This window comes from Typopeltis vanoorti, chromosome 3 (assembly GCF_054136105.1).
Source record: "Typopeltis vanoorti isolate ZY-2024b chromosome 3, IOZ_Tvanoo_1.0, whole genome shotgun sequence".
NCBI lineage: Eukaryota > Metazoa > Arthropoda > Arachnida > Uropygi > Thelyphonidae > Typopeltis > Typopeltis vanoorti.
Genome location: NC_143551.1, coordinates 112842953 through 113419668, shown reverse-complemented (window position 1 = coordinate 113419668; position 576716 = coordinate 112842953). Strand labels below are relative to the sequence as shown.

The 576716-nt window shown below is 36.3% G+C and overlaps 4 protein-coding genes and 1 long non-coding RNA gene across 19 annotated transcripts in view; 2 read left to right on the top strand and 3 right to left on the bottom strand.

The window, feature by feature from the left end:
• Positions 1–20173, top strand: part of LOC150108479 (cyclin-D-binding Myb-like transcription factor 1) — a 357130-nt gene extending 336957 nt beyond the window's left edge. For all 4 annotated transcript variants that reach the window (XM_090415885.1, XM_090415883.1, XM_090415884.1 and 1 more), the window contains 4 exons: positions 110–360; positions 2033–2227; positions 18512–18629; positions 19891–20173. In XM_090415885.1, the coding sequence (XP_090272011.1) occupies positions 110–360; positions 2033–2227; positions 18512–18629; positions 19891–19997 (671 nt within the window). In that variant the 3' untranslated portion in view covers positions 19998–20173. The remainder of the gene's footprint in view (positions 1–109; positions 361–2032; positions 2228–18511; positions 18630–19890) is intronic.
• A 64914-nt stretch (positions 20174–85087) lies between these two features.
• On the bottom strand, positions 85088–150602 carry LOC150108478 (transmembrane protein 243-like). Of its 10 annotated transcripts, none has more exons than XM_090390815.1 (6): positions 150182–150383; positions 136484–136579; positions 129856–129906; positions 115165–115269; positions 92194–92230; positions 85088–86478 (listed from the first exon to the last, which is right to left on the bottom strand). In XM_090390815.1, exons 1-5 carry the CDS (start codon positions 150188–150190, stop codon positions 92225–92227), a joined length of 267 nt encoding a protein of 88 aa, XP_090246941.1. In that variant the 5' UTR covers positions 150191–150383; the 3' UTR covers positions 85088–86478; positions 92194–92224. The 10 variants fall into 10 exon arrangements, with proteins under 10 accessions (XP_090246941.1, XP_090246940.1, XP_090246939.1 ...); XM_090390810.1 differs by lacking the exons at positions 85088–86478; positions 92194–92230 and adding exons at positions 93726–94527; positions 139595–139710; XM_090390809.1 differs by lacking the exons at positions 85088–86478; positions 92194–92230; positions 150182–150383 and adding exons at positions 93726–94527; positions 139595–139710; positions 149819–150078.
• A 27066-nt stretch (positions 150603–177668) lies between these two features.
• On the bottom strand, positions 177669–491696 carry LOC150108476 (uncharacterized). 3 transcript variants are annotated; one of them, XR_016550661.1, is made up of 7 exons: positions 257136–258020; positions 242347–242560; positions 217660–217914; positions 199985–200188; positions 197755–198091; positions 191635–193053; positions 177669–177978 (listed from the first exon to the last, which is right to left on the bottom strand). XR_016550661.1 is itself a non-coding variant. In XM_090415882.1 (7 exons), the coding sequence occupies exons 1-7, from the start codon at positions 491576–491578 to the stop codon at positions 191747–191749; spliced, it is 2412 nt and encodes an 803-aa protein (XP_090272008.1). In that variant the 5' UTR covers positions 491579–491696; the 3' UTR covers positions 190253–191746. The 3 variants fall into 3 exon arrangements, 2 of the variants coding, with proteins under 2 accessions (XP_090272008.1, XP_090272007.1); XM_090415882.1 differs by lacking the exons at positions 177669–177978; positions 257136–258020 and adding exons at positions 423284–423372; positions 491573–491696 and having other exon boundaries at positions 190253–193053; XM_090415881.1 differs by lacking the exon at positions 177669–177978 and having other exon boundaries at positions 190253–193053.
• Positions 348561–350574, top strand: LOC150108477 (RNA polymerase-associated protein RTF1 homolog). The gene is given in 6 exon segments (XM_090415360.1): positions 348561–348896; positions 348898–349333; positions 349336–349756; positions 349758–349805; positions 349807–350069; positions 350072–350574. Coding segments are annotated over 6 exon segments (2007 nt in total).
• A 15548-nt stretch (positions 491697–507244) lies between the features above and the next one.
• Positions 507245–522446, bottom strand: LOC150108475 (uncharacterized). The gene is made up of 2 exons (XR_016550660.1): positions 522383–522446; positions 507245–508647 (listed from the first exon to the last, which is right to left on the bottom strand). It is a non-coding gene; the product is annotated as an uncharacterized LOC150108475 (long non-coding RNA).
• Positions 522447–576716: the final 54270 nt, after the last annotated feature.

Sequence of the window (576716 nt, the reverse complement as noted above, 5' to 3'; positions counted from 1 at the left end):
TGTTCTAAATGTGAATTGTATATACAGAAATATTAGGCTCTTTGGATTAACATATCTTACTTAAGCAGTCAGGTGTACTGAAAAAATTTAAATTAGATCTCTTTTTCAGGTTTACCTACAACTGTAACCTCACTGGCAACAACAGCAGTTACTACTACTGCTATAGACACAGCTGACCTCTCCACCCATACTGTGCCTTCCATGGGCATTACTCCAGTACTCCAGGCATTGGAAGTATTACCCCAAGGACTTCAGTTAACAACTAATCCTCAGACTTTCTTATTAACACATGCTACACAGCCTGCCATCCCACTAACTGCCTCTCTCTCTCCAAGTCAGATAATAATTCAGGCTGTTACAGTAAGTGTCAAGTGTTTTTTTAAAGTAGTTATTTACTTAAAATATTTATTATTTAACCTATATCACTGAATCCAGGTGGTTAAATCATATTTAAAGATGAAGATCTAGAAGGGGGAGCCTTTACATAGCCTATAAGAAATATAGAAAACTGACCAGGAGGACTTCAAATGCAGTGTCCAGCCTTCAACTTCTCTTGGTACCCCATTACTAGAATATCCATTAGATTGTTGAATAAACCAGGATAGGCTGGCAGTTTGAGATCTTAGCTGACCAAATTCTGTAATATTGCTGGTAACTACACATGCATTATAATGGTTTGACATAATCCAATTTCATGTGTGCTCATTGTGTTTGTGTGGGAGGACTCAGTTTTACAAAACAAGCCGACCTGTCTTTTCATTGTTCATTAGGGAACCACAGCAAATGCTAAAAGTTAGTTACTAGAACTGCTTCCTGCCAAGAATTAAAGATAGACTCCATTTACTAATAAGCATTAATAGAAAAGAATGTAACTGGCAGAGAATTAGAGAAATATCATGTTGACATAATTGTTACGAAGACTAAAAAGAAACAAAACAGATAAAATTCTGAAAATTATATATTCAAGCATTAGGAATGAAGGAAGGGAATAATTATAGTGTTCAATATTAAACATAAACTTCTCAAATGGGAGACGATTTCAAGAAAAGTGATATGAGCTAATATCAAAATGTAATCTGGACATGGAGACTTATTTGTGCTTTGTTCCATAAAAGGTTCCAGCAGGAAGGAGTTCAGAGGACAGCTGACATAAAGGAAAAGCTGTTTCTTATTGAAGATTACAAAATAAACCAGTATCTTTATCACAGTAAGGTTAAACATAAGAAATTATTCTGGAATCTGCAGCTACTGTTAAAAAACTTATGCTTAACCTTACTGTGATTCCCAAGTTATGGAAAACCTGTAATTTTAAGGTTTGACATCCAGTAACCAATGTTACCAACTTGTACCCATTGAAGGCACACTTTGTAGAAAACTTCAGACTCTATATCTAATCATTTCCTTTGTGTTGCCTGTGCATGCAACAGTTACACTGGATCACTAATGATATCCCAAGACAAAAGGAAAGCCTGTAATTTTAAGTTCTGACATCCAGTAACCAGAGTTACCAACCTTGAACCTATTGAAAGCACACTTTGAAGCACTTGCAGTTGACTCCCTATGCTTCCATCTCAGTTTGGATTACTGATTGTTGACCCGGGATGGCCCAATTTGTCAACAATTTGCCAAACAGTAGGCTTGCAACATGGCATCCTATCACGCCTCTTTCAAACTCCATCAGTTCCCTTCTTGAGAGCATCATATTCCTCCAATTTATACTGGCTACAAACACATAACTCATTGCATGGCATGATGCATCTTGCCTATTGACTTCTTTCCAAGCAGTGTCTGATATATTTATAGTACTTATGCATTTAACTCTGTACTATTATATTCTTTGAAAATTTCCTGATATTTGCATGCAAATTTATTTTTTTGTATTGAGCAGTTCCATAACCATATAGTAATAATCAACAAGAAGGATATCATTTCTTTCAGTTATATTATCATTAATATATAGATCACTTTCTCTAGAAAATTAATTTTTTTAAATATTTACAGTATAAATTGAATCTTTTCACAATTCATTTAGGCTGAAAATCTTCAAAGAAATGAAAATGTCACAGTTCAGATGAATCCTCCTCCCCAGATTATCATCAGTGCAGCCACTTCACTTGCTTCTACTCAGATTCCTTCAGCACCGGCCTCACCACCTGACGTAAATGTTGGTGACATTCCAGGACATCATGATTCACTGATTGATGGAGAGGAAAGTTTTGAATCCCAGGTGAGAATTGATTTCAGTTGAGTAACTCGACAGGATTATAGCAAATCATAGCTCAAACTATAATATTACTATTATGTTGCACATGGAGTCTTGTGAGTCCATGCTATGCAACACTGCACAGTCCACAATTATTTACTACTGACTAATTATTAATCATTATTAAAAATTACTGACTAGTAATTTTGTCTGCTAATTGCATGTTCTCTGGTCAGTTTGCCTGTGTTGTGGGCAAAATCCAGAGATCGATATATTTTTGAAAGCCCTAGAAAAAGAGAGAGAGAGAGATGTTAAAAAGTTTCATCATGGCAGCATTATTAAAAGGAATGATGATAAATATCCATTATTATATTCTGTTGAGTAGGCACACATGCTTGTCTTAAAAACTATAAAAGTTTTGAATGTGATCAAAAACATTATCTAAATTTAACCTTCAGCAAGAATTACCTTTGTTATAGCACACTATCCTAGAGCCAGAGTATTTACCTTTTTATTAGTGTTTTTGATTAATGATTCATGGACAACACAGTTGTTTTAACCTTTTGTTCTCATCAGGGACCAAGCAAAACTCAAAATACCTCTGCGGCTTTTGTTATTAATATGTAATTTTTGTGAATTGAACCTTGATTATTGAGTAAAGTAAATTAATAAAGAAAAGTACCTAAAAGTCTTCACCATTACAGGAAGGTTACTAAAAAACAAAGAATATACATTATTATTTTATATCAAATTTGGAAAGCAAGTTTTGAAAGTGATCAAGAGCTCAGTAAATGACAAACTCACATAAGAAACTGAAGAAGTCATACCATGCTGAAAATATTAATATTATTTTTATTATTTCACCCTCCATGGAGTCAACAGATTCATCGTGGGAAGTTCATTCAACTGCCAACATATTTACCATATAGAATCTTAAAATCCTAACACTCTTTGCATTAACAACACATTCTGGTAATGCATTCCATTCACTGACGTTCTCCATGTAAAAAATCTACTCCTCACACCTTCTTCACTACACTTTTACATAAACTCCAGGAATGACCTCTGACTCTTCTCCTCTCATCTTCTACTCTTTTTCTCTTTTTATAATCCCCTCTGGATTAATCTGATAAAATCCTCTCACTAACTTAAATGTCTCTATCATATCACTTCTCTTCCTCCTATCCACCAAAACTCTGCAATCCACATTTCTTCAACTTCTCTCCATAGCCAGTATTCCAAACTCCTGATATTGTCTTAGTCACTCGTCTCTGGACCTTCTCCAATATCTCCAATTAACATTGAAAACCAGGTACCAGATCTGAGCACAATAGTCCAAATGTGGTCTGACCAGTGCCTTATACAGTGGCACAACCACTTCCTTATCCTTGCATGTTAGAGTACTTTTTATCATAGCAGCACTACGATGGACAACACTAGCAATATGTCCTCTAAACTTCAGTTATTGTCAACCACCACTCCAAATCTCTAATCTCATCCACTTCCTGCAGTACGGCACCATCGATACAGTATACAGCCTTATATTTTTGCACTCCAAAATGCAACACCTTGCACTTATTGATATTAAAACTACAACCCCCCCCCTTTTGTTCAAGTAAAAAGTCTATTCAAATCTTCCCAAAGGGATTCACCATCAGCAGTGCTACTTATAATTCTTCTCAACTTGGTTGGCCAAGTGGTTAGCGTATTCGAACCCACTCTCCAGCCAAAAGGCTGCGGGTTCGAATCCCGCCATGGGCATGGATGTTGTGATTGTCTGTGAAAGCTAGTGGTGGTAGTCGGCAGTAGATGGCATTGGTGTTAGCTGATGAAGGTTGGTGGAGTAGTGAGACGAAGAGTTGTAGAGTAGATGCCCTCCCTCGATGAGTCTTTGGACTCCCTGGAGGTGTGATGATGTAATAATAATAATAATCAGCAAATAATTGAAGGTCCCCAGTCAGTCCACATGGTATATTGTTTACAAACAATTTAAACAGCAGAGGCTCAAGAACAGAACCCTGTAGCACACCACTGGTTACCCTCCTTTTTTTGAGACACTGCTCCATCATATGTTTGATAGATTATCATGTGATAATCTATCAAACGCTTTTGCAGAGTCTAAGAATATCACTGTATATGATTCTTCCTTATTTAACACGCTTGTCACCTTATCATAAAATGTAAGTAAATTACTAAAACAGGACCTACCCTTTACAAATCCATGCTGGCCATCATAAAGAATGCTATGCCCATCAACCCAATTTTATATTCTATTCCTTACCAATCTCTCCAACACCTTGACCACAACTGCAGTTATACAGACTGGGCTATAGTTGGAGCCTTCTATCTTAGAACCATGCTTGTGGAGTGGTACTATTTTGCCGTCTTTCCACTCCTTAGGAACCCTACCTACTGCAAGACTTTCATTAAATAACCAGGTAAAGGGCATAACCAACTGTGGTGCACATTCCTTAACAATATGTGGTGATATGTCATCCATTCCCACAGCCTTATTCACATCTAACCTGACCAACATCTGATATACCTTTGTTTCTTTCACTTCCAATTCTCCTAATACTTGCCCCTCTTCTATATATTGCACCAGATCATTTATACCAGTATGATATACACTGATAAAGTGCTCGTTCAATAATTCCACTATATCCTTTGCAGCTGTTAGTCTACTGCCATAACTATCCACCAATGTTAATCTGCCATAATTATTCTTCCTCTTGCTTGCCATGTAGTGGAAAAATTCCCTAGAGTTAACTTTGGCCTGACCAGCCAATCTCCTCTTATACTGCACCTTTTCTTTCTTTACCATGCTTGTCACCTTTCTAACCTGCACTTTATGCTCTTTATGGATCCTGATCACCACCAACTGTCTTGTACCTCCTCCATAACATTTTCTTTTCCAGCTCAGCTTGCTTGATTTCACTTTTCATTCATTTCACTCCTACTCTATTTACTCACTTAATCCTCAGTATGCAATCATACATTGCTTTTATCAGATACTGCCTTGTGAGTTTCCATGCATTGTCAACATCTTTTTCACTCAGCTCATCTACCCAACCTACTGATGCTAACTGACTACAGAGCTGCCTATAATCACCTGCTTTATACTTCCACACATATCCATTTGTGGCAGTGACCTTTTCTTGTTTCATCACTTCCCAAATCCAAAACATTAAAGCCTCTAGTTGCTTCAATCACATGCTGCTTAAGATACTTATCTCTCAGAAATTCCACAAACTCGCTCTCCTTGTTCCCATACACTATCTCCTCCTTTCAGTCTATATTCCTGTAATTAAAGTGATCCATCAGGATCACCTTTTTTTTACATGCCCAACTAATTTGCCTAAACCTTTCACAATCAATATTCTCTGCATTCCCTGGCCTATAACAGTATCCTATCAGATATACACCATACTTACTTGTTTATTTCAACTTCGCACCACACAGATTCAAAATCTGTGCATGCACTATCAACTTCCACACTTTGCAGACACAATTCCTCTGCAATCATTAATAGCACTCCACCTCCTCTTTCACATCTCTATCCTTCCGGAAAATTATATATATCCTTCTAATTCTATTCCCGACATCTCATCCTCCTCAGACAACCAAGTTTCACTTATTCCAATTACTTTTGGGCATACCATTTCAATCAATGCAACAAACTCAGCTTTCTTGTTTCAGATACTCCTTACATTTTTGTATAAACATAACAATCACTGTGTGTTTGAGGCCATTCTACCCACCAACACTTCTTTTCTAGCTGCTATGCTACACCTCTCTCTCTCTCTCTCTCTTCAGTTTGACCACTCCCATTTCCCTGATCCTGACTGTGATTTCCATTTCTATCTGTCTCATCCTCATCTTTATACATTCCATCACTGTGTGCTGCTGCTGCATCCACATCTTCAACCTCACATCCATCTTCCTCCTGCTGTACAATCTGTTGATTTGTGCTGTCCTGTTTCACAGGTAGACTGATCATTTACTACATTAACTTCTTGACTCTGTGCCTTCTCAGAAAACAGTAGCCTTTCGAAATGCCCAACACCAAACCCATTCAAATGTAATCCATCAGCTTTATAACCATTCGAACTTCCCTTCAAATTCACTCCACAGGTTTACAAATTGAACCCCCTTTTGCCTCACACAACCAGCCATCTTACTATTCATTATCTCTGTTCTCCTTCTCAATTCACTGTTATCATGTCTGGGCAACATAACCTATGACTTTCCCAACAACACTATTCTTCTTTACTTGCTGCAACAACTTCCTCAAGTTTCTATCAACATTCTTCTTCTCCCCAATTAAGGAGAAGTTTTTAAGTCACAATGGTGAGAAGAGGGTATGGGTTGGTTTTCTAAGGATAGATTTTTAATTTACCAGATTCTCTGGTTAGGTTTAAATCCAAAAAACAGAAATGAACCACTGGACTCTAGTTCACAGATGAATCTCAAGTTGGGATATTGGTTGTCGAGGTGGTCAAGAAAATCAAAAAGCAAGGATGATATTCATCACTGATGATATTCTTTCAAGGCCTTTTTTTTTTAAATGTTTCTATAGAAAGATTTGCTAATACCAATATTCTTAAGTGTAAATATTCTTAAGTCATTTGTGCCCACGACTACCACTAATTTTGATGCCTCAGTTATTGTTTTCTTCAGAGTTTGTCATTGAATTGCCAAGGCTTGTCTTCAAAACTCTCATTTTTTTTCTTGCATAATATTTGTATATTTGAGTACATGTATTCAACTCTGAAAGCCGCTTGACTTTGATTCTTTTTTTAAAACTTCTTTCCACACTTTTCTTTTGAGTATGATTGTTCTATCTGGCTCATAAATAAATGGTGACCACTTCCTATCACAAATCTTCTATATACTCTTGTGTCCTGAACCAGCACTACCACTATCAGTAATCACATAGTTAATGAGATGTTTCTTTTTTACTTATGTATTCTTCCCATGCAAATTTGTGCACATTTTTAGGTGAGAACGTGGTATTAATAATGATTAGTTCATGTCCTGAACAGAAATCCAGCAGGTACTTACCATTATTAGCTCAGCTCTTTTCTCCACATTTGCGAAGCATTTCTTCTATATATCTGGTATTCCTTTTCTATTCTTTTTGTTCCTACTATTTAGATCTTCAACAAGGAGCAGTTCTTTCTCCCTGTCAGCTGCCTTCTAATGACTTGAAAAATTCCTCCACTTCTTCCTTAGTAGAAGCTATCCAGTAGCATCCATATGAAGGAAGATGAATACCTGGACAACCAGAGATAAAATGAAAAGGATGACTTGGTGGAGATGACTTGTGAATGTTAGCATTGGGAAGCATTCAACAGAAAAAGTTAGATGCAAATGGGGGAGTCTTATAACCATAAATGATTATAAAAAAAGAGCTAGAAGAAGAAGAGAAGAACGCTGTATGGCTATCTCTTCCTTTCCCTGATCATTGCCTGAATATAACATCTTGTAGTTGTTATTGAGAAGAATATCACCTATTTCTTTCTGCTTTGTTTCAGTAATACCTATTATATTGATGTGATACTTCTCAAATTCTTCAACCAGTTTCACATCTTTTTCTAACACATCTTATGCTGATGGTGAGTGCTTAGTTTCACTGTTTGTTCCATGATAAAAACAGCAGCGGGGGGGGACCTTGTTTAATCTAGTAGTTTCCTCCCAGCTGGCATGACATTTTGTCTTGTATCATCATTGCATTTCAGTGTATTCCATTGCAGAATACAGTTTAGTTAGCTCTAAATTGTCAGTCCATCTTTGTTCTTGCAGTATCTATTCAGATACCTATTAACAAGTTGCATCACACAAAGGCAAGGATTGGATATAAGGTCTGAATCCAGGTCAGTTCTTTGCATTCCTTAAAAGGTCTTGTGAAGGTCTCTCTCTCAGTTATTTATTTGTGACCCTTAAGCAACCCTAGTCACTCACTCATTCTCTCACATACACACCACACACACACACACACTCTCTCTTAAGAATATTGATATTTGCAAATCTTTCTGTGGAAACATTTAAAAAAAAGGCCTTGGAAGAATATCATCCTTGCTTTTTGATTTTCTTGACCACCTCAACAACCAATATCCTAACTTGAGATTCATTTGTGAACTAGAGTCCAGTGGTTAATTTCTGTTTTTTGATTTATACCTAACCAGAGAATCTGGTAAATTAAAAATCTATCCTTAGAAAACCAACCCATACCCTCTTCTCACCATTGTGACTTCAAAAACTGAGCATCATCATTACTCCAGTTATGTAGAAGTCAAAGGTTTTATTACTCTTCCTTATGCTAGCCCTATTTCCATTAAACTGGTTAAAATCCTTAGAGAATATAAAATTAGAACAGTATTTACTCCTTTCATCAGGTTAAGATTACTATGTCAGTCTATTAAACCCAGACACAGTCCCCTGAAATATCCAAGATCCTTTCTTTTAGGGTTACATGGTGATCAGCATTCATTTTAAAAATTTTATGGAATTTACAACCGTGTTAAAAAAACTTTTTTTATATTATCCTGACGTTTCAATCTTCACATCAAGATTATCATCTGGAGCGTACATAAATATACAGGACAAGCTGAGTTACATCATTAACTGTAAGCTAGAGAAACATGATTTGATCACATGTTATTCTACTGGCGTGACCTCTGGTGGAAAAAAAAAATTAATTAATATTAAAAAATTAAAAAATAAAATTTTATTTTATTTTATTTTATAAATTTTTTTTTTAATTTTTATTTTTATTTTTATTTTTTCCACCAGAGGTCATGCCAGTAGAATAACATGTGATCATATCATTGTTTCTCTAGCTTACAGTTAATGATATAACTCAGCTTGTTCTGTATATTTATGTACGCTCCAAATGATGATCTTGATGTGAAGATTGAAACGTCGGGATAATAAAAAAAGTTTTTTTAACACGGTTGTAAATTCCATAAAATTTTTAAACTGAATGCTGATCGCCATGTAACCCTAAAAGAAAGGATTACGATAATTCATGGAGATTCGACCCACAAGCGATGTAATCAATACGGTAAGCTGAAGATCCAAGTTTCAAATTTGATCAATCGACTGGCATTTTTAAAACGGTGTAGGGACAGCGATATCACTCCTAATTGCATCAGGCTAAAGAGAAAATTCACTTCAACAAAGGCACAAAGAATATACCTCTGCATGGAGAAAACACTACTGAGAGAGCAGATCCACGCTACCAGAAAAAACCTAGCCACTACACAAAACCAGCTACTAAATGAAAAAACGGAGCTGTCTAGCTACTTAAACACAGATATCTGGATAATCCTAGAAAGGATTATCCAGATATCCAGGACAACACAGCAAACCACATCCAACAAACGAAGAAAGAAAACCTAATTTCCAAATTTCAAAGACTAAAAGAATGACAAAACCAGCTGCCATATTCAAATTTTGCCACAGTGAACAACAACAACCAACCAGAAGCAAGAAACAACAGGAGCCACCCATCACCCACAGGTATCAATAACATAATTAACCTATCTAATCACGCTCTAAACAAAGGCAAAATCTCTATACTTAACAAAGGTTTAAATTTTGCTATAGCACTGAAAACAATAGACAAACTTGAAGTTATTTGTAATATGGAAAGAGTCCTAAGATTCATACCTAATAACATAGCAGACAAAATACGTATAGAAACTGCGAACATTTTAAACCATAACAAAACAATAACAAGCAACATTACTAAATACGAATTAACAGCAATAAAATCACTTAAAACAAATCTGAACATAGTAATAACCAGAGCCGATAAAGGAAATGCTACTGTCATTTTAAACCATACCACTTATATAGAGAAAATGAATCTGCTGGTCTCTGACAATAACACATACAAATTAGTTAACTACAACCCAACTAACAGAACAAAAAACAAAACAGAGAAACTACTTAAATCAATTACCACACGGTGGCCCGAAGACAGTCAAAAAACTGTTCCTTCATTACGCGTGCTCCCCTAGAATTTACAGGCTACCAAAAATTCACAAAGAAAACACCCTGCTAAGACCTATTGTTGAAGGAATTGATAGCCCGACGTATCACTTAGCCAAAAAAATTAGCGGCAACACTCAAGGAGTTGGTAGGTCATTCCCCTTATATATCAGAAACACACACAACCCTTCATAAACATCATCAAAGACATTACATTAGAAAAATATGATTTATTAGTCAGTTTTGATGTCTCTGCCCTCTTTACGAATGTCCCAATCAATGACACAATCCTTCTCCTACAGAACAAATTCCCTCCAGATATCACAGCGCTTTTTGCGCATGTATTATGGTCAGGTTATTTTGTATGGCAAAACGCCTTCTACTTACAAAAAGAAGGTACAGCCATGGGCTCGCCATTACCCCCCCCCCCATTGCTAACTTTTACATGGAACATTTTGAGCAACTTGCCCTAGATTCCTCCCCTCTAAAACCCAAAGTCTGGCTTAGATACGGTGACGATGTTTTCGCGATCTGGTCCCATGGCCTCCAGACATTAGACACGTTCCTTAGCCACCTAAACAAACAACACAAACGCATACAGTTCACAATTGAAATTGAAAAAACACAACACACTTCCGTTTCTAGATACACTTGTCACACGTTTCCCTCGGGCAATCTTTCCTTCACTGTTTACCGAAAACCGACACATACAGGACATAAAATATATACACATAAACTCCTACCACCACCCAACACAAAAACTAGGTGTCATCAACACGCTAAAAAACAGAGCTCAGGCGATTTGTTCCAGTGAACAGGCACTGAAAGACGAATTTAAAATGATCAGTAATAACTTACAAAAAAACGGATGCAGCCAAAACACTATAAACAAAATTCTCTACAAAACCACAATAAAAAACAAAGACAAACCAGACTACAGTAAAACTATAACCGTTCCCTACATTAAAGGAATATCAGACAAAATAAACAGAGTACTACAAAAGTACAACCTCAAAGCCACCTTTAAACCTCCTGCAAAATTAAAAAGCTTACTCAACTCATCCAAAGACCCACTAGCTCACCCTGGAGTATACCAGATTTATTGTACTTGCAACATACCATATATAGGAGAAATAGGACGCACTATTCCTATTAAACAAAAAGAACATAAACGACACATTAAATATAATAATTATGGTGAAGCTGGCCTTTCTGATCATGCCCTGAATACCTTACACAGAATTGACTGGAAAACCACCAGCTGTCTACATCACACTAGAACATGGTATGAACGGAAATTCAACGAAGCCTGTGAGATTATCAGCAGCCACCCCAATCTGAACAACAATGATGGTTTAAAAATCCCAAACATATGGAAGGTATATATTCGACCTTCCTCACCAAGAACAACTATCAACAGGACTGTAGAAAATCCAGTGTTGTAAATCAAAAATAAGAATTGTAATACTAAAAATAGGACACCAATTGTTTCTGAAAGAAAACCATCTAAAAGAATGTTTATTCCTGTCATTGTAAAAATAGAATTTAGCTTCATGTAAAAATTTATTTTTTATTTTATTTTATTTATTTTTTTATTTTTTTTTCCCAGAGGTCACGCCAGTAGAATAACATGGGATCAAATCATTGTTTCTCTAACTTACAGTTAATGATGTAACTCCAGCTAGTCTTGTATATTTATGTACGCTCCAGATGATGATCTTGATGTGAAGATCGAAACGTTGGGATAATAAAAAAAGTTTTTTTAACACAGTTGTAAATTCCCTAAAATTTTTAAAATGAAATATCCAAGAATTTATTCACTCTGGTTTAACTGCATGACTCCATACTATGGACAGGCTGTGAAATTATTGAACAACACATCAAGGTACATGTTAGATATGTAAAATACCAGAGATGTGAGCTACAGCACTGTCATGACATGTAATGTCTTCAGCTGATCCACGTGATGTCTCAACAAAGAGATCATGTTTTGAAGAAGGAATCCAAAATCTTGCACCAGTGCTATGACAAACAAAGAAAAAATCTGAGAATCTTTTATTAGATCCTATTCATTTGAGTGCATGCCAGCATGTGCAATAATTAATGCATGTGCACACATAATTTAAACAACAAAAAGGTGAACAACACCTTACCTTTCTGGCAATCGTATAGCAAAAGTATGTAAGTTCTTTTCACTTAAACTCTGATATTCTAGGTCTAGCTACTCACTGATGAGACCTCAAAAAAGGTTGAAACCGGTCTGGGTAGTGACCTCTCCTCATAATGTAAAACAGTACTACATCTCCTAAGAGCTGTGTGTTTTTACATTATGAGAAAATATCAAGAACAGTGAGGGAGCTTGCTCCACCTTTGCAACGAGTTGCCGTGGTGTGGCACTACCAAGTGGTCACTTACGCTTGGATACACCGATAGTTCGTCGGCATGAAACGTTACAGATCGTAGTTTTCGATCTTAGTTTCGCTTACTGGCTGAAAAAACATTAAGGGATTTTTATCCCCTTAACTTATTTACATCTAGTTTACTCAACTCCCCAAACACCTCTTGCTCACTTACAGTCAGTCTCTCCTCCCCATCATCAACTGCTCTCAATCTCTCCATGAAGTCACATTCACAAGATTGAAAGATCTTTATGAACTGCTCATTAAGTATCTCCACCACACATTCTGCAACAGCTGTCTTTATACCATTTTCTATAATCAATGTCATCCTTCCATAATCAATCTTTCTTTTGCTGGCTACATATCGAAAGAACTTCCTAGGATTCTTTTTGGCTTCATTAGCTAACTGCTGTTCATATCTCTCTTTAGCTACTCTCACCAAGTCACCTTCCTTGCCTGGTCTTTGTAGACCTCATGAAATTGGTTATTTCCACTTCTCTTATGCTGCCTCCACAATGCCCTTTTTCTCTGTATCGCATGCTTAATCTCTTTATTCATCCATCTCACACCTACTTTATTTAACCTTTTCACCCTTGGAATACATTTAGACATTGCATCTACTAGATAGTTTTTGAAAATCCCCCACGCTGCATTGATCTCTTTTTTAGCTAACTCCTCATTCCACGCTACACCTGCAAGCTGTCTCCTGAGCTCTTCATACTCACCCTTTTCTCACATGGGTCCTCACACTGCTGGCAACCACCCAAGTAATCACCTCATGGTCACTCTTACCAATAGGTGAGAGTGGCCATGAGAGCCAACATATTGAAAGGTTGAAGTGTCTGTTGGCATGTATGGTCTCCAGTTTCCAACAGCATCTATTCAGTATTATGGAGACCAGCCTATATTCAATCCATTCCAGAAAAAAAAAAAAGTGGGCAGGTAAAATCCCATCAAACTGTTGTAGTGTTGCTATCATCTTTTGTGGCTTGCCTTACCTGACCCCCCCCTCCTACAGTGAGATCACTAATTTTCTGTGATTATCATCTGATATCAGAGTAGATGGTTCTTCTTCTCTTCAGATTTTTTCTACACTGTTTCTCCTATGCATTAGTAATTCTCTTACTAACCTTAAACCTTATCTGTAGTTCTCCTGAACTATGCAACATACTGATCTTGTCATTCAACCTTGTCATTCTCTAGGTGAGGATAAGGACTATCTGGTAAACTGCAGTATACTACCAAAACAGTCCTGTCTTATTCCTCATAAAAAGATTTCACTTCACTTCCTCTTGCCCTTGATAACACTCAGATTTCTCTTCTTGGGTCAACTTAATCTCTAGCCTTTCCAGGTACAAAACACATCCCATCAGTAGCCTCCACCGTATTCTATTCTGTTCATGTTACATCCCACTTATATAGTTTCTAACACTGTATAATTCCATATTATCCTAACTTTAGAATACTGTTGTCACATGGGGATAGTGCATTGAAAACCTCTTTCAAAATACTAGATGCTATCCTGAAGAGCACAATCTCTGATGGATGACTCCACCCTCTCCCTCAGTGACTCACTCCAACCACTTTTTTACTTTCTTTAGCAAACATACAGGATTGAGATGAATCAGAGAAAAAAAAAGAAAAATATTTTTCATTTTTTTGTATGTTATTTCTATCACATCCATAAATAGACAGATAGCAATAAACTTGTTACATGGAAATAGTTCTTTCAAAATCTCCTTCAAAATGCTTGATGCTATCCAGAAGAGCACAGTCTCTGCAAATGGATGACCCCCCCCTCCACTATCTCCTAACTTTATCCTAATTATCTGAACTCTAAAATACTGTTATCGCATGGGAATAGTGCATTGAAAACCTATAAACTTATCAATAAACTGATACCAAAAAAACTTGTCAAAATGTTCAGTAATATGGAAAAAAAAAGTGAAAACTTAGGAATTGATGTCCAAAAATTGTTAAACTTCCCAAGTGGGTGCTGAAATTCAGTTTTATTAACAACTCTAGTGCAGTTATTTATATGGCAATCATAATGCAACATCTAATATTATATGAATTCCATATAAGTGGGGAAGGAGGTTGAATTCATTTTTTCTATGTTGCTCCCACCCACAAAAGGCTATTTTTAAACCTATAGTACATTTTGTCCCATGGGTGGACTAAAGATTTTTTTTCCTCTTTTTATCAATTATATATATATATATATTTATTTATTTTATTCATGTGTGGTTTCCCCCCCTTTCCTCGACTGCCCCTTAGGACTGGTTGAGCCCTCCTAATGAGGGATTAAGTACTATATCCTATGACTGTAGCCTGTGTGTGTTTGCTGGGCTGGTTTGCCTGTTTGCAGGATGAAAACCCCCCCATATAAACTGGGGGGGGGGGGAGACACCCAAGACCGGCTAACTTGACTATGGCTAAGAAAGATCCGTAAGCTCCTCACATTGTCGACAGGAATCGAACCTAGGACACTCCTTCCCCAGGCATGTGGTTGCAAAGCGAATAGGCTAAAAAAAATGTCGTGGACATTTTTTTTTTTTTTGTATTTTTAATTTATTTTTTACATAGTCCAGAGACCCTCTTCTATAGACCAAACATAGAACTTTTTCAAGCCACTTCAGGCCTCTAATAAGCAGGGTGATGGTGGTCTCACAGTGAGTAATGAACTTCATCTCCCACTTTTAGACAGCCTCAAGCCACCAGCATCCATGCCCATGGCAGGATTTCAACCCACATCCTGTTGGTTGGAGAGCAGGTATGCTAACCACTCAGCCATCCAATTTTATTATCTGTGTATTATCATCTGTTTTATTAATTAATTTCTATTCGAGCAAGATTTTGGTTATTTCTTTATAAAATTGCAGTTAGATAAAAAGAGACATCCTTATGATAAGACTGATCCATTTAATTTCATGCTTTTCCTACTATGAAAAAAGTATACTTATTTGTCATTACCTGAATGAGTATTTTTTTATAATATACCTGAACTAATGTCCTGGCTTTTCAAAATTTTCAGATCACTTATTAGCATCCTATTCATAGCTTTTAGAAGTTCATATTTTAGATTTTTAAACTTAGTCTTACTACCTGTCTAGAAACTAACAATCTCAAATATATCGGATACTAGTTCTTAATATTAACTGAAGAATTTATACTGAAAATACTTGTCAAGAGTAGAAGATAGCAGATTTAAAAGATGAGGATTGCTGAAAGTCATGGTCTCTGTGAAGATAGTAGCTCCACATCTTCAGGATGCTCTGTGTAAGCAAGAATTAGAGAAGGAACCTGTTGATCACAATAAATTAATCTTCTAACACCTTTTATTTCTCCTTTGGGGAAATAAAAGGCAAGGCTATTTTAATCTTAACTTTTTAACCCTTTTAACCTTACTTAACATCCAGCCCAGGGGCTATTTGTGATTGCATAGGCATCTGGGGAGGAGAGTGCAGCAGACAACTGCTGCATTCTCAAAAATTTGTATACTGTGGGTATGAATCTGCCAGATTTAAGTGACCAGTGGTGTACCTCAGGGTTCAGTCCTTGGGCCATTGTTATCCAATCTATACATTACATTAAAGACATTGGGAAGGGTCTAACAGGAGATATGCAATTGTTTGAGAATACTACTACTGATGCTATTGATGTCCAGCACTTACAAAATTATTTGAATAGACTGGAAATTTAGGCAAACAAAAATGGCTGTCAGTTTAATATTAGTAAGTGTAAAGTTATGCATTTTGCCATGATGAGATTTCCAGCAGCATATTATATGAATGGAGTTATGTTACAAGAAACTGATGAGGCTAGGGATCTTGGCATAATGGTGGATAGGAATTGGGAGTTTAAAGGTTATATAACAAAAGTTGCAAATACAACTCAGAGGATAATCGTGATGTAGAAGCAAACTTTGATATGTAAGGATAAGGAAGTCATTTTGCCTCTTTATAAGGCCATGGGAGGTGTCCAGCACTTACATGATAAGACCACACCTGGATTATTGTATGCAGATTTGGTCTCCTGAGTTCCAAGGGGATAAAGAAGCTGTGGAAATAGTGCAAAGGAGAGTTACAAAGATTATATTTGGATTATGGGATTTAGATTATGAAGACAGATTGCGAGTATGTGGATTACAGACTCTGGTTAAGAGGAAAAAGAAGGGTGATATGATAGAAGTCTATGAACTTCTGAATGGGTGTTACAGGATGTCGTCTGATGAAATTCTTCATTATACAGAAGGTGAGAAACGAACACAGGGATTCACAGTCAAGAAAGTGGTAAGAGCTAGGCTTTTCTCTCACAGAGCAGTGAGTGAGTGGAGTAGTTTGCCTTTATGCATAGTGAGTGCATCTAGTGTGAATGAATTTAAGGAAAGGTATGACATCTAGTTTGACGTGATGTATGGCCTCCTTTAATGAGTCGTTGACTCCCTGGAGGTAATAATAATAAATTTATATCACCATTCTATAAATTATTCCTGTCCATTCATTTCTGAATTCTGGACTATACTAACTTTTTTTTTTCCATACCTTAAACTGTCACTTATGAGATATGTTCTATAATGTGCTCCTCTGTCTTGAATCTTCATTATGTAATGCCAATACATATCTTGCCCTCTTTCCATTCCTGTTCAGGGGCATTATTAGTTATCTTCCATATTCTCGTAACTCATACCAAGTATCCCATTTAATCTCATAACTGCATTCACATTGAGATTTCATAATGTCTAAAGCACCTCCAGTTTATTTACCCATGTTCTCATGTCATTTCTTGTCATGTCACATCAGTCACAAACTCCACCTGGATGGATATGCTCATAAAATAATTACACAATAAGTAATTCAAATATTTCTTCTGCGTCTGTCATATCCTTACCATCTGCATTCATTAACGTTATCCTTCCAGAGTTATTCTTTCTTGTACTTGTTACATAGTGAAAGTATTTGGCAGATCATGCTAGTGACCCTCCTTTCCTGTATAGGGTACATCTGTAGGGATACTGTCTTTACAATTTTATGTTCCGACGAAGTTAAAAAATTGTTAAATAATTTGTCTTGATAAATCTGTATTGTAGACTAACTGCAAAATGATGCACCAGTTATTATATAATGATAACCACAATAAATTAATTTAAACATATTAGTGTCATCTATATTTTCATTTTGATAACCATTCAGACTAGCACTTGCACTCATGTTTAGCTGAAATATGTTTTTTAAAATTTTCTACAATCACAGTGGGTTTTATCATTGTTAAAATCCATTACTGGTAACTTAAAACTGCATTATAATTCATTCTATTAGTGATATATGTATATGTTATTACTATGTTTAATTAATTTTTAAAAAATAATTAAAATCAAGTTCCCTTATAAAAATTAATCTATATCAGTACTAATATACAAATAAGAGCATTATATCTTTCTATGCTTTTTAAGTAACATTAATTTCTGAGAGATTTGTGAATATTCTTAACAATAATTACTCTTTAACTGATCATATCAGTGCTAAAATTGCAGCAGGCTATTCAATAAATTCCTTTTCTCTTCTATTAGGCTTTTTATTTATTTATCAAGTAAGCAATTAATTTAAAATAAATAAATAAATAAAAAGCCTAATAGAAGAGAAAAGGAATTTATTGAATAGCCTGCTGCAATTTTAGCACTGATATGATCAGTTAAAGAGTAATTATTGTTAAGAATATTCACAAATCTCTCAGAAATTAATGTTACTTATACAGATAAGTTGTCTTTTTTTTAATAAGAAATACTGATTTCCTTACAATGAGATCATGTTTGCATAGTATTAATTTCAATCATAATGAAGTTCATATTTTGCTCACTGATTTTTCATTATTAGATATAATTTGAGTCCTTCATTTACAACAATTTTTGCAGACTATTGGTGATCCAGAAGATATTGGAGAGGTGGCAGAAATTGACGGTGTTGGAACTATTGGTGGTGATCAGATGACTGGTGTGCAACCGACTGTGTCAGCTCATCTTATTCTGTCAGGTTAAATTCTAATATCACTACTTTTTCTAAAGAGTAACTCATTTCATTCTCAATCTAATATTATAGTCAAGTAAATCAGTTTTCTTATTGTTTATCAGTTTTCTCCTATCAAAATCAAAGGCTGGATTATTTGAAATTATCACTGAAACAGCTAATGCCATGGAGGAGTGTGTCTGTGAATGATTTGGGAGATACATTATTAACTTAATTAATGAAAATCAATAACGCTTGTGGCAGAAATTTCTAACTTTTAGTAGGTTTATATTGATTACTTGGCAGTTTGGTCAGATCAAACTGACCAAACTACCAAACATTTTATCATACTCTGGCAAAGCAGAGTAAATTCATATATGATTTCAGCTCTGTTCAAGTTGGCACACACACACACACACACACACACACATATTAATGGATTTTTATCCATCTCTAGCAACAGCTATATATTCAGATTTACATGAAGTGGTGGGGGGAGTTGATAGTTGAACTAGTATAGCAACAAACTAATCCTATTTGGTAATTGCATAGATAGTTGAACAGTTCATGAATGAATGATTGATTATATAATAGTCATTGTTTCTCTGCAATAGTGCTATCGAAACAACATGCAACCTGTTTCAGAATTATGCTTTCAGAAGTTGCTAGTTTATCTGTGACCAGATTCTTGTATTTTTTTTAATTGCATTTTCTTCGCCAAGGCTTCCATCAAGAAAATGTTTAACTGTAAAAATTCTTAAACAGTAATTAAAATATATAAACTGTCATCAACAGCTTTCAGGTTTAAAACTGTGGGCAGTGTTGCAATGCTAAGATGGTAATTGAAAGTAATACAGATGTAATTGTTTAATCAGTAGTAAATTTGTGTTATGGCTTAAGTGCTAGAAGAAACTCATATTAGAAGCTTAATGGAGTGAAACAACACCGAGTAAAGATTCTTCTGGCGTGATGTAATTGTTTAGTAGTGCTGCTGAGTAATTACTAAATAAACCAAAATTCAAAAAAAAAGAAAAAAGAAAAATGTTTGCTAATATTAATATTAGCTAGCCAAACAGGCTCTTATTAGTATAGTTTGATAGTGCAACTTTTATTTATATATTTAATTTATATGTTCCTTCACCATACCATGATATTATCAAAAATTTTATTGGTCGTCAGGTCTTATTTTGTTCTATATTGTAAATGCATGATTCAAATGAACGAATGTCAGTATAACTCCTATTTCAGTATGTTTAATCATTTCCATTCTACATTTAATTTCTTTTAGATCCCATGCTTGCTGCCAGTAGTAGTCCAGAATTAGCTTCAGATGCAGAATCCGAGAAAGCTCATGGAGATAACTGCTTAGATCCGGTTACTACATCTGATGGATAAAATGGTGCTGCAGAGGAGTCCTTTAGCTACTAGTTTCTTGTGTATACATTAATTCTATAGCCATCCACAACAAATGAAAATTGTATTTTTTTCCCTAATCAAATGATTATAAAATGGTATAAATAAATGGGGTACTCTCAAGCCCTAACTTAGAAATAAATGATTATTCTAATTCAGTGTCTGTTCTACATTTGAATTTAGTGCTTAAAAACAGTGGGAGTTATTTGAAGTATGTATGTAAAAGTTATTATTATACCTATGTGTATTTGTCTCAAACACATCTTTTACTAATCTTCCATCATCCATTCTGTTTTAGTGACCCTACCATGATGGAGATATATCCACCCTTCAACAGGATTATGAATAAGAACAATGGTCTTTAAAAAAAATGTTAAAATGTATAATTTTTTATGTGATTATCACATTTTTTAAAAAAAATACTATAGGCTTATAACCTTACAAAAGGTTATAAGCCTATAGTACCATGGGCTAAAGTCTTTCATCTACTTTTTAATTAATTTTTATGATTTTTGGGGGGGGTTTCTTTATTTTTTACATAGTTTGTATATTTATTTTTTACATAGTTCAGAAATCCTGCTCTAGAGACCAAACGTGGAACCTTTTCAAGCCACTTCAGGCCTCCAATAAGCAGGATGGGGGTCTCACACCAAACAGTAAAATTCATCTCTCACCTAAAGACAATCACATACATCTAAGCCTACAGCAGGATTGAACCCATGATCTGTTGGTAGGAGAGCAGATACATTAATCACCCCACTAACCAGGCCATCAATGCTTCACAGTGAACAAATAGAGCAAATCTAGCATACAATTATATGCTAGATTTGCTCACACAAGAGAATGCTAAATACAACCAATATGAGAAAAGTAATTACTTCTCCATTTGTTATATCTGCTATAACAAACTATTCTTGTGGTCCTCATGAGTTTGTTGTAGTGAGAGTCACTTGTATAAACCTTTTTACTACCATGATGAGAATTGAGGATTAATCCCATCTGCAGAGTCTGCTATTTCTGTTTAAAATATGTATTATCTGGCTGTTTGTCTTTTTCTTGGGGATGAAAAATCTGTTTCAATGATGAAATGCTTCCACCTCTATGTGAAATCAGCTAATTCACCTTCATCTGATATCCTGTCCTATCCTATCCTATTTCCTCAGCCTGTTTGGTGGGGGTAGCTATATGCTACCATATGAGGGAGATGATTGCGAGCAAGGTAGTTTCCTGTTGCCTTCCTTGCTGTAGTATATTTTTTGACTGTAGCCATGTGTGTTCATGGGACTGGTTTGCCTGTTTTGAGGGATGAAAAACCCAAGTTACTGGGAGTAAAAAAACCTGACTGGTAAACTCACCCCTTTAGTTGGATCTTTCTGACCAAAGGGCTTTGTCTATACTGATTGAGATATGGAGGCTCACTTCATTTGATAAGTCCTTACAAAAGTTCTTTGCATTCCAGACAGAATTGTAATCTATATCTTTCCACCTGAAGAACATTGTCGGTACCAACTGACTTATGAAGGCTCTTTTCTAAATTTCTACTGAGTAGCATAGTCTCATTTTGATTTTGTAATGGTATCAATAATTTCTCCTATCTCAAAATACTGCAGAACATTTTCTTTGATTGAGGCAGTTTAAAATCAGTTTTTTTTTCTATTAAAATGACTCGCTAACAAATATACTCTCCTAGTGTTAATAATAAAGTTTGGATATCGTGTTTGTTTGTTATATATACATATATATTGTATGCCCACAGATACAAGAAACTTCTGCGCATGTCAGAAGAAGGAGAATCCATTCTGATAATAGGGTAATTAGTCCGTATTGTGGGATGAGTTGTTTATTATTACACTTCGGAAAATTAATTTTTCTTTTATGAACATTGTAGTTTTTAAAGTGGTAACTATTTTGCTTGTATAACACTTGGAAAATTTTACACATAAAGCAAGTGATTTTGCGTGTTGGTGATCAATTCGTACATCAGCTTATTTCTTTTTCCTCTTTAACATGAACTGACTCTTCTTGGCAAGTTGCCAGACTAGGATCTCGAATCTGTGGTTGGACATGTATATGTATATATATATATATATATATATATCACTTCAGCATTAGGGTTACAGAAGATACACGAAATTGATGTCATCTATTGGCCAATGTTTCTGAGATTGTTGTTTGCACAGATGACAGTGAAATCCATGAGTTAGTTACAAGCAGAATGCAAGAATTTTTAGTTTATTTTAATTTTTAACTTTTTATTTTATATTTTCAAAATGGCAATATTGCTGAACTGCTGATTGAGCATACGAGGGGCTGGAAAGTTCTGATAAACATCTAGAACAAAAATTAATTATTTAGTCTTAAAAAAAGTTTTAAAGAGAATGAAAGTTGAGCAGCTCTCAGATGTGAACTGCAAACTAAAATACACAAACATTATTCAAGAAAAAATGAAAGAGTTTTAGAAAAGGAACCAAACCTTGGAGATTCAGTGGCAATTCCTGAAGAAAACATTCATTGATTCAGCCAGAGAGGCATGGTGAGGTTGTCTGCAAGGATAGAAAAATCAGAACTCCATGGTGGACACAGGAAATTAAAGAGGCAGTGAAGGAAAAGAAGAAAGCATATCAAAAGTTCCTGACAAATAAGTCAGCTTGCACTCTTAGACTAGTGTTTCTCAAACTTCAGATATCTGCATACCCTTTTTTAAATTTTCATCATTACCAAGTACCCCCTTATCAGATAATAAATAAATAAATAAATAAAGTTTATTTCATTGTAAATGTCTATTTTATTTGAATTTATATGTTCATGTAAACAAAAAATATGATTTATTTTTAATAGAACAAAATTTGGAATAGGTTCCTCTTCATTTCCCATCCATAAAAATCCACATTTCAAGTAACTCATATCATACGTATGAAGATTTTTCATCTTCTTCCTAGTTGGTTCTCTAGAGATGTCAGGCGACATACCCTTATCATTTGATCCAAATGCAATATCAACATTTTCTTATTGCTTACAGCTACTTGTATTTGTTATATTGGTCTCTTTGGTGGGTTTTATAAATCCAATCTTTAACTAATGATCCATACTTAAGAATTTGAAAGCTAAAAAAATATCGTATTTTCTTAAACATAACTCACACTTTTTTCCCAAAAATGAAAGCTAAAAAATCGTTGTGCATGATATATGTGGGTATTTTCGGAAACTAAAGTTTTCAGGAAAAAAACTGAAAATGGTGTGACTTACCAAGAAGCTCCTACTCACTATCGCTACTTTTGACATTGAGAACAGTTTCCTTGTGTGCATTGTCAATGTCATCCACCCAAATAGCTTCATCTTCTTTCCCATTATTTCAAGCAAAAATTACCAGTAATTTACAAGACTTGAGATACGTAGAGCAGCTATGAAGAGGTGCATATGATTGGTGCGGTATTAATAAAAGATCGTGCAAACCAGAGATAAATTAGCATTTCAACAGTTGAGTTGAAATGCTAATTCTCTTCAACCGAATTCCATAATATCTGAAACACATTCACTATATATTTTTTGGTTTCAACATGTTCATGACGGGGTGGTGTCAAGCAAAACCATATGTTCCACTGGCAACATATAGTTTTGCCTGAGTTTATACAGCAGTTTCTGTTGGAGGGGGAGATGTGATTCATTATGATGCATAGCCAAAAATTGCCACGTACCCCCCCCCCCAAAGCCCTTGAATTGAAATGAAATGAAATGATATGATAAATGATATGATATGATATGATAAATGAATGATAAATGATATGATAAATGAAATGAAATATAAATGAAATAAATGAAAAAAAATGAAATGATAAATGTCACATGAAAACTGGAGAAAAAGATTTACTTGATGTATGGAGTAATTACTTCGAAAAATTGCTAAATGAAACAAGCAGTGACAGCACAGTGGTAAAAAATACTGAACAGGCATGCAATCAGGAATACATTCCCATAAAGTAGAAAAAGCCTGAAATATGAAAAGGCAGCAGGAGTAGATAATATTTGACTGGAAATGTTCAAGTATGGAGGTATAAAAGTCTTACACTGGCTGCACTGCATAGTTGAAGACCTGGACAGAGGAACAAATTCCAGATGATTGGAGTAGAGCTCTCATAGTACCCATATATAAAAAGCGAAATACGAGGGTGGTCTGAAAAGGTCTCAGCCTCGACCATAGATGGCAATGCTATTGGCAAAGTTTTTTTTCTAATTTGGTGCATCTGTCATAAGCATCCATGCTTATGACAGATGAAATTGCAAGGCATTCTGTTAAGTAGTTTGTTTTATACAGCTGTCTGAAGCAAAAGAGATGTCTGTATCCCTTGAAATGGATAAAATTGAGTATTATGTGGTTATAAATTTCTTTATAAAAGAAGATTTATTGCCAAAAGAAATTCATTCGAAGTTCATAAAAGTTTATGGGCACTCTTCTCCTTTTTCAACAATTAAGAAATGTGCTTCCGAGTTTAAACATGACTGTACAGCCTTGAAGATGATCCACATGAAGGATGTTTAAAAAGTATAACAACACCAGAAATCATTGATAAGTGCACGATATGTTATGGAATGACCGGCGAGTCAAAGTGCGTGAAATTGCTGAGACTATAGGCATTTCAAAAAAACATGTAGGATATATTTTTTATGAAGAATTGCAAATGAAAAAGCTTTGCACAAGATGGGTGCTGTGCTTGCTCACAGCAGATCAGAAACGCACTCACATGAAAATCTCTGAACAGTGCTTGGAGCATTTTAAAAAGAATAAAACTGATTTTGTGCGTTGATTTATTACTATGGATGAGACATGGATTCACCATTACACACCAGAATCCAAACATCAGTCAAAACAGTGGACAGAAGCTGGTTGTACAGCTCCAAAGAAGACAAAGTTGATTCCATCAGCAGGAAAGGTCATGGCATCGGATACTAAATGCATTTTGTTTATTAATTATCTTGAAAAGGGTAAAACAATAACCGGGGAATATTATTCCGATACTATTTCGTAAGTGAGCCAGTTCAGCACCAAGCGCATTGTCATTGGAACAGATTGCTCTCGCTCTGTGGGTTAGTGTTTTTAAGATACCATACTGTTGAGAAAGGTGATGGTGCAATTGTTTATGTAAATATCTCCCTGTATGTGTGGATTTTCTAAAAACTGAGAATGATAAGGAAACCATCTGGAAGACGTGATTAGTGTATCCAGGAAGGGCAGACAGTTATTAGCTTCCAGTTCCATTGTAAAGTGGATTTTTGGGTGTTGGCTATTTAAATGCACTAAGAATGTATCCAATGTGCCTGGGCCATGTGGCAAATAGCAAGCACATCATCAACATAGAGTAGCCAAAGCATTGGTTTGAGAGTGGCTGTATTGATAGCTAGTTTTTCCAGGTGTGCTATGTAGAAGTTGGCTAAGGGGGAAGAAAAGGGGGGAAGCCCATAGCTGTCCCATCTAATTGTTTGTATATTTTCCCTTTCCATGTGAAATATCCTGCGTGTATTGTGAATTTAAATACTTTAGATATACCGGAGGAAAGTGTGACTTTTGTAGATCAAGGGTTTCAATTAGCGGTACACTTGTGAATAGTGAGGTGATATCAAAATTCACCATTATGTCTGAACTTTTTAAGGTATGGTGTTCTAAAATAATTTTTACGTGGGCAGAATTTTTGATAAAGGAGGGAGAATTGTTTGTGAGAGTGGCTAGTAGCTTAGCTAAATGTCTAGCCAGTTTGTATGTGGGACTATTTATACTATCCACAATAGGGCATTAATGGTGTACCTTGTTTGTGAATTTTTGGTGCTCCATATATCATGGGTGTTTTAATGTGGAAGCAAAATATCAGGAATAAGTTAATAAATAATTATTTGCTTAATTAGAAGAAACACACGTATAAACCACAGTGAAAATTATTTAATTGTAAATATTTCATCCTAAGTATCTTAGGACATCATTAGTACAGTATTTAAACAAAAATTAGGAATAATATACAGTTAGGGTGCATGATTACAATAGAATCTCATGAAAACGTGTATAACGTGCTAAAGTAGTACAAAAAAAAAAAAAAAAACCTTAATTATTTAACACAGTTTTGTATGATAATTTCCCATACTTTAGGAATAGTAAGAACGTCATTGTGGTTTAGGTTTGGTCTGTGTAGTAGGGCTACAGAACTTTCTTTGTATAAACGTTCATGTTTAAATAAAGATCTATTTAAAAGAACAATAGAATTACTAACTCAAAAATTTCTGTCTGATATAGTTGAATTGTTCAAGTTTGTTATTGCATCAGGTTACTTCACCTGGAATTGTCAAATTTACAAGCAAGAGGAAGGAACAGCAATGGGATCTCCTTTATCACCAAACCTAGCAAATTTGTTTCTAGAACACCTTGAGGAAAAAATATTCACTTTTGAACCCAAACCAAAAATTTGGCTAAGATATGTCGATGACGTATTTGCAGTATGGAATCATCCCAAACCTGAATTACAACTGTTTCTAGATAAAATTAACCTTCTTCATCATCGCATCAACTTTACGTTAGAAAAAGAATCTCCACAGGGTATCTCTTTTTTGGATTTACACATCAAAAGAAAAGAAGACGGTTCCATCGCCACTTCCGTCTTTCGCAAGCCTACATTCTCAGGTCGCTACATTTACAATTCTTCTGCTCATCATCCATCTCAGAAATCTGGCATTATTAAATCACTAGTTTCCAGAGCACACAAATTCTGCTCCTCTGAAGAATCTTTAAACCAGGAATTAGAAGTTATCAAAAATACAGCCATCCTAAATGGATATAATCCCAAAACAACTCAAAAAATCATCAGTCACTTCTGCATACATCAAACCAGACAGAAAGAAGTGCATAGGATTCCCATACCTTACGTTAAAGGCATCTCAGAACGTCTTTCTAAAATTATGAAGAAATACAATTTTGCCACTACTTACAAACCTATCAACCAAATTTACAACTTATTACCTTCTCCTAAGGACAAATTCTCACCCTTGATGTTACCTGGTGTTTATGAGATTCCATGCTCATGCAAATTATCTTACTTTGGACAGACAGGTAGGTCTGTTCAGAAACACATCTCGGAACATCAAGACCACATTCGTCTTCTTAAACCGCAGAAATCTGGCCTCTCTCAACACGTAATTGAAAATCCAAACCATAGGATCCATTGGGAAAAGGCTAAACTTTTACATAGATCTTTATTTAAACATGAACGTTTATACAAAGAAAGTTCTGTAGCCCTACTACACAGACCAAACCTAAACCGCAACGACGTTCTTACTATTCCTAAAGTATAGGAAATTATCATACAAAACTGTGTTAAATAATTAACGTTTTTTTTTTTTTTTTTTTTTTTTTTTACTACTTTAGCATGTTATGCACATTTTCATGAGATTCTATTGTAATCATGCACCCTAACTGTATGTTATTCCTAATTTTTGTTTAAATACTGTACTGATGATGTCCTAAGATACTTAGGATGAAATATTTACAATTAAATAATTTTCACTGTGGTTGATACGTGTGTTTCTTCTAATTATGAACGCACCACAGGTTTCGTTATTTAAAAAAATTATTTGCTTATCTTTCTGTGTTCTGATATATTACTGTCAAAATTCGTCAACATGTATGAGGAACACATAAGCCTTTCTACACGTTTAATGTGAAAAAGAAATTACTGTATTCATATTTATTTATAAATATAATGATTTATGTATTGATAACAAAGAAGCAGCAATATGATTGCTTTGTAGTAGCCTAGTGCAGTCGATACCATTGCTTCTTGATAGCTTAGCCTATGCGCTAATGAATATATCGTTATAAAATTTTTATTTTATGCCAATTAATTTAACTAATTAATAACAGTTAATTTTATGCAGTTAGGATTTAATACTTCATCTTTATGTTTGTTTACATTTCTCTTGACTGCAAATGGCCATGTGCAGTCTGTAAGTGTTTGTGTGCATATGTTTTGATAAATTTTAACTTTTTATAATAGATTTGTGTATACTTTATGCTAGGTAAATGATAAAATAGACTAGTAATTACATATATTTTATACATTCATGACATACTTAAGTTTTTCAAAATTTGTAGGCTATGCTGTTCTTCTGTGAGTTTTTTCAAATTGTCTCAAATCTCCAAAATCTTTTCCAGTATTGAAAAAAATCTGCATATAAGTGGATCCATGCAGTTCAAGCCTGTGTTGTTCAAGGCTCAACTGTATATTAGTTGCTTTAGTATCATTTTTGTTCTGGGTATTTATCAGAACTTTCCATCCCCTCCCCCCCCCCATCGTACATCAAGAAATATTTGAAGTTAAAATCTTGAGTTCAATATTAAGTTGTAAAAGACCTTTACATTCTGTGACTGCCTTGTAGCTGTGGAATATTGAATATGAGGAGAAATTGAAAAAAATCTACATGTCAGATAAGAGAAGTGGTATGATTGAGACTTATAAGTTGGTGCTATTCAGATGTAAGGTAAATAGTGAAGTACAGTAATGGGTGGTGGTAAAATGAGAAGTTTCTGGAAGAGTGTTATCAGCTGTTTTTTTCATCAGTTTCTGATTAGATTGATATTTCATGACTAACTTCTGATCACCAGTTTTTTTTCAAATCAGTATATTTGTCAGGTGACTGATATAATCTGCTATTCATTTTGAGCTTTAAATGCACTCCTGTCTACATCTGCTTATGTACATCCTGGTCGTCTTCTGGGGAGGTCTTTTTCCTAACATTTTTGCCTGAAACATATTTTACTAATCTTTCATTATCCATTCTGTTTCATTATTCGATCTTAACATCATAGATTAGCTCTTATTAATGTTTAAGAATGCTTACTCATTCTTAAACATTAATAAAGTCAAACAGTTTTCTGTTATCTTCATTTTTAGTATAGTTCTGCCATTGATATTATCTGTTCATTCTTCTAATTTTCCTCAAACTCATATCTGTGGTCGCCAGTCCATATATTAATATTGCTTTCACTTTTACCCTGTATACTGCAAGTTTAGCAGTATACAAGGTAAATTTATCCAGTTGACTTTCCATCATACCAGCTTACTTATTTTATCATTTATTTCTGTCTTTAATACACACACACACACACACACTCTCTCTCTCTCTCTCTCTCGTAAATACCAAAAATTCCATAACATAAATGTCATGCTCGATATATAATTTAATTTACACAAACTAAATTAAATTTAATTAATAAAAGTTTGTGTAAATTAAATTGTATAAATTTAATTTACACAAACTTTTACAGTTGTTCCTTTTAACTCTAATAGTGTAATCATGTCAGTGCAGCTGCAACTATGACATATGTTAGTAAGCATGTGCTATATTCTATGTTACATTGGATAAAATATATATCTGAGTTTTTTTTTTAAATAAAATTCTGTATATTTTTTCTAAACGTGTAAGCTATAGCAGTATCTATAAATATAGCTAGTATATGTTCTCTTAAAACAATTAATATATATATTTTTTTTGCTGGCCTGGTTGGCCGAGTGGTTAGCATATCTGCTCTCTAGCCAAAATGCTACAGGTTCCAAATTCCACTGTGGGCATGGTTTGTGATCGTCTGTGAAAATACTACTGGTGGTGATTGGCGGCAGATAGTATTGGTGTAGATGATGAAGGTAGTTGCGATTGGTGGAAACAGGGAGTTGTAGAGGAGGTGTCCTCCCTCGATGAGTCTTGGGACTCCCTGGAAGAGTTACATAATAATAGTAATAATATTTACATTGCATTGGATATGAGCATTTTTTACTAAATAATTTAAGGAAATTACAACATAAACTAGGATATACATTAAAATAAATTTTAATATACTTCAATATTTCGGCAACGTCACGTTGCCATTTTCAAGGAACTTAAGAACAAGACACGTGCATGCAGGCACAACAAACAGTAAGTGAGGAAGAAGCAGGAAGCTATTATTTCTCCTAAAGTCCTGATGGTGCCCCCTAGCAGGCAATGTTGGTATTCTTAGGCGAGTGGGTTGAAGGTTTTCTGATGTAGGTTTCCCAAATTTGAGGCAGTCTCATGCAGCCAAATTTGTTGAGGTTTGGATTGTTTCTTAGGGCTGAAGCTGATTCCATGAAAAGCCTTTCATATTTGTATTTACTACGGTGTATTATCGTGGCTTTCTTCCACCGTATTCTATGGCAGGTATCCAGCGCATGGTCAGCAAGACCAGAGTGGCTGTATTGGTGAAACCGGATGTAGTCCTTGCGTTCTGAAATTCTGATATTTGCTGTCCTGCCTGTTTGGCCAAAGTAGGACAGACCAATACAGCCACTCTGGTCTTGCTGACCATGCACTGGATACCTGCCATAGAATACGGTGGAAGAAAGCCACGATAATACACCGTAGTAAATACAAATATGAAAGGCTTTTCATGGAATCAGCTTCAGCCCTAAGAAACAATCCAAACCTCAACAAATTTGGCTGCATGAGACTGCCTCAAATTTGGGAAACCTACATCAGAAGACCTTCAGCCCAATTACCCAAGAATACCAACATTGCCCACTAGGGGCCACCATCAGGAATTTAGGAGAAATAATAGCTTCCTGCTTCTTCCTCACTTACTGTTTGTTGTGCCTGCGTGCACGTGTCTTGTTCTTAAGTTCCTTGAAAATGACAACGTGACGTTGCCGAAATATTGAAGCATATTAAAATTTATTTTAATGTATCTCCTACTTTACGTTGTAATTTCCTTAAATTATTTAGTAAAAAATGCATAACCAACGTCTAAGCCTTTCCACAAGAATTACGATAATCCACGTAGATGATGTTTCACGTAAAGCATGCCATTATGGTAAAATGAAGTTAAAGCTATCAAGACAACTGAATCATCTTGCTTTCCTAAAACGCTGCCAGGATAACCAGGTAATTCCTAACTGTGTCAAATTCAAGCACCGTTTCTCTTTGCAAAAGGCTCTTCGTATTTATAACCGTGCTAGCCAAGCTTTGCTCAGGGAACAAATCGCTACGACTCGCTGTTTCCTGAATAATGCTAACTTAGCTATCAGGCACTCGAAGATGACCTTTCAAGCACCTTAAGCCACGAAATTTGGTCTATTTTATACAACATCTCGTGCACTGCAGCGGAGAAAGAATTTAAAAAAGTACGAGATCGACACATCAAAAAATTTGAAAATTTAAAAAAGAACTCGATCTCGAAACCACAGTTTCAGTAAGAAGTTACTGAAACGGTAGTTTCAGTAACTTCTTACTGAAACGGTAGTCAACCTTTCGTCATTCAGTATGAAACCTGAAGCCCTCGACGCCCTCGCACATGACCACAACTTCACCATTGCGCCCAGAAGAATACCTGCTGAAGATATTATGATACGAATTGAACGTGGGATACGATACCTTCCAAACCACGTCGCCAACGATATTAGACTGGATGTGGTTTGTGTTCTGACCAAAGCTAAACCACCAAAAGTCAACATGCCCAGTAAGGAAATTAAATCTCTACTAGAATTAAAGAAAAACAAGAAAATAATAATCACCAAAGCTGATAAAGGGAATGCCACAGTATTGCTTAACCAAAAGGATTACACAGGAAAGCTCTATTGTTAGATCAGGCTACTTACCTCCCTATCGAGTACAATCCCACCAACTCACAAATTAGAAAACTCCACAGGCTCCTTAAGAAGGTCACTTCTTGGCCTGTGGAAATCACTAACAAATTAAAACCATTTAACTCCATACCCCCCCCCCCCCCCGTATTTATGGATTCCCAAAAATACATAAGGAAAATGTGCTATTACATCCCATAGTGGATGGCATTGATTCCCCCACATACAAACTAGCTAAACATTTGGCCAAAGCTCTCTCACACACTATACTGGCAACACATCTTCACACATAAAAAACTCAGCCCACTTCAAAGCCAGCATAGAAAACCTTACACTCAAACACACTGACATAATGGTTAGTTTTGATGTCGCCTCCTTATTCACAAAGAACCACTCAAAGAACCTTAGAGCTAATCCAAGCTAAATTTCCTCCCGATATCACAGCCCTATTTCAGTTCAATGAACTCAGACTATTTTGTTTGGCAAAGAAAATTCTACAAACAAATTGAGGGGACAGCCATAGGTTCTCCACCCTGCCCACCCTTGGCCAACTTTTATATGGAGACTTTTGAAGAGAAAGCCTTAAACTCTGCCCCACAAAAACCAACCATTTGGCTTCGCTATGTTGATGATGTGTTCGCTATTTGGCCACATGGCTCCAGTGCACTCCTCTCCTTCCTAACACACTTAAACAACCAACACCCCATAATCAAATTCACCCTGGAAGAGGAAAAAAACAACTGCCTTCCTTTCTTAGACACACTAGTCGCCCGCCAGCCTGATGGAACCTTGGTTTTCTCAGTCTATAGAAAACCAACCCATACAGGCAGATACATTCACCAACAATCCCACCACCCCTCCTTGCAACAATATGGTGTCATTAAGGCACTTCACAACAGGACTAAACTTATCTGTTCAAATGACAATGCCCTAACTACAGAACTAAACCACATTCTCAACACTTTCTCAGCCACTGGCTACCTCCCCAAAAAAATCCAAAAAAAAATATTGAAACCAGTAAACCACAACCCCCCCCCCTCACAACAAGGATTACTCTAAATCCATCACCATACCCTATATCCGAGGCACCTCAGAAAAAATTACAAAAATCCTAAAAAAACATGATTTATCTTCTTGTTACAGACAATATAAAAAATTGGCATCCCTTATCCGCCCTACTAAAGACCAACCCCCCCCCCCAGACCTACCTAGCTGTAAGCTAGGTAGGTCTGGGGGGAGGGGTTGGTCTTTAGTAGGTGTAAGCTGTCCTACTTTGCAGCTGTAAGCTGTCCTACTTTGGCCAAACAGGCAGGACAGCAAATATCAGAATTTCAGAACATAAGGATTACATCCGGTTTCACCAATACAGCCACTCTGGTCTTGCTGACCATGCGCTAGATACCTGCCATAGAATACGGTGGAAGAAAGCCACGATAATACACCGTAGTAAATACAGATATGAAAGGCTTTTCATGGAATCAGCTTCAGCCCTAAGAAACAATCCAAACCTCAACAAATTTGGCTGCATGAGACTGCTTCAAATTTTTGAAACCTGCATCAGAAGACCTTCAGCCCAGTTGCCCAAGAATACCAACATTGCCCACTAGGGGGCACCATCAGGACTTTAGGAGAAATAATAGCTTCTTGCTTCTTCCTCACTTACTGTTTGTTGTGCCCACGTGCACGTGTCTTGTTCTTAAGTTTCTTGAAAATGGCAATGTGACGTTGCCGAAATATTGAAGTATATTAAAATTTATTTTAATGTATATCCTAGTTTATGTTGTAATTTCCTTAAATTATTTGGTAAAAAATGCATAACCAACGTCTAAGCCTTTCCATGAGAATTGGATATGAGCAATTGCCAACACAACACGCCTAACTCTGCTTACTGCAAGTGGCAAAGATCAAGCAACCTCTGAGCACTTAGGCATTGTATCACTGACAAACTGATCACCATATGAAGTACTGTAGCTGCAGACTTGACATCAAAGAAACAAGAGTTATGTGTGGTTTCTGTTTACAGTTGCACATGCTGGATGTAAAGATTGATGAATTAATGCACAAACTTTTTCACAACCTTGTCTCCTCTGTTTTAATCAATTTATAAACTTCAGAAAGAGCATTGATAGTCTCAAACAACAGTTTTTATCACTCTTGAAGAGACTTTCTCTAGTAAATTTGATTCAATGGAAAGAAAACTCAGTGATTCACAATCAGCAGCTGATGGTGTAAATACTGATGACAATACCAACAGGCTCAGTAACCTTATTGTGTTAAAAATGCACAATTCTGTTGAAGCAGAAAATGGTGTCATCCTCAACTTCCCAAACACAGATGCAGTGCTAAAGGACAACATCAACAATCTTGGCAAAAACCTTCAAGTTAACCAACCCCCCCCCCCTCCAAATAATAATAATAATAATAAAAAAATGTGGAATTGACAATTCAGACTCATATGCACAAGTAAAACCAAACAAACTTCCTCATTCCTGGTTAAAATGACTTGGCCGATGAGCAGATCCAAATTCATAATCACTGTAAATAGTAAATTCAAAGGCACAACATCTCTATTATATGCACAAGCCCACCTGGATCTCACCTTTCCCCACTGGGAACATGATTATCATCCATGTTAACAGTCAGCTGTACAAAAAAATGTCAAAATGCTGATGAAGCATGAACTAAAGACTATAAACAAGAAATGCTAGCTCAAAAATCAAGTGCCTCATTTAACAGCTACCATAAAAACTAAAACTCAGTTTATAGGGAATATACGGCACATGCTATCAACAGCAAACCTTAGAGAACCTTCCAACTTTGCTTTACAAACATGTGGTCTCTAAGGTTTGCTGTTGACAGCATGCTCTGTACTTTCCCTATAAACTGAGTTTTAGTTTATGCTGGTGGCTCTTAAACAAGGCACTTGATTTTTGAGCTAGCATTCCTTGTTTGTAGTCTATAGTTCATGTCCATCTCCATCTCCATCTCCAGTTTTTAAAATCTCATCTGATTCTACTAAAGAAACTCAAATTGCAAGCTCTTTAAGCACCACTCATCTCAGCTTTCTAAACTAAACTGAATCTTTTGGAATCAAAGGTAGTATCTCTGCATACATCCCTTCCTTGTGGGGGACACACCTATCCATGACAGAGCAAACCTCCCAGAGATGGTGCTGGCCCTTTTCATTATTTCTCTTTTTCTTTGCTTTTCTTTCCAGTTATAAAACTACAATCTAATTATATCTTTGTTGTTTTCTGAGTGTTGCTGAAACATTGTCAGCAACACTCAGAAAAATAATCAATGCAACATCAATGGGTGGAATATCAATAACACCTCATAAATTGCTACTCTTCTGGTGGAGTGATATCAGAATGGAATCTTTTTTGATGTTCCAGATGAGGAAATATGTTAAAAGATCAGAGAGTGACTGGTATGAGTCACATACTAATACGAGGGTGGTCTGAAAAGTTCTCGGCCTAACAATGAAAAAAGGAATATATATTTCAAAATTATTTTTATTTTTCAACATAATAAATGTATTAGTCCCTTAAGACTAATACATTTATTCCAGCGATGCTCCAGCACCATTATCCCATCCCTGTAGTGGTTCTCAGTAAGATCTGCAAAATATCCCTCTACAGCTGCAATCACCTCTTGATTCGAAGAAAAACGCAGGCCAGTGAGGAGGAAGAGTTTTAGTTTTTGGGAAGAGACACAAGTCAGAGGGAGCCAAATCTGGTGAATAGATTTCCCCATAGTGCAGATATAAAGGATCTGCTATGAATTGTTGGAACAAATCACCGTGCAGATTCCTTAATTTACCCATTGCCAAAGCACCTTTGTTGGTAGGTGCATTTTCCTGATGAATGATGATTTTTTTCTTCTGCAAACCGGGTCTTTTCTCACAAATTTTTTCATCTAGTCTGGTTAAAAGATCAGAATAATATTCCCCGATTATTGTTTTACCCTTTTCAAGATAATTAATGAACAAAATGCCTTTAGCATCCCAAAACACTGATGCCATGACCTTTCCTGCTGATGGAACCGACTTTGTCTTCTTTGGCGCTGAACAACCAGCTTCTGTCCACTGTTTTTGACTACTGTTTGGATTCTGGTGTGTAATCATGAATCCAAGTCTCATCCATAGTAATAAATTGACACAAAATCAGTTTTATTCTCTTTAAAATGCTCCAAGCACTGTTCAGAGATTTTCATGCAAGTGCGTTTTTGATCTGCTGTGAGCAAGCAGAGTACCCATCTTGCGCAAAGCTTTTTCATTTGCAATTCTTCATAAAAAATATATCCTACGCATTCTTTTGAAATGCCTATAGTCTCAGCAATTTCATGCGCTTTGACTTGCCGGTCATCCAATACTATATCATGCACTTGATCAATGATTTCTGGTGGTGTTACACTTTTTGGATGTCCTTCATGTGGATCATGTTCAAGGCACATTTAAACTCGGATGCCCATTTCTTAATTGTTGAAAACAAAGGAGAAGAGTGCCCATAAACTTTTATGAACTTCGAATGAATTTATTTTGCTGTAAAACCTTCTTTTACAAAAAAAATTTATAACCGCACGATACTCAATTTTATCCATTTCAAGGGATGCAGATACAGACAGCTGTATAACTTTTGCTTCAGACAGCTGTATAAAACAAACTACTTAATAGAATGACTTGCAATTTCACATGGATGCTTATGGTAGATGTATCAAATGAGAAAAAAATCTTGCCGATAGTGTTGCCATCTATGGTTGAGGCCGAGAACTTTTCAGACCACCCTTGTACATAGGGATGGTCACCAGGTTCCAATCAGGAATATCATCCTTACTTTTGATATACCTAAACCAACAACATCTCTAGGGTATCTTAATTCTCATGTTAACCTGTACACCCATAATTCAATGAGAGGCTTTAATGCCAGAAATTTGGGCATTCCAAAACTGCCTGTTATGACTCTACGACCTCTGCCCAATACTGAATAAATCTTGCTCCTCGAAGAAAGCTAAATGTGTCAACTGTCAGAGAGAGATCATCCAGCCTATCCCCGTGCATACCATAGATGGAAGGATGAAAATGAAATACAAAAGATAAAACAGAACAAAATATATCATACAGGATGCAAAGAGGAAGCTATCCACCACTACACCTATCTGGAAATTTTCTTATGTAGAAAAGGTGACAATTAAGAAAATATCAATAGCAACTCAAACCCATATGTCTATTCCACCATCTGATAATTTCCCCATACCCAAACTTTACGATTGTTAGTGCTTCTCTGTAGGTGGTATGTCTGTCATACCACCTACAGTCTCATTCCTGAAACAATACCAAAAATTATCCCATTTCATGAGAACTCACTTGTCAAGAAAATTATGGCAAGGATCTCACCTAAAGATAACCACCAGAACCCTCATAGAAAAAGTATCTACCGAAAATTAGCTAAACTCACTAAATTATCCTGACACATCAGATGATGTATTAAACATTTTTCTAGAAAAGATGGATGCTGGCCATTAATACTTCACTGAATCGATAGATAAATATTAGCCTAACAAAGCTAAGCCCTCAACATTTCGGAAATCGGACAAGCCTACAATACCAAAAAAATAGGAAAACTTTTACAGTAGAACTGTCATGGTGTTCACATTAATATTGATTATATCAAGGTTCTGCTGCAGTTTCACAAACCCTTGTTTCTGTCTACAGGAAACATACTTAAGACCAGTGAGGATCCTACCTTAAGAAATTTCACTGTTGTATGCAAGGACAGAACTGGAGGTGATTCTGCTCATGGAGGAGTAGCTATCCTAGTGAGCAGTCATACTCCCTTCCAACATGTCCTGCTTAATACTACTCTGGAAGCAGTAGCAATTTGCATATCTGTGGGATTGCTTATTGCAGTATGTTCCATTTATTTGCCACCAGGTTAGTTGAATGAGACTGAACTTGATAATCTTACATTGCAACTGCTTACACCCATACTTCTTATGGGTGACCTTAATAGACACAATACTCTTTGGGTGGTGCTAACATGAATGGACAAGATTGTATCATTGAGTGAATGCTCAACAATCATGACCTCTCCCTTCTTAATAACAAAGTTGATACCTATTCCATTTGCCTCCCACTTTTATTCTGCAATAGTTACAATCTGCCCCCCTACTATCTGTCTACTGCTCATTTGCGATGTTCAAGAGAATATGTATGGAAACAATAATTTTCCTGTTATTTGCAGTATGTCTTCACAAGAACTATGTTCTACATAGATGCCCATGTGGATAATGGACCAGGTTGACTAAAATACTTTTTCTTATCTTGCAGAATTTAATACTGATACAGTCAGTCAAACACCTATCAGTGAAGTATCAGCCAGACAGCAACAGCTGCAAATCCAAAAATATCTCGATTTCTACTCTCTCCAAAACCATGGTGGAATCCAGAATGTCAAACAGTCAAAAAAGATCTAGACAAAGCATGGAATATATTTTGTAGATATCCCACCACATTAAATCTAATAGCCTTTAAATGCAGTCAAAAGCAATCTTGGATCCAATTTACATCATTTAATCAAACAACCAGTGCAAAAATTGTGGAATAAAATCTGGAAAATGAAAGGTAAATGTGGAATTCACCATTTGTCAGCCTTGGAACATGATGTGTTATTGCTGATCCTAAAGCTATTGCAGGTACTTTGGGAGATAATTTTGCTAGAATCTCAGCAACATCTTCCTGTCCTGAATTTTTAATAATATTGAAAGAGCAGCAAGAGAAACACCAACTGAACTTTTTTTTATTAATGCCCTAGAACTGTACAATCAGCCATTCATTAAGAAGGAACTAAAGAGCACTCTTCTGCTCTGTCATGCCAATGCAAGTAGGTCCGGATGACAGCCATTATGAAATGATAAAACCTTCATCATATTCCATGGATCTCGTTTTCTTGCTATACAACAGAATATTTAGAGTAATAGTTTCTGGATGCCTGGCATAAGTTAATTGTCATTGTTATCTCAAAACCTGGAAATGGATCCAACACAAGCAACAGTTATCGACGTACCAATTATCTGACCAGCCATCTTTGTAAGATTTTGGAAAAAATGTTAAATGCAACTTCTTTTCAACACGCAATGTAGCTTGATAAGACACTAATCAACATCGGACCATTTAGTCTGTTAGGAAACATGTATAAGACACGCTTTCCTGAAACAAGTTCATCTAGTTTCATTCTTCATTGACATAGCCTGGAGATATGGCATATTAACAATCTTGGTCTGAGGAGACACTTTCCTGTTTTTATTAAAATCTTTCTCTCCAGCTGAGTCTTCCAAATCTGAGTAGGAAGCACATTATCTCAGCCATATCAAGAAGGTTTTCCTCAAGGTTCTGTGTTAAGTGTGACACTCTGCTTTCAGAGTTAATTCAACCACTGAACAGCTTACTGTGGGAGGAAGCTGTTCAACCACTGAACAGCTTCCTCCCACAGTAAGCAATGTTCTTTATGTCGATGACTTCACAATTAACTGTCACTACTGCAATATGAGGGTAATTGAAAGACAACTTCAACAGGCAATTAATTGTGTTTAGTTCATTAATTGTGAACTATTAATGTTTTAATAGTTCCAGACTTTTTATTGGGATGGCGATGAGATTGATCATGGATATAATGGCCTGTATGAGTCTTCTTCCAAAAAACTGAGAAATGTGGGCTAACATCTGGTTGGCAAAGAATTAGAAGATCTAAAAAGGCTAACTGCTTATTTACTTCTTCTAGGGTGAATTGGATCTTGGGATTAAGTGCTTTTAATTTAGAAAAAAAAAAAAAACTGCTGAAACTCAGAGGAAGAGCCATTCCAAATTGCAAAAATATCATCCGCATATCTGAACCAATGAGTAGGTCTAGGAGAATGTTATCAAAAATAATTTTTTTAAAGTGTTCCATGAAAAGTTCACAATAGCAGGAGAAATAACCAGAATGTATTACAAAAGCAAATACTTCAACAATATTTGAAGGAAATTCTTGTTGAAATAATTCGATGCTGTCAGGTAAAGGAATATTAGTAAATAAGGAAACAACATCTAAACTAACCATAATATCTGAAATATCCAAATAAAGATCTGAAATTTTATTTTTACAATCCAAAGTATTTTTTATACAGGTAGCATTTCTATGTGGGACATCCTATACACTCCACAACTTGTTTTAATGGAATTATCACCTTTGGGAAGACCATACAATCTAGGTGGATGACCAAAGAAGGTTTTAAGTTTTTTTTTTTTGATCTTCATTCCAAGTAGAAACATTACTGATAAGAAAATTAAGTCTGTTTAGTTGACTATTGGTGGGATCAGATGTGAGAGCTTGTAAGTTGAATACTCTTGAAGTAATAGAGACATTTATCTCTCATATTCTTTTCTATCTTGAACAGTAACAACAGCCAACAGGAAACTCAATTTTTGGAATTCCTGAGAGAGAAATTTTTTAAACAGTATCTGATGGAGGGAATATGGAGATCAAGTGTTTTGGATTTGATTATAGTGTCAGAGGATTTAATGGTGACTGAAATTCATATTTACTTCTGCTTGGTAAAAAGTGACTATGTGGTATTGATATGAGGGATGCACTGGCATGTGCAAGTCTTAAAGAGAAAGGAAATTATGTAGAATTATATGGCAGGCAATTTTAATAGTCTAGTTAAGCACCATTTCTTAACAGCAATAGCAAAGTGTACACCACGCATGAAAAAAAAAAAAAATTGGAGTAAAATGCATGACCACTGAGATTAAGAAAGAACTGCAAATAAAAAAAAAAAAAAAGAGGTTATGGGAAAAGTATAGAATGAGAGGTGGTGAACAGTTGCATGAGGAATACAGAATTCAAGCAAGAAAAGTTTATTTTATTCGTGTGGGGTTTTCCCCCTTCCTCCACCATTCCTTAGGACTGGTTGAGCCCTCCTAATGAGAGATTAAATATGTATTTTATGACTGTAGATCTGTGTGTGTGTGTGGTTTGCCCTGTTCCGGGGGGGCAGAAAAACGTGAGTTTCCAGGTGAAAAAAACCTCTTCCTCTACCTCTTTATGAGACCGGCTAACTCACCTCTAGTTGAAAGAGACCAGATAAAGATTCCTCATGTCATGGACAGGAATCGAACCCAGGTCTTTCTGACCAAAGAGCTTCATCTGTACTGCCTGAGCTATGGAGGCTCAGCAAGAAAGGTGACTAGTATAGTCAGGAAGGGAAAATTAGAATATGAGGGGAGGCTAGTACTGCATTCACAGGAAAACCCTAAGGAATTTTTTCATTGTGGCTAGCAAAAGAAGGAATGAACTGTGGACAAAAAAATTTCCAGATGTGGAAAAGGTGGTGTCTAATGACTAAGGCAAATGATATTTACAGCTATTTAAGGATTACTTTATTAGAGTGTTTCATTCTAGGGATATGAGTTATGCCAAAGAGGATGGAGAGGATTGACAGATTAGAAGTGTGGATGTATTTACAATTATTATTATTATTATGTGACACTTGCAAGGAGTCCATACTCATCGTGGGAGGGTACCTACTTTACAACTCATCGTCTCTACCTCTCAGTCCAACAACTACAGCAAACTGCATCATCTACACCAGGGCTTCTCAAATTGTGTTCCGCAGAACACTGGTGTTCCACAGAAAGTGAATAAGTGTTCCGTGATGTCAGTGACTAAGGCGTGTATTTTTAAACATGGAAGTAATTTGGGAAAGGGAATACCACTGTTTATGACCGGTCATAAAAATTGTCTGCAAGCTGATTATAACAATGGGTGGGCGTATCCTCTGTTCTCAAAACTGAAATAACATCTGTGTTGCAAATGTTAGTGACCAATCAGCAAGGAAGTATAAAGAAAATTTTTCCACTGAAATTGAACATCAAGGTAGTCTGTATCCGGTTCTCATATCTAGTAATACTGAATACTTTCTTCGCAAGTTCGTATTGTCGGGTGAAAGTGCTTGTTTCGAAACTGTAGTGCCATGATTTTTTAAAAGTAATAGGCCTACAGATTTAAATTTTAATATGAATAAGAGACAAGGGACTTTGTTTAATTTTGGAGTTAAGAAATCTCTTATCGAAGGTGTTTGTGACATAACAGATAGTGATTCATCCACCTTCAGCCTACAAAGCGATCTCCAGGATGTACAAAAGGAGGGGAAAACTACCAGCACACAGGAGAAAAAGTCTGCATTCACTCGTAAGTACTTATAATAATATAAATTTTTGGTGATCAGAATGGGATATGTCAATGAAAATCAGCACAAATTAATTTAATGATGTTGGCCTGAGGAAACTACAAGATTTTATTAGTCCAGTGATTCATAACTGATTTAAATGTAATTTTATATTTGTCAACATGTCACACCTTATACATAAGTGTACTAATACTCTTTATGATTATGCCATAATTAATTATTAATACATTACAAAATAACCAAGGTGTTCCGTGAAAATTTCAGGATTTGTGAAGTATTCTGTCTAGGAAAAATCTGAAACGCTGATCTACATCAATGCCATCTACTGCCTACCATCCATGCCTATGTCAGGATTCAAACCCACAGCCTTTTGGCTGGAGAGCAGATACGATAGCTACTAAGCCAACCAGGCTGGCATAATAAGAACTCTAGATGTCAGCAAGACTGTGGGATAAGATGAAATTTTGTCACCAGTCTTAAGGGAGTGTGCTAAAGAACTAACAGCTCCCATGACTTGGCTATTTAATGAAATCCTTGCAATTAGAAAAGTAGGAAGTGGAAGGAAGGTAAGATAGTGCTACTGCCAGTGGCAGACTGGCCCGGGGTGTCAGCTAGCCCGATGGCAAGTGGGCCACCTTAAATATTAGATAATATGTTAAAAATGTTAATGAACTTTTAGTAGCTTGAAAATGTAATAAGAAAAGTTCTAATATTATTACTGTATGCAAGTAAAATTTACATTGCATTACTATTTTAATAAAATTATTTTTAGAGGATACTTTATATTTAAGAATATAATAAATAACTCTGAAAAAATAATTCTGATTCGGTTTATGTGAGGCCCACGCATACGTTATATAGGCTCAATTCTTTAATGTTGTGACTGCACAATGAAGCTTAGCTGGGAATCCCAGGCTGGGATCATGACCTGCAGCCGGAGTCAACTTTGTACTGAACTGTTGCATACATTACAAAGACAGCAAATATTTTTCATTGCATCGGCCTCGGTTTGAGTGTGCTTCGTCAGAATTTCACCTCATGCTTGCTGTGTTTTATAAAAGGTATGTATGCATTTAATTAAAATTTTTATATACTGTCGCTCTATGCCCTTTAATTTAAATATAATGTATTTTCTTTCATTGTATAAAATTAGTATAAAAATACTAGATAGTAAATATATTTAAGCTGCAGTCTCAAACAATAATATATACGCATATTGCAAGTTCAATAAATAATGATACCTTTTATTTACTCTACAGTTAAAATTACTGTGATTGTTAAAATATTTGTTAATAGTAGATGCATCTATAAAGCATATGCAGCCATCTCTCTATCTTATACCCTCAGCCATACAACTAGTGGGGGGTAGCTATTGTTACCATACTAGGATGATGATGAGCAAGGTGGTTTCCCGTTGCCTTCCTTGCCATAGTATATTTGATGACTGTAGCCGTGTGTGTTCACGGGACCGATTTGCCTGTTTTGAGGGATGAAAAACCCAAGTTACTGGGAGAAAAACCTTCATCCCCGTATGAGAACAGTTAACTCACCTCTAGTTGAAAGTGACCAGATAAAGGTTCTTCATGTTACAGATGGGAATCGAACCCAGGTCTTTCCGAACAAAGGGCTTCGTCTATATTGAATTTGCTACGGAGGCTCATATGCAGCTGTAAAGCATAAAAATGTCATTTATTCCTTCTCTGTTGAAACCAGACTTCAGGATGTCGTTAGTTAAATTTTTACATAATAAAACTTCATTGTACAGTATATTTTTTAAAAATCATAATAATAATGTAAAATAATGTGTTATAATAATGTGCTTAACATCAGACGATGCGACAATAACAGGATACTTTCTATCTTGCATTTATTTCCGATTCCACTGTTGGGACCATGAGTTGACTTTGCCTTGAGGTTAAATACATGCATATTTATCAAAATTGCTTAATGAAAGTACGGTGACATATTCTTAATGAATATAGAATTACAAGATTAGACTGTATATAAAATTTCAGAATGACTGAATTAATTTGAAATTTTGTACGACGTGATAGTCGTTATTCTGTCTTCCATGTGCGATTTCCGTTATTTCTTTTTTGTGAACGAGAATCCGACCAGTCCACAGTGCAGCGCAGTGGCGTTGCTGGAGCTTTTGCCACCCGGGGTTGTCCCTGAGTTTGCCGCCCCTCTCAATACTCACATCAAATCAATAATCACACCAAAAATACTACAAAAAGTCAAAACGACGTATAGGGAAAGAAATTAAAACACTGTTTATTTTTGAAGTAAACTTTAATTTCAACATTCTAAAATGTTATTTTTCTTTCTTTTCTGTTAGCAAAATCGTCGATGACATTGGCGAAGTCTATTTCATATTAATATAGGTAATTCTTAATCAATTTTATTTAGAAAAACTCCTCTTACAACTAGCAACACTTACAGCAATTGTGATGAAAATTCGCAGTAGTATTACAATATTTGGAAATGAGTTCTCCAGACTGTATTTTAGAATTAACTACAAAAGTTTAAAATGGTTTAAGGTGCCGCTCAGGGCGGACTGTCCCCTCCGTACCCCCCTAGCGACGCCACTGGTGCAGCGTTAAAATTGATGTGATGACTGTGTCTTTTTGTGTTTTACATTGAGGCGAGCCCAGGGAATGCAGCAGATCCTGAAGTAATCTTCAACGATACTTTTAATGCGGACGTTGTCTTTTCCCAAGCGGCGAGCGTAGTCTTTCAAAACCAAATCTTATTAAAACTTATTTAGGGTCTACAATGGCCGAAACTCGATTGGAAGGCCTTGCCATGATTTCAGTTGGTCAGAAATTAGACTACACTGGCCTTATTTGTGATTTTGCGAATATGAAAGCAAGAAAAGTTTCGTTTTAAGCAATAGTTTACATTTTAACAGTGAAAAGGTAAATTAACTTATGTTAAGACATAACACGTGTTCTGAAATCTAAAAAAAAAATATATTTACCATAGTTACGTGTTTGTAAATTAGCAGTTCTTTATTTTACATGACGTGATGAACATTACTTACATGCAGGGTGACCACCCAGCAAAAAAAAATTTGTACCAATTATGCAGGGAAAAGATACTAAATCTGGGAAAAAAAAGTACTACATTTTTATGTAAATAATGTAACATTAAATTTTCAGTTATTTACATATATACAGGGGTTACAACTCACAAGAAAAACACTGGAAGTATTTATTCATTATTTTTAACAGATTTTGCTAAATTAATTAACTCTTCATAAATAGTAAAGTTGTGGCTGACGAATGTTTAAATTTTTCTTTTGTCAAAAGGAGTCCATTCATCAAGGAAGTTTGTAGTTGATTTCTTGTTTTATTTTTATTTATTGTCACTGCTGAAAATATTCTTTCAGTTGCTGCTGATGAATGAGGGAGGCACAGTACAGCTTTAACTAATGTTAAATTATGAAACAGTTTTTCTCCTACCGCATTTTTCATTTCAAAAACTTTATTCCAAAAAAAACGTGAATTTTTGACCTTTTTCCAATGCTTCTACAGTCTTCAATAGTTGCCATTCACTATCGAAGTCTTCATAACTATTTTCTTCAATAACATTAGGAAAAAATTTACAGCAAATGGCATTATACTGTAAAAACATGATTTGCACATTTCAGAATTCAGCATCTCTAAGCTTTTTAATACAGGATCTTTGAAATTTATTCGTGTGAAAACTTGGCTACAGAACTCAACATAGAAGGACAAACATTTCACCTTGAAGTGTCTTATGTCTCTTTCTGGAACTTCACTCTTATCTAAACTCATTAGAAGGGCTTCGACTCTCGCCCCTAGATATACATTTTCTATGTTTAAAAACTGATCATTGTTAGCTGGATTTATCTTTTCAATTGGTATATTTGTAACATATTGAGAGTTCATGAAATATTTCATGATCATTTTCATTTTATCTCCTGCTAATGAAATTAGAAGATGAAGACGATATTCAGTGCCTTGGTAATCTAAATTTAGATTTACTGCTGTTGGTAGGATCAATGCTAAGAATAGAAAATATGCCTTAATTAAGCGATTTTGTAGGGTGTTAAAACTGATTTGGCTTGCTCAATTCTTCCATCTTCTACTGCGATCAAGATAAAGTATGAAACCAAAGCATTCCATTGGTGTAGAAAGTTTTTTTAAGCATTCATTGTTCTACTGTTCTTTGCACAACATCATGCATTGAGAGCCAACGAGTTTTACCCAACCTCAGCAAATTATGTGGTTTTAAGTTTGATAGTCCCTGAATTTGTTTAAATTCTGTTAATCTTTTCGGTTTCTTTTGTATGAAATTGTAAATATTTGCACATGCTTCAGCTGCACATAAATTAAAGCTGTGACATATGCATCTGGCAACATATAAATGTTCATTTAATGATTTAATACGAGCCTGAATGCCGGAATGTTGTCCCATCATAACTGAAGCATTATCAGCAGCAAAGCCTAATAAGTTTGCAAGAGGCACCTTTAACCTGTTTAATAATTCTATTAGAGCTTCAAACAAAGTTGAACTTATTTCGTCACTAATATCAATGATATTTAAAAACGAATCCTCTGCTGATTTTGTGGAATCATCATAGTAACGAACCATAACTGCTAGAGATTTATTTGCTGTAATGTCAGTTGACTCATTAAAGAAAAATAAGTATTTTGAAGTTTTTTTGAGATTTCATTGAGTGAATCTACAGCCAAAACATTTTTTATAATGCAGTTACATTTAGTGCGTCCACACTGTATTTTCTTAGCAATCCTCCAACCAGTCTCTTTGAAATTTTGCTTATATGATTTTTTGATCTTTTTAGAAGAACCTTGTAAACTGAATCTGAATTTTAATCATAACTAGCATCACTTTCTCTTTTATCTGAATTACCTGTGTCAGAAATGGTTTCTTGTGAGTGGGAAGGGTCGGCATCGAGCTGTTCACTTTCAATGGCTCATTTATGTACTCTCCTAACTGATGCACTGCACTTTCATCCCTGACATTTAGAATCAAATTTAAATTTAGAAAGTTTTTCTTGCTAATTGTCCATGTTTAAAGAGAAAAATCTAAATAATATTTTTGATGAAGAACTGGACAAGTTTTTTTAATAAAATTAATAAAAACACGAGTTAAAAACCGCCGTACTGAACAGACACCTACGAGTACTTCAAATCAAACTGCGACTGCGAGCAATGAATTGAAATTCGTACTCATTGGAGAAGTTTGATTTTTTTTTCTTTTTTTTGACAATTGACATTAATGGCTTTAGGGGTGAAGTAAGATGCTTTTCATATTCCCTGCTATCTGTTACGGCTACAGTGAGGGTAAAATTTTATGAGCAGTTTCCTCGTCCTGAATGGGCATAGGGATTATGCATCGCTACAGGAAGTTAAAATGGCTTTTGGTTTTTTATGTTTGAATATATCCGTTGCCTCGTAGGCTACAGCTTGCTGAACTAGATTGTTGGAGTGTGTGGACGTTTTTAGGAAAAACTTTGTTGCTAAAGATTGTAGGAAAGAGAAGAGATAAGGAATATTTGTATCTCGATGAATTTGATTGTTTCTGATGAACCATGGGGAGTTTAGAATCATTCGCAGGCACTTGTTTTGTACATGTTGCAGTTTGAGAATGTTAGTATTGGAGGTATGGCTCCAGTCTGGAGAAGCATAAGTGACTATGGGACGAATCGTCAGCTGGTATAAAAGCAATTTGATTCTGATGTTTAGCTTGCTGTTCCTGTTAATTAGGGGAGTAGATCTGGGCGATAGCTTTAGATGCCTTTGCACACGTAGTCTTGATGTGTTGGTTAAGAGTTAATTTTTTGTCGAGCACGACATCAAGGTATTTTGTTTCTGTCTGCCAGGGAATTTTAGTATTGAATAGTAAGACATCTCCTGAAGGAGATATCGATCTTTTCGTGAAGAGAATGGCTGAGCTTTTTTGGGGATTCACTTGTAGTCTCCATTTGGAGAACCATTTCTCTAACTTTAGAAGGTTTTCTTGAAGATTTTTAGTAATGAGGTGTGGCCTGAGAGATCTGGCTAATAATGCTGTATCATCCGCATATAGGGCCATGATGGATGACATTGGGTTGTGCGGAATGTCTGACATGTATATAGAGAATAGTAATGGAGCCAGCAGGGATCCCTGCGGTACTCCGGCCAAGATATGGCGCTGGGATGAGGTAGTACCATTGATCTTGATTTACATGCTTCTATTCTGTAGATATGATCTAACTAGACGTACCATTTTCAGTGAGATACCAGCTGAGATAAGTTTATGTAGCAATCCGAAGTGCCATATTTTGTCAAATGCTCTGGATAGATCAAGATAAACAGCTCCAGTGTATTTACACCAGTTGTAGCTGGTGGTAATATATTCAACTATTCTGAGGATTTGCTGGGTAGTATTATGGTGTTGCCGAAAACCGAATTGCTCTTTAGGAAGGATGTTTAGTTCATTTACTGAAGCTTGAAGTCGTGAGAGGATGACTTTCTCTGCAGTTTTACCCAAGTTGGACATGAGGCTGATAGGACGATAATTGTGAGGCAGGTGCGGGTCCTTGCCTGGCTTATGAATTGGAATTACATCAACCTGTATCCAGGTGGGAGGAAAATAGTGAAACCTTAAGATTGCATTTATTATTGTGGTCAGGTGCACTACAGCTTTTCAGGGAAGCACCTTGATCACTATTTGTGATGCCATCTGGACCAGGAGCTTTTTTGTTCTTTAAATTTTTCATATCATCATATATTTCAGCAGGTAATGTGGATGCAATATAGCCAGCACCGGTATCGAGAAGTTTTAATGAGTGTCTGACCTGTCTGTGAATTTTATACAAGTGATCGAAGTCTAAGTTTTCATATGAAGGTTTGCACTGATCTAAGTTTTTTGCTATGGCTTCTGCCTTTTGTACGTCTGTGTGAACAAGGCCCTGGTCAGAAAGTATAGGGGAAGGGAGCTGCCTTTGTTTCTGATATTTCTCAGTAGTCTCCAGATAGAATGATCAGTAGGTGAGATAGAAGCTAACTTTTCTTCCCATAGTTGGTCTCTGTAAGCTTTGAGTGTCTCTCTCACTGCCCCATTTAGTCTATTAAGAACTTATTTGTCTTGTGGCATGCGGGTGTTGTGAAATCTTTTCCTTGCACTGTTTTTTTCTCTGATCAAGTTCATAATGTCTTTGGGCAGACGACCAGGCTTGGGGACAGATTTGTATGAGGTGGTTGCATTTATAGCAGAGTTAATTTGTTGGGTGATGCTTCTGACTGCGGTTTCGACATCTTTTGAACTTATATGAGGAACAGGTCCAATGTAATCCCGGAGTACTTTTGACAATCTTTCCCACGATATAAATGAGTGAGAGGGAGGGGACAGATATTCTTGTTTTCCCAGCTGTAGTGGAATTGGGTTATGATCACATGACAACTCGTTCAATGATTTTAGGCTGTACTGAAGTTTAATATCTTGCAGGATAGCTATATCCAGGATGTCAGCAGTGCCAAACGTACTAAGATGAGTTGGTTTGGTGGGGCCTGCCACAACAGCATAGTTTAATCCTATGTAGTTGGAAAGGATGCAGCCATTCTTGTTGGTGGTTCTACAACTCCGGGCGGGGTGCTTGGAGTTTAAGTCTCTGGAAATAATGACAGCCTCTATGACGCTTAAGATGGCATTTAGATCAGAATACAGTAGAGTTTTTGTTGTAAGCTGAGTAGATTTTCAGTCTGCCAACCAAGCTGGTGAATACTTCCACACCTGTGATCTCAAAGTTAGTGGTTGCAGGGTTGTTTATGGAATGGCGTTATGAAGATGGCAGTGCCGCCGCCTCTATAATTTAACATGTCGGATCTGTATAGGAGATAACTCCTTATTTTAGGGTTGTTCGAGGGTCTAAAACGTGTCTCGCTTATTAGAATAACATTTGGTTGATATCTATGGGTAAAATCTTGGAGCTCCAAAATTTTGTTACTGAGGCCATTTGCATTCCATGCAACGATCTGAAGAGAGGCTGGAATTAGTTTGTTTCTATTCATCCATAAATGCTGTGAAGTTGCCTGTTTTTCGCGTAGGAATCTTTTAGCGGAGGTTGCTGAAGGGTTTGACAGGCTGAAGTCCTGTAGCGTGTTTGTTAGAGACCGTAATAACAGTTGTCAGGTTTGTAGGTGCTGTTGTCTGATTCTGTTCTGGAGTTGACTTGTTTGTATGGGCCGCATCTGCATAACTTCTTGTTTGCCTTTCGCACCCGCTATCCTCCGACTGGCCGCCGAGTCTCCAGCTGTGGTGCAGGGGCCTCTGGTATTCCTGTACTAGAGCAGGAGGACTGTTTAGCTGTCTCCAACCGTCTGTTCTTCTGGTGCTGAGCACATCCCGTATAGTTGGCGGGATGAGGTCCACTGCAGTTGGCACATTTAGCCAAGGTTGTTTTCGGCTTTGTACAGATATTGGTTGGGTGGCTATCCCCACATTTCAGACATTTAAACTGGGCTTGGCCAAACTTTTGGCATCTGTGGCATTGCCGAGAAGATGCCCTTTTCTTGAGTGGCTCTGGTGTGATGCTCAGGCCGCAGATTGATTTTAAGTTGTAAATATTTTTGTAAATGTTATGGATCACTACAAGGACTAACGGCATGGGAGTCTTGTCAGATCTATGCATTCTGCTGACCTTAATAGGAGGCAGATCCTGTAAGTTAAGATCAGCCTCGTCTGGATCACTGTCTTCACAGACACCACGGAGGATCACTTTTAAATTTTTTTCTGAACTGAGTGAGAAGGTATGGCACTGAATACCTCTGACGTCCATTTCCTTTGTTAATTTTCTATAATCTGTCACCTTGACGGTTTGTATCTTGATACCCTCATCCACATTTTTGGCCTTTGTGTAATCAATTTGTAAACTGGACATTGTAGATCTTAGAGCCTACCATCGGTGTTTTTTCTCTTAGTATGATCGGAGGCACATTTTCTTTGGGAGAAGCAGTGGAGTCCGAAACTGGACCGTCTTGTTCCATTTCTTTATCTATGGGTGGTTCTACGGTTGTTTTGCGCTTCTTGCATGCGCGGACCTCTTCAAAATCTGAGGGAGTAGAGATCACCGATTCCAACTGCTCCTCCATTTTAGTGGCGTCATCGCCTGTGACCCTTGCAAACGTGTCAAAGTTTTACCTTTCCCGGCCAGTTGTTATTAAGCAGCTCGCCTAGGCTGATGAATTCGCGATATACTTCCTCACATATCGTCTCAACTATTTGTTTTTCCATGTCTATCAATGTGAAGTGTCAGAAGCTGAGAAAGAAAAAAAAAAACGCTTTCCATGCAGTTGTAGCCTGTCTGGCACTTCTGCAAAACTCCGAATTTTTTGGATAAAAGCACTGGCATAAAATGGCGATTTCTTCAGAACTCATCTCAACAAGTGTCACAAAAGTCATTCACAATTCAACTCTTCACAATCTACCATCAATTCAATTCTTTGAAATTTTTTAAACATCTGACAGTTTAACCCCTTAACGTACCAATTAAAAATCAGAAAGCGGTGGTTTTTCTGCCAATTTTTTGGGCGAGGGTGATTTGCTGGATCAAATTCATCATTATTTGAAAAATAATAATGAATTTGTGCAAACGAAATAGCCGATACACGCCGTTGGCAACTTTTCTCGGCTGAAAGGAAATAGGTACAAGATTGTCTAGCGTCTATATTTGGTTGTATTTATATGTGAAACCAAAATTCAAAATCAATTTTAGTGCAATAAACAAAAGACGTGTCATAGACGTCTTTGTATGTTAAGGGATTAAATATCCCGACACGCAACGCAAGACATTGCTGACTATAAGGGTGAAGTAATATGCTTTTATAATCCCTGCTATCTGATAAGGTAGCTGTGTAGGGAAACGTTTATGAGCTAAGTGCTCTACCTGAGTGGGTGCGATTTAAAGATCTTCATTTGGAAGTAGGATGGTCTTGGGTCTCCTATATTTGGAGAAGTCTGTTTCATCATAATTTGCTGCTTGTTGCACTAATTCATTTGAATGTGAAGAGGATGCTGAGAAGAACTTTACTGCTGAAGACTGCAGGAAAGAGTAGATGTAGGAGATATTTGTATTCCGGTGGAGTTGGACATTTCTGATATACCATGGTGCGTTTAAGATCATGCGGAGACATTTGTTTTGCACTCTCTGTAGTTTGAGGATATTTGTACTTGAGATGTGGCTCCAGGCTGGGAATGCATAAGTAATAATGGGTCGAATCATCAACTGATAAAGGAGCAATTTCATTTTGGTATCCAACTTGCTGTTCCTATTGATAAGAAGTAAAGCTGTGCAATGATTTTTGATGCTTTTATATGTGGACTGAAGTTTTCTGTCCAGCAGTATACCCAGATATTTGGCTTCTGCTTTCCAGGGAATCTTGATATTAAAGAGGAAAATGTCATCTTTGGGAGATATTGAGTTTTTAGTGAAGAGCATGGCGATACTCTTCTGAGGGCTTACTTGCAATCTCCATTCCGAGAACCAGTGCTCTAATCTCTGCAATTTCTTGGTTTTCTTGCAGTTTCTTGGTGACAAGGTGAGGTTTAATAGATCTGGTTAGTATAGCTGTGTCGTCTGCGTATAGAGCATGATAGATGACATTGGATTGTGCAGAATGTTCGCTATGTAAATCGTGAAAAGTATCGGTGCCAGTAGGGACCCTTGAGGCACTCCTGCCAAGAATCGTCGCTGGGTAGATAATATATCATTTAGTTTGACTTGCATTCGTCTGACACTAAGAAATGACTTTATAATTTGGACTAGATCTAATGGAATGCCAGCTAAAATCAACTTGTATAGTAGTCCAAAGTGCCATAATTTGTCGAACGCCTTTTCTAAGTCAAGAAAAGCTGCTCCAGTGTATTGGTGTCAATTTTGACTTGTGGTAATGAATTCGATTAGTCTATGAATTTGTTGGGTGGTACTGTGAAACTGGCGGAAACCAAACTGTTCTGAAGGAAGGATGGATGTTTAATATTTTTACTGAAAGCTGAATTCTGGAAAGGATAGCTTTTTCTGCTATTTTGCCCAAATTAGAAATCAGACTTATGGGACGATAACTTTGAGGCTGCTCAGGATCCTTGCCAGGCTTGTATATAGGAACTAAACAATGTTCAGGTCAGATTTGAGAGGAGAAAGAGATTTGTTTTTGTTTTTGATGTTTCTCAGGAACTTCCAGATGGTTTGATCAGCAGGTGATATGGAGGCTAATTTGTCTTCCTATAGTTTGTTTCTGTGGGCTTTAAGTGCATCTCTCACTGCACTGTTCATTTTGTTGAGATATTTTTTGTCTTGGAGTGCTCTGGTGTTGTGGTATCTTTTTCTTGCTTTATTTTTTTCCCTGATTAAGTTCATTATGTCATCTGGTAGTCGTTTAGGCTTAAAAGCAATAAAAGCATGGCTGTGTTGATTTGATCAGTAAGTTTATTGACTGCAGAATCAATTTCTTCTTTGGAATTAATATGAGGGACAGATTCAATGTAGTTTGGAAGCATTTTGGATAGTTTTTCCCAGGGAATGAAGGTGTGAGGCGAAGGGGAAGTCCCCTCTGATAACCCAGTTGTAGCAGAATAGGATTGTGGTCTGATGATAATTCATTCAATGATTCCAGGGTGTACTGCAGGTTCACATTCTGAAGGAAAGCTATATCCAAGACGTCGGATGAGCCAGTCGGACTGTGGTGAGTTGGCACTGAGGGGCCAGCCACAGCTGCCAATTTGAGCTTGTGTAGTTAAAGAGGATGCGGCCATTCCTATTTATAGACCTACTGCTCCAGGCGTGATGTTTTGCATTTAAATCTCCGGCGATAATAACCGGTAGTTTAACTCCGAGGATAGCATCCAGATCTCTGGTTAGCAATGTTTTTGATGGTGGGTTATAAGCAGCATAGATTTTTATGTTTCCGACAGAGTTTGTGATTACATTGATACCTGTGACTTCGAGATTAGTGGTTGTAGGAATGGCTACAGCATGATGGTTGATGAGGATGGCTGTACCACCACCTCTATAATCCAGCCTATCATTCCTGTAAAGTTCATATCCTTTAAATTTAGGAATGTCAGCAGGTCTCAGGTGAATTTCATTAATTAATATTATATCCAGATTATATCTGTCATTGAATTCCTGCACCTCTAGTATTTTATTTTTAAGGCCGTTGGCATTCCATGCAATAATCATTAGAGAATCGGGGGTGAATTTTACCTTATGCATTGGAGAATGCAGATAAAATAGATTCTGTTTGCTGCAAGAAACTTTTTGTAGTGCTTAGTGATGGATTTGCGTTACTCAAATCCTGTAACATATTTACAAGAGAAGAGGCGATGATGGCTGTTATAATTGAATGTGGATTTGGCATATTCTGATCATGGACTGCTTTTTTGGGGCAGGCCACGTCAGCATATGTTCTTGCTTGGTGTTGAAGATTTATTTTCTTTGGAGGCTCAGTTGATGGTGGGTGAACACCTATCATCTTGTTCAAACTAATAGGAGCCTGATGAACTTGAGCTTCTGGGGGCTCTCGTTTCTGATAATGAGGTAGATTGACTGATCTCAATTTGCCTGTTTTTTGGGTGGCAAATGCACTCTCTGTAATTTGCAGGATGGGGGGATATCACAATTAGCGCACTTAGCCACGGTGGTTTTTGGCTTGGAGCAGGAATGTGTGGGGTGGGTGTCACCACATTTTAAACATCTATATTGAGCTTTGCACAACTTCTGGGCATGACCACATTTTTGGCATCTATGGCACTGCCCAGAAGATGCTCTCTTTCTCAATGGTTCTTGGGTGATTTTAAGTCCACAGATTGATTTTAGATTGTATATTTACATCCAGCCTTTGTGGTTGGATGTAAATATTATGAATCTCTACTAAGACTAGAGGCATAGGTGTCTTATTTGATCCGAACATTCTAGTGATCTTTATGGGAGGTAGATCCTGTAAGTTGAGGTCAGTAACTATTTCATCCGTGTCAGTATCCTCGGAGACTCCTCGTAGGACCACTTTCAGATTTTTTTCGGAGGCAAGTGAAAATGTGTGATATTGTGTTCCTCTTGCGTCCAGCTCCTTTGTAAGATTTCTATAATCAGCCACCGTGGCGGGCTGAATTTTTATGCCCTCATCTACATTTTTAGCCGATCTATAACTTAGAAATAAGTTACCCATGGTGGTTCTTAATGTTGTCCATCTCTGCTTTTCCCTTAGCATAATCGGTGGCACCTTTTCATTGGGGGAGGCAGAAGGATCTGAAATGGGAGCGTCCTCATCCATACCAACATCATTTGTTGGCTCATCAGCGAGAGGTTTTCGCTTCTTACAAGCGTGGATCTCTCCTTGATCAGAAGGATTAGAGGCAGAGACAACTAGATTGAGTTTTTCCTCCATTTGAGGAGAGTCTTCGTTTTCCTCATCACCGACCTCGGGCGAAGAATATAAGTTTAAGTAGTCAGGCCAATCTCGTTCAAATTTTTTGAGAAGCTTTTTAACAAAAGTGAGAGCCAGCCCTTTATCGAGTGACTCGATAATGATGTCGGGGTCGATCATGCTAGTAGGCCATTTCAGCTTGATCTTCTTTTGGAGTTTATTAATGAATATAAGAGCCAGCTCTTTGTCGAGCAAATCAGTGGCGACGTCTAGGTCAGGCACGCTCATATCGATTTAATTGCGTGTGAGCGCTAGTAAAAATACCACAAGTCTGGAGACCTGCGTGCAGAAATGTTTGTAAAAAATCCCGCAGCCACAAAGGCTGCCAGTAATACCAAGTGTAGGCTAAACGAAGCAATAGCAGCTAAATTGCATCAAAAATCAAAGTGTTACCTTGTGCTCCACTATCAGTAATCAGATGAGTCTTTTCATCTTCAATCAATCACTAATTTATAATATCAATCACTCTGATAATCCTGAAGGAAACATCATTCACTAATTGCAATCAAAAAATCGATACGCGCCCAAAGGACTATCGCGAGAAGCACCTTCGTCTTTATTCACTAATCCATGTGGTGGCATTTTTAAAAGCACCGATAGAAAAAAAACACAAACCATTCACACATAAACGTTCAGAATGACCAGAAGGAATATCCCGACAACTTTAACCTTTGTGGCTGGATGGATCTCAATCCCTTGGATTATAATCCCAATGGTGTTGAATAATAAGATGTCTCCTACAGGAGATATCGACCTTTTTGTGAAGAAAATAGCTGAGCTTTTTAGGTGATTTACTTGCAGTCTCCATTTGGAGAACCATCTTTCTAATTTTAGAAGGTTTTTTTGAAGTTTTCTAGTAACGAAATGTGGTCGGAGAGATCTGACTAATAATGTTGTGTCATCTGCATACAGGACCATGATGGATGTCATTGGGTTGTGCGAGATATCAGACATGTATACAGAGAACAGCAATGGAGCCAGTAGTGATACCTGTGGCACTCTGGCCAAGATGGGTCGCTGAGATGAGGTAGTGTTGTTAATCTTGACTTGCATGGTCCTGTTTTGCAGATATGAACTAACTAAATGTGTCAATTTCATTGAGATACCAGATGAGATAAATTTATGTAGCAATCCAAAGTGCCATATTTTGTCAAATGCTTTGGATAGGTCAAGGAAAACAGCTCCCGTGTTTTGATGCCAGTTGTAGCTGGTAGTAATGTATTCCACAATTCTGTGGATTTGGTGAGTAGTACTATGGTATTGCCGAAAGCCGAACTGCTCTTTAGGAAGGATGTCTAGTTCATTTATTGAGGCTTGAAGACGTGCGAGGATGACCTTCTCCGCAATCTTGCCTAGGTTGGAGAAGAGACTGATTGGACGATACTTTTGAGGCAGGTTAGGATCCTTGCCTGGCTTATGTATAGGAATTACATCGGTCAGTTTCCAAATGGAAGGAAAATAGTGAAGACTTAGGATTGCATTTATAATTATGGTCAGGTGCACTACTGTTTTTCGGGGCAAAAGTTTAATTACCCGATTAGTAATGCCATCTGGCCCAGGAGCTTTTTTGTAATTTAATTTTTTAATAATGTCATATATCTCAGAGTGGTGATGGTGCAATATGGTCAGTGCTGGTGTCAGGAAGTTTGAGTGAGTGTCTCATCTTGCTGTGAATCTTATATATGTGGTCAAAGTCAAGGTTTTCATACGAAGGCGTGCATTGCTCCTCCAAATTGTTTGCTATAACTTCTGCTTTGTCTACATCTTGTGAGCAAGGCCCTGGTCAGATTATATTGGGGGAAGGGATCTGTATTTGTTTCTAATATTTTTCAGTAGTCCCAGATGGGGGATCAGTAGGTGAAATAGAGGCTAACTTTTCTTCCCATACTTGGTCTCTATGAGCTTTGAACTATGTGCATCTCTTACTGCCCCATTTAATCTGTTTAGAGCGGCTTTTCTTGTGGTGCACACGTGTTACGGAATCTTTTCCTAGCTCTGTTTTTGTCTCTGATCAAGTTCATGATGTCTTCAGGCAAACGATCTGGCTTGCGGGCAGATTTGTAGAAGGTAGCTACCGTTATAGCAGAATTAATTTGTTGTGTGAGATTTGTAACTGCAGTTTCTACTTTTTCTTTTGTGCATATGTGAGGAACAGGTCCAATATAATCCTTGAGTGCTGTTGACAGTCTTTCCCATGATGTGTAGGAGTGAGAAGGAGGAGACAGGTATTCTTGTTTTCCCAGCTGTAGTAGAATTGGGTTGTGATCTGATGATAGTTCATCCATAGATATAATGCTGTATTGAAGTTTGATATCCTTCAGGATAGCTATATCCAGACTGTCAGCAGTGCCAAACGTACTGAGTTGAGTTGGTTCGGTGGGACCTGCCACAACAGCATTGCTTGAACCTAAGTAATTGGAAAGGATGCAACCATTCTTGTTGGTGGTTGTGAAATTTCATGCAGGGTGCTTGGAGTTCAGATCACCGGCTATAATGGTGGGCTCTCTGACGCATAAGATGGCATTTAGGTCAGAGTGTAGTAGAGATTTTTGGGGAGGGTTGTAATCTGAGTAGATTTTCAATCTGCCAGCGGAACTGATGACTACTTCCACGCCTGTGATCTCAAGGTTAGTGGTTGAAGGGTTGCTCACAGAGTGGTGCTTAATGTAATTTTTAATGAAGATGGCAGTGCCGCCGCCTCTGTAGAGTAATCTATCATTTTTGTATAGGTGATAACCCCTTATTTTAGGATGGTCTGAGGGTCTTAAATGAGTTTCACTGATTAATATATCATCTGGTTGATACCTATATGTGAAATCTCGGAGTTCCAGAATTTTGTTTTTAAGGCCATTTGCATTCCAAGCAACGATCTGAAGAGATGCTGGAATGTGTTTGTTACTATTCATTTATGAGAGCTGTGAGGATGACCTGCGTTTCACGAAGAAATCTTTTAGTGGAGGTTGCAGTAGAGTTTTACAGGCTGAAATCTTGTAGCATGTTTGCTAATGAGGCCGTAATAACAGCTGTTAGATTTTTAGGTGCTAGTGGTTGATTTTGTTATGGCATTGGTCTATTTGTACGGTCACATCGGCATAACTTCTTGTTTGCTTTTAGGTGTCTCTATTATTGGAGGTCTCCGACTGTGGCTGCTGAGTCTCTGGTTTTGATGCCTGGGCCTCTGGCATGCTTATACTGTAGGAGGAGGACTGACTGCCTCCATCCGTCTGTTCTTTGGGCGGTGAGTACATCCTTTGTAGTTTGCAGGATGAGGGTCACCGCAGTTGGCGCATTTGGCCGAGGTGGTCCTCGGCTTTGTGCAGGTATTGGTTGGGTGACTGTCCCCACATTTCAAACATCTATATTCCGCTCTACATAGATTCTTGGCATGGCCAAACTTCTGGCACCTGTGGCACTTCCCAGAAGATGATCTTTTCCGGAGTGGTTCTGGTGTGATGATGAGACCACAGACTGTTTTTAAGTTGTAGATATTTTTGTAAATTTTATGAATCTCTACTAGGACTAATGGCATGGGAGTCTTGTCTGCTTTGTGCATTCTGCTGACCTTGACTGGAGGCAAATCCTAAGAATTAAGGTGAGCAGCTATTTCTGCAGTGTCAATGTCTTCACAGACACCAAGAAGGACCACTTTTAAGTTTTTTTCCGAGCTGAGCGCAAAGGTATGATACTGGATGCCTCTATCGTCCAGTTCTTTGGTCAACCTATAGTCTGTCACTGTTGCTGGCTGTATCTTTATGCCTTCATCCATGTTTTTGGTCTTAATGAAGCCAATGTGCAGATTGGACATTATGGATCTTAAAGCTGCTTATTTCTGCTTTTCTCTGAGGATGATCGGAGCCACCTTTTCTTTGGGAGAAATAGCGGCGTCCGAACCCTGAGCATCCTGTTCCATTTCGTTGTCTTTGTGCGATTCTTCTGTTATTCTTCGCTTTTTGCGTGCGCGCACTTCTTCCAAGTCTGAAGGAGTAGAAGGCACCGATTCTAACTGATATTCTGCGACAACGTCTGTGACATTTTCCGGGGGAAACGTGTCGTAAAGTTTCATTTTTCCCAGCCAATTGTTGTTAAGTAGTTCATCTTGTCTTATAAATTTTCTATATACCTCCTCAAATATTGTCTCCTCTAGCTGTTTTTCCATGACTATCAATGTGAAGTATCTAAAGTTGAAAAAAAAAAAAAAAACGCTTACCGTGCAGTTGAAGCCTTACCGGCACTTACGCAGGGCTCTGAATTTTTTGGGTAGGAGCACTGATATATAATGGCGTGGTGTTCAGGACACATTTACAACAAATATCACGTTGCTAGTCACTCCACACAATCTCTGATCCCTCAACCGACAATTCCATTGTTCTGTGCTATATAACGACGAAAAATCAGAAGCTTTCGTTGACGTCTTGGAGTTACGATGCAGCTCTAAATACATGCATGCGGACTTACTATTCATTGAAAAAATTCACCGGCACGTTCGTTGCGCACTTCACCACTCCAGCAGATGTGAGAATATACTTCCTTAGGGGAAGTATGATCTCTTATCAGGAAACTTAATAACAAAAAATCCCAGGACCTGATGACATTTCCAACAAAGTAATAAAAGCGCTCCCTCATAAAGCTGTCATGCATGCAATTGTCATTGTTAATGCAATGCTAAGGTTCAGTTACTTCCCTACTCGTTGACAAACCTGGGACATCATCTCAGCTCCCTCAGAACTACACACATTCTGGTATCATCCCTGGGAAAAATTGTTGGAAAAATAATCCTTAATCGTCTGCAAGAGGCGACAAACAAAACCAACCTTTTCCCTAAAAAGCAATTCGGATTTCGTACGGATCAAAGCACAATTCAACAGGTCCACAGATTAATAGAATGCATTATAACTGGGTTTAACTGGGAGTAACATACAGGAGCAGTCTTTCTTGATGTGGAAGAAGCCTGCACAAAGGCCTCATTTACAAATAATGCTAATTTTTCATTATATCTCACCAAGCTCATTGATTCCTACCTGAAAAACCGGAAATTCCAAATTAAATTGCATGGGCTCTGATCCACTACGAGAAGAATCACAGCAGGTATGTCCCAAGCACAGTATCAACTACAATGGCTTTCTATGCGGATGACATGGCAATTATGATCAGATCAGATCACTCAGGCTGCACATAGCAACGCAGTGATTGCAAAACGCAGCAACAAACCTTGAAAAATGGTTCAGGAAATGGAAAATAGCGTCATTGCTGAAAAAAGCTCCTCTATTCTTTTTACAAGAGAGACATCGCATCACGGGGTAATTTAAATGTTGTATGTTGCTATCCCATGGCAAACCAAATTCAAATACCTAGTGATACAACTACATAGTCGCCTCAGCTTTAATCCCCCACATTTTATATGCCTGCAATAAAACCAATTTAGTAATTGCCCAGTTCTATCCTCTTATCAACTGGAGAAGCCAAGTTTGCATCGAGAACAAACTGCGCATCTATAAAACAATTATCAGACCCGCTTTAACCTATGGATCACCTGCTTGGGATCACACTTCCCTGAGTAATATAAAAAAACTGCCACTTCTATAAAACAAATGCCTCCGAATGATGTTTGATGCCCGTGGTTTGTCGGAAATCTTCTCCTCCATCGAGATGCAGCCACATCTAATATCTCTACGTTACTTCCATTGCCTCCAAATACTTTGTACACGCAGCTCTTCAGCCAAACCAGCTCTTTCAAGAGTCATCCAATTACATCGAAAACGATAGATGTAAACACAATCTCCCGAAGGCAACTCTGCTCGTCGGTACGCGCTTTCTCACACAGCCGTCGATGAACTTTCCTGTAGATAATCAACTTCTAAGCGATGAAAGGGTAATGCACGGGAATGTCATCCAACTTGTCATAACAGTTATCAGTGTTGTGTGCTAGGTTTTGAACGTGGATCAAACTTTTTACATAATGGGATCCAAATTATGCTGTGCATCAATAAAAGGTGGTTACTCATATTAAAATGTTTAATTTTCCCACTTGTTTTCATTGTTGTAATGATCTTATAACGCGCCAGAATTGTCTGAATAACGAAGAATGTATTTTCATTGGTTACTGACAGTTGGATTGCGTGAGTATGGGATCAGGGGGGGGAGGGAAGAGAAGGTTAGCGAACAGTAAGAGGGGGAGGAAAAAAAACAGAAATCATGCTTGTGTCGCTGAATGTGGCATATGGGGAGGTGGGAGAAGAGAAAAATATTAAGCTCATGTGTCTATCTCTCATATTGTTGTTATTATTCGGAAGGAAGAAAGTACTAGAACACTAAAAATTTATCAAAAGTACTGGATGTGGTCATTCTGCTTAGATGTCAATTAATAGTAATATATTATTTCCTACTTTCTTTTAACCCTTTAATGGTGTTCGACGAGTATACTCGTCATCAAAAAAAAAATCATCTAACGCCTTTTTATTCCCTTATATAGGGAGTAGGCGAGGCCATTTTTAGCCCTGTCTAACTTTTGGAGACTGAGTGGGCAGTTCAATCTTTAATGGTACCCAATCAGAGATAGCTGGCCCAAGGCTATCACTTATTAAGCGACATGCAGTGAAAAGTGACGGCTCAACAAGTACCGCCATCTCGTGGTACCTAACCCTAACACTCGTATTTAATGTCTGAAACAATGTGGGTTCTACGGTCGATTTCCCTGAGTTTATGTGACGAAAAACCCGAGTTTCCGGGAAAAAAACCCGCTTGCCCGTGCCAATCGACTAACTGGGGAACCAGTCGAAAAAAGGCTTAGAAAATTTTCCTCTAGTCACCGACTAGACTCGGAATCAAGTCTTCCTTCGTACGGCCAAGCGCCGTGGTGTGCAAACACTACATCCACTGAGATTCTTAAAAAAATAAAAATAAGCTAACTAACGCCTGTTTGTTCCCATATAGGGAGTAGGCGAGGCCGTCTACCCTATCTAACTGAGATTCATGTGAAAAAATAAATTACCCATTGTGAAAAAAATTAAAATTTAATAAAAATGAAAAAAGTATACTTCTCTTATTATATAAAGGAATTAATGATTAGTGTTTTTTTTTTGCATTTTTTATGAAAATGATGTATTGTTATGTTCCATAGAGTCATTTTCGACTCCTGGTGATCCCATGAACATACATTCTCCATTCAGATCTGGCCCTGGCCATATCTTTCAGAATTTCCAAGCGCATTCCAATTGCTTCTTTAACTTCATCCACCCATCTAATTCTTGGTCTTTCTCTTCTTCTGCTTCCTTCAACTTTAGCAAGCATCATCTTCTCCAGACTGTCATTTGCTCGCATAATATGTCCGAAGTATGACAATTTTTCTTTGATGATCATAGCTTCGAGGGAGTAATCTGGCTTTATTCTGTCTATCACTGATTTATTGGTTTGCTTTGCAGTCCATGGTAAACATCTCCAAACCCATAATTCAAATGCATCAATCTTCCTTCTTTCACTCTTTCTCAGGGTCTAACGTTCACATTCATACAGTACCACAGGGTATACCATTGCTTTCACGATTCTGATTTTTGTTGCGAGGTTAATATCTTTATCTTTAAAGATCTTGCTTAAATTTGTTATTGCTTTCTTTCCAATAATAATCTTCTAACTTCTTCAGTACAATAATCATCTTTATTAATTCGGGATCCTAGGAGCACAAAATTGCTAACTATTTCCATTTACTTCCCATCTACTTCAAAGTCATTAAGTTCACATGTTTCCATAACTTTTGTATTTTTGAGGTTATGTTTAAGACCATGCTTAGCACTTTCTTCTTTAATTTTCATGATAAGTTCCTCCAAATCTTTGCATTCTGCTAGCAAGGTGGTATCATCTGCATACCTCAAATTATTAATATTTCCACCAATTTTAATTCCAACTGAAGATTCTTCCAGCCCTGCGATTCTTAAAATGTATTAGCTCTACAAGTTAAACAGGTACGGAGATAAAATACATCCTTGTCGCACCCCTTTACCTATTGTGAAATAGTCAGTTTCTCCAAGATCTGTTCTGACAGTAGCTTCTTGTTCATAATAAAGAATCTTCAGAAGGATAATGAAATGCTCTGGTACTCCTATTATTCTTAACACATTCCATAGTTTCACATGATCTACAGAGTCAAAAGCCTTGCTATCGTCAAGGAAACAAAGGTAGACATTCTTTTGATATTCCTGTGCTCTGTATTATCCATCTCACATTGGCGATTTGATCTCTTGTTCCTCTGCCTTTTCGAAATTCTGCCTGTTCATCTGGCATTTCTCTCTTCATGAATGGTTCCAGTCTTTTCTGAATAATCTTAAGTAAGACTTTGCTTGCATAAGAAATCAGTGCTATAGTTCTGTAATTTTCGCACTCTCTTCCGTCGCCTTTCTTCAATGAACGCATGTAAACTGATTTTTTCTATTCCCTGAGCCAGGTAGTTGTGATCCAAATTCGCTGACATAGAACTGTTAAAATTTGAACTGTCTCTTCTCCCAGGGCTTTGAGTATATCAATAGGTATTCCATCTTCTCCTGGTGCTTTCTTACTGGATAACTTGAAGTGCCCACCCCACTTCACTCTCCAGTGGTACTGGCTCCTGTGTATAATCCTGCTCTTCAAATTTCTCAGTAATTTTGGAGTCGTTTCTGTAACGGGCTTCTGTATACTCTTTCCATTTTTCTTTGATGTCTCCAGCTTCTGTAAGATATCCTTTGTGTTTACTTTTCAATATTGTCACCTTGGCACTAAACTTTCCTGTTGGTTCTCTGATCTTTTTGAAAATATCCCTTGTTTTTTTCTTTCTTTTTTTGGTCTTCTATTTGTTGGCATTTCTGGTTAAAGTATTTTTCCTTCTCTTTTCTGGGGTGAAACTCTGCATTCGACTTCTGTACTTTCTGCAAATTTCCTGTGGCTTTCATTTTCGTTCTTTCCTTAGCAGTTTTTATGGCATCCTCTGACAGCCATTGAACTTCTTTTTCTTCTTACAAACTGTTGGAATAATCTTCTTTGTTTCTGTTTTATTTATATCTTTAATCTCTTCCCACAGTTCGTCTGGTTCTCTTTCACACAAGTTGAGCGTGTTGAATCTGTTCTGTATGCTAATATTGTATTCAGCTGGTATGTTTCCAAGATCATATCTGATTGATATTTGTGCTGTTTTCAGTTTCCGTAATTTCACATGTATCGTAGCCACTAATAACTCATGGTCTGTTCCACAGTCTGCACATGGAAAAGTCTTGATAGACTGAATTGCACTTCTTCATCTTCTTTGTCCAAATATATAGTCAGTTTGATTTCTGTATTGTCCATCAGGTGATATCCATACAATCTTCTTTTGTGCTGTTTAAAGCAGGTATTAGCAACAAACAAAGAATTCTCTGCACAAAATTCAACAATAGTCTCTTCCCTGCAGTGTTGCGAATACCTAAACCAAAACGACCTGTTTTCCTTTTTCCTTAGCCTCTCTCACTTTTGCATTCCAATCTCCGATAATTAGCAATAAATCTCGCTTTGGTGTTGCATCTATCACTTCTTGTAACTTGCAATAAAATTCTTCAAAATCTTCTTCTGGTGCCTCTGTAGTGGGTGCATAAACCTGAATGATGGTCATATTCATTGGATATCCACTCACTCTGAGAGAAATGATTCTGTTGCTCACTGGATTATAACCTAATACATACCTAGCCATCTTTTTCCTGAGTGAGATACTCCATTTATTCAAATTAAGTGGATATTGAATCCATCATTATTTTAAAGCCGAATAGAGAAACTACAATAGTTTCTTGCCGAATATAGAAACTATATAAGTTTTGGCTGATCCAAGCATAAACAAACCTTTCACGACAGGGGCAACTCATAGTAAAGGTGGAGTAAGCTCTAATCACTATCCTTAGTATTTCCCATAATGTAAAACGCATCTGCTAGTGGACATGTATGATGTTATACATTACGGGGGGCGTTCACTACCCAGGCCGGTTTCAACCTTTGTTGAGGTTTCGTCAGTGGGAGCCAGACCCAGATGTAAATACTCAGGTTGAAGTGATGCAGAACTTATACTTTATCATACTAGTTGCCAATAAAGGTGTCACATCACAAAAGGCACCAAGAATTCTGCTCTGGGTAGTGACTCCCCCCCCCTCCCCATAATGTATAACATCATACATGTCCACTAGGGGATGTGTTTTACATTATGGAAAATACTAAGGCTAGTGATCAGAACTTACTCACCTTTACTACGAGTTACCGCTCTTATGAAAGGTTTGCTTACGCTTGGATCTGCCGAAACTTATACAATTTCTATATTCGGCACGAAACTCTTGTAGTTTCTCTATTCATCTTTGAAATAATGTTGGATTCAATATCCACTTAACTTGAATAATTTTGCATCGCCGAGTGAAGCCTTTTGGCTCTCTTTTTTTCGGTAATTTCTGGTGCCTTTTGTGATGTGACACCTTTTTTGGCAACTCGTATGATAAAGTATAAGTTCTGCATCACTTTAACCTGAGTATTTACATCATGGTCTGGCTCCCACTGACGAGACCTCAACAAAGATCGAAACCGGTTGGAACTTGGGTGATGAATGGCAAAGCTGTAGCCCATGAAGTTTTAACTGAGGCTTGGCTGTTGCTGTCACCCAGGTCCTGGGTGGAGGGGTAATGAATGGTAATATTGTAGCCTGTGAAGTTAACTGAGGCATGGCTGTTGCTGTTACCACTCGAATGAGATTTGAGCAAATTAGCGGCTCTGCTCGGTGGTGGAGTGAGCCTGCCACGGTATAGAGTGAACCTGTTCTGAGAGTTCTTCTCAGTGGTAGGGTGAGCCTGTTACTGAGGGGGAACAATGCTGAGTTTTTGGAGTTTGACCTGTACTTTAACAAAGGTCGAAACCTGTCTGGATAGTGACTCCCCCATGATGTATAACATCATACATGTCCACTATGAGATGTCTTTTACATTATGGGAAATACTAAGGATAGTGATTAGTGCTTAATCCACCTTTACTGCGAGTTGCCCCTGTCATGAAAAGTTTGCTTACGCTTGGATCTGCCGAGACTTATATATAGTTTCTATATTCGGCACGAAACTTTTGTAGTTTCTCTATTCGGCTTTGAAATAATGTTGGATTCATATTCACTTAATTTCAATAATTTTGTATCGCTGAAGTGAAGCCTTTTGGCTCTCTTTTTTTCAGTAATTCAAGATATTCCATTTTTACGACTAGTCTCGTGTCCTGAGTAATACACCATACAGTTCCCTGACTGAAAATGGCCTATTTCTCTCCATCTAAGTTCACTCATTACCAATATATCCAGCTTCTTGCACTCCATTTGCATCTTTATTATTTATTATTCCATCTTTATGTTGAAGCAAATAAAATACCATTGCACATAATTCAAATCATTTCTTGTGAGCAATGTGTAAACGGCGCCTAATTTATTCAGAAAATAATAAAAACTCTACGAAAAACGTTTAAAAAAGATCGCGCAACGCACTCCCAATTTGTAGTTTTTTTAGCAAGTCGAATCCGATTTTTTATAAACTCTAATAGCACCGCAAATTGCTATACTTTTTTCTATGATCGTGGATTTTTCATAGTTTTTAAAAAACAATATTTTTAGGTTGTGTTGATAGTATTTGAGATATTAATGAATTTTGGAGCAATAAAATTATTGATTTTTCAAAAGCTAACTTTTAATAATTGTCACTTTGTTATAATAAGGTAATTAAAATTTACAGGTGCATTTACTCTGCGTTTGACGAGTATACCCATCTTCGCTTGATTTTAATTACCCCTGTAGATGCACATTTCCAGAACAAAATTGCACCATTAAAGGATTAATTGTCTCTATCTTTCTGTTAAAAATATAATTTATGATAATTTTTCATTACCTTATGAAGTTTCATTAGTTAATGCTACTATTTAGAATTTATTATTGTTATTATTAACAGAGACCTCCAGGGAGTCAGGGAATTCCAATCCATTCTATTCACGGACCACCCTCTCAGAGAAAAATGTAATCCTCACACCCTCTGGCTGCCTTCATTCTCAGCTTCCAAGGATGCCCTCTTGTCCTTTCCCCATCCCTCCACAAATTGAAAAATTGAAATCCTGTATGACCCTTTCAGAAGTTTATGTCTCAATCATACCACTTCTCTTTCTCCTGTTTGCTAGTGTCTGCAGTCTGCAAATTCTCAATTTGTCTTCATAATCAGTATTCTACAATCCTGATATCGTTTTTAACACTCTCCTTTGTACTCTCTCCAATATATCAGAATCACAATGGAAACCAGGAGACCAAACCTGTGCACAATAGTCTAAGCCAGGTCTTATCAAGGCCTTGTAAAGAGGAAAATAACATCCTTATCTTTACATGTGAACGTTCGTTTCAGCGTTGCAATTATCGTTTGAGTTGTATTAGCATTCTTTGTCACATGACCCCTGAACTTCAACTTGCTATCTATTAACACTCCAAGATCCCTATGCTCATTAGGTTCTTCTAGGCTAATCCCACCAATATAATACGACATTGGATATCTAATCATGCCGAAGTGAATGACTTTACATTTACTGATATTGAACTGACACCCGTTTTCCCATGCCCACAATTCTAGCTTATTTAAATCATTTTTCAAATACTGCATATCAGCAGCATTCCTGATTACCTTTCCTATCTTTGCATCATCAGCAAATAGCTGTATCTCGCTTGTCATATCCTTTACAATATCATTAATGTGCAGATTGAATAACAGTGGACCAAGCACTGATCCTTGTGGTACATCACTTGTTACCTCAAACCTTGCAGACTCATATCCCCCCGTATTCCACCTTTTGATATCTGTCACTCAGCCATCCTTCATCCATGCTGATATTGTATAACCCAAACCAATTTCCTCCAATTTATGCAACAGTCTACCATGCTGTATTCTGTCAAAAGCCTTAGCAAAATCCAAAAAGTATCATGGTGTATCAATTCCCTTTGACTAGTTCAATGGTAACATTGGTATAGAATGTGAGCAAGTTGCTAAAACATGACCTTCCCTTAGTAAATCCATGTTGTTCATTGCAAATTAGACATTCACTGTCAACCGATTTCTGAATGCGGGTCCTAACCAATTTTTCCAAAATCTTCACCACCACTCCTGAGATACTGATTGCTTGATAGTTGGATACATTGATATTTGCACCATCCTTATGCAATGGAATTATCATACATTCCTTCAATTTCTGCAGAATCTTCCCTGTTCTGAGACTCATATTAAACAGTTCAGTTAGTTCAGCTGAACACTCTTTTAGCACACGCGCTGATATTCCATCAGTCCCTGTTACTGAATTCTTATTCAATTTTTGCAACAGCTCTAATACCTTTCCCTCACACACCTGCGTTTCTTCATCTAGTGAAGAAGTAACAGTAAATTCAATGTTACATTCACTAAGTTGATAACTTTTAACGAAATGGTCACTTATTAGTTGAACAACCTCTTCTGCATCTCTAACCCCTCATGTCATCTGGATTTAGAAGAGTTATTCTTTCATATTCATTCTTTCTTTTACTTGCAGCATATCGATAGAATTCTTATGGGGTGTCTTTAGCACGCAGAACCAGTTTCTCTTCATACTCAGACTTTGCTTTCCATACAACAGTTGTGACTATTCTACCCTGCTGCTTATAACGTTCATGATGTCATATTTATGCAAACGGTATTCCTTCCGCATCGTCCTTTTCTTAAGAATCTCTTGCTTAATAAGATTACACATCTATTTGACTCCTATTCTATTTATACTTCGAACTCTCAGGACACATTCTGCTATCGCATCATTTAAATATTGTTTAAATGCTTCCCATGCACTGTCGATATTCTTTCCATCTAGCAACCAGTCCCATTCCACTCAACTCAGTATACTCCTCAGTTGGTTATAATTTCCTGTTTTGTAGTTCAGCATGTAGCCGAATGGAACATTCATAAACTTAGTCACTTTCCAAGTGAGTACCGCATGATCACCGTCACCATTCTGCCTCCGGTAGAATAGTTACGTCTTTAACTGAAACGCCCTCTGATATTATAATCAAATCTAACACTCTTTGACCTCGAGTTCCTTCTGTCACATGCTGCTTGAGGAAGTTATCCCACAACAGCTCAATAAATGCATTTTCATTTTTCTCATGAGATTCTACTGCTACCCAATCAATATTTTGATAAATAAAGTCTCCCGCTATGATTACTCTTTACGCGCTCATCTTTTCTATTTGGCGATGCATTTCTTCATCACTTGCAACCGATCTACCAGGTCTGTGACAATACCCCACTATGTCATTAGTCTTGTTAGATTCCAACTAACACCAGATGGCTTCAAACTCACTACCACATGAAATATTGTTAGTAGTATTACTAGAATCATAGGTCTCAACTCTAACTGGATTTAAGTCATCCGCTATCATTAGCAGCTCACCCCCTCCTCTCCTATCCTCTCTATCCTTCTTAAAAATACTGTACCCATGACACTCGATACCAGTTAGTAGGTCTGATTCTGATAGCCAGGTCTCACTAATAGCTACAATCTGAGGTCGCAGCATATTGACTAAGGCAACACACTTTTTCCCTTTGTTTTTGATACTCCTAGTATTTGTGTACAGATATAATAATCTACCTGTTTGTTCTTTTGTATTGTCTTGTCTGCAGCCTGCCTGACACAGTTGAACAACTTGCAGATCTCTATTATTATTCTCTAATGCCTGACATGTAGACATCTTTGCACACATATGACGGGTTCGAACCGGACAAACACAAACCCGAAATCTTTCTCGTCTCGTCAACATTTCTATGACAAATCCCATTCCCGTCATTAATACAGATATGTAACATTGTCGCTCTTACACTCACATTCACACCATTCCTCCCATTATAATTTAGTTTCCCTAACTCTCTATGTTATGTCTCATACCAGTTATTAGTTTTTCTTGATTCCTGATACCAAACGCATTCAGGTGTAGGGCATCCCTCTTATACATATTCAGTCTTCTCTCAAACTCACTCCACACATCCAAATGTTCACAGCCATTTTCTACATAACCTACGCATCGAATCGTTTGCCATCATAACCCTTCTTTTTAATTCATTTTTGTAATAGCGAGGTAAAATACTAACGATTTTCACTTTCTCACTCTTCACTCTCGCCTCTTCCAACAACCCTTTCATGTGTCCTCTCTCATACTGAAGTTATCGCCAGTTAAATCGTTCATATCTAGATAAGACATGTTGAAGTCTAGCTTAACATCATGTTTTCAAGACGTCATTGAAAGAATATTTTTGTATTCTTAGGAGCTGAAGAATCTTCCTCATCCATAGCCAAGTTAGCCGGTCTTGGGCATGGACAGTAGGTTTTTCCCCCCAGTTCATCCTGGGATTTTTCATCCTGCAAAGCAGGCAAACTGGCCTAGTGAACTCAACACTACAGGACATAGGGTACACCGGGGCATAGGGCTGACCACCTTATCCTGTGAACGGTTTGAGGTCCGATAATTAACAAACCCTCGACACCGCAAGGTAAAAGAGCTTAAAAGGAAGATCAGATAAGATTATAAAAGAAAGAATTAGTCGTGAAGTTTCTCAAGCAAAATATTATTCTATTCAAGTTGATTCAACATAAGATAATTCATCCATTAATCAGTTTAGCATTATTATTCGGTATGTGCTTAAAGGTGTTATCTGTGAGCGACTACTTTCAGTTGTGCCAAGTAATGATGATACAGGATAGAGACTTTTTGGTCAATTGATTGAAACATTACAGCATCTTAAAATTGATCCCAAAAAAATGTTTTTCTCATAGTACAGATGGAGCTGCAAGCTACGATAGCCAGTATAATGGTTTACTGAGTAAAATTACTGATGTGGCTGATCAACATGTTCATATATTGTGCTATGCCCGAGTCTTGAATTTGGTGATAACTGAAACAACAAAATGTTGTGTGCCTGCAGTGTCTTTTTAAAATTTGCTTCAGAATTTAGCAACTTTTGTGAAAATATCATACAGGAAAATGGCTGTATGAATAGAATTTATTGGAAAACATCTACACCAATAAAAAATGAAACGATTAAAGCTAATTCGTGAGACAAGGTGGTCAGGAAAATCCAATGTAGTAACTACTATATTTGGACGTTTTGATCATGCCGCTGCCAGTACTTTTGTAAATCTGTTGACATGCTTATCAATGATACAAAATTCAGACAAGTTTGATGCAAAAACAAAACAAGCAGCAAATGTTTTACTTCGAAGTCTTCTAAAGTTTGATACAGTATTGACAGCATTTACATACTTTTATATATTTGAAACTACAGCCCCGTTATCAAGTTATTTACAGACAAGTGTAAATAACTTGATAAGATAAGTTTACTGCATGGAGTTTAATAGATTCAGCTACAATAAAGCTGAAGGAACAGACAAGAACATTTAATAACGTTCATAGCAAGGCATTGGAATTTGTAAATAAACGTAATGACAAGATTTTACAGTTGAATATGGATGAAAATCAAGCATTGGAAATTGACTCTTTGGAAACAGCATTGCCAGTTAAGAGGCAGAGGAAGAAGAAAAGAAGGGCTATTGAACTTATAGATGATGAAGGAAATTCCTCAGATTCTGTAGCTGATTTTCGAGTAAATGTGTTTAACCTAATAATGGACCGCATTATCCAGTCACTAGATTCACGCTTTGTACAACACAAAAAAGTTGTATCAAGATTTATTCTGCTTGCACCCTGCAAAGTTTAAAACTATTACAGAGAAGGGCCTTGAAGGTGAAGCATTGGAAGATATTATTAAGCTGTCTTCACAAATCAACAAAGATAAGTAATATTGGAATTGTTTTCTTTTGCTTCGAACTTTGATGTGTTAAAGCCATTGCTTAGTGATGGTGAGATGTGGATTCCAGTTGCAACAAGTGTAAAATTTGTAGCACTTGCCCATTGTGTGTACTGAAAATTCTGGCATCCAACAGACTTCATGACAAGGCATATGATAACCTCTATGAACTTCATAAAATCATCTGCACACTATCGGTTACTCAAGTCCAATGTGAGAGGACATTTTTCAAAGCTAAAGAATCATAAAGACAATGCTAAGAAATTCACTGTCTGAGGAGAACTTGGAATCATACATATTGCTATCCATTGAAAAGGAAAAGTTAGATGAATTGGATGCAGAAGCAATTATTGACAGATTCGCACAATCATCTAGTAAATTCAAATGATTGCTCTTAATATAGTGGACTGCATGAAATATGCTTTTGAACTACCTGTTAATGTGTAAAATGTTCAGTGCAAGCAAACTATTTAAAATTTTAAAAAAATAATTTAAAAAATTCAATTATAACACTCTGTATTTACATTTAGTTGCTACTGTATAGTGCCAGTAATATGTCCAATATATGTATACTGTAATTACAAAAAAAAATACATTTATTTCACAAAACTTTTTTAATTGTACCTTTTTTCCAGTTATGTATTTTTTGAAAATTTTATTTATTTCTTATTAAAATTAAATGATAGTCTTATAGTTGTGGGTTCCCCCCCCCCTTTGTCTCCAGGTAACCAATATTTTTAGACCCAGTTCGCCGCTGGCTACTGCATAAGGATGTTAGTGGTGAGAGAATGGAGGCATCAAATTATTGACAACATTGTTACGTCTGTGGTTGTTAAGGTTTTAGAAATATTGGTAAGCGTTCATATACAAAACTGGGCAGATAAAAATAATATTAACTGTAACGGTCTGCACAGATTTGTTAAGGGGCGTTCTTAGAAAGTGTAGGTGATCAGCAAGCACATCCTTCTGGTAGCTTGCAGCATTTAAGGACCTCTCCAGATACACCAAGGGACCTAATGTGTGACGTGGAAAGCTCTGCAAACCATCTGTGATTGTTTGCAGAGCTTTCCACGTCACACATTAGGTCCCTTGAGCATATCATGGCACGATGGGACCATGATATGCTCTTGATTGTCAGCCCATTACAACTGATAATGGGATTCATCAGACCATACGACTCTGGTCCACTCTGCAGAGGTCTAATTTTTGATGGTCCTGACACCAGGCAAGGTGCACTGCCTGATGACAAGCTCTCTCAACAGTAGTACACGATTAGGGTACACCGTTTAATGTTTACTCTCTGACGCTGCTTTGGATCTCCGACATTGAAACTGGATGTGCTTTGTGCTGCCATTGCCCTGTGGCAGCACAAAGTGCCTTGATGCTGACTACAGTGATCAAGGGAGGTGTGGTCGGCACTTCCTTGCTCAGTGTTGATACATCCGTTGTTGGTATACTCGTGGTAGATCCTTAATACTGTTGCTCTTGAGAAGCCAAGGGTTCTTACCACTTGGGAAACAGAATGATCCATCTGTCGTGCGCCAATAATATGTCCACGATCAAAGTCGCTAAGATCGCCATATTCATATTCATCAATTGCGATACACTGTTTAAAGCCCCAATATCTGCTTATTTTCTATCTGCATTCTGTTTGGATAAGTTTCACTCTGCATGGGAGATGCCAGTTTCAACTTCCCATCATCCCTATCTCTAATGTGACAGGCCACGATGACACATTAGAGGTAAGCTGGAATGTCCATACGTGCCATTGCTGCTCTACTGGAGCATCCAAAATCAACGGTTTTGGTGCTTCAGTTGAGACATTCTGGCATCACCGGTGCAGGAAAACACCTATGGTGGCCGCCGAAAATTATTGACAGGGACAGCAGGTGGTAAAACCGGTGGCATGCAAAACCGGCTACAATTGGCACAAACCATCCATTATGAGTTCCAGAGCACCAGTAAATTCGTACACCAATGCTGTAGGAAAAGAACTCAATTTACTGGATTTCCATGGAAGAGCAGCTGCATACAAGCCAAACATCACAACGAACAAGGCAACTTGTCCGACCTGGTGCAAAGTGTGAACTGAACTGTTGGCCAGTGGAAAGCGGTACTCTGGAGCAATGAATCAAGGTTCACTTGTTTCCATTTTGATGGTAGTATGTGCAGGCAGCCTGGTGAATGCTTGTTACCATAGTGTGTTGTACCCACAGTAAAGTTTGGCGATGGAGGAGTACAGATCTTGCACGATTCAATTAAAATCTCTATTTTTAGAAAGCCAACACACACAGACAGATATTTGCATGCGTCCTCCCATCACCATCCAGCGCAAAAGTTGGGTATTATATCAACTCTAGCGAATCGTGCAAGATCTGTACTGTCAGATGAAGAAGAACTGAAAAAGGAACTACAATATCTTAAATGGACCTTTAAAAACAATGGCTACTCTCTTAAAAGTATTAACAACCAATTATCCCGCCGTCAACGTAACAACGTAGAGACACAGGACGACTCCAAAGGTCATATCGTCTTGCCATATATCAGCACACTATCCAAAAAGCTGAGCAGAATTCTAAAGAAGTTTAACATAAAAACGTGCATCTGGACTCTGCCAAAAATAATATCACGCTTCAACAACTATAAACAACCTCACAACCTTCTACAATTCCCAGGTGTATACAAGGTCACTTGTGAATGCGGAAAGCCTTACTATGGGCAGACAGAGAAATCTATCTTACTACGCCTCGAAGAGCATCAGAGAGACACAGCTTATAAGAGAACCAGAGCAACTGCTCTGTCGGGCCATGTCCTGCTTTCAGTAAACACGAACAACGAAGGCCACCAACATGAAATAAATTGGACATTGACTTCAAACTTACACATCTGCCATGATGAAATAGAGCGCTGCATTATCGAGTCAAGGGAAATCACCTTAGACCCTTTTTATTTGAATAATAATCTTAGCTATAATTTGGCTGACTCTTTCAACTCTATTATTAGATACTGGAGATCGCGTGATTCCACACACGCACAGGTGTACAACAATAGAACTTTAACTCGGACTGTAGTTCAAGCTCATAATAACTGTAATTTACAGTCGAATATTATGGCTTTATAATTGTATAGCTTTAGAGTGTGTCAATGTTAATTTAAGTGTTCTTTTATTATCTTTCTATGTTCTTATCGCCTGAAGAAGTCATTCTTGACGAAACATGTTGCGTTTTTTCAAATAAATGTCATTGTGTTATAATTCTCGTATAACATTATATATATATATAAAAAAAACAAATAATTTCCACAGAATCCATCCCTTGCTGAGAGGCACCCGTTCGTGGTGGAAGGGATCTCCCAGTGATGGTACTGGCCTTTTTCATTCTTCCTTTTTCTTTGCATTTCTTCCCGTATTCTTTGCTGTATTCTCCTGAGTCTTTTTTACTGTTATTTGTTCCAGACCACCACAACTAGGATCCAGTTCCGTGCCGCTGTTTTTGTGGTGAGACCCGTGGACATTCGAAAAGAAGGATCCTAGTAGTCTTGAATTTGGCCTCGGCTTCGTGAAGACAGGTGGCCTGGGGCAGGGATCCAAGTCTCACTGTGGCACTGGTATAGCGTTGGGGGAAAGCCCAGGCGTTCTACCCCCAAGTGCAGTCATTGCTTGCTAGTCAGTAGGCATCAATGTATGGCTCCTTGGTGAGTGGAGAGCTCTGGTGCCAAACTAAAACTTCTTCAGTGTGAATTCTCCATCCTTATACGTTTCAGTGATCTTACGAAAGCTCATCCAAGTACAGATACTGTGGATACATTTGGTAACAGAAGTAAGAAACAAAAGATATATGATACTAGTATAAATGTATCAGTGTTGGTTTTTTATATATATATATAATCATCCATGCAAAGGCGAAAAGGTTTTTTTATATATATATAATCATCCATGCAAAGGCGAAAAGCCAATATGAAAAATATCGTGCTTTATTCAAACGGGTTTAAAATGACTAGCAGAAATTAGTTTGTAGTGATATTCTTGTGGAAACAATATCACAACATTCCGAGAACATACTCAGAGCAACATCAGTGAGAGGAGGAATACCAATCACAGTAACACTTCATAAAACACTCAAATCTTGTAGAGCAGTGATATCAGAATGGGATCTCCCTGATGTTCCTGATGAGGAGATATGTTCAGAGCTTAAAGATCAAAGAATGATAGGTGTGAGGCGTATCCTGATACGTAGGGATGGTAATCTGGTTCCAACCAAGAACACCATCCTTTCTATTAATACACCTAACACTTCAACATCTGTAAAAGCAAGGTATCTCAACTGTCCTGTTAGATCACACAATCCTAATTCACTAAGATTATTTAAATGCCAGAAATACGGCATTCTTAAGATGTCTGTCGTAGCTCTACCACTGTCTGCCCAGTGTGGTCAAGGCATGTTGTGAGTGCTTCGTCTGTCAATGAGTTCAAGAAGAGGTATAATAGATATTGTGTGGATAGCTTGAGTCTCTGGCGATGAGTCTACTGACTGCATGGAGATGCTCATATAATAATAATAATAATGACAGAATAGAATGATACACACACTGACAAATAACCTTTTCATGGAAGCTGCCATACACTAATATATCTGACAAACGTGTCAAGATAATTTGTTGCTTGCTCTTTGTACTCGTCTTGTAGCTGGTTATCTCCACTCATCTTATGTCACCACTACAATGCCTTTTTCCTTCCAGATTGCATGCTTCACCTCTTCAGTCATTCATTTTACAGCTACCTTATTTAATGTCCTAACCATTGAAATACACTCAGTCATTGCCTCTATCGGATACTTCTTGAGTAGAGACCAAACAACATTGATTTCCTTCCCATGCAATTCCTAATTACATGATATCGCTGCAAGCCGCAACGATATTGTGTCCAGGGTTTGTCATGATCACATGCCTTATAGTTCCTCATAATAACCCTTTCTCACAAGTCCTGATATGTCTGGCTATCACCCAAGTGATCAATTCCTGGTCACTTTCACCAACTAGAAGATGGGGCACTTCATATGGAATATATTCTGATGAGATAATCAAATCCAAGACCCACAATCCATGTATGGCTTCTGTTACCTAATATAGTTGTCCCTCAAAAACTCAAGACGTTCATTCTGTAGTTTCTGATGCTCCCTGTCTCTTTATTTCAGTCCATATTACCATAATTGAAATCACCCATAATGATTGCCCTTTTTGAATTAGCCAGACCAATTTTCCTGTACATTTCCTTCTCACAGGCTTTCACATTACCAGATCTATAGCAACACTGCACTAAACATTCAATCCTGTCCGCCTCCACTTTACACCATACTGCTTTAACCAGTCACTATTTGCTCCTTGCATCTCAGCCCCAGGTGGGCATGTCTCCTCTGTCATCATCAATAACACTCCTCTCTTGTTTCCTTGTCTTCACAGAAGACTACATATCCCTCCAACTATATTCCTGGCAGAATGTTATCATCGTTCAATTATGCCTCACTTGTTGCAATAACCTTTGGGCTAATGAACTCTATCAATATTACAATTTTATTTCCCTTGTTTCGAACACATCTAGCATTTGTAAACACTAGCTCATTTGGTTCTATAATAAGTTCCACGGGCCTTACTTTTCTTATGTGACTCCTCCACACTCTCCCCCTGACCATGCCTATTATCACCTGTTATACTGCTCCCCAAAACCTAAATGTCACCCCGAACATCCTTGACTATCTTAATCCTTTTTTGCGTCCTCACACATCTACTCCTGAAACCACCATCTACACTTAACATGCAGTATCTCCCTATCAATCCTGTGTTGCTTCTTTCTCTTTACTTGTGCCACTCACTTCTCCACTTGCAAACTAGCCAACCTAACTTTCCTGCTATTGCACATCTCTTGCGTTCAGGTATTGCATTCACTTCAATCATTTTCTCTTGCAGCAACTATTCTCCAATTGATTCACACGAAATCCATTAAAAGATAACTATCTCTTTTATACAGCTCTATCCGGTCCTCAAATTGATCCCGCACATTCTCAAAAATGACCTTTCTCTTCATATTATGAATTGTATGTCAGCATAGCTGACATACAATTCATAATCTTCGCTCGCATTCTCAACTCCTATTATACCTGGGAAATATGCTCACTACCTTACCTAACACGTTATCGTTCACTCTCCTGAATAGTCTCGTGACATCCCCTCCTTACTGCTCAAATCATTTGTGGTAACTAACAACTCTTTTGCCAGCGTATTCCTCTTATCCAATGCTCCAATCACCCTCCAGAAAACAGACCTTGTTCACCTTCTCACTCATTACAACTCTTATCGAATCTCCGTACATTTCAACTTTCAAATCATTTGATATTTCTTTCAAATCTATCATCCCATTCTTTCTCACATTCCCATGTAAATCCGTCAATTCTTCTGACCTTAATTCCTCATACATTTAATCTCCTACCTTATCTTTACCAACTCTGCTTTCATCTCTTCACTTACACTCTCACTGCCATTTATGCCAATCGCATTTCAATACCTTGCACATCCGCTGTTTTACTGCCGCTAGCTACACCAGTTCTCTTACCTCTCACGTCGCCACCTACACACGCTCTATTACCATCAACATCGCTAACTCGCCGTCACCATTCATACTGTCAACTCCGATAACTACATCCATGATCTTTTGCCCACTACCGCTCTTATTTAATGACATCTCATAATCCATATGTATGCTACACTTCTTGCACACCCAAACTCTCTCATCTCTCCTACCTACCAGAAGATCTATCAATTGATGATCATCAATATGGAGTCTACTCCTTACTAACTTTTGGGCACAGGCCATGGAAAGATTTGGAGCAACTAATGTGGACACAGTTGATATTCCTTGAATTCCTTTGGGAAATTAAAAGGTGTTAAAAATTGATTCAAAGGTCCTAGTTCAATCCCTTTATCTTTTCATAATGTCCCAGTTTCCAGTTGTTTTCCCTCCTCCATAGCCTCCAAACGTGATTTTTCTTCAAAACTTTAAAAAAAAAACCTGTTAATGGATTTTTATTCCCTATAGGAAGCAGGAAAGGCCTTTATAGCCCTAACTTCTTGAAAATTGGGTAGTTCAATTTCTACCTGCAGCCAATCAAAGATAACTGGCCCAAGACTTATAAATGGCAGCCAGCAAAGAGAGGCAGACAAGTGTCGCCATCTGTTTGTAATCATAATGCAATATATTACTGTCTGAAATAATGGTGTTCTACAGTCAATTTTCTTAATCCCAAATCCAATGAACATTTGAATGCTGTTCTCACATTTCTGGTGTACCCAAAATGTTACTAAGAATTCCTAATTGTATTGTGGGATCACCTCTCATTTCTCTGAGAAAGGTGATCCCATCTTTCTCATAGGAATTTTTTTTTAAAATAGCTACTTTCATGGACAGAGCCTGTGTAACTCAGTGGCATTTACACACCACAGCACTTGAACTGCACAAAGGAAGACTTTGATTCGAATCTAATCGGCGACTAGAAGAAATTTTTCTAAGCTTTTTTTGACCGGTTCCTAAGTTAGTCGATCTCTGGCATGAGCAAGCAGGTTTTTTTTCTAACGCAAACTCGGGTTTTTCGTCCTGTAAACTCAAGAAAATCGACCGTAGAAATCACATTATTTCATACATTAAATATGTTAGGGTTCGGGACCACGAGACGGCGTCACTTGTTAAGCTGTCTCTTCACTGCATACTGCTTAATAAGCGATAGCTTTGGGCCAGCTATCTCTGATTGGGTACCAGTGGAGATAGAACTGCCCACTCAGTGTCCAAAAGTTAGATAGGGCTGAAACATCCTCGCCTACTCTCCATATGGGAATAAAAAAGGCATTAGCTGAATTTTTTTTTTTTACTTTCATAGACTTTCTTCTAATCACATAAGAATATGATTAGCCCACTGGATTACATCTATAATCAGTTCAACTTCAAACATATCAAATCAATTTTTCTTCATTCTATCTACCTGTTCTCTAGAACTGTCTTCCCCATATTGTTTTTCTGAATGAATGACTTCCAGCTTTTCAAGAAATTTGTTAATTCTTTCTCTTCTTAACTACTTTCACACACAAACAGCAGTGTTGAGTGGACTTCTTTCATATGGTCAATATATATATCATCATCATCAAATTCCTGCCATGTACCTCAAGGGGTGTACAGGATATGGTACTAAATGAAAAATTTACATCATTACTAACTTCCTATCTACAGTTTTTCCCCAGATCAGTCTGTTACTTGTCAAGACTCCAATACTATCAGATCTTATATTTCTGTCGTCTAAGGCACTTTGTACCGTATCAATCCACCTATATCTTGGTCTTCCTCTGAGTCGTTTTTCCTGCAAACCTGGCAGAGAACATTTGTTTTGCCAATCTTTCCTCGCTCATTCTGTTTAAATGACCATACCACCTGAGATTAGCTCTGCTAACGCATTCCTGGATATTGACAATGTCAAGTTCTTTTCTAATATCCTCGTTTTTAATATATTGCCATTGATGCTATCTGTTTACCCCTCTAATCTTTCTCAGAATTCTCATATCTGTGGTTTCTAGTCTTTGGTCAAGTGTTTTACTTCTGACCCAGCTGTCAGATCCATAAATTAAAATTGGTTTGAACACTGTCTTGTATACAGCTAATTTAGTGTTCCGACTAATTTCTCTCTTATTCCATATGAATTTATTCAATTGAATTCCTACTATACCAGCTTTACTGATTCTGTTGTCTATTTCCATAATTAATTTACCATCTTCACTAAAAATCGTGAATAAGTAGGTGAAATGTTTTACATGTTCCACAGGTTCTCCATTCACAATGCAGTTGACACCTTCAACGATTCTGCTTATTTTCATTGTCTTTGTATTGCTGACCTTCATACCATATCTATTACAAGTTATTCAATTTAGTCAAGGAATCTTGCAGACTTGTGGCAGATTTATTTAGAAGTATAACATCATCCGCATAAAGTAAAGAGCTGACATTAACATCTCCAATTTTGATATCATGTTTAATACCACTTTTCTTATATGTACTAATGTACATATAAGAAAAGTGGTATTAAACATGATGTTTAATACCACTAAACATGATAATGTTTAATACCACTAGGATGTACAATATAAGATATGTACATCCTTGGATGTACAATATAAGATAATGTACATCCTTGTCTCACACGAGATTTAACATTAAACCATCTTCCTGTACTTCCTTCAATTCTAACTGCTGACTTACAACTCAAATAAAGACTATGTATTGCTTGATATAATGCCCCATTGACACCATATAACTGTAGTGTATTGAATAGCTTCTCTCTTGGCAACTTATCATATGCCTTTTCCAGATCTACATACAAAACTCAAATAAAGATCTTTTTTATATTCCCATGATTTCTCCACTATTAGTTGTAAAGTGGTAAGATCTGATCCTGACAGCCTCTATTTGGCCCGAATCCAGCTTCTTCACCAAGCTTTTCTTCTACAATTCTTCTCAATCGTTTCTCAAGTATACTTGCATATATCTTACAAGGAACACTCAGTAGGAAAATACCTCTGTAATTCTCACATTCAGTTTTATTTCCCTTTTTATATATGTAGTACTATGAGAGCTCTACTCCAATCATCGGAAATTCGTCCCTCTGTCCAGGCCTTCTGAACTATGCAGTGCAGCCACCGCAAGACCTTTATACCACCATACTTCAGCATTTGTGGTCGAATATCATCTACTCCTGCTGCCTTACATTTTAAGCCTTTAATGGCTTTTTTCTACTTCAAGTATGGATATGTATTCCTGTTGAGTGTTTTTTACCACTGTGCTATCACTGCTTGTTTTATTTAGCAATTTCTCGAAGTAATTACTCCATACTTCAAGGATATCTTTTTCTACCATTTTCATATCACCTTTATCATCTCTAACTCCTTTTCTAAGCTTCTTCAACAGCCTCCAAAATATTTTGCCACCTTCTCGATATTTATTTTCTATGTTCTTGCCAAAGTCCTCCCATGACTTTTGTTTAGCTAAATTTACACAGTGTTTAGCTTTCTTACATTTGTCTCTGTATTCTCTAAGAACACAAGGTGACTTATTTGCCAGGAACTTTTGATATGCTTTCTTCTTTTCCTTCACTGCTTCTTTAACTTCCTGTGTCCACCATGGAGTTCTGATTTTTCTATCCTTGCAGACCTCACCACATGCCTCTCTGGCTGAATCAATCAAGGTTTTCTTTAAGTCTTGCCACTGAATCTCTAAAGTTTCTGTTCTCAAACTCTTTCATTTTTTCTTCAATAATTTTTGTGTATTTTAGTCTACAGTTCACATCTGAGAGCTGCTCAACTTATACTCACTTTAAAACTTTCTTACATGTTATTCTTTTCAATATGAAATTTAATTTTATCCTGCTCAAGAGATGAAATAGTGATCACTTCCAATTTCAAATCCTCTGTACACTCTGCTGTCCTGCACCAGAAAAAAAGGGAGAAAACATTACTATCAACAATAACAGTCAATGACTTTTATTTCTTGCCTCTTCTCTCCACGTGAATTTGTGCACATTTTTTTTGTTGGGACATGGTGTTAGTAATAACCAGTCCATGTCCTGAGCAGAAATCCAACAGGTATTTTTGTCATTATTATTAGCTTTGCTCTTTTTTCCAAATTTTCCCAATATATTTTTGTATGTCTGACAATCATTTCCTACTCTGCTATTTAGATCCCCAACAAGGACCAACTTTTTTTTCATTGTGTCAGATGCTTTCTCTAAATCCTCAAAACATTCCTCCACTTCTACCTTAGTAGAACCTTCTGTGGGACCATAGGCACAAATAAGTCTCATTGTCCAGTTCCCCATTCTGATATTTGCCCACATCACTCTACTTGAGACTGCCTGCCATCCAAGAAGATTAGCCTTATATTTAGTGTTGAATACAATGGCTACTCCTTCTTTTCCTTGATTGTCATTGCATGAATATAACGTTTTGTATTTATTGCTCAGAAAGATCTCACCAGTTTTTGTCTTTTTTGTTTCAGTCACCCTTATGTTGATCTGGTACTTATCTAATTCCTCAGCTAGCTCCATTTCTTTGCTATTCAGGCTTCTTATGTTGATAGTACCGATCTTTAGTTCTGGTGATGAGTTGGGGTGTTTTTTCAGATTTGTTCCAGTAGCTGACTTTTCGCTGTTCACCCTGGTTCCCTGGTGAAAATAACAGAGCCTTGTTTAACCGGGCGACGCCAACAGCCGGCATGAAATTTTATCATGTTGTACCATCATTTTGTAATTTGGTTTAAGCCAATAAGAATTACAAGGTCGGCTTAATCGCAAATTGTCAGCCCATCCTCGTTTGTTCAGTACCCAGGTTGATACCCAACAGGGTGCACCAAGAGGTGATGATTGGACATTAGTTAAGAAGCCCTGGTCGGTTCTCCGCATTCCTTTAAAGGGCTATGTGGAGGTCTCCTCTCAGTTATACAGCTTTGACCCTTAACCCCTTAACATACAAAGATGTCTGTGACATGTCTTTTGTTTATTACACCAAAATTGATTTTGAATTTTGGTTTCACATATAAATACAACCGAATATAGACGCTAGACAATCTTGTACCTATTTCATTTCAGCTGAGAAAAGTTGCCAACAGCATGTATCGGCTATTTCGTTTGCCGATATCCAGGTGGATACCCAACAGGGTGCACCAAGAGATTCATCATTATTTTTCAAATAATGAATTTAATCCAGCAAATTGCCCTAGCCCAAAAAATTGGCAGAAAAACGACCACTTTCTGATTTTTAATTCGTACGTTAGGGGGTTAAGCACCCCCAATATATATATATATATATATATTATTATTTGACACCTCCATGGAGTCCAAGGACTCATCAATGGAGAGCACCTACTCTACAACTCCATCTCCGCCATTCAATCACCAACTGACTGCAACTACACCATCTACTGCCGACTCACTGGGATTTCCACAGCCAATCACATCACAAACATCCATGGCAGGATTCAAACCCACAGTCATTTGGCTGGAGAGCGTATATACTATCCACTCAGTATATACCAGGCTAGCTGAATATAAAGGCCCTTTTTATGTGCAACAGCCCTCCCATTAAAATGGAGCCTGTGGTTTTAGTATGCAATTCTCTTGCACAACTTTACAGTTGTGGGCACTTGCGATTCCACTGATACAAGATTAGAGAACCCTTTTCGGGAATGTTATCCCTTTCTATAAATCAATTCATGTAGTATGCTTCATGTTTCTTTTCTCCACACTTATGTTGTTGGTGTAATTAGCTATTCCAAATACTGCAATTACAAACTAAAGATCAGTTATGATCATCTAGACAGTAACTTGCTGAAGATCTTAACTTTAAACCATGTCGACTTCAAGTAGCATATGCAACTATAGCAATTTGTTTACTCTTTCATTTTTATACCTAAACCATATAGTTTATTGTGATACCAATAATTTGAGAAAAACTGAAGTGTTCATTTTATAAAAAAATTTATACGGGTAGTTATATGTGCATGTATAAATAAATAAATATATAAAGAATCAAGAATATAAGAGATCAAAATATACACATCAATAAAAGCTGTGATGTTAGAGAATGAAAGATTGGATATTACACAACAAAACTAAAGAAAATATGACTATTTTCTTTGATAGATTTCTTTTAAATTTTCATCCATATTTTACTGATAACTGCATGTATAAACTGACCTTTAAGTAATTAAACATTTAAATTGTGAAGATGCTTTACTTATTTATACTCTTGTTTTTTTTGATAATCAAAATGCTCATTCCAGAATTTTTTATTTTAAATTAACATTTCAGATAAATAACTGCACACAAAAGAACTGCTGAGATTTATTTATTAAATGACAAAATATGCAACACTTATCAAAATATCACAGTAAACAACATAGCCCTTCATTCTATCACATGCATATTAAACGCTTGAAAGTTTTATTTCACAGCATCCAAGAGATGGCTAAATAATCAAGATAATTCTACATAAATAGTTCACCATGTACATATAACAGTTCCTGCAAATTATATTCAGCACATTTCAGTGAAAAATCTGTCTCAAAATTAGAAAAACAACAAATACAAACTCTAAGATACACTAAAAAGTGTTTACTGGTGATAAATATGGAGTTAGCTTTCAAATTATTTTAGAATGGATTTCTTTTCTTCAATATTTACAGATGCATACTAATTACATGTTAAACTATATATATATATATATATATATATATATATATATATATATATACTTATTTTCAAAACATCAATAGTTTTTAATGAAAACTATTCTAAGATACACAATTTTGGTATAGTTCTTCACTCTATAAAACATAATTTGGCACTCTCTCAATAAATGCAATTATTTAAATGGATTGTATAATTTTTTTAAAATAATGGAATATAAAAATAGTTTAGTCTAATAAACAGTTCATTATCAGAAAACATACAAATTCTTTTAACATTGCTTTCCCAAGTATGCAAAAGCAAAAATAGTGTTTTAATTTATAATTATATTCATTTTTAAAGAAGGCAAACAAGTTTTATGAATATAGAATGAACTTACAAATCTTAGCCAAATACCTATCATGCTCAGTATTAAAGAATATTATACACATCATGCAAAACACAGATTTCAGTCTTCTCTTTGCTATAACAGCATAACAGACAGAATGACAAAGAAATCACAGAATCTCAGTTACAAATGTAATTCTTAAAAGAAGCTTACAAAGTTAAATAATACAAAACTGCTACTGTGCAATCAAATTCTAAGTTCATAATTTAAGAACCAAATATCCATATAAGGAAGTATATAAACAATATAATCATCTTTAGTATATAAATAAACCAAAAGGAAAAGTCAAATCAAGAAATAAGTTTTCCTCCAATGATTTGATAACACCTAAAAGCATAAAAAGTGTATCTATTCCCTGAATTATTTGCTGAGTGCAACTTATGGGTGTCTTGGTGTAGTGTAGGTCACAATTCAGGTCCCCCCCCCCCCCAAATGCGGTATTACAATTTTTTTTTAATATGATGCCAGCTATATATGTATAAAATTATATAAATCAAAACATCATATATCACATAGAAAACAGCAATGAAGAAATATTACCATAGCAAAAATACATTTAAAAAAAAAAAAATCATCCAAATAAGTTTGCTGAAAATCCATTAATTGCTTTCACTTACGTAGATGTAGTGATACTCTAGTTTTCATGCTATATTTGAAAAGATTTAAGAAATAAACATAGGATGAGCTCTTCTAATCAGAACTACATTTATTTAAATAGTCAAGAACATAATAATGGAGTTATCCATGTTAGAATTAAAATAAACATATTTCTTTCAAAAATTTTCTAAAAGGAACTATTCTAGTCATTTGGGATATTTGCCATCACAGATTATAAATGAAATTAATCACTGACCTCACATACAATAAAATGAGGTATCCATAGGTTTTAATATATACATGTAGAACTTGAACATTCTTGACATATTAAATATGGAAACTTGAGTAGTATTTTCACATAACCGTTTCACGTAACAAGAATCAGGGGATCCCTAAGAGTAGAAGATACACTTAAATGAGTACTTTCTATTCTTAAGTGATTCCCTGATGCTATACTCCTCACACTTAAGTGCAAGGAGATTTCCACAATAGCCTTATAATACAGAAAACCAAATGCAGTGATACAATGTTCACTCCTCATGTGTGCATCCTATTATTTGGTATCAGCTTGAGTATGAAATATTAGCTGGCAATTTAAGATATAGCAAATTAGTCAATATTTTATATTTGGCTGAAACTACACATGAATCATGATGGTACTTCATAATCAAATATATTTAAAATGGGGAGGAGGGGAGGGAAAACAACTATACCAGACCCCAATGTTTTCATCTGGTGATGAGAGCAACCAGGAAAAGTCATATACTTAAACAACTTTTAAACAGAAACAAAAACATGGATCATTATGAAGATCAACAGAAAAAAGATGTGGAATTGACAGGAATTAGAGAAATACCATGTCAGCATAACCGGTGTTCTTCAGACCAAGAAGACTAAAACAGATGAGATGCTTCTAAATAAGATAATTTATTCAAACACTAGAAATGATAAGAGGTAATAGCTATACTATTTAAACAAATTTCAAGACATTTCTGTCCACAATCCCACTGCAGCTTCTGGTAGAGAAACAAAGGAATTTTGATTCATTAGACAAGAAGATGAAGTACATAAAGAAAAATTGATTCTTGTTGGAAAGTTAAATGAATCCTAGACATAAAAATGTTTTGGTAAAATTTGGAGAAAAAAGGCAAAATAATGAGAAGATTAAATAATGGAAAGAAAAAATGAGAAAGGCAAAATAATGAGGAGACTAAATAATGGAAAGTACCTTCTAGATTTCTGTTTACAACATGGCTAACAGGAAATGCTAATACCACATTCTAATATAAAAGAATGTGGCTAACATAGGTCTTTACATTGGTCAAGTTGAAGTGACTACATCCAGTGTTAAGCATGCTACAAATGAGTATCCCATGAAAAGAAAGTCAAACTCTTAATGCAAACTGCAGACTCAAATATGAAATTAATTAGTAGGATGGCAAGTGTGATTAATTAGTGGGAGGGGGGGGGTGGAAACAGGTACCAAATCTCAGACCAAGTGGCAAAATCTGAAGGATTTTGCCCTGGCTGATTTAGTCAGGCAGGGATGAATGTGAAAGTGGTCTGCAAGGATAGTAAAAAATAACTCTAGAGTGGATACAGGAGGTTAGTCCACGAAAAGAAGAAATCATACAGAAAATTCATATGAAAGCATGTACTTTTGGAGAATATAATAAAGTACATGAAAACCAAGTTATGTGTAAAAGTATCTAAACAAAAGATTTTGGAAAGGTAGAAAATAAATATTTTTCAACATAAGCAAGAAACGAAGAATAAAAACAAAAGGAATCAAGGATCATAAAATCAATATAAAACAATGGGATTATGGGTGACTGGAAGTAGGAAAAAAAACGCCATCAGCAACCTAAAATAAAGAAAAACAGCTGGAACAAATAATATTTGACTTAAAAATATGGTGGTATTAAAGTCTTGCTGTGGCTATACCAAATTCCAGATGACTGGAGTAGCATTCTCATCATTCCAATTTATAAAAAAGAAGAATAAAACTGAAGTGAGAATCATAAATGAATTTACTCAGTGAGTTTTCCAGGAAATATACTCATGTAAGCATCTTGAAAACAGGCTAAAAAAGTTTCATGCCAAATAGAGGTGCGAAAATAGTTATTTAACTTGCAACTAGTTAAGAAATCCAGGAATATAATGAGAATCTCTAAGCTTAATCATTCTCAAAAAAAAGTATATAAGGCTAAGAAAAAAATGTTTGAAACATAAATCTGTATGACATATTTATACCACACATCATACAACCCTATACATAAGATGGAAAATTGGCAGTTGGAATTGAAGGGTATATAGGATGGTTTGATATTAATCAGATATAAAACAAGAGTTGTATACTAACTCTACTGTTACACATACATCATTAAGGAAAACAATATTAAACCTGGTATTCTAATGTGGGATATTTAAGCATAATTTTTAATGAACATGGCAAATTAATGGAAACAGGAATAAAGCTGGGCAGTAGAAACCCATATGAATACTTATGTCACAAGAGAGAATATCAGTGAAAACAAGCTAGCAGTATACAAGATGATGATTCCTACACTCTTTGATCACTAATTTTTCTTACCTGAATCTGAGAACTGGAAATAAAATAACTGATCAAAGAGTGGAAACCACACACGATAGTTCTGAAGAAAATCCAGGGATTTAATATATGCATCAATGAAAGAATAACTTAGGTTTAAGTAATATGCAGAAGTCATATAAATCTCATATACAAGTAGCCAAAAGGTGCTAGACCTTATTAATAAAAATCTCTGGATTAGAGATAGATGTCAGAAGTTTTTTCACTTAGTGATATCACAAAGTTGTTTGTAATATCCTTGGCTTAATCCTTTATCCAAGTATGAGCAAACAGTCTGGCTCCCACTGATGAGCCCTTAATAAAGGTCGAAACCAGTCTGGGTGATCCTTCCCATAATGAAGATGTCCGTACGGATATGTGCTTTGCATTATGGAATACTAATGCAAGTGATGTGAAGTCATTAGTCTCTATACAAGTTGCCCAGTCTTGAAATTACTTCAGGCAAACTTTGTTTGCTTACACTTGGATAAAGGATTAAACCAAGAATACAACTTCTTGGCATCTTAAATTTGTAGTATAACCAAGTGAAAAAACTTCCAACAATATGAGGTGCTATCCAAAAGTTCAGGGAATTTGAATAGTATGTGCAAACCAGTTTTAGTATAGCCTTCTACCACTATAAGGGGCTATCAGTACTCTTTGTGAACCCGTATGCAAACAGCCAGAAAATTGAGAGGCTACGTTCTTTGGTTACGTGCATTTTTGTAACATCATGTTTTAGTGGTTCGGCAATTTTCTTCTCTAACTGAAATGGCATCTTAAATTAACACAAAAAAACACAAGGGATAAGTAATACTATTTATTTAAGGTCATATATTTCAGCTAGAATATTACATGCCATCTTCAGTGGCAACATTTAATTACAAAACAGAACACAAACAATAGATGATTTGAAAAAGTACAAGTAAGGAAGGTGTAATGTCACATTCCCTTAATAAGGACTCCATGAAGTAGCCTATAATAATTGCATTTTTAATATGGGCTACTCCATAAAGTCTTTATTGAGGGAATATGCCACTATATAAAAATCTGTATAGGCTGTATACCTCTAGTATCCTGAATATCTAGGAGATTCAGAAACATAAGACCATATGAAGACTGTGGAATGCATCATCAAATTCCTGATGGATACTCTCAGGGGATGTATAGGATATTATGATAGCACTTACATGAAAGCATTACATTGTTAATAACTTCCTTTGACAATTTTCCTATACAGCAATCTGTTATCTGTCAAGACTTATATTATCAGATCATATGCTTTGGTCTTCCTCTATGTCTTCTTCCTGCAGTCCTCACAAAGAACACTTGCTTTGCTAACCTGTCCTCTCCTATTCCATTTACACTTTTTTATACCACCTGAGATTAGCTCTGCTACACATTCCTCAACATTAACAATGCGAGTTCTTTCCTAATATCCTCATTTTTAATATGATACTGTCATTGATGCATTCTGTTCATTCCCTTAATCTTTCTCGGAACATGCATATTTGACATCTCCAGTCTTTGATCAAGTGTTTTATTGCTAACTCAGCTCTCGGATTCATAAGTTAAAGAAGCTGATTTTAACACTGCATTGTATACAACTAGTTTAAGCAGTATACTTTAAATAAACTGAGTATGGATTTCAGAAGTAAGAAGAAAGAAAATATGGCAACTTAACTTGGTGAGAGGGACTTCCATTCCACACACAAGAATACATCTTGCACCTAGCTTTGAATTCTTTCCATGTCAGAGCATTCACTATCCACTCTGGCAACATATTACACTCACCTACCACTCTTTGTGGTAGGCAGGTGCAATATGCTGCCAGAGTAGATCCTACTTCTTACAGAAACAATATTTTGTAAATGGAGAGTGGAAATGTTGACAGAGTAGGTAGTAAATGTGCAAACATGTAAAGAATTCAGTAACAATTTAATAAAAATACTGTGCAACTCAACACTCACCTACCACTCTTTGTGGTAGGCAGGTGCAACATGCTGCCAGAGTAGATCCTACTTCTTACAGAAACAATATTTTGTAAATGGAGAGTGGAAATGTTGACAGAGTAGGTAGTAAATGTGCAAACATGTAAAGAATTCAGTAACAATTTAATAAAAATATTGTGCAACTCAAGAGTACAACTGAGAAAATCAGAGTAGTTTACTATTATGCAAATAGAAACTGCATTTGATTTACACTATGGGTAATACTAAACAATTATCTATATTTCCTCCCCTCAAGTTTATATCTTTTTGTGTGCTGAAGAAGATTAGTGAAGTACCATTGAAAGTATTTAGCTATATATTTTCATATTAAATTGTTAGTTATTAATATTAAATTGTTGGTTATTTATATTTTATTTATAATGTTGGTTGCAGGAATCATGGAAATTTTTTAAAATATCATTAGTGGCAGTTACACTTAATTATGTAATTTTAGTGCTTTTTTTAAATCAATATTAAAATCTAGAAATTACAGCCAATTATTCTCATAAAGAGACAAAAATGGTTATTTGCTATCTGTGCATAAGTAGAAGAAAAGCAAAATGACTTTCAAGACTATTTAATCATTCATTTTTAATTAATCCGTGGATCTGAGAACATAACACCCATATGTTGTAACAACTGTTATTATCAAGAATGAAGTTACTCTTTATTGCACGAGCGCTATGCAAAATTTATACCACATGATATATTCACTAAATTATTTGATTAATAATTGAAAATTTTATGAAAGGAAAGCTTTTCTTTCTAAATTTCTTTGTCTCCAAACATTAATTTCACCAAACACAGAGTATTTATTTAACCCGAGGCCTTGTGGCCTCTCATGTTTCATGCACAGGAAATAACAAAACCTATATTCTAGTATAAAGAATTAGTTAGCAGTAAGCACTATATTTCCCATCACCAGAACTTTTACTTCTGAAATGCACTACAAGTTTTTATATTGATGAAGCTCCAAACTTCATTTGGAATGTATCTATTGCACTTTAGTTGTGCTTTAAACAATAAAAATATGAAAGTATTCTTTTATTACTTTAAGAGTCTTAAAGTGACAAAAATGGTCTTTCAAGTTTTATATAATTTCTGAAGGAAATTATTCTATTGTTTTATTTATTTTTCAGTTCAGTGCTACTGGTAGCTACAGAAAAACATGTACCTTCCATACCTTTATTCCAACATTTCAGAACATCCATTTCTTATATCTAGAAATATAAATTCTATTAGACTAAAATGAAATAACATAACAAATGCTTTACATAACATGAATTAGAAAAAAGTTGTTAGTATGTGATATTCATTAAATTAATTAAATTAAAATTAATGAAACTAACAAATTCTGTATTAGTTTACAGAATAAACCATTTATATCTAAAAGACATCTGGATAGTTCACTACATTCAAATAAGGGTATCACACTAATTATGGCCTTCACTGCTTGGTATTCTTGATGGTTTCTGAAGCCTAGAGGACTACGGAGACCATACAATTGAACTAAATTTTTCAAATTAATAGGTTTAGGAAAATGATCAATTGTAAAATCAAATAAATCAAAGAACATAAGAAAATTAAACAATGAATCATTCTAATGAAACTATTGCAACATGGCATCTTTTAACACGACAAATTCTAACGTCTCTTGGAGCAAAAGAATATTTCACAAGGCTTACGCTGCAATTCTGCATGCTCTGATAAAATATCCACATCTCACTAAATTGCAATTGCCAAAGAGCCTCCCTCCCCCTTTTTTTCCCTTCTTTTCATCCTGAGCAACTGCAATTTGGTTAATAATCTCATTTTTACATTAGAGTTCACAGAGTATACAAATACACACGCACACAAGTTTATATAATGATGATGATGATGATGCACAAAATAAATATGGCTTGGAATGACTACAGTAGATGAAATATCTAATTAGTCACATATGTGACTTCATATATGGAACAGAATTTTCTTACATTTCTGAATAAAAGCTGAAATATATATTAAATAACTCTTCCCATTCCCTGCCCCCACCCAAATACCCTAAGATAATCAATATTCATTAGTGACTTAAACTATTCATATTCCAATGCTAGATTAAATTATCTTTAAACTTCAAAGAGATATGATATTAAGTTGAATTTTTAATAACCCATATTAATAATTATGTTAAAATAATTAATAATCTGTTGTTTTACAAGAGTAGAATGATATATAGTTCTTTCCATATGCTTTTTATTTACACCACCACTACCTCTTTGGACTAATATGCAGTTCAGAAATATTTAATACTGAAGATTGCATGTGTGCATGCGCGCACGCACGCGCACACACACTTTTAACTGCTATGGTGTTAATTTACAATTTATCTTGCACTCTGGTTTTTTTTTTTTTAAAAATGGTACAAAGTTTTTTATATTAAAATATAATTCTTCTGTAAAGAAGACTGACTGTGATTAGTATTGAGACAAAAAAAAAGTTTTTTCACAGCTTGACTATAACGACACATTCAAGTAGCCTTGTTATTCGGTGGCATAGTGCTAAGCAGCCAATTACATAATGACAGAAAACAAAGAGAAAAACTGATGCAGGACTGAGAGGAATTCAGAACTATTAAATGTTATGCAAAATTATATTTTGCTATAACATCTGAAATCCTTATGGAAAAATTAAGCACAAATTCTTGACATTTTCCAAATTTTATAATTACACAACTAAAAAATGTACATTTTTATTGAAATAGTTTATACATAAGCAAAATGAATACAAACAGAAAAAAAGAAGACTATGAATACAAAAAGTCATGCCATTAACTATTGTACATATAGGAAGTATATTAGTCATATACAAATTAAAATGCTAATGATGAACATGAAACCTAAATATGAAATAAAAATGCATGTGCAATTAGTACAAGAGAGAGATAGTCCATGCTTTATGAATATATTCAGCGTATAGTTTAAATTTATGAAAGAACTAGGCTCAAATTTAACTGGCATAAATAATGTTCTGCACACTTTTCATAGGAAATATACATAAAATTCAAGATATATATATATATATATATATATAAATATATAAAATTTATAGACAATAAGTACAACTATAAAATAGCAATATTTAATGTACCCAATAATGTTTCATTAGTATAAATAGAAATAAATCTTCAAAGTAAAAGTATCTAAAACCATTTCTCATTTCAAATATATGAAGAGATTTTTCTTCGATTTTCAGCTTCTTTGATTTCAACATACAGACACTGTATCTGGAACTATAATTAGAAACAACTATCAGTTATAACTAAACAACCCCACAAATCACAGTGTAGATTGTCAAACAGTTATTCAGCACCTACACAAAGTATCTTGAACTTTATTCTACATAAAGCACAAACAATCTGCTATGAAAGATGATAATACAAATTAGCACAAGTACAGAGAAGTGTGATGAGAAAGGTGTTATAATAGATGAGAAGTCTAAATTTTGGATCCACATCTCCTTGATTATACCAATAAATCTATAATGGGAAAGGGGGGAAAATGCAATCAAAATGACTATTTATATAACTCAGAAACAAAAGTGATTAATGCATTTTAATTATTAAACCAAGAAAACAAATAAAATACTGAAAAATTACTTAAGCATCAAAAATTTTTAAATGTAAAGTATTACAGTAATTTACTATTTATCTGATTTTTAACACAATGACCCTTCAATTAACCAACATGAATGTCAACTGACTTCTGATACAGCACCATGTAATTGTATTTTAATTATCCAACCCTTATTGGAACAGCAAATTGCCTTCCTGAAGTGGTTGATAAATGGTGGATTACTGTAGTGAGAAAAAATTATGAAATAAAAACTAAACCAGGTTTAGATTTTATATGGCAAATGCATATTTAAATTATTTCAGAAATTTAAGCTGGGAATTCTACATTAAAAAGAGAAATTCTTATTTTAAATATGCAATGCACATTCCCCTGTTAGAATGTCAATTTGTTCAGCACATTAAAATTCAAGAAAGCACACAAATTAATTAATTACCTACAAAATCTGACCTGATATAGGTCATGTGTGTGTTAGATACCCAAGAAATTTTATTCTTGGTTTTAATCCTTTTCCTAAGTAAGCAAAACATAGTTTTGCATGTGAAATATATTCACGTCTGAGCTACTTGTATATAGAGGCTAATGACTTCATATCACTTGCCTTGGTATGTATCCCATAATGCAAAGCACACCCCCTTTCAGGCATGTATAATACAATGCATAATGGGAAGGGCCACTACCCAGACTGGTTTCGACCTTATTGAGGTCTCTTCAGTGGGATCCAAAGTCATCCTGCATCAAAGTAAAAGTTTTACTACATCAAGAAATACTATAAATAACTTTTTTTTAAAAATTTTATTTTATTCGTGTGGGGTTCCTCCCGTTCCTCGACCATCACTTAGGACTGGCTGAGCATTGCTAGTGAGAGATTGAGTAAGTATTTTATGACTGTAGATCTGTCCCTAAGAACAGGCAAACCATGGGCCGGTTTGCCTGTTCTTAGGGACAAAAAAACAACAAAAAAAAAAAAAAAAAAAAAAAACAAGTTTCTGGGTGAAAAATCCTCTACCTCCATATGAGACTGGCTAACTCACCTTTAGTTGAAAGAGACTGGATAAAGGTTCCTCACGTCATGGATGGGAATCGAACCCAGGTCTTCCCTGATCAAAGGGTTTCATATGTAGTGAGTTTATTTGTATCAACAACAGCAGCTGTGTACATTTAAAAATAAATATATATACAGCTATTTACAATTTGTACATAGGCTGCTAATTCTATTAGGCATTTTCATTTACTCGTTACAATATACTTATGACACCTGTTTTACAATCACTGTTTAAATACGATACAACATGTCACATGCTCAATTTCTATTTTCCTTATTGTCCTATTGAATTATTTGAGCTGTTATTTGGTTGGTATATGTTACATAGTGATTTCAGTCTATTTATAAGTTCCATTATCAGATCAGTCTATTCACGTTTATATATACATATATATACATATACATCCACATGCATATATACATATATATATATACACCTACATATATATGTTAGCATTGATATTTTCCATATGTACAATTCGTTATACATATATCTTCATTCTATATCTTTGTTCACATATTTTGGATGATTATTTTATTAACTTAAATGCACATCTTATTCTTAAAATACATACATTGCTTATGTTTTTATTTACATTTATATATGCATATATTTTGGTAGTATCTCTATACCTCATGCAGATTTTTTTTTGTAGGCACTCTTTATTTTTTACAAAATGAATTCCATATTGCTTTAACATTATATTGTTTGCTTAACTTAAGAGGTAAATCTGTAATTTCTTATATACAAAAGTTTTCTGAATTGCAGAATTAGTTACAGGTCTATAAATGGATAACATATCCTATTTACATTTTGGGTTATTATCATGTTATGAACTCATGTTATCTGCATTTCTTACAATTGACATTTCTACCGTCCTTGTGTCTGTATATACAATAACATATACAGGGTGTTCGGGATAAATTTGACATATTTATAATTAATTATATTTTTCCGTAAGTTACATGTATTAACACACACTTCTCTTCATTTAAAAGTTTGGACCCTTCTTCATTCATATACAAGATGTCAGAAAGGATGGATAGCTGGAACCCACCTGAATCATGGAAGAGAATAACTTGTATCATGATGATTCGTGCCCGCCATCAAAATAAGGATATTACAACTGCTGCCCAATGCTCCCTGAATACAGTAAAAACAATCAGGCATGAACTAGAGACTTGCAATGGTGACTACGAGGATGTAGCAAGAAGAAAGATCCCTAGCAGACGATCTGATTGCGTTCGTACAGCAGAATTCCTCGCAAATCTGCAGAAACAGGTGTTGAAGAACCCTGGCATTGGAATTCGGGCTTTGTTCGTGGAGTTGCTAACTGTAGTCAAGCCCTGGATAACAAGGGTAGCCAATGGTAGGCCGTATGTATGGCAGCAGGATTCGGCCCCTTGCCACACCTCTGGGAAAAGTCAAAAATGGTTGTCTGAAAATTTCTACGACTTCACCAGTCCAAATGTTTGGCCTCCAAACTCCCCAGACCTTAACCCCATGGATTATTTTGTATGGGGCGCAGTTGAAAAAGACACCAATCGCACTTCCAGTAATACAAAAGCCCAGTTAATGGATAAAATTAAAACAGTTTTTGCGGCCCTTCCCAGGGAGACTGTAGCATCAGCTTGTTCGAGGTTCCGAAGCAGAATTGAAGCTGTGATCGATGCTAATGGTGGTTATTTTGAGTAAATCTTGTTGATAGTATTGTAATTAACTCTGCCTGTAATGTTTTTTTTGTCAATTCATTAAATTTAATAGATACAAAGAAGATTTTCTTTTTCCTTACGAAACTGTCAAATTTATCCCGAACACCCTGTACATATTTCTGGTAATATATCTTAATCTACATATTTATTAGTCGAATAGTATTGACTTATCTTAAGGAGTAATTGCTATTTACATTTCCATTTTTTGTTTTTTCCTTACACAATTAGATATGCATATATATAACATTCTTATCCCTTATATATAGGCGTACCTATATATTATTATTAATATTTTTATTATTTTTTTAAAATTTTATTTATTTATTTATTTTAATTATTATTTATATATATATATATATTTTCAATTTATTTATTTTTATTTTATTTATTTTTTTATTAGATTTGATATCTTGTTGTCATTATTCCTCTCATTGTGGCGAATGGGCCTCTGTTAACAGCACCTTTGTCTGGGATTATACTTTTTGTTCAGATAGTGGGTTATCATTTTTGTTTACCACTAACTACGGGGGTTCCATTATCGGTATAAGTTTTATTTTTCCTCCATTGCTGTGTTGTTATGCTTTTGGTTTGTGTAGTGTTTATGATAATTTCCTTTAAATAATTGTTAATTTTTGCTAGTATGTCTGGTCTGGTGTCTCTTCCGTGTATTTTGTCACATCTGTGGGACCATATTGCATACATTGTTATTATTATGATTATTAGTTCTGTTTTTTTAATTTTTTGGTCTTCCACCCAAAATAACGTGTTTTCAGAGAATGGTTGTGTCTTATGTAGGAATTTCTGTATGGTGTTCCATACTGTGGACGTTTTGCTACAGAACATCGTAATATGATATATTGTTTCTGGGTCGGGACAGAAATGACACTTCGCTGGGCCTTGTAATGGGATTTTTTTTGCTACACACCACATTTTTGTGGGGAGACAGGCATGATGTACTTTATAGAAGAATGTTTTGTATTTTGGTGATATTGGAAGTCGGAAAACTTTACTAAGCACTGGACTTAGCCTAATTTCTCCTTTTCTTATTTCCCTGTGTTGGGGAGGTGGGAATGTCACTTGACTTAATGTTTTATATAGTTTTCTTGGTTTGATTGTCAGTAAGGTTTCGGTATCTGAGTGTTTCATTATATATGTGTACCCTTCGGCTATTTCTTTGAACATTCTCGGGCTTGGTTTTTTTATATCTGGAAGTGAGCTTATAAACGTATGCGGCAAACACTTTTGTAAGAATGTTGCCGCATAGGCATGATAGGTTTTTGTGTGTGCTCGGGCTGCTGTTATTGCCCTGCCGATGAGAGTTTTCAGATGGATGTTTAGCAATGCTAAACCTCCAGCTTCAACTTCATGGAAGAGTGTTGATCTGTGCATGGGTTCATACTGAGAGCCCCAGATATATGTAGCACAGAGCCTGTGTATTTTTTTGGCCCGCCTTCCGTGATACGGGATGTTGTGTATCTTGTACCACAGGCGAGATGTTAGGTATATGTACTGACTGAGCTATGGAGGCTACTAAAAAAAAAACTTAAAAACCTGTTTTAAAATAATGGATGAGGAGAATTTTTTCAAAGAATTTTCAATGAACTCACATCTATTCCTTCTGTTCTTTAACCAAAGAAAGCAAAAAAAAAAAAACTAATTTACTTGAACTTTAATAATTAAAGACTTATTTTGTAAGCTAGCCAAGTAAATAATAGTTTAATATTCAACGTTTGACTGATTAATATCTATCAGCATAGAAAGTAACAAAAACTAGGAAACTAACCGACAATTCTAAAAATTATATAAAGTTATCACTGAACGTGAAACAGTGATATGATACGCGTCACAAGTACAACATTTCATTTGTTGAGATATTTAATGCAATTTTCATTAAAGTTCATTTCTTTTTGGTTAAATGATCTGATTAGTTTTCCATATATCTGGTAAGATTAGGCCTTGATTCATATTTAGGTTACCTGTTGAACAGGCGACTGTAGCAGCTTCTGTGAAAGTTCTGGAATGGTAGTTCTCTTCTATGTAGGGCATATGACTCATATCCCATTCAATATTATGGTTGGTAGAGGCAAAGTGGGAAGAAAGGCCTGATATATCATGTCTGTTATTCCTAGCATAGCCTATGTGTTCCTTCTTTCTTGTTTCAAAACTTCTTGATGTCTGTCCGATGTAATTGATACCACACGAACAGGGTATGCTATAAACTCCAGAGTATTTGTAGAAAGGATGGTTATCTTTCGGTGATCTTATAAACTTTTATATGGTCTCAATAGGTTTCTTTCTTCCCATATTGTCAACATACCTAAACCAACCACATGGTTTAGGTATGTTGACGACATCTTCATCATTTGGAATCACAAAAAGGAAGATCTAATAGATTATCTAAACAAAATTAATTGCTTCCACAACACAATCAAGTTCACATTGGAACTTGAAAAAGATAATAAACTTTCATTCTTGGACGTCCTTATCAAGAAACAAACTGACAATAGCATCAAGCTGTCGGTATATAGAAAACCTACTAACACCGGACGCTACCTCCATTTCGACTCGTCACCACATATCCAAGAAACTCAGCAGCATCATCCATATGCTCAAAAAAAGAGCTATTCAGTGTACCATAGACCCTGGCGACTTACAAGAAGAATTAATGAAAATATCCAGAGATCTATCCCTAAATGGCTACAAGAATCATCAACAAGATTCTCTTTAGTGACAAACAGCAAAGACAATGAGATGCAACTCAACACAATTCCATTTGTTAGTACCATATCCAAAAAATTAGCTCTTCTTCTAAAACCTTATAATATCAGAGTAACCTTCAAACCTACTGAGACCATACAAAAGTTTATAAGATCACCGAAAGATAACCATCTTTTCTACAAATACTCTGGAGTTTATAGCATACCCTGTTCGTGTGGTATCAATTACATCGGACAGACATCAAGAAGTTTTGAAACAAGAAAGAAGGAACACATAGGCTATGCTAGGAATAACAGACATGATATATCAGGCCTTTCTTCCCACTTTGCCTCTACCAACCATAATATTGAATGGGATATGAGTCATATGCCCTACATAGAAGAGAACTACCATTCCAGAACTTTCAAAGAAGCTGCTACAGTCGCCCGTTCAACAGGTAACTTAAATAAGAATCAAGGCCTAATCTTACCAGATATATGGAAAACTCTAATCAGATCATTTAACCAAAAAGAAATGAACTTCCATGAAAATTACATTAAATATCTCAACAAATGAAACGTTGTACTTGCAACACGCATATCATATCACTGTTTCACGTTCAGTGATAACTTTATATAATTTTTAAAATTGTTGGTTAGTTTCCTAATTTTTGTTACTTTCTATCGCCTACCAGTGTATTCCTTTGAAAATGCTGACAGATATTAGTCAGTGAAACATTGGATATTAAATATTATTTACTTGGCTAGCTTACAAAATAAGTCTTTAATTATTAATACTAGTGGTCAAGAAAAAGGTCATCATAATAATTACTTGAACTTTTTTGTTTTTTTAACTTGAAATGGGATAACGTTCCATTTAAGATTTTCAATGAGACAGTTGCACAAATGTTAATTTTACAAATAACACCCCTCCCAAAAAAAAAAAAAAAAAACAGTATGCTACATATATTGAAAACTGTAAAAATGTGCCTCAATATAAAAAGGAAAAGATGTGCAAAATTCAGCCTAGCACAAACATATTAAAGTTCTTTTATATGAATTTAAGCCAAATGGTATGACTGCATGGTTATCCCCCCCCCATGAAATTCTTGATACAAATCATCAAGGTGTATACAGCTATGTTCTCCCCAGGATCTTTTGAATGGCTTTACTGACCGCCTGACTAATTAATGTTGTGAATTGACATGACTAAATAATGAGCAAGAATGGAAAAAAAATAATTTAAGACATTTTTTAATTAACAGTGATGAGAAATCGAACCAGAGAGTGTCGATACTCGTGAGACCAGCTCAATTTCTTGCATTGCAAGCCAATCTCGAGAGCTTTGGATATTCACTTTGATGCACACCAATCCGTACGTGGAAGAAGACAAAAATCGGGATCTCGAATACAACAGTATCGGTTGCAAAGAAGATCTTTTACGAAAGACATAATTTTGATGTTTGCAAGAAATAAATTGTGAAAATTGAGCAAATTCGAATCGAAGGCAAAAATCGATGTTAAAAATCTATCTGACATATATTTTTCTTAATAATGGTTTTTGTCTGAAGATTGTGAGTCAAGTATTTAATATTTTATTTTGTAAAAGAAACTAGGCCTACGCATCAAATATAGTTGTGATCTCGGGGAATTCTCGAAACTATCGAGGACTATGACGTCAGTCTCGAGTAATACCAATTCCCATTCCTAGTAACTAATACATATAAATAGTAAAATTGAGACATAACGCGCGTTGAGTCTCGGGTATTACTGTCAGTGAACAATTCAGTTATTTTTGTCTGATTAATTTAATAACAATGATATTTTGTATTTATTAAATTACCCCATAATGAGTAAAAAGTCAAGTCAGAAAACCACACTCTTAAGTTATTTTAAGAAAGGTGAAACCGATAAGCATAGTAGCAAAGACACCAAACCAACAACAGAACTTCAGAGTCTCTTTCAAATGTAAAACGTGCGTCTAAACACCGCTTATCGGGTATTAACAGTGAGTGGTTTAAAAAATATCACTGGCTAGTGGTGAAAGATAATGGAATGATGTGTTCCACATGTGTGAAATATAGAAAGAGATGACCCCACAAACAAGGAAGTGACTTGGGTAACTATGTCATGCACAAGACTTTGAAAAGAAAGTGTGGTTGACCATGAACAAAGCAAGTTACACACTGATTCTTATTCAGATATAATTGAAAAACATATACTAGAAGAAACTGGAATAGGGCAAATTGAAAAATCAATTTCAATTTTGAATAACTTGCAGAGGGATACTTTTCTGAGAGCTTTAAGATCTATGTATTGGTTAGCAAAAAATGAATTACCACATACATTATTTGAAAAATTGCTTGAGCATTGCAAGGCTATGGGCTGTTCCTACTTCATCATCATCAAATTCCTGCCATGTACCCTCAAGGGGTGTACAGGATATGACAGTACTACATGAAAAAATTACATCATTACTAACTTCCTATCTACAATTTTCCTCCAAATCAGTCTGTTACTTGTCAAGACAAGTAACAGATCTTATATTTCTATCGTCTAAGGCACTTTGTACCGTATCAATCCACCTATATCTTGGTCTTCCTCTGGGTCGTTTTCCTGCCAACCTGGCAGAGAACACTTGTTTTGCTAAATCTTTCCTCTCCCATTCTATTTAGGTGACCATACCATCTGAGATTAGCTCTGCTAACACATTCCTGGATACTGACAATGTCAAGTTCTTTCCTAATATCCTCATTTTTAATATGATATTGCCATTGATGCCATCTCTTCACACCTCTAATCTTTCTCAGGACTCTCATATCTGCGGTCTCTAGTCTTTGGTCAAGTGTTTTACTTCTGACCCAGCTCTCAGATCCATAAGTTAAAATTGGTTTGAACACAGTCTTGTATACAGCTAATTTAGTGTTCCGACTAATTTCTCTCTTATTCCATATGAATTTATTCAATTGACTTCCCACGATACCAGCTTTGCTGATTCTGTTGTCTATTTCTATATTTAGTTTACCATCTTCAGTAAAAATTGTGCCTAAGTAGCTGAAATGTTTTACTTGTTCACACAGGTTCTCCATTCACAACACAGTTGACATTTTCAATGATTCTGCCTATTTTCATTGTCTTTGTCTTTTTATTGCTGACCTTCATACCATATCTATTACAACAGCTATTCAATTTAGTCAGAGAATCTTGCAGACTTGTAGCGGATTTATTTAGAAGTATAACATCATCCGCATAAAGCAAAGAGCTGACATTAACATCTCCAATTTTGATATCAGGTTTAATACCACATTCCTTCATAATGTGATCCATATAGATAATGAATAACAGAGGGGATAATGTACATCCTTGTCTCACACCAGATTTAACATTAAACCATCTTCCTGTACTTCCTTCAATTCTAACTGCTGACTCACAACTCAAATAAAGACTAAGTATTGCTTGATATAATGCCCCATTGACACCATATAACTGCAGCGTATTGAATAGCTTCTCTCTTGGCACCTTGTCATATGCCTTTTCCAAATCGACAAAACTTAAATACAGATCTTTGTTATATTCCCATGCTTTCTCGACTATTTGTCGTAAAGTGAAGATCTGATCCTGACAGCCTCTATTTGGCCTGAATCCAGCTTGTTCTTCACCAAGCTTTTCTTCCACAATTCTTCTCAACCGTTTCTCAAGTATATTTGCATAGATCTTGCCAGGAACACTCAGTAGGGAAATACCTCTGTAATTCTCACATTCAGTTTTATTTCCCTTTTTATATATGGGTACTATGAGAGCTCTACTCCAATCATCGGGAATTCGTGCCTCTGTCCAGGCTTTCTGAACTATGCAGTGCAGCCACTGTAAGACTCTTATACCACCATACTTCAGCATTTCTGGTCGAATATCATCTACTCCTGCTGCCTTTCCACATTTCAAGCCTTTGATGGCTTTTTCTACTTCAAGTATGGATATGTATTCCTGACTGCAAGCCTGGTCAGTGTTTTTTATCACTGTGCTCTCATCACTGCTTATTTCATTTAGCAGTTTTTCAAAGTAATTACTCCATACTTCAAGGATATCTTTTTCTCCTGTTTTCATTTCACCTTTATCATCTCTAATTCCTTTTACAGCACTCTTTCCTCCATTCCTAAGCTTCTTCAACAACCTCCAGAATATTTTGCCACCTTCTTGATATTTATTTTCTATATTCTTGCCAAAGTCCTCCCATGACTTTTGTTTAGCTAGTTTTACACACTGTTTAGCTTTCTTACATTTGTCTCTGTATTCTGTAAGAGTAAAAGCTGACTTATTTGCCAGGAACTTTTGATATGCTTTCTTCTTTTCCTTCACTGCCTCTTTAACTTCCTGTGTCCACCAGGGAGTTCTGATTTTTTTATCTTTGCACACAACCTCACCACATGCCTCTCTGGCAGAATCAATCAATGTTTCCTTCAGAGTTTGCCACTGAATCTCCAAGGTTTGATTCCTGTTCTCAAACTCCTTCATTTTCTTTTCAATAATATTTCTGTATTTTAGTCTACAGTTTACATCTGAGAGCTGCTCAACTTTTATTCGCTTTAAAACTTTCTTACATGTTATTCTTTTCAATATGAAATTCAATTTTATCCTGCTCAAGACTAAATAGTGATCACTTCCAATTTCAAATCCTCTGTACACTCTGGTGTCCTGCACCAGGGAGAAAACATCACTATCAACAATAACATAGTCAATGAGACTTTTCTTATTCCTAGCCTCTTCTCTCCATGTGAATTTGTGCACATTTTTATGTTGGAACATGGTGTTAGTAATAACCAGTCCATGTCCTGAGCAGAAATCCAACAGATATTTGCCATTATTATTAGCTTTGCTCTTTTCTCCAAATTTTCCCAAAATATTTTTGTATGTCTCAAAATCATTTCCTACTCTACTATTTAGATCCCCAACAAGGACCAACTTTTCCTTTTTCATTGTGTCAGTTGCTTTTTCTAAAGCCTCAAAAAATTCCTCCACTTCTACCTTAGTAGAACCTTCTGTGGGACCATAGGCACAAATAAGTCTCATTGTCCAGTTCCCCATTCTCATATTTGCCCACATTACTCTACTTGAGACTGACTGCCATTCAAGAAGATTAGCCTCGTATTTTGTGTTGAATACTATGGCTACTCCTTCTTTTCCTTGATTGTTATTGCCTGAATATAACATTTTGTATTTATTGCTCAGAAAGATCTCACCAGTTTTGGTCTTTTTTGTTTCAGTCACCCCTATTATGTCGATCTGGTACTTATCTAATTCCTCAGCTAGCTCCATTTCTTTGCCATTCAGGCTTCTTACGTTGATAGTACCGATCTTTAACTCTGGTGATGTTGAGTTGGGGTTTGTTTTCAGATTTGTTCCAGTAGCTGACTTTTCGCTGTTCGCCCTGGTTCCCTGGCGAAAACAACGGGGGCCTTGTTTAACCGGGCGACGCCCCAGCCGGCATGAAATTTTGTCATGTTGTACCATCATTTTTTATTTTGGTTTAACCAATAAGAATACAATTTGGTCGGCTAAATCCCAAATTGCCAGCCCATCCTCGTTCGTTCAGTATCAAAGTAGATACCCAACAGGGTGCACCACGAGAAGGTGAGGATTGGACATTAGGTCAGAAGCCCTGGTCGGTTCTCCGCATTCCTTTAAAGGCTATGTGGAGGTCTCCTCTCAGTTATACAGCTTTGACCCTTAAGCACCCCTGTTCCTACTTAGAACATCTTAACGTTGGTAAAAATGCACATTATACCTCAGAAAGAATAATGCAAGAATTGATTGATATTTTAGCATCAGAAATCAGATCTGAAATACTGAAAAATATACATTCTGCACAGATAATTTCATTGTTTTATGTGATGAAACTACAGGCATCTCAGTTTTAAAACAGCTGATTGTGTACATTAAATATGTTTGTCAACTTAGAAAAGAGGTCAGAGTTAGTTTTGTATCAACTTGCAATATCATTGATGGCAAAGCTGAGACTATAACTAACAAAGTAATTGATATACTTGACAGTCTAGGCTTAAAAACTTGTAATCTGATGGAGAAGCTATAATGATTGGAAAACAAAAGGAAGTTGCAAAACTGCTCAAAGATAAAACAGATGGACTCATGATCAACTGTCATTGTGTAAACCACCGACTGGCTCTTGCTAGTGCCCAAGCAGCTGCTGAAGTGCCTTATTTAGTCATGTTTAATGATATCTTAAGGCAATTGTTTTTCTTCTTCCAAAATTCCTCAGTCAGGTGGTTTAATCCAAATCCAAAATGTACTGAACAGTCCTCAGATTAAACTTAAAATGACTAGTGATACTAGATGGCTGTCTCATGATTCTAAGAGAATGCATGGCGAGTGTTATAGCTGCATTGGAAAGAGGCCACCGAATGAAATGATATCACAGCTGAAGGTTTAAGTAAATATATCAGAACATGCAATTTTGTAGCTTCACTAATGATGCTTTCAGATGTGTTACCGCATTTATATAACTTGTCTATATCACGCAAAGGCAAGATGTTGACTTAATTGAAATAGAGCCAGTCTTAGAAGCCAGAAAACTATCCATCATGGAATTGAAAGACACTCCTGGCAGTTATTTTCAAAATCATCAGCATCTTTCAGGTGAATGGTCAGACCTTCACACTGATTATTCAGATTCTAATGTTATTACGTTTAAGACTACAATATATGATAAATACACAGGCACAGTTATTAAACACCTAGAGCCAAGATTTCCAGATATGCCAATCATTTCCTGCTTTTTCAAGACTTTTCAATGCAGAAAGTCATGATCAAAGTGAGGCTTCTGGGATTCTTTTTGATTATGATTCTAGAAATGGAAAATGATTAATGAACAGTCATACAAAAATCTAGATCCAAGACATATACTGCTGAAATTAGCAACAACATCTGAGCTCAGAGTCTTTTCCAAATTTAGAAAAACTAGCTGCTGTTGGACTGGCCATACCTATGAGCACAACTAAATGTGAAAGGGGTTTTACTGTATTAAAAAGGATAAAAACCTGTATGAGGAATCGCATCAGTCAGAACACTAAATAATCTGATGCTGATTTCACTGGAGGGACCAGATCCAACAGATTTTAATTACTAGCTTTCTATGGACAATTCTCTTCCAGATCATTCAGTTTATTTGTCAGATCTCCAATACTGCTATGTTATTAGATAGATCACAATTTAAGCTAGTTTCAATTTTTACTGAGGGCTACATCAAATACAGAAGTCATTTTCCATATAAAAATAGAAAACTGATGTATCACCATTTAAATGCTCTGGATGAGATATTTTTCCATGTTTTTTTTTTTTTTTATGTAGTAAAATAAAGCATTGAAATAAGAACATAATTTCTTGAGGAAGTAATTACTTCACAGGTAATTTTATTCCTATTCATGATCAGACAAAGTTTACATGTGACACAGTATTTTTTGTGACTAGGCTACTTATGAGGGGGGGGGGGCTAGAATGTTCTGATAAACATTATCATCAAATTCCTGCCATGTACCCTCAAGGGGTGTATACAGGATATGATAGTACTACATGACAAATTTACATCATTACTAACTTCCTATCTACAATTTTCTTCCAAATCAGTCTGTTACTTGTCAAGACTCCAACATTATCAGATCTTATATTTCTGTCATTTAAGGCACTTTGTACCATATCAATCCACCTATATCTTTATCTTGGTCTTTCTCTGAGTCGTTTTGCTAATCTTTCCTTGCCCATTCTGTTTAAGTGACCATACCACCTGAGATTAGCTCTGCTAACACATTCCTGGATGCTGACAATGTCAAGTTCTTTCCTAATGTCCTCGTTTTTAATATGATATTGCCATTGATGCAATATCATATGTTGCATCAATGGCAATATCATGTTCTGTTCACGCCTCTAATTTTTCTCAGGACTCTCATATCTACGGTCTCTGGTCTTTGGTCAAGCGTTTTACTTCTGACCCAGCTCTCAGATCCATAAGTTAAAACTGGTTTGAACACTGTCTTGTATATAGCTAATTTAGTGTTAGGACTAATTTCTCTCTTATTCCATATGAATTTATTCAATAGACTTCCTACCATACCCGCTTTATTGATTCTGTTGTCTATTTCCATACTTAATTTACCACATTCACTAAAAATTGTGCTTAAGTAGCTGAAATGTTTTACTTGTTCCACAGGTTCTCCGTTCACAATGCAGCCGACATTTTCAACTATTCTGCCTATTTTCATTGTCTTTGTCTTTTTATTGCTAACCTTCATACCATATCTATTACAATAGTTATTCAATTTAGTCGGGGAATCTTGCAGAACTTGTAACAGATTTATTTACAAGTATAACATCGTCTGCATAAAGCAAAGAGCTGACATTAACATCTCCAATTCTGATATCATATTTAATACCACTTTCCTTCATAATGCGATCCATATAGATAATGAATAATAGAGGAGATAATGTACAATCATCAGATATAACATTAAACCATCTTCCTGTACTTCCTTCAATTCTAACTGCTGACTTACAACTCCAATAAAGACTAGGTATTGCTTGATATAATGCCCCATTGACACCATATAACTGTAGTGTATTGAATAGCTTCTCTCTTGGCACATTGTCATATGCCTTTTCCAGATCTACAAAACTTAAATACAGATCATTGCCATATTCCCATGATTTCTCAACTATTTGTCATAAAGTGAAGATCTGGTCCTGACAGCCTCTATTTGGCCTGAATCCAGCTTTCTCTTCCCCAATTATTCTCAACCGTTTCTCAAGTATACTTGCATAAATCTTACCAGGAACACTTAGTAGAGAAATACCTCTGTAATTCTCATATTCAGTTTTATTTCCCTTTTTATATATGAGTACTATGAGAGCTCTACTCCAATCATCGGGAATTTGTCCCTCTGTCCAGGCCTTCTGAACTATGCAGTGCAGCCACTGTAAGACTTTTATACGACCATACTTCAGCATTTCTGGTCGAATATTATCTACTCCTGCTGCCTTTCCACATTTCAAGCCTTTAATGGTTTTTTCTACTTCAAGTATGGATATGTGTTCCTGACTGTATGCATGTTGAGTGTTTTTTACCACTGTGCTATCACTGCTTGTTTCATTTAGCAATTTTTCGAAGTAATTACTTTGTACTTCAAGGATATCTTTTTCTCCAGTTTTCATGTCACCTTTATCATCTCTAACTCCTTTTACAGCACTCTTCCCTCCATTTCTAAGCATCTTTAACAACCTCCAAAATATCTCGTCACCTTCTTGATATTTATTTTCTATGTTCTTGCCAAAGTCCTCCCATGACTTTTGTTTAGCTAGTTTTGCACAGTTTTTAGCTTTCTTACACTTGTCTCTGTATTCTCGAAGAGCACAAGGTGACTTATTTGCCAGGAACTTTTGATATGCCTTCTTCTTTTCCTTCACTGCTTCTTTAACTTCCTGTGTCCACCATGGAGTTCTGATTTTTCTATCCTTGCAGACAACCTCACCACATGCCTCTCTGGCTGAATCAATCAGGGTTTCTTCAAGACTTGCCAATGAATCTCCAAGGTTTGGTTCCTTTTCTCAAACGCTTTCAATTTTTCTTCAATAATTTTCTGCATAAATTTTAGTCTACAATTCACATCTAAGAGCTGCTCAACTTTTATTTGCTTTGAAACTTTGTTACATGTTATTCTTTTCAATGTGAAATTCAATTTATCCTGCTCAAGACTAAACAGTGATCACTTCCAATTTCAAATCCTCTGTACACTCTGGTTTCCTGCACCAGGGAGAAAACATCACTATCAACAATAACATAGTCAATGAGAGTTTTCTTATTCTTTGCGTCTTCTCTCCATGTGAATTTGTGCACATTTTTATGTTGGAACATGGTGTTAGTAATAACCAGTCCATGTCCCGAGCAGAAATTGAACAGATTTTGCCATTATTATTAGCTTTGCTCTTTTCTCCAAATTTTCCCAAAATATTTTTGTATGTTTGACAATCATTTCCTACTATGCTATTTAGATCTCCAACAAGGACCAACTTTTTCTTTTTCATTGTGTCAGTTGCTTTCTATAAAGCCACAAAAAATTCCTCCACTTCTACCTTAGTAGAACTTTCTGTGGGACTATAGACACAAATAAGTCTCATTGTCCAGTTCCCCCATTCTGATATTTGCCCACATCACTCTACTTGAGACTGCCTGCCATTCAAGGAGATTAGCCTTGTATTTAGTGTTGAATACTATGGTTACTCCTTCTTTTCCTTGATTGTCATTGCCTGAATATAACATTTTGTATTTATTGCAAAGAAAGATCTCACCAGTTTTTGTCTTTTTTGTTTCAGTCACCCCTATTATGTCGATCTGGTACTTATCTAATTCCTCAGCTAGGTCCATTTCTTTGCCATTCAGGCTGCTTATGTTAATAGTACCAATCTTTAACTCTGGTGATGTGGAGTTAAGGTGTGTTTTCAGATTTGTTCCAGTAGCTGACTTTTTGCTGTTTGCCCTGGTTCCCTGGCGAAAACAATGGGGGCCTTGTTTAACCGGACAACGCCCCAGCTGGCATGAAATTTTGCCATGTTGTACCATCATTTTGTATTTTGGTTTAAGCCAATAAGAATACAATTTGGTCAGCTAAATCCCAAATTGCCAGCCCATCCTTGTTCGTTCAGTATCCAGGTAGATACCCAACAGGGTGCACCACGAGAAGGTGAGGATTGGACATTAGGTCAGAAGCCCTGGTCGGTTCTCCGCATTGCTTTAAAGACTATGTGGAGGTCTCCTCTCAGTTATACAGCTTTGACCCCTTAAGCACCCCCTTCTGATAAACACTTAGAACAAAAATGATATTAAATCAACTGATATAACCACAAGAAAGAAAGAAAAAACATACCTTAAAAAACTTCTTAATCCCTATATTCCATGAAACTATAATAATGTGTCCTTTTTCTTTTAGGATATATATGAAGACAAAATTAATTTTTGTTCTAAGTGTTTATTAGAACTTTCCAGTCCCCCCTCACATATATACAAGGAGGGGGGTCTCTGTAAAGTTCTGATAAACACTCAGAAGAAAAATGATATTAAAGCAACTGATATATCCACAAGAAAGAACATACAAGGATATACGAACGTAAGTTATCTTTTGCTACTAGTATATTTCTTATGGTTATATCAGTTGCTTGAATATCATTTTGGTCTAGGTGTTTATCAGAACTTTTCAGACCCTCCCCTCGTAGAGGCCTATCGACTTCAATTTGATGTGACATACAGAAACGTGTTTGCTCATGCTTGGTATTAAAAGGATTAAAACTAGAATCTAATTTCATATATCAAGTATAATGTACTTTCTAACTAAGCAAAAAAAAACTTGCTATCATTACGTTGGATTTTTCCAGTGTTCTGTACTTCCAAAAATACTCCTCCTATCTTCTACAAATAAATGACCTTTCACTAACCATAAATGCTATCCATAACTTTTGGTGATGACAGGATTCCATTTCTTTTCATTGAATACTTCAGTGATCCTATGATTCAAGCACCAAAATCTTCCATACCTAAACCTCCAAGCCAAAAGTCAGTCTCGTTACCATTCTCCAGGGGATATGGATATTCTATGAACTTCAATGCCAGAAAAAACCTTGTCTTCCTTTTAGTTTTCATAATACCCAGATTTTCAGGGCAAGATTGCATTTTTCTGAAGCTTACTCACACCTTTAACCCTTCCTGACAAAAACATATTACATTCATCACGACCTTGTCAGCCACCAAAATTTGTTCCCACTGAAGACAATACTAAATCCCAAATCAGTGCAACTGATCAAACTATTTCCATGTGAGGTTGCAGTCTAAAAAATGTTCTCTAAAAATGCTTGATGTCCCTCAAAAGAGAGCAATCTGGTTATTCATGACCCCCCCCCCCCCCCGAAAAAAAAGATTTGCTCCAATCAATTTTTATATATCCTCAGTTTCTATCCTTTGCCACAGATAAGGTTCTGCTACACAGTCTAACTTCATTCTTCCATCTTCCTTTACAACCTATAGAAAAACACAAGCAGCTCCTGTCAACATCCATTTGCTGTTCAGCTCCAAACCTATCAAATCAATTTCTCATCCTTCTTTCATTCCATCTAAATCTGTTCAATGAAACAACCTTCATCAAACTGCTTTCACCAGAGTGCAACTCCAGCTAATCAAAAAACACATTAAGAGGTTTCCAACTTCTCCTTACACCTCATCTTCCTTGCTCTACACCTCATAGATTTTGTTCCATCTTGTTTGGGGATGACATATTAAAAAAGCATCTCACTTATTGGATGCTTGAAAATGTTTAATCTTAGTTTCTATAGCAGGGTTTCTAGATTATCTAACCCTTAAACAACAAAAAATGTTATAGGTTTCCAACCTTTCATGAGTGACATTGACAAACTATCACATGGAAACAAATCACTAAGAAAGAAAGAAATTTTTTGCACAAATACTATCCAATTATTCTACTGCACCAAGAAAAAATTTTGCAAATCTTGACAGTATTTTATTTATATGACTCAATATTAAAACCATAAGTGTAAAATAAGAAAAATGTAAAATGTAAGAAAGTTTTAAAGCGAATAAAAGTTGAGCAGCTCTAAGATGTGAACTGTAGACTAAAATGCACAAAGATTATTGAAGAAAAAATAAAAGAGTTTGAAAACAGGAATCAAACCTTGGAGATTCAGTGGCAAGCTTTGAAGAAAGCCCTGATTGATTCAGCTAAAGAGGCATGTGGTGAAGTTGTCTGCAAGCATAGAAAAATCAGAACTCCATGGTGGACACAGGAAGTTAAAGAGGCAGTGAAGTAAAAGAAGAAAGCATATCAAACGTTCCTGGCAAATAAGTCAGCTTGTGCTCTTAGAGAATACAGAGACAAATGCAAGAAGGCTAAACAGTGTGTAAAACTAGCTAAACAAAAGTCATGGGAGGACTTTGGCAAGAATATAGAAAATAAATATCAAGAAGGCGGCAAAATATTCTGGAGGTTGTTGAACAAGCTTAGGAATGGAGGAAAGAGTACTGTAAAAGGAGTTAGAGATGATAAAGGTGATATGAAAATGGGAGAAAAAGATATCCTTGAAGTATGGAGTAATTACTTTGAAAAACTGCTAAATGAAACAAGCAGTGAGGACAGCACAGTGGTAAAAAACACTGACCAGGCATGCAGTCAGGAATAAATATCCATACTTGAAGTAGAAAAAGCCATCAAAGGCTTGAAATGTGGAAAGGCAGCAGGAGTAGATGATATTCGACCACAAATGCTGAAGTATGGTGGTATGAAGGTCTTGCAGTGGCTGCACTGCATAGTTCAGAAGGCCTGGACAGAGGGACGAATTTCCGATGATTGGAGTAGAGCTCTCATAGTACCACATATATAAAAAGGGAAATAAAACTGAATGTGAGAATTACAGAGGTATTTTCCTACTGAGTGTTCCTTGTAAGATATATGCAAGTATACTTGAGAAACGATTGAGAAGAATTGTAGAAGAAAAGCTTGGTGAAGAAGCTGGATTCTGGCCAAATAGAGGCTGTCAGGATCAGATCTTCACTTTACGACAAATAGTCGAGAAAGCATGGGAATATAACAAAGATCTGTATTTAAGTTTTGTCGATTTGGAAAAGGCATATGACAAGGTACCAAGAGAGAGAGAAGCTACTCAATATGCTACAGTTATATGGTGTCAATGGGGCATTATATCAAGCAATACTTAGTCTGTATTTGAGTTGTAAGTCAGCAGTTAGAATTGAAGGAAGTACAGGAAGATGGTTTAATGTTAAATCTGGTGTGAGACAAGGATGTACATTATCCCCTCTGTTATTCATTATCTATATGGATCACATTATGAAGGAAAGTGATATTAAACATATTAAAATTAGAGATGTTAATGTCAGCTCTTTGCTTTATGTGGATGATGTTATACTTCTAAATAAATCTGCCACAAGTCTGCAAGATTCTCTGACTAAATTGAATAACTGTTGTAATAGATATGGTATGAAGGTCAGCAATAAAAAGACAAAGACAATGAAAATATGCAGATTTATTGAAAATGTCAACTGTGTTGTGAATGGAGAACCTGTGGAACAAGTAAAACATTTCAGCTACTTAGGCACAATTTTTACTGAAGATGGCAAATTAAATATAGAAATAGACAACAGAATCAGCAAAGCTGGTATGGTGGGAAGTCGATTGAATAAATTCATATGGAATAATAGAGAAATTAGTCGGAACACTAAATTAGCTGTATACAAGACAGTGTTCAAACCAGTTTTAACTTATGGATCTGAGAGCTGGGTCAGAAGTAAAACACTTGACCAAAGACTAGAGACCGCAGATATGAGAGTCCTGAGAAAGATTATAGGCGTGAACAGATGGTATCAATGGCAATATTATATTAAAAACGAAGATATTAGGAAAGAACTTGACATTGTCAGCATCCAGGAATGCGTTAGCAGAGCTAATCTCAGGTGGTATGGTCACTTAAACAGAATGGGTGAAGAAAGATTAGCAAAACAAGTGTTCTCTGCCAGGTTGGCAGCAAAATGACCCAGAGGAAGACCAAGATACAGGTGGATTGATACGGTACAAAGCGCCTTAGACGATAGAAATATAAGATCTGATAATGTCGGAGTCTTGACAAGTAACAGACTGATTTGGAGGAAAATTGTAGATAGGAAGTTAGTAATGATGTAATTTTTTTCATGTAATACTATCATATCCTGTACACCATTGAGGGTACATGGCAGGAATTTGATGATGATTATGAGTGTAAAATAAGTCATAAAATTAAAAACATGTCTAGTTTCACTTTTCATCACTGCATTCACTTCTCATTTTGCATTGTAAAATCAAATAAATCAACAAGTTTCAGACACTGATTTTCTCACATTATCAAACTATTGAAAGAAAATGTCATTAAGCAATGATAACCAATAGGTAAATAAGTTCCATATACAAATTGAAGTTCATACTCAATTGCTTCCATATATTATACAGCAAATAAATAAGATTATAGTTAAAACTTACCAACAAAAGATGTGAAAAGCACATGAGCATGATACAGGAAGCAAAATATATATTTAAGCCTTTTGGTGGCCAGTGAGGAAATGCAAAAGAACTGGCAAGTGTCACCTGAAAATTAATAATCAGATGCAAATAATGTTATGCACATACAGGAAAATCAATAAATACTGATTTTCTGCTAATGCTTAAGTATACAAAGTACATAATTAGAAAGAAAAAAAAAAAAAAAATATATATATATATATATATATATATATATATATATATATATATATATATATATATATATATATATGTGTGTGTGTGTGTGTGTGTATATAAGTGCAAAATTAACCTACAAATTAAATTTTAAAAAGGAGTAAAATAAATATAAAATTGTAACCATTAAAGTTTTACAGATAACAGAAGTCACCTTAAACCAGGTACTATAATGAGTGTTTGTCTTCTTTTATTATGAAATCATTTGAGCCAAAATTCAACCCAGCCTACAATTCCATTTCTAGATCAACAAGTATTACTATCTGACAGAGGGTATCTAACAAGACCCATTATCAAATTCCAAACATGTACTCTCAAGGGGATGTATACAGGATATGATAGTACTACATGAAAAATTTACATCATTAATAACTTCCTATCTACAATTTTCCTCCAAATCAATTTGTATAATCAAATAACGTACATCCTTGTCTGACACCAGATTTAACATTAAACCATCTTCCTGTACTTCCTTCAATTCTAATTGCTGACTTACAATCAAATAAGACTAATATTGCTTGATATAATGCCCCACTGACACCATACAACTGTAGCATTTTGAACTTGGGACCTTGTCATATGCCTTTTCCAGATCTACAAAACTTAAAAAGAAAATCTGATTCTGACAGACTATTTGGCTGCATTCAGCGTGTTCTTCACCAAGCTTCTCTTCCACACTCCTTCTCAACCATTTCTCAAGTATACTTGTGTAAATCTTACCAGGAAGTATTACAGAAGCATTTCTCACATTGTTTTATTTCCCTTTTTATATACGGGTACTGTGAGAGATCTTCTCCAATCATCTGGAATTCGTCCCTCTGCACTATGCAGTGCAGAGGGACGAATGAGGGACAGTGCAGAAGGCCTCTGAACTATGCAGTGGCTGCACTGCATAGTTCAGAGGCCTTCTGAACTATGCAGTGCAGCCACTGTAAGACTTTTATACCTCCATACTTGAGCATTTTTGATTAAATATCATCTACTCCAGCTGCCTTTCCACATTTCAGGCTTTTTCTTCTTCAAATATGGATATGTACAGTGGTATCTCGCTAATCCGAACCTCTTTAGTCCGAATCCTCCGGTAATCCGAACTGCAGATTGAACGGAAAAAAAATTTATTTATGACGTATTATTATTTTGTGTAGTATTTTTTTTAATAATTATTATTTTAACTATTATTATTTATTTTATTATTATTACAGTACAGTATAACTACGGTGATACACAAAAAGAGGAAATTCAAAATGTGCATAATTTGGTTAAAAATATAAATCCAGATATTGAAATTTCTCAAACAGATATTATGGAATGGATTAAAGGTAGAACAAAAAGTGAAATCGAAATGAAATCAGATCCTGAAATTATAAATATCACGCTACAGAATGAATTAGATGACGATAAAGAACTTGAAGAAAAAAAAGTAAAACGTGAAGGGAAGGACTAAGCAGAATGACTACGCCTTTCCACAAAATTTTATTGCTAATGCAGCTACGAGCATTCGAAAAAGTTTAGCTTCCAAGAAGCCAAAGAAAATCAGCGACTTTTTTACAAAGAACTCAAACTTTTTTTGTGTGTTATTTTGTGTTGTGTACCAGAAAGTGATATTTTTACGCAAATTAATTTATGTACTGAACTATGCAATTTTATTAAATCAGAATCCTCAACAAACATACAAACTAAATGTTTTACTAAAATAAACTTGTGTGCTGTATTAATTTTTGTTTTTTACATTACAGTACAGTAGCTTTTTTGCTATCAGTTACTTCATTTATTTACAGAATTAAACTGATGTACCATTAGAATCTGATTATTTTTGTCTTAAACGCTAGTTATTGAGAAAATTCATTAATCCGAACTTTTCGCTAATCCGAACTAGCACGGTTTTTATTAGTTCGGATTAGAGAGATACCACTGTATTCTTGTATGCATGCCTGTTAAGTGTTTTTTTACCACTGTGCTGTTACCAATTGTTTCATTTAGCAATTTTTCAAAGTAATTACTCCATACATCAATGATATTTTTTTCTCTCCAGTTTTCATGTCACCTTTATCATCTCTAATTCCTTTTACAGCACTCTTTTTCCATTTCTGAGCTTCTTCAACAACTTCCAATATCTTGTCACCTTCTTGATATTTATTTTCTATGTTCTTACCAAAGTCTTTCCATGACTTTTGTTTAGCTAGTTTTACACAGTGTTTAGCTTTCTTACATTTCCCTCTGTATTCTCTAAAAGCACTAGCTGACTTATTCACCAGGAACTTTTGATATATTTTATTCTTTTCCTTCACTGTCTCTTTAACTTCCTGTGTCCACCATTGAGTTCTGATTTTTCTATCCTTGCAGACAACCTCACTACATACCTCTCTGGCTGAATCAATCAATGTTTTCTTCAGGGCTTGCCAATGAATCTCCAAGGTTTGGTTCCTTTTCTCCAACTCTTTCATTTTTTCTTCTTTAATCGTTGTATATTTTAGTCTACAGTTCACATCTGAGAGCTGCTCAACTTTTATTCACTTTAAAACTTTCTTACATATTATTCTTTTCAATATGAAATTCAATTTTATTTTGCTCAAGACTAATTATTATTTTTTTTTTATGTATGGCCCATATAAGAGAAGTTGGCAGGTCAACCTATAGTACGTTAGTACCATATATGAGTGGTGGGTTGGGAAAGGAGAAACTTGTTTACATTTGATTTAAACGCCTGTACGTTGTATTCCTTGGGAAATACTTCAGGGGGGAGACTGTTCAACACTACTGCAGTAGCAGGGATGAATGAGGAGAAAAAGAAACTTGTTCTGTGGGTTTCAAGGTGTACTCTGAAAGGATGTTGAGAAACAGCTATAAGTGTTCCAATGGACTTACTACGGAGTGGGGAATTATTGATGCTGTTTCAGATGAACATTTCCAATGGAAATATTTATAGATTATATACAGATTGCAGAGACCAAGCGTCTATGTGAAAGTGAGAGGGGCGAGTTGGTGAGAGATGGGTCATTTATCAGTCTAATTGCTTTCCTCTTTATTGAGTCCAGCATTTTGAGGGAACTTTTCGGAGCCCCACTCCAGATGTGAGAGCAGTATTCGATAGCTGGGCAGATTTGTGATTTGTATAATGTTAACAGCTATTTAGAGGTGAAGTAGGGTCTTGAGTGAAAGAGAAAACTCAGTTTTTTGGAAGCTGAGGATGCAATGGTTGTGATGTGTTTATGCCAGGAGAAGCCTGATGTCAGGGTAATTCCAAGAAGAGAAATTTCATCTTGTCTGGGAATTTGAGTGTTATCGAAAACAATGCTGGGGAAAATGGTTCTATTTTGTGAGAAATAAGACAGAACTGGGTTTTACAAGCGTTGAAGTTGACGAGGTTATCTGAGCCCCATTGGCGGGTGGCTTGGAGGTCGGAATTAAGAGCAGTGGTGGTTGATGTTCTGTGTGTTGAAGTGAGTTGTGTAGAGTAGGGTTTGTCGAATGAAACTGAGGAATGTAATGTGCTGTCATCTGCAAAACTGTGTATTGGGTTAGAGGTCAACTGAAGTAGGTCATTGATATATAGAAGGAAGATAGTTAGTGAGAGAACTGAACCTTGTGGGACCCCAGCATTAGTTGGATGGTGAGAGGATAGGAAGCTGCCTACCATCCCACATAGTGTGCATCCAAACAGGAAGCTGGCAATCCATCTGTAGAAGTCCTGAGGCAGTCCAAATGATGGGAGTTTGCTTAGTAAACCTTTGTGCCAGACTCGGTCAAAGGCTTTAGAGATATCAAGTGCAACTACTTGGGATTCATTGAATTTCTCCATGGCGTTTGTCCAGCGATGGGTGATGTATGAGAGTAGATCTCCTGTTGAACAGCTTTGATGGAATCCTTACTGGTGGTCGCTTAATAGCCAGGTACCTTCAAGGTAGATTAGGAGTTGGGAGTTGATGGTTTTCTCCATTACTGAAGTGAGTAGGACTGAAGTGAGTGAGATAGGGCGGTAGTTAGATGGCAATGATTTGTCACCCTTTTTAGAAATGGGTTGAATATAGGCCAGTTTCCAGGCTTTGGGATATATATACCAGTGGTGTAAGAGAGTGTGTACAGATGGCATAGGATAGGAGTCAGTTCTGGTGCACAGACATTCAGGATAATTGGAGGAATGCAGTCAGCGCCAGGAGACTTTTTTTGTTATATAGATATCACAAACCTGTTGTCTAATTTAGACAACAGGTTTGTGATATCTTTTTGGCAAAACGATACAGGAGGCATTATATGTTGGGCAGTTGGAATGACTGGAGGGCATTTGCCATTGTCAGTTATGTGTGCATTGGAGGCAAAGTGTAAAGCCAGGAGGTTAGCTTTTTCTATGGGTAATGTTGCAATTGAGCCATCTAGGTATGACAGAGGTGGGAATAGTGTAAGGCAAAAGTTACGGCCAATTGCCTTGGCAAGAGACCAAAAGGCATGGCTGTCGTTTGGACAGGCTGCAAGCTTTCTGCTTTTTGCCCGTTGAAATTCTGTTTTAGAAGTATTGATAATTTTCTGTTTCAGGCTTCAATACAGGCTTTGAATGAGGATGGGGTTCTTGATTTGAGCCAATTGTGGTATGCCTGATTTTTCATTTGTACCTATTCAAACTAAATAGTGATAACTTCCAATTTCAAATTCTCTGTACACTCTAGTGTCCTGCACAAGTGAGGAAACATCACTATCAACAATAACATAGTCAATCAGACTTTTCTTATTCCTTGTCTCTTCTCTCCATGTGAATTTGTGCATATTTTTATGTAGGAACATGGTATTAGTAATAACCACTCCATGTCCTGAGCAGAAATCCAACATGTATTTGCCTGTATTATTAACTTTGCTGTTTTCTCCAAATTTTCCTAAAATATTTTTGATGTCTGACAATCATTTCCTACTCTGCTATTTAGATCCCCAACAAGGACCAACTTTTCCCTTTTCATCATGTTGCTTTCTCAAAAGCCTCAAAAAATTCCTTCACTTCTACTTCAGTAGAACCTTCTGGGGGACCATAGGCACAAATAAATCTCATTGTCCCATTCCTCATTCTGATATTTGTTCATATCACTCTACTTGATATTGCCTGCCATTCAAGAAGATTAGCCTCATATTTAGTGTTGAATACTATAGTTACTCCTTTTACTTGATTGTCATTGCCTGAATATAACATTTTGTATTTATTGCTCAGAAAGATCTCACCAGTTTTTGTCTTTGTTGTTTCAGTCAGGACCCAGTTAAGCCAAATTTGAAGTATTACATTTAATTAAAAATGTAATACTAATTATTAAAAAACCAACAGCACTTTGAAATAGTAAAAAAACCCCACCCAAACAGTTACATTTTCACTTCTGTCACCGATACCTCTAAAGATAGCACTGTTCAACCAATCAAATCTGGAACATAACTGTTCATATGTTGCTAAAGGTTCTCTGAGAACTTCAGCTTAATACAGGACACTGCACAGCACTTTAGAGGTACGTCTTTCAACCAGTTTCAATCACATTTAGAATACGACTATTTCTTTACATTGTTTATAATAAATTTAGTTTAATCCTTTATCCAAGTGTGAGCAAACACAGTTTGTGCCTGAAAGTATCTTCAGGACTGGGGTAAGGTAGTGCAACACCAGGGTGACTCCTTGCAAAGGTGGAGCAAGCTACTATCACTCCTATCTCATTATCTCCCATAATGCAAAACACATCTCCTTGCGGATATGTCTAATGTTATGCATTAAGGGAAGGGCCACTACCCAGACTAGTTTCGACCTTTATTGAGGTCTCTTCAGTGGGAGCCAGGCCCAAGTGGAGATACCAGCCAGAAGTATTAGCAAAAAAGGTGGCACACCATTTGGCAACTCCTATAGGTAGAGATGACCTTGCTAATACTTCTGGCTGGTATCTCCACTTGGGCCTGGCTCCCACTGAAGAGACCTCAATAAAGGTCGAAACTAGTCTGGGTAGTGGCCCTTCCCTTAATGCATAACATTAGACATATCCGCAAGGAGATGTGTTTTGCATTATGGGAGATACTAAGATAGGAGTGATAGTAGCTTGCTCCACCTTTGCAAGGAGTCGCCCTGGTGTTGCACTACCTTACCCCAGTTCTGAAGATCTTTCAGGCACAAACTGTGTTTGCTCACACTTGGATAAAGGATTAAACTAAATTTATTATATTCTAACCAAGTGAAAAATAAACTTTCAACAACTTGACATTGTTTGCCTGAAAATTCAACACAACCAGGCAAACATGAAAGGGCTATAGGAAGAGGCCTTCTTCTCTAGACACTTCTACAAGTTAATGTTCAACCAATTTTTACCAAATGGAGAATAAAGTTTTATACATTTCTAAATGTCTCCTGAAATTCAGCTTAATTAGACAAAATGAAGAGTGGGATTGTAAAGAATGCTGTCTTTCCACACACACTTCTATGGTTTGGAATATGGCTGTTTCTGACACTGCTTAAGGCCTGCTCAAGAATTCACATCCAACAGGACAAAAATAAGGGTGACTGTAAGGGGGTAGGAGATAATTTCCTCAACAAGTTGTACTGTTAAGCTGATCAAAATCAGTTGAAGAGTGGCTTGCAGAGGAATCTAGAATAATTTTAGATTCTTCTTCTTTCACTATGCTTTATCCCATGTTAAACGTGGTCTGCGCACCGATCTTTAACCTTCCTCTTCCAAGTTCTCTGGTCCAGGGCATCCTTTGGACTCCATCGTTTCTCCCTAAGATCCTCTGTCACCTTATCCCTCCACCTGAGCTTGGATCTTCCTCTCTTCCTCCTTCCCTCCAACTCCATATACTCTGCTCGTTTAACAACATACTCCTCACCCTTCCTCTCTACATGTCTGAACCACCTCAGCCTACTTTCTTGTATCTTCTTGCCAATTGGTCCCACCTTAACCATCCCTCTGATGTAGTCATTCCTTATCCTGTCCTTTGTCACACCACTCATCCATCTCAACATCCGCATCTCCGCTACCTGCATCTTCCTCTCCTGTGCCTTTGTTATAGGCTATGTCTCCGTGCCATGAAGCATCGCCAGCCTCACCACCATCTTATACAGCTTTCCTTTCCTTTTACAACTCACTCTCTTGTCGCACAGGATCCCACTCATCTTCCTCCAGTTTATCCAGCCGCATGTTATTCGGTGCTGTATTTCCTCATCCAGGTCACCATTCCTCTCGACTACTGACCCAAGGTACTTGAATTTCTTCCCTGAAATTAGCCTTTCATCTGAAGTCGTATGATCACATCCTCGTCACTCCCCGGTGACATATATTCAGTCTTCTCCCGGTTAATTTTCAAGCCTCTCTCCTCCAATACGTTTCTCCACTCTTCCAGGGTATTTTCAAGCTTCTCTCGGGATGATTCGCATAGAACAATGTCGTCGGCAAACAGCATACTCCATGGTGCCTCCTTCTTGACATCCTCCACTAGTACATCCATGACCAGGTCAAAGAGGTAGGGGCTCAGAACTGATCCTTGGTGTAGCCCTATGACAATGGGGAACCCTTCTGTCATGCCGACACTAGACCTGACCTGAGTTTCTGTTCCCTCATACATCTCCTTCACCAACCTCACGCACTTCTCCGACCCCTCCCCCTTTTTTCCTCATACACCTCCATACCTCCTGCCTGGCCACTCTGTCGTATGTCTTTTCCAGGTCTATAAACACCATGTGCAGCTCCACTTGCATCTCTCTATAATATTAAAATTAAATAATTTTAGATTAAGAAAACTATTTCTTACGACAATTTCTACATAACTGGACCAAAATTCAAGAGAAAGAAAGTAAAATGCTAAAGCAACTACTACAAGCTGTCCTATTTGGCACCAATTTTGATACTTTATTCCTCAAATGTTTTTGTTTACTTCATTTTAAAAAAAATGGCATCTCATTAAAAAAAAACATTCATAGTCAAAAAAGTAAGCAAGTGCTGAGGGAGCAGAAGACTGGCTGCAGTTTAGAAAGATACATGACTGAGAACACATAAATTTCCTCTCTGATATTTTAATGTACTACAACAACCAACAATATTGCTAATTATTTTTAATAAGTATTAAAAATAATACTTATATTACTGCCTTCTAAATTGTAGTCAAGTTGCTGTTTTTCTCAGTAACTTAGGTTATTTTTTTTATATGTTTTATAATATTTATGTGAAAACATACACTTAAATTTTTAGTTTGATGTAAAATAGTCAAATTAAATTTCTGTGCCAAACTAGTACTAATTATTAACCTTTTAATGCATAAGTTGTGGCTATGCAGATAGGTGTATTGAGTGACAAGCCAAGTCCTAACCTACTCAAACCTATGATCAATGTTATTTTCAGCAACTAAATACCTGGAGACTGATATACATATACCAGTTTAAAACAAAGGAGCTTAAGCAGATATATGTATATTCATCTAACCGAGAAGAAGCCACCAGTTAACATGGCAAAACTAGTCGGTTTCTAGTTGTATCAAATTCCGACCAATAAAAACCCAATTTCAGTTATCTTAATTAAGTATTACTAAGTTCATTTGTTTTAAGCTGAATGTATATTCATCTGTCCACGCAGTTAGCCGAGTGGTTATGCACTCTGCAACCATAAGCCTGGGAAGGAAGCATCCTGCGTTCGATTCTAGTCGCTGACGTGAGGAACTAAGGATCTATCTCAGACATAACCAAGTTAGTCGTTCCTGGGCGTGGACTGCAGGTTTTTTCTTCCCACAAAACAGGCAAACCGGTCTTAAGAACACGACGCTTCACAGACAATTATTCATGGTTGAGCGTGGGGGTAACGACCCCACCATGTAGTGAGTTATGAAACCCAAAAATGGGAGGCCAAGGCCCTACATGGCGCTGTAGTGCCAAAGAAGAAGAATATGTATATTCATCTAACCCAGAAGAAGCCATCAGTTAATGTGACGAAACTAGTCGGTTTCTAGTTGTATCAAATTCCGACCTATTAAAACTTAATTTCAGTTATCTTAATTAAATACTCAAACCTAATAAAATTAGGTTTGAGTATGCATAACTACGACCAGCTGCCAGCTAGTAGTAGTTATGTATAAAATAATTCATTTTCTATGGTACTGAATGATCCCAGTTTAAAACAAATTACAATAAATTTATATGAAGCTAGATCTGAAATCATATGAAATGTTAAAGTAAGACTAAGGATCAAGCAATCATATTATCTTTGGACTATTGCTGCTGGTGGGACGTAACTCCCCGTCCTTGGAACGGCTGGACACAGGAACCTCTTCGAGACGAGACCGGAACCGAACGCTTTGGTCCTTCAATTTCTCCCTTTTATCCTACTCTCCCGACTTTGGAACGGCCTCAGATTAAACTGCCTGGATATTCTTGGAGGGGTTTTCTCCGCGACCCCGCTGTCGCTGAGTTCTGGTGGGAAAACTCATAGTCCGTTGCCCTTCGCAATTCTCGCTAGCCTCAGGTCTATATGTCTAATCCTGTCTGAGCTATTTCTTTGTTTGTACAATTTCAGTGGTTCTTAAATATTTTAACAATTTACTCTAATATTTTACCAGATTCAATATAGCAAAAAAATTGAGGTAAACGTTAATTCAATTACAAGTATTTTGTATATTTTGTTATTTCCAAGTAAAATCGGTATAGAAAAATTTTGTTCCAATTTTTCTTCATACAAGATTTTACAAAACCAAGTGAAAGACAAGAGTACATGCTACCTACATTGTCATTCATTATTTGCATAGATTGTGTCATGAAGGAAAATAGCATTAAATTAAATCAGAGATATTAAAACTCAGCTCTTTATGCAGGTGATATTATAATCCTAAGTAAATATCCAGCATAAGTTCTTTAAGTCTCCTTAATTTAATTAAGGAGACTTAAAGTAGTAGTAGCAGTGGATGCCAAAAAATTATATCATTGGTTTATCCTTTATCCAAGTGTAAGCAAACAAAGTTTGTGCATAAAGTATCTTCACGACTACACTACTTGTATATAGAGGCTAATGACTTCACATTAATTGCCTTAGTATCCCATAATGCAAAGAACACATCCTTTTGGTGTATATAATGCTAAGCATTATGGGAAGAGCCACTACCCAGTCCAGTTTTTGATCTATATTGAGATCTCATCAGTGTGAGCCAGATCCAGAAGTGATACCAAGGATGAAGTAATGCAGAAGTCATATTTCTCATATAAAGGTAGCAAAAAGGTGTCACACCTTATTATTAAAATACTCTGGATCAGAGCTAGTTTTGAAAGTTTTTTACTTGGTTATAAATTAAATTAAAGATGCCAAAAAATTATATTATTAAGAATGAAGTATCTAAAGCTTATACTAAACAATTAATGTAAATCATTAGCCTCTATATACAAGCAGTGCAGCTAAGTCGTGAAGATACTTCACACATTTGTTTGCTTTGTTTACTTATGCTCGGATAAAGAATAAACCAAGAATACAATTTCTTGGTATCTTTAATTTAATTTATAATAAAGTGAAAAAAAATTTCAACCTCCTTAATTAAATTGAATAGCTGCTGTTGAATAAAATAAACCTAGAAGACATAGTAGTAGTAGTGCAACATATAAATTAGGCATAAAGTGATAATTAGGACAATTTGTGAAATATGTGACATTGTTGCCCTAGATGGATTTAAGTCTACTGGTCAAATACCAGCAATAATAATTAAGACAACGGGGGAAAAATGATGCTAATATTTGGACTAGCTAAAGAGAGAAGCATTTGACTAATACTGTTCATTGTCTATTCTTGTAGATCAACTTATATGTTGGTGATACATAACTGTCAATTTTTAGGGAAAGGCAACTTACTTAGTTCTAAAAGGTCCCACTAGGTGGCACCTTTTAGGACTCTAGGATTGACTTCAGTTGTTGTCTTCAGCCATATTTGTTCAGTGTCAGTGTCTGCATGCACATATCATTATTTTTATGTTCCCTGAAGATGGTAATGTAACATTACCGAAATATTGGAAGCATTAATTAAAGTTTTTAATTAATGTTATAGTATACGTCAATCTTTTCCTAAAAATTGACAGTTATGTTCATTACCTAGTGATAACATTTTGTGCTCAGCTCAGTACTTAAATGGCAACCATAAATGGGTTATTATTCAAGTTTCCCAAAAAATTTTCATTCTGACAGGTTTGCAAAACAAGCAAACTTACCAAACAGGAGAGGATATGCAATTTATAGAATACAATCGTCTCATTGCTTAGTTGCTTCAGCCAATTCCAAACATCTTCTGGTGGATGTTTGGAACAATACCTACTGGAGGTATGGTGGAATATAGTGCAAAAAATTAAGGAGGCAAAGGTTCTGGGAGTGAGTGGACAAATAGATGACATTCAGATAGCACATTCCAAAATAGTGCTAATAAAATAAATTATACAATGAGATATAAGACTGGATTAGACTACTATAAGGCAGCACTATTATTTTTCTCTACTGTTTAATCACTCACCCACCCCATGAAAAAAAAAAAACATAGAAAAAGAGAATGAGGCAGGCAGAATGAGAAAATACAAGATATACAGAACTCAAAAAAGAAGAAGAAGAAAGGGAAATATACTGCTTTGCAAGATCCCGGGACCAATTTTTGTTGGTGTAATGATCTTGCAAAGATCACTGAACCAACAAATGTTATGAGAGCATGAGAGGTATTAGAGTATCTCTGATGCACCTCTATGATGAGTCTTGGGACTACAAGGTGATACCCAAAAGTTCAGGAAATTTGAATAGCACATGTGAACCAGTTGTAGCCGTCTGCCACTATAAGGGACAGAGCAGTATCGTTTGTGAATCAGCATGCCAATAGCTGAGAAGCTGCGTTCATGGCTTACATGCATTTTTGTAACATTGTATTTTAGTGGTTCAGCAGTTTTCTTCTCCAAATGAAATGGCAGATTTGCTTCAACCTACAAAAAAAACTGCTGCAGAAACCCACTGAAGACTTAAGAATTTGGTGACTGGTAGCCCCTGTGGCCAAAAAAAAGCGCTCCAAGTTCTCAGCAATGTCAAGTCAACATTGTTTTTTTGACATCCAAATCATTGTCCAACCCCCCCCCCACCCCGCCTGGTCAAACTGTCAATAACAAACATCCAGACAAGTGAAAGAACAGCAGCTAGGTTTTTCACCATGGCAATGCACCCACTTACACATTCTATATTTGACAATTCCTGGTGTAAAATCTGGTATACAAGGATTTTTGTACAAAAATACCTTATATACCGATTTTACTGGAAAATGAAATTCTATTCAATATACATGTGATTAATTAGCAGACTTTTTATAGTTTAGTAATATGGAAATAAATTTTAGTGAGTTGTTAAATAATGTAACCGCCAAAATTTTGTAAAGAACAAAGAAAGTTAAGTACAAATTAAATAGTGACAAAAGAATGTTCCAGACAGATTATCTTATGACCTAAGACAATTACTATGGTGAAGGTCAAGCATGTACAGGGGTTTCCTGCCTTAATGCAATGACGGAAAAAGGTGGCGGGTGCAGACCCACAAAATACCCAAGGGATTGAAAACGTAGCAGAACCCAAGGTCAAATGAGCAAGATAAAAGGGAGAATCATCGGCCAAAAAAGGTTACGAGGTTACGATGTAAGTTACACAGTTACGGTAACGGAGGTCACAGGTTACAGCGTCGCAACAGAGTTTGCTAATCGTCATTGGAGATGGTTCGTAGTTGTTTTCGTAGAGGCGAATCGTCTTCAGGTGGAAGGCCATATCGATGTTTGTAGAAGAATAAATTCGTCTTCGTTTTGTTCTGGATCCGGGGTAGAGAAAGTTGCGCCGATTCAAGGTCAGAGTCCTACGTTCCAGCCATTAGATGCCAAAAGTGCAAGATAACTCATTTGAGTTGTTTTAGAAGTTATTATCAGATTTTCATGCTGCCAACTTTCCTGACGTTCGCAAAAATAAGAAGTAACCTCGTCAATCCCAGAAAAAGGTACCCGTGTGCATAACCAAGATCAGAAAGTAACAGAGGAAGGTGATTTCAAAAATCTATTAGAGTGGACAAGACGATTATTTCTATGTAAGGTTTAATGTATTGTTTTTACTAGAGACAGAATTTGTGACAGTGATTTGTCTGAAGTTTTTTTTCATTTTAATAGCACTTGAGGACTGTAGGAATTAAGCTATTCATTGAACTATCTTGTTCAGTTGTGTGTGAGAAAAATTTGCATTAGTTTAAGGTGAAAATTTTATGTGCTGATATTGTTTTCTTAGCTAAGCCTACCTTTTGTTTAGCGTGTGTAAAATTGCTCTGTGTGTGAGACTGTTAGCTAAAGTAATACCATAGACACGTTGATTTTAGGAGAGTTGTTTACTTAAGAGGATTAATTGTATTTCCAAACATAAATTGCTGTTGAAGTATAGAGCCTGAATTAACTTGTAGTTTTAGTATTAACCCTTTTGTACATTCATTAAGTATGAATAAATTGTTTTCCTTGTCAAATAATGTTGATTCCTATTTACCAATGCACTGCTCATAAAAATCGAATCTGTGTGTCCTAGAATATTGAGTAGCCACGACTGTAGAGAATAGAAATTTTGCGTTGCTAGATTTTGTAGTAAGTAAGAAAGAAAGGTTCCGTGTTTTGCTGAGTGTTTTTCTTTGGAAGGATATTCATCTCCTATCTACGAATTTTGATGGCGTAGTTGGAAATCAAATAAATTTTCAGAATTCAATTTAGAAAAACGCCAGTTGTTCAGACAAAGAGATTGGCTCCAGCCAGAGACAATTTCTTAGTTCTGAAGGTTTTGTGCATGTGAAAAATTGTTTGCGGCCTTGAGACAAAAAAAGGGGGGGGGATAAAGTTGAATGAGAGGATTGAAAAAATATGAGATTAAATCAAGCAACGAATTAAGAGCTCGGAGAATACAACTATTAAAGTTACAGTAAAGTTAAATTTAATAAAGGAAAATATTGAGAATAAGTTTTGAATAAATAAAACAATTGTAAATAAAGTTTACAATGCCGCAGACAACAAGGATTTAATAAGATTTAATATAATTAATATAAATACGTTATTTTTACACTGGCTTCCAAAAACACAACAGTCATCCCCCACCCACATTTGCCTGACCTTTCCCCCTACAACTTTTTCTCCAAGATGAAATTCTGGCTGAAAGGAAGGTTCTCAACATAGTAACACTTTAGGACTTCACTCAAGTGAGAATCATGGAAAAACCACTGGGATCGCTGTATACATATGCCCAAGTGGACTACTTTGAAGGAAATGATGGAAACTGGGATTAAGTAATGTTTTTTTTATGATCAAATTCCTCAAACTTTTGGGTAGCACCTTGTACAAGAAGGTTATAGAATAATTTAGAGTACATATTTCAAAAATTAATGCAATATATATGAGAAATCTATTTCATTAAACATTAGTAAAACTTTATTCATACCAGGACATAAAGTGTTGTAATTGCAGCCAAAAAGTGATTAAGGATACGGTCCTGAAAAAGAAGAAGAAAAAGAAAAACTAATAAAATATAAACTTCAAAATGCCTATACAACTAAAGCAAAGACCTGAAACAAAATGACAAGAATATAAAATATGAACATCCAAATATAATTACATAATTTGTTCATTATATAAATATTAATGATCAATATGCTAAGTAAATTTTAAGATGAGATATACACTTTATACTTTTAAATGGAAACTTTGTGCCCCACCCCACACAAAACAAGATAGCACTTGTCAGCCAGATGACAGACTTCAGTTTCTGTTTTTAGAAAAAAAACCTATATTAGACAATATATTCATTCTCGGTCTTCTCACCACTATCCTTATAAAAAAAAAAATGGCGCTATCAGATATGACATCTCTTGAGCACATTCCTTTGCGCTACTGAGTCCTTTGCAAATGTAAGCCATAAACAACTATGAAGAGCTATTGAAGAAAAACTTGAGATTGAAGGAGAAACAGGGTTTACGGGGTTAACATTTTAAGAAATTATTCATTCACAATCTAACATGAGAATTCTGGCTAATTTTCCTGCTCACCAGCAGAAAATTATGATTTTTTGTTGTATAGGAAATTGTGTAGCAGTAAGTAAATTGAGGATCATCTTGAGGGCACAAAAATTAAGGGTCGTGCAAAAAAGAAGAGAGAGAGAATATAAGGCAATACGCGCGATATTGCGAGGCTTTTTGTTCCTGACTTCACCTCGAGGATTCCTAACCAGTGGATGGAAAAAGGACGAGTGAGGGTCCTATGATGTTGGACAGCGGGCAGTCATTCTGAGTATGCTGAACAAGGTCCCACGACGAGCCGCTAACGAATCATCGGCCTATGGAGAAAGTATGCCAGTCGTTGGATGTCTCATTCGATGAGGAGTGGAAATAACCCTCAGTCGAGGCAGTAATAAGTTCGAGTTCAGAAAATGTAGAAGGGATGACGTAGCCATAGCCCAGGTGCCGAGACAACCGATTGAAGGATGACCCGAACAACACGTGGCAATTATCAGACTTTCAAAAAGAACTGAGTAATGTAAAGACCTTACTGTATGTTTTGAAAGAGATAGAAACTAATGTTAGATTAAGTTATGTGGATAATCCATAGAGGACTCTGATAAGAATTCGTAATTTGAGATCGCTTAATTCTGTTGAACAAAGAAATGTCTGGAATGAATCTATATAGTTGCATGTGCCTGAAATTATATGTGTATTTGTATTTTGTGGATGACCTTTATCAGATAGTAACAAGTTGTATAAGATGTCTTTAAGAGTAGCATGCATAAGAGAATTGACTTAGAGTAATATCGTCATTTAGTTCTATTGTTTCGGATGATTAGTATTGTGATCTGAGTGTATTTTGATAAGTTTAGCATTGTGTAACTTGCGTAGCATGAGATATTAACCTAGTAAGAGATTTGGAAGGATTAGTATTTTAATCCAATTTTAGTTGTAATTGTCATTTGTTCCAATAAACATGTTTTGTTGCATATACCTGACTTATGCCTGAATTCGAGATTTCAAATTACCACTTGCAAAAATTAGAACCATAGTGGGAGGGATTTTGATGAATGTTTAAGTAATAGATCTTTGGCCATGATTGCAATTAATACCAATATCTGTTTAGAGTGTGTTAGAGTGAATGCCAACCAATCTAGGAATATTCCCTGAACCTGAATAAACTCATGTTATAGGATACTGGCTGGCACAGCATAAAAATATAAATTTGCCAGTGTCAGAAAAGGAATCATTCCTAGGCAGAGTCGAGTTAGGCACACATAAAGAAGTATATAAAAGAGGAGTTTGTATGAGAAATAACATAAAAGGAATAAAGATAAATATATAACAACGAATAAATGGCATTTTAACACAAGAAGCCAGCTTAGTCAATCATCTCTGAAGCCCTTCCAATATCTCATTATCCTTTTGAACATCAGATAACCAAATCTGTGCATAGTAATCTATATGCGGCCTGATCAAAGCCTTCTATGATGAAATCAAAACATCCTTACTTCTACATGCCAGTATTCTCCACATCATTCTCATAATCTGCTTTGCTGTCCCAATTTCATGGAACATTTTAGCAAAATGTCCTCGAAATTTCAAGTCCATATCCACCATCACCTCCCCCCGACAATCATCTCATTTCCTCCACCTCCTCTAAAATATCCCCACCAATCCTATACTCTGTATCCATTCTTTGCTTCCCAAATTTTAAAACCTTACATTATGCTACATTAAACTGACATTTAAGCCATTTCCAATGTCATGTACATACCAATTAAATAACAATGGCTCTAAAACAGACTCCTGGAACACACCACTAGTAACTTCCTCTTCTGGCATATCACTCTCCCCCCCCCCCATACAAAGCCTGTGGATACCTACTAGAAAGTAAATCTCCAATACAATGCACTAATCTACAATTCAATCTGATCTCTTCCAATTTAATTACAAAATCTAAAAATACTACTATATATATATATATATATATATATATATATATCCCTTGTCCAAGTATTCTTCACCTTGTTATATAGGCAAGCAGATTGCTAAAACACAATCTTCCTTTAACAAATCCATGCTGTCCATTAAACAGAATTCTACTACTGTCAAACATGTCTTTGGCAAATTTATACACCATACTTGTTGAGGTTTGGAGTATGTTTCAAGGCTTTTGTTGATTCCAGGAACAACCTCTTTGACTTATAAAAGCTTCTGTGCAGCACTTTTGTTTTTTTTTTTCCAATCGATCCTATGTATAGGGGTATCTAAAGCATGGTCTGCTAGACCTGACTGACCTTGACCAACTTCAGACAAGCAGATCGGCCTATACTTCAAATACTTAGTCTTATCGCCACCTTTATGAAGCAAACAATTTTGCTATCTTTGCACTTCCTGTGGAACTTGGGCTAATCTAAGACTCATGTATAAAATATAAGTTAAAGCTGTTGTTAACTCCCTAGAATATTCCCTCAATACACGCACAGTGATATACCATCAAGTCCCATGGCCTTGTTACATCAAGTTTATTCAATTCCTTATATACCTCCTTTTGATCACTGACCATTATTGGTTCCTCTGCAATACCCACTGATCTCAAGTTCTACATTATGTTACAATCACAAGGATGGAATACTTTAATGAACTGTTCCTTAAACACTTCCACTATATTCTCCCATAATTATTCTTCCTTCTACTCACCATATGTCAAAAAAAAAAAAAAAAAAAAAAAAAAAAAAAAAAAAAGGCAATGTAAAAGAAAGGTATTCTTGCAGCTCAGAACTCCAAACTGATTCTCAATTTATGATAAAAGAAATAATCATTTATAATCTTGGGAGTCAATTCAAGGATTTATAAATCATATGGCACACTTTCCTTCCTTTTTCTCATCTGCTAAAGACAAGTTGAGTTCACTAATTAGGGGATTTAAAGCAATTTAATACAGTCAACTTGCCATTTCTCTGCTGCATATCTCTAGGGACAAATATTTTTTGTAAAACTGTGTTCATGGGACCAGTTTATCTGTTCTAAGGGATGAAAAACCCACATTTCCAAGAATAAAAACCGTCTACCTAAATATAAAACCAGCTAACTCACCATTTTGATTGAAAAGGCCTAATAAAGGTATTCAATGAAAATGGCTTATATGTACCAACTGAGCTATGGAGGCTCCTAGCACAAAAAGTTGTATATTTTACATTATATAAATATTATTGGTAGGATGCCAATCCATGGCAGCCAAAGCATCTTAGTGGAGTTTAAATTTTTTTTGGTGCAACATGGATGACATATATTCTTACAAGAGGTGAAAGAAAAGCAAGATTGATGAGTAAATTGAGTGAGTGCATGTGTGTATGCCAGTTTGGGGCAAGTACAAAACAAAATAGCAGAGCAGAGAATGCTGACAAAAGGCAGGAAAATTAACCATCAGCAAGATTGTTGTTCAAAGTACAACAGCAAAAGTCAGAAAAATAAGGATGTCATAAAAGAAATAGCATGCTGACATTGAGTCCTTTCATATGACAAAACATGCTCAAACTTAAAAAGAAAAAAAAGGGGGGGGGGGATAAAGGAATGTATTACAAAGCAAGAAAAAAAATTTTTTTTTTAATGGAGATTCAATTATATTAATGAGAGTGTGACTAATGTCAGGATGCAAAGAGGTAAGTGAAAGAGTTAAATGTTTATGGCAGGCATTAACCACTTGAAAGGTGAAAAGCATAGTATGAGAGAAGAACGAATGCTATTGAAAAAAAAAAAAAAAAAACAGGCATAAAAAGTGAGTCTGCTGCTGCATGACAAGTAAGGAGGAAGAGGAGGATGATTGCAAATGAGTTCCAATATATCAGTTATGCAGAAACAATGGTATGCCGAGTTTGTAGACATATTAAGCTGAATTTGATAAATGGAAGGTCGTATATAAGGTTAATAGATTTGGAGCTCATTTGCAATCATCCTCCTCTTCCTCTTTACTTGTCATGCAGCAGCAGACTCACTTTTGATAAAACATGATAAAACATTACCAGAATCACGTTTAATTTAAATGTCTTTATTTGTAAAATTTTTGGTTGAGTTTCATGGCCATTATCAATACAATTATAGGAAAACACAAAAAAACAACAATTCAATTGAAAGTGCATGATATCATGTGCACTATCAGCTGCAGGAGAATACAAGAATCTGAGAATGCACAATCTACATACTCAGCTGTAAGAACTAAATAATCAAGTATGCATGGCCTTTCAAAATGACTACACTATATGTCAAAAATTAGAACTATATAAAAATATCCATAAAACCAGAGAAATATATCAGGTTGCTAATTTGTTATGCACCAAAGAAAGGAAGCCTAAAAGAGAACTAAGCACTAAAAATGACAAGATACTTGAAAACAAAAATGAAGAACTCTTAGCATGGAAGAACTGTTGATTAATTCATTAGTGAACTTTGCTACAGATGCTTTGTCAAAAATAATAACCCAAAAAGAATTTACCATTATGTGTAACAATTTTGTGATGCAAGAATTTGAAACTGCACAAAAACCTCAAAAGAATCAGGAAGTACTTGGACTGAATGATATAACAATAGAAGCTACTGCATTAAGAGCTTGTTCTCCAAAATCTAAATTAACTAAATTTGGATTAAACTAAATTATTGTTCCATTATCTTCACCTGAATACCCTCAATACTTCTCAAAAGTGATGGAGAAGGTCATCACCAACAGCCAGCTACTGGCTGTTGATGTAACCCTTTGGTTAAGTAGTAATAACAACTATAGATTTCATCATTATCATTCTATAGACTTTCTCGCTAACATTATCCACCTTTGGAAACAGACCACAAAAAGATTTGGAAAAACTCATGCAGTTACTCTTAATATTTCTAAGGCAAAGATCATGTCTGGCATTAATGTATTCTCAAGCTACCATCCTGGTCTCCCCCTCCTGGCTTCTGCAATTGGACTGCCAACTTCCTCTGGCAATTCCGTGCTTGCCATGGTGGATGGTTCCCTCTCATCTGATTTTTCCCATCAATGCTGAAGTACCCAAGGTTCTGTGCTTTCACCTGCACTGTGGCCAATCATATTCATTGTACTGCTGATGCAATACACTCCAATTTCTCTTCTTCATTTACAAAACCTCGTAATAACAAGCTTCAAGATTTTCTTTGGTCAATGCCAATCTTGACGTTTTCAAGTGGGGCAAAGATAATCTAACAAATGTTAATGCTACCAAAACACCATCCTTACTCAGAAGGAAGACCATGCTCCACTCTCCTAACCAAGATCAGTTTTCTCCCCTTGACTTTCACATCTAGTCCATCATGGCATAAACACATCACATCCACGGTTTTTTCAGCCTCCAAAGAGTTTAGTATTCTTTTTGCTCTAAACATTTCTCTTCTTCTCAACTTCTAACACTTTATAAATTCCAAATCCACCCAACCCTAGAATACACATTTCGGGTGGCACACCAAAAACCTCCCTCAGAATACTCAGATTATCCAGAACAGAGCAGCTATTTCCTTAACTTTCTCTCTCATCAATTGCTTTCCCATGGACACTATTGAAGTTGAAAGTTTATTTGTATTATTATTATTATCATGGACACTATGTTTCTGCATTATAGCTTGTCTATAGGTATTTCCATGGATGCTGCTTCACTGACCTGGCCACCACCACTTTCCTCTAATCATGTACAAATATGGGAAGCTGCTGGTCAACATCCATACAAAGTATAGCTCCAAGCTCACCAAATTCTCATCTTATTTTCTTCCTTAATTCAATATACCTCTCATCTTTGGAACAGTTTTCCCTACAATTAATACAACTCCAAACTCTTCAAGAGACGCGTTAACAGATGCTTTATTACCTCTAATCAACTGCTCCAACATGGCATTTTTATAGGTCTTAAGACCTTGTGTGTGTGGGGGGGGAGTAGTGGGGGGATTGACAATTCTTAGAACGAACTAAAAGATTTCAAATAAACAAGCAAGTAAAATATACAAAAGCATCTTTTCTTCATTCTATAATTTGGAAAAAAAAAAAAAAAAAAAAAATTAATGACTTACCCTTCGTTTTGAAACTCCAAATAATGGTCTATCTGCCATGTGAGTAATAGAAGGAGAACGTTCTGGTCCACCATATACAGAATCCATATTTATAACCTGAAACAGATATATGGTGAATGCTCCTTATGGCTATTATTACAAAAAGAAATTTATATTTTTCACCCATAGTGTTTCTCAATATCTCCATGTATCTTTCTTTAAATGTGATCAGAAAGTACCATGATAAAGAAATATTTAGTTCTAATTTACCATAATAAACATTAATATAAAAATATTTAACAATTCTTCGCTTAGAAATTTATCTTATTTAATGTTAATGCTTGTATATGTGCGAATGCAGGAAGAAAATTAGTAACGTGGAACATGTCTGAAAGGATGAAAATAGGATGATTACCATCACACAGTGCTGAGAAAAATTACTTTTAAGTACCTAATGTAATTCTGCCAAATCATAAATGAACACAGTGATAGAGGCATTGGATATGAGGAGTAAGCAAGCAAGCAAAAGAAGCTGTCACTAGGATATAAAATACATCCTAGTGACAGTTCAGCTGTTCAAAATATGGTACCCTTAAGATCTGTGGCCAGACCCATGTCACCAGCTTCATATCCACCATCGTTTGTTCCAATTTATGTAATAGAGTTCCATGCAGTATCCCATTAAGTGTCTTTGAAGTCTTGCAACATCATGGTGTAGCCATTTCTCATCTCTAGACAAATGCCATGGAGAAGTTTGGCAAATCTGAAGTGGTTGCCACTTGATATCTCCAAAGCTGTTGCTTACTAAGCAAACTACCATCATTTAGTCTGTCTCAGGACTTCTGTAGTTGGATTGCCAGCTTCTGTCTGGATGCACACTGTGTGTGATGGTGGATGGTTCCTTATCCTCTCACCATTCAACTAATGCTGGGATTCCACAAGTTCTGTCCTCTCACTAACCCTCTTCCTGCTATATATCAATGACCTACTTCAGTTGACCTCCAACCCAATACACAGTTTTGCAGATGACAGCACAGTGCACTCCTCCCTTTCATTTGATAAACCTTACTCTACACAACTCACCTCTACCTACAAACATCAACCATCACCCTCAATTCTGATCTCTGAACCATTCCTCCAATGGGGTTCAGATAACCTCACCAATTTAAATGCTAATAAAACCCAGTTCTGTCTTATTTCTCATAAAAAAACCCATTTTTTTCCCAGTATTATTTTTGACGATATTCAAATTTCCAGACAATTTGAGATTTCTCTTCTTGGAATTACCCTGACATCAAACACTCTTCTGGCATAAACACATCACAACCATTGCATCCTCTGCTTCAAAAAAACAACAACTAGGATTTCTCTTTTGCTCAAGGCATTACTTCACCCTGAACAGCTGTTAACATTATACAAATCACAAATCCACCCTGCTATTGAATACTACTCTCACATATGGAGTGTAGCCCCTAAAAGCTCCCTCAAAATGCTTGACTCAATACAGAGGAGAGCAATCAGACTTATTAATGACCCATCTCTTACCAACTCACCCCCCCCCCCCACTTTTGCACAGACATCTGGTTTCAACAATATGTATGTTCTACAAATATTTCCATGGGAAAGGCTCATCTGAAATAACATCAATAATCCCCCCACTTAGTACTAAGCTCATTGGAATATATGCAGCTGCTGCTCAACATCTCTTCACAGTGCACCTTGAAACAAACAGAGCAAGTTTTTTTCCTCTTCCTTCATCCCTGCAACTGCTGTATTATGGAATATCCTTTCCTCTGTTGTGTTTCCCAAGGAATACAATATACAGTCTTTCAAATCAAATGAAAACAAGTTTCTCCTTTCCCAATCCACTACCCATATACAGCACTAATGACTATAGGTTGATCAACCAACCAACCTCTCGTGTATGGATTCAACATAAAAAAAATCCCCTTATCCAACTCAAATGTCACTATAATGTTACTAAAACCTTTATAAAGCCATGTGCTCAGAGTATATTTCTATCTACCCATTTCTGAATTCTGCCCTTAACCACAAAACAAGAGACCGTGATCTCTCTACAGTTTGTTAACTTTGTTGGAATATCCTAGATGCAACAGAATAATATTCTACTTTTGAGAGAAACTTGTGACATAAAATTAAGAATTATCAAAATGTTAGCACAAGAAATGTATGTTTAATATCATGAACTTGTGTAGCTCAGCGGAACTTGTGTTTGCACTAAACCACTGGAAGAAAGAGCATCGCGAGTTCGATTCCAGTCTCTGACTAGAGGAACTTTTTCTTGCCAGTCTGGCTGGCTGAGTGATTAGCGTATCAACTCTCCAGCTAAAGGGCTGCGGGTTTGAATTCCACTGTGGGCATGGATGTTTGCGATTGTCTGTGGAAACAGTAGTGGTGGTGGTGGTCGGCAGTAGGTGATGATGGTGGATTGAGTGCTGGAGACAAAGTTGTAGAGCAGGTGTCCTCCCTCGATGAGTATTTGGACTCCCTGGAGGTGTCAAATAATACATCACCAGATATTTCAGTTTACAGATAACAAACTTTCATCAGTGGCTTGACAGGAAACAGTTTTTCACAAGGTAGAAAACAATTAATCATTCAAAATTAGAACGAGTCACATGATATTATTATACATCGCTAATCATGGTATCATTTCAATGAAGAAAGATAAACATAAGCTGGTCAGGGGTTGTTATCAGGTAGACATGGAAAAGATTTTTCATAAAATGGGAGTAGAACAAGAGGCCATTGCTGGAAACGGTATAAGGAGGGCGTGAGCAAAGGAGTGAGAATCAGGTTCTTTGCATGGAGGGTGGTTGGTGAGTGGAATGCATTGCCTGAGTGTGTTGTGGATGTGGACACACTGAATCAGTTTAAGACGCGGCTGGATGAGCATTGTATGCAATAGTGAGTACCTCCCATGATGGGTCTCCAACTCTATGGAGGTCAAATGTTAATAATAATAATAAGAGTGCAGAAATAAATTACATCTATAGATTTACAATGTTATACAAAAAACTTAATTTATAAAATCATATTAAAGATATCATTAGACAGATCTAGTATCTAGAAGGTCTTAATTAAAAAAAAAAAATGACAATAGAGACAAACCACAACATTCTCTGGTCCACAACTCGCCTTCTACACAGATGTCGGTATAAACTCTAATGCCTATTCAAAGAGAGTGCTGAGGCCTTACTTCAACATCCTAACTTGAATCAGAATGACTGCATATCAAAAATATGGGAAAGTTTGATATGAATAACACATTATTATTTTATTTATTTTTTAATTAAGACCTTCTAGATACTATATCTGTCTAATGATATCTTTAATATGATTTTATAAATTAAGTTGTTTGTATGACATTGTAAATTTATACATGTAATTTATTTCTGCAATGTCTGCAAACAACTTTATAAAATCATATTAAAGATATCATTAGACAGATGTAGTATCTAGAAGGTCTTAATTGTTATATTCTTATATTTGCTACAGCAAATATAAGAACAAGAAAGAGCCTTATTTATCTATTTTAGAAATAATGTGAGCAATTATAATGAATACTGAGAATTTAATTCTAAACGTCAATTCAATTTTTTTCCTGAAAAAAGCTTCCAAAAATCCCAGCATATATCTTGCACCACAATTTTTTAACTTTAATTTTTGGGGAAAAAAGTGCAAGTTATATTCAAGTAAATACAGAATTAACATATAATACTTTGAAATGACAATCTCAAAAATAAAAATGAAAAATAGAAGGTACTTTTCATAAGGGGTAATATAAATAGCATTTCATCCCAAATGCAAAAAATACCTAGTTACAGAACTGTTCCTAAACATCAGAAAGGAATAACATATAGGATATGCAAGAAAGGGGCATATATTTTTCCCTAAGCAAGAGAAAATGAAAACTTTTTATTGTTATTATAAATGAACAAATTTTATGAGAGAAATAAAGCAAGGGGAAGAATTACTTTACTATGCAGAAATCTTATCAGAAATCAAAAGAAAGAGCCATTTTGTTTTTAAATGGAATGCTTTCCTTGAATATTTGGTACATCAACAGCAGTCATCCTTTCTTATTGTCCTGTCTGTCTTCATGACAAACATCACATCATTCCATCTCTATTACTGTCATCTTCATCTAACCATATTTCATTTATTTCGAAAATTCTTGGGCAAATAAACTATCAATGCAACAAGTTCAATCCCATTGTTTCAAATACTTTTGGCATTCACTGCTAATTCTTTTGCTTGCTCAGTCATCCTTTCTTATTGTCCTGTCTGTCTTCATGACAAACATCACATCACTCCATCTCTATTACTGTCACCTTCATCTAACCATATTTCATTTATTTCAAAAATTCTTAGGCAAATAAACTATCAATGCAACAAGTTCAATCCCATTGTTTCAAATACTTTTGGCATTCACTGCCAATTCTTTTGCTTGCATACTCCTCATATCGAATGCCTCTATCACTCTGCTCATTCAACTCCAGGAAAGCAAACCGCTAATAACTGAATCCCCATGCATAGCCACTCTTGAATCATTTGTCACTTCTTTCACATTGTCATCTTTTATTACAGTCTATCTCTTTCTTACATACATCTGTAATTCTCCTCATTTCACTCTGCAATAGCTTTATCTCATCTCATCTTCAATTATGCTTTCATGTCCTGAATTACTTTATCAGTGCCATTCACTTTTTCTACCTTGAGTCGATTTTTTACTTTACCTTTCACCCTTACCATCTTATAGTCATTTGGTGCCAAAGTTTCTCGTATGTTACTTTACCTACAACTACCTCTTTCATACTCTCTTTTACATTTCTTTCACTAACATTTACTCCTTCAGCTCCATTCTCTACAACACTCTTGATTTCATGTTCTCAACATTAACACCAGTCACTTCATTTTCCTGCATGACTCATGAAATACATATAAACTTGGATCCGGCCTGGTTGGCCGAGTGGTTAGCATATCCGCTCTCCAAACAAAAGGCTGCGGGTTTGAATCCCACCGTGGGCATGGATGTTTGTGATTGTCTGTGAAAATAGTGGTGGTGATCGGCAGTAGATGACATTGGTGTAGATGAAGGTAGTTGCAGTTAGTGGAGTGGTAGAGATGGAGAGTTGTAGAGTGGGTGCCCTCCCTCAATGAGTCTTTCGGCTCCCTATAGGTGTTACGTAATAATAATCCCAAACCAAGTATGAAGATATTGCTAGTTTTAATAACATCACATTTCTTGCATCTTCTCTCAATGTGAATTATGCACATCATTGTGGTAGATATGAGTAACCAACCTATAAGCTTAATTAATATTTTTCAGGAAATAACAACATATACTAAAATATAAAACTTAAAAACTTTAATACTTTCCTATATTTTGGCAACATTACATTGCTATAATCAGAGATCACAAAAAACAATATGTGCATTCAAGCACTAACACTGGGCAAATGATGCTGAAAAAAGGTAACCAAAGTTGAGCCTAGAGTCCTAAATGGCACCCCCAAGTGTGCTAAATTGGGTAGTCTTGGTTGTGCTGAAGATCTCAGGATGAATGCTTATGTAGCAACTATCTCTGGTTTCAACCAACTGTCTGGCTATGCCACATAGATGATGTGTTCTTCATTTGGCCACATGATCTGGATACGCTCCACAATTTCTTAACACATCTAAACAATCAACACCCCAGGATCTAGTTTACCTTAGAAAAGGAAAACAACAGTCTCCTAGACACTCATTACACACCAGTCTGATGAATTTTTGGCATTCTCCATTTACAGAAAACCTACACATACAAGTAGATACATTCACCAGCAGTCACCAACCCTCCCAACAATATGGGTTTATAAAAACCTATATAACAGGGCAAAAATAATCAGTTCTGATAGTAGTGCCCTACCTACTGAACTTGACCATATCCTTAACACTTTCTTAGCCAATGGTGCAGTCCTCAAAAAATATTAAACCCTATAATCACAAACCCCCTCAGAGCAGCAAAGATTACTCGAGATCTATTACCATTCCATATATCCGAGGCACATTTGAAAAACTGACAAAAATCGTAAGGAAACACAACCTTACAACCACTTACAGACCACAGAAAAAACTGGTATCTCTTATCTGCTCCAGCAAAGACCAGCCATGTTCCTTAGACCTACCAGGTCCATTGCAGTTGCAAACTGTCCTACTACAGCCAACATCAAAATTTCTGAACACAAGGACTACATCCATTTCCATCAATACAGCCACTCAGGACTTGATGACCATGCATGGGGCACCCACCACAGGATAAAAATTCAGGAAGCAATGATCCTAAGATCTTCAGTCCAACGAGGCTGAAGATCTTAGGATCATTGTTAGGATCATCTTTCTTCAGATTCATTTGTTAGTGCCTGCATGCACATATCATTGTTTTTTGTGATCCCTGATGATGGCAATGTAATGGTGCCAAAATATAGGCAAGTATTAGTTTTTATAATTAACATTTTAGCATATGTCATTACCTGAAATATATTATTGGAAGTTTTTCCACTTGGTTATACTATAAATTAAAGATACCAAGAAATTATATACTTGGTTTAATCCTTTATCCAAGTATAAGCAAACAAGTTTGCCAGTTTCAGGACTGGGGCAACTCGTATAAAGAAACTAAGACTTCACATCACTCGCCTTAGTATTCCATAATGCAAAGCATATCTCCTTACGGACATGTATAATGCAACATGGGAAGGGTCACTACCCAGACCGGTTTCGACCTTTATTGAGGTCTCATCAGTGGGAGTCAGACCCAGAAGTGATACAGAGGTTGAAGTAATGCAGAAGTCATATATCCATATACAAGTAGCCAAAAGGTGTCACACCTCATTAAAATACTCTGGATTACAGAAAGTTGTTGGAAGTTTTTCCACTTGGTTATACAGCAGAATCCACTTATTGTGATCATGGATAATATTATCAATCGGCTATTGTTATCAAAATCAGTTGGTCCCAAAACACAGCATTTAAAATCAATTTAAAATAATCTGCCTATTATAATCAAAGTTCCAGTAATTGTTATCAAAATCCTTGAATGTTTAGCCTTTTGCATCTCAGAATTCTAAGAAATAAGGGTTAATCAGGAGAAAATTTGACAAAGAACATTTGTCGAAATCTGACTTTTTTGTTAATCTTATTCTTCCCATAAATCTTATATCTTCCAGGCAAATGCAGGCGTGTAATCTTAATCTTTTTTTTTTTTAATCTTAATCTTCCGTAAAACTTAAATCTTCCAGGCAAATGAGGGGATATAAATACAGTCTAATTGTGATTCTTCGAGTTATTTTCGTGCTCTCTTTCAGTAAGTGAATTTGACTTAAAGTACTCCTTAAAACAGCCCTTAGCATTATGGCAGAAGCAAGTAAAAAACATTACTAAACCAAATTTTTAATGCTGATTCAACTTGCGTATCCTTACCAAATCAGGCTCTCTTCCGATCCATGTTCTCATTAGTAAGAACTGAAGTTTCGATGTTTGATCTGTTTTTTTCAAGATCTTACACAAGAGTGGTTGTGAAATTTTTAAATGTACAGCTGCACTACGCTGACTCATTTTGGGCAACTTAGTACTCCAAAATTCTTTGCTTTTCTTGAAAAAATGAATCTGTATGTTTTTTACTTGCTTCTGCCATAATGCTAAGGGCTGTTTTAAGGAGTACTTTAAGTCAAATTCACTTACTGAAAGAGAGCACGAAAATAACTCTTCGAGTTATTTTCGTGCTCTCTTTCAGTAATACAAATACTTCTTCAGTGTGCAACATACAGCAACAAACTTCAAAAGGTATTATGAGTATGAGCAATTTATTCATGAACTACTATATTCAAAGACACGACAAGCAACACTAGATAAGTTTTTAAAACAAATTTTATGTTTTGCTTATTAAAAAATTCTTTAACAATAAATTAAATTAAATGATGCAATTTTTTATATCCTTTGCTTAATGTTATCAGCTGGTTATCGTTATCGAAAAGCGACTGTCCCAAAGTGATCACAATAAGTGGCATTTACTGTACTATAAATTAAAGATACCAAGAAATTATATACTTGGTTTAATCCTTTATCCAAGTGTAAGCAAACAAGGTTGCACCTGAACTATTTTAATTTATAGGCCTGTTTTGCTAACCTCTCCTCACCCATTCTATTTAAGTGGCCATACCACCTTAGATTAGGTCTGCTGACACATTCTTGAATGCTAACAATGTCAAATTCCTTTCTAATATCTTCATTTTTAATATGATTGTGTCATTGATGCTTCAGTTCACTCGCCTAATTTTTCTCAGAACCCTCATATCTGTGGTCTCTAATCTTTGATCAAGTGCTTTTATCTCTAACTCAACTCTGATTCATAACTTAAAACTGGTCTGAATAGTGCTTTGTATACTCCTAGTTTGGTGTTGTGGCTAATTTCTCTTATTCCATATAAATGTATGCAAGCTGGCTACCGACCAACCAACCAACACCAGATTTGCTTATTCTGTCATCTATTTCCAGATTTAACTTACCCATCTTCACTAAAAACTGTACCCATACAGCTGAAATATTTTACTTGTTCTATAGGATTGCCATTCAGAAGGCAGCTGAAGTTTACTATGTTCTTGCCTATTTTAGTAGTTTTGGTCTTTTGAGTGCTGATTTTCATGCCAAATCTGTTACAACTGCTATTCAATTTAGTTAGAGAATGAATCCTGGAGACTTGCACTAGATGAGTTTAGGAGTACATCATCTGCATAAAGTGAAAAGCTTAGTGTGACATCTCCAATTCTAATATCAGGTCTAATGCCACTTTCTTTCATAATGTGATCCAAACAGATGATAAATATGAGTGAAGATAGTGTGCATCCTTATTTTACCTCACTGTCACTACCTCACTTATCTCACTGTCAGCCAGCAGTGAGAATTGAAGGAAATACATGAATACGGTCTGACAACTTAAATATAGACTATGTATTGCTCTGTATAATGTTTCATTTACCCCATATAATTATAGTGTTTTGAAAAGCTTTTCTCTAGACACCTTGCTACTGCTAACGCCTTTTTATTCCTGTATAGGGAGTAGGCGAGGCCGGTTGTAACCCTATCTAACTTTTGGAGACTGAGTGGGCAGTTCAATCTCCACTGGTACCCAATCAGAGATAGCTGGCCGAAGGCTATCACTAATTAAGCGGCACGCAGTGAAGAGAATGGCTCAATGTACCGCCATCTCGTGGTCCCTAACACAATATATTTTTAATGTCTGAAATAGTGGGGGTTCTATTGTCGATTTTCTTGAGTTTACGGGACAAAAAACCAGAGTTTCCAGGAGGAAAAAACCCGCTTGCCCGTGCCAGAGATCGACTAACTCGGGAACCGGTCGAAAAAAGGCTTAAAAAATTTCCTCTAGTCTAGACTTGAAATCAAGTCTTCCTTCGTGCGGCCAAGCGCCGTGGTATGCAAACGCCACAGCCACTAAGCTACACAGGCTCCCTAGATACCTTGTCATATGCCTTTTCCAGATCTACAAAACTTAAGTTCAGATCCTTGTTATATTCCCATGATTTCTCAGCTTTTTGTTGTAAAGTGAAAATCTGATCTTGACAACCTTTATTTGGCCTGAAACTTGGTTCTTCAAGTTTCTCTTCCACAATCTTTCCCAACCTCTTTTCAAAAGTTATGTAAGCATGCTTGTATAATCTTACCTGGAACACTTAGTAAACAAATTCCTCTGTAATTCTCACATTCAGCTTTATTTCCTTTTCTAGAGATGGGTTCTAGGAGAGCTCTACTCCAATCATTGGGACTTCAACCTTCTCACCAGGCATTCTGAATTATGCAGAAAGAAGGTTGTACAGTACGTCAAATTTTTAAACCTCCATACTTAAGTATTTCTGGTTGAATATCATCTACTACAGCTGCCTTTCCATATTTCAAGTTTTTGACAGCTTTTTCTATCTCAAGTATTGATATGTACTACTCTTTGCTTTCCTCTTGAAAATTTTCTAGTATGGTTCTGTCACTGCTTGTTTTGTGTAATAGCCTTTCAAAGTAATTACTCCAGATATCAAGGATATCCTGATCTTCAGTTTTCATACCAACTTTATCATCTTTGATTCCTTTTACAGTACTCTTTCCTTTTCTAAGCTTCTTCGACAGCCTCCAGAACATTTTGCTCCCTTCCAGATATTATCTTCCCCACTCTTACCAAAGTCTTCCCATGACTTTTGTTTAGCTACTTTTACACACACACACACACACACACACACACACACACACACACACACACACCTTACTTCTCTTACATTCTCTGGTGTTTTCTAGAAACATTTGCTATGCTTTCTTCTTTCCCAGGACTGCTTCTTTAAATTCTCGTGTCCACCATGACTTTCTTATTTTTTGTCCTTGTAGAAAACTTCACCACATACCTCCCTAGCTGAATCAATTGATGTCTTCTTCAGAGTTTGTCACTGAGACTCAAAATTTTATTTCTTGTTTTTGAACTGAATCTGAATCATTGAAATAAAAATCAGTGTAATTCACAGTGGCCAGAACATCACTTCCATTGGCATTTTAAATAGCTGAGGTTTAAGACCAAGATAATACAATCATGCAATCTATACTGGCTATCCCAAGAATGATGTCTTTGTCCTCTACTTTATGCATTTTGCAAAACTTCTAAAATAATTTCAATATTTTTGATATTATGCTAGTTATAACAAAAACTATGTATTATTCTCCTCGTATACTTTTTGTCAACATCACAATCCTTAGATACTTTGTTGTATACTCTGAAAATGTGTATACTCAGCATCTATTTGTCAAGATATACTATGACTGATATATGACTAAGGAATTTGAATAGTTTGGTGGCAGGGCTTTGTATGCTGATTATTCATACTGGTATTTTTAAGAATAGCATAACGGAGATGATATGCTAATTAAAATAATTTAATTAATACAGTTCATCCTCAACTTAAGTGCTTGTACTAAAGTACAAACACTTGTAAGCTGAGGATTAATACATGTCCAGTGAATACCACTTTGCTGCTGCAACACACAGACTCCTATTAGATTCTAGTGAATCCACAGACTCCCACAGATTCTAGCGAACTCCCCATAGGGAGTTACAGCGAACCATCACCAGAACACTTCGTTGCAATTCCTGAATTTGAAGAATTTGTTTTGTTAGTGATCTAGCCTCTCTTGCTTCTTCTGATGAAATGTTCAATTAATAAAACAGCAACTTTGAAGAATTGCTCTTGCTCCATGTGTTTTCAGCTGATTATTTTACTAATAAGTGCATAGAGGGACTTTGTACTCATGTTTTGGGATTCATTATAGTACGGTACTATATACAATTTCAAGTTATAATTTATACATTGTATTATTTCACTATAAACAAAGGGGTAACATTAGTAAAAAAATATAACAAAACAAACCTACACATTTTAGCATTTAGGCATGTTAAATGCTAACATATCCTTATGATTCATATAGTGATTCTTAAAGGGATTATCTGAGCATTATCTCATTATAAGTCGAGGACTGACAATATTTAATCAAAGTCAAACTGAGATAAATAACATACAAATAGATATCTACAGGCACTAGATGAGATTAAAGCTGAGCAAACAAAGGAAGGTTGGCCTAAAGTTTCTAAATTGTGTCACTTAGTGGGCTTGATTGAGTATTCTTGTCCCCTGGGCTGATGGTCTGAGAGCTTTGAGATTTGGGGTAGTTTCATGCTGCCAGAATTGTTGAGGTTTGGATATTGTTTTTTTTTGAGTAGAGGAAGAATCTAAGAATAGCCTCTTAAAATCCCTTGCTATGGTGAAGTAAGGTGACCCTTATTCAGCATATCTTATGGCAGGCATCCAAAGTATAGTCTGCAAGTCGTGGAATCAGATGCATACCCTTATGGCTGCAGGGTACTTGGAATACACCAAGCAGACTAGGGACCATAGCTATCTTACCTACACTGAGTATTATGGCTATTAATTGTCTCTTTTGTGGGATGAAAAATGACTTGAAAATGAAAACATGAATTTCCAGGAGAAAAAGCCTTATCTTTGTATGAGACCATCTAACTCATCTTCAACTGAAAATCCCTAATAAAGGTTCCTTACATCTCAGACAGGATTTGAATCCAGAACAGCAATGTGGACATCTATACATCTATACCATTCAGAGGAAAGACCAGACCTCTGTGGTAGTAGGCACTACCAGGTGTAAATGAATTTCACTACCTGATGTAATAACATCACTTTGCTTACTGGAATCCTTAAGTAATCCTTTGTTCTGTAATCAAGAGCAAAGATCCGGTTTTACATTTTCCTCGGGTTTCTTCCAGAATGTCATCTGAATAATGTGTTCAGTTATCTTTCCAACCAAAAGGCAAAAAATGACCGAGAATGAAAATGACTGAGCTTTTTTTTATTTTAGTTCAAAAAGCACTGTCCACCATGAATTTCTTCACGAAGAGACTATAGTGACTGGGGAATGTAAAAGGCATGCTGAAATGCCCAAAAGAACGGCACTGTGGGCAACAGACAACTAGCTGTTTTTGTAGAACAGTTCTTCAGTAAATAGGTCATTCCATTATCACACTTGGCCAATGTTAAACAAATCTGTGCACACTTATGCTACCATTAACTACGCTTAACTCCACTTATAATCATTTATAGGAAAGTGCTTCAACAGCTGGCCATTTTTCAGTATAATCTCATGTTAAAGACAAAAGTTTAATATCATTTACTATATCCAAATTTTTATTTCTCTCTTTCCTGCTAGCCTGATGTTTGTTGGGCAGATATTCTGCACTCTCTGACCTACAGATCTTTGAGTGACAGATGAAATTTATCACACTAGGCAAAGAAGTCATGTTTCACCTATAAAGTGGAGTTCTCTTGGATCATGGAACTATTACCACATAGTTCCATGATCTATGTGGTAATAGATCATGGAACAACATGAAATGGGCTATAAACTTCCAACCTTTCATTGCTGGGAATGACAAAAATAAATAAAAGAAATAAAAATTAAATAATAAAAAAAAACGAACGTGCGAACTTCTTTAAACACTAAAAAGGCAATCAAAATCTTCATTCATGTAATAATGAATTCAACAAAATGAACAAAAGTAATTGGCTATTCGCAAAATAATAATAATAATTAAACTTATATTTATTCGGAAAAAAACGCACTTAATAAACAAAATACACTAAAATATAACAAAAATAATAAAGATATTTCCTCGATGAGTCTTTGGACTCCCTGGAGGTGTATAATAATAATGTATAATAATAATATATTCACAGGTGGCAGGACTGCATGGCGGAGATCTCACATGGAGGAGAATCGAAGACACGGTGAGATTAGTAAAGTTTTGATGCTCACATTAAAGGTCTATCACGGAGTACCGATACTTATAGTTCGACCACTGGATGTAATTTACTCCAGTAATGTGTAACGACCAAAGAATCACTAATATATTTGTTTTAAAGGGATTTTAACACCGAAGAAACCAAATTTTAGTAAGTGATTCTAAGGTGTGCTTAGAAACAGCATGATGATTAGTAATACTGATCGAAATTATGAAACTATTAATATCTTGCTCTGGCTCACTGTTATATAAAAAATGCCATAACAAAGTTACGAGGAAATCAAAAATAAACAAACCTCATGCATCTTATGAAATGGAATATTCCAAATACACAGGTGTAAAACCTACTGAAATGGTGACGATATCGATTCTAAAGATACTCCTTTTTAAAAAGAAAGAATGCTATATCCGAATATACAAATGAACTAATCACATCTTATCATCGTGGCTTATTGTATTTGCATGTTTGTAACCATCTGTAACGTCAGAGAACATAACCTATCATGTCGATCCGTGTTAGTGAAATAGGGAAAACAAAAGCAAACTTACGTTTTGATCTGTGCCGTAATCAGCAAGATAATAAGAATACTATGACGTTTACCTTTATTCAATATTTTTGAATTACTGTAGGGCAAAAGGACAAAGGGCACTTTTGAATCATCTCAAGTGACATAACTTTTCCGGCACATGAACGCAACGCTCTCTCCTTTCGATGAGATTGAAAGTCGGCTGCTCATGGAAAGTAAATATATCAGTGCCCTCTATTTCTTGTTTTTGCGCAGTAAAAAATATAATTTAAAAAATACAATTAAAGCAGCTTTGGCGTCCTAAGTGTAGATATTTTCTATTCTGTTTTTTTTTTCTTTTTTCCCTTGCCAATTTGCTTGCATTTCCAATTATCCAATCCGGTACATTTCTTTTTCTTTCTGAAGATGATGACTTATTAATTTCGACATGCAATATCACAGGTCCACCACTGAAGAAAACCAATGTTTGAGACAGTGATGTAGTTACACTGTAAAAAATGGATCGGTGGCAGCCCGTACATAAGCACTGCGACACTGCAATACCCCCAAGGAAAAAAATGAAAAAAAAAATTTGTTTGTGTTTATAAATAATAACAATGCTTATAACATTATATAAATGCAGTACAACATGTTAAAGGTTACACCTTATGTTTTGACATTGATTAAATAGTTAATAATTGGAATTGTTCGAGATTTAGATTACGAAACGCTTTAGATTACGAAAGAAATGCACTGCGATCTAACGCCGACATTCGTTTGCGCTTGTCATTGCACGCAGGGACGCGCCGACAATATGTGCAATGTGTGCGACGCACACAGGCGCCACGATACTAAAGGCGCCAAAGATGAGGAAATACTTTTAAAAAAGCTTTTTTAAAGTGATTTTTTAATTGGAGGAGGGGGGATAGGGGCGCCAACTAAAGTTTTGCACACAGGCGCCAACTAAAGTTTTGCATACAGGCGCCGGATACTACTGGCGCGTCCCTGATTGCACGTTATATCATTAGATACACTGCCTTCTGGGCAGTGTATCTTATTATTGCGTGCGTTATTTCTGCGAGATATGTTTATTATTGGTGCATGTGCCTAGTGAACTATTTTTTTGTAAATCTTATTTTATTTTGTTAAAATAACACATAATTATTTATTTATTATATATACAAGGCTGAATTATGATGAGTGTTACCATTGAAAATATGAAAAGAATTATATTTTTTCAATTATCGTTACACGAAACAAATGCACTGCGATCTAACGACGATATTCGTTTGTGCTTGTCATTGCAAATTTCGTCATTAGATACACTGCCGTCTGGGCAGTGTATCTTATTATTGTGCGCGTTATTTCTGTGAGATATTATTATTATTATTATTATTTGTGACACCTCCAAGGAGTCCAAAGAGTTATCGCGGGAGACGCCTACTGTAGACCTCTCCATCTCCACTACCACACAGAACCTCTACTACCAATCACCTACATCAACGCCATCTACTGCCCACTACCACCACAACTAGTATTTTTTTTTTTGTCTGTAAATTCCGTGTGTTCTGAAGGGCCGATTTGTCTGTATGCGGGATGAAAAACCCAAGTTTCCGGGAGAAATAACCCTGCTACCTGAAACGTTTATTATTGGTGCATGTGTGTGGTGGTGAACTATTTTTTGTAAATCTTATTTTATTTTGTTAAAATAACATATAATTATTTATTTATTATAGATACAAGGCTGAATTATGACGAGTGTCACTGTTGAAAATATGAGAAGAATTATATTTTTTCAATTATTTTTACACGAAACAAATGCACTGCGATCTAACGCTGATATTCGTTTGCGCTTGTCATTGCTATTGATACGAAACTTTTATTATTGATGTTTGTTCGTGGTGAGGATGAAATATTTTTAATAAAGCAATTTTTTAATATGTAAATTTATTTATTAATAAATTCGCTACAGTTAGGAAATTTTTTTAATGTACATGTAGCACCCCCCCCCCCCCCCACACACACACACTTAAAATTTTCACCGGCCGCCACAGAAATGGATTAAACTAAAATAAGTAACTAGAATTCAGAGCTTCTTGCAAAAGTAGGCAAAATAGCACAGTGTATCATTTGGAATTTGATAAACAGATTCAGAAGTAGAGCAGAAGTTCTTATTCCTCTTTACAAAGGTTTGATATGTCCACATTAGCATTAATATGCTATTTGATTGCTTTGACTTCATGAGGATAAGTAAGTAGGAGAGCATTCAGAGGAAGATGATTAAGATGGTGCCAAGTCTACCGAATGCATATAAGGACAGGTTCAAGGTTTGTAGTTTACAAAAATTGATTGACACAATCCCTACAGAATCTAGGTAAATTTTTTCGATACACAACAGAACGGAAAACAATAAGATGATACCATTTAGGATTCAGTAAAATTGAAGTCAGCAAGGATGTGAGGACTCATCATTTTTTGCTTGGAGACCGCCGAATGAATAAAATGGATTGCCAGTAGAGAGTGTGAGTGCTTTTTCTGTGAATGATGATTAGTATGTATTTGGCTTCCAGAGAGTTTCCCAATAAAAAATAATAACAAACTGGTCTACAGTCCATCGATTTTCTGAGTTATCAGGGTTAAAACGTGTTTCTTCTGTGAAAAGAACCCTGCTATGTAGTTTCGATTAACTCAAGAACTGCCTTTAAAATGTCTACAGAAAACGTTCTTTTAATCAGTGACTGGATTCAAACTATATTTATAAAAATTGAATTATATTAGTTTCTCTAATTAAATTAAATTCTCCGCCTATTTTGTTTTGCCAAACAGAAATTTAAACTAAACCAAGGAGTAATAACCCTCCCCCCCTCACACACACTTTAAAAAGTCGTAAAAATTTTCCATAATTATGAATACCTTTAAAATATGAAAAGTTTAAAAAATACTCATTGAAATTGCTTTTGAACCAACTGAAAACAAGATAGTAAAAATAATGAAATACTATCAGAAAAACAATACATTATTTAACTCCTCCGATAAAAAAGAAAGAAAGAAAGAAAGAAAATTAATACGAGAAACAATTCACCTGCCAAATATACGCATATATCATTTCAATGTTTGAAATGTTGTAATTTTAATATCTCATTTGTCTGATATTGCATTAACTATATTTATAAAAATTGAATTAAATTAGTTTCTCTAATTAAATTACATTCTAATTAAATTAAATTGAAGATTGGTAGCAGCTAGTCCTTAGTCTTCATTCATCCCTAGTGAACTCTTGCTTACAATGAATCAAGGCTTTCAGAGAAGAGATCATGCCAGACAAGCTGCTATCCTGTGGCGCTAACTCTAACAGGTATATATATTTCTCTAAAAGTGTTTGTTCTATCAATTTTTTTGAGCTGTGAAGGTTATAAACCTACTTGTCTGTAGCAAAGATCAACGAACTCAGGAACCTGAAAAAAAAAAAAAGCCTAGAAAAGTTCTGGGTGGCAACTAGAATTGGATAAATAATGATTTATCTTATGGCAGCCTAGTGCTATGGAAACGAATCCCATTTGCACAGGGCTATCTAGGGACATATTTATATTTATTGATCTCTTATATCCCTGTGTAAATATTATGTGACACCTCCAGGGAGTCCAAAGACTCATCGTGGGAGAGTGTGCCAACAACATCGAACGATTGAACTCCTTCCAACTACTAACCGCCCTCAAACTTGCTTAACATTTTGCGTGAGTCATTAGGAGCAGATGCTCTACCAATCGACCAAACCTTTGCTGGCTATCATATGGTTGGAAAAAATATGAAATAATAAGTTTGCTAAATGAAATATAAACCACTGTACATGATAATTCGATACGTAAATGGTTGCTGAAAGTGAGGAATAGCCAAGGTCAGCAGTAGTATATAACATAATAGTTCTGGCACAATGATAAAAAAAAGTGAACAAAAGGCAGTACTTCAAAATCCTAAAACAATAAATTTTATGCAAAAAGGTATATAATATATTAGGTCTGGTAGAGACAAACAAAATTAGACAAATATGAATCCATAACGCTTTTAATTCCTCAAAGGTGAATAAAAAGTGTTTGGGCTAAATGGATTGCCTTCTTAATTGGGAGAGTAGGCAAATCATTTAGCCCTAACTTTTTTTTTTTCAAACAAATCCAGGTCTTCAAATTTTCAAAATCCAAAATATTATGCAAAAATGCCAATTTAAACGAAATTGAAATAATTTTATATAAAATATCAGTGCATACAAAACTTGAAGCAAAAATGTAATGTATGTTGATATTACTGTTACTATTAATATTACAGCAATCACGGATATGACGTTTTCACTGGCAGCTAGTTTAATCAACATACACGTGTTGAGTTAGACTTAGATACAAGATCAAAAAGTCCCAAAACCTATGAAAGGATTTAGATGATGTTCTACATTTTCTGATATCTATATTTGGATCAGAAGAGTGGATATCCAAGCAGCGAAATGGCATATATTTCTCACAAAGATCATCGATTTCACTTGACATTCTTATAATGCAGGAAAACACATTAACGAGAGTAACCTTTTGTTCCATTACTTAGAGGACATACAGCATCCACCATATAATGGAAAGATCTTTGATCAAGATGATATCAAGAATGTTTAGGGAGTAGTTAGGATTATCTGAGATTCGAGCAGATAGACATGAATAATTTGAATGAGATACCTGGTAACCAAAAATGGCTCAGCATCTGTACATATCTCCTGGACAGTTGAAAAAAAAAATTGAATTATGAACTTAACAAGCTCCAAGTAAAATTACTTTACTATTAGGAAAGCCAGAGCATAGAAATTTAACATATGAAGAAAAGAACTCAAATGTGCAGAAGGGCTGTTGCACTGTCACATAAGGAAAGCAATAAGACAGCAAATGTATTTGATAGAATGAAGCAAAGAAATTTTTGAAAAAATCATCAAAAAGAGAAGATTTTAAGTGGAGTCTATTCTGACATTGGATTTCAGTGTTGCAGAAATATTGCTTTATGATGAGAGGAGTCTGGGAACAAGATGGGTAGTGATTTGGAAATTGAATTTCTGCTAGGCAAAGTAGAGGAAGTATGGATTGACAGATGTGAGATGAACTGGTAATAATTGCTGATAAAATTAACATTATAAAATTTTGTAGAAAATATAGAAGGAAGGGTTGAAGATGTTAAGAAGTTATTTGCAGTTAAGATTGGAAAGAGAGAGAGAGAGAGAGAGAGAGAGAGAGAGAGAGAGAGAGAGAGAGAGAGAGAGAGAGAGAGAGAGAGAGAGAGAGAGAGAGATGGAAATTATTTAATCTCCCTCCAGATAAACTTTGCAGAACAATGGCAGCAAGATTATTAACTATTATGGCGTGGAATTTTTCTAATGTTTTACCATTAGATTTGGTACTGTATCCTCTCTAGCAACCAGTCTGTGTTTGATAATCATTTTAACTTTGGAAAAGAAGAAATGTTTAATATTATGCCGCCTGGTTGACCGAGTGGTTATCGTATCCACTCTCTACCAAAAGGCTGTGGGTTCTAATCCCGCCGTAGGCATGGATGCTTGTGATTATCTGTGAAAATACTAGGGATAGTGATCGGCAGTAGATGGTGTTGGTGTAGATGATGAAAGTAGTTGCAGTTGGTGGAGTGGTGAAGACAGAGAGTTGTAGAGCAGGTGCCCTCCCTCGACGAGTCATTGGATTCCCTGGACGTGTTATATAAAGGAAATTTTAATGGTGTCTACCATAACAACGAAGGCACTAGGAGCGGATTAAGCTGGCTGGTGGACTCCTGGAAGTAAAATTTATGAGGTCCCTAAAAACATTTCTACGTTTGGCAAAGTTGACGACGTTTCTCATGCAGCCTGGTATACTTGTGTAGCAGTATTGAATTTGCTTTTATCTTCTTTTAAAAATAGTAGAAATTATTCCAATAATTCACCATCAAAATGCGTAATATCTATTTCGTTCTTACAGATCTCCTTTCATTTTTCCACATAGCTCGGGGGCCCCTGGCGACCGCGAGGTCCGATACCCCATTAATCCGCCTCAAGAAAAAAGGAAGGCACAATACTCTTATTGGACGCTGAAAAAAAATTCGAAAAAGTAAATCGGGACTTTATTATTATTATTATTATTATTATTATTATTATTATTATTATTATTATTCGTGACGCCTCCAAGGAGTCTGAAGACTCATCACAGAGGACACCTACTATACAACTGTCTCCACCACTACACCAAACCTCAATCAACGCCATCTACCGCCCACCACCACCACAACTAGTATTTTTTGTCTGTAAATTGCGTGTGTTCTGAAGGGTCGATTTGTCTGTATGAGGGAGAAAAAACCCTGCTACCTCTGTATGAGATCGGCTAACTCACCTTCGATTGAAAAAATCCACATAAAGATTCCTAGAATTCCTAGAATTATTCTAGAATCCAAATGTGCTAGTCATTTCAAACTTTGAATAAAAAACAAAAAACAAATTATAATGTTACACTCAGTAACAATATCGATCTACCATCTGTTGATGTTTAGTAGTGCAGAGGCTGTTTTTGCTAAATAGAAATTCGATATTTGTATTAAAGTAAATATTTACTAAAATAAAGAGACAAAAGGCTTCAGTTCGGCAATGCAAATTTGTATAAATCAAGTGGATATTAAATCCAGCATTATTTCAAAGCCGAATGTGGAATCTATGAAAGTTTCGTAAAAAAAAGTTGTTCAATGAGCAACAGAAGGAGAATATATGGACGCTTGGACAAGCGCTCAAGTGGTCCGCGCTAGGGCAACTCGTGAATGCCGGCCAGTGTATTCCCATAAGCTCTCTGGTCAACTTTTTTTACGAAACTTTCATAGTCTCTACATTCGGCTTTTGAAATAATGCTGGATTTAATATCCACTTGATTTGATTTATGTAATTTATTTTTTGTTGATTTTTATTAAATAAACTTGTATTTTAAACAGTTATATAATAATGCAAATATAATCACAAAAATATTCAATGTGATGTGTTTAATTATTAATTCCAGGTTGGTTCTATATAGTTGGACAATTATAGAGGGAGAATTTATATGCATATATATATATATATATTCATATATATATATATATATATATATATATGAAATTTTCATATATATATATACTGTATATATATGAAATTTTCATATGTATATATATATATACATTCATATATATATATATATACATTCATATATATATATATGAATGATGAAAAGCCTATTTTACCACCTACTGCTGGGAAGGCCTCTCCCATTGAGGGAGGTTTAGGGTCTACTACTCCCATGGTGACCAAGTCCAAATTGGGAGAGTCTATCTATACTTAGGTGAATGAATGTATGCAGGTGGAAGACAAACGCAAACATCCATGCCTAAGCGGGATTCGAATCCGCAGCCTCTTCGCTGGAAAGCAGATATGCTAACCACTTGACCAACCAGGCTGGCAATGTGATGTGTTTAAGTATTAATGCGAGGTCGGTTCTATATAATCAGACAGTCACAGATGGAGAATTGATATACATATATATATATATATATATATATATAACAGCCAACGTCTTTTTGCCTTTTTATTCCCGTATAGGGAGTAGGCGAGCTGTTTTAGCCCTATCTAACTTTTGGAGACTGAGTGGGCAGTTCAATCTCCACTGGTATGCAATCAGAGATAGCTGGACCAAGGCCATCTCTCTCTTCACTGCATGCTGCTTAATTAGTGATATCCTTGGGCCAGCTCAAGTGCTGCCATCTCGTGCTCCTAAACTCTATATAAAAACTAACCCTACATATTGTGTTAGGGTCCCTAACTCAATGACAATATATTTAATGTCTGAAATAATGTGTGTTTTATGGTCGCTTTACGTACGAAAAACCCGAGTTTCCGGGAGGGAAAAAACCGCTTGCCCGTGCCAGAGATCTATTAACTCGGGAATCGGTCGAAAAAAGTCTTAGAAAAATTTCCTCTAGTCACCGACTAGATGCGTAAGCAAGCCTTCCTTTGTGCAGTCAAGCGCTGTGGTGTGCAAACGTCACATTCATTGAGCTACATAGGCTCTCTCTCCCTCTCCCCCCCCCTCTCTCTCTCTCTCTCTATATATATATATATATATATATATATATAGAGAGAGAGAGAGAGAGAGAGATCCATCCCTAAAAAGTGAGCAGCTGCAAAAGGTCGCTTTGTTCTGCAAATAATTGAAAAATTGAACAACTAATGGAAAAAAAATAATGTATATATATATATATATATATACATATTCCACTAATTTGAGCCCTACCCAAGGGCCTATGAATTGTGGAAATACTTTCTGAATATGAATGCTGTGCCGAACGAAGCGGCGTTTTGCAGCTGCCCAATCTTTAATCCATGTAACTCGAATGCTTTTAGATGTTTTTTCAATGTTTTAGGATGGCGCCTAAAGCACCTATTATTATGGGAACAACTTTAGTTTTTTCTTTTGCCAGATTCATTCAACTTCGACTTACAACTCGCGATACTTTGTAATTTTTTTCAGTTTCTTTGTCTTCAATCGGACTATCTCCTGGTACTGATATTTCGATAAACCAAACACCCTTGTTTTCACTTTTTTCAACCACTGTTATATGGGTGTATTACATTACAAGCTTTTGTCAGTTTGGATTTTGAAATCTGTGGGTATTTTAGCTTTTTCATTCTCAATCACCTTTTGGTCAACTTTATGCTTCCCAGGGCCGTTTTAAGGTAACGGGGAACCCGGCGGCCTCGCTCTTTAGGGGGGTCCCATTCTCTTATTTTTTAAAATAAAGAAACCAAATAAATTTTAATTGCTCGACATGGGCCGGTTAATATATTGCATCACCCTAATATAACATCAAAATCGATTAGTATCTTATTATTGTTATTATTACTGAACATTAGGAAATGTGATAGGGGGCTTACATTTCTCTTCCCACCAGGGGCCCAGGAAGGTGTTGATTCGGCCCTGATGCTTCCAATAGTCTTTAGATACTTTAAACCCGTACTTTTTACATAAATGCCTGTGAATTATCTTAGCTATGTTATCACGCCTTTTACGGTACTCAATTTATGCGATTTTGCTACATCCACTTATAATGTGGTCTACCGTTTCTTCCTTTCCTTTGCACAATCTACATTTACTGTCTTCTTGAATTTTTTTTTGTATTTTTGCCTTCATAACATTGGTTTTAATGGCCTGTTCTTGTGCTGCAAAAATTACCGATTCTGTTTCTTCCTATGGTGCTCCATTTTCCAAACATTGCCAGGTCAAGTTGCTGTCAGCACTGTCCTCTCTACCGAAGGTATTTTCCATGCAATGCCTCATTTTTCCATCTTTCAGTTCTCACTTTTACTTGGTTGGTTTTGTATTCCAATTTGGTCTCCACTGGTTTAAATACCCCCACCCCCTCTCTCTCTCTTTATATATACATATATAAAGATGTCAATAACCAAGAATTTAATTAAAAAAAAAAAGAATAGTCTAACAGTCATTATATTTTCCAATGGCTAATTTTATATCCATAATATTAAAACCAAACATGTTTTTGTTATCCTGCTGTTCACTTTCGTATATGTTTTTAACTGTTTACAGCAGTATAGTCAAGTACTCAAAAGTATTAATTGCAGTTATGATATTTTGATTTATATAACAAAATCCTCGCTTTTTATTTTAATTACTGATAATATTTCTTTAGTGTTTAAAATTTACCGTAGTTTTGTTGTGTTTTCCTTAGTCTAAAAATTTCCCGTAGGCTCATTCAATTTATTCGATGTGTTAGTAAATTGTTGCTGCTGCATCACCCTAAACACGAGAACAGTATTCTAAGATCGGACAGGTTTGATATTTATACAGATTTTGTAGCTGGCTAGTGAAAGGTAAGTCTTAAGCAGAAAAGAACACGAAGCATTTGGAGGTAGAGAGACTGGTTATAACGTGTTTCACTGGGAAAGGCTAGAAGTATATGTCAGTTCAAGAAGAGGGAGTGCAGATCTTGTTTAAGCAGTCTGGGCGTTATTAAAGGGAAGGAGTGATAGTTTTCTTCTTCTTCTTTCTTTGGAAGAAAAAAAAATAGTACAACTGTCGTTTGGTGTTTCGTGTCGAAGATGACTAGAATTTACTCATCTCAATGAAGAATAATATAGATATCAGTGTTTAAGAAATAGATTGTAGAAATTTTAAAACTTTGGTCGTTGGAGCACCTGCTTTGGTGGATCAATTTGAAGAGAGGAAGTCATTCACCAAGAAACGCGATGTACGATCAAACTAGCTGCTTAGTTGCAGAGGTGGGAAGATAGATCATAAGACAATTGTTTCTAAATAGGCTTCTATGCTAAATCCAGTCAAATGTCAAAGGTTAGAACACAAGTTTCACTAAACCTTTTTCATGAAGTACCTAAAGGTGGATGATGCACGCTAGGAGATCTGCCATGGACCCAGAGTGGCAGCATGCTAGTGGTTATTGATAACTGGTAGACTTCAAGTTGGTGAAGAAGTTGAAAAGAAATGAAAATTTTACGTGATAGAATTTTGAGTGACGGCATTGCAATTTTTGGATTCAATACCTCCAAAATGCATTAGATCACTTAATTTAATTTCCGTTACAAAAAAAAAAAAAAAAAAAAAAAACAACTTTAAGTTGTTGCCAGCATTATCATAGATAAATTTTACATGAATAACATTATAAACTCCTTAGGGTAGATTTCTGGCTAATTCCCGTAAACAATAAACGAAATATTCACTGTTGTTTACAGAATTCTACTTCCTAAAGAATTATTATTATTATTTATTGGTGTTGATGATCCATACGCTTTACTTAATAGTATCTGGTTCTTTTTGCGAAACTAATACCTGGTTGTCATATCAGACACATGCTATGTTTCACTTGATTCGTTCCCTTCCGATAACGAGGTAGCGCACTCGACCTAAATATAGCGCTCACGTCAAGAGCAGTGCTTGTATAAAAAGCGTTTCGAATTTGCTAACTTGAAAACGTATTGTTGATTCACCTACATTACTGCAACTATCTGCAGGAAATGATTTTTTTATGTACGTGAAAAAGAAGTTTTATTTACGTACCTTTTTTGTTCGAAATTACTAAGAATAATACAAGAAGTTCGTTTATGTTAAAAAGAACTTGCACACAGAAGAAATAAGAGCAACGTGAACGGATGTTAGAATTATCCTTTTGGATAATTCTAACATAATAAACGAAAATTACGAATATATCGAGTTATGGTGAATAAAAGAGCTAATTTATTGAATAAAGAATCACGTATATAATGAATTTTAAAAATATGACAAAATATGTAGTTCAAATTCTATTGAAAATAATTAAGTGAAATACACAAAAGCTGTATTCTTCCCGTTTTGAAATGAAGTGGTATTTAGAACATTACATATATTTGTGACATATATTTTTTTAAAAAAATATATTTTTTTATAATATATTTTTTTAAATACATATATTTAAAAAAAATATATGCATATTTTTTTAAAAAAAATATACATATATTTTATATGTATACATATACATATATTTTTATATATATATGTATACATATAAAATATACATATATTTACATATATATGTATGTATATATATGTATGTAATATATACATATATTACATATATTATACATATATACATATAAAAATATACATATATTTTGATATGCATATATGTATAATAATACATTACATATATTTAAAAAAAAAAAAAATCTCTATTCGTTAACTCTTCATTTTTCAATGGTGGTTCTACCCACGATAAGCGGTGTTGTTGTATAGCATGAAAATCACCTCCATCCCGAAAATTTAGTATGTAATAATAGTGTTTTCTCAAACTATCGCCTTAAGCAGTCCACAATCCTGAGCTGTCTATTAAAAATGAAACACAACGCTTATCTAATCTGTTATTTTCTTCTTACTCGATCTTCTTTTAGAACTATTCTGTTGCCGTATTAACTTAGTTTCCAAATAAATATGGAAAAGCTTCTTCACACACTCAGAATCTATGGGTGTCCAAAGTGCTGCGTCCATAAACACCAGAAACTGAAAATTATTTTTGCTTCTTTCTTTGTAAAATTTTCACTGATTCTCATTACAATTAGAGAAATGTTTTCCAACAAAACATACCAACTCATGGACTTTTTTGGATGTTACGATTACTAAATATGTAATAAAAATATTATTTCATTTAGCACTGTAAGCCACCAAATAAATTTATTTCTTGCACTCTAAAACGTTACATATTGCACAATAGTACGTGGTCGCCGGTTAAATAAGTGATTTTAATAATTCTTTGTTTAAATATTCCATTTATTTTATCTTTCATTTTACTATAAATTTCATTGTACTATTTTTTTTTTTTTGATAGTTCTGTAAATTTGATACCAGGAATGGAAAAGTGCAGTTTTAGTGCAAAATGTGTTATAGATTTGTAAATAGCGAACGAATTAAAATATATGAACTATTCCTTTAGAATATCGTCCCAGGCCATAGTAAATTAAATAAATATATACATAAATAAATAAATCACACTCTGAGAAAAGAAAAAAAAATTGAAGGCCGAAATTTATTTCTTAGGAGGAAAGTTCGCCAAAAGATATAATAACAGCTCTGACTGTGACGTCATCAACGTCAAGTTTACGCCTGCCTTAAGATTTCGAGTACTTTCACTGCAGATTACTGTATTTACCACACTCGTCATTCGACCTTGAAGCTGCTGAAATTACGCATTTCCTTCCTTTGCAAGTAACATGGAATAGTCAGCGTTTTTGTTTTAATTTCTTCTACTGGTGTAATTCGCTAATGTCCAATTCATTTGCTTCAGTGTCAATGTCATTTGAACTAAGTAACCTTTTTTTTTCTTTTTTTTTTTTTTTTTTTTGTTACTCAGTGTGTGAAAAACACGGAAATGAATGTAATTACTTTCATTTTCAGTGTTTACTTGTTTTTTAACTAATCCGGAAGCCTTGCCCTGCAGATCAAATAAATATTCGATCTTATCCAATTATTCCTGTGTTCAATATAGTTTTGGATAAGTATATTTTATATCAGTTTAACAGAAATCCACACTTCTTTATTTTTTCTTTTTTATTTTAAAATCTCTGTGAGATATCTTATTACCATGCTGTGAAAATGATTATTTTTTTTTAATGAGAACCACACCCATGAAAGATTCTAAATATTTTTAGAATATAATATGGACTGGTTTCTAGTCATCTAACTTCACGAATGTCTCAATTCAGTTGGTTGTTTGAAGGAGAGTAAACCAAAATTTCATGGAGAAAAAAAAATCTGTTATATCTTCTGATCTCGGCTGAAGATATATGGAAGATATACGAGTTCTTCTGAGATTCGATAATGAATATTTCTAATGTCGTCTTAGCTTGCTTTATAACGTTTTGCATTGGAAGTCAAAAATAAATAAATAAATAAATTGAGATCTATTGTTATTATTATTATTATTATTCCTGATACCTCCAAGGAGTCCGAAGACTCATCGCGGGAGGACACCTAAAGAAAGATGAAGAAAGAGAACACAGATGTGTTCTCTTTCTTCATCGAAGCGGAATTTGGAAATCTGTAGTCAGAATATCCATCACCATAAGTGGTTCTGGTGCTGGGTATTCTGTTATTAATAAAAACCAAAAATTTATGACATTTTCAGCATTGAATAAGCTTTTTAGGTGATGTTGAGATATCAAAAAGGTTTTCGTTCTGTCAGTTTCAGATCATCGGCCATTGCCACAAACGACTCGTCAAATATAGATTGAGAATCCAGTTCACATTATTATTATTATTATTATTATTATTATTATTATGGAAAATGTTCTCTAATAGTAATATTCAGAAATTTCAGATGTTTTAAATATTTTTTAAGAACTCGGTCCAAAATCATTTCATTTCCGCTTTAGAAAAAGTTTAAAATGTTAAAATACCGTACTCAGTACTATTATCAGTAAAGTCGTCTCAAAAATTTAATTGTTTCACTTTAATTGTTTCGCTATGCTTTTAATTCGGTCCTGAACGTGAAAACCATTGTATTTGCGCTATTAATAATAAATTGGTTAATTTATCTTCTAAAAGATATCTGACAAATAAGGTAAACTTAGAAGTTATATTTGGTCTATTGTATATCCACTGAGATGGAAATGATGATCCTTGAAGAAAGCAATTCTTATTTCAAATAAACCTGTAATTACTTTGCAACTGACAACCATCTGTTAAATGATTATATGTGTAGTGCCAATTTACATAAAAAAGTGAATAGATTGAAATTTGGCCTGACAGCAACATCGAGAATATTTTTAAGCAATGGAGACATTCACCTTGACATTATAACTTGCCTATGAATGCTGCATTAAATTCACAAGATATTAAAATATGCTTTTGATGCGAGTAATAAAACTCACAAATTTCACTGTCATTGATTTTGCTTCATCTCTACAAATCCCACAACACAAAGACTAATCAATTTGCTTTTCTTCAAAATACGAGTCAATTAAATTAAAAATATCCTCACCAGTTGTACGCTCTGTTAAAGGACAACAAAACATCATATTTCCCTCCATTCGTGTAACGTACAACTAATTAAAATAGCTAGATATAAAAAATACATGGTCTCATCTAAGTGTCAAACATAAAATGCACTTTTTCTCACCTTTTATAAAATCGTTTCAACACCATCAGACATATCATGTATTCGGCAAGCACTGGGGTATTGGAAGAGGGAATCATATCCAATTTCTTTGCCAAATTAACCAATATGCATCTGAAAATAGCTTTTGCACATGGGGAAAATCAATTTTTCTGAAATAGCATGGATTTCCCCAGTTTTTGCTATTTCATAGCTTACTAATTACGATGTCTCAAGTGCTTTTTCACGGTCTTCGTTTCCGATAAATGTATAAATCAATATCAGTTGTTTTGAATTCTTACAATTTCTTTTTTGTATAACTGTTGTGTTTTGTTTAGCACTTCTCCGAAAAGGACACACTGCGGGAATGAACAGTCTCATCTCTAAGAAATGTAAAACCAAATTTAATTATTATTATTTTTATTATATGACACCTCCAGGGAGTCCAAAGACTCATCGAGGGAAGGCACCGACTTCATAAATTTCTGTCTCCACCACTCAGTCCACCAACGAACCACAACTACTTTCATCATCTCTACCATAGGTGGCCAACAGCAGGCCAGCGAGCCGCATGTGGCCAGTAATGTGATTTTGTGTGGCCCGAGGCAGGATAACTATATTAAATTATACGTGTTATCAATTTAGCTATTAGTTTCGACCACAGATTTTCTGATTGATATACTAGTTATATTCATTATTTCTGATGACGGAAACAATTTATTCTCAACACGGAATCAAAATTGCTTTAAAAAGATTACTCTATTTATGACATCTACTGCTTCTCTGTGCGAGTTGTAGTAGTGAGAGTGGTAGATTTGTATGCGCTCCAGAGTAACGCATCATTGAAAGTCACTTGCTCTGCTCTGGTTACAGTGATCAGTTTTAGAGACTCAGTTTCACAGTTAACAGTGTTATTGTTGCAGTTTGTGTTCCCTGGTCAGTTACTTCAGCCTTTGTGTACTATGAGTGAGAAACGTAAGATCTGCGAAGAAAACAAGTCATTTCAGGAGAAATGGGAAATTGAATTTCTGTTTATAAGCAATAACGACAACAAACCACAGTACCTCGTGTGTTTGCAAGTATTGTCTGTGCAGAAGGAATATAACCTCAAACGCCACTACACACAGCATCATGCCGCTAAATACCAAGAATACGTTGGACAAGTACGTACTAAAATTGTACGTACTATTTTTACTAAACCAACATCAATATAAAAAAGCTCAATGTTGGCATCGTTTGTTGTAAGCGCAGAGATAGCAAAAGCAAAAAAAAAAAAAAAATCATTATCTGATGGTGAATTTGTAAAACACTATTCTATGAAAATTGCACGTGCATTTGGGGAAGATAAAATTGAGCCAGTGAGTTTGAAAGCGTCCCACTATCAAAACAGACTGTAACAAAAAGAGTCGAGGAAATAGGTTCTCACATATTAAATAAATTAAAAAGTGTTATTACAGATTCAGCTTACTTCTCATTGACTCTGAATGAATCAACTGACATAACAGATACAGCTCAACTTCTAATTTTCATTCGAACTGTTTCCAAAGACTTTGTTATTAATGAAGAGCTACTAGCAATGGAGTCATTGCATAACAGAGCCAAAGATCAAGACATTTATGATGCAATTATGAGGATTGTAAATGGTACTGGTGACATCAACAATCTCACAGCTATTGTGAGATGGTGCCAAATCAATGCCTGATACTGGCTTAGATGGCTTACTAAGGAAGGCTGGAATCAATTGCTATTGCACTGCATTATACATCAGGAGGCTCTGCGTGGTAAAATTCTGGAGATAGAGGATGTTATGATATGAAAACTGTAATGAAGTGTGTGAATCTAATTAAGGGCGGAAATCGGGTCTTGACACACCGCAAGTTTCTTTCTTTTTCTAACAGAAATGGGGGCAGAATATGACGATTTAGTGTTGTACACAGAAGTACGTTGGCTAAACAGAGGGAACTGTTTGAAATGTTTTTTTTTTTTTGCTTTGAGAAAGGAAATAAAACAGTTTTTAGAGGAACACAAGAAGACAAACAAAGAACTATGTGATCCTCATTTTAACAGCTTACTCGCCTTTCTAACAGATCTCACACACCACATGAATAAACTCAACGTGAACAGGGACCAAACAATCTCAGATTTAGTTGGACACCTAGATGGGTTCATAAGTCGACTGAAGAGTTTTAAATTCACCCTAGTCAGAGGAAACTTAGTACATTTCCCTTCCTACAGGAAGTTGATAGAGGAGGGTCGTGACATTGACGTCAAATTTTCTGTGCCAATGTTAGACCAACTTTTGGAGCAATTCAGTAAGCGATTTTCTGACTTCAGTGACATGCGGCCACAACTAACATTATTTAACAACCCAATGAAATGCGACATTTCAGAGCAGCATGACATTATTCAATTGGAGTTGTGTGACTTTCAAAGTGACCCCTTTTTCCAGTACAGGGTGGAGATAGGCATTGACTTTTGGAAACTGGTACCAAAGGGAAAATATCCTGCCTTGAGTGATTTCAGCTTGAGAATTGCATCTATGTTTGGAAGCACATACATATGTGAATGCACTTTCTCAACTATGAGGACAGTTAAATCATCACAAAGAAGCCGACTGACTGATGACCACCTTCAGGATTTGTTACGAATACAGTCATCATCGTTGAAAATCAACTCTGATGAACTTGTTGCCGCACATGAACGCCTACAGCGTTCTAATTAAGTTGTGTAACATGTAAAAACACTATAAATATGTAATTAAATTTAATTTTACAACTTATATTTAAATTAATCAAGTATTTTATATTGTTCTCCGAGTAGTAAAATGATTTAACAAATATAGTAATTCAGTACATATAACTATTGCATTGAAAAAATGCAGGGTTTATTTTTATTTAAGTTCTGTCTAAAAGTGTGCGGCCCGTGACACTAACACTCATCATACATTGGCCTTCGTATAGAATGAAATTGGCCACGCCTGATCTACACCAACCGTTTACCGCCGACCACCACCATCGCCACTAGTATTTTCACAGACCATGGCGGGATTCGAACCCGTAGTCTTTTGGCTGGAGAGCGGATACGCTAACCACTTGGACAACCAGGCCGACATAATAATTAACCTTAACTATATTTACTCTTTTTAATATTTGTTTTATTTGTTTTCATGTCAATATTTTGAACACCTTAATGTAGCATTTGGGAATTTTGACCAGTTAAATGAATATAGATTTTTTGAAGGTCATCTCGTGTCGAATTTGGAGGATGATTTTCATTTTCATACTCCTCATTGATTTGTATATTACCATTATTTTTTATTCTTCCAGTCTTCAGCCACCGGTCCATAATGAATTTTGACGTTCAAAAGGACTATGAATTCCCGTTCAAAACATACGATATTAATCCAAAACGATACGACGCAGTTACTAACAACACTAACAGGTGTTTGACGCGTGACTGAACGATGACAATAAATATCAGCGCACACACGCCTCCATTCCCCCCCCCCCCCCATCCTTCTGCTACCGTCCTCTAGTGCAGCGCTTCTCAAACTGTGGGGCCATGGCCTCTTGGGGCCGTTAGTTTTGTTGAGGGGGGGGGGAGGCGTGAAATAATGAAAACAAATTTAAAATGTTTTAAGACTAAGTGTGCCATGTCAAATGTGTATGTAAGATGCTAAAAATGTAATATCTGGATTTGATTTTTGTGATATTTGCTGTGTATGTTTTGTATTGAATACAATAAATATTGTAATGATACATGTCTGTATTAAGATTTTTTTTTCAATGGCCACGCCTGATCTACTGATTTTTCCAAGGGGGGCCTTTAGATCCATAAGTTTTGGAAGCACTGCTCTAGTGTGTGCTCACTATGTAAGGACGCGAAACCAGAACCACGCTAAATATAAATTTTGAAATGAACTGCATAAATTACTATTAAACTCTTTTGTAATTTATAAAAATGTATCAGTGTAAATCAGTTACATCAGGAGTACAAAGAGCAAGCAAGGAAGGTGGTTCACTTAGTAAGGGTAGCGAAAATGCGGTATGAGCAACAGTTAGTAGATGACACTAAAAGAAATTCTACGGAGTGCTTGTCGTTATGTGGCCAGTAGAAGGAAGAATAACTATGGGAGGACGATGTTGGTCAGTGATAATAGGAGAATGATAAACACTGGGGAGGATATAGTAGAGGTGTTTAATGAGGTGTTCATTAAAGTATTCGATCATTGTGATTGTAACATAATGCAGAACCTGAGACAGTGGGAATGGGGGAGGAACCACTGATGGTGAGCAAGAGGTATATGAAGAACTGAATAAACTTGATGTCAACAAGGCCATGGGACTTGATGGTATAGTACCGCATGTCTTGGGGCGATATACTATCAAATCCCATGGTCTTGTTGACATGGAGTTAATAACATCTTTAACTTACATTCAGTAGTTAAATTCAGCCCCGGCTCTCCGGGCCTGGCCTCGGAACTTTTTTCCGTTTTGTGACTTTTCTCCCTTTACAGTAATTAAGCCTAACGGGAAACAGACAATGGCAGGTTATTCAGACGTGCATATGATTGGTGCGGTATTAACAAAAGATCGCGCGACTGAAAGCATAGCCACAATTGAGTTGAAATGCTAACTCTCTTGAACCGAATTCTATATGTGAAATATATATATATATATATATATTTCTTAGTTTTAACAAAGTTACGAATTTTAACACTTTCGGTTGAATTTTATTGCTGCTTTGGGGTAGGGGAACTCACACACATCTAATTAATAACAATAGTTTTTAGTTGGATACTGTGTTTGACGCTATGCTGTACAGACTGAAACAAAACATATAGTTTTGCTGAGTCTGTACAGCATAGTTTCTGTATGATGGGACATGTGATTCATTAATTAGTCGTTTTTATCCAAGATGTCTCTAATTGCACTGTTTGTTGAGAAATATATTACACAGACTATACCTTATTCACTGACATAATAAAAGTACTTGTTTTTCTTTCCTCTGCAGTATAATGGCTGTTGGGGAGGTGTGTTGTTTACTGCTGCAAGTGAGTTACTATTGCCCGACGTGAACGTATTTAATAAGCTTTTTTTTTCATGTGCGAGGTATATGAGAACCTTTTTAATTTCTTTTTTTCGAAAAGTCTAATCAGCGGTGCGAGTTATATTCGAGTAAGTACGGCATTTCAACTATGGATAAGTACATTGGTACCTTCTTTAAACGGAAAAGTAGCTGGGATGACAGTGATAATACAAAACAAGTTTGTAATGACAGTTTGTGTGTAATTTCTGAAGAGAAAGAGGTCTGTAACGAATCCATAGAAACACAGAATTTCCATCAGTTGCAATGCGATAATATTAATACGCTGAACGAACGAAAGGAAAGATTTGCTAACTTGCTGGACACTCAACCAGTGGATCGCATTCAAAGGTAAATACATTTGGTTATTTTGTAGGAACATTTTTCTGTTTTGTGACTTTTCTACCTTTATGGTAATTATGCCTACATTATTGTGTTATTATTCAACAATTGTTTACAGTTTTGAATGTGTATTTTTTTTTTTAAAAGTGGACACCATTTTGAGCCCGGAGATTCTTCGCACCCCTGTCCCATTTAAGGGACGCCGGGAACTTGGGGCCAATTGTAAGGGTTTGCTCGCCATGGTGGTTGTTCTGGAGATAAGGTAGAGCAGTAGTTTCTCCGTTTGCTTTCTGCTCCGCAGTATTACAGACGTACACAATATAATCATATTGCCATCTGCAAATCTCTGATCAGAAGCTTTTCCGTCATCATTTGGCTTCAACCTTGTGTCAGTACTGACAATGCTGCTTCCCAATGTCAGAGGCAGTGACCCCAGCAGGTACTTATTTAATGGCGGCACTATTCGCCATGTCACCGAGTTGTCATTGGGCTTTGTGAGGTTTTAAGTGAGACAGAGTTGCCACTTCTGCTCCCCCACGCCCTGATAGCTCAGTCGCTGTTGGTCCACGGCTGCTTATTCGCCGGATTGCTCTGCTTATATCGCAGCTAGCCTCCATATCTGAAGGCTGTTCCCCGATCCGCCACCTGGGGACGCACCCGATAGTAGTCAATATCAATAGTCTCCTAATTATGAAAGATTATGAGATGATGAAAGGGACAGGGAGGTTTGGAGCTTCCCCGGATAGCATTCAAAGGTAAATACAATTGGTTATTTTGTATATGGCCCAGGAAATTATTCGTTTAGAATTTAACTACTGCTTACATTTTTAACACGAGTCAGATTAGCCCAAGTTCCAAAGGAGTGTAAAGATAGCAAAATTGTTCGCTTTATAGGAGGTGATAAGATTAAGGCTTCGAATTATAGGCCAGTCTGCTTGTCTGGAGATGTGGTTTAGATTTTATACTTATTTATTAATAAATTGGTTACTAATTAGGAAAAAAAAGAATTTTTTAAAATTATTTTGTATAGGCAGCACCCCCCCCCCTTCCCACACACACACTTAAGGCTTCACGGGCCGCCACTGGTGGAAAAGCTAGTAAGGAACAAGGATTCAAGACTGGGTTGACAGAAGTAGAATTTTCTTTAATGGATAGCAAAGGTTTGCTAAAGGACAAGGTGACGAATATATTGGATAAGGGGGATGCATATACAGTAGTATATTTGGATTTTGCAAAGGCTTCCGATAGATTGTCACATGACAAATATTAGTTAAACTGGAAGAGATGGGGGTTGGATAGTAGATTAATGCGTTGGATTGGAGATTGGCTGGAAAGTTATTAGAAGTAGAGCAGATGTTGTAATTTTGCAAGAGGACTTAAATAGACTGACTTATCGAGTGTAAGGATGTCATTTTATTGTAGCAAAGTGTAAAGTTTTAAAATTTGAGAAGCAAAGATGGGATGCAGAGTACAGGATTTGAGGGGATATTTTAGAGGAGGTGGAGGGGATGCTTCTGGGGATGATGGTGGATAGGGACTTGAAATTTCGTGGACATTTTGCTAAAATGGCGAGGACAACACAGCAGATTATTATTTGAATGATCTGGAGAACACTGACGTGTAGAAGTAAGGATGTATTGATTCCATTGTACAAGGCTTTGATCAGGCCGCATGTGGTTTATTGTGCAGAGATTTGGTCACTTGGTTTTCGAAAGGAGGATGAGATGTTGGAAGTGGTTCAGAGACGATTGACTAAGCTGGTTTCTGGTCTCTGGATGTGGAATGTGAGAACAATTGAGAGAACGCAATTTACAGAGCCTAATGGATAGAAGGAAGAGGGAAGACATGATCGAGACGTATACCTTGGTAAGGGGTAATAATCAGAGTAACGTGAATGAGATTTTTCATAGAATATCTGAAGACAGGGGAGAAAGAGAGACTATTCCTTGAAGCCGTATAAGGTGGGGATGAGGAGTAGATTGTTTGCATGAACAGTGGTGGATGATTGGAATGTATTGTCTAAGAGTGTGGTGAGTGCAGGGACAGTGAATGCAATTATTTGGAGATGTAAGCTGTGCGTGTGAGAGTGGGACCTCCCGCAATGAGTCTCTTGACTCAATGGAGGTCTGTTGATATTATTATTATCAACAACAAAAAGCAGATGTCACTACAGAATTTTGAGTGCGAACCTTGGAAAGGGGCAAGGGTTCGTGAGCTACCGACTGGGAACCTATGCAGTAAAGTGTTTTATTGGTAGCAATACCAAACGAAATTAGACTATTAACTGGCGAATTCAGCGACACTACAAGTGATCAGCTTGAGTCCTTGCCCAACAAGAAATACATTGAAATTATGAAATTATGCATGTGGCGAAAATGACCTCTTTCACCTAAAAATGTCGATAAATAAATATACCGCAGCTTATCTATAATGCATAAATTCTTGATTGAAACTGTTACCCGGATAACTTCCATCCTCATAAATCTCTGTGGATGTCCTTAATCTATCGTCACTGCACTAAAAGCCATTTAAAGCAATCAATACGCGAATTAAATAAAACTATCTTTGTATGGTTTCTGCAGAAAGGTTACTGCAGTTTCCAGAATAGAATATCATTTCTATTTTTTCCTAGAGAAATACTATGTCAAATTGTCATTATTGGATATTCAAAATAACTACTCCCCTTTTTTCTGTTGTGTTTTAATAACAAGATATGTGAGATTACGTCACGCATTTCTGGTACCAGTATACGGTGTGTGTGGTTCTAGAACACTGAATTGTGGTAAATATTACGATTTTAATTCATGTGACTTATTTCTTAGTGTTTCCAGCATTTTTGCAACTTTTTTTTTAGTTGAAACACGACAGTGAAGGTATACTAGAAATTTTGTGAAAAATGTTTCTTTTTTATTGTTGTTGTTTCCTAGTGATTTCCAAAATGTTTATTAAAACAGTTTGGTAGTCAAATTTACGAGAGATTAACATCATTAATTTTATAGTTTGATTTTTTTCTCTCGCTCAGCTTCAATCTATCGGTGTTATTTAGACAGTTATGTGTAATGCTAAATGTGTTATTATTCCATCCAGCTGCTGAATGACAGCTGTTAACAATACGTAAAACCTAAATCCTCATTTACCATATGATAGTGATCAAGGTTTGATTACGTCACAGCCTATTTTAATAATATATGATCAGAAAATTTTCGTTAGCATTTTGACTACTATTTGCCAATTACGTTTGACACACACCAAATTACTCTTCCACTCTTTGATCTATAATTTGAGAAATTGGAGAGAAGAAAAAAAAAATAATTCCATTCCGAAACCAGAGTAGAACATCTTATAACTTATTAAACAGAACATATCCTCTGAAGGAGAATATGTTCTGTTTATTCTACACAAAAGAGTTTAATGCCAACCGCTACTACGTTAAATATAGTAGCTATGATATGTATGTCGGAATGGAAACTAAATTAATTGATAACATTTTTTTTGTTTTAAAATATGTAATTGGAATTAAAAAAATAATAATAAATAAAGACTTCGAGGGGGGGGAATAACCTTTTTTTTTTTCTTTTTGAAAAATCAGGAAGGTCTAACATAAGGCTCGTGAGCCATAAACTATCCATGTTCGGCTCACGAGCCTTATGTTAGACCCCCCCCTCCCTTCCTGGACTTCGAGAAAATATCTCGTGCAACTATCCAAGACAAGAATGCATACACATACATTCATAGTTTGAATGGTGAGAATGATTTAACACTCAGTTAAACCAATTAACTGAGTGTTAAACTGATAAAACTGGCAATGGCCACCATATTGTTATTGTATCTATTTCCTTCTTTATTTCCATTGGTGTCGTCACCCATTTGTGGACATATTTTTCTTGTATGGCACTGAATCAATCTAAAACTAGAAATAAGCATTAGAGTAGACCACTGGAGTGTATTTGGTACCCTCGTTTTTCTTTAAGTCTCAACTATATACGATCTTCTTCCTCCAGTCCTAGTTGAATTTCTTCAAGTCGCCGGAGTAAGTTGACAATGGCCGCAGTGAAGTTTTACTATGATTACAATGTATGTGGATTGGCCATTTTGCCCTTTTCGTGATGCAATATGACCTTTGTCCTCTTTGTGCCAATGAATCCCTAACTAACCACTGCGATTTTAAAGTGAGAAAGAACACATTATCTGACAATGATCTCTTGCAGAATGTGAGCACTCTCCTATAAAGTTACTTCCGAAAACTAAGTTAAGTTTAATATGCCTAACCGATGCAGTCATTAGGTGGAGGAAAAAATGAAATTTTTTCCTCCACCTAATTCAGAAAATTCCTTTAGAAATTTTCTGAAGATTCGGAAAGGTGTCATCCATAAATAATAACAGAGATACTGAACTACTCTGTAATGCAGTACATATTTTTTATAAAAAATCATCTTTTATGGGAAGAGCGAAATTTTTTTCAAAAAAAAAAGGAGGAATTTGATTACAACATAGAAGCAGCTATATCGCTGACATTATTATTATTATTATTATTATTATTATTATTATTATTATTATTATTATTATTAATGGTGTTGTTGCTGCTGTTATTGCAACGCTGGTTAAGAAGGGAATTTACATTCTCAACTATTAAATCAATCACCAGCCTCTTCAAAGCTTCTAATTATAACCAACCCTGTTTCCTCAGTACTCAGCTCACGTTTTTTAAATACCAGATTTCTTTTAATGTAATGTCATCATATTTTAGGGGAAGTAGGTAAAATTGTCGAAGAAAAAAGCCGGTCCACACCGAGTCGAAAGTAATCTCATTACAACCTTCCTCTATTTCAGCTTGATTGAACTGAAATTCTCAGGGAACATTTCGGAACCGATATATTTTAAATTTGGTCTAACTTATGTCGAATGTTGTGATTTGTAAAGCTGTCTCTACAGAGGAAGAGGAGAAGAAGAAGAAAACTGCTTTTTTAGCCTTTTCCATTTTGCTGTTTTCGAAGTGATCTTTTTTATTAACTTAATTTAACGTTCCAAATTTAGCAATCTTTGCTTCATTTTATGATGTTTTGTGCACAATCATGAACAATTCCAGAGCGATCTTGGTACTTAATATTTTCGGTAAAAGCATTAAGAAGAGAATAATTGTATCTATATGAAGGTATCTGGCACTATGGTAATATAGCTTTGTAATAACTAGAATGAGTAATTAACACTCTGTTTTCCATTTTTTTAATAATGGTCAAAAATTTAAATTGCAGCACTCTGAATAAAGTAACATTTTTTATTTTCTATAGATACAAGGAACTCCACTGACCTAGGACATTTCATAATTCCCAATTATATCGTTAACACAGTCTTAAGTAATCCAAACCTCATGTCATGTTTTAAAGTTGATGAAAACGCTGTTTTTATTTGGAATTACAGTCGAGAGAGAGAGAGAGAGAGAGAGAGAGAAAATGAAACATAATATAGACACCACTGCCAAGTCGCATCATCAGTCGATTTCGACCAAATGTTCCCTATTTTACCTACTTCATCTACAAAATAAGTGATATCTCTAAACTTATGCAGTCCCATCCCATTCAAGTGTGTCTTTTCCTCTCCTCATATCCAGGAGGTTGATTACCAGGATGTGACTCATGGTTAACTACGGTAGTAACGACAAGTGGTGAGGACCCTATCTCTTCCATGTCATACGTATTCATAGCTGTAAATCCATGTGTGTCCACGGAGAAGGTCTGATTGTTTTGAGGGACGAAAGTTTCCGGGTGAAAAAACCCTCTACCCACGTATGAGATTAGCTATCTCACTTTTAGTCGAAAGAGACCAGATAAAGGTTCCTCATGTCATGGACGGAAATCGAACCCAGGTCTTTCCCATCAAAAGGATTCATCTATACTGACTGAGCTACGGAGGCTCCTCTTATGCAATAAAGTGATCCAAATAGTATGCAAATTCTTCCTCCGAAATAGAGCAATACCTTAATAGCAGCACTAGTAATACTATTAATTATTTTAAAAAATAATGATGTAGATGAAGTGCCTGCTTCTAAATTGCGGCCAACTTTCTGCTTTCTCAGCAATGACCCACTCTTTTTTTTTTTTTTTACATACAAGATTTTTTTAATGAGATGTTATTTGCCAAATCCAAGCAGCAACAACAAATGCACACATTAGTTTTTCGGACACTTTAATTAAAACCTCTTTTACAAACCCTAAAAATTTCTACTTAGACCCTTTTTTGATGGTCGGTATAAATAATCTGTATGTGAAGTTAATGTGTTAAGCTCTGACGTCGATACCTTACACTAAGTGCGAATGACGTACTGAGTGAAAGATACCAATGGGTTCGATGAAAATCGTAATCGTATCTTTAGACATTCGAATGCTAAGACGAGGATCCTCTTCTTAAGCTCTTGAATTACTAAAATAAGCAGAAAGGTTGAAAAATAAAATAAGCAGATTTTTGCACAGCACAGGAGGAGCAAACAATCTTTAATAATAATTAATTATATCTGGTAGACATTTTTCTTTTCTTTTTTTCTTTTTCTTTTTTTGAATTGCACAATGCAAATTTCACAGTTGATCTTCTAGAAAGATATCGGACTTCGAGGGGTGAGATGTTATACAAGTACATCAATAGTTATTTTGCTGGCTAAAAGCAAAACGATTTTAGAATTCTATATGGAAGAAGTGTATATTGAAGTATTTATTTTGTAATTCATCTGAAAAGCCATGTGTAAATCGGGCATCAGATTTATACACGCAGTTTTATTACAGGTTGCCAAATGTAAGGAAGAGAAGGAAATGGAACTCTGTGGGAAGCTGCAATGTGGTGCTGCACGTAGAGAGCCAAATTTAAAAGCGAATCGTCGGCTTTTATTGCTGCAGCATGTCAGGCAGTTGATCTAAGGAAGGCCTCGATATCTGAGACTTCTTGGTATACAGCTTGTCAGTACATCTAGTTTTAGCATTGCGTTGGATACTTGAGGATTCTGAGTGGTGGTGGTGGTGTCAAATGAAGGCCTTCTGGTTTATATTAATGAATCAATCATATTAATAATAATAATAATAAGAAGAAGAAATATAAACATAATTTTAATGGTTACAATTTTTTGACGAAGTATCGAAAATCAACTGAAATGGGTCCTAAAAAATCTAGTCTTCGACAGCCTCCAGTAGGATAATGCATATATCTGAGCACATCACGTGGTAAACTAAGGGACAGTCGGAGGTAGCTCCTGTAAGTTATTCGTATCAAACTTGAGTTACCATGTAGGCAGTCGTCTTCCCTTTCAGCTAAGTAGAACCGAATTTAGAAATCAAAGTTGGATTTGGATATAAGTGAAGGAAATTGCCAAAGATTTGTAAACTTTCACCGGACTTTTTAGAATTATTGTTAATTCAAGTAAAGCCTGACTCGTTAAGGTCTTGAGCTTGTCCTCAGGTAGATCTGTTTATTCAGCTGGAGGAAAAATCCATTCGCTGGAAGAAAAAAAAAACATCCACATTAATTTGAGGCTGGAAGACTTAAGCTCTTGAAAAGCACTATGAAAATTTATTCATCACGGGCAGGATTTTAGTACTGATTTCCTTCTCATTTTTTATCCGATTGTCACCAACCTGATTACCTTTCCTCTTTTTTTAATTATTATTTTATTATTTTTTATGTGACGACCACCCACAAAAGGTTGTAAATCTATAAAACATTAGTACTGTGAGTAAGCTAAGGATTTTAAAATTTTATTTATTTTTAAATATTTTTTCTTTCTTTGTTTTTTATTGGGACCTCCACTCTAGAGATCAAACAGAAAGATGGAATTTTTTTTCAAGTCATTTCAGGCTTCTAATAAGCAGGACAGTGGTCTCACACCGGTGATGAAATTCATCTTCCATCTAAAGGCGATCAAAAATATCCATTCTTATGAGGATTCGAATACGCAGACTGTTGCTTGGAGAGGATACATTATCACTCGGACAAACCAAGCCAGCGGACATTTACGACGGGCGAGGCTTAAAGTATTGACCACACGTTAAGTTTTCTATTTGTTTTATGTTTTATAGGTTTACTTTTTTTTTTCTATTAGTAAAATTTGCAATAATTTGAATTCTTCTTCCTTTTTTACATTAGCATTATTCATATTCTAAATTTTCGATAAATTCTAATCTAGTGAAGAGCACACTTTCTCAGGGACTATAGGGGAGAATCCTGTCAAAAAATAAAATAATATAAATAAAATAAAACGCATAGCTAGATATAGTATGTCTATCCCAGATATGCTTGTCATGAGTTATCTTGTGATGTACCTTTTTAAATTTTTTATTTATTTTTAATTTCGTTATTACTCCATGTTCGCTAAAAACTGGCCCAATCATCATTCCTACATACTTCATTAATTCAACGATGACGTACCACCTCTCAATTTTCCTTCAAGTATTACCTTCAGTTATGTCACAATCAAGTAGGAAATTTTGAAATATTTAATCCTGTCTTTATAATTTGCTATGTTAGTAAATTGCATGCATCGTTGGCCAGTTTATTGTTTTGAAATATGAAAAACCAGAGTTTCTAGGAAGAAAAAAACTTTGCAATTTACGCATGATACGGATACTAAATAAGATACGGATTTAAGGAAGACTGTTAACTGTATATTCATTAGCTTTTGTTTGACTGAGAACGATTTGTGTCGAAGTTGCACCACTCTCATACATTTTCTTTTTTTTCTTTTTTTTTTTTAACCTCTTAGTTCACTATACCGTATGTATTTCTCGTCTTTCTTTCGACAAGGAAAGTTCATATTTTATTTAATTGTCTCGTATTGATTCTCGGTATCGCCAAACTTCTGATTCGTCTGCTTTTAATTTCCAAGCAGATTTATACATTATAAATTATAACGCGCTTTACAACTAGATTTATCTCGCAAATTTTAGATAATTTATTAGTTTCATCTGTTGTTTTATAAAAGTAAAATTTTATAATATAAAATTATTAATTGCAGATTACCTTAAGTTTTACATTATTAATTTAATATTATTAATATCATAATCATCATTCATTAAATTGCAGTTACTGAACATTTTTAAAATTATTTTCAGTACAGATAACCTCAGATAGTTCACATCAACTTTTAATTGATGTGAACAAGCCTCGATGTTCACTTGTACTCTAGAGAATATTATCGATAACCAATATACTCGACTTCTTCGTGTTTTATTTGAAAATATTCGATATTTTAAAATACAATTTGCCCAGCTTTTATTTTTCCATATTACTAGCATGCGAATATTTCGGACCAACAGTATATGTTCTCAAGTAGTGACACCTCGTAACAGTTAATAATGCAATCCATTGTAGCTAATATAGTACGACATTCAAGATATATGTTGTTGAAATTTCTTTATCTTGAGTGTTATTTTTGACATTCTCAGTACGTTCATATCAGTGGTGCAATGTGGACAAAAAAGTAAAAAATCCGATAACTGGACGGCAAATTTAATTGTTTTTTTTTTCATGTAATGATAAGTGTTTCCCATGTATTCATCATTACAAAGAATGCAAAGTTCAATTTTTATTATAATTTCAGAAACATTGTTTTTTCCATGAAAATATATTACTAAATTGCACACAGGCCTTTAATTATTGCAAAATATCAACAAAGATTGGATTCCCAGGCTTAAAAAAAGTCGACTCCCAACAGGCTGGCGGATTATTAATCTGACCGCATTCTACTATTATCTGTTCCATTGTTCTACTATTATCTGTCCATTCTTCTGAGAATCCTTCATGCTTATTACCTGTAAAGTATCGGAGAACAAATTCAAGCTAATATTGTAAATCTTTAAAGTTGTATTATACAATACAACCCCATGCTTTATTAGCCTCAAGATTACAGTAAATGCTTGATGTGCATTTTCTGTTTTGTTCTTAAATAAACGTCTGAGTTACTGATTAAAATGATTCAGAATCGCAGTTCTGAATCAGTTCATTGATTGGTGGCCCATTTTCTCAGAGAGAGAGAGAGAAAAATTTTAGTAAAAGAAAAATAATGGTCGCCAAAATGATCTTTTTACAAAAGGCAGATCGTGGGTATTGTAAATACCACAGAAGTATTTATCAAATTATTTATCCTGTACAAATACAAATACTGAGTAAATTGCTTACTCTGTACAAATCTCAAATTTTCCCAACCTTGGAATATTGCTCTCATATTTAAGATGATGTGCCTAAGACAGCTCTAAGTATTCTTGATGCAGTTCAGGGAAGAACAATTTGATTGACTGATGATTCCGCTTCCAGAGGGATCTTCAACCAGTCTCACACCCGGTCAGTTTCTGCATTTTGTGTCTTCTACAGATATTTTCATGGTCACTGTTCAGGAGAACTAGCACCCACTCCCCCATTTCTGCTTAACTTACAAGAACACGAGCAACAGCCCATCGAATTTCTTACTCCCGTCATCTTTTATTACATATTCCATCTACCTCGGTTCTATGGAACAGCCTTCCCCACGAAGTATTTCCTCAAGTACCTGTAGCTTTAAGAAAAAGATTATTTAGCTCTTGATGTCATCCCACACGCAGCATTTATTTGCTAATAGGCCTTGCGACTCTCGTGTGTGAGAGTGATATAAAAATGGGAGGAAAATAAATATTATTATAAAGTAATAATTGATTGAAAGGGATTTTTCGAAGTTGCATCACTCTTATATTTATTTATTTTTTTACCTTCTTGGTTTATGTATTTATTTCTCATCTCTTTCAAAGCAAATATTGCAAGAGGAAATACAAACCTTGGGCATGAGTTGGACATTGAGCTACTGCAAAAAGACAAGAACTTTGCCAGGAGTCCCCATGTTTTCCTTTTATTACTGCTTTTGATTAAGAGTTTCACTGAGTTTCTAGCTTCAAAGACAAATATCGTTTGCTTACTTGGTATTAGAATGAATATTATTATTATTCTTTTTTTTTTTTTTTTTTTTGTATATTTTCGTCACATGGAGATAATATATACTGGTATCCCTCCCATTCTATGAAATATAACTAAACACAGTAAATATCGCTATTTTAACTTGATTTTCTCATTTTTTTGATTATGCAAGGTATCAGTCGTCAGTAATTATAAATAAATACCACAGTTTTTCTAGAAAGCCAAAGTTCTTAGATATTTTTGCGATCAGCGTGGAACACTTCTGTAAAAAAAAAAAAAATGCAAATAACAGGCAATTTTATTTTATTTTTTTTATCATTCTATATATATATATATATATATATATCTTTCGTATCGAACGAAGAAATAAAAGAAATCATCACTTACGGTGTTATCAGTAAGCTGAGATTTTTTTTATGTTACTTTATTCTCAAGAGTGATATTCGGTTTATTTATTAATTTTTAAAGAAGAACGGTAACATGGTGTTGTATTACAAAATATGACCTTCAAACAGTTATCTTTAAGGTTGCCTAATCCACTGATAACGAGTACTTCAAGTGAGGACATTGCAGAATTCAATCGGGTGAGGGAATTTTATGAGATGTTTGATTGCCTTACATTAAAACAGTTGGCAATTTAGCTTGACAGTACACAAAGGAATTCTCAGCCTTTCTTTTAGTTATTTTAAACTGCTTTTTTGTTTTCTTAATATCATTTACTCCAGTTTTTCGTAATGTTATTCATTTCAAAATTTTATTTCGAAGATTTATTTATTTGTTTTTTTGTTATTTAAGAATTTTACGATATTATGTTGCTCTTATTTCTCGAGTGGAAAGGCTTAACGCACTTACATCCGACAGACGCATCAGTACTTTCTGAGTTGCGATTGCTCAATTGTTACTGATAAAGTTATTTTGTAGTCTTGCAGTACACTGAAGCAAAAGCTTGGAAAATATTTATTAGGATATCTTATGAAAAAATACCACAATTGCTGTCTTGTTTGTAGATGGCTAAAGTACATCCATCGAACAACCTTTCATTTTACCTTGTTTTATTTGTTTACTTTGCAATGGCATCTGGCACTTTGGATCTCCAGTTACAAGCTTTCATCGGGTCACATCAATCATTTTTGTTGGACTTTACTCTTTCAGTGAGGGTTTTTCGCAGTATCGTAACTGCACCACTTTTTCTTTATATATGCTCAAATTAGATATAATGGATGGTAGACAGCGATTTGACCGCATCTGAAGAATTTCGCAGGAGCATATTTACCATAGCGTGGAATCCAGCAAATGAACTGGAGAAAGGGCTTAGAGAACCCGGCCTAAGTTCTAATAGGATCATTGAAGAAATGTTGAAAAGGAAGAGAGAGGAAATCGAAGTTAACTGAATTCCAGCTTACTAAAATCAGCTAAATTGTGAAAATGAAACTAACCTACCTTGGAGATACAACAGAAAGTTATGTTGTAATTAATGTACTCATCGACATGTTCCGTTACTAATCACTAGATTATAGATACTATACTGTTTACAAATCACATGTTTCTGAAACGGATAAAAGTAATTACACGAGTAAATAAATAAGTTTTCCTTTGAAAAATTTTGTGTTTATACCAACATAATATACTTTATACTTCATTCGCACGACAGGCGGTGATTCACCTAATAAACAGACTGGCACCGTTCCATGATTTATTTGGCACTAGGCAAAGACAAGCATATGTGAAGATATCCATGTGTGAAGACATCGATAAAATCTTCAGTTAAGATATATTTAAGATGTGATATATTATTTTATTATATTATTAATTAATGATGATGACTAGGTGGAATATATTAGTGGTCTAGACACATGGGAGGCCTCATAGAACAGAGAGCTTCATTTATTCCTATCGTATCATCCAAACAACTATTGTTATTATTATTATTCCAGTATTCTAAGATTCTGAGTTCTGCTTTTTCTTCTTTAACCTACTCAATTAGTTTTCCTGCTCCATAGACAGTATATATTACACATTATATGTGTGTAAAACATTTATAATTTCTTTAACGCAATATATAAGTATACCAGGAGGAATTAGCCAAACTTGAGGAATTGATTCCTGTAATGGTTTAGAGCATATACGAGTACATCAACACGCATCCAATTCAGGAAGAATAGAGAGATGCTATATTATTATTTCACGATTTGGAATTCTTCTGCTAATAGCTACGGCATGACTGTGCACGTATTGAGATCTAGTTGCGTAGTCTAGTTCTTGCAAAGGTTCTCAGAGCTTGCAGAGAATATTTTTGTTATGTGTTATTAGATTCATGTGTTCAGCCATGTATTTTTACTGAAAAAGAGTTGAAATCATAGACAACACTAACATCCACTTCATTTACAGTTTTAGTAATAATGACAGAACTACTATTTAAGGAATACCAATATTCCTTAGTCAATCGCGAAATTAATTGCCAAATTCAAAATAATGAGAGCACAGTGTAGTCAAATTGATATTCATTTCTTAAAATAACTGGAACATTTCGTAAGTTCTAATTTTAAAATGAACCTTTAAAAGGGCATTTTTTTTTCCTTTTATACTCCTTCTATCAGTTAGAAATCAGATCCATATATTCTATACAATATTCTTTTATTTTTGCTTTTTTAAAAAAAAAAATGACTCATGAATTCAACTTCTGAAGATTGGTAGATTCCTCAAGGAGGAATGAATACATCGAAACCGTTAGTAGTTTATCACTTAAAAATAAACGAATCAGTTTGTTCGAAAATAATGGCCAAAATATGAGTGAAAGAGTGTTCATGTTGAAGAATTTTTAAATTTTAGTTATAAGTGAACAAATCCAGTGTTAAATGACTTGCAATCGTGGTTTGGAATTCAATAATTTAGTGGAAGATAAATGATCGAAAAAATATTGTAGGATAATTAACTTTTTTCAAGTTAATCACCATAAATAATTGTCTACCCAGTAGTTATATAAATAAATAATAAAAAAAGCCTTTTGTTGGAGGATGGGAAAAATTCCACTCTTGATTGGAAGCTCTTGCTATACGACAGAATTTTTGAATAGCAAGCTGAATGCAACAGACATCGCGTGTTTTTATGAATAGCAAAATATCATCGTCCTCCAACACACATACACAACTAAACTCACGCTATAAGTATGATGACCGGAATCAGCAGAGTGCAGCGTTCTTGCCTTGAAGGAGGATACCAAGTACAATGTCAAAATTGATCTTTTTGTTCGTGGTTCACGTGCCGAGTGAAATAAACAGTCACTCGTGCCGGAAGATATGACAAGCGTGCAAAGTTCTAAAATCGGGTTATGTTGAAAGAAGCGTACAAAGTGCAAAGTGACGTATTACATGTAACAGTGTCATTCACGTGTTTAGTGTGTGCGTGTGTGTGAGGGTGCAATGAACTGCGAATCTGATAGACACACAAAGAGACGATCACTGACAAAGAATTTTATTATAATCGTCAGCATTCACTGCAGCACTTAGTGAACATTTTGTTCTTTTACAGAGAGAATTTTATCTGTACAAAACATATATATATATTCACAGTAACAAGAATGTAAACATCTCTCTTTACAAAGCAATGCACTAAAGGACAGCGAGAGGCGTTAAGGCAATTAAAACAGGCACGTGAAATATTTTTCTCTTTTACATTTTCTACAATCTTGAACAAGCTCTAGATTCAACTCAGAAGCATGGCGAAAACTGGCTTTCAGTTTCTCATGTGGAATTGGCTTGTTTCGGCCATTTTCATAAAAAATGTTTAAGCTGATTCAAACAAGTTAATTTCGGTCCAACCAAATAATAAAACAATGTAATATTCTGCACTGTCTCCTAAGATAGAATACTGTTCATTGATAAAACATTAACTCACTGGGACTTTATAAATTTCATTTACATGCAAAAACTAATTATATCTGAACTATAGCTACACCAGTGGGCGTTACTTGTTCGTGTTCATTCAATTCACAGCTGTTGTGAAAATGTACATTTAAGTATTTTGTACTCAATTCTTCATTGGACATAACCGATAGTTGTGTGTGCGTGTGTTTATATTACAATCTAAATCAATATATTTTGGCTTCAAAGTAAGAAGTGAATGTTATTGGAAGATCTTTCAACTTTAAGAAACAAAGTGCATGCTTACCTTTGAGGTTCTAACAGATGGAAACGGGGACTAGATGCTTTGATACACTTATGTACCTATACTACAGTCGTACAATCAAAGAGAAATTAATGGTAAGCAAGAACTTGATGATAGTTGTACTTTCTTCGTTAGATGATAAAGATATCAATTTTTATAACATACGGTTTTTTTGTCTGTTTTTTCACTTATTGATTCACTTATTTGCACTTTTTTTAAAAAGTGGTAAGGAGTATCCCTAGGTAAGCTTGTAGATTAGCTATATTACTTCAACTTAGGAGCTACATGAAATATTTTCGTAATTTTTATAAATTAAATTTACAAATTGTAAGAAATTGTAAATTCTTACAAATTAGGGAAGGCATTCCTTAAGGAACATACACTTCGAACCACACATACGTTGGAAAGAAAATTTCGAATTCTTAAAAATATTAAGGAGAAACAAAGAATTTATAAACCATCAAGTTTTGATGACTGCAAGTGAAGTTCAATCTCTGAGAACTTTAGCTCATATTAACAGCATGTACAAAGTATTGATCTGTCATTCATTTGGCACATAATGTGATATTATGTCTAATTTTTTTACCAAATAATACATGTAAAAGAGAAGAAAGTGGCAAACCTTGCCTTATATACAATAGACTCTACTAGTCTGTCAAGACATATCTTCTCGTTAAAACTCGTAATCATCGAAATATCTTTGGCAATCAGTGAAGCATTTACAGATTTAGAATATGAAATATCTATGTGGTAGGAGACCTGCAGGACCTTATTGCTTATTTAAAACCAAGCAGTCTTAATTTTATAAAAATATACTTATCTAAGCTATAGAAATGTGATATTGACAATCGAAACTGCTCTACTTTTAGTGACTATGCAACCTATACAAGAAATAAAATCAATCCAAAATTAAATTTCATTCATGACGACCGAAATATCACGAACTTTGTTACTTTTATTCCTTATTTTAATGAACTTTATCCCTTTAAAGAAATACAAAAGCATGCGACAAACCTCGTCGTAAGACTGGAGAATACTTCTTCCAACTCATCTCAGGTATACATTACCAAGTGTTCGCAAATGGCATTTGGAAGCGACTGGAATGCTCATCAGAGAAACGGAAAATTTCAAAATTAAAAAAAAAACTATTTTAATCTATCGAAATTTTTACGACTTGAAAATAAGTGTAGCTGTCTCTGGGTGACAAAATTTACAATCCTTTGTGGCTCTTCAATCAAAGTTGTTAAGGTAACTGAAGCATTTCCTGTGTAGATTGTAGCTAGGTGTCTTTATATAATAAAAAAAAAGGTGTGTATAAAAGTTCGAAATTATTTTATACTATTACTGTATGCACAACCATTTGTCACTTCTAAATTTAATTTTCTGATGTGGCTGTGTAAAACGGGTACATTAAATTAAAATATTTTATAATCAAAATACTCTTTTTCGAATATAAAGAGAATTTTCAAAACACTCTTTATATTCGTAGCATCATGTTTCAAAAAAATGAAGGTATGTAAATAATTTGTTAGAACGAAGTTTTCGGACATTGTATATATTACAAGTTTTCATGTAGAGGCTTAACAAGTAGTTTATGTGTAATCCAATACACATAAACCAAACAGTTTAATCTCTTTTAAACTGCATTTAAATCAAAGTCTATTTAGAAAAGATATTTGTGTCTGATTTGTCTTTCATTGTGTACTGGATGCGATGAGCAAATGGGACAGTTCCCTTTACGAGCTGAAATCAGCTCACCTTAGGAAATCCGTCCTAAATTCAAACATCGGCCTCCGTCACACACTCATTTTAATAAAAGGTTATAAACTTATTTTTTTTATGTGTCAGCTCCACACATGAAAAGTTACAAAAAAGCTCTAACATCGCAGTATTATATGTGTGTATGGGAGGGGGGGGGGTAAGTAATGCAAAATTGAAAAGAAAAGGATACATAATAAAAGTGAGTGATTTGTCAGTCTTAGAGCATGAACCACGAAACAAGAAATGAAATGTAAAAAATACAGCATCGCCTCTTACAGGAAAACATATGCCATGCATATTTAATATTCTTAATCTCTTAATGGATCGTTTTCGTGCAATTCGCAGTGTGGAGTAACTGGAAATACAAGGGAAAGAAAACTGTAAACACAACTAAAGTTCGAACACGTGCAGTAGAACAGGTTCTTTTACATCGCTACACTGAGAAACTCGAGGTTAGCATACTGCGTTCCAAAAATATCGAAGTCATAACTCGGTTTTATGATGACAATTACCGGTCTAAGAGCAGATGTGGAGATTCTCAACATCATTAGGCAGACCACAAGCGTGTATCATCACATCAGCTGATATTTGAAAAACCATATAATCAATTTGCATTTTTCTTTCCTTTAAGAATAATCACTAATTTTTAGAGGCCTTGTCAAGGAAACAAGACACATATTGAATTAAGAATTTAGGACGTCTTTTGCTTAAGTCAAATAATGTGTATACTACACATTATTTGACTTAAGACATACTGCACAAAGAAAAACGAACGAGACCAGTTTGCCAACAGTTTTCGAGTGATCGTGGAAGGCAACTGACGTCCAATAACTGACTACTTCTATTGCCTAAACTTGCAATTGCCAATTGCTCTTACGAGACAATTATGGTGGATATTTTATTCAATGAAAAATAATAAGTATATTTATATGTATTTCAAATCAGTAAGATTTTAAAAGGTACAAAGTTAAATATGTAGTTTTTATTAATAATATTTGTTTTTTAATGAATTGTATGTAAGAGGGCGCTATACGAAGACGTATATAACCTATATTCTGGTTGCATATACAATATACAATATTTGTACTTTGTTTTACTGTACTTTTCTAAGTCCTATAATGAACGATATAAAATGTCCTCGGTATAATAGAAAGAAGAAACGATAACAAGAGAGGAATGTGGAAGACTTATTATGGGCAAAAATCTTCGCCATTATTTTTATTTGCATAATTAACATTTTATTCTAGGAGAAGTCAGTAATTTTTAGAAGAAAATAATCGAACTCATCATTAGCTATATTTTTTTTAGTTGTACTGAATGAAAAAAAAAAGTTTCTATGAGAGTCCAGGTACAGCAGCTTATCTAAAAAAATATATCAGAACGTAACTGGAGTAATCTGTTGCAAATCCTCACAGCCCAAATAGCCTGAAATGTTTGGAATGTTGTGATGAAGGCGATCGATATTTCGAACAACGAAGTGTAGGAAGGATGCAGAAAGAAAGCGTAATATCAGTAATTAAATAAACTGTTGCATTGAAAAACAAAATGGCAAGGACGACACAGACGTAGATCATTATTTTGGGATCAAGTGAGTGACTATGTTAGCAGTTTAAGAGAATTTATATTCTAGATCCTGCGAAGTAAGCAGGTTCTAATAGGTAATCCTACTGTTAGGTGACATTAATGAATGCAAATTAAGTCACGAAATCTTATCAAAAGATTGAAAGGAAGTGAAAATGGAAATTCAGTACAATACACCCATTTAAAGTGTTTACTGTTTAGTTTTCACGTAAATACTGAGTGAAAATCGACACGAGTAATTACAAGTAGGATCATTATGGAACGAGTTAATCGTATCAAGAGTAAAAGTGAGGCAAGTGAACCCTGCATTAGATTTGTCAAAGTTACAAATAGACATCCATAGGCATTGATGGTGGTGGTTAGCAAGGTCGAATATAAAAATCCAAATACAAACTGCGCATTTTGGAACGGAAGCTGTGGTAGGAACTTCATTGGCCGATTATAAAATACGATACAGTTATTAAAGCAGAATGCTTGGGAAGTTGAAGATCACGTGACAGTCACATATATCAATGCCAGATGGAGCAAGCATATTAAGATGTGTACTAAAATGCTGACCCTGAGAGATAGAGACGTTGAAGACAGCGTAATAAAGTAGAAATATTATTTCCAGGACATGTTCATTAAAAATCTGAGGGTAAGAAAACTTCTCGAAAACCTGTTCATGACATCCCCTCCCCCTTTCTTCATTTTCGTCTGGTACAAACTGCATTAAGATAAATCCGAACAGGTGAAAATGCTGTGATTTCATACTGAATTTCGTAGAATCGAATTTTCTATCTGAGCTGATTTTTTATTTACCTCAGAGTTTGAAATGTAGATGCCAGTGGCTTAGCAGAAACACCGGCAAAGCATGTGTGAGGGAGCTACAAAATTTGGAGACCACGTGACAAAAATTATTTGTTTTATTAATTTTTTGTAAAATTATTTCTTTTTCTAGAAACTGACATTATCTAAACTTGAAAAACATATCTGAGTCAGCTTTATTTCTGATACCAAAACTAAGAATATTAGTAAACGGATCCATTTCGAAACACAGTTGGTTTGGATTAATGAAGTCTATTTAGTGTGCTTAATGGTACAACTATAAGGAATACTATTTATACACTGTATGTCAATATGTGACAAATTCTCTAGTGAATTGGTGAATAACATAAACACAATAATAAAACAAAAAAAAATTCAGATAAAGAATAATTGGAATTTTAAAAGGATAATATATATATATATATATATATATATATATATATATATATATATATATATCAATTTTTGAGTCTAAAAGTAAGAATTTTAAACTATTTTAAGATATTGCGACTCGGAAAAAGGCGAAAGATTCCCAAATTTTGATTTTGCTTCGATTTCGTGACATAAAGCGATGACATACACAACACACACACACATTCCCTTCTATCACGGTTTTCATTCTTCAATAAAGTATTATTTATTTTAAGAATGATCCTAAGTTCGCAATATAAGGATTTGTAGCGAAATTCAAAATTTTACCGTTAGCACTATTAATTTTATCACTATTAATCGCTTCCCAAAAAATTTTATCAGCTCAGAGATGGAATTGACCATTCATAGGGAGAAAAAATTATATTTCTTATTATTTTTTTGGAAGAGATTGAAACAAATCTGATGTCTCTATTTCCCCACACGCACACACACACACACACACTCGCACTGAGTCAACATATCAGGTTTCTGATAACAGAAAATAACGACAAACAGGACTTTTTAAAATCAAATTACTGTAAATACAAATTAATTGGCTGGTGTGTGGGGGAGGGATAAATTCTCTCCCTGCTCATCTCTAACGTGGATCCTTCACATATATTAAAGCATGATTTGTTTCATATTTACTTCACTTTTGCTCAGTAAATCCTTGAAACGAATCGCGGTTCAGCTGTGCAGATTTATCTCAATTATGTGTACATTACATTTTCGTTTATTGCTGTCCAAGGTTATCCACTAACTCAACTTTAGCTTAACTGTGGAGTTGCATCTGTACATCAACATTAGCAGAGTGGCAATGAACATTTCCCCTTGAGGGGGGGGGGAGAAGAATCAGGTCAAAATTTTTCTTCGTTGAATCTTATAATATAAAATGAGTAACATTGAAAAGAATTACAAAGAAACAAAGCGAGAAAAAAATCCTACCACATGAATGTTAGGCAAATCCCTTAAAATTATGAATAGAAAATGTCCGAATATATACTTATATCAGCACAAAAGACCGAACACAAATTAATATAAGGTGAAAGAGGAAAATCTAACTGTTCATCAGAGAACACTTAAATGAGTTAAGCCTAAATGTAAAACTTTTTTTTTTTTATTGCGATGAGGGCAAATGTGGCACTGAGGAAAGGCAGAATTCGTTTCCATTACAAAAGCAAGTGTGCGTATAAGTCGAATTGTAAAGTTTCGAAGAGTACAGCTAATTTATGTTTAAATGAGAAGCTTAAAAGGACGAGGGAGAAATTTACTCAGTTTCTATGTGGTTTAAAAGAAATATTTCATTAAACATGCGCAATGCCTGTAATCTTTATGTTGTTGCTGTATTACGAAAGCCATTTCGCTCTAATATACGACAGGAGTTCTTTGAGACCAGTACTCGAAGCTCACAATCATCACATTGCTTAAGAAAATGCCCACACAAGTTTTGATTTTAATAACACACTCATCGAAACATAAAACCGACTTACTGTTGAAATGTTTTCCTTTGCCGGCTCGCTTCACCAACGCGTGTGCCACTAGATGGCGACACTGGAAGGCATAACTGTGTATGTGCATAGTCATGGGAAGGCTATGGCGGCATCAAGATATATTGCAATTTTTGTTTTGATGTTTCTTCCCGTGACGACCTGGTCCAAGACAAGCCGGCATTGTGCGGTTCCGTTGCCTGGCAACTGCTAGAGCGTCATTACTTACATAAGAAATCCTCACGCCACCGTACGCTCGGCGTGGAGGTAGTTCGTAAGGATAGTCGTCCGAGCTTGAACTGGAGCACGTGCTACAGCGATCTTCTTCCCTCTGGGACTTCTGGCTCTGCAGAAATCTGTCAACAACTACACCCTCGACGGAGGAATCTTTCAGCGGAGGGTGAGCGGCACTCACGCGACCAGTGTGAGCAATGAAGTTTTTCTTGTTGCACGACGCTGCAGCCTCTTCCCGGAAGACGTCGTCGCCGCTGGTATGACCTCCATAACTGCGGCTACGGGGTATATGACCTTTCGTCGGCTGTTTGGAAGGCGAAGAATTGAAATTGGGACCGCCGGAAGGATTCGCTTCCAGCGGCAGCCTGTTGCTCCGGAGCACCCTCTCGCAGGGCGAGCTCGAGGACGACTCGTCGCTGTCGCTGTGTTCCACTCGGCAGCTAGTGTGGCGGGACTGAGCGCCATAGTGAGAGTTGGTTCCGGTAGATTTTTCTTTACTGTCCGCCTGTATCGTTTGGTTATGGGAAGAGCCGCTGTTCTCGCTATCGACGGACGGCTTTTTCTCTCCCTCGAGGTTTAAGTCGTTGGCTTGATCCAGGGACGCATCTTCCGTAGGAGGAGGTGTGTTTGGAGGAGTGCCGTGTGCAGACGTGCTGGCATCTCGGGTCAAGTCCGGCATCGAGAAATGGGCGCCCGACATGCGATGCTGGTGTTTTTGATGAACCACAAGGGGACGCTTTTTAAGATGGCACTGCTGAATTTCGTTGACGACCTCTACGAGCATGTCGGAATTAGCGATCAAAGTGTCCAGAGTGAGGTTAGAAAAGATGAGGGGATCTCGCAGCCCACCTGTCGCTGCTCGTGGCGTCCCCGAATCTAATCTGCTGCTACCACTGCTGCCGTCTGTAGACTCTACCTCTCCGACACTCCGATGGTCAGCACTCCAACGCTTCCCTTCCATTTCCGCTTGACCGGAGAGGACGCTACTCCTATCCGATATTGATTCCTGAGGCAGGACGGAAGAACTGGTTCTACTAGTGTCCGTCACGATGCTGTGACGAGGGAGGGACGGAGTAGTACGACGGCTGGATATGGGACTCTGCCTTGGGCTGTGGTTCACCGAATACTGGGCAGAGGGCGTGCCGGATCTAGACTGCTCCGTATGACCATTGACGGATGGTAATTCGCCTGAAAAAATCATTGAAGAATAATGTAGAACAAAAAAGAGAGTCAAAAGAAACAAAAATTAATGAACATTCCTGTAACAGTGACGTTGATTCTTGTATTACGTCACTGTTATAGGAAAAAAAAAAACATTCCTAACAGATGCACTTGACTGTTTTTGCCGGAATACGGAGTCTCTGTAGGCTATATAATTAATACCATATGCATTATATACGAGGTGTGCTTCAAAACTAATATAAGTGTTATAATTGAGAAGCCTTCTGAAAAGAATCATGGATCTATATTTGTACGTGTGATGCGTTTCAGATATTATCCAACTGTTATTATCCGCTCTCAGTGATTGAGTAATGTTTGGGAAATTTTGATAATGTTTTAGGAGCATTAAATTTTGTCTGAAACTTAATAAAAGTGAACATACAGATTTATGATGCAAACAAAAGAAAGTTCTAACAACGAAGGTTTAGGTCGAGTTGCAGTGTTTTGGTTTTCAAGATTTTGGAGTGGTTCGCTTCATGGTTGAAAGTGTTACAAAACAGAGAAGCAATCTCCGAAATTATATTTTAGTGTTGAAACATCTGCGAGACAATGTTTAAAGAAAATTGGGAGAAGTGATTATGAAGATTTTTTTCTGTTTCCTAATTGACGATTTCTCATAAGGAGGTTTGAAGCCATTGATCCAATTTAAATTAGGGGGGGAGAGGAAGAGAAGTATTACAGGAATTAAACGTCATCCCAATAGAAGATCGGGGGAGGACTTTAGGAAGTAATAGGATTGTTGGAAACATTTAGTTGGATGTTTAGATACATCCTTCTTTCTGTACGAGGAGAGTACACTGTATCCATTAAGTGATTGCTCTCAGGACGTTATGTGAGGAAGAGAAGCTTTGAGACCGTACAAGACCGGTCATATTCAATTGAAAATCCTTATGAATATTTCTCGCATCCTAGATAGGATTCTAACAAAGTTTTTCCTCCCTCCTCATCCGAAAGTGTTTTGAAAAGTCTTTGAATGCATTAGAAAACATTAGAATTCCAGGTTTACTCGGTTCCATTTTATCGCCAGTCTAAGATCTTTTTAGATCAACTCTTGTACAGACAACTCTAAGATTTGTCTTATCCCGATGTACTGAGAACGCAACACGCCTTACTAAGACTGGTTACGTTAGGCCTTTTGTTTCCCACACAAATAGAATGCTGTTCGTCTAGTTTGTGAACTTTCATTATTTGCATAATAACGGAGACTAGCATTTGTTTTTTTCTTCTTCTTTTGTATTGACTTACCATTTCCATTGTTCAGAATGAAAATTTTGTTGTTGGGTGCAGCTGAGAGAAACAGAATACCGAGTTTGTTAATATTCGTTTCGCACACAAACAGTAATATATTTCCTTATAACTGTCTTCTTGTATTATCATGTTCATAAACCGTCCACATTTCTTAAACATTTCTTGATATAATGAAATTCAGCTGGCGTTTCCTGTTCTGTCACGTGATAAACCGGAAATGGATCTTTTATACTTCGAGAGTGATCTCAGTGTTTGAATGTCGAAGATGATTTTTCAACATTCAATCAGGAATAATTTCGCTACCTGACAAAGGAATTGACTTGCGTTCAATTTATATTTAAGCTTCCATTGAAACTGTAATATTTATTATTTTCTAGTTTTCTAATTATTCCTTATAAATCGAGAATTAAACTGTAGACGTGAAATTGAAATGCAACAATCCTAACAAAAACAAATCATACTTTTAAAATGGTATAATTAGTGATATTAAAAACACTAAGATGTGAAAAAGAAAACTGCTTGAAGCTGTACCAAAACAGTTGTTTTCGAGTCTATACAAACTGGTCACAGAAATAATAGAGACATCATATACAATATAACAATTGCATTCTAATATTCAATATCTTATAGCTTCAATACTTGAAGATATATCAATACGCATTAAATATTTAAATTAAATGCACATAAACATAAATGGAAGTAAAAAAAAAAACTTTATCTTTAAGCTGTACCATAATACTTTGACAAAAACTGCTTCCACGAAAAGTCGTCCTCTGTTTCTATCCTTCGCTGTTCCACTATAGACTCAAACCTGCTCTTTGCAGAATTTTTACAACTTCGCTTCAAGTACCATCTAAAATTATCTTTTTAGAAAATCTCTATCTCAGTAATTTTCTAGTGAGATTATGTATAAACAAGTTTTTTTTTCTTTTCTTTCCCCAGAAGGAACTAATTTTTCGTTTAACTGTGTGTGTGTGTTTGTTTTTCCTTACTGGCTGATTTGTTTGGTGGGAAGAAAAAAAACACGTTTTAAGGACTGAATACGAGAGATGTTGGTTGTACTTGCTTGTTACGACGAAGCTCTTAAACATTGATGAGTGTTATTGTCAGTGTGGTGTTCTCTGGTATGGTTATTTTTCAGGAGAGAAAAAACCTTCCATCTCCGTATGACTTCCAACTTTAGTTAAAATCTTATAATAAAGTTTGCCAGATAGGATTCGAATCCAAGTTTCTGAGTTTCCAAGGATACGTGGAATATTCTGAATGTATTAAAGACCCAAACAAGAGATGAATGTACGACATAGGAATAGTCCCCTTTGTGGTGAAATTACATGTCTGCATATTGCCCCCCCCCCCTTCTCTCTCTCTCTGTCTTTCTGCAAATTGTTGAATATGCGATGTGCTATTTGACGTTTCTTTCAAGATGATTTCCCAAAGTGAATTATCGCCTTAATTTTCGGTTTTGTTGTGACCATGTCCTATCACATCCACATCAACTTATCTCGAAATCAATATTTTTTTCATATAATACTCTCTCAATTGCACAAGTCATATGTCACATATCATATGTTGCCGAAGGAAATATTTTAATTCAGGATTCTCTCCAGAATCACGTTCATATATGTCGTGTAATAAACACCTTCAGCAAAAAAGTAGAGATTAATTAAATACTTCCAATGAAATTACCCTTCACATCAGGAGATGAGTATTGCGCAATCGTCTCAAAGTAGTGGACGATTTCCTTTCATCAAATATTTCTGTCTAGAATGAAGAGCGAACCAAATTTCATGCTTAATTACTGAGGGAAAAAAAATCGTACTTCAAGGAAGGGGAGAAATGTAAAAGTGCTAACTTCCATATGTTCTAGTCCCTAAGCACTAAGTTAATGAGTCCACACTTAAAACTAAATGTTCTTTGTCGTTAATTTCCGCAATGCCGAAGGAGCAATGTCCAATTCCGAGGAGCATTTCCGGATTAATTTCTGCTGCGTTTTGGAACAGGATGTTTTAATAACGTCACATGATCGTCCAAATAATGATTAATGATAATGCATAAGCAGAACTCCTCAGGTCAATAACACCCCCCGATGATTAAAGAAGTTTTTTTTTAAAGAATCTTTAAAGGAATCTTCCATAACCACGATGTTTCACAGTAAGGAGAGAAGATGTATTAAACCTGCTCCCCCCCCACACACACCATGGGCTGCTTAATGCAGTGGCAAATACCCTTTAGTTGGAAACTTAAATTCGGGTTCCATGTAGGACGCTAGGTGCTTTTAACAATTTTCATGCAGTTTCACAATTTCTTTATGCCAGTCCAGAAGTACTACACTGGATTAGGGTGTGAAAGTCCCCCACCCAAGAGTATATTAATGTAAGAGAAAGATAATGTGAGCCAACTCTGGAGTGCTTAGACTTCTGAATAGAGGAAATAATCGAAATTTATCTGTTCATAATACAGTCCATTCAGGAAATTTGCATATTTGAGGAGTGGCGATGTACTTTGCAAATGAAAAAAAAAAAAAAACAGCATGCTAAATCTTAGAAATGTTTCTGTAAAATATCTTTTTCTCTCTCAATATCAACAGATGTAGAATCTTCCAGAATCTCTGGTTAAATTTAAGAAATGCAAGAAGAAAAATATCCAACTCTTGCTATCTTGTAAAGAGGCCAAGGGTAATTGAACAACAGATAATCAATGTCCAGTATTGCGAAGATGAGATGATTAGATGGCAACTCATCCAAGGAACATGATACAGTTAACGTCGCGTAATAAACATCCCTTGTCATACACTCCCACCAGCTTTGTAAATAACTGTCTATCGCTTTCCTCAAAGAAAAGTGAACCTAACCTCAGCGCCATTCTCCGCCTTCTTCATGTAAAAACTGGAGGGAGTACATGAGAGTGAATGTCGATATTTGTTGGAATTACTGCCACCAACTAAGGCTGTGAGGATTGTATATTATATCCTTTAACTACGTTTGTTCTCCTTGTCTTTTTTTCTCTTTTTTTGTGAAGCCGGATAATTTAATTTCAGTTGAAAAAAAAAGTTATAAAGGTTCCTCGAACCTTCTACGGGATTCGAACTCAGGTCTTTTTCAACCGAAGAGCAAATGGCACGCTATTTTTGTGACTGCCCTGTAAGGCAAACTGACCTTTAAAGATGTAGCAACAGAAACTAAAATAATGCAACTCAAAGATTGTCATACAAACATTTCTAATATTCGGAAATTAGGATAAACTTTTTTTTTGTACTCTTGTAATATCAGGTAGCATTAGGATGAAAATTAATTTCCGCAGTTTTGTGAATTATCTTTGCTGTGTCTCTGTTGGTGAAGAGACATAGCAAAGAAACGGAAAGAAAGAGTGTCTAGTCCATGAGATAATAAACACGGTGTGCGTAGAAAACTTCGTACTTACCTCTACTACACTGGACTGAACAAAAAATGAGACCTCGTCGAGGAAGGAAAGGTCGACCTAGGAGGGACAGGTGACAGGTATGACATCGGAAACATCCCTCTGTAGCGTGCCAATGTTGACCTTCGTGCGACATCTGTCCTTGGTCCACTCCTATCGGTTCTCCGCAAGTGTCGCAATATTCTGCAAACATGGCATCGAAACAGTGCAGACAATACGGACGTCCTTCTCTCATAATGTACCTCTGACCTCCTAGTTGGCGATCGCACTCAAAGCAACAGAAGTGTTTCATGTGCCATGCTCTACCTTCCGCTTCTGTGCACTCATCGGCGAAGATTATCTAATAAAAAATGAACAAAAAATGAATTAATATTTGACTGTTGCATGCTTTCTATCTCTTCTGTTATTCATAATGAGTGATTTAGAGATACCCATATTGAATAATGTGTGTGTGTGTGTGTGTGTGTGTGTGTGTGTGTGTGTGTGTGTGTGTGTGTGTGTGTGTGTGTGTGTGTGAGAGAGAGAGAGAGAGAGAGAGAGAGAGAGAGAGAGAGAGAGAGAGAGAGAGAGAGAGAGAGAGAGAGAGAGAGTAAACTTCATGGTTAACAGACCGACTTTCATAGCCAAACTATTAGTGAGGGAATGTTTCATTAGTTTTGGATCAATTAATTTCGAAGTTGAAAAATGTTGTGAGGGGTGAAATTCTACTTGACCAGTTATGTGCCAATCTGTGGGGACTTGTGTATCCAATGGATTGCTAGAATAAATGTTGGAAAAAGTCTGAAAAGTCTCATCTTAGCAAAATCTTGCTTTTGAGACATTACAAGCCTCGAAAGTGAGAGAAGGACAAATGAAAATTGGGCTTCTAGAAACATTCAGGAAAGGTGGTGCACTAATTAAGACACTGCGAACTGTTCACAGTGCTTTACAGGTTAGGGGTTTCTCTAACCTGACAACTATTGAGAAGTATTCATTCTCGTCAGAAATCAGGAATAAAACCTTCTGAATTACAAGTCATGAGTTATGTTTGGAAGTTTCTATTTTTTTAATCATTTTCGTCATCAAATATATATATATATATATATATATATATATATATATATATATATATATATACCTAAATCATTTCCTCTCCCACCTGGAATTAGTTCTGCTCTCACATTCCTGAATGCTAACAATGTCAAGTTCCTTCCTAATATTTTCATCTTTAATATGATTGTGCCTTTAATGCCATATGTTCGCTCACCTACAGTAATTTTTCTCTACTCATATCTGTGGTCTCCAGTCTTTGAACAATTGTTTTACTTCTAACCCAGCTCTCAGATCCATAAGTTAAAGTTGGCCATATGAAATATATCAAATAAATTATGCATGGTGTTATATTATTTCAATGGTATCCAAAAGTTATTTTAATTTCAATGAATAATTCGTACTCATGAGTATAAACTTCTCATGGATACGGGTCTCCATCAAAATTAAAATATGTTGATGTGGCCAAGGCCGAATACGGTGGTTAAACTTCTTATAGCTAGTTGAGTGTTTTGACTAATTTCTCTCTTAATTTCGTATAAATCTATTCAGTTTACTCACCATTATACCCGATTTGTTTACTTTGTTATCTATTTCCATATTTAATTTTCTATCTTTAAAAAATTCTGCCTAAATAGTTTTAAATGTTTTACTTGTTCTATAAGTTTTCCATTGAGTGTACACAGCTGAAGTTTCAATAGAGGCTATTTTTTGTTACTTTGCAAGTAGATGGAACCTGTCTCACTCTTGTGAAAGCTAGGTTTATAGATATATTAAAGATCTTAAAAATTGCTAAACTTACGCAAAATACGCTCTTTATGAATAAATGTGAGAGTGCAGATAATGGAATTCAGATGCCGAGCTTGTGGAATAGGCTATAAAAGGGATCAATGGACGTCACTACATGGCATGTGATGTGCATATAAGACAGTTGTCTATTTTTTTTATATTTTTTAATTATTATTTTTTTTGTATAATAAAAGAAGGTTGTTGGCAGCTACAACAGCCTCTGAAAGTAAAACCCTTATACAAAGACAATGCACCAATAAATTCAAGAGATAAAATACAACGCCACTATCTTGATCACAATGTTAAATATGACTGAAATCAAACGTATTTTAGTTTTAATATTTTAACGAGCTGTACTTTAAATTTAACTACACTGTATTGGCCAATTAATGACGCTAAGAACACACAGACATACCTCGTCGCATGCCGCACATCGAGGCTTTAAACTCTCTGCATGATGCCTTCCGCAGAACAACTTGCCATCTCTGTAGAAGTAGATGAGGTCGACTAGCAACTGATGACACACGCTGCACACAAAACACGCAGGATGCCAACACGTGCTAAGGCCGGACCGCGATGCAAACACGCTAATATCACCACCGGAAATTGCTTGTCTACACTGCGGGAGAGAAATCAGAAAATTAACAGCAATGAACGTTTGTATACACTACGCAATACAGAAATCAGTGTTATACAATAAACAACATAATCATACGCACACAAGCATTCACGCATATTGGAGCGCTGTTGGTTACACTCGAAGTTACTATGGTTACCACAAGGAGTAACCATGGCTTCCAAGAGACGGCAAAAGACGAAACAGTAAAAGAAGAGAATGGATAGAGCTCTTATTTGTACCAATTTTTATTGATTTTTATAATCCTATAAAGATTATCAAATAATAATTTCAAAATTATTAATCAGATTTAGTAGATTTTTTTTAAATTAAAATCATGGCGACATTTTCCGAATTTTCCAAGCTAGTGAATTAATTTGATCATTGTTCGTTACTAGATGTCGCTGCTGTATTTTACAACTGTTGTGAAATCACTGATGAAGAAACTTACTTAGAGGAATTAAAATCCATATAAATACCATACAGCCCTGGGAAAAATCAATTCTTTTATCTCATACGAGACGTTCAATGTTAAGTTTAATTATGATATGAGACATGCATTGGGTGAACGATCTTGAAGAAAAATCATCACATAAGGAGACAAAAAATGCAATAGAGAAATGTTATTTTGAATAAATTTTCTCAAAGCCTCTCTACCGCGAGGTGTTATTCCACTCGAGCAACTACAAAAGGAACTATTTGTACAACGAATACAGATGCATCCATGTGGAAAATTTAACCCCAGCCAATAAGTTCCAATTAGTTTTTCTTCTTCTTCTTTTCCTCTTCAAGCTAATGAGAAACGGCGGATATAATGAAGTTCTTTTCATGGCGTATGGCATTCTTTCCGGACAAACAAAGCCCGATGCACAGACACGCGTTATCTGTGGAGGGAAATTTAACATTGTCATGTCATGTAACGATCTAAGAAACACTGAAAGTCTTATTACTTTGCTAACACTATTACATACGCATTCTCGTGAAAGAAAACGGTAATGATCTCAGCAGAAATGGTCGGTCTCACTGTCCTTTTCCAAAAGAGCAGAACCAATTGACAAATGAGAGGTATCTGGATATTCTTTTTAGATTTTCCGGTTATTCTAAATTAGCAGAAAACTGTGAGTTTTTGTTTTTCAGAAATTCAAGACTTTAGATAATTAATATATATATATTAATATAGCTTATATAAGATAAGTTATTTATTTGAATTATTTGAATTAAAACATTTCGGTAAGCATATTATTTACTTAGATTTATTTTGTCCGTCCGTACGCATTAATTAACCCTGCTCTGGATGGGTTTGGAATTTGAGATCTTTACTATTGTGGCTTAAATCAGTTGACGTCTATCTCCTTTTCCCGGAAAAAAATTTGGCAAAACATTTCTTAACGACACAAAATTATTCGTTAAGAATGATAATAAATAAACTACGCAGAATACATTAGCCGAAATTGGATATTGGTTCAATTGTTGTTCCACTGAATGAACGTACTGAATTCTTCTGCGAAAGATGTGTAAAATTACAATGAAATGTCACTATAAGGTCACATTATGACAAAAAAATTTTAATTTTACAAAAATCCTGGAACAAATAATTTTCATTGTACCTTTAACTCGTCTTATAGGGACAAGGAAGAAAAAAGGTAAGATGCAATGTTTTAGAGATTGGAGGTTACGAAATATCGTATACCATGAGATTCCATATAACACTGATCAGTTTTACGTTTTATCGAACTGTTGTTTAATCATGTATCAAGTTATACACACAGAGAGAGAGATACTGATACTGGACTCTTCTGACTATGGATCAGAAGCGTCCAGGTTCGAATCCTGGCTGGCTCTTAAAATTGCCATTTTTTATTTATTATAGTAAACTAGTACCCATCCATGATACCAGTGCACTATTGGTCGATTAACCTCAACCTGCAAAAAAGTTGAATTGTTCTAGGGATCGTTTCTATGCCACGAAGTGCTTTTTTTTCGTTTGAGTACAATTTGGTGGTAGTGCGATTGTTGTGTAAAATTATCTTGGTTGGAAATAATTTCACACTTAATTTCTATAAACAATAAACACTGGAAATGTACAGAAGTGATGATGGAACATAACATAAAAACTTGGAGAGTAATTCTTCATATTTTAAGCCCGCGAATCATTTCACTTGAAATGATGCAAGGGGAACATTCTCATAACTTTGTAAGTGTGTAATGTTATATATTAATCAGGAATAGACAATAAACATTGTCCCTGATTAAAATAACAATCTTTGTTTTAATCAGAAGCAAAATTAGCTCCTGATTTTTAATCAACATCCTGGGAAAAAAATTACGAATATATGTCTGAGTATTCAAAGCTAGAGAATGCTTACAAGATAAAAAATATTTCGTTGCCCTTTGAGGCCCTGAATGTAGAAAGCTTTATAGTTACCTATAAAGATTGTTATTTATATTTATCTATAGATCACTCTAGAAATTTTCGATGAACCCTTTCAAATGTAATAAAGTACTCCATCTTAAGATTCACTTCGGAACCCACGAGAGAAGTTGATTCTATCGTGTTGTCTGATCACTTCCTGCATGTTAACGACAGATGCTGAAATGATTTGCACAGAAGCAAAAATGAAAGTAAAAAAAAAAGGGGAACAGACTAGATTCAAGCCACTCGTTGAACTGAATGACAGATTTACAACTTACGTGGGTGGAAATAGAATAAAAAAAATTAGAATTTGATTCAGCATAAAATTCTGCACGATAGAAAACTGCTGTTTCCACAGTTTCATATGAATTTCCACGACTGCTTGACTGTGATCGTTCCAATCAGTTTCAATGCATCCGTTGAATATCATCAGTATTGTGTTTGCTGTTGCTTCTTTCTGATAATTTAAATTCAAACAATCTTGGGGATTTCCGCTTCGACAATGTCTTTCCACTTCATTGTAAATCGGATGTCTTTTTTTTTTTTTGATTGCAGTCTTTTAATTTTGTATGACTGTTTGCTTCACTTTTCTTCGTTTGGTTCTTGTTTCCTTCCGCTTTCATATCCGTAACATTTCTTGTTGTTTCTCTTTCGAGGTTACGCTATCATCAGAATAAATTTTCTTCTTTCCCTGATTTCATCGGGAGAAAATGAAAATGATGTTAAATAGGAACCATGATACAATATTTTAAATCAATAGTCATCAGAAAGCACACACACACACACGCACACACAAAAAGAAAAAAAAAAAGAATTAAAATTGAGAACAGGTCACGTGATAAATTTCAGCGCATTTTCCCGTTTTTTTTAAGCTAAATCCCTTAACAATAATTTCTAGTGACATCTAGTTACTACGAAAAGCAGTTATTTATTTAGTTTTAATTTTCGTATACCTTGCAAATATTCATTCCAGCAAGGTACTATTCAAATATTTAAAAATATTAAACTAAAACACGTGTCAGTGTTAGTTGAATTCACAAGTAACTAACACTGTGACACGTGTTTTAGTTTAATATTTTTATTCTTCTACTAGAAATAAAAGCCTTACTACTGTTTATTATAGCTGGGAAAGTTGATACATGCACAGTTATTCCATCCAGTTGACTGACCAGAAACAAACGTGCCAATCCGGAAGCTCATAAAACATAATGATAAAATATCTTGCCATGCAAATACGAAATTTTGTGGCGAATGTGTAATTGGAACTGCTTCTCCCGGAATGAACTCAGGCCTTTGGTTGCAGTACCTGAGAGGATGAAAGCCAATGGATTTGCAATGTTACAATTGCCACGTTTTCTACATTGTGGCAATTTTAAGGAACGAGTTGGTGTCTCTTCAGCACGATACTGTAGTGTGGTTTCTACATGGGCATCGCGACATGGTTTGAGTGATGTGAATGTGGAGAAACTTGATTGTTCTGCAGGGAAGGTCCCAATAGCAACTCAATGGAACTCTTCTGGGATGAACTGGAATGTTAGGTTCTGACCAGACTGTATCCAACAATGGTGCATGGACTGATCGTTATGTTGAAGGAGAATAGTCCAAAATACCTGGTCGATATTACCAGAAATCGATGGATATTATTCCGAAGATATAAAGTGTGATCAGGACAAAAAGAAGAGGGTCCACACACTATTGAAGTATATGAAGTTCGGATTTCTCTGAAACCTAAACTGCATACACCACAATAGCGATGCATATAGTGCTTTCTCGATAATGATTCCAACACTACGCATATCGAGTCACTTCGCAGTGCAGTCAGCAAAACCACGTGCTCTCTGAGTATGCAGATCCTGGTTCGAATTCATTCTATGATGTGAGGAATATTTATAACAGCATGTTCTGAACTAGCCAGCCAAACCAAATCAATTGCTCATAAACGGATGGAGGGATTTCATCATCTGTAAAAATAGAAAAGCCGAATAGACAGCGCACGCGCACGCACAAATTAACAGAATATGGAGATAGGATCAACTGCTCTCTATTAACAAGCATGGGTTTCATAAAAAAAGTAATTAGCACCATGCAGACCATTATACTATATATGCATGAAAAGAGAGAGAGAGAGAGAGAGAGAGAGAGAGAGAGAGAGAGAGAGATCGATATTAGCAAACAACAGAATTCCTCCTCAAGTAATGATTTTCTGTGTTACTACCTTTCTTGCTCCACCACTGAAATAGTCAACATGTCAGTGCTGCACACTAAGGAAATAAATGAAATATGATCGATGATGAGTGCTGTGGTAAGTCAGATAAGTAGAGATTCTTGTCTGCACTGCAATCCATCACTCTCTCTCTCGGGTACAGATGGAAACTTCAATTTCCTGTCCTCCATAATCTGCACCAAAAGCTAGCGGATCATAACTACTCGTGAAGTTAGCCCAAGAGTGTTCGATATTAATATAATTAGAGAGCTGAAGGGCTCGCTAACCTCCATCTACGAAAGAAAAAAAAAAAGACAAGTTTTAAAGAAAGCATGCGGTGCTTGGGTAAAATTCGATTCAGCGGTTGAGTAAACAAGCATGGGGTTAGTAAAGCTGAGCGTATACTAAAGGAAGAAAGAAGAATGTGAGAAAAGACGTAGTGGAAATTGATTACAGTTCTCGGATTATTGAGTTAGTAATATTTGCTCGTTTAAGTGGACTGTTTGGTATTATCTGAAGTGCAGGATTTGCTATGAAAGGCATCTGTGTCGGAGCGAAAACTTGGACTTGAAGAAGGAACAGACTGTTTCGTGTTTGAGTTTCTACGCTCAGCGAAATGAATTGAAAGAAGAAATCAACCGAGAAGACTTAAAAGACGCATTAACAAATCTGCACTAAGGTGTTTTTAATTATCATATCTGATTTGGCGAAAAGGCAGATTTAGTTGAAGCACTTGTTAAATGAATCATCATATTCCAAGCTGCCTATTCATAAGTACTGCAAATGTTATAGATATTCACAATCACCTGTATGATTTAGTTTTTTAATTTTAATAATGAGCAATTTAATATTTTAATTATATAATTAATTTCTTTAAAAAATCATATATTAGATATATATATATATATATAATAAAACGATAAAAACTGTTAGTGAATTTACGCAAACAAAGTATAATTGTTATATCTGTAAATGGGGGAAGGTAGAGAACGGTTTTCGACGAGCGCCAAAAATTTAAATTCATCCCTGCACGTAACTATAACATATCGTGAATAATTTGTGTCTTCTAACCGATCATTTATTCTTTTCTCTTAGAATTTATGAGCATTGTGTGATTGGTAATATGACCGATATAACTGGAACACGTACTCTGGACTCTTACTGCGCAATCACGTGGAAGCTCGAGAATACATGAAATATTGTTGAACAAAACCTAATAGCACGGTTCAATGATATAACATTGTGAAAGTAGCTCGTATTTCATTCTAAGCTCGTGAGAAATAAAAACAAAGCAAGAAAATGAATACTCATCATTGGCAAATGGAAAATCCCAAATGACGTTATTAGCACAAGCTTAGAATTTTTGCCAAGAAACCGTTGATCAACAGAGCGTAAGTAAAGCATTACAGATGGGGAGATGTGTATTTATTGAAAGTGATTCTGCACCGAAAATGGATAGAAGTGAAAAGCGTGAAAGAAGGGATTTAAATTCCGAGGAAAAATTGCGCATCGATCTTATACTTAATAAAGTAAAAGCAGCAGCAAGAGATAGGTGTCGTGAACGCGGATTATCTCAATCAAATGAGTTTAGGGGATGGGAGAAACAAAACTTGCGAGGAATTCAAGACGAGTAAGACTCACGTTTACGGTAAAAAGTAACCTGAAGCCGTACATAAAAATGAAGTAATTTACTCAACAGACGACACGCGGCATTTCACTTAGAGGAAATAATATGCAGGAAATGTATAGGAATTTTCTCGGAATTCGAAACACGTCCAGTGTAAATGTAAAGGGAGATGACTGTCGTTTAAGTTGGTATTTTAAAACAGGATAAGGCACGAGCGACATATTAACTTGTGGAAACATAGATGGATGCGAAAGAAGAAACAGCTTATCTCCCAACCAGTTTAAGGGATTTAAGTGTCTACAAATTATTAATAATGCTGAACTGGACGACGTAATAAGCGAAGTACCAGACTGCTGAAAGCGTAAAAAATATTTGTGTATTTATGGTCAGTTGTATCTTTAATACGTTCTCCTGTATGGAAATGTTCGCAACTCAAAATGAAATTGTTGTATTCTAAATTAATTCACGTCTATGGATAAGAAAGTTATTCAATTAACAACCGTCAATCTATGACTTCTTTTTGAATGTTTTTTTTTTTTTTTTTAGTCAGATCAATCAGTGTACCAAAAGTGAACGAGTTCGTGACCTCGAAACTTTCACTTATTTAATGATTAGCAACATGATCACGTTGTTGGCGCTATTATGAGAAAATCAGCCAGTTGTTTTTTTTGATATCTTTTAGCATTTGAGTAATTAGGTATAATTTTTTTCTTTCTTTTTAATTCATCAGTTTCTAGAAAATTGACTTTACGCTGTAGCATTCTGAGGTTTTTGTCCGGTCATTGGCTGTTTTTCTTCTTGATAAAGATCCTTTTCTTCAACTGCCTGCAATTTTCATTCATTTCAGTTTTTTCTAATAACAATTGGATGAGGTTGTTTTGCATTACAGCGGAATAAAAAAAGACTGCAGTGAATTATGTTTTGTTGTTAATGTTCTGCTAGGCAGATTGTCTGTTTTTCAGGATGAAAAACCGGGTTCGAATCCGAAGACAGGATTCAAACCAGTCTTTCCAACCAAAGGGCATCATTGATACCGACTGAGCTCTGGAGACTGTACTAATCATAGCGTTTGACACCGGCCCTTCTAATTTGTTCAAATCCACATTAGACTTCATGATAATCAAGTAATCTGGTTACTTTTACTGCGAGCAAAATTCAGTCGTACAAAATACAGTTGAAACAAATCCTTTCTTCTGTTCTTTATCTTCAAGTATGCAATCTCTAGGAAAATATGGAAATTTTCTTCATAGAATAAATAGAACTTCTGCTCCTTAAGCATATCACTTGTATGGATTCCTGAATATCAAACTAAGTTTTCCTTCAAGATGTGATTTTCATTTCTAAGGACTTCTGGTTGATTAATATTGTGGCTGAAACAACTAAGGTTATAAATTCTTCATGCGATGTCCATTAACTGTTTCAAAGCCCCCCCCCCCCTTTTTTTTTTTTGGCTTTTCTGAATAAGACCAGCTAATTCACTTTATGTTGAAAAGCACTTAAAATTTTTCATATCCTAGACTGGGGTTCGAATCCGGGACTGTTTTTAAAGTAATTGATTGAAGTTTTGAATGGCTGCAGGAAACGCAATCATTTTCAAACAATATGTATGCATCGGACAGAAATAGTTCATAATTGTCCGTCATTTTATAACTCCGTGCTTTCTGATAGGGGTAGAAGCTACGTATCTTTCTACCTATAACGATAATGTAGCCGTTTCTACACGTTGAGGTTATATATTGCATTCGACGAGGTTTGGCGTCACATGGAAGTTATTCCATAGAGGATACTTGTCTGAGGAGCCGCTGCTTTAGACTCATCGCTACGAAAGAAAAAAATAACTTCCTATCAGTAAATAAGAATCACGATAGTAAGAAGAAACATTTTGACACAAGCTCCTCGACAGAAACCATCTTGGAATTCAGTTCAAGCAATGTCCATAATTTAGTTAATCTCACTCAACCCGCTGCAGAGTGGGACTGTCAACGTGAATTGGGAGTGAATTACTCAAACTAATCGTTTACTCAGTGTTTGTCGAAGGACGACAGCGGCGAGCCGAATGATGACATCGGTATTTCTGCCAATCGTCGGACCATGCAAACACATCGATCACTGCCGGCGTGTCTGTTGTCAACATTACGTTTCGATTAATCTATGAAACGTATTAGGAATGGGTCTGTATTCCGATGAATTACAATTCATGACGTTCCCCTAAGAGAATACGTTGTTATAAAAGCTCGAGCCAGACAGATGATGCCTTCATCTGGAAGTCGTGCAAGTAAAGGGCATGATAATTTACGAAGCTTTCTGCGGAGAAAGATCACGTGCTGGTGCTATGCTAGTGTACACCATCTCTGGCCTTTCTATTCGTGTCACATGATCATACATTCTCCCCCACGATAGTCAATCGGTCTGATTAGCCACGTCTCTACTCTCCACCCTATGAGCTGTGGGTTCCAATTCCATTGTGGGCAAGGGTGTTTTTCGGAATGTCTTTTGGTGGTAGATGAAATTAGTGGCTTGAAAAGGTTCCGTGAATTCCTCGTGCAGCGTTTCCAGATTTATCTAACTTCGTAGTCCATGTAAAGTAGCAAATGTGCAATCGGTCTACAATATTTCGTGAGTAGGATTCGCATAACAAAAAATCTGTCAGTGATGATGTGTTATCTGATGATATCACCACAATGGATAAAATAATTGATTTTACACATTCTAATTCAGAATCATATTTAAGACTTCCGATTGCGTTCAAGTCAGTTATAGACATTCGTCTGTTTCGATCGGCTCCTTGTGTGACATGGCTTTTCGAGGAAATATTCATCGCGATTCATGGTGTTATTCAAAGTGATGTGGCGAAAAATTCATTTGTTTGAAATTAACTTGGGGCAGGCATTTCTGCTCAGTGACTTTAATTCAATTCAAATAAGAGGATATTGATTTAATATCAATTTTACAGAAAATCCTTTTGAAGTTTATAAAAAATCATTACAAAACCTTTATAAATGAGAATAACTTTAATATATAAGGTAGCTCAGAGAGATAATGGAACAGGACAAAACTCGAAATTTTAGAGGTTTAGACAACTAAGCATAATAAAAAAAAAATGAGAATCTACCGAAAATCATAGTGAACTTAAACTAAGTCCTTGTTCACGCTATTAGCATTATATGATAGATTAGTTACCGAATCGTCCGATGCCTTTTTCTCAACAGAGTAGTTTAGGACAACGATGTGCAAAGTCAACCTAGCCCTGTTCAATTCGTAGAAACCAATCAATCATATCTAAGATGTTTTGGAGGGATAAGCAACTTTGAAAGCCGAAACACTTACGTCCTATAGCTGGAATAGTTGCAGCGTTGAGAGTAAAGCGTACAATATTCCTGAATTCATATATAAAAATTACGTTAAAAGCGCGCCTCGAATAACTACTAGAGGTCACATTTTCTGTTCTCACATAAATATTGAATAATAGCATATATAGTATTCCGCAGAGTTAGTTCACAGCTAGCAACCAATCCATAGCTAAAAATGTCATAAAATAAAAAATTAATCTAGCTCCTTAAGGAAAAGCAAAGAGTTAGGTAAGCCTGCTCTACAGACCACCCAAGGAACGTTTTCAAGCCACCTCAAGTTTCCAATAAGGGAAAGAAAGGATTTCACCCGACGATAAAAATTATCTCCCACTCATAGACTTTCCACACTACAGTCGGATTCTAAGCAGGTCTGCTCTCTACGGCTCTATCCGCAAGCTAACGAGGTTTGCAACTTGCAAGAAATGTCGATATTTTTGCTTTATCGAGCTAGCTTTGTCACGGAGGATGTTAGCGTTCTATTTACTGATTTTAACTCCTTCCTTCCCTCTCTTCCTTTTCATGTTGTTATTGAGAAAAATGCATACTATTTTGCACATGGTAGGACTTCAAGACATTTGAAGTATTGCTAGTTAAGCTTAAGTGATGATAGAGGATTTTTATAATTTGATGTAAGACCACTATCCTGCTTATGTGAAATTGCTTGAATAAATACTGTTTGGAAAACTCTTTAGAAAAACGTTCTGGATTAGTTAACCTTTATTATAAGTTAGGATAACTCGGTCTGATACTAGTTACCTTTATTTCAGTACGTGAAACCTGCAGACATCTTAAGATATCTTTTGCACATCATCTTCTAGGAACTGCACAAACACAAGATGCATCTCTCTCTCTCTCTCTCTCTCTCTCTCTCTCTCTGTCAGTAATTAACGAAGCTAAGGAAACGACGGTAACCACTCCGAATTCTTCCCTCTCCTGCATCTATTAGTCACAGATGCGTTGAAGCAGCCTCTCCCTTTACTTGCTGACCAGACAAGTAATGGACGGAAACCAATTTTCTTCCTGATTGAGTAGAGGTCGTTGGAATCGCCGACAAAGGTCGCATAACAGAACGATCCGTTTTGCCAGAGACAGAAAGAGAGGAGAATCGGAAAAGTCATCCCGCTCAGATCGATGCTTTGTCCTTTCTCTCGCTTCAGACAGTGGAGATCGTTTGTTTCACTTGAGCCAGAAGGGCGCCCACTAACAGCACAAATAAAATGAAATACGCATGAGCAGAAGGGGGGGAGGGACTCTATCATGCCGCATTCATTTTTAGCGATATTCGAAATAAATCGGTTATGAGATAAGATAAATGGTGTTATTTCCATTCCAGTGGTGCATTTTTTTTTCCTTTCTTCCCAACACTCATTACCGTAACTTCGTTTGCCGCCATGCCAAACGCTCATTTATTTTCTTCCTGAGCACGTGCCGGATCTTCGTGTTGTGCATACCAACCATTTATCATACAATTTACTCCTTTTTTTTTCCTGTAGGGAAAACCCATAATTAGATTTATTCTTTAAATTAAATATGATATTTAACTGATTTTTCGACATTTATCTGATGTGGTTGAAGTAACGATACGTGAAAATACACCCACAGAGTTATAATGGTGAGAAGAGGGGACTTCGTTACGAAATTGTGCGTTGAAAACTGAAATAAATAACCATTTATTCATTTCATATCAAATCACCCAAAGTGCAACTATGAGAAATGATGTACAGCACGCGACACGTGTTCGACAATGATATTACTTTTAATGATGCAATATTTCATTGTTTTATAGGCTGCATGCAGTTCGGAAACAAACCTTGTCCGTTTACAAGAGCAACGCTGTTGGTATTGTTGGTTTATATCATTGTTAACTATGAAACGTGACACGTGACAACTACTGATGTGACAGTGAATGGTATTGCAACAGTTTTGAGAATGAATGGACCATCAATTCTGTGTGTAAAAAAAAAAAAGCATTCATCTAGAATGCTATCCATGAAAATATGAGCACCGAATCTCTGGGCTCTCCACTACCTTAAATATGCAGCATATTTACATTTATACAAAACCTGGTTTGCCATTTAACGAGACATCTGAAGAACAATAACTTACTAATTAAATTCATTTCTTACATGATATTACATTGAAGTAATATGTTGTTAAGATATGATAAATGCTGAAAACAAAACCATTTACGAACTTCCTTTCGAATGGCTAAAAATGATGGAATAAATAATCGTATTGTGTGAAATAATCAAATAATTTGTTTTATTCGATGGTGCTAATCAATTGAAATGTGAATAATGTGAGTGTCTATAATTCGCACTAGATGGCAGCACTTCCGGCACATTCCGTTTTTAAAAATTTTCAGTTTAGGCATACACTAGTACTAGCAACTTTGAATTGTTTACCTTTTCAGATCCTGTTTTTGTTTTTAACTCGGGTCTGGAATCTCCTCTAGATATTGCAAGTCCTTTCAGAAAATATAATTTCAGATAATTGAAGATTGCTGCTCTTTAGTAAGAGCTGCAAGTAAGAATGCCTGTCTTGTTTATTAATTTTCCTTTTGGATAAAGCGCATAAAGGAGGTCAATAGATAATGATGATGCAACTGAAAATATTCACATTGAAAGCGAACCACTTAAGACAGCCACCTAATTGCAAATGCAGAGACGTTACGAAGCTCTATTGCAATCCCATCTTTCCGACAGTCTGGCGCTTTAGGGTGCCATGGTGACGGAGGATGCGGAAGAGAGAGAAGACAGCCAGTCTACAGAGATGCAATGGCAAGCGCTATTTGCGATCGCATGTATATTGATAACACATATACTGCACTGGTGTCCAGAAAGAAATAATTTCTCTGTTATTTGTGACAGATAATAAACTTCAAATGAGGAATTTATTGTAGGAAATGAAATCCAAAACATTCTATTAAAACTTGTTAAATTCTTCTTTCTGAATACGCTACTGCCATCCACAAGACGGGTTTGAGACTTAACAGACACAAAAGTCAATTACATTTACTGATGATTCCAAATTATGAGAATAATAATCTGCATTACTTATACGTAGTTCAGGCTTGCAACCTACTCTACATTGGCTTTCATAACCATAATTTTAGGTGGTTAATATTATATATACAGTATGTAAATGGTGTTATGCAATTAATGCAGCTGGCTTTCCTTTTCACGGCTCTGATGCATCCCTTAACGGCAAGTATTGTATGTCTGCAGATCTGTGTGTTCGTCAGGACGGTTTGTCTGTTTTCAGGAATGAAAAACCAGTTTCCGGAATGGGAACCTTTCACCTCCGTATGAGACCGACTAACCCACCTTTGATTTAAAAGCTCTAATGAAGGTTTCTTCTCATCATAGACGCATTCCGAATCCAGGTATTTCCGAACAAAGGACTCCGGAGAAACTAAACTGATTTACGGAGCCACAACAAAAATTTTAGAACCTAAAAAAAATCAAAGTCAGCAAAACTATTGGAAGAAAAATACATTAGTCGATGAAGACACGGGATACAATAAGGATGCGAGTCTACAGGAAAGTTTACAATCGCAAAGAAAAAAATGTGGATCAGAAATAAGAAATAACTTGAGCATAATTTTTCTCTTTTTTATTGTACGGCTTTTTTGTCATTTTCAAAATCTTATTCTAAAAGATATAGAAAATATTGTAGGAAATTTGTTCTCTTAGTCCAAGTTTTTCTCCGAACTGAAATATTCATAGGAAAATATCTTTAAATTGATGTTCGAAAATTCAGGCTAGTAGGAGTTTTTTTTTAAAAAAAAAAAAAAAAAAAAAAAACTTGTCTTAGATAAGATTTTCCCTGGAATTTGAGGGATGAATCGCCGTAATGAATTCAAGAAGGACAACAGTTCAAAATGGAAATTATATTTATTATAAAAAGAAAAGATCCTGACTGAGTGAACGGACCTCTGACATGACAGCTGAGTTGTTTTGTTAGTAGAATAGAGAGATACGAGGAAAAAAAAAATAAAAATAAAAAATATATATATATATATATATATAATTTTCATTCCCGTAATGTAATAACCAAGGCAATAATCGGAAGATCGTATTAAATGATAATCTCTAAATCTTTAAATGAAATCATTGTAATTAAAATTTTGTGTTTCACGCAAAAGTAACGGTTGAATATATTCATAGACAACTTCTTTGATCGAAATGGTAATACACTGGTCTTATTTCTTCATCAGTAAGGTATTGTTTAATGTGAACTCCGTATGATTTTCATGTGGAGAGAGAGAAAGTGGAGCACAAAACCAGTCCCTTTGATTTTAAAAAAAAAAAAAAAAAAAAAAAAAAAGCTCTACAACCCACAATCTTGCGGAATTGTGTTTCGCTAATACGCAGGTGCCAATGTAGAAATATTTTAATGGCTAACCAGCTTTTATTAATCGGTTCAATATTTTGCACTGTTAAATAATTTTCGATAGGTAGTCACGTGGTAATGATAAAACCAAAGACACATTTGTCATAAATGAAATAGGGAACACGAACTTATATATCCGTTATCGATAGAAATCGGTTAGATGATTTAATAATCACTTTGCCCCCGAATGAGTTCTGCCGATCTCTTTTCCAACTTGGAGCCTTTAAGTCGGGTCGCCACTGGCAGCACAGCATTTATGGCACGCACTGAAACAACGTATCATTTCCTGAGAGTGCACAGTTTCAGATGAAAAACTGTCTGTGAGAATGAGTCTGTCGCTATTTGGCCTTGATGAGCTGTATGAGTTCAGTGACACAATGTCGGAGGTCTGTTTTTATATTGTTTTATGTCGTTCGTTTCTGTCCAACTTTTTTCGGTAGTTTTTTTTTTTTTCCGAATGTTTCTGAGAACAACTTGAAAGAAAAGAAAGAAATTGTATGGATATCGGTTCGCATGCCGTAAACTTCTTAAGAATTATTTAAAATATTAGTTTAGTGCTTTCACTCAAAGACCTCAGCGGTTTCAAGTTTGACTTAATTTATTGTTTATCTGAGCTGAATTCAGGCATTATTTTTTAATATTATTTTTATACACTCGTTCGTAATTCTGGTGAGGGATAAGGAGAATTCGTAATGGTTGTATTTATTTCCATTACTTGTTACACAAGAAAAATTGAGTTACTCCATCCCCTGCCTTCCTCCCTCCCCGGTAGGTGATAGAATTGTGCTTACAGAATTTAGTACTACTTACGGTTTATGGTAAAACAATCTCTCTCTCCACATATACATAAAACCTAACCTCTCATTAATTAATGATGGATTAACTGTTGATCAGTGATGATGACAATTTTGAAAATAAATATAAAAAATACATATTTAGGCATATCCCGGATCCCGGACATATGACATGTAGGTTAAGTCCTACTGCCATCGTATAGGAATTTTGTCATACAGCAAATCACTGCCTCTTTCCCCAACACTTGTAGATGTATATAATAGTTAATAAAGTTTTTAAGCAGTCCTGTACGTGCTTACATAACACAAATAAAGCACTAATTTATGTCAATCACGCAAACGAAATATTTAGAATAACTTCCATAAACAAAACAGTTATTCTGAATAGATTGGCTTAAGGGAAGACGCCAACCAGTTTCGCCATCAATCTACACCATTTGAAGTTTTCCATTTAGGCAATAAGATTAGCATATTTACAGAATAATTGTAGTATTATTCATTCATTTTATCTTCGTTTTTAACAACTAACAGCAACGGTGTGAGGTGAGATTAGCTTGCAGCAGCCTATCATATCGAACACTATCTTAGTGTTCGATATGCCATCGTCACTAAATTTAATCATTTTAACTTTAGTATGTAATCTAATAGGCTTATGCGTTTTCTTTTCACTGGTAGCAACAGCACCCTTATTTGGAATTTATCTGCCATTATTAACAACAATAAAATAATAATTATAAACAATTTATAATTCATAGGGAAAACCAAAGTGCAGAGAGATGCAGGGAACAACTACGTTGTAAACAAATTCACGAAACTGCTCATCGTTTGATTCACAGGAGCGTCTTGTTGCTAAAAACCTTCGTATGAGCGAATGCAGCATCGAATAAATGGGCATTGGTCATAATTGAAAAGCATCGTATAAGCAGATCGTCGTAAAGCAAAGTGTCATAAGACGGGTTTTACTATGTTGGTGTGTATCGATTCATTTTCCATTAGTTTAGTGGAACACAACAAAAAAGAGAGAGAGAGAGAACGTAGTTAATACAAGGTTAATACAAGGAGAGCAACAAGGGAAAAACCTCCAGTAATACGCGACTTGGGATGACGCACACATCTCTGACCACAAATACGGTTATTATTTTATTTTTACGGCTATTTTGCCCGCTTTTTTTTTTTTTTAGGAGTGCCCCTGTTTTAATGTCATTGGCATTTTACTCAAGAATTCTTAGGGCATTGCGGATGCATTTTAGAGACAAATATATGTAGCATAATAGAAGAAAATTCGCACACACCTTTTCTTGGATATTGTTGCTACATATATTTGTCTCTAAAATGCATCCGCAATGCCCTAAGAATTCTTGAGTAAAAAGCCAGTGACATTAAAACAGGGGCACTCCTAAAAAGCAGGCAAATAGCCGTAAAAATAATAGTTTTAAGAGGAGTAACATGGGAGTTTTCCCAGAAATAATACCCACGGTTATTATTATTATTATTATTCGCAATGATCTTCGGTGTAGGGATACCGTGTTAATTAGGCTGTTTATTTATTTAAATATAAAGAGCTAATAAGCTTCATTTCGGCGATATAAACAATATTTTAATTTAAATCCCCTTAATTTAAAATACTGTTTATTTATATTAATTAGCATTTTCAAGTCTCAATAAGATCTTTCCCTAAGTGGCATTCATGTAAGTGAATGCTGATAAAGAAATGTCACAAATTCAATGCATTTTGTTTTTACGAATTTTTCAAATTAAAAAAAAAAAAAGGAACGTTTTAATAATAACCACTTTGGAAACAATAGAGATATTGGCATGCAGTAAACGATGCTAAAACAATGGGAAAATATCCTTTTGAGTATACCATCCTTTGCTAATTGAAAAAAAAAATCGATAGAGAATGAGAGGAGAACCCTCTGAAGTAGCAACGTTTTCTTAATAATAGCCATAAACTACATAAAATGGGTGGTATTAATTAAGATACCTTAGAGAGACAAACTTTTGGGTCAAAATAACGCTTACTCTAAAGCTGCCTAAGATACGAATCCAATATCGGATTTTATTTTGAAGAAAGAATTGCAACTTACAGAATACTAAGCGAGAATTTCGAATTTATAGGTAGGTTTAAAAGGCTGAAAGTTTTCAAGAAATAGATTACAGATAATAACTTATTATTGGGTAAAACTGGCTCTTTTAGCAGTCCGAATCTTGGCGATGTTAGCTTCAATATCAGTATACGCGCATATGCAACAAACAAATGCAATGGAAAAAAATCTAAAGAGCAATTCTGGTAAATACAAATCACCGTTACAGGCAAATGAAATGGTATTTAAAGAGGAAACCTACAATTGTCAAAGTTGCTTAAAATCAGATGGAAGTTCTTTGCAAAGTAATATCAGTCCTTGACAATATTACTGCTGCACGTCAAAAGAATTTGAATGCATTTGACACACCCACCTTTTAATCAGAAAATTAAGAAATAAATAGAACTTCTTTCTCCAGTGTTATTCTAATGATGCCATCGACTAGAGACGAAAGAAAACTACAACTAAAATGCCTTTTTATAATGAACATAAATATCCACTGATAACGTGGGAAGCAACAACATTATTGCTATTAATTCCAATATTGCATTGATCGTTGTTACTTTTTTTTTTTTTTTTTTTGTATACAGCGTATATTGAGATCTTACGTTTTCACAGGTCATCGGCTCTGGTAGAGTGACTGGTAGTTGTCGGACGGTTCCACGACCTAAAGCTTCTCTCTTCCGTTGTGCAGAAAACATCCGCAACTCACGTTTCTCTTCGTCGCTGAGTCCGTTGCAGTAACGCACTTCATTGTCGTGGGGAGGAAGCTGGTGGAGAAGTTGCTTGATCCGATTCTTTTCTCCGACGCTGTTAACGTAAGGAACGACATCTTCCGGCAGCGTCGAGAAGTATAAATGAACCTGCAAGTAGAGAAACAAACAAAATCAATCTTGCACACATAGCTACTCAGATGATGAGCTAAAACATTTCAACTACTTATAATTCTCTTCAAAATCGCGCATTCTGAAATGAGCATCAATATATTATATCATTCTTACCACATTTAGATACGCATTTGGCACACCTACCTTTTAATCCGAAAGTAAGATAGAGCTTGCCATTAGAACTTTAAAATCAGGAATAGAAAATTGGTGCATATAGACGTTAAATATGGGAGCACAAATAAAGCGGTGATGATAACCAGTTATTCGGTCGTTATTATATTATTATACGAACGAAATTAATTATTTCAGACAAGTAGTGTATTTCACTTCATTTAGACAATTCAGTCAAAATAAATCGTGCGCAATGCTGTCCTAAACAAAACAAAACAAGAACAACAAAACATTGATGAATCGAATAAGTTCTTTGATATCAACAAAATTTCGTTCCATAGAATTTCTTGAGTCGCAATACTCTTATTCTACCCCCTTCCTAAATTTCCACACCAAATAGCTAAGTGTACATATGACAAGATTTCTCATCTTGGATAACTAACTTCCAATCTTTCCTGGCATAAACATATTACAAGTATCACCTCCTCAGCATCCAAAAAAAAAAAAAAAAAAACTAGGTTATATCTTTTCCTCCAGGTGTCTGAGTTATGTTGACCATAACTGAACAGAAGAAAGCCAATATCGATTAAATAATCCACCACTCACAGATTTATCCCGCTGTATTTCACACAGACGTTCCGTTTCTGCTAAGTTGCTAAGATATTTCCATGGACATCACTGTTCATTGGAATTAGCATTGTTAATTCCCCCCATACTCCTTTAAATGTCTTAAGATACGTTCTTTCATTCGCTAGTCACCATCCATTCATAGTTCAGACCAAATTCACAGAACAAATATTCCTTCTTCATTCAATAATTTTTCCCTACAGCTGAGTTTTGAACGACCTCCCTTCTTAAGTCGTAAAACAGCCAGTCTGCAGTTTTTCAAATTCATCAAGTTTCTGTACATCGAACAATTTCTCATGTAAGTTTGGGCTGGAGATTTTGAATTATGACCCAAGGATATTAGAGACCAGCATATGTTATGTGCTGGACTTGTGGCTTATCCGTTTTGCTAAATGAAAAGACCTCCTCCCCTCATTATCAGATCATTTTACTCATTGTTGACAAAATCTTGTATAGGTTCTTCAAGTCCTAGAAGGGACTCGAACCCAGATCTTTCTAGCCAAAATCATATTTGGGTTTAGTAATAAAATATAATACAATTCTTGATGATGAGTTGCGTCGCATTCCATTCTCATTATCATGAGAGAGATGTGTTTCTTCTTTGTCATTTGGGCGAATTGGGTGAATAAGCAACAACTGATGTTGTTGCTTATTCACCCAATAATAAGGTATTATTAAATTATAAAATATTACTCGTAAAGATTAAATTCGAAATTGTTCAACCACCAAGATTGGAGCGATATGTTACAATCTAAAGAGGTTTGTTTCGAATCATCTTCAGACGAATCATTGTACATCCCATCTTGTAAACATTAACCAGAAGCTTCTAATCAAGTTTAATTCAACTCACAAAAGAAACCCCCTCTGGAATTACTCTTTCACTTATTAAACATTTAACTTAAACCTCATAGGTTTACCAAACACCTCAGGGTAGACGCTATCCAAGTTTTAAAATAGAATCGTTTATTACTTATTAATATCCTGCCTGTGGCCATTCATTCAACACAAGATTGCATTCTGGGGCCCCTCTCCGAGGAATGTGCAAGTAAACAGGAAGAGGAAACGTCCTCGCTCTCAGGGATGCATACAGAGAGGACGACGACAGCATTTCCTTAAGAGAGAGAGAAGAGGGAACATCCCTGACAACTTAATACATAAGAGTGGCGTTATGCAGCAGTCTGCAAGTAAGAGTGACATGCGCGAGACTATTAGCATCCTCGCACTGTAATGGAATAAGGAGAAGTGAGTCAGCAGAATGATGGACGCTATCAGCAAGATCCGGTGTTTTCTCGGGATGACAAGGATGGGAGGACACGATGTACAATTTTCTCGATTGGGGGTAGTCGCTGAGGCAGAAGGAAAGATAATTTGTCATTTTCTAATGGAAAATTGCAGTAGTCACAGACTTTCATGAATTACTTTAAGCTTTTTACAGAAAACTTCGCTTTTGGGATTAGTAGAGTTAACTACCAGATAATCCCATTTACGTGAGTAATACTTACTTGTCTTAACAAAATCCACTTCCCAGTAAATGTCCTAAGATTTGGGTCCTCAGAATCTGAGAAAAAAAGAGCTCTAAATTATATTACTAGAAAATTTTAAATTAGACGCTCAAAATTTTATAACCAGAACGTATGGAGGCAGCGCTGTTAGCGGGACTTAAATCAGAATGTAATTTCGAAACGGAACTAACAACAGAAAACTGCACTCGTCGCACACTTCCATGAATTACTTTGAGCTTTTTACAGAAGGATCGATTATGGGATTAGTAGAATTAATCACCATATAATCCCATTTATTTAAGTAATACTTACTTAACAACATCCGTTCCCCAGTTCCCAGTAGTGCGAATGGGCATTTAGAAAATACAAAAATTGGAGTAAAAAATAAATTCAATTAGTTTTCTTGAACAGAGGCATACCGCCGCGGACATGGAAAAAAATTCCAATTTAGTAAATTCACGTTTTTCATTTTGTAATATGAAATATTACAAGATGAAAAAATAAGGAATGGATTATAAAACACCAGATCGAGGTTAAAGCCCTATTTACATCAAAAGATCTTTTTGAGTAGTCAATCCCACGTACACGAGGTTGCCATAACTATAAGCACGTTAATGCCATATGTATGGACAAGAGTTAAAGACAGGGGAGGTGGAGGTTTGGAATTAAGGCAGAAGCAACTATGAGGGCATTGTACTGTCTACGTATTGATATGTTCTCCGGTCGATGTGTCTGTTTCGCGCGATGAAAAAAGACCAGTTTCCGGAAAGGGAGAACGCCACTAATTCCGTGTGAGACTGGTCTGCTGTTGAAGGGAGCGATCGTGGCCAGCTGACTGGATCTAATCCTCAAAGGCCACTGACTCTCGCTCACGATTGACGGAAAAACATATTGTGTATACACGTGTCATATAAATCAATTTTATAGCAGGATATGAATTATGCTTGAAAATGAAATTCGCTGTTTCATATAATTATTTCATATCAAAAAGGTCAGCAGAATTTATAAAGAAGTTCTCTTTTAGACTATTAATTCATTTCAAAGAACAAGCAACCGCTAAATAGCATCTCTGATCATTCTCAGCTCTCCAGCACATACGAAGATTACACATAAGCAATGACATTCTTTCCACGCACCCAGCTCGAAGTTTATTCGCACCTTTTTGTGCCAAGAGTGCAAAACTTGACCTCTGTCATCACGTTCTATCCATTAGTCGCACTTCTAATCCCCAAAATTCTCCTTCTTATCGGACCTTCCGCAGCCTCGAACTTGCGAAAAGTCATTTCTCTGGTCATTTCCTGAATCGAACGAAACGTCGCCTCTGCTAACGGTAACTGACCGAGGCTTCCCGGAGCGAGTTAAACTCGGGTAATGGCGCGCATTAGCCGAAGTGGACACACCGACCGGACAACGCGGATGAAGTCATTAACTCTGAACGCTCCCGCTAGGGATCGCGCTGTTAAGTGTACTTATCTAGCTACTGTTTTTGTTCTTACTTTCCGGAGCTCAAAAGATACAGGCGGAAGGTCAACATCATCTACAGTATCAGATCAATAGAACTGAGCGCGTTACGGAGGTAATGAGAATTCGCACAGGGAGGTGATTAGCTGTAATAGGTGTTTTGTTATTTCGCCGAATTAAGATCGCTGATTTCTAAGCTTTGTTTGCTTCTTTGAGAAATTTCGAAGCTTTGCGATTCTTCCTTCGAAAAAAAAAAAAGTCAGAAATTCTGTGTAATATCATTAATATTGAGCAGGCATTATTAAGTCAAATCTTCAACAAAAGGAGAGTATTACGAATGATGACGATGCATTCTCGAGTACAAAGAAGCAACAGTGACAAAGTTTCTATGACCTGTTACGGCCAAGTAACTCGAATAAATCTAATTAATAAGGTGGTTAAACCCTCATCTACATAATCTGCTATGATTGTTTTGGAGAGGGGAAACCCACGTTTCTAAGAAGAAAGGCCGCCCGACTGACTCTCTTACTTGCAGTTGAAGTGCATGTAAATGTTCGAGTCCTAGAGGAAATTCGAACCCAAATTAAGGGCGTCGTTGAATCCGACTTTGGTAAGGAGGTGCTTGTTTTATCTTTACTTTTCCAACATGATTCAGAAGCTTAAAGATTTCTGCAAACTTTACAGCTTTTATTTTATTCTTGCTTTCTAATTTATCTCAGAAACTTATCTACAAAATGCCGAAATTTTTCTTCCAAAACTTTTGACAAGCAACTAAGAAGAATTTCTTATAAGAACATTGACTTCTCCTAGGTGACTGTAGTAGTAGTAGGGTTTGAGGAACATCGTTTCACGTTCCAAAACATCCACGCCACAGTGGGAGTGAACCCACTGATGATTGCTAAGCAGCAGCGCTATTTACTCGGCCACTCAGGCTGACATTTGGATGTCCTGTTTGAACAGACCTCTTATTGTGTCCAAGTATTATCTACGGCACGATCAAATCATAAACATGAAGCAACTTTTTTCTCTCTCATTCACTTGGAAAAGGTCAAGTTTGAACTGCTTGATAGCCAAACAGCATTCAGTGATGAAATTTACCCCATAGCACAGACTAGACACACACACACACTCTCTCTCTCTTTCCTTTTCCAAACAGGTCAACTAAGCTGCTCGACAACCTTACAAATAACAGAACCAAAGAGTTTGTTGTTTTATGCTGATGAAAAGCAATGAGCATTTTTTTTTATCGAAATACTTCATAAACAGGTTTATCAACTTCATATTTAAGTAAAAAATGAGACAATATCCTGGAATGGTTGATACAAAAATGAAGGTATTTTAACTATTAATACAACTGGGTTAATAAAAACAAAGCTTGCCTGGCTATGAACAGCAACGTTATTTAAGTTCATAGTCATTACGGCCGTTGATCAAAGAACTTGGCAAGCATTTGCCGATGTGTGTGGAAGTCGATAGTAAAGAATTCTACTGACCTGGACGGAATGACTGCAAGCAACTGAAATTTGACATACTTGGTATTTTTCTTCCCCCAGGTATCCTGCTACGTGAGTATGTTATCATTATGTATTTTTTCTTCCCAGACGATTGGATTGCTACAGAGTGGAAGAAGCTAGCAAGTGGTAGATAACATGAAAATCGACCGATAGTTCACCGTTGATATATATGGAGCACAGCATGTACGGGAGGAATAGGATAAGTTAGAATTATGGCCGAGGCAACTGCTTGTTTTCCTTCCTATTTTCAGGGATGAAAAACCTGCCACTCCTCATAAGAAGCGCAAACACACCTTCAATTAAACAGTCCTCACACGTCCTCCAAGACTAGATTTGACCTATCTTTGCAGCCGAAGATGATCAAAAAGCCCTATGCTCCTACCACTGTAGTACAACACAAATTTGATAAATTGCGAGCTTTAAAGAAAAAAAAATCTTTAGGACGATACTATGTACAGATGATTATGGATTACGCTACAGAGTAAAAAAAGGTATCACGATAGAGATGGCGCAATGGTATAATTTGACATCATTTTGCTTATTTGAAGTGTCAAAACCTAAGATATGACCCAAGTTCACATACAATCCTCCTGACCTCTCATTGTAATCGATATTCATCAAGGATAAAGACTCAAACTTGGTCTTGGTAAGTATTGTTACAAACGTCTTTATCCAACCCGTTTGTGGGGTTGGCTAAAGTCGAGGTTATGATTCATCTGTAACAGTAATTTATGTCGTCTGAACTCTTTTTAAGCGATGTTTCATAACTTTTGATATTTTTCTATTACCATATTCAGTCATCTTTCACGAACAGTCTGCTACTTGTCTTAAAGAAACTTGATCAAGGTAAAGTAAGGTTTCAGACTCGGTACGTTACAGGCAAACAGAATGTGAGCAGAATCTGCTTTCTTGCTTTCTGCGAGAGTTATTTTTAGAATTTCCGTAGCGTTTGATTTGTTTCGGTGCTTTCCATATTTTTCTCCTCCATACCACGAAGCAAAAGGTTTTAAATCTTGTAGCGGAATGGATGTGTATAAAATTATTTTTAATTCAAAACTTTTTTAATTCTGTAAGCTCAATCCGAAAGGTTTAGGTCCGGAGAACTAAGCAGCTATTTTAAAGAATAATACGACTGATCGTATCCATCCAAGGATCGTTGAGATGTGTTATCGCTGCACTAGAAGCATGTCGAGGCTCCATCGTGTTGGATGCACACAGGCCGCGAGTAGCCAAAAAGTTACTTAAGAGTTACAGCAATTCGTTTTGCAGAAATCATACACAAAGATCATCTATGTGACAGTCTTCAAAAATAAACTCGCCATCTGAACAGCCAGTGTTATTGAACACCATCACTGGTGAACTCAGCTTCTTCACTGTATCAATGTAGTCGGCAATTGTTATTCCGTAATTATACGATTCCATCCATTGGATATGATCCCAGGCTGAGATGCAGAATAGTCCATATGGACAACGTTTACCCACACCATGAATGGCGTGATAGCATGAGCAGAATTTTTCTTCATGTTAATGTTCTACACACTCCCTTTTGAGTATCCAAAATGCATGGTAATCCTTCAGATACTTACTTGAGGTGTTCGTTGTACTGCCACAATAATTTTTCTCGTTTAGTTACATCTTGTTGAACTCAACGCTCAGATGGAATACGAAAGCTAAGAATTCTGCCCCCCCCCCCACCTCCTCTCTCTTTCAATTTCTGGAAAAGTCGGAATTTATTGGTCGAGAAAACATCGCTTGTATTCAGTGTTTGCAACAACATAACTTCCATCTCAGAATCCACTGATGCATATCGTGTTCAGCATTAGAAAATATCAGCTGCATTCTATGAGACACAACAGTAAATTTCAATGACCGGTTACAGTGAGAAAGCCACTTTTAAAAGTTTGTTCCAAGGTCGTGAACTAAACCACAAGTCACAGATATGTTACATTTGTGCACTGAGGTCAAAGCAGTGGCGAATTCTCCATGCTTGCTATGCTTGCTGCGTAAGCTCATTGATTGAGAAAGAAGTAATATTTATTTGCTTATAAATGCATGCATTTATAAGCATTCCATTTAGACTTTTATTTTTGTAGACAGAAGACGTCTTAAGCTTGCGTGGCAATAATTGAGTTTGCGCTGTGTATCGAAGACAGATGCTTGCTCGTCTAGTCAAAGCTACCTTGGCGTGCTCGGTTGTAGAAGCTACCAGATCCTCGCAGCAGCACTGTGATTTCATGCGCACGCATAGCCATTTCACGTCGTTTCACTCTGTTGCTTAAACACAGGCCATACGCAGTCAACGTAGCTCTAGCCAGTGAGCTTCAGCCAGCCTTTACAAGTGTGTGTGTGTGTGTGTGTGTGTGTGTGTGTGTTGCTTAGGAAAATTAAGTTACAACCAACTTTTTATGACGATGTTATTCATAAAGAAGAACTGTAGGGTAGAATTTGTATTCGAGTAGCTAAATTGAAAAAGGTAGAATATCATTTATAAAATAAATGTTGTATTTGTATGATTAAATGTACATAAATTTCTAAATATATAGTTTTAAATTATCAGTAATTCATTATTCCGCTAATCAGACTTCAATCACACCTCTCACTCCCTGAATGATAACAAGAGCAAGTATGAATTTCAAGACCAAAATTCGCCCTTGGGTCAAAGGTGTATTTTTAAGAAATTATTGAAAACATGAATATTAGAAATTATTGAGCAAACACTTCACCAGATACATTATTATAAGAATAAAAAATATTATTCTTATTTTTTACCACTGGAGTCTATATCGAATCCTGTTTGAAGGTTTTTACTAAAAATAATTTAAAAAAACGCTGCTTTTAAACTTTCAGAAGTTTATGGCAGAGTTTTTTAGATTAGTTATATACATTACTCCCTGTGTGTATAACTTATTGAGTGTTGGATATTTTCCTTTCTTTGTGTTACACCAACACCATTTATTGGAGTATTGAAGTGACAAAAATAGAAAATATAGGAGATCTCAAGAGTAGGATATCTGTTTTGTGTGACTCCTGTTCACTATGTATGTATGTGTGTGTATTTGTGTGTTCCCTCAGAACAAAGTGGATCGGCCGGCCTGCCTCTTTTGAAGGACGAAAAACCCGATTTTCGGGGAGAAAAACCTTCTCCGTATGAGACCGGATAACTTACCTTTTAATGAAAAGACTTGACAAAGGTTTCTCACGTCATGGACAGGATAGGAATCCTGGTCTTTCCAACCAAAGGGCTCCGTCCAAACCAACTGAGACAGAAACTCCACTATGGCCTAAAAGGCAATAAAACGTTTGAAAGGTGAGGAAAATTATTTCAGAAAATACAGTTAAATTTTAACAACGAAGCATCATCACTGTCCAATTACTGCTTATTTAAGTTGCATTTGCTTTTAAATTCAGTCCCTGATGGAGAATAAGCGAATTTAGTAGAGTCCATTCACTCCAAAGAATGCAGTTTGTGTTGCAGAGCTTAATAATGAGACAAGTTGTGTCTATTTGTGCTTTTCGCCAGAGAATATCCTAAGGAAGTAATTTACTACACTATCGGCTCACAAACACGCGACAACTTCTTTTTAACAACCCTCTTTCCAGGCTTCGAGGAGGAAAAAAAAATAATAATAACTAGAAGTTAGTACGCGACAGACGACAAAGAAGCTTAATAAACAAGTCACTTTACCTTAATTTAGGAACAAATTACGAGAGAGAGAGAGAGAGAGAGAAGATTAAATTAAAAGTGCCATTGCGTTTGCATTGCACATAAAGCTCTCTCAAGAAGGCGCACGCTTTTAAAGCATCGACTTAAGAAGCAAGCCAACTCTCGCTTAAGGACAATCTGCATATTGATGTCCTATTACAGTAATTGCCTTCATGTACGCTCCAACAGGGAGAGGTGACAAGAGTCCGTTAATAATAAATAATAGTTCACAGTGGAATAGAGACATCTACCGGCGAAATAGTTTCACTGTGGCAGAACGAATATTAAAAATGATGTTAATTCCGTTAAGAGCCCTTTGTGGGAAGAGAGTTTGTGGAATCATTATCTGCAGTCTCCGCACCTCTCTTGAGGTATGCTAAACGGGGGAAACACTTTTCGGTTACTTCTTCCGAACGAAATTCTCCGGCGTCGGGAAGCGGGAGCGTTTCTTATCCTTACACGAATACTTAAAAGTTTACTGGCAGAGTCGCCAAAAGGCTGTTTGCCCAACGTAGTAACCTAGTGATTTACGTTGCGCGAGAGAAAGTGGAATAGTCGGGTGAATAAATGTAGAATAAAGTGCTGGTGAAGTGAGGAAAGGAGTAAAAGACACTTTAGAGGATATGCGACATTTACGGCGGAGTACACTGCTCTCTGGAATAAAATGCTGATGGAAATTTATGTAGTTCGGAGCGTATTGACTACCTGTAAGTATCTTCAGGGAATACATACAGCGGAGATCACGATGGAGACGGTCGCCAAGTTGGGACACAAATGCTAAGCAGAGGACAGTGTACAATCGCCGGATTCATATGAGTGAAAAGAATAAGTGACCGATAGAATTTGGCGATTTTTTTTTAAAGCGTAAAATTGCCGTAGCGACATACTTTCACTAATCATGAGATTTCTCTCTTTTTCAGTCAGGTAGACAAAAAAAGCAAATCTGCTGACTGCTTTATTTATCGTTTAAAATCTGGTCATCAACTGACGTTTTTCTATTTAGATGAAGCAGAACGAAACGGTTTGATTCCGATTAAAATTGAGTCACACACAAAGTTATGAAAGCAACATTTGTATTTCGAGTGCATTTGCTTTTTCATTACTTCGAACTAAATTTCACACTTTTTCCCATAGTTACTCTATTTCCAACGTTAAACATTTGGCAGTTGAGATTCTTATCCCTTTCAAATTGATGGAAGCACTCGAACACTTACCAACATGAACTTACCTTGTAGACACGCTAGATAGCGCTTCTGCTCACCAGTGTGAAACTACTATTATAGATATTTGAAGTCTGAATTGAGACTCGAAAAAGTTCCATGTTTGATCTCTAAATCAGGGAAATCAAAAGCCATCAACAGTACTAATATACTATAGATTCCAAACCTTTCGTGGATTATCATAAAATCATCACGCTCTCATGACACAATCACATGTAACAATAACTCCTCAGTTACAATTTTAAAGACCACTTGAAATATAAGCACATTGTCCCGAACTTTTAGCAATCATAAAAGCTTCCACGAAACAAAAGGTTTTTAGCTTTAATGGCTGACCACAGCAGACTATCTGTATGTAGCAATCAGTATCCTGCTCAATTAGTCAAAATCTGCATCATCATAATAGCAAGCGTTCGGTTGACATGGATACTATAATTCGGAGACTTTCTGAACGAATCTTGCTTCGTATTGTCCGTAAGAGAAGCACACATCCGACAGCGTTTTACAATATATTGTGTTTGCACTGTTTTCGCTATAAGATATGCTGAGAATGGAAATCATTTTTCCAGTGCCCATGCTTTAGAGATGAATATAAATTCAAAATGAGGGGCATAAATAAATGCAGATGTTTCATTAATCAGCCCTTATTTCGATTAAGGTGGATAAGAATACAGTTTACAATAAGTGTGTATGTTTAAACATGTGATGACAATCATTATTTCATTATTTTGTGGGAAGTTGGAAATTAGTTCCAACAGTTAAATGTTAAATGAGGTGAAGACGTAATTGATGGGGAGCTGTTAGTGGCGAAGCGTAAAAGAATTATTCTTAGACGCAGCCGTGATGTAAACTGCAAGAGATAAGTTGAGAAAGTTCACTTTAACTGGAATGCAGCAAAAAAAAAATTTTTGATGAAGGAGGGGGGGTGCTATTCAACAATCCATCCTGGTTTTTTTTTTCGTTTTTTTTTTTTTGTATCTTAACGAAGTGGTGGAAGTGCAAATATATTGGTATTTTACTGTTTAAAGAAACGGCGTTCTCGAAGCTTTAAAAGGATTTCAAAGAGGTTCTGTAATCAGTTGGCTCTGCCACTTAAAGGCTTAGTTTTCATAAAAGTGCATTTATTGAGAGAGACTTGGCTTATGCTGAGCTTGTACATTTGTTTAAACGAAACGTAAAGTACTGGAGATTTGTAATGGTTGCGCGCGCGCGCACACACACACACACACACACACACAAAGAACTTAGTCTTGGGACTTCAACAATTAATTTGAGAAAAACTTTGTGGCATGGCATCTGTTATTAGAATTCATTTGTTTGCAGTATCTAATAAAATCAACTGGTATCAGACGTTCACTTTTATAGCATAGGGAGGGAGAGAGAGAGAGAGAGATGGCCCACTGTTTCGTGAGTAGCATGAACAACATTGAGGCATTAAAGATACCTGTGTAATATAATTCACTGCCACCATACATTAATGTAACAAGATATCACGAAAAGAGGGAGAAAGAAACTTATCGGATATTTACCCAGTCTTCCAATAAACAACTTTTAGTAGGTACACGACAGCACACTGAGAAGCAGGGGCTTTTAACGTAACAACAGGATTTAAAGAAAAGCCACAGCACTGCGATGTCCATTTAGAGAATGACATGCTGTGATTACTGAGATTCAAAGGGGAAGTCGTAGGGAGACGACGTCTGGCAATGCGAATGGTGAAGCCCCTTTGTGATTTCTTTTCCTTCCATTGATCGGAAGTCACTTGCGAAGATTTATTGATACGAATGTCTCGCTCCACGCCACTTTACTATCCGATCTGACCAACATGTTTTCTCCGTTATCGGCAAATCTCTTAGCAGCCCATTTCACAGGACGTCCTCGCTCGTTCTTGGAGAGTTTACACCCTCCCCGTACTCTTGCAGGGGGGTTTGTGTTGGAACTACTTGAAAATCTGCGACAATTTGTCACTTTCACCATTTAAGATAATGATCCTGCCCTGATCCCGCTAATCTTCAACAAGGCCTCCCCCACCGTGACTTCCTGCTCGTTACCATAGCAACGCCAGCGGATAGAAACGGACAACATCTTATCGTCTCGCAAAGATGGAAAGCCTCGAAGTGAGTCGAACCTAATTTCTCAGACCCCCCCCTCCCCTCGAGGGATTTACATAGGGAGATGAGAGCTGTCGTCGGGATGTCGTCGTCACCAGCGCGTGGCACGTGACAGCAATGATGAATGGATCGACGACAACAGCAGAAAGAGCCGGCAATATCTACGGCAATGGTGACACGCCACCAGACAAGAGATAACAGAAGAATACGTGGTGACTCGCAGATGCTGAAAGTAACAAGGCTCTCGCTGTCTGTTCTCTTCCCCGGTATTACATGTCGGTAGGAAAGCCAGGGGAAACAAAAAGGAAGCCGATATTCTTGTTTGTCCCTAAACTGATAACCGAAAGTTGACAAATTGCCATCGGAGGATGGTGTGTATTGCTAGAAGAAATACGCCCCAACTCTTGCTCGAATGCTTCACTACCTCGATAAGTACCGAAGCCATCACACACACACTGCAGTAAACACAGGGAATAAGACTGGCACCCATTCAACAAAAGAGTTTTCGCCAACTACTCTTAGAAGAGTTCGGGAACCGAGATGAATAAATATTTCTTGCTGACAAAGATAACTGCACTCGACACATTCTGCAGCTGGGATTCTACAGTTCTACTCATCCCAGACATTCTCTATTCTAGAAGGACAGATTCCAGCCATCTGAGAATCCCCATTTTTCTTTCCCCTTCTAGTATCGGTCTGTTCCCAGTCTGGCATCTGCATTATATATATATCCAAGGCCAATCACGAAAAATTTGTTTTTAGGATTCAGTTCCGCTGCTACTTCTTCCTCATTCCCCTCCCGCTAAGGGTGTGTTTCAACAGCCCATTTTGCGAAGACGAGCAACAAATTCTTGTTTAATTGTAAAAGAAAAACTGAATAAAAACATTAATATCAAGATGCCGTATGGATTAAACTCGATGGAAAATATCTTCCTTTATTTGAATTGCGACAGATCAACAAGGTTTTCAGATTAGCTTCATTTGCTGAAATCAGAATCGTTCTTAAGGAATGCAATTCTATACGAAATTAGCAAAGAACATTATAGATGAAACAGAAATGAGATTATAAGGAAAACATGTCTGATCTGCAGTACAGAATACTAAGAACACAGGATATACAAAAATGCGTTAAAACTTATCTATTAGTAAGGGTTTTGGATATATTGCAAAACGATTCGTCTGTAGGTGTCACTATTTCAAGTTTTGTATACTAAAGACAGATACGTTTTGGTAGCAGCCTAAATCTTGCTGATTAATATTTTAATGAACCCCAGAATTTACCCCAGAATACTCCGTAATCACTTTAAAGTCTTTCGGACCACAGCTCGCTCTTGGATGTAAATATAACATCATCTGGAACTTCTGTCAGCCATTTTTATAACTACGCAAAAAGTTGTTGAAAGCAAAGCAGGTTGATCAAAATTTATCCAGATTAAAATGTGAGATGTTTATTTGAGAATTCCCGATACCAGAAGATTGAACAAACAAGAGTTTATCTCAAATTTTCTTGAGGGATTTTGTTTATTAACATGAAACACGGAAGAAGAAAGAGGCTGTGCAGCAAACAGAGCATGCGTGCATGCAAAATAAAACCAGCCTTTGTAATTTGCTGCGAGCTACAGTTAACCATGACCACGTCCTCATGTGGTGCTCGATGCTGGAAGAGACGCTTCCGTCTAATTTCAAGAATGAGTTGGAATGCGATTCAACTCCTTTGCAGTTCTCTTTTTCCTTAAGAAAGAAAGAAAGATAGAATCATATGCGCTTTAACTTTTGTAACCTTGGCTTTCATTGAAAGAAGGGAGTTGGGAAAATCGAAATGGTCTGTTGCTTCTTCTTCCCTCCTCGAAGCTCGTCCCTTGAAGAATGCACCTCCCGTATGTCTCGACGAGGGGTCAAAAGACTATCTATTTGGGTTAGTCCTGCTTTGAAAAAATAAAGAAACGGGAACGTAAATTAAGTGAAGGTGCGGCATTAGATCTTAAAGCGATGACAGCGACCTCGTTATGATTTGTCACGTTTCGGCCATGGATAATCGTTTTATTCACTTCTAACTTAACCGTTTTAGTTAGCCAGAGTGTAATAAATGATAAAAATGTTTTCCTGATGAGTTCAAGGACACCGTCACGCCGCACCACCGTAGGTGGGGTTCGGAGGAGTACGCTTTGCACAAACAGATATAAAGCAACAAACTTTGATCGATTACTCCTGTCCTATTTACAGTAGAACCTCGTTAGCGAACTTCGGGGGAGCTGTAGAATCAGTTGATGCGAATCTATAACCTATTCTCCGTTAACATGTTTTTTTTTCCCCCTTGGAGCTCCAAAAGGGGGAGGAAGCAAAATAAATACAGTAAATACATTCAATAAAATTAACTCAGTTCTAATATATATGGCTAATTATTTTCCATTTGAGTTTCACTACATGACTTAAAGAAGAAATTCATTAGTAGGACAAAAAGCACAAAATGGTCACTCGCCATCACCACTTTAATGAATCCATGGTCACCACGTGTGACAGCATTCTTAAACGAAGAAGCACCAAATCTAGCGATCCCACATTCCTTCAACTCAGCAGATGATTCAATACTTTCGAACGATGAATGAAATTCATTTCTGAAATCATGCACTAATCTCCTCCCCTCCGAATGATAAAATAGGCAAAATTAGGCTTCTAAAGAAACAAAGCATAGACAATAAACATTTAATGTTTGTACTGTCATGTAACAAAGCAAATATATAACGGAAAACTGACATATGTAACTAGGAAAGCCATCTTGAAGTTAAATGCCACGGAGTTGAAAAGGGAGAGGAGCCCCCAGTGAGATGAGAAGTGAAAAATATGCAGTTGTGTTCGAGCAGGCACTTTCGCTAGAAATAGATTATCAAACCAAATCTATTTGTTCAAAACATTTAAGAAATATAAATGTTAATAGCAAAGACTAAGTACGACTTCTATTTTCATTTATTCAATTTTCACTTAGGCTGCTCCTCTTATTCTACACCATTCCTCATGTCCATTTATTTTTACATTGTCTTTCCATTTTATTTAAGATCAGCATTTCTCGCTTCCCAAAGTTTATGGCTATTCTCCCTCTCTCCACATTCATCTTATTCAAGCACTCCAGGCACTTTGACTTGAATTTATTTTACTCTTTCTTGCAAATATTCTACTTCAAGATTTTGCCTAAACTAAAAGTCTTATGTTTAATTCTATCTCTTATTATAACTTATATTTGAATTTATAGTCTAAATCTGAAGGATGATAATGACTAATCAAGGCCTGTTTTACTAGAAAGGCAAAGTGTGAATGTAGGTGGAGCATTAGACAACTTTGTCTTAGCATTTAATCTCTTTTTCACTCATGAATCCTTTGCTTAATGCATGGTACACTCGCCCAGCTGTCTTCGTTCAGACACTCTTTTAAACTTCGATTCCAACATATCTCAAATATTTTTAATCTGCTGTGAAGTTTTTCTATTTCAAAATTAAATTGTGTTTCTTTTCCATCTAAAAAAATTTCGGTTATGTGGAGGATCCTTCTCCATTTTAGTTGCAGCTTTAATAGGTAAAAGTAAGTAAAAGCTTTATAGTTTGTAATAATCTCATCCATAATCAAAATAAAAAATACGCGATAATATCTCCCTTTGAAATTCTGGCGATTGTTTATTAGTTGTCCTGACATAATTTCTACAATATTTATAACGGCTCAGTATTCCCAGCAAAGGATTTATTCGGGTGTCTTTCTTTAGAAGGTTTTCTTTTTTTTATTTTATTTATTTCATTTAGAAATGTACCCAAAATCAGTTTCCCCGAGTGTCTCTCTCTGAAGTCAAGAACCGCAGATCGCAATGATTTGTCTGTTGGCCCCCTAAACTATAATCTACGATTAACAGTAGTGTAGTTAAGAATTCCGTACACAACAGTGTGTTAGATCCATGTTTTCGATTTCAAGTTCGTTTTTATTTCTATTTTAAAAGAAATGATTTTGAAATGATTTCCGAAACTGTGGCTATTGAACTTACAACCAAATGATGGCATTAACACCTGGAGTTCGTTACTCTGCTTATCTTGCGTCATGGCTTGCAAATACAACGTGATCTTCAACAGCAGAATTCTTCATAAATGGCAAGAAGAGTCTGAATAAACAGTTTAGTTACAAACATCCGCGCTGAGATTATTCGCAGCTGTAAAAGACGCTACAGTCCGTAAAGAACATGAATGCTAGACAATGGCGATGACCCGATAAACATGACGTCTAGACGCACAAGTTCTGTGGACATTCTCTGGTCCAAAAGGTTAATAAACATCGTCAGTTTGTTCAACTGCTTTCAAGAGAACTGAACTGGAATTCGGATATACCGCAAAGATCTGTTGATGAAAGTAGTGTTTCGACAACTGTAGTCGAGGGTCGTTCAGTAACTCTTCCTTCCCCCCCCCCTTCCTCTGCTGGTCCCTCTAAGAATACACAAATGTTCAGCAAGGGTCTTTATCTTCTCCTCTTGCTTTTATGTCTTTTCCCCGCCTTAGTGAAGACAGAACATCGAGGATGCAGGGGTGTTACCTCATACAAAGAAGGGGAGGAGACGAACTAAAATCTCCTACGACGCGACTATCTAAGGGTGAATGCACACCACTCCAAGGCGATTTGAATCATTTCAGATTGTGAGTAATCACGTCTGAGGCTGTAAAGAGATAATAGAACAGTGATGTTCCTTTTAAAGAGCGAATCAGATTAGTCATGCTCAACTATCAAGAATAAAAAAAAAATAGTATAGTACTTAACTGTACCGTTTTCTTGATAGTTTTAAATGCTACACCGTTCTGATAATAATGGTGAATTTGATGTAATAATTTCAATTATCTGAATTTCAAATCGAATTATTTGAAAATCAGTAATCAACAGTTTAAAAGTATGGCAGAAGACCCAAGTGACATCTGCAACCCAATCTGCAACCAATCAGTGTTGATAGTTTTCTATTTGCCTTCCGATATTTATCTATTGTCTTGCTAGTTCAGATTCAGATCCAAGAGGAAATCAGAACATATGATAAATATCAACTAGTATGAAGTACAAAAAAAAAAACAATGAAGGAAGAACAACATCGGATATCGCGTGTTCTTCCCTATCTTCGCATTCCACAGAGCATAGCGAATAGGAAAGAAACAAAATGATGAAGTGTGACCAATGGCAGCAAAAAAAAAAAAAAAATTGAACAAAAACTATACAAGAATTTGACAATTTGTGTACATGTCAACGACCACAAATAGCATACATTTACGTGCTGACAATGGGTCTCTAATGTCTCTTTACCGCAAGAAACCTGCGGTTTACTATCATCAGTCTTCTGAAGCCGAAGGGCTGAAGCTGCCACCACTTTAATCAGCACATATCCGTGGGGGGGGGGGATGAGGAGGGAAAGGAAGAGAAAAAAATCATTACCCAGTTCAAGAGGGACTATCTGCAGGGGAAAAGGGTGAAGAAAGTTCTTCGTAATTACGTGCGACCAGGAACGCAGTTACTCCACTGCACGTGGAAGTAATTAAATTAATGCAGAGAACAGAAAGTTAAGGAAGAGGATGTAAGGGTCGACGTCTGCTAAGTAAATTCAAAAGGTCACAGATAACGTCATGACACGTGCGAACTCACTATCTCCCATAAGAGGGATTTATTGCCTACACCAGCGTTTCCCAAACTTTTCCTAAGACGGAACACTCCACAAAGCCTGAAATTTTCACAGAACACCTTGGTTATATTGTAATGTATTAATTAATAATGAATTGTTAATTTAGCTGATTTTTTATTATTAATTAATACTTGATCATTAATTATTAATTAATAATTAAACATCATTAAATTAATTTGTGCTGATTTTCATTGACATATCCCATTCTGATTACCAAAAATTTATAATATTATTATAAGCACTTTTATAATATTATAAGTGAATGCAGACTTTTTCTCCTGTGTGCTGGTAGTTTTCCCTCCTTTTGTTACATCCTGGAGATCGCGTTGTAGGCTGGTGGTGGATGACTCACTATCTGTTGCGTCACAAACACCCTCAATCAGAAATTTCTTAATACCAAAATTAAACAAAGTCCCTTGTCTCTTATTCATATTAAAATTTAAATCTGCAGGCCTATTACTTTTAAAAAATCACGGCACTACTGTTTCGATACTTTCACCCTACAATACGCACTTGCGAAGAAAGTATTCAGTATTACTAGATATGAGAACCGGATACCGACTACTTTGATGTTCAATTTTAGTGGAAAAATTTTCTTTATACTTCCTTGCTGATTGGTCACTAACATTTGCAACACAGATGTTATTTCGTTCAGTTTTGAGAACAGAGAATACGCCGCCCATTGTTGTAATCGGCTTGCAGACAATTTTTATGATCGGTCATAAACAGCGGTATTCACTTTCCCAAATGTTGAAAGGTTTCGATGTGTTAAAATTAACGATAATTCATGAATACTTCCATGTTTAAAAATACACGGCATGGTCACTAACATTTGCTACACAGATGTTATAAGACGTTCTGGGTCTGAGCTTTTTGACATATTCACGAATATATTATTTTCCTCAGAATATTTCGAATATAAAATAATTATTCACGAAAAATGCTTAGAAAACTAAACTGACAAATTCCAGGAGAACTTCTCGTGGAACACTTATTCACCTTCCGTGGAACACTAGTGTTCCCCGGAACACAGTTCGGGAAACCCTGGTCTACACGTAGGAACTGTTTGTCGTATTATTAATATTATTAATATTTATGTCGTACTGTATATCTATTTTATTTGAAGTCTTGGACCAGATTCATTTTCTATTGTACGCGAATCTCGCTAATAAGCGTGCGATTCTTGAGTGTGTATGAGATTCAGATTCCTCTTTTTCCATTGAAACTGAATTTAAGTGGATGAAAGATTTTTAATTTAATAACTTTGCTGTAAATACAGTTACGCCGATCTTGCATTTTGCATATTTTGCAAATTCCAAAAATGAATTTGGAACGAAGTTTATTATTATTTTTGTTTATACGTTTTTTTTAAATGTCATTTAATCAATAATAAACTTCTTGTTTCACAGAGGCACATCTCAACTCGATTTACTGATATTCACAGTGGTCATTTCATAAATGTTTCATTCTATTATTTGGATAAAATAACATCCTATAATCTAATAGAAGAATTTCTATTCCCCTTTGAAGTTCTTCATTTGTATGGTTTGGATATCAGCAGAGAAAAACAACGCATCAAAGGTTGTGGACTAAAAATTAACACAACGCATTGAGGAATGAAAAATCCACTGAATCTCGTTATGCAATGTGTTTTCTATAAAGAGCATGTTCCCAGCCCGGGTGCAATAACTTAGGGCAGATTTCGCATTAAAAATAAAACTTGAATACGAATAAATACAACAGTTCTTCCTCACATAGCGGAAATTCGAGAACGCAGAGGAGTAAAATAGCAGCATAAGGAGACAGCAGTCTCGAGATCTGATTCAATGCGCCTTTCTCTTAACAATGAGTGCAAAACAATTTAATACGAAAATAGCGTTATTAAACGTATATAAGAAAATAGACAATGATGTAATTCTCGGAGTGAAGAGAACGTTGACAAGGTGTTCGTAAGAAGTGAAAGACGATACGTGCGAGTCTTTCATGAATAAATTCGCAACTTGGAAGATTCCTCAGTTGAGAAATCGGGAAGAGATCTACTGCGGCAAAAGAGGCTTTTTCAGAATGAATGTTATACAGAGAAGCCAGGATCATAAATAAACTTTCTTAACAAAATTTCGTAGTCATAGTTTTTATGAAAATACCACCCACGAAAGGCTGGAAACCTTTCTGGAGGTAGATAAACCAGAGATTCTACTCGTGGCATCAATTATGTTTCGTTTCCACTGCACTCGTCCAGTAAAAAAAGGTGGTAGCACATTCTTCTTTGAGTGCCATCTCCTATCGGAGGTCGGCGACCACCTTGGCAAATTTTGAGCGATTCTCAGCTATTCTGAGCAGTCTCTCAGAGTTCATACCAGTCCACTGTCTGATATCTGCCAGCCAAGATTTTCTTCGTCTTCCTTGTCTCTTCTTCCATTTATCTTCCCTTTTATAATCAATTGAAGTATCTTATATTTTTCATTACGAAGTAGGTGACCAAGATATGCAGTTTTCCTTCTTTTTATGGTATCTAAAAGTTCACGTGATTTCCCCATTTGTTTCAGTACTTCCTGATTGGACATTTTTGCTGTCCATGGGATTTTTAACATTCGTCTGTATAACCACTTCTCAAAGGCTTCAAGTCTTTTTATTGATGTTGTCTTCAAAGTCCAAGTTTCTGCACCGTACAGCAGTACAGACCATACATAGCATTTAACCATGCGTACTCTAAGCTCCAAGTTTAAACTGCGGTTACACAGTGTTGATTTCATCAAGAGAAAATTTTTTCTTGCCATTTCAATTCTAACTTTTATTTACATTTCTGGATTGCAATCTTCATTTAACCAGCATCCGAGATATTTAAACTTTGCCACTCGTTCTATTTGTTTCCTATTTAAAGAAAGTGCTAAATTAAGAATTGGTTTCTTACTTATGACCATGAATTTAGTTTTGGTGATATTTATTTTTAATCCCATTTTTTCACTCTCTTCATTTATTAGCTCCAAAAGATTTTGAAGATCCTGAATATTGTCAGCCAGAAGAGCTGTATCATCGGCATATTACTGATGATTTCACCATTTACACTAATCCCTTCCTTTCTTCCTTCCAAGACTTTTTGAAATATGGCTTCTGAGTAGATGTTAAAAAGAAGAGGTGACAGCACACATCCTTGCCTTACTCCTCGTTTGATGTTAATGGAGTTTGTAATAATGTCATCAACTTGAACAGATGCCTTTTGGTTCCAATATAAGTTTTCAATGATCCTGATGTCTTTACCATCTAATCCAATTCTTTTTAATAGTACAATCATTTTAGCATGTTGGACTTTGTCAAATGCTTTCTCGAAGTCGATGAAGCAAACGAATATTACCTTGTTTTGTTCAATACATTTTTGAAATAAGATCTGAGAATAGAAAAGGGCCTCTCTTGTTCCCAAGCCGTTTCTAAAGCCGAATTGGGTATCACTGATGGTGTCTTCACATTTTCTGTATATTCTTTTTTGAATTATTTTCAGAAACATTTTGAGAACGTGACTCATTAGGCTGATCCATTCTATAGTCATTACAAGTTTTCGCATTTACTTTTTTAGGTAGCATGATGAAGGTCGACTGTAACCAGTCTTGAGGGATTATGCCTGTATCGTAGATCTTATTAAATAGCTTTACTAATATGTTAATGTTGTCACCTTCTAATAACTTTACTATTTCTGCCGGTATTCTATCTGGTCCTAGGGCTTTACCATTTTTAGCTGAGTTCAATGCACATTCTACCTCTGATTTTAGAATGCATGGACCTTCCATATGTTCATAAATATTTTCTGGGTTCTGTCTGTCATCAGTAAAGAGTTCTATATATTTCACCCATTCTTGTATTTTGTCATCCTTTTTGGAAATAATATCTCCCTTTTTGTTTCGAAGGATACAGAATTGTTTTTTCTTATATATACCTGAGGTCTCTTTCATCTTTTTGTGTAGATTAAAATTGTCATGTTTTTCCTGTAGAATTTCTATTTCTTTACATTTTTCATTCATCCAGATTTCTTTTGCTTTTTTGATCTTGTGTTTAATAATTTTCTGAACCTCTGTATATTTTGTTGGATTATGATTTTTATATGATCTGCGTTGATCCATGAGAGAAAGAATTTCATCAGTCATCCAATCTTTCTTTTTTACTGCTTTATTAGGACATAAGGTATTGGTACATTTCTCTATGAAGACAGATTTCAATTTGTCCCACGATTCATCAACCCTCATGATGTCATCATTCTTGATAAGTGCTAGCTCTTGATTCAGATCTTGACTCAATTTGCTTCTTATCTCTGTGTTTTTTAATTTTCTCAAATCAAACCTTTTTTGCTGATGTTTCTTAAGCATAGATTTCAGTCTAAGTTGTAACTCTGCCACCAGTAGGTTATGATCAGAAGCAATATCTGCACTAGGATAGGTTTTTGTACTCCTTATAGAACTTCGAAATCGTTGATTAATTAGTAAGTAATCAATTTGGTTTCTGACTATATTCTCATTATTATCCTGTGGTGATCGCCAAGTGTACAATCTTCGAGGTGGTAGCTTAAACCATGTGTTTGCGATTATTAGCTCCTCTTCCTGGCAGAATTGAAAAAGACGGTCACCTCTCTCATTTCTTGTGCCCAGTCCATGTTCGCCAACTACATCTCCACTTCTACCTTTCCCAACTTTAGTATTGAAATCACCCATGACTATGTTAATATCATGCTTTTTTGTATTTTTCATTAGTTCTTTTAATTGATCATAAAATTCTTCAATCTCGGTATCACTCTTGTCAGCAGTAGGGGCATAGACTTGTATAAGATTAACATCGAGTGGTTGTACTTTCAGTTTTAATAACATCATATCTGAGTAAGGGATGAAGCTCAACAGTGACTTATTGATCCCATTGTTTATTATTATTCCAACTCCGTTTTGATGGTTGTTTTCACAACTTCCAGAGTGATACATTGTCATGTGATTGACTTGAGTTTTGCCTGATCCTGGCCACCTAACTTCACTCATTCCTAAAATTCCAATTTCAAGTCTTTTCATTTCTTGGATAGCATTTCTTAGCTTACCTACTTCATACAAGGTTCTGACATTCCAGGTTCCTAGTTTTACTGAGCGCACCACGTTGAGCCCGGGGATTCTTCGCACCCCTGTCCCATTTAAGGGACGCCGGTAACTCGGGGCCATTTGTGTAGATTTGCTCGCCATGGTGGTTAGTCTGGAGAGAGAACAGAGCAGTAGTTTCTCCATTTGCTTTCTGCTCTGCAGTATTACAGACGTACACAATAAACTGTATTGCCACCTGCAATTTTCTAATCACAAGCTTTACCGTCATCATGAGACTTCAACCTTGTGTCAGTACTGACAAAGCTGCTTCCCTTTGCCAGAGGATTGAATCCTTTATTTTTCCTTGTAACCCTAGGTAGGTGCCCTAACCGGGTACTGACAGCCGGAGCCAGCTGAGCCTGGGTTGTTTATAGGGGTCTGCTCCTCTGAAGATTCTTCCGCACATTTCACTGTTGGGATACAAATCCTCTTCCACTGATTTGTCCGTTGTTCTTCACAGTGGTCCGTTAGCATCCTTGTAGGGAGTGTACCCTACGGAAGGTCCCAGGGAGCACGACGTGGACGTGGATTTGCCTCACTCCCATTTTTATATGATCTGCGTTGATCCATGAGAGAAAGAATTTCATCAGTCATCCAATCTTTCTTTTTTACTGCTCTATTAGGACATAAGGTATTGGTACATTTCTCTATGAAGACAGATTTCAATTTGTCACACGATTCATCACATTGGGCGAATAAAAAAAGTCATTGACGGGCTGAGTATTCTCAGCTTTGCTCTCAACCACAAATCATTTGCTAGCATATTGGAGACGCATCCACTCGTTCACCAACAATCATGTATGAAACACTCGATAAAAAGAATGGCTGCGTAAACAGCAGTCCGAGCACAATGCGTGCTGGATCGATTTTTTTTTTTTTTAATTTGATCAACAGATCTCCAATTACTATATTTTCCATCGACAAAACAGAATGGAGGAGACATTTTCCTCTGGCAAGATGGGCACTTCCTCCACGCAGCACCGTTTTGTTGTCAAAGGATTTGAGAATGAGTGCTTTTTCTCATCGGCAGACACAGAATTTAAATTCCTTGTAAGTTATTACTTGACCTATTTTGTTCTCTTTTAAGAAACATGTTTAGTAAAGAACACCAGGATATCTTTCATCTTAGAAACAATGATACTTTATTAGTTTTAAAAATGTAGTTGCACGTAACGGTGGCTTCCCTTGTTGATACTCCTAGTCTTTTCAAAAAGATCTTATTTACTCAATCGAAAATTATTTCGTTAAAAATCACCAACTTCATTTCACTAACTTCAATTAAATAATAAGAAACTAGAACGTTTACTATGAAGAGTATATATCTAACATATCGGTATTGATGATGCTTAATGACTTGACAAGACTTACTTGGTCTGGTTTAAGTCCCGGCGGAACCCAAGTGTATTCCTCCAGGGCACAGCCGCTGTCATCGTCCGACTGAGATTGCCTCTGCGGAACGTCCACGTTGTTGGCCAATGGCAGAGGCACCTTCTGAAGCATCCTTTCACTTTCGGCCATCGCGATGGCACCTGTAGCACCCTCGTGCTCTTCTCGGGGACATTTGCAGTGCCGACACACTTTTCTAAAAATAAATAAAATAAAAAACAATCGAGGTTAAAATAATGTCCGCATATTGAAAGACTCTGATAACTAGTTCGAGAATTATTAAACCGGAATTTATATGTAAGCTTAAACGCACGCACACAGACACATTTGGTCAAATAAAATAAAACAGCGTGAAAAGAAGGCTCATCTGTTACACACACACACACATTACATTTCATGATACACAGAAAGCAACGCATTCCAGTTGTGGCTGAAAGTTTAGATAATTTAGACATACGTTTCTGTCTTTTTGTGGCATTTCCTGATTAGTTCATTTATATTCTTGATAATTCAGTAAGTACGGAAACAAAATCACAGGTTTGATTAGCAACCAGAACCTCGCTGTACATCCTGATACAGCGAGGTTCTGAGTATAACCTAAAGTAATACTTCTGTTAGTTAAAAAAAAAAAAAAAATTAGTATTCCTCTGTAAATAACGCGAACCACGTATGTTACTGTCCTTCATTTTTTGCATGTGTGGCAGTAGCTGGTTTGTCGGTTTTCGAGAGGAAAACTCTGTACCATCATCTTTAGTTGAAAATACTATATAAAGATTCGTCAATGTTTTACATGAGATTCGAACACAGATATTTCCAATCGAAGCAGATTGCCGTTCTTCCCACAGCATTAGAAACACCAAAGAGAAGACTCGTGAATGTGTAAAAATACCTTGAGTAAAACTGAAAAGAATCGAAAGATCAGTGTTCCTTATAAATGAAAGAGAAAATTTAAAAGAAGCAATGAACAAATAATTTAAACTATTTTCATTAGAACAACCGTCCTAAAAGAATAATTGCACTTCGGCTTCACTCTTGTGCCCAGTCATCTTTAGCTGAAAACTTTTAACCAAAATTTAGATATAAACTTTAGTTAAGTGGGTGTGTGTGTGGGGGGGAATGAACAGTAAATACGCCAACATACCTTATGTTGGCTTCCGAACCTGTAATTCCTTCAAATTTTCGAGAATTTCAGGATAAGATTCCTACGCTTCCCAAAAGAGAACAAAATTGCTTCCTCATGAGAACGACTACTCAACCTTACCCGAGAAACCCTCATAAATTGCTTAAGTTCTAGAGAGAATTTGAATCTAGTTTTTATAACTAAAGGGCAGACTCCACTTAGTCTTCACGAGTACATTACGGATTCCAAAGTTAGAAGGATGTATAAATGGTCAGGAAAATAGATCCAGATCTTATAACCAGAGGTAATAAGATCTGGATCCATTTTCTAGAAGTTGGATTTCATACTGCAAATATAACAGTGTTTCTTCGTAAAATGTTGATGAACCAAGTTTTAATCTGCACAGTGATGGAGAAAAATAATAAAAATAAAATAGCAGTGAGTCTGAATTATTGATATAATTCGCTATGTTCTTCATTTGGTTAAAAAAATTAAGGATATATTCACCGAATGATTAGGTGGCCTGCATTGCTCTGTGGAGATAGTGTTTACACTCATAATGCTAGGCTGCTCGAAGAAAAACGTTCTAAGTTCGATTCTAGTCGCGGACTAGAGGAATTTTTTCTAAGCCTTCTTCGACAGGTTCAAGACTTACTCGATTTCTGGTAGAGGCAGTTTTTTTTCAATTCCCGGAAGTTCGGGTTTTCATCCTATAAACTCGAGAAATCGACGTAGAATTCACACTATTTCTATATATATATATATATATATATATATATATATATATATATTGCGTTAGAGACCATGAGAAGGCAGCGGTTCTCTGCGTACTCTCCTCCCTAACTGTTAATTTTAAATCGTTGACAGTCATCGTACAGGTATTCTCTGATTGGCTAAGGGTGGAGGCTAGCTGCTTATTATTCTTTCGAAGCTAGTTAGAGATAAATGGCCTCACCTATTACCTTCGAGGAAGGATTTTTTTCTTCCAACCGAATGACTAGTTATAGACTAACTTACCACTTACGAGCTAATCATAAAAATGCAATTCGAGAGGTATGTGCAGCATCAAGCATAAAACACCTTGAAAGTTTTTATTGACATTAAACGGTCTTTTTTTCCCGATATTCGATTTCGAATTCTTCTTCATCTCCTTCATATTTCCTGTCCTCCTAGACAAACAGCTCGACAGGTTGCATCGTTCAATCAAATTTCGACCAAATTTGGAATGAAGTTGTTTGTCAAAGTGTTCAAGGCGCTTGAAAAAAAAATCAGCAAATCAGGACTAAAGTGAACAGGAATCTGATGGGATCACTTCCGCGAAGGTCTTTATAGATCGCATCGTTCAACGATTTCGAATAGTTGTTAGAAGGCTGCTTTACATGGTTCATGCAAAAAAACCGAGTGCAGTCTCAAAAAAAAAAAAAAAGAAAAGAAAAAAAGAAAATCTCGTGTAAGAAAGGTGAGCGAAAGTTGGCTGCAAGTTGACTGACATTGTTGAGAGAATGTAAATACTCCTGATCAGAAATTGATACTTCTGATTAGGGTATAATTCCAGAGATGCTAAGGGGCATAGTCGAATCCCAGTATGAACGACTGTAATGTGTGTAAAGAGCCTTCATCATTTTAATTTGCGCCATGGTCCTACAAAACCTCATCTCGCCATAACCTCTGGCTACTCAAACAGTAGTTCAGATAGAGCGGCACCACTTTACCCATTTCGCCAGTAGAGTAATAGGCCATCAGGACACCTTTTTCTTCCTGTACGAGGCAGTAGTCGTCCATTAATCTGTCATCCAGATAGACATAAAGAGATTATTAATGTACTTCGCCAGGGGTCGCTACTGGGCACTGCTCTCGGGTTAAGACTTTCAAATAAGCGATCTATTATAATGTAAATAACGTTCTTAATTATGCATTTTTCTTAAAGGCGCGATAGAAAGAAAAAAAAAAGACTGATAGTGGTGGCGATCTCGGTGTTAATCATCCATCGTGAAGCACCATCGTCTCCATGTCGCTTTCCCTCCCTTTCAGAGGACAAGACCCCTAGGTGTGGCGTCTGGAGATAGAGGAGTCTCCTCCCCATCTCAGTGAACAACAGCATTAACCACACCTATCCCGCATACAATGGCGGACTGTCGGACAAAAAAAAAAAGTACGGAGGGAGGGATTATCCCTCTCGGTCACTGATGAGGGATTGAGGCATGTGTACGAAGGGATATTACACAAACAGTTCTAAGGTAAATATTCTTACGAGGATATGAGTCATTTGCGATGTTGCCCTTCATATCAATAAGCATAAAGCTATTTTCAAATACAATCCACTGAAAGGAGAAATTATATGTGATTATGAATGAATCGGTTGAACACTATGACGTATTCAACCGATCTCTAACAATAATTAACAATTTCGATTACAACAATATTGACAACAGTAATTACTCGAAAGAAATTCTTTCAGGTGAGTGTTTGCATGAGCCCAAGGGAGCTTCCCGTATCCGTTAGAGACTGTTTAGCACGTTTCCATTTTGCCATCCAAATATGTCTCATTGTTGCAATGCAGCTGGAAAAATGCAATGTAAACATCTTGCAGCACATTTGAATAAAAATAACGCAAAAAAGCCGTTGAATTTAATTTAGTGCTAGCAGGTTTCTTTGTTAAAAAATTCAATTTCATAAAAATAAATAAATCACAGATAAAAAAAAATAAATCACAGATAAAAAAAAAAAATCCGGAATTGAAGCATTTAAGTATAAGCACAAAATGTGTTCTTTTATATCCCATATTTGCTGGGGCATAGTAAATACGAGAACCACTTAGATAATAAGACGAGGCAAATTTCAAATTTTTTTTTGATAGTGGGGAAAAAAAAAGATCAAGAACCGCTGCGTTAAATTATGATTCAGCGATGATTATCATCATGAAAATGAAGTAATTTGCGGCTGTAATGAAATGAGCCCATCATCTTAAAGAATCTTTCTCCTCCCGAGGGCTCTGCTAAACCTGAGAAAGGTGTACATTTGCTAAAAGTGAGCGCCTTTTAGTTCAGGATTTTTCGTGCATTATAAGGATGTTTCATCCTTATAATGTGAAGCATTATAAGGATGAAAGTGAAGCATTACAAAACATGGGACAGGATACTGATATCAGAATTTCCATAACTTACTCGGAAAAGAAGAAAAATCCTGAGTTGTTTGTTTAGAAACACTAATGTACATCCCTTCTAGAATGCGAAGAATCATTAGCAGGACTTTTTTTTTAGCTGAAAGAGAGCTCAGCTACTTCTCGTGTTGCACTCTTGGTCCTAACAGAATCACTAGCAAGGGTTGTATTTTGGATCTAGTAGGGTTTTATTCTCTCTGATAATGGAAGAACCTTTATTAGCGTTGTATTATTCATGTTTCAAGTGGGTATCGCGAAACGAATAAGCACCTATCTAGATTAGCTTTCTCCTCCCGTTCGCAAGCTATTCTTGGGCTCTCGACGAAGAGATTTTGCTCAAATTTCGTACCGTATTTGGAATTTTTTCAAAAATTTGTCGAGGTGCCACAATTTTGATTTCAATCTGACAGACTAAATTAGGCAAAACGAAATTATATAAAATATGTTGTTGATTATTACTGGTTTCGGGATTTGTGTAATAACATTCGAAATACCATTCAAGTGAAACTTGTTACTGACAAGTAATATTATGGGGAATACAGGCTGAACTTTTTTATTTTTTCCGGCATCGAGTTAATCAGGCTCTAACTTGACTGGGGGTATGGTTTTCCATCGGGTGCTCCAGTTTTCTCCCCTGATAAATAAAAACATTGAGTGGGTGGGTGCACATGTACGACAATGTACGACAAATAGTATAAGTTGCAGATTTAAATTGTTCGTAGAATTCAGGATGTTGGCACGTTAGATGAATTTAAGTAAGTAGAAGACCGATAATAATTATAATGATAACAAATATACCTTAATAATGGCAAATGTCATTTAATGCGAATATTCTAGAATATAATTTTCTTTACCAGTCTTCAAGAAGGGAGACCAGAAGGATTGCAGTAACTATCGTGGCATCTCTCTGCTCAGCCTGCCTGGGAAAGTGTATGCTAGGTGCTTGGAAAGACGGTGCAGGAGCATAGTTGAGTCAAAGTTCCAGGAAGAACAATGTGGCTTTCGTCCTGGTAGAAGCACAACTGACCAAATTTTCACTTTAAGGCAAGTCTTTGAGAAATCTTGGGAATATGCCAAGAATTGCTACACATGTTTTGTGGACTTGGAGAAGGCATATGACCAGGTTCCTCGGGATAAGCTTTGGCAAGTAGTACAGGAGTATGGAGTGGATGGCCAAGTGAATTAGCTGCCATTAAGTCCCTGTATGAATGCCCAGAGTTTTGTGTCAGGGTAAATAGCACAAAGTCTGAACCTTTCACAGTCTCCGTTGGCCTCCGCCAAGGGTGTGTTCTGTCACCCCTCCTTTTCATAATATTTATGGACTGGATTGATAGGCACAGCCGAGGCAGTGAGTGTGTCAGAATTGGAAGATGTAGCATTGGACGTCTGCTTTTTGCAGATGACCTAGTTCTGCTTAGTTCTTCCACAGATGACCTCCAGCGGATCCTGGATAGGTTTGTAGCTGTTTGTGCAGACGCCAGAATGAAGATCAGTGTGGCCAAAACTGAAACATTTGTGGTCTCAAGACAACCATCCCAGTGCACTCTACATGTAAGTGAAGTCCCAATGAGGCAGGTAGAGAAGTTTAAATACCTTGGGTCCATATTCACGAATGATGGAAAATGGAACGTAGAGCTAGATACTCGAATTGGCTTAGCAAGCTCAAATTTGCTGGAGCTTGGCCGTTCGGTAGTATTGAATCGGGAGTTAAACCGGCTAAAATGAGGTTCCTTCGAGGGGTTGCGGGGCTGACAAGATTCGACAGAGTCAGAAGCTCTGCAATTCGGGAAACCCTCAATACTCAACCGCTGCTTCTCCGTGTTGAGAGATCCCAGTTACGTTGGTACGGGCACCTGGTCAGAATGCCACAAGAGAGGCTCCCTCAGCAGGCCCTCTTTGCCAAGCCAGAGGGTGGGAGGCCACGTGGAAGGTCAAGGACTCCCTGGATAGATTATATCCAAAACCTTGGGTGGACACTTTTGGGAATCCCACCAGAACACCTGAGCTTGGTGGCAGAGGATCGTGACCATTGGAAGTTCCTCTTGCAGCTGTTGCCCCCACAACCCAATTAGGAAAGGTGGGCCTTGAAGATGTATGTATGTATAATTTTCTTTCAGAATTAAAGAAATTGATAAAACCTGAATTAAAAAATTAAGAATGAAGTAAACCCGATTAGCCTGTCATGCGCGCACAAACCTATATCAAAACGCCTAGGGAAGGAACATATTATGATAGTATTATATGTTTAAATACAGGAGATGAGTGATACGTATGGATTTAAATTATTCCGACGAATGAGCATTTCTTAAAAACAGAAAAGAGATCCCTGGCAAGAAACATTCATGTGTTAAACGAGAATTCCGGTTTTCGGACTAACACACAGTCTAAAAATTTGACTTTCTTTCAAGGCAAGAAATCAGGAAGTCTTGTTTGTCTACTAACAGAGCACGAATTAGCTCTTGTTAAAGATTCTGCGAACATAATGCTATTCTGAGTAAGAATGGAACAAGCAGGTCGTACTTTGGGATACCTATTTTAAAGATAACTACTGAGCTATTACATAATACGTGTTTTTATTGTTGGAAGGCGCCTTCACTCGGTAGCATCTTCTTCCGTGTGTGCAGTCAAGTTCGGGTGCATGTAGGTGAACGAATTCTCACCAACAAGCCACGACTCGGTTCAAGAGTGGTAATTACCAGCTGGCACTTTTCTGTCGTCTCGCGCCAGATTCCAGCAAGAAAAGTCACGTCAATTGTTACCTTCATTATGTTGGAGGACACGCCTCTTCCAATTTCGTCATCTCTCTCCATTTATAATTCACACACACACACACACACACACACACACACACACACACACACACACACACACACACACACACACACACACACACACACACACACACACAGAGAGAGAGAGAGAGAGAGAAACAACTTAAGACCAATGATGATGGATTAAACTATTGTCATCCTCTTTAGTCATTCTGTTCTCAACAGGAAGACTTCCGTTCATTTGTTATTCATTTGTTACGCATTTATCGGTAACTTAAAATTTTGGTTCTCACTTTAGAGCAGTGAGGTTTTTTAATTATTTGTTGAGGTACCCAACTTTAAAATTCGCCCGACGTTTTTAATACCTTATATGATAAATACCGAGAAATGTTTATTAACTATTGTTACACAGGAAAGGTGTTAATATAGCGCACTATTATTAATTCCGTGAGATGAGTAAGGATTCCCCTTCTACAGACCAAACATGGAACTTTTACATATCTTCGGACCTCCAATAAGAGCAAGTTGGTGGCCTTAAACCGAGAGATGAAAATCTTTCACAACCTGTTGGTTGCAGAAATAGATATTTCCAGCCCAGTGATTTATTTTTATGGAACAGAAACCCACTTAGACACCGGAATGCAAATAAATAATTTACTAGATAAAATTAATGATTTACGAGCCAATGTCTCGCTACCTTAAGCTAGCATTATCAGAGGCAAAAATGACCTAGATAACAAGGACAGATATGATATAATATGACGGTATAATTTTACATAGATTTTGGCGCACCGACCTATCTACCCATCAGCATTAACAACAGGAATCTCTATGAAGAGCGTCGCTGTCGCCCTCCATGCACGTGACTGTCTTTGTTATCCAGGTCATTTCGGTATGTCTTCACTGAGTGTAGTTTCAAAGTGTCTCTGATAATGCTACATTGAGCTAGAGAAACGTCCGCTTGTAAATAATTAATTTTAGTTCAAGAAACTTCGACATGAATAATAGCAACAGCTACGGAAATTTAAATTTATATTTATTTCGTATTCCTTAACCATGCTAACAACAAAATCTGGTCGTGTAATTCATTAACTGTGTATATTGTGTAGAATATAATGTACAAGTCACATTTGCTTTCCACATCTTTTCAAAAATCTTATTTGACGATCAACCGCAACATAAACCAGTCCCATTCCTAATATACACTGGAAGAATATTTCGCTCTGAAACTTTGCCCATCACTTTGTCTAAAGTTTGTAGCCACACCTAATAAATCTTCCGAACATGAGCGTATACTGAAATGGTCCACTAAGATTCTTCGCAAATGCTTTATTTGCTTATCCTATCCATTCTTTCCTTTTTATAGACTATGCACTACTCCTGGCCAGTAGCAATGGCGGCAGTAGCGACCTCTGACCAGCTGTCAGCATTAGCCACAGGGGAAGCTTATAAATACAACTCCCTTTCTGCCACTGTACGAAGTCACATGTCAATTTTTTTTAGGCATCCCAGTGACGTTCAGTTTTAATCATATCGAGACAAGAACTCAGACAACACGTGCAGGAAAGGGCTGGGGGGGGAGGCAGAATTCTTCTAGCATTAGAATTCTGTTCATCTAATAAATACGTGATCAAGCGTTAGTAAAATACCACGCAATGATTTACTTAGGCTGTCATGTGGGAGAGACCTGTTTCCTGGTAGTTAAAATAATAAAACAAAGACACGATAGGAGTTACTGGTCAAAGTTTATATTTCCCGGAAGAAAAATCTGAAAGGCATTCCTTTATTTTTTTTTTCTTTTACAGGGGTTTCATATTAAATAATATTTTCTTAAATAATTTCTATATTATAGTGATTTCTTTTTTCAGTTTATCTCTTAAAACTGTTTAATATTAATCGATAAAAGCAGTAAAATTAACCCTTATTCAGAGCTAAAATTCTGATCTTAAACAAACTAAATACAGATGCTTATAGTAAAAAATACTTAATTCTTTCCTGAATCTGCAAAAACACGTAACAAGAATGACACCAGTTATTTAATGGAAGAATAATTTTTGATACCATCGATCTCATTCCCGAGCGTTGATCCCCAGAGAAATCCACCCCAGTATTCAATATACAAACAAATCAATAGCAAATGAACAATGGATGAGGGCAAGAACTCACTGGCCAGTCTTTGAGGGAAACGACTATGCTGACCTCTGTGGGGAATATATCTCAGATATTATATTCCATTGGTATGGTAATTTTTTTTTTCTTCTATAGTGGAATTCGATATAAAAAAGGGGGAAAAGCAGACAAAAAAAGTAACACTGATTTGGTTCACGTTTTGTAATTATCTTCTATAATCACATTACAAATAGCGACATACCATTAGAGTAATCTGTTTTTAAGATTTTCCTTGATGATATCAAAATGCTGAATTTCAGATACTTTAAAATTTCTTTTAGAAAAGAAAGCTGTACTTTGCTTTGGAAATGTGGTAAGCTGCAAGCGAGATCTAGAATAATTTTGCTAACTTAAAGAATCTTGCAAAATATTCTTGGAGGTTAAATTCGTCTCCAACATCTTGAATTCTTTTTTCTGAATGAATATCCGTTTTCGAAACTTTCAAGCGCCCTCTAGTTTCGATGTCGTATTTCATGAAAGTTTTTGATGGATGGATCACTGGCTTTCGTGTTATTATACTATTAATGTGTTGCTATGGCTACTCCAGCTCGCATTCCTGACGTTGATTTGCAGGAGCCATGCGTTCACATAACACCGTACTTGAGGTCGTTCAGTTAGTTACCAAACAGTTGGCTTCTACCCATATACCCTTGACATTATCGATCTACAGAGACATCTGGCGGAATTTTTTCCATTACAAAGTTTTCTCCAACACGTGAGGCGGTGCAATTTTTCTGTTCCTCCGAGGCATAGAAAGCAATCATTCTTATAAAGATTAAGAACACGTAGCAAGCGGCAGGAGACTGATTGGAGGTGTAAGTGACACGCGCTCCGTCTTCAAATGGAACATACGAGAATGAATGCCTACTGTAACCATGTTTCCATAGCGACTGTATACATCTGTGCGGTATTCCTAAACGTTTCCATAGCAACTTCGGCAATTGGAAATGTAACCGTCAGGTCTTTGAGAGATGCTCTTCTTATTGTTTTATGACGAAGAGAAAATACTTTGAGAGCCTTGATTGGCGATGAGATCTCGGAGGAAATGTCTGCGTTAAGATCTGCGCGCGTGTGCAGCCTCAAGTTGCATTCTTACTTGCTGATGTATCGAAGAGTTTTTCCCGCTTTTCAGAAGCGCTGCTCGATTTTACTGATGGATGGAAAAACTGGGCAATAAAAAATTCAACACCGTAACTTTTGAAGTCACACTGCTGTAGCTGGGCCACTTGGAAAATTTTTGCCAACGTAACGGTTTTAGTTGCCGATGTAAATATTGAGTTCAGTTCTGTCAGTGGATTATGGTTTGCTTCTATAAGCATGCATAAGGTTGTTGTATAAGAGACCAAGATGTAAAGGCAATAACAGTAGCGATTTCATCGGATTTAAATAATGATGCATTTATGAAATAAGATGGATAAATTTGTCCTTAAATAAATAAATCAAATAATACACCGACTCGCTTTTTTACACACCAAACCTTATTACAACATGGGTCGATTACTAAATAATCATAACTACTTAAATATAAAATCGATATATATAGTGTAGAAATAAGTATTGGGATATCACAAGGTTTCAGACAAGCTTAACCCTAAAAATTACACCGCACACACCTCCTCAAGTCCTAATTACTTTTTTCATCCTTTTAGGCATATTATTTACCAATTTTAATAGTGAAAGTCGCAATTGGGACTATTCTTCTTTCAATATTCTATATACTACTAACTACTGGAAACATATCACTCGTTTAGCCCACTTTTCAAGCTCATCCAAAAGGTGGTAATGAGCTGAAGTCGGGAATATAGGGACCAGTTGTTGTCATGTTGGAAGAGATATGGATTTGTTCCATAAAACTAATGTCGTGATGAAGGAAGCACTGTATTATCCAGAGTATTGTATGTCCTTCAACATTCATCGTTCCAGACACTATCATGAAAGATTCGAATCCAAAACTGAAAAAAAAGATTATTACATCTCCGCCACCAAACTTTACAACTTGTACAGTGTATCAGGGCATGAGATATTCTCCAAGACACCACTACTTCCACATTCGTCCACTTGAACGGAAAGGGAGTAGGACTCATCGCTCCATAAATCACCAACTTTAGACGCTAAATCTTTAATTATGTGTTAAATAAAATTTATGTTTTTTTTTTTCAATTAGAAATTAAAAAAATAAAATAGCCTGTCATATGAAGAAGAATGATGGCGTGTTCCATTCGTTAAATGCTGGTTTATGATCAAAGTTCAGCAGGATAAAAAATACTTCAAGTATTTTGAGAATCATTAAAATAGTACGAAGAATATTTTAATTTTTTTTTTATTCCAGCTAGGAAAAAGGGTTTAAAATACTTTTGAAAACATGTGAGTATATTTTAGAATGCTTTTTAATGTATACAACATTTTTCTAAAGTGAGAATTCTTAATTAACCGACATAATCAAAAATCATATCAAACGATTTTGGTTGGAGAGGGGATATGTAGCAGAGAGGATGAAGTTCCTCAAAAGGTATTTATGATCGCTTCATTTGAAAAAAAAAATGACATCTATTTCTTCTAGTTGATGGTTTTTCTAGTTTATTTGCTGTTTTTAGTAGTTTTGACTGCTTTGTCGATTTGCTTGATAACACTTTGTTTAATAACTGAAATTATTTTGGTTTTAGTGGTTGCTTTGGAAGTTTGGAAATAAAGCTTTTTTTTAAAAAAAAAAAAACCTTAAGCAAACAGTATCTACTGATGAGCAGTACTAACGCTGCCTCGGACACGTGCGTAGTTATGAGAATTCCCCAATAATCTGTACAACAGTCATCGGGGGAAGTTAATTTCCAAGATCCGCGCGCGCTTCGTTAGTCGCTGATCATCAAATATTCATTACGGTTTTTATGTTTCCGCTACCATGCGATATTTGTGTATGTGATATCATCGATCTCAATGCACTGTAGAACACACACCAGCGGAGAAAGCGTCCGCGACCCGAACGTGGATGAAGTCGGGGATATTCAACCGGTAAAGTCCCGCGTGACAGGAATTGATTTGCCAATCAAAACATACGTACAGCGCTGTGCTATACGAATCGGTTCTTGCAGATGAAGGAAAGAAAGAGAAAGAGAGAGTTGGCTGGGATAGTGAAGAGGTTGATGTTTGATAGCCCTTAGACATGCGTTCTGACAAAAAAAGGAAAAAAAAAACATTTTCTTGTTTTAGGAAGAAATTCGGTAACTTTTTTAAACTACAAATGTTGAGTCATAACGAGGAACAATTTGATATGAAAATGAAATCCATAAAGGTAAATTCCTAAGGAGTTTCCATGTCAATGATTTACAAAAAAACTGTCGATATTTGACTAATTTTTTTGCAAGCGTCTTCTGGTACCTAGTTGACTCGAGGGTTTAACTGAATGTGAAAATAAAAATTGGAGCAGGAAGATGGAAGTGATGTATTATTTGGAGATGCACCAGCCATCGACGCTATCAAAAAGTATAATCGTCACCATGTTAAGGAACACTGCGAATGTGTACCTCAACCAAATATATATGCCTGAAGGTGATTTTAAAAGAAATATACGCATGTCTTAAGATCACCTTGTTCTTTTATGTACAATGTTTTTCAAAAGAAAATAAATAAATAGTTTTATTCGTTAAGTACAACTTTTTGTTCTTCAAATTAATATTTCTGTGATTATTTTGTTCTCAGTACGTGGCGTTCCAAGTCTTTTTTGGTTTTTCATAAACACCATCCTAATTTCAGTTTCTATCCACACCCAAATCGGATCTTTACACTTCTGTTTCGTATATCTTTTATATTTTAAATTCTTTGCATTATTTGAGGATTCATTCTCTTTAGATGTTTCAACACCGTTTCAAGGAACCGACCAGTTTTCTCATCAGTATTTTCCAGTTCCAAATGAGGTCTTATAATGGCATTGCTTATGTTTGTATTAGTGATTCTAAACAAAGCTATCGCATAAAATGTTTTAACCAATTTTGCACATGAATTTCGTATTATTTATTTAATCATGGCATAGTTTTAAATGAACTTTATTTTAATTGAAAATAAAGTTGATTGTCTTAATAATCAGTAAGTTCTCATCCAGATGACTTAAAGAGAGCCGACTGGTGTCCGTACGTTATCTCCTACCCAAGCTCTTTCTTGTTAAATCCGCTTGAACTGCTGCAATCGATCACAAACTGACGTCTGCTGCCAGCGCGGCTAGTATTAGTCGTGATTGCAGACATAATAATCCCTTCCACTAAGACAGACACGACACCTTGACAGGTTTCAAGGTTATGTTCATGCCAATCCAATATTCTTTACAGCCACTTTGATGCAAACAACCATCCCATAGAGAAGATTTTCAGCAAATAAAGTCAAGACATTTTTTCCGTTTTCTCTCTGATGCAGACAACATTTCAGTCATTCTATCTGATACCAGATTAGTCCGGTAGTATAAATTCGTAAATTGCTCTTCAGTAATTAATTCAGGATAAATCAACAAGGGTTTTAATGACATCCACTGGATAAGTTTTAAGCAACCGTTTAATGATTCAACAAGTGCTTCGTGTGGAGCTAAAAATCACATCCTAATTATAAGACACACACTAATTAGTGTTTAGTGCTTCCTCAGATCCGATGTCAATCAAAGAGGCGAGACGAAAAAACTTATTGCGAAAATCTCACAAGACAGTGTTTGCTTAGGCTTCTCCGAAAGAGATATTTACAATAAAAAAAGATCATCTCAAGAACCTTTCATTAAAATATTCAACTATCCAAACTATAATAATGTATTAGTGTATTAATCTAATCCATAGAGACAGTCATTTATCTTAAATACTTCCCGTGTCAAACTAGCAGGCAGTAAAGTTGTCAGAGTCAATTTAAAAATCCAAACTGATTTCTAACATACATATAAAAATACAAAACAAACCTGAAGTTTGACTTCCAAACTTTATTCATCGTCAATAAAAACTCATTAAGCACTGGAAAGTACTCCTGCAAATCTTGAAGAAGAATCAAGAATCTCCTGATAGTCCTTTTCACGGCTATTCATGTAATCTTTGGAGATTTTAGAGTCGCAGGATATTCAAGGAATAGAAAGTTTTTTTAGACTACTTACAAAGTGTATTTTATGTGGAGGTCTCCTTCATCTTCCTCCATCTCCGAGTCAGCGATGTCTCAGAATTTCAAACTCAAATTAGTCAAATTCATTAAGAGAACATTACGCAACATTGGTTTATGAGTCTCTCGGTAATTATTTGCGAACATTGCGAAAATATTAGGTTTAAGCGACTGAGGTTAACGTAATTATATCCTTGGCTTTGAGTCCGTACTGAATATTCACACTTAAAAAGAATCGAACTTGTTTTTCATCATTGTTCTTATTCAGGTCAAGAACATGGTAATGAAAATACAAACTGAGACGTTCAAAATATTAAGACATCAGTTGAGACATTAACACAGTGATAAGTAACCACACCTCTATTTATCGTCTGCTTTGTACATTACCTACTGTCAAATAAACTTTTAAAAAAAATAACAATAACAAAGAACTCACTCGGCATGTTTGATGTCTATAGTTGACTTCTTCCGACCATATAAGTGACGATACAACTTGTAGTGGTCTCCGTAGATCCAGCACACCTTCCACCACTGGCGACACACCAACACTGCACCGCTTCGAACCGGCTTTGAGCGCGCGGACATTTCGACAAACGGAAAGAGCACATCAGCGGAGCGACCAACACATCGGGATGACCAACAGGAATATCACTCATAAAAAATAATGGCAACGATGAGGGGAAGAAAGGAGGGATGAATTCAAGTAGCGAAGTAATACGTAAGTGTTATTTAAGAGTTGCTTTCTTGAAGTTGGCGAATAACCTGCTCACTCCTGTGTGACAACGCATAGTCTGTTCCTTACTTGGGTGGGGGGGGGGGGGGAGAAGCAGCCGATTATGCAGAGAAGTATCGTAAACAACGTCCAATTAGCGGTGCTAATGGCACAGTTCCGGTGGGGTGCGGGCTCCGAGTACATACATATGTAATAGGGAACACTTAATTGCTATCAGCTCCGAGAGAAAAAGAAAGAAAAAAAAAAGGTGCGTACAGTTGTTTTACTCCTAAGATGCGCTGTTGAGTCGAAAAGAGGGAACTGACTTTCTTCGAAGAACGCTTCACAGAAAGAGAAGGAAGCGTCTCTTTACATCCCGTTCTCTTGAAAGAAAAAAATTAAAAATCTTGGCGCAGGATAGCGGACATGTCGGTCATCCGCTGGTGAGAGCGATGGAATAGTCCTGCGCAATTTTCAAGAACCGTAGGTCCAGCCCATCATTAAGACAAGGTACAGCGCCCACCTGACCTCCAAAAAAGTCCGCTGCGAATAAGGTGTGGTCGTTTGAGTGTTCGAGCAAGATACACGTATCGGGACAGCAGCAGCACCTGCGTTCACAAGACCGCTACGTAGCCATGACACGGATGGAAGTGAGATAGGAAGGATTATTTAGGAGCAACGCCTACCTTCCGATCGCTGTTCGGTTCCCTAGCGAGAGAGGGGGGGGGGGGCTTCAATTCTAATTAACGTGTGCACATACGAGTGTTTCCCATCATACTACACCCTTCTGACAACAACACCTGTGATCGAATTGCTCTACCGTCGATCGAATTCTTATACTGTCTTTAAAAGTCGTGTTCTAAAACTATTACATGCACCCACACAACTAGTATTTGCGCATGACAACACAGCTGAACTGTTTCTGCTTTATTTTTTTTTCACCTTGGCATTGGATGGCATTCCACGCGGAAACACGTGATCTGTTAAAAATGGGTAACTTGGTCTGCCAAATAAACCACGTTTGCACTGTTGATTCTATTAGTAATTCACTTCTTTTTATAGAAGGATGATCGTGCCTCTATTTCAAAGCATTCCATCCGTTCCTTTTAGCGTAAGAGAACTGCCAACGTCGCGATCCACACATCGCACCTCACGAAAAGTAGCGCTCACTCACTCACAGTCACATAATGAAGTTATTTATAATGAAACTGACTGGGAGAAGAACTGTCTGTCGACAGACGTCACTAGCGAACAGCTGAACACTAATTGCCTTTCCGCTATAAACTGGACCAGTCCACCAATGCCCAGAGAGGGAACTAAAAGATGTTGCTAAGCGCTTGAATGGTGACAATACCTTGTAGGATGGACACCGTAACTTTAATAAACGATTATTGTTGTGTCTGTATGCTAGCGATGAAATGCTTTAGCTTTTCCCTGCGGGGACAAACCAAGAGTGTAACGAAGCGTGGAAATAATTTAACCCTAGGGACCAGTGCACTGTGTAATAACCACTTAGGGGTATTAAGTAAAAAACATGGGTAAATCATCAATTAATGTCACAACATATTCCTTCAAAATGTGCACACTACCTATCCAAAAGTATGGGAACGGTTACTGTAGTGCTTGCCTGTAGCAATAATGAACAAAGAATAGTGGCATGAACAGTAACGCCAGTCGCTACAAGCGTATAAAAGTTAGTTTTCGCCCTTTTCATTGAGGTAACTGCTTTGTGAGCAGTGCAGGAGACAGCAGAATCCAACAGTTTCTTGTCATAGCACTTTCTTTTAATCCAAGTCTTCCCTCGGAGTTACTACTTCACGACACACAAAACATGACGTTATCAAAATCTTTAGTAGAAATTAAATAAAGAGATCGCGAATGATATATGAATCATTTTCTACGGTGGCAGTTCGGGAGAAATCACCACGGAGGTTCCAGTAACTTTATAAAAAGAGCGAAAAGCATGAGGAGGAAAATTCGGAAACAGCTGAAGGGTGTGTGGTTTACAAGCGTGCAAAGGGTACTCCAAATACTGTATAGTTATAATTGGCGGAGGTTAGCATGTCCACTTTGCAATCAACATGGTGTGGATTCGAATCCTGCTGCGAACGTGGATGTTTGCGATTGCCTTTAGGTGGGAGATGAATTTCATCAACCGTTGTAAAACTATCATCCTGATTACTGGAGGCCTGAAGTGGCTTGAAAAAGTTCCATGTTTGGTCTCTAGTAGAGCAGGGTTACCCGACTATGTAAGAATGCATTAAAAATACAAAAAAATAAAAAATATAAACAGATCCTTAGCACTATAGGTTTACGACCTTTTGTAGGTGGGAGCACTTAAAAAAGCACAAAAAATCAGGTAAAACAGGAATTTTATTTATTTATTTATTTTTCATCAAACAGTACGCATAGAAATGTAATGGACTAGTTCAATTTCTGATAACGATTAACTCAATAACGTGAGAAACAAAAACTCACAAGTTCTCTTAGCATTAAAACATCCAAATTCAAAAGATTAAGAGGTCACTCTCTAGAAATATCCCAAATGTGGTGAGTAACAACGCTAGCCTCTTCGTGAATGAGTCATGGCGCTAACTAACGAACCAAAGCCAACAGTCCGTAAACCTTGCCGATGGCGCCCACTTGTGGCTTGTCTAGGAGCCCGAAACGCACTCATATAACGCTGTTTTATTTAATTTATTATTCGTTTATTTTTTTTTTAAACTATTCAATTAGCAATGAGGCTGTTTTGGTAAGGATAGGAAAAGAACACAGCAGAAACGCTTTCCTCAGATGGAGGGCCCAAACAGGGGAAAAAAAGTTTCGGAACCTGTTTTAAACAGATGTAAAATGTTTATATAATAAACAATATTAATTTGATACAATAGCATATAATAATTCACAAATACGTCGTTGAACACACTTAATGTTTTATTATTGTTATTCATTAGTACCAAAGCTATCGAAGGAATGATTTTAAATTAGATCAGTTCTACAGTTAAGACGGGTTCGCGTTCGGGAATGGCAAATTCAAACAGAGAACGGTTCGAATTATAATCGGAATGGATGGTAAAGTAAGAGTTGAATAGAATTCGTCCGTAATCCAGGGGCGTTCATGAAAAATATAATCAAAGTATGAAGTTCTAAGGGGTAAGGATTAATTTCTTTACTGGGAATTATTCCAGGGTAAAGACATGCTCAATACATCTCTAATACAGAGACTTGGCCTCTTCTTTACCAAGACCGTACTGCGTGGCGAAGAGACACATCCTTTCAGAGGTGCCCCGGTTTTCACAGAACAGTGTGGATCCAGACTGGAAAGTCGAAAAATAGTCGGCAAACCACCTCTGTACCTTGCCAAGAACATTCTGTAAACGTGCCAAAAATGAGAAAGTACGATATGGTGCTGGATGGTAAGACCCCCAGGACTGAAGGCATCCAACATGCAACTGGGGGAGAACAGAGGGCTTCCACAAGTAGAACTAGATTTTATGATGTGTCCAAGTCAAACCCGGAAGGAAGCTTGGTTACGGATGTTGCTGGTTGGAAAAGGGGAGGCTCCCTGTTTCACAAGAAACCATAGGATTGGAACTTGGAATGTTAGAAGTATGAACCAAGGTAAGCTGGAAATAATAAAGATGGAAATAGAGTGCAAGAAGCTGGATAAAATGGGAGTAAGTGAACTTAGATGGACAAGAATGGGCCATTCTCAGTCAGGGGGACTATATGGTGTATTACTCAGGACATGAGAGAAGTCGTAAAAATGGAGTATCTTTCTTACTCAGGAAAAAGATGGCTAGGTATGTATTAGGTTATAATCCAGTGAGTGACAGAATCATTTCCCTCAGAGTGAGTGGACATCCAATGAATATGATCATCATTCAGGTTTATGCACCTACTACAGAGGCACCAGAAGAAGATTTTGAAGAATTTTCTTGCAAGTTACAAGAAGTGATAGATGCAACACCAAAGCGAGATTTATTGCTACTTATCGGAGAATGGAATGCAAAAGTGGGAGAGACCAAGGAAAAAGGAAAACAGGTCGTTTTGGTTTAGGTATTCGCAACACTGCAGGGAAGAGACTATTGTTGAATTTTGTGCGGAGTATTCTTTGTTTGTTGCTAACACCTGCTTTAAACAGCACAAAAGAAGATTGTACACATAGATATTACCTGATGGACAATACATAAATCAAATTATATACTTGGATAAAGAAGATGAAGAAGTGCAATTCAGTCTGTCAAGACTTTTCCAGGTGCAGACTGTGGAACAGACCATGAATTATTAGTGGCTACGATATATGTAAAATTACGGAAACTGAAAACAACACAAATGTTATTCAGATATGATCTTGGAAATATACCAGCTGAATACAATATTAGTATACAGAACAGATTCAACACGCTCAATTTGTGTGAAAGAGAACCAGATGAACTGTGGGAAGAGATTAAAGATATAATTAAAACAGAAACAAAGAAGATTATTCCAACAGTTTGTAAGAAGAAAAAGAAGTTCAATGGCTGTAGAAGATGCTGTCAAAACTGCCCCGGAAAGGAGGAAAATGACGGCCACAGGAAATTTGCAGGAAGGATGGCATTTGAATGCAGAGTTTCAACGACAAGCCAGAAGAGACAAGGAAAAATACTTTAACCAGGAATGCCAACAAATAGAAGACCAAAACAAGAAACGAAAAACAAGGGTCACTTGCATTAGCTCACGCTAAGTGTTCGCCTATACTTTATAGTTTACTATATTCGGCAAGAAACTCTGATTCCAATCTTTGAGTTTCTTATTCGGTTTTAAAACTATGTGGGATTTAATATCCCCTTAATTTAAGTAATGTTTTCATTGCCGAAATGAAGCTTATTAGCTATTTATACTTAAGAACAACAAGAGATATTTTCAAAAAGATCAGAGAACTAACAGGGAAGTTTAGTGCCAAGGTGACAATATTCGAAAGTAAACGCAAAGGATATCTTACAGAAGCTGCAGGCATCAAAGAAAGATGGAAAGAGTATACAGAAGCCCTTTACAGAAAGGACTCCAAAATTACATCACTGATTTCTCATGCAAGTAAAGTCTTACTTAAGATCATTCAGAAAAGACTGGAACCATTCATGAAGAGAGAAATGCCAGATGAACAGGCAGGATTTCGAAAAGGCAGAGGAACAAGAGATCAAATCGCCAATGTGAGATGGATAATAGAAAGAGCACAGGAATATCAAAAGAATGTCTACCTTTGTTTCCTTGACTTTTGCAAGGCTTTTGACTCTGTAGATCATGTGAAACTGTGGAATGTGTTAAGAACAATGGGAGTCCCAGAGCATTTCATTATCCTTCTGAGGAATCTTTATTATGAACAAGAAGCTACTGTCCGAACAGATCTTGGAGAAACTGAGTATTTCACAATAGGTAAAGGGGTGCGACAAGGATGTATTTTATCTTCGTACCTGTTTAACTTGTACAGCGAATATACTTTGAGAATGGGGGGGGGTGGAGGAGTCTTCAGTTGGAATTAAAATTGGTGGAAGAAATATTAATAATTTGAGGTATGCAGATGATACCACCTTGCTAGCAGAATGCAAAGAAGATTTGGAGAAACTTATTATGAAAGTTAAAGAAGAAAGTGATAAGTATGGTCTTAAACTTAACCTGAAAAAGACAAAAGTTATGGAAACATGTGAACTTAATGACTTTGAAGTAGATGGGAAGTAAATGGAAATAGTTAGCAATTTTGTGCTCCTAGGATCCCGAATTAATAAAGATGATTATTGTACTGAAGAAGTTAGAAGATTATTACTCGGAAAGAAAGCAATAACAAATTTAAGCAAGATCTTTAAAGATAAAAGATATTAGCCTGCAACAAAAATCAGAATCGTGAAAGCAATGGTATTCCCTGTGGTGCTGTATGAATGTGAAAGTTGGACCCTGAGAAAGAGCGAAAGAAGGAAAATAGATGCAGTTGAATTATGGGTTTGGAGACGCTTACCATGGACTGCAAAGCAAACCAATAAATCAGTGATAGACAGAATAAAGCCAGATTGCTCCCTTGAAGCTCTGATCATCAAGAAAAAATTGTCTTACTTCGGACATATTATGCGAGCAAATGACAGTCTGGAGAAGATGATGCTTGCTAAAGTTGAAGGAAGCAGAAGAAGAGAAAGACCAAGAATTAGATGGGTGGATGGAGTTAAAGAAGCAACTGGAATGCGCTTGGAAATTCTGAAAGATATGGCCAGGCACAGGTCTGAATGGAGAATGTATGTTCATTGGATCACCAAGAGTCGAAAACGACCGATGGAACATAACAAAAATTAAGTTCCATGTAAGACGCCTTGCTTTAAAAAGACGAGACAACATACGGTGTTGTTAAGGGGAAAAAAATAATAAAGCTTTTATTTATTTTCTTTCCTGAATTTTGAATATGTATAATCATATTTAAGAGGATAATAATGCGTGGATTCATAAAGTGAAACTTCGAACTAATTAAATTTAATTAAGGAAAGTAGAGCGTCTAATATACAAATAGAGATAAATCGGAAGCGTTTCAGAAAAAGAAGAAGTCAGTGTGATTATTGACCTGACTGTCACGCAACTCTATTACTTGTCCAGACTGTCGCCATACGCAGCGAGCCAGCATTTTCTTAAATCGTCATGATACACGGAAGAGACGCCAATAAACAAGGAAGTATAATATTATTTGGCAGCACGTAAAATTATACGTCGAGTAGACGAGGGGAAAGAAAATGGAATATAGAGAGCTGAAAAGTCACTTAATTATTAAAAAAGTTCGGGAAAGAGAGAGACTATTACATTGCCGCGGAACTTCCGTAGCAGATTTCAATATGAAGGTCTCTGACCCATCTTATGAACGACTGACTATGTGGTCACTGCGGGCCCCACTTGGCAAGACCATTAACATACCTTTGGTTCATGCAGCAAGGCAATAGCATCCCATCTATGTGCGCTTTCCGTTGCTGCAGGAGCAAGAATGCCGCGCTATTACTTTTGCCTAAAAGCTAGTACATACACCCCTAGTGACAGATAGTAGGGTCAATTGGAAATAGATGTTCTGAAACGACACCTAGTGACGATATCTGCTGCTGATTTTAGACGTTTCTTTTTTTATTTATTTATTATTTATTTTTTTTGTTGTTGTTGTTGTTTGCTTGTTCTGACGAAGGATAATGATTCATCAACGTCTGGGGAATGCTTTCACGTGAGAATTTGGTTTTGATGTGAAAGTCTTTGTCAAGTTTGTAAGTTTCAACAATGACTGTGAACAAACAAACAAGAAAGTAAAAAAAAAAAAAAAAAAAAGAAAGAAATTCACAGAGATGTCTAGTTTCCGAGGCAGATTGCAAAACCGCCTTTTAATGTATACTGCTCCTTGGAAATACACGTAACTCGGCAATAAATAAAGATGCTAAAAACTTTAGTCAGTAGACTGATGTGTTTAATTGCCAGTGTTAGCTGCCTCAGACAACTAATAGCGAAATTAAAACAACATTGAAAACAGTCATAGACAGCTTCGAGTACAGAGTTCTGTTGTTTAAAACTCTCTCTCTCTCTCTCACACACACACAGACACACACAAACCCCCCCAAAAAAGCGTCCCCGTCTCCTTGAAAAATTATCCTGAAATGTGATTAATGAACAAGCGATGCCAAAAGAAAGAAGAAAGAAAGGTTTTTTTTTTTTTTTTTAAATAGCAGCACAAATGCAGTCTCGAAAGCGGAACGAAAGAATTTTCCTCCGTTCGCCATTAAACCGGCTTCTATAAATGCATGCATGCAATACAGCTTTGTCTCTACTTCACTTCAGCTATCGAATTGTAGAGAAATGGAGAAGGGACATTGACCGGCATCACAGTTCCATCTCCTGCACCCATTTGATGTCGCATCACGATCAGTAGCGGTGACCTACTGCCAGTATTAATGTCCCAGTTGACCTCTTCAAGTTTTTGGCTTCCATCTCAAGGGAAGACAAAGTTGTGGGCACGAGACCATCCAGATGAGTAAGAGCCACTGGGGAAATCATTACTCTAGAATTCCTTGTAGGGGCATCGTTTAAAGGTGAGGTCGTGACAAGAAAATTGACCGTGTTGGAGTGATTTGCAGGTAGGCGTGTAAATCAGCCCACTTCTACGAATTGTTTATTTCAATGAAACATGTGGGAGACGAACAAATTTCTTAGTCACAACAACTTGCGATTAAGGATAATTGGTCGTGATCGGGAAGGCCACAGGTGGTGTAAGTCATTGCTAGGCCAGGCACCAACAAAAAAAATGAAATATCTGTAATCAAGGAAAATATTTCTTACTGTATTACCAAGGATATCAGTCAGATTGCAGCCGCTAGAGGTCTCTAGTATTCACACGCGATCATCTAGAAGAGTGTTTCTCAAAGTGTGGTAAGCGTACCCCCGGGGGTACGTGAAAGGTCGTTAGGGGATACGTGGCAATTTTCGGCTTTGCATAATTAAAGGAGTCATTATATTTTTCAACAAATGAAAAAAAAATATTTTTCAACAAATCCCGCGCGGTTAGCCTAGTGGCTTTACGCTTCGCAACCATATGCCTGGGGAAGGAGTGTCCCAGGTTCGATTCCCGTTGTAGACGTGAGGAATTTGAGGATCTTCCTCAGGCATAGCCGGTCTTGGGCGCGGTCAGTAGGGTTTTTTCCGCCAGTTTATCTGGCGTTTTTCATCCCGCAAACAGGCAAACCGGCCCCGTGAACATACGCCTCTACAGTCAAAAATATATCCCCCCCCAGCGGCAGACCAGGCGACGGGTCGGTTGGGAGTAGTACTAACAAGAAGTCGCATCTAAAGTAACACGCGGACCCTGCATGGGAAGCGGGAATAACGCGTAGTAGAAGAAGAAGATTATATTTTTCAACAAATAGTGCAATTAGAGACAACCGGGATAACGGCACTAACTAATGAATCACATCCCCTCTCCAACAGAAACTGCTATATAGACCAAGCAAAACCATATGTTGCCGGTGGAATATATGGTTTTGCTTGACACCACTCCCGTCGTTAACGTGTTAAAACTAAGAAATATATAGTGAATGTGTTTCAGATATTATGGAATTCGGTTGAAGGGAATTAGCATATCAACTCAACTGTTGAAATGCTAATTTGTCTTTGGTTCGCGCGATCTTTTGTTAATACCGCACCAATCATATGCAGTTCTTCTCTGCTCTACATATCTCAAGTCTTGTAAATTATTGGTAATGTCATTTTTGCTTGAAATAATGGGAAAGAAGATGACGCTATTTGGGTAGATTAACTTTGATGATGCACACAAAGAAACTGTTCTCGATGCCAAAAGCAGTTAGCGGGTAGGAGCTTCTTGGTAAGTCGCACCATTTTCAGTTTTTTTCTGAAAACTTTAGTTTCCGAAAATTCCCGCATATATCTCCCAACACGATTTTTTAGCTTTAATTTTGGAAAAAAAGTTAGTTAATTCGAGTAAATACAGTATTTTTTTTAGCTTCCAAATTCTTACGTATGGATCATTGGTTAAAGATTGGATTTATAGAACCCCCCAAAATAGAGCAATATAGCAAATACAAGTAGCCGTAAGCAACAAGAAAACGTTGATATTGCAACTGGATCAAATGAAATTGATAAGTGTGTCGTCTGACATATCTAGAGAACCAAAATTTAAAAATAAATCATATTGTTTGTTTACATGAACATATAAATTCAAATAAAATAGATATTTAATTTTAATTAATATTTTAAAATAAATAAATTAATTTTAATTAATTAATTTAATTAATTTAATTAATTATTCAATTAATGGATTTTTTTAATTAATTAGGGATACTTGGTAATAATGAACATTTAATAAGGGGTACGCGGATATCTGAAGTTTGAGAAACACAGATCTAGAAATACGCAATAATGTGACAGAAGATAGCAACTATTTCTTAATAAATTCCACATTTTAGTTATTTCAGTAAGTTATTTACTTTAATATTCAAAATAATGCGTATATCCATTGCACCACAAAAGCTAAATATTTTCCTAGAAATAGGAACATTCTTGATTTTTTGAATATTTATTCTATTTATTATTTAATTATTTATATTTTATTTATTTTTCTCTCAGTCATTTTCATATATTCAAATCACGTCCTTAATATCATGCTTATTATTAATCGTAGCCAAAAGAGGTCGCCAAATGCGCTGACTGGAAAAGTATAGGAGTTGTAATAGTCCAACATTTGTAGGTATTTTTTGTGAGAAATATATGATTGATGTTCTTGTATTCTTTTTTCTATTGAGCGTCCGGTTTTTCCGAAGTAGGAAAAATGGCAGTCACTTGGAACGCACGTGGAAGAGACATAAGAGTGTGTTTATCTTTAGAAGAGGGAGAAATACGTTGAGAGTTTATTAATAGGAATAAAAGTCGCTATCAAATCATACTTCTTCAGAATTCTTGAAATTGGTTCCGAAATGCCGGAGATGTGTGAAATTGGAATTCGAACTCTTATGTCTCTTCCAGGTGTATACCAAGTTCTACGTGACTGCCATCTACCCTACTTCGGACAAATCGGACGCTCTATAGAAAAAAGAATACAAGAACATCAATCTTATATTCTTCACAACAAATCCGATAAGTTAAGTCTGGATTAGTTCAACACGGAACAGAGTCAGACCACAACATTCTTTGGTCTAAAACACTCCTTCTACATAGATGTCAGTACAAATTTGAACGCCTATTTAACGAGAGTACCGAGGCCTTGCTTCACCACCCTAAATTGAATAGGAATGACTGCCTATCCTTGTCAAGAATATGAAAAAGTTTGATTAGAATAACACATCATTAAGGTTTTTTCCCCCAATTATTATTGAATCAAGAATGGTATTTTACATGACATAAGGTCTTAAGAAACAACTAGATACTACATCTATCTGATGATCTGTTGAGTATGATATTATATATATACTAGGGGGAAACGCCCCCTGATGCCTACGACTTCTCCCCCCCCCCCCGAGTTTCGGACTAGTAGGCCGGTTCTCCTTGAATTCTGATGACTCGAATTTTGAAAACTCGGCACTCAGGGTAGCCCCTGAGTTTCAAAACGTTTCAAATAACTTGACAAAAAACGTGACACAAAAATGTTACAAAAAAGCTTATCATTTTATATTATAGAATAGATATATATATATAATATCATCCTTAAGATATATGTGTGTGTGTGTGTGTGTGTGTGCGCGTGTGTGTTTAAGATACCAAGCAATTTTTTATCCTTTTTCCCAAGTAAGCAAACAGACAAGTAAGTCAAGTTTGCGCCTGCACGTAGTGCAAGTCTGAGGTAACTCGTGGTAAAGGTGGAGTAAGATCCAATCATTTTCCTTAGTATTTTCCCCTAATATATATATATATATATATGCAATTCATTTTTACACTGGTATGATTAACCTTTACTTCAGTTAAAGCATAACGCTGTTGGCGATTTACCATCACCGACTCGTTCTATCTTGAATAAATCAATTGTTTGCATTGTACTTTGTAACAACTGTTTTTTAAGCCACTGACGATGGTCTGTTCATTTTAAACTGAAATATATGGCAGTATATTTAATAAATAATGCGTTTACCTTCTGTTTTCGTGTATTTATCTAACTTTGCTTTCGTGCAGAGTAATATTTTCGACATTTGTGCTTCTGTCAGTATGGTTAGATTAAATCTGTTTGGAATTTTATATTCTCTAACAGATTTCATCAAGACGTTAAATGCATCTATTGGTTCTTTCTTTAATTAAACATAGAAAAGAGAAGCTATGGCATAATACTACTTTTGATATGATGCGGTGGACACACAGCGCAATATGACTAGTGTAGAAGAAGCATTGCACTTCTCAAGAAACCGTTGGTCTTCACTTTAATGACAAATAGCTCAGTATTTGGTTGAACGTCAGTCTAATCTAAACGTCAAAACAACATCAGCAAGTTCAAAATAACTTTCTTATTTAAGAGAAAGCACGAGTTATAGTTTGAAAGCTGTCTTAATTGTTTTCATATTATCAATTTATAAATATGCAGCAAATAATTTGATACATCAAAACCAACGAATTGTACATCCAACTGATGTACAATTCGTTGGTTTTGAAACTCAGCCATTACGTCCAGAAACACTTCAGACGTTCGTTTTTATTCCGTACTTAATTACTCTGCACGGCAGAAGAGTACCGCGAAGAAAATTAAATTTTTATCACAAGAAAGATTGTCAGAATGTAGCCAATCACTGTGGACTCATCTGCTCGCCTTTGATGATCATTTGTAAGTAGAACTTATCAACGCAATTGCGAGGACACATTTGCCCTTCCGTTCAGAAGATCTGAGTTCGATTCCCGTTTAGGAAATGGCGCACTTTTATAAGGACTTTGCAGCTGGTCTCATACGGAGTTTCCAAGGTTTTTCCTCCATCAAAACAAAACAGATATAATATACTGACCTCATATTGTAGTTACTTCCGTCGTAATTCCAGCCAGTACAACCAATCGGTGTCATTAACACACTGAAGTATTACACCGCAGTTGTTTATAGTTCTTGCATATTTCTTTTTATTTTTTCCCATTTTTTTTGGTCTAGGAATAAAGCATTACATTATGATATATTTAGATTTTTAAACGATGGGTTCGAATCCTGTCTAGGATGAGAACTTTTCTTGGGCTTCACACAGGCAGTAGTTTTTTTTTTTTTTTTCCCCTCATAGAAGATGAGATTTTTCATTCTACAAAAGGCACACTGGCCGAAGAACACATGCAATTGACTGACAGACTATGCGGCTAGTAAATTATTAACCATCCCTTTCATACCAGTAATTACGTTTCTAAAGTGAGTTATTTGTTCGAGGTGAATCTTAAACCGATAAGGAGAAGATGAGATATTGTTTTTTTTTTTTTTTTTGGCGAGCGCGCGCGCGCACACACACACACACACACACACACACACACACACACACACACACACAGAGAGAGAGAGAGAGAGAGAGAGTTAATTAGTACGTATTTAATTTACCAAATGTGTATTCAGGTTTGCTTTTTACTAAATTCAACATTTATTTACTTTTTGTTCGCAACTTCTGCATATGTTTATACTACAGATAAATTATCATGATTATTAGGATTTTTATTTTTGTTTTGGACTTTATATTTTGCTCCAAGCGCTTTCTCATGCGTACAGCGATGGTGACTCAATTAAACAGATACCAAATTAAACCGTTCATAAGCCTTTTCCAACTGTTTCGCTCCGGCTTACCTTGAACCTGTGGTTCATTAGCCTTAATTTAAGACAATTAAAACATAGTACAACATCTCTCTCTCTCTCTTTTATTGACTTTTCCCCATCACGCACAATCGTATATTCCTTGTTTAATTATCTCGTGTTTGCGAGTTCAAACGCAACGAGTTCGCTGTCTCTGAGAGAGAGAGAGAGAGAGAGAGAGAGAGAGAGATTCTTCTTACGGCCAATTCAACGCGGGATGTTATACAGCTGACGTCACCAACCGGTAGGACATCCCACATTTGAACGCGCTCCCTTCCTCTTAAGAAAACATGGGGAGAGGAGAGGAGTGGGAAAAAAATAGATAAAAAGAAACTTCCAGCTCTGTTTTGATGTTTATTAGCGCGTCTCGGCGTCTCCCTTGAGTATGGCTCCGAACAGGCGCCGATGAAGGAGACAGAGATTTAAAGTCCCTCGTACTATTCACTAAGTAAGTATTAACTCGGATTCTTGCTGCTCATCAGCTCCGTTTGGAGACAACACTTCCTCTGTCCACACTTACAGCAGAACACCACATCATAGTTCTAAATTTAACTCGGGCTCAGTTTATCGATTGCGGAGAAACAGTTCGTGTGACAGGCGCTCAATACCACTTCGTTCGACGTGTCCAGATGAGTGACGAGAATGGCGAGTCAATATCCTCTACTTCTTCAATGTTTGTATATTTTTCCCAGCAAGGCCAGATAGACATCGGTAATCTACACGAGAGGGCGCCACTATCACAAGCCACCACAGGCATATTGCTTATGGAAAGTTGCGACTTGGGAATACCGATTCGCATGAGCGAACTCAGGCAACCAAAACCGACGCTTCTTCACGAGCATCACTGAACACGAGATTCTGGTGATACCTATGTCATTGATGATCAGTTCCATACTGCATCACTAAAAGAAACGAAAAGAAAAAAAAAATACATAAAAAAAGTAACCCGACAAGTCCGTAGAGCACGAGTTCTCCAGACAATTTCCGCCTATAGCTGTTGGGCAGGTTTACCCTCAGCTAAGGTCAGTCAATTTCAAGTTGCCTTCCATTGTTCGAAGGAAGTAAGAAAAAAAAAATACACACGGTGTCGGATGAAATCTTTTTAATTAGTTTAAAGGAATTGAAGTACATAAAAAATCGCGTGATGCAATGAAGACATTTCGTGGGAAGGTGCGTGGATGCAGGACAGGTGCGTTGCAGCAGTCTCCAGAAGTCCCTTCGAACAAACAGAAAAAAAAAAAAGTTTAATTACATGATCATTAGTAAACCACCCGTGGGAGAAACTGTCAAGTAGCCTGAAGCCCTTAGGAACTGACAAAACAATGCGAAATATTTCTGTTTCCAGCTGTATTTATCCTAATAGAATTTGACTATTAGTGACCAATAACTTTTTTTTTTTACAAGGGCTTGTTTAAAAAATAATAATACTAATAAGGCTTGTAAGAGCCCTGCTTCTGCTAGTCAGTCGCATGCATTTCCCAGGAGAGTGTCAAGATCAAAAGTAGGAACTTTTGAATGAAAAAAAAAATAATAATAATATATACTGTGTATATATATATATATATATATATATATATATATATATATTCAGACACTTACTGAGCAACGATTCGATAACAAAGTGTTCCATTACGCCTAAGGGTAACATCCTGTAATGCACGTTTTTGTTGGAAATAACTATTTAATTTTTAAGACAGTTTAATGCAGTTCATTCACTTATAGTTTCTTCTAATATGCGTGTATGCACGCATATTAGAAGAACTGCAGCGCCCCTACCGCCCTAAAATAATTCATATTTTCTAGCATTGTTTATTGGCGATATATATATATATATATATATATATATATGCCATTATTTATTGGCTTGTATATAACGAATGGTTACAATATACGCAGTGTGTGTGTGTGTGCGTGTATATATATACACTAGGGGGTGTCTACTCCCCCCCCGTGTTACGGACTGGTAGGCCGGTTTTCCTTGAATTCTGAAGACTCAACACTCAGAGTAGCCCCTGACGTTTCAAAAAACGTGACATAAAAAGGCTTATCATTTTATATATATATATATATATATTGTAACATGTGATATGTGAAAGCAAAGGCTGTTGTTGCGGAAATATCGAAACATAATGTTACATTCATACTTCTACATCTGCTGGCATCGAAAAAATACTAACGGATAAACTAACGAAGTATTTGTTGTATTTAATTCATGAGTTTGAAAATTTTCTATCATTGCTTGAGATGTTCTTTGTTCAGTTTTTCATGTACCTGCATCATTTAAATTATTTTACATCACTAAGAATGGAAATGAAGAAAAAGTTGGTATTCATAAAAAAAAGAGATTTTTATGCTGCTTTTTTTCCTTCAGGTTTTTGCCCCTTCTATTATCGCTAGTATCTTACAATTACAACAATTATGATACTATTTTATGCTACAGCTTAAACTCAGATAATTTGTTTACTTCAGTAGCATTCGCAGTCACACAACATAAGAGCCTCAGAGTTTTGTAGAGAGCGCTAATCTTACGTTGCCTAATCCCAGCTGTAACTTTTTAGATAAAGTGAAGCACATGATTCGACAATGAATGATGAAGTCCTCGGAAATAGAGGGACCCCAACAAAACCCTTACTGAAAGTAAGATAAAAAGTTGTATACAAAAATATTTTGGAGTTTTTATTGTTATGCAAAACCTGCAGAGGATTGCTTGGTTTCCCTGCCCTAAGAAAGGGTCACATCAACACTTGTATTACTTTAAAAGGACGCAAAATACGCGATTTGGTTGTTTTAACAATAATCTTTCACAGAATTTGTGTGGAAATCAGGCTGGAAAATAATTGGATAGGCAGATCATTTCACCGGCTTTTGAATAAGTGGAATAATAGGCTGGTCAGAAATAATGGAATCTTCCATTATTGTTCTTGCAAGCCACATTCAACCAATATTATTATTTAGGAGTATTTAAACGTTTAAAGGAAGGTGTTCACAGGAAATACGATAAATTGGATTTATTTTGCTTCGTCGCAACACAAAGCCACAGCACATAGCGAGTGGTTTATTTACTTTTTTTTTTTTTTTTTTTTGCTGAGAATAACATGAATGTGGTCCAACACTTCTTACTCGTAGGAATCAGCGACTTCTTTCTACTTTTTTTAAAATGAAATTTCAGCTCAAAGGACGGAGATTTGAAGTTCTTTTAGAGATGCCGACTTGCAGCACTCTGTGCTAACGCATTTTAAAGGAAAACAACACGTGATTATAGGATTCCGTAATCTAACAGTGACGGAAACTGAACTAAAGTCGGTATATGAATTCACTAAATGACAAATTTAAGGAACCCTAACGAACTGTAACTCTTTAACTGCAGAAGTTTTGAACAGCACTTTGCATAAGTGTTTTTCACCTGACGTTGAGTCATCTGGTCTCAGTCTCTTCTTAGCATATAAACTTGCTGAAGAATACTCCCCTTTAACAAATATGTACACGCTCGTATTCTGGCCTTAGGTGGCTCGTTGTAATATTATCCAGCCAATCGAACTTATTCTTATATTCTCTACAACACAACAGTCCCTGTGCTAAAAACAACTGTTTGTACAATACAAAACAAAACCAGCAACTAACTATGAATGTGCAGATGAAAATAACAACGTGAATGGCCGAATGATTTCATATGAAATATGCTCTCATTTTTCTTGAATAACGAAGAATATGCAAAAAGTGTTCAGAAGCCAAACATGTGCAGGAGGGGAGAGGGGGTCTTCATAAACAAATACAAATTGTAGCCCATACCATACGGAACAACAGTCTACAGCCTTCTTATCAAAAAGATAACAAAGGATGGCACTTAATGAAAACACAGCTGGTTGGCAGGTAAACACAGATGGCAGCTGCTGGCACCCTTGAAGGGCACGGGATTCCCTCAAGCAGTACACAGTTAAGCGGCAAATAACACGAAGGTCAAGTTTGAGACAAGCTGACACTAAACGTGGTCTCGGAAAGGGGGGGGGTAAGCCCTGCTTCCTATTTACTGGAAGAAAGGATTCCGCTTACTCCCTAAAAGCTTGCACCAAGAAAAAAGTATACACCTTCAGTTATTAATGACGGGAGGGTTAACGTGGTCACGAGCCACATAATAACCTACCTCAGTCATCCATCGATAGTGGATGCAGCGTAAAACCTCGTACACGTGACAGCCCTATTTACGGAAGCCTAGCACGACCGTAAGAAATTGCTTTAATGTACCTATTAGAGGTAGGGTTGTTTAATGGAGAGAGAGAAAGAGAGAGACTAATGATCATGTTAAGGCAATTGTGCAGTGAATTCTGCTCGTTATTGGCAGGCCACGCTCCGCATCAATAGCCCAGTCAACCCCATGAAAGAAACACTATTCTGACATGAAATATTAGCCCAGCCTATCGTCTCCTCATTTCTTTAAGTATTTAACTACTGTCCCGCCCGTCTACACTTCCTTCAACCCGCCCACCCCTGCACTCCAGATCCGCCTCGTTTCGTGATATTGTACCTCATCATTACCTTGCGGTGCCACACCAGCGTGTTGCAGCGGTGTTTACAACCTTCTTACATTTTAACTTTTGTATCATTGCTGGGATCCTAAAATTGTCAACGGAATACATTTCATGTTAGGAACAAACGTAATAAATTTCTTAATTTACTGCATTTGTAGTCATGGAATTCAAGTTCACTTGCTGACGAGAAGAAATCCAAGAAGACAAATCTTCCCTGCCGAGTAAATTCATTAAATGCTTCTGAAGAAAGTCAGATGTATCTCATCTGTCTTTGAATAAATTAGCCGTTCTATGCTAAAGCCTAAGATTCTTAGAAAATTCTAAGATTTAGTTCTTCTTGATCGCTATTCATTTTATCAAGAAAGTTTTGACCCAACTTCCTTCAGAAGGTGATGGATGTCTTATTTCTTTACTTTTCTTTGAGTGACCCAACCTCCCCCAGAAAGTAAATCTTCTTGTTACTAAACGGAGCTCCCTCAAATCATTTTCCCTTCTTCCCTCAAAATTACTCGAGTTTCTAACTCAATATCCAGGCCATGCAAGTGATCGATCGCTCTCGGGGCACAACCTTACATAAGTCCTTGTACAATTTATACAGGGTTGTACTCGACGTAATCGATCATACTTATGCTCCACATACGGCTTGGCGACACTTGTGACAAAAAAAAAAAACATGCAAAATTTATTTCCAGTCAGAGAGCATCTACAGAAATAAGTATTTTCCCATGTGTGGGTGCAAGCTTAAAAGAAAAATATCGCGCGCTCACCCAAGAAACTCAACTCCGATCAAAAAAAAGTCCTGCTTCCGTCCGATCTCATTTGAATTGGACGATTGGGAAGTTTGTCTTCGGGCTGTCTCTTATATTATAAGAACGTTGCCGCGCAGGCTAATTAGGAGAATTTCCATATTTCCAGAATAATATTGCAAAGTACACCATGTTAAAATAACACTTCAACATTACTCTCATTAATGAAAATAAAAGTAATAGACTTGAATTCGGTCGTGAAAATTATTAAGAGATAGAATGAATATCCATTTTATAACAATTAGGCAATTCTGAACTATTTCCAAACTGTTTTGAGTACTTTGGATTAAATAACAATGGATGTTCAATCAATATAACACAGCAAAGATTATTTTCACGTGATCTGTATCTATCCGTCTCTTGAAGTTTCCTTAGTTTTGAAGGGATTATTGATGGTTCGATTTTGTTGGGGGATAACAAACGAAAAATTTGCTGAAATAAAAGTGTCATTTTTTTAAAAAGCAAGATATCTACAAATGCCTATGAACGGTGACAGTGGCATTGCCCAGCTGTTTCTATTGTGCAGACGACTCCTGTAATACAGCAAAGTGTCTGGAATGGCTCTTCATCACTATTTGATTAGGAAAGTGAGCAAACGCGGCAAGAATGGAGTGATTCTGGTTAAGAGCGACCAACCTGCGTTTATTGACTCGTTTGTCAAATCTGACAAGCGATTTGATCACTGAATCCAAGTCTAAGTACAACACTCTTTCACTGCTTGGTTCATCGTGTCAGTTTGGAAACGTGAAGAAAAAGGACAGTCATCCATAATTCCTTTCAACTATGAAGAGAAATCCTACGATTAAAGCAGTTATTTCTTATGATACGTAGCAATTTAGGAAATTTATAGTACCATTAAGGAAAAAAAAGGGTATTCAGTTATTTGTATTCAAATATTTGAAATTAAAATTCTAAGAGAATGATCATTTCCTTCTCAGGTTGTTAGTATTGTAAAAAATGGCCAAGCACCCACGTGTCATTTTATAGATGTGTATCTATTAAGTACCCGTCCTATGTTTAGTACCTGGGTTGGCTTTGGATTAATAGTCCAGAAACCCTATTCTAAAGACCGAACATGGAACTTTGACTTTGTTGAAAGCCACTTCAGTCCTCTAAGCAAGGACTGAAGTGAGACTCATGAAAGCACATCGTGATGGGCTCACACCGCCGAAGAAATTCTCCTCCAACCTAAAGACGCAAACATTCGAAATTATGCTGGAGAGAAGATGCTTTACTCACTCGACTAACCAGGGAGACAAATAACTTAATCTAAATCTACTTAATCTAAAAAGAAACCTCAAATGCAACTGAAAGAGGGGGAGGGGTGAGCCTACTAATGCTCTTCAACATCCATAAGTTTTTTGTCAACGTGAATCTTCTGAAAACACAGAATAAGAAAGGACGTTCCGGAGATCCAGGTGTCAAAAACTGAAGGGATTAGCTTGGGGTTTATGCCGGACTGTGTATGAGTTCTGAATATCTTCCTCTCAAATAATTTAGAAGGTGTAGAGAAGAGTGAAGCAATGACGGATAGTAGTTTCACTGAACAGTAAATTAATTATATGCAATTTATAAAGAACAGAAATAAACCCACAATTAAGTGCTATTGTTCAGATATCTTTAAGATGCTGGTATGTGTATGATTCATGTCTTCATTTCGTATTTAAAGAAGACAGTCCATACACGTATTGAACATTAAGCTCAAATTTTGGTTTAATTAATTACATTTAATAGTCTTAGCCACATCTTTAAGCTTCATATTGTAGCAATATATGAGAGAAGTATGACCGATTTCTCCTATGCATAATTCCACCAAAGTATCCTTCCTTCCAGTGACATCCCTCTCCGGCCGATGTATGTATGTAACACTGTATAATAAATCTATAATAATAAGGCATATACAGACTTATGTATAATAAGTCTGTATATGCCAATCTCATACAAAAAATGGAAAGAAATCAGCATGAAAAAAAAAATCTTGAAAACAGGAATAATTAAATGACACCGCACTCCTAATTAACATTTTTTAAGGCAAACAAATAGTATCGATCCTTATTAAAACAATGATGAGGAATAAGACACCCATTGGCTGTAACTATTAAGGCAGTAATGAGCATTGTATGATAATATTTTAGTCTATTCTAGATTGGCCATCAGCGGTGTTGCTCCCGGATTAAAGAGGAAGCTGGCCAATAACTAATACACATCTGCATATAATAGAAACGATCTGATTGAAGTCTGAAAAACGGACGATTCAGTTTATCAGTTTCAAGTTATTGAATACTAAGTTGATTGCAATACGATTCAGATCTTAACTTGCAAGGATTTTATTCTATATATTTTGTAAAACTAAGTTCATAGTCATGAAGAAGTTGCTGTATTAGATAAGGAAAACACACGTTGATCTCAAATATAGTTTTGTGTGTGTGTGTGTGTGTGTGTGTGTGGTGGAACCCATTCTTTACACCATGAAGCACGAACGATATAAAGTGAGCACAGTATGAGAGATACTGGCATTATTCGATGCACCTTATCTTACCCCAAGGATACATTAGTGAAAATGCGGGTGTCAGAATCGCTTCAATACAATTTTTCTAAGTGTATTATGTTAGAAAATTTCAATGAATAAATTTAACCAAATATGAAAACAGGTGAAAGAATGTGGCACAGTGAAATGGAATTTTAATATAATAAATATGTTGAATCTATTCCCTTTATCAAGAAAATGGTTTCAATATCTGAATATTGTAGATTATTGAGTGATGCTAATATTTTATAAACTATCTTCATGCAAAAGTGGTCAAGGGACTACGAGCACAGAATTTTTTTCACGTCAGGAATTGGAAGTTTTCTTATATTGCCGATAGGTGGTAGCACAATCTGCACTCAACTACAGTACAACTCGACCTATCAGAACTACTCTCTAAGTGCAGCAACCGAAGGCTCTGAAACAATTGAGAGGGGGGGGGATGAATTAAATGACGTCAGCAGAACTACTCTCTAAGTGTAGCAACCGAAGGCTCTAAAACAATTGAGGGGGGGGATGAATTAAATGACGTCAGCGGAGCAACAGGCAACTTAATCAGCAAGTTAATTTCTGAGAAGGCAAAAGCAATCGAAACGTGCATGTGCTGGAGAAACTCAAGGGGCCACCTGGGGAACTGGTTATGGCAATTTATTGCAGAACAGTAAGGGACCGCGGGGTATTTATTGTACCAACTAGTCTAGTGGGATTCAGGCTGCGCAGTGGTGCGCTGAATAACTGAAGACGACTTTCTGGTAGCACCCTGTACCTTGAAAAATAAATGCAGAATGCATCAAATCCCAAGTATACTAATCACGTATGAATGAAGTTAAATCAAAATGCTATTGGTTTAATGAAGGCATCGTTCATTGTTGCTGGTCTTCAATAATGCAAATCCAGCAACAATGAATGAAGCTTTTATTGTGACATTTTTGTACACATAACCTGCATTATCAACAATAGAATTTTATTTTTTACGTTCTGAAAAATACACAGCTTAGAATAGATTTTTTTTTTCCCGTTTACAGCTTACACACTTTATAATCGATAATTATTGCCGTGTATTACTTTGGATTACACGTGCTCTCTTTTTCATTTTATGAGCTTTTATCCTTGTACGACACACTCTAAACACATGGTAGCGCTCGTGGTAAGTAAATTGATATTGCATTTACTGAATTGACCCAATCTTCTAAAGCTAAAACTTTCCGCTTCGGTAGGCAGGTAATAGCTTTCACTTTCATGGCCCGATGTACGTGGTTCATAATGGAAACCAACTCTTGATGGACTGACATTGGCTTGTAACCCAAGATAAATGGTGCCATTTGTAGCCCTACTCTGGAAATGAGTCTGAAGAAAAAGAAGGGGGAAAAAAGTCCCCTCAGTCAATAGTCATTTGCCACGTTCGACAGGGGAACGTGTTTTCAGAATTCAATAAATGGAATTTTTAACATAGCATAGTCTACGAAAAATTAACACAAGAGGATATTAACATAGAAAATATAAATTATATCAGAATGGGAAATGTTTGGGGGAGGGGAAAATTACAAGATTATATTTACGATGCAATCTGAATTTCAGTGATATCTACTTGGGTTATAAGCTTGCCCGATTTAGAATTTCCATTTTCGATGGTTGTTCCTATGGAGTGAGCGAAAATAATCAGACGAGGATAAGACGAAGATCAATTTCAAACTTGCAAGGGCTGCCATAGGTTTTTGTGATGATTTCCATCCACGGTCAATTTACACACACGTTCCATCTGTGTTTTGTATAGACTTCATAAAACTTCATCACTCCACGCGGGCAATCATCGTGATACATTTGAGAGGCGAGCACCATCCCATGCATCTTTCATGTTCATAAACCTTCTCACCGTGTGAACGAACGAGAAGGTGGATGCAGTTTCTATAATTCGCATGGTCGGAATACAGGAGCCAACCGACAAGCATAGATAAGATTTTTTTTTTTTTTTAAGGATTAACGTTAGAAGACAACCACAAGTCACATGACCGCAATGTGCCAATAAATACCCGCGTGTATTTTTATCTCTCCGATAACCCAGGGTTAATAAGTAAATAAATCTTTTTTATTGCCCACAGCGTCAACCAAAGTTTAATATGCTATTAATTTTTTATGCCGAAAGGGCTCCGCTTCAAGATACACACCGTGTTTTATGGACATTTCCTTGGGCCCAGAAAGGCTTATGGAAGTAACAAGTTGAGGTAATAAGGGAGACGGCGAGATAAATCACATGCCGTATAGCAGTGGTTTGTCAAATAAGTCATTATCTTCTAGTCTTGGAAAAATCCCTCCCCCCGCGCGCTTCACATACTACTTTCTCTTATTACTTGCATTTGAAGATTACTGTTCAGTCAGGGTCGCCAGAGAGCTTGCAGACACTGAAACTACTACGCCAACTACATATATATTACGTTGGTAAAACATTCGGAAAATATTTAAATAACTTCCAGCGTCAAGCCTTCGTCCGGAAAAGACATCGCTTGGAGGATGTTATATATTGGATAGATAAATAGAACAGAGAGGGTAGGATTGTTCGGAATTACGACCGAAGCAGTTAAAGCTATGAGGCTAGTATATTATGTCAGCCCAGTATATGTTCTGTACAATTTGAGAGATTAAAAAGAAAAAAAGAAAAAAACTCCAGTTTCTGAGAGGAGAAACCCTGCCATCTCCATATGAGATTGGCTAAGTTACTTTTCAATTGATAAACGCTTATGCTTATCAAATGTCAAGAGTGAACTACGTAAGCGCGGAGTTTATTATTTATATTAACTATTCCAAATCTTTGCAGTCTTCGGAATTTTTATGATGATTCTCGCGAAAACACAGAAATATCGTCAATCGAAAATTGTACTCTCAACGTTTGAGTTTGTATTGTTATACAGGCTGAAACGATTGTCATGTAAACAATTATTAGAGTTTCAAACGCTCACTGTTAAAGTTGGCATAGGATAATAGTCGTCATTGTAAAACTATTTTCATGTTAAAGTTTTTTTCTTGTCATTTTTATAGTTCAATTTTCGGAAAAGATATAGTTTCTATTTTTCTCTCCTATCACTTTTTTGTTCACAAAATTACCCGAAATAATAATTCAGTACTCTTTAATGCACTAATTTCCATTGTTAATACAGTCCTTCAAGACTGACCGATGAACACCTCCCCCCCCTCTCGTTATAATCCCATTCTGTTGGCAGATCAGTTTGAAATGATTATATATTATTGACAAAATAATTCGAAAGGATAACAAAGAAAAACAAATGAAAAAGTCAGAGAACGTAACTTTAAAGAAACAATAATTACAGCACTAAAAAAGAGCCAACTAAGCTGGTTTGGACACGTTTCAAGACTGAACCCAGAAAGACTACCAAACATATTATTAAAGTAGAATTGAAGGACAGTCCAGCAGAGGAAGACCAAGAAAGAAATGGATTGACAACATTAAAGAAAGCACCCACTTAAACTTTATAATAGAACTTTATAAAAAGACAGCAAGCAGAAAGAAATGGCAAAAAATTGTCTTTGAGGAGCTCAACCCGCTATGAGCGGAAGAGAAGGAGAAGAAGAAGAAGGATTCCTTCCTTGCATGAAAGAATTTAATGAAATTAGATATTTACAATCACTATTAAAATCTGGTAAGTCGACTGTCGGGACTATTCTAATGTCCTCACTTCAATTGCATTAATGAATGAGGTCACAGTACAAGAATGCAGTAACGAAGTGCACTTTTTTTATTTTTGTAATCATTTTCTTACTGGCTTAGAAGCAGGAAAATCATACTATATATACACTGAAAATAAATAATATCCAGAGATTATGTCAAACAGTACTGCTACATTTTCTTAAAACTCTTCGCTTCATTAGTTTTTTTTTTCCCCCTTATAGAGTCTGATGATATCTGTTAGCCACGATATACACCTTCAATATCAATAGAAAAAACTTTTAATGCATAAATACTGATTGCAACAATATGGCTTTCTTCTTACTGCATACTGCAAAACATTACATCCGCTACATGAGTATATCTGAGCATCGAGAAGTCTTACTTCACTATCCGATAAGTTTACGTAAACCCAGAAGAATCAAAGAAATGTAATTCTTTAAGTGCTTGCACACTGGATATAATTTATTAACAACATCAAATAAGCTACCTCTCTCTCTCTCTCTCTTTTCAATCCTAGTATCGTAATGTACACGACATATTACAAACGAATCACATCCGCACTTATAAACTACAAACAGTTAACTTACTTCCAATGGGGCGTTTGTTCTCTACTGTACAGGCACGTATTGTAATAAAGTTACCATTAGCTGGTCAAATATTCTCCAATTCTCCCAGAGGAATTTTCTCCTGTTAATACCATAGGTGGCGCTGCTAGTGACAGAAGTGAATGGAGTAAACAATATCGTTTGTTGGCACAATTCTGACTTGAAGCTCTTGAGACTTAACAATCGGAATAAGTGGCTGTGAATGTAGACACGTGTACGAACAGGGACATCTCCGCTTCTGTTCTTCCCCCCCCCCCTCCATCATTCCCATTTCTCCTTCTCTCATTCGTTCTATGCCATTCGACCATCCACAAGCAGTCGAGTGCATCGTTCATTTCAGGTTCATTATTACCACATGTAGCTCTTGTCTCTTGAGGTTGTGCGGATGAAAGACGCCCCCCCCCTCTTCCTCATCTATATATAGCTACACAGCAGATATTGAAACAGTTTAGTCTCGTCCTCAGTGTGAATGATAAACTTCCGGTGAAATGTTCGGATCCATAATTCCGTCGCCATGTTGAGGTAAAATTTTTTAAGATAAAGTTCTAAATTCCTATTAAAATAAATCCTATTTTAATACGGATACAATCAAGTTATTATAACTTATTTAAGTATTAATTGAATAGTTCTAATTACTTTGGCCCCAGCTTTACATCTAATTCAGTGTCAGATACATTAAACAAAATATGAATGAAAATGCACAAAATTTTCATGCTGAAAAAAAAAATGCGTTTAATACTTTTCTTACAAAAGTGTGTTAGAATTCATGTCAAAAGGGGGAAAAAGTATGAAAAATGAACAGATAAAATAAATAAAAAAGCATAGGAAAGAACATTATAGCACCAGAAATGTGAACAAGTAGTGATAAGTTACTTTCTTTTTATTTAAATAGAAAAAAAAACATTTAAAAGAACGATATTAGGTAAGATATTATCGTAGGGAGACAAATCACACTAATTAATAAAAAAATAATAATAATAGAATGATACCATCTTACCAGATCCTATCAGTATTGATATAATTCGACATAAGTTTTTTTTTTCTTTTTTTTTTTTTTCCCCGAGATCAAAAATATGCGGGAATCAAAACAAACAGAACTGTGTGTAAGTACAATTACAGAACTGCAAACTTAACAGAGTTGGCTTTACAACTGGCAAGAATTTGGAAATTGAATTATTCTATTATTTAATGAAAGTCCATTAACATGAATAAATTAAAATTTATAAACAAATAAACGAAACATAAGCAAACATCAAAGAAAGAAAATAATCGTGGACAAAAAACATTGGTGAATGAATCATACTCTGTCACTATGATTGGGTTGGAGGGCGGAAGGAAAGAAAGAGAAATTTATTAATAGTGAATTTGAATACATTCAGGTTGTAATAATTCAGAAATAAAGATGGAGAAAGGCTTTTAACACTTTCATTGCCAAGCTGAAAATTGGAATTTCGTGTGGTGGCCAATTTTTTTTTTATTTATTTATTTTTATTTAGTTAGCGACGTCCACGCGATAACGCGTGATCGGCCGTTTTGTGAGAACTCGCATCGCGCGATATCGCGTGATTGGCAATGAACGTGTTAAAGAATAGAAACAATATTTTCGCAGACTCGCAATCTCCCCCCCCCCTTTTTTTTTATGGAGAAATCACTCGTATGAAATGTTGGGAAACAGTGCTTCATCAGCGCCATAAAGCGAATCAGATTAGTGGTGTGGATAAGCTGGAAATCTTGCTCTAGGAATCATATATTTTACCCGTTGTGGAAGATCACCTAAAGGCTTTTATAAAGATGTCTACTGTAGCGAGAATCGAAGTTGGTGGCAAAGCGGGGTATTTGCTTCACTTAGCGCAGTCACTGTTGTAGCTCTGCAAGTTAATAAATAGTATTTTTTTTTTCTCCTTCAGAATTTACTTGGTTGAAGTGTCATCCTTTATACCAAAAAAAAAAAAAAAACACGTTTTCTTGATACAAATTTTTCAGCCTGCAAATAAAAATTACATCTGAATAAATCTTATACTAAAGTTAATTGAACATCATTAAGTTTAGTGCGAGACCAAAACACGTGTTCCATCGCAAGATTCAGGAATAGTGTTGCGAACGACTGCTTAGAACTAGTACCCTCTTTCCGAAGAAACAAACGACGACATAGTTCAGCCAAGTTGCTCGAACAGCGTTCAAGGGTTGCTGCTTTCCGATCAAACTTTGTGCCAGCGGTTATTGTGTGTTCGCCAGAGCTTCGTCTGCTTTCGATTATACCAGAGCTACGACACGGGCGCGTGCTAGTGGAAATATTAGATTTTCAAGGAGCTCTTGAGTTGACGGTGTACACGAACGGGGAGGCCGCACGAAAAATGGCTACGACCACTTGACATGTGTGACAGGCATGTGATTAGTGCCGTGAAAAAACATGACAGGACACTCCTCGTCGAGGCTGTTAATTGCGTGCAAATGACGTCACGGAAAACGAGTAAGTAGCGGCGAAATGCAATAACTGTTGCGACACCACACTCGTGGTCGGTACTTAGTGGGAGGTTATTTGGTAGATCAGGTGGTCACGGTGGATGTTCACTCCGTTCGACAAGCATTGTGCCATTTTCTGGCTATTATAATCTATAATAAGTGCGGTAGGCATTTCTACTCTCTCTCTCTGGTCTTGAAAACGCAATATAGTGTTGGTACATCAATTTTTCCGCAAATGAATACGGAATAGATTAGAACAGAATCCTTCTCCCGTGATCTAACATTAGAGTTGTGACGTAAAATTATTTGTTCATCTTTGGAACAATTAAATTTCTTCAAACAAAGTTTGTTAATGAAATCAATAGTTATATTGTTATGTGCAGAAATGTCAGCTGAACTGATATTACGAAAGATGGAACAAATTAATAAAGCAGAGGGAGCCAAAGTTCTCTATTGTTTTAATTATTTCCATGTATATATTTTTATAGGAAAAAAAAGTGGGGAAAAATCATCCCCTGCATTTCGGGATGGTATTCATATTTCGTCTTCATGTAAGACTACCAATAGAAAACTATCTTTTTTTTTTTATTTTTTTTTTTATTTTCTAGCAAGACGAATTTGCATTACTTAAAGCTGTTTTGAATTCCGTATACACAATTTTAAACTCATTTTAGCTTAAAAAAAATACGCACAAAAATCCTTTACATTATATTTTTTTTGTTTGTTTGTTATGCTAAGAAACTATAAGAGGAGAAATTTGATCTTTCCAGATGTTAGTTGTCAAGATGAGCCAGCTGGGGAAAAAAAAAAACTTCTGCAGATGTTAATACAGTATATAATTACTACAGATAAATCAGGGGTCCATTTTCATTTCGCGGAAGCGCCTAACGCTGAAGAAAAAAAATGTGGCCACGATTTCTTTAATATTTAATTAATTTTTTTTTTTAATTTCTTCTTTCACTTCTCGTTTTCTTTTTTTGGATTAAGAGATTTTATTATTATTATTATCATTTCATGAACTTACAATCTTCACATATTTCAGAGGCCGTATTGTTAACTAAAATTCCTTTGTTATGAATTGTTATTCACTTATTCTTTAAAATAACCCATTGCTAAGAAGAAGAAAAAACATGAATTCTGATTATTATCATTAATAATAAAGCAAAATAATTAAAAACGACAGTCCTCTATTGACCAATCCCATACGAAAGGGAATTAGCGTGTGGCTTTGCTATAGCTTCCAGCTCGCTTCACGTTCGTGGTTCTCTGCGTTGCCACCCTTGTCCTTTGGCGCTGCTTTTGCGTCCTACCTCAATCTTATACATTTTTGTAATATTTAGAGATATTGTTGAGATCTTCTATACACAATAATAATAAACACATTGATAACCGTTGATAAAAAATAATCGGTATAACTCTAGCCACTATGAGGTGTAACTAACTGCTGTTTGTATGCAATTATCAGAACGTTCTCGATACCAGTACGTCTTAACGGGGCCGAATGAACTAAAAGATCATCCAAACTGTGCATGGGAAAGAGTTACGATAAATAGAAAAGACAAAAATAAAGTCCATCCAATTTACACATTAAATTTATATATTTCCTATAGAATCATAACAAATTATATCTATTCTATATATATCTATATATCTATCTATCTATCTATATATATATATATATATAACCCGAAACATGAAGCGTTTTTGTGTCACGTTTTTTGTCTCTTCATTGTTTTGAAACGTCCAACAATGTGTTTGCCTTCATGAGACAAACACCTTTTGTTTTCACATGTCTCGAGTCATCAGAACTGAAGGAGAACCGTATTACCAGCCCGGAACTCGGGGGGGGGGGCACCGGGGGATCCCCCTAGTATTAAACATAATTCAGACTTTTGTGTGCTGTTCTAGTTTGTAAATCGCTTAATGAGTTTTGCAAATACGTTTTCTTTTGAATACCTCCTTCATAGTTACTACGGAACATTGTCGAAGCGTGCAACAACGTGTATGTGAATTCATAATGTGTGTATGTGAATTATGTGTAACAAAATAAATTATTTTATTTGTTAAGATGGATGTAACGTAATGGTTTCCGAGGTTCAGCTTATTGTCATCAAAAATGAAAGACTAGAATTTGTAGCTAAGTAATAATATGATCCTCACTGCTTCCAAAATGGTCTGCTTTCCACTCCTTTTCCCTGACAGATATTCTTTTCAATTTGGAGTGATTATATTCAGTAGTCCACTTAGGATTTAATCTGGGGCAGGGGAGGGGAGAGCAGAGTTGAGTAGACGATTTGAGAATACACACTACGCATTGCATACGACAGAGCATCTGCAATGATCGCTAATTCATACAAATAGGAGACACGACACAACAGAAATAAAAAAATGAATTTTAATTAGGAAAAGATTTTTGGAAAATTTTCTAGTGTTTTTTTTTTTTTTCCCTTTTCTTTCGGGGTGCCGGGGCTCCTTGCCCCACCCCCTCCTCTGGGCGCGCCACTGATTATATTGGTGACATTTTTGATTTACCAAGAGCAAGTATGTATATATACATAGTTGCACTGCTTCTATCTATGCAGCTTTCACGAGTCCTGTTAGCTTAGTGTAATTCAATACAACCAACAGGCTGTGGACTCGAATCCCGCACGGTGTTCGACCATCGCCCCGCTTATTGGATGCCCAAAATGGCTTGGAGAATTTCCATACGTGGCCTCCAGAGAAGGGGGGGGGATTCCAGATTATGCCAGTAAAAATAATATAAATATAAAGATAAAATCCTTAGCCCAACCCCCAGTACTAATGTACTACTGGTTTGTTATATGTCACTCCTATCCTTTGTGGGTAGGAGTCACATAAAGAAAATAATAATTAAATGTTTAATTTACACCTGTGCATCACCTTAGCGTTTATTTTACGAATATGAAAAAAAATCATCTTCATCAAATTATCATAAAAAAGCAATTAACTTGTAGAAAATAAAGCAATTTTTACAACAGTGACATTTACAGAATAAGATACTGGGTATAACGAAAGTGTATACTCGCAGTATTGTGTGAAATCGATTTTAAAGCAGCGTAGCAGGAAAGAGAAAACAATGTTTGTAAAAAAAAAAAAAAAAAAAAAAAAAAAACAGAAGACTGGGGAAAAAATAAGCAAGTATGTGGATCCTGCATTTTAGGTGAGTGAGCATCTCATCTTGAGATGCTTCTTCTATTTGCATACATTTTTAATTCAAATGTCATTTTTAGATATGCTTGCGAATCGAAAAAATACATTTCTTATAGAAAGTCATCTCGCATTATATGAAACCTTAAACAGGAATAATTCTTGAATTATACACAATATCATATCTCAAAGAAGCAAGCACTCTGCTTCTACATGACTTTTGGATTGTGGTCACGTGATTCATTTACCTGACTTACACGAGCAGCAGAGTTCAGCCACACTGAAAACTACTGCGCATGCGTGCGCGGACACACAAATAATTGATCTCTTATTCAAGTCATTCATTTACGATGGAATTAACGTGACCTGCTCATTATACTTTTTAAGAACAAAAAAAGAAATCGTGATCATTTGTTCGGTGTCTTTAGTTGTGTATCGCTGGCGATGGGCACGTTTGTCTATGAATTGCTTAGCAATTTGTTTCCGGGTGGTCTGTCAATAAATATTTTCCTGGCTTTTCAGAATCTTTTTTGTTCTGTAAGAAGGACGAGCGGAATGTTGTCACATACAGAGAAAACCTGCTGACTTACAGCATACCAACAATTTTCCTTGGGGGATGGGGAGCAGGAGAACTTGTGGCTGCGTAAAAATCCTGTTAGTTCAGACTCGGTCGATTCATAATACGCAGCCGGTCAGTTCAATGGCTATATTTTAACATGGTATGCACGTGTGGAGGAGGAATGAGCATTCACATTATACAAAGCATTTGATAAGTACAATAAGCCTCAGTGCAGCGATACTCACTAATGCATTTCTGTAAAAGGTCTGAAATTACTAAATTCATGTAAGAGTGAAATTTACTGCGAATATCCTCAATTCTTGGTGAACTAAAGAGCTTGTGGTAACGTAATTTTAAAGATGGAATCCCTATCATTTAAAATTAATGTTAATATTTGCTTAGTTCTTTTTGTGATTTATGGGAGGTAATAAAGTAAAAATTTCTGAAAGATCAATCCACACTGCTTATTGGAAATAAATGGCCAGAAATTATATGCACTTATCGGATTGAATTTTCAGCTTCATAGCAGCAATTTCAATAAAAGTGTTTAAGAAAGTCACACCCATCGCTGCCATTTTGAATCGAGCTTACAAGTGATTTTCGTCGTCCAGAGTCAAATCACTTTGTTTATTGGAGGTCTGACGTACCTTGAAAAGGAACCAGCGGGGGAAATTGGATTGTTGAACCCTGAGCTTACACACGATACTAAACTACTGAAAGCTTGCAGCCTTTCATGGATATGACGGACTGAAAAAAACAGCCCAACTTCCCCATCCGTTCCTCGAAATGAAAGAACTCGAGAACTGATGAACTGATTTTGATGAAACTGATTACTTAAGACTTTTGAGAAACTGCGTGCCCCCTTCCCTCACTCCAAAGCGGTTTTCACTATTGATCGGATTTCTGCATGAGTGATCCATCTAGTGAAGTTACCCTTTCACTGATAATTTTGACCATCTTCTAGGACTGGTGTGCGTGTTGGGGGGAGTGGGGTATTAATTGCATCCAGTGGATGTAATCCTGTTATCTTTTTGCACGAATCTTCTTGCCTTTTGTTTATTAAGCAACCTACCTTAATCTCACGAATGCCTTTAGATTTACTATACACGCATTTCCTAAATGGTTTATATTTAGCTCCCTTAAGCAATGAATACAATAGGGGTTCGCTGATTGTGTTGTTTGTGCCAATTACGCCGCTTGAGTGTACTTCACAGTCGTTTAAGCGCTTGGCTGCCTGCATAGCAGCATTAAAGCTGATGCAGTCCTCGCTTTAATCATAAAACAAATCTCATTCTTCTAGCTTTAAAACTTAGATACGCTAGAGTATCTAAATTTTAAAGTCTTCGCATCGTCCAAGGTTTCCTATTACAAAAGCACATACGAACATTTCGTTTCTGTACCGCTACTGCTGTTGTAAAATGCCATTATTTAGTCTAAACTTCTGTTATACGGTCAGTTCAGAAGGCAGAATAATTTCGTGCACTTTACTCCAATTAAACCCTTATAGGCCCTAAGTTTTAGAGCAGTTTTAACACGGAAAGCACTTCTTAGTCCGACGAATGCATTCACACGCAGATAAGCATCTATGAATGCATACAGGAGGAAGCACAGGGGAAAATGGCCACAGGGAGATGCAGAAAGAGAAAACGTATCTGAATATGCTGATACCGAGTTTACCCGCAACCAGCCCTTTTAGGTTTGGCTAATCTCCAGTCATCAAGGAAAGGGACCAGCAGCGTCTTCCACGTATATAGGAAAGAGGGAGTGGGGGGAGGATAACTGGGAGGTGGCTCGTCATAATGTGCAATCTTCCACACGCGGTGCAGATGTTCCTAATTACCCCGCTATCTACGGCACTACGGGAGACGAGGGCGGCCATAAACGCACTTGCGATTGAACCGTAAACGAGTCGGGTGTAGAAACTTTGATTAACTTGCGAATAAAGTCGGAGGCATATTTTATTTGCTCGAGCCGAATTACACCGCAGAATTAGTTTACTATGGTCAAAGTACCGCTCTTTCTCAGAGCAACCGAACTCCTCCGAGCGGAGATTCCCTTATAATCTCGCATTGGTGGTCCTTTGTGTTGCTAAGTAACGAGTGACAACTGAGACGCACACCAGAAAGTAATCCCTTTAAAGCAATACTGACTACGGGCATTGATTCAGCTGGTGTGTGTGTTGCTACTCGGAATCCTCTTTGTGTGAGCATCGGGCTAAATCCTTGACACTCTGTCCTGAACTGCTTCTAATTATATGTCTTGATCTTCAACTTGTTTGTTGTGTTCAGAACTGGAAGTTTGTTAGCACTTTCGTTTCTCAGTTGATATCGTCATTCTCATCAACACTTATCTTAGTAATATTTCTAACTTAAAGTGCATGCACCTCACTGTTAAAAAGTTTTCGTCATATAAAAAAAAACTGCAATGAAATGATCTTGCAAATGCTATAAATTGGATTCGAATACAAACACTTTAGTTTAATTTTAAAGGCGAATTTCTGTTTAAATGTATAGAATCCAAGCACTCTCGGATTCGGAGATACATTATGGATCTGTTGAAAAGAGAGGTTCGCTAATACCACTCTGAATTATAAGAATGATTTAAATCATCTATCCCATGTATGACCCACAGGTGTAGCAAGGTGGAGAACTGCTTGTGTTTGTCAAACACAAGCGAGAGACAGTGTCTGTGAAAGCCTTTGGGAGATAATATTTCATCTTCCGGTGTGACAACAACACACTGCTTATTACTGTTAAATAACAGAAAAAAAGTAAAAAATAAAAGTTATTAGAACCTAATGGGAATAGAAATAATTATTGTCGGTCATGTGATGTTTCTTGGGAGAGACCACACTCCTACCAGGCGCGTCCCCCGGGTGGCGGATGAAGGTTGCTCTGAATAAAGAATAAAGAGCCATGGACCAACGGATGTAGCAGAAGCATGGCAAGCTGGCTACATTATGCTAGTAACTTTCATGAGCAGGAGAAAGTCTACAAACCGAGATAGTGCTACTGCGTACGGGACAACCGACGCGCCTACTCGAAGACCACGAAGAATAGGTGAGAAATCAGCAATGTGGTCAGCCAAGGACGTGAAACATGTAGCCATCCTCAACATAAGATCACTATACCGGCCTGGAAAAATTAAAAAGACTGAAATGGAGTATTTTAGGTTTATCAGAGACACATTGGTGGGGAGATGGATTCATGGATTTACCAGAAGGAAGACTATACTTCTCAGGAAGAAAAGATAACATACACAGAGAAGGAGTTGCATTATTAATTGAAAAGAAACTTACACACTCAGTAATTGAAATAAACCAAGTGTCTCCTAGAATAATCACAGCCAAACTTCAAGCAAAAGAAAAAGGTCAAACAATTAAAATAATCCAAATATATGCAACAGATAATAGAAAATTTCTATGAAGAACTACAACAGGAAATAGATAATCCCAAAAACAGAGAACTCTCATGATAGTGGTGGGAGATTTTAATGCTAAAATACGACAGTTTTCACAGCAGACAAAAAATATGTGATGGGAAATTTGGATACGGAGAGCTTTACGACAGAGGAGAACAATTACTCCACTTCTGTAAAGCAAACGATCTAATGATTAAAAACACATTGTTCTATCAACGCCCTAATAATAAATATACATGGACATCCCCAGATGGTAATATAAAGAACTGCATAAACTATATCATCATAAACAAACAATGGAAAAGATCAGTAAATAATGTATGAACATTAAGAAGTTTTGATTTCAACCACGAAATATTAACTGCCAAAGTAAAGATAAAATTCAACAGGAAAAACAATATCAGAAAATAAGAAAACATCAACCTATCAAAACTAAAAGATAGCTCAAGCGGAAGTCGATTTTCAGAACAGATGTGCTTGAAATTAAAACCCTCCATCTTCCAGAACAGCGGAAAATACTGGGAAGAAGGAAAAGAAACAGTGTTATCAATTGCAAAAGACACTCTAGGTTCCAAACCCAAAATAAACAAGCAGTGGATAACCCAAGAAATCGTAGCTACCATAGAAGAGAAAAGAGAGGCCAAGATACTTGTGAACCAACAAAACAATGAAGAGAATAGAGAAAAATACAGAGCACTAAAAATAAAGTTGATAACCTATACAAAAAAGCCAAAGAAAATGGTTAGAAGAAAAAGCTAAGAAATGCCAAGAAGCATACCAACAAAACAACCTAAAAGTCTTCCATGATATAAGAGAAATTACAAAGGAATTCTCAGTAAAAGCAGAGAATGCTTTTGCTGAGAACAACAAGATGACTGAAACCGGGAATATTGAAGATATAAGAAAAATCTGGTCAAACCATTTTAAGACTATCTTCCACGAAGGAAACAAAACTACAATGCCAACAATAGAAGAAAATAATGATCACCCAAACATTTTACAAGAAGAAGTTAGATACGCAATAAAACAGATGAAAAACAATAAAGCACCAGGCATTGATACTATCCCTACTGAACTGTGGTCATATGGAGGCAGCATATCAATAGAATATTAACAACCCTATTCAATAAAATACTACAAACAGGAGAGATCCCAGATGAGTGGAGAATTGGAAAGATCATCCCAATATACAAGAAAGGAGACAAAAGAGACTGCACAAATTACAGACCAATCAATTTACTCCCTCACACCTATAAAATATTCATAAGAATTATACAAAATAGATTAAAAACACTTATGAAGAACTGGTAGGCATAGAACAAGCTGGTTACCGAGGAAACTACTCAACAGTAGACCAAATTTTCGCATTGCACCAACTAGCAGAGTTCAGCTGGGAAGACCATAAAGAACTATATTGTTGTTTTGTTGACTTTAAACAAGCTTTTGATAGCATCAACAGAGGAATCCTTCTTAAAATTTTACTAGAAAAAGCAATAGACAAATATATAATACAGTTTATAATAAAATATTACTCTAAGACAAATGCAATAATTAAAAAGGACACACTCACAACAGAACCCATAGAGATCCAAAAAGGAGTAATGCAAGGATGCTCATTATCCCCATGCCTATTCAACATATATCTAGGAGTTGTAACGAAGGCAATAGACAATGAGCCTGGAATCAATGTCAATAGTTTAAACATAAATAATATCAAATATGCGGATGATCTCGTCCTTCTTGCAAGAACCCCAAATGAACTACAAAAGTTGATCAACAAGCTAAACGAAACCTAAAACATATGACATGACAATAAATATACAAAAGACAAAAGTGATGAAAATAGGGAGGAACTGAACTACCATTTCAGCCACCCTAAACGGAGAACAAATAGAACAAGTAGACAACTTCATATACCTTGAATCAAAACTAACAGAAACAATAGATGAACTCAAAACAATCAAACACAGAATAGCGATAGGATGGACCACCATGGGAAAATTACAGAAAATCTGGAAAACAAATGAGATATCTAAGCAAGCCAAAATCAAATTATATGAAGCAATAATTATACCAACAGTCATCTATGGAGCAGAAGCGTGGACAGTTAAGAAAAGAGAGGAGAAAAAACTGCTGGCATTTGAAATGAAATGCTTAAAAAAATAAATAGAACAAGTTGGATAGAAAAGAAAACAAACATCACAGTCAGACAAGAACTATTGTATAAAAAGACGATAATAGAAAAAATTAGAAAACAACAACTGAGATGGTTTGGCCACATTGTACACATAGACACAGACAGACTTCCTAACGTCCTAATCAATACTTTTCCAACTGAAAAAAGAAGATCCGGAAGACCAAGAATTACCTGGCAGAAATTAATAAAGAATATCTTGGGATGCAGAAGATAAGGAACGTTTTCGAACAGCAAGGAATAGAGAAGACTGGAAGATCCTACTCAAGAGAAGACTCAACCCGTTTTAGACGGAAGAGAAGAAGATATGATGCTCAAATGTCTTTTAAAAGAGAACCATAAGTAAGGTCTTATTTTCCATTGCAATTTGAGAATAAGACCTTGCTTTTTTGTTATTGTTTTTCCTTAAGATTAAGTTACCCTAACGCTAACGAAAGTAAGTATTATGCACAATGCAGGATACTTTGTCCCAGCCGTAGAAGCCAGAGATATCCAACTTTCACTTTTACCACCTATCTATCTTTAGTCAGATTTAGGTGGTTTCATTTTATACGTTCTTCTGAAGAATCACTTGACTGCCGTCATATACTTCGTTTCATAAAACTGCAAACAAGATTTTGTCCATTTGCACATGAGACGCCATCTTGGATCTTGGGCGATTGAAGCGCCATTGTAAGTCGTTAAGTTAATTTCAGAATTGCCAGTTAAAAGTCTGTGAGTTTGTTTTGTTTAATTTTAGGTTTCTTGTTTGTATCTGTAACATCAACCTAAATTATTTATAATAATCTTTAATGCATATAAATAACACATTTTTTCCATCTTTCTTTCGGTTGTATAATTTTATTTCAATAAATATCAACTGAAATTTTCAGTAACTTTACTTCCATTAGGAACGTTTCCTCTATGAAACTGATCCGCGTAGCATTTCACCTTATAATGAAACATACGATCATTATAAGCAATCTCTCGGCTCGTGATATGGTAATGATGTATCACGAGTTTCAGATTACTGAGTGCAGTGATACTGCAGTTAATACTTCAATGAATGGTAACAAAGCATATAGTTCAAAATATTAACGTGAATAGAAGATTAACGCATCATAATTTGCGCATGACAAGAGTTTTCGTATTCGTGTAAATGAAATACACGAGTGTCTTACATAGCTGACGTTTCATGCATCGGATGACGTTTCTAAGGTATATTTAAAAAACGGATCCTTGCGAAACAGCTGCAAGATAGCCAGAGAAATTGCGCATCTCATGAGTTAATTTTTTTTCCCCTTAGAATAATAAAATGAGCAAGAATCCAGTTTTCTAATACCCAATTAAGCAAAGATGATTAACTGTGATAATCCTAATACTTTCTTTAATGAGTTCTTCCTCTATTCAATCGATTGCAAATAAACTATGCAATGGATGAATGAACTCTTTTAGTAAACTTAAATTCATGCTTTCTCTTCCCTTGTCTTCCCCCTTCCCTCCGTTTTCAGTAAACTCCGGAAACTGACAGAATTGACTGAAAGTCGAAGAATGATCACTTTCTTGGTTCACAGGCCGGATTGAACGTCTTTTAGTTTCATAAAGTTGATTTTTTACAACCAAATGAAAAATAGTGCAAGAAAAGCTTTCATGAGGAGTTTTTAATCAATTTGGATTAGAATTATTTCGAATTATGGTCAAAAGAACTCACACCATAAGGACAGTATATCACCGTGCCTCTAAATTACGTGTGTTCTTCTGTATGTGGGATGAAAACTGCATTCAATCGAGGAACACTCAATAAAATGAAAGGCTTTTAATAGTGCTTGATATTTTGTAGAGCAGAAATTAAATCTCATCCAAATTACGTACGACAAGAAAAGCGTTAAATCTGATGCAATTCTTAGATAAGCAAACCCAAGAAAAAAATTATAAAGAAAAGCTGACCTATCGATAACATAACCTATGAAGCCTTTTATAAGGCTTAAACTACGATTACAGGGAATCTGCACATGACCACTTGTTGCTGCCTTTAGAGACGAGCAATCGGACGCAAGCGAGTTATTGCAAAGACCTCCCGCTGATAATTCCGAGAAAGAGAGAGAGAGTCATCCGTAGCTCTTCCGAACCAGAATGTACACGGAATGACGGTCACAGGACCCATCTGTGGCCAGTACATTTAAACATTTTGTGCATAGGTATCCGGGACCGTCCTCCCTCCCGCTCCCTGGGGAGCTACAACAGAGTGACATAATACTGTAGTTATGTATAGCGCACTGGCGCGCGCTTCTTCATCCGGATGACACCATCCTGCTGACTCAGAGATGTAGTCATCGTCCCGTCATCTTCTCGCGATGCCGAAGGTTATCCTGATGCGGCGAGCCCATTCAAACCGTGGCTTTAACTGCATCCCTGTGTTCCATTACTGTTCGTATGATGGACTCCGGTGAGCGTAAAAACCAAGAAAGAAAAATGTGTTCCGCACAAGGCGAAAGGCTATTCCTACAAGAAGATGAGATGCCAGCAGACTTTATCTGCGGAGCTCTGAGATGTAATACGGCGTTAACCGTGCACACAGAACTGCAGCCTTTTGTACGGTATCCGTTCCGCATGCAATTACCTCCAATGGCCACACGGGTCCATTCCGAATGTCTTCTTCGGTAACTCTATTACAGATGGGCATAAGATCTCTTTCCAGTTCTGAATTCTTTTAATGCTATCATTTACAGCTATTGCTCGGCTGAATACACGATACTATCTGAGCGCCATCTCGTGACAACAACATATAGTTAGCTAACACGCACGCTGATAATATCGCTTCGTACTATAAAGTGAACGGTTTCTTTGATGTTAAGTTTTTCCTTACAGAACGAGTTACGAGACCTACGTGTGAGGCGTCCGTAACTTGAAACGAAATGTGCTTTTCTCAAGTGTTTTTTTCTACAGAAAGTTACTTTGGTTGTTTTTAAATTCTTGAAAAAGTCGTTTAAGCGGCGAGCTCTTTTAATTTTAAACAGAAGCTTTTTCCAGGAGCTGATGCCACTTAACCAGAGATGTACACACGAAAGGAAAAATAAATAAAACGCAGTAAATCCACTGTGATAATTACCGAAATATCTGTAAGAGAACTTTGAAAAAGATGTATGCAACTCGTGGACGTTTCACGTGTAGCTAGCTGGGAACTTTCCATTCGTTCACAATTTTCCTCTGTCACTTGAAACCACCATACCTCTGTTAGCTCTCCCCCCCACACACGCTCTTCTGCGAGGCTGGCAGTTTTCTATAACTGTAATCAAATCCCCACACGCTCACTTCTGTCCTCAAAAGGACTTTATTATTGGCAAAGGCTTTCGCGCTCTCCATCCCCAGCGTCTGTACAGGAAAAGCTCCTTCTTTACGATTCCGTGCATCCCTCCACTTCCTCTTTCTCTTCGCCGCCTTCTCTTTCTGCACTTCCATCGCCGAAATCCGACGTCTTTGATCATCGAAGGACGTCTTCAAGTAATCCACGTCTCGAATCTCCGGTGCCCTGATGCCAGGGGGGTCCTCGCTGTAACCCCTCGGACAAACTTCTTCGTGATAACAAGGTGCGGAGGTGAGAGAACAAAATTTGGAAGGTTGCTATGACAACGGAGGCGTCAGCTCAACCGCGGGTAATGGTGAGAGGTTTAGCAAACGAGTTCTTATGGAGCTCTCACGCTTCTTGCATGAAGCTTAGGCTTTGTTCCTCCTTTCCCTTCTTTTCCTCCCCCTCACACATGACCTCCCTGCCGACTCACATACACACCGTGTGTCATTCACGATCCAAAAATGCGGCAAATCCTTAAGGAGGCGGAGTACTGCTGTGGTCTAGAAAGGTAATCAGGGAAGATAAGTAGGGATTTCTCTAGGCGCCTTGTGCCAAATTGATTTCATTCTCCCACCCCCACCCAGTCGGAGGGGGGTCAGTAGGACGTATCGCTTCCATTTCATTCTAAGAAAACTGTGAGCGAACCGCCATTAAATCAGTCGAGTTTTAACGCCGTGAAACACGAAAAAAAAAAAGCAACCCACAATCACATAGAGGTCGTAACTAGACTACTGGGAAGTCGTACTTAGAATGAACTCCGATGTAATGTTAGCTTCTGAGCTTTAAAAAGAAAGCGTACCTCACCTCCCCCCGTCCCTATCGCTACACACCATAAAAACATTTTAACAAAATTAAGTCCTTTCATTGCTATTAAGTAATGAAAAGACCAAGTTCTACTAAAGCATCAATTTTGTAACAGATTAGGAAGCAAGCTGGACAGGAAAGCATCGCATAGAGCGAAGAAAGAAATAAACAGCTGTTGATGGGTGGTCTAGATGTAGCAAGATTCAAAGTGCTGAGGAACAGGCGGAAGAGTTTAAAACCGTTCGGTGGAAGAAATGCACCCAAGAAACGCGCGCGCGCGCGCGTGTGTGTGTGCAGGAAACAGGAATAGCAGCTCGTGAAAAGAATTTATGAGTTTATACGATGTCGTAGAAAGAGAGAAAATATCGCATCAGCCTTGAGTGTTCAAGGCTTACGCTCACAGAAAATCTCCTTGTGTGGCTATCAAATTACCGACTCCATCTTGTCCATAGGCGCACTTTTAAACTTGTATGCCTACAGTAAACAAGGATATTCTGATAATTGACAACCGTTCTTTAGCGGATATTTTGTGTTGAAAGGACGTCCTCGAATGTGGAAATCTCTCTTACTACCATGCAGCAAGGGCAATGAAATTGGAGACGTAAAGCTTAACCGTTATGTTGCTAACGTCAAATAGTTTCTCTTTTTTTTTTTTTTTTTTTTGAGGGGAGAAAACGCATTTTATTTTACGTACGCGTTAAAAATATTACAATACATGTCAAGCTTCTACTGTCCAGTTTTCTTTTATAACAGGTCTTGTTAAAATTACGTACATTTAAACCATGCAATACACAAAATCACCACTAACACAAGACATATTTGACAACAAAAAACAAGGACCTACCTACGACCCCGTTTGTGTATGACTTCTGCCAGCCAGTTCCCAGTCACGTTGCGGTATCATGTCACACCCTACACGTGCGCCTAGATGCCCTTCTCCGTTGAGGAGCAGCGTCCTCTATTTCTTGGCTTCTTACCAAGTGACTTCCGTCAGTTCGGAGGATGAGGAAGTGGTGAGCAATTAACTATCCGTTTCTAGGATCGTACTAGGGGGGGAAGGAAGTGGGTGGGCTTCAAATTGCAGGGGACTGTATCTGTTGTTTACTGAATAAACAGCTACAGGCACGAAGTGTTGGGGTGGGAGAAGGGAGGCCCGTAACACAACTATTACGTCACCACTCACTGTAGCACCTCATCGTATCTGTCTGCAGCATCCTTCACTCTCGGGCATCTTACGTTAGCTGGGTCACCCGCTGAAGTCGGTTCTGTAGCTTCCCTTTTGCCAGTCGAGCTGGTTTCCAGTCGAGCTGGTTGCCAGGCGCCGGCTAAAAGCAAAGGAAAAGGCCGCATGTAGCGCACAAGTCGACATCGTTCTGTGTACCGGCAGCGACGCACTGCTATCAGTGAGGTCGGTGGCACGTGCCCGCGTTCAATGTTGACGCAATGGAATCCGCAGGGCAGACGATGAAGTCTTCTATTGACAGTGCTGTTTATGGGTGACGTTGAAGATAGGGACGGTTAGCGACAAGAGGTGTTCGCTCTCTCGGAACGAAAGCTTTTAAAAAACTTTTTTGCGATTAAAGAGGGAAACGTTGGGCTCGGTAATGAAGATATTTGCAGCCTGTTCGTCAGTGATGAATAAAGCCGATACGACTTTCGGATTAAATACTAGTTAATGAAAAAAAAAAAAAAAAACGAAAACAATGTATGCTGATGACCACAAATGTTAAAGTTGTAGTTGATTTTTAGAAGCAGCCAAAAATAATATCTCGAGCTGAAGGCAGTTCATAATGGACTAGTTATAAAGCGAATACAAATATATAAACTATGGGAATCTTTCCTCCTCTCTTTTATTGATTACTAAAAAAAATAAGAGGAAGGTAAAAAGTATTTATTATAAAACACCGATATTTTTTCATCATCTTACTTGTTATCTTTTCGTTTCATCTTTCTTCTTCTTGTGGGACAAAGAAAATATCTTTTCCCGGGATTAGAAGGAAGTGATTACTCGCTGCATGTATCATATTCCACTCTTGTGATCGAAGTTTGCTCTTCTCATCCTGCCCTCCCTCGAGATTTCAGCTTCAATTCGAACTCGATGTGTTTTAATATAAAAAAAAAAATTGACTCCAAACGGACACACACACACGTGGGAGAACTATAATTCATCCCAATAACAATCTGCAGATCTCTTCAAATCCAATATTCTTCTCAATTTTCATTCCTTCCACGAGTACTGACGTATTACAAGTTAAACAACGTTTAGTGTACGTAGGATGAAAAAAAAATCGGTTAACTTGAGACGCTATCTTTCTGAAAATTTTTCATATGGCTCCGCTAAAATCTGCAAATAAATATATTGTAGCAAATTTACACAGGGATGCCCCTTAAGAATATAGGCAGATTTGTTACGTTGTATTTGATCGGTTTACTTGTTTCACGGAAATGCTGATTCCCCATTCCCAAAGGAATATATTTTTCAATTCATTATTTGAAAAAAAAAAAAAAATACACGCACACATACAACACGGCACACACTTTTTATACTACAAAATGTACCTTTTAAAACTACAAAACTTTATGGGATTATTAAATCATTTAAATGTTTTATTTTAATATTTAAATATTCATTTAAATGTTTAATAATTTAAAATATTGTAAAATCACATAATGTTTTGTGAAATTAACCATCCAATCGCCTTGATGAATGCCACACTCTGATTCTGATCTTATACCACAACAATTCTATGCAGTATAACAACATAATGCGCGCGCATCGTTTCAATAATAGTCATAAAAAATGTATAGTAAGGTGGTGACAGTAGAGGTAGATAAAATATTTCGAGAGTCCTTTTGTTGAAGAAAGACACCGTTAATTATAACGACGTCTTTCTTCAACATTGGTTTCTTTAACACAGATAAATAATTTCATCAATTAACCATTGTGAATGTGAAAACCAGAAGTATTAGCAGAACTGATCGAGCTTATTATGTACCTCCCTTTTTGAGCTGTTTTCATTCTTTTCATTTCTAATTATCTTCTAAAAATAATCAATTTGGTCACGTTTTGTCTCAGATGAGCAAAATCTGCGCATATTAACGAGCAAAAAAAAAATGCTTCATCATTAGCAGTGATTAGTGAGTCAAAGGCGTAGTATGTGGTGTCGACGGTACATATCTTGCTGACAGATGTGCCATTAAAACTCGGGAAAGGCTATTTATTCCTACCAAGTCTGAAGCATGTCTTGGTCGTGTCTCGTGGGAAAAGTGTTTACTGCTACGTTATGCAAGTGCAAAAAAAAGTGAGTCACCTTCAGGTAAAGGAGACAACCCTAACAAAAAACATCAGTCCTCTAGGAATTCTAGGGATTGGGCGTGGGACTGATGACCCCAACCTGGAAAACAATTACCTTGTCACGAAATTTGAGGAAGCAATAACTGATGGACGGACCAATTGGATTACGGAATTGAAGGAATTTAGCAACGAATAAGGAACGCTGGAAGAAGTTTTTGAAGGAGGCAAGGGACTGTAGAGCCAATGCTGATTAGCAGTGATTAGTAAGACTAGATTTATAGTCAAGAAGTTAGAGATCTTTCATACAGTAACTCGAGGATTTAAAAGCACAAATTTTGTCTGGTTGTTCATCCTGAAGTTCAGGGCCTTTCGCTGTACTGAACTAAATGAAAAAAAAAAACAAAAAAAAAAACGAATCACATACCCATATAAACTAGTAACACGAATTATTCTAAGTCGTCAACGTTGATTATATGTTGGCGAACTCTTTCAAGAATATTAATGCGAAAATATTCATAATTATTTTAATTAATATTAAGATCAAATATACTTTGGAGAATATATTCAACTAAGCGAAAATAATTCACAGCCAGAAAAAGTTTCGAAAAATAAACTGAACGCCAATTTTTAGAAAACTCGATTGAGCCAAACTGTATTTCTTATTTTATGTGATTTTCTAAAATATTTTGCACGACTTTATTATTGGTTATGAATTGTCATTTTCCTTGTACTGTACTGTACTATACTACAGTTTCGTGAATTAAAAAAAAAATTCAAAGAATATTGCGCCAGAACAAACGTGAATGATATTATTCACTGCAATAAGATACAAAAGAAATTCATTTAGTTTCGTAGAGAATAATACGGAAAAAAGCTACCTCATTAAGCACCTCAGAAATCACTAACATTTTATAAATAATTATTTTTTTACAATTTAAAAATTTTTATGCCAGCCTAACTCACAAAAATTTGGTGACCTATTGCACATTTAACACCGGGTAGACTATGGAACAATTTAGATCACTTCGATCTAAATTGTTCATTAACAGATAGTACTGCTTACTAATATCCATACTTATTTCAACAGGAAAGAAAAATAGAGCTTCATTAATATAAAGCATGTTTGTCTTAACCTCTGAAACGTATTCAGAGAATTTGAAGAAAGATAAGTGGAGAAAAGAAAGACCACCGTTTCAGTCGGAGGCGAATAGATTGTCTAGAACTAGGTGGAAAACCAGTCATTTAGATCGAAGTATGAAGCAGGCTGTATTTTAATTCCCACTAAACTAAACGGGAAAGGAAGTTAATGTAATCTGGATTCATCCATACGTTTTCTTCATTTGAGAAGTCTTGCTTTCAAAACCAAAGCCGTGAATGCAACGAAAAGTAAAATTTGATCTTGATTCATCGATGCCAATCCACCAAGGGAACTTTGATATTATTGCGTAAATGCACAAAAAATAACTTTCAAAAAATACAGCGTTACCATTCTTGTATTCATGTTAGGGACCAAAGCCTCAAATTGTTATAAACAAGACAACGCATTCCATTTGAGATGATCTTATGATCTGTTTCAAACGCTGGTTTGAATATTTTCATCTTTTGTTTTAAACGCTGCGCAGTGAATCTAAAGTACAGTACTGTAGCGAATCACTGATTATTATTATTATTATTATTATTATTATTAACATCATTAGAACCAAAATTTGACCCACTGTAACTCTTACTTGTAAGCTGAATATTTTTCGTCCCCAACTTTATTCGACAAATTCGAGTCTGTAAAATTTGAAGCACTAAATATAAATAATAAATTAATTAAAACACTGAAAATGGCAAACAATGCTTAAAACAAAGCTATTTTTCTTCTTGGGTATTTCCACAGGTTTCATAGTTCAACTTATTCCAACCCTAAATGTGGAATATAATTGTTTCTTGCGATGTTTGAGGGACCCTGGATATGATGATTTCCTCATACTTGGACCAAAATGGAGGGTGAAATTGCAAAGGAAGGAGAAGAAAGTCAATTGCTGCGGACACCGCTACAGGTGGCACAATGCAATCATTTTATACAATTTATTACTCTGCTATTTCGTAAATATCATCTAAAATTAAGTGATATTTCATTAAAAAAATCTTGTGCATAAAAAAGTGCCAATTAATGGAAAAACAGAAGGTTGGCTGCAATTTAAAAGCGACCACTGGTGCGATTACTGTTTTAATTGCTCCTTAAGGATGTCAATATTCCTCTGAAATTAAACCAGTACAAAGGAGCAAGTGTTTTCCGCTAGGAAAGGAGTAAATTATGATTGACAAGAAATTACAATCTTATTTACATCCTTATTTTATCCCAGTGTGAGTAAACAAAAGGTATCATGCAAAATGTATTCAACCCAGCTACTCGTATATAGACAGTCAAATTTACATAAACAAGTATCCCCCTAATTACGAAAATATCTCGAGGGTACACTTAAGTTTGCTCGCGCTTGGGTAAAATAAGGGTGAAAACAAGAACGCAGTTTCTTGTCAAGTATAATTTACAACCACTGTAATGCTATAAATTATTAAAAGTAATATCAGTAAAGTAGGCTTCTAAACTGGAACCACTTTTGTCCTTCCTCAGCACTTGCTCACTTTTTTTACATATGAGATTTTTTTTATGAGATCATAATTTTCTTTAAGTTTTGTGTTTAAATAAAAATTGAATGTTTTCATAGCAGACCCCGGAATCGCAATGTTTATGAAGGAACAAAATACGGTATGTGACTTGGCTTTCGTGTTTCATTTTCATCCATATCAGGCTTTTCAAATTACGTGCAACAAGTACTGGATTAACTGGAAAATCTACATATGTGACTCCATTGACAGGAAGAAATCTTGCTGCAGAATTATAAGTAAATTTTCAAAAGTCCTGTGTTGGCTAATACTGAAATTCTATGCACATAACCATTGTAACGACAACGCTGTAGAAGGTCATAATATAGGTTTCAAAAGGAGTAAGAGAAACAAAAAAAAATAATAAAAATAACGAAAAAGAGAACGAACAAGACGTAGAGACACATTCCGATATAGCGGTGTGAACTAGATTCACGGGTCAATCAATAGCACATGTCAGAGGCCACAGAACACAGCAGTCGGTGACAGAACGTTTCCATGGGAGCAGCATCGCAAGCACGTGTTTCTTGGTCCAGAACTGCATCCATCACTCCTGAAGACGTTGGGAAAAGTCTGGCGAATTGGCTCAGAGCGAATTCTGAGGTTTCTCAGTCGACGCCAACAGAACGTCGCTAATTTCTGGCAGTTGTGCGTGAGGAGGATAAGTAACGGCTGGCACTGACGGCGACAGATGAAGGGGGGAGGAAGGGGGAAAGAGACACGCTACGAAGCAGCTGTAACAATAAGTGTGACAGGTTATACATAAAAAGTAAAAAGAAACAAACTTGTTCATGTAGCATATTTCTCAAACTTCCAGCTATCAGATTTTTTAAAAAGAATTTCTTTTGTATACAATTGACATTACAGACTTGGGATGGGTGGGAAGAAAAGACAATAATAATTCGTTGAGAGTCGTGATGCACACAACATTTAGTAAGATACTTGTCGCAATTACCAGGTTATGTTCTCTTACGATATGTAAAAAGCATGTTTGGTAAGGCAGCTAAATAGGGAAACATTCCTCAAATAGCTTCTGTGGGGAGCAAATATTCGGTTCTCTGTCAAATAATACGGAAAAGAAACAAACAAAAAATCGTTCCGGAATTTCTAAAATTTCACAGATTGGATTCATTAATTTGCCCCAAGAGATGATTTACGTACTAAAGATAAACCTGAATGAAAAAAGGGAGGGAGGAGAGAGAGAGGGGGGAGGCAAAGGAGTGTCGGTAGTTCAAAGAAATTAGCTACACTAAAATCAATTCATTTTCACTTTGCAAAAATCTCTCGTTGCCAAGTATAAAGACTTGTTTTTAAAAAGAAAAAAATGTCTTCCAGGAAACTGTGAGCCGCGGAGACGTCGACACATTCAGCTTTAAATAAATCTCTCTCTCTTGGCTAAGATCCCTACTTGTGATAAAATTAATGAGGACGAAGCGTTTAGTGAAGACACGGGTTGTGTTAACACGACCAGAAATCATTCATCTCTGCTAGCATCATCAGCAATGTAAGTCGATAAGGTTGACAGAAGGAACTCAAAACGAGAGTATTTTGGGGACGAAATGTAAACAAAGTACAGTTGTAGGTAGCTACATATTCACTGTATATACATATAACGTGGATACGCGACGGTAGATATTTGCAGCTGCAGGATGTCACGCCCTTTAAAAAATGTTTCAAGAAAAAAAAAACAGAAAAGAGTTCAGCTTGTAATACGAGTACAGAACAAGCCTTTGTAAAAAGAACTAACAGGAACCGAGCATCTGCTAAAAGATAGAGAGGCGACAGCAATACAGGGAGTCTTCTGACAGGACTAAATTCAGATTTTAAAGCTACTCGCATGAAAATATTTGTCCAGTGTCAGTTAGTGAAACGAGCTCGCAATTAGAGAAATTTGGGAAAGACATTGTTAACATATGTCGCGTGATCTCCTCAACTTACTTCATTAGTACACAGTATATATATGAGAAACATTTGAAGTAAATCAGCACTGTATATTATTCAGGCCAATAAGAAATCAACAACCACTTTAAACAATATTTTTGTAAATCCTGTTTAACTTCTGTTAATGTTTATAAGCATATTAAACGTACATACAAATGTATTTAACTGAATTTTCTGCAAACGGTTTATTTTCAATATTCCTGTTTCATTCGAATATGGAGGGCTAGCTGCTAAATGCTGTAATCAACCTAATTTAACAGAATGAGGTTTTATGCTGCATTTTAACTGAAAAATAATCTTATAAGCCTATGACAAAATGGCATCTCTTTACATCAAAAGGAGAATTTTATGAAAATTCTAAATTCTCGAAGAAAACGAGCGTTTTTGGAGAGCTTTTACATACAGACAGTAACTATAAAGCAAACCTGAAGGAATAATTATTAAATACAAAATTCCTGATATTCAAGAGTTACCTATTAGGATATAAAAGAAAGAGGAGACTAAAAATAAAAAACACGGAAGAAGATATGACTATCAAGTGGGATAAAAATGAGTTCGTGTAAACTAAAAGAGAAGAAATTCTCAATGAGAAACAAAAGCGCAGCCTGAATATGAAAATATAGGTGGAGAAATATTATAAAACACAGCTGATTAAATATAACAGTAAGAAACAGTGTTAGGTAGTAGAAAAAAGAAAAAATTGATACTTTTAAATGATGTCAAATGTAGAAAATTAAAAAAAAAAACCTGTTAATGGAGTAAAAGTGTAGGAAGATCAGAATGAAATATAGAAAATGAGGAATTGGAAGAGGACGTCAACGTAAGTGGCGATATTCAATAAGTTTCAAGCACTAGAAGGGGAAAACTTTTTCCCACTGTATTTGGCAGCACTGCTCACCTAAAAATAAATATGTGAGATATTCCTACAGATTTTCCGATCAAACATAAAATATTGTTTCAGAAATAGGAAAGCAACACGGTGACATTGAAATGTTTTAACGATAGCATCACTATTTTAATTACAGAGGCGAAATAAAAGTCTGAAATTTTTGTTTTACCATTTCGAGATTGACTAAAATGTCTTTTTTTTTTTTTTTAAATTTTGGAACGAATATATAAGAAAGTAATCACAAATCTATTTAAATTTGTAATTTCTTGAGTTCATCAACATTTCGAGTACTTGGGATTGATAGTGATGAGCATTCTGGTTGAAAACAACAAACCACATTTTTAGATCGTCACTAAGGTTTTGGTATTTATTATTGAACCACGCAAAAAAACATTGATTTTTGGAACAAACGAAGAAATAGTTTGGTGGGATATTTTTTTTTAAAATAATAAAAATAGAGTGTTATGCTTTCTATTTTCTCAAGACATTCGTTAAATTTGTTAAATTCTTATTTTTATCGAAAAAAATCTTAGATAGTAGATGAATTTCATTACCCGGTGTGAGACTACCAAGCTACTTATTGTAAACACGAAGTGGCTTAAAAAATTCGTTTTGTATCTTGAGTAGAATTACCGGGATATCGAACCCTTATCTTTCCATGGTATTAATGTACTATTTATTTACAACCATTCTTGGGTGGGATTCATATCAAAGTCAGAAGCTCAAGATTTTTTTCCATTAAGTATCTCAAATGGAATCTTTTGCAATAAAGAATGGGGAAGCGCACTTCGACTATGAACGAACTAAAAAAGATCTAATAAGTGATAGGAAACTTAGAACGAGGGTGTGGTCAAAAGTCAATATTGGAGAAAGAAAAGGGGAGGGGGGGGGGGGAGTAGAACCATAGATATTGGTTCTGATTAGTTCTAGCTTGACAATATTTTTCTATTACTTTAAGTTCTTATCAGTAAGAAAGTGCTATGGAATTACTGATTCTGTAAGGTGCGTCAAACAAATACAACTCTTATCAATGTTTACTTGAGGTAAACGAAAGGAAAGAAAAATGTTTCTTTTCAGTTCTTTCATGCGAGTAAGGCTTGTTTATCTGATACTGTGTGTGTGTGTGTGTGAGAGAGAGAGAGAGAGAGAGACTGAATAAACATTTAAAATTTGGGAGAAGGCCCTTTTTCCTTGCTTCGTTTGACATGCACAGGAAAGAAAAAAACAAAGAAATCTGCATCAAGAGAACCACAGATTAAACAAGAGTTATTCCTCTTAGGTTCAGAACTAAAGTAGAAACGGAGGAAAAAGAGCATGAATTGAACATTAAAGCGAACCAGAAGGGCAACATTAAATATTCATTGCACATAAATGATTAAATAATTTCTACAAAGTTGTAGCTCCACAGCATCAGTGCTTACGAAGAGAAAGATATTTGCAATGATTTTCATTCCTACGATTCTCTCCCCCCCCCCGTGAGGAGGGAGTGGTGGGAGGGGAAATGACAAGTTTGACTAATGACTACACAGATACCAGTGAGTACATTTCAGCCGGGACACCACACAACAGTCCCGGTAAAAGCTGAAAACGTTCTTCGACCCAGAAACAGATGGAGCGGAGGTGAAAATCCATCAATATCTCTCTCGCTTTTTGACTCTCTCGTGCTCAATCATCTGCGAATTCTGTGAAATTCCAGTGCATTCAGGGCGCCCATTCTATAAAATCATCTACAGCCATCTAACTTCTGGCGACCACGTGACCCCCCCCTTTCACACACATCCCCCATTTGGCTTCGAAAATCTTCCATACGGTTTCCACAAATCTATCATCCTCTAAGTTTCAGAATGATGCGATATTCGCATTCGTAACACTCCGTCGAAGTTCGAAAGGGAGACGGACTATTTATGTGTCCGTTAAATTGAAAGCGGCTGGCCCCGGCGTCCTCAGCGGCCAGATATTTGCGCTTTAAATGGCCTTCCAGAACGTAATGGCTCGGTGGAATCCGCAGGGGCCCTGCATGTTTAGTGGTCATTGGCGCTCGCCCTGCGTCCCTGCTCCCAGCCTTCCTTTAGGCCTAAACCACTAGAGGAGGACGGAATGGAACGTTTATGCTGCTCAGATCCGGTCGTTTCCTCGAAGTTTATGGCTTTCTGCTTTTCTAATTCCTTCTTTAGTATTCTGTCTGCAGAACACAGCAGCGAAGTAACAGAGACCCCTGTAGATGTCACTTCTCTGGACGACGACAGAGCTATGCAGGAAAGACGGATTTACAGGCTGTTAACTCTCCAGCTGGAGGCCGGAGCGCCAAGATGATGACCCGATGAATGTCTCCCGAATCTTAAATTCGTGAGTCAGTTTTCGAATTTACGATTTTTCACGGTTATTAAACGTCAGATTTTACCTCTAGAGTCAGTCGTGACTAAAGTGTGCAGAGGCTGTACATAGGAATGACCCCAGCTTACGGGTGGACGAGGGTGTTCACAATATTCGGATTAATAGAGTTTTTTGTCCTTCTACCAAACAACAAATGCTTGAATTATGATGCTAAGGAACTCTGTCTCATATTTCATAAGTCACAATACTTCATATTCGGGCTGCGAGATGCCTTGATGGTATTCAAATCCTCAACTCGCTCCACGTTGCTCTACAGATGAGGTACTAGCATAAAAGAAGTTGTAAAGAAAAAGAATTCTACTGAAAAACACTGAGAATAAAGTATTTTATTTAAAAATCTTATTACTATTCGCAAGAATATTGATTACGTTTTTTTTTTATTTCTGCATAAATCTAGCGGGTTAGCTTATCGAAGTTTTAAGTGTCTAAGAATTGAAAATACGTGTGAGTCTCAGAATTAACTGTTCATTTTCATCAATAGTTACACATATATAGTGTTTTTAAATTAAGTGACTGCAACGTTTCTTCCATTATTTCTAAAGTTCCAGTGTATTGTCAGTTTTCTAAGAAATGTCATGTCTCCTATACTGACTGAGCCTTCATAGCTCAGTCAGTATAGACGAAGCTTTTTGGTCGGAAAGACCTGGGTTCGATGCCCGTCAGTGACGTGAGGAACCTTTATTTGGTCTCTTTCGACGAATGGTGAGTTAGCCAGTCTCATACGGAGGTAGGCTTTTTTTTTCACTCGGAAAGACGGGTCTTCGTCCCCCCAAAAACAGGCAAACCGGCCCCATGAACATACATGGATTACAGTCATGAATATGTCTTAGCCATATGTCGGTTCTGAGCCCGGATAAAATTGGTGGGTTGGGGAAAGCAATGGTGAACTACCCTGTAAAAATCTCACCAGGAATACTTTGCGGGCAATGTCTACAAAGTCACCTACGGTCGGAAACGACTGAAAGGGTAAACCAACCATATAATGGAGTTGGCTAGAAAGAAATACGATAATTCATTAGCGCATTCCTGTTAATTACTGTATTGTATTATTAATCATATGGTGCAACAATTATTATAAAGAAGTGAGGAGATAATAAATATCCATTATTCTTTTATACCAACTTAACAAATTTTGACTTTAAAATTATTTCAAGTGACAGAGGACCCACGAAAATATAAACCTCTAGAATAAATGAGTTGCTTGGTACTGTACTCTACTCAGAAGACACATGAACATTTTCTAGGAGTCGGTATATTCGTCTTTTGATTCACAGTTTTTCTAACTGGACACTGTTTGGAAATTTTGGTTTTCACGAGAATCTAAGAGGTATTCTGGATTTATCGCATCAGACTCTTGTGCGGATTCTTCTGAGTCATACAATTCGGTCATTCTATAATTGTAATGCGTATATATTTTTTTGTTGACTGATTTACCCCATATACTCAACATTTATATCTACTCTATAAAATGATAAGCTGAAATTGGAAACGGATGTGACGTCGGCTTGAAACGGATGTAGGCTGTAACGTTTTTATGTAATTTTTGTCAAGTTATTTGAAACGTTTTGAAACTCAGGGTCTACTTTGAGTGTCGAGTCTTCAAAATTCGAGTCATCGGAATTCAAGGAGAACGGGCCTACCAGTCCGGAACACGGGGGGGCGCCGTAGTCGCCAGGGGGGAGGACCCCCTTTTGAAGACTCGACACTCATGGCTACCCTGAGTGTCGAGTCTTCAAAATTCGAGTCATCGGAATTCAAGGAGAACCGGCCTACCAGTCCGGAATACGGGGGGGGGGGGGGCGCCGTAGTCGCCAGGGGGGAGGACCCCCTTTTGAATACTCGACACTCATGGCTATCCTGAGTGTCGAGTCTTCAAAATTCGAGTAATCAGAATTCAAGGAGAACGCGCCGTAGTCGTCAGGGGGCTGAGCCCCCCTAGTTCACATATAAATACATTATTTATATCTACATTTAATAATAAAGCAAGGGCGATACCGTACAGCTTACTGTATTCTTTTTCGCATTTCTTTACATTTCTATGTTCCTTTTTTTAATTACTTTGTTGTAATTTTTTGCATATCTCATAAGTTGATTGCAAATATCAATTTCTTATATTCAAATATGCAATCATAATACTTCCAAGCGCTTATTTATTTACTATATCAAAAGATTTTCATAGTTAATACTGTAATTGTTAATTGTGTTAAATTTCCATTGTGAGTGAGTGACTGCGTTTTCCGAAATATGTTTTCATTAAGCATGGAAGAAAGACCGTGTCCTCTGTTACAACCCACCACAGAATACACACGCGTTCCAAATTATCAAATACTTTCATCTCGAGTTTTTATATTTTTTATTTCATTCAATATGATTGTATTTTTCGCTACTTATCGGGTTGAAAAAAATAATTTATAAACTTTCCTAGATTAAAATTAGGATCCGAATTTAAGAAGAAAATACGTGCCACCTGGAATATCTTATTCTAATCTTCATCGTACGCCTTCAGGACAAGAACCTGATTTTCTGAACTCTGTCTGTAATCACATTACCCCTCTAGTACAGGCAAGCTGATTTTCAGAGTTATTAAATATTGAGTTAAATTTTCATTTTAATATCTAAGACTAAGGTTCTCGGAAGGCCATAAAGACATGAATTTCAGCTTTCGATATCCTACAGTCGATACGTTTTTGAATTATTCATTATCCAAACATTTCTAGAAGCACATATATTAAAGTAGTAAAACGCATCATTAAAAATGAGCCATTGCAAACATAATAAGACCTTCTGACCATTCGCATCGCTTCTATTACGTGAAAAGGGAAGTGGATATATCTACAGAAATGGTAATTTCATACCGTTCGTTTTTTTTTTCCTTTAAATCATCGCAGAGATAAGCCTACCTCTTTCATTCCTTCCCCTTTGCTATCCTCTCTTTCCCCAAAAGAGATGAGCCTGCAGATGTAGCGATGCCTGTTTCATCAGCAGTGACAGGCTTTGTCAACAAGAAAAGCCGCCAGGATCTGAGCATATGAACGAATTATTTGTAGCCCGAGGAAGTTAGATTGTTGATCTCGGCAACACGCGCTAGTTGAAGGCCAAATTGAGTTTCTCTAGGAAAGATATCGATAAAGCAGAGAAGGTTATTCTTTAAGCATCCACGCAGAGGATGTCAAGAAACATTTCTACTGCAAGTTAATGATATAAAAACCAAAACTTGATGCACATCGTTAAAGCAAGACTATAACAGACGGATTTGGAAAAGAGAATTACAGACTTCTAGGATTTGTGAAGACCCAACAATAACCTTGGAAACTAGCAAACACTAGAGATTTCACAGAAAATGCAGTTTTGTTAGCTTATTGACGCATGTTTTTTAAACTATGATGCGGTTTTTTCCATTTACTGGTGCGCCACATGTAGATACAGTAACTGAGACAAGTAAACCAGCTTTTCATGACCGTGTTGTTTAGTATTACGATGAAACAGCCGTTTTTCAACTAGAGAGGAAATTACATTTGAAAATCTAGAGGAAATCTTAGACGGTTTTATTATTATTATTATATTATTATTTTATTATTGTTTGCTAAGTTCAAATAACTATAATTTTAGATGTGATTATTAAACTTGTATAAAATGTGCTATTTATTGCTTGTATATTAGTACTGAAGTATTCTTTCATTCTCTACGAAAATGGATACGAAATTTAATATTTTATTGTCTTTTCGACATATTTTTGCTGCTACACGTATTTCCACCGTACGTGAACACAGTCCTGGCATTCAAGTGAGCAAGTCACCTTGCTACAAGAGACAAGAGGCGAAAGCATCAAGCACTTGTTGGAAGTTCCAGCTGTGTACCCTGCAACCCATATTAGATTGGAGGCAGTGTAGAAACGCTGACAGGAACTCTACAGCTAAGCCTCTTATGCACCAGGATCAATTTCTACTGGGAGGAAAACGAGTTTATGGCCTGGTGAACGAACGGCGGGATGGATGATGCATCGGAGGTTCTGTCCTCAATATAGATATTTCCATACAGAAAAAAATGACAGAAGGGAACGAAGAAGAGATATAAGAAATATAAAAATTAGAAACAAAAAAAATTATACACGGATAAAACCGTCAACAAATTCTTCGAAAGATACTTCTGTTTCCATATGTTGATATAATACTTAAGGAGAAATCATTTTTAGATAATATGTAAATAAAAAAGAAACTAAGAAGAAAACTATGATAGGAGAATCAATGAACCACCATTTTCCCATTAACAAATCCCAGTGGTGGTTTGGGAAGGGGGGAGTTAATCCATACAGATTCCACGGACTCGATATAAATAGTTCAGCTAGTTCTAGAAGAAAACAATGAAAGAGCTGGTCGCTATCCCATAGCTGTCTTAGGGTTCCACTTAATGTCAAAGGACGACATAAAACCTTTCTGGTCACTGCCTCCGTTTTACTTTATTACGCATTTAAACGGGACATCAGCTTTTTCTCATTTCTCACAGCGGCAGTGAGTCACCGCGATCATTTACGTTGTCCTTCAGCCCTGCTGACTATAATGTCAGTTAAAAACCAATGACTTCAGATAATTACTCAATAAAACCAAGCTTGCCGGCCATCTGCTTTATAGCATCGTAAAGAGGTAAGTGAAACAGAGGAGCATCCACTTCCTCGACCACCGTTTCCCTATCTGGTTCTTTCACATTTTCATTCTTTTTTTTTTTTTCTATAAATGGGTTAATTCTGGTCATCTATATCGCTGCCATTACAAATTCGAAATTATAATGTGCGGAACAGACAGTCTTCGCATAGGTCATTGCAGCAGTATAAATAATAAGATAAATTTGATATTTATTTAGAAGAACCGAGAAGAGTTACGGACAGTTTCTTTGTTATGTTATGATGATGAGGATTTGAAGATAGACTAAATTATTTTCCGAAACTGTATCTGGAATGTTTTTATTCAAAAACTAGAAAAAGAAGTTTAATAAAAATTTCAAATGATAAAAATAATCCCTCAGTCATTTTTGTTAGCGCTTTCAGCTTCCCCATCACACTACAGTAATCTCTACGTCTTCCACGTACTGTCCTCAATGGATCAGCGGAGAATGCGCGAAGTTTTACCAACTCCCATTAATAGCTGCCCACCAGCTGAGAAAGACATTCCTTTCACCGCCGCATTTACAGTGACCCCTTATCTAGAATATGCTAAGGAACGTCCACCTAAAGAAATTCTAGGGTTTGAAACAAGAACATAAGCAAGAGAACGGGGGAGGAGAAAGGGGGGTAGATTTTCCACCCGTATCAAAGTGGAACATCTGGGCGTGCCATTTCCCAAGAATTCGCCGCTCACGTCCGTTACATCATGCACACGTGACTTTAAGCACCTCATCTCCTTCCGGCGTTCATTCCTCCGGAAGGCAGTTTCCACGCAGCAGGTGAGACGCCAGGAGAATGGTAAGTATTCAAGGTTGCTTTCAGTCGACGACCTCTTCGCTCTAATGACGCCATTTTACGAGCCTACACACGGACATTGCTGACGATCCTTCCTCCTCTAAATCTAATGGCATCTTTCTGTGTTTTACGTGGACACGCGACCGACCGCGAACGTTCACTAGAAGACAAAGAACAAACGGCTGGGCGAGGATAAGTTAGCTGATGTAAGCGAAATAAATGGTACGAGAAGACAGAGATAATTTAATGAGGACAGTTACCTGAGTTACTGCAGGGAAAGACGTTTTATACACACGTTATGGGGTGTGTGTTGTTAAACTCCATTTAGTGAGACAGTAATAATTAATTGCCGCTTTATCACTAACTTTTAACACCTCTGTGATTTCCTCCCACGATCCTTTTACGCCCTAGTAATATGGGGACATGATGCTATTAATTACTGCAACATGAGGGCATTTGATCAAGTGTTCTGTGACCAAGCACAAATTCTTGTCATTTCTACCGTGGCCAAATAACGTCACGATAATATACAGAGAAGCAGATTTAATGATAGCATTCTTCGTAGAATGCTACACTGTGTGCTTACATATGCACGATGTGGATTACATCTATAATTTTTTCTTCAGATTTTGATTATAGTGAATTAGGCAGCAAAGATCGGTTATATTTCGCGAGGAAGAATACACATTCTATGATTCGAAAGGCTATCCTGCAGAGAAACTGAAAGAAGCACCATAAAGAGTTCCTTCTGGAAGCATCAGAAGGAACACAAAGAAAATGTCTCAAACATGATGAGGGTGCTTCATTTGCTTTTTTTTTTTTTTTAATTTTCTTCATTTGCATTTGCTTCTTTTCCGGCAAATGATTATAAAAATAACACTAAACCATCTCTCACACACTGCTTCTAGGATGCAAAAAATAATAATAAATAAATAAATACAAATAAAATAATAAATGAACACTCATGTCCAATGTTAAGAACTGTATGATAGTTGCTTTGGCTGTAATAAAAGCCCTTAAAGAAAATAAGATTATTTTTTGGAACATAAAATGACAGTCATTTCGGAAAACGAATTTACAAGACAGCTGCCCACCGTCACTCTTCGTACACCTTAATTTGAATTTATTGGTACTGATTGAAATTACAGCCGAAGCAACTAAGCTATAAGCCAGTTTATGATGTTTGGTAACTCCGCTTGTTCTCAGGTGGTTTGGCTGATTTGCGGAATAAAATATGAAGGTATCTAGATTGTTTTATTCTGAAAAAAAAAACAGACATACAAGCCATAGAACACAATAAATCATTCCTACTTCGCAATTTCATCATCTTGAAATAACATTTCTCACCAAACAGAGATTTCCAGAACTTTTGTTTTACGATAAAATATTTAAAACCATCGTTAAAATTACTTTCTCCAAGCTGTACGAAATGCGGGTACCCCCCCCCCCATATACCTGCGTTCAGTATATATTATCATTATTATACGGGTACCTCCATGGAGTCCGAAGACTCATTTCGGGAGACCCAATCTATCACACCTCCCCTTGAATCTATTAACAGAAAAAGCACTCACAACTGACTCTGGCAACCCATTTCACTCGTTCACAACTCTCCAAGCAAAAAATCCAGTCCTCACACCTCCTACTAACCACACTTTTATTCAACTTCCAGGGATGATCCCTTATTCTGATCAATCTAACAAGTGCTGAAACATTTCCCCTGCATCAATCATATAAAACCCTTTAAGCAACTTAAATGATTATAATTTCTATCGTATCCCCTCTTTTTCTCCTATCAACCAATTTCTGCAATCCGCGTACCTTCAATCTACCCTCATAGGGAACATTCCAAAGACCGCTCATAATCTCGCCTGTGAATCCTCTCCACTGCTTTCTCATCCCAAAGAAACTCAGGAGACCAGACTTGAGCACAGTAATCCAGATGTGGACGTATGAAGGCCTTATAAAGAGGAATGGCAACTTCCATATAATGACAATTCACGCTGCAATGCTGGATACCGTTATTGTCATCGTATAAAGATGCCTTCATCCAATTATTTCATTTAACATTCTTTTATTTCAAAGTCTTTCTGCTTATTATTTAAAATCCATTCTTTCTAAACTACAAGACACTATGATCAACTAAGTCAAAAAATGAGAGCCATTTTGAATTTCAACACATACGATTCCGAGTGTCAAGAAATGCGACAACTGACTGGCTGATGGGAATACCTGCAATGATAAAGCAAAAAAAAAAATCCTCTCTCTCTTCGATTTCTTTGTAAATTTTAATATGGAGACATTCTTATATGTCGTATTTGTATGCCGGAAAGAACAGCTATTTTATGTTTTTCATGAAGCTACTGAATGTTCATTTTCTTTAAATTTATATCAAGTGAAATATTATAGTATTATATTATTTTATCATTAATTATTACGCGACGAATTTATCTGCAGAAACTTATCTCAGATCATATAACCGAAATGAACAGAAATATAGAATTCTCTTAATGAACCTTGTTGTTTAATTTCTTCTTGGGTTTATGTCTGCATTATGATGTTAGCTGAGTGATCTTAATGAGTACGAGAAATAACTCTGCATAAAGCTAATGCAATATGTCCACAGTATGTCAGTGACAAACATTCCACTCTCCAGTAGAGTAAAGAAAACAGTGGCTCAGAGATTTGTAGAGAATAATCAGTATCTAATTAATCAGCATCTTCTAATTATTCTCAAGAAATAATGTATGTCCTTTTAGCAGATTGTTATTAGGAAGTACGTTCTCTCTCTCTCTGTTGAAGAAATTTGGATTAAGAATTCAGGGAAAAAAAACGCATTATATACAACTCCCGTCGGAAAACTAGATATCCCACTGTCGTTACGTCAAGAGACTCTACGAGCAGCTGCTAGATCCCTTAGGAACAACACTCCGGATAAAAAACAAAATTTTTCGCACATGTATATGCGGATGATTTAATAAAGGGTCATCAAGGACAAACATCAACATCTGATTCTGAACGCTTGCTATTTTAAAAATAGGAACTACTGGTCAGTGTGCAACGAATGATGTCAGTGGGTCGTTATCCTGAGTCGTTTCTATGGAGTGGATATCACTGGCAATCAGAAATTAATTCGTCTAACACAATGTCCACAACCAGGGCATCAAACTATCATTAGCGTGATGACAGACATAATCGCCGCCTGTCCGTTTAACATCTCTGCTAAGGACAGCGTAACATCACGCTTATTAAACGGTAATAAGACAAAGAAGAAAGAAATGCAATTATCTTTGTTCATTGGAAGCTCCGCCAAGTAAAAGCCGTCTGTTTATTGTTTTTAAGGGACGATGCATGGGTGATATACAGCTTTTGTTTACAAGTTATCAACACAGTTCAACAGGCTCAGTTTAACTTATTTCCTTTTTTTTTTTCTTTCAAGGAGACAACTTTGGATGTAAGTAAACGCCAACTGCATTCTAATTTTATCATTCGGCTTATTAAAATAAATGACATCTCATAGGTAACTGAAAACAAATTGGCCGCCATTACAACTCAGATGTGGATAATTAACTCTGACGTTCGTTAAATCCTTTCTTCGTCTCGTCGTGACAGCAGCAAGCGAGATGTCTAAACAACTGAGTACCTCGAGGCGAAGTCTGTCGTCCATCTTGAAGTCAAACCTCGACGGAATTGGCATCCAAATATTCAAATACGCTGAGAGTTAATTTTGCTACACGGAGGAGAGGGAACAGAACCAACTGTAGGGGGAAAGGGGGGGGGGTATCAACCTCTGTGTGCACTTGCTGATCAGCACGCCATCGATAAGCACCCTGCCTGGGTGAGCGTTGTCACAGGTTCTAACTTTTGGTAGCTCAGTCGGCTGTGAGCTCCTCTGCGGAGAGATAAGACCTGACATACGATACTGTCGCGCGTGGTTAGAAACAACGTTCCTTTAATGATTAGAAAAAACACAGAATATCTCTATCTCGGTGGATGACATTAATGGAACGCGGCAGATCTCACGCGCGCAAGCCAACACCCTTTCGACCGTGTGGAAGGTTGAGGAATCTATTTATACCCTCCCTCCCTCCGTGTGGGTTAAAGGAGACGTTTTCAGTCAACATGCCTTCACAGTTGAGCTATTTACAATGAAATCATTTCGTTCCGATGGATTACCTTCTAATCTTCTGCACTAAAGCCAAAAGGCGGCTGCAGTTAATCAAATGGAAATGCTAAACTCCTTGTACTAGCTAATCATTTTATAGATCAGGAGCATCCACTTTTAGTGAAATAGTTACTGTGTAGAAAACATTCACAATCTATTACTTTATATTGAAATGAGCTTCCCCACAAGAGCGATCCACACATTGGAAACAAAACGAAACAAAAAAGACGTTCGAGAGCCAACATATCATTCTGACAAAGTAAAAGCTGAAAATATTAAAAAAACAAAACAAAGCGCAACTCGACATGTTATTGAGTTCCTTCCAAGATCACCGTGGTGTATAAGAACCTACCTAACATTTTTTCAGCATTTTTAAATGAATCCCACTCAAGAAAGGTTGGTTGGTAACCTATAATATAGTTTTAGTACCATGGATATGCTCAGTGTTCAATAATCTTGGAACCTCGCTTTACAGGCCAAACCTGGATCTTTTTCAAGCCTTCAGTAAACATTGTGATCGATAGACACACGATACACATTAAATGAAATTCTTTCTTCAACTAAAAACATTCGTAAATATCTATCTCCAGGGGTGGGATTCGAATCCAGCCTACTGGTGTGTGTGTGAGAGAGAGAGAGAGAGAAGCTATTCACAAGGCCAACCAGGCCTGTAGAGTACCTTTATAATGAGCAATCGTTATATTATTACAACGCAGAATTTAAACTTATTTCGACTTACGTTGTCTGTTTTAGTATGGAGTCAGTGTGTGATTAACCGTCGGAAGTGTGACTGTGTTCCCAGCCTCGTTAGTTGTTTTGTTTCTCTGCTTCGAGCTACAAAAGCATCTCGTGCATTGAAATACAGTAAATTCTCCGTCTGCTCTATTTCCTCTTTCTGTTGGCCATTTCATTACGACTTCGTTGGTGCCATTTCCTGTCCTCGTTCATCGCTATATGTCCCGTTATTCCATACCTTTCACTTAAATCCTCAAACAAATCAGACAGAACTCCTCTATTACCATTTTAAACAAGCCCCCGAACTCTCCCGTCCGCTAAATAGATAAAGCTGCTCTTCAACCCTCAGTTACCATGGTTACCAGCGATAAACAAGGCGAGTGAAGCCACCGTCAACTTCACGACACTAAAGACTGGCTGTTGCCACCTCTTGAAACTCAATTTCCTTCCCGTGAACGTCTTCTAGTGTTTCCATGACGGGAGATGGGGACCATTAGAGGACCCTGAATCTCCCCGTTGTGAGGAGACAATTAGATTTGTCTCTGTGGTAGTAGTAGTCACTCCTGGGACCAAGGCAGACAAACAGAAAGCTGATTAAATTAGTCCCTCCCGCAGTGATGGGGGGGGGGGGAAGGAAGATGGAGAAGTGGAAGTGAGGTGCGAAAACCTTGAAGAATAGTGAAAGAGGAAACTTCCCATTTGTAACAAAAATTCAAGAACGGTAATGAGCCCAAAAGAAAACCGTAGATAGGGGGAGATCGAGTACCATCCAGAATCCTCTTCAGAAGTGTTTTTGTATATCGACTATAATTAATTTTGAGGAGTAGTTTGTGTTTAGAGAAATGAATGGGGTGCAAAAGTGCTTCAATTATTGTTGGGAAAAAGCAGCCACAGGTAGGCTTGTGACAGTAAACCAGCCGCATGATGAGTACGGTCTAAGGGATAATTTCTATCTTGAAGAAGAGTCAATTTAAATCACGAACAACTGTTTAAATTTAAGATTTTGTTTCGCTGAATTCCCCAATCATGACTTTTATACATGTAAATCTCGATTCACGTCGTAGAATAAAATATCCCTGAAAATTGGTGCACGGATTGTGTTACCGTATGAGAAAAAATACATGAACTTTTCTAACATGAAAACAAACCGAAATTTCGTGCTGCAGGCAGAAGACGAAACACCGAACCTGTTCCATTCCTGCCGCACAGACACACACACACACACACAGAAACCACCTCCACGTGCTGCTTTTCCCAGCAGGCAAAAGCAGTCGGACATAAATTCATACACGGCATCTTAATCTCTAATCACAGCCGTCACGTCCTCAAATAATCGCACACCGAATGCGACAATCGAGTGCTGGCGTACCTAAGTTAAATATTTACAAAGGGATATTATCAATAAAGTTTGCTCAACACAAAGCCATTACGAAGAAAAGTGACTTGGCTTAAGATGTTCACGAGGCAGCACGTGCTCTGCATAAACTCCCTAAAGTGAATCGAAGAATGCAAGGAAATCCTTACGAAAGAATTTCAAGTAGAAGTCAGTAAAGTACGACTAGATTTTCTTCCTTCTCTCCTTCTTTTTATTATTTCTTTATTATAACCAAAAACTACACGTAATAGTGAGTAATACATTTATACACATTATTTGATTTTTATATTTCACACACACAAACAGACAGACAGACAGAGAGAGAGAAGTTAGAAACGTTGTCTTGTAGTGCTGGTTGTATCACTTAAAAATATTATCCTTGCTTCAGTGGATAAATAGATAATAATGCCGAAAAGTTGAAGGCTAGAAAACATCATCAGGGCTACTACGAACTGAATGATCCTCTGTCACAAGAAATTCACTTTCCAAAAAAATGATCTAATTGAATTGAATGTGTCGATTTACATTAAAATTGGAAGGACAAATTTTCGAGGCGAAATTTTCCTTGCAAAATTCTCTCGAGGAAAAAAATACTTGATAATTATTGGAGAATATTTATCGAATCTAATCGAATATTAATTCATTAGCAAGATGAACAAATGTAAAGAGTAAAACCAAACAGGCAATCACAATTCAATTTATGATGTAATTTATTGAGCGTGATTGACTAACTACGAGTGCAGTTAAGGTGATACCATAGCGATACGTAACATCGTTTGGAAATACTTCACTTTGAATCACTGAACAATCCGTTATAAAATCACATTACATCAACATATTCAAGTGAGGAATAATTGCTATTATTATTATTTCCCTTCTTTTCTGCATGTCTGATCACTGCAGAAGTGAATGAACATTCTGATTTTCTGAAGACAAGTTGCAGCTGTCCACTTCCATGTGACTGATCACCGTACAAGTCTGTAAACATCTGAATTCACCTTCCTTTACAAACTGCTCAATCCAATCACAACTCTAATGAAACAAATAACTCATGTTCAACTTACTAGTAAGTATTGGCAATAGCACTCTGTTACCAGTGGAATACGATCAACCATAGCAGCAGCGACTGAAAATGTTGCCAGATGTAATTTTACGCTACCCCGAAACAAATAGCCCACTCATTAGTAATGAAAAGTATTGCGTACGTTCTTACTTTGACCGTGAATAGAAATAGACTCGTAGAAACGGGCATGTCTGTAAAAGCGATACTCATTACATCAAAACTTTCAACGAAAAGTACCGGTAATTAATAATAATAACGCCCCAGGATGCAGACAGAATCCAGGCCAAGTTAATTAAGGCCATGGGAGATGAGGGATAAGAGGGTTTCAAAAAGTGGTTGTAAGTACGAGTATACTGGAGACAGGAGCGTAGCCTATAGACAGAGATCATCATTTATACCGCTGCAAAAGAAAATTCATGATGTGAAGGACTGAACTAACAGCTGAACCCTTGACGTCATCGAACTGTTAATTCTGATAAAAGATTATTATAAATATAATTAAGGCAAAATTCATGGCGGAGACTCGTGAGAGACAGTGTCAGAAAGGACAAGGGTGCCAGGGATCAGATTCTTTGCCTCGGACAGATCATAAAGAAATATAGGGTTTAGATATCCTACTAGAATTCTTTTGACCTTTCAACGTGTGAAATTGCGAGGGATAACGTAACAATTGTGCTTTCCTCAACCCATTTTTATGTTGGTGCATAACTAACCTGTGTAGTAAGCAAGAGGTAACTGTGAGAACAGGCGCATAAGATTAAGCGACTGGATTCGGGTAAGCCGGGGTGCTTATTTTCTCCTCACCTTTTCAGCATCAGTGCAGGGCAGCACTGGATGAACTGAAGACAGTAATTAGGACAGATGGCAAATGTTTCAACAATCTATGGTGGTGATGATGACTATATTGATGACACAGTATATTTTGTAATGACAAGGAGAAGCTAGAACTACTCCTAGACAGCGTTAATAAGATAAGCCACAGCAGATAACTTAAACTCAACTCCAGTAAGACTAACCTTGTGATTTCTGAATAAAGCCATTCAGAGAAAGACTTAATAATAAGTATATCTTAAGGAGAAATATTTGAGGAGATCAGGAAATTTAAGAACTTAAGATCCATCATCAACGTGAAGAATTACAGCTTAAAAGACATCAGAAGAAGATTAGGAATGAACAAGATAACAGACATTAAGTTAAAGTCTGGACGAATGGGTCCATCAATCTAGGAACGAAGCTGAGGATTCTGAATTGAAATTTAAATAAAGACTTTTGAATGCGAAAGTCGGACCTAAAGAAATTCTGATATGAAAAGGATAGTTGTTCTTGAAATGTGATGTTACGGGAGACTATTCAAGGTCTCATACATTGGGACAATAGAAGGGTCATGGTGAGGATCGGCAAGACTTTGAGACGCTTTTAAGAGCACTGACAGGAGAAAGTTGAAATACTCTGCACTCATAGAAAGAATGGATTGAGTTGTTCTGAATTATGGCCGAAACAACTAAGACTATAAGGCCAGTGGATTATATTAATTAATTGAGTGTGTTCTCCTGGCCAGTTTGCACGTTTTTCTAGAATGTAAATAATTCGATTTTTCGAGCAGAATGATCCCTTAGCACCTTCAGATGAAAAAAGAAACTTATAAAAGTTGCTTGTGTTATAGACAGGATTCAAATCCAGGTATTTCTAACTAAAACGCATCAACGTTACCGACTGAGCTACAGGATCCGAGAAAGGAGGATAGAAGGTAAATTTCTGAAAACATTAATTGAAAAAGGGGAAGTCACAGATCTCACCGAGGTGGATGATAAGTATGACAAGCCTTCGGAGAATCGAAGTTTCAAGAAAGTTGATCATAGAGCAACCTGGCGAGAATTCGTGTGACACATCACTGAGGTTTGCAGTGACTACACGATTATGTTTAATGATATCATGGTGGTGGGGTTGCTATTAATGCAGCATATTTTGTCCAGTGTCATCTGTGATGCGTACTCCTTGTGATCAAGAATTCGTCGGCCTGGTTGGTAGAGTGGTTAGCGTATCCGCTCTCCAGCCAACAGGTGGGAGTTCGAATCCCGCCATGAGCATGGATGTTTATGATTGTCTATAGGTGGGAGACCACCCTTTCACTTATTGGAGGCATGAAGTGGCTCGAAAAAGTTCCATCTTTGGGATGTTGAGCAGTTTACGGACTATGTAATAAGCAAAAACTCCTTGGTCCACTCTCGGTACGAATGTACTGTAATTTACACAAAAAACTTTCCTGGAAGCCACATAAATGAAATGTTTTCCTTGCTATCAACAGCAGTCTTCACTCGAAGAATAACACTGAATTCATTTGATGCCGTATTACACCCGATGAGCATTAAATGAGTAATTAAACTAAATTTAAGAAAGCAATTAATACTTTATTAAATTTAGGAATTTTTTTTACTACTCTCTACAATGATACGAAGTTTATCAAAAAGGATAGTTTGTATTTTATTACTAAATATTGTTTGTAATGGCAGCTCTGCAACCTAGCAGTTAGTTGCTTACAACTTTCTGCAAACCTAAAATGAGAATATAGTGACTTTTCGAAGCTCGTGTATTTTAAGTAATGCGATACTGGAGCACCGTTCTTATGTGAATCCTACTCACGAAAGGTTGCGAACCAGAGTACATTAATATTACTGCGGTCGTCCACGCAGTGTGTATCTGTGGGTTAGATAACAGGAAAGCTCTGATTTAGATACCAAACATGGTACTTTTTTGAAGCCACTTTCGGGCACACAAATGAACATGGTGATAGCCATTTCCCAGTTAAAGAAAACTCCGCGCCTAGAGTTGGGGAGCGAGGACCCTATGCACTCGGTCAGCCAGGCCGGGTGCATAGCAACTCATAACAAAGCGTGGATTGCCGAAAGCTGTAAAAAGCATTTGATCGCCAGTATCGGAGAACTACCATTACATGTTATTTTTCTTTCGGCGCCAAGAGTTGTATAACGTTGTATAACGATGGAGGATGAGCTTATCCATAGATTAATTCTAACACCTTGCTAATTCAACAAGTAACCAAGAGAGTGAAGGCTCGTGTATTGTTAACAATTCATTCTTTATCACCTGCGTGCGGTTTATCTGCTCGTAGTGATCGATACAGTGCTGCATAATACATCATTCGATCACGCTAAAAGGCTGAAGTCAACAGAGAATTCTCGTATAAACACAAACACACACTTAAGTTTTAAGTTCGCTAATCTGAAGAAACGATTTAAGAAGTCTTCTTTAGGACGTTGACGTGTTAAGCGGCTTCCACGTAACTCTCCAAATATTCTCGAGTGGCCGTTCATCTCATCGTTCGCTGGTGCATCAGTCGAAGGATCCTAGAGCAGAACGAACCACCGAATGAGAGAGAGAGAAAGAGAGCATTGGCAGTCCCAAGAACTGGTTGACATGTGTGTCGTCACTCAGTTCGTAGAATTAAAAAGAGCACTTTGTGCAGAAATATTGATTAGTCCGTAGAAGTGGGGGGGAAAGGAAAGCCTTCGACCGCGCGACACAGTTGTGCACTTTAGCGGAATCTTAGTGCATGTCACGGTTTGTACGTTCTACAACAACACTACTCTAAGGGAAAAAAGTTTCTGCTTTTGTCTTTAGAACTCTTGAAGTGTCTTTTTTTTTTATTCCTTATACGCGAGTAAATTCTCCAGCGAAGTTCTCCTACACAGCTTCACTAATCAATTAGATTACACTCGGCTCCGTAGTATTCTTTAGAATAAGACTGCTGCAGCAATTTGCATACAGAACACTTCGCACGCCTTCTCAAGAATCCTTATTTAATTGTGTAGCACACACACACGACTTCAGTCAAACGTACAATTGGAAGTGAGCACACACAAAAATTTATATTCAAATGGGTCTCCTGGACTGGCTAAGAAATATGGAAATCTAAGCATATTAACTGAACAAAGTGACCCCCGGTCCCCAAAGTAAAAGTAATGAATCACAAGAAATACCGAAGAATGTCACGCTCGCCAAATGCTGCCATGATGTGAATGAGACGCAGTTTCTTTCTTTAATTTATCCCTAACGATAATTCTCTATGCTCGGAGTTATCATGATAATTGAGCTTAGGATATCTAGAAATGCTCTCCCATCTGTTCCATTTGCCTCTCTGCCAGAAAAAAAACAACAAATTATTATAGTACAGGTAACCCTCGTATAATGTGGTACTTATACAATGCGGTTTCGATATAACACGGTCTACAAATTGTAGTAATCCTTTATCTTTTCATATATTTTTCAACGCGCGACTTAAAAATCAAATTTTATCTTCATTAAATTTGCATCTGCCCGTATCGCGGATGTAGTTATAAGTAGTGAATTTATATTAGGGGAAATACCCTTTAGCACACATGTACGTCAATTGTTTACGTATAAAGTATTTATTGTTGAAAATTGTATTCGTTTTCTGCCAGAAAAGCACATTAAAAATCATAAGTGTGTTCATCTCAAGCTGAGCACTTTATTTTTTGGTTTGTTACATGCAATATATAATGTTTTTTTACGTAAAAAAATATTTTTATAGTAATGGCCATTTAGAGCGATTTTGCGATATGGTTGAAAACGAAATTAGTGAATTAATTGATGGAGAAATAGATTTAAATGAGGAGGAACTGGTACAATTAAGAGATAGCGTCGAACCAAATAGCTGGGCAAGTTCTACCGAGCTTTCCGATTCTGATTGTGGTGAATGCGTTAAAGAATTCATTTTAAAGAAATTAGCAGAAGGATTGAACTTGGCAAGAAAGTTATTTTATGGATAATGATCTCTCAATGGAGCGCTCCGGAAAATTCGCGAGACAATTGGATATTTGTTTAGTTCCATATTATGAACTTAATAAAAAATTGCAGCAGAGTGGTAAGCAAGGTCTTATTACAGGCTTCTTGATAACTAAACCAACCGAAGAATGCAATGAGAATTATACAAATGATGTCCAAGAGATTTCAAGTGATGACGATGTCCGCCACTCGTAAATAAAGAACATCTACGGAATGTTAATTTTGAAGAGAGTGATGACGATTAAAATATTCACTTTATTTTATTTTGCCTAAAACATTTATGCATTCTGTGCAATGAAGTTTACGTACAATTTATAATTTTATATTTGTTTCGTAGTTTATATGTTTCTTAACTTACATGAATTACCTGAATTAAATAAAAAATATTGTTTTTGTTGGATATGTCATTGTTTATATAATCTTAAAAAAAAAAAAAAAGAACGATTTCAGAACCTAACCCTACTTTTTCTATGTGATCTGAGTCTCGCATAACGCGATTTATATAACGCGGCATTTTTGTCGAACCTAACATCCGAGTTATAGGAGGGTTACCTGTATAAGCAAGATGTAAAAGTGTTCTTCTCATTGGGTAATTACGAATAACATGAGTTTAAGACAACCGACTTAAACTCAGCCGAAAGCTTCCACAAATACTAACAGTCTATCTACGAGTTACACGTTATAATTATTAAATTTAGGTAAATAATGTCGATTTTGCTCTTTGGGTGACGATAGTTTCATCTTCAATTGTGAGTCATCCACCCTTAGCAGTGAAGGTTTAAAGCGAACTGAAAACGTGCAAATGTTCTCTAGAGTAGAAAAAGCACTCCGATTACCTAAACTTTACGCAATCGGAGTGCCTTTTCTACTTCAGGTCCTAAAGTGTTTTGGTTTGCGCACTTTCGTTGGTCTTGTAAAGTTATTCATTATCAAAACGCTAAAGTTTGTTTTTGACTATGCACCATGGATAGTTTATTATTGTCATTCATATCATAATAACCTACTAATTCAAAACTGAGAAAACTTAACATATTTTAATAAATATCGCAAATAAAATTTTATTAACTTCCGTCCAATCTAAGAGAAGTTACTATGGACAGAGCAACTGAGCACTAACAGACAAATCATGCGCAATATATGTCGCCTCTACGGGTAAATTATTAATCCCCGTCTTTACGTGGTATGGTCTTAGCAGAATCAGGAAGTATTTCTGCTGGAGAAATGCCATTAGGTGATTATCTACCGCTTAATATGCTAACTAGACCTATTAGTGGATAATCTTCATCGGTACTGCGAGCACATCGTGAAGACCCAGAACCTCCTCGATTCGTGGTATAACAGTAAAGCACTTTTCCACAGGCGGGCTTCCAGATAGTACAGAGTACCGAGCCTGATGATAACGCATTAAGAGCCTTCCTCATCATCTGGCGAATAATCAGTCTGTTATCTACTCAGCCAGATTGTTCTGGAAAAGTAGTGTCATAAGTTAGTGTCACTTCGGGGAGGCCATGTTATATAGCAAGGAGAAGGATTCACTTTGCATGGGTAACATGACCAAGATTTGTCTTCTCTCATTGTTTATCATATCCTCTAATCATTCACACAAATGCAAAGAAAAATAATTATAGTCTTCAAAAATAACGCAAAAAAATATATAAAACATAAAAAGACCAAAACTAAATAAATTAAAAAAAAACAGGCAAACATTTCTACCAAAAATAATTCCCACATCAAACCTAATCAATATTCGGCATAAACTTACAAACATGAATGAAGTATGTCACCACTTCCACACCTAATCTGATGTTCTTAATTGACTTTTAATAACATAAAACTGTACGTCTTGTCTATCTAAACTAGGAATTTATGGTTTCTTCAGCGCAAAGGTGAACCTGCGTTTTTTTTCTTTACTGAGATAATATTTCATATAAGAAAATACAAAAATCTAGGTTAATCTTGTTTGACCTGCTTTGGTTTCCTTGTCCCATTCCGTAACATCCATGTTTCGTGTTTATTGCTAGCTCCGGATTCCGAAAATCGCTGTTCTCTTGGGCTTCTTATCTCTGAAGCGTGATTTTTTTCGTAGTCCAACCACCCAGACAGGCAATCATCTTCCTAGTGATTAATTCCTACAACTCCCTCTTCTACAACTCCGGCCTTCTCTCTTACATTTCTATCTACCAAGTTGGAAGGGATGTTTAAAAGTATTTGCTGAAAGTAGAGAAATAATGCAAATTCTTTTTACCAGAACATATCTTCACTCTTCCAACATCCTTGATCTCCTCGTAACCAGTTCCCCTTCCGGATATACTGTAGAGGTCATCTCTCATCTAAGTAACTTAGGCAATAATTTTATTGCTTCTACTCCGACTTCTCTCTCATCCTAAAGATAATGATCTCCTGTCTTCCTTATTTTTCAACTCCCGCGCATTGACGACAAGAGTAAATCATCTGCTACTATACAGATAGAGTGCACTATACGCCTACTGTGTAAAAACTTATCAGAAGAATTGTAAAATGATTTAAGTATAAAAAATCTTCTTGTCCTGACGGAATTCCCTCAAACTATCCCAGCTATTCTGCCAAGAGTGCGCAAATATCCCAAACTTCAAGATCTTCAAAACACTCCTTTCTTGCCTGCGAAAAATATCTCATGAACTCCCTTTACTTTTAAGAATATTCAGTTCTACAGACAAAAAGTGAATCCTCCCTCTTAGACCAACATTAATTTCTAACCTTTCCTGACACAAGCATACCATATCTCATCCTTAGTATTCTATCGCCCTCCTCAGCTTCCAAAAATACTTGGTGTCCTTTTCTGTCCAAAACACTATTTCTCACATGTAGAATTCCTAACATTATGTAAATTGCCCAATCTTGGAATGCAGTTCTGATATTTGGAGAAACTTATCCGGAGAAGCAGAATGAAGAATTTTTAGGGAAGTTTTTTGATGGGCCAAATATCTTCCTAAAAATTCTTCATGCTCTCTTGAAGAGAGAAGTTCGACTAATCGAACTATATCTTTTCTATAGTTACTTCCAGAGTTCTGTTCCAAATAAAATATCATCCATTATTTGCTCACTAAACCTGTTTAAACAAGACTGGCTGCTGCCGATCATCCCAGCTGCAAATACACCAAACCGATTGTCCTCCTCATCTTCTTCTGTCTATTCTATGGAAGGACCTTCCTCATGAAATGTTCCCAGGAACAATAATCTATAGCTGTGCAAGAAGAATATCAATGGATTCCTTTTTTTTCAGGCAGCATATGCAGATTGTGGTAACATGCTCACTATGGCAACTTCTTTAAAAATGCGCTATATCAGAAGAAAAAGCTCATTATAAATTTGCTTATAAACTGTTATGTATTTTTTTCAGCAGCAGTTTTCAGTATTAGTCGATCTTTGATCTAAGCGAGTAGAATTATTTCTCCCAGAAATTCATGTTTTTAACTCCTTATCACACCCACACAAAATTATTTGTAGAATCCATATTATTTCAAACAATAATACCAATTTGGATTAAGAACATAAGATGGCAGCAGTTATCTGGCTTACCCTCATCGTGCATAAATCTACAAATCATCAGCCGCCAAAAAAACTCAACTACCGGCGATGAGGAAAGGTGGAGACCAGCTGCATATCGATTTTCAAAAATGTTAGATTGGAATACCTCCTCCCTACTCATCTGGAAGAACGAAAAGTGTAAGAAAATTTATCCTTCTTTCCTAACCTCCGACCACACGTAGCAATACTAGGCTGTAAGTCTGACAATAAGCATCACATTATCCTGCATACGCATAATTATATTAATTTTATTTTATATCAAAATATTTGGAACATTAAATTATACTAAAGAAAATTCCATAGCTAAGCATAGTCGTCTCAAATTCGTTCTACTATCACTCATAGCAGATAGATGGCGCTTGTGCATAAGAATGATTATTTACACAGCTATCTAGGACTGCAATTCAGTATAGCCAAGCTAATTCATCGTGAGAAGCACTTTATATTTGTAGTATACATTACATGAGCTTGAATAAGAATGAACATAACGGACATGAATATTTCATACATCAAGTTTAAATCAAATCGGTTATGAAGTACACTATTATTAGGTCATATTTTTAAAGCGCAGATTCCATTCTGTGTTGTATCTTATCAGAAGGCAATCTGTCCTCCAAGCAAGGGCTTTAACCCCCCCCCCCCAACTGACATCTCTTGGTCACTATGGCAACCTCCAAATGATTGATAACGGGTAGGGTTTTTTTTTCTTTCTTTCTTTTAGTTTCATGAAAGTAAAACACGCAACTCACGGTTTTTATTTACTTTCTACAACATCCGTACAGCCAAAGCTTCGGGGAAAAGTTTTTATTGGTCCCGCATTTCTCCCCCATTCTCTCCCCAGTTCTCCAGCTTAGAAGCAAACGCTTCTTATCGCTTTCAACTAAAGCAAAGAAATGCGGCCATAAAATGGCACCACGCGCTCATTATCAGCACTTGCTAATTGATATTGACTGATGCCACCGTCACAATTTAATCAATAGAACTACTAAACATAACGTTTTGAGATATTCCCAAAGAGAGAGAGAGAGAGAGAGAGAGAGAGAGAGAGAGAGAGAGAGATGCAAAATGGAAATGAAAACCGGTCTTCATTAAAAATATTCCACATGGAAGTTAGACTCGGGGAATTTCGATTCAAGATTTATAAAGAGATCATCATTATGATATCATGTACAATATTCTGTGTTTTTGCTGATTTTGGTATCTCATTCATCGTCTGATTTCCGCTTCTGTATGAATCCGGGTATCGTGAAATTTCATGAATCCAAAAATGATGTTCTTTTGACTTTAATAAGTATATGACAATAAAATCACTGATGAGAGGAACTACTCTTCGAGAAACGAAGCAAAATCAACTGTCAACGTGTCTTGCATCCACATGCATTCTGAAATCAACAAAGCCTTAGTAACGCATTGTTACGTACAACATTCGATGTACCCGACTTTGTGGGCATGTTTTAAAGTCTTTCTTTCTATAAATAATTCATGTAGCTAGGATTGCTGTTTGGAGAGTTGAATAGTATACGTGAATAGATAAACAGTGTTTGTTTTTTATCAAGGGATGTTAAATGGCGGCAGAGGACGAAGATAAGAACAATGAAAAGAGAATAACACGATAAAAATTCTATAATTTGAATTAACTTAGAAATGTGTTATATTCCAGCTATTAGAAAATATTTGAGGGTTTACTGGACATGGAGTTAAACGTAGAGGAAGAAACACATCATCGCCAAAACTGCGTCCGTGTGAAATAGACTCTTGTGCTTGTAACAAAGCCTTAGTAACAATGCGTTACTAAGGCTTTGTTGATTTCAGAATGCATGTGGATGCAAAGAACATTGTGCTTCCCATTTGTTCACAAAGCCCACGTGAAGTGCACGATCCAGCTGTTTAAACTGAGTACTATTAATTAATTATTCAAAGCAGTCTTAAAAGAAGATACTACTGAGTAAGGGATTATTCAGTTAATCGTCAGAAGAATAAAAAAAAAATAAAAAATACATAATTGAAGAAAATTACTTACTGTGAAGGTTTTCGCAATTCGTTCTTAATCTTCAGATATAAAGGCGTGCTTAATTATTAACGTATTTATATGGAAATTCCTGGTCATTTATCTCTAAGTTTCATATGCGTTAACTATTTGAAGTTTTGTATTTTAATTCGTTTTCATCTCATGACCTTTTAATAAACAAAAGTGCGAGCAACTAAATAAAAATTTAATCTAAACCTAATGGTAGCTAATTCAAATAATAAATTGAAAAACTGCAATCCGGCTAAATTAACGAAGTAAATAATTCTTAAGATTATGCGTTTTCGTTTATGACGTAAGGATTTACGACGAAAGATCCCCTGCCTTACAAAACTCATGCTGGGTCATACGTTTACTCGTTTCTGCCTGCCAAATTCATTTCTGAGAGTTGTAATGAAAAATACTAGCTATGGATGAGGTACATAATTAAAAAATATACATGACTGAAATCGAGTGGGATGTCATTTTTGTGTTTAATTCACTTTCACATACAAGACCGAACTCTTGCTCACCAACAGCCATATTCGTGCAACTTTTATTGCGACTTCATTTTAAATGTGAGCAGCCTTTTTTGAATTGAATATCTCCTTTTACTTCATTTAAGCTCTTGTCTCTGCTAATATTGTCAAATGAAAAATTCTAAATGTGTTGCATTCTTTGCTGCATTCATTTCTTCTTCTATATAGAAAATGAGACATGTTTGGGAATTTTTGTAGAACCAACATAAGATATCTTGTGCAAAACTAGCCATACGAAAAGGTTCCAAGACCTGCGTGAGTTTCGATAAGCTTCATACAGCTAGTCAGTTAACAAAAATGCTTATATTCTGAGATTTCAAGAATAATGTTATATAAATCATAAACAGGACAATTCAAACATGTGGTAAATCTCCACCATATTACTAATAATGAAATATGATACCCAAAAGTTATTTTGTGCATTTGTTGATGGCTTCAAAAAGACAGCGCCTCAGTAACTTTGTCGGTAAAAATAAATAAATAAAAATAAAAATAAAACTTTATACTTTGGTCGAAAAGCTTTGTTCAGTTTCATTGTAATACAGAAGGATAAGCTAATTTATTTTGACTTTCAAGACTAGAAGTAAATTAGCTGGCAGGATTTCCTCTTGGGAATATCTGTAGAAATACCAAGCTGACGGTCCTATTTCTCATCCCACAGAATAGGCAAAATAACAGAAAACCTGCAATTTACAACCAAAATATACTCACTCGAAGCTTGCTTTCACTTAATCTAAAAAGCTATCCCACCAACCAAATAAAGATCTGTACAAACAGAATTTAATGAATGTGACGTAGCCGACTTTCTGCGCCTCTACACCTTCCACAAATTAGATACCCAATACGAATTAAACACGTTTTATTTATAGTTTGCTTCCGAATTTCCAACCACAGAGAAATTCACTGCCGGCAGGTCAAAACGTACTCAAAGCATTTTACTTCCGGACATTAGAGCGAGAGGACCACCCATTCAGAAACACACCATACCACAACACTGTTGCCACTATAAAAAGTGCGAAGCGTGGACTCCCACTATCCATTCTTTGATGTATGTCTGCAGGCACCGATGGTCCGATATGTAAATCAAAGAGCTACTTAGAACCACAGCCACGGACTGATGGATGTGCCGTAGGGGTGGCTCAGAGTCACAGGATGTTATCGGGAAGGGGGGTGGGCAGCATGAATAAGTTATTTAGAGCCAGCAGCAGCCCAAAAGGGCCACTGTTATCACAACACTACGGTTTTTGTAGGATGAAGAAGAAGAAGAAGAAGAAAGATGCCGTTGGGGCTTCCTTACAAAGTGACAGAAGTAGTTCACGCGCAGAGAGATGACTCACGCTGAAGGCGATGGAAGGAAGGAAGCTGTTAGTGCCGTAAAGAGAACTAAGAGAAGACTACAGAATGCACGCCACGTGATAAAGCAAGCTCAACAAACAACACCATGGGCTTTGAAAAGTAGAAAGCGCGAAAATGTTTTCCACATGTCGCGCATTTTCAGCCACCCCCGCCTTCTTTCTTAACATTTACGCAGTCCCTCGCTCCCTGAAGAGAAACTTGTGAGACCCGAAAATATTTATCTCGAAAAGTTCTAAGCTGCTTGCAAATTATTTTAGCGAGTTTTTAATGTCGTTCGTTATCAAGCAGCCATAGAAACTACGAACCAAAGCGTTCGATACGTAATAAGATCTTTTAATCAATTCAGAATAAGTTTGTAACGGCATTCCTTATACCACTCGAAAAATACTTGAAGTATTTTTACAACCAGGAAGCTTGTACACCGAAATTAAATACTTGTTATCTTACCAAACACCAGTTATCTTACGAAGGTGTCTTAGGCACTGTATACTAAGCTGTTACTTAAATTTACATTTAGAAATAATTCGGCTTTTCATAGGTGGTTTCTACCTCTGTGTTATTTCAGGGATGAAACCGCATCTAACTGTTGGTTTCCATGCTAGTCATAATGAGAACAAAACTAATTTCCATGTACGGCTTTCAGTTATTTGAAACCTTTTGAAATAACTTAAACAATAAACATCACAATGTCTGAAGTTTTTTCTTCATATAAAAATATAATGAATTAAAATAAATAAACATTTTAAAGAAATAAAAAGAAAAGTTATGTTATGTTTCAAGACTACTCTCGCATCAAATATCGGGTGGGGAAAGATCCTTGATTGGTTTCCTGAAGAGAAAAGGAAACAAGAGGAGAGTTTTTTTTTAATGTCTTTAATGTCTCAAGAAGTTAAACCATCCTCTTGTTTCCGTTATCTTGATATGAAAGTCATCATCTGGAGTATACACATATATATACAATGAGACAAGCTAGTATTATTATAGAAGGCTAAAGTGACTTTTGCATAACGTTGGGTGATTGTTTTGGTTTATGTTAAGCCGAAGTTATTCGAAGTTAAATCACACCATATAGCTTTAGTATTTTGGAGTGATTTAAACAACCAGCCAATAGGAAGCCTTTTTAGAGCCGCCTCGAGAAAGTAACTTTCGAATAATAGCAATATGATTAAAGATCAGTTGCAAGTAGGAAAGGAGGAGCAGGAAGGTAATACGAATGCGACTAAACAGCCAAAGAAGTAACACAACCAATAACATTGAAGAAAAAGAATGAATGTTGGTGATATTTGGTGTTTTATGCACATTCCACGTTGTAGAATATGAATCAAACTGATATTCTGCAAAACATGCCTGCAGTGAACGATAAATAGCTAAAATCAATTACTGTGATGTTTGGGTTATGGCTTAAGCTACGAGGGCAAATATATTATATCTGTAAAATGCGTATGGTCTTCTAGCTGGTTTGACTGTTTGCAGGAGAAAAAGACTAGCTTGTTTTCGGAAGTAAAAGTTCTTCCACCTTCGTATGAGATGGCTAAATTCACTTTAGGTTGGAGAAGAAAGAAAAGAGAAAAAACTTGTATATGTTCTTTGTGTCATAGATGGGATTCGAAGTCAGGTCTTTGCAACCCAAGAACATCACTGATACCGAGTAAGCTACTGTGTGTGTGTTCGACAATACGCCTTAAGTCAGAAAGGTAAGGGAACAACTCACCAAGCTTGAATACTTCTCTAATGAAAGAACTTTTTCTCCGTGTAACTTGAAGAGTGGTGAATTTTAGAGAACGCAGATTTTGCTTTTCCAGTTGCAGAGGCATTTTCGTTGACCTATGCCAAGAATAAAATGGATTTATTACACATTTATTCGGTGCTTTTTAAATCAGCCACTAACTATCACGTCAGTGGAAAAAAAAATCGCTTCCATTCCTTTCTACTTCGTGTATCGTCTGACACACTTTAATGGTCCCATCCAGACAACCATGACGACGAAAGTTGTGCATAATTCATGCATCGCTCTAACTGTCAGCACCAGAGGGACAAGAAAGCCATATTCATTATGTCTTGGAAGAGCCAAAGACACGAGAACTTCTCCACCCCGCACATGAAGCTGTGTAATTAGGCTCTCATAAGTTGTCCTGAGTAAATTCATTAAGAGGTATTAGTGTAGGAGGTCCTCCGTGAAGTCCCGCGCAATCTCCTGGAGACTTATTTACCGTCTTCGCCTGTCTTCTAACCTTCCCCTGGGGGAACCTCGTGTGTAGGTGACGCAAGTCTAGCGTTCTGAGAGCTATTGGGCTCACTGGGAGACTCGAGCATGCATTATTTATTCTGATGCCAAGAGTAGCTTTTTTTTTTTTTTTTTTGTTCTTGAAGTTGCTTATTAGAACGCTGTGTGTGTGGACGGAGGAGGCAATCTCATTTGCATGGATTGTCTAGTGCACGATGTCGACATTGTAATGGGGACGGACAGGTGGAGTTATCTTGCTTAACCTACGCATTGAAGTATGCGTGCGCCGTTGCAAGATTCTCAACAAAAACACGAATGTCTCAGTCAACAACAGCATACCACAAAGAATTATTGCTAACGTTAACATATTCTTCTCAGTTAGACTATTTGTTAGTTTTGTTTTTCTTAGCTTTCTGCAGTGTTGAAATAATCTAAGGAGACTAATAGACCTGTTTGTAACACGCTAGTTGAACCACTTCGGATGACATTCGTATAATTTTGATTATTCAAGTTAAAATACTGTTGATTAGCAACTGATATGTACGAAACTTCGGTGTTTTCATTTTTAATAAAATTTTTCGCTTAAACCTAAAAAAAAAAAAAAAGAAAAAAAGAAGATCATATTGATCTTCTTTTTTTCCTCACAAAAAATACGTTTATTTTGTAAACGTAATTTTTATCCATTTAAAAATCCCTCACTCTTGATACAAAGAAAAATATTTCCGCAGTTAATAGAAATTAATTATACTGAGCATACAAGACAACTCATGATGAAAAGTGTTATTAACTATGCCATTCTATCGAAATCATTTCACTTGCAAAGCAACCTGGATTATTTTAGCTTCTTTGCTAAGATTAACAGAATAAACAAAAAGGAGAACAATTTATCGTTTTTTTTTTTAAATATATTAGCTTACCAATGGCGCGACATTTGTAGACAGTTCGTTGGCAGTGCCTTACAATTCACACAATCGCTACTAACCTTAAATGCACCTTCCCTTTCCCTTTAAATATATCAGTCCCATAACACGAGAGATGCGGAACCTATAACTCGCTGGTGTCCTATGTAGGCAACAGTTAACAAAGAGGTGAACCTATTGACATTTTCTCTCGTAAAGCTGGAAATCATAGTTGAGGGCCCACTTCGTGAGGAAGGATATTCCAGAGAATAAATACAGCTGGAATGAAAGAGGAAGAGAAGAAGCAGGTTCGGTGGCGGTGAAGTTGGACTCTGAATGGACGTCGAGCAGTTGCTATGCATATTTTTCCAGGCTTAGTGAAAGCGAAAATTCCAGTTCGATGGAGAAGCGCCCATAGAAATATAAAAGAGACAAAAGGCTCAATACAGTGATTGAAATTATCAGCTGCGGGGCTATCTTCAAACAAAAGATTGAAGGAAGCCCTTAGTGCACACCGCTGAAAACATGTTTTTTTTTTTTTTTTCTTGAGATATTTGAGATTTTTCTTCTTTCTAAAAAGTGCCTTGTAGTGTAGTCAAGAGGAAGTTGTGACATGTATCCTTCGGTTGTAAAGAACTATATTTGAATCCTATTTAAGACACGAATGAAGTTTTATAAGGGCATTTCAACTGGAAGTGAATTAGCCACTCTCACACGAAGGAAGGTGAGAGAATTTTCCCTTCCTGGAAACTTGGGTTTTCCAGCCCGCTGGCAAACCGAACGGATAACACACAAAGTTAACAGGCTTAATACCCTGCCCTCGTAGCCTTTACTGCTTCTGCTGTAATTCAAAACTGGTTCTCTTGCTAAATGGACAAATGGACTGGGAAGTACTCATAAATAACAGACATCATACAATTGCTAAATGGCTATGGACGTCTCGGTGATAACTATCAACTAACCAAATATATTCTATCACGTTATCCTCTCTTAGTTTTCACTTTCAAACTTTTTTTTCAAAAATATCCTGTTTATCCTGTTCTACATACCAACACGGATTCCATTAGTTGTTTCTGGGTATTGCAGTTTGATGTTAGCTTGAATTATTGTGACCTGAACATTCATCAATTATACTTTTCCTCTTCAATTTCACTTCCCGTAATTATGAACAAGGAACTTAAGTGCGAGGATCATTTAAAAAAATAAAGACATCCAAAAACGTCATACATTTTTTACTTTATTCTTGTTGATCAAATATCGTTTTTTTTTTCTGTGCGTATTCACAAAAGTCTAATTAGGAATGTGGAATGCAAATAGCGAAATTCCAAAAAAAAAAAAAAGTAAAAATGCTATTAGCTATGATTCATTAGTCGAAGTACTTATCTAGAACCATCCTGTAAAATGTGATGAGGCGATTCTCATCGCATTCTTTCTTTTCGATCAGGAGGGTCATTTAGATCCCTTGAAAAATTACCAAAATGGGCCAGCAAATAACTTTCCAAGTAATGCGTCTCTCTTTAGATATTTCAGCTTCTTCTGATGTAATAAAACCAACTGTTGTTATAATGGACTCAATTATATTCGGGCTGAAAAGAATAGCAGCTAATTAATCATGTAGAACGCATTCAGTAAATAAAATTCGGCTCATCAAAAGGTACCAAAAGAAAAAAAAAAATACTGCTTGTATTCATAACATACTATTTAGAAAATCTCTCACTAGGCGGCGTCCTAGTTAAAACATTAATAAGCCAGTCTTTTCATCATAGCTCAAGAGCACTAGACGTTCAACCTAAAATCCACAATATTTCTATCAGATATGTGGGAGCTAAACACTCTTTTGAAATTAATAACACTGCAGCTATCAAATGCTCACATATGTCCTGTTAAGACGGCAGATGCGTTTGCGTTTCCAAGGAACACTTGTCTCTCTGAAACAGCACACTGACTGCGCACAGGTGATACGTTGTTTCGAACGAAAATATTCATTTTTAAAAAACTAATTAAATCACGGCATCAGTGTCTCCACTGACACGACTGACATGCATGTACACGCGTATAAAGTGCGAATTACTTAAAGTTATAAAACATTCCGTAAAATAAGTCTCAAGAAATTTATAATTTTTTTATTCAGATTCAGACATGTCACTGAACCTTTTGTGCTTCAGACAAGAGTCCGTTTTCATCTGTTCTGTGACCACCAGTCGGAGTGCCATCGCCCAGACTCAAAATTCGCCTTCGTGCAAGTCCCCGCGGTCAGCTACTTGCCCGCAAGTAAGTGGAAAGATGACAACGTCGGTTTCGGAACTTAACCCATTTGTCCTCTAGCCATCCTCCTTCCGCACACCACACACGAGGAGCGGACATACCGACACTATGCGATGGTATGAATGCATCCAGGCGAGGAGAATTTCACAGGCCGCCAGCTCCACATCACGGCAGTCCGCAGTCGGAGATCCATCATGCCGTCACTGCTGGACCAAAGAGCAGTCCGGAGACGCGAGGGAGAAAGACTATTTATGCTCCAGCACATCTGAAAGGCGACGGCCTAAATTATCACCATCCCTAGCTGTCTCGTGAGATATTAATGTCCTCCTCTAAGGTAATGACCCGCAGGAATCTACGAGACATGCACGAGGGGAGAAAGAAACGCACTCATATCATCCCGGGGATGGACCATAGTTATGGAAGTAGGGGACGGGGGTAATGAGGCGTTCTTTCTTCTGATTTAAGTGACACCACAAAAGAAAACGAGTCGTGCGTTCATGGAAAGAAGTCGAGAGAGAGTCGGGATGTACTTCGACTTCGAGGCAGTGTCTAATGACTCGCGCGTGTCTTACACTTGCAGAGGATGCAAAATTCCGAACTTTTTTCTTTATTTGCACGCATGCGCTATGCATATCTTCTCCGGGGTATTTGTTACGATGTTACTATTGACTCTGTTCTCAATTGTTAGTTACATACTTGAGTTTGGGAGAATTGCCTCAGGTCACGAGGTTAAGAACTACATCGTGAATATCATGTTCACTTCGTAAATACTCCAAAGGATTTAGGATAAAAGGAGCATCACCTCTTTAATAACTCTGCATCCCTGTCAGAGGGAAGGTTATTATAAGATGGTTCTAACTGTGGTGACCTCTACCCTGCAACTCCTGAAGGAAAAGTTATCTGCTAATCCTTCGCTATTATTACAAGACATACGACAAATTCTTACGGTTGCATTGCACTTGAACGGTTGCCATAGCAACGTGCTCTGTTCTCATGGATTACTGTTGTTTTTCGACTGCAATGAAAAACGAAGGTGCGTTTTAATTAAAATGCGTGCATATGAATCTGCTGTCAAATGGCATTCCATTTTTCTTTAAAAAAAAAAACAGAATCTCAGCATGAAACAAGATAATGCTCATTACATGATATTTCATCATACAATTAATTAAATCAGAAAAATAAGACGAGAAATAATTAGAGTAATCAAATAAGGATAATAAGCTTCACAATATGGATTAGAACTACAAAATGGATGACAATGCTGCTGTCACAGATGAGAGTGATAAAGTTTGGCTCGTCAATGAGAACATGGGGATGTTTTGAAATTTGAATTCGAAATAACAGAAAGAAAAGAATGCCACCAGTCTCAGAGAAACGAATACTGTCATGAAAGAAGAGAATATCTTGCAAGTGGTTGGTTGGATTAAAAAAAGAGAAATCGCACGTAGACTTAAACATTGGTGCTGCCACTGGATAGAATACGACAAGGTTTGTCATTTTCTATGGGGGCACAAATTCCATACGTCAGTAAGACAACTGATACTACTAAATTGCAGTTAGTTTAGCGTATGATGATGATATAACGGCCGTGAGGCCCTTTTTTTTTTTTTTTACAGGGAAGTACGGCGCCATCTCAATCCCCCATAATTTTATCCGGGCTCGGGACCGGCATAGCTGACGAATCTGGCCTATGGCTGGGTCTTAGGTATTCATGGCTGTAATCCGTGTGTGTTCACGTGGCCGGTTTGACTGTTCTGGGGGACAAAAAACCCGGTTTCCAGGTGAGGAAAAAAAAACTCTACTTCCGCCGAAAGATAACCAGATAAAGGTTCCTCCCCTCACGGACAGGAATCGAACCCAGGTCATTCCGACTAAAGGGCTTCGTCTATACCGACTGAGCTACGCCGTATAAATTTATTTGGATGCTGGAAGCCTAATATTTAGTCTTTTTTTGCACTTTTTATGTGATTCTCATGGAGAGTCGTAGACCTAAAGTACCTTAGGTGAGCTAAAATGTTTTTTAAATTAATTAATATATATATTTGTGTTATTTTATTTATTTTTTTACATAGTCCGGAAACTCTATTCTAGAAACCAAACATGGAACCTTTTCGAGCCACTTCGGGTTTCCAATAAGAGGAGCGGTCATCTCGCACCGAACGATTCAATTAATTTGTCACTTCAAGACATTCCGCAAACATCTATGTACCAAGGTGGGGTTCGAACCTGTATCCTGTTGGTTGTAGAGCGGATAAACTAACCACTCGGCCAATCAGACCGGCAAAATTGTTTCTGTAAGAATACATCAAAAAATGATCTGAAGTCTACGAGGAAGAACAGAAAGACTAAATAGTAGAGCAGTTTCGGAAAGGATTTCTTTCTCATCAATTTATAACGGAAAATTTGTTAAGTTTGATTATAAAGTGATCAAGCTGATTTTGAAATTTTCATATCTGAAATGCATTACGAGTCAGAGAAATTTATAAATTTTGATTTTCAAATTACAAATATCTCTGAATTCAGGAGAGTGGAAAAAACGTTTGTAAGTCATATAGGCCTAACATGACCTGACAACAATATCTTACACGCTATTTTGGATCGTCCTCTCTGAGACCAGCGGGGTTAATGTTTGCATTGAACGATCGCTGATGGTGCTTACAAGTGTTACATTTATAATAATTACAAGAAATTCCATTACTGTTGAGTAACGATATTTACTAAGTTAATTACTTAAGAAATGATTATTTACTTTATTGCAATTATCGGTGGGTACAAGAGGCTCGTGCAATGCGAAATTATCGGGATAAAATTGCCACAAGTGGAGCATAAACTAATTTAATATCTAATGCAAATATCACATCTGCAGTTTCGCTAGTTATGATATGGCATTCTTAAGGTAATACAGCTAAGCTCAGATAGCGATAAGTGACAGTGATTATGCGCAGGTCAACTTCCCTGGGATTTTCAGTGTGCCAGGACGACAGCAGTATGTTTTATTATTCCCACATATGAACTTTACAATACAATTTTAGAATATTTTAACTGAAAAAAAAATATATGAGTTCACTATTTTTATAATTAATTGAACATTATCGTATTATTCTTAATCAAGATGTGGACATGAAAAATTTTGGATGTGACCTTTGGTTAATGCGATCCTTATGATTTCCTTGATGAGCTTTACAAGCTATCTACGATATCTACAACAGGAAGGAGGGCTTGCTCATTGCAAATTTTAAGTAAATCAAAGTCTGGGAGAACATGAGGCCATAAACTCCTGCGTGCATGCTTACCAAATGCTTGGCAATAGAAGTGAAATAAACATGACATTAATAAACATATTAAATCCGTTTATTTTAAAAACACCTGACATGATTTTCAACTAGCAAACCAAAGAGCGGCGAATAAGTTTTGATAACAAGTCATTAAAACTAAAAACCTTCCGGTGAATGACACTTGTACTCATAAGGTATCATTGCTCTGGAATTGCAACCACAGCCTTACATGAGGGCATTCACACGAAACAAACTGTTTTTATGCAGATTGAAGGGAATTTTCTTGACACTTACAAATAATATTTGCAGGAAGATTTTTGAGCAAAACGTTTGGATACGCTGATGAACATTTATGCGTTTGACTACATAGTTCCGAAGCCTTTTAGAGGTAAATCTAACAATCTGTCTCAGAATAGACTCTCACCGTGACAGAAAATCGTCATTTTTTTTCCATTCCGAGTCACAATTAAAAAGAAATTATTGTCATGTAAAGAAGAGTAGGTTTAAATAGTGATCATTATGGACAGAATAATTTTCAGAACTCTTGAAGCCGAGCAAGTTAAAATTTCCTCTTTCAGTTTATCGCAATAAACCTGTCAAGGGTTTTTAACATTTATTACAATTTTGACAGATGCATTCAAATAAAATATGTGCATTCGTGGAGCTTTACTTTCTTGTGGATCATTCATCCATTAAGCATATGTAATTACAATCTTGTGGCCTTGCATAAAAACAACCACAAAGAAATCAGCTTATTTGCTTACATCCATTTACAAGCGTTTCTCTACCTGCCTATATCAAGTGTTAGGAAACACGTGGGTTCCAATCTCGTCTAGAACACTGAGGACTTTTCACCTAAAGTGAGTTCGCTGGTCTAAAATTGAAGTAGAAGTCTTTTTCCTTCACCAAACATCGCATAAAACAGACAAACCAATTACACAACACATGCAGCTAATCGATAATCGGCCTCATAGCTTTAGTTATTTTGACCTTAATCTAGCTGTTTCTGCATCTCTCAGAAATCCAATCGAACAGACCTACATTCAATGGTCTAGATGCAGTCGAATGTTGGACTTATTAAAGAGGAACAATAATTTTCTTATTTATGCTCGTCAGTGATCTTTAACACAGCAATTATCATTACATTGTCTTTACTGTACTCATAATATGTTGTTTCCCCTCAACCTCAAATTTTTGCCTTTCTAATATCAACACGAAAAACAAACATCCCTAGTTTGTCTTTTCGACCTTCCCTGAAACGCAGTTTCAACCAGCGTTATGCATGAAATCTGTTCATTCTAAAATGTGAACCTTCCATTTTAAACTGGCATCCATTCTGTTCTTTTGTTTACACTATCACTTTATTCAAGAGTCATCCCAAAGTGATAGTGACTTAACCATAATATTTCTCTTCCAACCAACCCCAATATCTTTAATATAGGAATTAATAGCAGTGCCTCAAGGACACGTCCCTGTAGCACCATGCTTGTCAGTCTTATTTTCTTTGAGCTGTTCCTCTGTACAACACTGCTCATCAATATTTGTAGGTCATCCTCGTATACAAACAATATTGTATTCGCTGAAAGGCCTTGGCACAGTGCAGCAACATCACTCTGTACATTCAGCTCAGTTTAAACTACAAATTAGGGCCAAAATAGCCTTTTTTTTGTCAGTCCCATTCCACGAGAGATTACAAACCTATAATACAACAGTATTGTGTGTGTGAAGTGATATGAAGGAATCTTGATTCTTAAACATTTAAAAGTCATACTTCTTGTACTCCTTGAGGGGGGGGGGGCTATTTTGAATTATATATATATATATATATATATATATATATATATATATGGATTAACCAGTAACTTCTCTCAACGCCCATGAAGATACCAATGTGAAAAGCGTAATGTGCTGTAATAAACTGTAGGAACGTATACGCATATAAAAACTATACTTTTCGCCTCTCTAATATCAACACGAAAAACCAAGATCCCTAGCTTGTCTTCTCGACCTTCCCTGAAACACAGTCCGAACCAGCGCGATGCTGGTTGAAACTGCGTTTGAAAAAACTATACAACAAACTCACACTGTTGCTTCCAAACGAATGATTAGTCATCCCTACTGATAACTGTCACAGCTTTACTGATTAAAGCTAAAATATTACAGGGTATAGTTATAATCGCCTTGAAATAGGGGCGCCAACATCGTAAAAAAAAATGATAATAATAATAGTATTAAAGAGGACCAGAGAGTCGAAGCTTTAGTGGTAAGAGCAGTGCTCCCCAAAATGCTCTATACGCACTTTTTTTTGCAATAACTATAAACTGCTTTTAACAATAAAGATGCCTGTCTTGTCTTACAATGCATTGATAAAACTGGACTAGGGGCACCACATATCCTCTAGCCGGCACTATATATTTCTGGATTATCAACTTCATCGCAGTAATCGAGATGAGTATTAAAAAAATGACAAGCATGAGTTTCCAACTGCTGGAATGTATACGTTTTATCAAATATGCTTTAATAGCACAAATTTTTGAGTGCGAGAACGTTCTACAGGGGAAAACCGGTCGTTATAATTTTTACGGGATCTCTCTCCTGAACTGTGATATTTTCCTGAAGTTTCCTGATTCTTTAAGATCATCATACATGCGTGATAATGTAAAAATTTAAGTCTGACTTTATATGGATTAGATTTTAAATAGGACACTATATAATAATAATGGATTCTTTTTCTAATCTCTTTCAATACTACGGCGGTCTGCAATTATTTCTTTACTATTAACTTCTAATGTCTTAAGAGTCATTATTATCACGTGTTAACGAATAAAAAATAGGCTATACAAATGAATTGAGCTACACTATCTTCACCGAGCTGTTTTAACATTTGAAATAAGATTTAAGCGGATATATTCGATATCCATTATGATATAAAGATTAAAAATTCTGCTAATAATGGAATCACCTGTTCACTACATCTTGGAAATGTTATCCCATCGACTGACCGCACTTTTGATACACAAAACTATGTCTAAGCACAAACTTCCTTCGAATCTGATGTAAATATTTCTTTTCCTTGGTATCTCTTTCCTCTCAGTTCCAAAGTTTACATAAAAATGAATCATTTGTTGACAGTAACTGAAATATGGTTATTATCCGCTTTCTCTTCACGTTATAACCTGGGTCACTTGCTGACGTTACCTTAACTAGAATATTTAACTTCTCTAAGGTTCAGACAATAAACATATCGTTTCCATAGCGACGATGACATTTGGAACATGACCAGTCATGGGGAAGAAGGTTACTTTACAAACCCTCCGATGGAGGCAAATAAACTTACAAGTATCGCATTAAAAGAGAGAATTTAATAAACGCCATTACTGTTTAGGCAGTGGCCTGGCTTGCGGCTACCACATGGCCTACCTCTGATTGGCATGGACCGCATTAATAACCTCAGACCAGGGAGCACAGCTAGCAGACATCGTCAAGATGCTGACTGTCAGAAGTGCTATCCCGTTGCTAGGAAGAGGAAGGGGGGGGGTTCGCGTGTGATATAATGCAGCAGTCCTCACGGCCAATAATAAACCTGTCACTTCGGATCAACACAAGAAAGTGACACGCGCACGTGGCACGCTCTGCATAAAATCTCCGGCACCGCGTGCTGAATGAGATTGACAGGTGCATCCGAATACGTTTCGGAGGAACCAATTTAATGAGGAAAAAGTGTCTTATATTTCGATCGCAACTGTTTCTTTGTGAAGCTTACATTTCTATCAGCATCATGTCTTCAGAAAAATATTCAGCGACCTTTTCCTTAAAAATAAATAAACAATGAAAGCGGTTATTTCAAATATATCGAAAATGAAATATTCGAGCTCGGAATATATATATATACTGTATATCAATACGTAGACGACACAGCGCTACTAGCAATCTACACAGACATCCACACAGCCTTCCTTCAAAAGTACAAGACCTAAACGAAATCACAACTTATTTCTACCAAAATTCAATTATAATCAATAGTATACTTAAACGTAGATGCTAAATATATATAATCCGAGAATCATGCGACCCGTATTAAAATGTTTTTCTTTTACCGAATTACAGGTACATTTTATTTTTATTTTTGCACAATTTCCAGGTAAAGTAGTTTATGGTGTTGCTAACATTACCGCGAACGTAGGGAAAGAATCGTTGGGTGATAACAGCGACTATTACACTAATTAATTATCATCAATATACCGTTATCGTGACTACATATCCCACTTTTTATAAACCCGCATGGAAAAACCTCGGGTCCGAGATTACATACAATAGCCGCTAGTCATGGCTATCATCTCTCAAAATGAGAAGTGTGTTAGTGATAATTTTTAATACTGTTTTCTTTTCTTTCTTTCATTTTTTTTAGAAATTGTGCGGTAGCTTTATCTCTTCTGTTTCTCTCCTATGAATTTTTATTTCAAAATGAACAGAATGAAGTGCATGTCAAAGCACGCAAAAGGACTGTAGAAGAGAAGAAGGATAAAGTAGATAAAAAAGCACAAGCCATAAAAGAAATCAAAGAAGTGAATATATCCCATTTTTCATTAACCGGAATAATAACTCTCTGGTCCGAGATTACATGCCATAGCCGCTGGGTCATGACTATCATGTCTCAATATAAAATACAAGTGGGCAAGTAATAACACGGCGTTTTTACTGAGAAAGTTTTTTCTAAGTGTTTTTATTTCTTAATTAAGCCTGTTGCAAATAGCAGTGACTGAAAACTTAAGGAAAGGATAAACGTTTGAGAATTCTCTTATTGTGTGTTTTGATTCTTATTCTTAAAATAGAAGTGCATTGTTGCATAGTTGATTGCTTCATACAGAAAATGGTGAAAAGGAAGAATAATAGAATAGTTATTGATTGGAGTAGTGATAATAGCAACAGCCCTGAAAACGTAGATGCAGAACTGTTGTCATTGGCAAAGAGAAAGAGAACAGATTCAGAAAGCAAAAAGGCAGACCTTACAAAACCCGAAGTGAAAAGTCGCCAGCCAGATTCTGAATCAGAAACTTCAGAGAGTGACGATGACTGGTCTGTGGACAGAAAAGGGACGAAAAACAAAAAGAATAAACAAGATAAAGCTAAGGGAAGTAAAAAAAAAAAAAAACGCAGCAAGGCTCTTCACAGAGCTGTGAAGAAAGCGAACATGTATCCTGTTGAGTTATAAACTCAAAGACGGGAGCGGTTCGGATTCTGCAAGTGGTTCAACTCCAAATTCAGAAAGTGGCGATTCGTCTGTTGAAGAGGAATTTAGTGATGGATATGATGAAAATCTTATGGGTGATGCCGAAGATCAAGCAAGATTGACACGGATGACTGAAAGAGAAAGAGAACAAGTGCTATTTAATCGATTTGAAAAACGTGAAATACTAAAAACTAGGTTTGAAATAGAAAATGGGTTGCGTCTTGCCAAAAAAAAGGAACAGAAGCGTAAAGCAAAGAAAGATGACCTGAAGCAAAAGAATGAAATGCGTGTCAAAGCACGCAGAAGGACTGTAGAAGAGAAGAAGGATAAAGTAGATAAAAAAGCACAAGCCATAAAAGACTTAAAAGCTGAAAAAGAGAAAAAGAAAATGCAGGCAGAGCTGCAGCAACAGAAAATGATCAGGATCAGCAAAAAGATGATGAAGAACCCCAACAAACAGTGAAAAACTTAAAAGCAAGTGATATTTATTCAGATGATGGTAGTGGCTCAAATCGGGATGATCGGAGTAAAGTTTCGTACCATTCTCGAAGTGAAGATGAAGAAAAAACCTCAAAAAAGCCGCAATTTGTGACTACAAGAGAGCAGCTTGGTCAAATTAGATTGTCAAGACACAAATTGGAAAGATGGGTTCATGCTCCATTTTTTAATAAGACTATTACAGGTTGCTTTGTTAGGATTGGAATTGGAACAAATAATGACAAGCTTGTATATAGAGTTGCTGAGATTACTGACATTGTTGAAACAGGGAAAATCTATCAACTTGGTCAGACGAGGACAAACAAAGGATTAAAATTAAAGCATGGCGGTCAGGAACGTATTTCGTTTAGAGTTTGTTTCAAATCAAGACTTTACCGATACAGAATTCTAAGTGGAAAGAAACGATGATGTTAGATTCTGTCAGCTTGCCAACTTTAGAAGATGTTAGTCGAAAGCTAAGAGACATCCCGAATGCTTTGAACTACGAATATAAAGATGATGATATTGAAATCATTGTAAAAGAGAAAGGGCGATTCAAAACACATCCCCACAATTATGCCATGCGGAAAACCCACTTAATGAAAATGAAAGAGATGGCAGAGCAAAATAATAATGAAGAAGAAGCTCAAAAATTGTCAGCTGAATTGGAAAAACTGAAGAAAGAGCCAAAGAATTAGATAAGCTACGAACAAGTAGTATTAGTGCAATTAGCTACATTAATGAAAGAAACAGACAGCGGAATATTCTTGAAGCTGAAAAAGCTATCATTGAAGAAGCAAAATTAAATAACAATAAGTATACTGCAGGCCCATTTACAAGAAGACGATGCGCACCCACTTTAATTACTAACGCCCGTAATTCTTCTATCAGCGCAGATATTTTGAGGAAATTAGAAGAGCAGAGGAAAAGAGATGAAGATAATAAGAAACGAGAATTAGAGGAGGATGCTAACGAAAAAGAAGCTGAAAATGAAAAGAAAATAGGTCCAAAACAAAAGAATCATCCAGAAGAAGAAGAAGACTTATTCTCTGTTCATAATGTTGACATCAAAATTGATTTAGAGGAGCCATTCATACCTCCTGTATCTGTAGCTTCTCGTCCTTCAGCTGCAATCAGAGACAAGGCATCAAGACGATCACTAACTCTTGAAGAATAAAAAAAAAAAGAAGGGACTTATTTGAGAGAATTAAAAGAGAAACTGTTGCTTTTAATATTCCTGAATCAGCTGTTGTAAGGTAAGCTTTCATTGTCCATTTCCATAACTACCCAATGCTGAGCATTAACAGTAGCACCTTTTGGTGACTCCAAATGCTAATATAACACTGATGGTTTACATTACTTATTAATGGACTATTTATATACTGGTTGGACAATACTTAGCTTTAAATTTTACTTTAGAATCAGGTACAAATGTAATTGCCATGACTGTCGGGAAGATGGTACTATGTTGCCTAAATAAATGTTAAAACGTTTCCTTTTTTGCTGAATTTACACTTTTTTTCAAAAAAAATAGCTACAGAAATATTAATCTAGAAATTTCTGACCATTATTATATTAAAGAACGTAACGTTTGAATAATAAGATTTTTATTTGTTTCAGTTGCGTTATACAAGTGTTCTATAGCAACATTATTATCTTTGACGGATTCATTTTCTTCAGTTATTGGACAGAGTGTTTCAGCAAATAAGTTTAGAAATTTGGAGAAGTGTCCTGAACACGTGGGTTATAATTAAATTCAGGTCACTTTATTGTAGCCTGTAATTTATTGTAGTTTTTATGTGCTGTCTTTGCATGTTGTAAATATTGCTCAGTCAATGCATTTTGTAATAAACTGATTGTTGAATATGAAGTTAGTGTTAGATATATGCAAGGAGAATTATATTCAGGACAGGAAGAATGGCAGCAATTCAGATACAGCCCAACACTGCCTTTTATGCTTTGTCAAGTAGTAAATAACTTTACTGGATTGAGTTTAATCAAGCTTAATGCCAGTTAAAAGCGATTTGGATTAGTTGTGGAGATGTAATTTAAAGTTCAAAATTAGAAGGTGGTATTCAAATTGAATTGTAAATTTAGCATAAGGTTTCCTGCCTTCACATGTATTCAGAATTAATATCCAGGCCATCATAATTTAACCACACTGTTTTTCTTTGCTACAGACCTTAAATGTGATGATGTATAGCACCAATTGCATTAAAAAAAATAATAAATTTGTTGTTATTTGGGGACCCAGTACTTTTATATTGTTTTGTTTCTTTTTATTGAAATTAAGTCTTGCCTTATTAATGTATTATTTAGAATATGAACTAATAAAGTAAAATCTGTTTTTTTTTATTTTTGAATTAAATTAAAGCGATATGTATTTTATTAAATGCCATGTAAAAATTTAAACCTGCAAATTAAATCTAAATATCCATTTTAGACATGCGATTATCTTTTCAGGTTTATTTTTTAAAAGCGTTTTTTTAAAAAAACATGCATTGATGAAGTAAGTCAGTACAACATAAACTCTACCACAACTCCCAAACAAGAGAAGAAAAACTCAACAATTCACTAACGCAGTCATGCATTGACCGTATCACGTTGATACGGGCGCATCCAGAGGAGGGATCCTGGCAACCCAATAAAAAGGGGAGAAATCACTAGAAAAAATTCCAAAAATCTTTTCCTAATTAAAATTCATTTTTTTTATTTATGTTGTGTCGTGTCTTCTATTTCTATACTACTTATGAATTAGATGTCACATAAGATGGGAATCACGTCCGCTGTTAACACAATGCGAACGAAGAAGAACGAGCGGACCGAGCACTACTTAGTTTTCCCGAGCCGGGACAAAGGAGATCACGAGTATCATGTATTGGTGATCGCTGCAGATGCTCAGTCATTGGTAGTATGCGATGCGCAGTGTGTGTATTCTCAACTCGCCCCCTGCAAGATTAAATCCCGAGTGCGCCACTGCTTCCATCAACGAATATATGGCATCATTAATTACCACCAAAATCGCTGACCACTACATTGTCTCAGCTTCGTTTCATTACGCCACCTCTCCCCAACACCACAAATCTCCATCATAAACAGCATTGTCGACAACTTTATAAAAATAATACAGACTGGAATTGCCTACTCAAAATAAATGATCCTGTAACTTTATACGAGAACTTCCTACACAAACCTATTTACAAACATTGTACAAAAACACAAGAAATCAACTAACCACAGAAATTCGTGGAGAAAAAAGATACTACTACTTTAAAAAATTAATGGAATATAATAACAAAATGAAGTAATATGAACTACACTTAACAAATTACTAAATTGAATAAAGAAAGCTTCAGCACAAGATTTTATCGCAGAAAGATACAGAAAGTACAGATCGCAGAAAGTCTGGATATGAATCAAGAGGAACTAGCAGACTTATTCAAGCACGTCATAACAAACAATACCACACAACTTAAAAAGGATAATTTACTAACGATCAAAAAATTACCAAACAAAGTCAATAGCAAACTATGTATTTTCCACCTGTAACAAAACAGGAACTGAAGGAAGCACTCTTACAGCTAAAACCTAAAACCAAAGCCACTTCTGGAACAGACAAAATAAGACACAGACCGTTCAACACACAGTAAATAAATAAATCCAATAATTTTGAAACTCGTGAACATAATATTCGACAGTGGTACTATTTGACAATAATTAAAAACTGCGATAATTACGCCATTTACAAACATGGCAAAAGGAATCATACACAGAAGTATTAGTACGCCCACAGATACGAGACACTTCTGCGCATGTCAAAAGAAGGAGAATCCATTCCGATAACAGGGTAATCAATCCGTATTGTGGGATGAGTGTTTATTATTACATGGCTGAAAATTAATTTCTCTTTTATGATCATTGTAGTTTTTAAAGTGGTAACTATTTTGCTTGTATAACAGTTGGAAAATTTTACGTATAAAGCACGCGATTTCGCTGTTGGTGACTAATTCGTACATCGTCTTATTTCTTTCTCCTCTTCAACATGAATTGACTCTTCTTGGCACCGAACCGACGACATCTCTCGTATCTGTGGTCGTACTTTACATACAATAGCTATCCTACTAATTCTTTACAAAATTCTCGAAAAAAATAACGGATACTGGACTACAGAACTATTTACAGAAGCACAACATTATCTCACAATAGTAATTGGCTACCGGCGGACATTGAACTGCCCACTCAGTCTCCAAAAGCTAGATAAGGTTTAAAGGCTTCCCCTGCTCCCTATAAGAAAATAAAAGGCATTAGCTTATTATTCTATTTATTACTAATACGGTTTCCATAAAACAAAAAAGCACCATAATCTTCTTAGAAGACATCGTCGACCCCATAATCAAAGCCCTCGATAAAAACAAGTACGCGGGACTTAACCAAAGCTTTTGACACATTTGAATAGGACATATTGTTGACAGAACTATACACAATCGAATAAGAGGAACACCGCATACATACCTGGTTCAGAAACTCTCTCTCAAACAGAACACAAGTGACAAAAATAGGTATGCATTACCGCCTGGCAATGCAAATAAAACACGGTATCTCACAAGGAGCATATTATCACTTACTCTGTTCAACATATACATTAACGACGTTCACAACCTGACCATACGAAGTCAAATACAGTGTGTGTGTGTGTGTGTGTGTGTGTGTGTGTGTGTGTGTGTGTGTGTATATATATATATATATATATGCATACTAGGGGCTCCGCTTAGGCGCCCACCCGCCCGTGTTATGGACTGGTAGGTCGGTTCTCCTTGAATTCCGATGACTCGAATTTTGAAGACTCGACACTCAGGGTAGCCCCTGAGTTTCAAATAACTTGACAAAAACGTTACAACCTACTTCCGTTTCAAGCCGACGTCACATCCGTTTCCAATTTCAGCTTATCATTTTATAGTATAGAGTAGGTATACAAGGATAACCAAGACGCTATACTCGATCAAAGCGACCATATCTTTCTTATTTAACTTTACCAACCAGAAACATTATGTACAAGCAGGGCAGCTAGCTGGTTGATTTCAAAGATTTCCAAACATAATACTCAAGACTCGTTTTCGGAGTTTATTTCTACATTTGTTCTGGAATTGATGTCCCTCTCTTTCTTTCCACACACAAAGAGAGAGAGAGAAAAATGGAGATCTCGAAGAATATTTTCTTCTTTCTTACATTACATCTACTTCCTTTGGAAGTCTTTCCAACTCTGTCCTCCCCAAAGATTACAACCCTCAGATGTTCAAAGAAAATGTGAACAGACTTCCTCCTCTCTTTTATTCCTTCCGCCCACACATAGCACTAATGTGCTGTAGGTCTTGCGGCCTATCGTGTGTGAAATCAGATTATATATATGCGTGCGAGTGTTTGTTTCTTCCTTCTGAAAACAGTCTCGCTTTAGCAAAGCAAATGGCTTTGCCCTCGCTATACTACCCCAAATATAATGGGTTTATTAATTTATTTTTATTCATTTAAGAGACCCGTCTCAGTGGTGCAGTCAATAAATATATCATTCATTTGGAAAAACTTGTGTTCAAATCCTGTCAACAATAGCAAAGAGTTTTTTCTAGGCCTAAATGGGATCGAAATAAGTTATCCAAACTACAGTACCATTTTTTAAATTGAAATCTTTTTTCCTCCTCCTTGTTAAGCAGAGTATTGTATTTTTCAGACGATAAGACGCACCCCAAATTTATGAGACAATTTTTAGAAAAAAAAATTATTATATAAAAATATTCACAAACCCTAAATTCCATTTATTCTTACCATTATTCTCGTTACTGTCACTTTTCGTACTATTGTCTGAATTGTTGTTATCACTCTCTTCAAAAACTAAGTCATCTTCGGTACCATCCATCGCATTGCTTGTGCCGCATTTTTTTAAAAGACTTAATAATCGTCTTGTCCGTTCAAAACCGCATACGCTCTCCCACGAACTACTTTGACGCCGGTCAAGTTTTCGTATGTAAATCGGGGATTCCTACATACAAAATATGTGAAGTAAAAAAAAAGAAAGAATGAATCTGAACGAGTCTCAGGCAGTTTTAATTTAATAAAGTGATATATAGAAGATTTAGAGATCACAACAGCTTAGCATAGACGGTCAGCTATCACAGAACAACGTGGGTGAATTCAAATTTGCAGTAGCTTGTTTTAAAGCAGTCTTACAAAAAAAAAAAAAAAAAAAAAATCTGATGTTTTGCTTTTAACTGGTGATGGCATAAATCTTCCATCTGACCTTAAAACAATCGCAACTTGCAACAACAGTTTTAACCATTTCGATTTACTGATTGACTAATTCCAGAGAGACACAAATTCTCCTGTTGGCACAACTACGAGACATTCATAGCTCGTGACCGTCTCATAGCAGCACGCGGCACCTCACTGTCTGTCAGCGGAATCGCAGTGCTTTCAACAGTTCTATGAAGCAGTGTAAAGCTACGGCATCCAAGTAGCAGCGCTTTAACGGCTATTAAGACACAGGCTGGTAAAGACACTTTAAGTACACCCCTGGAGTTTATTCCATTAAAACTGGTCTCCGAACACATTGCAGCGGCGATCCTCTGAAAGCTCCAAGTGTCCCTGCAGGTTTCATCATTTCACGCTTTCGTAAAGCTACCACAGTCTCACTACAATTAATGTCAGACAAAAGTAGTGCTCTTTTCCTAGAAGAAACAAACCAGTTCTTAATGTAAAAAGAGTTTGCTTTTTTTTTTTTTATCTCACGTATTTTTTTTAACCTCAGTTCCTTTCGCTAGCCATTTAATTAGTGAGATTGCGAATTAGTTCGCATTCTTTCCTCTTGCAATTAAAAATCTATGCGCTTCAATTGTGGTATTTAACTGTAAATTCAAGTGTTGTCTTTTACATTTCAAATAATCAAATTTGCGTGAACGTGTAGCTGCCTTAAGACTCCAGAAACTCTACGGCAGTGTTTCTCAAAGTGTGGTACGCGGACCCCCGGAGGTTCGCGATAGGTCTTCAGGGGGTCCGTGGCAATTTTCGGCTATGCATCATTAACGCATTGAATAAAATTTAAGTTTGAGATCGGAAGACGTTCCTATTGTATCACTGAATAAGGTACAGAGACGTTTGCAGGCTGTGTAATATGTTTTTCAGCAGACAGTGCAATTAGAGACAACTGGCACTAACTAATGAATCGTATGACCCCCTCCTACATAAAATGCTGTATAGTAGACAATCAAAACCATATGGTGCACCGGCAACATATGGTTTTGTTTGAGTGAACGTGTTAAAACTAAGAAATATATAGTGAATGTGTTTCAGATATTATATAAGGAATTCGATTGAAGAGAATTAGCATTTCAACTGAACTGTCGGCTTGCCTTTGTCAATTAGTAGCGCGATCTTTTGTTAATACCTCACCAATCATATGAACGTCTTCATCTCTACTGGCCTACAATTGCTGTCTGTTTCGAGTTCTGCTTTCACTAGCCATTTGTTGAAGGACTGTTCGTTAAATTTAAGTTTGAGATCGTGAGACGTTAAATACGGTAATTTTTTTTAGCTTTCAAATTCTTAAGTATGGATCACTGGTTAAAGACTGGATTTTTAAAATGCGCAAAAGAGAGGAACATAGTAGATACAAGTAGCTGTCAGCAACAAGAAAATGTTGATATTGTATCTGGATCAAAGGAAATTGATAAGTGTGTGTCGTCTGACATCTCTAAAGAACCAACTTGGAAGAAGATGAGAAAACTTCGTAAGTACGATGTAAATTACTTGAAACGTGGATTTTCATGGACGGGAAATGAAGAGGAACCTATTCCATTATGTGTAATTTGCGGTGAAACTTTAAAAAAGGAAAGCATGAAACCATGTAATTTAAATCGTCATTTTGAATCGAAACATAATGAATGCAAGGACAAACCTGTCGAATTTTTTCAAAATAAACTAAAAAATTTAAAAGAATCTCAAAAAGTGATGTCGATCGTGCCAGGAAGTGAAAACATGAAGGCTTTAGAAGCTTCATATCGCGTGTCGCTATTAATAGCAAAAGGTGGTGCGGCGGAAACAATTGGTGAAACTTTGGTCAAGCCTGCAGCAAAAATAATAGCGGAAATTATGATCGGAGATAATGCAAAAAGATCTTTTGATCGGATTTGCCTTTCAAATAGTACCGTTCATCGAAGAATCACTGAAATGGCTGAAAATATAAAACAAACATTGTTATCCGATATACGTAAGAGTCGTTATATGCGTTGCAGGTAGATGAATCCACCGACATTACAAATTTTGCAAATCTTCTAGTGTTCGTTAGTACGAAAAAAATCAAAAAATTCATGACGACCTTTTATATTGCCAACCCTTGCCAGAACATACAACAGAAGAAGAAATATTCAACAGTATAAATACCTTTATGAATCAAAACAAGCTTGATTGGAAAAGATGTGTTGGAATAAGCACGGACGGAGCGAAATCCATGGTCGGATCTAAAAAAGGGCTTGTTTCAAGGATTCAAGCTGTTGCACCAAATGCAAAGTCGACACACTACTGCATACACAGGGAGGCTTTGGCTACACATATGATGTCTACAGACCTAAGAAAAGTTCTTGATGAAGCTGTAAAAATCATAAATTATATTAAAGGCCGTCCTCTAAACGCCAGACATTTCTCTCAACTTTGCAAAGAAATGGGAAGCAACTATACACAACTTCTTTTCCATACCGATGTTCGTTGGCTTTCTTGTGGAAAAGCTCTTACTCGTTTATTTGAACTTCGGAATGAACTACAAGTTTTTCTTGATGAAAAGTTTGAATTGAAAAATAATTTACATAATTGGAAATGGCTCAGTCAATTAGCATACCTGGCAGATATATTTACTGTATTAAATAGTCTTAATTTATCTTTACAAGGCAAGGAAATTTCTATATTTCATGTCCAAGATAAAGTGAACGCCACGTTGGCAAAAATGAAATTATGGCAAAAGCGGGTTGGTAATGGAGAATTTGACGCATTTTCATCGCTTGAACAAATTGATGATGAACAAAATGAACAAATTGATGATGATGTGAAAATTACTATCATGCAGCATTTGAAAATCTTACAAATGAATCTAGAAAAGTATTTCCCTGATTTGGACATTAATATTGAGTGGATAAGATACCCTTTCAATAAAAACAAATTTATGCCAAACGGTCTATCGTCAATAGAAGAACAACTTTTAGAACTAGCTTCTAATGGTTTCCTAAAAAACAAATACAACGAGAATACGTTATCATCATTTTGGCTACAAATACAGAATGAATTTCCTGAATTAACAGATAAAGCTCTAAGGTTCATTTTTCTATTTCCAAGTTCATATCTGTGCGAAGTTGGATTTTCGGCCCTTGTAGATATTAAGACGAAGAAGAGGAATCGCATTATAGATGTCGAACCGCATCTGAGATTGAAATTAACAACTATAGAGCCAAATTTTGCTGAAATTTTATCTCACCATAAACAATTTCACTCCTCTCATTGATGATAAATTATTTCAAGTAAGTAAAACTTTATAGTAAAGTTTGTTCTATTAAAAATAAATCATATATTTTTGTTTACATCTATCCCAATGGCTTTAACAGGCCTTTAAGGCCCACAACCTTCCAAGCATGCTTGGATTTCGTAACCGAAATACGAGGATAGAATGGTCACTCCTATGCCTCAAGGTATTCTTGCCTGTATCCGTGTGTGTTCACGGGGCCGGTTTGCCTGCTTGCGGGATGAAAAACACCAGATAAACTGGCGGGAAAAACCCTACTGCCCGCGCCCAAGACCGGCTAACTTGGCTATGGCTGAGGAAGATCCTTCAGCTCCTCACGTCTTCGACGGGAATCGAACCTAGGACACTCCTTCCCCAGACATATGGTTGCGAAGCGCAAAGCCACTAGGCTAACGGCGCGGACTTTTTGTTTACATGAACATATAAATTCAAAAAAAATCAGCTAACGCCTTTTTTATTCCCGTATATACGGGAGTAGGCGAGGCCATTTAGCCCTATCTAACTTTTGGAGACTGAGTGGGCAGTTCAATCTCCACTGGTACCCAATCAGAGACAGATGGCCCAAGGCTATCACTAATTTAGCGGTACGCAGTGAAGAGAGACGGCTCAAATGTGCCGCCATCTCGTGGTCTCTAACCCTAACACAATATATTTAATGTCTGAAATAATGTGGGTTCTACGGTCGATTTTCTTGAGTTTACAGGACGAAAAACCCGAGTTTCCGGGAGGAAAAACCTGCTTGCCCGTGCCAGAGATCGACTAACTCGGGAACCGGTCGAAAAAAGGCTTAGAAAAATTTCTTCTAGTCGCCGACTAGACTCGAAACCAAGACTTCCTTCGTGCGGCCTAGCGCGGTGGTGTGCAAACGCCACATCCACTGAGCTACACAGGCTACTAAAACACAATGGCAGTAAATTCAAATAAAAGATATTTAATTTTTTAATATTTTAAATTAATTTATTACTTTCAATTAATTTATTCGTTTTAATTAATTAATTAGGGGGTACTTAGTAATAATGAAAATTTAAGAAGGGGTCCGCGGATATCAGAAGTTTGAGAAACACTGCTCTACGGCAATTCCAGTAATCTACAACTTTGATTACGAACAGCATGTAATGAATGCCAGTAGGCATTCTGTATATTAATTAGCATTTAGTGAAGTACTGTTCATGAGCTTTGTATACATACCGACTTGCAGAGCCCCTAAATTACACATGAGATCTAAAGCGGTGAATAATATATGCTGTATTGCTCTGATCACACTGATGCTGCTTCATTCTCGCGATGGCCAATCAGTGATTAGAGTAAACAGAAGCAAGAGATCCCCCCCCCCTCTCTACCAACAGTCACTTTGGTTATCTAACAACACACACAGTGAAGGCTGTCAAACATTTCAGCACATCTAAACAAGCTCATCGGTCGAATCCCAGTTAAAACAATACCAAGCTACGATGCATTTATGAAAATTAATAAATGTTAGCCTTTAAGCTATTCTGCGTTTATTATAGTTGCCACTTTACCCGTTCGAGTCAATTTACCATTTAGACCACTAACTTTGTTTATTTAAATACCTACGTCTTTCTGTTTCATCCCCATGATTTCTTCGTTCTGAATGCTAAACATCAGTGGCCTTGTACGTTGTGCTTTATTTATAGTGCCACAACTTGCTTTCAACCGTCTATGACAATTAATTAGCCTTCAAATACGAATGCTTTTAGGCCATGTTAGGACATTGCAGTTATCCTAATACATTTTCTCTTAGGCCTTTTAAATCCTGTTGGTATTTGAATAAAACAGTTACTTTTCTGGTAATAGAAGATCAACAAAATCACGTGACAGCATCACTGAGCACATACGAAAATATCAACCGCTAGTAGAGACATCTGTAAATCACTTATTTCATTTCTTTGCACTTGAATGAGGACCGAAGAAATTTTAAAATATGTGCGGTATGAAAAAAATTCACTTCTTTGTCTGAATTGGAAAAATGAAAACAGAAAGACGTACGGATGGAAAGGATTGTTTTATATTTAAAATAGCATTAGTTAATGGATGCACTAAAAACCTTTATTTAAAAAATAAGACAAACATTGCTTCACCCCTAGAGAATGAGGTGGGCAATTGCCATTAAATTGTCGCCTATGTCTGACTAATGACACAGGTCTATAATAAAAAATAAAAAAAATTGAATGGAGTTTGCATGTAAATAACTTACGATGAATGCACTCGCTACGCTGATTAATTTTTTTTTTGGGGGGGGGGGGATGAACAGTTATGGATTTTTTTTTTTTTTTTTTTTTAACAGAACAAAACTATCACAGTTAAATATGTTATCTAGAATATTTACACAAGCTCTTGAGGATACAATATACTAATAAAAATTTAAAACGCATTAAAACAAAGATGATATACTCATCACTCACTAGCAACGTTCTGGCCATCGATATACTGTGTAGTCTAAATCAGCGTTTTCCAAACTATGTTCCGTGAAAAATTATCAAAATTAATATGAGCCTGGAATGGTTTCAAATGCTGCGACAAGTTCAAACATGTTTGAAAATCAGGCGCTCATCGCTTTGCGTGTGATTGTGCTATTAAGCCAGCGTGCGCTGGCCTTGACTCAGCCGCCAGCGGTTGTCCACACCTCAGAGCGCGAGTGAAGTACGGAGGTATCTATTCTAGGAAACGTGCGGTCACAACAAGGTCAATACGATGCGGCCCGGCACGCCTGTAGTGTGCGCTGTCGTATCTTTGCGATGCGATACAGCCTGCTGCTGGGCGATAGTCTGCGCTTAGCTTTACATTGAATATGAGACCGATGATACTCGATTCTAACCAAGGTGTTCCGTTAAAATTTCAGGATTTGTGAAGTGTTCCGTCGTAGGAAAATTTTGAAAAATCCTGGTCTAAATCATGACTATATCGTGTATAGTCGCGCCACCTATCGTTTTCAGTGTTTCGCAAACAATACAATTAGACTTATTTTGTCAGTCTGTTCGTAAGAGAGAGAGATATTTCGCAAAAACTGTCGAGTTATTTCAATTTTTGTTTCGATTGGACAAAACGTATCGAATTTGTAAATTGTAATAACTCAACTTGACTCGACTGAATTTAGATGAAATTTGAAAATTAGGATGCATACATAAAGATATTCAAATGGTTTAATTTTAACTTCAATGGGATCTTTTTTATTTGCAAAATTTAGAAAGACGATTTGAACTGAAAGTAACTCTTCTAGATTGAACGAACTATTAATATCAGTAATTAATAAGAGCCGGTGAAAGTAACAGCCAGAAGAGTTCCTTCTTTCCTGGTTTACGCTTATGCGTAGACCGATGCTTCACCGTGTAGATGTTCGAAACTAAATCTGAAGGAATAGGGTGATTAATCTTTATTCCTGAAGTCTCCTATCGCTATATGTTGGTATATTCTTAAGGCCTGTTTAGAGGGACAAAGAACCCTCCCTTCCCCCCCCCCCCAAGTTTCCGAGAGGAAAACAACTTTACCTCCACATGAGACCGGCTAACTCACAATTTGATTGAAAATAGCCGATAAAGGTTCCTCATGTGATAGAACTGATTCGAGAACCCAAGTCATTCCAATCAAAGGACTCGCCTAAACCATTTGAGCTACGGAAGTTCTAGTCAATGTTATCAGCAATAGTTAGATGATGGAGTAATAATAAAATTTAGTGTTTAAAATCTCAAATAAAATTTATCACATAATTTAAGTTTTGTTTTAATTGAACTATTTGAATAATAAAAGTAGGCAAAAATATGCTCAATTACCCAAAGCAGATCAGTGTTTGATAAATATGTTATAACTTTTGATGTACACAGTTAGATTTATGTATTTATTTTTATTTTATTTTACAAAAAAAAGTCCTAACACGCCATAGAGCTCTTTGAGTAAGGTAAATTTGCGATTGGAATCATGATTGTCCGCGAAAACAAAGATAATGATGACAACCGAAAATTCACTCTGAACGATTCCAAAACTGTAGAGTACGTGACGAACTACAAGTGCTCTCCAATCCCAATTTATTTCGTAATATAAGTATATTGTAGTGTTACAGTATTCGTTGTTTGTTGAACCACTCCTAAGTTCGGGACTGTTTATGATTTTTTTTTGTTATAATTCTGTTTTTATGAGAAAATGGTTCTATTAATAATTCCTCCCTAGTCTGACGAAATTCAGTACGAGTAATATTAAGTTTAATTTTAATGTGGTCAGTTTGCCTGTTTTGCTTGATGAAAAACCCAGTTTTTCAGAAGGAAAGGCCCTCCACCTCCGTAGAAGAATCTATTAAATGATAGGTCACTTCGTGTTTAATTCACTTAAACTATTAAATGACAGCTAAACATTTTTAGATCCTAATGAAGAGGATGAGGAATGGAAAAGCGGTGGGCCCCGACAGAATTCCAGTGGAGGCATGGAAGGCACTGGGGGAAGAGGGAATTGACCTGCTGTGGGACCTATTCATGAAAGTTTGCCAACAGGAAAATATACCCGAGGAATGGAGGGAGAGTACTCTTGTTCCCATCTACAAGGGTAAAGGGGATGCACAAGACTGTAAAAATTACAGAGGAATAAAGTTGATGTCCCACACAATGAAGATCCTAGAAAGGGTTCTTGATGGTAGATTGAGGGAGGAGGTGGAGATTGCAAAGGAACAATTTGGCTTCATGCCTGGTAGATCAACAACAGATGCTATCTTTGGGTTACGACAGATGATGGAAAATTATCGAGAGAAACAAAGGGAGCTACATCTGGTATTTATTGATCTGGAGAAAGCATACGATAGAGTGCCAAGGCAAGAAGTCTGGAGGTGTCTGAGGGAGAAGAAGGTGCCGGAGAAATATGTCAGGTTGGTGCGGGAAATGTACAGAAATGTGAAGACAAGTGTTCGGACCTGTTTGGGACAGACAGAAAGTTTTCAAGTAACAGTTGGCTTGCATCAAGGGTCAGCATTAAGTCCGTTTCTGTTTAATATTGTGATGGAGGTGGTAACAGAGGAGGTGAGAGAAGATGCACCTTGGACAATGTTGTATGCAGATGACATCTTGCTGTGTGTAGATTCAAGAGAAGAAGCGGAAACTAAACTGGAAAGATGGAGAAAAGTACTGGAAGAGAGAGGTATGAGACTGAGCAGAAGTAAGACAGAGTATATGTGTTGCGCAGTGGGCGGTGGCCAGGAGACAGACCTGGAAGGAAATGTCATCAGGAAGGTGAGAGACTTTAGATACTTAGGTTCGACAGTGGAAGAAGATGGAGGAGGTGAGAAGGAAGTGGGATGCAGGATACAAGCAGGTTGGAGGAACTGGAGGGAGATGGCTGGAGTGTTATGTGATAAGAGGGTGCCGATCAATCTGAAAGGCAAAATTTATAGGACAGTAGTGAGGCCAGCTATGACATATGCTATAGAAACTGTGGCCCTGAGGAAAAATAACATTAGCAGGATGGAAGTAGCAGAGATGAGAATGCTTAGGTGGATGCGCGGTGTGACCAGAAAGGATCATCTGAGAAATGACTATGTCAGGGGAACAGTGAAAGTTACGAACTTAGGAGCGAAAATACAGAAGGCAAGGTTGAGATGGTTTGGTCATGTGATGAGGAGGGAGGACGAATATGTGGGAAGAAGGGTCATGCAGATGGATGTGCAAGGAAGGCGGAAGCGTGGGCGGCCAAAGAAGAGATGGAGGGAGCTGGTAGAAGAGGACTTGAAGATGAAGAACTTGGATGTGGTGACAGCCCAAGACAGGAAGGTGTGGAGGAGACTCATAAGAAACAGTGACCCCACTTAAGTGGGAGAAGCTGCAGAAGAAGAAGAAGAAGAATAACTGCGTCGTCTTGTGTAATGTAAAGGAAATCTATATAATACCGTTGTCTGTCTGTGACTACAGGAGATTCTATATTATGAACTATTTATCTGATTTTTTTTACTGATCATAATAAAAAAATTGATTTTTTTTTCTCTTCAAGCATATAAATATATGAAGTCGTTGATAGGAGCTTCAAAATAGAAAAATAACAATCCAACAATAAAAAGAAAATATGTGTTTTTAATAATTTATTGAAAAAGAAACAATTAACTGGAAAATCGGCTCTGGAAAATTACTGGCCAAGAAATATCGTCTTCTTTACACTTCAGAAAGTGCAATGACATTGAAACATTGCAGTAGCGGACATCTACGAGATGATAACAGCATTTAGATTTAAGACCAGGGAAAAGGAATGGACACTTATCCTATAAAAATATCAGCCGCATGTTGTCAACGGCTCAAAATGGGTCCATTCACACTCGCAAAACGCGATCGCTTGGCCGGCAGTATTACTCTCCATCAATTTTTCAAAAACGACCAGACGGCTGGCTACGGCTGCTCTGTTATCGGTATAACAAACCAAACGCTCCCACAAATTTCAAAAATTCCCTCAAGAGGCGGAGGGCTAACGACGTTTCGTGGGCATGACTGTCATAAAATTATTTTTGTTGTTGGAAACAGTTTAGTTTCATCAACAAATTTGGAATTTATGTAACTGAAAATAAAATATAAGAATCATACATTTTTATGATAAAACTTAAGTGATGAAAGACAAAATAATATTTCCATCAAACCGTTTACGATAATTCAGCGCTAAAATCCTAATAAATGAAGGTGGGCTAAGAGCACATACGCCATCTGAAGCCATTTTCCATTACCGCTGAAATTTGTCGTCAAATATAGAAATTTGATGACAATTTTCAAAATGAATTTTGTATTACGTTCTAATATTTTTGTATTAATATATTTTGTATTAATACGTTCGAATATTTTGTATTACGTTCTAAGGAGATTTCAGAATTTGCTATCCTATCGCAGTACTCTAGATTTCCTTCTTTTTTGACCACACACACACACACACACACACACACACACACACACACACACACACACACACACACACACATATACCGCCCTACAAATAGGTGAAAGAGGCATATCAGCTCCTCCGGAGAATCTTCCGAAAATATAAATATAAATAAATTTATGACATAAATTTATTTATATTAATTTATTTATATATTTAAATCTCACGGAATTTCTTCATACAGGGTGTCAACTCTATTTACTGATCTCGCTTTTCATGATGCCTCTGATGACACTGAACTTGTTCACTCGTATCCGGTTGCGATCGCCCATCAGTGATATTCAGTTGATGTCAGACACAACGATATCAGAATTATATGTTGAAAGATACTTTTTGTTGTTCGTTCGACACATTCCATTTCACTTGTAATTAATATTGATACTAATTAACAACAACAAAAAAAAAACAGCTGGGTTTGCTCTATTTAGTAATCTTTCCAAGTTTTTTCGTTTTTAATGACAACAGTTACAATATTTTCATGTAATTCTTAGAAGTAGCGCATCCAATAGGATAGGTTTTATCCAAAAATTATTTCGACTGCTTTGCACTTTACTCCCGTAAATATCGCCAATCAGTGATAGTCAGCTGTGTACACAGCTGACTATCACTGATTAGCAATCGCAACCAGATACTAGTGAACAAGCTCAGTGTCATCGTATTCCCGATAACAAAGAAATGGAGAAAGGTCATGTGACTCACACATCTGCAGCGCACAAAAACCGGTTATGTGAATGGTCATTTTTATCTTCGCTTGCGACATTTTATAGCACTCGTAAGAAATGACCGAAGACAGACCAATTGCACTCCAGAAATTTCTTAAAGGAGGCACAAATTTGGTCTGTTATCCTAGACGGGATCAGGCTTCTGTTACACAACGAAATGATGACGCTGGGGACCAGCGAAAGTGTTTCGTCCCTTTATCTATAGCAGGAGGAGCAAGATTTATGGGCGTAATTGTTCACTAAGCTTATAAAACACCTCATAAAAGCTAAAGCAACAGAGGAAAATAATGGAGCAAGTTGGCTTCCTTGTGCTATTGCGCGACGGTCATCTGAATATTAATATCGTCCCCACAGCCACAAGGCTAACATCACACACGCAATAAACTTTATCCTTTTTAACAGAGGGCACGGAAGAATCTTGCACGCAAGCAGTTAGCACTAATTTCGGTAGGGACCGTTTCACGACAAAAGAATTAAAATCCACTATCGCCACACAAAATGGCGTTTCTCTAGCACATAAAACACGAGTAAAAGTCCTCCTCGATTCCCAGAGACAAAAGAGGGCGCTACAAAGGGCTTACACAAGACGATAACGGCAACGCAGTCGCGACTGGAGCTGGAATTTTTACGGTACCCTGTTCGTCTCATAAAAACGGAAAGAATGGATCCCATCCCGATGCGAAAAGAAGCGGTCTGACGTTGATAAGTCATTAATTGAACCCTGCATAAATTAGCCGTAATGGAGCCAAATTGCATAAGAAATGGGAGAAAAGATTAAGGAGGTGATTTTGAAGAATAAAATCCTCTCAGTATTCTAACAAGAAAAAAAGCCCTAGAGGGGGGGGGAGTAATGAACCTCTTACTTCTGACGGGATTTTCAGGTGGCTCAGACACAAACGCAAGTACGCTTAGTTTAAATTCCACCGAGATTTCCGTTAATAATATTAAACCAATAAAGATAATCTAGAACTCCACGAAACTGAATCACATTCGGGTATAAAACGAAGATTCTGAGGTTTACTGCGTTAAAGCGAAATTGCAATCAATGCCAGCCAATAAGCCGTTTTAACGGTTATCAGTATGCAGGGGTTTGACGATGAACTGTAGAATGTTTCCATAATCGCAATGAAAAACATCGCATTTTTACACACTTACATTTTTACCCCTTCCTCCCTACAGAATTTATTTAGAATCGTTTTCACTCAACTTCGTTTGTGCGTCTTTACTATTGCTGAACTATGTTTTACAACAGAGTCGCCACTTTTTCCATAGCGCCTTATTTTGAATTATTTTCCTATTTATTCATTCAGCCACGATTTAAAAACTAATTTTGGGGGTAGAACAACAGAGAAATTTAGGTAAAATGAGCTGACAACTAGTATGACTCTTAGAAAGCGAATATCTATTCTCTAGACTCAATATTGCTCATCTTTTTTAGAATAAAAGTTTAAATAAGAAAACTTAGCTCGTACCTCTTGAATGATGAGTAACCAAAAAAAGGACAAATCAAATATAGGATATGAACAATCCTTTTTGAATTTATAAACAAAAGTGGAATCTTTTAAACTAAAATTTGAACGAATAAAATCTTTTCAACATATGGAGAATATCCGGAGAATCAGAATATCACCTTCAAAATCATTTTACTAATCTAAAAGGCTTATCCGGAGAATCAGAATTTCTCTGGATAATCCTTTAGATTAGGAAGGTAATTTTATTACCCCAGTCCTCCTGGACAGTAGCTTTTGTAAGTTATAAAAGATCTTCAAGATTAAAAAGAAAATGTAGCTTATATTTGGGAGAAGATAGGAGATTCTCTGTTGTTAGTTGCTCGGAAATGTTCAGCGAAAGAAATATTTTAAGAAATAAAATGAGGAATCAGGATTGTTTAAGAAGTGATAATTGCATGTAATTATTTTTCTCGAGAATTATCCATTTGTTACTCAATCCATCCCCACTTAAATAGCCGGGAGGAAATCTGAAGCATTCGCTGCAAATGTAACCAATCTTTTTCTTCCCACTCTTCTCTTTTGAAATTTCAAAAATATAATTTAGTGGCTGGAGACTGAAAGATAATTTTGCTCTGATAAAATAAGCTTTTCGACGTGAGATTTTTATTTTTCGGTAACAAATATCTCGACTGAGTAAGGAAAAAAAGATTCAAAAGTTAAAAATCTAGATCAGCGAAAAAATATTCAATTTATTAGCATTTCTATCCACTCTTGGAAAGAGTTTGCTACTCGGTATGTGAAAAACTTACTACAATTCATTAGAAAAGAATAATAGCTAGATAGTACTACAATTTAAATGTGATCTTTGAGTTTACTTTAGTGAATACGTCTCTCCAATTTTGTTTTTCGTTTCAGCTGATTCTTAGTTGAGTTTTTCAGCTTCAAAAAAAAAAAAAAGGAATCGAGTCGAATATATTGTGTGTTGTTAGCACAATGCAGCAACATGATAGAAAAGTGGCTTAGTGTGTCTGTCGTCTCTTGTAACAGATGCTAACTATGCCAGAATGAAGAACGTGACTTGTGAGCTAAACACAAGCACGTAGTCACGTGATCTGATCTGCAGAAAATCAAATCCGTAACAGAACTGAGAAGTTATCTCCTGAAAGGGAGAACTTCGTTAAAATACCAATGAAGAGAGAGAGAGAGAGAGAGAGAGAGAGTGTGTGTGTGTGTGTGTGTGTGTGTGTGTGTGTGTGTGTGTGTGTGTGTGTGTGTGTGTGTGTGTCGGTATCCGAAGGCAGCACTAGTCCTTCAGCGAACCGTTACCTCCGATTCCTATGGGAATGTTTTCTTCAGCAGATTGCAGGGATCCCGTTCAGGCTGAACATAAGCCACTGCCCAACGGAGGAAAACCCCTGTTGGTTCGAAGGGGAACGACATCGTATCTGTCATATCGACACACGCAATGTGCAACCCTAGCGTGACCTTGTTTGAAGACGGCATAAACACGGTTAGTTTGCACCGCATCAATAGCATCATACGCTAGCTGACTTCGGAGTAATAATCGGGAGAAACAACACGGTTCCGTCATCGTTGCTTCACCCTGCCGCGACAGTAAGTGCAGTGTTAAGTATTATGTTTAGTTATCGAAGTCTGTAACAAGTGTGGAAAAGATGGATAATCGATTATGCATTCACTTAAGCCAAAATCATTTCCATGTAACGACTGTCTTAATAAACACTCCTTCCACTATTACTCACTGTACAATATAAATTGAATATATTCTATCAGTTAAGCGAGTTACTAGATTAATGCAATAATATTAAAGTCACGACGTAGATTATGGCGCATTACGCTAATGTATATGAGCTGGATCACTGAGCTTTGGAATAGCAACACTCAGTATAGAGAGTCAGTCTAGTGTACAGCATTATCGGATATTTATGCTTTACAGTTAGTGAGAAGTGGCATTACTCTAGTTCGTACCTCCACTGTTTCAATTACAAATTCAGCGCATGTCTATTAATATTTCAGAGTGTTCTCTTGGATTCAGGACATAATCATAATCTTCGACAAATTATAACTTCAAAGTTAATTGACTTTTAAAGCCGCAAATGTTCGGATTACGAACGTTTGAGGGCGCTCTGTATTTGTGAATTTAAAACCAAGTTCAAAAAAATGGAAACGATAATGCGATAGAGATACATTCATTTTTATAAACGCGATTAAAGATACATAAATTAAAAAAAAATGCAAGAATAGAAATTGGGAAGAAGCGTTCTGAATGGTAAAAGTAAATGTTAAACTTCATATTTAAAAATTTGTCACCTATAGTAACAAATTAAATAATTTTAAGATTTTAAAAGAAATGTCATTACGTTATACTTGAGATTTTGTTCTTGTTTTCAAATATTACATTGAACCAAGAGACATTTGATCCTACTTTTTAGTAAAAAGAATGTTCTAGAATAATTGCAAACTCTACGGTGCAGAAATAAAAAAATATATATATAAAAAAAAAGAAAGAAAGAAAATAAAAATACGGCGAAACTGGTACCAGTATTTAAATTGTTTCTAGTCTGCAAGGATATCAGTTATTAAAAACCAGTCTGACCGCCCAACTATTATTTTTTAAAAAGTAAATTTTCTTCAATCTAATTCTGCTCGTTTCATAATGCTTATATTTGTTCTGCTTTTACAAAGAATTCTGAAAAAAAAAAAAAAAAACGAACTTCATACTTAATTAACATTGACGAGCTGCAACTAAGATATTTCCGGTCCCCGTGACAGGAAGTATGCTAATTAATTTCAGTGGCTTTGTTAAAAATCATATTAGTTGGATCTACCCTTTTACGCTCTGAGTCACAATTAACTGATTTCCTTTTTTAAAAAACTATTTAATATTTATCAGACTTAAAATTGCAACCAATATCGCCATGACTTGACCGAGTCACTCCCACTGCAGAATATCATCCATCTCTGTCATTAACACAGAAATACGGTTACAATTTTTTTTTTTTTTAATGGCATTTATGTTTGTTAAATTTAATGTCTGCAATGCTTGGTCTCATGGTGAATGTTCCGCTTTATCAACAGGTCAGGGATCCTGAGAACCTTTTACGAACATTAACGATGGCAATAAATGTAGATTCATCAGTGAGTGCATGAAGGATGCTAATTAATTCAATAGTCCTGATTTTGGATTCTCATTTACACATAGGAAATATCGCAGTGGCTTATATAATGCGGCTGAGTGGTAAAATGACCGAATTCCGAAATTAATTTGATAGGGTTAGCATTCTTTAAATCGAAGTGGGATGAAGTATGTTGGATCTACTGAATTAAAGGAGTTAGGGAAAAATAAGGGGGGAACAACCTGTGGTTTGCAAACTTTATAATCAAATCGTATATGACGAACAAAATAAGATACAGCAACAACTGAATCTATCGTGATAAAAATGTGTTAGTGTAAAATTCCTCAGATGTCTATACTATTCATGGATAAATTCCTCCCTGCAGTGTGGCATCACTTGCCAGGGTGAAGATTATTACAATAACTGTCCCTGATAAGAATCCAAAACAATAAAAGCAATAAAAGCTCACTTCCTATCCAACATCATACTCTTCCGTAAAACTGTATGCCATCCTTGATATCTTACCATTACGATACGTATACTGCTGTTTGATATATCCCAGGAACAACTTTATAAAATTCCCCGTGTATAATGTGTGGTATGTTATAATCTGTGCCATGGGAGAAATTTGTTTCTATTTTGCAAAAGCCAGCAGAGAGATATTTCACAAATCCATTCGATATATAGCCACTAACAGCTATAATAAATTACCTGATGATATAAAGGCTGTTTCTTCAGACTGCGTATTTAAAAAATAAAAGAGAGAGAGAGACCGAGAGGTCAACTAACTGGCTGAAATAAAAGGGCTAGAAAAATTTCTGTAGTTGGTAATTAGAATCGAACCTGTGATTCGTCTACGGATTTATCTTAATGAAAGTTACCGCTAGATTACACAGACACGTCACATCAACAATTTTAAGTACCTTATCGCGTACATTAAAAACAGAATTGAACGATACTGTTATGTCTAAACAACCATGTACAATTCCAAAGTATCCTAGTAATCTAAAAAAGAGTCCGTGAAGTAATATATTTGGGCAGTGGGGAGCATCTCAGTATTGGGGTTGGAAGGAAATAGAAGCAGCAACCAAGTCACAGCTTCACTTCCATTGCAACTCATAATTTTGCATTATATTTTAAATCGAATTCATGCTATAGTTATACTTTAAGTGATGCGAGTTTTTCCATATTAATCCCAAATGAAGGGCTGTAGAACTTCAGTGCAGTGTGTAGATAAAAACAAATAGAAAAGGATTTTTCTTTTCTTTTCTTTTGAAGAGAAGAGTATTGTGCTTTTGTTGTGGAAACAATTATAATTTGAGGCAGATTGTTTTACAAAATGGATAGATGGAATTAAAGAGGAAGAGAAGTTAATTTTGAAATGCACAATGCGATCATTTGTATGCATTGGTCTTATTTATAACTAAATCCTAAAAAGTATTCACTTTTATCACAGCTAGATGCAATCCTTCTTAATGTAGTGTTTTTGTTGTCGCAAAAATTCGTTTAATAGAAATACACGAGGAGCAATGAAAATCTTCTGAAACTACGAAGAAGCATCGCTACATAAAGTTCGGAAAGCACTTAGGGCTGGTGTGGCACATCGTGGATCGAAAAAATTTCGAATCACACAAAAAAAAGTTCATGTTTGGTAGCTTAACAGACCTAAATATTAATAAAACATTTTATTGACTATGACTTAAAAGGTTGCTGAGTTTATATTAAGTTTGATGATTCACTCAGATTTGTTTTCTTGGTTGACAAATGAATTGGGATTATTCAACTTTTTTCTTTTCTGCTTCTTCTTGTAAGGGAAAAGAATCTTCACTGACTTAAGAAAAGTATGTTAGCTTGAAAAGATCGCATACTTGGACTATTTATTGTCAACGGAAGAATACTAGAAAGTCTGAGTTTGAATATGTTCTGAGGATGGTGCAATTCCTCAATTTATTTTAGATTTTTTTTTTTTTTTTGTATTTTTAACACAGTTCCAGTGTTCTCTCTTTTTTTACAGAATTTAAAAAAAATCCGCAAAACAAGCAGATATGTGGAGGTGGCAGGATTCCTCGATGGGAAAAGCCTTGTCACCTTATTTCAGTTTTATGTAATACCACGGTCGAAGTATTACATGAGCTCCAACACCACCATTTTAATTGTCAAAAAACTGGTCTCACCGATTTATTATTATTATCATTTTTTTTTCGTAATGTCAATCCTACCCATGAAGGGTTGGAAACTTATAGCACATTTTAAACTGAAATTGGCCTAAGGGTTCAATAAAGGAATCTTAGCTTTAGAGACCAAACGTGGAACTTTTTTGAAGGATTTTTGATCTCCAACAGATGTTCAAATGGGCTGCGATCCGGTGAATGAACATGCTCCTGAAAACCATTCTCAAACGATTTATCCTTTGTTGTATGACACATTAACCTGCTGGAGATAACCGTTGCCAAAATTCCATTACTAGCCAGTAACACTGCTATCTTCTAGCACGATGCTTCCGTCTTCATACCCTGGCCCATGCGTCAGAATAAAACTGGAAGTGGGATTTGTGCAAAAACATTTCTTCTACTCCTCAGGTGTTTAACGTGAGAAGGTAGTCTGGTGTTACACTCGATCCGTCACGTTATGCTTTCCGATATAGCAGGCCACTGTTGTATTTTGTGCGGTCATTTGGCCAATTGTGGTCTGTTTGATCGACTGTGGTTCTCGTGACCAAGACTCATATCAACAAACTATCTTCGACCATAGTACTGCGTTGGTTGGATATTTTCTGGTAGTTGGATAATTCCCGGTACACTCTAGACATGAATAAATGCTTCAACAAGGGGGGGTTGGCCTGATATGGCACAGTCACGTCGGGTGTCGATTATCATACTGTATTCTCAAGTTGTTTAGGTGGAGTTGGTTGATTATCGCATAAAACTGCTCGCGGGCATATGGACACACGTCATACCATCTCTCACAAAGTAGTAGATTCTACGATGATGAAGTACACTTAATAAATTGCATACTACACTTTGAGCCGAGTATAGAGAGCAGAAAGAGGACGTAAATTTGATGTCTCGAGTATTCATAAAACAAGAAGAAAGGCAAGGGGGGGGGTGTTCTTCAGACACTTTTCTTCTTTGTTCAGATAACGTGCAGGCCAGATTTTATGTTTTATAGCATTGCTGCATGTAAACGTTATTTTCATTATATTTCTCTTGTAATAAGAATCGGGTCGTAGTTCACATGCCCAGTTATGTACTAAACTGAGTTAAAAGGTACTTATTAACACACACAAGCATATTTACGAGGAACCAAATGCTTTCGAATCCACTGTATTCCGGTGAAATTCCTTGTTAGATGTTTAAGATTAAAAAATGCAAAGTCCGCAGTCAAGAAAAACACAACAACAAAAAAAAAACATTTCATATATTTTTTTATTTTGTTTTCACCTTCTTATATTCAAAGCGCGTTTATGATGCTACTTTTCCTATGAAATCTTTAAAAACTCAGATTTATACGATCAGAAATTTTAAAAATACCAAATTGTAATAAAATGTTCGATTTAGCAATTTCTCCCTATTCTCGTCGCTCTCTCTTTGAAAAAAAAACAAACTGGAATTCCCATCTAATTCGATGTTTTCTGAATACACTAAACGAACTTCGCAAACTGTAACACAACTTTCAGAGACAGCGCTAACTAATGACCAGGAACGGTCAATCGGGATGCCACTAGGCTACAGTTCTCACATTCCATTGGAACCCTATTGATTGTTAATTTGAAACTGGTCTCAGTTGAGTGAAATTACGACTGAGGTAACTAGGCTATGAGACAAGTGTATTCCATCTACTTAAATTCGTCTTCTTCCGGCTAGTTTGCCTGTTTTGTGGAATGATAATCCCACGTTTCAGGGAGAAAAATCTTGCCGCATCCAACATACGACGAGCTAATTTACCTTTAGATGTGAAGTTTTTATAACAATTCATTACATCCATCATTTTATAAAATACGAATCCAGGACTTTCCACAGAAAAGCAGCAAATGGCGTATGGTTCTCGCCAGTGTGCTGCAGTCAGTGCCTGAGATTGGTCTAATGCATGTTCCATATGGCTGTATTGACCAAACTGTACTCCGACCGATAAACTATATCCAGTCCGCCTCTGTAGTGAAACTTATTAAACTTGTAGTAGTGATCAGTCAGTTTTATCTTACAGCAAATACAGTTAAATATATATTAAAGGACTGTTATTTGCTTTCTTATCAAGAGAAGCACCTAACGACACTGCCCAAGAAAATCTTAAAGTACTTAAAAAGCATTTCGCCTTTCAAGTGAATGGCAAATCAACCGCTTTAATGATTTTCAAAAGTGGACATTAATTGATTTCCTTTTTCTTTTATTTCGAGGTATTTGTGTCCAGAAGTGGAGTAGCGAGGCAACGGTTTAAATGTTGTGAGTTCTTATCTTTCCCCTTCGTCCGATAACATCTTTCTCTTTCAAACGCGTCCGTTGCACATTCAGTAGAACGAGGCAAACACGGAGACAGCAGTAAGAGGGGATTTATACGAGAGAGGGAAGTTTATGGCTCAATCAGATGTCTCACGCTTCAGAAGCGAGTCAAGCAGGCAGCACGAGATTAAGAACCACTTGTAAGATCGATAAGAACGGTCTCCCCCCCCCCAACCCCTCTGCAGTAACATTTGGCGTAGGGCGGAGAAGTGGCTTGGGATGATTGTCCACCTCTCAGCCGTTTGTTTCCCCTTCTGTGAGATGCAGGAAGGTTAGGAAATGATAGAGATTCTGGGAAACGACAACAGAATTGAACACATTCCCCCCCAGTGGCAGAGACCCCTAAGTTGGTTTGCCGAGGAGTCAAGAAGGAAACGTGATTGTAAAGATATCAGCACGAGATGGGCCATTTGCATTCCTTGTCTCGCCCCCTTGGGCTGTAGTCCGTGTGGGGTCACCGAATTCTTTCTTTCTGCTCTGCCTAACGAAAACTGCTTTCCAGACAGAACAAAGAGATATCATCTTAATTGCAGTGAGTGAGGGTGAAACTCCGAAATGTAATTCACACTAAAATGAAGTAACCGTGTCCGGTCGCTATGGTTTATGTCTCTTGACCTTCATCTTGACATAAAGAGTGAAAACCTGTGTAAGTGAACGGGATAGTTGTATTAAATTTACTGCATCTTGTCTATAAAAGCAAGTTTTATGAGTATTAAAAAAATGAGATAGCTCATTTTTTTCTCGGATTAGGGAAGGATATTAATTTACTATCTACAGACGAGATGAAATTATACTAACCCCTAACTATTCTAACTGAAGGACTCCATACCTTCTATAAGTGTTATTGATTATATATTAATAAAAATGATTTCACTGTACAAATGCAATTCTCTGGCCAATGAGTTGTTCTGTTTGTCGACGCGAATAATTCTCTCATACACTGAAAAACAGATTAGTATGTTATGAACATTTGAAATAGAAATGCTAGTATCAAGATGGTACATTATCGAAGTTTTTAACAGCCTCCTGAATTTCATTTTAATAAGACTTTATAGACTTTATTTTAAGACTGCCCATTTTGTAGCAAATGTTGTAATATTCACTCATTTATTTTTATAGCGACGAGACCCACGTCATCTAGTAACGCTGATGCAAAAATTTGTTTTCGTATATTACTCCAGACTGTTTTCGAAATGTTATTTGATTGCTGCCCATAAATGTTCGTTAACGAAACAGTCTCATTAGTACCAACTAATGAGAGCTTAACTCTATATATTTCTAACTGAATATATTACAGGTATGTAGTAACTCCCAATTCTCCAAATCTAAACGTTCTTCTTTCTAGCATTTTTATCCCGCAGGTGCAGGGATGACTATTGCATACTGCGACTTTAATCAACCCCAACCGGTCTGTCACCTAGCCTAGCGTTGGGGATGTATGAAAGCCCGTTCTTGGGGACGAAAAACTCGAGTTTCCGGGTGAAAAAAACAACAAAAAAACCTGTATCTCAGTATGAGACCTGCTAACTCACCTTTAGTCGACAGAGACCAGATAAAGGTTCCTCACCTCTTGGACGGGAATCGAACCCAGGTCTTTCCAACCAGAGGGCTTCGGCTATACCGACTAAATACAAAATATGCCCTTTATTTAAAAATATCATTTACGTACAATAATTGGTCACTGCACAAACAGTCTTTACTAATGATGATACAATAAAGTAGCACACCAATGTCGCTTCTAAATTAAAAAAATGATTATAGTTATACATATTTTTATTTAGCAGATTTTGTTTTTAATTTGATAGTTGTAGCCAATCTAGCTTAACTCTACTAATGGAACGTGGGAAACTAAACTGATTCACAGTATTTCCGGGATACCTACATTCATTGCGTGATAAATACGGTCTGAAAATTGCAGTTCTACTTTAAGCAGTATCTGCTTCTTCTTTTTCGTCTATGATCTCTTGTGCTTTTAAGCGTCGAGATTTTGCCAAAGAGATTTCCATGCCGTCCTGTCCAAGGCTTGTTCTTTTTTGCTTCTTTCCAATTAATTCTCTTCTTTTCCAATTTTTCTTTAATTTCCTTTTGCCAACCTTTCCTGGGCCTGCCTATGTTTCTTTTTCCTCTTTTCTGGCTTCGTATACAGTGTTTGCTATTCTTCCTTCTTCCATTCGAATAAGATGTCCAAACCATCTCATTTGGGTTTGTGTTATGAGTTGGTTCAGAGGTGCAACTTGAAGGCTGTCTCTTATAGCTTGATTTCTTATTCGGTCTAGTCTTGTTTTTCACGCCACTTTCCTAAGATATTTCATTTCAATTGTTTGTAGTTTATTTGTGTTTCCTGTTGTTAAACACTAAGACTCACAACTGTTGGTACAAACACTGAACGGTACACTGCCATTTTGGTATGCTGGGTAACTTCTTTCTTATCTAGGAGTGGGCCTTTCATTGCATAGAATAGTTTTGTTCCCCCAGTTAGCCTGTCGTTGATTTCTGTGTCAAGTTTACCATCTTCTTGTATATATGATCCCAAGTATTTAAAAGAGTGAACTTGTTCCAGTTGATGGTTTTCTATTTTTAGTATGTGTTTTGATTGATTTTTAGATATGATCGTTGTTTTAGTTGTATTTATATTTATGGTCATATTCCTTTTCTTTGTCTCTTCTTATCAAATGTTAACGTTGTACTGCAAATCTTCAGCTGTATTTGCTAGAATCACTACATCATCTCTGCAAAAGCCATTTGTGTAATTCTGGTTTCTTTCAGTTTCCTGTATCCTAGGTGGAACCTTTTTGTTTTTGTTTGGCATGCCTTTAAAAGTTCATTCATTAAAAGCAGTATCATAAAAGATCCTTTCCCAACCAAGGCTATGCTTTGAAATTACGCTGCGGTACCAGAGAAAAGTGAATATCAAACACTTAATATAAATTCCTAACTTATCCTTAAAATATAAGGATAACTTAAAAAGTGTCTCCAATGATTTTGTTTATTTATTTTTAGATTGGCCCAACTACCAAATACTCATGAACTTTGATCTCGAAACCTCACCTCGTATTTCATCTTGACTAATCTTCAGTCTGGGTGAACAGCGGAGAATGATAGCTTTTGTGGTTCTTTCAGTGTTTCATCAAGGACTGAAGACAAAAATGATAAATCAAAATGCTTATTCCCGATAGCAGGATGATGACCATGGACGATGTGACATTGCAGCCATAGTTTAGTCATAGTTGTAATGTGAAAGGCCGTCGTCATCAATTGAGAAGCGAAGGTGGTGATGAAATTTTTCGCCGTTCAACTCATTTTTATTTCCTTTTTTTGTATCCAAAGCTTTGTGTGATGCTGAACCAAATGCATTCAGAACCATTTTAAGGACGTGTACGTTGTTAATTACTACTATTATTCTAAGTTTAATAAATACACTGCAGATAATACTTTCGATTTATTCTTGTTGTTCAGCGTGGATTTGTTTGCCTTCGCCTGTTAAAAAAATAAGGAAGCGAAATCTTTTTTACTTATGTTACAGTTAAACATTTGTAAACGTTGCAACAGTATTCTTAAGATTACAAGTCTCCTAGAGACATGCTCTCTCTCTCTCTCTCTCTCTCTCTCTCTCTCTGTGTGTGTGTGTGTGTGTGTGTGTGTGTGTGTGTGTGTGTGTGTGTGTGTGTGTGTGTGTGTGTACAGAGCGTGCGAGCGAGAGAAACATGAACGAGTGATACAAGAGGTCATTCCTTGCCGCATTTTCTTCATGTACTCTGATAATAAACGGGTTTCTGGGAGGTGCTAAATGACACGAGACCAGCAACATCCCCTAGACCAAAGTGATCCGTTATGTAACATTTCGGTATTTAAACAAAGACGACAAAACAAGGAAACACGCCCGCAAGATATTGGCCCTCATAAAACACACTCCTATGGTCCCCCTTCTCTCCCCCATCACCATCCCGTGGCAGTCTCCCCCCCGCTCGCCGGAGTTCGTAAATCACGAGCCTTCATTCACTTTCCTTGCGAGGATTTTTATGGCTGATGAGAAAGTTATGACGCAAGTAAACACACGCGGACGCACACTTCAGCGTCCGTCTCCCACATGTCCACGAGTACCAGAGTACTAAAGTGATGGCGGCAGCAGCGGGGTGAAGCGGCAGAAGGCCCGAATGAAAAGACCACGCTGTGGAACGTGATGTTCGAACTTACTGTCTTGGTACACCCGATGAGTTTACGACCAACCCGAAGAAACTTCAAACCCTCTTTATGGATTAATAAAAATGCTCTTAAAGGTTATATTACTTCCGTTATTAATATCCGCGTAGTGAAATGAAACCCAAAAAAAAAAAATCGCTTCGCCCTCCTTATCAATTATTTAGAAGCATTCTAAATTTTATGAGTGAAATCAGTCCTTGGAACAGTAATGAGCCCTGGTTGGCAACCTGATAGTTACAGGGAAACGTTAAACTGGAAATGATCGCATGAATTTGTGCTAACCCTAACTCGGTGCGAATAGCAGTTCTTATTGAGTGATACAGTGTGGGAAATGAAAATCCTCTGGCGATCACATCAATAATTATAAGACCAACTACAATCCGACTCCCTGTTGCATATTTCCCTCTTAAATTCAGCTCATCGCCCTAACACAGTCTTTGAAAGAGTCGAGACTGAGAATATTGTTGTTATAATGTCCTGTTTGGGCTAATAGACGCTCTCCCACCAGCAGGCTGTGGATTCCCAGTGGATGTTTGTAAGCGGAAGACGATGCTAATGGAGTGCCTGAAGTGGTTTGAAAGGGTTCCATTTTTGGTTTCTGTAGCAGGGTTTTCTGAGTAACTCTTAGCTCATCATCACTGAATATGCCATAAGTTTACAAACCTTTTGTGGGTGAGAGTGACACATTTTAAAAAAATAGCAAATTAAGATTTTTTTTTATTCTGAGTTTATGCTTCGGCATGATCCTGTTGTGGACACCAAAAATCAAACAAACAAGAAACTAACAAGATGTTCGTATACGTTGCCCTAACGAATGACTGCTAAAGATCACACTATTTCTTTATCCATCTAAACCTTTCGTTGTCAATTACCAAAAACTTTAACAGAAAGCACCGAATAATTTTCTAGTGTGCAGCAGTTTGTTTTCCGTCTCTCCCTTGCTCTCTTTCTCTTTTTCGTCTCTTGAAAAAACTGTCAGCGCACCCTTCCCCGCGATAAAATCTTTTCCGTCCTAATACTTGGTCCACGTTACAAAAGCCCATCATTGTGTGCCACCAAAGTACATCACCCCGTCCGTCTACGGCCAGTGTGAGGGAGTCATAATTATACTCTTACCCAAGTACGAACGGAACCTGTTCGCATTTACACGTTCCGCCTGTACGCACACACACACACCTGCACGCCCTTTTTCACAGGCAACCTTAATCGGTTGCCCTAAGAACAATGGTGGGAACAAGGCGGGGTCAGGTCCTCCGTGACACACTAACATGAAAAAAAAGAAGTCCAATCGTAATCATTTCTTTAGTTCCAAAGACAACCCCAGTTCGCCGTATTTGGTAGGCACGTGCTGAAGGACCTCCCTCATTTTCGGATCTGCTTTCGGTACAGCTTTTTTTTTTGTTTGTTTTATTTATTATTATTTTTTTGGTCCGCAAGATTCGTCATCATACTGACTCCGTTCTTCTTCCCCGTTGTTGAGATTTTTCGTGTTCAAGGACAATTTGAGTAAAACCCAAGTCAACTCTCAAATTCCCTCGTTCATTTGCTGTGTCAAGAGACCACAGTCGCTAATGTAAAGATGTTTTGGTAACCCGCCCTTTGTACTTATCAAAATAAAACGGTATCGCCACCTGTCGGTAGATCTGTAATGTTAGTTGATTACGTGTAAGGCTGGCAGTCGGTTTTGAGTGCAGTGCACATTTCTGTAGGCAGTTCAGAAGCCTTAAAGTGCATTAGAGAAACGTGACTAGCATTTGGTTGAGTCATGCCACAGCCTCATGGCAGCTAAACTTTCCAGTTTAGCTGCCATGGCATCTTTAACACATAACATCTTTAAAAGTTGAATATAATGACAGAAATCAGACGTACTACAGAAATATTTCAAGTGTTCATTTTTACTGTGAAAAAGCAAATGGCATAAAAGAATATCGAGAATGGCTTATTTTTTCAGAAAGTAGCAAAATGATTTACTGCTATATTTGCAAACTTTTTACACGTTCTATTACTAAATTTAGTACAGGATACAATGATTGGAAAAATCTTAAACGCGCATTGAAAGAACATATTTCCTCAATGTTGATTTTAAGAAAAAGATTGTCGATAACTGAACGTATTGATTCTCATTTGAATAATCAGATTAATACTAAACAAAAATATTGGCGAGATGTTTTAAAAAGAATTGTAGCCACAGTAAAGTTGTTAGCAAGTTTGGGTTTAGGATTTCGGGGGTACAGAGAAGATGAAAGTGTTGGTGGTGTTAACAAAAGAGGAAATTTTATAACTTGTATAGAATATTTATCACAGTTTGATGAGTTTATTAAAAATCATTTAACAAGATATGATAATATCAGAAGCGGGAAGGTTAATTACTTATCTCATACGATATGTGATGAATTTATTGCTTTAATGGGCACTGAAATAAAGGAGAAATTAATTTTGGAAGTTAGAGAAACTCTATATTATTCGTTGATCGTCGATTCCACACCCGATGTGAGCCATATAGACCAGTTAACTTTTATATTCGGATATGTAAATAGTAAAGAAGATATGCTGGAACGGTTTTTTTTGGTTTTCTGCAATTAAATAACCATTACGCAAACAATTTAGATGAATTCGTTTTTAACAATTTAAATGCTCTATTAAAAATTTGTCGTGACCAAACATACGACAAGGCGGCAAATATGGCTGGAAAATATAATGGTCTACAAGCAAGAATTAAGATGTTGAACGAATCAGCAATTTTCATTCCATGTTCCACTCACACACTTAACATTATTGGAAACTCTGCTGCAGAAGCTTGTTCAAAGGCTGTTTATTATTTCGATTTCGTACAGAACGTATATAATTTTTTTTTTCTAAATCTACGCAACGATGGAATTTACTTACAGACAGTTTTGCCGATACAAATTCGAAACATTTAAAAGAATCAGCGACACAAGATGGTCATCACGAGCTGTTGCTGTATCTGCTTTGAGATTAAATTATAAACATATTAAAACTGTTCTTATTAAAATAGGTGAAAATAAACTTGAAAAACCAGATAATAGATTGCAAGCCGAAACATTGTCAAAATATTTCGATAAATACGAAATTGCAGTTGTAACAATATTATGGGATAGATTATTGCAAAAAATAAACACAAGTCTTTCGCTTCAAGAAGTTCAAACACATTTGTTGCAATGTGTAAAACTTTTAAAATCTTTGCATCATTTTATAATGGATGTACGAAATGATTTTGAAACCATAGAACGACAAGTAAATCTATTAACTGATGAAACAAATTTTGAAATAAACCGGATAAAGAAACAAAAAAGACATTTTGATGAATTAAATACAGCATCAAATAACACGAACGAGACAGTTCTAACAAGTCGCAAATTGTTCATCGTAGAGACTCATAATATGATTTGTGATAGATTGAGTACCGAAATTTCCACCAAAATTAATATGTATTCTAATGTGTTAAGTCATTTTCAATTATTTTTTAATCACGATATGAGTAAAGACGACATAAACGATTGCATTTCTAAATTGGGAAATATATATAAGAATGATATTGAAATTAGCTATTTCAATGACGAAGTATATCATTTCTTAAAATACATAAAAGAATTAAAAATCACATGTCCATTTCAAATGTACAAAACAATCATTAACGGATTGTAATCAATTTTTTCAAATGTAGAAACAATACTAAACGTTTTTTTAACAATGCCTATTTGTAATGCTTCTGCAGAAAGATCTTTTTCCGTCCTTAAGTGTGTCAAGAATTATTTAAGAAATTCACTGGGACAAGATCGACTATCAAATTTGTCACTGATGTTTATTGAAAATTCTGTATTACAAGAATTAGAATTTGATTTATTAATTGACAAATTTGCTGCTGCAAAAAAGTAGAAAAGTGCCAGTATAATTGCATAAAATACTTATGTACAAAATACAGACTGTACCTAAATGTGATTATAATATTGTTCTTATAATATGTAATATACAATTAAAGTTACCTACCTACCTATTTTCATATTTATATGTATACAAAACATTTTACAATTTTTATTGTGAAGTAATTATTGTTATGTATGTATGTGTATGCATTGTGCAATTATACATAAAATATTTTAAAAAAAATTAAAATGAATTGTTTGTAACTTAATAATTTAAAGGGCACCGAAAATCGCAAACGCCTCAGGCCTTAATGCCTAAATCCGCCATTGCACAGCATCCCTCTTTCTCCAGCAATGTATGCAGCCCAAATACTCTCAATCCATCCTCATAATCTGTGTTCCATAATCCCGATACCATCGTTGTAATCTCTTCTTTTCATCCTTTACACATCTTCTTTATTCCCTCCACAGTAGCAGTGTCCAGGTGTAGTTGTATCAAGGCCTTATAAACAGGAAAAATGACTTCTTATTCCTATATACTCTTACATGTCAATATTGGTTTCAACATCGTCATTTTTTTCCTATGTGGCCTTTGAATTTCAAATTCCTTTCCATCATAACTCCAAAGTTTAGCATAATCTAACCAATATAATACGCCATTGGATATCTTATCAGGCCAAAGTATAACTTTATACTTACTAATTTTGAATTCATAGCCACTATCATTTACCCACACTGCCAACCTATTCAAATCATTCTGTAATTGTTGTATATTAGTAGTATCTCCAATTAGTCAGAAAATAATTGAACACCGGTATCATTCTTGTTTAGACCGAACAGTATAAAGACCCTCGTTGATAATAAAAGCAGCTTTTCTACAAAGAGACAATTTAACGATTACCATTTCCAAAAATCTAAAAAGTGCCTGATGAGAAAGAGATGAACTGTGCACAAAATGTTCACATTGGAGAGGAGTGTAATTGACGAAACTGTACTGTGCCTATCAAGATAATGCAACACAGTATTAATGTATAATTTCATCCGCCATTTGTGAGCCATGACGAAGGGCCTACGCAAAGTACGTCTAAGAATTTGGTTCCACTGAACCGACTTCCATCATCATTCCTCCACTTTCTTATATTCTATACAAATAGGAACGCGCAGCTGGAAAACATCAAGTCAGAGAGTGTTCCATAGGGCCTTCAACTGGTCAATAAGAACATCGAAAGGACCCTTCGCCCGCCCACACACACAAATTCCTGTAAAATTAAATATTAAACTTTATCTACTAAATTTTTTTTATTCCATTTCATTTAAAGTTTCAAAATGAATTTCATTCGAGTAAACCCCATTCACAAAATTCCTTTTTTCAGCGCAAACCAAATTAATTATTTTATTTTATTTTTTTAAAAGTGTTGTTTCTTAATGAAGATCAAGCTTTCTTAAGAAGAACAATATCGATGTTGTGCCAAGGTGTATTAAGATGAGCAACCAGTAATCAACCATACTGTCTTTATTCTGACTCCTTATTCCATTCGTTTAATTAATTCAGTCAGTTTAGAAAGTCGACTTAATTTTAATTTATTAAATTCAACCCATTGGAAACTAAAAATAAATAAATACTAGCATTATATACGAAATGGAACTCTCCAGTTTCACACTGGGAGAACTCTGCAACTGTACTACGTACGTGCGATACACAATTAAACTGGAGCTTTTTTTTTTTTTTTTTTTGATAGGGGAGGGATTCACTTTTATGTTGCTGTAAATGCTTGAAATTTATGAGCTTGCAGAGCATTTTTAACTAGATAAACAGTACATAAGCAAATAATCGTGTTTAGTAAACAAGATAAACAACACGAAAGAGAGAAAGAAAAAGACATAATTAAATTCGCAAGCATTGAAAAAAGAAAGTTAATTGGAAGAGAAGGCTACCGTAGAAGAATTTTTCTCGTGCTAGATGTATACGATAACTGGTAATTCGAGAGTCAATTTTAAGGAATTTAAATTTTATTCGAATTCTCGTACTTCTGGGAGCTCGAAGATCGTAAAGCTTACAGAACCCTTTCAACAAAACGCATGAATTTTGCTGTTCTAACTTCGATGGAGATATTTCAAGTCTAGATAACCTTTTATTTTGAGAATTTCATTACGAGTATAAGCGTCGAAAAAATCAACACGCTGAACGCCAAATGTAACCAATTCAACTCACACACACACACACACACACACTACCATCGCTTCATCGCAAATAACTGTCTCTATTAGTCGAGTAACGATAACAAATATCAATATTATTAATGATGCTGGCAGGGGTGTCATGACAGCTCTGACTCTTGGGAACAGTTCAATCAATAATTGGGGAGTTGGTATCTTCCTTCTGGATCAGTCGTGAGCTCTCGCTTTATCAATTTACATAAAATAGATTAACGAAAAACTTCGTAATGTATGGATATGGCAAGAGATCGAAATCTATGATTATTAGTCGATAATTTTTAGCACGCTTTTAACTTGCAAGTCCCATTTTAGTATTGCATGAACATACACAGCATACGTGTTTCCTTCTTGCAATATATTTACAACTCTTACCGATAGATGGCACTGAAAGCAAAGCGTCTACGGAGGTACCGTCTTTCGCTTTGACTGAGTCGGAAATGGTCATTCGGTCACTCATATTGTACTCAAGTTCTTTTACTGATATAACAAAGAAGGCGTTCAACTAACGTGATTGTATTTTATATCCTATTTGAGAGAAAATTAGCAAAGAAGTCTGAAGCGCACAGTTCGTTCCCAGTACGATATTAGGTGCGAGAAGACGTTATGATCATCAATTACCAAAAGAGGCGTCTCCGTAGAAGCTGCTGCGACTTCACTGTTGTCAGCTGCGAATGTCACATTTCACCATTAGAGGATCAATTAATAAACATCACGTGCGAATATGCAATCGTGGATGTGTTGATGGCACGTGGCTAGAGCGAAACAGAGCAAATAACCATTTACCACCAACCAAAATTGTCCGGCAGTCTTCTGGTGGCGACACCTTCACTACTCAACATTAATGAGTCATCACGTGTAACGTTGACAAAAGAAGTGGGTCATAAGAAGAGTAGAAAAAGGAGGTTTTGCTGCTTGTCTGTTTCATTAACATTTCGTTTAAATCAATTTAATACAACAACGGGAAAATGGGATTACTGTAATCTTCACCACTTGGTCTGCAAGAAGCAAATTCGCATCCCACACTAATACGAAGAGAGGGAAGGAAGGAAGCAAGTGGGCAGTTTGACGCAGTGTTGGCAGAAAGCAAGTATCGTCACACTACTTTACGGTTTATATATGATGTGACGCAACGCGAAGTACATGACGGGATGCTGATAAGGATTATTGCTGGCTGACGGCAGTGGTGTAGGAAAACAAGTTTTTTTGCTAACCGACTAATTGCATAATATGCGACGATGCCGTCGTAGATATATTCAAGTCGACCCACCTGTTAACCAATGACTTTTTTTTTTTTTTTTTTTTATGTGGCGCCCACCCACGAAAGGATTATTTGTGAACCTCTAGTACATTCGTCCCTTGGGTGGGCTAAAGATTTTTTCTTTCCTATTTTCATTGGGTTTATATTTTGTATTTTTATTTATTTTATTTTAAGAGGAAAATAAAACAACAGCGAAAATACACTTGCGAGGCTAGCTCAGATGGCTTTCTTTGCACTCAAAAATAATGTGTGAATTTGTCGTTAGACTGAACTAGCGAGTGCTTGTACGCTACAAATCAGTGAGGGGTTCTCGGTCTATATAACATCGGATAATGTGAGTCTTCGCTGTTAAAGCTGACAGAAAAGTAAAATTTAATTCTAGTCTATATAAAAGGTATTGACTTCTTTAGGGGGAATGGCGAGATGGAAAGAAGAGAAAGATTACTGCAATAACTCGCACAACTCCATCTTACGGAACTCCAAGATCTTTAAATTAGTAAACAAATACAGATTTCGCAGAATAAATGGGCGGCTATTTTCTGAATTATATCAGTAATAAATGAGGTGGAATTTACAATTTCACAATGTCCAAGTACTGGCCGCAATTGGTAAAAAGGTCAGAAACTAGAGTATGTCCTTCAAAAATCAACTTGACAAAAGTTGTACAAGTTCGTTAATCAGCTATGTATGTGTGCGTTTTTATGCTTGAAGCGTTATTCCTTATAGAATGCCAAGCATTTATAAGATCATATCAGCTACAAGTGAGTTAACTATTGTCATGTGAGGATGACATTTTCTCTTCTCTGAAACTCCGATGTTATATACACTGACAACCCCTCACTTATCTGTAGCGTACAAGCACTCGAGAGAGGACACAATCAACAAACATAATGCTCGACTTCTGGCTTCAGCTGCCTGTGGAATCTTAATAACGTAAAACTTTGTTATCATCAATGAAAAACATATTAATAGATTTTTTCATGATACTTACATACTGATTTGCTATCTTGTTTTAAACTTTTTTATTAAAAAATTTAACTTACTGTTCTTACTTTGAAAACAAAATGAATTCTAAATCTTCAGTGCTTTAGAATTTTACTCCTGCGTTAAAATAATATAAATAAGACAACAGATGAAAACACAGCAGTTCAAAGGGCAACTTTTAAAACAATGGGATAATTATTCCATTGATTTACATAATTATCGAAAAAATTAAACACTTGATCCATGCATGTAGAAAGCAGATAATAATTAGGTTAACATTAATCAATTAGGTTAACATAAAAAATAATGCTCGGAAAGAAAATACAAAATAATAATAATAATAAACTAATAATAATCACGGATTTAACTGCTGAAAGGGAGAAAACAAAAGTCTGTGGGTGTCATCGCGGTGGGAGATCCCATCATGCACACATCATAATCGGCATTCCCAGAAGGAGTCTGCCATTAACGCCAATTTAAAGATGCGCTAGTTGACGAGCGTAGTGCATCGTCGGAGCACGGCAACGGAATTATTTTAAAGGGGAAAGTAAATGGCTCGTTAGCGGGATGTAAAAGAGGCGCCAAATTCTTCGGTGGGGGGGGGGGTTCAAATAAGAGAAACTTTCGCTGCACTTCTACCGTATATTCACATTTCATTCGCAACACAACAAAGCACTTCCCCCAATTTCCTTTCTACGTGAATCACGTGACTCGAAGACCTATATTAAGTAGTTAATGACCAACCTCAGCCGTCCCGCACGAAGAATCGTTGCCAATTAAGCATTAATAGACCCTCCATTTGAAGCAGGAACTCTGACCTGAGGGAGGAACTTTGAGCCACAACGGAAGACGGGAGGTCTGATTTAGTAGTTGATGGGGGCACAAGAGACGGTTCCATCACTCGTCTGTTGACCTCGTCAAGAAAGAAGAGCGAAAGTTCGTGCAATTAAAACTAACTGTTGCTACGGCAGCACATCTGTTTTCACCACATTGACATCATAAATAGCGAAGTCCCGAATTTGATCGGGTTTGTTGTGTAGTAAAACCATTTGTAATTCTGCCAGTAATAAATGGACAATTATGGCAATTTGCCTCTGTTAGGCAATATTAAACTGCAGTTGTATAAGGTTCTCGTTATACTCTCCTGCAAACAGTATTTCTCCCATTCACTAATCTTCATTACCTGACTGTGTTCGGCCAGGACCATTTCTGGAAAGGAAACGCTTGTTTTTCATCAACTAAAAATAGTTAGTTTAACGAATTTTGATAAAAAGTTCTTTTCGGTCAGTTGTTCTAAGAGTAAGTTTTCCGCTATTGACCTATATGTGCGCAAATAATACGATTTGTATACTTATATGGCATGACAAAGCATTCAAGTGCGTGCTTATTATACTTTCATTTATTTATTTATTGAAATTTCTTTGAGGCTCTCTTGAAGTCCCTTTTAATGCAAAGAGAGGAAATGTGAAACATCACACACTCCAAGTTTCTTTTCTTTTTATGTATTTATTATTGTGTGTGCGTGCGTGTACAATATCTCTATTTTATGATTTTCTCATCTGGTTCCTTCATCCGATTCATCCAAATAAAATATAAAATAAAATACAAAAAAAAAAAGAAAAAAATTGACCACGCACTCATATGCTATAGGTGTCGTAACCTCTCGTGTGTGGAATTGATATAAATGCTTACACATATTTAAAAAGATATATCATAAATTTAAGACTTGGAATAGAAATGTCCATCAAGGATACCGGAGAGAGTGAAATAACAATAATACTCGACTATTTGGAGTTATGGCGAAAGCAATAAGACTAAGAAGCCAGCCTGTTGGTTGCGTTTCTTTTTCAGCTTTGCTAAATGAAAAACTCGAGTTTCCTTGAGGAAAAACACCCCGCTTCAGAATGAGAGATTAGCTAAAGCACCCGCAGCCGAAAAACCATGACAAAAAAGGTTCTTCACATCCGAGATAGAATTCAAATTTAAATCTTCCAAACGAAAAGCTTCGTCGAAACCTGCTGAGCTACCGAGGCTTCAGAAAGCTGGGCATTGGGCGTGTATTTTAACAACGGGAATTTTATTTATAGAGCCATCAACTCCATAGCTTAGTTGGTAACGACGATCCCTTTTAACTGGAAAGATCAGGGTGCGAATCCCGTTTAGGACGCACGGAAGATTAACGGAAAGTTAGGCTGTTTTATACCGAAAGGGTGGGATTTCTGCTATCAGAAATATGGATTTTCATCCCTCAAACCAGAGACAGCACGCAAGCAAGTATAAAATAATTAGATATAAGTCTCATATCCTTAGTTGCTTCAGCTTACAATTCAAACAACTGCGGCTTCATAAACCACTTTATAAACAACTTCACGCCATAGTAACAAACCGGATATATGCGAGTTGGAGAAAAAGAAATAGCAGCCCTGCTATAAATCGCCCATGTCAACCGTTTGTATGCGTGTAGAGTGGCCAAGAGACGCAGAGTGATGTGATTTGTATCAATCATACTTCACGCTGCATTTGTGACTGCGACCTGTGCAGTTTCTTTTGGCGAAGACTGGAAGGGGCTATCCTGGTTCAGAAAAGCGATTTCTGTTCCAAATTGAATGCAATGCGGACCACCTGGGAGACGGGATCTAAAGCCAAGGTCGGAATAAAGGGGAGAGCAACAGTGCACTTGCTGCATGGCTCAAGAAAGCTCATGCAAGCGAAATAATGGCTACTTCAAACACGTATTTCGAGATTTTCTCAAATTTAGCAAGTTTTCACGTAGAATTCGGTACATTATTTTTCTTTCTTCTTTTCTTAAATTGTCAAGGTTTTTTTTTTTTAAATTGAGTACTGTACATGTAAGTGAATCGTAATAAATCAATAATTCTCTGGAGGGATAAAAAAGTAAATGCCTCTTCTAACACCTTTTATTTTGGAGGAACAGTAGAAAGAACGTGGAGAGCAATGGAGTTTGTGCTGTTCGTGGAAACTATAAAATTAAAACAATACCAAATGTATTTTGGTAATTATTTTGTTATAGCTTTAAATGCACATTCCTTTGCATTAATTAACAGAAAATTCTGTGCAATGTGTAAATATATCCATTGACGTCAATTGGTAGTTGTAAAGGTTTCAAAAAATAATAATAAATAAATAAATAAACCATATGATAAATAAATGAAGTGAACTATCGTCCACCACCTTATCATGGTAAGGAGGATTTGCGTGGTCCAGTGCATCAAGAGAGTTATACTTGTTGAAACTCTTTTGGCCACCCTAGCCAGATTAATTGAGCTGTAGAGTCCGGATAAAGTGTACTCTACATACACACACACACACGCAAAGATGAACTGGGTTATTATGGGAGAGTAGACCCAACATGGGTCTACTCTTGAATGAAGCTAAGAAACCAATTCCTTACTGGCTTGACCTTCGCCAGAGATGACAAGAGTCGCGTGGGTGTCTTGGGCAGAGCCATTCATGAAAAATCTACTACGGTCTCCAAACTCAATGTTCATGGAGAGAAACGGATTAGCTAACATTACAAAAGGCAAAATAATCTTCAACAATATTTATGTAAACCCTTAATGTCAGACCACTCATAACAGACTACAAGAGATGGATAAAACACTCAAAAGATGTCTTAAGCTTTGAAGAAATAAGCCGAACTTAGAGCAGATGATTGATTTGAAGAGTGGAAAATATCATATTGGAGAAACTAAGGGTTAGTATGTAATGAGTGGGGTTCTTGATCAAACAGAAATGGAAATCAAAATAAGAGATTCCATGGGATACTCCGAATGAAGTATCTTTGAAAATTTGAAGCATCCAAAGGTATAGTATTATACACCAATAAATAAAGTAGTAACACACAATTAGTGGTTTGGGAGATTTCAATGCCTTAAGAGGCATCGATTGAACAATATTGCTTTGGATCTAAAACCTCAGAGATGAAATGTTAGTTCAGTTTGCATTAAATAAATACTTGATATAAAAAAATCTTCCATCAACAGACAACCTAAAAGAGCAAAACATGGTGTTCTTCAAATAACATTCAACTGAAATATATTTCATATTCAAAATGCAAAAGCTCTCCAGAAGACAGAGATAAGAAACATTTTTATTGGCAAATCACCGATTGGTTAGATGCACTATTCAGACCTTCCTTAACAAAAATAGAAACAAATGATTTGAGTAAAATGGTGATCAGAAAGTAATTCAGAATAATTACTCTGCAGCCAAAGAGAAACCAATGATTAACAAATAATCAACGAAAAAAAGAATAAGGTTCTCATCAAATATACCGAAGAATTACAAAAGAAACCAGAATTATTGTTCAAAAGTAGGAATGGCTCACCAAGAAATAAAATTCAATGTGCTGAGCTTATTAAAAACAAACTCGTAAAAAAAGAGATCAGAAAGGACACGAGGAGTGCTAACACTTAATTAATAAGGGATGCCTTGAAAAATAATCTTAGCTTAAAAATAGCAAGACAAGAATATCTTTTGGCAAGAGATGGATCATCTAACGAAACATGAAAAAGGAGAACCCGCAAACAACAGAGATAAAATCTTAAAAATACCCTTTAATTTTTGTTACACTGTATACTAATCCCGACCAACTTCTTTTGCCATCATACGCCTACTACTGAATGATGCAGAACTCTCCACGAGATAAGCAGCACAGAAATTGAGAATGGCATACACGAGATGAAAAATGGAAAAAATTCTGGCGAATGCAATGTAAACGTTGAAAAAAATTACAATAGAAGATTTCTTCCATATTCTGAGAAAACTCTATGACAGACTTTCTGGCTAACCAGAAGCAAACGACGAGAAGCAAGATATCGGAAAATCTTTTCTACAACAGATCGCTTGCATACAATGAATATAACAGCCCTCTATAAATCGCTTTTACCAACTATAAAAAAAAGTATTTGACTTCATAGCCCGTGCTATTCTTCTTTTTAGAAGCTCGAGTGGAACAAGGTGTAAATGCTGTATTACACTAATCCAAACTATTTAGAGCACCTGCCAAGTAGCAGTTTGAAGAGGGAGACTACTTCTCAATAAATAAAAGTGATAAACAAGGTGACGCAATATTTCTCAGAATTTTTACAATATTCCATCGGAACAACAAATATATCAATCTTTTTTTTTTTTTTTCTGCAAAGAAAGCAATCTTCGATTTGCTGATGGAATTGCCATATTCTTAGAAGACCTCGCTGAATTAAGGCCCCCGCTTTCTAGATTCAACAATGAATACATGCCAGAGTATACCCGTCTGCGAAAATTAATATAATTCAACGATAAACTTTGATCACCCCAGTTCGAAGTGACCCAAGTATAGAATAATTACTGAACATTGGGACATGGATGAGGGATGATTTGCATATCTCATTGCATTGACCACACTGCAACGAATGTATTTTTGGAATTAAAAAAGCATAGAAGATAAAACATTCAGATATTAAAATTGATCGTAAAATTGTTGATGTTATTCGCAAAGTCAAACTATTAAAATGGAAATGGGCTTGCCATTTAGCCAGGATGAAAGACAACTGATGTATATTCTTTGTTAACATTGGATTCCTTAGAGAGAACAAGAGATCCAGAGGAAGACAGAGAATAACATGGAGAGATGAGACTATCAGAATAGCAAGAAACAACTGACGAGAAGGTTAGAGAGATTTAGGAGAGGTCTTGTCCATGCTGGTACTAACAATTATATTAAATCTGTCGTTATATAAACTACACGTGGATCAAAACTGAGGTTGTGCGGAGTGATCTAGTGTGTAAGTGAGTTAAGTGAATCTAACGGAGTAAAATGTTTTGCCATGTGAAATTGTGAACGAAGGTTTTTTGAAAGGAGAGGAGTTGACAGTGGGTCTGATGCATAGCCGAGGAATGGCTATGCACTGCTGAGGAAGGACAAGTGCATCTTTTCACTTCCCTAACAGGAAATTGATGCATTGTAGGCAATTTTCTTCTTCCTAAAATAAGGGTACTTGTGACAAATAGGATATTTAAGTTGACATTTAAGGACGGAGGGTAACAATGACTAATCCGTAGAGATAACCAGAAACACTACCCTGCCAATGAAATTTATACCACACGTGAGGCAAGAGGCTGGTGATTATAATGAAGAAATGCAATTTCACGGAAATGAGCAAACGAACACTTTCCTCTAACTTTTCATTCATTTTAGTGCTTTGCAATATTGCATTGGAGCGACCAAAACTTCAAATACCAAATGCAATGGAATGTCCCAAGATAACTTTCTCGTCTACATCCTCAACAAATTGTATCTCGTCAAAATTAAGGAACGAATGGACGCTTGAGAATGTTCAGATTGGACTAAAGTCGGAGAATAAACAAATTTTCATTGGCCCTTCTGTCACAGTTACCAATACTGAGAGATCGAATAAGCGCTTGTGTTTTTCTGAAGAAATATGAAAAGATTTGTAGCCAAGATGCTTCACGAAACAGTGAAAATCTTAAACAGAAAAATCTCAGCTTCATCTCCCATCGGAGCCACAACTTGTCAAAATAAATTGCACCACAAGAAACCACGGCCATTAGCGAGGTGCATCTGAGGGTGAGATCCGAAGGGCGGGATACGATAAGAATGCCGATGCGATAAGAAACCGTTATCTCCGGACAGGTGTCTTTATTCGGAGTTTCTAATGGAGCGCCGTATCGACTTGCGTGACATTCGACTTCTCCCGTTTCAGAAAAGATGCTGTCCACTGCCCGTCACACGGTCATGACTTACAGTCGGTAAGCCGCACCGAAAGTAGATCGACTTTAGGTCGTAATGATAGGTTAACGGCGGCGCTGGTAATTACAAGTAGAAGCGCTGTCATCACGAGCGTGGTGAGTACACACCTTTATGGTTCTCGCCTTTCAAGGATGCAGCCACCCTTCCAACATACAATACGGGTGGGTACGGTAGCTCCGGTTCCGTCTAACGTTACAATATCCCATTTCACCGAAACGCTTTATTTTCTGTGTTTTTTTTTATTTTTTATTTTTCTTTTATTTTACCCCCCAGCATTTCATTTGTGCTAGTCCTTAACCCTCCTGAGCGCAACTGTAGCTGCAACATCCGCTAAGAAATTCACTTTCACAGTTGTAAAGAAATTGTTTCACTTGACGAGTCGTCATTTAAAAAAAAATGAGTAAGTAGTACCGAGTAAATTTTATGAAGGAAATTTTAGGGAATCTGCGGTTAGAACTAATTATTTTAGCAATGAACATCTCAGCCAGATACAAACGAGTTCCGCATTCGCTAAGAGGACAGAGCTGATCAGAATGCAAGAATCCTAAATGAAAATGCGAGTCTAAATGAGGTGCAGATAGTGCAATCATGCATTTAGTGCACACAGTAATAAGTCACAGGTTTTCATAATTCATCTCCTTTGAAAGAAACTGTACGGAGATGGATGTCTCTACAAGTCAGCAAAACCCAACTTAGAAGATGAAATCTATCTCCATATGCCTTCCCTCCGTTCAGAATTGAGATACTCGTCTCGGACTGTAGCTCTAGGGGGGGGGTTAGTTTTCCTTCGTGTGCTCCAATGGATGTCAACTATAAAATCTAATCTGAACGCATTTGGCAATAATTAAGTGTACTGTGCGGGCATAAATACGACTTTGGATAATTCGTGGAGCTCATGCCATTGCCGTGCCGTTAATCTAGTTGGACACAACTCTCCTCTGGTTGAAAGCACAATAATAACGCATACAGATATTAGACAGAAAACAAATTGGATTCATTAGTGTAGATGTCACTTACACTTCACTGGCTATCCGTTTTTAATAAGAAACTTGCCAAGTTTTCTTGCAAACGTACATCACTTTCAGTTCGCCCAACGGTGACGGGAAAAAAGAAAGTTAATTTCATAACTTCAGCTACGACTTTCAAAAGAAGCAAATTTTGTTAAGTAAAGTTTAGGTTTTCGTTCTTTATTACACTTCGAGTTCTGCAGATTACGATACGCAACACAGACTGGCTGGAATACCGCGCCTCATGAATGTCGCGATAGAATAATGCAAGGATGAAATCTGTTGTTTTCGATGCCATTATTTCAATAGATTTGAGATGGGACTAATGGTTGGCAGGGAAGGCGTAAAAGACAGATAAGCACGTCTCCTTCTGTTCGTTTGAATTCGTTTTCTTTCTTCACAGATGTAAAATCGACTTGGAACGAATTTGGCAGTGATGACAACATCCAGGAATAAATATGAATTTCAGCAGCTTCGTGGAATTCGTGCCGTTGCTTGTCACCCTAGATGGACTTTACATTCCTAGTGGAAAGCGAATAATAATAATTAATAGAGACGATTCCTATACCGGAGCAGGGAAGAAATTCCATGGACCTTAATGATGACAAAAGGTAACTTATAGTGCCTTAACTTAAAGATTGTCCTCAATTGGAATGAGTGGACGTACAGCTAAGAAAATATATCCGGCAATTTTACTGAAACTAAACCACCAGACTCTTTCACTGTTGGAATTAATCATTTGGGATCAAGAAGCGTATCCTGTCGTACTACACGCATGCCCATTGGCAGAAACAAACTGAAGAAACATTGACCAATATGGCATCTTCCTCTTGCTCAACCACTGCTTATGGGTACCATTGGAACAATAGACGAATATCGACAAGAATGATGACCAGCTTGTGCAGCATGTAACGATCTCTCTCTGGACTGTTTCAGACGGTAATAGGCGATCAAAAATTTTAGTGAACTTTGCATACAGTTCGTCTATCGGTGCAACTGCTTTTCTGGACGTGGGTACCTTTCAGCTCAACCAGAAGAAAGACAATGTCTTTGAATAAAAGACCTGGATTCGAATTCCTTCTTGAATGCTAAGACGACACACCTTTATAAGGACTTTTAGGTCTTAAATGGAAACGACACAGTTTTCCTATCGAAAAACATATTATTGCTTGTGATTATGAGAAAAATCTTTAGAATTGAATCCTGTTAACAATCTTGTTAATAAAAGTACTTAATATTAATTGAGTTTCGTCTAGAAATCTTATTACAAATACAGGTAACCCTCATATAACGCGGTACTTATACAACGCGGTCTAACAAATTATAGTGACCCTTGTTGAACGCGGTACTTATACAACGCGGTTTCGATATAACACGGTCTACAAACTGTAGTAACCCTTTATCTTTTCATATATTTTTCAACGCGCGACTTAAAAATCAAATTTTATCTTCGTTAAATTTGCTTCTGCCCGTATCGCGCTTGTAGTTATAAGTAGCGAATTTATATTAAGGGAAATAGCCTTTAGCACACATGTACGTCAATTGTTTACCGTATAAAATATTTATTGTTGAAAATTGTCTTCGTTTTCTACCAGGAATTTTAAAAAAGTATTAAAAAAAATCATAAGTGTGTTCATCTCAAGCTGAGCACTTTACTTTTTAGTGAGTTACATACAATATCTAATGTTTTTTTTTTATGTAAAAAAAATATTTTTATAGTAATGGGCGCTTTGCGATATGGTTGAAAACGAAATTAGTGAATTAATTGATGGAGAAATAGATTTAAATGAGGAGGAACTGGTACAATTAATAGATGACGGCGAACCAAATGGCGGGGAAAGTTCTGCCGAGCTTTCCGATTCTGATTGTGGTGAATCTGTTAAAGAATTCAGTTTAAAGACATTAGCAGAAGGATTGAACTTGGCAAGAAAGTTATTTTATGGAAATGATCTCTCAATGGAGCGCTCCGGAAAATTCACGAGACAATTGGATATTTGTTTAGCTCCATATTATGAACTTAATAAGAAATTTCAGCATAGCGGTAAGCAAGGTCTTATTACTGACTTCTTGATACTAAACCAGGCAAAGTATGCAGTGAGAATTATACTAATGAAGTCCAAGAGATTAAGTGATGACGACGTCTGGCCACTCATAAATAAAGAACATCTACGAAATGTTAGTTTTGAAGACAGTGGTGACGATTAAATTATGCACTTTATTTTATTTTGCCTAAAACATTTATGCATTCTGTTCAATGAAGTTTAAGTATAATTTGTAATTTTTTATAATTTTATATTTGTTTCATAATTTATATGTTTTCTTAACTTACATGAATTACTTTAATTAAATAAAAATATATTTTTGTTGAATATGTCATTGTTTATATATATATTTTTTAAATAAAAACGATTTCGGAACCTAACCCTACTGTGATCTGAGTCTCGCATAACGCGATTTATATAACGCGCCATTTCTATGGAACCTAACATCCCCGTTATACAAGGGTTACCTTGTATAGTCTTTCGGCATATAATTTCGGTTAGCAAAGAGGGGTCTCTTTTTTGCTTCCTTTATTTAATTTTATCTATGTGTTAATGAATATTGCCGCAACTTCACGCTGGTAATAAACAACCTCCGGTCGTTTCACCGGATATGTACAAATGGATTCATGACGAAAATGGATTTTATGGACAAAGAGACAAAAAAAAAAATAAATAAATAAATAAACAAATAATAATAATAATAATAACTTAAGAAACAATGCGATTTGTTGAGCTGCGTCTTTTGATGCTCATTAACTGCAATATGAATGGATCTAACGAAGAATTCTTGACCTTTACATGGCATGTAATATACTTTCTTCAAGAGTCAAGACAAGCCCTATAAACTCAAGGAACTATACAAGCTCGTCCAGAGCAGGTTTTTACAAGCATCCATGCCGAAGGTGAAATTCGAGTCCACAACCTGAGAACGGGTATGCTCTCCACTCGGCCAACCAACCATTTAGATGGACTTTTCACTTACATTCATGAAACTCGGCTTGCAGCGAGTTCGGTAAAATTACTAGAAGTAAATGCATCGAAACGAAGTTTGCATACTAAGATCCAAAGTATAAGTCATTCGCATTGCATAATATACGATTATATATTGGGGCCTGCGTAGCTCAGTCGGCATCTACGAGGCTGTTTTGTGGGTGGAAAGACCTTTTTTCCCTCCCAGAAACCTCCCAGTTTGCCCGTTTTGAGGGAAAAAAAATAGACAAACCGGTCATAAGACCACACGCAATTTACTGGTCTGAAAGCCTTAGTTGCTTTGATCATAAATTCAAAAAACAAACAAAATATGTTCATATATACCTATTTGTTTTATTCATTTAGCGAGTATAGTTGGGGACTATAACTCTAAAATGAAATTAATCTGAATTAACTAGAACTTTACGTCTGAGTAAAAGTTTCAAGCCAAGCAACCTAAGTAAACACACTTCAGTGAGACCTAAATTCACATCCCTTGCGCTTAGTCCCAGGAAAGCACTTCTGTTGATTACGTTGCTTTGGATTTTTTTGCTCTTTAATTTACACTTTGCAGTGTGTGTGTGTGTGTGTGTGTGTGTGTGTGTGTGAAAGAGAGAGAGAGACTTTAATTTACACTTTGCAGTGTGTGTGTGTGTGTGTGTGTGTGTGTGTGAAAGAAAGAAAGAGAGATTCTTTAAAGTGTAGCTCGAGTTGCACGTGTTTCGGCCCTACTACCATCGGCACGTAGACTGAATTTTTCTCTCAACTATTCCACTCCATTATAAGTCCACGAAGCTAATTAAAGAGTGCAGACGCGTCAAGAAGAGGCTGGCCACTTATAAGTTGCCACCACGTCGATCTGTTCCTCAGTGAAGCTTAAGAAGGAAAAGAAATCGAACATCTTGCCCGGCTACTTGTCCTTTGCAAGCAGTCAGAACTCGCTTGGTTGAACGCGCCACTAACCCACTCAATGACATAGCAAACACCACGTCATGCAAGGACCGTGTGAGGCACCTAATTAAGACTTCGCGCTGGTGGACAGTGACAGAAGAAGGGCATCATTACATCCGTTATGCTGGTGACCTAAGGAATACAGGGCAGTCTTTTGATTAACGTCTTCAAGAAAAAAAAAATGCAGACAGGGGATAAACAGGGAAAGAAAACAACGCTTTCACTATGACTTTGCTCTCTGTCTGTTATAAATCCTCCTCGTCTAAATACACTTTCTACTTTCGCTTATTATTTATTTTCATTTAATTCCAACAACTTCATACAGAAATTATACTACGCTATCCATTATAAGTGAAGTTTCATCCTGAGAGTTAAAGAGCCCCGTTCGCATTTAATCATTCGGCGATTCGCTTCTGTTAATCGCTGATAGAGAAGCCGTAAAAATAGCCGAGTGAAGAAACACCGCCATTCAAAAGTCCATTTGAAATCGCCCGAAGGCCATCTTACGAACTGTGGGAAGATTTAATTCGGTGTCACTCACAATTCGAACCGCACAGCACTTCAATTTTCCTCTTCGTTCCGATTCTATCTCTAGACGGCGTATTTTCTCCTCCGAACACCTCTCCTAACTCACTGCCCGTCACTGCAGACGCAATCCCACGCGCTTTCATTGTGACGTCAAGATGGCAGAAAGTAGGTAGTGAAAAGAGACCATTTCTGTAATCACGGGGATATTATAAAGCGGCCTGGTCGATAGATACATTAAAAACGCTGTCTGGTCCATAAGAGATTGCCAAGGATCAATAATGCCGAGCATGGTACATCTGCAGAATTCATCATCTGACAAATCTCTCTTAGGAAATGCTCAGAAAAAGACGTTATCGCTAATAGCCAAGATTCAAAAGAATCTCAGTCGATCTTATGTAGGTAATGGAGCATTCTGAAAGTGGATTGATATCAAATGACGGAAGAACAGAGAGCAGAAGATTGTTAGAGTCTTTCAATTTCCATTACGAAGGATGAACGATCAAAGAAATCTATCGGCTCCGTAACAAGGCTCTGATACATTTTTAATAGACTTGCTCACATACTTTCGACTTTGGAACTAAGTCTTTGATCGCGTAACGGATCCTATTTTCGGTACGTACCTAAGAGTAGAGACAGAGAGTTTCTTTATCTCCTGTGAATATCTAGAACTAAAAAAAGAAAAAAAGAAAAATTGCAGTTCTTATTCGGTCGAGGGACTAGCTATCCGAGTCTGCGCATCCTACACTCCTTTGAAGGTGTATTTATCATAACAATGGCAACTATCATGGGAACACTTCACTGTTCTTCTCTTTCTAAATCGCATGAGCATTTCATGATATATTTTCTTCTTTTTTTTCCTTTTTTTATCATAATTCAAAAAAACACGTGTCTAGTATCACTTTTCCTACATCCCTTACCAAGGATTACCATGTACTTTCACCAGGTTACAAGTTGATGTTATGGCAAATATACTTGAATTCTGTTTAGTGGAAATACGCAACAAATGGACATCTTCATGATGAGGAAAATCATTTCAAATGAACATTTCCTGTGTGGATTTTATGTAGCCTTTGGAGGGAATCCAACAACCAACTCGCTGATTCGCTGTAGTCCCTTTCGTTTTCATGTGGCTTCCGATCTTCTTGAAGCAAAGAACTTTTCAAAAATTTTGGTGCAATCAAGCAGATATAATTCTCCCCATGCCAAAAAAAGGGAAAGGGTAGCCTACGCCCACCTTACAAGCAATAAGCTTTGGATGAATCACTTCAGTTGCATTTCGATTAAATAAACTAAGCGGTGCATTTATAAAGTCAGAGAGAGAATTCTCGATTTTTCAGAGGGCATTTGTTCGAGTTGCAATTCATATTTTGCTAACTTGATACAATCGGCGTTAAGCAAAAATAACACCGATTGTATCGAGTTAATAAAATAGGACTTCGTCTCTCTCACTCTCTCTCTTCCCCCACGAATATTTCTAAGGTGGGATGATGATGCCGCAGTGTTCTTCCTGTTGAGCCCTGATTTCTAAGAAATGATAATCCATTTGGAAGCACAGTCACATGCCTAGCCTAAAACCGGTCAAGTTTCTCACTTCAACTCCGCGACCAAACGCACTTTGAGTACTGCAATGTTACTTCTTTATCAAAAGAGGTCAGCTTTTGACCTCGTTAACACGGGGATGCATCAACACCACGTGCACAACAGTAAGGAAACAGCGACTAGGTGACGACTGAATCACTAGACGTGTTTCCACACTCTTTGGGAGGTCTTTGGAAGTTTTTTTTTTTTATTCCTTCCCCCCCCCTCCTCTCTCATCGGTGCAGTAAAAGAGGTCAAGACTCAACAAGATAACACTATTATCACGTTTCATCTCTTCTAAGATTTCCTTCGAAAAAGGTACAGTGAAGTCGCTGTGACCGTGACGTCATCGCACGCCAAGGAACGAAGGAAGGGGAAAGGAGATACACTTTTGCACGTGAGAAACAACTGCGCTCTTCGTGACAGTTCCGAACGACTACGAGAAGGTCACGGTGGTGGGTCGTTCGCGCGGTGCGTTTCTGACGGATCGCCCTCCCCAGGGTTTCTACACAAACTAGAAGAAACCGACGTTCCGCTCTACGAACACCTCCCGGACACGGTTCCGGGGCAACATTATCCTGTAGGATAATGTTAAGGCGAGTGGGATGAGCATCGTAGATCGCTACCTCCCTCGTCTCTCATGACGCAGCTAAATTCTGACTTCGGTGGAAATGAATTCAAGCTGTTTCCACGTGGCACTAAGCAGGATTAGTTGGAAATCATGCAAGGAAGCAAAGTCATGCAGACTAACTTCTGCTTCCTCGCACAAACAACAACCGTTTTCAATAAAAGTAAAAATGCCATAAAAATTATAAATGATAACACCAAAGTAATCCTTATTTCAAATATTTTTGTAGGGAATCCTTGTATTTCTTTAAAGTGACTGTCTATCTGTACAATTCTTTCGGGATATTACTTCTAATTGCCTTTTCATAAAAATAATATTTCCTTTAGTCAAAAGCGATTCTTCGTTAGCTTAAAAATGTTTCATAATACGCCATTCCTAGGAAAATGTAATATTATAATTCGATTTTTATTCAGTCTTAAAATTTTTCATAAATTTCCAAATTCATTCTTATACTTTCTCTAGTACATCAGTATTGTCCTTTCTTATACAGAGACTACAAACTTGAATACAATATTGCAAAAGGGATAGGTTTTAAATAAGAAACTAACAAAGTTCCTCAAATCAGTTGTGCAAGAATGTTATTAAATTCTGTATCTCGAGGAATGTTTTATCAATGATATTATTTTAATATAAATCAGTTTATCCTTTGAAAAAATGCAAACTTACTCCAAGTAAATGTCAGTTGATGGAGAACTACTGTTCTGGTTGCGTTAATGTCCTAACAAGAGTCCTTTGAACATAAATTAAGGAGGAAGAGTCTCCGGTCGCATTCAGAACAGGAAATTATTTCATTTTTTTTTTTTTTTCTGTATGCATGCTATATGTTGCTTGTATATTTAACATCGAAACGAAGAAGCGGCAAAGCAACATGATTAAGTAGCTCTGCGTCTCTTCTGCCTGTTCGTTTCTGTCATCGGAACATTTTCTAACGGATAAATTATTCCGTCTTTCTCTCTCTCCTTATACGAATTTCTTGGCTAGATAAAGTATTAAAATTGTTTTTGTTCCAGAGCTTCTGAAAGTACAAAGTTCCCTTACGAAAAGAAATTAAAAGAAACAGCCGTAGAAAATAAAAATGCAAAACCGAATATAATATCAAGGAAATAACTCTTTTTTGTAAAAAAAAAAAATAATAATAATAAATAATAAAGGAAGTTCTTTGAATTGGGAAAAGAAAAATGTCTGGAGATAATAACTAGTTCCGCCTCGGTTCTAATCAGAGCACTCCATAAAATTCTCCCTTACAAGTTGCACCAACCGGTCCCCTTCAGAAAGACGATACGAAGCCGAGCTGTGATCCGTGGTGACCTCGCACTCTATACGCATGTCTCGTCTACCGGTTAGGGGGAGAAAATGGGAGCACACAAAAAAACAGAATTAACAAAAGTAGCAAAGCCGGAGAACAGATACCCGGTTGTGCAGTGTAACATCGCACGGGGAGTGTGCACAGAAAGAGGGTATCGAGCATACTTCACTCAGCGTCTTTAGACTTTAATGTAAATCCTCATAAGGGTGGGATCTGGAAGTGAAGACAATTCTCCGTATGGTGACCAACAACGAATTGGTCAACAGGTGTCGAGGTCGTATGCTAAAGTCACTGCTCTACCCACCCCTTCCTGTTCGTTCAGTCAGCTGGGAACGTGCACACACACCCCCTTTGGCAGGCGGCCAGTTGCAGTGATTAAGCACTTTGGGGCGCATGAGGGAGAGGGTGTGCCCCAGTAAAGCAAAGGACACGTAAGTCGTATCCATTACTCTATATAACAATAACAACGCTAGAAACTTGTTCAACAGTTTGCGCTACGAGAGTGAGTGAGTGGGTGGGTGGATGATGGTCCCTCGGTGGTTCTAAAATAAATTGAAACCTCCCTCGTGTTCTGTCCAAATCTTCGGTAAGGTCCCTTTCTTAGAAGAGTCAACAAAGGCTCAACTGCCAGATGTATTTTTGTGAGAGACATGCGGAAATCATGTGCATTGAGCGACGATGATAATTTGGCAAGTCGTGTACACGATTTTTCTGTCACATGTTTCTCAGCTAAATATTGCTCATTACTGAAAGCAGACCGTTCTAAGAAAAGATATATCCACAAAAGCATATAATATTTTGCTGTAGGGAAAAAAAAATCTTCTGGTTATATAATCAATTTTCTTTAATGTACCTCCCCCCCCCACACACACACAAAAGTGTTCTTGAAACTGCAAAGTGAAACTGGTCTGGTAAGATCGACAGACACGTTCTCTTATGGAATGAAAGGCGATATTTCACCGTCCACCGGAGATATCTATCGGAACCCTGTGCTCCGACTACCATCAGAGGGCGATCGCAAATCGAGGGAAATGACCTACCGACGTCCTGTATATTCGCCCATCTAATAATGAACACACACACACACACACACACACACACACACACACACACTGAGAGAGAGAGAGAGCGTAACACGCGAAGGACACAACGTGCTGTTAATCCCTGCACATAGAGTACATCACGATACAACCCCTTTGGTAATGGATAGAAGCGTGCGATCAGTCGAAATCTAAAAAAGAATGAACGGGATAGCACATACAGACGCGCACACATTAAAGAACTCTACGTGAAGTACACCTCCTCCTCCTCTTGGTTGCCATGGACACGACTAGTGTTCCCAGCTGACCCCTGACCTACGTTTTCAGTACAGTAGATAACTGCACGGATAAAGAAAGGAATTAATACAAGGCTGCCTACATCTAATCTGACTTGAATTTATGAGAGTGTCGGGCTACAGGGATTACGTGGGAGAACGTCCTCGCAGGAACCCACCGCATCGGCGGAGTCTCCGGAATTCCAGCGTAATCCATCAGATGACACATGGCAGTCGGAATGAACGGCTACCTAAAAGATACCATCGCTACCCCTTGCGGACCCTTTGAGGTGCTCCACAGTGGGCTGCAGATTTCATAAATGCAACGGAATGGATTCGTTTTAATGTCATGGGGATTATCGTCCCCCCCCCCCATTATAAAGGGACGCGTGCGTAAGTTTAATGCTGCACCCACTGGGTGCGGCACTTTAAATTGATGGACGACCCTTTGAGAGACACTCATTAGCAGTCAGTGAGGGAAATTATACGAATAATCGAGAGAGAGGTCGTGACCGAAACACGCTGATGAGGGTTAAGAGAAGGAAAGCGAACCGAAATGCTCGCTTCTCAATCTTGAAGTTACTCGTACAGGTGACCTCTGTCATGACGAGAGCCGACGTTAGCCTAGATAATGTTCCCATCGTGTGAAAGAAAGCAAACATAAACACACCCTTGTTAGCAAACTTCCTGTCTTCTAATTTGATATCCGGTTTAGATTAAGACGAAGACAGGAAATTAATTAGAGCGAAGCAAATATCCATCAGTGATCAGGAATGACATCGCACACGTGTGTCAGTCCCGACCGAAGAGGTCAGCGCCTGTAGATGTGGAACGCAACGTGTGTAAGTTTTGTTTTTCGGTTGTCATTCGCTCTGCGCGCTGACTCGACGTGGAATAATTAAACAGTCGACTTCACTGCACGAACATCCCAAGCGAATGATAGTCACTATCGGATCTTTCCAAGGATGGCAGAAAAAGAAAATGTCGACTTCACTGCACGAACTCACTTCACTGTGCGATGTCAACTTCACTGCACGAACATCCCAAGCGAATGATAGTCACTATCGGATCTTTCCAAGGATGGCAGAAAAAGAAAATCGCAAGGTCATTCGCATCTTCATCGAACTTTCTTTTCTAAGAAGATTCTCCCTCCCTCCCTCCCGCTCGCTGGCTCTCTCTTGTATGAAACCAAATCCTTAACTCGCTGACAATTATGTCGTATATGTCGGCGTATAAGACGACTCTCAAATACTACAGAAACGCCCTCGAAATTATGGGTCGTCTTATACGGCGAGTATAAAAAGGGAAGCTTAATTTCTTGGATGAACATTTAGGCAGTTACAATACATCGTCATATAAGAAAATAGGCAGTGTTTATAAACAAATCAGATAATTTTTTGTTACATCTATTTAATATTTTAAATAAATTTATGTAAGTCTTAAAAAATAAATAATAACTGTTAACCTCAATTTTCATGTTATTTTCTTCATCATCTGTTGAAAATTGTTCTTCAGATTCATTGTTTAAATGATCGTCATATGGATCCCAGTTCGAATCCGGTGAATTGATTTCGTTTTCATCGTCAGTGTCCCACGGTAGATCATCTTCCGTACCATCCATAAAATTGGAGATACCACACTTTATAAATGATTTTATTACAGTCTCTACTTTTACTTTATTCCATGCTTTGATCGCCAAATTGCACAACATATCAAGTGATGCAGTTCGCACCGTTTGTAAGTGATTTTTCACCAGTCAACATCCAATTATTCCACTATTCTCTCATGTGATCTTTAAATGGTTTGTTCACGCAGACGTCTAGTGGTTGCAACATAGAAGTTAAACCACCTGGTATAACAGCAATTTTTGTGTTATTTTTTTTCTAGAAGACTTTTAGTATTCTCAGTTAAATGACTACGAAACATCGTACATTTTTTCTTTGGCAATTTTTTTAAAATATCTTCTTTCTTCCTCCATTCTCTTACCATCTTCTCGGTTATGTCAAAGTTTCTTGCAACAGCACAGTTATTAGTTTGCTTTGCCATTTCAATTACCCTTATTTTAAATCGAGCTTCATACTTTCTTCGTTTTGTTGCTGGTTCCATGATTTTAAATGATAATTTTAATAATCCTAAAATTTAAAAAAATGCAAAATTAATAATTAATTAAAATTGGGCTAATCACTTTTAATTAGGGTAATTCGTGTAAATACTAAATCTATGCTATGCAAAAAAATAACGGATATAACAACAATACCTAACGTTGCATTATTACAAGAAAGAAGAAATTGGGGGGGGGGGGGCTCGTCTTATACAACCAACATAAGCTTAAAACCTAAAAATAGCCTAAAATTTAGGCCTCGTCCTATACGCCGACATATACGGTATGTCTTCTTAATGGGTTTCGTAAATAAAATTAAATGAAATTAAGGTAGCAACACGAATTTCTAAAAATGTATACGTACAGGCAAATTCATGCTTAATAGTTATGATAATACAACTTATCTTGCTTTAATATATACAAATTAATCATCGCATATAATTTTTTCGTCTTTTTCAAAATTCTATTGAACTGAAAGAATATTTCAATCTTATAGCTTATTTTGCAATCTTTCCGATAAACTCTCCTCTCTAATATTGCAATTTAACAAATATTTGGTACGATACTTCTCCCGAGCCTTTAAATTTTAATTCATTCAGCTTTCAACTGCCTTCACTTAGACTCACGTTTTGTTAAATCATATAATGATGGCAATATGGTGGAAATTTTCAAATTTAAAACTATGCTTATGAAATATAGCACTCAAATTGTTTTATTTGAGTGCTATATGACTACTACTCACGGGTGATTTGTCCCATGTGACTGCCTTCTCCCTGCTTGAAAAACCCCACAAAAAAACAAAAGGGAAAATATCCTCATTACAGTTTCAAACGCCGACATATCAGTCGTGTCAGTGATTACGTAAGGAATCACATCAATACCTGGGGGGCATGGGATGGTCACGTGTGTCAGTTACGTGTAGATGGTGTTCGAATGAACTACCGCTTGTTCGGCTCTTTCTTACATAGACCATCCCTCCCACACAGAAAAATTACATCACGACAAGACAAATTACCTGCAAGAACTAATCTTCTTCTCGGCACGTGCTCGGAGACTTCTATATCCCTGGGGTGCCTGCTAATAAAGAGCAACTGTCCTTGCAAGCGGGTAGTTCATCCCGCGGTCATTATTTTTAGCCACATAATCTTTCCCCACAATTTTGGTGTTTTCTTTCACGCGCGTGGAGAAATTGAACTCTCTCCTTTTTCTTCTACAAATCACTGTTCAAGTTATCCGCGGATGGTTATAGTTCGTACGCTTGGCAAAAAAAGGTTGACGGATCCGTCTACTGCTGAGGGTCCAACTGAAATCGAGACAGACGAGGCATATGCATGAAAACAAACGCTAGCACGAACAAGCTATCGTAACTTCCGTTCAGTCTTAATCACTCTGGTGTTCACACAATTACCACTGACTGTTCTATGATCGCCATTCTTCGACTGTGGTCTGATAAATACGGACACAAGTAGTGCAGCTGCGAGCTCACCGACAAACATAATACGACTCGGTCCCGCAACACTTCGGAATCTTTCGTTTATTCAATTAGCTAAGATGAGCAGTCAGCGAGCCAAAGAAACAGACAGCGCGTGATCTAATTAGACGCTCAGAGTTAATTACCGCTCACGTTCTCTCTCTCTCTCTCTCAGGACAAAAAAAAAAAAAAAGAAAGAAAAGAAAAGCCCTGCGGGAAGAGGCAGAATTAGCTAAAGAATACGAACTCCTCTTCTAATAAGATTTTCTCTTCAAGGCAGAAGCTTCACGACTGAAATGTCGATCGACATTTTGATGCCGTTCTTGGCAGACAGTCTCTCGCAGCATCCGTTTCTTTCTACACAAACGTCCTTTAGTCTACACCCATCCTTTAGTCGTCGTCATTTCGGTCCGTATTCATTGATCGGGTAAGCAAGGTAAATGCGACCGAGTCGCATTTACCTTGCTTACCCGACTTATTCATTCATCAAAGTCCCGCATCGCATTCTCGTTGGATACATTCAACCCCGTGAGAAACTCACGTATAGCAAACTGTTCTCCGCTGATTAACATGTCCCGAATGAGTATTGATAGCCTCGAAATTTCGTAAGGATGCGTACGACCTGTAAGAAGACGGTAGTTTTCGTTAGCAGAAATCAGTAGAACATGAATGCGTTAGTATTCTGTTCACGAACGTGTGCGCATGGACGTGGTTGTTCTATAGCGTAGAAATATTGAGTACGAACGGAACTGTTAAAAAAAAAATCTGTTTGGAATTACATCCGAAGAAACTAAGGCTATGGGGGCTAGCATATTATGTCTATTATATCCTCACTTTTTAATTCTAATTTAAAACTTCTTTAATTTGATAAAAATATATAAATAACTCCTCTAACAACTATTTTTATTTCATCCCCAAAGGCATTCAAATCTTACTTTATTTGGAATATATGTTACTTGTAAAGAGAACGTTTGAACAGTTAGCCAATGCATAAGGTATCCCGTGGTTCATTAAGATCAGCGATGTCAGCTTCAGGCTGGTGTTACCTTTCTTTATATCCATTTTCCCCGTGAACTTCTGATTGATTTAAAAAACTTATGTTGATTTTTGTTGTCATTATTGAAATGTTTGCATTTCTCTACAAGGCATTTCCCTTTATTTTGCAAATTGATATTAATTATGCCCCTGTACACGGAAAAGGTATCAGGTGTCTCGAACAGAAACGCAAAATGCCGAATATCTCTGCCAGTTGCAAATCGTTCGCTAGCCAGGGGTTCCTTCAATTATCGAGTCAGGAGGAGACATCACTGATGGTCAAGGTCATATTTGTATCAAAAAAAAAAAAAAAAAAGGTTACTGAACCAAGCGAATTTTTAAGTAAGTAATTACATTTCTTTATCTGGAGTTCGTTGAGAGAGCATTCCAATATTTTATTTTAAAAATCAAAATTATGTGCTCATCTTGTTCTTGTAACCCGTGGAGTAATCTTATACATGAATTGAAGGCGGAATACAATATTTTTCTATCATTTTAGATGTAGTGATTAGAACAACTGACACTGGAAATCGAATTTTTATTCTATAGACACTACTTCAAGTGATATTAAATTGTTGGTTATTTAGAAGAAGACGTTTTTATTATAGGGATGATACAGTGGAAAGATAATTCATTTCAACAGGATTTCTCCGTTTCGTACACGGAATACGACAGGCTTCAAATATTTATTGGGGAAAAAAGTCTGTAAGACCCACCAGTAGTAACAAATATCGTCTATGATAGTCTGAAAGTCTTTTTTTTTTTTTTTTTTTGAATAAACATGTTCAGTGTGAGCTCCATATATATCAGGCGATGACTCAGGTCTTGTCATTGGAGCTCTAACATTGCAGAAATGACTACACGGCATCTCAAATTTTGTTTTGATTTGCGATTGTACTTTATCCTTTAAGTCACCCGGTTTAAAAGGGAGGGGGAAGCTTTAAGACTATGGTATAACCAGTGAATTATTATTTTCTTCCCAGTCACCTTCGATGAATTTGCGTTCTCGGCTGCTGTGTGTAATTTACTTTTCTTTAAACTAATTACATATCACCGCTTGAAGTTTATCACGAGATGGTTTATCCTGATAAATTCTCGTTGCACAAACCTGCAACGAGAATTGTAGAATGGGATGGACATCCGCACAGAACTAAGTAGATTAGATTCAATGGCAGTCAACAATTTAGTTTGAACATAATTCTGTTTGCAAAACCCTCTGTATGGCGAACACTTCGTACACTTGCGAATCCAATTACATATAATAAATATTGCACGTTCCACCTCTGCGTGCTTAATATGCATATTTAAAACATAAAGTTAACCAAATACTTCGTTTCTAACCGCACTTCATTCATTGTTCAACATCTTGCAATTCAAGTTTCTCGACACACTGGCCTATCTAACCACCCTAACTGCTGCAACAGTCGTGGTCACTGACCCATGAGGCCTCCTGTTATAATGGTAGTTTTCTTACAGGATTGGTCGACCCTTCCAAGTTTTTACGATTTCTTAGATTACAAACTGCACACGTCTCCGTTGTGTCTGATGACAGCCAGTATCCATTAGCAGCACGTTACGTCACTTAATGATGATAATGAAAGACAAATGACCTTCACACGCTAATGCAAAGATATTTTGATGTCAGTCCGTTATTGTGCGACATTAGAGGCCTGTTGAAAGAGCAGTAATTTGGCCGCTATTTCTGCACTCACTCGCACGGTTGCTCCCACAACGAGATTAAGTGTGCGGTAAGCGAGTTTAGCGGAAAGCAAATGAGAATTCCGAATCACATTTTATTAATCGAACGACGATGACTTTTTTGACCCGTCTTCCAGTGCCATCTGACTTGTCCCGCTCCCTGGGCGGATAGTTTAATGAAGCCGACACATTACAACGTGCCGTTACCGCCACTGTAATCTGAAGACTGCACAATGCAACCAATCACACTTGTCCATAGTAATAAATTATAAGCAGTTTTGTTTTCTTCTTTCCTTTCGCGTCTGTTCAGCGTCCTCCCCTCTAATAGTGTAATCTCAAATGACTTATTATGTCCAAGTCAACGGTCACAGAGAAAAGGAGATAGACGATGTACAAAAGGAACCTCCGTATCGCCATTTACCACTAGAGGGCTAAGAAGCCATTAGGCTACGAAGTGTCAAAGACTTATGGAAGTTGTAATCCGGATACTTCTATTACTTGTGACGGCAGTGGGTATTAACTCGCTTTTTTTTTCTCTTTCTGTTCGATGAAACCCATGCCGCAAACTCTCAATGCTGCTTAGAACTCTCCAACACAGAACTCGTCCGTTTCTCAGTTCTCTTACTGTTATCAAGAGCGACTAAACTTTGCCAACTTTCGATATTCATGCAGTCACAATTAAAACTGTCGAGCCAATGATTGTCCTGATATATGCACGAATGAGAAAACCGACAGCAGTAAACTAACTAAAAAATGTTTAAAACAAAAAGTATTTGATGAATGTTAAAACAGGAAATGACGAAAATGTCGTCGAACAAGCAGTGAATTCTGCGATTGTATTAGCTATTTCTGGTTGGGTGGGTGGGTGGTGAAAAATCCCTATATGTTTGTTTATCTGCAGTTCTAGCTATTCGTTCAAAGTAATCATTGACGTTACTGCACCGGAAGGCAGACAGCATTAGGATGAAACGTGATCATTTGCTCTCCACATCGAGTGAGGAATTGAACACTGCAATCTGTCGAAACCCATAGAATCCCTGCACGTTTCCGATCAATGTATTCCGGTAGCCTGATGCGAAGGTAGGGGAACTTCTAGAAAGGGGAGAATTCATTCCAGATGAGAGGAAACAACGTGTTGTACAGCTCGGACCAACTTGTAAGAAATTAAAAGGAATTCTACGCTATCTTATAATAGCTTCTTCGAACTGAGATACGATATTTCTGTTTACCAAAGTAAACGGAAAAATAATCGGGGGGTTATTCCTCCCGCTTATTGCAGGTCTGAAGTGGCTTGAAAAAGTTCCATGTTTAATCTCCAGACAATGTAAGAAAATAAAACGAATAAAAATATGAAAAAATCTATAGTTCACTCACGTTCGTGCATGTACTATTGTCATAACCTTTCGTGAGTGGGAATTACAAAAAAATAATAATAATAATAAATAAATAAAAGCAATGAAAGAAATATAAATTGGTTGCTATATTAAGAAAGTCTACATGCGCCTGTTTGAATTAATTCTTAATTAATTTTGATGGTTTTATTGTACGTATTATTCTTCAGTATAGGTTTCAAATTCGGTACAACATGTATAAGGAGAACCTCGTTGGATTATTTTAAAAAGCGACCTTTTAAAAGGCAATCAATCGCTGACATTGCGCAGCAACTCGCATTAGACTTTGAATATGTGTACACCATTATAACAGTTTCTTTTCTTTTCTTTTTTTTCTTGAACAGAAAAGATGAAAAACTTGTTTTCAAAATATGAACCATGAAAAGAAGTTAAATTAAATCAGAAAGCAGGCTAACATGCGTTGTTTTCACAAAAAATAAAATTTGTCTCAGTGAGTAAAACGATTCCAATTTGTATGGTTACAGTTTTTTTTTTTTTTTTAAATAAATGTCATTCGGTTCACTTCGTGTGCCCGTCAAGACTAAAAGAAACAAGCTTTCGAATGGCACGTGCCACAATGTGTCCACTGGCAGCTGCTGTTGTGATCACAAGACGTTAGCAACAAACAGGTGTCTTACGATTTTGTCTTCACGCTAAATTCTTCCCCCCCCCCTTCTTGGAATAATTCACAGGTCGTCACCGAATAGTTGCACGTCTTCTCCCTTTAAGCTACGCAACGCAATGCGAAATCTTTCAAGCATCTTGCTGATTTGGGAAGGATAAAAGGAATTCTGTGGAGTCTACTGGATTTTAGGATAAACCAGATTTTATCTTTCGCTCGTTTCTCACTAGAGCATCCTCCCTTCTTCACTCATAGTCTCGTCGGAGAAAGAGATCTATTTTTTTTTTTTTTTTTTTGTTAATAAACCGGTTCCGTATAGATTATAAACATAGCAGATTTTATCTTCTTTTATAAATGATGCAGTTTTCAATCATTTGCGGTGTTCGTTCTCTCTTTCCATGCACACAACGAAATAATATGTAAAAATTACGCCACTCACTGTATATACTCAAGTGACTCACGAGCTGACCCACACTTTTCTTGTCATATTTTACAGATTTTTTTTTTTTTCTCTCGCCTATTCCGATTTACAAAGAGATCGATTTTTTTTTTTTTTTTTAATGTGTGGTTCAACGTATGGTTTGATATATTTCACATACGATCAGATATTTCAATTGAAATATGCGCAAAAAATGATATTCGACCGGAGTCTTTTTTTCTTTCTTTCTCTCTCTCTTTGGAAGTCTTATTTTGCGGAACAAGAACTGAACAGACAATGTTTGAATTATGAGCTCGTCCCTTACAACTGACGTGAAGGTGAAGACTATTGCATCGCATGCCATTGGTCACGCATGCGTAGTGCATAAAACGTTTGAAATGATCCTTAGGAGTGTATATAATTTAATATTACATCATTTAATTATTTGTTTTCTGCATAAAATGGAATATAAATGTACTTCTCTATGTAGTTATTAAAAACAAGCTACAAAATAAGAGGAAAGAGCTTTCAGTAAGACGTATTGAGCAACTGGAATAACTACCCGATGAAATGGGTAATACATTTAATGTGGAAGGAAAGAATTACACAAACGTGTGTGTGCCAGTATAGGCCTTGAGTGCCAACATTTATCGAAATCTTGATATAAGTATCGTTATGTGTAATTACAGGTTAGATGTCAGTAAATAGCATAAAAAAAAAATCTCCACAAGAAGGTACAGCTCTAGCCAGGAATAATGTTATCTGGTTTATTGTTGGTGATATATCTTCAGTAATTCACCAATCATGAGGTTTGGCTCTCTCTCCTTGCGTGTGTGTGTGTGGGGGGGGGGGTGTCCGTCGATGTCATAACCACACATAAATGATGTGTGGTTATGTGTGGATACTGCTTCCCAATACCTCATTATTTATTTATTTTTATTTTCTAAAAACTACAAGACCATCCGAATGAAAATCTTGATCTCCCCTTCCTCTCTCCACACATGAATCTATCGAAAATCTGGACCTGAAAGATATGTCAAAATGTGATATTTTCTGCTGCGAAGATTGCCATTTCTTCAATCTGAAGTACCCTCGATCGTCGTGTACAATGAAATAGCAACCACCGTTCTTCCAGTTATAATAAGTAATGGAGTGCAAGCTGCAAAAGTCCCTATCTATACTGAACAGAGCAACCCCATCGTACACGACGATATCAAACCTCCCGTGCAGGTCCGCTCACAAGAAATGGCTGTCTCGTCAAGTTCGTCACCCTCGCGATGATCCATTAAATCCTCTGTCTAATTGGCACGACATCTCGCTGCCAAACCCGCTCTATTGTGCCAGCACGCAACCTTTGTCTTTTTTTTTTTTTTTTATTATTATTTTTCGCATCACGCTCAACAGCAGCATCATACTGCAAGGGTTTCCGTGATGAATTTATTTTCCTTGAAATCCCCCACTTCCCCCCCCCTACTCAAGACCGTTACTTTCCCCTCCCAACTAATAATTTTGATTGTACCCGACGTCAACAACAGTCTTTTTTTTTTTTAATACCTCCGCAGCTAATTTTATGCAGAGCTCAACCACATTCAGCTACTACACGAGACAGAGAGAAATCCGCCGAATTTAAAATAGCTTTCGCATGAAATTAATCAAACGAAAAAAAGAAAATAAAATAAAGTCCAGCTGCTGAAAATTAGACAGCTTAAAGTTCCTTATTTCATCTTTAACCAGTGCATCATCTTTTACGGCCAATAAGTTTGCGGTTCTCTTTGAATGTTTTTTTCTTTCTGTTTTTGATGCTAAAATACAATCGCCGTCCACATTCTGAAATAATCATATTTCTTCAACATTCAACACTACGTTGTAATATTTTCATGAAGTTACATTCCCATTTTAACTCTAGGACCAAGCAGGTCTCCAACAATAACATTCTTGTGCTTTCAGCCGTTTCAGCACGATTATAAACGCATTAAAGGCTTCGCCAACTTATGCATTGTGACGTCAAAACATACGACATGTAAAGCTCTGAGCATCACAACAATATATTCACGTGAAACATTCCATTGTTCATTTTGATACGCTAACCTGTTCTATGAGGAAGTTCCCGTACTTTTTTTTTTTTTTTAGTTTAAGCAAAACTACTATTTTGCGAAATTGCAGATTACGAGTCAACGTAATAACTTGATGAGTAGTAAAACTGCTTCTTTCCTGTCATGCGATGCTAGTATGGAGGCCACAGCAATTTCTTTGACGAAGCTATCGTACTTATATTAAAGAAGGAAATATGAATTTCCTCTTTTAATATATCTTTGCGACAGCTGTTAAAATTCTTTAATGAAGTTGTTGCCGACAACTCGTTCATGGTGCCATCTAGCCTATGTAGAGATGATGATTATGAGGGCCATTTCTCAAGGCAACTAATTAAATGTGCACTGCAACTGCACTAAAAAATTAATCACCTAAATAATAAGATGCAAGACAGGAAATTCACTAACACGTACAAAACCGGAGTGAAATAAATGAAGTCCAACTGGCAGAGCATAGCAAAAGAAAAGGAGGGGGATGTTCTGAGAGGAGGAGGGAGAAACACCAAAATGGAAGTCGTAATCATAACACAACAGTTGAAAGCCGTCCAAGAAAGTTAAAGATCATTATCAGTAATAAGACATGTTCATCACCTTGGCACATTTCCAAAATGGACGAAAGGTGTTCTAAAGTAAATCCTAGGAGAGCGGTGGAGAAGTTTTAATCTTGGAAAAGACCTGAACTACTGCATTTTATGAGTCTTCTTATTTTGCTGAGTAGAATTCAAAGGTTCTTATTGTTGGAATTGCTTCATGCAGGGCGTGCTTCTAACAGTCACGTCTAGATTCTCATTGTTCTGTCAAGAATGCAAAATCTGCCCACTGCCTCAGGTAGAGGAAGGTACGGTGATAGATGTTCGTACGTATGAGGGAAATCGCCAGCCGTTCGATGGTATGTCTCATTGCTAGCCTAGCCTAACAAAGCAATGCCCCGTTACTACAACACACGGAGGGCCCCCCTCCTTTGACGGAGGGGGATGCGGTTGGCATGCATTATTTCTATTTGAATCGCTGGGTGGTGGCCATCTCATATCTTTATTTATTTAAAAGTGCATGTGAACAATTTACTGTATATAAGAAGGGGCCCACCTCTATGACCCATTTTTTTTCCTTACGTGGCAACGCTGGGTATTCCGTTATTATTGCCGGAAGGGATAAGGTGGGGAATCACGTGTTCGATTGCGGTTTGAAAATCAAATAAATTTTACATAAGCAAGCCATAAAATGGAAGAACGTAAATATTTTCAGGGAAAAAAAAAAATTGTCTGACTAGCGCGTGCGTTATGACCATCCTCGTTTTATTCAACTGCATATTTCTCTTTGAATTCATCTTTTCATCACACGGCGTCAAATGACGTCACATGTTAAAAGACACACCTTCAGCAGAGTGCAAATTCTGTGAAGAATCGTGTGTATAACCTCAGAGCGGCAGTGACAAACTCATCACCTACACGAGTTTAGTTAGTTATTCACATTCCCGTTCTTCGCTGGGTTTTGGGAGTGAAGCCTTCTGCTAGAAGTGGTACGGTTGCTGATGCCCTTTTCACAAAGAGTTAGTGGGAAGTCACAAACATTCATTCCTCTGGTAGGATTGGAACCCCCTCAGCATGTTGGCTGGAGAGCGGATACGCTAACCATCGTTACCATCCCCCTCTTGGCTACTCGAGTTTGTTGATATTCATTAATTTCCGTTATTTTCTTGTTGGTCCTCTAAATGAAGGAAACACTAGTCTGTTTCCTTCATTTGCAAGAAGAAAAAATCCGGAGATTCCGGAAGGAAATGCTCCCTCATCTTCATTAGGAATTCAATTCCTTTCGATCCTAACTGCGTCACCCCTACGACGTGAGCTTCGGAGGCGTTCAGTGATTTCTGGGACGGGAGCTGGACCTTTAGACTAAACGCGGCTATCTTTCTCATTCTCGCATTACATCTCCCATCGTTACCGTCCCCCTCTTGTTTACAGCATCACACTACACACACTTGTCTTTCGTATCACACCACGACCCTCCCTAACCTCCGGGGAAAGGCGTACGTACGGCACCAGCATTCAAGTGGTGGTTCGACCACGCCCGCGTCCTAAACCTGCTACGGTCATTTGCCCCGACTGCCAGTTGTTGTAATAGGGGAAAATAGGGGGGGGAGCAGAACTTGTTTCTTGCAAAGTTTGAGTTTCACCAGGACGGAAAAAGATCGCAGAGCAGATTCATTCAGCGAAAATCGCACATGCTGAGAAGAGTCACGTGGTCTGGTTAGTATGTTTATAGAGGAGAGTTTAGGTCGAAGTCTGTCAGGTTCCCTGTGAATATGCTGGGGGCCAACTTCACATGATGCGTTACTTCGGGGGTCTGTAAAACATTCCTCCTTTGGCCATCTTAGTTCAGAATGGGGCCACCTTTAAGGAGGGGCGAAAAGGAAAAACAACTGTAGTATCTATTTGGGACAATACCCTGCTGGGTATGTTGAATAGCGCGAGCAATAAAAACACAGCTCTGTCTACGTCTCACTAAAATGACAATTGCTTATCACACCTTGAATAAGGTTACGAAGAATCAACCGGTTACGCTTCTTTCGGACAGCATGGTTGTCCTAAAGAAGGCAAACACAAAAAACATCCCGTAATTTACCTTGGCTACGCCTGCCTTTGTGCTGAATAATGTAAATTCATTTTTCTCCTATTAAAAAGGTTCACCAAAAGGCTATCTACGTCTCTTAATGAGCTCAACGTCAGCACAGACTGTTGACGTTGAGCTCATTAATAATCTATTAAAAGCTTCGTTCTCTCATCTCTCCCCCCCCCCTCCGTAATACTTTCATCTTTGTAAATATCAGATTATAACAAATGCAATACGAACGTTCTTCAATTACCATTAATTTTTCTATTTATGTTGAGCAGGTGGGTATGCCAGTAGCGATTCAATTGTCGGCCAGGTTGAATGCGTGGGTAGGATCGCCTCTCTCTCTCTCCAACTAATATGTTGTTGCTTCAAATCTCAATGCTGGCATAGATGTTTGGGAATGTCTTTAGGTGAACATGAAGTATTGCTGCCTATTAGAAACCTGAAGAAGTTCCATGTTTCTAGTCTCCAGCACTGAGATGCAGGATTATCTGAACCCAATCACTGTGCTAAAATGCTAGCAGTTTTCGTAGGCGGGTAAGAATATAAATAAGCAAAAAGGCTTAGTCTTGAGAAAGAAATGGATGCATATGTAAACGCTCATTTTCATCCTACCAAATGGTCCTTCAAGAAATTGGTTCCATCTATGAATTAATAACTTCGTCATCTTATGAACCCAATTAAATGCTTTATATTATTACCAAGAAATCTTGACTTAAGCAATTCACAAAAAATGTCTCACAGAAGCCTGCATATGAATCTTCTCTTCAACTCTTGGAACGAGTTGATCCCCTAATTAAGGGTCACCGCGAATTAATGCAGCCGGCACACACACACACACACACACCACTCCTCCACCGCATCCCCCTAAAGTCAATTATCTATGTCTGTAGATCTGTATAGTCACGAGGTCTTCTGTCTGTTTTGACGAACCAAAAAAAAACAAACTTCGCCTCTGGATGAGACTGGCTAACTCACCATTTGATCGAAAAAGATTTGATATTTGATAGAGATCCCTCACGTTATAGACGGGATTCGATCTTGAGTCTTTCCAACCAAAGGACTGGTCTATACGAACTGAGAAACGGAAGTTCGTATATATGCATATAAGAATAGAGATAAAGGTCATATCGGTCAAATACTGCAATAGGATGCTGTAGATAGCATGTCGTCAGCGAGGAATTTTCTAGCACTGATAATCGCTAATCCGGTATTCAGAATTCATCCCACGTTCAAAAAATATTAATATAACGACATGTTAGACGAAAAACCAGCAGTGAGCAGATCAGTCAGCTTCGAATCAATACAAGGGGAATTGAACTCGAATTAAAGGCACGTGATATCACGAAATTCTTCATTTACCGCTTGTCATGTTCGTAGAACAACGATAAGAAACAAAAGGGTCAAGAACCCTTTTGCCTAGGGATAAAACGACATCTTACGACAACATCCGAGTCCAAATACTAACCGTGTCGGTTTGGTGAGTGTCTTTTTCGAGTCACGTTCTACGTGCATATTTACTTAAAGTCAAAGACCGACTGGGAAATACTCCTCAAACTTCGGTACACGAAAAGAAGACATTTACCTTAATTCTAAAGTAAAAATTCCTTTTTATCCCTAGGCAAACATAATTCTAAAACAATGCACTATTTTGGTGCCCCGTGATCTGAATATTTACTTCCTAAAATAAAGAAAAAAAATCCTACATTCCGTTGTTAAGTTTTTTCCTAACTCCCACCGTTTTTTTTTTTAATCCCACTGTGAAAAGCCAGGAGAGAGAGACGCGCAGTCCGTGGACAGTTGAAAAAAAAACAACAACCAGAAGTGATGTTCATTTAACAGGATGCTTAAGGAAAATAATAAGATTAAGGTCCTCCCAAGACTCATGTTGGCCAAATACCCATCAAGTGTGCACGATTAAAGCAAACCCATAAATCAGACTGTCAAATTTGAGAAGACACGTGGGAGACTTCCAAAATGATACTTTGAAAGAATCCGCTTTCAAAGCTGTTACGTTCACACGATTTTTCGTGGATAGGAGAGAAAAAAATCGCCTATCCACCGCGATTTTTTTAATGTAAATCCTGCCTAAGAAAGGGGATAGTCCTTGGGTACATTAGTAATGTGGGCGGGTTAAGGGTTATATAATCCAGAAACACTGCTAAAAAGACCAAACGGAACTTCTCTTTCAAGCTACTTCAGCCTCAAATAAGCGAGGTAGTGAGCTAAAAGTGGACGAGGAAATTCTGCTGTGGGATTAGACCCCCCACAGCTTGCTTGTTTGGAAGTGCATACTCTGTATTCGACCACTCGCTATCCGTGTTTTCCCTAATAGCGAAACCAAATGCGTTAAAGATATTTACTTCTACACATGTATTTATCCGCAGCTTTTTGGATGAAATGATTTCCAGTTCCTTTGTGAGGATGAAGTGGAGAAATTGTTATTATTAGAAGCGAAAGTCTACGGAAGAAATGGAGGCGAAAGTTTCACGGTAGGATGGGAGAATGAATTGTTTCCCCATTCAGCAGCCCAGGGAGTAATTATGGTAACAAGTCAATTAAAAAAAAAAGTTTCAATCCAACTCCTAATTATTTTTTTAGGATTCGTAAACTGTTTGAATGAAGCCTCAATCGTTGTTTCAGAAATGCTTGCGGGCCACACCGGAATTATTGAGAGATTTCGTGAATATACACAGAAATTATGACATAAAAAAAGAGGGAAATGAAACACTTACAAAAAATCCGGAGGACATTGATTTGAGATTCATCTTGATGGGTGACACACATTTTGTTTTACGAGTTTATAATAATTTATATGGATTGTTCCCTTTTATGATGAGACAGATATGGTGCCATTACATTAAGAAAATACCGCAAAAAATTGCTCTTAGGAGGCCACAAAAGTTTCTTGCAGAGGAGTCAGCAACCAGCTACGCTGTTTGTGGATATCATCGAAATGACTGAGATAAGCTGAACTTTGTGGTCCTTCGTAAAGTCCATGGCACTGGATAACTTGAATTCACAAGTTTGCTACCAATGGAAAAAAATGTGGGGGTTGGGCAGCACTGGAAATACGCTGCTATTAGCTATTTCCTAATCCAGATTTTCTATTTTAAATAGTATAGTAAATACAACAAATAAAAATATTTGATCTTATGGCAGAATGGATTCTACTAACAACGCAGCATCTAAAAGCAGTAACTGAAAACTAATCAGATTTGGCTCCTGCATCGCTGCTTCGTTATCGTTATTATCAGTGCATGAAACTCTCCCACACACTCCCCTGTACAAATCCAAGAGTGACCATTCGGCAGAATAATTTAATATTCACGAAATGGGTCAGCATAATTTATTCCTTCGGGTCTTAAGGTAAAACAATTCAGTGGCAACGAGTTGATCACTAAAGACAGAGGATCCAAACTCTCCTTCGAGTGACCTTTGAGCACGTGCAAAATGACTCATGGCAAACATCTTTGCGTAACTGATGAAAGTGATTACGTTCCTTACGTGGGAGGATGACCTCCCAGTTAGACAGACCTACTACCTCTGACGAAATCGCGCAGTTCATCTACGGATTAGGGTCATGTCGTGGTGTAGGAAACATATGGCACAGTAAGTATTAAATATCGGGAGGGGGGGGGGTGACGAGAATGGTAGATTATATGGACACCGCTCTTCGGGAAAGTTCTGAATGAGCGAGTGTTGAGCAAGGTCATAGGTCGTGTTGCAATCTGGACACTTGAGATTGTTTTCGTTCTTTCTGAGTTTTCCAGCGTTGGAGATGACTGAATATGTTAAAGAAGGAAGATCCATTTCTCTTCTGGTGAAGCGCACAGCAACCACTTTACATTCCAGTCGTAATTTAAACTTGCACGCGGAATAACCGCTTTTGGGAAGATACTTCAGGAAATTCCGCGAGATTTAAAACAGCAGAATTTCCAAATCTTGTAGGCTTTCCTGTTATACAGGAATCATATTTGTTTCTTTTAAGGTTACACAGTGATCAGCACTCAAAAACACACGTGTTGAACAGATTATTTTATTAATTACTAATAAAATAAAACGACGTTTCGACCCCTGTATCGAGGTCATCGTCGGAAGAATACAAGTGTATAAGGAACCAAGCTACATGCTCATGCTCTGTATACCGGTAAACTAAATCTACGTAGTTAATTAATCCTTTTCCCTAGCCTGACCTCTAGTGATAAAAATAAATAAATAAAAAAATAAAATAAAATAAAATAAAAATAAATAAATAAATAATAATAATAATAATAAATAAATAAATACAACTACAATAAACTGCTAAAGTCCTCATGTAATAATATTTCCTGTTATACAGGAAATTCTGACAGATTTATATGCGGCTGCCGAAATGATATTTGCCGACGACATATTTGTTTTAATTGTTTGTGTGTTGTCATATCAGGGGCTTTAACTAATCATTACTTTTTCGACGTAACAAAATAATAATAATAAATTTAACCGAGTAGGGAAATAAGATAACCCACCTAAAACGAAATATTGAAGAAACTACACTTACCTCCAAAAATGCGGCACGTAGCCAGGACACTGGTCCTTGCACTTATAGCAACGTTTGGTCTTCTCCATTCGCTCCGTGGTCCCACCATCCTAAAAGAGAAAATCAGAAATAACTTACGAAACATCTGCTACCTGTTACGATTGGTGTTTCACAAAAGTGCACACATCTTTAGCTAATAATGCAGTTAAACATAACCCACTTTATATATTAGGGATCTGTTATGAGAATGCCTGCATCATTGTCTCTATACTATGTTTTTAACGAAATGGCAACTGCATGTTCAGAAAGGAAACTTACAGACTGCTTAACTTCGGTATTCACCATTAAGAACTACACCAAACTGTTCGTACGAGCATCGAGAAAACAACTTTAAAACTGATAATACCAAGCAGCAGGAAGTAGCACAATGAAATCTGAGAGTAATAATGCTACACCATGAGCGTGTCCTACATAACTGACAGGTTTGTACGAATGATAAATTTTGCTCGAATAATTTTAAAACAATTAAGAGGGATGTAGTTGCTTACAACAACTTGTAGAATTATCTGCCATGCCTTACGACTTTGATAATTTATGATGTGATAATTTGTACTTGTTGGTCAAATTATGGCACTGCAGGACTCTACATTTCAGGTTTTTTTTGGAACGTTTTGATTAGTGATTCAAGATGTTCATGTCTCCACTTAAACCATGAGACCCTGCGCCAAAGTGGGAGCAGCTAAAACAGTGTCGAAAGGAATGAAGACAAGCAAAAAAAAAAGAAAAAAAAAGTGAAGAATTTCTGTTCCCCATTTTTGTTTAACTTAAGTGTGCTGTTATTGTTGCTTTGATGCCACCTTCCCTTTCAACCAAGATTTTTTTTTGTTCTCCGTTTTCTACTGAAATTGTTGATTTGCTTCAGTATCTCCGTGAGATTATTCGCTATCGGATAAGAGCCGATCATCGTGAATCGCTTCTTATTCGATAATTCATTAATTATATTGTGCATTTTAGCCTAGTCATGGTCCATTGCTTATGATGGAGTCAGGAAAGTAGAGTGGGAATAAACCCACCAAAATATACGATTGTAGAATCGATATTTGTCAAGGAAATTTTTGTGGTTTGTTACTAATTCTGATTTTTGATTCTTTGAGAACCCTGTAAATATTTTTCCAACCTTTCAATATGCTTTTTGACTGGCTAGAAGTGAAGGGGAAAATCAGGAAACCAAAACAAATTAGTATTTAATTTGGACCGCACTAAAATTCTATAAAATGAAGACAAAATGCATTTTTTATTTCTTTCTAAACTCACAGGAACCACTGTTATATTTGTCTTGTTGCTAAACTAGAACTGTGATATTTGCAAAATACAACCTGTTCGTGTTTAAAAGGAGAAACCTTCTCTGAGGATGCTGTTCTGCAAATGGTATAAGCATGACTAATGTTCCATTATTGTTATCACAGACAAGACGTCAGACTGTCTTATTCAATCAAACATACAGGAATATAAGAAATAAAAAAGATTTTGCTCTTTTAAGGGTGTTTATTACAGAGTTTTTTCAAAAACAAATATATTAACTACGAAACTTTAATGCGATTGCGTTGCTTGAGTAGTTTTTCCCACGATTCTCCATCGAAAATTGATGGAGAGCAAAGCATTCAAGGGATCCATGTAGATCCCAACATATCGTATAAAGGTAGGACCTACATGGACTTTGGTTCAAGACTCAATTTAGACGGAGGGGATCCCCTAGAATTTGGAGAGTTAAAAATAAAACTTCACGTTCTCACATATATTTATGAATTATTAAATAGAAGAATTTTTTTCACGCTTGGATTGAGATGAAACTTTCCTCTTCATCGATACTGTGTGGAAAAATAAACTAAGAAATTAGTTATGTATTAACATTTTTTATAGCGATTTACAATCAATACAAAATAATTCACAAGCAAGCTGTGCTCTGTAAATTAATATACACAAAAATTAGGACCCATAACATCCTCAAAATGCCGTAATACATATCTGGAACAACATGATGATGATGTAGTGATTGTTCCCATGGCCACTGCGGCTGGACCGACATCGCCAGTAATTAGGTTTCAGTTAGCAGCTTGATCATTAACGTGACCAATGAGTCATCAAGCAGCCCCCTCCTCGCTCATGTCAAGAAAATTAGAGCAGACACTGATCTCCTATCGCGACTTGTTGACAAATATTGAGAAATTAGTGGTGTTAATTTTCACGACCCTAATAATGCTTTCATTGCTGGAATAAATTCCAGTTCCCGAGACAGTTCAGACCTGTTTGCGGAAGAGGGGGTGAGAGTGTAATATAATAACTGATAATATGTGTAGCGATACCATTAATTAGTTTCACTACACTTATAAGTATAACAGACTGGTATTTTAAAAATAAAAAAGGAGAGAGCTCATGTGCAACGTAATCCGATAGCCGAGCAATATCAGCACATTACAGCACCTCCTCTTTATCAGATTAGCAGTTGACAACAGCGGCGATAAGACAACTGCTATACCATTCGTTTCTTGAGACAATTTTTGAAAATACGTTAATTACATAATTTTTGTTTTCTTGTTCAAGGAATGATTTACTTGTCTTGATCCCTTCTTGGATATTTGTCGTCAATCATTTTATGATTTCGTACAAATTCATTTTTGACCCACTTACCGTAGGCCATTAAGAATGTAATTTACTGTCAGGCATACCAGTCTCGTACGCCTGACAGTAAATTGCCTACTAATGATCCATATTTTAGTCGATCCCTCAAGCTATTTATTCTTCCTATATCTTGATTATTATTTACTTTTATTCCGCCAATTACCATCGCGCACCTAGTGTGGGTAATCGTCAATGCTAGATATTTAATACAGAAATAATACTAACAACACGTACTGAATTCAACACAATTCTGTAGTGCGATCTAATTAGTGGTACATTTTGTCCACCATCCGACTGTTATTGACTCCTCTTCCCCCCCCCCCCCCCCACAAAAAAAATTAGTTTTTGTTGCCAATTCAGCCATATTTATTGAATCGTGAACTGTAAAAAATAAAGCTTTATATATTTGAGAATATTCTTGGGAATAAATTCAGTAATTTCCGTAACTAGCAAAATGTGACGTACTTCTTCACTAGTAATTCAATAATTCAGTTATGTATAATAATAATATAAGCAGGCATTCAGAGTAACGCTCGCTACTGATATGATATTTTTAAGGCTCATCTTGTTCAAATTATCATACAGAAAAATGAAGAGCGTCTTTAATGAAAGAGATGGCAGAACATCAGTTAGTTGATGCTTTTCATGATCGTACTCTGCAGGAGGAGCATTTCTAGTGATGGAAGATGAAACGTTCCTAAAAATATTTCAACTTGCAAAAGCTCTGATACAACACTAAATTACAAAATGGTAGGCTAGTTCGTTCCATCTTCCAGTTTTCTTATGCAATCTGGATCGGGGGGGGGGGGGGTGCCCTAGTTTTATACATCTTGGGTTTCTCTTTACATTATGTACTAAGTTCATCACTAACTTGCACTACTAATGCATTTCAAACGAATTATTATTTTAAAAACGGGCAATGTATTATTTTAGATTGCCAGTTTATAAAATTGTAAAACAATTCACTAGCAGTGTCCACCTGGCACTATCAGTAGCAATAACATCCTACGACTGAACTAACCTGGGATAGAGTTATTTAGGATTTTTCATCCACAAAACATGCAAACCCGCCCTACAATACACAATCTACAACAGAATGCTGTCATACAGCATTCTGTTGTAGATTGTTGTAGATTGTGTAATGTTGTAGCATTAATAAAGGTGAAGAAACAGTCTACGAGACAGTGTATTATATCCGGTGAGCGTATCCTCCGTGCAATTTGCTAGTGTTGATGGAGTAGGAAAAAAAGTTTCCCAGAGAGTTTCTTGCCTCAAAAAAGTTTCTTGCATCTTAGCCGGGACTCGCACTCAAGTCTTTCCAAAAGAAAGGTCGCGTCGTCCTTGTGCTGAGATTTTGTTGTAAACTAACCTGAATTCTGTAAAGTCTTAAAACCAAATTCCACATGGGATACGGAGTGAAAATTCACTAGGAACAATATGTCCAGAATTATAAACAGGATGGAATACTCGGGATGGAATACTACTTCATTAACCTCTCATTTCTGACGGAATCTCAAACTTAGGTGGAGTGTAGACAGAAACTTTGGACCCATGAATAGCGGGCACGCTTCGTATAATTTTGATACAATCAGGATTACCCTGCCGTAGTAAATGGCCAAGCAAGAGTATGGCAATTCAGCATGAAACAAGGAACTCCTATTCTCAGGAAACAGTCCAGGCCAATGGTTTAAGAGAATGATTTGTGTTAAATGAGTTGCTCCTCTCGTAATCGTTCAGGAATACATAAAAGTTACAGAGAAGGTGAACACAGTTGCTAATCAGTCATCTACTTGCAGTCACTTTTCAAAGAGGACAGCGGATTTTTCAGACATTATTGGCGCAATTCTTATGGAAGTTCAGAGGAGCATTGACGTTTCGTCCTCTTCCCCTAATAAGTTGAGTTCTCAGGGAAAGTTTGCTGCCAACCAGTGGAAAAGGAATATATTGGCGAAAAGTCCCGATTCTGGAAAATTTGGGAAACTGCACACAACATGCGATCATCGCGGAAGCCAGCAATCATCACAAATCACTACAAGTGACTAATTATCATTGCAAGAGATTATTTTGTGCATTCGACCTCTACGTCATCTACTGTAATCTAATGCACCTGATATTATTTTACTCCCTAAGTGTTTATTACGGATCTTTATTAATCCAATATTTTTAGGTGAATGAGTTTCCGCAACTAAATCGGTATCGACAGGTTGGGATGACCCATCGATGCCGATTGGGACTCGTCCAGGATGCAAAAAACTTAAGTTTTTTTTCCGCTCTCCCATCATATGTAGGTGTAGAAGGATTTTTCTCCCGAAAAATCGCAGTTATCATTGCTAAAAACAGGCAGAACTTCCATAAGAACACAAGACAACATAGACTGAACTCATAAGCCTAAATGACTTCGGTGGTAATTGCAAACCATCCCCACCACATCCATCCAGGAAAGGCTATAAACCTATCGCACATAAGCATCACGGGTGGGCTATGGGCTAGATAATCGGGACTACCATGCGTAGAAACCAAACATGAAAGGTTTTCGAATGACTACAAACCTTCAAAAAGCAGTGTGGGTTCTTATACCAGACAAAACTTATTATTTGCTACCTAAACGACATTCACAAAAACATCCATGCCCAGAGTGGAATTCGGAAGCAGTCCGGTGGGAGAACGAAAACATTTTCCACTTGTCCAACCAGGCCTGCCAATACAAGGCGTAATAGCAATGAAAAACAAAGATTATTACTAATATTTTAATATTTTTATACAAAGCTACTCCAGAGAGCCGAGGACTCACAGACAGAGAGGACTACGTCCAGATTACGCCATGCCTCAATACTCTCTCTCTCTCTCTCTCTGAAAACATTTCATGAGCTGACAACATCCAGTGGTAGCCCATTCCGCACGTACCATGTAAAGAACTTGGATCTGACAAGTTAAGGGGATAAAAATCCCTTATTGTTTTTCAGCCAGTAAGCGAAACTAAGATCGAAAACTACGATCTGAACGTTTCATGCCGACGAACTGTCGGCGGATCCAAGCGTCGTTTGGCTTTTCATCTTAGTTATAATATGTTATAATATAATATAGTGACACACCTTTCTGGCAATCGTATAGCAAAAGTATGTAAGTTCTTTTCACTTAAACTCTGATATTCTAGGTCTAGCTACTCACTGATGAGACCTCAAAAAAGGTTGAAACCGGTCTGGGTAGTGACCTCTCCTCATAATGTAAAACAGTACTACATCTCCTAGGAGCTGTGTGTTTTTACATTATGAGAAAATATCAAGAATAGTGAGGGATCTTGCTCCACCTTTGCAACGAGTTGCCCGGGTGTGGCACTACCAAGTGGTCACTTACGCTTGGATCCGCCGACAGTTCGTCGGCATGAAACGTTCAGATCGTAGTTTTCGATCTTAGTTTCGCTTACTGGCTGAAAAACAATAAGGGATTTTTATCCCCTTAACTTATCAACCTCGCCAGAAAAAAAAAAAAAAAAAAAAATAGCCGTTTGGCTTTTCATCTTGGATCTGACATGCTTCTAAATCACAATCTTACTAAAGGATGCCCTATCATGAGCTGTAAAATCTAACTTGTGTGTCTATGCGATAAGATCCCTTTACCAATTTATATCATGTCTCTCCTATTCCATATATTGCTCACACTTTCAGAACTAGATTTCTCTTCTTCCTAGAGTTGGGTCCTCTGTTTTTTCCTTGATGCGACTTTGGAGATCCCAACCGGCTTGTCGCGGAGCCTGACGTTGGGGAGGGGATACATATCCTTAGTATTTATGACTGTATACATGTTCATGGGGGCGGTTTGCCTGTTTTTGAGGGATGAAAAACCCGAGTTTCCTGGAGAAACCCTACACCTCAGTATGAGACCGACTAACTTACCTTTAGTCGAAAAGACCTGTCTCTCCTAAAAGGTTCCTCGCGTCATGGACGGAAATCGAACCCAGGTCATTCCCACCAAAGGGCTCCGTCTATACCGACTGAGCACGGAGGATCCACACTTTCAGAAACTGATTTCTTCAGTCTATTTTCATATGCCCAATTCCACAGGCCATATATCATCTCGGTTACTCGCTGTTGGATGTTTTCAGTTGTCTCCTCATCTCCTCGAAACTAACTAATAACCAAAATGGATAATAATAGTTAAGATTTGGTCTTATCAAAACTTTTCACAATGGACGAATAACTTCTTAATGCCCTCTTAAACATTGCATTCATCCAATGTGATGACTTAATCACCTTGTAATATAGCTCTAAACTTTAATCTCGTTTGCCATTATCTCATGTTTCTAGCTTCTTTGAAGACTTATTGTAAGTTACCATTAATAAAATACGTTGATCACAAATCCCTCAATCCAAAATGCATAACTTTACACTTAGCAACTATGAACCACTATCTGTCGCGTAAGTAGTCTGATTAGATTAGCATGCAAGAAATCTTCATCGGAAAAGTTCGTTATCACTATTCCTAACTAATGACTGTTCACACACACACACACACACACACATATATATATGAATGTAGTTTCCCACTGTTCATCTTCTTTCTCTTACAATTGGCACCACTATACATTTCTCTCTATACTTGTCAGTCATCATCCAATTCAAGTGAAAAGCCTATTATCCACATCCATATCCCTATGAGTTTGTATAACAACTTCTGGTCTGGAATCTTGTCAAATGTCTTGGCAAGATCCAAAAGTATTTTGGTATATATATATATATATATATATATATTCAACTCTGCAGTCAATATTCAAAAATGTGGTCAAATTGCTAAAACAACAACCCCTACTTTTTTGTTTTTTTTTAACAAACCCCATGCCGCCCTCTTTGGAGGATTAAGGTGCTACCATCCTCTGAATGCAGATCCTAATCAGGCTTTCCCAACACTTTAATGACACAGATACTGATTGCCTATAATTGGTTGCTCCTGTCTTAGCCCCATTCTTGTATAATGGAATTATCTTGGTTTTTCCTTCCACTCATTAGACTCAGAGTGAACAGCTAATTCACAGGCACAGCTTATTCTCTTGCACCTTCATTCATTCACTACCATGGAAGATGTTCCATTCACTCCTAAAACTGTGCTAAAATCCAGCTCTTACAATAGCTTTAATGTATCCAACTCGTTCATTATCCTGAGAGCAAATAGTTCCGCTTCGGATCTATACCTACCTTACTAAAGCGATCGCTTAGCAATTTCTGAAGTATCTGCTTTCGTTCCCCTTTTATTAAAGTTATACTTCCACAGCTGTCACATTCCTAGCGATGGTTATCACCTTTTCCATAGTACTGGATCCACAATATTATTTTTTATGCAGCTCTTCTTTCAAAGTCTTATTCATTTAATTATTATGCGATTTATTCTCATAACCGTATCAATGTCCGATGTATTTTCCTTCAAAACATCCTTTGATCACTCCCAAAGCTGCTGATTCTTCTGTGATGCAATTTTTCTTGCCAATTTTTCTCGCCGCTTGGTTGGCCGAGTAGTCAGAAAATTCATCTGCCTGTATAGTTCAGTCCTCTTCAAATTACCCTGAACTGTAACAGTATTCAGCAAGGTATTTCGGCCTGTTAGAATCTACCTCTATCTTAAAGCAATTAAATAAACCATTTCTTAAACTGTTGTTATCTTCCTCGTTCTCCAGATACTCGTCGGTAATGATATATGAATTCATCATCAAAACACTCCTAAATTCGAAAAACTTTCATCTCCTACGGCTCCCCCCTTTTCATTTCCATCTCCTAAGGTTCCTATGAAATCAATTAAGAAACATTATTGGAAGTTCAAACCGAAATGCCCTTTAGCCCTCCGTCAACAACCGCAAGCAACAAGCTCAGGCATTCGTGGTGCAAGGAAAATCTCTTTGGGAGCCTCCCTTCCAAAGCCTGTTCCGTAACCTAAACGTCGATGAATAAACAATGTACGCGGTCTGTCAGCATCGGTTCCCACGAGAAACAGTCAGAGTTGCAATGACGTAACTTGGTTGCCGTCGATACTGGTATTCCTTATCGTCTCTGTAATCATCCCCTTCACCCGAATACATAAACACTCGACGATCCCCTAAGCAATGCATATCGATTATCGTCCACAGGCCAAGAAGCAGTGCTTACTCACCACTCTTAACTTTGGTTTCTGTTTATATTTCCCTTTCGTAGCTCTAAAAACGATAACTTTCTTCAAACATACGATGCAGAGGTGTAGTCCTCTTTATTCTGGATTTAAGGGATTTCAAAGTCATAAAAACAAGATCTCTATGGCTGGCGGCATCTGTGATTCAGTGCTTTGGCTCAACAGTATTTTTGAATAATGCAACAATATCCAAATACATCTGAAGAGTAATAAATCGACATGAAATAATTTTAATTTATGCCAAGTTAATCTGTTTAACACAGCAGATGGTGGAAGCATTTTTGGCTTTTACAGACACTACTTTTTGGAAGAAAATAATATACATCCTCACAAATTACAAAATTAGAAAAAAAAATGTATTAACAAAACGATCTCTAAATAAGTTACTGTTATCTTAAACCAAAAATTGAATGTTTGTATATAGCCTCGAGATATCAGACTCGTGGCTCACTGTTGTGATATGCTGTGTATTTTCATACCTTAATTCACTGATAGGGATCTTTCATATTTCATATATACCAACCAAAGCTGGTTCAAGATAAGATACGACCTTGGCTTTTATTACATTGGATTGGACATGGTATAATTTCGGAAATTTCTTTAAATATGCGAACACAGTTGTTGAATTCAACGTATAACATTCCTACGGGTTGCCAAAGTACTTGTTTTTCTTTGACTGTATGCAACGCAAATCCTGATTATGTTAGCCGTGATTGTTACCTGATACACAACAAGTGAACAATTCCTGTTAATTAACAAAGACGAGTACTCCCTTCAAGATTGCCACTGCAGGTCTGATTGATTAACAAAGAGTGGGGATATCTTCGTTCTCCAAGCAACTGGGATGTGGGTCAAATCCCATTCTATTTTTGCGACTCTTTTGTTTCGTTTCAAGTTTTTAGAGAGAAATTTGAGAAATTAATTTTTCAAGAGAAATTTTGTTAAATTTCTCTTTGACATTGATGATGGTTTCAGGAAAAATTACCGGCAAATTATTTCATATCAAAATTTGGCTCTGGGGTGTCTCCATCTATTTACTACTTGAGCTGTCAACAGGTGCTGCTGAAAACGTGATGAGGGGCTGTTCTCTACGATTAAGTTTACTAAATAGCGAAGTAATCACATTAAAAAAAAAAGGAATCATTTTAAAATCTGAACCCTTCAGTAACTACTGACAGGCATCGTCCTCTGCATATTACGTCAGTAGATGAGGGAAAAAATCGGGACTTTAACATTCCATTTTTTAACAGTCCATTTCTCTCTCTCTCTCTCTCTCTCTCTGTGTGTGTGTGTGTGTGTGTGTGTGTGTGTGTGTGTGTGTGTGTGTGTGTGTGTGTGTGTGTGTGTGTGTGTGTGTGTGTGTGTGTGTGTGTGTGTGTACGTCTGAAAATAAGTAAACTAGCCCCGAGAACACCACAGCTGACAAACACTTCACTATTTTAGTAACTTCAGTCTCATCCTGGTCAACCACACCAGGATATCTTTGTTGCAGTTGTTTATTTTCTTCCAAGCAATTGGCACATAATTAGGAAACACGTTTTACAAGAGGATGCTAACTATTATAAATATGAAAACGATTTTTCAGAAACCTTGCTAAGCGAAGTGTCAATGTGGTATTGATGTGTTCTTGACATTGATAACATCGCATCAAAAATATTTGTTCTATAGGATCACTATGCTTTGCAAACGATGATAGCCAGTAGAAATGGAAAAGAAACAGACTGGATGCCGCTAATCCCATCGCATACATATTTTTTCTCTCTCTCGAAATAGAAATTTAGTCATGTTAACAGTTAAATATTTTCTTTCTTTTAATTTAATCTCCGCTGATCGTAAACGCTACTTCACGATGTGTCTTTGGCTTCCCCCCCCCCCCAATACATGACAGTCCTCGGTTGCGTAGTGTTTTCTGGTATTTTCATTACATTGCTACATTAATTCTATGCAACACAACCGACTCGGTTATCAGTCCCTACATCCACTCTGATATCTTCCCCTACCATCTGCCCTTCCTCTGATAATCAGATTATGTTCTACAGGCCACTGAAATTTCTTCTCGGTATCCACTCAGTCACAACTTTTTTTTTTTTTTTTTTTTTTTTTTTACACGTCATCTGCTTATTAGAGAACCAACTGGGGAAGAAGAAGATTAAACTCAACAGGCTCTCAGAAAATTAACAAAAAACATTGTAATAAAACAGTAGTAACTTAGCAAAATACCATGTAGAATTCTATTAAGAGAGAGAGAGAGAATACTACTGAGATAAATTCGCTCGAAGTTTAGATTTATTTAAAAGAGCGATGATTAACTTCCGGAATCAATGACAAACGGTTATTAAAGATCCGATAAATAGAGCCATTTACCAATAATATTTAGGCAAGCGGTCAGTCCAGAAGAATTTAGCATTTGAAGGGACATTTCGGCTCTCCAACCATGTTTATCCCTTAAAATGTCGAGAAAAAGTCGTCTACAGTCTGCTATTTGCTTATAAGCAAGCAGAGATATTTCTGCAAAAAAGTTAACAAAAAAAAATGGTAAAAAGCGGGTCGAAAATTCGTTTTCGAAACGTTCTCGGCTCTTTCTTCAATCTTTAAAAGAACTTCAACTGTTATAATTTACGCACAGATTGAGAGTTCATTTATGAAACAACTTTCTGACATTCTGAAGTTGTGAAAAGAGGGTTTTTTGAGATCTTAAGGTTTCTGACGGAAATAAATAGCTCGAAACAACTGTCAAGCTAGTGAAACCTTAATCAAAAGCATTAATAAAAGGTGAACATACGGACTGCTGGACAGAGTTCGTCTGTTTTAAGTAGTGCCATACCAAGGCAAAACTGATGCGGAGGTTGTTCGTTGTTTACCGTCGCCTTCTCTTGACAGGTTTGAAAGTTTCAAGTTTTAAATTAAATAATTCGGCTATGAAATGGATTTATAATATCTTATATTTTTCTAGCCCTTAAAATGGTTCCTTGTGCCTTAGAAGAGACCCTTGTTTTATTCCAACAAAGTGCAACGTCGTTACTGGCTGAGCTATGAATGCTCCAGGTTAAGAAGCATTTTTGTGGGAAGGTCTTTATTCTGGCATGCTTCCCATGGGACACATAACTCAACTTCTGCGTACATCACTTTAACCAGGAAACAATAACCTGCAACATATCGTCGTCATTTGCAAATCGCTCAGTGCAAGGTCAGTGCGGCGAATGATTCAAACGTCCAGCGGTAGCTGGCAGCCGCTTACTATTCATTTTTGACATCTGTTCAACCGTTAATAAATTCCTTATCAAAGCAAAACCTTTTTCGTAGCAAGTATACCAGTCTGTCAATAATTGGTAATGTAATACCCATGTGTTAAAACATGAAAAAATCTCGGCTACGCTGCACTCTTTTATAAATGATTATGTTTCTAATTCTATAGCATATCAAAAGTTCCTGGCAAATAAGTCAGCTTTTACTCTTACAGAATACAGAGACAAATGTAAGAAAGCTAAAACAGTGTGTAAAACTAGCTAAACAAAAGTCATGGGAGGACTTTGGCAAGAATATAGAAAATAAATATCAAGAAGGTGGCAAAATATTCTGGAGGTTGTTGAAGAAGCTTAGGAATGGAGGAAAGAGTGCTGTAAAAGGAGTTAGAGATGATAAAGGTGAAATGAAAACAGGAGAAAAAGATATCCTTGAAGTATGGAGTAATTACTTTGAAAAACTGCTAAATGAAACAAGCAGTGATGACAGCACAGTGGTAAAAAACACTGACCAGGCATGCAGTCAGGAATACATATCCATACTTGAAGTAGAAAAAGCCATCAAAGGCTTGAAATGTGGAAAGGCAGCAGGAGTAGATGATATTCGACCAGAAATGCTGAAGTATGGTGGTATAAGAGTCTTACAGTGGCTGCACTGCATAGTTCAGAAAGCCTGGACAGAGGGACGAATTCCTGATGATTGGAGTAGAGCTCTCATAGTACCCATATATAAAAAGGGAAATAAAACTGAATGTGAGAATTACAGAGGTATTTCCCTACTGAGTGTTCCTGGCAAGATCTATGCAAGTATACTTGAGAAACGGTTGAGAAGAATTGTGGAAGAAAAGCTTGGTGAAGAACAAGCTGGATTCAGGCCAAATAGAGGCTGTCAGGATCAGATCTTCACTTTACGACAAATAGTCGAGAAAGCATGGGAATATAACAAAGATCTGTATTTAAGTTTTGTCGATTTGGAAAAGGCATATGACAAGGTGCCAAGAGAGAAGCTATTCAATACGCTGCAGTTATATGGTGTCAATGGGGCATTATATCAAGCAATACTTAGTCTTTATTTGAGTTGTGAGTCAGCAGTTAGAATTGAAGGAAGTACAGGAAGATGGTTTAATGTTAAATCTGGTGTGAGACAAGGATGTACATTATCCCCTCTGTTATTCATTATCTATATTGATCACATTATGAAGGAATGTGGTATTAAACCTGATATCAAAATTGGAGATGTTAATGTCAGCTCTTTGCTTTATGCGGATGATGTTATACTTCTAAATAAATCCGCTACAAGTCTGCAAGATTCTCTGACTAAATTGAATAGCTGTTGTAATAGATATGGTATGAAGGTCAGCAATAAAAAGACAAAGACAATGAAAATAGGCAGAATCATTGAAAATGTCAACTGTGTTGTGAATGGAGAACCTGTGGAACAAGTAAAACATTTCAGCTACTTAGGCACAATTTTTACTGAAGATGGTAAACTAAATATAGAAATAGACAACAGAATCAGCAAAGCTGGTATCGTGGGAAGTCAATTGAATAAATTCATATGGAATAAGAAAGAAATTAGTCGGAACACTAAATTAGCTGTATACAAGATTGTGTTCAAACCAATTTTAACTTATGGATCTGAGAGCTGGGTCAGAAGTAAAACACTTGACCAAAGACTAGAGACCGCAGATATGAGAGTCTTGAGAAAGATTAGAGGCGTGAACAGATGGCATCAATGGCAATATCATATTAAAAATGAGGATATTAGGAAAGAACTTGACATTGTCAGCATCCAGGAATGCGTTAGCAGAGCTAATCTCAGATGGTATGGTCACTTAAATAGAATGGGAGAGGAAAGATTAGCAAAACAAGTGTTCTCTGCCAGGTTGGCAGGAAAACGACCCAGAGGAAGACCAAGATATAGGTGGATTGATACGGTACAAAGTGCCTTAGACGATAGAAATATAAGATCTGATAATGTTGGAGTCTTGACAAGTAACAGACTGATTTGGAGGAAAATTGTAGATAGAAAGTTAGTAATGATGTAATTTTTTCATGTAGTACTGTCATATCCTGTACACCCCTTGAAGGTACATGGCAGGAATTTGATGATGATGATGTTTCTAATTCATCATGCAGCTAACGATGCCAGTGTGTCAAGCAGTTTTTTTTTCCTTTTTAATGTAAATCCTATCCACGAAAGATTGTAACCCATTGTACATTGGTACCTTATTTCCGCTTGGGCTATCAAAGATGGATTTTTCAAGCACTTCAGGCCTTCAAATAAGCAAGTAGGGCAGTGATCTCCCACTGGACGGCAAAAATCATCTACCGCTTAGAGGAACACTGGGCCCAACCTACAAAACAAGAACTTTATGCAAATTAGCTGTTTCGCCAACCATATTTTCCTTCCAAAATATCGAGTAAGAGAAACAAAGTTAGAATTCTGAGTTTTTCGTACGCATATCTTTCTGTTCTCATTCGGTTGAAATCCCCTGCGGAACATTCAGTACGAGGCAAAGACAAAATTTGCACTTCCACTGCATTTTAAAGAATACGACCTGTCTAATTTGACACTTTGAAGCCTTCAATCCTATATATATATTTAAAGAATTGAATGACTAGAACCGAGATTTCAGTAAAAAGGTTTTAATATTAAAACACTACTAGTTTCGGCTTGTAACAGCCTTTTTCATTGGTATTTTGGTAAACTCAAAATATCGATGTATAAGAAAGCCAACGCATGCCAACAGATATCTGCATAGTCAGTCCCTTCACTTCCCTCCTAATAAGCTTGGAATAATTTCCACCTTGGGACATAAGGCCCGTTCTCTTCTGGACGACCCAAATGAACTTCTTACAGAAATAAACATCTCAAAACTTCTTTCAAAGTTAATGGATATTCCAAGAGAATCATTGAAAAATCCCTTCTTAATCCTCCTAGAACATCGCTCAGAAGAAACAAATAGATTCAAAGGCAATATATCTATTCCTTATATAAGTACAGTTTCACATAAATTAGCCAAAGTTCTGAGAAAATACAATATCAGAAATTCGTTCACTCCACTTCCAAAGATCCGTTTCTTAATAAGCCACCCAAAACCTTGTCGTCATCATCTAAAATACCCTGGTGTACATAAAATATTGTGTGATTGTGATATTCCTTATTTTGGGCAGACAGACAAATCTGTCGAATTGCGTATGGAAGAACACATGAGGGACATTACTTACAAGAGACAGCGAGCAAGTGCATTATCAAGTCATATCCTTTTCTCGACTAATCCTAATGATGAAAGGCAAAGTCACAAAGTCTGCTGGGAAAAATCTACAAACATCTTCCGTTGCAGTGACGAACTAGAGAGAAAAATCGTAGAATCTAGGGAAATCATCTTCAATCCTGTTCATCTAAATAATAACTTGAGCTACAACCTCCCAGATAGTCATTCTGCTGTAATCATGCACTGGCGTTCACGAGATGCTACTAGCTCGTACTTTCCCAACAATACAACAAACGAAAGAACAGCTTTAAATACACCCACAACGTTTTAATGTCAATTTTAATGTCAATTAATGTCAATGAGAGTATAGACTCTCTGATGTTTTTAGTTTATTTAAGCTTCAGTGTTTTAGTGTTTTTTCTTTTTTCTTTCTTTTATAATGTCACCTGAAGAAGGCTGTTACAGGCCGAAACTAGTAGTGTTTTTATATTAAAACCTTTTTACTTAAATCTCGGTTCTAGTCATTCAATTCTTCATGAAAACTATGTATGTTAACCGAGTTAATGATCATTCATTCATTCATATATATATATATATATATATATATATATATATATATATATATATATATATATATATATATATATATATATATATATATATATTGTGAACGTGTTAGACTTAAGCTCCTCACAATTGTTGAAACAAAATGGAAAAACTGTAAATGTACAGAAGGAAGAAGAACATAAAATGTCGCAGATGCAGCTACGGGTCACATCTGACAACTCATTGTTGAATGTTGATTTCGACAATTTATTCCTCGACTATTGTACCTACTCCATCCGGCAAATATAAAACCTATAAAAACCATTTCATTGATTTTTTTTTTTAACATATGAATGTAAGTAATACAGAATATTGGCTGTAATTTAAGCTAAATTAAGCAGTTAAGCTAATTGGGAATGTAAATTCCCGTTGGAAATGGGCTAGTTTCCGGAAGGAAAAACCACTACATCCATATGACGGGATGGGGGGAGGTAAGTCATCTTCAGTTGAAAAGTCCACATTAAAGACTTGCGCTGCATTAGGAGAATCGAATTCAGGCCTTTTTTTTTCCCATCAGAGTGCATGTCCTGTCGTTCTTCCAACTACGTCATAAAAGATGCCATATTGTTATGTAATCATTATAACTCCGAAACCTCCACGCTAAAGTGCAAACTAATCGGAAAAAAATCTCCGAATGTATTTTCAACTTTATTATGAGGAGTCAGAAGGGATCATCCAGACATTTACCAATCTACAGTTCATCTATATTACATGATTATTTCAGATGATCTTCCTATATGATTTCTTTATGCGCAATCTTTTTTATACTATTGCTCTTTCATCTTTATAGCTAAACTAAGGGGGCTCCGCCTCCTGACGCCTACGGCGCCCATATATATATATACCATATATATATATATGCACCTCCGTAGCTGAGTTCGTAACATCGATGTTAGAAAAGATTGCATTTAAATTCTGTCTAGAACGCGAAGAAAAGCTTTTTAACTGAAGGAATAGTTCTCCCTGAAACTCGTGGCTTACTTCTCGCAAGACCGACAAATTGGACATAGAATTCATGCATTTCACAAACATGCTAACTTTTCCGAGAGAATTAATCAGCCTATTGTAGTATTAATGCCTGTCAAGGCCAAGTAACTTCAAGCGAAGTTATTGACCTTGACAGGTCATTCAGCCTAGGGGAAGATGAGATTAAAAAAAAATATATTTATTGTAATTTATGTTTAATTTTTCTATTATTTATTTTCAAATTTAATTTGCATGCAACGTGCGATTTGACTATTAATTTTCAAACTTTCATTAATTTGTCTAAATTTCCGCAATCCATTCTCCCTCCCTTTCCTCATAAATGAAATTTAATTACCGAGTGGCGTTCCACTAAAAAAAAAAAAAAAAAAAAAAAACCAAGCGTTTTCGTCACTTTGAATTAATTCATTCAGAAACGTGAACAATAAATAAGAACAAAAAAAAAAAATCATATAAAGCGCTTTCGCTGGGATTAGTGGAGGCGGAGATGCAGGTGGAAGAAGGAAGTGTTTTAAGTCCGTATAGAAAAAGTGAAACCAAAATTAGAATGGGATTCGAACGAAGGAGAGAGAGAGAGAGAGAGACTGAATTGGAGGATTTTAAGAAGGGTGCATGTGGATGAGGGACAAACAAATAAATGGAAAAAAAAAAAACAACTAAAGAAATGTAATGTTTAACTCTAAATTTATACAACCAGTTCTAAGACGGAAAATCTTTAATTAATAAATAAATTGATTAAATTCTTTCCGATTCCTCCGTGCAAATAAAACTTTTTAATACGATATCAGTTCGCTGATGTCGAGAGAATTATGTTAATACGGTGGAGTTTGGGTAGCCAAAGAACATCGAGAACACCTTATTCGGGGAAGATTAGCTTGAGTAATATCCCTAATTCTCTAAAACCTTTTATTCTTATTTAATCAGGATTAAACGCGCAATGAAAGCAAGGAGAGTTAGTGATACCGGGAATTTCCTCCAGGTGCTCTGATAAAATGTCTTGCGGGGAAAACCATTTCTAAAATTCATCATGCATTCAATTGTTTCACATTCTTTTATGGCTGATTGTCATTCAAACGCAAGACATTTTTAGAGGAAAGAAAGGGTGAGAACAAACCTCGGTCGAATATATAGAAGACATTAAGTCACAGGAAGTGATCAAAGGATTACTTCCTGTGAGCACATTCAGTTAACTAACGCGCACTACAAAGAGCACTTCCGATTCCATCATGTTCCGAAGGTGTTAGGACGTTACGGTCTTCCGACTTCAGCACACGTCCGTCCGCCTAACAGGTGATTAATGCGGAGTTTCAGATAGCCGTTCACACGAGAACAGTTCCGCCTGCGCTTGTAGCGTGACTGGAAAGGTACTTCGCTAGAAGCGGACAGAAATCTGACTTAGACCTTCCCCGAAGGGTCATCGATTTGGCGCGTAATGTTTGGTTAGCCTTGCACGTACACGACACCTCCTCCCCTGAATGATACACACACATGCGGAGCTTCCATAGACAGCTTTGCACATTAACATTGTCTATCTGCTGTTTGTCGAGGTTTCAAAGTCAGCATGGATTACTCTGGAACAGAAGGAGTCCAATGAGGGTTAACAGACATCTCGGAAGTGTGAATTAGGAACGCCTCAGGAAAAGTTATCAAAAAGGAGATGCTCGGCTACAAGCGAGATAACGGCACACACACACACACATCGTGACAGGTGTTGTAGTCATCTATACGTTATTTGTTGCCGATCCTTTTGACAGTCGCATATAAATTCCCAACCGATCGATAAGCACGCTGGAATAGCTGCATTGATGACAAGGAAGTCATCGAGGAAGCGCTTTTCACTAGAGACAGATGACGCAGCAGCGACCACTCTCGACTTTCAACTAACGTTCCCTCAGGGTCTTCTCAATTTTGAAACAGTTCGTGATGAAGACAATTTATTTACGATGAACCGAAATGACCCCCCCCCCCCCGGTCATTGGCCTCGGTAACTAAAGAGGATTAACTGTGCACGTGACGGACCTACCTCGAAGCCGTGATATCAAGGGATTAGGCTAAACTCTGAGCGATTCGTCTAATGTGTTCGCTTCGAATTAGTGGATTCTTACCCCGCAGCAACGAACGCACACATTCCACTTCTTCTCCCCTTCCCCCTCCACGCGCTTAAAGAAGGCTCTTTTTTTTTTTCCTACAAAATATTTTATTTTCCTGAAGTCTTTATACCTTCCTATTATTCGCTTTGTTCTTCATACCCTAAAGATACATTCACTCCAGACAAACATCCAGAAGTCAGTTTCCTGAGGAAATTGCGAGAAGTTTTCTTTTCTTTAATAGCTAATGCAAGAGAAACCAAAGAACTTCAATTTTAAGATGTTAAGAGTTCCTTCCAAATGTTCGCCAGTTAAGTGGCAAGTCACTGCGCGAGAAATGCTTCCTCATTAAAAACAGATTAAAACAGATTAGCTCGTACGACCACCGTAAGTTTTTCGCTTGGCAGACCGCCCTCATCTTGTTAAGAAATCAGAATTCTGCACCACTCAGAAGAGTTAAGGGGAAGAGCAGAGGGAGGGGGGAAGTTATCTGAAGAAGAAGAGGAACGTTTTATAAGGCAGCAAGTTGTCGGACGTGTGTGCGTGTAGAATTATTACATTCCCCTCACGGCTTCTATTATTTGTGGTCGCAAGGTATCGTTGCATTGGCAACTTGCCAATTACGGAGCAACCTTGGGCAGTATTTATATCGTCAAGAAATACGAACAGGACTTGCAGCTTCTGTCAGGTTAAGTGCGATATTAACTTACGTTAATTACAGGCGTTGTACTCATGCTTTATTATGACAAACCGCTAACAAAAATACTACTAATGATAATAATTCTCTGGTAGTATGGGATCATATATCTTGAAATATATGACCAAACTAGTGCGAGACGCAGTCTTCTATCATCGAATCCGTCGTCAATAATTACGTAGTCCAGTTAACCCCCCTTCCTTCTCCCCATAAAATACTTAACAGCCTTCATATTACACATATTTATGAACTGATTGTTCCGCACGTGAAATGGCCTTGATGCCAGGATCAGTTCAGAACAGTAGCTGTTAAATGAACAATGAACTCGACGCACTCTGCCTAGAAGTGCACCGTTTCAATACAATAAAAAAGAAAGAAAGAAAAAGAAGAAAAAAAAAAAGAAATGCGTCTTCCATGAATTGAATGCCCTGGGCATCCAACTGTAACTGTGCATTTCAAGTTTCATTACTGCAATTAACCCCCGCCGGTATAAATCCTAAGGGTGCGTGCTAGCACCAGATCAGTTTATAGCGACCGAAAGATGCACACACACTACGAACTGGAGAGCTAAGATAAAATGGAATGCGAGATTTATATTTTAGCAAGAGTTCGTCAAATGGGTTAAAGTATATCCATAAACCCAACTATGCTGAAAATTTTATAACAATATAAATTGGCACAGACAAATTATATACGAGAGTCTATCAGATCACATGACGGTTATTATTACAGTATTATCATTATTTGTATTTTTTTTCTTTTTAATCAAGTCATCATTTTACATGAAACTAACCTATTTTGACGTCATGCTGTTACAAACAACATTTCTTTCATGATTTCATAATCCCATATTTCAGTGGCGCACCCAGGATTTAATCTTTTTTTGGGGGGGGGGAGTTGAGTAGACGATTTGAGAATACAGACCACGCATCGCATATGACATATGACTGAGAATGTGCAATGATCGCTAATTCATAAGTAGTATAGAAATAGAAGACACGATACGATATAAATAAAAAAAAAAAAGGAATTTTAATTAGGAAACGATTTTTGGAAAATTTTCCAGTGTTTTCTTCTTTTTCTTTTGGAGGGGGTCAAGGCCCATTGGCCCCCACCCTGGGTGCGCCACTGCCACATTTTATGTTTTTGAAACACAAGTACTTCCAGGATTTCCAACTGAGTTACAATTAAGCGGAAGTACAAAAGTAAAATCTCTGTATTAAGTTCTGATGTCGAAAATAAAGTTCTTGTGAAGGAAGTTTGCTACTTTTTTTTCCCAGCCCTATGAATATGTTGCCCATTTCGACAATGAAAGTTGATTCTTTATGGCATTTTTTTTTTTTTTTTTAGAAAAAGTTCAAACTGCAAATAGTGCAATCATGTGACTGATTGGTATTCATACGTTTTTCTGATCAAAAATACGAGTTTGTCAGAACTCGAAAATTCTTCAAACTCATCGAATACTCTAAAATTAAAGTTGTAAATGAATTATGATTTTAGTAATTAAATATTAGAATAAATAAAACCACATCAAATTTCCGAAACTATGTCGCATGAAAAATAAATTAATTAAATGAAATAAATTACTGCCGGATTGTTTGGCTGAGTGTACGCTTCGAGTTCGAATCTGCCATGAATTTTTGTGTAAATCATTAAGTGGCAGACGATTTATATCCCCCCCCCCCCCAGTGTCATTACTGTGCTATTTTTTAGGCCTAAAAGTGACGAAAAGTACTCTACCGTGTTAGTGACAGATTAACATACGAAAACTGTATAACGAAAAACTTATCGTGCCCAGTACTAAATATATGACGAGTTTTTAATCTTTCGTTAGTAAGCTTCACAAACAAAAGCAATAACAACACTGCTTCAAAACAAAATGCAAATAATAATCTAGATGTGAGATTAATTTCACGGGATGTGGCATTACTTAATGGCTTTATAGTCGCACGCAATCGCTTAACAGATTATTTCTGTCTTCTACTTGTGTGGTAGTGTTTGCCGTCACGTGTTTTTATTTGATTTTCTGTGAGCACTCTATTGCGGAGAAGTCCGACACGTGGCTTACTATTTTATTAGATAAATCAGTTTGAATAAACATCCAGTTTATATAACAGTAGACCGAATTTACATACAATCGTCAAATGCATGTACTCCAACATCCCGAATACGAATTGTATGCATGCAATTGGGTAAAACGTTCAAGCGAATATTAAACACGGGCATCGGCATGCTGAACTTGTTTATTTTTGTTTAACATCTAATTTCTATCTCATTTTTCAAGTATTTATGAGAACTTTTTTTTTTTTTTTTTTTGGGATGAAACTGAAGAATTCTAGAACCAGAAATGGGATATTCAGACAACCACGTGCGACTGTTTGGCTGCTAAATGGTGTGTCATCTTTAAACCCCAATTGTTTAAGAAATGCAAATAGACAACTCTTAACATCCCAGCAACTCTCATATTTTGTAATGCAGCATCAATTATTTAACAGAGTCAAATTCTATACACATTTTAATAAAAACTTTTTAATCAGTCCATGAATATTTGTCTGCATCCTTTATTTGTGTGAATTTCATCATTAGTTTCCTTCTACTACGTCTTTTATTTCGGAGGGTGTGGGTGGCATATATTCGTGGGACGAATATATGCCACCCATTCTGCAGGTCAAGTATTCACAAATTTAATTAAATAATTCTGATAAAAATTCAATGATAATTATTTAATTTTTATGTGAATCTCAAACTACGAAAGGTAGTGCTGGTAAGTCCATTATACATTAATAATGGTAAGTGGTATAAGAGTTACATAAGCTGGAAACCCTGCTTTCATTTTTGAAATTATGGATTCTACAACCGTGTTAAAATAACTCTTTTTATTATCCCGACGTCTCGATCTTCACATCAAGATCATCATCTGGAGCATACATAAATATACAAGACAAGCTGAGTTACATTTCAAATTGAAAACTAGACAAACAATGAGTTGATCACATGCTACTCACTGGCATGACCTCTAGTGGAAAAAAAAATTTAAAAAAAAATACATCAAGCTAGATTTAATTTATGATTACATGAATAAACATTCTTGCTTACAGATAGTTTTCCTTCCAGCAACAGTGATGTCCTATTTCTATTATTACAATTGTTATTTTTGATTTAAAAAATTATTTATAAATTACAACATGAATAAACATTCTTTCCTACAGATTTTTTCTTTAACAGTGATGTCCTATTTTTTAGTATTAAAGTTGCTATTTTAGATTTAGGATCCTGGATTTTCTACAGTCCTATTTATAGTTGTTCTTAGAGAGGAAGGATTCGTGGGACGAATATATGCCTTCCATATGTATGAGATTTTTAGACCATCATTATTGTTTAGATTGGGGTGGTTGATAATGATCTCGCAGGCTTCCTTAAATTTGCGTTCGTACCATGTTAGTGCTTTTCCAGTCAATTCTATGTATAAAAGAAAGGACTGGAAACCCTGCTCTGCATACTAAACGTGGAACTTTTTAAAGCCACTTGAGGCCTCCAATAGGGGGAGGTGTCTCACCCTGGTAGATTAAATTCATCTACCGCCGGAAGATATTCAAACACCCATGCTTGTAGTGAGATTCGAAATCATGGTTTATTAGTAAGATCGGCGATGACACCTTCTTAGCCATCAATAAAAAATTATATTTCATGTGTGTAATTTATTTAAAAAGCTTAATTAATATAAAACAACATCCAATTTGGTTTAAAGATAACATAACGGAGGAGTCAACAAAGAATAGTGCAAATCTGAAGTCAATGTGCTGGCTCATCTCTTCACTCCTTACAAGGTGGGAGGAATATTAATTGAGCTTGAAGCAGTACAAATCTTCCCCATAAACCGAGTCAATAACTGGGAACCTCCGTGTCAACAAAATTTCTTTTCGGTGCCGTCACATGTGAGCGGCATTGTTCGAATAGCACTTCGACACGTGAACCTGTCAACAAGTATGTCGTTGAGGTTAGGAAGTGGGAGGGCGATTCGTAGACGTTCATTTTCTCTCTCTTGGAAGGGAGCAAAATGTCGGTGCAGGTCAGCCGCATCGACATCTTAAGCGTCTTAACACGATGTCTTCCACAGTCACGTTAAGCGACCATTCGTGCCAAAGGTGACATGATAGCGGTCACTCCAAAGTACTTATTAAGAAATGCACGCACCGTTAGGTTTAGAGTCGCTCTCAGAGGACAAGAAAGCTCGAAGTAGTCAGCTCAGATGAGTTCTTTTTATCCTAAAATATTCCTAATTATGTGAACTGCTTGCGCTTCTCCACATAAATCCATGCGAGCACATCCTACACAGAAGTCTCAACATGACCGGAATTACGTCAGATCGCATGACGTGGCCTGACACCGTCAATTCCGTGGATGTGAATCTGACTCGATCACTGAAAGGCTATCTGAACTGACTCTAGCAATAGAGGGAACGCCATCCAACAATACGGAGGAAAGTCTGGAACAAGTATCTGCGCACAGAAGTTCCCAGAGGAAGAATGCAATAAAGATGGGGGATCACTATTAATACAGTACAGGTTCTTTCCCCCTCTCTTTTTTTTTTTTTTGTTAACTTTCTTTTTCTGCAGAGCAAAACATTTTCACCACGTCCATTTATCGATCATTCCAATGCTAAATTCTATGGAATTTGGGAAAATCTTAGAGTGAACCGTTTATTATGAAAAAGTAATGAGTACAGATGGATATATTTATAGCAGATGTATAATGAAATGGATTCAAGGGGAAAGAGCGATTTGCATATACATTTCGCAGATGAATAGAATGAGAAGAAGAAAAAAACTGGTATTAAGGTTATTTTTGAAAACCAGGAGGATAATATGACGTTTCAGTAAAATGCATTCCACACATTGGGTTTTTTGAATAAATAAATCATTGATGTTTGTTTTGAGGCAGAATTTCTGGAGGAGTCTGTCAAACGTTTGCTTCAAAGCGAAACCGAGAAGACAGTAGAATGATGATTTTCGAGGTTTCTTGTAAATAAAGAGAAATAGATTCTCTTTATACAACTCGTTTTATAAAATATAAAAAAAAACTCTAGAAAATTTGTCTTATTATATTTTTTTATTTAATGTATAATCAAAAGATCGAAACAACAATTAAATAAATAAAAGCACAATTCACCGTACGCAGTACTTCGTTTAATGATTAAATAGCGTAAAAATAGTAATAGATTGGAAATAAGGTGTTTTAACTATCCTACTGTTAGAGGCCTGAAGTGTGTGTTGGAAAGTTCGTTTGGTCTCCAGACTTCAGGATTAAGTAAAATATATAATAAAACATCAAAAGGGCTCAAAAGTCTTCATTTCGACGATGTTAAACAGATGGAAATTGGGGATATTAAACATCCATCTATAGCCAAAGAAAGAATAGAAACTTTGCAACTTTCCGAAAATTTGACCATAGGATTTATGAGAATACAATCCTCGGCAACGGGGGTCTTTTATTACGATTTACGCACCGACCGACAAATCGCTTATGAAAAATCTGACATTGAATTGCTTTGGTATTGAACGAGGGCTCTTTGCCCTCTTAATTCTGCCTGGTCTCCGATAAGAACCAACCAGTTCGAATCAGCTGTTCAAACCAGTGAAACCTTTATCAAACGCACTAATAAAATACGGACGCCTTGGCAGCACTCGTGTCTTTTAAGTAATGAAAGCCGAGGATTGTATTCTCATAAGCGCTCTGAAAGTTTCTGAACATTGACGGCTATGAAATAAGGATGGAATCTTGATATCTCATATTTCTGTATGTGTGTGTAACAAAAATTATTTTTCTCCGCCCATGGTACTAGTATACTATGGGCTTCCAACCTTTCGTGGGAGAGAATCGCAAAAAAAAAAAAAAAAAAAAAAAAAATTTAGATTTGCTTAAAGGCATTTCGTGATTCAAGCGTAAGATTACCCGGCCAAGGCCACGTGTCCTTTGTGTTGCTGTGGAAACGTCAAGGCGTTTGCAAACTCCTTCTTGGAGTGTGATCCTGATGGCACTCCTCGATAGAAACAGAATAAAAAGAATCTTACTGCAAGTAAATCTCGCGATGCATTTTAGAATGAGCTTACTTCTTTTAAAAATGAGCGCGAGTTCTTTTAAAATACAATACTTATAAAAGTGTAAATGTTATTCTTCTTCATACTAAAAGCGGATCCCATTCTTCTAACATTTTTGGACATTCAAATCTTATTAAGGTCTCTTACAATTTAATAGAGTGAACTTATCTGCACTCTTAAGTTTGTGAATGTCATATTATTTATTTATTTATTTTTGTACAGAAGAAATATTGAAAACTAAACTCATTTTATTAAAAAAAAAAAAAGATTTAAAATGTAATAAACTTCGAAAATTTCGATTGGTTTTATGGCTGCAGCACAACAGACTGACTTCTTTCCTTTGGGAATTTTATTTGGAAAATAAATATTTTTAATGAACAGATATATTAAATTGTATGATAATAAAAAATAAGCTTTTCAGGACCGTTTGAAAACGTAAAAGTCTATTTTATTGTCCTTTAATTACAAACCGACGGTCTGCCAATAATAATGAATTTAGAGGGATGAAGAAATGTTATAAAAGACACTTTAAAATAGTTTATTTTCTTTCTTTCTTTCTTGGTATCAATATTTATTCTGAGGTCGTCTGGTGTAAACAGCACAGCAGTATTTCAACGAATTTATGACGCCCACCTTTCTGAAAGACGCAACAGTGCTCTGCGTTGTCAGAGACGTGGAGGGAAGGTCCCTCGCTGTTTTAAAAATACGTCATTTCTCACGTGCTGTCGCAAGCGAAATTGCAGACCTAAGAAATGCAAGACTCCATGGTGACTGTCGTTCATTCGAATAAAGAATGCTTTTGTTGTCAGAGGGATGGGGTTGTGATGGAGACGGAAAAAAAAAAAATGGCGGAATGAAATTTTATATTGTGGGATTTAGAGAAATAAAGATTTTTGAAGTCATTATTTATGTGAATTCTTAGCAAGAATGAATTTTAAAATAAATTCTACGAAAGAATATTCAATTCTAAATATATACCAAAACGATTGTAAACAAGAAAAGAACGGCAGGCTCATTAAAAAAAGACATACTTTGCTTTTCTATTCATTCTCGTACAGTAAGGCCATTTAGTATCTTTATAAAGTATTATTCATAGCCTTTTTTGTTTGTGTGTGTCTTATAATTTTCTTTCTTCCTGAATTATGGCATATTTAAGTACAAAAGATGGTCTAATTAAAACCATAAACTCAAATTTGTTGGTAAACTTTATAAAAGTCGTAAGGAGAATTGTTATGTGGGTGAAAGGACAGGCGTGTTTAGGGGTTTACATTGCAGCGATCGCCAATTCTTTCACTGTTTATATGATTTTTGTATCTCTATATATCAGCAGAAAAATCTATAATAATTTTCGAATTGAAAAAAACATGGCACGTGGGCTTTCTTGCAGATCAAATTTTGTTTTTCTTTCACACAAACAGAAGAAAAATGCGTCAAATGCAAGAATATTTATGCAATAAAAATATCTCAGATGATGTTTTAGAACTGGTTCTTGACCAATGATGTTCGTATGTCTGAAATATTTAGAGAAATGTGGGAAATTATTGCATTTTTTTAAATATAAAAGTTGTGGTTAGATTAGTGCAAGGAAACAAATATATATGTAGAAAGTGTTTTACATTGGGTATATACTATGTTAAAGATACCAAGCAAATTTATAAGCTAGGTTTTAATCCTTTTTTTCCAAGTAAGCAAACAGACAAATAAGTCAAGTTTGCGCCTATGTTTGGATGACTTGACTTAACAGTTCATTCCTTCAAAACAAGTTAAGAATTTTTATGGAAGAAGAGCATTCATCCATACGTTCACTGGGCATCCACAGATTCCGTATGGTCATTCCGATGCTCGGTGATGTGCCACACCATGCCTCGCCATGTAGTCCTGTTGTTTGCTTTTCTGGGGACTTGAACTCTCTGAAGATCAGTCACTTCACATACCATCCATCCATCTCATTAACCATCTACCCCTTTCTCCTTTTCCAGGAACTTTACTTCTATTACTGTTCTGAGAAGTCCTCCTTCCATCCCTTCAATGTGTCCAAAATATTTTAACTTTCTTCTGTCAATATCCTTAAGGAGCCTTAAAGTTCTACTGATCTTTTCTAACACCCATTCATTTGTACGCCTTTCAGTACATATCCTCAACAGCCTTCTGTAACATCACATCTCAAAAGCAGATATCCTTTTCTTATCTGACATTTTTAAGTTCCAAGTTTCACATCCATAAGTCGCTGTTAGAAAAACAACTGCATTCAAAATCGTCAATTTTGTTCCCATGGAGATAGATTCATCCTTCCAGATTTTAGACAGGTCTCTAACTGTTGTTTTAGCCATTCTTAATCTTCTTCTGAACAGCAAATCTTCACATTAATAATGATCCCAGGTACTCAAGGAAAAGAGCATTGGGATCTGAGAATTTAGAAACTAATTTTGCATATCATAATAGTTAGCTGTTAACGCGCATGCAAGTTAAATATAGTTCAATAAATATTAGCATGAGTCCCTGGAATTTTGATAATTTTAGAAATGCCTGAGCTAATTTTAGGAATTATTCATGGCAAAACTTAGAGCTGCAAAATTCGAATAGTCATCAATAACTTCGAAGAAAGGCTCCAGATGTTCAGATAGGAAAATATTTTACAATAAATTAAAAGTTATGATAAAATAACAGTTTTATTTTGGTTTGGAACAATAGTACTATTTATTATTTATTATTTTTTTTACAAAAGAGTCATAGGGTCTGCATTTGAAGGGATTTGGTGTGCGGAGACTGGAAAAAGTGTTGCTGAATGAAGTAAAAATGGATGTGTAGAACCAGGGAAACTAGAACTATCAAGGAGGGGGGAGGGAGTGGATATGCGGACATCAGTGAGACAGTTAAGTGTAAGAATGTATATAATGTACCCGAGCCAGTACTAAGGAAAAGAAATCAGAATGGAATAGTTAGAATAACGCTTCAAGATAGGGGTGGGACAAAGGGACCCTCTGCATTTCATGTATACTAATGCCAGGAGTATTGGGAACAAGAAGGAAGAATTTTTGGCTTCGGTTAGCTCTTCCTGGCCACAGGTTATTGGCATTATTGAAACATGACGGAAGATGATATAGTTAGTGGGATAGAATGTGTAGGTTTTAGTGTGTTTAGGAGGGACAGAGAGAATAAAATGGTGGGGAGGAGTGTTATTGATGATAGCTGATGAACTGCAGCCAAGGAGAATAAAGGTTGTATTGCAGGATAGTGAAAAGAGCTCATTTGAGGCTATTTGGTGTGAGATTGAGACTGGCAGAATAAAATATACAGTTGGGTGCTGCTATAGACCAGGTGATGGAATAGATGGTGGAGATAGTATGCATAAGCAAATAGAAGAAATGAGTGGAATGAGGGTAATTATTATAGGGGATTTCAACTATGATAACATCGACTGGAAGGAAGAGAGGACACATGTGAGGAAGGAACTGGATTTTATTCAGTTCTAAGGAGTAACTATCTGAGACAGCATGTAACAGAAAATACTAGTGCTGGCAAGTATGACAAGCTTAGGAGATTGCTTGGATCAGTGCCATGGCATGTAAAACTGCAAGGGCTGGATGTCGATAGAGCATGGGAAGTGGTCAAGGAGTATTTGCAGGAAGCTATGGCTGATTGTATACCTAAGGTCCGAATAGTAAAACAAGTAGGGGTTAAATGGATGAAAAACACTTTTAAGCTTGAGCTGCAAAAAAAAGAAACAACTGTGGAGGGAATTTAAGGAGAAAGGTGACTTGCAGGCACACGAACGGTATAAAGCGTAGGCCAGAAGGGTAACGAGTGTGGTAAGAAAAGCAAAAGCAGATTATAAAAGGAAACTAGCTATGCAAGCTAAAGAGAATCCCAAACAGTTCTTTCAATATGCTGCAAGTAAAAGAAAAACTGTACACGGCAGAATGATTTTAAGGAATACCGATGGCAAGGAGGTCACTGAATCAGTCGATATAGTGGAATTACTGAGTGAGCACTTTGCAAGAGTATATCATCCAGGTAGTGACATTGAAAGAATGAAGGAACTATTAGTTTATACGGGAATTGTGGTGAATGAAGTGGAGGTGAATAGTCTTATTACAGAACCTTAATGTGAATACATCTGTGGGATTGGACGGTATACCAGCATGGATCTTACGTGAAGCAGCTAAATAATTGTCAGTACCCTTGACCATATTGTTTAATCTAAGTGTGTCGGGTCTGGTTTAGTCCCGAAGGTGTGGAAAGAGGGGAAAATAGTTCCACTGCATAAACGAGCATCCAAGACTACTGTTGCAAATTACCGACCGATCAGCATATCAGGAGTCGTTGTCAAGGTCTTGGAGAAAGTAGTCAAGGGAAAAATACAGGAATGGATTGATGAAAATGAGATACTGTATGGGGGACAGCATGGCTTTGTGAAGGGTAGATCATGCCTCAGTAACTTGCTCATGTTTTATAACAGTGATACTGCTGGACCTGGCTAAGGCCTTTGACAGGATACCGCATGGAATTCTAATCCGTAAACTGCAACATATAGGAATGGATAACGGGTTGGTGAGATGAATAGGAGGGTGGTTGATGGAGAGATATCAGAGAGTAGTTTATTCAAGAGTAGAGTCCAAAAGACGGCCTATGACTTGTGGTGTGCCGTTGGGTTCTGTTCTTGGACCACTGCTGTTTAATTTGTTCATTAACGATATAATGAAGGATCTAAGAGGAACGGTTCATTTGTTCGCTGATGATGCAAAGTTGGGTAGGGCAACAGTGAATGCAGAAGATGTCAGAATCTTGCAGGATGATTTGGATAGATTGGAGGTCTGGGCTAAGGAGAATGGATGTCAATTTAATGTGACAAAATGTAAGGTTATGCATTTTGAGGTGAAAAGATTAGCAGCAGTATACCACATTGGTGGAACTGTACTCCAGGAGATATGAGGCCAGGGACTTGGGAGTGTTGGTGGATAGGGAGACGAACTTTAGGGGGACACATTGCAAAAGTGGCTAAATCAGCTCATCAAATCACTTGGTTGCTGAAGAATACTTCGACGAGCAGAGATAAGCAAATTATTGTTCTTCTGTACCGAGCCTTGATAAGACCTCATCTCGACTACTATGCCCATATTTGGTCACCTAGGTTTCTTCTTGATGGGGAGGAGTTTGAGAGGATCCAGAGGCGAGTGACCAATATGATAGCAGGTCTATGGAATGAACCTTATGAGAACAGGATGAAGATTTGTAGGTTGCAGAAATTGTTTGATAGGCGGAAAAGGGAAGATATGATTGAGACATTCAAATTGCTGAAGGGTTTCTATAGGATTAGTTCAGAGGATATTTTTGAGATCCGGACTGGTGGTGGGAGGACTAGGGGATATTTATGGAATCTAGGCAAGAGTGTGGTTAGTAAGGGTGTTAGAGCTGGGTTCTTTACTTTTAGAGTGGTAAATGAGTGGAATAAGCTGCCAGAGTCTGTTGTGGGTGCTATGACAGTGGATGAGTTCAAGGCAAGGTATGATAGATACTGTGAGAATGTCGAATAGTTGTGTGGACGTGTTTAGGACCTCCCTCGATGAGTCTGTGGACTCCTTGGAGTCGTCCGTAGTAATAATAGGTAAAAAATCAGGAACAGTGATTTATAAGTCTGATTGAAGTGTTTGCCCATAAATACGATATAAAATGCTCCTGTAAAAATATCACCATCCATCATGAATACGATTTCTCACAGTTGAGAAAGTTTACGCTATTTTCTTATTTTCAACCTGTCAAGTCTGATGTTCGAAACCGGTTTTGATTATAAATATTTGGCAAATAGATCTTATTTGAGTTCCGTTCCAAATCTCAACTTATTTGTAGGGCAAACAAACAAGGAAGGTGTTCATTCGAAGACACTAGAACTGGAAAATTTATCGACATCGAAGAAGCAACTGAATGTTTCATTCTACAGTTCGATAGCCTTCTCTGTTTTAGGAATAAAGAAAAATAAAACCTCTCCCACTTTTTTTTTCCAGGAGTCGGGAGTCGTCCTAACTACGTTCGTTTCGTACGGCATTAACCGTACGAAACGAACGAGAAAAATAAGAAAACGATGCCAGGGTTACAAAACTGACCATGAAATCGTTTCCATGCGAAATCGATAAATGAATTTAGCTCGCAATCTTTCTATCAGATTTCAGAATGCGATGGCGTTTAGCATGGAGTTAAGATACGGTTTCTTAATGTTAAAAATATGGTTTCGATGCCAGGAGTGGTTAATTATTGTTCATGATGAATATCTTTGTTTCAATAAACCTGCTGCATTGCTGGTGTTGTTTGATGCCATTTTTAAATCTCGTGAAAATATCTTTAAAATGATACAAACCATAATACATTTAAAACAACATTTCGGGTTTTCGACTTCGGCTTTTCTATTTTTTTTTAATTTTATTTTTAATAACGGTTTCGGAATTTCGAATGGAACTTGAAAGCAATCGTAGAGATGGACAAATAATAAAATAAAAGTAAAAACTGCATGGTTGGTTGATAACTATGACGCATTATGATTTAAATCTATTATCATATTATATGAATAAAACATATTTCAGAAATATTTTGAAAGTGTAAGTTAATACCACGCTATTACAGAATTTTTTAAATCCAGACTACCGAATCAACATAAGCGAATGTAATCCAAGAGCAACGGCCTGTGGATCGACGAAATTCTTGTCACTGTCGGGTGACTGTTCGAGACCGAATTAATCGACTGTTGCCTTCAGTGAACTGTAAACATTAAGCGACGAGCACATCAACATCGAAAGCACGAAAATGAATACTTTTTCTCATTTAACGACCTGATCCTTGCTATAATTATTCAGATTTTGAAGGTATTTTTATTATTTATTTATTGAAACGTACGCAAGACGTGCTGTGAGTCAGCTCCACATATATGTTCGGCCACGTTTATTTTCTTCACGGAGAAGTCTGATTAAAGCAACTCAGTATCTGGCCAAGTGAAATCCTGTTATGTTTTTATTTTCTTTCTTTTTTTTATTTATTTATTTTCTTTAAGTTCAGTTTTAAAAATGAACTTAAATTACTACAAAATAGTAAATTATAATATAAAATATGTTTGAATAATAAATATAATAAAACCCCGTAATGACATTAACGCAATTTGCGATTTCCCCTATGATTACCACTTTAAAATAATAATGAGTATCATTATTCTTATTAATATTTAATCGTTATTTTAATGTTATTTGCATTAGAATAAAAAAATTGTGGACATCCTAAATTTTTTAAAGCATTAAAACCAATCATTAATATTTAATAATATTTTGCCTTTTCCCTTTATGCTGTGTTCATGGCGTAATGTGAATCTTTTGAGGAGCGCGTACCTGGTTATTCTACTACTAAAAGCAAAACCTGTTGTCATGGAAACAGTAAACCATTCGTCTAGAACGAACGAAACTTTTAATACAGAAAAAAGAAACGCTATTTATCGTTACATAAAAAGTAGTTTGGAGTGGGAATACATTGCTATTCTACCAAACGCCCGGAGTCGTTAGCACTCAAATTGAAATTATAATGAATCTTAATTTATAATTTATAGATAGGGAAGCCACCAAAAACGTGCACTGCCCTCTTCTCTCCGCGTGCTAGCTACCACGAGTGAATATTCTTAATATCTTCCAAATGATGCCATCAACTGCGTTTTGCCTGACAGACTGAAGAGATGTCGCTTTTTACAAATCACGTTAATTAAAGCAAGGCAAGTAATCAATACGCGCGCCTAGAAAGACTAAACATGCTCTTTCGCAGCGATGAATAAAAAGATGCTAGCGGTGTGCCTGCGGACGGCGTGTATGAACAGCACCCCTGTAAAACAATAGGATGAAAATCTGACCTACGTACATTCATCAAGGCGAAGTACTTTTGCAGAGATTTGAAGGGTCACGTAGGATTCGGGGAAGAGGAAGAAAAGCCTTCTAACTTAACGTCGTTGTGATTTCTTTATCAAAATTTCTTATTTATTTAAATATTTCGAATCTTTCTGTAGTGTCTTCTTAAAATATTTGATTTCTTACCAAGTATACAATCCATGAAAAACTAACCGCAACTTCGTTGACCTTTTCCTTCAAGCACTCTTTACTTATGTCTGTATCGGCATGCAGCAGACAACCTTTCTGAAGAGAAAATACGAGTGACACAGTTTTCTTCCCCCCCCCCCCAACTCCCATCCTAAGTGTCTACTCTACCAGATATGTGTTTACTTAAACCACAAAAATGGGTGGTTTAACTAACTCACCTGACCCATTAACTGCAGTATTTCGTTAACTTGGTGTCTGACAATCGCCTAAAAACAACTATGGAAATGACACAATAAAATTTGAATAAAAAAGGGTGGGTTTCACTCTTGTCTGAGAAAAAATGCATACATCTCAGATATACAAGACGGTAATCGTGGCCTTGAATTGAAGAATTTAAACTGTTCCTTCAATAATTCTACGCAACTCAACTTTAATCTATATTCTTATATAAATGTGCCGCATTCCTGTTCACAGTGGCTCATGTGGTCTTTAGCACCGAGACCATCGTTTTTTTTTTTTTTGTTTTTTTTTTAAAGTCTGAACGAAAAACAGATCACAGACATCGGTAGGTTATGGCATGCTATGAATGATCACTTCATTGTTATCAATTAAGCTGACAAATCTGGTCATTAGTTCAATCAACACAAAAAAAAAAAAAAAAAAAAAAAAAAACGACAACGTATGCGTGTCCAGTGACGTCATTCATTATCGGAGCAGTTGAAAAACCAGCCAAAGCATTTAGGTGCGGCTCACAAAATGCATGACTACCTATTGGATTCGATTTATTTTTCCTTCCTTAATTCGCACTATTCGGAAATCCCCAATGGACAAAATTCGGTATTTGAAATCTTTACAAATTTCTCAAGCCATCGCAATCCAATTTCTTAATAGAAATAATTTGCAAGAATAACGCTGTTTTAGAATAACTCCTTTTTGGAATTTAATAAAATTTAATATTTAGTGTAATTAAGAATGTATGCATGCGCGATCAATTTTGATTTCAATCCATTCATTTTCATTGGCTAACTGATTAAAAATGCTATTAATAATACTGAGCCGATTTGCGAAATTTAATGAGATGTGGTATTTACAGCCTGTTATAATTATAACACAGGCCTGAAAACTTCGAGTCATCAAAAGTTCTCTGGAAACTATTAACTGTTTCTGATTTACTTTTGACCGCTGATATCAAATATCTCTTCCATTTTTCTCTATCACGTGAGGATTTTTCACAAAATGGATCACAACATTACAGTAAAATAGCTTTAAAACCTATTATAAAATAACAGTATTTAAAATTTTCCGTAAACATTTTTAGAATGAAAGTATTTGAAAAAAAAAATTTAAATTAAAGATTAATCTTTAGCACATACTTTATATTTCGTTGTGGTGTCATTTTCTTTTCCTTCAAAGCTTGTTTTTGAACCTTTTCTGTGAAATTCTTTTCCCGGGTGGTCTCTGAGCAACATCCAGCAATAGTCCGCCATCATGTTGACATTCCACCTGCCCTGATACCTTCTTTCCATCTTCTTGATGTCTTGGTGGAATCGCACTCCTTACTCTTCGCTGACAGTTCCCAGATTCTCAGGAAAGTAGTGTAAATTGAGAAAGTGAGTTGAGAAAGTGCACTTTTAAGCTCATGGAGCATCCCAAATCCTTGAATTTTTGTAGCATGTCTTCCACAATCATTTTATAGTTGGGGTCCTTGTGATTTCCTAAAAATTTGGTCTCCACCTCTTTCAAAGCTTTCCACGCTTCCTTTTTAACAGTTGCCATTTTTTCTTCAAACAGTTTATCCTTCATGAGTTTCCTGATGTCCGGACCGATAAAAATACCTTAATTTAATTTTGCTGTAGATAAACCCGGAAATTTTGCACAGATGTATTTAAAACACTCTCCTTCTTTCGACAAAGCCTTGACAAAGTTCTTCATCAATCCCAGCTTTATGTGAAGCTGAGGTAAAAGGGTTTTTTCCCGAGCAACCAGTTTCATGTAACACATTTTTACTTCCAGGTTCTAATGAGACTCTTTCTGGCCATTCCTTCTTGATCCAATGTTGCTCTCTGTCTCGGATGTCCCACTCGCACAAAAAGGACGGGTATTTGGTGTATCCTCTTTGTTGTCCCAAAATCATTGATATGGCTTTAAGATCACCGCAAACTGTCCGTCCATGATCATTGTACTTAAGTTTGCTGAGAATGAAGGTTAAATTTTCATATCGTTCTTTCAAAATGCACGGAATGTGTTACCACAAACACATTAAATTAAATCTTCACAATAACTTTGAAAATATGCCACCTTTCAGAAATATGATAACCTTAGTAGTCAACGACTAAAGTTCAACTAAAGAATCACACAAAAAAATGTGTCTGCGACATCATCCGTTATCTCGGCGAATCAGATTCGAAGTAGCCACCTGCACTTTTATCTGCATTCCTCCCTCCCTCTCCTATCTTAAGAATGAGAAGCTTCGTAGAAATTTCTTTATTTACCATAAAAAGACACTTCAATAAAGCACTTATACAACTAATTAGCTGTAAATAAAGGAGGATGAAAATAAATGCAAATGCGCTGAATTTAAATCCAAATAAACTAATAAAAAGGATAAAATTAGAAATTGGGTAAAATTGGTGGGTGATGATGGAATTTTTTTACTATTTTTATTATACACCTAATTTTTTGTGTAATTTTTTCAATCGTTTCAACGTGACTATCTGCTGTAGCAACGTCATGCAAAACAAAACTGTTACGTCTAGAGCACGTAAACCCAAAATAGATGGCTGTTTCACAAATCCAGCTATGATTTTCGACATACCCTTTGGATTTTTATAATAGAGCTCTCTGAATACCGTGAATCTGTAATCATGAGAGTTCCCATGAAAGCGACAAGAAATATCGACAGTAAAAAAAATCATCTGTGAGGGATTTAAAATTTTAACGTTATTTTTTAATGTTAATTATAAGAGCTTGCTTTGGTCATATAACGTATGTTTCAGTAGAATGATTTTAAGGCCTCACCACTGCTTGAAGGGAAAAAAAAAATTATTTGTCTACGATCATTTCACTGCTTTTTATGTAATATAAAAAGGCAAATGAACATTTGTGGGCGCTCTCAAACTGCAAAGTATTGAGATGCAGTACTACGTTAAAAAATCAGCGTCTTACATATTCAGAGCGAATTTAGAATGAGAAGAAACCTCTTCTGAGAGAATCAAACATAGAACTCTTTTCAGGCCACTTTAGGCCTCCAATAGGCGGAATAGTGCAGATTTTTATTGTCTGGCATGGCCACGAAAGCATCTGCTACCTAAAGACGTTCAGAAAACATCCACGTCACAGTGGGATTCAAATCACAACCTACTGACTGGAGAGCACAGATGCTGTTCACTCAACCATCCAACCCGATAGGAAGAAAGTATATACATGGCTTGTCCGTGGTCTCCAACAATAAAAAAAATAGGGAACTGTAAAAATGTTATTTTATTCTTGGCAAATCAGGGCCTTTTTTTTTTTTTCAGCGAAAGTCATAAATGAACTGTAACAAAGAAGGAGACGCAGTGATACCAAGCAAGAAACAAAATAACAAGGGTCGTGTCGTATCGCTTTATCTCATCACAACGGAGCCTTTCCCAATCGAGAAACAAAAGGAGTGAATTGCGCAGTTTATTTATAGGCAGTTCCAGGGAGCTCCACTCCTACGGGTTTCGCGTCTGAATTTTTTGACTCTTTGCCTGTCGCTTTTCCGTATTTTCTTTCGTTAAAATAATTCCCCGGTCCTTTATTCCCATCAGTGAAACGATGCAGAATACCTGAGGAAATTTACCATCCTTTTTCCCCTTCTGGTAACATATTACTAACCCATGACCCTAGCGACACCAATCACTAAATAACAGCGATATTACTGACTCGTATCGCGATGTCCGCCTAAAATCACACACACATTCCTTAGGCATTCTTCTTCTTGGTTACGTATATAATAAAAATAGGGGTATGCAGAAATTTTTGAGGCGATACCGAATCTCACAATTTTTTTTCTTTTCTCAAGTCTACTATTTTATGTCTTGAATTTTCTGCTATAAATATAACGTAACCTTAGAACTTCTAAGCGTTTAGAGGAATGCTATTAACTCATATCGAATAAAGCTTCATAATCTTTATTTAAGATTTTCAAATGTTTGCAAAGAAAAACATTTGAAAACAAATTAAAAAAAAAAAAAAAAAAACTCCATTTATTCTGTTGTGTGTTAATAAACAATTCAATTACATACAAAACAGGAAGCCATTTTGCATTTTTAAGGTGTTACAGCCAACCGTTATTCGAGTCTGGAAGTAGATTACTCACAAAAGTTGAAAATGTGTTCGACTCGGACTAAGTAATTACAGGGTTTGAAGAAAGGCGTACTGTCGGCTAATCAAATTCCGTCTTCTGTATACAGACGTGGATTCAGTAGCGGCACTGTTTTTCGTCTTTTCTTTCTCTGCTGGCGGGATGCTTCAGGAAAACTGAGGACGCTGAGTCATGAGACAGGCGACACCCCTAGTAACACCCACGCAGACAAGCAAACACAACCAACCTTCTTCCACCGATTTAGGACTAAATGGATATTCCAGATTCTGTAGCAATCAGCTTCCTAAGTTGTAGTGGGCCGAACGTACGTGCTGCGGCGAGGACCTAACAGTACCCCGTGCACCTGCAGGGTGGCATAACAATCCCGGACTTCCAAGAAGAGCCATAGTCCTATTGCTACCTACCTGCAGTAATTACAGGCCTCTGGGTGAAGAATGAGAAGAACTCGGCCTGCAAGACATCAGAAGGAGGACTAATCCAATATCCAAGTTGCTAGTATAGAAATTTCCGCCTTCTGGTGATTACATTAAGTACTAGGTTACGGGAATGTTATTAGAAAGAGTAGTTCAGTTCGTACTGTCGGGCTTCTTTTTTGTCAAACATCATGAAAGAAAAATGAATTCCGAAGTTTAAATTATGGTTACGTAGATCGCTATTCTTGCCTCCTCTGATGACAATAATGTACTTTAATAAGATGCTCAGACAGATAAAACTTCAAGTGCCATACGAAATTAGTCTGGAGTTTCACTTTATCGGATATCCCATTTTAAAAAGCAAGCACCTTAGCTCATAAAGTTAAGCAACAAATTACTTTCTGTTCTTCAGAAACTCAGCTTTGGATAGCGAGGGTTTTCAACACCTTCGCAGCTATTAAATTAAGAACCAACCTTTGATAACGAGGATCAACTACTTCAAGAAGTCGTGTCGTTCCATTCTCACGAGTTAACAGTCGATATCTAATTTAAGATCTAATTCCGATTTAAAATGGAAGGTTCCAGTGTCGACAGTTGCACTTTAATCGTAGACAAACAACGAACACTCTGGAAAGGTGCAGAGTGTGCTAAAAAGTATTTGTGATTAGGCAATAATATCTTTTTTTAAACAGAGATAACTTTGTAAACTCGCAGGCGCAATACGTGCATTTTCTTAGGGTGTGTTGTAAAAGTGTAGAATATTTAAGACAAAACCTTTTAAGTTTGACGGTCATGTATCCAATGTGAGTTTAGCCAAAAAACTATACCATCGTAGCTCGATTATGTCATGGTAAAGAGTCAAGTTGATTACGTCATATGATTTGAACCATACTTTCACACTCTTTCGTATACAGCAAATTGCAAGATTATCACGTCATTAGCATTTTGAAATGTGAAGTGGCAGAAGGATCATACATATACAACTTAGAATTAAGAAACGGAGGATTTAACACGTACCATTCTTTAGCTACATATGCTGCTATCCGGTAAATTGGTCTATTATTTCCATTATCGTGCCTTCTCTCTACCAAACTTTGCTTTCCACTTAACACTCGGGAGATCGAATCTGATCTGATAGATACATGCTAATTGTTAACATGAATTTTAACATGAATTCTTTAACCTATCTATTGTATAGGCTGAAGGTCATGAGTAGCTGCGCGTGAGTATATTATGAGTGCTATTTCGCACTTTTGTTGCTGTTAGTTTGGTTTAGCACGTGCTATGCAAAGATTTGTGATATTTGACCTGCGGAGGTCGCGGCAGATCTGACAGATACTTGCTTATTTTGTAACAAAAATTTTTTATTCTTTATATTTCAATAATTTTCAATAATTTCTAGATTGTAACTGAAAATAAATAAACCATGTATTACTGAAATAGAGAGCCAAAGGTTTATTTTTATCATACATATCCTCTAGGACAGGGATTCTCAACATGTGGTACGCGTACCACTGGTAGTACGTGAGCCATTGCCTTACTGGTACATCTAATATCTTGAATTAAATATAGTCGTACGCCATTGGAAAAGGTTGAGAACTCCTGCTCTAGGAGATGTGCTTTACATTTATAGAAAATACTAAGGAAAGTCATCTTTAGCTTGTTGCGCCTTTGCAACGAGTTGCCCAAAGTTGCACTACTTATGCTCGTTTCCGTCGAAACTTTTAGTTTCTATATATATTTTCGACACGAAAATCTTGTAGTTTCTATATTCGGCTATGAAATAATGTTGGATTCAATATTCACTTAATTTGTACCATCAAGTATTATATTTGCAGTGTTTGTTCTTTATTATTTTTTTTTTTGCATTTTAGCACATACTAGTAATGAATGTATCTCTCGGATATACCTCATCCTACGCTGCAAAATTACAACCTCGACCTCCCGAGTGTGTTTTTTTTCTGAAACTAGATTTCAGGATTTTTACTGAACCGCCTACAGAAAACTGACCCCTACCCATTCTAGAAACCAACCCATCTGTTCTTTCCTGGAAGCCAACAGGCAAACACTTGAAATATTCAAGTGTTTGTCTGTTTCTGGATCGCATGATACCCCTGCAAGTCATACTGTATGCTGAAGCATCTTCAGAATTTCGTAGCCTAAAATAAACGTATCGATAAACATATCAAAGTAAATTTAGTGCAACTTCAGTTACGATTCATATAAAACTAAAATCCGCCTTCATAATAAAGCTTTACTATTCTTACTCTAATTAATGCATTATATTTCTGAATTAGTATCCCATTTCCCTTGCCAGTACCCTCTGTGCAGCCAACTCTTTAGAAACGCGGCAAATAGGTCATTTGTCCCCCTTAATGTCTGCCTTGACATTCTGTCAGAGAACCCATATGCTAATCCTCTAACCAGTGCAAGGTTCACATTAGCTGCGCAGAAAATATTTTTTTAACAAGGTCATTACGTTGATGTGATGGAAATGCATGTATGTGTAGGTGGTAGAAGAAAGAAAATAAAGACTTCAATTTTTCCATCGCTGTCAAACTTACTAAGGGAGTAGCAAACGTCTTCGCTACCGAACCACACACAGCTGGGGATCATGGAATATGCAGCTAAACATTTATGCAATGAAAAACAGGCAACACAATTTACTGCTGTGTTTCACAGTAAACAGTACTGTTTATTCAAGGATGAGAAATGCGGAGGCGGCAATAGCAACAACCTTGGTTGCGGAACGCTGACACACACACACACACACACACACACTCCCTTCACTTCAACTCAAATTTCTGACCATAAAAACTACAAGTTGGTTTAATTTCCTTTTTTCCAGGGATTGCTTGTGATGCAGAAGTCTGATTTAATCTCGTTTTCCAGCGACTTCCCATCTAAGCCAATGACTTTTACTCACCAGACACGTTCTACTGTCGAAGTTCCAGTGCGTCCGACATCCACACCGACTTATGACCGGATTTATTGAAATTCTCATAAAATGCACGTTCTAGTAATTGTTTTTCTTATTTTTTTTTTTTTCGAGTTTGATTTCTCTAGCACGAACACTAACAAAGGATATGTGTGTGCGGGTGGTGTGTGGGGGGGGGCAGTGGGGGAAGAGTAGAGAAGAAAAGTATTCTGCTTTGAAAGTGTTTCACAGAATTGGCATGTAATCAGTTTTGTTATTCTCCAATATGAGATAAGTTTGTGCGATATCTTCTCGTCACAGTTTTATGGCATGTGACCTTTCTAACCACCTACCGTATCGGGACGGCCTAACTGTGGTCATTACAACACACTGTAGTGATCGCTACTTCAGGTTGAATACCTACCTTGCATGCAACAGCGCGTGACGTGACTGAAACATCTGCATGAAAGCAGGGTGGAATCTCCTCACCCTGCAATAGAGGTAGCTAGCCGGGTTGCTCGCACAGTGGATATTGCCATCCGACAAAGTTCCTATAAAGAATAAACTTTTGATTTAATTCCCTTCATCCCCGCTTTCTGCATACTATTTTTTTTTTATTTTATCAACAACCATTTTGTAAGAATGTAGGTTTATATTTGCAAACAAATTATAGGAACCAGTCGTTTTTTCCCCCTCGGGAATTCCTCATAAAATGGCAAAACTCATTTCGCTGACTGCGGGGGGAAAAAAAAAAAAAAAAAAAAAAAAAAAAAAAAAAAAAAAGTTCCGTGTCTTTCGTTGTTTACGAAATATAAAACCTGTCTGAAGTTTCCCAGTGTTGTAGCGTTGTCAAACACATGAGCTTCGGTATTCACTCACACACACACACACACACACACACACACACACACACACACACACACACACACACACACACACACACACACACACACATAAAGCATGCTTATTGTTGTTATTATTTTTGGTATAATGTTCCAAAATGTGGATAAATACTACCTACGCTCAAATCAACCTATTTGAGCGTAGGTAGCACTTACTCATTTGGTCATTACGTGTTTGTGTTGCAATGAACTCCAGCAAGTTACGTTTATCGTTGAGCAAAACAGCTGCTAAGTTGCCTCAATTCCTTTTATGCAAGTACAATCATTAGAGCATAAACACTCGATGAAGTCGCCGAGGGAGTGAACGTAGAGCAATTAAGTGACTGAGTCAATTACGCTTGTTAGGGAAGAGCATCAGAATCTGGTTTCATGTTCTCGGGTGAAAACTATGAGTGTGATAACGTCCCTTAGGCACGCAAGCAATTAATGTATTTAAAGAGGCAAAAAAATCATTAACGTGTCCAGAGAAAAATAACTGAGGGTGTATCCTTGAGAAACAATCATCCTCGAAAGAGGAGAGCGTAGTAGCTGTGGAGAATAGAAATTATTTTTTAACTGCAGTTGCTGGAGAAAATTATATTACAAATTACAACAGCTGGTTGTCAGTAGTTCTTGGCATAATCTTTATATTATGCTGAGTCTCCTCCTTGAAATGCGAAGCGGGTCACAAGACGACATGAATGGAAAGAGGAGTTCTGCACAAATGAAATATATAATTTAGCCTGTCTGGTTGGCCGAGAGCTTCACGTACACGTTTTCCGGTCAACAGGCTGCAGGCTAGAATTTCGTTATGAATGTCATTAGGCACGAGATGAAAGCAAATTTTATAGGGGCAGTTTCAGACCATCGCACAGTTTATTAGAGGCCTGAAGTGGCTTGAAAGGGTTCCAGGATAGATTCCATGGTCTCTATAGAAGAATTTTAGTCTATCAACAGTAATATTTATAATTCCCATTCACAAAACGTTTACATCTCTCTCTTACACACACAGTTTTTATATAGATACTGCGCACCAGTGAAAACTCACGTAATACAGCAGGATATAAACGCAAATATGCGTGCTAAGAGATCGTAGGATACAATAACGGAAATAGTGTATGGTCTAGGGTTAACCTACCTTCCAGAGAGGGGGTCATCATAATAGACTGCCTTATCAGTCATCTGTTTACGAGACCGCAACATAATTGGAGCATCGCAAATCAACAAGGACTGCTATGTCATTTGGAAAGGAGAAAACGCGATGGTGAAAGAAACCCAAGAAAGAGCCCTTCCATTAGTTCAGAATGTTATTCTTTCAACTTAGAGTTTTAGGATTTATTGAGAAGCAATTACACCCCTGTTTTAATCATTAGTCCAAGCGTGAACAAACAAAGTTGGCTCGTGAAGTATCTTCACGTGTCTGTTATGTAAAACTTTTTACCTCCATATTTCAACACTTCTGATCATCTACTCCAGCTGCCTTTTCACATTTTGCTTTTTAATGGCTTTTTCCGCTCAAGTAATGATAAGTACTTCTGCTGATTGCATTCCGCTTGGATATTTTCTTCCACTGGTTTTTCATTCAGCAGTCTTTCAAAGTAATTTATGCACATCTACAATAATTTTATCTTCATTTCTTATGTCACATTTGTCGCCTATGATTCCTTTTACAGTATTTTATCTCAATTTCTAATTTTTACTAGTCTCCTGAATTGCAATTTTTAGCATTAGTAGGTTGTCAAAATCTCTGATAGAAGTAAGCATTTCGACAGCCGAATATTTATTGAAAAAAAAAAAAAAGAAAGAAAACGGAGAATTCTTGCAAGTCTTTAAGTTTTCACTTTCAGCAGACCAGATAGAAACTATATCTTTCATAAGGCCATCGTCACCAACACTATGATCTGTCGGGACGACTCTCCGAAGTTCAGTCGGTATCGAAAAAAAGGTCGGGAAGGTCTCTCTAGAACTTTATAAGTGCCTTTCATTTGAAGGTGAGTTAGCTGATCTCATACAAAGGTGGAGGATATTCCTCTTGGAAACTCTGGATTTTCCAATCTGTAAATAAAACAGACAAATCTGTCGGTTTGGATGATACTTTTGGTTGCTTCAGCAGTAACTGCAAACATCACCATCCATCAGGTTATGTTTAAGCGAATTTCATGACATTTAAACCAGATTTTAACTTTAGTTCCTATGACTTCTACATTACTTCAACCTTGGTATCTCACCCGGATCTGGTTCCCACTGATGAGACTTCAATAAAGGTCGAAACCGGTTTCGATAGTGGCCCTTCCCATTATGCATTATTATACACGTCTGAAAGGATGTATGCTTTGCATTATGGGATATTAAGGCAAGTCATGTGAAGTCATTAGCCTCTATATACAAGTAGCTCAGATGTGAATATATTTCACGCGCAAAACATTGTTTTGTTTTGGGTAAAGGATTAAAACCAATTACATAATTTCTTGGTATCTTTAATATATAGTAGAACCAAGGTATATGAAAAACAACTTTCAATATATATATATATATATATATATATATATATATTTCTGTTTCGTAATTAGTTTATTTTAGGAACGATGAAGTAAGCAATTTTTTATCCTTTCTATCCATTTTTCCTAGACAACTAGGATTCTGGAATTTAGCATGATAACTGGGCCATTAAAACAAGCAACTCCCTCAGTTTTCAAACCAGTGGACGATTTTCTGTTATTTGTTCATCTTATTTGAGTGGACTACTATTCACATCGCGAACACAGTTTAGGATATCTGTTATCAGATGAATTCCGAAAATTTTTGCTTAAGCAGACAGAAAAGCATTGCTAAGGAGTCCCGTGTATTATTATTATTTATTACACCCAAGAAAACAGAACAGCGGGAGTATTTTTGAATTTCATCCACATAAGCAACAGTTCGTTCATGACCCAAGAAACCACTAACAATCAATTAAATATTTTTTAATCGCTTCAACTTATTTCACAATTACGTTATCAACATATTCATGTCTTGGCATCTCAGTCTTACTCATTTATCATCATTCTTCACTCTCTCCCTCCCAACTTTTCCAAACAAACAAGCTAAAAAAAAAAAAGTGCTTCACAAATCTTCGAGGCGACAACTGCTCTTATCCGTCCATCGTCCCTCCAGCAACAAAAAAAAAAAGTCATTTCTTATAGAGCGTGCATCAGTGTCCGGCCACTTGGCAGCTCGCCCGCTAAATGCGTCATTCTACACTGTCGGCGGCTCGTTAATTTCACTTTAGGAGTCAGGGTTGTTGCAGCTGACGAACAGCGTACACGGACAACCTTTTTTGTTCGGCACCTACATTTACTGCAGCATAAAGACAACATTGATATGAAATCTGGTTTAGCGAAAAAGAAAAAAAAATGTAAAAATAGATTTTCTTTCTCAGACATCCAAAGAAAACTGGAACTGAACTCACACTTAGGATAAAGTTCTTTCTTTATTATTCTGATAAGCGAATTGCATTCTTCTTCTCCTCTCCAACGCAGTTCATCTTTCCAACAAATTTCTGTGATATAACTATATTTACTACGATTGCAAAAAACCTGGCTTGATTTTCTATCTCTAGATGGCGCTTTGCTATCTGAATGAAATGCACAGAACAAGCCAAAAGTGCTGTTTAGTTATGTTTTGTTCCCGTGAAATGCAGCACGGCAGACATAAAGCTATATTTATCTGATGTGTATATCATTTCACCAAATGTGATAAAAATTTCGTGTGAAAGGTTTTACTATCTTTTATCCGTATTACATACAGAACAAGTTATAATCGTCCAATTACTGTATTAACTGAATATAGCCTATTCAGGCTATCTCCAGCCTATTTTCTACGTCAAGAGGACTCCGTTACTTCCTATATAAGGAACCTTTATGAACTTTCAATAACAAACCTCATCTACTGTGGGAAAAAATCCTTGTGAATATTCCTCGAGTGCCATACACAATTCGAACTGAAATACTTCCAATAGAAATGCACGTGTCATTCTTCCGATTCTCGCTATAAAATGTGGTTATAGCTACTAAATGTGGGTGTTCGAGATCTATTAATTGACAACTGCACCAAGTCCTTGAATCCTCTGTTTATTGTATTTTTGAAATGATCAATTTCAAAAATATAGACAAGAGGGAATTAAACTCTTCAAAAGAGAATTAACTTAGTCCTTCCGAGTGATAAAGACGTCATACGTACTGATTTTTTTTTTTTTTTTTTTGTGTGTGTGGGGGGGGGGGGAGGCGGTGTCTGAATATATAACATTTTTGTGTCTTTACGGATTAAATAGATATGCTGGAGTATTCTATTCTTTTCTTTCCGAATATCTTAGCTAACTGCAAAAAAAAAAAAAAAAAAAAAAAAAAATTAAGTATACAATGAGCAAGTTAAAAATTTAAATTGATACTTGAATCGTCAAGTGCTTATAAAGAAAAAATTCTTATATTCACTGTAGGTGAACAAATGAGATATCGACAACAACACAAAACGAACTAATGGTCTCTGGTAGCAGTCGAGTTTATTTCAAGCTGACAAAAAAATTTATGAGAATGTGATAAGAATGTATGAGAGATTTTTGTTTATTATCATCTGGGAAATAACACACGGTATTCTTTTTTTTTGTCTTCCAAAACAAATCTCTTAGGTAATCACTTTCTGAAGCGCTCTAATTTATCAATGCAAGAGGGCAAAAAACGTCAGCTGGATGATCTGTGAGCATAGATCGTTGCATAAAACGAGCTATATGGAAAAAGTGGATGTGCTCTACTTATCAATCTTTTTGCAGCATTCCGCGGTAAGAAAGGTATTTTAATTTTGTTGTAAATAGTGCACTTCGTATATTGCAAATTCCTTTATTATACATTAGATACGAATGAACGTAATTCTTTACGATGAATACCAAAAGAGAGATCTTCATTACGGAGAGTAAAATCAGAGTTGATCTTTGCGCTTTCAGAATAATCGTATGGCAAGAGGATCTCTCCTCTTACCTCACTCTCTCCCTGAATCAGTCCCTGGTATATATACCATAGTTCTCTCTCTCTCTGTAGGTGGCAACATCTTCCGTCTATCCAACAGTTTAAACTATGACAGTAACACGCAGATTATACAATCAACAAAACATTAAAGTTTATGTCTCGCCAAAAAAAATCTTTGCAAATAGAAACTTTAAACAGAACATATCCTGCTGTGTAGACTGTAAAGTTCTCTTTTTTTAAATAACTTAACGCACCGCACGTTTCATCCGGCTACATTCATCTGACGGCTGATATTCAATTCTGAGTCCTCCTTTGAAAACCAAACTAGCCACAACACAGGTAAACTCGACCGTTGAAGAGTTTGAAGTCAAGGTCATGTTTCACTTAATTTCAACTTCGTTTAATTATTTCTTGTCAATTTCCTTCTAAAACGGGCGCCAAGAAATACCCAGCTTCTATCACTTGTCATGTCGTCTTCACATCGCCCATCAGTCGCTTGTCAGGAAACAAAGAAACATCGTTTGGCCCGATACACACCAATTCTTCCCTACTTTACGTAACTGGATGGCCTATTTCGAAACACTGAGGAATCTGTCATTTCCTGGCATATGGCCAGATACCAGTGCGTCTTCAACCCCTCAATGGAAACAATGACACTTACTAAAGAACACAAAGAACACTGTGTGCGTGTGGAATGCTTCCGATAAATGTGCCTGGAGTTTACCTTTTATTCAACTGAATGCAATAATTCAACGTCAGTGGTGTTGAAGTGTCAAGACTGACTTGCAGCTTTCATCTCGGCACAATATTTTTGGGCTATTAAGCGCTCAAAAGTTCAAAGCTTTCAACTTAAAAGTGCCTCTTACAGCAGTACAGTGAAAGTCAAGTACATTAAGTTGAAAAACCCATTGCAAACAAATATTGGAATAATTAGCAAATGTTCCTTAAATAATCCAACTAACTTGACTTTCTATGAACTACATACTAGCATCAATGGATTTAGGAGAGCTAAACGAAACAACAGACAGCCACTTAAATCCCTCTCAAAGAAGATCCTGAAGTTGGGTCCATATTACTTGAATTATATTACTCCTAAAACCTTACTTCCTTAAATCCAATACATTCCAGCATCCTGTTTCTTCGAATATACTGCCTACTTCATCCCACTAACTATTGTCCTTAGCCAGGTCATATATCTTATAATTCGCAGACTCAAAAGTTTTAGTTACATGTTATAGCAATTCCACCACTAAAAGAGACGCTTCCTAAGTAAAGGTATTAGAGCACAGAGTATCACTCTTTTATAATGAATGAATCAATGCTTAGAAAGAGCTACTGTATTATATTTACAGAAGGGCAACACACCAAAAGGATAGCAGTTTAACATTGCCTGCTGCTATATCGAAATAACAGTTTGAAAATTATAGAATAAATATCAAACTATACGCGTTGATGAGTGCAACAGTGGCTAGAGTTTAGAATAATTATGCTGAATAAAAACAGAGATTTATTTTCTTGTTTACTAAAAATTTGATAATAACTAATTGTTATGCAATTCGCATAGTTCTTACTAGAGGGCAGGCTTATCGACAAACAGATAACGATATTTAGCAATCTAATTATGCCATTTCCTTCTTATTATTTCTTTCTTGATGCGGTTATACCTCACGATAGGGTGCATCGGATACGTAAGTTGGCCTTGTCTTCTTTCCTCCACGTAGATTTTATTACAGCGCTCCGAGCAAACCGACTTGTAAATATTCAATACTACGAATTGATAAATATTCTACAAGACTTAATTACTGTTAATAGCAAATTTCCAGGAAGACCTGTGCAATAAGGTTTACAGGGTCGAATAACAAGGTGGTTAGAAGAAAAAGAACAAAAAAATCATATAAAAGAAAAGTAATGCAGACAATGTTAGAAAAAAGTGTGTCTTCCTTAAGCATAATGATTTAAATTATTTTTAATATAATCTTTGGTTTTTAAACATTGATTTAATTCGCAATATTAACACTTCATCGCTTGATTCTGTCGCATGAATATAAATATGGGGAATAAGTAGAAAATATTCATGAGGTACGTTTCTAAATTAGCATAACAACAACAGAACGTACAAGTGCGGTATTTCTCATCAGAGCTGCCCTAGTTTTTGAATGTATTTGGTGCTTCGGTATACAAGCTATAGGGGGAGGGGAGGAAGCGAGTTGGCGACACGCCACGTCTGCACCGCCTCCTTCTCCTATTTAGCATCACATCGCCGACAAAATGACGACTTTACAAAGAACAGGGGCATTATTCTAATATGTTCAAGGACAGATCCCTTAAAAAAAGAGTGATCATCACATTCTCGCCCTGTAGTTTGTTCCTCAGTGGATCCATCTTTTGTAGCCAATAACAAGCCATTTTACAAACACTTTACAAACACATTTTCGTCGCCATGTCTGTTTTAATTATGGTCCAGGCAGTTCTACCTTCTAATAAATGCTTATCCGTGAATTGTTTTGGAATCCATAATGTCTGTGAAAGATGGAGAAGCGTGTCATGGATGATTATATAGGAAGAATAATGATTGATAACTGCAGTGTCGCAGCCAGAGTAACCCTCAGTAAGACAAAATTTGTACTCCGTTAGCTGGTGAATATATGCATAATATGAAATAACGATTTAAAAAAAAAAAATCCTCTCGTAGTTGAAGAATTTTTTTATTCGTTTTTGAAAATGCGACTTCCACTCGTATAAGTTTCGCTCCAGTAACACTGTCGCCGTAACATTGTGCTGCAAATCTTCGATGAATTTGGGCCTCTGCTATTTCCTTCAACCCACAAACAAACAACAACAAAAAAAGCACATGCGGTTTGTTTGGTATATGTAGTCAGTAGAGCAGACAATTTCAGGTCGATAATTCAACAAGGCAGGTGATAGGTCAAGGTCTCAAATAACAATATGACGTCTCAATATTTACATGCTGTGCGCGCTTCAGCCGCGAGACCAATCGAGAAAAAAAAATGAAATAATAATACATTGAAGGTACTTTGTGAATTACACTCGTACTAAGAAGATTAATACAGACGCATTTCATCCAATTTTACGTTTCCAATTACTTTTGTTAGTATCTGATGTGGCATTTACCTATTGTTTCCTCTTTAATAAGATCTGAGCGGTTGCAAACTCCATAGGATAGCTGTTATAGGTTGTCTACTAGTTGAATTCTAAACTGCAATTTGAAGTATAGCGTTCATGAAGAATCACATATGCAACCCAAGAACAAACGTTTTCATCAAAGGGCATAAAATTACGGTTGGATATGTATACAGGAAAAGTATCGAGTTCTCTACCGACTCTTTAAGATGAGATCACAGTCGGGATCTTCGAACGCTTACGCTAAATAAATTTTCCCTATTTCTGTATATGATAAATAAAAATATTTTTGGTTTAAATAGTTTTAAACTAATTCCATTTATTTTTGACAACCGCAAATTAAAGATATATGTTACCTCCAATGTGTCTGTGCATTAGTATTTTGCGATTTCGAAAGACGTATTTTTATGTTAGTTTTCTGTTAAAGAAAATGTCTGAGTTTTCCATATTCATTATCGGTTTTTTAGGGAATGATCGCCTATGAACTTAAATACTTAAGGGACAATATGTTTAAAGGTGGTATATTTATTAGATGTCGCAATAGCATTATTTACAGTTATATCTGAATTACTTGATTTTGATCAAAACTAGGTTTTAATGCAGTGGAGTGGATTTTTCCCAGCTCCTAATTGAGTGGATTGATTCCCTGCAGTATACAACGTTTTTAACATTAGAACATATCTTCTCAACCTAATAGTCTACTTAATATTGCACTTGCTCTATGAACTGGTGTGAGTTCCAGCTTAAATTACAACCAAATTTTTCATCCATTTTTTTTTTTTTTTTCTATTTCCATGTTCATTTACAGGACATGGGAGAATACTTGCGATACTATTTGAATATTGGAGCTTATTTTTACTATTGCACTTAGTAAGTTAAAAATTGCATATTTATTTTCGTATTTATGGTTTGCATTTCTCTTACTGTATTTGAAGAGAACATCAAGTCAGTGGCATCTGCGAAACTTTGTTTTTTTTAGTTTTAAGAAATCATATGTCATTGATTTTATATGTATAGCAAATGAAGATTGGTCCTAGTAAAGTGCCTTTATTTAAAACAAGAAAACTGCTATAACTATTGCTTTTTTTTTAAAAAAAGAAAGAAAAAAGTTTAGTATCTAGCATTTAAATAACCTCTAAATCAGTTAAGAGCAGAACAACTTTGATTACTTATCGCTACCGATTTATTTATTAAGATTTCATATCTTGCTGCATCTTTAGATCGTTAGTTTGTGAATGAGATAATTGAGTTTGTGAAGATTTTTAAAGATGTTTTATAGAGATTTCATCAATTTTCATTAACTAGAATAATATAAAAAAACTGGAAGAGTGAGAGGGAGGGAGTTATAATTTTTAAGTCATTTTTGTTTCCCTTTTTATAAACGTTTATTACTACAGTCTCCTTAAAATCCGATGGAAACATGACCGTTAAAAGGTTCAATTGATATGAATGAATTTGTTATAATATTTTTAATTTCTAGCAGCTTAATTTCTTTGATTTTTTCTCTTTGTATAGGTTTAGTGAAATTTGTCATTTATTGTTTTAAATACTTCACAGGATGAATCGTCAATATTAGCACCAGTTTTTATCAGGTCCCAAGGGTCAGTGCTTATATTTCAATATTCTGTAGTCAGTTGTAGGGTGAGCGATGTTCTTTACTGTCTCTGAACGTCATAAATTTAAATTTAACACCAATTCGAAACATCCGCGAGATGCTGACTTTGAACTGTTGCTTGCGTTTTATTACCTCTTCTAATAAATGCACAATCTTGAGACGATATTTTGTTTCATTTTAAAACATTAAAGAAAGAGAGCAGTTAATACAATGGTTGACAAAGAAACCCCTCCTCAACATAAAGCTAAAATCGTGACTTCTTTTTGCGGAAACAAACAAAAAAAAAGTGTAATTGGAAACCAGAGAAGTTTCGCGCTTAATGCGGAACATGGGGGATTCTTGCTAGAATAATAATAGACAGGGTGATATGACCAGACAGTTTGAGAAAGACGGCACTTTTACGTATATAAAAAGATGAAAGGAGGCTTTGCTGTGTTCGAATGTGAAACTTCTTTCATACAAATGAAAATAAAGTAGACCTTGGCAAATGGCAAAGAGTCAAAAATGCATTGCGCTAGAAAAAGGACATTCTCGATCCCTGAAGAAGTAAAATGAGCATACTGAGAGGTTTTTAGTGAAACTGATTTTTGTCTGAAAAGTGCCCATTCAGGTTTGGGAAGGAGAACATTCTGAAAAAGAAAACCCTGGTAAAAGTACCGGTTATTACATCAAGTAAATTCATACATTTTCACAGAACTACCAACACGAACCATACTGTGATGCTGCAGAATGGTTTTACGCCATTACATATTTAGCACCCTGTAGTGTAGTCTGAAAAATTAAACGACTTGCCCGAGTTCGAATCTGGTCTAATTTACGCTGCGATTTTAAGGACACCTCTCTATTTTGATGACTTTTCCATCTAAAAGGAAGTTAGTCGTCTCGTACGGAATTAGAAATGGTTTTCTTCAAAATAATACGGTAGGTATCTTGAGGCCAAATAGGGTTAGCATACGTGTAATGGATGGAGCAGAGTGAAGTGGCCATCTGCGATGAGCCACGAAACTCTGTGGAAATAGCAGATAATAATAATAACAACACTCGGATCAGGCGGCGGTTGGAATTCAGATCCATCACATCACTCACCAGTATCAGCAGCAAAGCTAGGTTATGAATTCAGAGCCCACAAATGCAAACCTACGTATATGATAAATAATATTATAGTCCGTTTCTTTTACATAAATCACTCACTGTCCCGTTTCCTATTGACCCGCGATCAAGAATATACAATTAAGAACACCGCTCTTTTATAATGAAGGCGTTTATTCTCCAATGAAGAGGTTTGGAGTTAAAGAATATTTCCATATATTTCTCTTTGTAAAGACTAAATTCAAGATTTATTTAATGGTGTTGAACACTTAAAGCATAAATGTGCAGCATCACCTTTATATTACGTTTGTTAATAAGAGAATCAAACTCAGAAACGTTTAGCATTCTTATAATGATTAAAGGCATCACACTGCAAATGAGAATACATCTTTTTATAAGAAACTAATTATACTGATCAGTAAGTTTTAAAATAGCTAGTGTTTCCTATATGTCTGTCATCCCTGATTACACGAATTTGAGAAACACAGAGCGTTATTTATGTTCTTAAATTTACATTTCCGAAAACCGTTTAAATTGCATTTCAAAAGCGCGCATTGTGAAAATCATACAAGTTTTAGTTGATACAGATTGATATGGGGGGGGAGAGGGTATGGAAAATTCTGATAAAGACCTAGAACAAAAATTATATTAAAGCAACTGATAGAATCGCAAGAAAGAACACATATCTTAAAGCCTTTTAACCCCCATGTTTCAAAATGTAATCATTTGTTCTTTTTCTTTTAGAATATAGAAGAAGACATAAAATTAACTAAATTTTGTTTTAGGTGTTTATCAGAACTTTCCAGACTGCCTCTTATATTTACGATAGATGGGTTCGACTTACTCGCGTTATCGACAAGCTTTTATTTGGCATTGTACACTGAAGCCCTTGTTAATTAGGCTTCATTTAGGTGTTTCATTCATGGTGTATTCGTGCAAGCTGAAGTGCTTTAAATTTTCTCCATAAATTATCTTTTAATCCAAGTTTAGTAGGCACTGTGTATACACCGAACTGGTTTGAAGCATATGCGAATAATCGGGTCAGGGAATCATCATTTTTAACCATATAAACCATCTAATATGCCATATAAAAAGCATTGTGAATAAAAACATTTGTATTTATCTGTAGCATTTCTATAATACTGTTTCTAAAGTACTTAGAAATGAACAGCAAGATAAACAGGGCCATCTGGCACCAGACCAACAGAAATCGATCCTCTTTCCCGTTTTTGAATTGAATTGACGTGTGCTCTCATTTTAATTTAGCAAGGTTCACTATTCTGACAAAGTTTGTATCTGGTTCAGTTTTTAAGTGTTTTGAAATACTTAATATTATTTTTAAATATATAAAAAAATTAAATATTTAAAAATAATATTTGGATATTTGGAGCCAAGGAGAAGTAAGTTCCATAAAATTGCACTTTTGAAACACAAAATCCCTGAAATGTTATATTTGTATTGATGTTCGAGAGCACAGTGTTAACAATTTCTTTTAAAAAAAATGAACAGGTGGGGAAGGAAATTAACATTAAGCGTCGTCCGCGTGTTCTTTAGTGCTAACAAAAGAAAAGGATATTGGCATCGCGGTGGACTTCTGAGTTGATCATTTTTCTTCGTAATATTCTGTCAGGATCGTGAATTGTCCAAGCCAAAATAGTAACCACGGAAGTACGCCTGCTCTTGTTCCTATGGGATGTAATAACTATGTTTAGACAGGAACCTCTGGATGATTTTTTTTATTCTTTCGCGGTTGGTTGGTTAGCTGAGAGAAGGGGGAGGTTATACAAGACTTCTTAAGAAGCTTCAGAAATTGTTTTCTCAGAACAGAACATAGGAATTTTATTGCTAACGCTACTAAATAAAAATTCTACTACTGAACACTCCCTCCCTCTTCTGAAATCTCGTCAGACTTACCTAAAAACAAATCGTAGCTCCATCACTATCAAGAACGCTTGATTAGGTTCTTTCTATCCCAGTTGCCTCTGGAATACCTTTTGCTTTAAGATTAAAATAAAATGTAAATTAAATCTTCCCACCAATGCATCATTATACCGAGATATTTTTACCTTTTTGAATATAAATCCACAGTGTTGTTATTCGTGCGCCCAGTCTCAAATTCGAGGAATGAAAACTCCACACAAAAATAACACTAAAATTACTAATATAAATTTATAAATACAAAGAGACATTCCCTAGAGTAATTGGAAATTCTGAGCAGAGCGCAAATTATTTAAAATTGTATTGCACTTTTTTTTGAGGCTTCTTCCTTTTTCATCAAATCTTCTACCGATTCTCTTTCTACTCAATACCAAGTTAAAAGGACATTTTGAAATCATAAGAGAGAGATAAGTAAATGAATTCTGTCTTTGCAATTTTTAAAATGCTAGACCATGCAATGACGTTGGATAGCGTCGCCACTAGAAGCATTTCAAGATGCTGATGATATCGCCGTTCCACACTCAAGACAATGTTGATGATGTCTCTACAGTGTTGAGCACCGCGAATCATTTACTACTAAATACTCCGAAATTTTTATTGGAAAGAAACAAAAAATGTAGCTTCATCAATTTCGGTGCAATATTCATGTCATTTACACTCCTTTATTTTCATTCGTATTTACAGCGATGGGGTATACGACCACATACATTTTTATTCATTGTGAAGATAATAGCAGTTGCACGTTGTCGGTAAACGCAATCATAAAAAACCTCGGACTGTGACTTCACTATGGCTATTTAGTGGAATTCTCGAAGCCCATTTCATTTCTCATTAGGATCAGAATGAAAATTATTTTATCATTTTAAGTCTGAATTTGTTTTCCATTTTATAACTTGGAATCTCTGCTCCCTTGGAATTAGTCAAGTAATCTGCTCAACTTCATTCCACCTGATATAACTCCAAAAATATAATAAGGAGTGTTAAGTTGTTATACGTTGAAATCAGAGCAACTAAATTTTCTGGGAAAATGTTTTGACACGACCTCATTCTATATATATCCTCCCCTTACATAATATCGTATTTCTCTAGGCATGCTTCTAAGAGTGTGACATCATTTAAAGATGATTGTTAACTGGAACAAGATATTTGGCTAAATCACTAGTCAACAACTTGCACTTGGCTGAATTTTTTTTCTCCTAGCGTTTTAAATGATGTCAGTAAGATTTTTATGTGGGTTCAAATTGAAGCGTATAAAAGTTTTTAACGCTTGCGTGGCTGAGCGTTCTATCTTTATGCATAGCTTCGTCATCTCTCAGATAAGGTATTCTCGTAGATATATTTCGAAAATATCGTAACATCGTTTGCCTAGAAAAGAACCTAAACTGAAATCCCGCTTGGAACGGGAAAGATTTCGATGGACCGTTTTTCAGGCAAGACTAAGTTAGTCGGTCTTGGAGAGATACAGTGTAGAGAAACAGAAATATCATATATCTGCCGCAGACTATCTGTTTTTAATTATTCGCAACCAGCGAATAATTAAAAACAGAATATTTCAAAATCACCCAGGAACCATAGATGTTGATCTGACTGTTAAGCGGAAGAGGCAGAACACGAACTGATTTTTTTTTAGTTACTAATATAGTTTTCATAAATGATAATGTGTTGTGTTTCTTTATGTTGTTAGTCATAATCCATTGCCATCAAAGATGATTTATACCAGTTAACATAGTGATGGTATAACTTACAAAATCCGACCCAAATGAGAGGCAGTAAAACAAATACAAGATCTCCTACGGGGGAGAAGTACAGCAAGAAACTTTGAGAGGATCTCGGTATCATGATGGCTGTGAAAGTTCGTTAAAAAAACGTGAAAGTTATTTAACTCTAGCAAAACAAATAGATTCATTAAGTCGGTAGTGAATTTTATTTACGTCTTCAAACAGAACAAGTCGGAATAAATTAACACAGAAATAGATAAGGCCAAGGTGAAACTTTTTCTACATGGGAGAAAAAGTCAAGTTACAAAAAAAAAAACAACAGAAAGTTGATATCCCCTTCAGCGACCGGCTAAGCTTTGTTTCAATAAATAGTTTTATTTCCCTTTTCCATCTTATCAGAGACAAGCTATTGGCGTAGGCGAATTTCTAAGTATGGGTTCATGGAATGGAAATTCTGATTGGTGCGAACAGGTTGCTTTGAAATGGGGAAGTTCCACTGATGTGCAAGTGTTTGATGAAGAGAAGTTATTTTCAGTCTCATATGTGAAAAGAATAATTTCTCGGAGAATAAGTGTTTCAAATGTGAATAAGGAATCAAATCCGACTTTCAAATCTTAAGAAATGGAGGGATCTGATAGAGAAGATTTGAGAAAAGCTACTGAGGTTGAAAAAAATGTTCAGGAGAAGAGACTGACAAGATGGGGTGAAATGTAGATCATCCATTAATTACACCTAAGTCATGCTAGAACAGTTATGCATAATACTGGTTTTGGATTATCTAACCTTGTTCTGTCCGTAGTATCAATCGACGATAATACGTTTAGTCTTTTGCGGGTCGGGTTTATGCAGCCTAACAAAGCAAAACTGTTCATTTTTGCATGAACTCTTAGTTTTTAATTGTCTACTCTCACGCGTTCATGGATTACTTCTTATTCTTAGAGGGTTAGGAATACAGAACAGCTTGTCTTCAATTGTAGACGGCGAATACTAATGTCAAAAATTTGTCTCCAGGCTGACGTTGTGATAGTACGTTCTTTGTAGGCTTAACATATTAAGAAAAACATATTTTTCACATTAAAAAAAATTCTTATGTAAAAAAGTGAGCCAAATACTAAAGCAATAGGACGCTAGCTGCAATTTGAAAATAGCTACTTTACTGATATTATTTTAATAATTAGTGGTAGTAATTTTACCATTATTATGGTATTACTCAAATTTCAGAGGGAAATTTATATTTCTAACAATTCGAACAATAATGTCAGCCAAATAGCCGCTTGTAAATTGCAGCCAACCTCAGTACTTGTTTTTTTTTTAATTTTTTTTTTTAAACATGAGATATGTTATTCGTGATATAACTTATTTTTCAGACAAAATGTATAAAACAGTCCGGGAGTAAAATACTGAAATCGGTTTATTCACGAAATGCGTAGCTTATAGTTTAGTCTGCAGCATTTTGCTTTCGTTCCCCCCCCCCTCCTTCACAATCTCGCTCTGCGTTTCGTTCCAAATGTGCTAAAATGTCTGGGTAATGACATATACCACGTATACGGAACCGTTATATTCCATGTCTGGTCAAAAACATTTGAATGATGCCGTTTATGAGACATCGTAAATGGCAACACCTCATATATTAGGCATCCGCTAACTCCACATACTTCTTGATTTCAACCCGATCATACTGAATTTCTCACTAGACATTTTGAGTATATTTCACATCTGTAGTTCAAATTTAGTATTGCAAACAGTTTAACAATGAGATCTGAAGAATTATTTGGAAATTTTAAAAAGTAATTTTCTACAAAACCATCTTCATTTTCGTCATGAATTTCTTAAACCTTGAGCAAAGTAAGAAATAATCGTATTGGGTTTCATCATATTAAACCAAATCGTTTGGTCTGTCTTAGTAAAATACAACAGCTTGATTTACCTACTGCATATATAGGCGATCACAAAACTAAGAAAGATGTTTTACCAGACATTCGTTTTGGGACTCCTTTTGTACGATATAAAACTGCGTTATGTTGCTGAAATAGCTCTTCCGGTATAACCTCACGACTTGCTTTTTCCACTAACGGAACAAAATTCTTACCATGCATCAAAGCATCACACGTGACAAATTATATGACCGCAGGTAAGTGTGTAAATGGCGCTCATGACTCAAAGCATGAGGAAATGGTCCCATGTTAGATGTATAACCCATCCCAACTTCCCTGTCCTCGACTGCAGTACTCACGCGATGTTCTACCAGGATAAGAAACAGTAAACAAACACTCTAGAATCACGACGCAGTCCTTTAACTTCCCTAAATTATGAACTCCACGAAAATGCTAGTTACATCTAGCGTTCTTCCCCCGGCATGCAATTTTGTTTGCAAGTCGAGTGTGTGGCCTTCTTCCAACAGTAGCATCAGCAGCACGCGCCTCTTTTCCTTTGTACCACCACCTGTACAGACGGTCAATCAACTTAAAAGTTAACAGGGCGTGTTAGAGTAAATACTCGACAAACGTCATTTGATTCAGTGAATATTCAGATTAGCAGGAGGAGTCTCGTCGAAACGTTAGTCGGTGGGTGAGGGTCATCAGTCTGGTTTTGCGAGGGAGAGCAATTTGTTTTGATCGATTATTTCGTTGGCATGTAATTTGTAACTATGAAGGGATGAATAAATGAATGGTGTTTTCTTTTAATCCGAAGACGCTGTTGTGTGCAGCTGACGAATCTTGGAAAGTAAGGGAGGTGAACTCCCTACATATGAAGGTTAAGATGTGGACATGACAAATTAAGAGTTTTGATGCATCTTCCCTAAAGTATGGAATTTTAGGATAAATGAAAATGGAAAAAATATACTATATTAGAGGAGCAAATACCATTCTCTTTGTGTTAGATCAATACTATGCATAACTTTCATGCATAGAAAAAAAAAAAAAAAAAAAAAAAAAACTTCATTTGTTACGTAATGAAAACTAAAATTACAATTTCTTCCTCTTTGTTTTCAAAATGCCTTCTGTTAATATTTATGCGTGATTTGGTTTAAAAATCGCAGTCCAGCATCCAAAATGTTGCAGAATGTACATTAAACTTTTCCCGTGATCGGAAGAAATAAGAAAACTTATTGACTTTACATTTTAACAACTAAGTTGTAATAATCTAAAAGCAATTAAGTAAGAAAATTGTGCACATAGGAAGAGAATAAATGAAAGATTAGTTTTGTGAGTGTAAAGAAGATGAGATATGAATGAATAGTAGCGGCTGGTTCTGCAGCCTGTTCAACCATTTACAGGAAACTATTGAAATTATAGATACTTAGTTTGGATAAATGATGATTAGCTAAACTGCTTTTTAATGAAAAGTCGGTTTTTAGCGAACATTTGAAAACATTTTCCCTCATTAAGGAGAAAAGTACTATTGTATATGGCATCAGACATGCAATGTAATTTCGATAAAATGAACTGCACTATTTAAATTGTCTGCTATAGAAGAATATATAAAGAAACACACCCTAAACTGTTAATTATTTTCATTTAGTGTTTATGTATATAATAGTAAATAAAATATAATAATATACTTAAATAGTATATTAAGTAATAAAAAATATACTTAATAGTATATAAAAATCATAGAGAGACACAGTAATGGAAACTAAATCATCAACGATCGCTAGAATCCTTGTATTCCACAAAAAAAGAAAGGCAAGAAGGTGCTGTTTTCTTAAATATATCATCCAGCATAGCTGCCCCAGTGGATAGAACGTCACTGTCTATTGGCTTTCCAGCCAATAGAGTGAGTTCGAATCCTATTGCGGGCATGGATTTTGCAAATGTCTTCAGGCAGGCGAATTTAACCACGTGAGACTACCATTCTGCTTATTGGAGGCTTGAAGTGGCTGGAAAAAGTTTCGTGTAACTTTTCGGGTTACTGAGATCTGAAGGTCAGCGACCTTTCGTGGATGGAATTCACATTAAAACAATAAAATCCTATCGATGAAAGATTATAAACTTATAATCATTAGTAGCACCGTGAATAAGACTTGGGTTTAATAACACGAAAATCATGCTCGACCGTACCCGAGAAGTTTTTAAGCCATTACTAACCAAAGGTCGTGGTGTCGCGTCAAATGATGAAAAATCATTACTATGTAAAGACTTTTATAAATATCCATGCCACAGTGTGAATGTTTGTTCTTAGACGGTATGATTTCCATTTCAGCAAGGAATGGCATTAATTTATGAAAAAGTTAGATGAACAATATTTTCTAAATTTCATAATCATAATTTTGCTTTTATTTTCCGACTATCTCAGAGCTACTTAAAGATCAATATTCTTGCCTTTTCCTCCCAATTAAAATCTTCACTTTTTTTTTTTTTTTTTTGTAGCACTAACGATGCTGAAGTATTGACAATCGCTTTCTTATCCTTAAGCTATTTTAAATTATGTCGGCTTTTATTAAGGGTTCAGTTCATTAATGTTTCGGTGTGAACGCTCCAGCGACCAAACCTCCTTATATTAACTCTCTACAACACGCTTGTACCGCAAGTACGATGAGGAGGTAGTCAAGAGAATAATAGAGCAGTGAGAAATGTTATGGCTGCGACAATGTGGTTGCTGTTGCTAATAAGTCCAGCACGCTAGTAAAGCGGTCCATAATGGAATAGTAATTTCCAATTTCTCTAGCTCATCACCACTTAGACGAGCTCGCACGTCACACAAGGGGAATGAACCTACGTTCGCAACTATGCGAAGAAAAAATAAAATAAACTTTCGGAGGTCTTTCTTACTCCTTAATGTAAGAAGATAGTGAGCAACCATTCCTTTATTATCATCCATTGAGAATTGAGGCTTTGAGCGTCATTATTTTTTCATTACTTTTTTTTTTCTTTTTTCATGCCATCCTTGAACTGAAAATTTCTTCACTAAACTGTATAAAGTCACTTTACAAAGAGTATCTGCATGCAATTATTTTCTCCTTCCCTTCCATTTACAGACTTCCCTGATAATAAAACACTGGAAAAGACAGGCAAAGAAGCGTGGGTTGCCACTTCATTAGCATGCTAAGATCACGACCCATTTAAGGCATCGCTATGAGCAAGCAATATCAAGAAGATACGATCTTTTTTCTTTTTTTGAAGAAAATCAAATTAGACTACTGTCTTATAGGATGATGGCTAACAGCTAGTCACGTGAGGCTGTGACTAGCTGTTAGCCATCATCCTATAAGAAACCGCGAGTGAAGTCTGCAACGAGGCGGATTATTTGACACTTTGCGTGACATTCATTCAAAATAGCTTTAGAACGAATTCCTTCTAAGCTTAATGGACAAAAGCGAGGGTTGCCTGTGTTTAAATATAAATTCCGGGATTTTAACAATCTCGAAAAGATATGTTAAAATTATCTCTTTATTTCTTTTTCTTTCTTTCTAAACATAGAATAAAATTCCGTTTTCTTTCGCTTCGTTGAGTTTCTCTCTCCTTCTATCAAGTGACTTGGTTTTTCAATTAAAACATTATTTAATGTTTTAATTGAAAACAAAAAAGTAAATACTTTGTTTCGTAAACAGCCGCTAATAAAAAGTAATATCACTATATTAAACACTTCAATCTTTAATTTAATATCAGTATATTAAAATCAACATTAACAGCTGTTTAGAAAACAAGGTAAGTAAATATTCAGTGATATTCGTACTGTTTTTATGTATTTATTTACCTTTAACATTCTCTTATGATTTGGGATATTAAAGATTCACTTATCACTTATTTAAAACGCTCTGCTCTGAAAGCTAATAATAATTTCCATCATGATTTTCTTATCTCATATATTCTATGATATTATATCAGAATCATTTAAATGAATAATTAATAAAGTCGTGCAGTTTATGTTAATGTCTTCGAAGAAAGTAAGATAAGCGAGAAAGATAATTTGTGGATCTCAATTATTGGGAAGGGAAGGGGGCGGGAGTATTTCCCGAAACGATCAGGGTGAACTATAGCAAATAACTTAAACTGGAACTAGTATTCCAGCTATTTCCTTTGTGTCTAGAAAACGATTAAATACCCCATAATTATCGAACTTACGACCAAAGTACCACACCTTTCTCGAGATTCCGAACCTTGTTTTGGAGTATAACTAATGAACTTCTTCAGTACTTGTCAAGCAACATATCCTACAGGTAGAATTTAAGCGTTATTCATAACTTTCCAACCTGGACATATGTAATAACAAATAACATATACCTTAACTTTACATGTACGTTAAGGTATTTACATCATACCTTAACTAAATGTATGCCAGCAAGAAACCGGACTTGACACTTTGGTGCCAATCGACGCATGTATTTCTAAAACCAAGTTGAGAAAAAGAGTGAAAAAAGAAAAGAAAGAAAGAAAAGAAAAAAAGAAAAGCGAAGTACCAGAAGAACAGATTCGTATTTCATCATCTTAATATACGCACACAAACATACAGCTGGAGGTGCAAAATAACCTAATAATAATAAATACTCCTTATAAATCCCAATAATGTTTTTTTTTTCATTCAAATAATGAATGATTACCAATATATATATATATATATATATATATATATATATATATATATATATATATATATATATATATATATATATTAATTTAACAACACGTGAATTTAGGATCATTCATTCAAAAGTGATTGTTTGGTGGAGCACTCCTTATGGGAGAAAGAAAAGAAGTCCAATCTTTCTCATGTAAACTTGTTGTAAAAGCAACACAAAAGAACAATGACAGCAATAATAAAAAAAAAAAAAAACTATTTAAATTCAAAACCAGCAAATTCTGGATTGTTTTTGAAAGAGCATTTTTCCTTCTTTTTCTTTATATACTTCCTTTTGATTTCAATCTTTTCCCTCTCCCAGGTGTATTTTCCTTAGCATGTGGTCATGCAACTTGAAAACAGCGTATTTCTTAAGGAATTTTGAGGTCGTGTCGATTAAAGACTAGCGATTATCAAGCTAAAATAAAGGGGGGGGGGGGAAAGGGTCTGTTATCTGATTGAACGGCACACGATAGATTCATATCACTGTCACTTAGATAGAAACTAGTAAAATTAACCTAAATTCGCAATACACGGTTGTTCCTGGCACCATTCTGTAACTCGCTGACAAACCCGGTCTCACTTCACGGTCCTCCCACTGGTACGTGCTTGCAACTACAAATTCATAGTCCCAAGCATATCGTTCAAAGTAGCGTCTAGAGTGGGAAAACTTGCACTAAGAACAGACATGTGTGGAACGTCGCTATCCAGATAAGTGATAAATGAGGCTGCGATGAGAGTATATATATATATTCAGACTACTGCCAAGTTTTTTCAAAGAAAGATTTCAAATTATTTAAATGGAACGAGTATCAAGCAGATATCGGAGAACTTTATTCTCAATTAGTGGTTTAAAATCTTGCCCGATATGAACACGAGCGTATTGGAAATTTTTGGCCATTTAATGAACAAAATGAAAAGATGGAGATGTTAATTTGACACACATATACAGTCTAGAAGATCCCAAATCAGCATTTATTCTTCATATATTTTTTTTTCCTACGGTGACTTTTTCAAAAATCTGAATTAATTAATTAATAGGATGTTTTATATTAGTGTAAACAAATTACATTCTGCTGATCTGATAAGCATAGTGCAAACGAGGAAGATATCCCCATATCTGACATATGATTTACTTTTCTGATAATTTTGAATATAATACTCGTACGTTATTTGCATACGTCACTATTGACGCGTTTAAAGATTTTTATGGAATTAGTCTCGTAAAACGTGAACAAGTTGGAAGTTTGAATTTTACAGGATCGAAAGTTGCGTCATTAGCTTTTCTTATGCTGATGCATTACATAATGTTGAATGACTATACTTTGCTACGCAAGTAATGAATGTATGTAGGAACAAAAACTCAAAAAAAAATAATAATAATAATTATTATTATTCAGAGTTCCTAGTTTTTTTTTTTTCCTTATTCTGAGCTAGACCTTATAAAATGATGATAAAATTTCCACTCCTTCCAATCAAAATTGCCGATATTTTCCCCCTTCATCTTAATTTAAGAGGTTGTCCCTTATGGTAATTGCAATTCCCATAATGCTCTTTGCAATAACATACCGTAAAAAAGAAGTGGCCCCCAATAGGTAAGTTATGCCAAAGTCGTCTTTCTTCTTCCCAAATTGAATTTTTCTTACCCTATCCTGTTATTAACAGGATTCCCAAACTCAGAAGCATAAATAACCAACCCTTTCATAGGAGTTTTCTTTAATTCATCAATGCGGTTAAAGAAATAAACAAATTGAATTGCTAAAATCGATTTAATGTTTTAATGAAATTTTAATTTCTAATTTAAACCTTCGCAACTTCTAAAGGGATCGAACGAAGCGAAGTAAGAAGAATCATAAGAATTTAAAACATTACACTATTAGTGGGATTTTCAATAAATATCCAACAATTTGAAATGGAAGATTAGATTATCCCAAAATCGTACTAGTATTCCTCAATTTTAAAGTACTATTTCGTTCGTAAATCGCTTAAAAAATTTAAACGATTTTGTTTTAATATAATGAAATAATGAATTTATTGGAATGCTCAGATTTTTCACCCCCTGAAGACCGATTTTATTTCGAATACGATATGTTCTTCCGTCACGTAAAAACAAATGTTCTCCATAACAAACTTTTCGCATTAGTAAAATGATTAGCTGTAACCCCTCCTCCCGCAATAATGTTCGATATTCGTTATTAGAAAAAACACACCGCCCAACGATAATACCACACCTTTAACGATATTTCCAGAATCATAATGAACCTTAGGAGAGCCGCAGTCAATATTAATGAAACTTTCGTTATCAAGAAAGCATTTGCTGCAATATCCATCCCAGTGATATGTTTCCAGATAACAAATGAAGCAAAGATGGTATAATATATCAGAGTATACCAGGATTTTCTTATGGTGTAGTGATGAGAGAGAGGGATCCAGAAGAACTAAGGGTTGCTAATTTTTTTGAAGATTAATTAATATATACATTAAAAATTATATGTACACTTTACATATATATTTATTTATTATATGTATATTCAATTCTTTTATGAGAACAATCCATAAGTCAATCAATTGTATTTTAATATGCTACTTGTATGAAGCCAAGCGTAAAAATCCGAAAAGGAGCTTTTGGTAATTTCGGAAGAACTCCTATTTTATTTTTTTTTAAATCTCTCAATGACTGTCGATTCAAAATGTTTAGCACACGCGGGTAAGAAATTTTAAGAAACAAACGAGTCCGTCTGTTATTTCAGAAATGATTCAGATAGTAGTTATCCAACCAGTGCTGTTGGATGACCGTCTGATTAGCACTTATGCGAGTAACAATCACAAAAAAATCATTCGCAAAGATAATTACCCACTTTTAGATCTTTGGTATTTCCAAAACTCTTCCTCGTTAATATCGGAGAAATTGCCCTCCTCACTCAATATAATGGGATTACACAAAACAGATAGAGGATACCTTTCTGTCAAATAGATTTTGAATGGGATCTTGAAGAAGCGTCCATTAATACCTCAGTATCGCTTGATGAATCGACAAATGCGCAGACGTTTCTTTGAATGTCGAAACAAGTAGAATCAATGGATTGAATGCGTTTGTTCTGGGCGTTATCCTAGAACAAACTGCTGATGAAGGAATTCTTTCTTTCTCTCTCTCTCTCACCCACTTCAGCTTGTGATCTCCATGGGAGTTTTAAGAGCACTGACTAGCAACCTCAGGCAGAATGTTATAGCATTCACAGCCTCTTTCTCTTCTTTTTCATATGCATGTACGTAACATTTCTAGTGTCACAGAGAAGCTCTAGCCATAAAGAAAGAAAAATACTTGCATTCGTTTCACAAAAGAACCACTCAAATTCATTTCAAAAAAGGTACTTCAATACCATTCACTAGTGATGTTCAGGAATCGCTAAAGCAAAACTGTTCAATACTGAACGAATAACAAAACGCATTCATAGCATTCGAATGTTAAAAACCATCGACAGCAAGCCGCAATAAAGCTTCTTCAGCAAAGGAATTTATTAACGATTGTACGGAGGTAGCCGTATTTTGGACAATTTTCAAAAGAAAGGAAATGAGCTTCCTCATATTGCGAACAACTATCATATGGATAAAAATGTATTTCATTTAATACACTAATTTAGACGTTTATATTTAGCTTACAGTTTTTGGACTGCCCAAATTAATAACATTACAAACATCAATATGTCATTAAAACTAAGGCAGTTATTTCCTTTGGATCATAATATATCGTTTCCATCGATTAACATTAAAAAAGTTTATCAGTAATAGAACGAGGGACATAATTCATAATTGACATGGACATTAATGAGAATATGTGTTAGAAATTTTGAGTCTCATTTCATATCGACTAAATCTACCAGAAATTCAGTGGGAAACCTCAATAAAATTGGTGTTGCTGGCTTGGGAAAAATGTTATAATTTTTCCTCAGTAATTTCAAAATGGTGAATTCTATCATTTTAGTTGCATTTAACATGTACCATTAAAAGGAAACTTTACTGACCGACTGCATTTTTAGCGTATATTTACGTCTGACATTTACGGCAATCTATTCTTGACTTGGGGGAATTCTTTCCTAAACAAATCAGTGTTTCTTAGTCCTACTGAAAAGTAATCAATTGCTTTGTCGGCTCTTAATTTATACTTCGGTTAATTCAGTATAACCTAGAATTCTTAGTAATGTTTCACTCAAATTTACAAAAATTCTATACTTTTCTTTGTGTGTGTGTGGGTGGGGACAAGTTAATTCGATTAATTTTCTCTACACTAAATTTCATGATAGAATAACTACTTATTTTATACTAATATACTCAATTCATTTCTGGAAAATGTTAATGAAATGCAAATTAATAATATACGAATTTGTTACAAGGAATATTGAATTCATCTTCTTGTAACAAATCGCTAGTAGATAGGCTACAGTCTAGTGACCAACCATTAGTTACTTATTCCTTAAAAGCATACGTACTTAATGTGTATTATCACCTTTTATCCGAGAAAGTAAATTCATTATCTTTAATAGATTAAAGCATGTGGGGAAGGGGGAGTAGACCTCCTCATTCCCACTTAAAAGTAATTTTTCTTTCTCCTGATACTTCTTTTTCATACTTTCAATTATTAAATGAAAGGAGAGAGAGAGAACTTTCTTAACAGTCTATCTATCGAATATTTAATAATCAGTTTTACTGAAATTGAGTAATAAATATAGACCGAATGCTAAGATCATTTCAGTGACATTCGTTTTCTCTAATGATTATTCCTTTGAGATGATTCCAGCTATGTTTCTTTACGATTTAATTGCGCTCTGTCCCACCAAAAATAGTAATAACAAGAAGTTACACTTCTCAGCACTTACCGACATGTGTGCAAATGGCGTCCCGGCAATATCCCAACGCAAGAACTGACGAACACTTTCACAGACAATCGGTCATCATTATTAACTCAAATACAGTCCAACTAGCAGACGAAAACTCCAACTCACTACATCAGTCGCCAGAGGGCAGGCCACTAGTCGCTTCGATTGCAAATAGCAGTGGTCACAGTAACCTCGCACCAGTAACACGACACACCCACGGTTGCTACACTTAAGCCTACAACGTCCAGGATAGTCAACGAAACGAAGGCCAGGTCATGTCATCGCGTCTCATGTTACCGAACCGCATTGCCTCCGTCGTCTTTTCTGCGACAATGCCACGGCTGTTTCCTTTCAAGTGGCTGGACGGAGCGTTGGCTTTGCCCGAGTCAGTCGGAATCGGCACGGTGGCTGTGAGGGTTCACGAAACTCCCTTGCTGGGCTGCTCTTATTTCTCAGCAGTGCAACTGTCGGCGTTTATTTTTCGTGACAGTCGGGAGAAGGTGACATCTCCCAGAAGAACTGGCTGTGACGGACGCTTTTCCAACAGCAGATGTCTTAATGTGGATTTAGAGGTTCTGGAACACACGTGCACGTAACACTCGCGTACATACAGAGCATGGGGGACACTAAGCCTACTTAAGGCGACTGGTTCAGCTGTAACACGCTATCTACTCGTACTGTATTTTGCCAGCCATCTGTTGTCAGCTGTTGATAGAGGGCGCTACGGAAAGTCACGCTAAGGCTCAACAGGAAGGATCACTGGTTGACCATTAACCCACAAGGTAAAGTAATTTAGCGTGCTCTATGTGGCCCGCTCAGGGAGGGGTTGGGGTTGTACGATGGGGAGGGATTGTTTATGCAATTGGGCTGCTGAACAATTATTTACGGCATGTAATGAAGCCCACAGGGGTGGGCTGGAATAACCGGACTGGTAGTACGCATACCATGATAGTCTGAAAGCCACAATAGTAGTGTAGGCGCATAGGAAAAGGAATTTCTTTCACTTTCCAAGACAATAACCACAATTACACTTTCTTGAAATTCGTATGGAAAAGGAATAATTACGAACCAGACGTTGTATCTCTTGTTTCCTAATAAATCCACTTAATTAAAAAAAAAATATATTGAGAATAAACGTTTGCAATGATTAAATATTGTTTGACATAAGTGAAATATTTTCGGATGTTTTCAAAAGAAGAAAACAGGCGAATAACTGCATGGAGTTTTCTGCTATAAAATAGAAATTTAGAGTTCGAATTTATTTATTAAAGATCTGGTTGCTATGTTGAACTCTAACATAAGACGATTGAAAGTAGTTAAATATTTTACAGCATATGCTTCTGTTTTATTTTAGATGACGTAAACAAAATGTATTGTTGCTATGGGAACATTGCGCCGCCACATCCACCTGACAAACAAGAAACTACAGTAGAACAACGCGCGAGTTAGGGGCGCCGACCCCTTGCATTTTTCGAAAATCCGCATATAACTTTCGACTCCCCAAAAAACTTAACTACTAATAGCCTACTGTTCACCTGAAGCCTTACTGATAACATAAACAGACGATTAACACATATTTTATATGGTATGCATGTATTATATACTATGTTCTTACAATAAAGTAAGCTAGAGAAAAGAAAATTATAACGAAATGAAAATACATTTGTAGTACTGTACTGTATTTATCAGTACTGTAAGTTTATAAGATGAATCGTATGTCTGTCAGTACCTACATCAATGTTCATTTATGATACAAAAACATTGTAGATGTTATTACGCATTATTAACACTAGACATCAAAATTGAAAAGATAATGTGTAAACGAAATTTTTCACATTTATTTACAGGTGTAACTATTCGTGGTAGGCTTTTTATGGTGGCCTAGTGCAATCGATACGATCGCTTCGCGATAGCCTAGCCCGGGGGGTGGCCACAACGTCGATCGCGAACCGCATGCGGCTTGCATCCACGCGTCACTTTCACAATTTTAGATCATTGTATGATTTCGTTTGTTGTAATTAGAAAGTGAACATACAATAAAAAAGTTTAATTCGAAACACATTAAATGAAGCTTACTTTGAACAATTAGAATAATTTTAAAGTTGAAACACAATAATTTTAGTTACTTATTTACTAGTAGAGACCTTTCTTGTATCCATTTTCTTAGTAAGCTCCTTAAAATTAGGTGTGTAATTAGTCAAAGCAGTTCTTACAAGCTCGTTAAAACCTCGCCATGCGCACACTCACTCACTCCCGTACCATCGCATCTGCCAAAGGTTACGGCTCTTCTTAGTCTTACTGGAATTATTTTGACTCCAAAAAGACGCGTAGTTGGCCACCCCTAGTCTAGCTATACACTAGTGAATGAATCGTTACAAAATTTTTATTTTATGCTAATTAATTAATTGAACTTATTAATAACAGGTAATTTTATGCAGTGATGATTTAATACTGCATCTTTACGTTTGTTTATATTTCTCGACTGCGAATGGCGCCATGTACAGTCTGTAAGTGTTTGCGCGGGTCATCATCCTCATCATCATTGTTTATTCACAATATGATACAATGTGAAAAGGGAAAAGAGATTTATATTAAAAATTAAATATTGCAAATTATGGTCTTCCAAGTCTCTCTATCTTTAGCTAGATGTCAGATGGAGTGTTGCAGTTCAGCCTACTGATGGTTTCACATATGTATTGCCAAAATTGTTTGCATGATCTTCCTCTACTGCGATTGTCAACTTCTGGTTTGTGCAGGATGAGGGATTCCAAAAAGGGCAGGACTTCAGGATGTCTGAGTTGATGCCCAAGCCATCTCAGTTGTAGTTTTTTGACTATACTGACAAGTGGTTCTTGCTTAGCCAGATTTATCACAGCAGAGTTAGTGATGTGGTCCATCCAGGTGTATCCAAGGATCAGTCTAAGACATGTAGTTCCAAAGGAGTTAATTAGATATGTAGTAGTTTTCTCAACAATGGAATACGCACTTGTTGCTTCAATGGCGCATGTCTCACTTAAAGGGTGATTTTCATTTTTGAAAAGAAAGCTAAAATTCACTTTCACCAATTTTAGATCATTGTATGATTTCGTTTGTTGTAATTAGAAAGTGAACACCGCAGCCATCACAGTTCGTGGATCAGAAGATAGAACTCTTGAGTTTTCCAGAGATATCGTTGCTATGTCACAAGCGAATTCACCAAGATGGCAAGAACACCGGAAGGATCAGGGTTATTGTGATAACTTGCATGCGAGTAAAATGAATGGAGTCATAATTATGTCCTTGATGCATAATGCACAGCAGAAAGCATATTTTATAAATCATTCTTAATAATCGCATGTGATTTATTTGTGTAGTTTTTACTTACACTTTGATGATAATTTTACTTATCAGTTAATTAGGAAAGTCCACGTTGTATAGTTTTTTCCTTATATTGTTTTTGTAGTCAGTTTTTTTTTTTTTTTTTTGTACGAAGATGATCATTCTCATTCGTTGAGAAGCCCAAAAATGTGATGAACGATGGACGTGCTGGATTCTAACTGAGCAGTACTTTGCTGTAGTCGAATTTTGATCGTTAGGAGCTGGAGGATACGGCCACTGTTCCTACGCAACGTCTTGCGTAGTTGAAATCTGACGTGTCCATCCAGAAGGGGTTCGTCACAATATTACAGGCCGTGTAGAGCCGCTCTTCTGAGCTGGCAGCCACGAGCCAGGTTAGTTCTTTAAGATAGGTTAAGTTGAGTATCGATCAGCACAACTGGATCCGGACGATGGGGGTGGGACCACCAGTGCGGCATATGTTTGCCCGTTAGGAGGGGGGAGGAAACGGTGACACTCATTGTTCGTGCTGGTGTTCTTCCGAACGGGTAATCCCGTCTAAAGATCTGGTTGAATAATGATTTTTTTTTTCTTTTTGCAGTTGAGCGAAGAATTGCAGTCCTGTTAAACACCTTTTATTTTCCAAGCACAAAGCGTTGCAATCTTGCTCCAACGCCTTTTATTTCTCAAAGAAGTAGCGGAGTTCCTCTAGCCCTAACTTTTTAAAGATAGTCGGTAGCCAGTTTTCATCCTTCAAGACTTCATTAAAGCGAGCCTAAGCCAGAAAAATGAAAGAATCAGACAACTGCGATCAAAGATGGAAAACTCCAGTGTTTTCCTGAATATAATCCAGACTTTTCCTAAATATAAAAGAAATTATTGTTGTGGCCTTTAGAAATATGTTTGCATAATATGAAATATTGACTTGCTGTAACCAAAGTATAGAAAAAATAATTTTTTTTTCTAGAAATTTATGATATCTGTTTTACTTCTGTCTTATATCTGTTTTAGATGTTATACGAATATGTGTGTGTGTGTGTATATATATATATATATATATATGCACACACACATACAGTTGAACAGCGCGGGGGGTTAGGGGAGCCATCCCCCGCGTTGTTCGAAAATCTGCATAACTTTTGACTCCCCAAAACTTCATACTAATGCCGTACTGTTGACCGGAAGCCTTACAGATAACATAAACAGTCGATTAATACATATTTTGTATGTTATGTGTATTATATATTGTCTTCTTACAATAAAGTAAGCTAGAGAAAAGAAAATCTTATTCAATAAAATCATAAGGAAGAGAAAATACATTTACAATACTGTACTGTATTTATCGATACTAAGTTTACGTCGTCTATTTACAAGATGAATCGTCTGTCAGTTACATACCTACATCAGTATTGTCTTATGTGATACAAAACACTAGATGTTATACGTATTACTAACACTAGACATCAAAAATGAAAAGATAACGTGAAAAAGAAATTCATATTTATTTACAGCTATAGCGATTCATGCATTGATAACGAAGAAGCAGCAACAGGATTGCTTTTTGGTAGCCTAGTGCAATACCATTGCTTCGCGGTAGCCTAGCCTATACACTAATGCATGAATCATTATACAATTTTTATTTTATTCTAGTTAAATGTAACTAATTAATTAATAACAGTTAATTTTATGCAATGATGATTTAATACTGCATATATCTAGTATCTCCATATATGTTATGAATTCATGACATACTTAACTCTTTCTTAATTTTTTTTCGATATTTCTAGGCTATGCGGTTCCCCTGCGAGTTTTTCAAATTGTTGCAAATCTCCAGAAATTTTTCCAATATATTTATTGAAAAAAATCCACGTATAAGGGGAACCGCGTTGTTCAAGGGTCAACTGTATTATCTTATGCCGAAGGCTAGAGCTACACGCAAGGGGATACTGAAACGATATATCTATTTACCTCTTCATACCTGCTAACCATATCATCCACTAGCAGAAATAACCTGGTTAATTACTTATCATAAACTCTCCAGTATAACACGCACTCGTGGTTATATAATACGCATGTTTGATTTATATCTACAGTTTAAGGAAATAGAGAATTCCAGATGTACAATATAATTTATTTATTTTGTTTGAATAAATTATATTTTTATATTGCGACTGAATGTTATCAGATTCAGATAGCAAGCATAAACACTATTTTAATCATCGCTAGCAAATCCTGCAAAACGGCAGTCGCAGAACAAAACCAAGCAAAAAGAAAACAGAATAAAAAGAAGTCAAAGAACAATAAACAATTCGGGAAAAAAAGGCAGTCACGGATTAGGCCCACCCGTAACTGCCTTTTTCTCCAGGCAACATCTGAAGCTCATCTTTCTGCTTTAGCCACAACCAAATGTTCGACTCGTTAATGCTGCCGAAATATCATTCTGCTGCCCGTGAGCTTCAGCGTCTTCACAACAGCCCACTTTTTTTTCTGATGCGGTGTAATCTTGCCGTCGAAGTTGGCGTGACGAATGATTTATAACTAATAATATATAGGCACAGTTTATTACTGTAAATGTATAATAAGTACCCTTTCTTCACATAAGCTAAAATAGGCATAAGTTGCTTGTATCTTAAGTGAAATGTTGCATAATTAACTTGCAATTAGCAGACTTTCCGTAACAAATCCAATAAAAAAGACCATTATTTCTTTACGATATATTTCGGATGACAACAGAAACACGTACTAAACCTTCTGTTACCATATGAACATAGAAAAATCGCATCGCATTCGTCCTAGTTCCATAATAATAAAAAAAAAGAAACTGATTATATATAGGGATAGCATGTTTCTACAGTTTGCTGAGTAAAATTCAGCTCAAGTAGATACAGAGCCATTGGAAACCATCTACTGTGTAACGAAAACGGGGAAATACATACATTAGTAACGGAGATTTAGGCCGCCACCAATTAATTGTTTGCAGGAACAGACTAAGCTCTCAGCTAACTGATGAGAAATGATACTTTTATTAAAGTATAATTACTTTTATTAAGTAATTTATTCTCGTTCCTTAAGAAGCCTACACTTTTCTTTGATTGTATTTATCTCAGCAACAACTGAATTGTGCACCTTTTTTGCCACATCGAAATAAAACAGCAAAAAATAATTGTAATTGCAACCCTAAAGAAAAAATCACAGTCCCTTAACAAATCCTGATACACTTGACTAGAAAGCATTCGTTTCAGCAATTTCCTCACTTAAGACATGAACGATTTAGAAATAGCAAAGGCATAATAAACATCTTGAAAATTTCACTTCGAGTACCATATTTACCCTACTTAAGCGTAACAAAATGAGAAAATCCGAAAATCTCAGGAACAATGAAATCATGATCATTTTATAACACAATAATTTATCCTATTAGCACTCTTTGTTATTCTCTTTTACCGTAAATATAAAAGAGAGAAATATTATCGAATTTTGTTTATTGTTATTACAAAGAAAATAATATTCGTAGCAATATTTTTAATTATTATAAATATATTAATAGAAGACTAATTACAAATAAGTAAATTTAATACTTTAATCATTTTTGTCGTTAGAAATAAAATAATATTTTATAATTATTCTAAATATTATGTAATAATATAATATCACATATTTGTGCTCTTGAGAGTTTAAAGTTTAGTAGTGACGATTTGTGCTGCTGGCAATGGTAGCATGCACTGACTAATCAACGTATACAAAAGAGAAATCAGTAGTTGCCATGGAAACATCAAAGCATAACATCACATTCACCTTAGTCAAACAAACAAAATAATTTTATTATTGAGAAAAGAGAGAGAGCTGTTGTTGTCACTGTTCGATAGATGAGCCTAAGCATGCACTGGTTGTGTCAACGAGCAGAATCTGTCATTGCATTAAAAATAAAATAAAGGAGGGAGTTTGAATGCTGAAACGTGTGGCACACCATGGGTACAATTTACATCATTGATTACATCATGTGTTTCATGTGTTGTAAAAGAAGGTGATAGGATTTATTGTCCTTCGTTAAACGTCATCAAATTTACCCATCTTATACAATAAAGGGATTGCTATCTGCAATCCCTTTATTAAGTTTATATATTAAGTTTACTTAATACTCGTATTAAATGCGAGATAAAGGCGAAAATTGCTTATGATATTGTCATTTTTCTTCTATCATGTGCTATCGATTATGACTCATTTAAACTACTAAATTTTTTTTTTATCTCAAAGTCGTTGGCATAAACACTGTTATAAATCTATTCTACCTGTTCTTTTCTTCAGTTGAAAGATTTCATAATTTCATATGCTAAAACTTTACTTTCATACTTCGAAATTAAAGGCTATTTTCTTGAATTTTTTTCAGCGACAAATCACAGTAATGTTCGAACAAAAAGACCTTTTTTGAAAACTATCGCTGTTTCAAAGGTTTTTTTTCTGGAATTCACATAAACAAAATCATCATATTATTCACATTCCTCTTATAATTCTAATGATTAAGCTTTTTAAATGTAAATTTGGTTACATTTTTTTACTGAATTACATCAATTTTTTTTAAAAAAATTGAACAGATATAAGTAAAAATAAATGAAATAGTGTTTTATATTAATAAATTTATTAATTCCATTATATAAATGTAGAAGAGCGAAACTTCGGACAACTTCTCATAAGGGAACGATTTTATTTATTTATTTTATTTTTTTTTTTTTTTACTTGAAATCATATTTTCTTGTTTGAAACAAGACTAAAATCCTCATTGAAAAAAAATTGTAACGAAGTCTAGCTTATGAAAAGAAAGGATAATGTATATTCATTGTTATTTTCCAGTTGGAAATATAATTTAATTGCTTATTAATCTAAAAACTATTTCTGGTTAATAAATGTATTCTTAAGGGATCGTTTATTAATGCGAAACGCTATTTTTCTATCCCCCTTCACATAAAACCTATATAATGTAATAGACTATGGATGAGTCCTGTCAATTTATGGATGAGCCCTGTCAAGATGATAAAATTCAATGTTTCCGTAAAACGTCACGTTTCTATATTAAACAGAAAAGTCTCACATCTTAAGTGTAACGGTATACATTTATTTAGAAAACACATAATTATGTGAAAATACATAAATACTTTGCGTGTCCTAGAAAGTTGCATTAATCAATCTGTATCAGCTTGATGCAGACAAGTGAGATGATAAAAAAAAAAGAGGAAAAAAAGCGAGTTTGACTTTTTTTTTTGTCAAAATTCGGTTTATTTTAAAATGTTTATGTTGTTTATTGTTCAAATTGTGCACGTTCAATGCATACTTCCTTTTCAAGTTTTTTTTTTTTGTGTGAATCCTACCCATGAAAGGTCTTGAACCTAATATATATTAGTATATCAGTATTGATAAACCCTGCTCTAGAGATCAGGGTAGCTGCCTCACACTGACCAATAAAAATCATCTACCATTAAAGAGCATTCGCTAAACATCCATGCCCGCGGTGATCGAACCTACAGCCTACTGATTATAGAGTGGATGCGAGATCCATCCACTCAGCCAACCAGGCGGGCAATTTTAGGAACCATTCGCGTTTGCTTCTGTAATTTTTGTTCTCAGGAGAACCAGATAACAGATTCTCTTTTCTCTATTTCTCTTTCTCCTGTTTATTTATTTTTTCTTAGTGAATGTGATAGTTTAGGAAAGAAGGAAAGAGAACAGTGCCTTCATTATTCAGTGCTAAACAACTTTTGGACAGAGGCACGAGATTTAATTCTTTCTGTAGCGCTGAATTTTTAGAGGATGCGTAGTGCTCTGCATTTTAATGTTTTGGTGATACCAGTTTTCTGCAATGGATTGGGGGGTGAAATCAGTTCGTTTTTAATAAGTTCATTATTGCCGGATACAGGAAGTCATCCTTCAGTTAATTATAATAAATTAACATTTTAATATGCAAATTTATATTATTCATCTCTAAAAACCGGATCTATGGCTTCTGTGTTTAAGTGCTCGCTTGCCATCATGTTACAACCAAGTAATTTTGCTCTTTTTTTTTTTTTTTTTTTTTTGTGAACGTTTAGTCGATAAAGCGGTTGAAGGCTTTTCAAATGAAGGTTATTTATTCAATCTCCAACTGACCGACTACAGGCAGATGCATTTAACAGATATCATGCAAACCCCGTAGTCATATTTGCTTCAGTCGTCATTCCAAACAATCTGATCCAACACATATTGTATATAACAAGTCCGGATTTTATACTTTTTTTTTCTCATATGGGCGTTTAATATAATAATATTTAATAATATTAAAAAAAGTAAATATCATTAATATTTTTTAATATCTAAATATTAAATAATATTAAATATTAAACAGGAATATTCCTGTTTAGCTTTTTTTTGTTGTTAAAAATAGAATAAATTTCATTCGGTGTTTTTTTTTTTTTTAATATTTCATTACATAATACATCTATCACTTTGACGTAATAGTTTGTGGCAAACTAACGCAATATGGACTGCGGATTGATGATTCAGATTAACACGGAATAATGTACGGTATCCTGTTAAATGTAGGAGTTTTAATCGATAGGAAGTTAAAGTTTAGGGCCATATAGCTAAGATTACAAATATAACTCAGAGGATAACTGTAATGATGAAACGGATATTGATATGTAATGCAAGGAAGTTATTTTGGCTCTTTATAAATCCTTGATACAACCTCAGCAGTACAATTGTGCGTAGATCTTCTTGTCTCCTGGTTTCCGAGGTGATGCAGATAAAGCGGATAAGGCAAAAAGTAGAATGTTAAGGATATAATCTCAGCACTTTAGGATGTAAATTATAAGGACAGATGGAAAATTTTGGGGCTGCAGACGCTAGTAAACTGGAGAAAGGAGGGTGATGCGATGGAGGCCTACAAACGTCTTAAAAAGGTCATATGGAATATAATTTAAATAGAAAAAGTTAAATAGAATTTTCATTTTATGGAGGGGGGTGGGAGAGGACGATAGTGTATCCATAGAAACTGAGAATGAATGCAGTCAAGAAAGGGGTGAGGCGAGAGATTTTTCACACACACACCTATAATATGGATATGATTGACTTGAAAATACAGACGATAGCTTCCACACTCTGTGCTTCTTTTCATACACAAATACGCACACATGTCCAGCTTGTTGGTATTTCCATAATGTTCTGTTTAAATAATATTTTGCCCAAGAGAAATAAAACTGATCAGATAGCTACCTATCTTTATCAGTGATATTTTATCAGCCGTCTAAATTCATTATTACATGCAGTGGTCAAATCTAATTATCTACGGTACTAATGCACTAGAGGCCTTTCGTTGGTGGGATCCTTGTTAAAAAATAAATTAAAAAAATAGTCGAAGTGACTGGAAAAGATGTCGGAGTTGGATTTAAAAACAATTCCCTCTTCTTTTCACATTCTCCTTCACTTTAGTCTGATTGCACCAAATTCTTCAGAGGACCTTAAACAATAAGAAAGAACTATATTCCAAATTGGGTCGAAATCGGTTGAAGAAGGCAATGCTTGTATACGGAAGAAAAGATGGAGAAAAACAATACTTTTTTGTTGCTCTTTCAAAGTACTCCGGGTGATTATTATTATTATTAAATTGATTTAATACTTAAGATTTGGCAGCCTGTATCTTGTTGAATACCTCTGTCGAATAGAAGTGGCAAATCGATAATATTCAACGTAGAACCAAGCTTACAGCAGGTCGAATTTTGGCCTTAATGGATTCGTGTAATAGGAGTTGTTAATAATTTGGCTATAGGCCTTGACTTGAGAGGTGTGCCGTAACTCTTCATATGCGATGTGCCAAATTGTAGATCTTTTCAGAATACTTTAGGCGTGGCTCCCCTATTACAAAAATCATTATTATTATTATTATTATTAGAAATGCAGTTGTTCCTCTCCAAGACACAAAATGGAGTAGTAATTTTATAATTCTGTTAAATTTGAATATCTCTGTTTGATGAACATTAGAAATTGATAAAGGGAACCCCTAAAATTCTGTTGTGGGTTCTAGTTCCAATGAACACTTCAGCATTAAAACAATCTCTGTTCATTGAGGCGTCTCAATATATGTGAGCGAAAAAAAGTTGCAGAAATCTTTGTTACAATATTAAAGTTCATGCAAACGAGGCCAGTTTGCATGCAGAAAAAAAATCTTTTTTTTCTTTTTCTATAGAAATTGTCTTGGTTGCATTTTATCATTTCCTTGGCATCTTCCTTTGTTCATTTAATGGAGATGACATCACCAGAATGCCCTTGCTCATTTTTGTTTACTACGGTAATCCACTTATTTTACACGACCTTCGCTTTACATGACAACAATCCTAACTCAAGAGGAGTGACCAAGTGAGGAATGATAACACTCGAGCAGCCCGCTGTTGAATTGAAAGGTTATCCGATATCTTATCTATACAGATCGGCTCGTTCTCGTATGTTTGTAAACAGGAGTGTTGACAGGCCTTTTTTCTGACTTTAATTTCCTCTCTGGTCATACTTTGTAGGTAGATTTTAATTGCATGCCTATTCGAATTTGTGATTCAGTGACAATCGATCTTGTAAGATGAAGGCTGCATACACACACACACACACGCGCGCACGCGCGCGCGCGCACGCAAGAAGAAAACAGTAATGGAGAATTGTAGAGTGAAACTAGTTTTCTAGGATCCACCCTCCGTTTAACTGCTACTCACAGTTATGACACTAATGGTGATCCCCCGCAGATCTAGGAATTGCTTTGCACCTCGTCATATGATTGGTCATACTCTAAATGCAGGTCAACTAAAATAGGTGGGACAAAGATGGCTCGAAGATTGATTTTGTGATTTCTTTAAGAACAAAACTCTCACAAGATAGTTTTATGGTGATTAGTGACTTGGAGCAATCAAAATGAAATGAGTTTCCTAAATAAGGGAGTCTCTAGTAGTTGACTCCTGCGTTGTGAGGTTTGTCAAGAATTGTTTTATGCTATGAATATTTCATCGGCTTTGTTAGTGGAGTTTACTTATTATTCTCTGAAGGACCATAACAGGAGACTGAACAGAAAATAATCACGGTTAAATGCACTAACAAAACCGATGAAAATCATAGCATAAAACAATTCTTGAAAACCTCACAACGCAACTATTGCGACTTTACTTTTAACACTGATAACTGTAATGCAAATTTATATTTAGATTAAGATTTTCTTTCATAAAAATTACTCCCTTATAATAACCTTTCTGTGTACAAAGCAGTTGGGTTAGCTTGGATCTGGTCGTTTTGCAACTTTAGCTATGAGGTTAATGTATTATATTTATAAATTGCGTATGTTCTTCTGGCCGGTTTGCCTGTTTTGAGGGAGGCCAGGTAACTTGCTTCCTCTAAAAAAGACCATGTAATGGATCTTCGTGTCTCCAGGGGTATTCAAACCTAAATCTTTTCATCCAAAAGGCTATCAGAATTACTGCCTGAGTTGTGCAAAAACGTTTACATAATATTCGAAAACTACAAACGAGGCTCTCTCTCTCTCTCTCTCTCTCTCTCTCTCTCTCTAGAAATTTTATTTTCCATTGGATGGAAGATGCATATTTCTTGTAGCATAAAGTATAAGAGACTTATGTGTGCATTACAACGTAACCACTGCAACCAGCTAACCAATCTTCATATGATAAAAAAAAATGTTGTTCTTCAGGGTAAACTCCCACTTTCGAAAACCTTAACGATGACAATTCGCGACTTAGTTTCCCCAATACTGCTACCCTCCAACCAGTACAATCATGCCTTTTTCGAAGTCAATCAGATCACTTTTACCCCAACCCTGACCACGTCGATCAACAACTTTGAATGACTTTCAATTTGATACTAGTGCTATCTTGCGAAGTGGAATGATCGATTGCGAAATAGCCGGATTGGTCATATTTTGATTAGACTCTTCGTAATATCAACTCTGCATACGAGAGCTTGTAAAGCCAGTATGTAAATAGCTAAGGAAAGAAGGAACCTGTTGATAGCTGGTGGTTGTATTCCTTAAGGAAGACAGTATTAGAAGATTGAAGGAATGAAAAAGAGGGATGAGAAGAAATTGGTGGGTTTGAAACTGGATCAGAATGGATGTCGATCAGCAACTGTTGGTATATTTATACTCTTAAAGGAAAGTGAAGGAACGATAGTGCTCAATTATACATAAAAGTGCGCATTACAAAAAAAAAAAAAAAAAAAAAGAGGCCCAAAGAAAACAGATCTTAGAAAGTGACTCTGTGAGAGAGGGTGGATCAGTTAATCGAATTAACCTCTTCTAAACATCATCAAGAATATGAATACATTTTTCAATGAGTAGAATGAGAGAAAAAGTTTTCGGCAACCACTACTGGCTTTAATTGCTTTTCTAATATATATTATCTATTTCACCGTAAAACCATCATATTTATTGAACTGTTTGATCTCAGACAATTGGAATGTTTTCCATGTTTTAATTTTAAGAAACTCCTTTCACTCGAGGCTCCACTTTCCTGAATTAACTCCAACATCCAATGTGTAGCGCAACTATCAAGTACAAGAAAATTCATTTGTAAAGTGAATTTAATTTAAATCTATTAATAAAAATTCGTTCCCTTAAATGCCATGGCTAGATCTGAGATTGCTCCGATCAGAAGTCTCAATACTTTGGAATGCACAACGCATTTCTATCCAGACCATATTTTTAGTATTAAAATGAATTCACAATCCAAACTAAACAGAAATAAAGGTCATTGGCTTATTAATGGCTTGTCTGAGTTGTAATTATTTTGTTACTGCTATAGACGGAGTTATTATCAAAGTTGAAAAGAAAAAAGACAAATGAAAAGCAGCTCTTTTTTAGTAAAGGAATGAACTATCGGTTCATTTCTTTACTAAAATGAGACAATCCAGCCAATGTATTCAAGAAACGTGACAGTTTCTTGAATACATTGGATGGATTGCCGTGATATAATACTCTATTCTAGGTTTTGATGCATTGCAGCAGTTCTTACACAACACTTCTTGTTTTCAAGTCATAAAATTTATCACCACAGACCATTTTATGCCTGCCTTGGTTGGAAACAGTCCAGAGGACTGTTGATGAATGACCGGGAAAAGATGCATCAGTAAACATACTGAAATTAAATGAGAATTTTAGGACTCACTTCTACGTGTCTTGAACACCGAATTTAGACTGCGACATATTTAAATGTTGATTTCCAGAATCCTCAGTAAATGCTACTGTCACAAAAGCTGAAGATGTCCATAAAAAGTATTAATTATGGACACACAAAGCAGTTTAGATTTTTTTATTACACAATAACGGTTATTTTGTTTTTCTGAACATCAAAACACACTTCTGTTGCTTAAATTATTGTTCGCTGTTGCCCATACTATTGTGCGTATTCATTTCGTCCAACGAATACAAGTTGTGGTATTTAAATACTCTAAATTAAAACTAAGATTACATCATGTGAGTGAAAGTAAATACTAATTTACAATACTAAGGGGTGCTCGAAGAATAGTTAAAACGTAAAACGTGTTAACACCAGAATGTCAATATATGAGGAACGTGGGAACCATAGCGAGACATAGTGACAGTTCTGCCTGAGCTTAAGTTTTTCTTGATGTGGTGGATTCTTCGTGGAAACAGAAGAATCCGTTCTCTATGAAAGGATTGTGATGGAGTCGAAAACTTTATTGAATCAATGATGTTCAGTAATAAAAACGTGAAATGTAACCGTTTGCAAATACAGGATGGATAAATTATTAAGTTTATATGATTTAGGATATTTCGTAATACCCTTTCAGTTATTCGTTTTTATCAAGGCAATTAATGTAAAGTTACTAATTTTGTCAGGAAGGATTATTCAACAAAGTTTCTCGAAATTTCCACAGTGATTAGTACTTGTACAATACTTAAAAAAATTACTCTTTTGATGAGGGGGACAATAGTTGAGATTTATCATCACTAAAGTGCCTACATCACTCATTCGATAACGAAGAGGCCTTCTGGTTTTATTTTATTTTTCTAGATTTTCAGCTGAAGATGAGTTAGCCGATTTCATACGGAGCTGGTAAGATTTTTTTCTCGAGGAAACTCAATTTTCACCCCCCCCCCTCCAAAAAAAAAAAAAAACAGGCAAACTGGCCAGAAACTGCACAGGATATGCTTTTTTATATTGCTATTATTATTTTTTAAGATAAATTATAATAATTTTAAACATGTTAATTTATTTTTATACCTAAAATACGTACTAAAGTAGATTGTACTCAATACGGTTTCATCGAAATAATATTTAGAGACAAGAATTCTATAAGGGATTGAATTCTGAAGACCACCACTACTGTGCTACTTCAGTGTTACTTTTATTTAGAATACAACACGTGTAGGCTTTAAAATTCAGGTTTCACAACTCCTTTATCGAACAGAAAAACGTATAACTAAGAATTTACATAATGACAAAAATGTTAAATTTAACATTTTTATATTTACTCCTGAACCTGATTTGGAACCCTTCTACAAGAAAAGAGAAGAACATAGAAAATTGCAAAAGTAATTTACGTGATAAGCACACACACACACACACACACACACACACACACACATACACATTAATTATGTATGGCTTCTTCAGCCCTCTTTCTTTGGTGGTGTGACCCAACTAGACTTTTCATGAAGCCTTGCAACGAATTTGAAGGACCTGTTGGCTGCCTCAAAGGTATAGTTGTTCTGTGTTTTGCTATCTAACTTAATGCGAGCTTTGCCTTTTACTAGAGTAGCTGCTATTTGCAGAACAATGGCTTCAATGGTATAAACATTACTCCAACCTTGTTTTGTCAGAAGTTCCATGAAAAGAGCTCCACCTGAAAGAACATAACCATCCGTAATTTCAGGATGAACAATTCGTACAAAAGATGGCTCGAATGGAAAGGTTTTCTTGAAAGTAATATTCAGCAAAATACCACCTTCTCCGTTTTGTTTTGTTTTTAAGATCGATTAGATCGTTGTTCAAAGGACTATCTGGATCTATCTTAAGGAGATTTACATTCCGTTCGTAGAGATGGTCGTTCACCAACTCTACACTAAATATTCCTGTTTTAACACTTTCCGAGCGGTATATTTCTCGAAGCTCCTTTATTAGACGATCATTTGCCTGCACAAAACCAGAACCGGATCCAGAAGCATGACTTGCGTTCTGATTTTTCGGTGAGCCTTTGTAGTGTTTCTGCTTGTTCCGTATCTTCATTATCTTCATTTTTGCCTTTCCTCTGGTTGCACGTAATGTCTTCCGTTTCTCCAAGAAAAAAAATCTTCAAATTCTTCCTCGTCTGAACTGTCTCCTCGTGCTTTAGATAAATTCCGAGCAATAAAATGCTGTAGTGTATTTAATTCGGAGGGATTCTCTAAGTTATGATATTTGCATAATTCCATCACTAGCATTTTTATTTGCTGCAGAACAAGACTTTCCTCTCCTGAAGTATTTGCCAATAACTGAACAGCGGATGACACACCAGGATCTTCGGACATAGTCAACCAGACTGGAGGAGTAGAAGGATAATTTTTTGTGAAATTTGCTTGTAATTCAAACTTCTTTCCGTTTCCATCCACAAAATAACAAATCAGTTCATTTGAAGAAGCCCAAACAACTCGAAATCTTTTGTGGTCCTTTGAGAATAAAGATTTCAAAAATTTGATATCTTCTTTCAGAGTACTTGAAAATTCCATGGTATGATTAGCTCTGCATCTAAGAAATGGTAAAATAAATTCTGTAAAGAAAATTGTTAACACAACATAACAAAACAAAATAAAAGGAAACAATCGAAATTAAAATAAATCAAAAGTTTATCAATAAAGAAACAATCGCAAATGTTAGGTGGGGGACGATTTTCGTCGATTGGTGTGAAACCAGCACTCTGCTTTCTGGAGACCTAAACTGGCTTGATAAAGTTATGCGATTGGTCTCTAGGCAAGGAATCCTGGATTATCTAACCCTTAACTCGTCCCCTAGTATTTACAACTTTGCGTAGGCGGGATCAGCATAAAGAATAAATAAAGCAATCAAATTAAGCAAATCTAAACTATGTAATCAGATATGGTTCAAACACTCCGGTTTTAACCTTCTGTTTTTCTAAACTCGGTTATCCCCCCCACCACCACCACCACCACATACACACACATTCGACGCGCGACAATTTTCTAAAGTTCAGCAAACTATATTCAAACATGACTCATAGTTTAGTTATCATAGTAACACCGGATGATAATAATACAGATAACATTGACATTGTCTGATAGATCTTTAACTGTTCGTTGGCGAAGCTACGTACTGTGGATACCGTGTGTTAGCTACGATTTCGCTTTTCTTTTTTTTTTTAATCAGAACCTCCAGACCATTCATTGCCGTGTGACCATCCAATTAGGTGTTCGTTAGACGAGAAATCCTTGCCTGTTGGCATATGTCGTACCATTCCACGTTACCATGGGATAACGCGAGTACTTGAGCAGGAGCCCTCTTTAGGTCACGACGATGCTCTTCGGATGCAAAGTCCTTGGTTCGAATCCGGTGTTATGACGTAAAGAATGCTTATAAAAATTTTTCAGCTGAATACGTTGTCCAGCCTTATTCGGAAATCACAGGATTTTTTTTTTCTGCCAGAAATTACGAAATTTCATCTCACAAAACAATCAAACTGGCCAGAATAAAATATACAATTACTGACATAAGAGATTGGCGTCATAGTGTTTGAGTTTTTGTCGTTTCTGCCGTAATTTCAAAACCACTACCGCTACCACCACCACAACAACGATAAGCACATCTTCAAACAAAAAACAAAACAAAACCGAAAACAAATCGGCCGAAGAACACCCAGCTAAGAGATTATAGTATGCCTGACTCATGCCTTAGCTACCTCGACGTAATTCTGTTTAAACCAAATCTTTACTGTTTTAAAAACTCCAGTGAAGAGCTTAAGTTTTCTGATAGTAGATCATCTTTCCAATTATGTTATTAACAATATTGAATTTCATTAATCTCAACTCACCGTCACTTAGTTATATTTCGAACTTGCTTAGAAATTACTGTCTGGTCTTCGTTCGTATTGTAGCCGAACCTTTTTTTTTAAAGTGAAATGTATTTTATTATCGTCGAATGATAGGACTTGTCACGTGGACACCATGACGTACCAGCAGTACAAAATTCCCTCATTTCAGCATCTCTGATCGGAGAGGAGTGAGGATCATTAGAAGGAAGCTATAGCGAAAGTGGCGCGTGTCGATCCGTTAATTAACTTCTGTAGCTTCGCAAGTGAGCGGCGCTCTCTGTTAAGCCAATGTTAACAACAGCCGACAGTAGACGCACTTGCCATTTACCCAACAATGTGGACACACACCTGCATATATTTTTGTGTCACAACACGTCACACACATGAAAACAAAATTGCGTAAAGTTTTTCTCGAAGTTCCTTCATTGTTCTCCAAACGCAATAAATAAATAATTAAACAAATAGTATCAAACAACAAATACAAACAAAAATATGTACTTATTTACATATAATGGAGCCGTAAATTTTACATAAGCAACAAAATGGCACTTCAATGCGCTATTAAAATTAATTTTAATAACTAATTAAAGCTAAATACAAATAATTCGTTAAAAGTCTCTTGTAGCAATGTATAAAATCCATGGAAGCTCAGAATCACCTTCAGAATTTAAATTATTCAGAATTTAAAGTTTTAATTCCAGTATGTATGCTAAATAAGACAGTTGGGTTAAAGGAAAAGGGAAAAAAAAACTGAGACGAATCAGGATTTTTTTAATATAATTCACAGAAGAGATCCTCTGCTGTACAGTTTGAACTAAGCCATCCTTAAACACCATTCCAACGTAAATTTTAGATTCAGTGAATATCAAACTTCTCCATCTTTTGCACTTATCTCACAATTTTTCCTAGGAGATCTTCCGGATGCCTTCACATCTTCCTGAGTCTTCCTCTTGATATTTTGTCCTTGATGTCTCACATTTCTTATGGTATTATTTGGATTTTACATGCTGAAATCCTTTGCAGAAAGTTGCGAATTTTTTTTTTTTTTTTTTCCCGATGTCTGCCAGTTCAAACGTACACTTCAAGCGCCCTCTTTTTTCGAAATTTCCCTCCTTGTTCTTGCTACTATTCACCTTAAAGTCCTCTTAGCAGCTTTCCTTTTTGATTGCCATTTTTATATTTCTTTCCACATACTAGAATAAATACAAAATAACTCCAGGTGATCAAAGCTCCAGCTTAATTTGGACTTCGGCCAAATTTGAAAAAAAAAAAAAAAAAAATTCAAAATTCCAAATTATTCAAAACTAAAACAAATTGCTCGCACCTGTTCAAGTGAAATCCTTTCAATTTCTTCGGATTTATATTTTCACTAAAGAACTAGTTTCAGTTATCAAATTCACTAACATTAGTAAGTGCATACTTCTTGCTCTTCTTATTACTAATAGCGCACTTATACTATTTGAGATACTGCAGCACAGTTCACCCAATTTCTACAACTCTTCGTGTTATCCCATAGCATGCAACTAAAAGCTTTTTTATTTCTTTCTGCAACCACTCATGTCATTCGACATCTGTATTATAGCAGAAATGAAACCAATTTTGACTCTCCTTTCTTATTAATATTTCATCTTTTATTCCTTATCCCTCCATCACCCTTTCACAACAACAATTATTTTATTCTTCTATAAAAGTTGTACAATATTCCTGAGCCTGTCTAAATATACTGGAACAACTGATTTCGTCCTCCAAACATCAAGAAGTGCTGACCACCTCAACTCTTAAACCAAAACAGTCTCGGAGATCTGCAGATTTTCATTGTCTTTAATATTTCTTTCAACTTCTTACAGTTCTACTCTGGTATTTCATTGTCTGTATAATAATTCCTACACTATTTTGCCTGTTTGCACGAAGAACAAACTAACTATGCTACCTCACCTTCAGTCGAAAAAACCCTTATAAAGGGTCTTCACGTTCTTGATGGGATTAAAGGCAACCAAAGGGAATCGTCGTTACTAACTGAAGTGCGGAGACTTCACCCATTTATAAAAAGGAAGTCTAAGATAAGATTTGCAGGAAAATTCGTAACCTGGTGTTCCAAATAAGATTTATGGAAGCATACTTCAAAAGAGGCTACGAAAATTTGTGGAAAAGGAGAAGAAAGAGGCTATAAGGATTAGAGTTTCACTTTTACAGTTTAGAATCTTGAGAATTGTCTTAAAGTAAACATTCGTCTTAAAGTATTGTCTGATTTGTCTTAAAGTAAAAATCTGGCCACAGCAATCTTTATCTTTTATTATGAAAAGTTCCAAGATGAACGCTCTCCAAAAAGCTACATTCAAATGCTATAAATGAAACCATACAGATCAACATATACCCTGTACTTCAGTTGTGGACTGCAGGATGCGCAGGTGAAATCCGATGTAAGGCAAGGATACAGTCTTTTTCTACCCTCTCATTTACATCTGTATGGATCGCATTATGAAGCAAAGTAATATCAAACAGGATAACAGAATCTCAGATCTTAAACTCGACTCTACTTTATGCATATAATGTTATACTCTTTTAAGTTTAAGGGAGATGGTAAATCCCTTATTATTCTACAGCCCGGTACGAAACTCGGATCGAAATCCACCGAAATCCTATAGTTTCATGCCGAAAAAACTAAAATAAAATAAAAATAACAATAATACGGGATTTACCATCTCCCTTAAACTTTACTTATGTCGCCGGTAAAATAGCCTTTTGGCTTGTTATAGTAGTAGACATTATACTCTTATTAATCAAGTCCAAGTCTTCACCTAGCAGTACACAATACAGGGTTCAAACCAATTTTATCTCACGTATCTGAGAGTTGGGTTACAAATAAGGACACGCTTTGTTTTGCTAACATAAAAGTTAGCAAAACAAGCATTTTCACAGGAGAAAAAAAAATTAGAAGAAGACCAAACTGTTGTAGTAGACTGACGCAGTAAGAAGGTGCATTAGAAGACTCAAAATTACGATTTGACAATATTGGAGACCCGATAAACGAGATTAATTTGGAAGAAAATTATTGATAGGAAGCTAGTAAAAATGTAAACTTATTTATGTAGTATTCTCACAGTATCCTGTACATCCATGTTTATCAGGAATTCATGGTGTTTGTGATAATGATGAAGAGTTTTTGTTTTGAGTTTCGCAGTAATTAATGATGTCTTGAACCTCAAAATATACTATATTCTAACCGTGCTGTCTGAAGTGAATACCTAGAATTACATAATCTCTAAGGAGAGCAAATGCAATGTATTTCGTTTAAATATTCGCATGTATACTTTCCCATTAAGCATATTTCAGAGGGGGTTATATTCATCTGTTACTTACATTCTCGAAGACTGGTAGAACTCTCCTAAAAATAAACTAAGATATCTTCCTATCCCTACTGTAGCCAACAGTGGAAACTAAATTGAAAACTTTCATTCATTTATTATTTATTTTGCTATAAATATTAAATTTTATTATTATATTTAATATTATATGGGACTTTTTCTCCTTCGGTACGAATATCGACAGTGCATGGGAAGCATTTAAAAAATACTTAAATGATGCAATATCAGAATGTGCCCTGAGAGTTCGAAGAATAAATAGGGTAGGAGGCAAATAGATGTGTAATCTTATTAAGCAAGCGATTCGTGCGAAATGAATGATGTGGAAGGAATACCGTCTGCATAAGGATGATGTCCGTTATGAAAATTATAAGCAATAGTCAGAACTGTTGTACGAAAACTAAGACTGAGTATGAAAAGAAACTGGTTCTGCAAGCTAAAGACAACCGACAAGAATTCTGAATCCTGATGGCGTGACAGTAACAGATGCAAAAGAGGTTGTTCAACTAATTAGTGTCCATTTTGTAAAAGCTATCAACCTGGTGAACGCAACATTGAGCTCACTGCTACCTCTCCACTGAATGAAGAAACTGAGGTGTATGAAGAGGAGGTATTAGAGCTTTACGCAAACTGAATAAGAATTTAGCAATAGGGACTGATGGGATATCCGCACGGGTGCTAAAAGAGTATTCAGCTGAACTGGCTATTCTTCCAGGCTAAATCATTTGAGTCTCAGAACAGCAATAGAAAGAATGTATGGTAATCCCAATGCACAAGGGTGGTGCGATGTATCCAACCAATGTATATAACTATCGATCAATTAGTATCTCAGGAGTGGTGGTGAAGATTCTGGAAAAATTGGTCACGGCTCGCATTCAGAAATGGGTTGACTAAGGGAAGGTCATGTTTTAGCAACTTGCTCACATTCTATAATAATGTTACCATTGAACTAGACAAGGGGAATGGATACACCATGATACGTTTGATTTTACTAGGCTTTTGAAAGAATACAGTATGGTAGACTGTTGCATAAATTGAAGAATATTATTATTATTATTATTATTATTATTATTATTATTATTATTATTATTACGGACAACTCCAGGGAGTCCTTAGAGTCATCGAAGGAGGCCCCAAATCATGTTCATCACAACTATTCGACATTCATACAGTATCTATCAAACCTCGCCTTAAACTCATTCACTGTCACAGCATCCACCACAGACTCTGGCAACCCATTCCACTCATTCACCACTCTAAAAGTAAAGAACCTAGCTCTAACACCCTTACTAACCACACTCTTTCCCAGCTTCCATGGATGTCCCCTAGTCCTCCCACAACCAGCCCTGTTCTCAAAAATATCTTCTGAATTAATTTTATAGAAACCCTTCAGTAATTTGAATGTCTCAATCATATCTCCCGTCCTCCGCCTATCAACCAATTTTTGCAACCCACTAATCCTCAACCTGTTCTCATAAGGTTCATTCCACAGACCTGCTATCATCTTGGTCACTCTCCTCTGGATCCTCTCAACCTCCTCTCCATCAAAAAGAAACCTAGGTGACCAAATCTGGGCACAGTAGTCTAGATGGGGTCTTATCAAGGCTGGATACAGAGGAACAATAACATGCTTGTCAACGTATTCTTTAGAAACCAAGTGATTTGATGAGCTGATTTGGCCACTTTTGCAATATGCCCCCTAAACTTCAACTCCTTATCCACCAACACTCCTAAATCTCGTGCCTCATCAATTTCCTGGAGTACAGTTCACCAATGTAGTAAACTGCTGCTAATCTTTTCACCCCAAAATGTATAACCCTACATTTTGCCAAATTAAATTGACATCCATTCTCCTTAGCCCAGACCTCCAATCTTTCCAAATCATCCTGCAAAATTTTGACATCATCTGCATTCACTATTGCCCTACCCAAAAACTTTGCATCATCTGCAAACAAATGAACTGTTCCTCTCAGATCCTTTCCTATATCATTAATGACCAAATTAAACAGTAGTGGTCCAAGAACAGATCCTTGTGGCACACCACTAGTCACAGGCCGTCTTGTGGACTCTACTCCTGAATAAACCACTCTCTGATATCTCTCCATCAACCACCCTCCAATCCATCTGACTAACCCTATATCCATTCCCATATGTTGCAGTTTACGGATTAGAATTCCATGTGGTATCCTGTCAAAGGCCTTAGCCAGGTCCAGAAGTATCACTGTACACCCATTACCCTTATGCAGTTCAGCCGTCACTGTGTTATAATACGTGAGCAAGTTACTGAGGCATGACCTACCCTTCACAAAACCATGCTGTCCTCGATACAGTATCCCATTTTGATCTGTCCAATCTTGTATTTTCCTCTTGACTATTTTCTCCAAGATCATGATAACGATTCCTGTTATGCTGATTGGCCGGTAATTTTCAACAGCGGCCTGGAACCACCTTTATGCAGTGGAACTATTTTCCCCTCTTTCCACCCCCTTGGGACTGACCCAGACCACAGGCTCAAATTAAACAAAATGGTCAAGGGCACTGACAATTCTTTAACCGCTTCACGTACGACACGAGCTGGTATACCATCCAATCCCACAGATGTATTGACATTGAGGTTCTGTAATAGACTATTTACGTCTATTTCATTCATCACAATTCCAGTATAAGCTGTTGGTTCTTCCATTCCTGCAATGTCACCACCTGGATGATATACTCTTGCAAAGTGCTCGTTCAGTAATTCCACTATATCGACTGATTCGGTTACCTCCCTACCCTCAGCATTTTTTAAAATCATTCTGCCAAGAACATTTTCCCTTTTACTTGCAACATATTGAAAAAACTGTTTGGGATTCTCTTTAGCCTGGCCAATTTTCTTTCATAATCCGATTTTGCTTTTCTTACCACCCTTGTTACCTTTCTGGCCTGAGCTTTATACTATTCCTGCACCTGATGGTCATCTTTCTCCTTAAATTCCCTCCACAATTGTTTCTTTTATTGCAGCTCAAACTTAATAGTGTTATTCATCCCTTTAACCCCTACTTGATTTATTATTCGGGCTCTTGGTATACAGTCAACCATTGCCTCCTGCAAACACTTCTTAACCACCTCCCATGCATTATCAACATCCAGTCCTTGCAGTTTTACATGCCATGGTACTGAGCCAAGCACACTCCTAAGCTTGCCATACTTACCAGCCCAGTAATTTCACATGTACCCTGTCTTAATTGTAAATTCTACTCCTTTAGCCACCTCCCAAGTCATGACCTTATGATCACTCTCACCAATTGGTGGCAACATGGTCATGTTCGTTACAGCCACATTCTCATATGCAATTACTAGATCAAGCACTCTCTGCCCCTAGTATTTTCCACTATATGCTGTCACAGATAGTTGTCCCTTAATAACCACATAAATTCCAATTTCTTCCTCCTATGTGCCCTCTCCTCCTTCCATTCAATTACCATAATTGAAATCACCCATAATAATTACCCTCCTTCCACTCATTTCTTCTATTTGCCTATGCATACTATCCCCACCATCTATTCCATCACCTGGTCTATAGCAGCACCCAATTGTATATTTTGTTCTGCTAGATTCTATCTCACACCAAATAGCCTCAAATGTGCTCTTTTCTCTATCCTGCAGTTCAACTTCTATACTCCTTGGCTGCAACTCATCGGCTATCATCAATAACACTCCTCCTCCCCCTTTTATTCTCCCTGTCACTCCTGAACACCGTATACCCGTCGCATTCAATCCCACTAGCTTTATCATCTTCTGTCAGCCATGTTTCACTAATACCAACAACCTGTGGCCTGGAAGTGCCAACCAAGGCCAAAAACTCTTCCTTCTTATTCCTAATACTCCTGGCATTAGTGTACATGAATTGCAGAAGCCCGTTAGTCCCATCCCTACTTTGATGCCTTATACTAACTATCCCATTCTGATTTGTTGTCCTTCGTACTCACTCAGGCATATTATACTCATTCATACACTCAACTGCCTCCCTAAAGTCTGCATATCTACACCCCTTAATAACTCTAGTTTCCCTGATTCTGTACATCCACTTCCATTTCATTCATCAACACTTTTTCAAGCCACCGTACACCAAATCCATTCAAATGTAACCCATCCATCTTATATAAGTCCTTTTGCCCATCGAACTCATTCCACACATCCACAAATTCCATATCACTCTCCATGCATAACCCACGCATAAAGTCATTGGCAATTATGGCCCTCCTTCTAAACACTTCACTGTCATACCGTGGAAAATACTCACCATCCTAACTCACCATCTCTCACTCTTCTCTTTTGCTACCTCAAGTAATTCCCTCACATCCTCTATCATTTCCATTTTGTCTTCTTTCAAATCATTTGTTCCTGCCACGACTATCATTTCTTTCACCCTCTGTTTTTGTACTCGAATAGACTCGCTGACGTCCTTTATGTTCGGACCCGGTTGCTACGATTTCGTCAAACTCTCAACTATCACACTTCTTAATAACGAATCTCCGTACAGCACTGGCTCCTTCATTTTATTTACGTTTACGAACATTCTCTTATTTTTCGTATCAGACTTTCGCCGTTTATTAGTCGGTACGTTCGGTACACATTTTTCCATACGCTCCAGCTACCGCTTTGCTCTGTGTATAGCTCCGCTCAACCGTGCGATTTCACTACTTGCATCTATCTCACCATTTTCATTATTATTTAAATCATCCATTCGTTCAGTATTGCTACCTTCATTTACACTTTCAACGACGCTCTCACACCTATCTGGTACTACCTCGTAATTCCTTATCACACCACTATTTTCTATATTCTGACTTTTTTTAACGATATCACTCTCGCCACCCGAAACACGCTTTAGATCCTCATTCTCCTTACACTTTCTGCATATATTAACTCCACTATCACCATCTAACCAGACTCCAACTGCTCTTCGCAAAGCATACATCGCACAGACAGCACATTGCATAAACTCTTTTATATCAAAACTCTTAAACAAACATGGCGACCTGGCCGCCATTTTTTTAATCGGTGCCATATAGACGCTATCTTATCTTAAAAATAATAATTAGAATAACATAGAAAACACACAAAAATCGCACAGACACACTAAGAAACGAAAAGCCAACAATACTACATAAAATTCTAGTAAAATTGCCAATGATAACATAAAATACTACTGATATTTTTAGGAGCTCTCGACAAGCCGACGATAATATCAGTGCGACAGCTATCGGACCAGAATATGGTTTTGGATTATAAAATATAGGATAAGAGGATGGCTGAATGACAGATATCAAAAAGTGGTATACGGGGAATGCGCGTCTGTCTGCAAGATTTAAGTTAACTAGTGGTGTACCACAAGGATAAGTGCTTGGTCCACTGTTATTCAATCTGTACATTAATGATATCGGAAAGGATTTGACAGGTGACATATTACCATCCTCTTATCCAAGCTATTTGCTGATGATGATGTGAAGATAGGTAGGGTAATCAGGAATGCTGCTGATATGCAGCACATGCAGCACCACCAATGTTGTATTACATTGGTGGAATTATGCTAGAAGAAACTTATCAGGCTAGGGATCTTGGAATTTTAGTAGAAAGGAAGTTTACGCTCATAGGTCATATAGCAAAAACTGTAAATACAATTAGGAGAATAATTGCAAAGGCATGCACTTTGGCGATATCCAATTGATTAGATATCCAATGTTGTATTACATTGGTGGAATTATGCTAGAAGAACTGATCAGGCTAGGGATCTTGGAATTTTAGTAGAAAGGAAGTTGACGTTCAAAGGTCATATAGCTAAAACTGTAAATACAATTCAGAGAATAATTGCAATGTTGAAACGAACCTTGATATGTAAAGATAAGGAAATCATTTTGCCCCTTTACAAGGTCTTGATAAGAGTTCACTTGGAATTTTTCGTGCAGGTCTGGTCTCCTGATTTCCTTTGTGATTCTGATATACTGGAGAGAGTACAAAGGAGAGTGTTAAAAATGATATAATATCAGGATTGTGGAATACTGGTTATGAAGACAGATTGAAAATTTGTAGACTGCAGACACTACAAAACAGGAGAAAGAGGAGTGATATGACTGAGACTTAGAAACTTCTGAAAGGGTCATACAGGATTTCAATTTATGGAGGGTGGGGAAAGGTCGAGAGGGCATCCTTGGAAGCTGAGAATGAAGGCCGCTAAGAAAGGGGGGGGGGGCAGATGTTTCTTTCAGAGGGTGGTGCGTGATTGGAATGGATTGCCTTAGGATGTTATTTGTGCAAGCAGTGAGAAGGAATTCAAGAATAAGTACGATAACTGCTGCGTGTAGTATGTGGCCTCCCTCGATGAGCCCTTGACTCCCTGGAAATCTCTCTTTTATAATAAAATAATAATAATAATAATAATAATAATAATAATAATAATAATAATAATAATAATATTGATTTGTTGGTAAATATCACCACGTTACTTTGTGTGTGTGTGTGTGTGTGTGTGTGTGTGTGTGTGTGTGTGTGTGTGTGTGTGTGTGTGTGTGTGTGTGTGTGTGTGTGTGTGTTATCTGTGATTGACTAAGGAACTTTTTACTGTGATTTTCAAGTAAGGCAGTTAGCAAGTCATAAGGGGGAGGGAGGAAGTTTTCATAGAAACTCTCTCTTCTTTCCCTCTTTCTCTATCTCCAATTTTTCAAAACCACGAAGTGGTTGTTTGTAAACGTCATTGACATACATACGCACCGTCACCTAATAACTTTAGCTGTCTCAGTTTGGGATCTGTCAATGACCGACGAATTGCTGCTGAATAATGTTTCGATGAACAATGTTTCGAACATTGTTCATCGTAGATTTCCTTGGAAAGTATGGAATATCTTGAAATAAATATTTCATAATTTCTTTACTAGTTTAGGTTTAGAACTGTAACACACTCGTGACTTTCTCCCTACTGTACTACGAAGTCGAACTTTCGATATTGGTGAGCTGTTACTTATCTTAGCAATGGGATTTACGAGCATCTAAACATTTAAATTGTTTCCGTTATTATATCAAGACGTTATGCGACTTCTTTGTTCAGCATTCTGTTTATAATGTGATTCATATATTTATTTAGCGCTTGGACTGCCATTGAAAAGCACGGAAACATTGCTAATGCCATACTTACCGAAAAAGATAGCGTCATTATCTAAGGTGGAAATGGATGAGAACAACAATAGCTTTAGCGTGTAATTACTAATTAAATTTAATTAGCAGAATTAATTATTGTACAGACTCTAAAAACATTTTCGAGATGGGCTGTACAGATGAGTATCGATCGCAACTCGCTTTCTTTGTTCGATGACTTAGAAGCCGTTTAGCCGAAGTTAGTTGATGCTGATGATGTCTGAAACAATTCTCTTTTAGTCATTTGAATAAAACTCCGTGACAGTGAAGAATATCTAATCGCATTATATCTCATTAGTCAATATTTTACAAAAGGATTTCTTTTGCAATCTTTATACTGCTTTTTTTTTCTTTTTCAGTCCCTTGATTATTTTCTCTTCTGATTTTCGTAGTAGTAATATCTACTTGTTTATCCGCATTCACGCATCGTTTTTAAAACTTACCTTTCTAAATCCGGTGATTATTTTTTGAAAATTTCGATGAGAATTCAAATGGTACATTTCGCAGGCCTGGTTGCCGAGTGATTACAGTACCCTCTCTCTCCAATTTGCAGACTGTGGGCTCAAATTCCTCAGTGGGCATCGCTCTGCTTATTGGAGACCTGAACTGGCTTGAAAAAGTGGCGTGTTTGGTTTCTAGAGTAGGGTTACCTTATACTTAAGGGGAAGTCAGGTCTTAACATCTAGATCTCTAGAGAAGATCACATTTCTCATCATGGAATGACTTGCATCTCTAGTCTTTTCAGACACGTTTCTTTCGCATAGTCCATAGTCTTCTGAACACATATAATTACAAGAATTTCCGAAAATAAATACCAATTTATAATGCAAAATGTAGAAAGTTTTTTTACCTTGGGTGTAATCAGTGGTGAGCTATAAGGGGCTCGCGCGAGCCCTTTGTTATTTTTTTCTCAAATTTGTGAGCCCCCTTGTTCTTCTTGTTTAATAATCTTACAACTAGAAAATACCACCGCGGAACATGCTACTATAATTGCTACTTTAAATTCATATGGATTTTCTGATAACTATTTAAAAAATCATCTCATTGCATTTTGTTCTGATGGAGCTAGCGTAATGTTAGGAGACAAATCAGGTGTTGCAATCAAGCTTCTACAAAAATCTCCCAACGTTGTGATTTGGTATTGCGCTCATCGTTTACGCTTAGCATTAAACGATTCGATAAAAACATTAAAGAAATAAATCATTTTGAAATATTTATGGATAAATTATATGCTTTTTATCATCAATCACCAAAATATCAATGAGAATTAAATACGATTGCAAAAGACCTTGGTATCGAAATTTTAAAGATCGGGCGTGTGTTTGGAAGCTTTATGCAAGCATTTAGCATCGAACGATTAATATAAGGGCTTCTTAAACCAACATCTCAATTTGGAATTTTTAAAAGATGTAGCATTAATGATTGATATCCTAGCTCACCACTGGGTATAACATAGGTTAAAGATACCAAGCTATTTTATATGTATATAAATATAAACTTGGTTTTAATCCATTTCCCAAGTAAGCAAACAGACAGGTAAGTCAAGTTTGCGCCTGACAGACTTACTTGTCTGTTTGTTTACTTGGGAAATGGATTAAAACCAAGTTTATATTTATATACATATAAAAGAGCTTGGTATCTTTAACGTATAATGCAAAACATTTGCTTTGCATTATAAAAATGCGGAAGAATATGAGATAATTTTTTTGTGGGACGAGCTTTACTACTGTATTATCCATACATTAACAAGCGATATTCAGGGAGGTTTCATGTTTCAGCATCTAATCAAGATGGTTTCTAGGGCGCCAGTAACCAACAGCTATATCATCCAGTGTAGAAAATAAATTATATGACTAATAGAAAAGTAAGCAAGCATTTAAAAAACAATTAATGAAAAATAACTTACATTAGCAGGAACAAATATTCTTCATAAAATTTAGCATCACACTAATAGCATCTTTAGTATGAACTGAATTGGAACACAAGCGCATGCAAATATAACAGAAAATTAAGCAATGCTAAACGTGAAATCATATATTTGAAGAGAGCTGCACGGACTGATTGCAGTGAAGTCTTCATGACGTGATTAAAAAAAATAATAAAAAAACATTTATTAATTGAGACGGCGCTTTGAAGTGTTAAGATGATTAAGATGGATATTTTATTTATTTATATCACATCATTGGGACTTTAGCACAATCAAGCCATGTTTATCTATTTAAACTCGCGATTTCACTGCATGAAACAATACTAATATATTAGCATTATTTAACACATTTACGGTTATATTTCAATTAAGTTCATACTGAGGATGTCCTTGATACACGGCCGGAAATTTTATAATAAATAATTATTTCCTCTTATGTAACTTATCCGTTTTTTCTTTTTTCTTTCTTTCTTTTAAATTATACTTATTATTTATATAAAATAATTCCATCACTGTTGATAGTAAAGGTGCCACTAACGACTTCTGAATTCTCCTTATCATTAACCACTACTATTCTGTTGATAGAACAGGCAGCCAATTCTTTCCATAATATTTCCGAGAACCCAACACTACTATCTACAGTCATTGCACTTTCATTTATGTATGAGACTAACATCGACGAATTCCAGTGTAATCATGGTCACAGATAATAAAATCACTTCCGTCTTGTTTATAGAAAAAAAAAAAAAAAAAAAGAAGTTTCTATTTCTTTGTGGCAGCACTGGTAGGCGTTCTTTTTATGAATACCCATTTTTTAAAAAACTGTTCTGCAGTCATAGCTTAGATAATTTACTTATGTGCATTCCATGTTTTTACTGTTTCGATTATTCTTATGGTTCCGTCAATCATCTGCAAGCAAGCTGAACGTCTGTCACTCTTCACATTAATTCATACCATGTGAAATTTTGAAAACAAAATTGAAAACTTTTAATGCTTAAAATTGAACTAAATATGAATTAAAAAAAAAATTAACTGTACCTCATGAGCATGCGTGCATTTTGCAACCTCTCACACCTGAGTAACACCGACAATATTATACTTCAAAGATGCCTTTGAGACATACTCTAATCCTCAGCTGTTATAATAAATCAGCAATGTTATATGGCAAGCGATACTAGTTTTGCATCGTGGCATATTCCTTGCTATTACCTTAGATATGTTGATTATTAATATTAAGCGATATTACAAATTCGCAAAGAAATAATTTATCATAAAATTCGTTTGGTTCAGTAGGATCTCCAGTTGTCCCAAGTTATGTTTAACCTGAAATGAACTTTCTCGCCACCTTAGTAACAACTCTATGTCAGTTAGCTAGTTTTGATTTTTATGGTGCAAAGGCATCCAAAGTTATACTGCGCCCGTACACAGCAGCAAATATGGTAAACGGTTAGTCAATTCATAAACATCCATGCCCCTGGCAGGATTCGAACTCGCAGCCTCTTGACAGGAGAGCAGATACGCTAACCACGGCCAACTAAGCCGACCCTTCTAGGTTCGAATCCCATCTACAGAAGGAGGAATTTTCTGCTTAACGAGGTTGACTTATACTTGGGTTCGCTAATTCTAAATTACCGCAGAACAACTATGGAATGAAGAAAGTATATTATGTCAATTGTTTACCTTTATTTGTAGTTTGTTTTTCAGAAGGAAAAGGAAATGTGGAGAATGTACGAGGTAAAAATCAAAAAGACAAACAAACAAAACGGAACTTCGTTTAAGACTTGCTAATTACATTAAGTTGAAAATATCGAGAAATAAAACATTCTGGACAGGATTCAAACTAAAGTTTTTTCAACCAAAGGTTATGTCAGACTTCTGACATTTCCATGGAGGTGTTGTGAAGAATTTAATAATTGTTTTAACCTGAAAGAGAATTATTCAGCTTCATGTGGAGGCGGCACAAATTCCGTCCCCAAAAAAGTAACCCACTGCAAAGCACATTCATTTAGTGGATAAAATACGATCGTCTCGTGGTTTTAGTCTCTTTAATAACCATCTCTTCTCTATTCTCAAAAAATAAAATTAAAATAAAATTAATTAAAGTATATAAAAAGCAAATTGAACTAGTCTCATCTAGCGGATCTGTAGTGGCCGGGAAGAGCGTCGCGAGTTCACCATTTGATTAGAAAAGATAAAGACTCTAGTTTCATTTTCATTTCTCTAAATAAAAAGCCTTTTCCAATTGAAGGCCAGGTAGCAAGTCTCGTAGTATAGCGAAAAAGTTTTTTTTTTTTTTTTTTTGTCCCAGAAAAAGGCAAACTGGCCAACTATATTATGAGACGGATGTCTACATTTAAAGTTTCTTAAAAGTTTTTCTTTTAAGAAAAAAATTTCTTTTTTAAAATTTAAAGTTTCTTAAAAGCAATAATAGTTAGTTGTACTGTCTTAGAGAGATGTACGAGAGGGGAGGGGGCTAAAAAAAGTTCTGATAAACACCTAGAACAAAATGATATTAAAGCAACTGATATAACCACAAGAAGGAACATATTTTAAACCCCTTTAAACCCATGTTTAATCAAATTGTAATATTTTTTTTAGGATATATAAAAAGACATGTCAATTCCTTTATGGTGATTATCACAACTTTTTAGGACATCTTCGTGTTTTAGTTAGTTCAAATAACAAGCGTAGTTTGCTTATTTAGTTAAATATCTTTTTAGTTTAATTATCATCATTGCCTTAAAACTAATTCTTTAGACTAGAAACCGTTTATTCATTGATTCGTGATCCCCAATTTATTGAAACGTTGCGACTAAAATCTTACCGCTTACTCCACATCAGTCATCTGATTATTGGATACTTACAATCTTTTCTCCCTTCAGTTACTTGCGGTCACAGCCATGCCAAGACTTTGTTTTTAGCTTCTGTTCAAGAGCAATTCAGACCTCATTAAGGTCTCTTCGGATTCAAAAGCAAAGAAAATAGAGTGCTGATAATAGTTGTTTTACGGAGAAAGGCATTCAGGCCATTTTCATTAGAAACTGATGAGAACAGCGATAACTTTGGATTGTAATCGCTAATTAAATTTAATTGGTAAAATTAATTCTTGCGGAGAGTATAAAAACATATCCAAGATCTGTAGTACGAATGGATATCGATCGTAGTTTGATGACTTCGAGTAAGTTAAGAGATGGTGATTGCACAGTAAAAGTCAGAATGGATGAATAATTTCTCCTTTTTTATTTTTGTTATTAGGAATTTAAGTACAGATAAAAGGTCAACTTTCTCATCAATACCGTCAAGATTCCTTTCCCCTTAATGTCTTCTTATTTTAGTTTCCAGTATTCTTTAAATTTTACCGAAGAATCGACACGAAAATATATATAGGATAATTATATTCAATACATCATGCATTCACTCTACAAACTGACTTTGCCACAGCGCCATCTGTGTCATGAATTGGTAATTTATTTCAAAGGATAGAATCTATTTAAGCAAACGTGGATCACGTTTTTAATTTACTTAGCTTAAGTATTCAACGTATCAAGTCATGAATAATTTCGAGAAAAAAAAAAGGGAATTGCGTTTTTTGAAATGCATCCTGTAGCGTGTTCAAAATACTTTACATACTAATAGGGTTATCAGATTATCTACCTTAAAAGGCCTGTATTTTTTTCGAGAAAAAAAACGTGTAGAATTGGAAAGTGAGCAATGAATAACAAATTTCAATTAATAGGTTAATGCAACGAATACAATGTTGTCACATGAAAGATTGCGCGAAATTTTTCAAAGACTGATACGTGATTGGAGGACGACCTGGGACTCATTTTTCACCCTTGAAGAGGCCGAAATGTGGAACGAAAGCAAATTCTTGAATCAGGACCTTGAAACCCTCCCATTCCGATTCTTATCGTTTGTCTGATATACCTAATAGGGTTCATGAACGAATACAGCTACAATGATCGTATATTTTACTATATCCAGGAACTACACGCTGCGCATCTATCAGAGATAATAGAGGGAGATATTAAAACTAAAGGTAAGATTGTTTTGTAGTACAGAATGATTTTTAACTAATCATGTTGACTTTTTTTATGTTGTTGTTAATGCGAATCCCACGCACGAAGGGTTATAAAACTATAGTTCATTAGTGTCACGGGTAAGCTAAGACGTAGATAATCCCGAAACCCTTTCTAGAAACCAAAAGGAACTTGGTCAAACTACTTCAGAACTCCGACAAGCAGAATGATGGTCTCCTACTTAAAGGCATTCAAATGTAGACTAGACTAGTATTTTTAACATCTAATTTTACATCGCTCAGAATCGTTTTGCGTGATTTTTTTCCACATTAAATAGTCTGAGTAGTAGTGTGGGCTGTTTGAACCAGATCAAGATCAAGATAAGATAAGGAATCGTGACGTCATTGATTGATAAGGCAATGACGTCATGGTGTGCGTGACTTCATGAGTTTCGAATGTTTGGAATTTCCCTGGGGGGAGCTATGTGTCAGTGACGTCAGGTCTTGTGTTTTGGTTCGCCTATGGAATTGTGGGTAATGGTTGGAGATTAGAAATTGTGTCGTGTTTGGTGGGGCAGTTTAAACCAAATAGAAATAGGGTGAATAGGGGAAAGTGCGTCAGTGATGTGGATGTGTGTTATTATCAGATGAAGATAAGTGACCTAATTTGTTAGTTCTAAATAAGTGATGTTTTGTTTTAAATGCAAAAGAAAGATATATTACAGGATAATGATTCATGTCATGATTAGTGGGACATTTTAAACCAAACATGGGTAGGGTGAATGGGAAAGCGATGTCACTGTCATGGATGTGTGTGTGTGTTATGAGTTGTAGATAAATAAATAACATTCTGGGTGATGCATAGTGATAAGATAGAGTTTGGAATGTTTGGAATTTCGCGGGGTCCCCCTTCTGTCAGGGACATCACGTGGTGTATTTGGTTTGGTTCGCGTATAGCATTGTGGGTGATGTTTAGAGATAAAGAATCGTGACATTTTGTGTTTAGAAATTTCTGGGGAACATATGTCTCTGTGACATCATGTGGTGTTTTGGTTTGCCTATCGAATTGTGGGCGATGTTTTTGAGATAATATATCTTGGAATTTTCCCAGGGTAACACACATCCATCATTGTCTTCAAGTTTTGTGTTTGGTTGCCTATAGATGGAAGTACTTATTTTCCAATATGGTTTGGAGTATTTCTTTCCTGTTAAATAATATGGGAATTCATAGAGTAGAGTCGAGTCTAAATGGCAGCAGCATTTAGGCTTTTCTGAATAATTTAATTATATACTGGTCTCCCTCAAACACGCACTTTTTTCTCATATACATAACTCATCCGAATATTTTGATTTGTCTACATTAAGATCTTAAACTATATTACTTTTGCTAATTAAAGTAATAAAGTAATGAAATGCATCCTGTAGCGTGTTCAAAATACTTTACATACTAATAGGGTTATCAGATTATCTACCTTAAAAAGCCAGTATTTTTTTCGAAAAAAAAAACGTGTAGAATTGGAAAGTGAGCAATGAATAACAAATTTCAATTAATAGGTTAATGCAATGAATACAATGTTGTCACATGAAAGATTGCGCGAAATTTTTCAAAGACTGATACGTGATTGGAGGACGACCTGGGACTTCTTTTACAAAATGTTTTGACTATTGGTATTTTTAGTTTAAAGTCAATAGAAAAACCAAATGGTTTTTAAAAAGTAAATTAAAATACATGAAGACTTAAATGTATACTTTTGTATGTAGTCTAGAAATTCTAATGATAATTTAAATTACTTACAGTCTTTCCAGAATGGGGACATTTTGGAACTATTGAGGTTTTCTGACTATTCCAATTTGTTGATTTTTAACATATATTCACAGCATAAAACACAAAAACACAAGGTCTGAAATGCAGTTGACTCTTTTTCCTTATAGGTTAATATGTGCTTCGTTTCTTTCCTTCACTCATGGTGGCACTGTATCATTTCCCTTAGCCAATTTGTTGTCCCTACTTGTGAACTTTTGTGACTTGGTAGGGAGGGGGGGGGCTTGGAAATCTCCTGGTCTTACTTGAGGGTTTGATAATACTTCCCACATGAAAATCCAACTTCACCTTTTCCATGACTCACATCCTCCCTTTGATGTTTTGCACAGTATTATCAGTTCGGGGTTTAAGTATGTGAACGATATGTTTACAGATAACTCAAACATTGTCAATAGGTAGCATTAGCCAATTTTCTAAAATAATTAATGACATGATATCAGTTTCCTCACTTGTTTTTTTCCCCACATTCCTGGCATTAATTTCACAGTAGTAATTTTTTTACAATAATTGAACAGAATTGCATTAAGGTATAAAGTTATGGATTTAAATATCAAATTCTAAGCTGAATAACTGAGTAAACATTTCACTGTGGAAAACACAACAACAACACACATCTTTGTTCATTTATGTTTTACAAATGCATATTTTATTTTGCTGAAATATTATTATTTCCAAAGAAAAAAATTCGAAACTTGTAATTACCTAAAAATATTTCACAATATTTAGTTTACACTCTCAACATTTTCCAGAGTTCAAATAAAGAAAATTTTTGTTACTCACTGTTTCTTGGTTACATTATATCAAAATAGTTGGTCATGCAAAATAGTTTATTGTGCAGATACCATAGTAAGTACAGCTCCATACATTTGATATTATGTCAGTATTGAAATGACACCATGCCTCATTAAACTTTCTGGATAAATACATTATGATGTATTTATCCAGGACCACTTGGGAAAAGTTATGCAGGTAGTGTCTGATATCCTTGGCTACTTGCAAAGAAGTGTTGACTATGAAATGGATCTCGGTGACTGTTATATTCTGAAATGCCAAGATGGGGAATTAATGCTCAATGATACAGGAGCTGGTGGATGTACAGTTTTCCTATTAGTTGAGAAGAAGCTGAGAGATTTTCACAAAAATGTACAACATTGATAATAATTTACTATTTTTGGAAAATGAATTACCAGCAATTCGTATGATGGGGAAAATTATCGCTAATTATCTAAATTCATCAATAAAATTAGACCTTCAAGATTTTATTCAGTTGATAAAGATTCTTTATTTTGGGATATTTACGAACATTTTACAAAAACTGCTTGTTTCTGGTGACAAAAGAATACACAGAAAGCTTAATGAGGCATGGTGTCATTTCAAGTCTGACAGAGTATCAAATGTATGGATCTGTACTTACTATGGTATCTGTTCTAAAAACTCTTTTGTGTGACCAGCTGTTTTGATCTAATGTAACCAAGAAACAGTGAGTAATGAAAATTTTCTTTATTTGAACTCTGGAAAATGTTAAGAGTGTAAACTAAATATTGTGAAATATTTTTAGGTAATTACAAGTTTCGATTTTTTTTCTTTGTAAATAATAATATTTCAGCAAAATGAAATATGCATTTGTAAAACATAAATGAACAAAGATGTGTGTTATTGTTGTTGTGCTTTCCATGGTGAAATTTTTACTCAGTTATTCAGTTTAGAATGTGATATTGAAATCCATAACTTTATACCTTAATGCAATTCTGTTTAATTATTGTAAAAAAATCACTACTGTGAAATTAATGCCAGGAATGTGGAGCAAAAAACAAGTGAGGAAACTGATATCCTGTAATTAATTATTTAGAAAATTGTCTAATGCTACCTATTTGACACTGCTTGAGTTATCTGTAAACATTTCGTTCACATACTCGAAAATCCGCCCTGTTAGAATTTGGTGGATTTACAGAGAGCCAGCAGATAATTAACCCAAAAATGTGCCTTAAACTATTAAAAAAGTTTGGTATAGAAAAAGGTTTGTACTCTCCAGATAACACAAATACGAATTTACCTTTCCAAACACAAAGTAAGATTAAAAACACATCAACTGTATATCTAGCAGCATGCAAAAGCAAAAACATGTTGTTGAGTCATCTGCACGAAAGGTTCATTTTTGAAGGAACGGTCAGGTTAGGGCATGGTAAGGTAAACAATACTATAAGAAAAAACCATAGAGTCAAGTGACTTTGGAATTAAGGAAATCGTTCATCCACTGCAGCTGCTGTATTGTGTTGTGGTGTTTTATGTCCGGTAAAGTAAAAATAATGGGTGAGCAACAAAATTCTTTGAAAGTTTCTTTCTGAAAAGTTCTAATTGTTTAGAATTTTATAACAGAAAGTTAACATAAAATATAAGATCACAGCTAATAATCAGTGAAATAATAATAATAATAATAATAATAATAATAAATAACTGTTTATTTGTGATGCCATATGATGTGAAAAATATGAAAAATCGACAGCGGGTGAAAAATACGAATTTTCAGTTATCATTGGTATAATTGACATACAATTTCTTTTGAATGAGACTTCAAATTTATTTCCTAAAGAAATTTGTATTTCTGATGGAATTATTGTAAGATATGCATTGACAAAATCATCTTGTAGTTGGAATGAATTACCTGAAAGAGTTAAAAAACAGAATTCTTGGTTAATAAAATATAACCATCAGCTGAAATGGGAAATTGGTTTCCTATCTCTGGACAAACTAAGAAATTGGATGACAGAATCAGAATCAAACGTGAAAACATACCGTGTACTTTATTGCTATGTTTTGGAAACATAGCAATAGGTTTTGTGCATTTAACAATGCTCAAAAATATATCTATTGGTTAAAAAAAAATAAATATGCAACCCTTAATTTTACTACAGTAACAAATTCCCAACGATCACAAAATGAAAATAAACTTTCAGATGAGAGTCACATTGTCTAAAACCACATGATGGCAATTCTGCAAGCATGGGAAGAACCTTTGAACAACAGTGCAAATTTAACAATAAGAAGATTAAGGAACAAAAAATATATTGTATTTTTCACTTTATTTATTTTCTGTATGTTAGAATCAGTAAATACATTTGTAAATAATATTTCACTCAAATAAAATGTGCAAATTTACATGAACAAATTGGGTGTCATTGATGTGTTATATGAATTTAAGTAAGCCCATTTTTTTCCTTCTGAAATTTCATACCACAAACTAACCAGAGACTTTTTTTTTGAAAATCCACTGAGTGAATTAAAAGTCTTATTTTTTCATGCAATCCCTCAAATATTTCAAGAAACTGTGTCAACACTTGGAAGCAAAAGGAATCGTGTATTAAATTAATAGCCAAAATTTTAGTGGAGAATATTTCACCCGAAAAGTGACAATTTTGTTATTATATCTGTAGATACCTTCAACAGACTAGAAAAAACAGTCATACTTAAAGTATGAATGTTAGAATTTGGTTATTTTACAAAGAGACATTAGATATTTTAACCCAACACCTTACTAAAACTCTTAAAAATATTGCTGTAGAAAAAAGGTATTGTAGTGTGCATAAAATCAAGTGACTTGAATTCAATTCAAAACTTATTTCACAACATTACCACCATACATTCTAGTGTTGGGCGAATTAAAAACAGAGACCAAAGCAAATAACGGAATTGTAGTTTTGTGAGTAAAGTACAAATGAACTGAAAAGTGACAATTTTGTTACTACATCTGTAGATACCTTCACCAGACTAGAAAAAACAGTCGTACCAAATTCTAACAATACGACTGCTAAAATCTGGTTATTTGCAGAGAAGCATTAGATTTCTAATGTTTCTAAAGTTTTAGGTTTCTAAAGGAAACCTACATCAGGAAAGAAATACTCCAAACTATATTGGAAAATTAGTACTTCCATCTATAGGCAACCAAACACAAAACTTGAAGACAATGATGTATGTGTGTCACCCTGGGAAAATTCCAAGATATATTATCTCAAAAACATCGCCCACAATTCCATAGGCAAATCAAAACACCACATGATGTCACAGAGACATATGTTCCCCAGAAATTTCTAAACACATAATGTCACGATTCCTTATCTCTAAACATCACCCACAATGCTATACGCGAACCAAACCAAATACACCACGTGATGTCCCTGACAGAAGGGGGACCCCGCGAAATTCCAAACATTCCAAACTCTATCTTATCACAATCCATCACCCATAATGCCATAGGCCAACCATTTACTTATCTACAACTCATAACAACACACATCCATGACAGTGGCGCGCTTTCCCCATTCACCCTACCCCTGTTTGGTTTAAAGTGTCCCACCAATCACAACATGAATCCTTATCCACTAATATATCTTCCTTTTCAATTCAGAACAATAATGTCACTGATTTACAACTAAGAAATTACATCACTTATCTTCATCTAATAACAACACACATCCACAACACTCATGCGCTTCCCCCATTCACCCTACCTCTATTTGGTTTAAACTGCCCCAAAAATCACGACATGATTCCTTATCTCCAACCATCACCCACAATTCCATAGGCGAACCAAAACATAAGACTTGACGTCACTGACACATAGCCCCCCCAGGGAAATTCCAAACATTCCAAACTCATGACGTCACACACACCATGACGTCATTGCCTTATCAATCAATGACGTCATGATTCCTTGTCTTATCTTGATCTTGATCTGGTTCAAACAGCCCACACTGCTACTAGTCTGATTTAAATAAAAATTGAGAAGTCTAGACCGATTTCATTAGTGATTATAAATATCAAATTTCAATAAATTCTCTCCATTCAGAGAAGAATCATTAATTTGTATCATTCTGAATTTTTTTTTTCTAAAATCAGTTAGATTAAAAAAAAAAAAAACTGACGAAATTTACAAAGCATCCCAAATTTCGTTAAAATCGGTATAGTCCTAGTAGAGGTAGAGTTATACGTACGGGCAAAGAAAATTTAACAAGTGTTTACATATTTTGGAAAATACACCTAAAAACAGAAGGAGAATAATCCAGGAAGAGTGTAATAATAGTTTTCATTTCGTAATTCAAATGATCCTTAAATAGAATAAAATAAATAAAGCCGAATGTGAGAAGCATAAAAGGAATTTCTATACGGAGTGTGCAAAGTTAGATATATGAGGCGTACATGAAAATAAGAAAATTATTGAAGAACAAGCTGGTGAATAACAAGAGGAACTGGACATAAACAAACAGACAGTTGTTCTAGAGATGGGCTACAGCTGATTCTTACTGCTTTATATTTTTATGAAATTGTATTTGTTTTCAAACAATTTCAGATCTACTTATATGTTTATAGCTAAAGATTATTATCTCCGGAAATGCTTTATTTTTAATTGAGCATAAGCTTTTATTTATTTAATGTGAACCGTATATATATTCGGTCTTTGTTTATTGCGAAAGGTGTAAGAAAACGTTTATTAAAAAGATTACATTAATATTTTTTAAAATAGAATAACCATTTCTTAAACCGTCCCTAAAACTAAAGTTGGAACCTGGCAGTGATGCTGATATATCAAGACACCAATTCTTTTTCTAGTGTTAGCTGATCCTTCTCTCCAGATGGCAGCACTTGTCAATTAATTTTCTGCTGAGGCTTCCAAGAAAGAAAACACGAAGCAGTGTACAGAGAAAGCATTGATAAGTCTTCACCGGTTAATGCCACATTCGTTTAGGATGATTAATCTTTGTCTGTGTCACAGGATGTTGCAACAGAGTGAAATCACAACAGGAAATAATTTGCGAGGTGACTGTAAACTTGCAAACAAAAATATTACTCTTTAAGCATGTCTATATTTGTACATGAAAATGACGTGACATTATAGAAAATAAAAATATACTCCTCAGGAATTATTTGCCATTAAAAAAATCGTAAAAAGAGAGGTGTTAGCATCTGAAAAAACAGTGCTGTACCACTTATGTCAAAACGTACCAGTCATAAATCTTTAGGAGGAAAAGAAGGCAACTTAACATTATTCGATGGATGCTAAATATAGTTGTGTGAATGTTGCGTCTTATACCCTGATTGGCTACGGAATACTAAGGAACTGGAGGAAAAAACTACCTGTATCCTAGGATTGTGCAATGGAGAACTGGGTAGAAAATGGCCACAAAGAGTTTATGTAGGGAATGTAGCTCAAATGGGACAAGCACACACACCATTTGCATTAATACAATATTTTTAATAGTATTCTGCACCACAAATGCCTTTTTAAACATGCGAAATCAATGATTGACGATTAGCAGAACACCTAAAGTAAAACATCCTTCCGTTATGACGTTCCAAGGAATTTTTATTTTACTTTATTTAGGTATTTGTTATTTTATTTATTTTTGTGAGATATACAGGTTGGCCCAAAAGTAACAGGACAGTTTGCTAGAACAATAGCCACTGCCATTTAATTTTTTTATTGTTAATTGATTTGTTTGCTGCTATTAATTGATAATTATATTCTGCACGTGTATCGCATATATATTATGTTCTATTGATAAAGTTTTAAACTCGTTCTGCTTAATTTGTGGATTCTCTGACTATCCTGTTAGTTTTCGGCCATCTTGTGTTTTTACATTTCCATAGTTATTTCTATTGTTCCTTGATAGGTATTTAGATATTTAGAACCAGGAGTAAAGTGATCAACTTCATTTGTTAAATGACACGGATATGGAAAATACTACGTATTAATCACTTGCCAACAGAGAATAATATAATTCGAAACAAGATTGGACGCATTAAAGACATATCCATTTGGTAGAGATATTACAGTAGAATATCACATTGCAGATATATCTGTGGGGTATATTGTTGAGGGGAGAGGGCTTTGTTTAGAATTAAATGAAGCAGCAAAGGTTATAAGACGAGTATGTTACATCTGTCTATTTTGTGTGCTTATCATAAGAAAAACTTGTTACGTCCATGTGAGATCGCATTCAGGTTTAGTTGAAAAACATAGAAAGTGTTTCTGCTTGGTTGGATTTTCAGATTTAGTTTCTTGAATTTGGATTCCAAGTTCTCTTGACTGCGTAACAGAAACGTCATTTGATGTATTGTAAGAGGATGGAAGACAGAAGGAAATATCAGCTGCACTCAAGTTTCTACTTTATTGATTCTGATTTTTATTGATAGTGGGACAAGCATCTGTCGTTAACCAAAAAAGATTTGCGAAAGACTATAGTTATTTTAATAATTACTCTGGAATCTCTGTAAAGATGGTTGTCAGAAGAGTAAGGATGACCAATTAAACCGATGATCGTTAGGCCCTTCTCAATCGCCGTGCAGTTACTCCCGATTTTACTTACCAACTTCGTGCAGCAACTGGTTCAAGGATAGGATGAATGGAGATGTCGCTGCAGGGAATTTCGTTTCGTTTTCATGCGAATCTCAACCAAGATTCACAAAAAAAAAAAAAAAAAAAATGAAAAGAAAGAAAATGCCCTGAGAATATCTGCATTCATTAAATCCTATGGTAAATAGTTGGGGTATTAAATGTTATCTTTTTTTTTTTTTTTTTTTTAACCATAGCTTCTCTTTCATTCGGTGTCTTGATAGATGTTTGCAGACAGTGTACTTTCTTCAGGTTAACACGAAATTCCAGAGGGCGCCACCTTCTGCATTACAGAAATTAATGTACTGACGCAGGCACTTGCTCAGTTCCCATCTGAACAACATCCGACACCATTTCATCCCATCGCATGTCATGAAGTCTTTGTATGCGTCACGCACGGAAGAATAGCATATGATCTGCTTCAGTACTAAGCACTTCCCACGTGCGGTCAGATAATCGAGGAAAATAACTTGTGTCTAGAAACTTTGCTAATGCTTTCCTGTCTTGAGGACTAATTACGGAAGCGCATTCTCCCGATGAAATGATTAATTATCTCACTTTGATGCCTTCCGATTATATAAATGTGCGAACAGTTTCGTATCAGAAGATTCGCTTATCTCACTTTTGATGTGCGAAAGATTGTTGCTATAGAAACCAAATAGAAATATTTTTTTATTTGAACTTTCCAAAGTCTGTGTACTAGTTAGCAAAAATTCTGAGAGAGAGAGAGAGAGAGAGAGAAGAAATGATTAAGCAAATGCATTAAATGTGCTTGCACGCATGCATGTTATCCACATCCCTCATCTGACAATAGTTTCGCAGTTTATTTTCTCAACTGAAATGTAATGTTGGCTAACGAAAGTAATCTAACATCTTGGATAGTTGAATTGTTTCAATAGTTAAGTAAACTAACTTATGCTTGTACGTATATTAGTATACAAAATTCGAAAATGTTGTGGACATGTACAAAAAGATTAAACATCATCCTAACAGTTCAAAAATCTCCGCTCCCCCAACCAAGATTTATGAATCTTTTTTCGATCAGGTGGCTCTGGCCTCAACACTGAAACGTATCCTCTTTACACATGTTTCCTCCCCTTCCCCAAGAGTGTTATGGATAGCAGTCTTCTCGGATCCTTCACCTTAATTAAATAGAGACCATACGACTCCTTACCATGTGCAGAATGTCATGTCACAGGTTCCTGCATCTACTGGCTTTCATTTGCTCGTTGTGCTAATCCGATGATTACTAACAGCTGCGTAAAAGTGACACCAGGGAGCTCTAGACGTGGGAGTGAACTGTTGGGACCTATCACGGCCGTGAATGTTCATCGTCCTTTTATGCAATATTTATCCAACTAATTAGCCTCCGGATCGAACAGTGGTGACAAGGAAGAATAATTCTTGTTTGTTCCCCCAAGTCGCTCGCCGCTATCCTCCTCACTGGCTATGTGTCCCCCCCCCCCCCCAAAAAAAAGGAGGAGAAAAGCCTTCACCCAAACGATCTACTATCGTGTTATCAATAAGTGTTACGGAATTTAAAAGCCATTCAGAGGAACGTTATTGAACTGTTTTGGTATTGAGGTAGACATGTCCAGGGTCGAATAATTATCTTTGAAATTCCTAGTGGCAGTGTTACTCGAGAGTTTTGTTAACCGCGCAGCAATGTGTTAAAGCTAATACCTCGAATAAACTGATTAGCAGTTGCCACCATTGCGTGATTAGCAGGTGTTTTACTTTGGATTGCAATTTGGCGACTGCACTTCTGTGACTTGTCTGCGATGTTGATAAAGCACTAGAAAGTGCTACGACCCTATAGAAAGAGATTACTCCTTAAGTTAGGTTGTATTAGGATAAGCCGTGCAGGACGTAGCATTTATGCGATGCAAGACACTTTCGAATTTTAAATTGGTTTTCAAAATCAAACATGATTATTGTAATAGTACGCATGCTACATAAGGAGTGATAGTTTTAGGATATGCAAAACTTAGCTTGTCTTTCGTTTGGAAATAAGAGACTACATTATCGAGCAGCTTTTGCATGGAGGGTAGTAGGATTTGATTACTCTTAATGAAAGCGCTAATTGCGATTAATATAATCTCGAAACAAGTCTTCTTCTTAGAGCATGAAATAAGCATCATGGTAGCTCTTTCTAAAAATATGATTCAGCAATCCTTTAAATCTCGCGTTGATATGCAAATAATGGGGCGCATGCCAGAATAGCAAACCGCCGTAGCTCAGTCGATAGAGATTGTGCCTTTTAGTTGGAAAAAAAAAAAGCAAGTTTCTTATTAAAATCTTGCAGTTTTCCATTCCATAAAATATGCAAACCAACTACATAACAATTCACAGAAAGAAAAACGTGAAGTTTTACCATCACCATCTCCCCCCCCCCCCTCAGATCCGGAACATCGGACAAGTGCATTCATAGTCCAACCATGAAGATGCCCATGATACGTTCCAAGAGAACTAATGGGATAAGACATAAAAAGAAGCAGATTCCTCTTATGAATGCGTACATATTGTTTATGGCGAATATATAATAACAGCTTCGTGCTATTCATATTGCGATTCCATAATAATTTTAATTTTTTATATATTTACTCAGTTTACAACTGGTGTTATGAAACCAAGAATATATTGGCGAAAGTGTCACAGAACACAGATGATTACTTATATTATATACTGTTATGCTATGCTTCTTGTTTGCTTTGTGTGTGTGTGTGTGTGAACATTTATCCTGATATACCATTAGGAAAAAAATTTCAGTAGAAAATTACGGCACAGGCTACAAACATCTGTATCAGTAAGCTAATATGACTTAGAGACAAATAAATAAGTTTTATGCTTCGTTCTAAAGACTAATTTAATATCCTCTTATATGGTGTATAAAATTACTAGAAAATAACAGCTCTCTTTCACAGCAAGTGACTCATAGAAGAAACCAACCATCCTCGGAAAAACTTCGTTCCCGTTTCAAAATACTGCAGTGGCTTGGATGAAAAGCCAAACGGCTATTTTTTTCTGGCGAGGTTGATCAACTGGCTGAAAAACAATAAGGGATTTTTATCCCCTTAACTGACTGCAGTGGCTTGTTATGTATAAAGAGGACCTCTATGTTTCATGTACTGTTCTGTGTGCTTTAAGAGATGGATGCCACTAGTCTCTATATTCACTTCACTTGGAAAAGAAATCGTCGAAGTAGGGGTTATCTCTCTCTCTCTCTCTCTCTCTTATTTTATGATGTTCAAATGCATTGCCTACTATTCTAGGAATACTTCAGATGGTACCGAATGTTTGCCATATACATATTTACACACGCAAACAAATCTTCTACCTTATTCTAATATCTTGCGGATTATTTTAAAAGACTGCTTATTAATTCCAAAGCTATTAGCTATTTTTCGGAAAGGGATTTACTAACATCAATTATCATATGGGAATTGAAGAAATAGACTTTCAGTAGATGAGGAGAGGATTTTCAACTGCACACCAGAAAGAATCATATGAAAAGGATGACAAATGGCCATTTGTTCCTTCACGTTGGAAAACCAGGGTATGGTGAAACATGATAAATGATAGATATTCTTGATATTATAAAAGCATCGATTCAGTATGCATGAATTCATGTACAGCATTTTTATTAAGTAAATTTATTATAGCACTCTTTTAATGCACGGATTTTGGTGTCCGTCCGTATGAATCCCCCCCCCCCCACCAAGATAACGATTATGGCAAGTGAATAGGTCAAAAAACGTCTGAAGTTTTGGCTGTTTGCCCAGGAAGGGTTACCGACCTCTGTTTTGGATGTGCATTGCAGAAAACGCAGACGAGAAAGAAGTATAATAGTCTAGCCATATCTTTCTTCTTTATTCCACAATCCATTCCGAGACATTGCTCAGCAGTTTAATGAAAATACAATCTGAATTTGACAGCTGTTTTCCTTTCAGGCCCACATTGTGGAAATATGCGAGATATTTTTGTCTGTGTCGTTCAACTGCATATGATACTGTTTATCTGCAGTCTGGCTTAAGGATTGGATGCGTCTTCAGGCTCCTGGAGAAAAAATATTCTGTTGTTAAAAAAAGGAAAAAATAAAGAAAAATCAAAATCTGCGATTTTTTAATTTTGTTCTTAGAACAGATGAACTACTCATCTTCCCCCCCCCCCCCGAAAATCTGTTTGTTTGTTTAGCAAAAGACCCAAATCAAACTCACTAAAATCATTCAGTGAGTAAGGGAAACTGAAAAATGCAAGTTTTCAATGATTTTCATTTTGATTCTTCCTGCTCCAACTAATGGAATCATTAAGTGAGTACTAATTTGGAGCGGTGAGTAACACTGGAAAGATGTGTTCCTCCACATCTCTCCAAGTGTTAACAATGTTCAGTTACAGTTGCCTGCTTGACATTCATTTTTAAGGTATTTTTACAAGAAGCTTTTTTTTTTCAAGGCCAACACAATGAAAAATTATTATTTTCTTAATTAAAATAAATATACAATCAGTAAAAAGTCAAATCTCCTCTTTCACTTTTATTCAATTCGCCTGGATGAGAGCAGCTACCCTCACTGTAGACGCATTGTGATAAAGTGTCGATAGAACGATCAGCTCCCACAATTTGAATATCTTCTTCTCTTTCTTAAAAATGCAGTTCTTCGGCTGTAGAGACTAGTTTTGGGAACATATAACACTACCCTTACTCATTAGAAAGAAATCAAGTTGCGAAAGATGATGATTAAGGAGATCTAGGATTTCCAGTGCACCTCCTACAAATATCCTCCTCCTCGTTGACATATTTCATGCACGATTATCTACTTAGCAAAATATGGATCTGAAAGTTTTTGTTTGTCGAGTTAAAAGCGTGAATGGGTAACTTTCCGATGTATATACTCCTTTAGAAGGGGTACACAGGTATGCTCCTTCTGCTATGGTTATGCCTGTTAGGCGGTCGATGTCAATAATTGGCACTAGTCGCTCAACAGTTAGGGTAAAAAGATCGACCCCTTTCTTCTAGTCACTGGTTTCAAGTTAAAGAGAGAATTAATTTCTGAATTGGTAATTAATCCATTATGAGGATAAAAATGTACCATTCAGATTTATAGCCAGTCAAATAAAAAAAAAATATTGTTTGACAAGAACGAGATCCATTTCTATAGAGACGGAACTCATTTGAACTTGCTTCTTACAATAAAATGTTTACTAGTAAATAGCAACATATTTGTGCTGTCTAGATATGTAGCTTTAATTTAGTTTTACTAATAAAAATTAACTCTAGTTTTGTGCCAGGAAGGTCCGAGCTTCAGTGAAGACAGCAGAAAACTGAAATAAAAGGCGCAGTTTGGCTAAAAATACAGCTTGAAGTGAGAAAGTCTTTGGTTATCTCACGTTTTTTGTTTCATCTACCACTTCTCCTCCGTACAAAGATGGCTGAGTCCCCTAATTAAAGGTTTAGACAATTAATGCAGCCAGCTTGCCATTCCTCTGCTGTATTGTCTGATGACGAGTATTTATATACTTCTATCTATAGGTATGTGTTTACAGGGTCAATTTATCTGTTTTTAGGGAGGAAAAATCCAAGTTTCCTTGAGAAAAAAAAAACTTTTCTGACGTATCAGACCAGCTAATTCACCTTTGATTGAAAAGCCCTTCATAGAGAGGATTTGAACTCAGGTCTTCCCAACCAGAGTGTCTCGTCGTAAACAACTGAGTTAAGGAAGCTCTCTCTTTTCTTTCTTTTTTTTTTATTTTATTATCTACCTCTTTCCCTCAAAAACCACTTTATCGTTCCCTTCCTCCCCCCTCCACACACACACCGTTGTGTACTTTTCGTACAGATTTTGAATATGAGAAGAATCGCAGTAACATTCCATTGTAGCGTAAATAATATGTACGAAAGAGCTGATGATGAATAAGGATTACCAAGCACGGAAAATACTGCACGGAAACAAGTATAAAAGTGTTGTACAGTAAGTATACTTAACTATACCAAGAAATCTCAAACTTTTAATTTCAATAAGTATTTTTATTGAAAATAGCAACTTTTTTGTAATAAGAAATTCTTAGCAACAAGAACAACAAAAGATAAAAGAAATCTGGCAGCTGAGCTGTTTCTTTTAACAAGATTCTTGGGGGAAAATTAACAAGCAAGTGGTGGGAGAGACAGCTGAGCAGTGACCATGAAATCGGTTTGAGAAGATGCTTCCTAATTATGCAGCTGTCATCTCCCCCCCCCCTGAACTAGGATAAGTTCAACGCAATAAGAAATAATCTTCATGCATGGAGGAAATTCTTTGAGAAGAGACAGATGGAGAGATAGGAGCGCGCATCAATGCCTCAACAAAGTTTTCTAACTACATTAAAACACGAGAAACAAATAGAAATTGTCTTAAGAAATACCATATTATGTGTTTCACATAACAACACACGTGAGTCATTTTATAAAACGTGAAACATGCAGAATGGAAAGGAGAAAAGGACTTCCCTCGCAATATTTTTCTACTTGAAGGATTTCCTGACAGAAGAAATCTTTATAATTAATACAAATATCAAATCGTATCGCTAGATATCACTTATCAAATTTTGATAAAATAGTTTTGACCTTTGCCATATCAAGAAAAGAAAAAAAAATGCTCAACACGTTTCGAGTTAACTTTAAGAGAAGATAAACGTACTTTGAAGTCGTCCTAACAATTATTTTTTAATCCTGATAAGATAATATGCTATTTACACTCGACAGATTGTACAATGTCAAACAGACGTTTGACATTGGCCTGCACAAAACAGTAAAGAGAGAAAACAACTTACCTGTTTTAAGTATAACCCACTGCATCCCGATTTATACGCATCATTCTGTTCAAGAGATGCCAAGAAACGTTGGATTCCATCCGTGGCCATGACAAAAAGCCGTTAGAATAAATATAACTTTTATTTCACTTTTTATACTCAAATAATCCTAAACTGTCACATGGATTGTTAGATACGTTTTCAGGGTTTATTGAAGTATTATCTCTTTTTGCATTTCTGTCTTGGCATTCCCTTTGTAATCGCTAGCATCTTCCGACGACTGTTTGCATGACATCGCTATTCCTTTAAATCTTTATATAAAGACTCTCATCTTATTTTTCTCTGGTATTTTAGACTAAGTAACGGAAGTCTCTCTAGCTTTGCTTCTGTACATCGATTCGTTCATACGCATGCATTTTTCCATATTTTCTATGCTTTAAAACAAACTTCTGTTTGAAGAAAAATTGAGTTGGGAATGTATCATCTATCTAAAAATAAATGCTAACTATACACTTCTATTCGTTTTCACTTTTTGCCGAGTTGTGTTAACTTTCTCCGCATCCCGAGCAACAGATCCGCTAGCATAGTGACCCCCGGCAGTTAGAGAATGAAACCGGAGCGTTCTTCCGCGACTGTGCCCACTAGCTCCAGTTGTCGGATGGCGACTTCTAGAAATAACCCAGTCGTACGAATTTTAACCACTTTCGGGAGCGTGCACACGCACATACACAAGCGCGCACACGCAGGACTAGGGTGAGCGGACAGGCTTGCCGATGGGGTGGAGGAGGCGGGCAGGGCAATGCGCGCAGACGCATGCAAGTTCACCGACTGTCACCGTCCTTAGCGGCGTCAGCGAGAGAGCGACGTTCTAACTGGGTCGTGTTGTCTGTCATCTGCATCCATTGTTGGCGCTCCTCCGGCGACATCAGGACATTAGGGATGTCGGCACTGTGTGTGTGTGTGTGTGTGTGTGTGTGTGTGTGTGTGTGTGTGTGTGTGTGTGTGTGTGTGTGTGTGTGTGTGTGTGTGTGTGTGTGTGTGTGTGTGTGTGTGTGTGTGTAATGGAAATTAAATTAAATTTCTTTGAAATAGCGGGATATCCCGTGTTCGATCTAAGGAGACGCTAAGTCACACTGCAGAGTTTCTGAACAGAAAGTTGATGTTCAAAAGAATTTTGTTGGATTAGCATAGAGATCGCACATAATACCCTTGCTTAGTGTGATCACGAAGGAAACGTCTTCCTGCGGATTTCAGAAGGTACAAGCTGGAAAGTAAAGTAAACTCAGCCACAACAGCAACCATTTAAATTTGTATTATGAATAAATAACCGCGTTAACTCCGGCAGTCTCTTTCTTCTTCCATCCTTCTTGTTCTTTGTCTTACTCTCGTTCGTTCTTTTGCTTCATAGTTTCTCTCTCTCTCTCTCTCTGTTTTTTGACTTACATCTCCGAAAAACAATGTGACTCCAGATATTTATATGAAAAACGACTTATTGTGGTCTCGAATAATATTGCTGTTGTTATCTCAGTGGCGTAGCTAAAGCTGTTGCCGCCCGAGGCGGTCCCTGAGTTTGCCGCCCCTCTCAATACCAAAAATATTACAAAAAGTCAAAACGACGTATAGGGAAATAAATTAAAACACTATGTTTATTTTTGAAGTAAAATTTTAATTTCAACATTCTAAAATGTTATTTTTTCTTGCTTTTCTGTTAGCAAACTTTTCAATGACATTGGCGAAGTCTGTTTCATGATAATGTAGGTAATTCTTAATCACTTTTATTTAAAAAAAACTCCTCTCACAACCAGGGGCACACCAAGGGTATTTGCCACCTGGGTGAAAACTTTTATCGGCCGCCAGTAATACTGCATTGTATAATCGAAATTAGATATTACCTACATAAAATGCCGCCCTATCAATGTTGCCACCCGGGTGCGGTGCACCCCTTGCACCCTGCTCACAACTAACAACACTTACAGCAATTGTGAGGAAAATTCGCAGTAGTATTACAATATTCGGAAATGAGTTGTCGAGACTGTATTTTAGAATTAATTGTAAAAGTTCAAAAAGGTTCAAAGTGCCGTCCGGGGAGGACAGCCCCCCCCCTCCGCACCCCCGTAGCTACGCCACTGTGTTATCTTGTTATGAAGGATGACCAGGACAACTCTGGTCATGAGGCGAGTGCATTATGTCTGTCAACTGCGAGTGTTCACTGGTGGTTTTACGTGTGTGTGTGTGGGGGGGGGGGGGGGAACCCAGGTTTCTGGATGAAAACTTTTCACGTTTGACTGAAACCAGCTATTTTACCATTAGATGAAAATCTGTCATAAACATTCCATTTATCCTAGACGGCATTCGAACGTTGGTCTTTCAGCCAAAGGACAGGTGGTGCTTTTCCGACTTTTCAGAGGAGTCCCGATGAATACAAAATCTTAATCAACCTGTAAAAGTCACTCTAGCTTGGTTAATTTGAAAATAATTCGAAATTTATTAACATTAAGTTAAGTTTTCATCCATTCATTAATATCTTATACTTTCAGAGAATTCATGAAGAAAGAAAGCGAGAGAGAGAGAGAGAGAGAGAGACGGCTGCATCTGTAGAAAAAAATAATAATGACTAAAAATAAGTGCAGTTTGAGAGTTTGTTATAATTAAATTCTATTGTCGCTCATTATCCACTCCCCACTAGGTTATAATCACGATATTAACAGAAGTGACGGTTCTGCACCAAAAGAAAAATTTCAATTATAAATGAAACTTTTTCTTTTGGTACAAAAACAAGATTTATCAGTCAGTAAAGGAATGTAGTTACTGTGCAAAATAGCATTGATTTCTTTTTTTTTTCTGTGTAAAGTGGGAGGGGGGGGGGAGGAAGAGCTGAAGAAATCTAAGATTTGTAACATATTAATATTTTAGTTCGAATTTTCTGCTGTTAGAGAATAATCTTAGCATGTCAGGATTTAATGAAAAGCTGCAATATTCTGAATAACCATCTCCCGATATGCATCTCTGCCCATTTCTCAAATCCAAGGGCGCTCAGGAATGCAAATTCTTACAATATAGCATTGCCGAGAATTCGGTAAAATAATGAATGATCCGGTGGAGAAAAAGAACTTACAAAAAAGTTAGAAAGACTTTATGCCAAACATAGTTGCACACACACGTTTGATACTTTTAGTTCATCTAAGTGTTTTCGTTGTATTGATCCAAAGATGGGGTCACAAGAAGGAATTCTGGAGCTAAAGGGATGAAATATATAATCATTATTCCATGGTACTGAATGGTAGAAGTCGATGGCAGAGATTTTGTTTGCATTTGTTTTGTTTGAACGGGAAGTCTCTAAGAATATTGGTGGTGGAATAGAAAAGTAAAACTCCAACACAGATGAAGTTGGTACTTGGATGAAGCTTCTTCGGAAGTTCTTCTTGACGGAAATCCAAAGGAGACATCAAGTATTGCATCATGTTAAACGTGTAATCATTTCACCTTTCGAATTCACCATTGTCATGTAGTAGTAGGGAAATACTGTGTCTGTCCAGCGACGTTGACATGATAATATCCAGATAAAAATGGAAACCCGTAATGGAAAATCGTAAACGTATAGTATATTTGTATTAGTAAAGCGGGTGTGGGTGGTGTAAGGGGAAATAATCTGAAAATCCTGCTAAGGGACTAAACATGGAAATGTTTCAAGTCATTTCAGGCCTCCAACAAATAAGCAGGGCGGTAATTTCGCACCAGGCAATTAAATTCATCTCCCACCTAAAGACATTTCACACGCATGCATGTCTACGGTGAGATTTAAAATTACTGTAAAAATTATTTTAATAATTTCAAACATTTTTCCAACCTACCTATTAAGTGGGCAGCGTCTAATACATATGTAAGGTCAGCCTTCTTGGCTGAGTAGATATTATTTCTACTTTCGAATCTACAGGCTGTGTGTTCGATCCCATTGAGACAAGGATGTGTTGGACATATATTTAAGTGAAGATAGATTTAATGGTCTGGTGCGAGACCAATATATTGGTCAGAGACTTGAAGTGGTTTGCAAAAGTTCCATGTTTAGTTTCTAGAGCACGGTTTTCGGATTATTTAACCCTTTACTCACCAGCAGAAATAATGTACTACAGATTCACAACTTTAGTGGCAGAACGATCGTAAAAACAATTATTCCTCGATGATTTATGCTGTTAATATGATTGAAATGAAAACAACTTTGTAACTTTCCTTTTCATCTATTTGTCTATTGATAATATTTATGCATAGCACAGTACAGAACGAGAATCATTTTATTTGTTAGCTCTTTTGCCATAAATGGTGATGTTAGAGAAGTTAGTATTATTTAATATTATATTCCTGTATTCATGTGTTTTGTTGTTACAATAAGTTCACGAAGTTCATACCTAATATTATAGTTGTTATCACTCCATCCTTTTAGTAGAATAGTAGAAGGCAAGTGCGACAGAATATTTATCACACACACACACACACACACACACATGGTTTAAAATTAGATTAGGAATAAATCTACTTCACTAAAAATGTTTTTTTTTTTCGATACTAATGGGAGGTATACTTATGTGCTGAAGAATAATAAACGAACTAACAGACGTAGGTCAAAGGCAATAATTCTTCATTTTGGCAAGTGAAACTGTCTCCTTCTAACTCCTTAGTAATAATTTTATATTCATTATTATATTTTCTCATTTCTGAATTGGCATGGCTACAAGATAAAGGCATTAGTTATTTGGATTAATCTGTAAGACGTTTTTTCCCCTCATTTATCATTTGGATTCGCACATAACAGCGGAAGTAACAGCACACTTTTCGAATTTTTTCGTTATGTAGACGGGTGTAGACGGACTTCTCTTACTGGCTATAAAACAGTAACTGAGTGATGAAATAGACTTCGACAATATCATCGACGATTTTGCGAACAGAAAAGCAAGAAAAATAATATTTTAGAATGTTGAAATTAAAGTTTTACTTCAAAAATAAACAGTGTTTTTCATTTATTTCCCTTTTGACTTATTTTTTTTTTAAAACCTATGTAGGAATTACAAACATTTCGGAAAAACTGTGCCATTTATAACATAATAAATCTAAAAGCATATTTTGAAAGATATGACAACATAATTAATTAAATTCGAAGTAAACGATTAAAAGTGTATCATCATTGAACAAAGTTTTAATTTTTATTAAACAAATAAATAAGATGATATAATTATGTTACTACTACTTTTAATGAGATGGTTGAGCTTCTCGGCTCTCGCAGAGTTGTTGGATATCTGGCTCAATATTGGTCAACTTCAGTAGAAGATCGGCACACACTAAGACGATTTCTGTATTTCTCACATACAAAACACGCAAGAGATTTTCAGAATAAACGACAAAATATTTATATACATTATTTATCTTTATCTTTATTGAGAATCATACATCTCACATTTGAAATAACCTCCGGAAATAAGACTGCTGAGCAAGAAGAGCATATAATATCAAATAACGTTTAAACCGAAACGTTTATTGCAAAATGTAAAAGATGATTATTCAAGTTGCATCACAGTCTTACTCCTGGTGGCACATTTTGAAACATTCTCTCTCAATAAGAAATAAGAAAGTATTTTAAAATAAGTGATGTTATTTACTTCAAAAATCAAGAGAAAATGACATAGATACATATTTCTATACATTACATGTCTTTGCTAGTTTCAAGGGGAACAGAATTAGTCTTATAAACTTTAGTATTAAGAAACGTTGTGTATAATCAAAACCTTCTGTTTAATCAAAGAGCTAAAATTCTACCACATCTTTCCTCACCTGCAGTTGGATTTTAACTGATAGCAATGTTTCAGTTTTATTGTATACTCAAATACCGAATTACGGCTGCCTTCCAGCTGTAATTCGAGTATTTGAATTACAGCTGGAAGGCAGCTGTAATTCAATTTATGAGATGACATAAGCAAAGTGGATATTAGATCCAGCATTGCTTCAAAGCCAAATATAGAAATTATGAAAGTTTCATAAGTTAACCAGAGAGATTGCTCGAATACATTCTTCGGCATCCCTGAGTTACCTTAGTGTGGACCGCTTAAAAGATATAAGTACTGCCCAATCTATATATTCGCCTTTTATTAGTCTATTTTGATAAGGTTTCACTGGCCTGACAGCTGTTTCTAATTTGTTTGTTCTCCTCAATTTTGCATCGACGAACTGAAGCCTTTTGGCTCTTTATTTTAGTAATTTTATGAGATGGCTTGATCCATGGTTCCATCTCACCTCTCTTCTCCTAAACAATATTCTTGATCCAATACTAGACGCATTTCGAATTAATGTGGTTATCAGTTGATGTCGTTATCGGTGGGTACCGCAGTGTCAATAATCCAAACTTGTCGGTGTTCAATAATTGTGATGTCAGGTCTATTGTGTTCCAAATACCGATTAGTTTGTATTCTCAAGTCCCAGAGAATTTTTGCTGTTTCGTTTATGCTGCTACCAGTTATCATAAGTAAGAAAACTCTATGTTTTGCTTACCATGCCAATGAATTATTTTAGCCACTTGATCATAGCGGTATTTGTAATCAATTTCAGCTATTTTGCTGCGGGCACTGATCACATGTTCTACAGTTTCATCTTTCTGATCGCATATTCAGCATTTGCTCTTATTAATGATGTTCTCAATTTTTGCTTTGATTGCATTTGTTTGTAACACCTGTTATTGAACGGCTAGAATAAATACTTCTGTTTCTTTTTTTTTTAATATATCCATATTGTAGTCATTGCCACGTCTAGTTCGTATCAATTTTTTCCTTGGGGTTCCGAAGAAATTGGCCATGTAAAGGTTTATTATTATTATTATTATTATTATTATAATTACGATTATTATTATTATTAATCTATATTAAAATTATTAAAATTAATCTATATTAATACGGTAATCTCTTTTTAGGGTTATTTCCTACTTGTGCTTTTTCTTTGGCGTCTATTTCTGTACTTTGTAGGGAGCGCAGTTAGAAATGGTGAATGTATGTGTTTTCCCTGAGGCGTATTCCGTGTAGGCGAAGGGAGTGACCAATCCATCAGTCGGACACATATAATAACAATCCTGTCGATTGATCATATGAAAGGACGCAACATCCCTGACAGTTGACAGTTGCTTTTTAATCTACCTGCCATCCGTCATAACGACTAGGTGTCATTTCCGCGGGTCTCTTTTGGGGTCACCGCAGATATATACTGATGCATATCTTGTTCTTATAAGCATAAAGCGCGCGGTGAATTTTCATGTGACGAGAATGTGATATTTCTAATAATACATTTTTTGAGTTTTAATTTTTTTTATATATATTTAGTGTTGAATGATATATAAAAAGAATGCTTTTGGGAGAGACGGTACGGTGTGCCGGCACCTTAATTAACAAAGATACGTAATATAAGGATACGGTATTAATTTTCAACTTTCTTGCTAGTGAGAATATATATATATATATATATATATATATATATATATATATATATATATATATATATATATATATATACACACATATGTAAACACACACACACTTACTGGAGACCTGAAGTGCCATGAGAAAGTTAATGTTTCGTCTCTAGAGCAGGGTTTCCGGACTATGTAAAACATAAATAAAAATACGAAGAAAACATATATAAAATTGATAAAAAAAAAAAAAAAAATCCTTAGGTCACCCACGGTATAAAGTGTACTAGAAGTTTTCAAAGAATCTTTCGTGGGTGGGTGCAACATAAAAAAAGTACGTTAGTCAATGGTTTTGTGAGTTCGAATTGTCATCAGCTGTGGATATGACGACCAAGTTATTGTTATTGTGTTTTCACAACAGACTTACGTACTGTAAATTTAGTAAAACTGAACCACGCATACATTTCACACTAAATCACTACTATCTTGTTTTCGTAATAATTTTAAACAAAAATATTTTGATCAAAATACATACAATAATAGAAAATTAAATATTAAATTATAAAAGTATGTATTTCTGATACTAATCTTTCTTGACATGTTTTCATAGATATCTGTGCTGGAATTAACACTAATATGAGAACAAAATGGAGGATTAAAGTTACTTATCAAAGAAAGAGCCAATACCGCTTCATTTTGCGGTTTAAAGGTACATTTTCCAAAACTGTATTCAAAACTTCAGATTTCGACTTGTAATATATTTTTTCAAACGTCGTTTTGACATTCAACTATGTCTTTCGGTGATGTGAATGCAATCATTTTTGCACTAATTAATGCATCTAGAGATGTTATCAAGTTCCTTCTGTTAAGTCATGGGAACTGTCCGGGACTTGTAATGACCCATTAATGTGGCTGATTCATGCGCTTAGTCAAGTTGTTAATGCTTTAAAATCAGTTAGCGTTTTAGAATTCGGGGAACCATGCGAGGCTCTTGAAAGGAGTGGAAGATTTTCATTATTTTCAGGTTCAAGGAGTTTTGAATAACACTCGAATCTTTCAGATGCAAAACGCATAATTTCTCTCCTGCTGTGCCTCAGTAAACCCCCCACAGCGAAAAAATATCGGGGAATGGTACATAGTAGAAAAGCCATTGCATTCTCTCTCCATTTGCTCAATAATTATTTCACAACTCTGTAAACATAAAATTTCGAGTGTTTCATTCCTCTGCTTGAAGAATGACGATTAGAATTTTTTTTCTGCCTTTCGAATTTGTTTAAAGTTAAGTAATTAATGGGAATGTGGGGACTGAAATCGTAAGTAATGTAGAATTTTGCATACGTTCTCTGATATAAAAATACGTTAGAATACTAAGAAGAGACAGAAAAGTTTCGCTGTAAAAAGTAGTACACAGTGTTTCGGTGTAATTTTCTACAGTGAAGCACTGTTCGGTTCTGTATAATGACTTTTCCGTATTGGTCTCTGAGCAATTTTCAGTTGCCCATTTCTTCTGACATTATTACTTCTTTTGTTTGAAATAGTGAACTTCATCAACCCAATATACAGAAGTTCACTATTGGACGCCCATATGAGGCTGTTAATAACAACATAATGGAGCGCACTGTTTCTCAAGCGAATTTCAATCCATTATATAAATAGAAGCAAAAATTGCATGTGTATTGGACTTTTTTGACATATATCCGAATTACTCGTAGTTATCATCTGAATCTAGTTTAGTTTTTATAACTTCCGCCAACGATTTTTTATATGGTTTGTCAACTTAATTCCCCTGTGGCTATCACGTTAAGGCTCATTTTCTCGGTTCTCATACCTGCAATACCGAATTTTCTTCATTCATCTGACATTTATCCAATGATCCCATCACTCCTGGAGGTGTGATATAATAATAATAATAATAATAATAATAATAATAATAATAATAATAATAATAATAATAATAATAATAAAAGGAATAGTTGGCAATTTCTCAACTGCATCCTCAATTTTTTTGCTCAGGATGTCCCCTTGAAGAGTTAAAATGAAATAAAAATTTAGAAAAAAAATTAAATAAAATCGTCTTCGATGCATGAAGTATAAGGTAACTTATTACACTTCTTGTTGTTTTTTTATTCTTAACCTAGATTTCTTTAATGAAATTCAATGGTACGAAACATGCACTAATAGCACAGTAAACAAATTTTCTGCATTCCCATTCTTGCAACGCTTTTTTGTCACATGTTCTATAAATTAATGAGCTCCTTCCACTATGCTACTGATTTCAACAGAAAAAAAATGCACAGTACTACTCGGTAAATAAATCAGAGCCAAGACCAGAATTAGTTTATGCATTTCATTTTGTGTTTCATTTAGATGCTTTTTATCAGAAACATAATGTCAAGATTTACGTTGAACAGTTCTACATGAATACAGCAATCCCTTGATTAATGAGTCCCCGATTAGTGCATTTTCGATTAGTGCATCATTTTTTTCGATACCCAAATTCGATTAGTGCGCCTATATACATCTTAAAAATAAATGTGACAGATTTTAAATTTTTTCTATCTCTACATTTTTTATGATTAGCTCTTTAAAAATCACTCACCAGGATGAAATAATTTAGTTACCGATTTTAAACATTTTGCAGAGTTATTTTTTAATGGTATACTACACTATTTCTATGTACGCTATGTTCCAAATTTACCGCCAAAATTGATGTCGTCTGCTTTACATAGCTTTTTGCTGATCATATCTCGTGCAATTGTTTTCCTTACTTTTTTATTTTAAATTATATTCCTAATCTTTAATCGTCACTAATTCTTTTACTCACGATTAAAGATTAGGAATCTTTAATCAAAAAATAGAAGTGTGAAAATGATTCGAAAAGTAATCTGATTGGAAGAAAAACTTGAAATAATAAAGAAAAATGAACAAGGCGAGTCCAGAGCAAAGATAGGACAAGAACACAAAAATGGGTGAATTAACTACTGAATACAAAGAGAAAGGTAAGGTTGCTTTGCTTGAAGTTCATCATGCATGCACTGAAAATCAAAGTACAGTATTATAACGATTGAATTAGAGAGACTTCTTTTTACATGGATCGAAGATTGTAACCAAAAATGGATCCCGCTAAACACTGGCCTTATTAAATCAAAGCATTGTCTCTTTGTAACCTGGAAAGAAAGGGCTATCAATGATGGAAAAGAAGAAGAATTCATTAGTGCTGGGTGATTTGAGCGTTTCAAAAAGAGAAATAGCCTATATAATGTTCTAATCACAGGCGAAGCTGCAAGTGCAAGTGCAGATAAGGAGATATCTAAAGATTTTGAAAAAAATTGTGTAAGAAGGGGACTATTGTGATCAACAAATATTTAATGTCGATGAAACTGATTTTTTTTTTTTTTTTTTTTTTTTTTTTTGGAAGCGAATGCCTTCCAAGACTTTTCTAGCCAAATTAGAGAAATATCAGCCTTGTTATAAAGTCGTAAAGTCGAATGAAATTACTGCTAGCAATATAAGAGCCGTTTGGAAGCATATTCTTCCGCATTGTGCAAATGATTTTAGTCTTTTCAAATGAATATAAGTTAATTAAATCTTATTCTGAGAAATTGAATGAATCCGACCTGCTAAATTTAGATGCACAGTGGAAGATCCTGAAGAATATGAAGAAAATTTAATCACTGATAAACCCAAAGAGGTTTGACAGAAACAATTTGAAAATAGTTTTCGTACAATCGAAGTTTTTAAGCAGCAATGCTTAGAGACTGACCCTGGTTCTCTCTTCACCAGTCAAATTTGCAGAAGTAGCAATAGGACCATACCGTCAGTTGTGTGAAAAAAAGAAACAGAATGCCTGCCAAACTACGTTAGCTCAATTCTTTGTTAAGAAGCAGAATAATAAATTTATATTCTGAATATGTTTTATTGTCTTTCAGCTTCATGGTTTTCCTTTAACTAGGCCTTGAGACATTATTATTCATGACACCTCCAAGGAGCCCGAAGACTCATATAGGGAGGACACCTATTGTACAACTCTCCGTCTCCACCTACTACCAATCATCTACATTAGCGCCATCTACTGTCCACCACCACCACCATAGCTAGTATTTTTTTGTCTGTAAATTGCGTGTGTTCTGAAGGGCCGATTTGTCTGTATACCCTAATTCTTTGACATACCCTAATTCTTTTATTAAAAAAATTAAGGATCAAAAAAGAAATCTGAGGAACGAATTATACATTTTCCCATAGGTCAGTGTTTCTCAACCTGTGGTCCTCAACGATGGGACAGGTGGTCCGCAGGCAGATTTAAATTAATTAAATGAATATATTTTTTTAAATTATCCAAACAAAACAAATTAAAATTGAATAAGTAAGTAAAAATTATTGAAATCAAATGGAGCCTTAAAAAACCAACAAATAGGGTCAGAATGTTCAAAGGCGGAAGCAATAAAACTATATTGTTTTTCACTTCACCGCTCTTTTATTATTCTTCATTCTGCTGCTAAATTTGTAGCTGCAGAATGACGAATAATAAAAGAGGGGTAAAGTGAAAAACAATATAGTTTTATTGCTTCCTCCTTCCCTTGCTGTTTTGTCAAATTTGAAGTGAACACGTGTTATTCACATTTCAACCAATTGCTTGTTGTGTATTGATTCTTATTATTGAAGGTTTCCTTCATCCAAGGCTTAGTATATCTTAAGAAGTGCTAAGTGATACTTGAACAAAGTGTGTCGTCAGTTAACCCCAGTATTTATATATTTATATATTTTTCGGAAACGTTTTTTAATAATGGAAAAGTGGCTTAGAACTAGGACTTTGAAAAGAAGAGCAAATGAAACAGATAATGCTAACCTTAATTGTAATCCACGTGTTGTAACGACGAGTGAATCTGATACTATTAAAGTAGAAAAAATAAGCAGTTCAAAGAAAAAATACAGTAGGAAATATAACAGTTCATATTTGGAATTCGGGTTTATTTGGTGTAGAGATGAAAGTGAACAGAAACCTCAATGTGTTTTGTGTTATGAAGTGTTGTCGAACGAGTGCGTGAAATCTTCGAAACTCCGACGACATTTAGAAACTAAACATTGTGATGTGAAAAAATAAGCCAATTGAATTTTTTCAGCGAGGCTTAGGGACATTAAATCATGGGAAAGATATAATTTCAGCCATGGGTTCCACTAATAGCAAATCACTGGAAGCATCCTATCTCTTAAGTTTGAGCATAGCGGAAACAGGAAAACCCCATTCCATCGGGGAAAATTTACTACTTCCAGCTATAAAAGATGTGGTAAAAACTATGCTTGGCAACAAGTTACTAAAAGATGTTGATTTGATTCCTCTTTCAAATGACACTGTCGGTCGCAGAATTAATGATATGGCAGGTGACATAGAATTTCAGTTAATCGAAAGAGTTAAGAAGAGCCCTTATTATGCGTTACAAATAGACGAGACTACTAATATTACAAATGATGCGCTGTTAATATGCTACATAAGATATACGCATGATAACAACATTCATGATGATATTCTGTTTTGTAGAACTTTGTCATCCCGAACAACTGGAGAAGAAATATTTCACACGCTCAATAATTACATAATACACAAAGGGATCCAGTGGGAAAAATGTATAGGCTTCTGTTCGAGATGGAGCTCGAGCTCTTACAGGCAGGCATAGTGGGGTTGTTTTTAAGTAAGGTCAAAGAAGTAGCTTCGGATGTGAATTGGGTACATTGTTTCATACATAGGGAAGCGTTAGTCTCCAAAGGAATGCCACCAGAATTTAAAACTGTGCTATACAACGCTGTCAAGCTAGTTAATTTTATTAAAGCTCGACTGTTAAATAACAGGTTATTTTCAGTACTCTGTGATGAAATGGGAAGTGAATATACACAACTTTTGCTTCATTCTGAAATTCGCTGGCTTTCCAGAGGCAAAGTACTAACAAGGTCATTTCAATTAAGGCACGAAGTTTTATTTGTAAATGAACGTAATTCTCATTTTGCATCACTCTTTGTTGACGAAGCATGGTTATCAACACTATCCTATCTTTCAGAAATTTTATCGAAATTAAATGAACTAAATCTCTCCCTTCAGGAAAATTTTTTAAACTGTTCTTGATGCCTACGACAAAATAAAGGCATTCGAGAAAAAAATGGTTTTTTCTCGAATTCTGGTTTTATGGATTAATTATGTAAAAGACAGACAATTTGCATCTGTTTAGTGGAAAATACTATTTTTGTTCATTCTGGGTTTGTGGAAAGGGTTTGTGACCACCTCAAAAATCTGAAACGGAATTTTGAAACATATTTTCCGAATAACTTTTATAAGAAATTTCTGTGGATTCGCGATCCATTTCAGGCTTGCAGTCACGAGAACGACCTTTTGTTATCGAAAAAGGAACAGTTAATTGAGCTTTCAAGTGACAGTGAACTTAAAATGCAATTCCGTGATCTTGGTTTTGCTCGATTTTGGATCTCATCTTCAGTGAGAAATGAATTTTCGGAATTATCTGAAGAAGCATTGAAAATCGTCCTGCAGTTTTCTACAACCTATCTTTGTGAGAAAGGATTTTCATCGCTCCTTCAAATAAAAACAAAATACAGAAATCGTCTTAGTGTGTGCCGATATAAACTATGAAACAAAATACATAGCATAAACTTTTAAAAATACAAATTGTACGTAAACTTCATTGCACAGAATGCATAAATGTTTTAGGCAAAATAAAATAAAGTGCATAATTTAACCGTAATCACTGTCTTCAAAACGAACATTTCGTAGATGGTCTTTATTTACAAGTGGCAAGACGTTGTCATCACTTGAAATCTCTTGGACTTCATTAGTATAATTCTCATTGCATACTTCGGCTGGTTTCGTTATCAAGAAGTCAGTAATAAGACCTTGCTTATCACTCTGCTGCAATTTTTTATTAAGTTCATAATATGGAGCTAAACAAATATCCAATTGTCTCGTGAATTTTCCGGAGCGCTCCATTGAGGGATCATAATCCGTAAAATAATTACCTAACTTTCTTGCCAAGTCCAATCCTTCTGCTAATTTCTTTAAACTGAATTCTTTAACGGATTCACCACAATCAGAATCGGAAAGCTCGGCAGAACTTTTTCCGCCATTTGGTTCGACGTCATCTATTAATTGTACCAGTTCCACCTCATTTAAATCTATTTCCCCATCAATTAATTCACTAATTTCGTTTTCAACGATGTCGCAAAAACCCTCTATGTGGCCATTACTATAAAAATTGTAGTAATCGTTTATACGGTAAACAATTGACGTACATGCGTGCTAAAGGGTATTTCCCCTAATATGAATTCGCTACTTATAACTACATGTGCGATACGGGCAGACACAGATTTAACGAAGATAAAATTTGATTTTTAAGTCGATCGGTGAAAAATATATGAAAAGATAAAGGATTACTACAATTTACAGATCATGTTATATCGAAACCGCGTTATATAGGTACCGTGTTATACGAGGGTTACCTGTACTTAATGGTTTGCATTAAAGAAGTGTTTCACGAAGAACTTCTCCAACTGCACAAAGACAGACGAAAGAATTTTGGAATAAGCACCGTGCATGTTTCAATTCCAGGTGTGCTCCAAAGCTGCATTAGACGATAGATTTCATCAAACTCTGCGTGGAAAAATGTAGAGATATGAATACATATCGCTATATTTATGTTCTTCCTGCACTTGTCAGAAGTTACATTAGGTCTAAACATACAGCAATCAGCACGGCACCTCGTGATGCGAGCCGTGAGAACAAAGATTCGGTTGGGCACAGGTATATAGGAATAAGAAAGAGACAAGCATCCCATTATTTAGGAAAGGTGATGTTCCGATTTCAACATTATACGGAGATACTTGAGAAGGGAGCCACTCAGTACTTTATTTCCATTCTGTAGTCAGCAAAGCGTGTAGAAGTGAAACTAAGTCAGCATTTGCAACTTTCACCAGCGAGTATCATTACTCCAAAATTTGCTTGAAAATGGCTTTGAAATATGCAACTAAAGAAATGAAGTGCAAAAATCATGTTTCGTTATTTCCACATTACCTGACAATATGAGGATGTGAACAGTTCGATTACTAAACCACGAGAGAAAATATAATACTAAATTGTGGTTTGAAATGCGTAGAGAACAGAACAGTATTCTTAATAAAGTTATTTGCGAGAAAGTAATAGAGAATGTTTATAGCGTGGCCGGAGTTATTTGTAATTCTGGTGAAGAGATCTGGAGTGTTTGAAGAGTGGTTTGATTCGTATCTGGTATTCTGATAGATATGTGTGCAACTTGTGTGAGACCACCGATGATAATAAATACCTTGACATCTCGACTTGCTGGGTCAATGTAGTTAGAAAAGGAAATTCAGTTGGAGGAAGATGCCTACAATATCTCCAAGGAATATGATTTCACTCTTGGGAAAATCAGATTGGAAAATCAATATTGAAAAATATCTAAAGTTAGGAATGGTGGATGGTATTAAGAAAAATAGAGAAGATGAATTTGATGGAATTCGATAATGAATGCAATAGACAGACAAAATGAATTTCATAGAATGATTTTTTTTTTCCTTTTAGCAAAGAACAGTATACTTTTATACTGTTCTTTGCGAGATATATTAAGATAAACTTATGCACATTTAAATGTTACCATTTAGATGAAAAGAATGAAAAAGAATAAATGAAAAAGGAATGATTTTTTGGAGATGTAAACGGATATGCGTGTTTGGAACTAAAACAACTAAGATCACATATATCTGGGAAGTAAATCACAAAAATTTTGGAAGGATTGCCTTTTTTCTCGTGTAATTATTTTTATTTTTGCAAATAAAACGGTTGTTTTAAGTTTAGCTTAAATTTGGATATACAGTAATGGATTCCTGGCTGATCCATACCTTTCACCTTTCATAAAGTTGTGACCTCAGCAAATATCCTACAAACTTGCACTCAGTACAGACACACTTATCAGAACAGTCGCAGTTACTGACAAAGTCTCTTCCTGAATAGCTACCATTAGGTTCGGTGCAGTATACAATCTAGTGGCTACTTTGAGGAATGACATATTAAAGTGACCCTCAAAAAGAAGAAATACTACATGTCTGATATAACTCTTCTCTGAAAATATCATTTTTATTACACGCTGGTAGTAATGGAGGAAACGTGAACTAGATCTTTTCATTGGAGCCCAAATATGATTGTTTTTAGTCATCCTAGGAATCATGTAATCACACTGCTGGTACATCACACAGTCGAAATTCACATATAATATAGTGATGCCTTACTAGCATTTATACCCCAGAGGCTTGGCCTCTCCTGCGAGAGGAGGTCCGGATAGTCTCTAGATAATCCCTCTTATCTGATGACTCGATAGCTTCGAGAGATATATCCAGGGTTACCAAAATTTCCATCAGAACGTGAAGGGAATGCGGAAAGGATACAGTTGCGTCTGACTGACAGGACTTCGGTGTACGCTACAACGTGATGATTTGAACATCACTTCCACCAGCGTTTAGACTTCCACCGTTTAGCTCTCGACACTGCAACCATACAGTCTATCTGGGCGTGCAAACTTTAACAACCTTTTGGGTCTCCTTTATTCTTGTGATGAACAAACGTCTTATTGCATGCATAATACAGTGCAGAATTTATGCGCTGTTTTTGAAATGACCAATCAGGGATAGAGGAAGCAACGAAAGTATTATTATGACAAGAAGAAATGTGCAAACCAAATTATATGTGCATTATTTATTTCCTTTCTTAAAACAACTGATATTGCAACTTACGTGTAAGTTTTAAGATTATTTCTCATCCTGTAACTTCTAATTTTAAAATAATAATAATTTAAAAAAAAAATTTTTTATTGTTCTTTCAAATATTTACATATGTACAATGATCATCTATTCAGTATATTATTTTACAAGGTTCAGCACTTTGTGCTACATATAATGAGATTTAAATAGTAATGATGATAACAGTTTTTTTTTTCAAGTTTGAAAAGGTGTGATTATACAACAGTATTTACACATATGCAATCTAAATATTATATTTCCTTATTCTCACAAACATACAGTGTAAACTTATGATTTACATTTAAAAGAATTTTGTTTTTTTACATTGCATACATTTGTTACAGTTATTATATACATTACATACATTTATTTACATATGATACATTACTTGTATTTGTTTACATGTGATATTTACATTACGTACATTGGTTTACATATAATACATACATGGCATACATTGGTTTTCATGTGATACATACATTACATGCATTTGGTTACATATGATACATCTTGGATGAGAACTAATTTCTTTGCTTTCATCCTCAAAGCTTATATGTAAGCTTATCTGAGGATGACACCAGTTGGTTATTATGTATTGTTTTTTTTTTTTTTGCTGTGTTGGGAAGCTACGAAATCTATGATTGAGAAATTCGCGTGCACGCACGCACGCACACGCACGCACGCACGCACACGCACTCACGCACACGCACGCACGCACGCACGCACGCACGCACACACAATAACTTGGAATGTATTGATGGGTCGCTGAACTGGAAGCCTGAACGAATATATTGTGTTTCATTAAGTTTGTATGGTATTTTGGGTGCGTGTTTCTTGTTCATAGTATGTCCTTAGAGCTCTTTTCAGGCTATTGTAGTTTGTAAGGTTTCTGTATTCAAAAGGTAATTTGTTTATCATGTCTGGGATGTAGAAGTTCCGTGTGGCCTTTCCGCAGTGATTATTGAATTTATATGTGATATAATTGTAGTCTGAGGTCTTGTTATACGGTATGTATTTCTAACTATCTTGTAGTTGGCATCGAAATAATGTTTTTGAAAGGCTGCATAGTGACATAAATGTTTTGCTGTCAGTATTTTGTGTTCTGACATTGCAATGTTTATAAGGTCGTGATTTCTCTTTGTTCCCAAAAGATCAGTTTTGTTATTTTGTACTGTAGCGACATTAATCTATTTAATTTGTAGGGTGCACAGAAAGCATACGTTGTTATAGCGTATCTTAGTATATTTTGGCATAGTGCTTTGTATATTAGTGTTTTTAGGCATATGGGAACTATGTCTTTTAACCTGTAGAGTTTGCCACTTATTGTTCGGAGTTTGTTGTGTAGATGGTTTATGTTGCTATTCCAGTTCATATCTGCATCGAAGTAAATTCCAAGGTATCGTATTGTTTCAACCTGAGTGAGTGTAGGGGTTTTGCTGTTCTGTGTGTTTTTTATGTTGGAAAGTGGATGTTAGATGGTTATATATTTGTTATCAACTGGTCGAGTCAGTGGATTTCTGAATATCATTAATTTTGTCTTTTCTGAGTTTAGGTGTATGGAGTTTTTCGTGAGTCAGTCTATGATCAGATTTATATCATGTTGCATATTTGTTTGGGCTATGCTTGCGTTATTATGGATGGATATTATTGCTGTATCATCTGCATATTGGAATATCTTACCTTTGAGTGGTTACAGATTAATATCGTGCGTCTAAATGTTGAATAGAGTTGGGGAGAGTACGGCTCCCTTCGGCACTCCACAGGTTACTGGTAGCTCTCTGCTTCGGTTTGACCCGATACGTGTGATATGCTTTCTATTTTGGAGGTAGTTTGTAAACTACCTGTGAAGAGGCCAGTCTATTCCAATATGCCTCAGCTTTTCTAACAAGGTTTGATGTGTAAGTGTATCGAATGCTTTAGTTAGATCTATAAAGACTACCATGGCAATTTTGTTTTATAATAATAATAATAATAATAATAATAATAATAATAATAATAATAATAATAATAATAATAATAATAATAATAATAATAATAATTATTATTATTATTATTATTATTATTATATTCTAGCCGGCCTGGTTGGCCGAGTGGTTAGCGTATCCCATCTCCAGCCAAAAGGCTGTGGGTTCGAATCCCGCCGTGGGCATGGATATTTGTAATTGTCTGTGAATATACTAGTGGTGGTGAAAGGTATATGGAGATGGTGTAGTTGCGGTTCATTGTAGGTGGTGGTTTGAGTGATGGAGACAGAGAGTTCTATAGTTGATGCCCTACCTCGCTGAGTCTGTGGACTTCCTGGAAGTGTCACGTAATAATAAATAATAATAATTATTATTATTATTACGTGACATCTCCAAGGACTCATCGCCGGAGGGCTATTAGTCCAAACGTTTAACATACATTCTAGTTTTTCCTCACAGTCGCACCAATTAGAAAACTCATGTAAATATGTGCTTTTTTGATTACAACATATTCAGGGAAACAAACCCCGAAATTTGAGAGATTCTTCCGGTAACAGTCTATGTACGAGTATGTGCATGCGTCCTCCATTGAAATCCTTCGTTAGGAAAGACATGGTTTCCATTAAGTCCAACATTTGTCCTTCATTTGAAAATATGTGAGTATAATCCCGTGTAGGGTCACAATAAACTTTTCAGGTGACGATCAGTTTGCTCCGACTCATTCTGAGGTATTCAAGCTTTATTTCCGTCATACATGAACTGCGACCAGAGAAAATATGGTCGCAGTGCAATAGACTCAAATGGAACTGTCACTATGGTCATGTAACTTAGATTCATAATAAACCTAACGAACAATTTCTAAATATATTTCATTCTTGTGAATGTGACATCATGAAGAACTTGAATGCAGTGAGAAAGGAGGAGGAGGAGGAACTGTTAGTAAGTGAGCGGAAGGTGTATGAGGAATTGAATAGACGATGTAAATAAGGCTGTGGAACTTGATGCTATTTCACCACATGTTTTGAGACAATGTTCCGGAGAATTAACAACAGCTTTTACATATCTTTTTAACATGAGTCTTACAATGGGCTAGTTCCAAATGAATGAAAAGAGGGTTAACAGGTTTTTCTAGGGCTTTTTCTTCCTAGGGAATTTCTAGGGCTTTGAATTGTAGACCAGTCTGTGTGTCTGGAGTTCTGGTTAAGGTGTTAAAGAGGTTAGTTAGGACCAGGATTCAGAATTGGGTTGAAAACAGAAAAATACTCTTTGATGGTCAGCATAGGTTTGTTAAAAGAAGATCATGTTTCAGCAATCTACTTACTGTTATAATAAAGTGACAAATGTATTGGATAAGGGTGATGCATAAACAGTGGTTTAGTTAGATTTTGCAAAGGCCTTTGATAAATTGCCACATGACAAGCTGGTAATTAAATTGGAGCATATGGGCTGAACAATAGTTAGTTCGCTGGATTGGAGATTGGCTGTCTGATAGGTATCAGCGAGTTGTCTATGGAGGAGCAATATCCCAGAAGAGGAATTACTCATGGTGTACCCCAAGGGTCTGTTTTAGGTCTATTGCTGTTTAATTTGTATGTAAATGATATTGGGAGAGGTCTGAATGGTGATATGCAGTTGTTTGCAGATGATGCAAAGTTCAGGAGAGCTATCAGGAGTAGAACAGATGCCGTGGCTTTGGAAGAGGACTTGAATACACTGGCTGAATGGGGAAACGAGTGGGAATATCAAGCCAATGTTGCAAAGTGCAAGGTTTGAAATTTGGGAAGCAGGGATGGAATCCAGAGTACACAATCGGTGGAAATATCTTGGAAGAGATGGGAGATCTGGAAGTGATTGTGGACATGGACTTAAAAATTCGGGGACACATTGCTAAAATTGTGAGAACAGCACTGTGGATAACGGGAATAATGTCGGGTGACTGACTTGTAGAATGTAAGGATGTACTTGAAGGATGTTATGGTGTATAAGGCTTTGATCACATTACATATGGATTACTGTGCACAGATTTAGTCACCTGGTTTTGAACAATATGTATTGGAAAAGGTTCACCGATGATTGATTAAGGTAGTTTGTGGTCTCCGGAATGTTGAGTATGAAGAGAGATTGAGAAAATACAATTTGCAGAAATTGGTGGATAGAATGATTAAGACTAGACATATAAGTTGTTACGAGGTTATTACCAGATTAATGTTGGGGAGATTTTGCATAGAATGTTCGAAGATATGGAGAGAACAAGAGGTCATCCAGCTGTATAAGCTGGAAGCTGTATAAGGAGAATGTGAGGAGCAGATTTTATGCATGGAGAGTGATTGGAATGCATAGTCCGAGAGTGTGGTGAGCACAGTGACTGTGAACATCTTTAAGATGCAATGATAAACTATGTGTGTGTGTATGTAACAGTGGGACTTCCAGCGATGAGTCTTTGACTACATCAAGGTTTTTATAATAATAATAATAATAATAATAATAATAATAATAATAATAATAATAATAATAATTTTTAATTCAATGATTTTTTATTAAAGTTATGAATTGCATATTATGCATTTACAAAACATATTGTTCTAGTTTTTTTTTTTAGTGAGTTTCATACAAATTTTTCCGTTTTTTGTATAATGTGTTAATAATAGTTATGGATGATAATTCGTAGTTTGCAATTGGATAAGATTACATTTTTAACATCATTTATAGGATAACAATAAGTTATATATATTTTACAATTTCTGCTTTTAATGTATTTAAGCGCTGTAACTACAGCACTTCAATGTAATAAATACTTTTTTTTTCTGTTGATCTTCGTTGAGATATAATGTCTCTCCTTGCATCCTCGAAGCTTTTTAATAAGCTTATCTGAGGATGACACTGGTTATATATATATATTTCATTTTTATTGATTTGATTGCTGTGTTGGAAGTAGGCTGATGTTTGGGAGGTCAAATGAATGATCTGATAGGTCCGATCAAAGTGAAATTGCCGTTATGTTCTGGTGTTCTTGCATCTGTCTTGATGGTTCACATTCATTTTTATAGTGGTCTTTTTTTGAACTAATTAGGAGACTTTTTGTTTCACTGTGACAGTCTTTCTATGTCTTCTGAGCTTTTAATTTGTATCTGCTTTAAAGTTTGTGACTTCCTAAAGAATATCTCTGCATCTTTAATGCACAAAAATGGATAATTGTTTTCTGTTTTTGTTTTTCTTGCTTGGTACAACAGATTCTGGTTGAATAGTGTTAAATATTCGGATAGAAAAATTGGCATATTGTCTTGCAATGCATTCAAGCCCTTGGCAACTGGTTTTTTTTCTGTCTGCTGGCTTTTATAAGATTGTCTCTTGTGGACTTGCTTGTAAGACGAACTATGACTGGCATAGCAGGGTTTTTCTCCCGGAAACACTCGGGTTTTTCATCCCGCATACAGACAAATCGGCCCGTCAGAGCACACGCAATTTACAGACAAAAAATACTAGTTATGGTGGATGATAGATGGCGTTGATGGAGATGATTCGTTGTAGAAGTTCGATGTAATGGTTGAGACAGTTGTAGGTATCCTCCCGCGATGAATCTTCGGACTCCTTGGAGGTGTCAGGAATAATAATAATAATAATAATAATAATAATAATAATAATAATAATAATAATAATAATAATAATAGGTCGTGGCAAGCTTTTTGTTTGCTCTTCCTAGGAATCTGATTTACAGTCTGAATGTCATTAAATTGTAGGGAGATATCAATTGTATTGCCTAATTTTAAAACTACGCCTCTCAGGTTTTCTGTAGGTGCAGTTTCAGGAAGACCGTTTATGACAAGATCTTCTTTATGTTGTTGCTCATTTAAAAATTCGTATTGTAGTTTTAGAATACGAACTTTGACGGAGTTCGGATGTCTCTTTCATCAAATTGTGTGGCCTGTCATTTAGTGCATTAATGCTGATTTTAATGTCTTTTATGGCTTGCAACACTTCTATCACTGCTAAATTATTATGTTTGACCAAATCTTCTTATTCGCTAGATTTTGTTGTTATTTGTTCGTTCTATTTGTCAGAGTTCTTGCACAAGATCTACTAAGCTGGCGTTTATAGTCTATAAACCGTTTTCTATTAGTATATTTCAAGAGTTGAAATTATAGGACTCACTTGTACTTTTTTGTCTGTTCAGTTCGTCGTCTGATTTTGCCTCCGGTATAATCGGCTGCGCCGTAGATGGCTGCTTTAGTGCGTTTCTTTGTTCTTCCTGCAGAGTAGGAATTTCCATTCCTCGCGTGTTGCAACGTAAATCCGATGCAACACGCGAGGTTGTTTCTGGTTGTTTTTGAAAAGCTGGCACGTTTTAAGTGTAGAATCCTACTGCATTTCGTACAGGTTATATTATTTCCTTTGGACGATAAATCCTCCAGGCATTTGATACTCTTCATGATTCACCTTTTTTCCCTTGAGCAACTGTGGCGTTATTGTAAAGATGGCGACGTCCTTTGTTCTTCGCTCGTTGTTGACCGCGGTCTTCTCTGTTCACTTTTCAACACTTCAAAATTTGGTTTATTCTTAGCCGATTTCAGTGAATTTTATATCCCTGTCTTCGGGGTGACGAGCAGAGTAACTTGGGAACAATTTCAAATTAAAAACAGGAGTTGGAACCACTTTAAAACTATAAAAAACGGATGCAGCAATATCACTCTGTGACCTTTCGTATGCCTACACAATGCCCTCTTCTGTATCACCAGTCGAATTATTGTTTAAATGATATCTTGTTTTGATTGTGTATCAGTTATGTGAATAAAGTAATAATTATAATAGTAATAATAATAATGTAGGTTATTTCTATCTGATGGTTGCATGTAATAGTCATATGATTTTTCTTTGATGGTGAAGTTTTACAGGAGGGAGAGAAAAACTAATTTTTCCTTTTTAAATTTTTGAACGTTTTAAGCCTTTTAAATTATATTCAGCTCAATTCCACCTGTCATCATTTCCAAGGAGAAATCATTTCCATCGCATGCTAGATAAGAGCCGATTCCTAATCGTAACCAATATTTATCATTATACCCTTGTATGTCTTTAAAGTAGATTTTGGTGAGTTGAGGAATGAAAATTGAAAGGAGGAGAGGACATATGGGAGGAAGGAAATGGAATTTATGCAGTCACTAAGGGAAAATTACCCGAGACATTGTGATGGACTATACTAGGGGTTCGAGAGTGCTCGATTTATTAGTTCTAGTGCATCTAAGAATTTGTCTATAACGAATATGACCAGGTTGCCACCAATTGGTGAGAGTGATCATATGATCTTGACTTGATAGGTGGCTAAATGTGTGGAATTTTCAGTTAAGATGGGGCGTATGTGAAATTACAGGGCTGGTAAGTGTGATAAACGTAAGAGATTGATTGGATCGGTGCCAATGCACGTAAAACTGCAAGGGCTGAACTATTTACTATTACCTGCCTCAAACACTCCTTTACCACTTCCATGGGAAGTGGTAAAGGAGTGTTTCAGGCAGGTAATAGTAAACTACATACCTAGAGTCAGGAGAGTAAATCAAATTGGAGTTAAATGGATGAATATTATCATTAAGCTGGAGCTGAAAAAAAAATTGCGGGTGGAATTTAAGAGAAAGGCGACCAACAGGCACATCAACCGGATTTCAGAAGAGTAACTAATGTGGTAAGAAAGGCAGAAACAGAGTATGAAAAGAAGTTAGCAATGCAGGTTAAAGAGAATCCCAAACAGCTCTTTGGATATGCTGCAATTAAAAGAAATAATATGCATAGCAGAATGATTTTAATGAATTCTGATGGTAAGGAGGTAACGGAATCAATCCAAAAAAGTAGAATTACTAAAAGAACACTTTGCAAGAGTATGTGATCCAGGTGGTTGGTGATATTGCAGGAACGAGAGAGAGAGACAAAGGCATATACGGGAACTAAGGTAAATGAAATGGAGGTGCATAGCACATTACAGAACCTTAATGGAATTAGAGCTGTGGGATCGGATTATTACCAGCTCGAGTTTTATGTGAAGTTGCGAGGGAGCTGTCAGTGGCCTTGACCATGTTGTTTAATCTAAGTCTCAACTCTGGTTAGTCCCAAGGGGTTGGAAATAGGGGAGAAATTGTTCCATTGCATAAATGAGACTTAGGAGTGTTAGTGGATAGGGATTTAAAGTTTAGGGGACACATAGCAAAAGTAGCTAAAGCAGCTCATCAGATTACTTGGTTACTGAAGAATACTTTGACGAGCAGAGACAAGCATGTTATTTTACCTCTTTATCAAGCCTTGTTAAGACCCCCCCCATCTTAACTACTGCGCGCGGATCTGGCCGCCAGGGTTTCTTGTGATGAGGGATGGAGAGGATCCAGAGACGAGTGACCAAGATTTGTGGGTTACAGAAACTGGTTGATAGGCTTAGCTTGGCTTAATCTTCCCCTTGTCAACTGTAATTACGTGAAACACGATTTAAAAATCTTCATAAATGATTTTTTTTAATTTTTCCAATATTTTTCGCTCTGAATCCTTATATAATTTATATTCGAAGAAAACTACATAAATGACATCCCCAAAAATACATTTAGGTATATACTCTTTAGCAGTATATTTGAAACATTTTTCACCATGACCCACAATAAAAAATACATTTGGCATCGCGACTCAGCACATACACACATACATGTATACTAAACTGAAACAAAAGTTTCACAAAACAACAGGTGTCTTTACTGGTTGTTGGGCTGTCACGGCGCATCGGGGCGTCCCCTCGATGGTGGACGAGGGGGAATGATCGGCGGCACTACTTTGCAGGCTTCCCGGCTAGGTCCATGGGATTCCGCTAATCAACGATAGTTGCGGTCCTCCATTCACATTGGGGGAAGGGGGGGTTGGATGGTTCTGGCGGCCCATTCCGTAAAAAATGCCGCCATGTAAAGCATCATGTCTAAACAGAAAAGAAATAAAGCCCGGATAGTCTCAATATGTCCGGAACGGTGGTGTGAAGGTGATGTAGCAGGCCCTGCGGTATCGTCAGTCCGTGACTGCTATAAAGAAACTCAACGCAGAAATTGTTTGAATATTGCTACTTGGAATGTAAGAGGATTGAATAAATGTGAGAAATTGGCTAATGTGATGAGAAAGATGGAGAGATTAAATATTAGTATACTAGGAATAAATGAAACCTTTTGGAAAGGATCATCAGATTTTGAGTCGACACTTCCAAATGACAAGATATATAAAGTATACACGTCAGGTGGTGAAATATCAAGCAGCGGTGTAGTATTCATTGTAGAGAAGAAAAGTAATAAAAACATTATCCATATCATCAAAAAAAATCAGATAGAGTAATGGTAATTCTAGTGAAGTCTAAACCTAGAGATATGCTGATCATTCAAATATATGCTCCTACAGAACAGAATGGTGTATAAAGGAAGTTGGAGCAAGAAAGATCGAGTTATTTGTGTTATGGGCGACTGGAACGCAAAAGTTGGATCAGAGAGAACATCTGCACACGTGGGTCCATTTGGAATTGGAATTCGGAATGAGAGAGGACAAAAGTTGATTGATTTCTGTAACAAGCACAGTCTCATCATAACTAATATTTATTTTGAGCAAAAACCAACAGCAAGATACACATGGGAAAGTCCGGATGGAAGATACAAAAATCAATTAGACTATATAGAAGAAAACTACCGCTCCAGAATCTTTAGAGAAGCAGCTAATTCGCCCGTTCCACAAAAAACCTCAATAGGAATCAAGGTTTAATCCTACCTGATATATAGAAGACCTTAATCAGATCACTAAACACACATGAAATGAACTTCAGCGCCAACTACAAAATGTTTCTCAACAAGTAAATCATGTATCCGCGACACGTGTATTGTTTCAGGCTCGGTACTATTTTGTTATTGATTTAGAATTGTCAGTTAACATCTAGCTTGTAATTTACTATACCTACCTTATTTGTACCCTGAAGATGCCGACAGCCGAAGAAGGTGAAACTAGTTGGTTATTAAATAGTTTATTAACACTTGACCAATATTTCTAAATAAGAGTCAGTTATTCATTATTCTCTGTAATCAAGAATAATAACAAATTTCAATTAGACTATATTGTGGTCAGTAAACCTTACTTCAATGGAATACAAATCTCAAAAGTGATGCTAAGTGTTGACTGTGGATCTAATAATAGACTGGTCTTAATGAATATGAATATTTGCCTGAAAATAATAAAAATTAAAAGAAGTCAACCCCTAAAATGGGATCTGCAAATGGTACAAAATCTGATAGTAAAATCAAAATTTAATGACAATGTTTAAGACTGCTGTTTACACAGTTGCAAAACGAAAATGAACCCTCTCAGTGGAATAGACTACAAGCAGCTATCATAGCATCTGCTAAAAACTACATAAATAAACAAGAAGAAAACAAGACAAAAACCATGGATAACACAAGGAGTAATCAACCCATCGATGAAAGAAGAACGTGGAAAAGAGTAGCAAATGAAGAAGAAAGATTAAGATATAAAACATTGGATAAACGACTCAAATATTTATGAAGAATATTGAAAGAAAACTGGACAAATTTGGACAAATTGAAAAGAAAAACTGGACTCGGTGCACTGCAATAGGCAATGCACCGAGATAGAAGAATTACAAAATATGAACAAAACCAGAGAAGCATTCCTGAAAGTGAAAGAACTTAATGGAAAAGCAAAACGTACACAGTCTAATAACATCAATGACAAAGATGGAAACATAATCATTGATAAGGAAAACATAAATGGAAGATTGGTGGAGTACTTATCAGATATGTATGATGATGATAACGGTAACATGTTAGATGATTCACGACACCTTAAGTTAAACGTAACAAGATACCACTCTACCGACAAGAAAGGAAATAGAACACGTAATTAAGAATCTTCATAATAATAAATCCCCCGGGCGTGATAATATCCCGGTTGAGCTGCTGAAAGCTTTGACTGGCAATAATAATAACTATTTTGTGGAATCCATTCAGGACATCTATAAAACAATAGCATTACCTGAAGTTTTTACAGCATCTATCTGCATTCCAATTCCAAAGAAAAATAATGCACAAAATTGCGAGGATTCCAGAACTGTGAGCATAATATCCCATACATCTAAAATTATTTTAACCATTGTTTAACAAACAAAGTGAAAGAGCCTTAATCGGTGAATTGAGTGAACAACAAAAAGGATTCAGAAGAGGAATAGGAACCATTAATGCTATCTTGGAACAAAAATACTAATAGAAAGATCACTTGAAAGAAACAGGAACATTTACGTATGCTTCATAGACTTTCAGAAGGCTTTCGTGCAGGTAAAACATAATAAAATGTTCAATATATTAGATAAATTAGACATAGAAGATCATGTACTTAAGATTATAAAAATGATTTACGCCAAGCAGCTGTTTAACTCTGAGACTTCTGTAAGGAAAAATAAAAAAAGAGGAGTTAGACAAGGTTGTATCCTTTCACCAAATCTATTTAATATCTATAGTGAGACAGTGATGAAAAATCTTGAAAAACAAAAAATAGGAATTAGTATCAATGGTATAAAATACAAAAATCTCAGATATGCTGGTGACACCATTCTAATAGCAGAAAACAGAAACAAATTAATCAAACTACTGCAGGTACTAATTGAAGAAGGTAAAGAATTTGGATTAGATATAAATGCAAAAAAGACCAAATTTATGAAAATCTCAAAAGAAAACAGATCCGAGCCAGAAATATCCATAAACAATATGAAAATTGAACACACAACAGAAGACAAATATTTAGGTACCTACTTCACTGCACATGAAAAACAAGATAAAGAAATAAAAATAATAACAGCCATAGCTAAAGATGCCTTCTGGAAAAATAAAGATCTGCTCAGAAGTTCTGTGAGTATCGAGACAAAGAAAAGAATGATGAGAACATTATAGTGGCCAGTTTTCACATATGGAAATGAGACCTGGATATTCGAGAAGGGAGTAAGACAACAGATAATGGCCTTTGAAATGTGGAGCTCTAGGAGAGCAATGCAAATCTCATGGACACAACATATGACAAATACAGATGTCCCACAGAGAATGAGAACACGAGATCGTTATTACAGGAAATGATCCAGAGAAAGATGAACTTGGCGGGAAATGTACTGAGAGGTTCAGCAGGACAGAGGATACTAACAGTTTTAGAAGAAAAAATTGTGGGAAAAGAATCAAGAGACAAAAAAAGAAGGACATGGCTTGAAGATATAAGATCATGGACAGGATCACATGGCTATGCAGAAACAAAAAGGAAAGCTACCAACAGAGAGAACTGGAAGGACTGTATGGTGCTGCACCTTCTCACTGAGGAAGCTACATGAAGAAGAAGATGACTACATATAATAAAGTAAAAACAAAAGCATAACAAAATATCAAATATGAGTTTATTAACATTTAAATACAACATAGAAAAATGAACTCAAACACTACAAAAATATAAATTGGGAAATATTTTATTTAATGAGAGAGATGTGATGTCCATTTGTGTCTTATAACTTGATTTGAATTTGTACAAATATTCAAATCTAAGTGTCTTAAAACTAGAAATCTGTGAGACCTACTGATTTCACGATCCACCAAAAGATCTGCCCGAGCATTGCTCTATGGTATTCTCAGCTTAATCCTCTTCTTGTCAATTACACTTTCAATGTCATGGAGGACATTCAACAGCTGTTTGGATTAGTTGGAATTATAGAGGAAGCAGCTAAGGCTATGAAGTCAGTATGTTGTTTGTAAATTGTGTGTCCTCCTGATCAGATGGTCTGTTTTGAGGATGAAAAACTCGATTTTCCAATAGGAAAAATTCCGATAATTTGGTATGATTGATACTCAGAAGTTTAGACTAGAAAGCTCCACTATCGTATATCACTTCCTGTGATATTCAAATGCAACTTTCTTTTCAACTTTAAATGCGACAGCTTTATAAATAGTTTAGCTGTTTCACTGAACTAATGGCTTCAGTAATTCGAGCCGGTTATATTTCGTCGTAACAAAATGATAGAATTATTAATCATTTTCTTCGCTCAATGCTTGCAGAAATGTCATTTGATTGTTCTGCTCTGTTACTGTTTTGCTATTGTTTTACGATTTCCTATTACTAAACACATCAGTCTTTCATTTTTTTCTTTCATTTTTTTCACCTTATTAAAACCTAAGTTAAAATAAAATATGGCAATCAATTACGTAGAACAAATGAAAATTGCCTTAATCAGAACCGCAACCACAGCGCAAAGCTGATAATTATAATTATGATGAATTATAATTATAATTCATCATGTTAATTGTTATAATATTAATGATTATAACAATTAACATTAGAATTATTCAGCTGATAATCTTGTTATTAGATTACGTGAAATACAATTCAAGATGAAGTATCCCATGTCTTTATCGTGTTTTCCAAAACTAATGATTTGCGTATTGCGAGGATTTTAAAGAAGAATTTTTCTGCTAACAAAATTCTCCGATCAGGTTAAAAAATAAATAAATAAATAAATAAAATAAAAAAATTGAAGTTTTTCTCCCGACCTCGGTGAATAATATTTGGAAAAAAAAAAAAAAAAGAAAAAAAAAGTGTAACTGCAATCACCTATGAAGTTCGTACCCCTCACACATTTATAAGATAAAGCTTGTTTCAAAAGCTTGCGAAGTTGAAAATATTAATTTTACTGCACATGCGAGGCAGCGCGAGCACAGTTTTTATCAAATGGGTAGGTAATATCATAATTTGAAAATTAGCGTCATCTTACATTTTTCTTTAACTTTAGGATTTTTTCTTTTTGATCCAATCTTTGCAAGCATTGTTGTCTATTTTTAAGTTACTGTTTCTGAAAGGAGAGAAAATTGACAATATGACTGACGCATATGCCCAGCGACAACACGCCATTAAACAAGTTATTCTCTTTACGTCATCTTTATCTCGAAGGACAGATTATTGCCAGGATACTGCTACACTATGTAATGCCAAGTAAATGTCGCTGTGTAATGACATTTAAGTAAAAAGCCGATTGCCTTAATTGAAAGTATGGACAAATGAAAATGACAGACGCGACACCTGATGGCTTCAGTTGTCGTATTATACAGAGGAATTGTAACTGGCAATTTTGAAAATGGCAACATTAGCAAGAAGTATTTAATGCATTTTAATGCATTTTACTAGTGATTTCAGTCAGAAGCACGTGATTTTGAAGAAAACGCCTCGTCTGAATCATATCAATAACGACAATCGTCTGCTACGTGATACCACAATAAAATTTTGCAAATACATATTTGTCATAAACTGCAATTGGAAAAGTCGATGTAATCATTTCTCTAATTTGACATTTTTTTCGAAACCTAATCTAGAAAATGAATCATTGTACGCATTATAAATGATGATTACACATCCACACATAAATAAATACATATTGTACATATTATGCATTATTGTTAGAAGACTGAATCGAGCAGTATACTGATTAAGAACTACACATACCAACCACTGAATTAGAAAATTTTATTTAATACTGTGTTGGAGTTCCTTTATGCGACTGTTGATACCGATTCTCTTCAACTTCCTGTGCATAATTCGGTAAAATATGGGTCGGGACCAACCTTCATTAAATGCTTCAGTCAATTACTGCACACAGGAAGTTCTGTTTGTCCGTACAAGCCTTTTCAGACGACGGCGATCTCGTTCCTGACAGACTGTCTTAGGACCACAGTTACGCCTTTTAAACAAGTAATGTAATTTATTTTTCGACTGATTAAACACACGGGATGTCTCATCTTTTGAGAAACCAGTCAGCTTTGCTGTGTTCAAAATCATGACTGCACCCATGATTTTGGGCATCCACAATAAGCCCTTTATCAAACTCCGAAATATTCTTTGTTTTTCCCATTGTGATCAACGCTATTGACGATTAGTGATCAGCAGCATTCTTAAATAGTTGCCTAGAACAGGTGGTGACGCACTAAAGCTATGAGCCAGACATACCACTGCTATGCTCTTCATAAGTACCAGAGAGATTTCTGGGTAATGAATATCCTTAAAGCAGTTACATAGTGGACAGTGATGGATTTAATTGACTCCTCTGAGGGAATGAGATGGGTAAGGTGGTGTCTCTTCAGTGACTTGGGGGAAGTTTATGACTTCCTCCCTGAGGGTCTAAGAAGAATCAGCTGTTCGGACGTATTCGGGGAGTAGGAAATCGAAGAAGAAGAGCTTCAGCTGGTGTTCCTTCGATGACGTGTTCGGAGGGATTGATGAGGAAGGGATAGAAGGGAGAGGTGTTTCGCTGTTCATGTGTGTGGGGAGAAGGGATGTTTCTTGTATCCCTTGGGCTCGTGGGGTTTTCCCGTCACTGGCGAGTGCGTCTATTATTGTGGGGAGGTGGTGCATATTTGTGTTGAACTGAGATGTTTGTTTATGATTTTCTTTTCTTGTTTTGTTTTGTGTTTATTGGTGTTTGATTTGAGACTTTTGGGCGTTTGATTTCTTGAGGGTTGAGTGCTTTTTCCCTACGTAGCATCGAATGCTGATAGTATAGACTGCGGAATCAGCGGTTTTTTGGATTGCAATATCTACAAATAAACTCAGTTATTTAATAAAGTTTTAATTTTTAATTAGGCCTATTAAGATATTTGCTATATAAAGCATGTTATATTTGTACTTTAACATTTTTATTAAAAATTATCGTATACTTTTTTTTACTTATATTTTTTTTATATGCTTGTACACTAAATGTTTGCTTAATGAACTGGCGTTTATATAATTCACTTGTTATTCTTATTTCAAAACAAAGAAAAAATCGTATCTGCATAGAGTAAAGAGCTTAGATTAACATCTCCAGTTGTCAGGTTTAATAATGTTTTCCTTCATAATGTGATTAGTATATGAATGAATAACAGAGGGGATAATATTCATCCTTTACTGACACCAGATTTTCCATCAAAACATCTTCAATAACATATAATATCAATAACCATCTTCAAAAATAGCACGGTCAATGAGACTTTTCTTTTCCCTTGCTTTTTTTCTCCATGTGAATTTATGCACATTTTATGTCGGAACATTGTGTTTCAGTGCATGTCCTGAGCAGAAATATTCTGAGAAGAATAATATTCGTGAATGTTTTGAAAAGTTCAGACCCAGAACGCCTAAATAAATCAGTGTAGCAAATGTAGTGACCAAGCCTTGTATTTTTAAATCTGAAAGTATTCATGAACTATCGTTAATTTTCAGATATGGAAATCTTTCAACATTCAAGAAAGCTGTTTATGACCGGTCATAAAAATTGCCTGCAAGCCGATTACAACAATCGGCGGTATATCCTCTGTTCTCAAAACTGAACGAAATAACATCTGTGTTGCAAATGTTAGTGACCAATCACCAAGGAAGTATAAAGAAATTTTTTCCACTGAAATTGAATATCAAGGCACATGTCTCCTGTTCTCAAATCTGGTAATACTAAATACTGTTTCTTCGCAAGTTCGCATTGCAGTGTGCGTAAGTGCTTGTTTGAAAACACGAGTGCCCTGATTTTTTTTAAAGTAATAGGCATACAGATTTTAAATTTTAATATGAATAAGAGACAAGGGATTTTGTTTAATTTGGTGTTAAGAAATTTTGTATTGAAAATGTTTGTAACGCATCAAATAGTGATTCAACCACCTCAAGCCTACAGAGCGATCTCCAGGATGAACAAAAAGAGGAGAAAACTACCAGCACACAGAAGAAAAAATGGGCATTCACCCGTAAACACATGAACAACTATTTAAATTTTGCGTTCGTACAATGCCCTGACACTGACCAATTGCCACGACCTCAATGTGTCATTTGTGCTACTGTTCTAGGAAATGAAGCTATGAAGCCATCGCGACTTACCTGGTGTCTCAACACAAAACATTCCTATCTATTCAACAAACTCATTGAGTTCTTTACGCGTATAAAAGATTCACTTAAAATGGAAAACAAAATTATTTTCCAAGCTTCAACCACTGACATTTCACTTCTCACGGCATCCTATTTAATATCATTACAGATAGTTAAATGTAAAAAAACC

Coding starts and splice junctions, on each gene's coding strand:
- LOC150108478 (XM_090390805.1), bottom strand. Junction 115,270..129,855: donor TTACAACACTTTATGTCCTG/GTATGAATAAAG, acceptor ATTAATTTTCAG/GTGACACTTGCCAGTTCTTT. Junction 94,528..115,164: donor GCTTTTCACATCTTTTGTTG/GTAAGTTTTAAC, acceptor TTCCCATTATAG/ATTTATTGGTATAATCAAGG.
- LOC150108476 (XM_090415881.1), bottom strand. CDS start 257,284: ATGTCCGCGCGCTCAAAGCCGGTTCGAAGCGGTGCAGTGTTGGTGTGT. Junction 200,189..217,659: donor AGCCGATGACCTGTGAAAAC/GTAAGATCTCAA, acceptor TCTCTCCCGCAG/TGTAGACAAGCAATTTCCGG. Junction 198,092..199,984: donor GATGTGCGGCATGCGACGAG/GTATGTCTGTGT, acceptor ATTTTTTATTAG/ATAATCTTCGCCGATGAGTG.